Here is a 551,682-nt window from a genome sequence, read left to right as displayed (position 1 = left end):
CAATCCACACGAGAAAATTTAGCAATATTATTTCTGACAAATATTATTAGTTCAAAGAGGTGTTGTGAGTAGTGAGTCATTATGCGTTCCGAAATAAAAAGTTCTTTGCATGGGTGTCTGTGTTTTACTCCAGCAAGTGTACGAATTGCTCTCTTCTGAACTATGAGGACTCTTCTGGCATCAGTGGAGTTACCCCAAATGAGCGTGCCGTACGACATAATAGAATGGAAGTGAGCAAAGTACACCTGCTTTAGAGCTTCCTTCGAGATAAGTGGCTTCATCTTTCGCAACGCAAAGACTGCACTACCCAACCTATCACAGACACTGTCAACATGGTGCTTCCAGTTAAGGTTACAGTCAACTATAAACCCAAGGAACCTACTCTCATTGCACACTGGCATCGGACTGCTGGCCATGCATGGTGGCAGTGGAATCTTCCGACCAGAGAATAGCATTACGTTTGACTTGGAACAGTTTAGTATGAGCCCATTTGCTGAAAACCAGGTCTGTAACTGCGCACAAGCATTACTTATCTTTAGGCTTAGCTGGTCATAAGATTCTGCACTAACCAAAACGGTTGTGTCGTCCGCAAACAATACGGGCAAACCAGCTGCAATATTCGACGGCAGGTCGTTTATAAAGAGCAGAAATAACGTATTTCCAAGAGCAGAACCCTGCGGAATACCGATATTTACAGACCCTGCGTTGGATTGTAGTGGTTTGCCGTCGGCAAGCAGTTTTACGACTTGTTTGCGGTCCGATAAAAAAGACGTAAACAGCTGGTGAGCGTTGTCTTGGACACCATACAAATTTAGTTTTTTGAGCAGTAACTCGTGACTGATGACGTCAAATGCTTTCGATAAGTCACACAATATTCCCGCCATCTTGTTTTTGTCATCTAACCCAGTCACTATAGAATCAAACATCCTGTACGCCGCGGTGGTTGTAGACATTTTCTGTCGGTACGCATATTGGTTACTCGTAATCAGTTTGTTCGATTCCAAGTGATTCATTAGGTGGGACGACAAGATAGACTCAACTATTTTGGATATGGTTGGCACTATTGTAATAGGCCTATAATTGTTGACGTCGCACCCGTCGCCCTTTCCTTTAAAAACTGGACATACCCTGGCATTTTTTAAAACGGCAGGATATGTACCAGTTTCGAACATAAGGTTTATGAGCACGACAAGTACGTCACCAACAACCGGCCATATCCAAAAGAGAACATTGGGTGAAAAAACATCAACGGTGCTACGCTTCTTCATCATAGAGTGTAGTGCTCGATCTAACAGATCACGAGTGACGACCGGCAGAGTGAAAAAGGGCACATCAGTCGTACCTAAATGCGCCTGTAGGTACCTAATAGACTCGGACAAGTCACCTTGTATGGCATACTTAGACGCTATACTAAGAAAATGGGAATTGAATGTATTAGGCAGGTCCCTTTTCTCTATTGTTAAACTCGTTAGAGGGTCACGTAAAGATATGTTTTGAGATTTCGATTTTGTTCCCACTTCTTCGTTAACAATTTTCCAAATTTCTTTCGATTTGTTGCCACTGTCCATTAGCCTATCTTCAATAAACTTTTGACGTGTTTGTAATGTTTTTGTCTTAATAAGACTGGAGTACCTAATGGTCAATTATACATTCTGTTAGAATTGAATTGTTCGGGTACTGACGTCTAATTTCATGGAGGTCGACATGTTTACCGATCAACTCCGCCAATTCGTCACTCAGCCATGGCACCTTTGAATTGTTTTTACAGCTAAACTTCTTAATTGGAAAATGGATGTCAATATAATGTTTTAAAATATTGAATCTATTTAATTCTGACATGTGCGTTGTAAATTATTTAATGAATTAAGTTATATTTGTTTTTTTTATTTAAGTATTTGTTATACAATTTGTAGAATACACTATAAAACTTAAAACCTAAATCTAAAAATAAATAATACTAAACTTAAATAAAATACTAAAAAATATCCCCCTGCGGCATGGTGCCGTAGATACTGGCAGCATTTCCTCGCTGTATTGCAAGACTAATTCTTTGAGCGAGGAAGCTGCCAGCTCTGCGGTCGCCGGTGACTTCTGCTATGCTAACCTTTTTGAAAGGTCCTTAAAGAGTTTAAGGGCACTTGGACCCCACGGGCCAAGGGTCTCGACGCCAAAAGGTATGAAATTGTATTCGGCGCCGAGACCCCTATATTTGGTCATTTTTAAATTTTCGGCCGCTTCTGCCGCCGCGCCGACCTTAGCAGATGTGCCGTGGAGATGAGACGGGGCTAGAGTGTCTACACAAGTGGCGTCCCATACCAGCACCCGTCCCATCTTCCACGGAATTAGTGTCATTCCGTCCGGTCTCTTACCATCGTCTCTTAAAATGCCGGCGGGCTCAAGTAGAGCTGGCACGTTGACGCTGGCGAGAGACCGGCGGAGAATATCGTTGAGCGCGGCGTGTCGGGAGAAGCGGCCGGCGCTCCTTTGGCAAGAGAGCCCGTGGTGTCCAAGGACGTCGACGTTAGTGCCGCAGGGGCACCTATGTGGAGCACAGACCCGGACGCCGAGTCGCAGGCAGGCAGCAACGCGCAGAGTGTGCGGTTCCAGGAAGGTACCGGTATGTACCGACGGGAGGGCGTGTAGCCAGGCGCCGGATTCCCTAGCACCTGCAGCTAATAGTCTGGCGCGTGCTGAACCTGTACTGCGGCTTAAGAGAGAGTCGTAAATGATTTTACATTGTATGTCATCCCAGGTCCTTTGCGAAATATTATATTAAATATTAAATAGTTTATTAAATTTATAATTGATGTCCAACGTATGATCATATATGAAATTAAAATTGTAATTTGCAATGTCAAAGTAAAATAGTCCGATTGAATCTTTGTTAAAAACGCGTCTCTCGACTACTCCGTGTTCTTTGTTATCGACTTTATGCTGTGTTATTAATTCAAATCGTTGCGCGTTGTGGTCGCTAATCACGGTATCGATCGGTGTTACAGAAAGCACGTCGCTTGCACAGTTCGATATCCCGCAGTCAATGGACGACGCACAATCCGTTGTCACGCGAGTAGGAAAGGATATTATGTTTTGACACCCATAAGATGTTAACACATCATTGCTACGCTGCTTCATGATATTATCGGTTAAATAGTCTACATTATGGTCACCAATTATGAGAAACCTTTTGTTTTCGTCAGTAATCATATTTAACAATAACTCTAAATTCTCCAAGTAAATGTCAAAATTTCCATTTCCTGTCCTATATAATACAATAATAATAATTTTCAAACTAGTAACTTCTATTGCCGCATATTCAAAATGATATTGCACAGCGAAGGCGTGTAAGTCATTGCGCTGCCGATAGTCTATACCTTGCCGTATGTATAGCGCGGTACCGCCATGGGCGATGCGCGTACGACAATAATAATTTGCAAGCGAGTACCCACGTAGTTTCACTCGTGCAATCTCATTTTTACGGCACCAAATTTCGCTAAATCCTATTACGTGTGGTTTTTCTGTGCTTGTTAGTAAGTCTATTAGTGATGTTTTACCATTAATAGATCTAACGTTCTGGTGAATAATGACAAATTTTGAATTTACCTGGTTTTTATTACGATTTGTGTTGCTGTTAAGTTTTTTGCCTGCACGACGTTGAACATGTATGTGTAGTGTAACAATATGTATGCTGTAGTAGCATTTCTCAACCAGCTTACTTCTTAGATTTGTTATAAAACCACTGGGTATTTAATTGTCAATGCTATGTCTGGGGACATGTTTACATTTGTTAAGTACGTGAAATGAAATTTGCATTGATAGCACAATCGGAATAGAACAAACCTCGAAATTTCTGGAACAGTCGTGAAATTTGGTATGTATGTAAATTAAAGGCCCCCTTTTCATGTTCACACCATTTGGCATTTGGGGACCTCGAGGAATCGCAGCCATCTTGGAAAATGTGCCCCATGTGACAATTAAAATTCACCACCGAATGATAAGTTTTCGAAATTGCATCCGAGACTGAAATGGTGCTTTTCAGCATCCAGGTTAAACACTACTTTTTATTTCAAATACGAGGAAAGTAAAATACATGTGCATTAAAAAAACATGGCTAAGTATAAATTTCAATAGTATTTCTTTAGGGTAGGTACTCTCAATTAACAATTTAGGTAAAATATCGTTATTTATGGTACGGTGCTTTAATTATCAGAATGGAAATTGGTCACAATTTTTTTTATTGCTCATCGCATAAAAAAGAAAAAACGTATTCTTAGAAAATACAGTGCTCTTGTGCAGAAACATCATTTTCTGCACACTTTTTAGAACAACAACGACCCACTTTCAGAGTACGAGAAATGAAAAAGCCTTATAATACTTTTCGATAAAGCAAAGCAATGGTTCCATATTACTCTCGGTCACTTTTTCATACCTCTATATAAAATGTGTTTTTTTGTTATTGTTTTGTTTTATTTGAATGAACATTTGTCATTGAAAGGGATGCTATTGATTCATGGCAGTGACTTGACTTCATTCATGGCAGTACGGTCAGCTGCAGAGAAAAAGTACCCCCCTGCATACAAAATTTCTATGTAACAACAAACAACACCTATTCTATTTCCCAATTTTCCATGAGACATATTTTTTTGAATATTTTTTCCGTATAGTGTGTTTATCTTTTATAGTAGGGGAGACCGGGTATGGTTCTCTCAGGGTTTGATTGTCACAGCAGCCACAAAAAGAACACTAAATGAACGTATAATATCATGGACTCATCATTACGTAAAAGAGGAGACCTCTTGCGATCTTTCGACACTGGTAGATGAACTTATTCGTTCGTTAAGTTGTTTATTATGGCTGCTGTGCCAACCAACCCCTGAGACAACCACTCATACCGGTCTCGTCTCCCCTACATAACGTAACAATCATTTAAATCGGAAGTATTTGGTACGTTCAGTAACAAGTGACTATCAAATCAGTCTTGCATTATTAAATTGAACACTTGATTCTATTCTGTGTTCTCTTATACCTACCTACTTTCCTGTTTATCGAAGCTTTCGCGACTTTTCTATCATCTATCAAACGCAATGTCACAAAAACAATATAATTATCTTCTAACATTGTATCAAGGCAGACCCCGCCTTCAGCTCGTCCAATCACAAGTGCGGTGGGCGTGGCTCCCCGCGTTTAAACTTGAGCTTCGCTTTACAGCCGTCAGTTCAAACATGACTTGTGCGTTGTTTTCAGTGTTTTAAAAAAGTTTCAAAAAGTAATGGAAGAGAGGAAGGCGCTTCGGACGCCCAAGTGTGCGCGATGTCGGAATCATGGGGTGATCTCGTGCTTGAAGGGGCATAAGCGGCTGTGTCGGTGGAGGGACTGCCGCTGCCCAGGGTGTCTGCTGGTGCTGGAGCGGCAGCGCGTCATGGCCGCGCAAGTAAGTGGACTGCGAGCCGCGGAGTGATTTCGTGCTTGAGGCGTAAGCGGTTGTGTCGGTGGAAACTGCTGCTGTCCTGGGTGTCTGCTGCTGGTGACGTTATGGCCACGCAAGTAAGTGAAATCTCGTGCTTGCGGCATACTTAACTGGCATAAGCGGCTGTTGCCCTGGGTGTCTGCTGGTACTGGAGCGGCAGCGCATCATGATCGCGCAAGTGAGTAGAGAGAAAACTCTAATAGTATACCTACCTATTTGCTTCTGACGACCTAATCAAGAGACTGGTAAGATTTGTTATGATACTTATTGGTACCTACAAATCCTACAATTATTGCCAGCCTATAATTGCCGCAAACACAATTAAATTAAAAATAATGCGTAAATTAGGCGGGCCGGATCCAGCCGAAAGGCCAGCCTGGGGTCTCTAATTTTTTTCACCCGAGACCACGACCAGGCCTCGAATAACGAAGTGGAGAAAATACCATTAAACACCGTGTTTTTATTGAATTCCGTTAACTCCGCGGTATGGGAAACTAAATGGCATTAGTTAATTTAAAAAAAAAAATTTTTTTCTTTTTTTTTGTAAAAAGTATTTTAATGTTGCATATGCATATAGCGTTGTTGTAACACGGGTATTTCATTTAACCCAACCAAACAATTGAAAACTGTGACATATATCAATGTCATTTCGAACATTGATCGTCCGAGATATAGTGCGCACGATTAGTAGCAAATGTATGAACTCGTACTAAACATTAATCATTATGTAAACAGGCCCTAAGGCCCGTGTACACACTCGTAAGGGCCTTATAAGATAAAAATAAATTATTAAGTATCTCCGAAATGGAGTTAATTAGATTACCGGTGTATTTGAGAAAGTTACTTAATTTAAGCTCAGGATTGCACCCTTGAAATTAAGGGAAAAAAACACGGTGTATAGGTGTACGGTGTGTAGGACGGTTATAGTTTACGGTTCATTTTGTAATGGTTAATGGTCATTGTTCAATGAAACTATGGGTTCAAAGACATGAATAAACTTTTATTAAATGCACTTTCCAAAATACAAGGTATTTACATTTCACATGGTAAATCGAGAAAGAGGCCCGAGCTGGGTGGGCAGCTGCGGGGTTGCCATATTAAACTAAAACGTTTCGTTTCACATATTTATGTGCCTTGTATGGTACAGTCATTTGTATTAACATTTCGGCCAACACTGTATAATAGTGTTCACATATCAAAGCTGATGAATAAAATAAAATAGTGTCATTTGGCTGGCACTACCTGGCTCCTTGTAGCAAAGGACCAAATGTCGGAAAGTAGGTATGTATATTTATTTCCTTTATAAGTACCTACCTATTTAATATTTATCATTAAGAAGAGTTAACATGACATCAAACAAATGTCTTCCTGCAAAATGAAGCTGGACCCACCTTTCTCGCCCTATTGGCCTCATCCAAGAGATTGTTGTAAGTTCACCCGCCGATTCATCGGCCGATCGGCCGCCAGAAACGCTGCCAGTGTGGCCGTGGTCAACAAAGTCTATAGGTAGGTTTTTTTTCTTGAAATTTTCCGCTTAATTGCTTCCAAAGTTACTTATGTAAGACAGTCTTCAAATATGTAGTTAAACGCTCAGTTCTCTTTTCTTTATTCTTTATTGCAACCGTGGAGGTCATACAATTGTTATAAAATAAAGTTACAGTTTCTCATGGACCCTTATAAGGGCATAGCAAATCACATGTCACAATACAAAATTTTATAATGTCAACTAAATCTTAAATAAGTATAAAATCTAAAATTTGTTATTTAAGTTATCGTAGCTACCTTTCAAATATCATTATCTCATACTGCGTAATAACATTTCTTCAGTAAGAATAAAATAAATAATAATAAATACTATAGGACATTATTACACAAATTGACTAAGTCCCACAGTAAGCTCAATAAGGCTTGTGTCGAGGGTACTTAGACAACAATATATGTATCGCTCAGCGTGCTGTCATCAAGGTCATGCTGCGCAAACCTCTTTTTTACCCAACGAATTCCCTTTACCGGGACTCGAAACTCCTAAGCGTGAGACGGTTATATGTGACTAAAGCAGTAGCTCAAGCTCATGTAATTATTGGCAAATTGCCTAACATTACACAGCTGCTGACCAAACGGAAATTTCGAGTCCCCACTCCAAAATATAGATCAGCCCTTGCAAAGCGGTCGCCACATTTTATGCACCTACGTGTATATAACAATGTTTGTAAGGTACACGAAATTCAAAATTGGACTTTAAGTAAGACCAAGGCAACGGTAAAAATGTGGCTTGTGTCGTTAACATATCACGAAACGGAGGCTCTTCTTGTACCAAGTTAACGCACGCGCACACACACACGCACGCGCACACACACAAACACACACACACACACACACACACACACACACACACACACACACACACACACACTCACACATATTTGTATAGTAGTATCCACCGTTTTGTAATGTATTTTAGTGTGTTGTTATATTTTAGTTTTTTAATCTTCTCTTTCTGATTTGTAACGTCTGTACCTATTTGTAACGTCTTTATACTTATTGCCAATGTATTGCACTCAAGGGTCCCGAGATACAGGCTCAGCCTAGTTTGGGGTCCGCCAGTATACCAATTATGTTTTTCTGTGTTCTGTATAGAAATAAATAATTTTTTTAATTTTAATTTTTTAATATATAAATACTTAACTACATAGAAAACACCCATGACTCAGGAACAAATATCCATGCTCATCACACGAACAAATGTCCTTACCAGGATTTGAACCCGGGACCATCAGCTTCGTAGGCAGGGTCACTACCCACTAGGCCAAACCGGTCGTCTGATTTTATAAAGTTTATAAAAAGATTGGGTTTTCCTATTGTTTTTATAGAGTTGGGTATTGTAGGGGCCGTTAGCCTTAAGAGTCCTTATTCCTACAGACGAGCGTATTTTGTAAAATGCTTCCTTTTTCATTCAAGATTACGACGTAACTATTAGTATTTATTCAAAAACTGGTAACGTACTTAAATAATCGTTTCCTAAACTAGCGGCTCCAACAGTTCAAATTTTCATTTTCTCTTTTAAACCTCTTTTTTAATGAGTTTTTTGGGAGTCTTTTCCAAATTTTGTAGTGAGATGTGGCGTTTCGGTTCTCAATTTTGCTGTAAACAAGAATTATTTGGTACATGAATGACTACAATTTGATTCAACATATCTCGTACGAGGGGCTGGAATGATGAACAATCGAAGATTCATTTGAAAAAACTGATAAAATACCTTCCGAGTTTTCTTCATTTTTTTGGCGAAAACAGGGTTTTATTATATTTTTTTTCCGTAAATTGTACGCATATTTTGCTTTAAAAATAATATTATAGCAAACTGTATCTTTATGTTAACCTATAAAAAAAAAAACATAACTATGGGACCTACATTGCCGTAAATTTATATTTTTTTTTAAACACGTATAAATCACGCAGCATTGACGCCACGCTCTCATTCTGCGCGGAGCGCGCTTAGAGGACGGACCTGTGCTCGATTGTAAGGCATTCGTTGTGTTCGTAATCAGCTACGGAGTTCCGAGAAGTGCTATATACTGCGATTAGAAAATCTTAATAAAAGTTCATTTTTTACACTATGCTTAACAACAGACTCTCGCTTATCGATGGATTTTCAGTGGTCCTTTTTAGGGTTCCGTAGCCAAATGGTAAAAAACGGAATCCTTATAGATTCGTCATGTCCGTCTGTCTGTCCGATTCTGTCACAGCCACTTTTTTCCGAAACTATAAGAGCTGTACTGTTCAAACTTGGTAAGTAGATGTATTCTATGAACCGCATTAGGATGTTTACACAAAAATAGAAAAAAAACAATAAATTTTGGGGGTTCCCCATACTTAGAACTGAAACTCAAAAAATATTTTTTCATCAAACCCATACATGTGGGGTATCTATGGATAGGTCTTCAAAAATGATATTGAGGTTTCTAATATCATTTTTTCTAAAATGAATAGTTTGCGCGAGAGACACTTCCAAAGTGGTAAAATTTGTGTCCCCCCCCCCCGTAACTTCTAAAACAACAGAATGAAAAATCTAGAAAAAATATATGATATACATTGCCATGTAAACTTCCACCGAAAATTGGTTTGAACGAGATCTAGTAAGTAGTTTTTTTTTAAGACGTCATGAAATTAAAAAAAAAAATTTTTTTCATCATACCCATACGTGTGGGGTATCTATGGATAGGTCTTCAAAAATGATATTAATGTTTCTAATATCATTTTTTTCTAAACTGAATAGTTTGCGCGAGAGAACCTTCCAAAGTGAAAAAATTTGTGTCCCCCCCCCCGTAACTTCTAAAATAACAGAATGAAAATTCTAGAAAAAATATATGATATACATTGCCATGTAAACTTCCACCGAAAATTGGTTTGAACGAGATCTAGTAAGTAGTTTTTTTTTAATGAATGAATGAATGTTTCTTTATTTCGGACAAACAATGTATCCATAGAGTGTTAGTACAACAAGAAAATATCTTAACCTAGTATTAGTGCTTATTTATAAATATAATTTAAATAAGATGAGCCAATTTATATCTATATTATAAATTGCGCAACACTTTTAATTAGCTCGGTCCAGTGCTTTAACATGGGACAATCGAACCTATTAGCAATTTCCTTTAGAATGCTGTTGGGACTACATCTCACACGACTTAGTAATGAGACTATATTTTTCCGTAATATAGTCTGAAAACTATCCGTGCGAGCTGCCACAAACATACCCGATGCAGAGCACCTGCTAGGCAGCCCCATCAGCATTCTAAAGGCATTGTTGTACTGTACGCGCAAGGCGTTGTAGGCTCGTTTCGTGTACCGGACCCACAGGCTGCTCGTGTACAAGGATTGACAGTATGATTTAAATAACGTGATTTTTACATCACTTGAGCAACGAGCAAACCTGCGGGTAATCATGTTACTCCGAACCGCCAACGCCCTGCGCTCCCTTTCGATGTCCAAGTCATCCCTTAGGTCGCTCGTGAGGATGTGCCCCAGGTATTTTACCTTATCTACAACCTTTAATGGGCTAGAGTTCAACAAAATAGGTGGTACATGGTATGGCTTGATTTTACCCGCATTAAACACCAAAACCTCACTTTTTTTAGTGTTGTACTCTAGTCCATGGGTCAAGGCGTAGGCTTCACAGTGGGCAAGCAGCTGCTCCAACGCACTGACAGACGGGCTCAGTAGCACCATATCATCGGCATAACTTAGGCTATTGACACAAGTGCCTCCCACATAGCACCCAGCATGCATGCCACTCAGCCCGACTATCAGCTTGTTGATATATAGGTTGAAGAGCTTCGGTGAAGTGATACCACCCTGTCTTACCCCACATTCAAGCCTATACTCACCGGATAAGCTGCCCGCCCATCTGACCTGGTTTACTTGATTGCTGTACCAGTGCCTAAATAGTCCCACACACTCCGCCGGTATACCTGTCTCACTTATTTTTTGCCAAAGCAGATCATAATTAACTCGATCAAATGCCTTGGACAAATCGAGGAAACAGGCATAGACGGGGGTTTTCCTATCAGTATAATACCTGACCGTGTGCTTAAGACACAGAATTGCACTATCCGTGGACAGCCCCGTTCTAAAGCCGAATTGACCGTCATGAATATTTAAGTAGTTGTCTAGCATATTATCAAGCACACGGTCAAGTATCTTAGCTGAAGTGGTGGCGAGCGAGATAGGCCGATAGTTTGCCTTATCAGAAAGGTCACCCGTTTTATTTTTAACCACCGGTACAACAATCGTCCTCATGAGCTCCGCCGGAAGGTACGAGTGACTCATACATAAATTCAGTATTAACGACAGTACTCGAGGTAGGTGCACTCCTGCATATTTGAAGTGCTCTATACTAAGGCCATCGTGGCCAGGCGACTTACCCCTCTGCATATTGCTTATAACCAGTTTAATTTGTTTAGAGGTAATATGGGTAGTACGCCCGCCCCCGAAGGCCCTCTCATTTGCTTTCGAATGGGAGATAGACTTCACATCAAGCAGCGATTTGACATTGAAGTGTTCTCTAAATATGTTAGCAATCTCCCTGCAGTCTGTCTTACCCTCCACACTTACTGGCAAGCCCGGCCTCACGTTCATTTTCTTAGTCCCATTCCAAAAATCTGCGAACTTTTTATTTCTATGGGAGGTAGCTAGTTTATCCATTAAGATCTGTTCCTGTCTGTTCTGACACCACTTAAGTCTAGATTTAAACACTTTCTTGGAATGATGCATCAGATCAGAAACTCTACCCTGTCTTGGTTTGCCAGCTAACTCCCACAACTTGAATTGAAGCCGGGCCTCTCTGTGTGCTTCTGCAACATATTTGTTCCACCCTGCTAGACAACGACCCCTGGCTCGCTTACCACATTTAGCTGTTACCTTTGCAGCATTAGATAAGGTGTTAATAACCTTGATATATAAGTCATCAATAACTTTATAGTGATGACAGTTATCACAAATCCCGTCACAACAGTCCCTAAGCGAGTCAGGAAAGTCAATGTCCTTTAATTCACTATTACAGATCCTATTATATTCATCAATTTGATCTATCTGCCTTTCACCCCATATTACACCACTATTTACATAACTATCACAAATATTAATTACAGGCTCCAATACATTAATATTACATTCAATAAGCATAGGGAAATGGTCGGACCAAAAAACATCATACATAACCGTAACGTTACGAATAGTATTCCAAGCGCATTTCGTTACGATGCAATGGTCCAACCATCTCCTACACCCATGTATATCACTAACGTATGTATACGTATCAGAACTCACGCCCAATTTATCGATGTCCGCACATATCCATTGTTGCTCAGAGCAGAAATCCATCATCTCGCTATAAAACGGCTCGTTAACGTGAGCATTGAAGTCCCCCAGTATAAACACCGCTTGCACGTCATTATTGTCCGCAATAGTCGAAGAAAGCGCACCTAAACACTCTGTGTACAATGGCTTATTATCATATGAGTCCGTAGGCATGTAGACGCAGCCCACTAAAAATGATACTTCACCAGTTAAGACTTTCACGAATGCTATTCTGTCACTATCACACTCAACTATAGTTACCGCATTGAACGCACTTTTCCGCCAAAGGATACCCACTCCACCGTGAGGGCGCCCTTTCAATAGTCCGACAGACACGTCAACCGCCGATTTACCCGTCCAGCCGAAGTCCTTATCAATCGTACTAAGGAAAGGCAGGTCAAAAGGAAGAAGCCATGTCTCCTGCAACGCCACGATATCCGCACTTTTACACAAGGCTCGTAAACCATCTATAGACCTTTTTGCAGACCTACAATTAAAGGTTATCATTTTGCATGTACTCGTATCTGTCATTTTTCAATATTATTAATTTCACTCGATTTCACTCGATTAATTTCACTCGATTTAAATTCTGTATCTGCCATTTTCCCTCTAAACATAACAAAACGCCTAAAAGTTATACCACTGGGCCACAGGTTGTCATTTAGGTATTCTCCCAATTTAGATTTACTAACATATATTTTATAGGAGTAATAGCCCTTATCGCGCTTCATGGCAATCCTTTGTAACGTTACTCGATCTTGAATTTTTTCCAATATATACTCAGATATATCTTTTTCCGTTACCGATTGGTCTACATTAGAAATAAACATTGGCACCTTAACATCTGCCGCTTTAAACTTCGTATTGAACGATGTTTTGGCACTCCCGGTTTTACCTATAAACTGGTTTCGATGTCGTTTATACTGAACAAGTTTCCATTCCTCATCCATCTCCTTATCCTTCCATTCACCTTTTTCCGGTATACACTCGGCATAAGACTGTTTTAAGTTCGTTTGTTTAGTAACAATTGGTTTATGTTGCAAATTATTCTTATCTATAGTTGACTCATCCAACTCCATAGTTTGCTTATTCGCCTCTCCGCCTGCATCGATAACCGGTTCTGCTCTCGTCATTCGCTCCTGCGGCGCGCACGTCGGCTCGCTGCTATGCGGGAGCGAGACAGGTTGGCACGGCTCAGGTGTCTGAGTAGGCGCACGCATCGGGTCAACGGTCGCGGGCGGGTTAACCACTTCGCTCTCCGCATTCACAGATAACGTTGAACTATTTGTATTTAAAGTTGAATTTTTAACGGTCGAATTATAAAGTGTCATACCGATTGGTCCACTATCTAACAAAAACGCACCTCTTCTTCGATTCACATTTAAATACGATTCATTGTGACTCATACAGGATTCAATATGTTCCTTATTTTTACAGCTCTGCACATCTTTTATAAGTAGGTCAAGCTGATTACGTGTCACGTACATATCCTTTATTTCTCGTATCTGACCCTGCAAGTTGACAATGTCCTTCAACAGCCGTGTGACATCTATATTTTCAAAGTTGACCGGAGGTAATTTGTGTAATTCCTTAGCCACAAATATAGGCAGGTCGTCTGTTTTTGTATTTTTGATGCAACGAATAATATCTTCAATGTCCCGCTCCAGCTTGTCCTTCCTCCTTGCTATATATTTTTCATTTCCTTTCAAGCAGTCATACAATAACTTCTTTGCCATCTCCACATCCTCAGACGAAAATCCCGTTGCACATATTCTCACTAGACTGACATCATCCATAACATTAATTTTATTTTGCACGAATGCTAGCACCTCATTAATAACAATATTGCACGATGCACATTTCACGATATTATACACCGACATATTCGCAGCGCAAGGTCACCCTCACACACGCGCACACCTCTCAGCGCTTGCGCGACGACTGATTAATACGTCATGAAATTAAAAAAAAATTTTTTTTTTCATTTTACCCATACGTGTGGGGTATCTATGGATAGGTCTTCAAAAATGATATTAATGTTTCTAATATCATTTTTTTCTAAACTGAATAGTTTGCGCGAGAGAACCTTCCAAAGTGAAAAAAAGTGTGTCCCCCCCCCTGTAACTTCTAAAATAACAGAATGAAAAATCTAAAAAAAATATATGATATACATTACCATGCAAACTTCCACCGAAAATTGTTTCGAACGAGATATAGTGAGTAGTTTTTTTTTTAATACGTCATAAAATTTAAAAAAAATTTTTTTCATCAAACATATACGTGTAAGGTATCTATGGATAGGTCTTCAAAAATGATATTTAGGTTCCTAATATCATTTTTTTCTAAACTGAATAGTTTGCGCGAGAGACACTTCCAAAGTGGTAAAATGTGTGTCCAAAGTGGTAAAATGTTGAACAAGATCTAGTAAGAAGATTTTTTTTTAATACGTCTTAAATTGTACGGAACCCTTCATGCGCGAGTCCGACTCGCACTTGGCCGCTTTTTTTTATACTACGTCGGTGGCAAACAACCTTACAGCCCGCCTGATGGTAAGCAGTATCCGTAGCCTATGTATGTCTGCAACTCCAGAGGAGTTACATGCGCGTTGCCGACCCTAACCCCCTCCCACCCCTCGTTGAGCTCTGGCAACCTTACTCACCGGCAGGAACACAACACTATGAGTAGGGTCTAGTGTTATTTGGCGGCGATATTCTGAAAAACGCATTTTTACTTGAAATTACGTTAGGGTTTGCATTATTATTTTTGACCCGGATGAAGTCCAAGTTCTCATGATGGAGTCAGGAGTTGGTCACCAGAACTCCTAATCTACTCATTATAATCCCATCGCGTTTGGGCTCAAAAGATTTGCCCTGACGAACACCATCGATCTAGATGAGGTCCAGGGTCTCATGATGGAGTCAGGAGTTGGTCACCAGGACTCTTAATCTACTTATCATAACTCCATCGTGTTTGGGCTCAATAGATTTGCCCTGACGAGCACCATCAAAAGTCCAGGGTCTCATGATGGAGTAAGGAGTTGGTCACTAGAACTCCTAATCTACTCATTATAATTCCATCGTGTTTGGGCTCAAAAGATTTGCCCTGACGAGCACCATAGATCTAGATGAGGTCCAGGGTCTCATGATGGAGTCAGGAGTTGGTCACCAGAACTCCTAAACTACTCATCATAACCTCATCGTGTTTGGGCTCAATAGATTTGCCCTGACGAGCACCATCAATCTAGATAAAGTCCAGGGTCTCATGATGGAGTCAGGAGTTGGTCACTAGAACTCCTAATCTACTCATTATAATTCCATCGTGTTTGGGCTCAAAAGATTTGCCCTGACGAGCACCATCGATCTAGATGAGGTCCGGGGTCTCATGCTGGAGTCAGGAGTTGGTCACCAGAACTCCTAATCTACTCATCATAACTCCATCGTCTTTGGGCTCAAAAGATTTGCCCTGACGAACACCATCAACCTAGATGAGGTCCAGGGTCTCATGATGGAGTCAGGAGTTGGTCATCAGAACTCCTAAACTACTCATCATAACCTCATCGTGTTTGGGCTCAATAGATTTGCCCTGACGAGCACCATCAATCGAGATAAAGTCCAGGGTCTCATGATGGAGTCAGGAGTTGGTCACTAGAACTCCTAATCTACTCATTATAATTCCATCGTGTTTGGGCTCAAAAGATTTGCCCTGACGAGCACCATCGATCTAGATGAGGTCCGGGGTCTCCTGCTGGAGTCAGGAGTTGGTCACCAGAACTCCTAATCTACTCATCATAACTCCATCGTCTTTGGGCTCAAAAGATTTGCCCTGACGAACACCATCAACCTAGATGAGGTCCAGGGTCTCATGATGGAGTCAGGAGTTGGTCATCAGAACTCCTAAACTACTCATCATAACCTCATCGTGTTTGGGCTCAATAGATTTGCCCTGACGAGCACCATCAATCTAGATAAAGTCCAGGGTCTCATGATGGAGTCAGGAGTTGGTCACTAGAACTCCTAATCTACTCATTATAATTCCATCGTGTTTGGGCTCAAAAGATTTGCCCTGACGAGCACCATCGATCTAGATGAGGTCCGGGGTCTCCTGCTGGAGTCAGGAGTTGGTCACCAGAACTCCTAATCTACTCATCATAACTCCATCGTCTATGGGCTCAAAAGATTTGCCCTGACGAACACCATCAACCTAGATGAGGTCCAGGGTCTCATGATGGAGTCAGGAGTTGGTCATCAGAACTCCTAAACTACTCATCATAACCTCATCGTGTTTGGGCTCAATAGATTTGCCCTGACGAGCACCATCAATCTAGATAAAGTCCAGGGTCTCATGATGGAGTCAGGAGTTGGTCACTAGAACTCCTACTCATTATAATTCCATCGTGTTTGGGCTCAAAAGATTTGCCCTGACGAGCACCATCGATCTAGATGAGGTCCGGGGTCTCATGCTGGAGTTAGGAGTTGGTCACCAGAACTCCTAATCTACTCATCATAACTCCATCGTGTTTGGGCTCAAAAGATTTGCCCTGACGAACACCATCGACCTAGATGAGGTCCAGGGTCTCATGATGGAGTCAAGAGTTGGTCACCAGAACTCCTAATCTACTCATTATAATAACATCGTGTTTGGGCTCAAAAGATTTCGATAGATCGAAGATAGGTCGATGGTGCTCGTCAGGGCAAATCTATGGAGCCCAAACACGATGGAATTATAATGAGTAGATTAGGAGTTCTAGTGACCGACTCCTGACTCCATCATGAGAGCGGGGACTTCAACTAGATTGATGGTGCTTGTCGGGGTAAATCTATTGAGCCCAAACACGATGGATCTGTAATGAGTAGATTAGGAGTTCTAGCACCAACTCCTGACTCCATCATGAGACCCTGGACCTCATCTAGATTGATGGTGCTCGTCAGGGCAACTCTATTGAGCCCAAACACGATGAGGTTATGATGAGTAGATTAGGAGTTCTGGTGACCAACTCCTGACTCCATCATGAGACCCTGGACTTCATTTAGATCGATGGTACTCATCAGGGTAAATCTATTGAGCCCAAACACGATGGAATTATAATTAGTAGATTAGGAGTTCTAGTGATCAACTCCTGATTCCATCATGAGACCCTGAACTTCATCTAGATTGATGGTGCTCATCAGGGCAAATCTATTGAGCCCAAACACGATGGAGTTATGATGAGTAGATTAGGAGTTCTGGGGAGTTCTGGTGACCAACTCCTGACTCCGTCATGAGACCCTGGACCTCATCTAGATCGATGGTGTTCGTCAGGGCAAATCTTTTGAGCCCAAACACGATGGAATTATAATGAATAGATTAGGAGTTCAGAGGGCCTACCGCGAACCACGTTCGACAAGTTACCTCCCTATCACACTTACGTACGAATTTACAAGTGCGACAGAGAGGCAACACGTCGAACGTGGTTCGCGGTAGGCCTCCTGGTGACCAATTCCTGACTCCATCATGAGAACCTGGATGGACTTCATTCGGGTCAAAAATAATAATACAAACCCTAACGTGATTTCAAATAAAACTGAAACTCTATAGCACTAATGTGCGCAAACGATTGGCATCTTGACTAGGCAGTATGGGTGCGTAGCCACCATGCCAAACGTTTACGATACGACAAGGAAACACTATCTGTCTCTCTATCGCACTAATATGTGCAATCGATTGGCTTCTTGGCTAGGTATCATGGGTGCGTAGCCAACATGCCAATCGTTTATGATACGACAACGAAACACTACTGTCTCTCTATAGCACTAACATGCGCAAACGATTGTCATGTTGGCTAGGCGCCATGGGTGCATAGCCAACATGACAATCTTTTACGTCACGACAACGAAACACTATCTGTCTCTCTATCGCACTAATATACTTTATTTATACCTGCAGTCATTTACCAACTTTTTCATTTTCCATTGGTGTGAAAGAGACAGAATAAAGAGCAAGGGTTATAGTACACTCTGTAGTCTGTACACTTAGTAGTAGTGTACATAAAAAAATCTACTGTGCATATAAAATAAAATAAAGTGTGCCCATATGATATCATATAACACTAAAATTAATGTTGCTTGACATTATATTGAAAACTATCAAGATTATTCTAGTCTGCATTGAAACGCGCGTCGCGTTGCCGGCGCTCGCGTACCGAGCGCCAACGCCATCTATCGAGCGTTATTTCGTGAAATCGGAGAACGCTCCAAGGAATAAGGGCTCTTAATGCGACTGACGGTAGCGCTGGTGGCGGAGGTAGAATAATACACTGAAGGTTGGATGGATACTGAACGATTTACTGAGGAAAACCTGGGTTTATATAGTGACTGTCTACGTGCATGGCATTTAGGTGACATTTAACAATATTAAATATAATTATAATTTCCTTAGATGATTCATACCCTTGACATTTCTATTGTGCGTTAATTAATCTATTTTCTATTTCCTTAATGTCACATGACGTATGCATCACGTAGGGCTTACGTAATGTAGTAATGAGACTGTACAGGTATTTTATTATGAATTTTGATAACGCTGTAATAGGGACCTTTCTGATAGAACCTACCTCACTACCTGCCCCGCACAGCTAAACTGTGGAATAAATTTTCGTCTGTAGTATTATACCTGACCGTTACAACCCCTGCAACCCTTCAAAAGAGTGTCGCCCATCTTAAAAACCGCGCTTACACTCCCTCTTATGTTGCGGGTGTCCATGGGGACGAGATACGCTTACCATCAGGCGAGTCGTCTGCTCATTTGCTTCCTCTTATATCATAAAAAAGTCACTTACATAACTTTGAAAACCAGTAGCTTAATAGGCAGGGATTACCTGATGCTGTGAAATTATAACACGAATCTCCAACAGTGAAGAGATGCTAGCTAGAGTTAAAGCAAACAAGTGAAACTTGTGAATGTATGACAATTGGGACTCATTTAAATTGATGGTTGTTTTAGGTGGCTTTGCGACGGCAGCAAGGCGCAGGCGGGCCGGCGCCGCGCGGCGAGGCAGCAGCGCTTGCCGCGCGGAAACGTGCGTACCGTGCGCGGCTGCGCTGCGTGCAGCTGTCGCGCGTCAACGTTCCTCAATATGGTCAGTCACACACTGCACTGTCGCAGCAACAAGCCGCGGCGAGGCAGCAGCGCTTGCCACGCGGAAACGTGCGTACCGTGCGCGGCTGCGCTGCGTGCAGCTGTCGCGCGTCAACGTTCCTCAATATGGTCAGTCACACACTGCACTGTCGCAGCAACAAGCCGCGGCGAGGCAGCAGCGCTTGCCGCGCGGAAACGCGCCTACTGTGCGCGGCTGCATGCATCGTGGCTCAATACCTAATATGGTCAGTAACAGACTACACTGTCGCAGTAGCAAGGCAGCAGCGCTTGTCGCGCTAGTGTATGTGTGCTGAGTGCTACTACCGCACGTCAACGCACCTAATAGCCTCAATACGGTCAGTTACACACTACATTGTCAACACCAAGGCGCGGCGTAGGTATGCGTATCGCGCGCGGAAAAACGGTAATAAATACTTCCCAGGCCCTGTCTAGGAGATGTCAATTATGTCATCATCGTGTCTTATCACTTATTCCGTGATCCACCATTTATTCTATTAGACGCTGTGTCTAGCCTGCCCAATGAGCCAGTGACATTACTGGAAAGATGGATAAATGCAGCAAATTACCACATGGCATGCCGTTTGTACTACGACCATAGGTAGGTACTATTTGCTACTGTCACTAGGAATGTAATTACAATAGGAATCAGTGGTAGGTAGGTAAATAAATTTATTAATTACTAGTACAAACCTTATTAGGTTTGTAATAATTGTACGGCAACACCCCGCCCCCGCTATCACCACGCGTTGCACTGGCCGCACCACATGCTGATTCCAAATATCAATATTTCTGTTCCCTAACAAAAGTAAGATTACCAAACTCTTTCAAAATGCTTTCACCACCGAAATGCGATAGCTAAAATAAAATTAAATCAACTGCACGTTATTCCAACACCTACGAAACACAGACGAGTCTATATTCTTAAATGAACTAGTATAGGGACCGTGCGCGTTGGAGGGTCTGCCATCTTGTGGCCTGAATCGGAACCATAAACATGCACATGTACACGTCACATGTTTTCTTGTGCATAGTAGGTTCTGCCATCTTGTGGGCTACATCGGAACAAAAAACATCACATTTACGCCTCGCGTCAAAAATCTGACGGCTCCTGTGCTGCCTCCTACAGTTCATGCACGCTCCCTATAAAATGCGCTCTTAGATTACAGCTCTACAAGTCACAGTGGTTCTTCAAAGTGTTCACCTCGCTGGCGTCTTTAAGCAACATTCAGAACGCTCGTCAGATGGTTTAGGTAAGGTGTCGCGGGCACTCTACGATATGTTATTATAGTAAGCGAGCCGGCTCTGTCCGTGTTCAGCCAGAACGCGAATTAGCTGAAATAATATTTACCTTGGATTCGGAGCGAGTTAAAATAGTATATTTTGAAAGACTTCTCGGTAGATATGGTTAAGGGTGACGGGACGGTAACGGACACGGGGGACACAAAATTCACACCCGGTTGTTATTTTTAACACGCTAAGTTGTCCTATTATGGCTTAATATTTCATAATTCTAATATAGGATAGAATTTAGGCGTCACGAAGTTTTTATATTGTCAACGAACCAACCGTTTAAACCTGCTAAATTATTTGAGATTATGTACCTACTTGAAACTTAGGTGCACGCAGGTGAGCAAGAAAACCTCAAAATTATAAGGGTTGATAGACTTATTGTTTTAACGAATCCTATAATATGGCTTTGATCTCAAAGTTAGAAAAGCGGCCTTAACATCTTATATGTCAATGATACAAGTAAAATATACTTATACAAGGATAAGGATCCTGACCTTAGTTACTAGTAATCATTTTTCATTTCTTTCTGCTTTATTTTTTATACTACCTCGGTGGCAAACAACCATACGGCCCGCTTGATGGTAAGGAGTCTCCGTAGCCTATGTACGCCTGCAACTCCATAGGAGTCCTTCTCCCCTCGTTGAGCTCTGGCAACCTTACTCACCGACAGGAACACAACACTATGAGATAGGGTCTAGCGTTATTTGGCTGCGGTTTTCTGCCCCAGTTGTGCTTCAGTTGTTGTTGTTCATCAGTGCTTCCCCAGTTGGGCTCTGCTCTAGATCTGGAATGACATCCGCTGTGCTGTTCCCTACCACACAAAGCGAGATGACATTCACAATGCCCATACCTCTCTTCTACTTAGAAGAGAGGTATCAGGTACCTTAATAGCACAACCGAGGTTTGAACCCACTATTTTTGACCTGACCACCACATGTATTCATATATGAAAGGTTAAAATGGTGTTTTACGCGTTAATGTAACATAGTACTAAAGTAATAAACGACTTCCAAAGCTGACTCCACACGCATTTTATCGAGCAGTATGAAAAAACGCGAAACATTTGATGTTGTTTTTAGATTAACCGCCCCATTTCCAGCCGCCGGCGGCACCCTTGTCCTTTTATCAACCGGCACCGGCGACAAGAACATGCTCAAACGTTTTATTATCCACTAAAAGTTGCTAGTTCACAGGATGTAAAAAGATACTCTTCAACAATTAAAAATAGTCTCAATAAAAAGAGATGTCTCATTAGAACAAAAGCTGTCATCTAGCAGTCGGTAACATTTCACTGTCTATTAGAAATCTCTTTCAAGTATTTTTATGGTGTATAAAAAAGCGTGAAGATAGTTTTACAAGTGAGCGCTGTTTGCGCGGTGTCGGGTGTCAGCGCTCGTCTGTGTGCAAACATGTTCGTGTTGAGTGACGGGCCCGCGGGTGCCAAAACGTTTTTTGAACGAGCTATTTGTTGCAAAGACGCAGATGTCGCCGCCGGCACGTGGTGCGGGTTTTCTGATGGTATTTTGATTGTAATAATTAAGTTAAGGTCGCGTCGCGCTCAACATCAATCACATTCATATGTGGCTTTCGTCATTTTTTGTATTTTATTTCTCAACTAGGACCTATTAGGTAGTACCGATATTTAGATAACTGTCATAACTGGGATCAGATCTGGTTCGAAGGACTAAAAACACTTGATTAACTACTATATTACTTCGTTTGGTGAAAGACATACAAGTTTCAATCCCATTAGCACCTATATGTACACTACTCTGTACAGTCAGCGTCAAACACTTTGTAGCAGCCAAATAGTTCGGTACACCATACTAAAATATATGGTGTACCGAAATATTGGACTAATACTTTGGTTGCTACAAAGTATTTGACGCTGACTGTACCTACAGCCAAAGAGAATTTGAAATAGAGGCAGATTGTCAAAGCACACTTTGTAGCCACAGTAAATTTACTGCCATCTTTCGACACATGATTAAATCTTTTCGAGCGTTATGACCTTTGGCCTATGTTCTAGAAGATGGCGCCACTTTTTGATATTTAACAAATTTAACACATATTAGTGTAAAAATAGGTAAGCCACTTTTACACGTCAACATGGAATTTACATAGAAGCAAAAAAAAAGCACATCAACAATTATAAAATACAATTAACTGAAAATATTAATGCAAACTAAAGTATTATTGTTTAAAGTAAAAGTAAGTATTATTATTACTTAGAGACGTATAAAGTCTCTTATGTCGAATTACAAATAAAAACTAAAATAATCATATAAAAAAACAGATACAAATAAATAATCTATAATTATTCAGAGGTGTGTGTGTGTGAGGCTCTAAGTGTCAGAACTCAAAGATTGTATAGTTTATCAAATTATCCTTAGAGATGTATAGGGTCTCCAAGAGTCAAAATTCTGTATAAAGATAAAAGAAACATATGAGAACCGAATGGGGTCTCACTGTAATTATACTCAAAAATAAAGCTACAAAATATAATACCCAGCGTCTTAGCTTAAACAGACCAGTCTCCACAAACAGCACCCGTTCACGAGTACCATGCGTATTCAGCCATCGCCTCCCTCAACCTTCATTCGGGAAGTCAAATGGTGTTCTAAAACTATTAATTATGTTTCGATAGATAGCAGTAAATTTACTGTGGCTATAAAGTTTGTTTTGACAATCCACCTCTATTTATTAAGGTACCTTCGACGTTAAGATTTTTTTACCTGCGATCTTTAATTAACTGAATTATGGAAGGTAGAGTTAAAGAATATAATCTCCATATACCAAAAAGTGTCCGACAAAAAACCATAAATAGGTGGCGCTACAATACCTAGAATACTTGAGAAAAAAATCTAATCATAGACAGCGCACTTCACTCCGTCAATAACGCCTAGGTTCTTAGCTACTCTGAAGAGATTTGGAACTATTATTTATAGCTGACAGCTGGACACTTTTGCAACAGTTCTGCCTATGGAGATTCTATTCCTTGCCTCTACCTTCCATAAACTGAATTCCATGGCCGATGACAGATCGGTCGGATAAATGGCCCAGTACCGGCTCGTCTATGTAGCAAAATGTCCAGCGCCGCAAATTGACCTAAAAGCGAAATGTCAGACGTCCTATTAGCAATTTTGTCCGTGTAGCCGGTGTAGCATACCTATGTCCAAACTAAATATTGTCAAAAAAGCGGGGCTCCATGTCCTAAGGGAACGATGAGACAGTCATCATGACATCTCACCGGTAGAGAAGAATAGACGGCTGTTCTCCGCCGCAGTCGCGTTCAGTTTTATGATATGGCGAAAATCGAAATTCTCTAATTGCGGGGATCTTTCTCTTTTACTATCACTAAGACGTAATTATAGTGACACAGAATGCTCGCAATTGAAGAAATTTGATTTTCGCGGTTATAGCCCTGGGCGGTGTCGTACAGCAGCGTTGGTGAGTTCGTAACTCGTGACCCACAAATGTTCTGCCACAAATCATGAAACTTCGCATGGAGCATTTCATCAGCTGACGGTCTTTCTTACCGCGATACAACCGGCTGTTTTTTTAAACATCTAAACTATCATCTGACAAAGTATCAGTCAATGACTGACGAAATATCCTTGTGATGACCGATGACATTGACAAAGATTTTTCACGTTTCTCGATATATATGCGTAAGAATATCGGGATTTACATTATCTTACGACATAACCACTAGTATTAAGAAGTAAATTGCTACAGGTGGGAACCTATAATTGGCTCTTTGTTATCTATATATATAACTATTGTACAATTTATAGCTGTTGGTTCTCCGAACAATAAATAAATAAATAAATTCTGTCGTCAGAGTCCCTGGGCGGCGGCGACGCGGCATGGAGCGAGCGCGTGCGGCGCCGGCGCGCCTTCGCCGACGCGGCGCTGGACGCCCCTCCCCCGGGCCCCGCCCCCCCGCCGGGCCCCGCCCCCGCCGCGCTCTGGTGCCGCCACCTGCTGGCCGCGCTGCTCAACTATGCGCCGGCTCCGCCTCCACCACCGCGGCCTAAGATCTCCTTCTCCATCGAGTCTATCATTGGCGTGCAGTAGTTCACTTGTTCCTGGTTCTTTTGCATCGGGCGCAAACCTTGATGAATTGCATGGTATTGGTATTTTCCTATTTGTTCTACTTGTTCCCATGTGTGCCCGGCGAGGACAAATGGGAATATACCCTGCCAAGGCGTCTTTAGAGCGTCTCTATCTCCACTTGAAAGGGATTTTTCACCACGCCAACTAGTAAAGGGTCCCTTGATTTTTCAAAAACTGATGAGCAAGTTGCATTTTATCCACATGTGGGGCAAAGTAATTTAATGCAATTTTTCAGTTGCTTCCATAAGTTGGCTGGTAGAATTGACTTTTAAATTAAATGGTTCATTTTGATTTGATTTGTTTTTTTTTATTTGAAGTTTTACAATTAGTATTTTCCTTACTTTGGTGTGGTGAAAAAATTTAAAATGTTAAGGGTCTGTTTCGTTCATTGTTAGGCTAAGGAAGGAACAACTTGTTATGCTAATATACCAAAGATAAATGTTAATTAATATCCCAGATAAATTATTAGTGTACAGTATAGGGTACCCTCTAATAGCCCCCGTTCAAGGCGGCCTATTTTGACAGACGGGTAACTACAAAACCCTCTGAGCATAGCCCGACATGCTCTTGGCCGGTTTTACTAAATAAAAATCAGTATACTTTTTCGAACAATGAGTGCTTTATTTAACGAATTTTCTGGTAAAATATGTCTGTCTATAATGAGGTCACTGCATTACAACCAGAACTTAAGATCCTGACGCGGAAACATAACCACGCTAGAGCGACTACAGAATACCATCCCTATATTTGCCTCGTTTAATCAATTTAATTATCATATGAATTTAAAGTACAATTTCATTAATCGTTAATAATTTAGGTGGATTTAAAAAATGTACATTGTAAGGATTTGTATGTTTTTTCATGAAACATTATAAAAACAAAGTTATCCATATGTATTCTCGTCCATATGGATAACATTTTTATACAACTTAATCAGTTTTCGTTTCTAAGCAAAAGGTACGAGCGTCAGTGTCGGTCAATACTAATGGACAAAGTGGCACAGAAGGAGAAGCTTAGCGCCCCAACTTTCCAAAATGATTTGCACCCGCTAGCAACAAAGTTATGTTCAGATGATTTCGGATGTCGGGTACGCTCATTGAACTATTATTACTACGTATAGAACGGCACAGGGAACCAGTATTTTGTGCCTTGAGTTGTAGACAACAAACCATAGAAGCGGAGCGTGAATCTACGGCGTTTACGACGTTTTGGTCGCGCGGTACATCGCCACAATTTTATTGATTGCTTGGCTATAATGGCTTCTCAATAACAATAATAACTCAATGTGCCCGCTTTGCTACTTCCGCCGCTGACTGTACCGTGCCCATTTCATTAAAAACGTCACTTACAACCTTATCCATGTACGTAAATTTTTGAAACCCATCATCGGAATCTGTACTCGCTCCATTTACAAGATGTTACAACAAATGTTAACTTTCTAAATGTAATGCTGAAATTGTACAAATATTTTAAACACATTGTAACACAGAAACAGTTTTGCCGCACGCAGTTGACAGATAGCTAGAGATAGACCAACTAAGGCAAAACTGTCATTTTATAACACGCCGGTTTCGCGCACACATTCGCTACGTGTAGGCGTGAGCCGTGAAAGCTCGTATACGTATAATCGGCTTGGCAAGAAGTCACACTTTCGTCTTAGCGGCGCTACCTGTCTGTCTGTCAACTCTGTGGGCTGATGTAATATAGCTGTATAACTATACCGTACTTGGCTGATTTATATACAGTACATTGCGATGATTTATATAATACATAAGGTGTTTCGAGGGGTACAGTTTGCGCATCACTAAAGTGTGACCAGAGGGATGTTTATCTTTATTATGTTTTGTTGAGCTTGTGTTACTTTTTTTAATAGTATAGTATCAAATTCAATGAAGGAAATGGTCTGACAATTACGAACATTTATTTAGATTTTACACTAAATTATTCAATTAATGATTGTAGTAAAGTAATATACCGCATACAAACATCTCAAGCGTTCTTACAACAAAAATCTGGCAAACCGTTTCCGTCATTAAGTAAAGTTCGAAATATGAAAAAGCATCTTTTAATTTTCCTGCGTTTGTACTGACAGAAATGGTTGGCCAGACTGTATTAGTATATCGCTTCCTTACTCTTACGTGCCATGTTAATAGACAAATCATGTCTTTTTCTTAGTTTTCTTACATATTTTATCCCTCCCTGGTCACTCTTTCATAATTCTATAACGAATCTGCACAAACTGCATCGCTCGAGTAAATAATGCTTAATTTGTTGACGAATGATACATAAATTAAGGGAATATAAAATAAACATAAAAATATTCGAAAATGGCCGAGTACAACAATATACGATACATACGAAATAATCACGTCGCCGAAATACAGCCATCGGTCTCAAAAAAATATTTTAAAAAAAACTAAATATATTTCAGAAAACAAATATTATGTTAAAATTAGTTTTAATCTAATGTTGGCTTTAAATTTTCCAAATAAATTCAACACGAAATTTTTAATGTGTTTCCATATCAAAGATAGCTACTATTAAGAGAATATATTGTTGTAATGATAACAGTGTGTTTCATTTAGCAAGTATCAGCCAGTATAACCTAAACATTTGGTACAACTTAGGTTGACAAATGAGTATTGTACAGTAAGTTGAAGTCAACAAATGAAGCGATGTGGTTTGGCGAGGTGGTCTGTAGCAGTGGGTCGCAACTGCGTCTACTACAAAATGACTGAACACCGTATCAACGTTGCAAGTCATTCAAAATAAAGGTTGGCAGAAAGTGCAGAAACACGTACCCTGAATTCACCTGTAGTATATGATATATAACTTCGTTTTATTTCACAATAACTTGTATCATGGCCGGTCAGTAATTAAACCTGTGCTGTGCCCGCCCACCGCCTCCGTAAGGTTAGTACGTCTTTCGTCGGGAACTGTACACGTTTTTATAACAAAGTTCCCACTGATATAGTGAATTTGCCTCTTAACAAATTTAAGTCACACGTTAAGAGCTCTTTGTTAAGTAAGGCGTATTATGCTGTGAATGATTTCATAGATGATAAGGATGCCTTTAAGCCAGTAGCTTGATCTTGATAGTATGATAAAAATGTAAGTAATAGTGTTTTCGTTTTCTTTCTGTGAAATAACCATACTAGCGTCCAGTAGAACTGACACAAGAGAACATCATGTTCTCGTTTGATTGTATTATTTTAGTTTTGGACACTTAGAGACCTTATACACCTCTAAGATTTTATTTTATTTTAAATTTTATTTTATTTTAAATTCAATTTTATTTTAATACCTATTTTAATGATTTGGACACTTAGAGACCTGTACATCTCTAAGTCAATTTAAATTTATAATTTAGTTTTATAGGTAGGCACTCCTTATGAATAATATTTAGTCGCGTTTATGTGGCGCTATGCCGTCTTTAATGTAACTTACAAGCACAAATGTAGTATCTCACAATTTTTTATTATATTTTTATTAATACAACCCGGCAGCTTGAACATGTCATGCTCGCTAAAAAGTCTTTACTTACGGTGGCGTCGTTGATCGGGTCGCCACTTTCCCGAATGAAGGTTGAGGGAGGCGATGGCTGAGATACACGTCATACTCGTGAACGGGTGCTGTTTGTGGAGACCGGTCTGTTTAAGCTTACACGGGGTACAGGTTATGTTAAAGTATGTAACTTTACTTTTGAGTGACATTAACGTGAGACACTTCATTCGGTTCTTGTCTGTTTTATTTTTTTTGTCTTTTAATTATTTATATAAGAATTCAAGCCTTGGCGACCCTCTACATCTCTAAGGATAATTTAATATATTTTTTATATTTTATCTCTGACACTTAGAGACTTATACATCTCTAAAGAATTTTAGTATTTTATGGTTTTATTTTTTTATCATAGTTTTTTTTTTTTGTGTAATTTGACATTTAGAGACAGTATACATCTCTAATAAAGTATTTATTATTTCATAGATTCGATATTTGTAATTGTTTTTTTTTAAATTTATTGTTTGTAAAAATGGACATGTAAAAGTGCCCCTGTGGCCTATTTGCTGAATAAATGTTTGATATTTGATATTTGATATTTGAAAACATTAAGGAATACTTTTAGTCTATTTTTTATAGTATTAAAATGGTGCGGCGAAGCTAGTGCCGACTGACGAAGTTAGGTTATTTTAGAATTATTATTTTTTTCCTTTTAAACTATTTATAGACAGCTCTATTTATAGTGAATCGAATGGATATCTATTTTGTTGTAAAATTACTACTTTTATATTTTAATTCGGCGAAGTTAGTGTTCCTCGCGCTAGATAGTTTGCCAACCCATATTTTCAGGGAATTGCAACATTTATAACGGACTCTGAAAATTACATATGACAATTCAATATCAATTTAACAACATTAAACGTATAGGACGATATCAATGATGAATGAATTTCGACAAGACGATTATTGCTCTCAATAAATAACTTTTATAAAATACACATATTACATACAATACGCTACATATGATACATGCACAACGTAATATACGCGTCGCAACACACACACACGCACACGCCGCCGGGGACTCTCACGCACACAACCACGTTACCAACTATTATCACGGTTTCTTTTAGAAAATAAAAACAATCTACTAGCCTTAAATATAATAAGAGGTCACCCGTAACCGTCCTACTAATGTATTCCACTTAAAATTAAACTTTAAATTCTGTGGTGCTGTCATTTATTCTCAATTCGCCGGGACATACATGTAATTATAATGTAAATGTTGTTAAGTACATAGTTATTACTGTATGTTTTTATTCTATGGTCCACTTTTTACGATGACATTACGAATAGTTGCTTATTTACTTACAGTAAATAATCCGTTTATCAAAATGAAACGCAGTTCCGGTTGTGTGGTAAAATTCAAATATTTAACGTATTAAATAAGGAAACGAAGGCATTTATTTAGCATTTTAATTTTACGACAGATTTAGTAGAGGAGAGCGGGGCTAAGAGCGCCGGGGCAAGTTGTTCCGATGAGAATAAGAACGCAAGTAAACAACGGAGCGAATCGTATGAGGAATCTGGCGAAACGTTAGGACTCTATCTATGCTACTGCAGGAGCCGTTTTAGTTGCTTCCATTATAGTAATATAGTAGTTATGGAAAAATACGAGAGCACAACTAACCCCATGGATTAATATATTTTCACTTTTTTTATTGATATTACACAAAAAAACACATATTTCGACTAACTGTAAAACACTCTTTTAATGTATATAAACTGAGATTTATTTTTTTACGGATTAGTTAGAATTTGAAACGACGGAACAACCAGCCTCACAGCAGGGTTACTTGTCCAATTCCGACCGATCTCATAAAAAATGTTCCGGTAAGAAAACTCTAACGAAGCACAAGAAATGCAAATAATCATTGCTTTTTAATATTATAGCGTATTTATTTTAATGAAGGAAACGCTTGACTGTGTAAGTTACAAGCATACCGATAGATGGCGTTGTACATAATTCACAGTCTCCGACACGGCCATCCTGACATTGTACGTGTCCCAACTTTTTAACGGAAAAGCAAACGCCACCACTGATATAATTCCGATAAAATAGGTATCGACGAATTGAGAATAAATCAATACTACTGGGGATTTCGTTCCTACGGGGACCGGCGGCCCGGCGGGGACTAGAGGGAGGAACTGGAGGGAGGGACGGGACCAACGACACACGACTCGAACCAAATATATACCGTGCGACGCCAAATTATACGATATTCCTTCGGAATGTACCAAATACCCCGGAAAACCCTTACTAATATTTATTATTTGCGCGAACACCGCTCCGATCGCGCACGGTACGAATACCATTCATCACGATTATCAAAATTCAGATCCCCGATACGTCTGAAAACAAAACTAATGGATAATAACGAGCGTTTTAAAGTCAGACTTTTCAGCTTTTATAAAACAAAAATAACAATTTTATTCGCATATAATAATAATATACATCGTAATATGTATTTACATATACATAATATTTTTCATTTCATATACACATAAATAGTAATTTATATGATGCATCAAGTTGCCCGGGCAGAGTCGGCCGTGGGGGCATCGTGTGGCTCTCCGGCTCCAGCGGCCCTACCACGAGGCTCGGCTCGGCCAACCACAACATGCGAATCCATTAAAACAATATACAACGTAAAAATACTATTTGGTATATTATATAGCAGAAATCTAGCAGTCATATACTCTATCAAAGCCGCACATCGTATCTACATCGACACAGACATATAATCGTACACAAATATTAGTCAAAATAAACCAGTCACAAATCACAGTTGACATAAATTCTCGATTTCACTAAGTCTTGTAATTTATACTTTTATGTATCATAATCGTTAATTTTAACACATTCATTTAACACTACACTTGATACTGAACGTTTCACTGAAAACAGACAAACTATTTGAAAAATAACGCTTACGACAAAAGTGCGACAATGTACTTTTTAGTAAATATTGTTACTTTTAACAGGTTTGAAAATTAAGGTTATTCAATGTTAGTATTAAAGATCGAACTGAACACAAGGGCATCGTTAGTTCTTGAGCAGGAACGGCCTCGATCGACTCGAACTCTAAACATCACTGTGCGGTCCCGGAACTAATAGATTTACGAGACAACTAAAACGGTTCGAGATAGAAAACTCATGCAAATCTGACACCGCGAACCCACCTGATGGCATCGATTCGATGTACAGACACTTAAATTAAAATTTATAATGGTCAAATCTATTTGTACAGGAGGCCCGGAAAAACCCGGTCGAAACGAGCCGAGCCTCGAAAACGATTAAAAAAATACAAGACTCATCTGAACTACAGCTACGCTAGGACTATCATGCATTACTCCGCACCCAACGAGACGCCGGCGATCCACCGCGCCCGCGGCCGGCGGGGACAGCTCCCCCCCCCCCCCCCCCCCCACGCCCCCCCCACGTCGCTCCCGTGCGGGGCCTCGCCCCCCACCTCGCGCCGCCCGCCGCGCCCTGCCCGGTGCTCGGAGAGGATCCCTACGCTCGGAGGCTGTGGCAGCCCCCGCAATGTCGTACCCGACCCGATTTGACATTGGTTCCCCTGCAACAAGTAGTGTCGTGTTACTGCAACACTTTTATTGTTCGTACCTCACTTGTGTTATATTAACAGGGATACCGCGAACATCTAATTGAAATTCGACTATTACGCTTTTGGATTATATACAGTTTTGAGACGTCTTCGTATAAGTGTATCAGTAGTGTGTTGTGTTGGCGTGCACGTGCACTCACCATAGTGCGCCAGCGGAGGCCTATATGCCGCACATGGCGGACAGGCGCGCGCTGAGCTGCACGGGGAACTGGTCGGTGTATCAGTAGTGTGTTGTGTTGGCGTGCACGTGCACTCACCATAGTGCGCCAGCGGAGGCCTATATGCCGCACATGGCGGACAGGCGCGCGCTGAGCTGCACGGGGAACTGGTCGGTGTATCAGTAGTGTGTTGTGTTGGCGTGCACGTGCACTCACCACAGTGCGCCGGCGGAGGCCTATATGCCGCACATGGCGGACAGGCGCGCGCTGAGCTGCACGGGGAACTGGTCGGTGTATCAGTAGTGTGTTGTGTTGGCGTGCACGTGCACTCACCACAGTGCGCCGGCGGAGGCCTATATGCCGCACATGGCGGACAGGCGCGCGCTGAGCTGCACGGGGAACTGGTCGGTGTATCAGTAGTGTGTTGTGTTGGCGTGCACGTGCACTCACCACAGTGCGCCGGCGGAGGCCTATATGCCGCACATGGCGGACAGGCGCGCGCTGAGCTGCACGGGGAACTGGTCGGTGTATCAGTAGTGTGTTGTGTTGGCGTGCACGTGCACTCACCACAGTGCGCCGGCGGAGGCCTATATGCCGCACATGGCGGACAGGCGCGCGCTGAGCTGCACGGGGAACTGGTCGGTGTATCAGTAGTGTGTTGTGTTGGCGTGCACGTGCACTCACCACAGTGCGCCGGCGGAGGCCTATATGCCGCACATGGCGGACAGGCGCGCGCTGAGCTGCACGGGGAACTGGTCGGTGTATCAGTAGTGTGTTGTGTTGGCGTGCACGTGCACTCACCACAGTGCGCCGGCGGAGGCCTATATGCCGCACATGGCGGACAGGCGCGCGCTGAGCTGCACGGGGAACTGGTCGGTGTATCAGTAGTGTGTTGTGTTGGCGTGCACGTGCACTCACCACAGTGCGCCGGCGGAGGCCTATATGCCGCACATGGCGGACAGGCGCGCGCTGAGCTGCACGGGGAACTGGTCGGTGTATCAGTAGTGTGTTGTGTTGGCGTGCACGTGCACTCACCACAGTGCGCCGGCGGAGGCCTATATGCCGCACATGGCGGACAGGCGCGCGCTGAGCTGCACGGGGAACTGGTCGGTGTATCAGTAGTGTGTTGTGTTGGCGTGCACGTGCACTCACCACAGTGCGCCGGCGGAGGCCTATATGCCGCACATGGCGGACAGGCGCGCGCTGAGCTGCACGGGGAACTGGTCGGTGTATCAGTAGTGTGTTGTGTTGGCGTGCACGTGCACTCACCACAGTGCGCCGGCGGAGGCCTATATGCCGCACATGGCGGACAGGCGCGCGCTGAGCTGCACGGGGAACTGGTCGGTGTATCAGTAGTGTGTTGTGTTGGCGTGCACGTGCACTCACCACAGTGCGCCGGCGGAGGCCTATATGCCGCACATGGCGGACAGGCGCGCGCTGAGCTGCACGGGGAACTGGTCGGTGTATCAGTAGTGTGTTGTGTTGGCGTGCACGTGCACTCACCACAGTGCGCCGGCGGAGGCCTATATGCCGCACATGGCGGACAGACGCGCGCTGAGCTGCACGGGGAACTGGTCGGTGTATCAGTAGTGTGTTGTGTTGGCGTGCACGTGCACTCACCACAGTGCGCCGGCGGAGGCCTATATGCCGCACATGGCGGACAGGCGCGCGCTGAGCTGCACGGGGAACTGGTCGGTGTATCAGTAGTGTGTTGTGTTGGCGTGCACGTGCACTCACCACAGTGCGCCGGCGGAGGCCTATATGCCGCACATGGCGGACAGGCGCGCGCTGAGCTGCACGGGGAACTGGTCGGTGTATCAGTAGTGTGTTGTGTTGGCGTGCACGTGCACTCACCACAGTGCGCCGGCGGAGGCCTATATGCCGCACATGGCGGACAGACGCGCGCTGAGCTGCACGGGGAACTGGTCGGTGAAGCGTCGCCAGTTGTCATCGCCGACTTGATTCTTGAACCCGTGCAGGATCTTCGTGAACATTTCCTTCAAGTCGTCCTGTGAACGAACAGAAATTGAGAAAAGAGCGGAATAGAAGACTGGAATATTATTTCTTCATGTTTAGATGGCATAGATTCATGGAAGTTTTGCAGCAAATTGAGATAAGCAAAAAAACGATTGCTTTTATTTTATGTTACATGAGATTATTATATTATAAATGATTTAAATCGGATCATGTGACATGAAACACGAGCACGTACTTTAGGGTGTGTCCACGAAGCGACAGCGTCGCAGAAGAACATGAAGTCCGGCACGACGCCGCCGGGGTTGACCTGGATCATCTGGCAGATGCCGCGGAAGGCCGAGTCCTTCTCGTCGTTGTCTCGGATGTTCCGCAGCGACGAACACCTGCGTTTGTCGCGGGTCAACTAATGTTACAGACTAGTGTGAGCTGACATTTCGATGTCCGTTCTAAATTCTCTCGTAAATTTTGTTCCTAAAGTGCTATACTCCCAAAACGTTATAAATTTAAAAATACCAAAATCAATTAATCCCTCTAGTCTCGCGGGAGAGATATCGCGTCGGTTGTAAAGTTACTTCTATTCCAAGGACGCGATATAATACAAAGTGTATGGAATGTCGAAAATCCCCGAGATTTAAAAGTTTTTACGTTTTCTAAGGGTTAATAGTAGATTTTAGAAATATAACAACTAATATATACTTATTTACCAAATTTCAGTCCTATCCATTATAATAGGAACCTGGCATTTTGGGAATATTTTACACAGATTCTGTGATATTTCAGAAAGTAAGTTCCTATTCCAGCATTTACAACTTTAAACTTGCCTCATCGACATATAATCGCGACGGGTCATTGTTATGCTAAATAATAGTGTGGCGAAATGATTCCGGCTGTGAAGGTCGCGATGATGTGTCGATCTTATTCGGTGAACAGTTTTCTAACATCAAAATTCCACTTTTTAAGACTAAACCAACTATTGGCTCGTAAATGAAGCAATCGTGATAAAAATCTAGAATGGTTAACTGTATACTGGACATAGGATTATCCTGCGTTTTTTTTTCGTTGCTTTATTTACGATAAAATAGATGTTTCATCCAAAAAGAAAACCAGAAGTTAGAAACTTGTTTACTAAACAGACAAGTATGATTCCGCGCATGTCATCGAAATGTCAGCTGCTTCCCTAAGAGGGTGGCGGAACTTAAGAAAGCGATGTCTAAGAGAACGGCGTCTAAGTAATGCGGTTATTAGAGTGAACAATAATGAGTGACTTGCACAAAACATATCTTAATGACACTGGATCATGAGCAGGCCACGCTGAAAGACGGCTACGTTGAGAACAGTCTCCAATATTTACGTTTTTTAAAGTTGATTTTAGTGACCCTTTGGGCCGATTTGACTAACCGAATTAACAAAACTATAAATCTTAAATAATGTATATCATAGCGATATTTTAATTTGAGACATTTGCAATGGTAAAATAATAATACTCAAAACATATATTTTTTTACAAGTGATCCCTACGGGTTTCAACTGTATTGCGTCGTCTTTCAGTTTGGGTTAATAAAATATTTAAATAAATTTTAGCAGTTACATATTTTAGAAAGCGGATGGTGTTCAACACATAGTACAGCACTGAACACAAATAAACAAACAGCACCCATTCTCTGTTAGTGTCAGAAACGATAACAAGCTACAGACACCATCCACGATCGAAACAATATGGGATTAATAACTTATTCGATATTAAAAGTAATCATAATTAATAATATAAAGTAATAATAAAAAAAATACTACAGACCACTGGCGTACAAATTGATGTAATACGGGTGCGACGTCGTGTGGGCACACATAACCTAGCCGACCGATAGTTATCGCTACGGCGACATACCGAGAACAAAACCAAGAAAACAAATCAACAAACCATCCAAAACATACTTAAAGTACATAATCAACGTCAACCAACGGCAACCAATCAGTGTTACGAATACAAAAAACGTGAAACAATTTGGGCTAGTCGTCTAATAAATCAAATGGCTGTTGCTTAAGGTGGCGCGGACTGCCGGCGACACTTGCGTCGAGCTCGCTGTTCGCCCGACTTGACAGTCGTCCTCTGGCGCAGACAAACAGAATATTTCTGATTCGACAAGTCCCAGAAATGCTTTGCAATTGTCAGTGCGAGGTGACAACTCTCTAGCAGATCAAACAGGAGCCTAAGCCTGTCCGGGCCATCTTTTAAGCCGCACGCTTTGGTGCGGGCACTACTTTTGCGTGGAGCACTATTTATGTACAAACAACCCCCAACCAAATGGAGCAAGCGAGACTCAAAGTAAATGTTCTATATTTATGGGGAGTCTTTAAAGTTTTGTTCGTTTAGCCAATAACTCTATAGCGGTTTGTATGTTTTAGTGTAAAATTTACAAATGTTAACAATATATAACTAGATTAATATAATATAATAACAAGTATATGTAACTGAGAAACAAAAGTGGGTAAATTGCTAACATAACAGTTTAGTAAACAGTTAGGGAGCATTCTGCGGCCTCGGCCGGTTGCAAACAAGCGCATTCTCAAGTGTGGCGGACACCGCCCCAACGGAAACAGGAAGATGATCTCATGAACTTATGGGAACTCAATATGAAGCGGTGACAGAAATATATGCACTCCAAATATTCACAGCGTAGCGTACTGCCACCATTTGTCACAAACTGCAAAATATACTATTGTGAGGTAGGTCACATTGTTGCAGAGTTTTAGTAAGTACAAAGTTAACTATGACAAGGAATTAAGTACATTTATTGGGAATAATAAAAGTGGACTGACCTGTATTTTCCAGTAGTGTTTTGGGCGTGTTAGGCCTATTGATTATTTCTACTAAATGGTTTAGCACAAGGGGGATATATTGCGACGTCTCCGGTCCTGAAAAATTCATAAAATCAAATATAACACATGCCAATATGTAAGTACGTTTTCAGATTAGAGTTACCACTTTGAAATTGGGTAATATTAAATAATGAAATGTCAAGCCATTTCCGTAAGTAGAAAAGGCAACATATATGAATAATGTCAATCTTTGTATTTGTATTTATTTATTGTATCTATGTAATCTTCTGTACAACATTCGAATTTCGCACCGTTTTCTACTGACAAAGTGGGTTTGTCAGAGTATATCTCAGAATGTGTTACAATCGCGCAGTTTAAACCCAAACAAATGTAGAAACTAATTTCATCCGCAATGAACACAAGCGGACGTGTATTTAGCAGGATGGCCGTGTCGGAGACGTAATATTTTGCAGCGCTGTGAAGTGGCTTGGTATTCCTCAGTTATCCGGGAAATAGTATTATTCGTTAATATTACAGGCGCGACAGTCCATCCTACCGTTGCCTATGTAATCTTTAAAAACCTGAAGACTGCTTTTTTATGATATAGGAAGCAAAAGACCCCAACACTAGAGGGGTCGGAAGTGCGTTGCCGGCCATTTGCCTTTTTTGAAGTCTGTTCTGTAGTCCCTCGAGAAAATCTTGGTAAAATACATTTCTTTTGAATATAAATCGGATATTCGTTTGAATATAAATTTACACGGCGACCCCGCCCACGCTAACGGTGGAGTATAAACACTGACCGAGCTAGTGCTGGAAGCACGCCTTCGTCACACGTGGAGTATAAACACTGACCGAGCTAGTGCTGGAAGCACGCCTTCGTCACACGTGGAGTATAAACACTGACCGAGCTAGTGCTGGAAGCACGCCTTCGTTACACGTGGAGTATAAACACTGACCGAGCTAGTGCTGGAAGCACGCCTTCGTCATACGTGGAGTATAGGGGTTGCAATCCGGTCCGGCGGATCCGGTAATCCGGCCGGATCCGGCACTTTTCAGGAGCTACCGGATCCGGTAAAAATCACCGGATCCGGACCGGATCCGGTAAAATAAAAAAACGCCTAATTACAGCACGCGCTGTGCGTTTCAGATGAAGAAAAGGCAACGGATACGAGGTATGAAGTTGAACATAACAAAAAACGAATGAAAAAGGTTAAATTTAGTAAGATAAAAATATATTTATTATGACGATGACTGGGAACAGAAGAGGATTTCTTTTTCTTTCATGTTGGTGGCACGATATGACGATTACATAAATACTGTAATAGAAGGAAAAATGAAAGGATGGAGTTCCATGGAAGGCATTCGTAATTTATGCTAAAGAGAAGGTTAATGTCGTGTCATAATGTTGTGATAGGAGATTAAAAGTAAACAAATGAGCAGGATTAAGTCGGCGGTACTCAACCGACTACAGTTGGGCTCATCAATATGTGTGAATGAAGAATATATGATAATATTGATAATCTTTAGTTTTCTCCGATATATGTATATATATGATAAAATATAGATTCTTTTCTATTCAAATTTAAGAGAGAATGTTTTGTATTTACAATTTCATCCCATTTTATGCAATTTCCTTCATCTCCTGGTACATGCTACTCTACGTCTAGCCAATTCTTTATTTGATCTATGTAACTTTTCTTAGGGAGTCCCTTTCCGCGATGGTTTTCAATCCTACATTCTATTAATTTTCGCATGAGATCGTCGTGTCGTGTGTTGTTCCCTATAATTTGACCAATATACTTTTCTATAAATTAAAAAAGTACAACTTTTTTAAGTCATACAGTCTACTACTTTTTCGGACAAAAAAATTAGAGCAAGATAATACTAGAGCGCATTTAATAACATAATTGGTTAAAAGTAAAAAATCTTCGTTAAAAGAAATAAATAATAGTAAGCTTAGGAGTTGAAAATAGAGTTCCGGTTACTCAGGTTATAATATTAGCGAAAAAATCGTTGAGCATTAGACTTTTTGTTTGCCGCGATATCTATTGTCGAGTAGCAGTACTGAGAGTTCCGCTACTCGATGCTAGATGTCGACTACGAAAAATAATAAGCGTTTTGGTACCAAAACTGATGTATGGAGTGAGCACTCTGTGTATTTCTTATTTCTCTATGCTAGAATGGATGTCAACGTTAGAGTTTGTGAGGAAAGAGAAGAGTCGTGGAATGTATGGGGCCCAATACATTTCACGACTCTTCTCTTTCCGAACAGACTCTACAAATAATTCAATCAAAGAACAGTTACGAAAACTTGTCCTTTCAAGGAGCTTCAATTCCCACCCCAACTCCCATCATCAGGCTTTGGAAACTAATCAAATTTATAATTATAAACGAAAATTTGAGCACTTTTGAATGGTTAAATATAATAAATTTATTATAAATTACCGATTTCAAATTTTGTTTTTCAAGTGATATTGACATTGTGACACTTTTTAATACCGAGTTCTATTTTATTGTTAAGAAATTATTTATTAACTTCAAATTATAGATTTAGGAATACGTATTACGCAAAAAACTAGAAAAATATGTCATTTAATTAACTTTTATATCCCTATACCAAACCGGATCCGGTCCGGCCGGATCCGGCCCGACTACGGACAAAATCCGGCCGGATCCGGCCGGATTGAAAACCAATCCGGTTTGCAATCCCTAGTGGAGTATAAACACTGACCGAGCTAGTGCTGGAAGCACGCCTTCGTTACACGTGGAGTATAAACACTGACCGAGCTTGATGCTGATCTCGCCGATGGCCCAGGTGGCGTTGTTGCAGACGGAGATGAGCTCGGGGTTGAGGTTGGAGCCGAGGATGGGCAGGAACTCGGGGATGTAGGGGTGCACGTGCTGGAAGCACGCCTTCGTTACACGTGGAGTATAAACACTGACCGAGCTTGATGCTGATCTCGCCGATGGCCCAGGTGGCGTTGTTGCAGACGGAGATGAGCTCGGGGTTGAGGTTGGAGCCGAGGATGGGCAGGAACTCGGGGATGTAGGGGTGCACGTGCTGGAAGCACGCCTTCGTTACACGTGGAGTATAAACACTGACCGAGCTTGATGCTGATCTCGCCGATGGCCCAGGTGGCGTTGTTGCAGACGGAGATGAGCTCGGGGTTGAGGTTGGAGCCGAGGATGGGCAGGAACTCGGGGATGTAGGGGTGCACGTGCTGGAAGCACGCCTTCGTTACACGTGGAGTATAAACACTGACCGAGCTTGATGCTGATCTCGCCGATGGCCCAGGTGGCGTTGTTGCAGACGGAGATGAGCTCGGGGTTGAGGTTGGAGCCGAGGATGGGCAGGAACTCGGGGATGTAGGGGTGCACGTGCTGGAAGCACGCCTTCGTTACACGTGGAGTATAAACACTGACCGAGCTTGATGCTGATCTCGCCGATGGCCCAGGTGGCGTTGTTGCAGACGGAGATGAGCTCGGGGTTGAGGTTGGAGCCGAGGATGGGCAGGAACTCGGGGATGTAGGGGTGCACGTGCTGGAAGCACGCCTTCGTTACACGTGGAGTATAAACACTGACCGAGCTTGATGCTGATCTCGCCGATGGCCCAGGTGGCGTTGTTGCAGACGGAGATGAGCTCGGGGTTGAGGTTGGAGCCGAGGATGGGCAGGAACTCGGGGATGTAGGGGTGCACGTGCTGGAAGCACGCCTTCGTTACACGTGGAGTATAAACACTGACCGAGCTTGATGCTGATCTCGCCGATGGCCCAGGTGGCGTTGTTGCAGACGGAGATGAGCTCGGGGTTGAGGTTGGAGCCGAGGATGGGCAGGAACTCGGGGATGTAGGGGTGCACGTGCTGGAAGCACGCCTTCGTTACACGTGGAGTATAAACACTGACCGAGCTTGATGCTGATCTCGCCGATGGCCCAGGTGGCGTTGTTGCAGACGGAGATGAGCTCGGGGTTGAGGTTGGAGCCGAGGATGGGCAGGAACTCGGGGATGTAGGGGTGCACGTGCTGGAAGCACGCCTTCGTTACACGTGGAGTATAAACACTGACCGAGCTTGATGCTGATCTCGCCGATGGCCCAGGTGGCGTTGTTGCAGACGGAGATGAGCTCGGGGTTGAGGTTGGAGCCGAGGATGGGCAGGAACTCGGGGATGTAGGGGTGCACGTGCTGGAAGCACGCCTTCGTTACACGTGGAGTATAAACACTGACCGAGCTTGATGCTGATCTCGCCGATGGCCCAGGTGGCGTTGTTGCAGACGGAGATGAGCTCGGGGTTGAGGTTGGAGCCGAGGATGGGCAGGAACTCGGGGATGTAGGGGTGCACGTGCTGGAAGCACGCCTTCGTTACACGTGGAGTATAAACACTGACCGAGCTTGATGCTGATCTCGCCGATGGCCCAGGTGGCGTTGTTGCAGACGGAGATGAGCTCGGGGTTGAGGTTGGAGCCGAGGATGGGCAGGAACTCGGGGATGTAGGGGTGCACGTGCTGGAAGCACGCCTTCGTTACACGTGGAGTATAAACACTGACCGAGCTTGATGCTGATCTCGCCGATGGCCCAGGTGGCGTTGTTGCAGACGGAGATGAGCTCGGGGTTGAGGTTGGAGCCGAGGATGGGCAGGAACTCGGGGATGTAGGGGTGCACGTGCTGGAAGCACGCCTTCGTTACACGTGGAGTATAAACACTGACCGAGCTTGATGCTGATCTCGCCGATGGCCCAGGTGGCGTTGTTGCAGACGGAGATGAGCTCGGGGTTGAGGTTGGAGCCGAGGATGGGCAGGAACTCGGGGATGTAGGGGTGCACGTGCTGGAAGCACGCCTTCGTTACACGTGGAGTATAAACACTGACCGAGCTTGATGCTGATCTCGCCGATGGCCCAGGTGGCGTTGTTGCAGACGGAGATGAGCTCGGGGTTGAGGTTGGAGCCGAGGATGGGCAGGAACTCGGGGATGTAGGGGTGCACGTGCTGGAAGCACGCCTTCGTTACACGTGGAGTATAAACACTGACCGAGCTTGATGCTGATCTCGCCGATGGCCCAGGTGGCGTTGTTGCAGACGGAGATGAGCTCGGGGTTGAGGTTGGAGCCGAGGATGGGCAGGAACTCGGGGATGTAGGGGTGCACGTGCTGGAAGCACGCCTTCGTCAGGTCGCCCAGCAGCGCGAACGACGACTGCCGCACCTGGATACGTGGACACGATTAGGATAAACGGCCGACGCTTGCGGATACGATTACGTTGCAACTTTCAAGTGATCGTTTCTTTTTTTTTAATAAATTAACATCTCGTTTATGATATAAAGAATTCACGGTTAAACAGTGTCAGATCGTAGTCCAATTAGATACGTGGACATTACTCGGGTACAAAATTACCGGAACGATTAAAATGATGTTAGGACCGGCCACGCTCCCCGTTCTGATTGGGCCTGCCGCGTCCCACTGCCGGACCGAATTTCATTTCGATTCGCAACGCGATGACAACACGTTCAAAATGGGAGTGATTTGTGCCATGTATACTATTATCGTCAGGTGCAGGAAACAATAACAATAGTTGGATAAACACCTCCGGCATGGGATCCTGCATGCACTGGTAGAGCAGCTGCATGAGGTTGGAGTGCAGCACCAGCTTGTCGATGTGTCCGTCCAGGCCCTCCGCCAGGCCGCTGAGCAGGTCTAGGGCCACTATCATGAAGTCTTTGTCGGGGGCGTCGAATTGTTCCGGGCTTTGACTGTTCGCCTGCAAATTATGTGGGATATGAAAAGTTACGATCATAAATGCCACTAACTCAAGATACGAGCCTAAATTAGAAGAAATCGGTTGTTTTACGACACTATGTGCTTATAGTATTCCACTCTTTTGATTAAGCTCAGCCACGAATTGTAGTTGAAGACAAAACTTTTTGATTCAAACTTGAGTTTGTAAGAACTTAAATTAGAAAAAAAAAAACATGCATATAGTTCTATAGATCACGATAAAACTTTTGAGTGCTGTTGTTAATTCGGAGTTTTGTAAATGTATAGTAGGGTGAGATAAGATATGAGGTTCTAGGCGACTCACGATGTTCTGGTTGAGCGTCTGCTCGATGAGCGCGACGCAGCGCCGGAACACGGGCTCGCAGTAGGGCAGGAAGCCGGCCTGCAGCGCCGTGGCCACCGACGACAGGCACTGCACAAGGACGCGCACATCAGCCATCTTACTACTATTCCCCCTATATCATTTTTGATTGGGAAGACCGTTATAGGGTAAGAATGTCGTATTTGAATAAGCACTTCGCTCAGACACAGTCAGAAAAAAGGGCTTCGCTCCTTCTGCTAGTGATCTTCTGTAAGTGGACTATATGTACAACCGTAAGAGTTAGAAGCGACAAAAGTACATGTAAATGATCTTTCCCACATTATAGATGAGATAAGATGTGTAGGCTACACAGAGATTCCGCTCTTCATGATCCTAATGGTCCTTGTTGAAGCTAAATAATCACAGTGAAATCGACTCACCTCCAACAACGGGAACAAATCCTTATCCTCGTCCTTCAGCACATTCCACTTATTGATCAGCGGAGGCATCAGCAGCTGAATATACTCGGGCTTGTTCAAATGGTGCCCCACGGAGTCGGCTAGCGTCCCAATGGCATCATACAGTATGAGCAGGTTCTTGTGCTGATATTTCCCGAAGGCGAAGACCAGGGTCTGTAGGATGTAGCCGAGGTAGGGGACGAGCTCCGTGCAGGCTTCCTCCTCCAGGGTGGCGAAGGCGGAGCAGGCGGCCTCTTGCACGCGCTTGTTGTTGTCCAGGACTCGTTTCAGAAGCTGCGAAGGAAAAGTTTTTGTTATCGATTCAGGTTTTCATATTTTATAGTAATTCAAAGATTCCAGTTTTGAAAAATAATTGGGATGACATCGAGCCGCTCAAAACCAACGTAACATTTGCGTACATCATGTGCATCAAAAGCGACCCTGTTTTTTCCGAACCCAATTTCAGAAATGATGAAGTAACCTCGGTCATGACGGGACGGAGGTAGAGGTCGTGGGACTGCGCCACGACCCAGTGGCTGTAGCGGGAGAGCGTCCAGCACGTGATGGCGCGCACCAGGGCCTTGCGCTCGCCGAGGCAGCACACCAGGTAGGGCACGAGGGGAGGATGTTACCTCGGTCATGACGGGACGGAGGTAGAGGTCGTGGGACTGCGCCACGACCCAGTGGCTGTAGCGGGAGAGCGTCCAGCACGTGATGGCGCGCACCAGGGCCTTGCGCTCGCCGAGGCAGCACACCAGGTAGGGCACGAGGGGAGGATGTTACCTCGGTCATGACGGGACGGAGGTAGAGGTCGTGGGACTGCGCCACGACCCAGTGGCTGTAGCGGGAGAGCGTCCAGCACGTGATGGCGCGCACCAGGGCCTTGCGCTCGCCGAGGCAGCACACCAGGTAGGGCACGAGGGGAGGATGTTACCTCGGTCATGACGGGACGGAGGTAGAGGTCGTGGGACTGCGCCACGACCCAGTGGCTGTAGCGGGAGAGCGTCCAGCACGTGATGGCGCGCACCAGGGCCTTGCGCTCGCCGAGGCAGCACACCAGGTAGGGCACGAGGGGAGGATGTTACCTCGGTCATGACGGGACGGAGGTAGAGGTCGTGGGACTGCGCCACGACCCAGTGGCTGTAGCGGGAGAGCGTCCAGCACGTGATGGCGCGCACCAGGGCCTTGCGCTCGCCGAGGCAGCACACCAGGTAGGGCACGAGGGGAGGATGTTACCTCGGTCATGACGGGACGGAGGTAGAGGTCGTGGGACTGCGCCACGACCCAGTGGCTGTAGCGGGAGAGCGTCCAGCACGTGATGGCGCGCACCAGGGCCTTGCGCTCGCCGAGGCAGCACACCAGGTAGGGCACGAGGGGAGGATGTTACCTCGGTCATGACGGGACGGAGGTAGAGGTCGTGGGACTGCGCCACGACCCAGTGGCTGTAGCGGGAGAGCGTCCAGCACGTGATGGCGCGCACCAGGGCCTTGCGCTCGCCGAGGCAGCACACCAGGTAGGGCACGAGGGGAGGATGTTACCTCGGTCATGACGGGACGGAGGTAGAGGTCGTGGGACTGCGCCACGACCCAGTGGCTGTAGCGGGAGAGCGTCCAGCACGTGATGGCGCGCACCAGGGCCTTGCGCTCGCCGAGGCAGCACACCAGGTAGGGCACGAGGGGAGGATGTTACCTCGGTCATGACGGGACGGAGGTAGAGGTCGTGGGACTGCGCCACGACCCAGTGGCTGTAGCGGGAGAGCGTCCAGCACGTGATGGCGCGCACCAGGGCCTTGCGCTCGCCGAGGCAGCACACCAGGTAGGGCACGAGGGGAGGATGTTACCTCGGTCATGACGGGACGGAGGTAGAGGTCGTGGGACTGCGCCACGACCCAGTGGCTGTAGCGGGAGAGCGTCCAGCACGTGATGGCGCGCACCAGGGCCTTGCGCTCGCCGAGGCAGCACACCAGGTAGGGCACGAGGGGAGGATGTTACCTCGGTCATGACGGGACGGAGGTAGAGGTCGTGGGACTGCGCCACGACCCAGTGGCTGTAGCGGGAGAGCGTCCAGCACGTGATGGCGCGCACCAGGGCCTTGCGCTCGCCGAGGCAGCACACCAGGTAGGGCACGAGGGGAGGATGTTACCTCGGTCATGACGGGACGGAGGTAGAGGTCGTGGGACTGCGCCACGACCCAGTGGCTGTAGCGGGAGAGCGTCCAGCACGTGATGGCGCGCACCAGGGCCTTGCGCTCGCCGAGGCAGCACACCAGGTAGGGCACGAGGGGAGGATGTTACCTCGGTCATGACGGGACGGAGGTAGAGGTCGTGGGACTGCGCCACGACCCAGTGGCTGTAGCGGGAGAGCGTCCAGCACGTGATGGCGCGCACCAGGGCCTTGCGCTCGCCGAGGCAGCACACCAGGTAGGGCACGAGGGGAGGATGTTACCTCGGTCATGACGGGACGGAGGTAGAGGTCGTGGGACTGCGCCACGACCCAGTGGCTGTAGCGGGAGAGCGTCCAGCACGTGATGGCGCGCACCAGGGCCTTGCGCTCGCCGAGGCAGCACACCAGGTAGGGCACGAGGGGAGGATGTTACCTCGGTCATGACGGGACGGAGGTAGAGGTCGTGGGACTGCGCCACGACCCAGTGGCTGTAGCGGGAGAGCGTCCAGCACGTGATGGCGCGCACCAGGGCCTTGCGCTCGCCGAGGCAGCACACCAGGTAGGGCACGAGGGGAGGATGTTACCTCGGTCATGACGGGACGGAGGTAGAGGTCGTGGGACTGCGCCACGACCCAGTGGCTGTAGCGGGAGAGCGTCCAGCACGTGATGGCGCGCACCAGGGCCTTGCGCTCGCCGAGGCAGCACACCAGGTAGGGCACGAGGGGAGGATGTTACCTCGGTCATGACGGGACGGAGGTAGAGGTCGTGGGACTGCGCCACGACCCAGTGGCTGTAGCGGGAGAGCGTCCAGCACGTGATGGCGCGCACCAGGGCCTTGCGCTCGCCGAGGCAGCACACCAGGTAGGGCACGAGGGGAGGATGTTACCTCGGTCATGACGGGACGGAGGTAGAGGTCGTGGGACTGCGCCACGACCCAGTGGCTGTAGCGGGAGAGCGTCCAGCACGTGATGGCGCGCACCAGGGCCTTGCGCTCGCCGAGGCAGCACACCAGGTAGGGCACGAGGGGAGGATGTTACCTCGGTCATGACGGGACGGAGGTAGAGGTCGTGGGACTGCGCCACGACCCAGTGGCTGTAGCGGGAGAGCGTCCAGCACGTGATGGCGCGCACCAGGGCCTTGCGCTCGCCGAGGCAGCACACCAGGTAGGGCACGAGGGGAGGATGTTACCTCGGTCATGACGGGACGGAGGTAGAGGTCGTGGGACTGCGCCACGACCCAGTGGCTGTAGCGGGAGAGCGTCCAGCACGTGATGGCGCGCACCAGGGCCTTGCGCTCGCCGAGGCAGCACACCAGGTAGGGCACGAGGGGAGGATGTTACCTCGGTCATGACGGGACGGAGGTTAGAGGTCGTGGGACTGCGCCACGACCCAGTGGCTGTAGCGGGAGAGCGTCCAGCACGTGATGGCGCGCACCAGGGCCTTGCGCTCGCCGAGGCAGCACACCAGGTAGGGCACGAGGGGAGGATGTTACCTCGGTCATGACGGGACGGAGGTAGAGGTCGTGGGACTGCGCCACGACCCAGTGGCTGTAGCGGGAGAGCGTCCAGCACGTGATGGCGCGCACCAGGGCCTTGCGCTCGCCGAGGCAGCACACCAGGTAGGGCACGAGGGGAGGATGTTACCTCGGTCATGACGGGACGGAGGTAGAGGTCGTGGGACTGCGCCACGACCCAGTGGCTGTAGCGGGAGAGCGTCCAGCACGTGATGGCGCGCACCAGGGCCTTGCGCTCGCCGAGGCAGCACACCAGGTAGGGCACGAGGGGAGGATGTTACCTCGGTCATGACGGGACGGAGGTAGAGGTCGTGGGACTGCGCCACGACCCAGTGGCTGTAGCGGGAGAGCGTCCAGCACGTGATGGCGCGCACCAGGGCCTTGCGCTCGCCGAGGCAGCACACCAGGTAGGGCACGAGGTCGGGCAGGTGCGGCACCATGCCGCCCATGCAGCCGTCCGCCACCGCGCCCAGCGCCAGGATGCCGCTCTCCTGAAGCAACACGGGCATGTTAGCCACATTCCTTCATAACCATCATTATAAACTTGAACTGAGAAGCCTTTGTGCGAACGATATCTTCAAAATTGGAGCAATCAGTTGTCTTAGTTCGAAGCCTATCTGGGAAGTATCCATGTGGAGAATTTAAAATCGCCTAAGAAAACTAAAGATATTTGTCAGAGGTAGATATTGTTCAGTGTTTGAAAAAAAATGCGCTAATCCATTAAAATACTATCTTGCTACCCTCAGTGTGATCGCTCAGGGTATCAGCTTGTGAGGAGCGGCTCACCTTGATAACCCAGTCCTCGTGGAACAGCGTCTCCTTGAGGATGGGGAACAGCACCGGCAGCAGGTCCTGCGCGAACACGTTGGCGAGCACGTCCAGCGCCGCCGCGGAGCACTTGCGCAGGTTCCAGTCGGAGAGGGAGCCGTCGTCGTCGCCGCCCTCCTCCTCGTCCTCCGACTCGCCGCCGGCCATGTTGCTGTCGCCCGCCCCCGCTGGAACAACGACCCAAGGTTATCGACTGAGGGTTGTCAGGACTTAAGGTCAAATATATACACTTTGACGGGTCGACGAATTGCTACTCTGATCTGGAATCATAGTAATGTCATCCATTACTATGATTGCAGGTTCAGTTTGGAGGAGATAAGCAGAAAATCTGGGTCAAACACGTCGCGACGACTCCCGAGGTAAACCGACCGGCAAGTATGAATCCAGACCCAAGTATGACGCCGGACCTAAGTATGAATCCGGACCCAAGTATGAATCCGGCCCCAAGTAGGAATCCGGGTCCAAGTATGAATCCAGACCCAAGTATGAATTCGGACCCGAACACCTCCAACTTGCAGTCAATATATTCAAAAGCAAAACTAAATGACAGTACGACAGAACACACTAACTCCACCGACAATGACTATCGCACCGTGTCATACAAAAGAGGCCGTATGCAACCAAAAACAACACGAGTTGCAATCACCGGAACAGGCCCAGCAGATACGGACTTACTTACTATAGAGCGCGGTAAAAAAATTCACGCCTGCTTTTTTAAAAGCGACACAACCCCGGAGGCTATCAGGTCTTATATAGCTAAAAAGACTGGGTATACGAACTGCACGGCCGAAAAATTACGCCTAAAGCATGAGCACTATGCATCGTTTGCAATCACTGTCCCGTGCAGTAAGTATGAAGAAATGATGTCTCCAAATATCTGGCCATCTGGAACGGAGGTGAGCGAGTGGTTTCGGGGCGGCGCCGGGCGCGCCGGGCGCGCTCCCCCCCGACCCCGACACCGCCGCCTCGCGCACGTCGATCGACCAGCCGCCGGCGCAGAGAACAACTGACACCGACACACAGGCACCGCGAACTACGGTTCTCACGGTCTGCCACCAAAATATTAGAGGATTATATGGAAAAACGAAGCAACTAGAAATGTTACTAAGTAACGACCTGACGTGTGACATTTTAATTTTAACCGAACATTTTTTGCGTAGCCATGAAATTCATGCCGTGACATTAACTAATTTCGATTTACTATCACATTACTGTAGACCAAACATAGAACGGGGTGGAAGCTGCATTTATGCTAAATCAGATATAAAGGCTTTGACCCGATCGGACTATTGTGAGTTGTCTCGCGAGCAGGTTTTTGATGTTTGCGCAATACATATAATACATGAGGATCTTTTAATTGTGGGAATTTACCACTCCAACCTAACAAATCATTCCGAATATCTCGGGTTATTCGATGGCCTGCTGGCCAAAATAAATGAAGACAAACTCCAAGCAATCATAATGGGCGATATTAATATCGACTTGCTTAAGAATACTGCCATCAAAAAACAACTGTGATATTTTATCAGCTCATAATTTTGGTCAGTATGTTAACGAAGTCACCCGGAAAGACGGTGATAGCGCGACGTTGCTAGACCACGCATATTCAAACATCCGTGACGACCGTGTGTCCGCAACATGCGTTGTCACTAACCTGAGTGACCATACAGCGCAGCGACTCACCGTGCCGCGCACTCCACACTTGTCGTCCCCACTGATAACGAAACGTGTTTTTAGCGATACAAACTAGGGCTCGCGGTCGGATCCGTGTTTCGTTTACACGTTCCGAATACCCGTTTCCGAATAATAAGTAAACGGTTTTCTGGCCCGTTCCACACGTGTAATTAAGAAACGTGTAATTAAGAGCCGTTTCCACGGATAAACGGGTATTCGAAGAAACGGATCTTATTTACCCGTGGCTCCGGAAACGTCCTTGACGAGTAGCAAAGGAACGGACCGGCGTACGTAAGAGCTACAAATTATTAGACAAAAGATTCATGACGTTTATGCCATATTTAACCTTATTCCGTGGTTCATAGAGTCGAAATTCAATAAAAGGTTTATTTGCAAAACCGTTTTCTGAGCAGAGGGCCTACCGCGAACCACGTTCGACGTGTTGCCGCCCCGTCACACTTACGTAAAATTTTATAAGTGCAACAGAGAGGCAACACGACGAACGTGGTTCGCGGTAGGTCCTCTGTTAGTTTTTGCTTGCAATGTTTTAAGTTGCAATAAGTACGAGTAGAAAATTAGAAATACTGTATAGTGCTACCATAGTAGTATTTTATATAAAAGTTCAAATACTAACACTTTATTGTTTATTTATTATATAACTTGATAGCAATAAATATAAAGTGCTAGTAATAAAAAATAAAATCAATAAAGACTGTACACGATAAAATCTGCCAAGTGCTTGATCTGGTATTCTGATATTCGTAAAAATTAAAAAATGCAATATCTTAAAACAATTTTTAAAAAACAATCAAATGCTAGTATTAAGATTAATTTGAAAACAAATTACAATCAAATATATACCTAAGTAATAACATCTTGTAGCTCTCACTCTCGTCATAGAAAAATGCCTTTTAGTGTGGTGCGGCTACAAAACAATGGGATACATTTACTTTAATTTTTGCCGCTGCATCTGTTACAATTTTAATATATGCAGATATGTTTACCTTATTACAAGGACATAAAGCTCATAATTGGTTGTGACAGTTCTGATAACTGTTTGGGAACCTATTTGTTTTGGCGATATCGTACAATAGGGTCTTCGAAAAACAATACGTTCTAAGAATCTAGTGAATGGAACGCCACCGGGCGGCAAACTGTGAAAGTGTCCCAAGTGAATATGAATGATTGCCAATTTTGAGATCTATCTTAATGTATTAAACAATATAATCGAAAGGTAAGAAAGGTAGCATGAGTCTTTAAGGTTATCGCGTGAAATTCTTCGTTTCGAATGCCGCTTGTGTGTGTATTTTTTTGCATCATTGGCAGATTTGTTGTTTTCGCATAGCAGTAAATTGATAAAAATAACCACAAAGTAATTAATAATTATTTTCTTAACTGTTATTTTTAACTAATATAGGTAGTATTTGTCTGAATACATATTCTTCACGAAACTATTACACCAGTATATATAAAAATGTGTTTCTTTCATTGAAATATAATATGTAATGATATTAGGTTAAAAACAATAATACTAAAAAAATAAGATTCTAAACTAGGGCCGAATAGGTTCAAAATTAAAAATAATAGACAATATTGAATAGGGACACCTACTTCGATTTATATATAGTATAGTTGGCTAAATATGTAATATCCACCCAGTTAGAAACAATTAAAAAAAATTGTACGCCTAACAAGTTCATCTGAAGTCAACATTCAATAGTAGACCTTGTAAGCATTGGCTCAAACTGTTTCGGATCCGTTCGGGCCGGTCTTAAGTACACGTTTAAACGGAGATACGTATCCGAGAAACGTTTCTTGGGAACGGTTCTTGGAGACGGATCCGGATCCCGGCGGTTCCGTTTAAACCGTGTTCTTAGCACCGCCGGGCTTAAGAACACGGGTATCCGTTTCGGCGTGTAACACGGATACCGGGAGCCCTAATACAAACATAACATCTTTTGTAACTGCGCTTGAGTCTATAGATTGGAAAGGTATAGTGGCTAAGCACACGGGCAATTGCAATCAATTCGCAACTACAGTTGTTAACATCTTCACATTCCTACTCGAGATTCATTTCCCATTAAAAAATATGAATACTCGTCCTAAAAATAATCCTTGGATTGATCAAGAACTTAAAGACCTTAAATTGTTAGTTTTCGATTTTATTAAATTATCAAATAAATACCCGGGCAATATGTCTTTACATGACGCTTCAAATGAACTACTGAAATCGTACAATAACAAATTAAAATGCAAACGTACTATATATTTTAATTCATTAATTAGTAACAACCCCAATAAAAGTAGAGCAATGTGGAAGGCTATAAACATCGAGCTGGCCCGGGCGCCGCGCCCGCGCGTCGACTACACCGAGCTACTCACGGACAGCGCCGGCAGCCCGTTCGCAACCAAACAACTTGCGGTAGACGCGCTCAACCACGAGTTCGTAACGGCTGCCGCCGCATGCGGCGCGCCCGCCGCTGACCACAGCAGCTGTATCACCTCCTTATCTGACGGGTATGTCGCCAGTGATAGCTCTATAAGACTCAGGCCTTTTACACCAGCTGAAGTCGCAAACATATTTAAAACTTCTATCGCGACCAAAAACAGTACCGACGTTTACGGCCTCTCCGCTAATCTGTTAAAACGAGCTAGTCCCGCAATTAGCTACGTTCTTTGTGAACTATTCAATAGCTGCATGCGAACAGGAGTATACCCTGAGAATCTGAAAAAAGTAAAAATAAGCCCACTTTACAAAGGTAAGGGTAAAAAATCATTAATAAAATCCTACCGCCCCATATCCCTGGTCCCAGTGCCCAGCAAATGTTTCGAAGTAGGTTTAAACAAGAGGCTACTCGGTTTTTGGGCACAAAAGAATACACTGTCGGACAGCCAATATGCCTACCGCCCTGGCCGGTCCACCACTGACCTAGTGCGAGAAGTAGTGCGCTGCGTATTGAGCGCCCGCGAAGCGGGGAACCACGTAGGTGTCATCTGCTGCGACCTGTCCCGTGCCTTTGACACTGCAGACCACGTACTCGTCTCCAATAAGCTAGCCCACTACGGTATCCGAGGCCTAGCCACCAAGCTAATACTGTCCTTTATGACTGACAGAGCGCAAGTGGTGGTAGGCGACGGAGGGAGGGTCGTTTCTGCCGAGCTAAAAAATCTGATGGGGGTCCCTCAAGGATCGTGCCTCTCCAACACCCTGTTCAGCGTCTTGCTGAACGATCTGCCAATGGCTATAAAAGGTGCTGATATATTCATGTACGCCGACGACGTCACGGCAGTCGTCAGCACTGCGTCGCAGCGGGAGTTGGAAGCGGCCCTAAATCTCGTCATGGAACAACTCCACCAATGGTTTCAGGCAAATGGTTTGGCTCTAAACAAAGAAAAAACCAGCTACATGATATTCAAGCTAAACGGCCATACAAGCCCAACCACTAGGGTGTGCGCTGGCGGTGCCCCTATACAGCACGTGAACGGCGCACGCCTGCTTGGTTTCCATCTCGATAGTGCCCTAACGTGGGAGACGCACATCGATGAACTATGCAAGAGAGTAGGGAGTGCGTGCTTCGCGCTGCGGCGATTGACGATCACCGCCGGAAAGCGTGCGGTGCGAGAGTGCTATTTCGCAACAGTGCACTCGCTCCTCACGTACGGCGTGGAGCTTTGGGGCCGCGCCTCCGACTGGAAGCGCGTCTTCTCACAGCAAAAGCGCGCCATTCGCGCGATGGCTGGTAAGGCGGAGGATGCCCCCGCGCGTGACCTATTCCGCGATTTAAAGATTTTGCCCCTGCCTTGTTTACTCATCTACCAGGTTTCAGTGTTCACACACGGGAACCTGGATTTGTTCAAGCGCAGAGGCACTAACACTAACTATAGTCTACGCAGTAATAGACACCACAATAGGCTGGTCGCCGAACCACACAAACTCGCCAAGTCACAGCGATCTGTGTACTATTTAGGCCCCTCTATTTACAATCGCCTGCCGAACTCGGTAAGAGATGCAGCTTCCACCGCGGCATTTAAGGTTAGACTCAAGAAGTGGTTGACACAAGAGTCATTTTATTCATATGACGAGTTTTTAGTCTACCGCTTGTTATTTAAATGGTAAACAATATTGTGAAATATTATCGTGACATAATAAAATATTTGAATATGATATAATTTACATACAATATAATAATTAATTACATACAATATAAAATAATAATTGTATCTGCATGAATTTTATTTGTAAGATTATTGTAATTGATAAACTATTGCAAACTCACACGACACGACATGTAACAATTGTTATTAATAAATATTTCATTTCATTTCATTTCATTTCAAAGTCGATGGGCCTGTTTTTGAAGGTCCATGTGTGTGAAGGTGATTGTGTTACCGTTGTGTTTGACGGAGACGGAGCGGGGCTTGTGGAAGCGGGGGCGGATGTCGGAGTCCCGGTCGGGCTCGGCGTCGTCCGCGTCGTCGTCGCGGTCGCCGCGCAGCAGGATCACGTCCATCTCGGAGTAGCGCACGAGTGAGACAGTATACAGTACCGTTGTGTTTGACGGAGACGGAGCGGGGCTTGTGGAAGCGGGGGCGGATGTCGGAGTCCCGGTCGGGCTCGGCGTCGTCCGCGTCGTCGTCGCGGTCGCCGCGCAGCAGGATCACGTCCATCTCGGAGTAGCGCACGAGTGAGACAGTATACAGTACCGTTGTGTTTGACGGAGACGGAGCGGGGCTTGTGGAAGCGGGGGCGGATGTCGGAGTCCCGGTCGGGCTCGGCGTCGTCCGCGTCGTCGTCGCGGTCGCCGCGCAGCAGGATCACGTCCATCTCGGAGTAGCGCACGAGTGAGACAGTATACAGTACCGTTGTGTTTGACGGAGACGGAGCGGGGCTTGTGGAAGCGGGGGCGGATGTCGGAGTCCCGGTCGGGCTCGGCGTCGTCCGCGTCGTCGTCGCGGTCGCCGCGCAGCAGGATCACGTCCATCTCGGAGTAGCGCACGAGTGAGACAGTATACAGTACCGTTGTGTTTGACGGAGACGGAGCGGGGCTTGTGGAAGCGGGGGCGGATGTCGGAGTCCCGGTCGGGCTCGGCGTCGTCCGCGTCGTCGTCGCGGTCGCCGCGCAGCAGGATCACGTCCATCTCGGAGTAGCGCACGAGTGAGACAGTATACAGTACCGTTGTGTTTGACGGAGACGGAGCGGGGCTTGTGGAAGCGGGGGCGGATGTCGGAGTCCCGGTCGGGCTCGGCGTCGTCCGCGTCGTCGTCGCGGTCGCCGCGCAGCAGGATCACGTCCATCTCGGAGTAGCGCACGAGTGAGACAGTATACAGTACCGTTGTGTTTGACGGAGACGGAGCGGGGCTTGTGGAAGCGGGGGCGGATGTCGGAGTCCCGGTCGGGCTCGGCGTCGTCCGCGTCGTCGTCGCGGTCGCCGCGCAGCAGGATCACGTCCATCTCGGAGTAGCGCACGAGTGAGACAGTATACAGTACCGTTGTGTTTGACGGAGACGGAGCGGGGCTTGTGGAAGCGGGGGCGGATGTCGGAGTCCCGGTCGGGCTCGGCGTCGTCCGCGTCGTCGTCGCGGTCGCCGCGCAGCAGGATCACGTCCATCTCGGAGTAGCGCACGAGTGAGACAGTATACAGTACCGTTGTGTTTGACGGAGACGGAGCGGGGCTTGTGGAAGCGGGGGCGGATGTCGGAGTCCCGGTCGGGCTCGGCGTCGTCCGCGTCGTCGTCGCGGTCGCCGCGCAGCAGGATCACGTCCATCTCGGAGTAGCGCACGAGTGAGACAGTATACAGTACCGTTGTGTTTGACGGAGACGGAGCGGGGCTTGTGGAAGCGGGGGCGGATGTCGGAGTCCCGGTCGGGCTCGGCGTCGTCCGCGTCGTCGTCGCGGTCGCCGCGCAGCAGGATCACGTCCATCTCGGAGTAGCGCACGAGTGAGACAGTATACAGTACCGTTGTGTTTGACGGAGACGGAGCGGGGCTTGTGGAAGCGGGGGCGGATGTCGGAGTCCCGGTCGGGCTCGGCGTCGTCCGCGTCGTCGTCGCGGTCGCCGCGCAGCAGGATCACGTCCATCTCGGAGTAGCGCACGAGTGAGACAGTATACAGTACCGTTGTGTTTGACGGAGACGGAGCGGGGCTTGTGGAAGCGGGGGCGGATGTCGGAGTCCCGGTCGGGCTCGGCGTCGTCCGCGTCGTCGTCGCGGTCGCCGCGCAGCAGGATCACGTCCATCTCGGAGTAGCGCACGAGTGAGACAGTATACAGTACCGTTGTGTTTGACGGAGACGGAGCGGGGCTTGTGGAAGCGGGGGCGGATGTCGGAGTCCCGGTCGGGCTCGGCGTCGTCCGCGTCGTCGTCGCGGTCGCCGCGCAGCAGGATCACGTCCATCTCGGAGTAGCGCATGCCGCGCACCAGCACGGGCAGCAGGGCGTTCAGGCGCCCGCCGAGCACCTGGACAAAACGGCCAGTTTAACACTCGTAACGACATAGCCGCTGCCACACAAATCAAGTTGCGCTCTCATTTACGACATCATCTGTGAAAATGTCAACTGTCTAACTATCACGGTTCATAAGATACATCCTGATGACAGACGGACGGACAGCGGAGACTTAGTCCCGTTTTATCCTTTCGGTACGGAACCCTAAAAAACCGCAAAATATTAGACCTTCCAAAATTTTCTAATTTAAAGTGTCCATTCAGGATAAATTTTAGCGAGAAACGTAAATATTTATGGCACTAGTAGGACATGCAATCCGGATATAAATTTTATTCGGATATCCGGATATAAAAATAGGCCTATAATTGCTAGCCACTAGATCCCATTATACCTAGGATAAGCATATTCCCGATTGAAGTCATAAAATGCGGAAATCCGCTTGGTAACCTAAATTCTTTGTCATACAGTATGTAACTGAACGAAAAGCATTTACATTTGGTGGTACTAGTGCCTAATGTGCCGAGGAAACCGACTATTCCACTTAATTTCATAAAATCAATCAATATCTTTATTGCTTACTTTTACATAGGAGCATAACTTGTGTACGTAAGGCGGTATGGTACAGCTGCAGAGAAAAGATTCATACAAAATTTCTATACAGAGGGGCACTTTTTCTCTGCAGCTGACCGTACATTGCTATGCATGTAGATACAATCATACTTATATGAATGTGTAAGATATAGCAAAAGCGAGCTGCCCTCCGTACTAGTTTATACTGTATCGCGGAAAGGTACCCCCTTCCCCTACTGCCCGCGGGCCATGACGTCATGGTTGGCCACCCCATGTAATGAATTTAAGTGTGTACAGTAAAAAACAAAGACGCAAAGAAATACATATACAAAGCAGTGGCGGTACTTCCATACAAGCCCAAAAGCCGGGTTTGCCTTACCGAAATTACGTAGTGATAAGATCAATATAGATTATTTTAAACCCGCGCGCCAAAAGAACTCGTATTATTGAATTCAAGCCACCGCGGCGCGAGCGAGTTGCAATTTTTTTCCGTGGCGTGGCACCTCGTCCGCGCGAAAGAAATCAGTCGTAGGATCTATCCTGCTCGCACTCGTCGGCTTGCAACCGGGCTTGCTTTTTCGTCCCGCTCTAGGCGCTCTAACCTACAAACTGCCATATAACGAATGTAACTATTTTTTGGTATGTATAGCAATCTTATACGGCAAATTAAGCCGGGCTTTTAGTGTGAAGTTAGCTGCATAATTGTGCACGAGCGCGCGTTTACTAGACAACTTCAAGTGTAATTATTATTATTTGACTAGTCGAAATACTATTATTCTGTGTCGAAAGTTTAATTTGTTTTAAGTGAATCAGTGAATGTGGACTTGTTTGTTTGTTGTTTAAGTGTCTAATTCGTTAACAATATATGAAGTTGTTCCTTGTGTGATGAGATGCGTCCACGTATGACTCAACGAAGGCAAGGTAGAGTTGTTAAACTTCGTAGAAAAACGGGATATCATTTCCGCGCCAAAACTAACACCTGACTTATGTATTTCTCAGACAAGTCAGTCACATAGGAGAAAATTACGTAAGGCAACGGTGGGTTACAAAACAGTCAAAACACATCGGATTGTTAGTTGATGTACGAGGGCTGTACTGAAAATTTTTAGTTAAACAAAAACTATAAGGAATATAATAAAACTTTATTTACAACTTTTCAAAGTATTCCCCTGCTACATTAATGCACTTATGCATTCGGCTGAACCAGCTTTCAAAACAGGAAAAAAAACTGTTCTTGCGGAAGGTCAAAAAAAAGTCGCCTAAATTCGTCCACTGCTTCATCCGCCGTCGAAAATCGTCGTCCACGTAATATTTTTTTTAAGGTGGGGAACAGAAAAAAATCACACGGAGCCAGGTCAGGACTGTACGGAGGGTGTGGTAGTAGTTGCACACCTGATTTGCTCAAAAAGTCCATGGTTCTGGAAGCCGTGTGAGCCGGAGCATTATCTTGATGAAAAATGATGCCCCGAGTTCCAGTACTTGGACGACTGACGTTCAGCTCTTGGAAGGCCTGTGGCAAGCAAACTTCACTGTACCATTGGCTGGTAACTGTTTTGCGATCTTCAAGTGGAATTACGGCTACAGGTCCACTGCGTCGAAAAAAAACAGCAACCATTTTTTTGTTGACGCTTCGGCCGCGAACTACTTTAGTAGGTAAATCATCTACTTCAAAGACCCATTGTGTTGATTGCTGTTTTGTAAATGGGTCGTAACTATATATCCAAGATTCGTCAGATGTCACAATGTAGGTCACTTGTTGAGAATCGCCATTATCGAATTTCTTCAACATATATTTGCACCAATCGACACGACTATCTTTTTGCTCTTGTGTGAGAAAATGTGGTATCCACCGAGACGAAACCTTCCGAACTTGAAGGTGGTCATGCAAAATGGTAGAAACTGCCCGGGATCCAATCTTCAGTTCGTCCTGAATCTCTCGGTGGGTAATGTTTCGAGATTCCTTTATTAACCACTCCGCCTAGATAACATTTTCTGGAGTAACTGCCGTTGGCGGTCGCCCCGGTCGAGGCTCATCTTTGATGTCGCTCCGCCCACGCTTAAATTTACGGAACCAGTAACTGATAGTGGCAAGAGATGGGGATAATGTCCCAAAAACACTAGTTAAATTTTCATGAGAATCCTTGTATGTTAGCCCTCGTTTATAATCATAATATATCATAGCACGAAATGCTTCCCGCGTTAGCTCCATTTTTGCGAACAAAAAGTGACAGACATGTTTTTTTCTGAAATTCATAAAAAAATTACTGATTGTCACTGGCCAGTGACATTTATACCAAAAAGTTTGTAATGAAATTTGCCTTTAAGCTACAGTAAAATTAAATAAATACAGTTAATAGTACGCCGTTGACTAACTATTAACGGAACAACCCTCGTATCTATTGCTGGTGTTGCCCATTTTTCGAACGACATTAACGTTTGGATGCTTCTGGCTATGACGACTAATATAATTTATCTGGCGCGATAAAGATAAGTTTATAATTGCTGATATGTTTGTAAAATTCTATATAAATATATTCGAATATATTCTAATATATTCTATATTCTATTATCAATTATATTATTATTAGGTAACTCAGTGCGCTATGAAAAGTTCACCTCAACCGGCTAGCAAATGCATTTGAGTGCGAAAATTGAAGATTGGACAGGTTATTACGAAAACATATCTTTCAGCTTGCCCTACTCCAAAACTCTAGGCACGCCACTGATACAAAGTACTATTTTATGTTTATTGTGCGTACGATATGTATGTGAAGTACCTCTGTGTGGGGTCTGGTATATGTGGTGTGGTAGGTTAAAGGTATAAAATCATGTGTGTATGAATAAAAGCGCAAATAAATCCTAAAAGTCGGCAAAACGTAACAGTAAAATATTATATTTAATTGTTTACAGTAAAACTCTGTTACATAACAAATGTCTGCTTCAGTTTCCTTACTGCATTACCTACGAGTCGTGACTAATTGTAAGTAAACCAATAACAATCATGAATACTAGGTACAATGTATGGTACAATGTCATGATATGTTACAATCAAGACTAGACTTATTTAAAAAGAACCGAACAAAATAACCTAATAGTGTTTATAAGTAATTAAGCCTGTATAAGGCAGAGGGAACATATTTCCCATCTGATTATGAACTTTATTTCAAAGTCATAGGGTTCAATTTAACATAATTCCTGACACCCTTATGCCTTATTATAAAGGTAAGCTACATATACTTGTGATATGTTGCTGCTGCTAAATCATTTTTGAAACAGGAATTGAAACTAAATCCCGAAAATTATATCACACAAATATTTTTTATTTATTTATCTCTTTATAATCTTTTTCAGATATTTGCACTATTTCTTATTTTGACTGAGCGAGTGTAAAGTGTCTCCATTTCAGTATGGGCAAAAATTTCGTATCTCTGGCTGTTCTCCCCTACCAGTCGCATTTCTCAACCAATTCTCTTGTAATTGTGAGCATATTAAAAAAATATATGGAGCGTCCGGGGTTCCCGAGGTCTACAACTCACCACAACACTTGTTGGTCCTGAGTATTTTTTTTTACACACAGGTTGACCTAGCCAAAAACTAAGTTAACCTTGTACTATGGGCACTAGGTGACGATATACATACGTATATAGATAAATACATACTTAAATATATATACATAGAAAACACCCATGGGTCAGGAACACATATCTGTGTTTATCACACAAATAAATGCCCTCACCGGGATAAAAACCAGGGACCATCGGCTTCATAGGCAGGGTCACTACGCACTAGGCCTGACCAATCGTCAAACTAACACTAACTAGTACTAACACAAACACGGACGGACGGACAGAGTCGCACCATAAGGGTTCCATTTGTACCTTTTTGATACGGAACCCTAAAAATGGTTTCTACAACTTTTTGGCAGATGAATATTCATAATAATACGCAGGCATTTTTTTTGTTCAACAAACATTTCGTCAGCGTTTACGCTATGTCCCCAAAGAATCACTCCATACCAAAGCCAAGCGTAGGCATAGGCGTAATATGCATAGCGAGAGGATTAGATATTTGTGCTTCTTTTTATTACGCTTAGTGCGTATACGAAACGCGAAAATGTTGTTTTTAAATTTTGAACATGGCCTCTCCAAGTTATGCTTGTGACAAGTTGTAGTCCTAAAAGGTTTACTTTTTTTACTTCTTCTATTCCGATTTCATTAGATAAGTTTGTTAGGTCTAAAGATCGCTTTTGATAACTTTGATAAGGCTTAAATTGTATCAGTTTAATATTGAATAATAATTTATTTAATATTATACGACATTATTACACAAATTTACTAAGTCCCACGGTAAGCTCAATAAGGCTTGTGTTGAGGGTACTTAGACAACGATATATATAATATATAAATATTTATAAATACTTAAATACATAGAAAACACCATGACTCAGGAACAAACATCCATGCTCATCACACGAATAAATGCCCTTACCAGGATTTGAACCCGGGACCATCAGCTTCGTAGGCAGGGTCACTACCCACTAGGGCAAACCATCCATTATCCATTTATTCCTTCCAAAAAAAAGATGCACGTGATTAGAAAAGTAGCACGGCATTGCATTGTTTGACGTTGTCAAGTTGCCCGCAGTAGGTAAAGAACAAGAGTCGCTTGCGGCACAATACACGCTTGGCCATTTTTAGGGTTCCGTACCTTAAAAGCAACGCGTGGAGGTATCGCGTTGAAATTAAAACCATATACTCAGGTCTTCAATTCTTTGAAGCTGTGAAAAAATTCTAACTTCTAACTTAACGTAAAAAAAAAGGTACGGCCGATACCGCAATAAAACGTATATTTCGACACTCTCAAGGGAATCAAAATTTATAGAGTACTTCCCGCTGACCTACAACTATGAAATATTATCCAAGTAATATTATCTTACACTACAAGTACAGGGAAAAAATCTCAAAATTATAAATTTGTAAAAAAAAAGTTATATTTGGGTGAATCAACTTTTTTTGTTTTGTTATCCTGTCCCGTTGTCCAAGGGACAACAGTGGCACAGTTTGTTTGAAGAGACGTTGTATGCCGTTCTATTAACATGCTTAGTAGGGGGCCCATTATGGACATTGGTTATAACGACCACAAAAACGCAAGTTTAATACATTTAAGTACCATAAAATCAGTATTTCAATGAACTTTTGTCCCCTGGACAACTAATCGTAACCATGGCAACGAGTGACGCTAAAAAGTTGATTCTCCCATTTATACAAAACCCTCGCACTTGTCCGGTTTTTTCAGATCTAGTCAGATTTCTACAATGATTCTAGATCCTTGGAAGACCTTATGTCCATGCAATAAGGTTCATATCAGCTCACCATGTAGACAATGGTACAAATGAACATCAGATAGGAACATACCTCTTTGCAGACGCTCTGTTCGGCGAGCGACAGCCAGAACTCGCAGGCCTCCAGGGCCACTCCCTCCTCCGGGTCTTGGGTGCGCACCAACATGTACTGCCAACCAAATATCATGCTCACATTCAATGTTTCAGAAAACGTTGTCTTGTCTAAAGGGAGCAAAGTTCAACTTTTTGTATATATTACCAAAAATATGTATGTATATGTGAAATTGGCATGTTAGTGATGTTAATTACTAGAGGGAAAAAATTATAAACAGATTTGAATGAAATTTTGTAACTTTGAATTTTTATTACATAAAAAGAATACATCTTCAAAAATGTGAATTGGAGGATATAAGTTTATGGAACTAGCATTTAAAAATTCGACCTGAAATATTGAGGTTAATTGTTAGTCAAAGTAGTTGATTAATACATAATCATTTATTTGCACATAGAAAGGGTTTTACATAAAAGGTGTTATAAAAGTATCTTGTCCCAGCTTTTGAGCTGTTTTTTGTCAGCATGGAAATGCTAATATAATAAATAAACTGCCATCTTCTATTTCCTCAAGTTTAGGCTAGTAAAATCATAAAATTGACATTTCTTTGATATGTCTGTTGGATTGCAAGGTCAGGTCGAACCTCAATATTATTGGGAAGGTGTGAGCATTTGGCCCAGAGACATCATATGACCTGATAAAGTCCTATCATGCCCAGGTTCCCAGGGATTACTATTTATAGAATCTCACCTCAATAATATTAGGCAGGTGTGGGACCAGCCTGTCTAGCCGCACTTCCAGCAGCAACACCAGCGCATGGCACACGTTCTTCCGGACATCCGGGTCCTCGTCTGCCGCTAAATGGAATAGGTTCTGGAACAAAAAGAAATTTTAATTATAAAGTAGTCACGGCCTTGGCCTTTCCGTGAGATGCGAGTGATTACGTGGGGAGCATTTTGCAGCCCATAATTAACATGATTATCTATTTTGAATAAAGGATAAATCAAATGGTACTCATTTTTATGATGATGAATTATAAAATAGATCAAAAACTATTACCAAAATTTATCTTAGTTTTAACTTAGTAGTACAAAAAAGGCCCATGACAAATGTATGTGTTCAAATAACCATAGTTTTTGGGCCATGGCAAAATGCTCATAGCGCGAGTATCTATGATTTCATACAATAAAAAAATTGTTATGTATGAATAGTGCTTTCATTATTATGATAATACATAATAATGAAAGCAAAAGGATAAAAATAAAGTAGGGTTATTTTCCTGAACTTGGTAATTATCTGTAATAGGTTTTTATATAATGAAACAATAGAATAATTACATTTTCCTGTGGCAAAATTAAATGGCACTAAAGAAAATATCTACAATACATGTAACCTGACCTAACTGGCTGTTTCATAAAGACCTGTCTCTTGTAGTACAAGTAGCCTAGTCTTTTTCTAGCATTAGCAACCATGTTTGAAGAGGGCCCTTATTTGCATACCCCGGGGTTTTGGGAGTGGGAATGTTTTGCACTTTGCCAAAAATTTTGTAAAAACTATAAAAGCAGAAACTATTTAAACATTTCTAAGCTTAGATGGAGCTTACTACCTATCTTTAATTCATAGTTTCCTTGCTATTTTGCAATAAATAAAGTTATACAGGAAATCATTCCCTTACACATGCTCATAAATTAACTGTTATATGCAGTAAAGTGTTTACTTAACATTTCTTCCAAAGAAACTTCAGGTTCCAAGCCAGGCCACAGCCACAAGGGATGTTCAGAAATCACTGGACTACTTCTTGGTGCTCAGCTGAATTGCTCAGCAAATATTTATTTAAAAACAGCAGTACTAACCTCAATGAATGAGTCTATATGAGTCATGAGAGCCTGCGTCCTGCCCATGATGAAATAGTTGACGCAGGCAATAGCATGACACCGGATCTTGGGCGATGAATGCCTGAAGAACTGTAGGAACTTGGGGATCAACACGTTCAGTGGCCTGTTCAGTGCATCGCTGTCCAGGAGTTCTGCTGTGTCTTCACATATTTTTTGTAGCGCTCCAAATGCTCCCTAAATGAAACAAGAAAACAATTTAAATCTTATCAGATTAAATCTTTACTTTTCAATTAGAACTTATTTCTTCTTAGGAAGTGACATAAAAATATTGCTTTTGGTATTTAAGTAAAAAAATCAATTGACACCTCTGTTGTCAAAATGGGTTCAGTAGTTTTGAAGCTACAGTGAAACATACCACACAAATGTGCATTAATTAACTTCTAAAATCATGTTGGATAAAACAGAAATTGCATGTGTACAGTTCGCTAGAGAAACCTAAACCTCTCCAGCATAGAAGTTAAATTACATAGGGGTCAGATATCTCTTCAGCCAGTGTACATAATTAGCATTTTTACATATTCTAAGTAATTACAAACTTGGGTACACTTCTTACCTCACAGACATTGTAATCCTGTGAATCAAGCATGTTGCAGAGCGCTGGCAAGAGTTCTGGCCATGAGGTGAGTTCACCCTTGCTTGCGATGGTGGTGATGATTATACCCACGGTTGCACGGATCAGGGGAGACGGGTCCCCCACCGCCGACAAGCATTCTCGCTTGATAAACTCCGCTACCTCCGGGAAGAAGTTGTTATAATGGGCCTTCACATTGTTTTTCAAAATCAAACCACTCAGAGACCTCGTGGGCTCCTCTTCGGTGACTAATTTAGTTAATACGAATATCAGGTAGTTGTTGAAGTCGGGATACTTGTTCAATTCTTCCAATTTCTGAGATGATAAGGGTCAAGAAAATTATTGTACAAATCGAATGCTGTCAATGACTGTCATGTCGGAAAAATCGATTTATGATGAAGCGTTGAGACGCCTACGACATAATTGCTCAGTAAGTTACAAAACATTTCAATAATACGTATGTTATTAGCGGAAAATTCCTGGGAAACATGATAAATAAAGTATAAAGCGGTTACAGATACAAAAAATACGCACGCCGTTGAGAGCATCGACATGGTACTAGTGAAAAGGATACTTGTTGAACAGCTCTTTGTGTAGCTGTGTCGGGTGATTGTGACTCCTTGAGAAGTGTTAATATTTGCCTTAATCCTTCTTGTTCGGGTTTCCACTCCATTTTCATAATAATTCCACAATTCGGTTTTATTTCACTCGGTCCCGTAAAGATCAACCATGCCAAAAATTTGACGACTTGCCAGATATAAAAATTGATTATCGATTTTGTTTGTAACGACGCAAAAACTTTTTATAATTTTTACTAAAATATAAAATAATCTTTTATTTCAAAGTTAAAATGAAAGCGTATTACACATAAAAATTGATGACAAATCACTATATTTCTTGTTTATTTACAAAATTATTGGATTATATTTCGAGAAAACACGTTTCTATCTGTTAAAAAAGTAAATACTTGTTCCAGTTTACGCAATTTCAAAATATATATATAGGTCAAGGTCATAGATCTCACCGTAAACCAAATATGTTTTAGAATATTATTTTATAAATCACATTTTAAAAACAAATTATATTTATTCAGTATTCTTGAATAAATATGTTTTCAGAAAATAAAAGGCAAAATAATGTGCAATTGCAAATTAATATAACGTAAAATGGAATTAAAATTTGACAATCCCATGTTGATTTTGACAGTGACAACTCTACCTTCCATAACAGAAAGATTTCTATTTTCGATTGCTATTCACGTGGGAAAGCAATCAAATACAAAAATGCCGAAAATTAAAGCGGAAAAGAAAACAAGGGTTCACAATGAAATTGCTAAACAAGGTAAGCAATCCGTTAAATTCCATGATCCTAAATCGGGTCATCTTTGAGGTTACAATTGGGTTGATCTGTTTATAAATAGTTCCTTGTGCAAACTAATATTTTAATACTTGCAGGCATCCAGTTCAACAAAGACTTCGGTCAGCATATCCTAAAGAATCCGCTCATTATAACATCCATGTTAGACAAGTCCGGCTTGCGACCGACAGATGTAGCACTTGAAATTGGTCCTGGTACAGGTAACATGACAGTAAAACTACTGGACAGAGTCAAGAAAGTTATAGCCTGTGAAATAGATACCAGGTAAATTAATTTGAGAAACATCAAGAAGTAATGAATTGAATTTCTGAGTAAAATAGCCATTACTAGGTATTATCTTGCATTTTTTTTTCAGACTTGTAGCTGAATTGCAAAAGCGTGTCCAAGGCACGCCTTACCAAGCCAAACTACAAATTCTTGTAGGAGATGTTCTTAAGACAGAACTGCCATTCTTTGACATATGTGTAGCCAACATCCCATACCAGATCAGTTCTCCCCTGGTGTTTAAGTTGCTGCTGCATCGGCCATTCTTCCGGTGTGCCGTGCTTATGTTCCAGCAGGAGTTTGCGCAGAGACTGGTGGCCAAGCCGGGGGACAAACTGTACTGCAGGCTGTCTATAAACACACAGCTGTTGGCTAGAGTTGACATGCTCATGAAGGTATGGATATCAAATATATAAATATACCTAGTGTCATGGTAAGCTTAATAAGGTTATTGTTGTATAACATAAATAAGACTCAATCACAACTCTATTTGCTACGTTGTAGGTCCAGATTTCATTGGAAAATTATGGACTTTTTCTTGTCAGACTGGGCTTTAGGACATAGGCTAAAGTGGCAATAAATAACAGAATAACTATTCATTTCATACATTTAAGAATACAATAAAAAGGCTTATACATTTTGCTCACCATAGATAATTTAGAATCTTCAACACCCTGAGCAAATAATCACTGTTTACTTAACTATGAAGAAATGCATCACTTTCAATATAATTTTAAGTCAATGCAACAATTTGCTATATATATTTAATTCAATACACCTTCCCTTATTACAGGTTGGCAAAAATAATTTCAGACCTCCTCCCAAGGTGGAGTCCAGTGTTGTCCGGATAGAGCCGCGCAACCCGCCTCCGCCCATCAACTTCGTGGAGTGGGATGGCCTTACGAGGATAGCATTTGTCAGGAAAAACAAAACACTGTCAGCCGCCTTCAAGCATGCCACCACCATGGCTGTGCTGGATAAGAACTATAGGGTACACTGCTCTTTGCACAATAAGGTATGTTTCTAAAGATATTTATTTATTTAATTATTATTATTAAATTATTACTATAGTTCTCAGCACAAGCAATCCTAGGAAGCACTTTCTATCAACCCATGTATGTATGTGAGTGGAATAAATTACCAGCAGCAGTGATATGTGCTCCTTCAGTAAACAGTTTTAAAAACATACTTAAAATATATACACATCAGATTTTAGCTGCTAGTGTATCATTTTACTGTAAACTTGTTCAATATTACATTGTAACATGCCTGGTTTGAAAATGCAGTGACAACAGGTGTCTATATCTAATTCTAATATTAAGAGGAATTCCTAATTGCGATTTTTCCATACAAACACTCTCGACTGTTTCCACCCTGGATTTTTAACCTAGAGCAATGTGTTTTTCAAATAAGATCTATATCATCAATATCTGTGCCACTGTGTTTTGTTTTATTGGATTATTTTATTTTGAAGAAACCTACAGCGCCTCGAAAATCGCAAAAACGGCTCAATTGAATTGGCTGCAATAAAAGGTGCAGTATACAAATATCACAACAAATATCCAAAAAATCAAAACATAGCAGCATGGATCATTTTACCTCTTGCAGTTTCCAAAATTACATTATGATTAGTTGCATTTTGGAGGAGGAAACAGTTGAGAGTGAAACCTCGATTTTTGAGTTTTTTGCGTGGGAATTTAAGGTGAGCTGCTGCAGTTGTCCTTATCACACGCATGCAGCGTGACAGAAACATAGCTTCAAAAATTCGAGATTTGAAAAGTTGCTCAGCTAGGCATTGCTCTTAAAAAGAAAGGGGACCGTTGTTATAACCATTGTTATAATTTAACATAGTCATCAGTTAGCCAGGAAATCAGATTTTACTTGCCAGACAATTTTAAATTCCTTATCATATATTTATGCCTTTATTTTTCCTTAAATATTTAATGTTTTCTATCAGTATCATTTTTCTATATTAAGGACCCCTGTCGGGTATACCCCTCCTCCATATCTTTACACCTTTCTCAGTCTTATCATATGCAATTCTAATACTATTTTGCTAACAATTTTCATAAATTACAAAGCATTAAATTATTATTATTCTCTTAACAGGAAATCCCAGAGGACTTTGACATAAAACAGAAGGTGCAAGAGATCCTCACAAATGCTGAAGCTGACCAGATGCGAGCACGGACCATGGACATTGATGACTTCATGAAGCTGCTACATGCATTCAACTCAGAGGGAATACATTTTGCTTGAAAACTTAATAATAATAATAATAATCAATGTGCAATCTCAGGAATTATTTCCTTAACAACGAGTGTGGGATGCATCGTGACGTGGTGGCAGTAGACAGGAACCTCACGCCGCTCTCCTTGGCAAACGAGAACTGGCGCAAACCTGTGGTACTAAGTACTGCGGATCGCAAGGCGGCATGGGAGAGTAAGGTGCTACACGGGCGGTTCTACAAGGCCCTCACGGGACCTGACGTGGACCTGCTCGCGTCGGTGAACTGGTTACGATTCGGGGACCTCTTCGGAGAAACCGAGGGTTTTGCCTGTGCAATTGCGGACGAAGTTATGATGACGAACAACTATCGGAAGTATATCCTGAAGGACGGTACGGTCGACATTTGTCGGGCATGCCGCCGTCCCGGAGAGTCACTCAGGCATATCATTTCCGGTTGTTCTCATCTTGCTAACGGTGAGTACTTGCACAGACATAATCTCGTAGCCAGAATTATTCACCAGCAACTTGCTCTTCTATACCGCCTTGTGGACCGCGAAGTACCGTACTACAAGTACTCACCTGCGCCAGTTCTCGAAAATGGTCGTGCCACGCTCTATTGGGATCGATCTATTATCACTGACAGGACTATTGTAGCCAATAAGCCTGACATCGTGATAATAGATCGATCGCAACGCCGGGCCGTGCTCGTCGATATCACCATCCCCCATGATGAGAATCTCGTGAAAGCCGAGAAGGACAAGTCCAGCAAGTACCTAGACTTGGCTCACGAGATAACCGCCATGTGGGATGTTGATTCGACGATCATTGTCCCAATAGTCGTCTCAGCGAACGGTCTCATAGCGAAGAGTCTCGACCAACACCTTGAGAGACTCTCGCTAGGTGGTTGGATCAAGGGTCAGATGCAGAAGGCGGTGATCTTGGACACGGCGCGGATAGTGCGGCGGTTCCTCTCTCTGCAGCCCTGACCACCGGCAGCTTGGGCCCTGCCCCGCTGCTGGCGGCACACTAGGTTAAGTTTTTTACAATGTGTTTATATGTGTTTTGTATAGTATTTTTTAATGTATTTTTATATATTTTACTTTTATATCCATATTGTAAAAAACATAACCCTAAGAAGAAAGAGAAATAAAGGAATAATAATAATAATAAAGACGTTTATTCAAAAAGTTTAAACATAAGTACATAATAAAAGTACACAATAATGCTTAGAAACTAATTGAAAGGGAAAGTGGCTCAGCTAATGTCTGCGCCAAAAGGCCTCGGGGCACAGCGGCCCTAAGGACTTCCAGCAACGGACGCTGTTATTCTGCCACCGCCGTATTTGTACATCTAGCTAAGGACAGCAGAAACATTAACACTATTACATTTAAGACAGGATAGCAAAACCGAACAATACGCAGTGAATACAAAAAAAAAAGATAACTAAATTTAAATATCTATAGAGCAGGTCATTCAACCAAAAGTGTATGTTACTTCCTTTTGGAGGTCCAGTAAATATGCCTTGCAACGCAGTTTGAAAACCGCCAGGGACTTACTGTTAACTACGGGTGGCGGCAAATTGTTCCAGCATTTAGACGCAGCATAGCGAAAACTGCCTCTAAATGACTGAAGCCGAAATAGTGGAAGGGAGATACGCTCTTGTTGCTCACGCAAACCTTTCAACTTTCGGTTAGGCTTCCATTCAAGTTTACGCGCGAGATATGGTGGAATGCCAGATTGTTTAAGCGTAAATACCATAGCCGCAAGCTTTAATATTCGTCTATTTGACATATTCAGCTTACCAGCTTTATTGAGGTAAGGGCTAATATGTGAGCGACGAGGGATATCTTGACAGAAACGCATGCATGAATTTTGCACACGTTGAATCACTCGTTCTGTTCTTTTTCTTATGCAAGGCCCATATACAACGTCTCCATAATCCAGTTGGGATAAAACTAGTGCATCTGACAAGCGTTCGCGAACATTTTGTGTTAGGTAGGGTCTAAGCTTATATAATGATTTTAGTGCACCATAACATTTTGGTATTTTGGAATTTATATGAGCTTCAAATCGAAGCGACTCCTCCATTACGATGCCTAAATTTTTAACCTGACTTTCTTCTGATATAGGCAGCCCTGATATTCGCAAATCCATTTCAAAGCCACGTACTTTAGCAATCTGTTTTTTCGTTCCTAAAATAATGAAGACAGATTTTTTAGGGTTAATGATGAGACCATTGTCATTGGACCAACCTGCTACAGCTTCTAAATCGGTATTAATTTGCGATATTGCAAGTGTCACGTCAGTTTCTGTGGGGCGTATATGCTTCATTAGCTGGGTGTCATCCGCATACATGTGGTACGAACAATTTTTGATGACCTCGAGAAGACTCGAAGTGTACAGACTATATAAAGTCGGACTCAATATTGACCCTTGGATTACTCCTCTGTTAAGCATTCGGGGTGATGAGCGAGCAATTTTACCTTCGTCGTTTGGGCATTCAACTATTTGGTTTCTGTCTGAGAAATAGGAACAGAACTTGTTTTTCATTTAATCCACTTTTAATTGAGTGAATGCCTAACAATCTAATATTGGTTGTCTGAAATCAAATACCTAATTTTAGGGCAATTTACTCAGAGGCGTAATTAATTTAAAAATCAACATTTATAGCTACTTAATTATTAACTAACACAAACGGGACTTAATCGCGTATTAAGTTTTAAATTTACGCAATTAAGTCCCATTTGTGTTAGTTAATAATGTGTAAAAATCATGAAAGTTTAAATCAGCTATTTAATTGTCCGTATCATTCTACCTTTAAATTACCAGGCCTTTAAATTTTACCTGAGCTGTAAAATGATTGACTGAAATGTGAGGAATTGAAACATTGGTATACTTTAACTACAGTTTAATTAAAGATATATTAAATTAACTTGCACCATTCACTGGCAGCTGTAGCATCATTTTCTAATCCCAATTTAAATAGTGGCATTTTTGAAGCCCCTGTCAGCATAGTCTGCAGGAACTTTTTTCTCAGATTTAAACGGGAACCCGGGCTGCCCAGGCAGGACCATGGGCTTGGTCTTCAACACTCTCCAGCCTCCCTTCTTAGTCCAGTCCTAAAATTAAAAGTTAATTATTACTTTTTGTGAATTATTATTCAATTTTGGTAATAATGAATTCCAACCTGAGTAAAACTCACATTTCCATTGTATTTGAAGTAATAGTGAGTGGCAAAGACTCCCAGAGTAATAAGTCCCAGTTTCCCTGTAATGTATCTGTACACCGCAGCTCGGTCAGCGCCCTGGAAGCGATAGCAATGTGGTTTAGGAGTCTGTTGGCATGAACACCCATAGGTTATTGTTGTTATGTAACCTTACCAGAACTCCGGTAAGGCCGCTAAAAAGTTTATCTAAGGGTGCGCGGTAGAACCTGCGAATGGGATTGGTGCGTTCCTTCCAGTATTCCTCAACATGCACGGGCTCGTTCGATGCCAAAATTTGATCTTTGAGCCACTGTTTACGCCAAGCTCTTTCGACATCAGTCATTCCTAGGCATCTTTCTCGCTCTGAAACCACACGGCCAGCTATGGACATAGGTTTTACACCAGCCGTTTGTGACATCTTTATAGATTTTTGAAGCCAATATCTTAATAAGAGAATCTGATAAATAACCAAGAAAAATATCCAGAAAAAGGCTGACAGTTTCTTGACGTTTCAGAATCCATTCAGAAACAAAATAAGTTGATAAGGATAGCGTTCATGTTCAGAATAAAAGTATGTCAATATATGAATTTACTGTACATTTTCTTTCAATATTATTGTTACAATAATGTCAAATAATTTTATCTAAAAGAAATACACCAGATATTTCAATAGAATAGATCAGACAAAGTAATAGTCAATAAATACTTCTAGGTGTATTGTGATATTTGAGCGTTTCTTTGTTATAAAGCAGCCCATGCATTATAACAAAGCATGGGCTGCTTTGCAAGCTTCAATCAATTTATTGTGTTATGGCTCCATCAATGCTCCATCAAGGTGTTGATGATTCTGCCAATGTCGAGGTTGGATAATCATAAACTTTTTAATATCTGACATTTACTATGACAATGTATAGCATGTTTTAATTTAAGTCTATTCTCACGACTGCGTGCTTCGTTGTACGAAAGATTTTTAAGGACAAAGTTTATTTTAAATATTTAAAAAATGTATAGAATTTAGTTTTTAGTTTGATAAACTAAGTAAAAACGTTTTTATAAGTATTATGAACATGTTCTAAATCTAGAACTTTGACATAGGGGTTTGTTATTTGAGTCATAAAATTCCTTTACTGCACATACTGTTCAAGATATCACAAAAGTCACAACATTCCAATCGTAGAAATAGACAATCTATTCTCACTCACTCGCGGCACTGCCAAATGCCAAAGTTTCTCCTACGTGATAAAGTGAACTCAATTACAGAGATTGGTATCGGGACTGCGATTTCGCGAGTGTTTTATCTAGTTGTTTTAAAAGAAACTTTCAGAGAACTAAATATGCCTAAGTATTATAAAGTGGAAATCAACAAGACGGAATGGATTGTGCCAGAGCGATACCAAATGCTTACACCCGTAGGATCCGGCGCTTACGGTCAAGTTTGGTGCGTATTTGTTTAGAAAGAGAGGCAGGCACCCTGCCAGTGAATATTTATAATTAGGGAGTACGGTCACCATAAGTCACAGTATGTGGAAACTAAGATATTAGAATGCAAAGCAGTGCATTGCCCTTGCGTGGGCGGAACGGGTTTCGATGTTTGTATTTCGTATATTTATGTTTTGCTGTCGCTGTGGTGTTCGTTCCTTTCACTAGCTCTATTCTTTAACATTACCAGGACCTTGCTGCCCACTATTATCATGTAGTCCTACTTAAATAGAAAAAATACCTGCGTAAATAAGTCTGATTAGGCAGCACAATATATTTATGACTGCATGTTATTACTGTGGATTATATAGGTAAAAAATAATTATCTTCACAATAAATGATTATAATCAACTGTTGTGTTTTACATCATGTTAAGTTTAACTTTGTTAAATGAAGAACCTAATAAAGAATTGACAATAATTGAGCTTTTTGGAGTTAGTTTTTATAACATTCATAATTTACGAGAATTTTTTCTACATCCTACGAATGAGCCAGGGTTTCTGTAATGAAACATGTTGAGTAATATTTTCAATATAAACAAAATGAAACCTGTTTCATGCTCTTCCAAAAAACATAAACATTGTTATGCAAAAGTATAAACACTTAGAAATACAAGCGATAAAATATGGTCAAGTAGTTTGCTTCTGTGCTTTGACAGATCTGTTAACAAATATGGTGTGGCTTGCACAGGTACTTACTTACCTAATTACTTCACTGGCTCAGTGACCCAAACAGGATCTTGGCCTCTGACACAAGAGTGTGCCACTCTGCATTATCCTGCGTCACTTCATGCCAGTTGGGTATTCAGAGTCTTTTATGGCTTCATCACTCCAGCAGTATCTGGGGAGTCGTAATCTCTGCCCTGGGTAAATAGAGGGGTTCTTTTTTTTTTACAGCTTTGTAGACAACAGGTTAATAGGCATCAACACTTGCCAAAGTTTAGCTCTTTCTAGGTCTAACTTTTCTAGAGCACTATGAGTTCTTTGATCTGCCGCTCCCATTATTGACAATATCCAGAATAAGAGCCTACTTCATAAATAAACAATAAAATAAATGAATACTTGAATGCCATGTCAATTTGGATGATTACAATCAATTGAGAACAAGTAATGTAAATACCCCATTATTAAATATAATGTATGTGGTTTAGAAATCATAAATATATAAATATTGTCCACAGCTCTGCAATAGACACCCTACACAACATGAAGGTAGCCATCAAAAAGTTAGCAAGGCCCTTCCAATCGGCCGTGCATGCCAAGAGGACCTACAGAGAACTGCGCATGTTGAAGCACATGAACCATGAAAATGTCATAGGTAAGCACATTGTTACATGGACCAGAGATCTACAAAGAGACTTATGCTTTCTCTTTGCCGGCCTGACAGCATGAAATTTAGACCAAATTGGCAGAAGCACGGGCTGTAATTTGGTGATCTTTGCTATAAACAAACAGCATCTAGAACCTGGCACAACTGCTCAAATCATCATGCTCCTCGCATCAGCATCGGAATGTGAAGTATTTGCAAAATTATTATATTATATATTCCAATATAAATAATTCTGATTTTATGCTAAGACGTTACACCGGTAAATAGAAGAGATCACTGAAAATAGGTATTTTCCAAATAGCAAGGAAATTTGTAACATCATACATGCTTGATTTTGAAAGTCTGTTCAGTTCTGCATACAAAGGTTAGGATAGCTAAAGTAATCGAAAATTTGCATTATTTAATTCTAAGCCCAGTCGAAAATTATGAGTGGAGTGCCGTTCTCTCAACTATTATTGGGCTCAAATCAAAAGTGCATTATAAGAGAAGAATGAAACAGCCAAAAAACATTAACAATTCCAGCAGGTGATGAGCTGATGCAGGCAAATATGAAAAACTGGTCTGTAAAAAGCTGCCACTGAATGTGCTAGGAAAAAGCTGCCTATCACTCATACAGAAAAAATATAATACAAAAAAACTGTCAATTATCTAAATTAAAAGTCGCTTTTTATTGTAGTTGTTCTAAAAACCTTGGTTTTTTTCTCAAACACGTCAGTTTTTTTCATTTGAAGTTTACAGTTTTATTGCGGTACACCCCTTAGTGATATCATAATCATACCAATAAAAATTAGAATACCAGCTGACCTGCTGGCTTTATTCATAAACCTCAATATATATATTTCTTACTGTTATATTATTGAATAACCAAAAAAATATATAAACCTCTTATGCATTATGCTAAAAAAATCCATTTATGGCAAAATTGCATCATTTTGGAAAAGAGCTGATACTCTTCAAACTGCTGGATCGGTTTATATCAAACATGGCTAAGAACCACCGCAAAGAAACCCACTTTCCCGTGAAAAAAACACATCGAAATTGAACCATCCTTTTGAGTGCTATGGTGGTGGCGTCAAACTTATAACACCCCTATTTTTGCGGCGGGGGTTCAAAAAGACACATTATGAAAGGCACATGGGATAGAAACTTGTCACTGTAAACACTGAACAAGTTGAAGTAGCAATATACATTATTGTTGTGCTTGCCAATTTAACAAGTATACTCAGTGCTATCTAGCACCGCGCATTGGCTTGTTGGCTACGCACCCTGAGATCAAGGTGCGTACCCAACATGCCAATCGTTTACGCTTCGTAGGGAACATAACGCAACTGTCACTGTCGCACGAATATGTAAGAGTGATAGAGAGACTAGAGACAGAAATCATTTCGTTATCGTAGCGCAAGCTATTGTCACCTTAGCTAGGCACCCAGTTTTAAACTCGCGTTTATGTTTATGATGTTAAAATGTTTTCATTAAGGAAACTGTAAGTCTAGTTTTAAGAAAAGTTCCTTATAACTATAAAAGACTGTTTGTTTAACTTAAATAAATAAATTAAAAAAAATATATATATGTGGCTTAGCAGAAACAATAGTTAGCTGCCAAAGTTGAAGACGCCAGTTCAAATTTGACCTTGACCATGTAGGGCTTGGCTAATTTATATTTAGTATAACATCCATTTCAGGTTATAATAAACAACAGTGACTATAAACACTTTCCATCCCACTTAGGGTTGTTGGATGTATTCAGCCCCGAGAAGACCCTGGAAGAGTTTCAGCAGGTGTACCTAGTGACGCACCTCATGGGCGCCGACCTCAACAACATCGTGCGCACGCAGAAGCTGTCGGACGACCACGTGCAGTTCCTGGTCTACCAGATCCTGCGCGGGCTCAAGTACATCCACTCCGCGGGCATCATACACAGGGTATGTCCTTGACAGGTTGATCTGTCCCCAGGTGTACCTAGTGACCTCATATGGTGATCTGAACAACTTCGTGCGGCAGAAGCTGTCCGACGACCACGTGCAGTTCCTGGTCTACCAGATCCTGCGCGGGCTCAAGTACATCCACCCCGCGGGCATCATACACAGGGTATGTCCTTGACAGGTTGATCTGTCCCCAGGTGTACCTAGTGACCTCATATAGTGATCTGAACAACTTCGTGCGGCAGAAGCTGTCCGACGACCACGTGCAGTTCCTGGTCTACCAGATCCTGCGCGGGCTCAAGTACATCCACTCCGCGGGCATCATAGACAGGGTATGTCCTTGACAGGTTGATCTGTCCCCAGGTGTACCTAGTGACCTCATATGGTGATCTGAACAACATCGTGCGGCAGAAGCTGTCCGACGACCACGTGCAGTTCCTGGTCTACCAGATCCTGCGTGGGCTCAAGTACATCCACTCCGCGGGCATCATAGACAGGGTATGGACTGGACAGATGGAACAGTCCCCAGGTGTACCAAGTTACCTCATGGTGACCCGAACAACATCATGTGGCAGAAGCTCTCCGATGACCACGTGCAGTTCCTGATCTACCACATCCTGCGCGGGCTCAACTACATCTACTCCGCGGGCATCATACATAGGTTATATACTGGACAGATGGAACAGTCCCCAGGTGTACCTAGTGACCGCATGTTGACCTGAACAACATCGTGCGGCAGAAGCTCTCCGACGACGACGTGCAGTTCCTGGTCTACCAGATCCAGAAGTTGTCTTAGCCCCAAGAAGAACCTAGTAGGGTTCCAGCAGGTGTACCTTATGACTTATTAAGAATTCCAATTTAATTTTGTCAATGACTGTCATGAGCAGGGGTCGGACAAAAAGTGCGGATGACGTAAAAATGACGTAATCTTGCACACAGGATGATGTTTGAGCTTGTATTTAAACTTCCGTGTGACATGTAGTAACAAAGTAGTATTAATGAAGTAACAAAATAATCGTAAATAAATCCATGGAATTAATAATACAGATATAGGGTGATGTAGTGAATAAAATAAATTTCACGAAACTTGTTACCATAAGGTATAATTATTTGAAATTAGTTCGAACAAGTCTGTGGGATTGCCACAATATTCGAGTAAAGATGACATTTTAGAGCGTTTTCTTATACATTAGTAAATATAAATTTTAGCTAAATATAATCGTGAAGATACAATAGCTAAACAATAACGAAGTCAATTTATTGTTCATCTGATTGACAATGTGTCAGTCAAAAACGTACTTACTCATTTCAAGTGGCGATATCGTTTAATAAAGAGGTTATAAATAAAATAAATAAATAAAATAAATATTATAGGACATTTTTACACAAATTGACTAAGTCCCACAGTAAGCTCAATAAGGCTTGTGTTGAGGGTACTTAGACAACGATATATATAATATATAAATATTTATAAATACTTAAATACATAGAAAACACCCATGACTCAGGAACAAATATCCATGCTCATCACACGAATAAATTGCTTTACCAGGATGAGGTTGATAAATGATAAGTGATAATTGTTTATGAAAATCAAAAATACTATTTGAAATCATCCTATAAGTGGTTTGACGTCATCCGCACTTTTTGTCCGACCCCTGGTCATGAGGAATCACTCACTCTTCGATCATCAATATTGTAAAGCACTTCTAGTACACACGGTTCCAATTTTTAACACAATTAGTGTTTTGGCTATAAAGCAAAAGGAAATTTTAATATATAGCAATAGTTATCAGTCCCGTTTTACACTTACCTAATAAATACATAGATAGCAGTGGCGGATCGTTCAAAGAACTCGATTCCCACCGGCTTGTCTAATTTCAGACCGTTGAGTACTTTCACGATCGGATCATGAAGAAAAGGAAAGTAAAATTAGCTCCGGGTTCCCTACGAATATTTGTGACGCGCCGCCACTGATAGTTAGGTAGTGTAAAATAAAACATCAAATGTTAAAATACTTTTTGATAATTTCTTTTAGATAGATTTATGAGGCAACTAATGAATAATTTTGTTTTAGGACCTGAAACCCTCAAACATTGCCGTCAACGAAGACTGCGAGCTGAAAATCCTGGATTTCGGCCTCGCCAGACCCACTGAAACAGAAATGACGGGTTATGTTGCCACAAGGTAGGTCATTTAACACTACAGCTGACAAACACTAGCTAATCCGCGTTTATCATTTCTTTTGAAATGTTTATATATCTCTGTGGGTGTGCTAGTGGTTTAACCCTTTGAACGCCTCGCCTATCGTGTGCGGCGCGGCATCGTGAACCTTGTCGGAATGCACGAAGGTTCACATTGGACTGCCGCGTGTCAGCTGACGTCTTTGGCGGTCGAAGGGTATGATCCCCGGTCTATTCTGTGGCCTAGGCCTAGCCTAAAGTTCAGATAGACTACCTTCTACTCAAACTAAACTACGAACTTTTACCGAAAATAAATGGCAGATTGACGAATCCCAAAGTTTATCACAGTTGATGTCAAAGATATGTTTACATTTTTGGTCCTAACTTCTTAGTAATAAGCAAGGAGCAGAATTGTTATAGCGAAAATTCTATAGTATTCTTCTGTCAAAGGGAGAGAGAATAGTTATTTCCGATACAATTGCAGAAAATAGGATATTCGCAACGAGTGGTGATAAATTAAAACACGACCGAAGGGAGTGTTTTAAATCGACACGAGCTGCGAATTACCTATTCACACGTGTGTAGTACAATGTTTTACAGTACGTATGGCTCTTTAAAGTTTCGACATATGCACGGAAAGTGCTCATTCCCGCACGCGTGCGGGAAAGTAGCGCCTAATGTACTGTAAATATATATAATTGACTATCGTTACAGCACATCAAATTAGTGGGAAAAAATTAGTACATTGGAAGGCATTATTTTATTTGATCAGCGGATCAGATATAGTATCGTTTTTTCTAGTTATCGATGTTTTATTTTATTAAAAACTATTCACTAAAGGCGAAAAATATAAACATATGTTTGATGTCGATCGTACACGCATGTAACACCTCTGGAGTTGCAGGCGTCCATAATCTACGGAGACTGCTTACCGACCGACGTAGTACACGTAAACAATTAAAATTCCCGCTCCCCCGCTAGATGGTACCGCGCGCCGGAGATCATGCTGAACTGGATGCACTACAACCAGACGGTGGACATCTGGTCCGTGGGCTGCATCATGGCCGAACTGCTCACCGGCAGGACCCTGTTCCCCGGCTCTGACCGTATCCTTTTACACCTCCATTTCTCACCACGGCAAAATAAGTCCTTAGTTAACCCTTTTCGAGGCCGCACCATCTAAAAGGTTTTCCCAAAAAATCCAAATATATTCTAATTAATCCAGCTTTAATGATTCATTTGAAGACAAGTCACATTTCCCAAAGCTTAATTTAGAACCTTAAATCGTATTGCTAAGGTTGAAATTCTATTGACACGAATACGGGTGGATAATGCATACTATGCCTGGAAAAGGGTTAATTATGCAAAAAAAAGTACGGCATCTCTTCTGAATGTAGTTTGTTAATATTTTTTTTAGTTTCTAGTAGATGTTGTCTTCGATGTTTTTAGTTGCAGCTTGCCTTTAGTATTATATCTCAAACTATACACATACAGAGTACATACACAAGTGACAGACAGTCACTCCATTATCCATAATGCAGTAGTTAGTCAAAGTCCGTCCTACAATAGACCAAAGTAGTCAATTGTACCATAGACACACTTAAGCGAATGTCGACCTTATCGTAATGTAATAAGGTCTGTTAACGTTTACTGATCATCTTACAATACAATATCATGGTCATGTAAATGTGTCTTCTGTGATAAGACTTCATTTGCCGTCATACAGTTGTTGAATATAGCACGTAGTGTATGAATGTTCAATGGCCTTTCATTTTACATATTTTAGTTTTAAGTTCTGTATACTTTTCTTAGGTATAATATCACTGCACATTTATTTATAGATCCTGGGCTGTGTAATTTTTTTTTTTTGTAATTTCCTCCCAAGCTATACCTAATAAAGTAGTTAAGGAAGAAGTATCATGATGCCTTGTGAACATGAGCTGCCGCTCCGTTGGTTAAGAACGGTATCCACACTAACACAGGAAAAAGTAATATCCTTTCGATTCATCAACGAGGAGCGGGAGGGGGTTAGGGTCGGCAACGCGCATGTAACTCCTCTGGAGTTGCAGGCGTACCTACGGATACTGCTTACCAGGCGGGCCGTATGCTTGTTTGCCACCGACGTAGTATAAAAAAAATTAAAGATGAGAAACTACTGATTCAATTCCTTGAAAGTGGAAAGAAAATATAAACTGAAATAACTTTAAACTTGTTGTGTCTGAAAATACCTGGTTTTATTTTTACAATGCAATATTATTCATGTTCTCCAATAGCTGAGTAGGTCTAATTGCGGAGGAGTCTTATTCCTGATGGTAAGTAATTTCGCCAGAGCTCCCATGGTACACATATAAAAGGCTGATGATGACGATGATGAACTAGTCCATAAAGCATAAGGCCAGTAACAACGCTGAAGCGTCCATAGGCTAAGTGGTATAAACCTTAATGGTCATCAGATATCCACCAGCTGAACTTGATCATGGAGGTGCTGGGCACGCCCGCCCAGGAGTTCATGCAGAAAATCTCCTCAGAGTCTGTGAGTACCACACAACACGTCAACGAATATGCCTCGCGTGGAAGTTGCCTCGCGAGGCACCTCGCTCTGCGAATACGTGCCTTGCTTAAGGTAAATGAACGTGGCACACAGTGACGCCATACTTGTGGTAGGACATGAAAATTTACTGTTTCACGATAACTTTTTACTGCCCCAACAACATCTATGAAATTTTGTAAGGATTTTCGGAATCTGTTCAGAACTGTCCCTTCCAAATTTTACGATTCTTTGTCAACACCATAAAGAGTTCTCATCGAAAAACAGAAAATTCTCATGTCCAACCACAAGTATAGGTCGTTCCACAGTGTGGCACTGCAATACCTCAGGCGAAGCATGTCTACATAGACCGAGTTGCTTCGCGCGGCGATTTCTTCACGAGGCGGCATGCTCTATGCGGACCTGCCTATTGACATAGAGCGTTTTATGTACAAAATACTTTGTATCAGGCTTTATTCTTTTTGTTTTTTAAATTGTCCACATTTTAGTATCTTTTTTATGCATATCTTTCTGTCTTATATGCTTTTATTACATATTTGAATATATCATATATAAAAAAAGAAAAAAGTTAATAATTCTGATTATGAAAACACCAATAAAAGTTCAGTCAGATAAAAAGTAATTTGTACAAAAAAAGGACATCGGACATAGCAGTTTTTTCACTTAACGTTTCGCATAATTGACATTGATATACTTAATGAGTTTTATTTGATAACTTACGCTTTTTAAAACATAATTTTAGTTAGGACTGCAGTTTAACAGCGAATGCTGCTGAAACAATAATTTAACATGCTTAGCAAATAACCTATAGTAGGCACCTTTGGAATTATGGATACTTTGAACTCCATTCAATGATATCTGTGGTATCAATGAATTTTTAATTTTTTATAACAATTATTGTACTTAATTTGGAAAGTACAAGAGCAATGCACTCAATATCCGAATAAACTTTTTGTATCAAATGTTACTTGACGAAACGTTAGCTAAAATGATACTATGTCAATCATATACTTGGGTTTTAGTATACATTCGAATAATAAATATATAAAGATTGTAAATAGTGTGAGTCTTGCATGGCAGGCATATCAACCCATTCTAAACCTTATTACAACTGCACAAGGTATATTATGAGTTGTCATTGTAACGTTGCTTTTTTAACGCTTGTCTGTCTGCTTTCGTCTGGTGCTTGTAACCTTAACCGTCTGTCAGATATTGACCACCTCACGAGGATAATGTTCTTGTGCGGGAAACCCGACCAAGAGACCTTTGAGAAAATTATTAGTGAAGAGGTAAGGATTTGGAAATTTATGTTTTTTGACAGACTTCTTTTACACCTGTAGGCAGGAAAATGACAGTATGAATATTGGAAGTGCTTGTACTGTGGGTTGTGGGTCATACGAAGATTCCAAAAAAATAGTTTTCACTCCTGTGGACAATGTTCGACACACCGTTAATATTTATTTTGATAGTTAACGAATAATTAGGCTTTATAACTATTTTGGGTATTACCACAGGAGATACGTGAGCCTAATTGTTGTGTTTGACTCAGATAAAAATGTAAAAAGTCACCACGACAAATAGTCCATAAAGAAGCCTATATCTCTTGAAAACTCGTTCCAAAAGTGACCAATTTCCATCTATGTGTTCAATTATTACCCTGTATCCCAAAAACACTTCATTTTCTAGGCAGGAAAGATGTAAAATAGCGTACACGCCGTCATGAGTAAGTAAATACATTTAAAATTGGCTTGGTTGACAAATATTTACAATTTTACTGAATTCGTTTACATATTTTGGAATTTATTTTACCGCTGAGCCACTAATAGCGATTATAACGCTTTGCGTTTCAGTTTGAGGTGTAACATCTAAAAAGTAATATTAAAACGCTGAAATGATCAACGAATTAACATAATAACATTAACACGATTGCCGTGCTTACAAAATCACTATAATTTATCAGCTGAGCAAATCAAAACAAGCGTACTTCTGTTCTGAGTTTCTGACTCATGCCCACTCCGTTTAGCTCCGAAACGACCTAAGTCTGTATAAAAGTAATAGTGAGTTAGGCTCTTATCTCTACCCACTCCGTTCGGCTCCGAAACCACTTAATTCTGTATAAAATTAATTGTGAGTTAGGCTCTTTTAGTCGTGTTGACTTATTTAATATTGTCCATATTTTTAACTGAGGTTTCGTAAACCTTATTGTAAAGAGATAAGGTATGCATTTGGTCAGTCCAAAGTGTTGCTATACTTCTATACTACATGTTTGTAAAATGCATTTGTTGAAAGTGTGTTTGTCTCTACCCATTGTGGCTAATGCAAAATATTGTGTAGGTTGGGTAGGTATATTTGGGAACAGTGAAAATGGGTTACTGAATATGAAAGTTCTGTATAAAGTCATGACTTTTTATTGTTATTGTGTGTACATGGATGGTATGCCGTATGTGATGTCTGATGTACGTTAATGTGCTTCGTTAGCATTCATTCGTTTGTAATTACTAAATAATATTAAACTCCAGTGCTCTGTATAGCTATTATAGTACGAGTATTCACATTTACTTTTTATAGTTTCTATAGTTCGTTTTTTAGCATTATGAAAAAGATAACCTAAGACCAATAACTTTGTAGGCAGGATCACTATCATGTAGCTTAAAGTGGCCGGGTGCCGCTAATGAATGACGAATAATAACATTTTAAAGACTTTAAGATAACTTTTTAAAGATCAGTAACTATTACTTATGAAAGCAAAATAATGTAAATGATCATATATGAGTTATAATTGTAATATGTAACAATATAAATAATATGTAAAAAAAAGACACGTCAAAATCGCTTACCTTCTTTCTAATGCTAATAAAAAACGAACTATAGGAAAGAAACCATTTTGTAGTTTCGTCATTAATTAGCGGTCACATATGCGACCACTTTAGACAACCTAGTTGATAGTGATCCTGTCTACAATTTTTTTGGTCTTAGATTCGAATTCCAGTAAGAGCATTTATTTGTGTTAAAATCAAAAACATTATTTGTGGCCTTCCATCAGAGAAGCATCCTTGTGTACATCAAGCATAAAGACCCTTTTCTGATGAAAAGCCACATTTTTTCTTGGTATTACGCAAAATTTGAACAGAATTTGTTTCACTATTATGATACGAAATATATGTCAAATCGATATAGATAGGAGTTTTGAGGACTTACGAAATTTCGATTATCAATGTCGCGGTAGGCCCGGGTGATTTGCTTAGTATATCCAAGTCATCTTATAAACCTTATGTAGTGCTTATGAAGATAACTTGTTTGTGTATAGTGATACATCGTGGACTAGTTATTATCGAGGCTAACTCAAATATCTGCATTCCTCTCAAGAATGTAGGTTGCCTGCTTGAGAATTGTTACTAATGTTTTATCTATGCTAATTATGACAAACACCTGGTTTGCTCTAAATTCTACATTATTGATTAATTAATGTTCAGTGCTTAATGATTTTTACGTGATTAACAGAGAGATTATTATCTTTTGATTAAGACGCATAAAATGTATGTATGTCATTCGATACATCGTAGGACCGTAGCGACGACCTGCAAGCTGATTTTTATAAATGAGCTAATATTAATCGATTTCATTTTAGACTCATAGTTGAGTGTTTTTTTTTTAATTAATAGGATAAGAAATTTATGTGTAAACGTAAGATCCGAATAGATAGAAGGATAATGTCCTCAGAAAATGCTAGGCTATTACGTTGACACATGTTTTTACCCACGATGGAACGGATATGGTAGATGCATTCAGGTCGAGACATCGTAAAGGGTGTATGAGAGGCTGTGTGTGTGTGCTTTTGTGTTTGGATGTTCTCAATAGCATCCATTTCCAAAATGGAATAATCTATTTACTTTCGGTTTTTGAAGAGGATATAATATAAATACTCGTATGTGATCAAGCTTTTGCTTTTAGGTAGATACGTTTTAACTCACCGGATGACTGTAAATTTAGTTTTTTTAATGTAAAACTCTTACTTTAAAGGTTTATTTATTTATTTAATATGTTATAATGAAAATTCTGTGTCCAGGCCCGCAACTACATCCAATCATTACCTACACTCGTGCGCCGAGATTTCCGCGAGGTGTTCCGAGGGGCCAACCCGCTCGCCATCAACTTACTCGAGCTCATGCTCGAATTGGACGCTGACAAGTGAGTACAATACAATACAATACAAATACTCTTTATTGCACACCTCAATACAGAAACAATACAATTAATACAACACATAAAGAAGAGGTAAACAACAGGCGGTCTTATCGCTAAAAAGCGATCTCTTCCAGACAACCTTTAAGTAGCGGAATAGAGATAGAGTACAATATATATATTCTTAAAATGTACAGTCAGCTGCGGAGATAGTTGACCCCACTGCACAGAAGTATTTGCCCCTGCGGGCATAAATTATCTTTGCACCTGGCTTTAACTAAATATTTATTTTAGTTTTAATTTCTTGCCGGTTTTTATTTATTTATTTTTCGAAGAACCAACAGCTATAAATTGTACACTAGTTATATATATAAATAACAAAGAGCCAATTATAGGTTCCCACCGGTAGCAACAGGTTAACAGATAATTGGTGGTTAGCACTAGATTTTTTTTTTTTACAACGTGTTTTACTAATATTTTTAAATATTAATACTTATTATATTATATACTGAACAAAGAAACCAAAACTTATTAGTAAAGTTAGTACGTGTATTGACGCGGGCGAGACGTACGATAACTAAATAACATTGTTCAGTCAGATGTAATTTTGATGTCTGTATACGTTTGAATTGGCTTGTATATCTATCCATTACAAATACAACACGTAACGTTCAGCGGCGCTTCTCGTGACTCGACTCTACTATTTCCAATGATCGAGTCATAGATGCCTCGCGCGTGCCAACGACTGCAAGTGACGTGCGAGCATAACGACTCATGCTTTTTAAATCTAAGCTAATACGAAGTGTAATCAGAATGCGGTGCCTTACCTTCATGCCATCCTACTTTTTAAATGTTGAACATAAATTATTCCAAGTAAATAAATTGCCATGCTTAGAGACTTAAAGGCCTGGGCTAAATGGGCTTATGATAGATTTATTAAATATCTGGTTTGTGTATCTCATACCCCATTGCAGACGAGTTAGACAATCCTTTTTTATTAGGATTCCGTAGCCAAATGGCAAAAAACGGAATCCTTATAGATTCGTCATGTCCGTCTGTCTGTCCGTTTATGTCACAGCCACTTTTTTCCGAAACTATAAGAGCTATACTGTTCAAACTTGGTAAGTGGATGTATTCTATGAACCGCATTAAGATTTTCACACAAAAATAGAAAAAAAAAAAACAATAAATTTTGGGGGTTCCCCATACTACTAACTCACTCAAACTCAAAAAAACTTTTTTCATCAAACCCATACGTGTGGGGTATCTATGGATAGGTCTTCAAAAATGATATTGATGTTTCTAATATCATTTTTTTCTAAACTGAATAGTTTGTGCGAGAGACACTTCCAAAGTGGTAAAATGTGTGTCCAAAGTGGTAAAATGTTGAACGAGAGCTAGTAAGTAGTTTTTTTTAATACGTCATAAATGGTACGGAACCCTTCATGGGCGAGTCCGACTCGCACTTGGTCGCTTTTTTTTTTAATTAGATATATCGGAGGGGCCAAGGTGTTCAAAAATATCTGAACACACAGTACACGAACTCAAATGCCTTGACAATAGAGGCGTGTTCAGATATATGTGAGTACCATGGCCGCTCAGATATATCTGATGGCGACTGCATTTGCATTATAAGTATGTTCTATGTGTGTGCGTAAAAAAATAGAAGTTAACATCAGTAAGGTGTGCATATGATTTATGAATTTTATGATGTATATGTATACAGTGTGTCCCTAGCCATTGGACAAAGCCGAAATGTACATATGCATTAGGGTATTTAGAACCAGTGTACAAAGTATCATAACAGCCGGTGTAGCGGTTTCGACGAAATTAACAAATTAACAATTTTTACTTTGGAGCAGCCTGTATGAGTTAGTAGCTCCTAAGGTAATATCCTCAAAGAATAGTATCGAACCTTCTTCAACCTTTTTGATTATCTTTTTTATTTATGACGCTAATAAGCTTCTGACTATGAAGTGTGGAATTAAGAGGAGTGGCATCTCTTATGGTAGAACTGTTGCAAAAGTGTCCAGCTGTCAGCTATAAATAATAGTTCCAAATCTCTCCAGAGTAGCGCTAGAGTAGCTAAGAACCTAGGCGTTATTGACGGAGTGAATTGCGCTGTCTATGATTTGATATTTTTGTTCAAGTACTCTAGGTATTGTAGCGCCACCTATTTAAAATTTTTGATGACACTTTTTGGTACATGGAGATTACGTTCCTTATCTCCACCTTCCGTACTTCTGACTTTTGAAAAATGTCATAATTATCAAATATTTCGAACAAATTGTCAAAAACACTGCCAAAGATTAACACAGTGTGTTTCTTTTTGTCGATTATTGCAAATAACTTTTGTTTGTTTTTTTTTTTATCTTTTGTTCTAATTAAAAAAATATTAACGTCAGAGCATTCCTGAGAAATAACCCTACGTGGGATTTCAGGGTTTGTCCAATGGCTAAGGTCACCCTGTATAAATTACCACTTTCTCATACATTTCATTATATATTCGTACTATAAGTTATTTTAGTTAGTTTATTTGACGTAACGCTACAAAACCCGAAGTTATTGCATGTGTTGTATTCAATATGTTTGTTTATACAATGACGTCAAAAATGTTTCACGAACTATTGACGACTATTATGTATTTATGCGAATGAGTCATCATTGTCATCAGTAAGACAGAGCTACGAGAAAACGAGCGGCGAACCTCGCTCAATGTTCGGCTCATTTGATGATCAATCAGTACGACGGTGACACATCTCATGAGAATTTGACGACCTGTCTGGCCTAGTGGGACCTGTCTGCCTATGAAGCAGATGGTCCCGGGTTCAAATCCTGGTATGGGCATTTATTCGTGTGATGAGCATGGATATTTTTTCTTGAGTCAAGGGTGTTTTCTGTGTATTTATAAATATTTATATATTATACAGGGTGTCCCAAGACTATGGTACATAAGGGAAAGTACCTTAAATATCGTAGATAGGATATTTTGCTGAAAGAAGACCTTACGTTATTTTTAAAAGTCAGAAATTCTGCATTTAAACATTTTCTAAGAATTACTTGCTTCATCTGCGAATCGATATTTTTTTTTTTTAATTTGACTTTAACGCTTTACGTTGTTCTTTTCTTTTAAAATACTATGTTACTTAAGAAGAATTATTATTTTTTGTCCATTCTTTCGATTGTCATCATAAAAATAGGGGTGATTTTTTTTTTCACATTTAAGTCGGTTCGATTCCCAGATGAAGCAAGTAATTCTTAGAAAACCTTTAAATGCAGAATTACTGACCTTTAAAAATAACAAAGTGTTCTTTCAGCAAAATATCGTATCTACGATATTTAAGGTACAGTCAGCGTCAAATACTTTGTAGCAGTCAAAGTGGCCAAATAGTTCGGTACACCATACTAAATATATGGTGTACCGAACTATTTGGCTACTTTGGTTGCTACAAAGTATTTGACGCTGACTGTACTTTCCCTTGATATCCCGTAGTCTTGGGACGCCCTGTATATATCGTTGTCTTTGGGACTTAGTCAATTTGTAATGTCCTATGATATTTATTTATGAGAATTGTCCAACTTTGCTTACAAGGAAATTGTAACGAACTACAATTTTATTTTATTATTTCAAATTACAATTTGCACCTTACAACTATTGCCAAAGTGGCACAAATTGGTACATATTCAACAATTTTACAATTTTGAGACACAATTATGATATACTCGTAGTACTTTCACAATAACTCTGATAGATGGTTTGGTGCAACTTCGTGCTTAGTATTGCTTGATTCTGGTGCCTGGCAGCTGCTTATCATTGGAGGCGAGTCAGTAGGCCATGCATGGTGTATTTCGCTCCTTTAATATTTATATATATATTTAGTGTACTCATATTCATAAGGTATAATTAAACATAGTATTTATGTAGAAATTTTACTTCGCTCAAAAGTTTCGGTTTTTTGTTTATTTCTCACTGCACCCACCTTGACGCTCATCTATTTTGTCTTACGGTTGACTGGTAGAAAATGCCTATAGTGGCATTAAGTCCGCCTGATGTATTTTTTTTAAGTGCAATAAAGTTTAAAATAAATAATAGTGTTTGTTTGTCTACAGACGTATCACGGCAGAGCAGGCGCTGGCGCACAAGTACCTCGAGCAGTACGCGGACCCGAGCGACGAGCCCGTGTCGGCGCCCTACGACCAGAGCTTCGAGGACATGGACCTGCCCGTCGACAAGTGGAAAGGTACCTTAATTCTTTCTATCTTTTTGTCGGACTTAATGTCATAAGGCATCTCTCTCTTGGGTAACCAGCGAGACCTCTCTTATCTAGCCTTCACTGATGGACAGCTGCCAGACGCCCCGATGTAGGAGTGATGATAACTGACTCTCTGGTTAGACTATCTTATTTTTTATCGGTGGAGGGGTAAAAAAATAGCCGAAAAAACCTCGCGTGATTTGTGCACAAGCCCTTAGTTGTTTTGAATTGAATTAACAGAACTATTAATTCAGTATCAGTATTAGTATCAGGGATATGAACCCCAATACTTTATAGACAAACAAAACGAATGCCATAACTTTAACGTAGATACGTTATCTGCGCGCTAATAGCCGTCTAGCCTATCGTCCGTAAATCAATACTCGGCACTCAATGAGCACCGGTTTGACCGCTTGCTGTCGGTTCTTCGATCATTGTCGACTTTATTGTCTTAGCAATAGGGTTGACGATTAGTCACTAATCACTTTTTGAACTTTGCTGTTAGTCACGGGCGTGCCTGGAGTTTCGAAGTAGGGTAAGCCGAAAGATAGTTTTCGCAATAACTGTCCAATCTTTACTCTTCGCAAAGAGAATATGAAATAGAGGTGTATTTTCAAAGAATGGTATGAACTGTCGCCTGCGGTATTTCCGGACCGATACGACCTTCAAGAAAAAAGCGTACTCCCACCTTAATAGCCGGCAACGCACTTACAACCCCTCTGGTGTTGCAGGTGTCCATGGGCGACGGTATTCGCTTACCATCAGGTGATCCGTATAAATAAATAAAAAAAATAAAAATAGTTTATTTCGGACCATTAAAAAAAAATCCATAGCGATATTAGTAAAAATCTTAATAGCTATCTTATTATCTATGTTAATCAACTACAAACTAATCCATACCTTAAATTACCACCTCACCAATAGGCTTTAACCGACTTATCCCTCCCAATCACCACACCGACCCAGTATTTAGTGAGCGGGCAGTCGAGTCTCTCGGCCAACGTCCTCAGCATGCTGTTGTTGCTACCGCGCACACGTTTCAGCAGAGAGGCAATTCGTTTGCGCCTAATTGCAAAGAAGTCATCTGCCCTTGCCTCTGCGAACATGCCAGAGGCACTGCAGTGCTTTGGTCGCTTCAGCAGCATTCTGAGGACGTTGTTGTACTGCACACGTATCGTGTTATATGCCTTTTGTGTAAACCTCACCCACAGGCTGCACGTGTAAAACGACTGGCAATAAGCCTTGAACAATGTTATCTTTACTTCCTGTGTACAGCGTGCAAACCTGCGGGCGAGCATATTTCCTCGTACTGCCAACGCTCTCCTCTCTCTTTCCACATCTAGATCATCATGTAGATCTTCCGTGATCATATGTCCTAGGTACTTAACCTTAACAACTGTTTTAACTGTTTTTATGCTCGTTTGCCTCCTCTATCATAAAAAAAAGAAAACTTTGTGGCCACGTAAATTTACTGTCATCTTTCAACACATAATTAAAACTTTTAGAAAGCCATTTGACTCTGACACTTATTCTTTCACTGATATGTGTTCAATTTGTCAAATATCAAAAAGTGGCGCCATCTTACCGGGCATTATCGCTCCATCCATTATGGCGCCTACGCTGCTGCTATAACCTTTGGACTTTCATCCATTAGATGGCGTCACTTTTTGATATTAACAAATTGTACACAATATCAGTGAAATAATTAGAATCAAAGTCAAATGGCGTTCGAAAAGTTTTAATTACGTGTCGAAAGATGGCAGTAAATTTAAGTGGCTACCAATTTTTCTTTGACAATACCCTTACCTACTTACCTCTATATCAAATTATCTTTGCTCTTCGCACTCAAATGCATTTGCTAGCGTGTCGAGGCGAACTAATCATAGCGCAATGGTATCTAATGCAGTTGAAATACTATACACACTACTGAAATTCCGATGACAATGCCATGATATGCTAACATGCCGGAAGGTCATCAAAGGAACTCCTCGATGGAAAAACACAAACTCATCGAGTTTAGGCTCGTTATAAAGCTCTCAAGAAGTTCTTGATAGACATGCCAATGAGATGAAGTACAGTCAGCAATAAAAAAAAATTGACAGTAAGTTGTTGTTTCTTTCAGACCTGGTGTGGAAGGAGGTGGTGGAGTTCAAGCCGCACCCGCAGCACATGAACACCGTGGTGGAGGTTAACCCTGAATAGTGTTCCCCCTTCCTGTTGTAGCCCCCCCCCCCCCCCCCCCTGTAGGAGTGACATCGAGACGGTACGCCACTAATACAGCTTAGTTACAAAATTATCTCATCTTAATGTTGTCCCGGGAATCCCGAATGCACCCTAAAGGAGCCCGGGGTCCGATTTAGCAACCTAATCGTAATTATTGGCGCAGACGCTAGTTTTAGTAACTTTAGGTATTTTAATAAAAGTAAACAAACAATTTGTGCATTTTCGGGTAGTTATAACATTTATTAGTTAACCAACCAAATACAAACCCGCTTGAATCTGTCACTGAACGACCTGACTTTAACCTACATTATTTGATCATGTAATGTTTTCATCTACCCTCAACTGGCTTAAGAAGCCATTTGAGGGTAGATTATGTGTACTTTTATTTAAATACCTAAAGATACAGAGTATAGACCTGAGTTAAAGTTTCCTCAATCTCGTCTCGTAAAATCAGAGAACAGAAAAAAAATGGAATACAATATGGCGTCCGAATAAAAAATGATATCGACGTGAAAAGGACGGTTGGAATAGTATTGCAAGTAGGTTGTCCGAGGGCTGCGGCCTCGATGCCACTGATCCGATTGTTCGTGTTTTAATGTACGGGGACTGTTTCTATACTGACTACAGTTTACATGATACATAACTTATATACTGAAGACTAAAATACTTAATCAAAAATGCGAACATTGGTCCAGTCTCTAACCGACTGAGCTACCGAGGCTTGTTCGACCAAAGGGGATTTTTTCTTCCTTCTCTCTGTACTTTGCTGTATTGATATCATAGAGAAATAAGAAGTAATAGAGTGCTCACTCCATACATCAGTTTTGGTACCAAAATGCTTATTATATACGCAGTCGACATCTAGCATCGAGTAGCGGGACTCTCAGTACTGCTACTCGACAATAGATATCGCGGCAAACAAAGAGTCTAATGTTCAATGATTTTCAACTAATATTATAACCAGAGTAACCGGAACTCTATTTTCAACTCCTACGCTTACTCTGGTTATAATATTAGCGGAAAATCTTTGTTTGCCACCACTGTTTGGTAACAAAACTGATGTATGGAGTGAGCACTCTTTTACTTCTTATTTCTGTATGATTGATATGTAAAGATTCTAAACGCAGTTTGCATTAAGTTAAGAGAGAAAAATAGTTTTTCGATTCTAGCGAAATAACCGTAGTTTTTCTATGAAAATTCATTTCTGGAGAAAACGTTTTCAACTGACTAAATCTTAAATCACTTTGATTTTGGTGTCGATCGCTTCAGCATAATATATTCTAGGTTTATTATAGGTTTAGCTCTAAAAAAAATTGTATTGCAAATTTTGAAAAAAAAAAAAGAAAAACCTATAAACCTAGTTTTTCATTGTGTCAATAACATATAAAAAATCATGGAGAATGGAATATATTTAAAAGTGGAAAAACTCTTAAGGTATATTACAGAGAGGGTCGCAGGTTCGAACCCCGCTCGAGGCGGTCAATGTTTGGATAAAAACACAACATTAACTGACATGTCATTTTAGTCTTTAGATTTAGATAAGAAAACAGACGTTGATATGTATAAATGAATGTTAAACGTTTAGAAACAGTCCCTGCAAATAATAAGACGGGTTGTCTTTATGTATATTGTATATAGATATAGGCATTATTATTAATAATGAATTTTAGAACTAGGTCGAGTATATTTTAATGCACTTTAAGTGTGCGAGGGAGAGATTCCGTTCATATCTCTTTGGAAGACAGGGATGGAAATAGTTCGACGAAATATTGCTACAGGGAAAATATTTTGATTCGTTTTGGTTTTTTGGTGAATTAATATTTATTAAAGTTTGATGGTTGCTATCCTTTCTGAAGTAATATGAACGGACTTATTTTATATAAGATAGATAATTCGGATATACAGCTAACCATTACGTTGCTCAAACGGATATTAAACTCAGATGCAATAGTATGTTGCATATCGAAGCGCGCAAAAATATATAGTACACGCTGTAACTACAAATTATCTTAATGGCTCACCCGGGGAGCCCGGGGTCCGCTTGACTATCTATCCCAAGTATTGGCGCAGACACTAGCTTTACGGATGTATTATACTTCCAGCCTGAAGGGAAAACTAGCTAATATTGGGATTAGTTCGGTTTCCTCATGTGTCTGGTAAAATCTCTGATGATATCGTTCAGAGAAGCTCATTAGAAACTTCGGTGTGAAAGTCGTATATGAATGTAGGTATAAATAAAGCTTTGCGTGCTTCCTTGTGCAAGATATTATTGCATACATTATAGAGTAAATCGTCAATTACTGGCCACTCTTCAATAACTGGTCAACCTTGAATAACTAGCCATGTTATGCTAAAATGAATTCTGTTTATACGTGAATAGAATTCATTTTCAGTATAAGGTGGCCAGGCTCACTGCACTTCATGTTGGCATAACTCGGAAGTCGCCTCACCCGTACATCTTACATATCGTCGTTCGTTTCGTAGCTGGCCCCGAACGGCTAATCCTTTGTCTATTGTAAGTAATACCGCACGTACTTCTTACCTCCATAAAAAAAAGTTTCGTTCGCTTTAACCAGTTTTTGAAATACGACTGACTACCGGATTTGACTGACTTGACTGACTGGTTCTTGAAATACATAGGAATTGCAACAAGATTGAAATGTAACTAATGGAAAAATATTTTGCGTGGCTGTGGGTGGTCCCTCTCCGGTTACTGAGTGCCGGAGAGCTGATAGCTACAGAACTAGTCTAAAATGTGTCATCGAGATGCATAACAAAAGCGCGTTATCGGAGACCGCACTTACACAAATTTATTGAGCGTGCGACTAGCCCGCGCTCAGGTGCCAACAAGAATTATTTTTTGCAGGTAGTAGCACGTGCGGTTTTACTTACAATAGGCAAAGGATTAGCCGTCCAGGGCCAGCTACAAAACGAACGACTTACTAATACCAAACCATTGAACACAATTGCTGCGTAGGAAGGTCCTTTTCAATAAAGGTCCGCTAGGACGTATACTTACATTGCATACCTACTTACAGTTATTGCTCAGTCTTATAGTCTTATTTTTCTAACATTTTATACCTAGTAATACACTTATTCGGGTCCACTGTCAACACAACGTACAGATTAAACAGACGACAATTTCACCGAAAATACATGGGGGTGTTAGAGTCAGACCAAGATAAGTTGGCAGCAATTTTACCAGCCCAGCCTGTGCAAGTCATAATTTCATAGAAGTTTGACCTTCAACATAACACTTGCACTGTCTGGCCTACGAAAACCACTGCCAACTTATCTTGGTCTGACTACCGACTTTTAAGGTCCTCTATCATTAACTTTCGATCGATTCGTAGTGTAACCTTCTGTATAGTAGTATAGTTAAGTGAACTATACTCACAATATTTGCACAACACGTACACTATTTGTAGAGTACATTCAGGATCAGCCAATATATTGCAACACACCTGGTCGCCATGCGAATACTTGTCACTTGATGGTGACTACTTAAAATAGTAAGGATAACAGTAATCTATCATATAACTTAGATTAACGTTTATATGCTTTACTAGCGCGTAAGAGTCTCCTCACACCTATCGACGGCGACGAGTTATCGGCAAACGCCGATAGATTTTTTTTTATGTCTGTGCAAAAAGAGCGAAAAAGTTGTCGTCCGACTCGGCTTGGCTCGGTCGACGCCTTACTCTGCGTTTTCACTTAAGTGTTCTGAGCAAACATTTTGTTTTGATCAATTGTTCTTCCTATTTACCTACTATTGGAGCAAGTGGTTCCATTAACCGAACGAACGAAAGGTTACTCGCTCAGAACATGAAGCCAACCGACCTGATTAGATTGACGACCGGTCTGGACTAGTTGACCCTGCCTATGAAGCCGATGGTCCTGGATTCGAATCCCGGTAAGTGCATTTGTGTAATGAGCACAAATATTTGTTCCCGAGTCCATGGGTCTTTTCTATGTATTTAAGTATTTGTATATATATATATATCGTTGTCTGAGTACCCATAACACAAGCCTTCTTGAGCTTACTGTAGGTCTTAGTCAATCTGTGTATTGTGTAATAATGCCCTATAATATTTATTTATTTATTAAGTAAAAACGCGGCTTTACGACGCGGCGAAGTTATTTTCTTTCTTAACGCGTAGCCAAAGCTTATTTCTATCGGCTATTGACGTTATCGCGTCGATATGTGTGGGGAGACCCTAGTACAGTCAGCATCAAAAGTAGCGGATAAAACAAGGTTTCAAAAGTATCTACCATTCTGAACCAGCTTAACAAAATGTGGTGGTTCTATATGTAGAACATTTAAGTCGGTAAAAGATAACTTTTGAATGTAAATTATAGAGATTTATCTATATTTGGAAAAGTTATCCGCAATATCAGATAGTTTTGGCGCGTTGTTTCATCCGCTACTATTGATGCTGACTGTACGACAGGGTCTCTTGCCTTATAAGTGTTATGAGCAACGCAATACTTAAGTTAGTGTAGGTAGTGCTTCACGCGGTTATCACACATCGATTCGGGCCCGCCAGCCGCTCCGGTGTGCGAGGGAGACCACTATGCGGGTATGTGCCGTCCTGCTCGCACGCCGGACCGACGTGCGGCGTATCTAATGTGATGATCGCCTAGGCTGTGTCAACCGTCCAGAGGTCAATAAGCCATGTCGTCCCACTTTACATTTTAACCTTTTGAACGCCACGCGTAATCGTGAACCTTGTCGGTACGCATGAAGGTTGATATTGGGCTGTAGCCGCGCGCGTCATATGACATCGTTGGCGGTCAAAAGGTTAATTATTTTCAACGTTTTACTATTTTTTATTTTTATTTATTTATTTAAATATGAAACAAACGGTCATACAAAAAATATTTTTTTTTTTTTTCATTTAGAACACAAACAGTCACATATACAAATGGATTTGAAGTACAATGTAGAGTACTTAACATACTTAAGAATCATAGACCTGGAGGTTCATTATTAAGTACATAATGTTAACATACATACCAACAGCATAAAGAAAATGAAATAATTATTACACTTTCTTCTCTTAATCTAGACCTATAGTTTCCATGTTTGTTAAACATATACTATGAGAAGCCAATTATACTAAGTTGGCACTGCATATTATTATAAAATTCAGCTGGTTTTTATTTATTTACACAAAAGGGACGATTGGGGCTGGACACCAGTTGTTTCTTGTGTGCTTATTTATGCTTTATAATTATATTGAAGTTTGAAAGTGACTAAGTTAACTTGAATCGGCGTTCGAGGAAAAATTTGCAGCATTTCTCATTTTGATTCAACGAAATATTTTATTTTGGGATTGTGTAATTAATAGAAAAGGCCTTAATATGTCTAAGCTTTAAATTTTGCTATCAAAATATTTTTAAAGGCACCACGCCAACACGAAATTGAGTCCTAAGTAAATGTGTTTTAGGTTGATATTACACTACGCACGCTTACAGTACACTCTTAAATAATTTCCTCGAGAGCGAGCCACTAAAGAACAGACGCTAACTACGAAGAATTTCGTACATTGCGGGGTAATGCGCGCGCATGCGCATAATTATATTGCTGTCTCGCCGTGATGCCAGCGGTGAATGCCTCTGTGCAATTCCATGACCAATCGCTTCCCGAATAGTGGTTAACGGCAATGTATGATGACCCTCGTGGACGTCAGCTGCCGCTCCGTTGGTGGGCTGAGGAATGGCAGCTACCGAAACACGTAAAAAAACTTGTCGTCGCCCCCCTTTTGATACTTTGTCAGATTATAGTTTAGATGCTATTATGAATTTAAAAAATCGTCAGCCGGTGACCAGCTGACGGTCTTTCCACCGCGATACAAATGGCTGACGGTTTTTTAAATTTTAAATTGCATCTAAACTATCATCTGCCACAATATCAATCGGGAGGCGATGACTGACGATATTGCCCGAGGTCTGTGCGATAGAGACGGGAACCAGGCGGGTGAATGTACGAAATTCTTCGTTCTTATTGTCCTTACTTCAGATGCTGTGTTGTCCTGCCTTGCAAGTATTATAAGAGCCTTAGGTTAGTGACGGGAAGTGATACAATTTTAATGTCGCCATAATTTTGATGATAATCACGTTTCGTTTAACCTTTCGAACGCCACGCCTATCGTACGCGGCGCTTAATCGTGAACCTTGTCGGTACGCATGAAGGTTGATATTGGGCTGTAGCCGCGCGCGTCATATGACGTATTTGGCGTTCAAAAGGTTAACCTTTTGAACGCTACAATAAGCCGTTATCAATGTAAAGAGGATCCTGAATCTATGGCTAAACATAGATTCAGGATTATGAAGACGCGCAAAGTGGAACGAACGTTAACATTTGACAATACAATGACCAGAACGCGTACAGCGCCATCTAGTTAACTGTTAAAAAGGCCTACGATATATTTTTCCATTTTGTGCCTACTTCTCTATTGTCTTCATATCTAGTTTTGCGTATAACGCTGTAAACTATGCCCACTTTAGGCGTTGAAAAGGTTAAGTGATGCAAAAATGCCGTAATATTATTAACGACTTAATTTTAATGATAGTTGTTGATTTGTAAGAGTTTAATGAAGTGAATACAAATATACCTCATACGCGTTGTTTTATTGCATGTGTGTGCGTGTGGTTGACTAGAGATTTTGGAGAAATTGGAAGATTTAAAAAAAAAGTTATTACATGAGCATTACAGCTCTATAGTTGTTTGTTTAGGTTAGGTTAGTTAGGTCTCTATTTGATCACTTTTATACTACAGGAATAAAGCCATTTATACTATTAAAATTTCGTTAAGAAAATTAACCGTTATAGCGCCATGGACTAAATAAAAACGTCGCTCACACGCCAACAACATAGCCGCCAGCGAGCCAATATAAACTTTACATGAACGCATGAAGGTTATTTTAACAGCGTACGCCATAACCTACACTCATAGGCAATGAAAACGGGTACCTTTGTATGGTAATCTTATACCTTTAAACGAGCAATTCTTGTATATATATATACCTATATATATATATATATTTCGGGAATCTCGGAAACGCCCTCAATGAAATTTGCTATACGGTTTTCGGGCGCGAATAATCGATCTACGTCTCATCTCTGGGAAAACGCGTTTTTACATGTTTCCCGGGGAAAGCTCGGTCGTCCAGATATTTTTCATGACTAGTTTGAATTGTTTGTGGCACTGCGCCCAACGGTTCTATGCGTATTTGGAGCAATGAAATTATTTTTCTTTGACTCTAGCTTCTATTACACATATTCTCTGAGCTAACCTCCCCGTTTCATTTCAGGCAGCCTCCCAATGCCTGCTGTGCTGCATTCACTGCGAACATCACTAGATTCATTCTAACAGCCTACTATGAAGTAGATATGTTTTAAATGCCATGTGACTGCTTTTCTATACATTGTTGCACTCTGTAAATATGTACTAGCTTTTTAACTTAGACATATTTATTTATATTATAGCATAGCGTATGTGTGTATTTATTTATTCTCGTGATATGTAGTTTATGCTGATAATAAATTTTAGTGCTTTGCTTTGTACATTTTGATTGACTCGCATGTTATATCCATGGCACACGCCAACATCATTGGCACGACCTAGCAAATATTAACCTTATTAGGAAGAATGTTACTTCAACAATGTAGACCACGGCGTACCTACCTAAACATTCGAGGGGTTAAGCTAGATAATAAATAAAAGGCGTCCAATAATTTTGTCTATTGTACATTTATTTCAATAGTTTTATCTTCCATTTTGATTATAAATAAAACTTACGATAATAATGCAGTTACCGATCTAATTAAATACCCGTATCACAACGTTCCGTAAATACAAACTGAAGTCGGGCGGGACAATCGTCGCAACATTTTGTACATCACAAGTACTTTTTCCAAGAGAAACACAGGACTTAAATATTTGTAATTCAATGGTTAACTTACATGGAATGTTAAAACCATTCATGGAATCTATGCTTTTAGTATTTTTATTTCAATCTCGAATTAAGCCCTATCTTTTTCTTTGAAGTTTTCATATAGGGAAGAATAAAATTTAAAATAGTTGGGCGCCAATATAACGTTGAATTTCAAAATATTTGTTACTGCCGACGATTCGTAAGGGCATATAAACAGAGTACTACGTACGGAATAAAGTCTTATTAGTAGCCTGCCAATTTACCCGACTGCTGAACAACAGAGGTTAATGTTTTATTACTTTTTCTCAAACACGCAATGAAATATTGATGTTATATTCCTTAGAATAGGCTGCGAAGTATGACGTTTCAGGTACAGCTAGGACAAGAGGTCGTTAATGGAATTTCATACAAATCTTGCAGGCCTAGGCCGGCAAAGTCCTTTTTTTTTTAATTTCCATTCCAATTTGTGGCACAGGCATCATGACATTCTGCCACTATGCGTATTTAAAAAAACAATAAACGATTTGGTATGTACTTATGCAGTTTTATTTACATAATAAATCCACGTTAACATAACAAATAACACATTATTATCAATTTTTTTCTAAACTATATACAAGGTGCCCGTGAGCATTGCGAGACATTTTAACTAAGCATTCCTGGTAATATTTAGAAACTGTCATAAAATTTTCTGGATTAGGCTTAGTTTCAGAGATAATTAAATGTTTTTCGAAATCATTCTTTCGCCATAAGTTGGTACAAAACACATTTTTGACTGTGGTATTGCCACTTTGAGGTCTAGTCTGGACATACCTATTGATTGACATCAAACAATTTAAAAAATGTATTAGAGAGGCTACCCCCAAATAAAATAAAAACTTTTAGTTAATTTTAGGTTATGTGTTTATCAATAAAAAATACGTTTTATGTACAGTAGGGCTAAGATGGTCGGCTGTTTATCATTTGTCACGATACCTGTCACGTTCTAACAAGTATGTAAGCGCGAAAGTGACGGACATAGTGACAAGTGATAAAAATGGAACCATGCTGCCACCGCAGGAGTGTTAAGAAATAGGGAAAAAAAATTTTTTTTTTGTCCAATTTCACAAAAAGTCAACATTTTTTGCTTCTGTTGCCATCAGGAATGCACCGTTAAAATCTCTTGCAATGCTCACGGGCACCTTTTATAATTATACACATTGAAATATTAATATTTCGTCTAAAGGTATCTAGGTAGCGGTAAAAATGTCTACTGAAACGTGCCTCTAACCGTATAGAAAAAAAAGGTTTGGCGGGAAACTTGATAATTTTTCGTATCTATGGATAGGTCTTCAAAAATGATATTGAGGTTTCTAATATCATGTTTTTCTAAACTGAATAGTTTGCGCGAGAGACACTTCCAAAGTGGTAAAATGTCCCCCCCCCCCCCCCCCCCCCCCCCCCCCCGTAACTTCTAAAATAACAGAATGATAAAATAAAAAAAATATATGATATGCATTACCATGCAAACTTTCACCAAAAATTGGTTTGAACGAGATCTAGTAAGTAGTTTTTTTAATACGTCATAAATGGCACGGAACCCTTCATGGGCGAGTCCGACTCGCACTTGGCCGCTTTTTTGTCATAAATAATTTAATATGAGTTCGGACGAAACTACCCATGAAGAAATGATTCAAAGAGCATATAATCAATATAATCACTACGTTTTAAGAGACGGGACTTCCATACTAGCGAGTGGAATCCCTTTGTTTCGCAAATCATTACCAAAATGTACGACAAAGAACTGTCAAAGAACCATAGTACCAACATAAGCAATTTAAATAGTGTAGTACGCTACACGCTTGCGTTTCTTATCGATATCGATAAAATGGGGAGGGTTGAAATATAGACTCTTGTCTACAAATTTTGTACTCGAAATCAAGTTAGGATCAAGTCCACATTTAAGTTGTATGTTATATAGTGGATAGTTCTATGAGTGGACTAATACGTGGTCGAGCTTAATGTGGACTCGATTTTTTTTTAGAACACCCTGTTGTTTTTCACCACTAGGAAGGATCAAAGTAGCACTTTTTTTCCCTTCTAGGAGGGATCACTTTTTTTCCTCTTTTTGCATACTTCTTAGGTTTTATTTAATTTAATTACCATTAATTAAATTTATTTATTTGTACCATAATAATTTCCTCTTAGGTGATGTGAAAAGCAGTATGTAAATTTATCACGTGGTAGCAAAAATATTTCCACCCTAAGGTGGTATTCCACCTATCCAATTTCTTGGTCCAATGTCATTGCGTCTCACTCTGTCATTAATCAAAATGTGAGACGCAATACACATTGGACAAAGAAATTACATAGGTGGAATACCACCCATAGGCGTTAACACTTGAATCCCTCACTACGCTAGGATTGTATTTTAGATTACCTCGTTACACTCAGAATGTAATTATAAAATCCTTCACTATTTTTTTTTTCTTAATTTTTTTTTATTAAAAGCACTATTTTCAAAATGATCTGCAGATACATGTTTCAATAAATGTAACTTTTCTATGGGAAGATGTATCAGGTCTTCGTTCCCAACAAATTTAACCCACTGCCTGCATCTGAAAACATACAGCCTTGGTTATGTACAGTTTATATTCCAAGTGTTTGCTAATGAGATGATCAACTGATTATTTAGCGCTAATATGCATCTATAAATCATGTTTTTTTGGCATCCAATTATCAACAACCCTTTATCAATGCTCTAACTTGTTATGTATTTATATGTCTGTTAATCATGAGAACCGGTCTGGCCTACTGGGCTATGAAGCCGATGGTCCCAGGTTCAAATCCTGGTACGGGCATTTATTTATGTGTTGACCATGCATAGTTGTTCCTGAGTCATGTGTGTTTTCTATGTATTTATATGTACCTATATATCGTTGTCTAAGTACCCACAACACATGTCTTATTGAGCTTTCTATGGGATTAAGTCAATTTGTGTAATATAATTGTGTAATTAAATAATTACTAGATTTAAAAAAATATGTTAAATAATGACCATTAATGCATAGATGATAGATAATTTTCCACTGAAAATCTTCGACGAATTAATTTTGTGTCATATTGGATGCAAGTTCTCAGGAAATTTCACATATTTTATTTAATTACTTACACTGATATACAAATAAACATACAATTATCGATAGTTTTAGTACATCCCTAGTTCACAACTAAAAATAAAATATCAAATTTTCGATGTGTTTAAAGCCCGCTGCACCAAAATAAGGTCAAAAGTATCTAAAGCAATACGTACCGGTCTTTATCCAAGGGAAACTTCGCCATAAAATCCCTTTTTTCGTGATTTTCTCGAGTGGCTCGCTTGCCACATATTTCACACTTAATAAACCGTTTTCTCGGTGGCATTGTAACTAATTGATCACGGTTCACTATTTTCGATATTTTCACTAAATAATAAAGAAATTGCACGAAATACCCGAACAAAACATTGAAGCCTTCATAACAAACAAAACAATTAGGCTGACAGTTGACTTGATGTAAACTTGACAGAATAAATAGCACTGACGTTTTATTTTTCTTCGTTGGCAAAGATTTGCGAAACAAGTTCCATACAAAACTTATTTTGTTCCTAGTTGCGTCAGCCTGAAATGATTATTGATTGCAACCCACCTGAATTAAGAGCCGAAGCAGAATTGGCTATACAGAACTTGCTGCCGGCAAAATCAAAGGCTAAATATATGGTTACTTATGACAATTTTATAAATTGGAAAACCACAAAAAAGCCAAAAGTTTCTCAGAACGCGTGTTTTTGGCATATTTAAAGAACTGGCAGAAACTAAGAAGTCTTCAACATTATGGGCATTGTACTCCATGCTTAACCCTTTTCCAGGCCGCACCAATCTACAAGGTTTTCCCAAAAAAGCCAAATATATTCCAATTAATCCAGCTTTGATGATTCATTTGAAGACGAGTAACATTTCCTGAAAGTGTAATCTAATTTGAACCTTAAATCGGAACGCTAAAGTTGAAATTCTAATGGCGCGTATGTGGTCGATAAATCGTACTATGCCTGGAAAAGGGTTAAGGACACAGTGCAGGAGAAGCATAATATAAACAAGTGTCAATTCTAAAGGTTCCTTCAGAACGTGCTTTCGTACTTTTTTACACTTATAATAAAGTATAAGTGTATGAAGTATCTGTTTTCTATTAAAACAGAGTTAAAAAATAGCGAAATAGACACGTTAGTTTTCGTCTTATTTACTTATGCTTTTAAAATAAAACTAATTTTTTTGTTCTTTATTTCATTGCATGGTTAAGAAAATCACTATACATACCTCAGCGGGAAATATGGGGTTGCCCGCCTCAAACCTATCAGTCTATGACTTCGGCCGGCAACCCCTTTCGTCCCGGCTTCTGTAGTGATGTACTATTACTATAACGTATGACGAGTATGTCCTATTTCTTTGGCGCGCCTAACGTTACTTTTTTAGACGGTATAACAGAAGAGAAGTTAGATTAAATTAAGATTGTGGCATAGGTATATTTATTTCAGCAGTCGGGTTATTTAAATATCTTTACATAGTTACTTAGTCGTTAGGGACGGCATCTAGTTATGCTTCTAACAAACAACTTCGTCCCTATCGCTAAGCACTTACGTAAGCAAAACATGCGGAGAGGCGGCCTTAAAGAGTTACATAAGTCTCCTTAGAATCGAAGAAAATCTCGCAAAGCAATCAAAACAGTCTTCGCAACGCACTTAGCCATCGATCAAATAATATCTACATAAATAGTTTACTATACAATGACGTCACCCGAGCGTCCGTCGCCTAAGTATAAATGTATCACAATATCACGCACGAGAGGAACCCTCACCGTTAACACGTTCCACATAAGACAATCCAGTTCTAGTTTAGATTTGATTCGCAGCACTCTGTTCGTAGACAAGCTCCATCCCGCTTCAAGCGAGTCGGTACCAATTTCCTGCCAATTGTTGAAGGAACGTGTACAAATTTATCACTTCAAAGCGGATGCGAGCGCTGCACGGATAGGTTAAGAGGCAGGTCATCCTCCGGGTCGGAGCCCGAAGATTCGGTTTTGAAACACGACTCCGCCTTCAGCATGAGCCGCTCCGTCTCCGGGGCTCGCCGCGACTCGGGCACGGAGCCGCTGTCGCTGTTGTAGGCCAGCACGTTGGAGTGCGGGTTGAGGATGGCGCTGCTCAGCAGGTTCAGCAGGTTGGAGGGCCCGCTGGAGCCGGAGTCGCTGGACTTGGCCGGCACGCTGACCACGCTGCGCAGCCGCGCGGCCCGGCTCGTGCTGGGCCCCGGGGCGGGCTCCTCGGGCCGGCGCGCCGCCGGGGCCCCGGGGCCGCGGGGGGGCTTGTGCTTGGGCCGGTCGGAGGCCCGGCGCGCGCGGTGGCGCGGGGGGCTCTTTTTACTGCGCTTCTTGTCCTTGCGACTTTTCCGGCGCGTGCGCTTCGGGTTGCGCCGACGCCGGTCCTCGGAGTCCTCGGACTCGGACGAGGACGGGGCGGGCTCGGAGCCGGAGGAGCTGGAGGAGCAGGCCGGGGGCGGCGCCGGGGCGGGCGGGGAGGGCGTGAGCCGCTCGGAGTCCGTGGTGGAGCCCGAGCGGCGGCGCCGCTTGCGCCGGGGCCGGCCCTCGGGCTCGGGCTCGGGCACGTAGCTGCTGTCGCTGTCGCTGGGCGGGCGGCGCCGCGTGAGGCTCAGCTTGACGAGGCTGCGCTCGGGCTCCGGGGCCTCCTGCACGACGACGTCGCTGTCGGAGCCGAGCAGGTCCACGACCTCGGGCGTGCGGTCGGCGGGCGGCTTGATGTAGCCGACCACGACGACCTCGCCGTCGTCGTCGGAGCCGGAGCGGGACACGGTCTCGATGGGGACCACGCCGGAGGGCCCGGGCGGGGGCCCGGGGGGCGGGGCCGACGCCGACACCATGACGATGTCGGAGTCCGAGTCGGAGTCCGTGCTGGAGATCTCGTTGACCACGGTGGAGATCCTGGTGTCGGTGGTGTACTGCACCTGGCGGTCGTAGCCGGCCATGTCGTAGGGCGTGGAGGCGAAGCAGTGCAGCTCGTGCAGGAAGTGCTCGGTGCGGTCGCCGAAGTAGCGCTGCACGGCGGCGGCGAACTCGGCGGACGTGACGTGGTGCTGCGGCAGCAGCTCCAGCAGGCGCGCCAGCACGTACGACATGTGGCCCGCGTTCTCGTTCAGCAGGTAGTGCAGCTCGCGGCTCAGCCACGGCACCAGCCGGTGCATCTGCGAGTCGTTGCGTCTGCGGACAATGTCATCGTCTATCACTGTTTGGTCGCGGACCAACGCGCATCTAACTCCTCTGGACTTGCAGGCGTCAGACGTTAAATATTTTTAAACATAAACAAATATATAATAGGGTCGGCAACGCGCATGTAACTTCTCTGGAGTTGCAGGCGTACATAGGCTACGGAGACTGCTTACCATCAGGCGGGCCGTATGTTTGTTTGTCACCGACGTAATATAAATAAAGTGTGAATTACCATTTGTTTGCGCGAGGTCGGCGTGAGCATGAGTTTTACTGTCTGCCGCCCGTTGGTATATTTTCTCATACTCAGTGCATCCATCTTTTCCCTACTTTGCCTTTTCCCTACATTTCTTCCGTTTCCGTTTTCTCGTCACATGAAGTAAGCTTTTAATGATACCGGTTTAAACTTTCACCACATTCCACACCAGGGTGCGTAGCCAACATGTCAATCGATAACGCTCCGTAGCGAACGAAACGCGACTGTCACTGTCGCACTAATATGCAAGAGTGATGGACAGAGATAACTGCGCTACGCTACAGAACTTTAACGATTGGCACATTGGCTAAGCACCCAGAATCTCTGGATCTGTGTGGTATCGTATACATAATTATTAGACTGCAGTTTAACTCCTGATCCTTGTATTGTTGGAGGGATCTAATATATTGTTCCCGCGGGAGTTATAAATAGTGAAAGAAAAAAGGGGGAGTTCCCAACTAGCAAAATTTCGTCATATAATGGTTGCGGCAACGTTTCTGCGGTATCCTTTTAGCTCTTACTATTAGTCATCATTACGAAATCATTACGTTTATATGACGCGATTTGGGCCCATTTTATTCAGCATTTCAGTCATATAAAAGTTGTTTAACTGCAACCACCGCCACTTATAGATCTTATAATAACCACCGACGTGACTATCTTATGACAATTTAGCTGTATATTAGCAAATTACATGACTTAAATATGACTGAACTGATCTGTAACTTCCATTTATATGACATATTTGTGGAGTAATCGCATCCTAGGCTACTAAACAATAGAATATAACTCGAACTAGAATAAAAAAGGAATTCGTCTTAATAAGTCTTGACGGTAAGTATTTTCTTTATTAGTCAGCCATGATGTTACATGTTTTTATTAAGAATGCTCATAACGTCGGCGTATGGTAGAAATGTATTGCGAAGGTAAGTTTATTGATGAAGTAAACTATGTTTAATAGTAAATATTTAATGCCCCACTATAATTCTTAGTTAATTAAATATAAATTTAATTAATATTGATGATTTTCTTGAACGCCGCGGTTATACGGCATTTATCCAGTTATAAGCTATATAATCGCATCTTATATAGCAAGTTTAGCGGTCAAAGCGCCATTATACATATTTTGTCGGACATATTTTAGGGTTCGTTAGAGTTTCTGAAAAAACCTTTTTACAGATTTTAGTATTTTATTTCTAGAGACAAGTAGCACCGTGAAATATGGTCATTGTAGCTGATGTGGACTATTTTTTAAGAAAAGAAGATCAATTGTGTAGTGATACTGATGTACAGTGGCCTTGGAGCGAGACTCATTTCATTTTGTCTTCGATGTGTATTGGATGCGGATACTCAACGTCCCCGTTGACAATTGATCCCACACATTTTATTATATCGGACAATAATATAAAAAATCTACACGACACCATTTTTTTCTGGTGCCCAAACTGTTCAGAGTACGCTATATATGATCACTATCCATTAGAGGAATGTGAGTTTTGTGTGAATACTGACAATACTGACAATCATCCCCAAATCATCCAAATCTTTGGATCCACTGCTCTCATCAGCATTGAATTGGAGTTCCATTTCCTGTACGGAGCTATCTTCTACAACGCCACCAACATCAACGTGCATGTTTTCCGACTCTGCAGTACTAGTTTTTTTTTTCGGTCACATTTGTTATTTCTACGGAACAACTTGAAAAATTAGCACTTGTCACTTCACTTCGGTTTACCGAAATTCCTTGCGTAAGAGTAGTTTTTAAATTGGTGATAATAGATTGCCGCTTCTTTTTCATTTTCCTCTTGTATCCACCGGTCTTTTTCATGTTTTTCCATTTAATCCAATCCATTTTCATATAATAAATGTTTATATCCAAACAACGTGTCGGATGTCTTTAAATGATGTTTAAGAGCTATAACAGTCATAAAAAGGTAGCATTTATACTAAATAGTGGTATAATAGCAAAGTTGTATCATTTACTCGACTACGTTTAATTCTGCTCCAATAAAGGCATATAAAATGTCATTACTCGACCAAATAGTCACATGAGCATCAGGTAGAGGTAAGTTATTCAGCAATATCTAAATCGCTGAATAAGATACTCATATATAACATGTTCTATAATTCGCGTTTATATGACAGCATGTAACATATATAGCTATTGTGCTGTATAAGTTACATGATGTCATATAATAGCAAACTACATTGCTTTTACTCGACTGCACTTGACATGTCGTAAGTCAGATATATAAGTCACTGTTACTCGACTAAATAGTCATATAAGCCACGTAAAAAAGTGACTTATTCAGCATTTCTTATATGACTTATTAGTCATATAATCAAGTCGAGTAAACGTTTACTCGACTTGCTTACATGACTGATATGCTGAGTAACTAAAAAGCTGCATAAGCTGGCTTTATACGACATGTGCTGTATAATTCACGTCTACATGACTTTTATATGATTTATTAGCTGAATAAGCTCAATCTTATATGACTACTTTGCTAGTTGGGTTATAACTTTATTTTTCATTATGTCACTAATTCATACAAACCAAGTAGCGTAAATGAGTTTAACTTCAAAAATATAAATAAGTATAATTGTATATGTTTAAAAATATTTAATTTGATTAATGTAAGTAATGCATAGCCGTTTAAAATATTTTTACATAATTTTCAATTGTGGCAGAATGCCGAATAGGTCTGTGCCTTCGATGCCTAACCTGTCAACAAATAATTATTAGTTTGATATGTCACCCATTTAAGAATAATTCCTCTGCTTATTCTTCTTAAAATATATTTTTTTCTTGTGTGATGAAAAACATTGTGTGTAACTCTGGGGGTAAGAATATTGCAAGCCTCGGGTCTTTAATTCCCTCCAGCCTGAGGCTATCGATTACCATTAATTACTACCCTCGCTTCCGAAATTTCACTTACCCCTCACGTTGCACAATGTACTATAGTATAATATTTTCTTTTTTAATTGACAAATTGTTAAAAATGTATAAGTAGAAGTCTTATACATTTTTACTTCAAAAAAATAAAAATAATACAAAAGAGTTTTTTCTACTCGTCTACTGCTGACTTAAGATTTTGTATACCAAACTGTTATTTATTTATTTAGTTTACTTTTCATGTATGGGCTCTCAACTCAACTATAATATTAATTTCGAAACGGTTTAGTCAACTACAATGAATAAAAGGACGAAACAAAACGATAGCTCAAATTAATTATTTATTTTAGATTGTATAGTAGAAACAATTGCTTTATAAGTCATAAACGCACATGTGACATCCTTAATATAGCAACATCTGTAGACTACGAAACCCGCTTACCACTTACCGTCTCCATAGTCTACGTTGGCCAAAATCAAGAAAAAAAACTGTCTAAAAATAGAATTTAGCGCGGAGCAAGTACCAGGGCCTCATGAGTTACGAGGAGGTGTCGCCGACCGGCCGGCCGGGCCCCGGCGGCCGGGGCGCGTACGAGTATGAAGGTATCGTGGCTGCTCGCGTATCTTAAATAGCTGTATACTTTTGATTCTATTAGTTTAAAGTATTATTTTTGTTGACTTCTAGAAAAAGTATTGTATACAATAGTGTTATAATCAAGCTTTTCAATCTCGTACCTTGCTTAGGCAATAATTTAATTAATTATATCATGATTGTACAAAATACTAGTATACAAATACAACATGGGTAACAAAAAAACAAAGTTGAACACACAAATAACTCCTTAACAAAACTTCGACAAGGAGGTCGCTCCACGGCCGAAGCGTTCGCAGAAGGAAATGATTGCTTATCATCGGAGATTGTAATGAAGAGCAGTCGAGTAGGATTTCCAATGGGCACGTACCGGTAGAACTCCGGCGAGCAGTCCCTGTAGCGGCCCGTGAAGTCCGGCAGCGGGCGCGCCCACAGGTTGTGGCGGTACACGGTGCGGCGGAACGAGTTGGGCGAGCGGCGGCGCCGGCGCGGCGGCGGCGGCCCGGGCAGGGGGCCGGCGTGCCCCGCGTGCCCGGCGTGGCCCGCGTGCCCGGCGTGCCCGGCGTGCCCCGCGTGCCCCGTCAGCCCCGGCGGCGGCAGCACGCCGGCCATCATCGGGTAGTGCATCAGCAGGTGCTGGATGGCCAGCGTGTCGCGCCGCGGCAGCGTCAGCGTTGTCCTGGAAACGTATTCATCGCACAATCCTCTAAATCATGTGACCGGCGTCGGCCCGGGCATCAGGGTAGAGCGAGATTGAGTTTTGACGCAGTTTATTATTTTTTTTTACCAAAATTGCTGTATATTAAAAACAGGCCAAGAGCATGGCGGGCCATGCTCAGTCTTAGGTTCCGTAGTTACCCGTCCGTCGCGTCACAATATTATGTTGCTCTGAACGGGGCCAGTTAGTGGATACATAACAAACAAAAGAGAGTACCATCACAGCATTTGTACGTCTTTTTTCGAAAACTCAAATACGATCCAAATACAGACCAGACGACGAAGATTGCAGCACGCTTCCATGCGAGGCCGATGACAGAGCTTGGAATTGAATCAATATGATTTCAGCTCTCGCGCCTTCAAGGGGCGCCAAATTCGTCCGTCAGACCTTTTATTTTGTCATCAATTTATATTTATAACACTAAGATTTAGACGGCTCTGCAATAACTCAGCCTTCAGCCTCGGGATGCACATTTCGGTATTTTGGCACAGCGTGGGACGTCCCCTTCGGTTTCCTAGGGCTTCAAAGCTCGCTCATCATCACGCTTGCGCTCCTTTGGTTCATATGAAATCGCGCCTCGGTGAGGCGCTCTGCGAACTCGGCTTTTATTTTTTGCGTAGCCTAAGAAATGCCTTCAGGTCTTTGCCTCGATAGATAGACACTTAGCCTTTGCGTCGTCTCCCTCCAGCTCGGACTTCGGCCTCGCAACGAGAACAATGTAGTTTGTCGAGAGCTAGAATCTCCCCTTCATGGCGCCCCAGCAACAGCACACAACATATGCATGAAGTACAATTGTACACGGTGGCGTTGTGGTGCTACTTTCCAGTTCATGTCTAACACAACTAACCATTGTCATATCCGACCGAAGTCGGTTCTGCTTGCACCGTGGTCTATATGGATTTTCGCTAGCTGAAATCACTCCCGCCCTGCCATTTCGCGCGTATTTACGTAAATGTAAAAAAAAAGTAGAAAAAAAAGTGTGGAGCAACTTTTTTTTTTGACATTTTACATTTGCCATTTTTGAGCCCCCCTACGATTTGGCGCCTAGAGCGGCCGCTTCATTCGCTCTACCCTAGATCCGGCCCTGCATGGGACACATAACACGTTTGGGTGATGTAGAACGAGTCGGATACGTAACAAAACGTGTTATAACCGAATGAGCTGTTGCATAAATTTGAGCCATATAAACAGGATGGTAAAGCTGCTTTGTAAACGGGCTCATTCCGTTCACTTTTAACAGAGTCGGAGGCAGTAGTAGCCGCATCATAAAAGAAACGACCTTTTATTTCACAGATTAGGGGATTAATCCAAAAAATCACCTACGAAAATTCCGACACTACCCCTCAATCTCTAAATGTCACAAAAATCTTTAACAGTCCAGAGAGACAAAAGCAAAAACCAGTGACTTGGAACCCATTTAAAAACACCCTTTACAGCAAGCAGTTAGCGACACTATTGAATATTCTATGTTACCTGTAGCGGAATCTTCTGGTGGCATTGCTGAGATCCACTGCAGGGTCTGGGATGGTTTCCACTCGCTGTTCGACCATATACTCCTCGTACTGGTGGTTGGAGCGCACATTGTGGATTATTGATTTGAAGTTCTGTTTGCAGAGAGGGCATTCCGCTTTTACCTAAAACAAAACAGATATTTTTAAGTTCACATCTTAAGAAAAAAACATTTTTAAATGTCAATAAACAGTCTGTTTAAAAACAAATCAACATTACAAATCCCTACTAATATTATAAATGCAAAAGTGACTGTTTGTTGCCCCGTCATACTTAAACCACTAAACCGATTTAGATGAAGATTGGTATGGATATAGTATGCCCAATCGTTGTAATAATCATCGTCACCATTCCACGAAGACGAATGCGCGGGCGCTGTTGTCGTAATATTCATAATCCAATGATGATGATTGTGTCTTTCGACTGTTGCAGTGTAATTGTAATTTATATATGACTCAACCAAGTCAACAAGTGAGTGGCAAAACCCAGATTTTTAGGGTTTTGTATTTCTGTTACTCAAAAGGAATGATCACTATTTCGTTTGCTGATATTTTCCTACCATTTTTTTTTACTTGCATTTTATTTAATTGTAACTTTTTTCGTGTGGTGAAGTGTTGTTAACCCATATGTCTGTTGACATTTTACTTGGATGTCAGTCACGCAGATGGCAGAAATATCAGATAAGTAATAAATAATAAAGATAAAATAATGAAATTATATCTCGTTAGATTTGTTAAAATTACAAAAAAATGTGTACAAAATGCGAGAGTAAAAGGTTTTATTGCAATGATTATGTTTAGAACTCTGGACATGACATGGCCTTCCTATTGTATTCCTCATACAACTCGTCTCTACTCTCTGGACATTGACCGAGATCCCGAGTAGAGTTCCTTCTCAACAATGTTCTAATATGGTAAATTATTTGATTAAATAATCATTGAAAAATATATTCTATCTATTAAGCCCTTTAATTCTGAGTTAGAGTATGTATCTTAACTCAGTGTGCCGCTTGGCAAAGGCCTCCTCCAGCTCTTTCCATTGGGGTCTGTCGTGGGCCACTCGTCTGCAGTTCGGGCCCGCTGTGAGTTTGAGTTCATCCTCCCATCTTGTTCGAGGTCTCCTTTGGCTCCGTGTGCAACGTCTTGGAAACAAATTTGCTACAATTTTGCTCTATTTTTCCTGCCTATCTCTCAACATGTGGCCAGTCCATCTCCACTTCTGGTGATCTATTTTAGTGAGTGTGTAAAAAATATATTATAAATGTTAAATTAATTCAAATAATACATCAATAAATAGGAGCATACTGTTAGTCGTTCACAATGATGATAAGATTTGACGCTCTGCTCCCGTGTATCTACATACATTATTAAATTGTATATCATTAATTTGTCCGTTAATACTGTAGCGTTTGGAATGAGACTTTGTACCTAGGTTAGAACTACCCTAATCAACACGTCCTATTCATCTATGTCCAGAAGGTAGAGACACGTTGTATTTAACAATCAATGCTAGTTACCTATTAAAGGCATGCGTCTAATACAAGTAAAATAATGTTTGGTAATGACGTCAGCAACCTATTTTTAACAGACTTCAGAGTAGGAGGAGGTCCTCAATTGGTGTAACCCTTTTTTCCATTGTCATCAAGTTATGATCTAGTGGTGGGTTTCAGGAGAGATCGAGGGAACTTCTTAAATTTATCATGGCATACCTAGAGCTATTTAAGTACCTTGATTGAAATAAAAATTACCAAGGAGTGAGAATGGTGATATAATACTTATTTACAATACAAGTGCGAAAATAGGAAATTCGTAACGAGTGGCGATAAATTCGACTCGAGTTGCGAATTACCTATTCGCACATGTATCGTACAACGTTTTACAGTACATATGACCCTTTAAATTTTCGACATAGTTACAACATAATGTGCTAATTTACGCACTAGTGCGGAAAAGTAGCACCATATGTACTGTAAAATAAAATAAGCCATTCAAAATTGACCTTACAGATAAGGCAGGAAGATCCAAAGTGTAATTATTATCTTTGATCTTAAATAATTTCAACTGCGCAATGTTGCGAAATCATAAATCAGCATTTGCAGAAATAAATGAAAAAAAAAACAAGATTTTGAACATTCCGCTGATGTATATGTCTAAAAAAATGCACCAATGATGTAGTGTAAGAACCAATACTTCATCAGCTTGTGACTCATGCATGTTTTCTTTCCACCATGATAGTGAGGTTGATAACCTTAAGGCCAGCCATCTGTTACTAGCATTTAATGTTGGATAATACTTTGCAGAGTTGAAAGACTCTTTAGATTTAATATGTGAAAGTGAATCAATACAATCCTTACTACATATTAACATTTAAGAAGTGCCTCCTTGTTGATTCAATCATGTGTGTGTATTGACAGACTTTTTGTTAATGTATTTAGAAAATTGGGGAACATATTTACTATTTTTTCTAGAAATTATAAGGTCATAAATAAAGTAGGTGATAAGGCTTCTAATAGGTTAGACAATCCAGTTGCCACAATATATATACACTACCATTTACTTCAGCCATTAAACGAGATTATTTTTCTAAAATCAATAACTCTGTCATTATTCATAATAAAATACATTGTTTTAAAGCAAAACGTATTGTTTTTAGTGAAGATGATATTGCTGCCATAAACATACATTAAGATATTGTCTGAATGTCCAGGAACATCATGGCAAATGTACATACACAGTTTATATTTAGATGTGGCATCATTCACAGAGTGGCCAAGCTTTCATCTATAATGGACTCCAATAGAAATTACAAATAATGTAAACAAACCAATTTACCTTCAATAATTCGTAATCACACACTGTTTGATGACAATCATTTTTATTTTTATTTTATTTTATTTATTCATTTTAATTAACACAGTATAACAGTTAAAACTAAAGCACTGTGAAATTACATATTGAACCTAGACAATCTAGACATGTATAATTGGAAAGAGTTGACATGAAACATCAAAATACTAATTAGAATACAGGTGACACTTATAACACAGAGGAGGGAAGAATATCCATCATCTCGCTGAACCTCAGACATTCATCACGCACTGACATCCATCTACTTGCAAACACATCACATTCAGGCGCTGATGCGAGGAGTGAATTCAAGCTGCGTAAAGCTCGAACAAAAGGAGCGTTCCTGCGCGACACAGTTCGGGAACCCGGCACAGATAAAAGACAGCGATTACGAGGCCGAAACTCAAATCTAGAAGGTGTTGGGACAAACAGACGCACTACTTGTGTTGTTAACTCGACACAGTCAGAGTCACCGCGTAAGATATTACAGATTGTAGTGAGAAGTGCTGAGCTGCGTCTTACCTCTAGGGAGTTAAATCCCATCATTCCCAACAAAAACTTGGTAGGATAAAGGAATGGGTAATACCCGTACATTTTTTTGTATAGGAAGCGCAAGAACACTTTCTGTACTTTTTCCAGTTGTAAGACATATGTTGTCTCGTAGGGACACCAAACGACAGAGGCCGTCTCAAGCTTACTCCTCACTAAGGCATTGTAGAGCAGTTTTATTGTTCTTGAGTCAGTAAAATCCCTGGCATTTCGAATGACAAATCCCAACCTCTTGTAACAATTATGGGTCAATGCATTCAGGTGCTCATGGAAATTGAGACGAGAGTCTAGAATGACCTTATCAATCATTTATATACTTAACCTTTTGAACTCCACGCCTAACGTACGCGGCGCGTAATCGTGAACCTTGTCGGTACGCATGAAGGTTGATATTGGACTGTAGCCGCGCGCGTCATATGACGTCTTTGGCGGTCAAAAGGTTAAATACTTTATTTGTATCAATGTTTTGTTATATATGTTAGTTAATAGTATTTCAGTGAAGCCAACCTGCATAAATTTTTTAAGTTAGATGTCAAATGCCAGAGTATCCAACAGTTCAAATCTAGGTTTAGAAAGTTGTATATGAATCATCAAAAGGAATTCCAGGATATACACGTTATCAGCCTGGTAAGGGATGATGTTCACAAAGTTAACTTTTAGGTAAATACTAACTCTGTAAACAGTAATGAAATAAATGTATTTGTTTTTGTATTTTGTATTTGTATATGCATGCTGTCATACTTGTTTCCATTGTTTGCTTTTTCTATTGGACTTCAATATAATTTAACCTTTTGACCACCAAAGACGTCGTATGACGTGTGCGGCTACAGCCCAATATTAACCTTCATGCGTACTGACAAGGTTCACGATTACGCGCCGCGTACGATAGGCGTGGCGTTCAAACGGTTAAACAGGCGGGTCTATACAGGGCGAGCATACGCGCGAGGCAATTTCCAATGTAGACGTGTCTAGTGTGCGCAAGGAAGTTGCCTCGAGCATATGATCACTCTGTGTGGACCTGGCTAACGGGGAAAAACCCAAGGGTATTTATGTTACTATCTATGAAACATACAGAGGTAAAAAAATAGGAAGTTAAGTCTAAAAGCATCATCAATATAAAAAAATTACTTATCTCTGGTTTCATGTATTCCACAGTACCTTACAGATCAGGGGGCCTAGCCAAGATGACAATTAAACAATTGTCCTCCTGGCTAGGCCCCTAGGTCTATTTTTATATCCAAGAAACTAAAAAGACAGATCTATTGGAAAATTTAATATTCATCCAATTTTTGTACTAAAAAGACAGATTGGGATAATCATATTCCCTGGGAGACAAACATGGTTTAAAAGGTTTCCTGTTTTTAGTCAGCACTCTTCATTAAGCAGAATATTGACTCATTTAGAAATAAGGCTTCATGTACCAAATACCCACCTCGGAACGGCCCTGATTTATGCTACCCCTTTCCTTCAAAATCAGCTTTCTTTCAAAATAATGTTTTGTGTATGTCAGTAAAAATATTTAATAATTTACCCCTAGATATAAGGAACTCTGGCATGCCTCCATATAAAAACAAATCATCATGTGAGCAATATTATAAGATTGACAAATATATTAAAATTTTGATATGAATACATATTTATTATCATAATTTATTATCATCTTAGATATGCACTGTGTAAATAATGTGTAAAAATTATTATTTTATAGCAGTAAGTAATTATAGTTTATGTCGTATTCGAAAACTTATTAGCATAAGTTATTAGAATAGTTTTAGTTAAGTAGCTCATGAGTAAATATTTGCATGCTTATTCAAGTAGAATGTATGCACCATTTTCTATATAACAACTTATTGTATTAAAGGTTGAACACGCCAAAACGTGGGCATACATATGTACTTATATTTTTTTTATTTACGACTATACAAACTATTTAGTAATATATTTATAAACTAAATAGTATGATCAACAAAAAATATTATGACAGCATGTCACTTCGTACATTCGTTTTCACGATGGAGAGCCCTGAACTTCAGCAGCGTAAAATGATTTTGCTCAAACACACAGAAAATCCCCTTCTAAGCTACAGAGCACTAGCAAAGTTACTGAAATATCCACAATCCACTGTTTGTTCTGTTTTAAAAAAGTTCCGGGAACGGTTTACTGTAGAACGGAAGTCAGGTACTGGCGGAAAGCAAGACGTAAGACACAAAAAAAAAGAAGCCAGAGTTTTACAGCTTTTTAACACAAATCCGAAGATTTCGTCACGGGATGTCGCTAAAAAGGTACAAATGTCACAATCTTATGTACAAAAAGTAAAGACAAGAGCTGGGTTAAGGTCGTACAAGGCTCAAGCTGCACCTGACCGCAACGCTATACAGAATTTGACGGCCAAACGAAGGGCAAGAAAGTTATACGATAATTTCTTAACAAAATTTAAATGCATCGTGTTAGACGACGAAACGTACATAAAAGCTGACTTTAAACAGATACCAGGCCAGGAGTTTTATACTAGTACGAGTCGAAAAAATGCTCCTGAGGACTGTAAGTTAAAAAAGAGGTCCAAGTTTCCGAAAAAGTACTTGCTTTGGCAAGCTATTTGCAGCTGCGGTAAAAAAAGTCGATCATTTATCACTACAGGCACTGTAAACAGCGAAATTTACAAAAAAGAATGTTTAGAGAAGCGACTTTTACCGTTTCTAAGAAAACATATTTCGCAACCATTGTTTTGGCCTGATCTTGCAAGCTGCCACTATGCCAAAGCTGTGTTAGACTGGTACAAACAGAATGGTGTTGCTGTGGTACCAAAACACTGCAATCCTCCTAATTACCCTGAACTCAGGCCTATCGAGGAATATTGGTCCATAATGAAAGGGATATTAAAAAAGAAGGGCGGGCAAATCAATTCCGTGGCTGATTTGCAAAAAACATGGACTTGGGCTGGTAAAAAGTACCCTGACAATGCCGTGCAAACCTTGATGAGCCGCATTCGACGCAAAGTGAGAGCAATGGCGTATTCAAAGCATAATTAAAACACATTTGTATGTTTATAAATGTACGATAGTAGTGTAAGCCAATGTAATAATTTTTTTTTTTAAATGTACTTGATTATGTTTTTATTGACTATTTAATATGCCCACGTTTTGGCGTGTTCAACCTTTACTACCTTTTGCAAATAAATTGAAAAGAATTGAATTGAAAAAAAGAAATATTGTGTGGAAATCCAAGTAAACCCCATGAGGGCTATTTACCCCCTCCTGTAGAAGGTTCACATGGAAGTTTGATTCAATATTTACATTCTAATTATGAATTCTTTGTGTAGGTACTTGGAAATCCCAAAGCCTAATAACCTATTAAAGTGCCATAGTAGTATATCTTTGGTTCAGAGTGTATTAGTGATGAGGCATCATGAAACAGTAGAAGGAAGCTCTCTTGCTTGGCCTATAAATATGGTGAAGTGTAACTCAGTACACAAACTCACTGTTGAAGTAGCTCATAACACTCACCTTGCTCCATGTTAGTAGACATTTAAAGCAGAACTGGTGCAGGCAGGAGTCGGTGAAGCACTTGTTACGGCAGGTGCCCAGGCAGATGGCGCAGTTGGGCGGCGGCGAGCCCCGCCCGCCCTCGTGCGGGGGCGTGCTGTCGTCGCTCTTTACGCTACCCGCCGTCGTGCCGCCCTCCGCGTCCGGGGACAGCAGATCCATGTCACGTCTGCAACGTCGCACTTAATTAACCCAATACTGGGAGTTCACACAATTCAAATTTAGAACGCAACGGCAGAAGATTTTTAATTGTTATCGTACGTGTGACACTTGAAATGATTATCACGGGAAATTTCCTGGGTACGGTTAGTAATAATAATACTTACCACTGAAATGAGCCGTATAGAGGAAATGATATAGGACTATTTCGTGGATCTGTGAAATAGTGCAACTAGATTTGTAGCCCTGCTACATGATTCTGTAGAAGTTTTCGCATGATGATCGACTACATTGTCAATGTGCGTCTGCGTAATCTGACAGGTTTCTGAAAAGGCGAAGACGAGGATGGGACAAGCTCGGTGGCGTTGAACAGTATACTTTATAGCGTAACGTAATCTTCCGTCCTTAAACTATAAAACGTAATACACAAATGTACACTTAAAATATGGTTTATAAGGAAAACACTAAACGGGCGGAGACTGAAGTAGGCAATGCAACTTGCGATGAATGAAATAAAAATTACAATAAAAACATAAGCATAGACAAACTAGTCACCACAGAGAAAACAACAATTGGCCAAAATGGAAAAAAGGCTTTGTGAAAACATTTATTAACTTTTTATAAAATATAAAAGAAACGAGTGATATATAGTATATATTACTCGTTTCTTTTATATTGCCTTATTATTATTTCACTGCGTTGCTAAACAAATATAAAAATATTATACTAATCACTCTGCCCATGCATCGTCATAGTTTTGATCGTTTGTCTATAACAAAACGTTCAAATTCCTTGAATTTTATTATATGGAATTAAATTGTTAACGAACCAGGGCAGGTGCCCTTCTCAAACAAAGCTACGAAAAAATAGAATGATAAAACTGTTTTATTATAAGCAATAAATCACAAGTTTAAGTGAAATTTTGTCACTTTTAATTATAATTGTGTATTCCAAAAATTTCAATTTTATATTAGAATCAGAACGCTACCACAGTCTATAAACTGTCAATGTCAAAATCAGAATTAAAAACTTCTTGTGTATCTATCTGGTGGTGTTATCTAATAAATTAACCGAGAAATGGGTCCCTTAAAGAAGGTAATATTATTGTTTTTATTCTACACAGATGCAGTTTTATTTACATTTTTAAGCACATGTATTTAAATACTTTTATGGTGCGTTTCAGACCACTGGCCTTATGGGGCTAGCTGTGGCGCAGAACCCTCACCACACGCTGGGTGCTCTGTACGGCAAGATCCTGCGAACGCTGAAGAGGATGCCTGAGACGTCTGTGTACCGCAAGTACACCGAGCAGATTGTGCGCGAGCGGGCGGCCGTGCTCACACAGGTTTCTTTTTCCATTTGATACATAAACACTTAAAATTTCAATTCACTTATACGTATACACTACTGTGTAAATTCGCAATCGCTCCAGCACTGTAAAACTGACTTGAAACACACAAAAGGGATAGTGTGCGACCAAGATCACTATGCAGCGATGTCGATATCCCAGGCTGTGCCATCAAAATCGCTGTAGGGTTATCTTGGTAGACCAAAAGTTAGACTTTAGGTAAGATACTTTTAATTTTACTCAGTTTATTTTATGATATTGAGTGTTAATCTTAACCGTTTAATCCTTCAGCATACAATAAATAAAATATTTTATATTTAGAGGATTTGCCATATACTGAACTAAGACACACACTCTAATTTTGAATAGATATAATAAGAGTAATTAAATAAATATTATAGGACATTCTTACACAAATTGACTGAGTCCCACAGTAAGCCAAGAAGGCTTGGGATGTGGGTACATGTAAATACTTAAATACATGGAGAACACCCATGACTCAGGAACAAATATCCGTGCTCATTACATGAATAAATACCCTTACCAGGATTTGAACTCGGGACCATCAGCTTCATTGGCATGGTCACTACCCACTAGGCCAGACGGGTCATCAAAAATTAAATGATATGATTTTATTTATAATTTCAGACTAAAGATGTGTTTGAAATTGAGAAGGCAATCAACTGTGGTCAAGCTGAAGAACTCATCATCCAAGCTGAAAACGAACTGAACTTGGCCAGAAAAATGCTGAACTGGAAGCCCTGGGAGGAGCTTGTGGCCCGGGCCCCCAAGGGTCAGTGGGACTGGCCACCTACCAAGCAATAGATTACAACAAATAGCTTATATTTAGTTCCGGTGTTTAGTACCAAATTACTTATTAAATTATCTATATTATATTAAATGTTTTATTTAAACTTTTTTCCCACAAGGTTGAATCTTATGCCTGATTTACATGTGTGCCGAGGCTTGGTAAGCGTCAGGGATGCGGTTATGCGGGGAGCAAGCCATTCTCATACCGCAGAATTGCTGCATCCCTGACATGTGAGTGTGCAAAAAGTTCTCAATGTATAGAGCTACTACTAAACTATGAAACAACGTAATATAAAACTTCTGTTGTGGGTACTACTTAATAGCCGGGTCCACACAGAATGAGCATACGCGCGAGGCAACTTCCTCACGCAAAATACGGCCAGTGTAGACGTGCCTCGGCCGAAGCGGCGCGCGCGTTTTCCTCGCCCGAGTGCGCCACTCTGTGTGGACTCGGCTAATTACATAGAAAACATCCATAACTCGGGGACAAAATACCTGTGATGAACACACAAATAAATGCGCTTACCAGGTTTCGAACTTTGGACCTGCTTCGTAGGCAGGGTCATTAACAGCCGGGTCCACACAGAGCGAGTATACGCGCGAGGCAATTTCCCGAGGCGGCGTGCTCGGGCGAGGAAAACGCGCGCGCCGACTAAACGACTAGGCTAGGAGCCCGTTCAATATAGACTGATTCAAATAACAGATGAGGGTAGTAGTTCATTGATAACCGATCTCCCACTAAGAGTTTTTATACCTACCTGCTTTCCCCGCTGATTCTGTTTGCATATTTTAAAACAAATTTAATGAACTCCTTACTCTTCTGTTCCTGAAAAAAACAGATCAAATTATTTCCAGCTTGCCCAGTAGATACCACCTACACACTCCTTTGACACTATCACTGAATTTATGATATTTGTTAACATTACCAGACCTCCTAGCATGAGTTACTTACGTTCTAGCGCGCGAATTCAAGTATGGACTTGCGCGCGAGAACGCAATTCATGCTAGATGTCAGGTGGCCTACCGCGAAACACGAAATTCACAAATTGCGGGGATCTTTCTCTTTTACTCCCACTAAGACGTAATTAGAGTGACAGAGAAAAATGCCCGCAATTGACGAACTTCGATTTTCGCGGTAGGCCTCCAGGTATACACATACATTCAAAGATAGTTGATGCTTGACATATTGTTAGAATGCATTTGATTTTCTATCTTAACACCGACGAAATAAGGTGAATATTTAAAACATGCCAACTGCCAACCAATCTTATGAATCTTTTGTCTAGTATCTTTTAAAAGGTTCTAAGACATGATTCTCGAATAAGCGGGTCCACCCACACAGAGCGAGCATACGGCGCGCGCGTTTACCTCGCCTCGGTCGAGGCACGTCTACACTGACCGTTCTGTGCGCTAGGAAATTGCCTCGCGCGTATGCACGCTCTGTGTGGACTCGTCTAATGACTTGACAAACACACTTGTTGACCTCAACTTACCAACGAAGCGGCAGCTGACGTCCACGAGGGTTAATCATACCTAGCCGTTAACCACTTTTAACCGCCGTTAACCGTAAAGCACTAGACGAGTTTTCAGCCGGGAGGCGATTGGTCATAGAAATTGTTCCTGGTCCGCGGTCTATGGTGAGTTTTTGCGGTAAGATAAATTGCTGGCAATTTATTTCACGCTCAAATAAAACTATTTATTTCTTAGTAACACTTTTTATTTTCTCAATAAATTCATGTAAGGGCTTAAACAAAATACAATTAACATGTAAATCCTAAAGCTAATATCATTTCGCTGTAAATGCATTCACCGAGTCACACGCAAGTGTTCATTAAGTACTTGTCATAAACTGCTCCTGGTTGGTCAAAGACCAGTCAACACTAGACTGTATATACACTAGCTGCCCTTGTCTGTTCGTATTCTACTAGTCTTTGGTGTGCCACTGTGTACAAAATGTCTGTAAGAGTAAAAATTGCTTTAATTGTTTACATTATGCTTCAGTCATTGGTTTATATTATATCTATGTGCAACGTTAGGAATGCTAATGTGATGGAAAAGTAGAATTAGGACAAGCGCTGGTATTTATAGTGTTACAATAGTATTTGCTAATTGGCACAGGGGTATTGTATATTATCACAAGATGCGTGAGTAAGGTTTTCACATTGGATGCGGATTCGCGCGCCGCTCCGGTGTGCGAGCGGGACATCAATATAAACTCTGTTAATTTAGGTATTTAAATAAAAGTAAACAATTTGTACATTTTCGGGTAGTTTTTTTTTTTTTTTAAAGTTTGAAGTGTCAATTGAAGACACAGGGCCCTCGCTAGGGATACGGGCGACCCTGTGCCCGAGGTGACATTTATAACATTGGTTGGTTAACCAACCAAATACAAAACCGCCTGGATCTGTCACTGAACGAAGTGGCTTAAGCAGCCATTTGAGGGTAGATTTTGTTTACTTTTATTTACATACCTAAAGATACAGAGTATATAAACGCGCTGTCAGTGTAGCGACGTACGAATTAGCATCAGTGTCATAACCGTGTAAATATATTACAAAGGAGTTGTCCTGATTGTTTTTAAAAGAGAAAGACAAAATAGAACTTATCTGAAAGTACATAGACTGCTCTGAAATCTCTTATTAGTTGTAATTGGTGTTAAAAAGATACATATATAGCTGAGTTACAGTATCAGTAGGTATTATTGTTTCATGGCTTCAGGTTTTTTATGAGTAAAACTTTATAAAGCCTTAGATTAAAACTAGCTGCTAGTCCAGCTGAGGACGAACTTCAAAGTCAATGTAGACCAGATGTAACCATATGTACATAAAAGTGAAAAATTATTATTAAATGAGTATTATCAAAAACGCAGCAGCAGTAAAACATCTAAAAAAATTGTCAGGAATTGAAAAGTCTTTATCAAACACCTAATTATACAAATAAATCAACTGATTTATAACAAGATAGACAATTTGTAACTAAGTAATACATTTTAAAATACATGTTTTCTCTCTTTCAACAGTAATAGACAATTGTACAATAATTCATAATACATAGAGTAAAAAAGTTAAAAGAAGATATAAATGGCAGCATTTGAGATGTCCCTGGTAACTCACTTGTTGACAAGAAATTAACTAATGCAACTGCATATTAATGCTCCTGCAAACATGAAGGAATGAACTAGTGCTGAATTAATCACCAAGTAAAAAAATATCTTCATAAATATTTAAACCTAAATCTTATGTACTTATTAAACAATAAATAACAATACATAATCACTTATTTTATAATACTTGTCACCGGCTACATAAAATATCAAGTACCGAACGGATGTGAGTGTTGTAAGATTATGTGGACGTGACTCCCTTCCGAGCCACCAGCAAGTTGAGCACCGGGTGTTTTTTTATGTAGCTTACAGCCTTCTTGTGTGTCACCATTGTAAAGTCATAACCATTGCACTGTAGGATCTTATCGTGCATTCTTAGGCCAGATTTAGCAGCAGGGCTCCCTTCGTGAACTTCAGTTACATAAATTCCCTGAAAAATTGAATAAGTAGTTATAAATAGACAAATGACATTGTTTCCAAGTAAATGGTTTGTTAATTTAGTATTTACGTTTTGTTAACTGAATATTAAACTCCAAAGTGTAATTTTAAGTATGTTCATAGAAGATAGAATGTTTCTACCTTATCTTTATTGACAAAAATGTCTAGTAGATATGGTATTTTTAGAGTTAAGTAAACAAAACTTGAACGTTTAGAACAGTTCTATGAACCATAGTTTCACAATCTATAATTAATGAGTTCGCTATAAAGTCCTAGCGGTACTCACATTGTCTGTGTACCCCTGAGGGCTCTTGCGGTAGTCTTGGTCAATACCACCGCCTATTTTAAACCCACATTTCATGACCTCCCTTCCTTCTGCATCCACTCCAGCTTCTTTTTGTAGAGTTATTGGTATCTATAAATAAAGAAACATCATGAATTCACTTAGTTCGAGAAATCAGAACGATACAAGGTGGGAGTGGTCCCAAAACTTACACTTAGGCACTCCATTGCCGTGCCGGCTTGGTGCTGAAATGCCATTTTCGCCATGATTGTAGTTTATTGTTATTTCGTTCTTGGATTCAATCTAGAATTGTGTAAACAACAGTTTTATGATAAATTTATAGCACAATAACAACGAAGTCGTTCGTAGCCACACAAACTAACCATAAACTATAGACGAGCGAGACATGAACAAACGACAGAGTTAGCATCAGCATGAACCGGTATATTTGTCAAAATGATACAAAATTCAGTTTAGCCACTACGTTAAAACAATTTCGGAGCAGTATTTTTCTGGCTGAAACATTTTTTGTTTTTCACGTTTCACGTCGCAGTTAGGACTGTCAATGTCACTTTGACAGATTTATTTCAGATTCTCAAAATATTTTTCTTTAAGGGTTAGGATTTAATAAATTTAATTAAATAGTAAGTTAGCAGTACGTTACTAATTCAACACAAAATATTGATGAAAAGTCCTATCAGTTTACTAGTTTTAAGCTCCTGAATAACTAGTAGATGTTTTAAAAAAAATAGACGCAATACACAAATTTCGTAATGTTTATATGAATTTATAATTAATATTCATATTTCTATTTCAGATGTCTGGCGGGGAGTACCGCTATGTGTGGCGTATAGCCTTTACTAATTTTCTCAAGTCATTTAGGCCACGCCAAATAAGAGGAAACGCTATTGGTAAGTCACTGTATTAACTTTAGGCCTAGGACTGTAGTGTGCAGTGGAATGTATACATAAAATTACTTCTAAGGAGATACAAATTACAAATATTCGGATAAAAAGTTTTTAAAATTCCATGCTGAACTTTTATAAATGACCAATCCACAGGGCAGTTGACTTAGATCTGAAAGTTGCTTATATAAAATTCTAATAAGATATTTATTAAGTATAAATTAGCTAAATAACTATTGTATTAAATATATGTTTTTGATTTTTCATTAATAAATAGGTATACAAAGTATACTATACAGCAAAGTGTAAGGAATAAAATCAAATTTTATTTGTCCCTCTACTTCCATTGTTGCAATACCATGTTAACAGAAAAACTGCAACACGCAATTTCGTGCAAAATACAAGAACAGTCAACAATTTTGAGAATTTTATAAATGATCAAGTTTATGACAAATATGCAATGGGTATGTATGCTAATTTGTTGCTATAATATTAATTTTACTGAAATAACATGTTTTGTTGGTATTCCAGGGAAGGACTACAAAGGCAACAGGTACTATGAAATACCAGCCGACCCCAGCCTGGGCAAGCGGAAGGCCACCCGCTGGTACGACCCGCCCAATGGCCTGGACTTCCGTGACCCCATCCCTGCAGAGTGGGAGGCTTGGCTTAGGATGAGGAGGTAATAACCATTGCTTTTAGTTTAACACCTGTATTCATACATTTAAGCAAACCTTTGTTAAGCTTTGCCCTATTCTAACAAACACATAACTGAGATAAAAAAATTGAAGAAATTTGAACTTAAAATTGAATTATATAAGGTTCAAATTTCTTCATTTTTTTTCTCATGTTATCAACTTATTTCATATACGGAATTGGCATATAACCTTATCTCTATGTCAGTATGTGGTATTTTACTGGCAGCCTTTCAAAATTTAGCTTATTAGGCAGGTTTAGACAGAGCGAGCATACGCGCGAGGCAATTTTCCCGCGCACAAAATGGCCAGTGTAGACGCGCCTCGGCCGTGGCGGTGCGTTCGAGCGAAAAAAAACTCGCGCGCCGTATGCTCGCTCAGTGTGGACCCGCCTATTCAATGTGTCATGTCACATGACCACTATAACCAAGGAGATAGCAACTAGCAACCCAGAATTTTATACAATGGTCGAACAGTTGCTTTAAAGCTTTTAGCTTCAAAGAAACTCTGCCTCAAATCACATTTTAATACAAATGCATAATATAGAAACCCAAGATATTTAATACATGGGTGAATCAAAAAGTTTTTAGAAATAAAGTTAAAAATAAAACATTTTTTTTCTACATACATAATTTTACTACATACATTTTTTTCTTTACATCTTATTTCTTTTTTTTTTAGTTTTAAAATGCATAAAATTATCGAACTGACAAATCACACTGGTTGAAACCATTTCACGAGAATCGGTTGTGAAATTTGATTTGTAGAGGTTAGTTAAAATAACACTAATTATTATATAGAGTGGAAGCACCAACGGAAGAAGAAATAGCCGCCAACCTGGCCGTAGCCAAGCTGAAGCAGGAGAACGCGGCCAGGATCGAGGCGCGGCGCCTGGCGGAGGGCGGCGCGCCGCCCCGCGCGCCGCCGCGCGGCCCCGAGACCTTCCCCAAGTATGCTGACTTCCACACGGGCCACCCCGACGACCATCCCGACGGGAAGAAACATTACTAAACTTAAACTCCTTTCAACGCCATACAAAATGCATAAAATCTACATCATTGGCGCATGCGAGCCAATTATGAAGCTTACTGGGAAGTGTGAAGGTTACTTTTACAGTGTGTAACACTTGTAAGTATTCTTGGCGCTGTGGCTCGCGAATACTTTAGGCGTTCTTGGCGTCCGGGAGGTTAAATACAATTATAGATAATGTGGTAGTATAGATACAGTGCGAGTACCGTTTAAAAACCTGATGTTTTGCTACGCGTGGGGACAGATGCCTAATATAGATTACTGATACTATTCTCAGTAGGGTTTTAGAAGTCATCGGGTATTAGATGTATTCATTATCTCATCTCAGTGAATAGATACTACACCCTGTGGCTATGAGTTCACCGGCTTAGAGTATTTATTGCAATTTAGCTGAGTCTTACATCCAGAATGAAATAGAAGTAAACGGATATTTTCGAGTTTGTATTTAATGAAGTTATCGTTATATGGTATAAATATCACACTTTATTTTATATAAAATAAAGTTCTATTTATTTTTATGGCAACACAACTATTTATTTATATACTTGTATTTAAATATGCCTTGAAGAATAAAAAGTGCCAGTTTAATATTCCAGTCCACCTCTATTTCAAATCTTTGCTGTAAATTCAGTGGCAGTATTCTCTCAATAAGATGGTTAAAAAGATAATTTTGAATACCTCGCCCGTTTAGTTAATTTTGCAGTAGCTTGTATGTGTAAAGTTAATAGCTTCATGTTGTAGTGTAAATAGAAGATAAAAATAAATTGTGTGTTAATAAATTATTTATTTTAAACGTTGTGTTACTGGCTAAAAGTCCTTAGTCGTTATCCTATTTTTACTTTGTTGACAATAGATGGCGCTGCTAGGGTTTCCATTTTCATAGACAAGTACTACTAAGACCGCTTTCACGTTGCTCGATCGGATGTCGGATACTTGGAGGATCGGGTTATTCCCACTAGTTACCACCTAGTTGTTACCAGTGGTAACTACTGGAAAAAAAAACAATGGCGGAGGTTTTCAAAGCTCAAAGCTCTTAAAGGCGACTCCAGTTGTTAAATCATCCAAGTTCTGATACTATTTCAAAGCAGCAAAAAATAAAAAAGTTCAGCCTGTGATGATAATTGTATATGTGGAAAAAAAAGTAAATTTAATTTGTGTTTGTTGTTTTAAAGATGCAGAAATAAATGCCATGGCCAGCTGTTTTTCACCGAAGGTCATTCGACATCCGACATCGGATCGGGCGATGTGAGAACGATTTAGGCGCCATTCATTTATTACGAAAGACAATTTTTGTCTGATTTTGACGGCCTCCCACTCCTGTATAAATAAATATAAGAACAGGCCGACCCCTCCCCCCTGTTTAATATTTATTCCTACGAATTTTAAGAAAAACTGAACCCAATTTAGTTTCTCATAGCCAGTCCCGTTATACTTCTGGGACTGCTCGTTTCCGCTGGTCCCTCGTTACGTCCCCATTTCTGGTCTTTCGAACCGGATGTTAGTGTTTTAATTTTTATTACTCAAAGAAACAATTAGTAGTTACAAACAGTTAGTATCTTTTATTTGAACTTACAAACGTATTTACAGATACAAATTTTCACAAAAATTTTCATATCTTTAGAATAAGATCGGCATCAGGAAACTTTGATTTTAGTTTCAAAAATACTTACAACCTTTAAAATCTATCGCCCTGTAGGGTTTAATAGGCCCACGGTATATAATTCAATACTTATCATGGAGCGTCTGTCTGACACACAGACGAGGCTACGGTTAAGTCACAATAACCGCCGCTGAAAAGACGCTGCCATTCAGTCAAAGTCATGCCTTCATTTTGAAACAACATGCTGAAATTACACGAAACTTTTCATGAACGTTTACGAAATATATATTATGGCTGGTTAATAGTTTTCTCGAATATTTCTACCATATATGAGCCTTAGGGAGCCCTAGCGACATCTACTGTAAGAGTGTTAATACTTCTTAAACGGCTACCATCCAATCCAGTGCTATCTACTGGTCGTAGTGGTCGCGGGTTCAAGTCCCAATTGGGAAAAAAAAACAAAAAACATAAAACAGAAACAGTCTCATAAACACAGCGTATTGGTAACATTACTCACGTATAGACGTTTCCTTAAACATATCTCACTATGAACTATAAAGCCAAGATGATAATCGTTTGCGCTACGACAACGACACTATCTGTCTCTCTATCGTACCAATCCGGAAGAGTGATAGAGAGCGAGCAACCGTTTCATTATCGTAGCGCCAACGATAGTCAGAGGCGGCATTAATAGGCGTGGGCGACGTGGGCCACCGCCTACGGCCTCGAGGTCCGAGGGGCCTCGCGCCTCAAATAAGTACCCATATCTCGGATACAACGTAATGTTCGTTATTTCTTGCGCCACCAGAGGGCCTCGCTAACTGTAGGTACCTTGCCCACATACAATGTTGGTCTCGCCACTGACGATAGTCAGCTTGGGCAGAAGCTAGTTAGCTATAATAATGTACTTGTAGATGGTACTTATTATGTAATATTATAGATTTAGGAAGACGCGAACCTTGACTCGTGACGTCGTGCTCCTAAAAGTTAGATTCGATAAATCAGTCATCGTGGATGAAACGAACTATAGGGAGCGTGCTTGAACTGTAGGAGGCAGCACAGGAGCGGTCAGATTTTTGGCGCGAGGCGTAAATGTGATGTTTTTTGTTCCGATGTAGCCCACAAGATGGCAGACCCTACTATGCGCAAGAAAACACGTGATGTGTACATGTGCATGTTTATGGTTCCGATTCAGGCCACAAGATGGCAGACCCTCCAACGCGCACGATCCCTATTGGGTCATTAGTGTCATTACCTATGAAATTGGCGTTTTTGTTCATAAGTATTAGTCATGTCATAGTTTATTTCTTTTAATAGTAACTTCGAAGTATGTTTTAAATTCATTAGTGCGCTACATAACAACGATTTTACATACTATTATTTGCTACTTTTATTGTTTTATGTACTTATTCAGAATACCGCCCTGAAAATAGCTCTTTTCATGTGCTGCCGGCTCGAGTACTTAAATGACTTATATTTTTCTGACGGGACAGATTTAACAAAAAAATTAGATAGTAAATGTGCCTTAAAAATGTCTCAGATTACTGGGAAAAATTTGTTTGGGTTGAACATGCCATCACAAAATAATCCGCAAAATTCATTGTATGAAAAATCAAATTTCGTTAAAATTGACAAATTCTCTATACAAAACGCCAATTTCATAGGTACTCGTTAGGTCATTCCTAATATATTTGTTTCATCTGTACCGTGCTCGCAGATCGTGAAGTATGACGTAATGCCATTAGTTATCGGGACGCCGATTGCGTATTTTTCCTACGCCTTTGGCCAACAGAGACACCATGTCGTCAATTGCCTCAGTTTGCAGTTAATTTCGGACCCGACCACACCTCTTGCCGCTCTCCTACGCAGCTGGCTTTGAACCTTACTGATAACAGAACAAAGGTCGGAATCATTTCTATTTATATAACCCCATAAGCTACCCCGAACACCGAAGTTTGCAAATTATGGGCATTTATCTCTGTCACTCTAATTACGCCTTAATTGGAGTAAAAGAGAAAGATACCCGCGATTTCCGAACTTCGGTGTTCGCGGTAGGTCTTCTGCAGTAGGTACACAGATGGACAATCATATTCTGCAATAACAAGTTTATATTATCTTGTTTTCATTCATAATTTCATCATCTTTAGTAAATACTAATGAACTGTGTAATTATTTTGTGCGATGTCTGCATGTGTTACTAACCTTAGGCGATAGGACAGACCTACAGACGGTACAGTCGACGTCAACGGTACGTTTACCTATTTATTGCCAAGGTAAGAGTGAGGTGCAAGTGTGCCTACATATATCTTTGATGCCGACAATAATAGATACCTAATACTGCTGGATATAGGTAGGTATTTTCGTATTTTAAATAAATAAATATTATAGGACATTATTACACAAATTGACTAAGTCCCACAGTAAGCTCAATAAGGCTTGTGTTGAGGGTACTTAGACAACGATATATATAATATATAAATACTTAAATACATAGAAAACACCCATGACTCAGGAACAAATATCCATGCTCATCACACGAATAAATGCCCTTACCAGGATTTGAACCCGGGACCATCAGCTTCGTAGGCAGGGTCACTACTCACTAGGCCAAACCGGTCGTCAAAATCGTATTTTATATTTCTACCTATAGCAACTTAAAGTTCAATTAAATAAATAAAAAAATATAGAGAGGCACTGAATGGACACTGAACAAAAAAAAATTGTAGTTAAAAAAATCTAGAGTATAGTAAAGTCAAAATATTTAATTTGTAACCCATTTCATACTTTGTCAGAGTGACAAAGAACATGAAAGTCGCTAGAGACCTTTGTCACGGTGACAAAGTAAGAAATGAGTCACAAATTAAATCTGTTGACTACATATTAATTAAACTAAACAGATGAATGAGTACTGGGCGCCAAGCCATGATGCCAATCGTTAGCGCCGCGACAACGAAACGCTGTCTCTCTATCGCACATATGTAAGAGTAATAGAGAGACAAAAATTGTTTCGTTGTCGTAGCGCAAACGATTGGCATCTTGGCTAGGCCCCCAGAAGTGGCCCAAGTTAAGTGGAACGTACTCGTCAATACAAAAACAGAAAATGTTTTTCCACTTCTAAATATTTTCCATTCTATATGATTTTAGTATCATGTTATTGACACTAGGATTTTCCTTTTTAGGGTTCCGTAGCCAAATGGCAAAAAACGGAACCCTTATAGATTCGTCATGTCCGTCTGTCTGTCCGTTTATGTCACAGCCACTTTTTTCCGAAACTATAAGAGCTATACTGTTCAAACTTGGTCAGTAGATCTATTCTATGAACCGCATTAAGATTTTTACACAAAAATAGAAAAAAAAACAATAAATTTTGGGGGTTCCCCATACTTTGAACTGAAATTCAAAAAATCTTTTTTCATCAAACCCTTACGTGTGGGGTATCTATGGATGGGTCTTTAAAAATGATATTGAGGTTTCTAATATAATTTTTTTCTAAACTAAATAGTTTGCGCGAGAGACACTTCCAAAGTGGTAAAATGTGTGCCCCCCCCCCCCCCCCCGTAACTTCTAAAATAACAGAATGAATAATCTAAAAAAAAAAAGATATACATTGCCATACAAACTTCCATTGAAGGAGATCTAGTAAGTAGTTTTTTTTAATACGTCTTAAAATTAAAAAAAAAATCATCAAACCCATACGTGTGGGGTATATGGAAATACGGGTGATAACAATATTGCCGCCGATTTAAGTGAAACCCGACTCAACCGGCTGCTGCTGATCGGCTTATACTATCCGTATTATTTAGGTATTTCTATCTACTGCTCGTGCAAGGCCACTTGGTCGCGGTCAAGGTGCCATCTGCCCAAAATTCCTCATTATGTAACACACAGGGTATTGACATACAATTCATAACTTATAAAATTAAATTTAAAGTTAGATAGATATATTTGGTTTGGTATTAATCAAAATGGTTAAATCTAGAAACAATGGTAGATTGTTAACCATGGGATGTAAGCCACCGATTTCTGTCGAGGTAGTTTGGCGCTAGAATGCAGTGAGAGCTCCAATAGCTCGAGACTGAAATAGTGCCTTTCACCCGATTATATTACCTTCTCTTTCACTCTACTTTTAATTTCGAATACCAGGAAAGTAAAATACATGTGCATTAAAAAAACACGCCTAAGTATAAACAACAATTTAGCCATAGATATCGTTATTTATGGAATGGGGAGTTAATTATCAGAATGGACATTTTACAACAAATCTTGTTCTTATAGTTTCGGAAAAAAGTGGCTGTGACATACGGACGGACAGACAGACATGACGAATCTATAAGGGTTCCGTTTTTTGCCATTTGGCTACGGAACACTAAAAACCTGATGAAAAAGTTGTATTTCATCTATAAGGGTGGCAAAGTATTATTAAAAATGTTGAGTTTTCCTCATTTGGTCTAATAGTGGAATTGATAATTTTGAAATTTGAATGTAAATATTAATATTTGAATTTTATTAAACAGCGTTCTCTTCTTCTTCTTAAAATCTAAATCTAAACTTAAAATAAATAATTAAAAACTATCCCCCTGCGGCATGGTGCCGTAGATGCTGGCAGCATTTCCTCGTTGTATCGCAATACTTATTCTCTGTGCGAGGAAGCTGCCAGCTCTACGATCACCGGTAGCGTTAATTTGGATTTGATTTGTAATGTTTTACAGTTAATATTTTCCTCGCGTTAATTTTGTGTGAAATGTTAAAAATTAACATTTTCAAACCACGAGCGTAGCGACGTGGTTTAATTTTGCAATCATTCGTGGCCAATTATTGTAGCGGCTGATACATTTCGGTTGATCGGATAATCTTGTATGAAATGGTTAGGTTGGTAGCAGCAGCGGATTGTCCAAACAACTGGATTCATCTCGGTATTCCTAATATGAGGACCTTATGATACAAGGATATAGTAGTGCCTATTTATTAAAGAAAAACCGGCCAAGAGCATGTCGGGCTATGCTCAGAGTAGGGTTCCGAAGTTATTCTTCCGTCACAATAAGCTAAACTGGAGCTTAAAGTATAGTAGATTGTTAACCAAGGGATAAACTGTGGATGTACGTCTTTTTACTATGAAGGGAAAACTTTTTGCAATAACTCAAAAATAGCTAAACTCATCATATCCGCTATAGTTTTCATTTAATGTTTTTCTTAAGCTCTACTTCCACAATTTTTTTCATATTTTTTGACCTATGGTTCAAAAGTTAGAGGGGGGACACATTTTTTTGTCTTTCGGAGCGATTATCTCCGAATATATTCACTTTATCAAAAAATATTTGTTGACCCGTATTAGTTTTTAAAGACCTTTCCAACGATATCCCACACTGTAGGGTTGAAGTAAAAAAAATTCACTACCAGTTTACGTGTAAGGGAGGTACCCTAAAAAAATTTTTTTAGATTTTATTGTACGACTTTGTCGGCTTTATTGATTTATATATCCATGCCAAATTTCAGCTTTCTAGCACTAACGGCCACGGAGCAAAGCCTCGGACAGACAGACGGACATGGCGAAACTATAAGGGTACTAAACCCTAAAAAGCAGTCAAATTAAATAGGCCCCTTTTTCCAACTGACTTTTTGTAATTTTCCTAATTGAATGGAAGGTATCGCCGCGGCGGCGCCGTCAATGGAATGATTTAATGTCCTGTATCAGTAACTTGATTATTAGTTCAATGCCTCTGTTTGTCTCGTTTAATTGAATGTTTGCCTACTTCATTAAATGCTTATTCTAATCTGTAAGGATTGCGACTATAAAAGAGATGCGTGCGCAAACATTCTTCATTTTCACGTACCTACCGCGTAGCCACATCCTCTCCTGTAGGTAAGTACTATACCGTCTATGCTTGCTTATTCGTTAAAATTGGATTTTCATGTTCTGTTCGAAAAGTTCAGTTTTCATACGTTGAAAGACTTGAAGGCTTGGTTGAAAAACGTTTATCCGACCGAATACACCGTGTTTTGATTGAATTCCGTTAACTTTGGGATATGGGTAAACTAAATGGCATTGAAAAAAAAAATTTTTTTTAAATATTTTTATTAAAAAGTAATTAAGTAAATATATCTATAGCGTTGTAACACGAGCATAAACATTGAACTCAATCAAACAAATCAATGTCAAGAAAAAAAAACACGTTTAACACATTCATAGTGCCAGCGAGTGCTACGCGCTACGAGCGTATCCGATAACATTATGAAAACCCGTATGTAGCGAAAAGCGCCTACGGACTGAGCCTGGAAACCCGGCTTTAACTTGCGTTAATTGCGAATAATGCGTATACACGATCCAATTTTGAAGGTAAAAGGGTCATTCAACATTTGATAAGGCGCAATGAAATCCCGTAAAAGCATTACCACAGCTAGTTTCTTCCAGATACATTTAATAGCGGTTATCGGCGACTTATCTTTGTTTACGTTTCTTAAATAAAACGGCTATTAATAGCGTGTGTTGATCAGTATGTTTGACCGCATATCAGTTTTGCTAACTACTCCTTGTCAACGTCGATCGGCCTTAGTTCGTTCTGAGAGTTTGTCTTGGTAGTTTGTGATCCCCGCTTAAGAATCCAGAGTAAGAACAAACGTCAATCACAAGCATTAATCTACAAGTAAAGAGTATTATTCAATAAATATATTGGAAAAGGTCATTTACTTTTTTAAAGTTTATACATATTTGTTTACCCTAGAGGCGTTCTGGTTACAATGAGGCAGATCCTTCGTTTATATGTCTTAGTCTGACAGGATTTTTGATTAAAATTTAATATTATTTAGAATTTAGTTGTGTTCAGGCTTCGGTCCTAGTCCTATATTTTTAAAATAAACGTAATAAAGAGGTGACAAAAAGAGCGGGATCCTAATCAGCATCGGGCAAATTATTAATAAGTATATTTTATTAATCCATTCTTAATTCTAAATTTCAGTATCGTCTTTCCCTTGTCACGATTCGCAAGCCTAGTTTTTACGACTAACTAACCTTTATTTGCCGCCCGCTTCCTAATAATCGCTGTCCTAATGTTAAGGCACGCGCCACCCATACCTAATTGTAACAAGTCTAACTGAAGATACGGCTCTTTATTTGAGTTAGGGAATTTTTTGTTGTTTGTATCGTGTCACAATATATTTTTTGCAGATCAACATGGCCAAGCTGTCTTCGAAAGAGATCTTCGCGCTGGAGGACAAGTATGGCTGCAGAAACTATGCTCCCGTGCCGGTGGCACTCACCCGTGGTGAAGGTAAGGGCATGTGGCCAGTAAACGTATTATTCAGGAATCAAATCTTGTGACAATCTCATTAATCTACAGGTGCGTCCAGATTTAAAACAAATCAAAATATACATGCAAGTAAGTATTTCAGATAACCAACGGCGGGCACTTATTTTTGCTGCAAGTAGATTACCTGGTTTATGTTGTTGCGCTTATTTATTATCGTAATCACTTTCCCGTTTCTCGCTTAGCAACCCAACATTATCTTCATTTACAACACTACATATACAGACTATTGTTCAGTTACAAGTTAGTTTTCAGCTCTTCGTCATATTTTGAAATACCTATAGATCATTCTGAACAATTCAATTATCAGTTTATTAAATACAACAATGAAGGAGTGAATGAATGTCATCAATTCATCATTAATGAGAAGGACCCGATATTTAAGCTACCCTGAGGAAACTTTTCGGTCAATCTTATATTTTAAGTGATTGAACTTTCTATCCATGGGTATGAAGAAAAAAGAAAACTATTATTGAAGTCTCGGTGTCGTTACATGACATGTGGTATCGGACCGAAGTTTCAGTTTCGGTCGTTTTGATATCATGTTTTGGTCGAAGGTTCGATTTCGACCAAAAATCTGCCGAACCTTTCGGCCGTGCTGAAACTGTATTTTTGGTAGTAACCGACCGAAGTTTCGGTTTCGGCAGGTTACGGGTCACTTACGGCATAGTCATGTTTCGGTCGAAGACTATGACAAGTTGTAGTGTGCGTGCCCTTAACTCTGGTGCCAGTACCTGTTGGTACTACTTGCCTCAATCTCTGCATTATTTGAGCAGATGCCTCGCACGTGTAGCTAATCTCTAGCAAGTATTAACGCTGATTCCCTTATCTCAAGTGTTTACTGCAGTCTAATAACTGACTATTGACAGTCGTCAAGATTAAAGCAATTAAAATAATTATAACATTTGCTTGCTTTAGCTAAACCTGGGATTACTTATATGTACACGAGAGCAATTTTTCGTGGTTTTTATGATCTCTGATATTAAAGTTAAATACACTCCGAACACGTTAAACCTTCATGCCAAGTGTTACGTTAAGTACTTATTTATGTTTATGGCGTTCCTATGGAACATGCATGCGTTGTTAGATGGTTGACATCAAGTCGAGCAGTCTAAACAGTCTAAAGTCAAAGCCTACGTTGCTCCGATTGTGTTTTGTGCAAGTGATTCCCATCTGTGCCCGGCGGGGACATACAAGGAATACACCACCAAACATAATTATTGAATTTTCAATGTTTAGAACAGCGGTCAATGAATCAGAAGTGTTAGATATTGAAATGTTTAATTAGTACGTTAAGACGTACATCAATGGTTAAGGTTCATCTTATTAGGTTCATTCATCTGTCGTCAATATAGGTAGACTATTTGTTTAAAATGTTAATATATAATTAATGTCCTGCTTGACACGTGTGCCCTCTTGCGGAGTTAAATTGTTCTTAAATATAACTTTGATCACACTGCCGATGTTAACGGCACCAATCATGGGACATTTAAGAGAAAATTTGGAATTTTTTTATATTTCACACACATCTGTAAAATGTCTACTGCTTTACGCGTTAAAAGTTCAATGTCCTATTCGTCCTTTATGTTTTCTATGTATTTTATGAAAGCTACTGCAATTGGTTTCAAAATTATTGACCAATTGAAACTGTAGTTTTTGCTCCAGTCATGGGATGTATGGTGCCATTCATTTTCAAACTAACAAATATCAATGAAAAATTAAACTTAAGCAGCTCTTTGGCTCTTGTTTATGGTAAAATGTTGCCGGCGATTAAAAACTGATGGTAAATACTTGTTCTACAGAATTTGTCTATACTCTATACCATCCTATTACTGGTGCATGTTCCATTATAGGGGTGTTTACTATATGTGATGATATCACATAAGCCATATAAGACTAGGGCTGGTCCTTCGAGCCGGATAAAGTTAGGTTATTTTTAGTACTTTGAACAACTTCCAACAATTTTGTATTAAGCAACTCTGCCGATTTATTTCCGAACGATCCCTCTGTCTTCCAGGTGTATTCGTGTGGGACGTGGAAGGCAAGAAGTACTATGACTTCCTGAGCGCGTACTCGGCGGTGAACCAGGGGCACTGCCACCCGCGCATCATCGAGGCCCTCAAGAAGCAGGCCAGCCAGCTGACACTTGTCTCCAGGTATGTATTTAGGTGGACTTCATCACGCACGCCACTTCAGTGGAGCGAGTGGGCCATCTTTAGACAATGTATGCGTGCGATATTAGCATCGTAGGTTCATATATACCTACCCGCGTTAGGCTTTGGCTAGAGGTTAGACAGATTATATTGTTTAGGAGATAAGATAGCTCGGTTTGGTCACGCTGGTGCTACGTAAATAAAAACAGGTCTTGAAACTTTTATTTTACTGTTCAGAAAAGGTGCAGGCTATAAATATCTAAGTTATTGACAAGTTTTTTAATGGCAACAGATTGGTTGGTTGAATCTAAGTAAAAATAGGGATGACAGATGCGAAGGAAGTATTCTGATCTGTTTTAATATTGTTTTAGGTAGTAAGTTAGTGCTTGCGTGTTATTTTAACATTAGTTATAAATTACATTAATTCATATTAATCATTGCTTTCTTAAATGTATTGTAATCTAATGGTGCGAATAATAAAAAAAAAACAAACATTTCCAGAGCATTCTACTCAGACAAGCTAGGAGAATATGAAAAGTTCATGACTGGTTTGCTGGGCTACGACCGCCTGCTGCCCATGAACACCGGCGTGGAGGGCGGCGAGAGCGCCTGCAAGATCGCTCGGAAGTGGGGGTACGATGTTAAGAAGATTCCGCCCAAACAGGCTAAGGTACATACCTATCTACTGTCACTCATGCTACTGTAGTAGAATATTTTTGGTTGTTTCCTTCCACACAACTTGATAGAAAATATGAGAATCATACCATAGCAATCGTCGGTTTAAGAACTCTAAAAGTATCCACTGTCTATTGCTAAATATAAGGCATTTACAAAAGTTGCAACAAATTCAATCAATCGATCAATTGCCGCAATTGCCAATCGAATGTGATTATCGCCGACGTTAGGAGAGGCCAACCTATAATCGCACTCAAGCAGGCTTCTATTTATCTCTTGTGTTACTAAATTATATTTTTAACTCTTTAAATGCTGCGGTTTCCATGCAGAAATGGAAAGCACGGTAACATGTAAATGTCGCAAGGTATTTTGTTGGAGTCATAGTAAAATAACAATAAGTTAGCATGACATAAAATAAGTAATTTGAAAAGGTTGCGGCTTACGTTGCGGTTAAAATGGCGTCAACCACACAAATACATTAGCATAGAAAGCTTGACATTTCGAGCTTTGGGTCGGCACCCATTACCCTTCAAGCTTATTGTTTTGGTCCACGCGCCCACGACCTAAATACTTTCATTGCGATGCCGTTACAGAATTCCTAATAGCTAATACAAAGACACCGGACATATAACCCTGCCTATGAAGGCGATGGCCCTGGATTTGAATCCCGGTAAGGGCGTTTATTTGTGTGATGAGCACAGATATTTGTTCCTGAATTCCTGGTTCATTGATGTTTTCTATGTATTTAAGGGCCGGTACAGACGGACTGCAACTTGTATGGGAACTGCATGCCGACTGCACTCCAACTGCAACGTCGACGTGCAGTTCCCATACAAGTTGCAGTCGAGTTGCAGTCCGTCTGTACCGGGCGTACCGGCCCTAAGTATTTGTATAATATACATATCGTTGTCCTGAGTACCCACAACACAAGCCTTCTTGAACTTACCGTGGAGTTTGAGTCAACTTGTGTAAGAATGTGCCAATATGTACTTATTTGTTTATATTTGTAGAGATATCAGGCTTTTACTTCGTAATTAAAAGAGTCGACATTTGCTTTGTGTCACCCAGGCATTGAAACCTGCCGGCCTAGCCAAGGTGACAATCGCTATCGTTACGACAATGAAACGCTTTATGTCTCTCTATCACTCTTCCATATTAGTGCGACAGTGACAGTTGCATTTCGATCGCCACGCAGCGTAAACGATTTGCACGTTGGCTACGCGGCCTGAAACTTTAAATGGATCTTAAGCATATATCGATGGACACTAAAGAAAATATTATTTTCCCAGATAATCTTCGCAGAGGGCAATTTCTGGGGTCGCACAATGTCGGCTGTCTCCGCATCTTCAGACCCTGACTGCTACACGGGCTTCGGACCCTACATGCCGGGCTTTGAGCTTATCCCCTACAACGACATTCCAGCTCTTGAGGTAAGTAAGAAGAGAAAAGAGCATATCGGGCCATGCTCAGAGTAGGGTTCCGTAGTTACTCTTCCGTCACAATAAGCTAAACTGGAGCTTAAACTATAGTAGATTATTAACCAAGGGATGAACTGTGGATGAACTGTACGTCTTTTTACTATGAAGGGGAAACTTTTTGCGATAACTCAAAAACAGCTAAACTGATTATGTCCGCTATAGTTTTCGTTTAATGTCTTTCTCAAGCTACTTCTACTTCCACGATTTTTTTCATATTTTTTTGACGTATGGTTCAAAAGTTAGAGGGGGGGGGGGGACACATTATTTTTTCTTTCGGAGCGATTATCTCCGAATATATTCACTTTATCAAAAAATGTTTGTTGAAGACCCTGTAGGGTTGAAGCGAAAAAAAAATTTCACCCCCACTTTACGTGTAAAAAAAAATTTAGATTTTATTCTACGACTTGGTCGGTTTTATTGATTTATATATCCATGGCAAATTTCAGCTTTCTAGCACTAACGACCACGGAGCAAAGCCTCGGACAGACAGACGGACATGGCGAAACTATAAGGGTTCCTAGTTGACTACGGAACCCTAAAAAGCGTACTTAATATGGAGCGAAGAAAAGTCAAACTTTAGCTGATTAATTATCACATAAACACAACAAGAATTTGGCAGGGATTTATAACTTATACTTGGGTATTTTCTTGTTTAATGACCTGTAATACCTTATGACCAATAAATTATGTCTATTAATGGGAGTGGTTTTGATGGCATTTAATATGATTTATTTAAGTAATTTTTCTAAATCCTGCTAACTCTTACCAGAAAGCGCTACAAGACCCTAATGTGGCTGCGTTCATGGTAGAACCGATCCAGGGAGAAGCGGGTGTAGTCATCCCAGACGACGGATACCTCAAAAAGGTGCGCGACCTCTGCACCAAGCACAACGTGCTGTGGATTGCTGATGAGGTCCAGACAGGATTAGGTGAGTTCAAAGTCGTAAAAACTTATAAAAACACCGACAGTGACAGCTAGGGCATACATATCTCATATAAGCGCCGTGCTTAACGTTGCATTTGGCATGTAAACTTGGCGTGTTCAGACTATACCGTATCTCTAGCCGAAAAAACTAAGCTTATCTTCAGTTCCTAAATAAATTCTTGATATAGTTATATCAAAAATAAGCAAGCATCACGTTAATCTCTCCCTAGAGTGCGTAGAATGAAGAATTAGTTAAAACCTGAGCTCCCCCATATTCCCATTCCATTGTGGGTTTGGTTTTCGTACTTAACCCGTAAATATATCAGGCAGTAATGCGTAACACGTAAGCCAACTACTTCCAGCGGCGCAGGATCCTGATGCGACTTTGTAATCAGTGATCTCGGCGTGTCGAGAATTTCTATTGAATGCAATATTTATAATGGGATTGAACGTATGTCGCAGGACGCACAGGCAAGCTCCTGGCGGTGCAGCACGAGGACGTGCGGCCGGACATCGTGATCCTCGGCAAGGCGCTGAGCGGCGGCGCGCTGCCCGTGTCCGCCGTGCTCACGGACAGCAGAGTCATGGACGTAAGTAGCAACTCGCTGGGTGTAGCGATGGTGGCGGATTTGGTTTTACATTTACATTTTCTGTTCCCAAAAGTTAAGTATTGGACCTACACTTTAGATACTCCGGAAAACTATGGACTGGTTTTGGCTGTTAAGTAAGTCACCAGAAATTTGGCTTCATCTTAAAATTACGTGTTGGGTTTTTGTGTATGATACAGCACTCGTCATTGTTAACCATCAAGATGCCTAAATGACCTGTGTAGGTAGTTCAAATCTTTTTGCGATTTGTAGAGCGAGCTACAGTTCATGTATTGATCCCTAGTATTTTAAATACAGAGTGTTTCCTGTGTATAGGGGTAAACTGAATATTCTTTGAAGTATCCAATGATATTACCGAGTAGTCCCGATAAATAACTTCAATTTTAAGTGCATAGTTTTGGACCTAATTACCTTGATTTCAGGTAATAACTCCCGGCACACACGGCTCCACATATGGAGGAAACCCGCTGGCGTGCGCTGTAGCTACGGAAGCTATCAAGGTATATAAAACATACCACCTATACGGTTTTTTTCCAATAATTATTGTATAGATTTATCAGTTACAACATGTAGCAATGCCACTTTAATAAAAGAAAGGCGGCAAATTTAAGAAATGTAGGCGCGAATAACAAAAAATAAAACCAACTTCAAATATTACCAAAAGCGCCATAACATTTGAAGAGTTCCCTCGATTTCTCCAAGATCCCATCATCAGACCCCGACTTGGTGGCAACGGGACAATCTCGAGGTTATACCCGTTCGATTAAAAAAAAAATTGAAAATCGGTTCACGATTCTCGGAGATGTCGAGTAACAAAAATGATATTGCTGTATTTATTTACAATAACAATATACATAATGGATATATACAGATGATTACTATAACTAGCTTATATCTAAAATAGGCCCTTGAGGCATTGTACCAAGGATGCTGGCGGCAACATACATACAAAAAAAACAGTCGAATTGAGAACCTCCTCCTTTTTGAAGTCGGTTAAAAAAAATGGAAGGACAACCCCTTCCATAGAAAATTTGAATTTCGTGTTTTTTTCTATTGACAAAGTGGGTTTCCCAGAGTAATATATACTTTTATAAGAATTTGACCTTTATGATGGCTCTGTTACACTTGTAGCTTGTCGAGTCAGTGCAGAGTTAGCTTGATGTGACTCTAATAAGAACAACGTGTCTCAGGTGCTGCTGGAAGAGAAGCTGTGCGAGAACGCGGCGCGGCTGGAGAGCGTGCTGCGCGCGGAGCTGGAGCAGATCCCCGCGAGCGCCGTCAGCGCCGTGCGCGGCCGCGGGCTCATGTTCGCGCTCGACGTTAATGACAGTAAGTTGATCGAATTTCTACGCAAGAATAAATTCATCCAGAGCAGATTAGATTTTTTAAAAGTTTTTCTTTGCCAATATTCGATAGAAAAATCTCTTCTTCCTCCTGCCCTTATGCCACGTTATGTGGGGTCGGCACAACATGTTCTTCTCTTCCATTCTCCTCTATCTTTCGTCACTTCAGCATTCACTCCTTTCTTTCTCATATCCTCTTTCACACAATCCATCCATCGTTTTTTTGGGTCTACCATCCGCATCCGCTACGTCCAGGAACATACAGATTAAATGAATAATAATATATGATATGAGAAGAAAGAATGTTAGGAATATTCAATAGAAAAATACATCTTTAAAATGTCATACCTTGATCTTAATCCCGCCCACACAGGACACTCAAATTGCCCATTAAATCAGATCAAGTGCGATCGGCGAACCCATGTCCTTGAATTTAATTTTTCATAAAACTAGACAGACAATTTAACCAGATTGTGTGTACAGACAGGTACAATTATTGCCTCGTGTGGGTATTTAATTAAATATAAGTAATACCCCCCGATCATTGTCTATGGTTCCGGCAGGCGTAAAAAGGCGGGGTTTCTTAATTTAGACATTTATTTACTTTTTCAATGAAGTCATGCGTTACTTTTTCAGATATTTCCGCCTACGACGTCGTGCTACGGTTGCGCGATGCCGGTTTGCTGACCAAAACTACCCACGGACAAGTTATCCGCCTGGCACCGCCGCTGACCATCACGGAGCAGCAACTGCGTGACGCTTGCAAGATCATGCGCGATGTTTTCCTATCTTTTAGTAATTAAAGTTTTAACTACGCCATGTTGATTTTTATTCTACATCGTATGATCGTACGCTCACAGCGGGGAACTAAGAGGCGGGGTCCATTTCACGATAGTTTGTATCTTGTAAATCAAGCGGAACTCCTTTACTAATAATCATTAAATCTTGAATCTGATACAAGATTATAATTATAAGTTAGTAGTAGTTAAGTCTTAATTTAACGGGACAGAATTTTTGAAAATGTTGAAAAATATTCGAAATTCGTGTGCACCCGAGCATTGGCGTTTTACATTTAAAAACGAATTAAGTAGGGTTAGCGTGGAGAGTGTGCCTAATTCATTAGGTACACGCTTATAGATCATGTCATCCACAATGACGCGCAAATTTGTCAAATCTATCCTTTAATATCATGACAATACAAGTCAAACACGCGTCATCGTGATGACAGCTCGGATTAAATGACTGTGGTTACAAGACACAAAGTCAGTAGGTAGATATTCTACACCCTCATAGTTCTGATGATACAAATGAAGCCATTGGTCTACAAAGTATATGAACACGCACTAACGCCTTGACAATAGAGGCATGTTCAGGTATTTTGGAGCACCTTGGCCGCTCCGAAATATCTGGCGGCTGTTCCTATTATGCCGGTGTAGGTTTCCGTTTTTGTTGGAGATATTGACGCAAGGGTCACCAATTAGTTCTTTCAGGGGTCCGGTTCTTAAAATAAAATTACTTAAAATGAATGATTAAGTAAGCAAACATATAGTTTGGTGACCTCTGTACTAAAGGAATATGAAGAAGATATAAAACCAGTTATAATTGTATATATATTTTTATGAGGTGTGTACAGAAGAATACAATAATTATTTATTTAAAGGGTGAGTAGAAGACATATTAAATCTTTGTGCGAACTCTCTAACCTAACCTAAATAAGTACATGAATTTCAGTAAATTGCTTGTGACAAGTCTTAACGCTGTAACAGACAGGCGTTCCGGCCTGCGACCTAGAACCGGTCCGAGGACTGTCCGATCGTATAGAAGGTGGTCCGCCGTACGACCGTTAAGGACGCAGCTATAAGTGAGAGCGAGAAAGAGATATTCTCATCGAATTAAGGTTGCGGTGCGGTACGCCCGTCTGTTACAGCTTTTAGAAAATGCATCAAGGTAGAAAGTACAGACGCCGTTTAAATATTACTTTTTTTTTTCGTCCATTTGGACAGGCTAAAGCTCTAAGCCATACTGCCTTGTCATAAGATTTACTTTTCAGTAACTTAAATCCGGTGAACGTCTTCAGTAAATTTTACATATCTATTCAAAAATAATACTTAAGTTATCCATAGGGTCACCTTAACATCAAAACATTCCTAGTAAGGTCTGCTGAACTCTTGTTAAGCCGACAAAATACTTCATTTGAATAACAGCATTATAGGTATTGGCACTAGTGTTGAAGTCACGCACACAACAACACATTCATGTAATGATAGCAAGTTAAACCGCCAACTTTTTTATTATTTTTACAGGATTGGCAATAGCCTTAACTACTTACTTAAAAAAAAGTGAACCGCCAACTGCTAGATGGACCAAAAAGTTTCTTCGAAGTTTTTTTTGCTAAATATCGTGCATTTAAGTCACAATCATTCATTCATTCAATACTGTTGTTGCGATTAGCTCTGTGTGTAATCATTCGCCACAACTATCCCGCCGATACCTATATCACTCGGTTAAATATGCTAAGAAAATAAGAAATAAACTACGGTATAAGCCGATTCTTTTATTTTTGTTAAAGTTATTGCTTACTTAGGCTTGAACCGATTAGTATAATATTTCTATATAATTCTAGGCTAGTTGAACTATAAATTGGTGAACAGATCGGATTGGTCTCTTAATAAATAAAATATATGTTTAGTGTACATTTCTCTCCGGGCAATCACAGTTAGTCGAGGTAAATTTAAAACATATATATTTAATGTAACAGGGCAACCTCTTGCGATGTTTTAATTTTTTTTTTACTGATTTTACATTTATTAGTGTGACAATAACAATCAAATGTTATTACTTTGTTCTCTTTGATTAAGTTTATATGATACAATATGCCATACCTAATTAAAATATTAAATAGGTATGATACTATTACTTTGTATATTGTGCGGGGGTAAAATTTAATAGACCGAGAAATATGAAGCAGCTTAATTTTTATGTATAAGTATTGTATGTATAAATAGCAGTAAACTCTTTATTGTACAAAAATACATATTAAAAGTAACATACAGTTAGTAAATAAATAATACGTATTATAATAGATCTAAAGCTAGCTTCACATTAAAATCATTATATTTATAATAGTTCGATATCGACCAATTGTATTATCACATTCATTTGTTCCGCTGATATTTCACATTGTTATTTATAACCTAGAATTTGCTTTAAAATTTTCTAACTTTCTTCCTAACCATTCTATAAAAATAAGTTAAAATCTCATGCCAGCCGTTTTATACCTACACACAATTCTATAAATAACTATCATTAAATATCTATCTAATTTGTTTATACTTGTAAGACGATATTAACGCTTAAATACTCACTTTATTTTAATGCTAATGTATAAATAAAGTACTGAATAGAGTAATCACCCCATTATGTATAACTACTAGCACTGGGTGGGTTAAACGTTTTTGGTATATTCTTTATTTTTTAAATATCTGTAGATGTAACACTAAAATTCCACTGGCTATTATTATTCTCGTTTTGTTCTATCATTTGTTCTATGACGTCACTATCCCATTGTACAGTAATTTGCTAATTTTGCAATATTTAGCATCTTGCAGAACGAAACCTACCATAATATACAGGGTGGCCTCATACAACCCGGAAATTGAAACCAGTATTATAATTTTTAATGATAAACTAAATAATATAGTCGCAGCCTGCCAGTGTCGCTCGGTGCCGGCGCGCGCCGAGTGTCTTGTCCACTGATATACACAAAATATTGATAATAATATACAAACGCCCCTAGATATTAATCGTTAACCTGATTATATTAAAAAAGCTGAAAACTTTATAAATCCATAATATACATTACTTTAACAACTCGGGCGCTGAGCCTTCACATGTATATTTTCTTGAAAATAAAACGAACCACCTCTGTTTGCACGACCGTTTATAAGTACTCTCGGCGCTCCTACTGGAGGAGCGGCGAGTCGGCGGCCCCGCGCAGGGCTCGATAGGGCTCCGCCCGGATATTGGTCACTTAGAGCAATAAATTATTATCTATTACCATAATATGATAAATTGATAAAGTATTGCGGATATATATTATAATTAACATGTGATTCAGGCAAAGCTGAGTAAGTCTGGACTTATAAAAAAGTAAAACTGACACCCCGGTACAATTGAAACTGAATAAATTTATGTGCGTGTCCTACAGCAAACAGTAAAAGACTACACGTCTTAGAAAATTATTCCAAAAAATATTTTGTAGCCGTGTTGTGGGCCACCTGTATAACATGAGCTTTACTCAACTATTCATTTTGTGTGTGACATATTTTTGCGCGTTTCGCTGTCCAACATAATATTGTTGCAGACTGTACAATTGGAGCTGTTTGTTGTCCTAGCCTTTTTTTGTCACAGGTAAATGAGCCAATAAAGGCCGGCGGGCCAGGGTAAATGCGTTATAATTCGTTGTCTAGAACCCCTAGTTGCGATCGCATCGTGTCGGCCAGTTTAGACAGGAGTATGCTTTCGTCTAGTGGCAGCTTTGGGCTTTCTAGTAATCCTGAAAAAAAAAAAGAAATTTATAGATAAGGTCTCGTAAGGACATTATCATTTATGGTAATTTGATTTGAACCCACGCCTCATTAGTACGTTTGCTATGTTTGTATACGGTTATCAGCTTAAGTAATAATCTTCGATGTTTGTACAATCGCTGGAAAGTTTTCTGCAAAATATTTATAATTCGTCCTTCAAAACTTACCTTTTGAAATACAATCATGACACTCCTGTATCTGATATGAAAGGCCGGCGCTGTTGTGGAAATGGAAGTTGAACCGGCCTCGAGGGAGCGTCCACTCCGTGCTGTTGGCGGCCGACAGGCGAAGCGCCGTCGGGCACCAGAAGTAGTCCAGCTGATAAAGAATATCCAGCATTAAGCTAGTGTTCTTTCTTCTTAAATTAATAAAATAGAGCTCTACGCCAACTCAGGGGGCCTACTGCGAAAACATAAATTCGCAAATTGCGGGGATCTTTCTCTTTTACTCTAATAAAGGCGTAATTAGAGTAACAGAGAAAGATGCCCGCAATTTGCGAACTTCGATTTTCGCGCGGTTATAGCCCTGGACAGACTTTGAAGTGACAAAGTAGTTTCGCAGGAATTTGAAGTTTTTCGTAACAATTATGTCACTGCAAAGCATGCGCAGAGGCTAGCCCGATTTTAGAAAAAAGATAAATAAAAATCAGGCCTTGCCTCAGGGCACCCAAAACGCATTATGGTAGTAGTAAAGTCTTTAATGTACAAAAATACATATTAAAAGTAACATACAATTAGTAAGAAGTACAAAGGCGAACTTATCCCTTTGAGGGATCTCTTCCAGTTAACCTTTGAGTAGATGAGAGGAGAGTGAAAAGAGGGTGACAAATGCAGCAAAATGTAGAACAAGGTACCAGAAAGACTAAGGATATAATAAGGATATATACATAATTTATAGGATAAACATGTATTACTTACAACAAAAAGGAATGGGGAAAATACACTAAAAGTTGGAAAGAAGTAGAAAAATATAAAGCAACTAAACAATAGAAATATATATATTAATCGGTCAGATATCTATAGCATCTTTAACCTCCCCTTGAGAGATGCAACCGATTGCGCCCGATTGCCTTCTTATGGTAATATGATTAAAAATATATGGGAACAGGTAAGTTAGTATAGGCAATGTTCTCGCTCGAGAATATTTCTCAAAGTAAATTGAGAAAGTTCTCGAGAACGGCAGAACTATGCCCACATGCCTCTACCTGTATGATTTCAACTTTGAGTTTTTTTTCTTGTGTTTGGCGCATATATCAAATTTCCTTAAAATAACAATCTAAAAGTAAAATCAACTGGGTGAAAAGAAATTGGCGTAGCAGCATGCAAAACAAAACACTGTCCTATTTTTTTATCTCTCCATCTCCTTATGATAATAACTGTTCTAACACGTACAATACTTTGTACATTTTGTATTAGGCCATGACTCAATCATCAAATTATCTTATCTAACAATATGTTATCTAATTTTACGTCTAAGGTTTGGCTTTGAGGAAAACAAACAGAATAGAGGAAGCAGGAAAAGTCTAACGGAGACAAAGATGATTTTTTGTTGCCCTACTTTTCTAACGTCTTGCCTTCAGGGATGACCTTTGTTTTTAATTACTCGATTGTAAACTTTGCGTTTTTGCTACAAGGTTTATTTTACTTTGGGTTGGTGTTGTTATTGTTTTATATTAAAGAATATTTTGATTCTTTGTTGTACTAATGTACTTTCAGTCTCAGTATTGTTGTATAACTTAACATTTTTTTTTTAATTCCGCTACCTAAAGGTTGTCTGGAAGGGATCGCTTTTTAGCGATAAGACCGCCTGTTGTTTACCTCTTCTTTATGTGTTGTATTATTTGTACTGTTTCTGTATTGAGGTGTGCAATAAAGTATATTTGTATTGTATTGTATTGTATAAATACCCACTTAACTTTTAAGACAATGTTGTGGGTGTAATTGGAACATTCAAGTTTTAAACTGGTTTAAATACACTTGCAGATATTTCCAAAATTTAATCGAAAATAGTTCCAATAAAGTCTAGGTCCACTTTTATTGAAAATATTGTGCTACAAAAATATGTAAAGTTCTGGTTATCATAAATTTGGATGGCACGTTATCGGTTAAGTTTCTATAACGCGACAACTACATCATTAGCGGCCTGATAAGAAATGATCGATTCGCTTCAGGAGCTGATTTATATTTCTCGCAAATTAGATTATTATAAAAAGTACTAAAACAATTTGTCGTGCAACCCGTGTATGGGCATACATAATGTATTTTTATCAGGATACTTAAATGTTAAGTGCACAGGCGTTCCTACATCTGTTGAAGTAAACTTGGGAAATAAGTAGTAAATACTACAACTTTGTTTTTAGTGCCAAAAATCTCAGCCTTATTGCCCATAGCGACCCTCGTATGGACCACAATAGTCGCTGTCTTCCCATCAGGGTACTTTGGCGCATATGACATGACATAGACTTGTCAACTCCTGTATTGCCCTTATGCATGCATCTGCTATCGAATACCTAAGAAATAACTACCTAGTCTATGCTTACAGTGACAGAGCCTTTAGTGCCGACAATCTCAGCGTTATTGACCGTAGCGACCCTCGTATGGGCCGCAATAGTCGCAGTCTTCCCATCAGGGTACTTGAGGGCACATGACATGACATACTTGTCAACTCCTGTATTGCTCTTATGCCTGCACCTGTTTTTGAATACCTAAGAAGTAACTACCTATAGTCTATACTTACAGTGACAGAGCCCTTAGTGCCGACAATCTCAGCCTTATTGCCCATAGCGACCGTCGTATGGACCGCAGTAGTCGCTGTCTTCCCATCAGGGTACTTAAGCGCACACGACATGACATAGACTTGTCAAGTTGTCAACTCCTGTATTGCCCTTATGCCTGCATCTGCTGTAGAATACTTAAGAAATAACTACCTAGTCTATACTTACAGTGACAGAGCCCTTAGTGCCGACAATCTCAGCCTTATTGCCCATAGCGACCCTAGTATGGGCCGCAATAGTCGCAGTCTTCCCATCAGGGTACTTGAGCGCACATGACAGCGACTCATCCACGCCTGTATTGCTCTTATGTCCCGTACACACGACATCTGCAGGCGGGGTCTTGAAGATCCATTGGACTAGTTGCAGCATGTAGAGGCCCAGGTCGAGCACCGCGCCGCCTCCGAGGTCTTTCATTCTGAAATGTGTAGCATGTTCATTTTTTTGACGAATGCAAAAGGAACTTAGAATAGTTTTTAAATAAATTAATTGTCTGCCTTAGAAATATGAACTCAAATTTATGAAGCATAGGATAATTCATATGTATTAATAAAAAAAAATGGACTAGGATTTTTGAAGACTTATGCCGTAAATATATATCCTAGCGACTTCAGACTGAGCAGAACAATCGAAGGTTTAATATAAATTGAAACTGCCACCGATTAACGATTATCTACAACGATTTTTCATAGACAATATCGATAAATCTGCGCAATTCGGTTTGCACAGATTAATCGCTACGATATAAAGTTACGTGTGTAGCCAGCATAAGTACATACCAATTAACAGAATCTAAACACACCTAATTTGTATTTATACCCGGTAAATAGGTAATAATAAATGACAATAAGTATACTGCCATTTAATGAATCAATAGGAAGGAAAATGTAATAAGTTACAACACTCGCAATTAACCGGTAAATAATCTAATTAGCACATAAATACATCACGCAATATTTCCGTTGTGTTACTAAACAAGAAGCTAGGAAGATAATGGTTACAAAATTATAAAATAGATCTAAGAGATTTATAATTAGGTATTCAATATCAATAACAATAACAAAATAATTGCTTCCAAAGAGTCCAAAACAAGTAAAAAGGCGGGGGCCAATAAATGTCAGGTTCCTTTACAAAGAGACTAACGCAGATATAAAACCCTTGTAGAAAAATTGCATGTATTTATAAGCTGCGGTAACCGCTTTCCGTCATGGTCTTATACGGGTGTGGCAAACAAACACCGTCGTGATATAAAAAAGTACGTAAAAACCACTTACAAATTCCTCTCAATATCATTGATCTCGACTCCGAACTGCACGTTGACATGATACACGTCTCCCAAGCCTCCCCCAGCTATGTGCTTGTCCAAAGCATCGTACGCGGGAAAGAATCTCGACCACATGCCTTCTAACAGAAACAGTTTTCGTGCCCTCGCTATGTGGACGAGTTCTTGTGTTTGCTTGTGTGTCATGCTCATTGGTTTCTCGCAGAGGACGTGCTTGCCGTGCTCCAGCATGAGCTTGGTTATTTCGTAGTGCTGGAGGTTTAGCACGCTGACGAATACAATGTCTAAAACAATCAGAATAGATGTGTAGTACATTGAAATTATTTTGTTGAAGTAGTAATAAGAATTATTTAGTTTAAGGTACTATTGTATTAGGATCTACCTGTACAAATAGTTGCTGTAGGTATTTATTAGTACATACAAAATGTGTTAATAAAGTAATATCAGTTTTGCGCTGGGTATGTTAAATTAATTTAAAACTTAGTAGACGTTGATACCATAAGAAAATTCTTTTGTGCAGGTATGTATCTAAGATGTATAAGTAAAATTAATACAATAAATTTCATGTATAAATAATTGTCGTAGAAACGTTAACGAGTTTATTACAAACTTAATTTCGCCAGCATAATGAAAAAAAGATTATCTCACCGATAGTAGTGTATTGCAGAAAAATTATACATAGTTACCGATCTGTAATTAGTCAAAAGATAATTGATTCCTTTGTGTTACGACAGTTAAGCCATTTCTATTTAAGTTATATGCAAGGACGTGTGTTAGCGTATGCTATAGACTTATATATGTATGAATTAAGTACAATAAATACAATTTACATAGTTGATTAATATTGGTACACCAATGAATCAATTAACTTAAGACTAACCACAGCTCCTTAAAACTACATTTAATTATTTGTTTTGGATTGACAAGTGTTGCATAATAGTACATTAAGATACAAGTGCGAAAAATAGGAAATTCGAAACGAGTGGCGATAAATTAAAACATGACCGAAGGGAGTGTTTTAAATCGACACGAGTTGCGAATTACAACAAACATTACAAATTACATTTTGACATTTAATACGGGCAATTTATTTAATAGTCCTACATTAAAAAATAAAGACTGACTTAAATTGTCATTATCAGCCGAACGATTACATCTTGATCATGATTTAATTGCATAATACGCAGATTAATGTTACCGAAATACCCAGCCACTGGGCCAATTTCAGCTTTTTATAATTGTTAACCTTTCGCTCATGTTAAGTGACCAAGTTGACATTTCGAACAAAACTCTTTGGGTCTGATTTCACTCAGTCATTGCAATTGATCTTCACTTTGCGGCAACAAATGTAGAACACGAATCCGATCCGAGCTGCAAATCGATATGACATCGACCCAGCGCGGTCTTATACAGGATGTTTTTTCAATGTTTCATTGTCTGTCATACCTACTTTGCGACGTGAATGGTTAGTTAGTACAGTCAGCATCAATAGTAGCGGATGAAACAACGCGCCAAAAGTATCTGACATCTCAATAACTTTTCCAAATATGGATAAACGTCTTAAATTCAGGTTCCAAAGTATATCTTTTAATAGTTTCAGTTATTCTACTCGTACTTTAAAGACCTCAGTTTTTGTTAACCCTTTTCCAGGCATAGTACGATTTATCGACCACATACGCGCCATTAGAATTTCAACTTTAGCATTCCGATTTAAGGTTCAAATTAGATTACACTTTCAGGAAATGTTACTCGTCTTCAAATGAATCATCAAAGCTCGATTAATTGGAATATATTTAGATTTTTTGGGAAAACCTTGTAGATTGCGGCGTGGAAAAGGGTTAAGCTGTTATAGAATGGTAGATAGGTAGGTACTTATGAAGCGTTATTTGATCCACTACTTTTTATGCTGACTGTACCTACATATAGAGTAGTCAAACAGATAAAACAACTTTTATAATGTACAAACCCGAAATTGCGAAAAAACAATTAGCTGTATCATATATTCGGATTGTTCAAATGTCAATCTTTTTTATGTGAGATTGAGATAGTTGTGATACCCGTTCGTTATTGGGGGTCGATCCCAATAGAAGGTAGCGGATCAGTATGTACATATGTATAGTACCTACATCTCACGGGCTATGGCTAATAATAGTAAAAACCGCCTGTTTGAACTGCTTTTTCAGCGGTCGACATTCAAGGAGCTATATCAGCTTATTTTTACTATTGTAACCGAAGCCTATTGATGCTCCATCGATTTGAAATGCTTTGTGATTTGATTACAAATATTGCATTCAAGAAGGTATCCTTTTTATTCTGCAAATAAATTAGACATCGAGAAATGGTTCAATGCTTGCTAGATTTGACTGAATAAAATGCTACAATTTTGGAAACAAATCAAATCATTATATATTAAATACTAACGACCCGGCTTCGTACGGGTAAACCTTAACAAAATATACACATATGTATAGGCGTACATAGGCTACGGAAACTGCTTACCATCAGGCGGGCCGTATGCTTGTTTGCCACCGACGTAGTATAAAAAAATAATATACACAACATTTTTCAAGAATCACTCTATTGATAGGTGAAAACTGCATGAAAATCTGTTCAGTAGTTTTTGAGTTTAACGCGAACATACAGTACAGACAAACAGAGGCAGAAGGGGGACTATGTTTTATAAGATTTTAGTGATTTTGATTTGTGTTTTTAAGTACTGTAGTAGGTACCATATATAAATTATAAACTGAACTGAATGTCTTAAATTAAAGAAAAACTGAATAAATTAACCGACTTCGTATTGCATGGATCTCACAACTTTTTACGGTAGAAGAAGAGTTGCGAGACTTGCGTTTTTTACAAGTTGTTTTTGATGGCATGTGTATTTTCGTAGATTTATCTAAATATTACATATTGCGCAATTGCGTTCTATATTGATATGTTCATGAAAGTGACCCTGATGAATTATACTTTATCTCATAGCGATAACGTTTGAATACTCGGCTACCTGTGTTCGATGGCATCGTGGAGTGTTTACGTAATCGCTTGCAAGATTATGCTAATTTTTAACGCAAAATACGTTACAGCATGGCGTGACATTTCCTTCAGTTTCATTGATATACGAGTACACTGTAAGTAACAACAAGCATGGAATAGAGCATTCGTTTAGTAAAGTCACCAACAATAGTAATGGATGAAACAGCGCTCCAAAAGTACAATACAATACAAATACACTTTATTGCACAACTCAAGAAAAACAAGTAGAGGAAACAATAGGTGGTATCGCTAAAAAGCGATGTCTTCCAGACAACCTCTAGGTAGCGGAAATCGATAAACCTACCTGCATTCCTGGAATTATTTCCCAAATAGAGATATTATCTACCGCGTTCTAAAATATTTGTCACAATCAGATTGCTCTACATACAGGGATTTTTATCTTATTGTTAAGCTATAATGATGACTTTTGATGCTGACTGCACTAAACCCATTGACATAAGGCTTCTTGTTTAATAACAGATTATAAATAATAAAGACATTTATTCCAGATAGAGCCCATACAATTTTGTTGTGTATGTTGTGTGTGCTACTTTAGAGTATTTGAGAGTAAAAGTCAAAGAGCGATTATTCAATTTCAATATACTGTCATGATTGCAGTTCTGCAAGAGAAGTGGCATTCAGACTTTTAAAATTTGTTTTAGGTACCACCTTACTGCAGGCTGACTGATTTTTAGGAATATTGTTCTTACTTACACGTTTGTTACAAAATGTAATTAAGAATGGAAACTACCATCTTCTTTATTAATTTCAAACTTTAAAATACTCTCCATTGGCTAAAAAAGTCTTTAAAATATTCTCCTTTGGCTTTAGTACGTACACAAATGTTTGTTAAAATTGTCAATAGGTAATACCTAACCTTGTACCACTTACTTATGCACAGTAAAAAATCTACTGCAACGTATTTTTGCATTTTATCATATTAGTTAAAAGTGAGATGCACGGGCGGATTATGTAAAAATAACATGAAATAAGTAACTATCTAATTGTAAGTTCGAATCAGCCTCCAGGTTGCTGCAACGACCGACATATGAATACTCAAAGAGATAAGAGGACATTTACTGATATCCAGATTTAGGCGGAGTAATCGGACAGCCGTTTGATTCAGGCGTGTTTGTGGGAAAATATGATCAAAGAGGCACGGAGCCACGAACGTAAACAAAGTGCCTGACAGATTTATATAATGACGCCGCGGTAACCTCGTGAAAACTCTTCTGAATAAGCAATGATTTTATTTACTTTCGATTTTTTTCGTCAGGTTTTCGTACAATTTGGTAAGTTTAAAGAGTTTCGCATTCCAAGCGGAATAAATATAAAATCCCAATTTCCGTTAACTTAAAGAAGTACCATAAAACTTAATAGGAAGATTTTATGTTATTTAAACTTTATTGCACAAAACATAAAAATAAACAAATGGCGGACTTAATGCCTAATGACATACTCAACTAGTCAACCATCGAGCCAAACAGAGATATGTAAAAATGGTGTAGGGAGCAAAGTAACAAGGTATTTAGAAGACCTATCGTTACAACTGAAAGACTTGATGAACTACATATAGAATGCACAAATAAAAATACTAGAATGTAGAGTCTGTTCGGAAAGTGAAAGAGAAGAGAAAGAGAGAGAGAGATAAATTTCTTTTTTTATCCATATGTTATAAATTAATTTTCGACTTTATCATGTCATCAATTCAATCGCGATCTGAATTGGATTGGATGCAAAGCAGTTTCTCTCCACGTTATTTTATTGTCGGGAATTTTAGTTTTTATAGTAATATAAAAACATTAGCTATATTAATTTAGACCTGAAATGTATCCACATAAGCGGAAAATAATAATTCGTTTTGCAATTTATACTTTTTTCATATCAAGATACTGCAAAAAAAAAAACTTTACGGTACGTGCCTTACATAATATATAATGATGGATGCTACTTGAACTCGACTCGATGGACTAGAAGATTTTATAGAACATACGGTAAAATTGTGCTTAAATTTTACATAATAGGGAACTCTATCCATCCACCAAAATGTATCAAATTGGACGAAAAATGAAAATCGACAATAAATTGATTTTAAGATCTTTGCTTGGTTAGGTCGAGGCTTTGGTTTCTTTGCACCCTAATTTCATTTTACCCATTTACCAAAATTTCTAGTTCTCAAAACGGAATAGTATTGAAATGCCTGAATTTCAGATGCCTAACTTTTTTCTCAAAAAGCCATATTCTCAAAATGCCTAAAGTTCAAATCGACGTGGTGTCATAATACCTAAATCAAATTATATCCAATATTATCATCTTTAGTTCCAGCAGATTGTTAAAATAATACTCTACATACGATAAAGGTTTTAAAAATGCATTTTAGATATTAGCTAAACTAAATATATTTAAAAAAGAAGTCCGCCGGAAATTCGGCATTAGACGGAAGATATTTAGGTATTTCCAGACGAGATATGAATAAAAGTCGTTATGACATGTGACCACTTTAAAAAGGGCACAATTTGATATTAAGGCATTCTGGGACTAAGTTGTTTTGAAATTTAGGACATATAAATACTATGGCATTATGATATTTAGGTGCACTGAAACCACAGCGGTAAGTTAACTATCTTACCCATTCTGCTGTCGTTATAACAGCGTAGCGTGGTTAATGTCTAGAGAACAAAAGCCACTTGGTATTTATTACCTATTGATAGTGCACCGAGAGCGATTTTACACTGAGGAAAATTCTAAGGTTACTTATGATTATGACATAATTCTTAGCATTTCCCCTCTTTTGCACCTATATAATGAATCATGATTGATTCAGTTATTAACTTAGATGATATGATATTATCAGGTTGCAAGAAATAGGTGTTACGAATATTATAATATTTGCACGATTTATTGCGAATATATGCCAAATTCCAATATTGCAAAACAAACAAGAAAAAGGGGATGTTCGATGGATGGATGGATGGGTGTACATCTTCCAACTACCTTGTAGCAACAAGGTACGAGTAGTTGAAAGATATACACTCCATGTTATTGACTCGAGCATTCTCGCTTGATCAAAACTCATTCTGTGTCCGTTCGTTCCTTACCGGCGCGGCGATGGCACAAGCTTCATTTAGTTATAACATATTACCTTATACATATTATACATACATTATGTGTTCATCGGTAGCTACGGCCTCATGCAATTCGTGCATTCTCGCTTGGTTATAATTCGCAATGTCCGTTCCCGTTCCTGGCCCGCGACGGCACATTGTATTATGGTTATAATAGCTACATAATACATACCTATGTTGTTATCGGAAGCGAGCGCCTCATACGACTCGTGAATTCTCGCTTGGTGTAAACTCGCGAGTCTCTGTGTCCGTTCACGTTCCTTGCCGGCGACGGCGCAAGCCCGATGTTGGTCCGCCGGCAACGTCCCGAGCGCAGTGAGGAAATCGTGCGCGATCATGCCGGTGCCGCACACGCCCCAGCGGAGCTGCTTACCCATCTGGAAACACTTTTATGTCAGTGCCAATAACAATACCTACGAACTACTACTATAAATCGTCAGGTGACAAAACCGTAGCAGAAATTATATTAAAACGTCGTCGTTCGACAACCAAATATGACCTACTGCCTACCCCTAGTATTAGTTAGTGATTTTTGATATGTTCAGCATGGTCAGCATGTCGGTGGCGGGGCATCCTGTCGATAAAACTCGATGCCCATCAGCTTCGCTATTTTGAGACAAGTGACCGTGTGTCGTCTTTTATATACCTAGGCGCCATCTATTCGGTGGTTATCTATGGTTCACGGTAACAAAATGGCTATTGAGCATTAAAATGTCAATCAATGTCAAAGTAATAGACATTTTAGGGTCAAACACGCATCAAATTGGTCACACTCAATCTAAAACACATTAACTATGACGAAACATTTAAAAAGTTATCTAAAGCTACACAAATATTTATCTTATCCCTATATACATAGAGACTGGAGTTGGCATTGAAATTGTATCTACAGTTTTAACTGACATAATCCTTACGGCGAAGCCTTAAAGTGTGTTGCCAGTTAATTGTTGTAAAAGAATGTAAGACAGAAATTGTAAGCATTTCTAAAGTAAACCATGTAATTTCAATGACAGTTAATAACCCGTGCGACTAGTTGTAACCTTCTCATAGTACATCGAGTCGAGTGTATGACCTGAATTATTTTAACAACATTTGCAACTATGCTATTTGGAATACGATAGCAATTGCTATTGACCATTAAATAATACCGACTGCTAATCTAAGGCATGTACCGAAACAAAACTGTAAATTACATACGGCTGTAATTTTGTTTCTAAGCAAGATGACTACGATTTTTTTAACGCGATGATAAGTTATGGAGTTTATAGCCAGACTTAATATGCAGGGGTCCGGAGGATCGCCTTGCTGGCAACCGACGGCAGAGAGAATTTCGTTATCTTGGTAAACTAGATTAGACGAACTACATTGTAGTAGGAAATTATAGATCTCTGGCTCTCTATGCTCGTGGTTCAATATTGGAATCTTTCGCTTGCACTGGTGTCAATATTAGCACGAGCGGTTAAACAACTTTGCCCCCTGTAAAACAAATAACTATTACCATTTTTCTAATGCTAAAAAAATAATTGTAGAGCTTATTATTTCAGCCCCAACTAGGGGCCTAAGTTGAATAATTTATTTGATTTTATTGAACCCGTTGTTCAATTTAAAACTGGTAATCATGAAAAAATAAACTAGTGATATTTCCATTTGGTAATGTAGGACATGAGTTTTGTTTCAGGAGTTTACCAACCCGCCTATAGCGAGACTTAAGTCCCGTCGCATGGCACACGCAGCCGCTGCAACACTCACACAAAGTTCCTTCGATGTACAGCAGCTCAGGGACCAAGAATGGATGAGGCAAGCTGACGGCACCCCGGCCGGGAACATCGACCCGACTAACCTTCCTAGGAAACTATGGTGTCGCTTAAACCGCCTAAGAACAGTAAGAACCGGGCACGGACGATGCAACTTCTTCCGGCATAAGTGGGGTTGGAGAGACTCCGCGCTGTGCGACTAAGGCATCGAGGACCAGACCATGGCAGGGATCGGGACCGGTTTTTTGGAAAAACTTTGAAATAAACATATATTTCGGTTTATTTTATACTCAAAATATAGGACTCCGTTGTTTTTAGAAAACGACTTCGTATTATTAGATTGCCCAATAAAAAATGAAATAATTAACAAAGAACGAAAAAATACCATTTTCGTTCCCATACAAAAAATACCGGTTTCCGATCCCTGGACCATGGAGCACATCATTCAGCGGTGCCCACTCGGCGCATATTCGGGTGATTATCTAGACTTGACGCCTGATGCTGTGCAGTGGTTGCAAAACTTGGAAGTTGTCTTATAAATAACATTGTATATAATGTTGCCTATTTGACTCTATCGCTATGCAGTTTTGTTTAAAGTAGCAGGTAACAATCAATTCAAGGAACGTGTTAAATTACAAATAACTCCAAACACATAACAAACATTCATGTAGATGGCAAAATAATTTATCAAACTTGGATATATTTTTTTCTTTGTGATTTTTATGCCAGTTGAGAGCCTCTCGCCGAGTCTCGACACCGCTCCGACCCAATTGGAGAAAGGCGATACGAGAAGGGAGCAATATGAACGCACTCGTTCTCGGCCCGTCTCGGGGTCCCTCGTCGAGGTTTTTTTTTGCCCTTCAGTGAACCATTTAGTGGTTATAAAAAAATTAAGCAGAGGCCAAAGCACTTTACAAAATGTGTTGGAATAAGTATGTTAAATACACGTAACATGACAAGGAACATTTGTATCTTTATGAAGACTATCAGTCTGCACTATTTTACAGCTCTCTGTTAAATATGAACCACTCCTTAAAAAGTATTTACATACATACTTAGGTAGGTATGTATTTATGTAGCTGTTGAGTACATACTCAACAGCTTTAAAGATAATTGTGGATTATTTCTTATCATTAGATAATCATATGGAAATAAATTGTTATCTTTGTTATGTGAACAATACAGTGATTGGACTAAGGGAACGAAATGAATATAATATGGTAAATTAGCTGTTTTTTTTTTTATATACTACGTCGGTGGCAAACAAGCATACGGCCCGCCTGATGGTAAGCAGTCTCGGTATCCTATGTACGCCTGCAACTCCAGAGGCGTTACATGCGCGTTGCCGACCCTAACCCCCCCTCGTTGAGCTCTGGCAACCTTACTCACCGGCAGGAACAGCCGCAGCGCATGGTAGCAGTGTCTCACGGGTGTCGTCGATCCGAGATTTAGGGATTACTCTGGATGCTAAATTCTCCTTTGTTGAACATATAGATAATATTGTGGCGAGAGCATATAAAACTTTAGGAATGATTATGCGTTTAAGTAAACCATTCAAAAGTACATTCACGTTAAACGTTTTGTATTACGCTTTCGTCCGTAGTATTTTGGAGTTTGGCAGTGTTGTTTGGAGCCCACATTTTGGCATTCATAAGTCTCGACTTGAAAGAATTCAGATTTTTTTTTTGTAAGTCTCTTGATTATAGAACCGGCCGCTATAACTGTGATTATTTTTCGTCAGCAACTAGACATAGTCTCCCTCCGTTGGAGAAAAGCAGAGCATATCTAGATGTTTTATATTTATTAAAAATTATTAGAAATCATATATATTCGAACCTTTTATTAGATAGCGTTTCCTTCAAAATTTATCGGTTCCACTCACGTTCTAAACCTGCATTTTCTATTTCCTCCTGTGGCACACAGTATGTTAAAAATTCTTTCTTTAGGCGCACTTGTAATTTGTATAATGAATCTCTTAACGATATAGATACTTTTGTTCATAGTTTGTCCGTGTTCAAGAACAAAGTTTGGCAAATTTTGTTTTCTAGAAATTGATCAATTGGTTCCAGTCATATTTTTCATAGTTTTGTATGTTTTTTTACTTGCGAGTAGTACATACAACTAAACCGGAAATTTATAATTGCGTAATTTACATTTCTATGTAATAGTTTTCTTAGCAATGTGTCACAAATATTTGTGATAAACACACAAATAAGTGCCCATACCAGGATTCAAACCCGGGATCTCCTGTTTCATAGACAGGATTACTACCGACAAGGCTAGGTCGTTAATAATCATGACAGAGATGTCTCAAAAAATTCATGTCATAAGTTTAGTCTACTATGTAACCGTTTGCTGCATATAGCCAAAGACAGTGGCGGATTTGCGACTAAAGCCCAGTAGGCCGAGGCCTTGGGTGGCCAGATATTAGGGACAGCAGTCCATATTATGGGTGCTAAGAAAGGGGGCAACTACACAAAGCAAGGGCCACCGAAAATAAAAGATCAGATAAGATAAGGAGCGGCTGGTACTTAATACAGGGCCTGGGTCTAGGGCACCCAACACTGCAAATCTGCCACTGGAAAGGTTTAATTGATTCTGGACGAAATTGCTTAGTAATATTTTGGTGATAATTATGAATCAGCATAATATTCTGTTCCAAATTGGATTCCCACAATGGTAAAATAAAAAATTATGATGTCTGGTCACCCTACCATAAGGCCTTTTAAGTCTGTAACTATGTCTAATTGAGATGCTTATGTGGTAGAACATCTGCCGTGTATAGCATGTATGTATGTATATAATGTATGTGTGTGTCCATTTGAGCAGGTTGATTGGTAGCCTGTTTATTTATATTACCTTTATGAGCTACAATATGGCGTTAATGGTGCTTGATGAATGAAGGCAATAAAACAGAGTGGCAAGGTCTAATGATTGTTTAGCGTGTGCTTTACACATTTTTCACATTATGCTAATTACACACAATTAAATAATCATTTATTTCACACATTTACAACACATATAAGTATGTGTTAGTAACATACAAAGTAAAAAATAAAAATTAATGTTAAGACTTACAGCTATATAAAACCTAACATGCAAAAACGATGACACACAATGTTTTGCTTATTTTTTAGACATGTTATTCACATATTAAAAATTTTGAATGGGCTATGATTTGAAGTGGGCTACTTAAGTAATTATCAAATAATTGCTTGATGTGATTTGTTCCGATTCAAGGATCTATTATTCAACTGAAATAATGTCAATAACCCATTTAAAATAGAGTCTCGCAGAAATATTATCCTTAGCTGAAGTGCTTTTCCCAGTCTAATAATAGAAAAAGCTTTAAAAAAGTTATAATAGAAATAATTTTTGGCACGGCCCTCTATTCTTTTTTCAGACATAATAGCGCTGAAATATGGGGCTTTAATGAATACTATGGTTATGGCATTCAACTTCACATCAGTGACTCCAAATTTGCATAAAAACACGCGGCACTATTTGAAATGATATTTGTTATTCCTAAACATAATGCACGATATTTACGAAGTTATTCGATGAGTTTCATGTAAAAGTATTGCGTGCAAAATGCATAAGCATGGAATTCCATTCTAGACAAACAGAATCCTTGAAATAGATATAATGGATTTATTCATTTTACTTGTTCTATTTAAATAAAAACAAATACCGACCTCCACAATCTTTTTCCAGCAGCTAACCGACGTCCAAGAGCATAAATGTTTTTACAGATGCAAATCGTTCGTGGTGTCTTTGGATATCACCCAAATCTCATAAAAATATTGACAATGCACCTTAAAATTAAATCGCTAGTGCACTATTATAACGTTCGTAGACCCAGTCCATTGGCCACACGCACACGATACAACCATCAATCGTCGCTGTCAGCTGACAACTGCCACAGACACCGATTTCAGAATCACACAAGTCTCGTATACTCGTATCAAACAAGAAGCACTTCTTGTTTGTAGGAAAATCCATGTCAGCCACAACACAGATACTAACCACTTTATGGCAAAAGGAAGTTCGCTAGAAAAATATGGTTGCCTAATGTCACCATTGACACTGACAGTGACAGCGAGAGTCATGTTGTGAAACTTGTGAATGGCGAAACGAAAATAGTCTATTATGTGAAGGTCAGAGATTTTTGTTATTTTCTAATTCTATTCTTACTTCACATTGTGTTGTATTATGCTATGAACTATGGCGATACCAATTGTTCTGCGAAGATCGTACTTGAAGCTCAGAAACAACGGATTATGTTCAGGAAACGTTAATACGTCGTACGGCAGCGGTCGGTTCTCGCGGTATTACAGTGATAATAATGACATTATAAATAATGCGGAGTTTACTAATAGTACGATTCTAATAGAGAATGGTTTCAATGTACACGAGCTTCCGGTAGTGGTGCGGAAGATAAAGGATTTGGCGGAAGTGTCCGAGGGTGCGCCGACACAAGTAGCGCCGCCGAGCGCGCCCGACACGCTCGACTACCACCTCATCAAGGCAGAGTTCAAGCTCTGCACGGACCTGCGAGATGTATTCTCCTTACTCTCCAAGTGTACTAAAATTACCCCGAACATCGCGCTAGGCGCTATGGAGCGCATTTACGACTTGGAAAAAATACCCACTCAGACACCTGGAATCGGAATGGATTCTAGCCTAGATGCTCCCAGGACCGTCCACATCAATTTGGCTAAAGGTGCTATTTTAGATAAGCTGTTGAAGGTTGTTACAAAGACAGAAGATACTCAGACAATACTGAATGTACTGAATTCCAATTCAACATTCATGGAGCCATATAAACATAAGTTTTGTGATGAACTGTTGCTCAGAGCTATTGATAATCAGCTGTCCATTGAGCAACTATGCGAGTTTATAATGTTCCTGATGGAAAATAAAACTGATGCTAAATATTCTGATACTATAGACAAACTGTGGGTTGGCTTCATAGACAAAGAACACAATATTAATGAACACAATATTGCCATAATATTTAAAGTGTTGCCAGGATTTAAAGTAAGTAAGAAGACAATTCTATCTCTACTGGAACAAAAATTAGCTGAGCTGTGGTATAATGTCAAGGTTCCCGGCATGCAACATATTTTAAATACCCTTATTCAAGAAAAATACTCATCCATACAAACATTTGATGTCATTGGAAGATGGTTTTATGCAAACCTCCATGCTGTAGATGAGGATACACTATTGGACATAGTGACTAAGTTTACCAGGTTAAATTATACAGATGACATTGTTGAAAAGGCTGTAGAAAAATATATGAAACTCAAAGGCCCTAAAATTCAGTCGCAGATACTTACGGTTGGCATTCTTAATTACTGCATGCAGTTTCAAATACGCAATGAATCTATCTTGGAGGCCTGCTGTGAATACTTTATCAATAATGGAAGCCAAGTGCCTACTAGCTTCCTAAAATCTTTCATCTACCCTTTTGGATATTTAAGTTATCAACCAACAAATCACGAGAAGTTTTGGAAATTGGCAGAGGAAATGTTGAATGAAAAATTTGACTCAATGACCCCTGATGACATTTCTTCCATAGTTTTATCTAGCATATATTCCAGTGTTTATCCTCTGCAGTTGGCCAGAAGATTATTCAGTGCAGAGTATTTAGTGAAAATAAAGAATCCGGAAACACTGAGGAAACTTCACTTGATTGACACAGCTTTAGCAATAGAATGCACAGGCTATGCCGGTCCATTCTTACCCAAAGACAAATGGTCCAAATCTATGTCGCTAGATCGCAGAGTACGGAACATTATAGAGAAGATAAAAGATAGCCTGCTGAAGGTTTCCAGTGCCAATAAAATGTCAACTGCAGTTTTAATACCGTTCCTTTACGCAGACGAGACTTATATGATAGATGTCTTATTGCACCCAGCTGGCGTAGAAACAGAGAACTTTAATTGGAAATTGAAGTCCGAAAAGAATGAAAATACAGCTATTTTAATCCACCTGCCTGATCATTTTTGTTCAGGCAATGAAACATTAATAGGGCCTCAGATGTTGAGGAAAAAACATCTTAAGCTCTTAGGGATTAAGGTTGCAAGTGTCAAGTACTCTGTGCTGAGCAAATGTTACATATCACGTAACAAATCCGAAATGGAGACCTATCTCATTGAATGTATCAGAAATGCAGAGCATTGTAATTAAAAAAATATGGTTTATTACTCCAACATTGTCAAGAATAAGTTAAAAAGTAATTATAAGGAAATAAGTGCCTATATTTTTCTAGTCTATATAAACCAAGTGGTAAACATAAAATAAAACAATATGTATAACTTTGTATGTCCAAGTTAATTTTATATTAGTAGGTAGGGAATTCAATTAATAATAAAAAAACAATATTTTATCATTAATTTATTTCATTATACTCGTAACATTTATTATAACTTTCCTCCTTACTTTACTCACTTTCTAATTCACTAAAATTATTATTTTAAATATTTTAATAATTTCTTAAACAACTTTTACAATTCGAATTATTCTTTTTCTCTAATAAAAAGTCGTTCCAGATAAAAATGCTTACAATAAGGTAATTACAATGAGGCGAGAAATTATCAATTTAAAACCCAATAGTCAGAATGGCGTACGGGTCTCAGGATGGGGCTACAACACAAGCGCCAGTGGGCGCGGGCGCGGGCGCGGGTAGGGGACTACGTCGCAGAAATCACAGATAACCTGGCGTCATTAACTCGCTCGACCCTCCTTCACCCATAGCCAGAAGTGACTACTCTATAATTGTATAGCCATAATGGTGTATCACAGCAACTCTAGCCTGAATATCAAATTGTAAAGAATGTGTCGCTGATCACAGCCTAATCTAAACAAGGTAATATTACAAAGAGTAATCACTCGACAGAGTTACACGGATCGAATAAGGCTAAACGTACGATTGAAACAACGAACACGACTTGAATCTATTTGAAATAGGTACCTAACTATGTGCAATCTTTTGAATTACGATACGACTAGGTAGTTACCGTGACAATTCTAACACTCATGTATCCTGAAAGCTATTATTACGAATAGATAGGTAAACATTACCCATAACCTATGACGCAGGTAATTGAAGGGCCAAGTCCATAGATACATAATATACTAAGTACTGGGGAAAACAGTACCGCGTAAATATACATGTCTAGAGGTAGTTTTGTATGCCATATTTTTTTTAAAGCAGCTTCCATACAATACCAATTACGCTATCATTTTGAAGTGACATGTCTGATATTACGTGATACTGGTATTGACATAAACATTAACGTAACTAGTTTTCGTTGCTAAAAATTGTTATACAAAGAAAATATAGCGAGTACTTAGAAGTTTTTTTACGTAAAGTGAGAGGGGTGAAGTGCGCCTACCTTTAAGTGTAAGGCCTGAGTCGAAGTTCTAAGCGGAGCGTTCGGCGGGGCGTGCAGCGTGGCGTCGGGCTCACAAGTGATTAGAGCAGCGTGCACTGCGGCCGCTCCTATACGTTTGCATTTGTTTAACATGCACGCCGCACGCCCCGCCCCGCTGCACGCCCAACTCGAGCGTCCACTCGGGCCTAACACTAATATATCTAAAACTGCTTAACTAGTAGCTTGCAGTTTTATTAGTAGTAGTAGTTACTAGTGATATTACTAGTATTCTATAAGCAGTTTTCGATATATTAAAGGTAGGCGCAATTAAATCGCATGGCGCACTTCGCCCCCCCTCACTTAAAACTTACTCGCTAGATAGGTAGTGCCAGATATTGATATACGTTACTTGAATATTTATGTTATTTTAGATAATATCGTTTTAAAATAAGAGCGTAACTTTAATTGTATGGCGGCGGCTTGGTTCGTGTCACTCTTAAGTTGAATGATCGTCTAAAGTCGACACGCTGAACGCGCAGGCGCCTCCCTTCAATTACCATAGTACAGTTTGAGTAGCCTACTTAGTAGGTAGATTATCCTACGTTTAGTATTGCCACTGAATCCTTCCTTCCAATAATGTGAGCTTTGGCACATAGGTATTATTTAACTTCGCGGATTTTATCTTCTACCTATACTAAAGTTATCGCGACGTCTAGGGTCTAATAAAACGGTAGTGACTTCGACATTAACTAGGAATGCTTATTGCGGAATATCAGCTGGCAAATCAAGTGCACAGCGGGGGCCGAGGCTCCAGCTACTCGCCAGTCTCGCGCGCCTCGGTTGAACTGGAGGAAGCATCGAGAGCCGATATAAAGAGAAATAACGCGGCCTAATACGTAAACGTATAATTCAGTTTAATATAATAAATTCGATTTATAATAATTAAAAATAATGTACAGGTATAATTTTTATACGTAGTCTGTTACGAAAGTATATTTTAATAAGGTTTAGATTTAAATTTTATTATTCATTACCTATTGATAGGCATAAATATTTCATAATAATAATAAACGTATTATACTGATTTGAGTATATATTTTAAATACTTTCTTCTATTTTCAGAGGAAGATATGTGTTGCCAAACAAGTTCCGTTTATTTTTTTATCACTATGTGATAGAACACAATCACAAACTTAAGTAGCTTAACGTAATATACTTCTCTTACTATTTAGCAAGTTTATTTTTAATAAGAAGAGTTTATTTACTTATATTAGTAATATTTTTGTTATCTACGATGGTTTCAGAGCTACGCTTTAATACAAGTAGTTTAGAAAAATAATCGTAAACCGCTTTTACAGTACACTTCGACTCGTCGGTTCGCGTCGCTACTTCCTAAGTAGGTCTGGCTGCATTTACGTGCGTATCTATCCCTAACTTTGAGTTCGACTCTAATATTTTTGGTATTTAGCAAATAAAATAATTTTTACCCGATCTAGGGGCACAGCCCACTCAAATCTGCATCTTCGCGTCACTTATTTAGCATTTTAGATGCATTTTAGACCATGAAGTTATTGCTTTTTCTAAAACAGACGGTTTATACCTGTGGCTGCTTCGCTTTTGGCAGTATTTTTTATTAGCAAAGTTTCCAATTCTTAAGAAGATCTGCTAAGATTTCGTCTAGTCCTCTACCTATTATCGATAGAAGTGATATAATGTAATACATTTCTCTTAAAACTATTACACGCTTTTGGGATATAATCCTATGAAATTTTTGAACCATGACACATTAGATTCTTGGTAGTGAATACGTACCTAATCACTTAGGGACTAAGATATTTTATTAAGAGACACCCGAGTCCTATTTGGCAGTCACCTAACTTCGTCATTACCAATTACGAATATCGTGTGGTGTTACGGAAATCAAAATTGACAAATCACTCGACGCTAGCGGCTCGGTTCGCTCCGCGTCCTTAATTCCGATCGATCGCCTAAGGCGAACGATGACAAATGAAAATTATAATTATAAGCTCAGATGACAAAAACGTCATACAAACGATCACAGTAAGAAATCATCTACCTACGCGAATGTGCGTAACAAGTTTCCAAAGTTTAGACACTAAGGTTAATTGTGGCGCGGGCGGCCCGGTGCGCTTCACGCCTCACGCGCGGGACGCCCCGCGCGCCGCCCCCCTCGCCCGCCGGCCCGTCGCGCGGCGGCCGCGGGCCTTCCCTTCAGCGCAACTCGGTAACAAACAGTGTATATGAATAGAGGCAATTGAATTGGTGTGTGTGTTGACGTTCGTCTCAGGTAACTAATGTCAAAAGTGACTAGATAGCTTTATACTTTAAATCCTACTCGATCGGAAATTGCGAAATACGAATTTATTAGGTACGTCGCTTTCACGCTTCAGTCCCACTGTAAGTTTTAAGTTGAGCAGATATAAAACCTTAGAACAGAATTATTATTTACAAAATACGTTTTTAAATAGATAAAAATATTCATAGTTTATTCTTTAATAAATGTATACGTCTATAAACTATCTATGTTATACAACTTTGATAGAAAAACAATTCATTAAAAAAATAGAAAACAACCGTTCGTAATAGAAAGTTGAAGTTAGTCCTACGGCAACAACTAATACGTACAGAAAGTAACGCCCTCGGGCCTACCTACCGCGTCTACAACGTAACCAACTTAGAACTAATCAAAGCACTCCGTGACCGATAGTAAGGCTTCTCGTTACACTCACACTCCACTCACACTCTATACAACAGTGAATAAACTCCAAATCACCCTAAGCAAACTCAACATAACCTCAACTAACCTAACATGTACAAGTCAAACGAATAACGTCAATCATCGTAAGAAAATACATACAATGTACAAATGAACGCAATCGCAACGACTCGACGCCGAGCGGCAGTCTTTAGCAGTCAGTTATGCGATTGTAACCTTACGAAACTTGAAATAACACTAACAGTTACGATAGAATCACAAAGACTTTCATTAGGGCGTGAACGCCTTGCGCTAATAGTCCGAGAGCCGGCGGTAAAGTTATGGTGTTGACACTTCACGAGTAGATGGTGATGACCTCGCGGCCGCCGCCGCGCACCATCAGCACGCGCTCCAGCCCCTCCGTCAGCACCTCCAGGAACTCCATGTCTGTAATATAGACATCATATTAGCTACCGACTTAGGGCCAACTACAGATAATTGAAGTGTAATCACAGTTGGCCTCGTGCTCTAGCTTGTAGTCGCGCGGCGAGGGCAGGTTGAGGATGACGAGCTAAGAATCGTGCGACCGCGACACACTTCATTAAGGGCCGTGTTACTCACAGTTGGACTCTCGCTCCAGTTTGGTGTCGCGAGCCGGGCCAGGCAGGTTGAGGATGACTAGCTGTGATCGCGACACACCTCGTTGAGGGCCGTGTTACTCACATTTGGACTCTCGCTCCAGCTTGGTGTCGCGCGGCAGGCCGGGCAGGTTGAGGATGACGAGCTGTGACCGCGACACACCTCGTTGAGGGCCGTGTTACTCACATTTGGACTCTCGCTCCAGCTTGGTGTCGCGCGGCAGGCCGGGCAGGTTGAGGATGACGAGCTGTGACCGCGACACACCTCGTTGAAAGCCGTGTTACTCACAGTTGGACTCTTGCTCCAGTTTGGTGTCGCGCGGCGGGCCGGGCAGCTTGAGGACGACGAGCTGTGACCGCGACACACCTCGTTGAGGGCCGTGTTACTCACAGTAAAGTTGGACTCTCGCTCCAGCTTGGTGTAGCGCGGCGGGCCGGGCAGGTTGAGGATTACGAGCTGTGACCGCGACACACCTCGTTGAGGGCCGTGTTACTCACAGTTAGACTCTCGCTCCAGCTTGGTGTCGCGCGGCGGGCCGGGCAGGTTGAGGATGACGAGTTGCGAGTCGTGCGACCGCGACACGATGACTTCATTGAGCTTGACGGCTGTGTGCATCCGCCGGACCGTGCCCTCGTCCCTGCCCATGTATGTAGATTAATAGACATCCATTCAATAAACTGAATGAGCTTTAAACATAAGTCCGGTTCTGGCAACTGCTTACGCGCTAAAAGGACGGTGCAATAACTGAACATACGTTGGACCCACGGGAACCAAGACTAAGACCGAAACTCGAGAGGTCACTACACATCAGTATAGTGCTTTTCCACTTGCAATAGTTAATGTTTACCACTAAGTAAAAAATGATGTCCTCTAAAATTTTATAAAATGCGGAATCATAAGTATGTAGATATATGCACTCTACAGTCACAACCGAAAATTTCATTGAACCTTTTATATACGCACTTATTCATAGCACAAACAGAAATACTAACTAGGAAAGGCCGAGAGGTAGGACTAACGCAGACCAGGAACGGAAAGGTAATGAAAACGGCCAGTACTCCTGCCGCTTGGAATGATGGAAGGATACCTGTAGAGAAGGAACGAATAGGACTGGAGATTAGGTCGGACAAGCGTGTCAATATAACATCGTTTTTGGTCCCCCAATTTTTTTTGGATACAATAAGACGTGTTTCAATATTTTGATGATGTTTGCTTGTTTGTTTGGCTGGCGAAGGGCCCTGACCACTCCCAAGCCACAAGCAACATCATTGAAATGAAAATAAACTTTAAAGAAATTAGGTGTTCAAAACGCTCGTGAGATTGACACAGGAACGGAAATGGTTGAGGTGGGTTGAGGAGATACAACATGTAAACGCAGCATCATATTTTTCTTAAGAGTTAACAATTAAGTTCAAACTGAAAACCTTTGACATCATAATGACCTTTGTTTTAATTGGTAACAAAATGCTTAAGTTCAAATATCGCTTGGGGATAAAAAAAATTGAGGCGTCCTATAATTTGTCTTTTGGTGGTTAGCCATTTTAGTGCGCATGTCACAGATGAAGTTGACACTTGAAGTTCTTCAGCGTTCGTATTTTGCTACAAAGCGAAAACATCGATCTTCCTGCGCATCGAAAGAGTTTAACATAAACTTGTTTCAACAAATTGAAACAAGCAAAATAATACCATTATAAAGAAAAACTAAAGGACGTATATAATGTCAATCAATGGCAATTTAAAACTGTACAAAATATACCGATTATTATTGCCTGCTCATTATACCCCGTTTTTTTAAGATTAGAATTTTCTTACCTCAAAAGTAGTGGCAATTAACTTTTTCTTCGAAATTGTAGGGTTTCTATGATATCTAACATTGCGGTACAATAATATGTAAACGACACTATAATTCTGTGCATAGTTACTCAGATTTAATTTTGAAGGAAAAAAGTTACTGCTATTTTTGAGGTTATAAAATTATTAATCTGAAAAAAAAGGACTGGGAATATAGTAAGAAATTTAGGAATTCGGGTACTCACGGCGTAATATTTGGCATGGGCTTGGGCTTGATGGCGTCTCCGTTGGGGTTGGCAGCGGGCGGTGGCGCCTCCTCACTCTGCGAGCGTTCGTCGGGCGAGTCCCACATTGAATCGATTATGTGCAACAAACTACTGCGAAAGTCGTCCTACGGTACCCCAATCCATATCGATCCAATCGAATTTTGACGCGAACCGGACGTTGCACATGACGGATTCAAAGCGAATAAAACACGGGATGTCATATATTATCTCGACTGTTAATACACTACGGACATTTAAACATCCAATCTCTTATCTAGTGTGAAAAACGAAATGTGAACAACTCAACGTGAATGGCAAACATATGACCACCGTGTGTAGATTCGCGGGACTCTTCTGGGTTATACCGGTCATGATCGGATGCGATGAGAAAATAAACATGTGAGGTGCAGATAGCAATGGTGAAGAAGCTGATGGTGTGGTTTTGATGACGGGTATATGGTTTCACTGGAAACTGAAAATATTAATTTTAAGCAACAGACTTCACATTAAGCCACATTTAGAGATCAAAAAATCCATTCGTTTACAAGTGTGTTAAAAATTACGATATAATAGCCAATAATAAATTGAATATTAATTTAATAACTATGTAAAGTAGACTGGCGGATTTAAATAATTTAAAATGGTGTGTTGTGTGTCAGAAACGAATGGAGAGCGAAATAGTTTCAGTTTCAAGCGAACAGTCCAAGCAGAGACGGGATGTTTAATCTCATCAATATTAGCGGAACAGGATTATACCTAACGTTTATACTAATCTCAAATTTCATAACAGCATTATACAGAAAAAATGTTGTGTATTTTGTTCCCAACAGTTGAGGATACAGCAGGAGTGTCGATGTGATGTGATTTATAGACTAACCCCCTTATTCCTGTTTCCTAAACGTTTACTAAAGTTGACAAGCCGCTAATAATCGTTTGTCCCTTTCCGACGTATTAGTATGATGGAAAGGGATAAACGATTATTAGCGTCTTGTTAACTTTAGTAGACGTTTATGAATAAGGGGATAAAACCGTTCTCTACAAATTTTTGGTCTGTATTAAAATTGTGGGGACGTAATTCACCAATGTTCTTAACTTTTGGGAACAGAAATGACACATCGGGACCTAAATCTGTATGATTCAACAGCATTCATTAAAGAGATAGGGGTAATTGAAGTACTCGTCATTATTTAAGTTATCTCATTAAGCAATTTTTTGGGGTCAAGAAGTGTATAATTGTTTCAGTGGTTTCTTTTGTCTAAAGCATTTTTATTGTTGCGGATAAGACAACAAACGAGAAAGAAAAAAGTTTTTAAGGTTTCCAAGGCTCAACCACAATTGTAATCGTTTTCCACAATTACCCAATACTGTGCTTTTCGGTCCTCGCTTCAAATAATTGATGACCATATGCCTTCCTGGGATCACAAGTCTGAATTTGAACCCTCGGTTTATATAAAAGTCGCCTCGTTCGTCTCTCTTATCCGAAACCCTCGTTTTTTCTGTGCAACAGGACTGTAAAGTCTCCTCCACCTAAGTGATGGCGGGCCTCCGATTATTCACAGCTTGAAGACAGTTTGCATAAAAACTGCCAACGGAGTCGGTCACCTCGGTGGTTCGTCAACAATCAAGTCATAAGATTAAAAGTGCGACAGGTATATCGCGATGGTCACCTTGTCGTCCTTCTCCGTCTCGTCGAGCGGCGGGCTGGGCGCATCGTCGGCGGGCTCGGGCGCGGCGGGGGCGGCGGGGGCGGTGGGGGCGGCTGGGGCGCCGGGGGCGGCGGGCACCGCGGGCGCCGCGTCCGCGAAGCGCACCTTGCTGGCAGACTTCACGTCCGCGTGGTGGTGGTCCACTATTGCTTGTACCTATAGTTCATTTTGTCTTAGGTAGTGTGGTGGGTATTGGTGGCGCATGCGTTGATATTTGATGGGTTGCGTAGAAATACCGATTTTCGGGAGTCTCTTGACGCGTCGTTACAGTATCAAGATTGTACGAGTATTAACACATAAAACGTGATTAATATCATTTTTGTTATGTGCCGGACACGATTTATAAAATAATTTGGAAGTTCTCCGTAATTCGGTTATTTTACGCAATCGGTGTACACATGGAAATACCATAGCATGCTTTAACCCCAATTCATTTGATATTAGATCGAGTGAACTCAAAAATCACGAATGATTAGAGCTGGTATTATCAAAATTATTTCCCTGTTGATGTTTTAATGTACATGCTCAATCTGAAAACAGCCCCCAATACGTTCTCCCTGAAATATGTTTCAGTTTTGAAATTGCGAAATTCTTTGAACGCTTAAGATGGTTTCCCGCATCCGCTGTTCCTGAATAATGTTAGTAAAAATTATGTTTATGTTATTTTTAAAGTTCAAAGTTCAAAGTTATTTATTGTATATAAGAATCAGGTTACATTGCAGGTCGAATATACAATTACACATTCCGTTACACTGAGACTTTACCTTTTCAGGTGTACATACATTTGCATATATAGGTATTTACATATTTATCTAAAGAATAACAATACTTATGAGTCACTTAAATAATCATTAACACAATAAAAACATTTTTCTATAAGCCACATTTTTGTGTTTGATTTGAACAGTTTGAGATCCATATCCTTAAAACGATCAGGTAACTTGTTATAAATTGTGATACACATAATATAGGCATTTTTTGCAGTGAGTGACAAGTTTACATATGGCTTAGGTAATCTGTGTCTGTATTTAGGTCTAGTTACGCGGCAATCCAATGGGTTATTATCCGTGAATAGGTATTTATATTTGTGAACGAAAACAGAAATTAATATTAGTAAATTAATATTAGTACGGATCTATGGGGCGAAAAAGCGTGCTGTGTATTATTTACCCACATAGCTATACTAAAATCCTAAATAATCAGATAAACATCAAGAGAGCGAAACATCAATAAGAACCTACAAATGCAAGAATTTTATGAAATAAGTATACAGAAGTACATGTAAATGGGTGCATTGAGGAGAGAATTGAAAAGTGAATGGTTGTTAACATTGAGATGAGAAAATTATGAGTAGAAAGAGAAGAAAACACTTAAAGCAAATATAAACCTGGGTGTGCTGTAGTTTTATTAGACTTTGATAGCACATCTAGGCGTGGAATGAGTGACGCATGGTTCTAAGCGAAACTACACATTGAAAATACAATTATTTATTGAAAGGAAACAGTTAAACACTCTGGCCTCCTACAAAAATGCCTACGAAATCAAAACGCTAGAATCTTAAAAGCAGAAGAAAGCAACTGAGGACATACATCTCACGCACAGCGTTGGATCACTGACTTAAAAATCGCATTTCCTCAGTGACATTCTCTGCCAAGTTGAGCTAGGGGCTAATAAGAACGTTACAAATTGATCTCATGCTTAATTGCTTATTACTCGCAGCCATCACCATTATGGCATGATTCTCTTATTCATCAGTTCCATCACTTGTAGTTTTAATACGTATCAGTTGTATGCATCCGCTACTATTAATGGTCCGAGGGCGTTGCGAGTGACTGGAGTGAAGTAAAAAATAGAAATCAATTTGCAAAGTACGCTTCCTGGCTGATTAAATTAAAACGAGCTCTAATCCAAGGGTTATTAGGGGTTAGTAAATGGATCACAGCTAGAATGCATATAAAAGTGGACTCGATCGGGTTAAAGTATTCCGTTTACCAGTGGCAACTTCTCCTCAGCGTTTTGCTCACTATAGTCCACCAAATTTTGCATCTGTATCGGCGGCAGACAAATACAAGTTAGTTCTGTATAACACACATCATTATAAAGCCACGAGATATTTGTACAGCGTACAGTGAAGTACTGTTAAACATTTGTGAGAAGTGGAACAAGTGTAGTTATAGTGTGAGAGAGATGGGACGTACCATTCCGAGGGTCTCTTTCTTGTTGAGTCGGAGTTCGCGCAGCATTTGGTTGCGCTGCTCCATCATCAGTGTGCGTTCGTATGTGTAGGCAGATATATCGCTGTCCGTCTGAAATTAAGAGGGAACAATTACAAAAACCTGACCTCTTCCGAGCTCCGGTCCTCAAGTAGCACTAGGAACATCCAGTTTTTTATTCGTTAGACATGATTTAAATCCTTTTAATATGATTAGGATAATATGTGCTGAGTACTATTGGCCATCTCAATAACTTCAACCTACAGGTCGGATTCGTCGCAAGGAAAGGCATATGCGAAATTTACATGTTGGTCTGAAGTTCCCGAACCGCATTAGCGTGGGGATTATAACCGAAACCATTTAAACAAGAACAGGTCTGTGCCTAGTAGAGGAATGTATACAGGTTGACATATTTATTTTGGGTGACAGAGTAGAGGTGAAGAGTCATAAATAGGAAGGGTTGTACAGTCACCTGCAATAATCTATATTGCATAACGAAGCGTCCACAATATATTATTCGCTCTTATATCTCTGCAAATTCTCAATATTAATAATCTATACGAGGAGAGTCTGAATATCAGTGAAATTAAGGAAAACTAGAATTTACGCACCATATTTATTTCAATGGATAAAAAGTCTAACGTGGCAAGGTTCAATGATTTAATCCTGTATTTGGACAAAAAATTGGGAACCGAAAAAAAATGAATTTAAAGATACTGACCATCTCAACGACTTCGACTTCAGCCTCCAAGCGCAGCTGGTACAGGAACATCTTGAGGTCCTTCTTCATCTGGATGGAATTGTCCTCCATCTGCGCAACGGTGAAGATGCGCATCTTGCAGTTCTTCCAGGTGCGGTGTTGCTTCAGCAAGAATGGCAACAGCATCAGCATGCCGCCGTCGTGCACGATCCACCAGATGTCGATGTTGCCCGCCACCTGGAATGTTGAGATATTGAGTTGTTGTTGGGTAGGGAATGTTGGTAAAAAAAACTTATTTCCAATGATTACCATCACCCATCACAAATCTTAGCAACGACTGGCCGGCAGCTCCCTTGAAGTGATGTATAATATATTTATTAGAGAGAATAAGGCAACAACACTACAACTGGCTCCAGTAGGTCAGGGCCGCTAAAGGTTCAGGTATCCTGCAAAATTTTGTCCGAATAACCACCTTACACAAGTGAGTAAGATGTAAAATTCGAATCACAAAAGTTCTGGCAGCTATCAATAAAGCGACTTTTGAATCTTATGACCGGTGCCTAGAAGGCGACCGGAGCGTTTACGTCGGCGTCTTGCAGACCCATGACGCTGCTGCATTAGGATAGTCTTAGTCACCTTCTCGGTGGAGTCCGGGAAGAAGTTGATCCCCTTGGGCACGAGCATGGCCATGCGTGCCGCAGCTACAGCGCGCACGGTGTGTAGGAACACGTGCCATGTCCGCTCGTCCTCCGACTGACGCCAGCCGTACGGCCAGCCCACGATCACCGTGTTGGGCTTTAAGCCGCCGAGGCCGATGGTTTGGACGCTGAAACATCACATAAAAGATTTTTTTTACAAGCATACGAGTAAGTACAGTCAAGGGATTTGAAGGTTTGTCAATTTTCGAATCTATGTAATGGCATTAAAGTTCAAAAGTGACTAAACTTCAAATTCCGTGATTATAGGTACCTATATTCAAATTTATTTACCGTCTTCAGAATTAAAATTTTTGCAACACAAATACGTTCAGTTAGTAGAAATAAATGTCTGAGACAACTGTGTGTGAAAAGACGTCCACTGCTGGTCTTCCCTGATGATCGCTATTTAAACGGTTCTTCTCCGTTCTCATTTCGTGCAAGTTCACCATATATTCACACCAGTACATTGACGTCCACCATATTGGAGGCAACTAATCAATATAACCTCTCTTAAATTTTAAAGCAGATGTCCATCTATGTTTATCTAATCTAATCGATAAGAGCGGAGCTAGCCGGTGAGCGAAGGAACTCATGGTTCACATTACATTCAAGGATAAATAGGGTTTATGAAAACAACATAAACAAATATGCGGAGGTGACTGCAAAGTACAATTTCTACTCACACATGGCTCAGGCCTTCGGCGATGTTGTGGCTAACCAGCGTATCGGCGAAGCCCTTGACCTTCTCCTCCAGCATGCACTGGCGCAGGTTCTGCCGGGCCGTGGTGGACTCGCCCGCGCGCCGCGTGAAGTCGCCGCCCAGGACCGACACGCATACTGTCAATCCCTTGCCTGGAAACCGAGAATAATTTTCATGATGAATGAAGGAATTTTATTCTGAGTATGGATCTGTGGATTGGATACAGTTCATATCTTGGTTCAAGCATACTTTGTTTAGTGTAGAAGGAAGAAGAATGCTGACCAATGGCCTGAGTTTTTTAAAGGCAAAAATTGGATTCCGTTATCTCCCTCCGTTCTTCCGTGTCCGTGGTTAATCTTGATTTCTCCATTATATAATATTTGTAAGTCACAGAGTTACAACAGAAGTTGCTGTAAATATTGCCAGCCACTGCCCTTGGCTGCTAGATGTCAGTTAGAAGATATTTCTCCCATCATTATTTTTATTTATGTTCCCGACCTCCTGATTGCAACCACAAGTAACCGTAATGTTGAAACTGAATAATGGTAACCCGCCAGCCAGTTATAATAAGAATAAAATTCGATTATCAAACCAGTGGGATTGATTAAAGACAGAGTTCAATAGTGGTCATAACATAATCTGATTATAAAGTACATACCGGCTTTAAGCTGACTGGCGAAGGACAGCATTTTGCGGTACTTGAGCGAGAGATCGTCGTTGAGCTTGGCCAGCACCAGCACCTGCGGCCGCCAGTTCTTCGTGTGAGGCGGCCCTTCCTCCAGCCGCATCAGCGAGTAGCGAGCGGCGGAGAGAGCGAGACCACGGAGACCGTCCCCCCACTCTTTCTCCGCTCTGGAAAAGTTAAGTAAACATTAGGAGGTTTTGCCATGAGAACCGGTAAGAAAAATACGAGACGATCACTAATACTTTTTGTTATGTCTTATTATGTCAGCAATTTTGACTAACTAGTAATAACTAGTAGTAGTAGTATGGGTGTTTTCTATGTATTTAAGTATTTATAAATATTTATATATTATATAAATATATCGTTGTCTAAGTACCCTCAACACAAGCCTTATTGAGCTTACTGTGGGACTTAGTCAATTTGTGTAATAATGTCCTATAATATTTTTTTTTTTTTAGTAAAACGGAAAAATACAAATATAAAGGTGTACCTATTGCACCCTACGGCTGTTGTGTTAGGTATCTCTAGATAATTCTACAGAATCAAGAAGATGTGTGTAGAGTCTTGTAATGAAGAAGATGGAAGACACAATTTAACTACGACCGCATTTAGCACACCTAGTTAATGATCGGAAATACGCCATAAATACATGTAAAATAATTCTGCGGAAAGCGCCATACAAACGAAATTTCCCATTTTTGCCTATTATGATCCGTAACCAGCGTTAGCCCAGCCAGTCAGAGCAACCTGAACTCAAGAGAAGTACTGCAAGTTCCTCGATGTGACTCACCCTCGATACTCGATGTACTTGTAGATGAGGCCAGCCATGCCCATGGCGATGAGCGCGAAGATCCACGACGTCATGAACATGATCGAGATGCAGAGCGTCAGACCAGCCAGTGAGAGCGACCTGCAATGAAGAAGAGGGTTTAGTTGGTCTTTACTTTATGTTACAAGCTGTAATTGTTTTAATCTAGGAGGAGAGATTGTATAAGGTTTATTAAAGGAATCAGTCAGGGTTATTTATCGCAACCTCGAAACATATTTTGGCCGATGATTCACTTGCCACATTTTTATTTGACCGAACACGTGTTTTTTTTTTCTAAAACTCGGTTTTTCAGAAGGGTCATAAACCTAACCTTATTAATTTTACAGGATGCCGGTTTGAGAAGTTTAGAAAAATGAATGATTTTTTGCGATAGGATACCGTGAGTGAGATATGCTGCGGGTAGTGACAAAATAAGATCAATTTGGAAAAGTTCAATAGGCCTTCAGTCAGACGCAATCCCTGTCATATTTCACGCCAAATATGTTAAGGGGGGACATCATACACGAAAACCTGATGCAGGAGAAGGCCAAAAGAAAACTGAGCCAAAGCCGTTGCGGTAATAATAGTTAGACGGTAGAAGAGAATGAAGTTTTTCATTTGTCCTAATCTTACCAAATTTATTTCAATGTCGGCCGTAAATTATAAGCAGGACCTATGCTTCATTCTCTTCAATGCCTTTTATTTATCAATTTCGTCACCAGTATAAGGTATGTATCATTATTACCGGTGTCGTGTCCATTGTAAGAGGTTTCAGCTGCGATCTTGGTTATGGTTATGGACTTCCATGCGATTCTGTTTTCAGCTGTAAGATTAGTATTAGAGTACTTACCAGTGATAGTATTTGAACCTCGGCCGCCAGTTCGGCGTCTTGAGCAGCGTCTGCAGTGCGCATGCCAGGTTGACGAATCCGTAGCACATGAGGAAGAACATGGACAGCAGCGGCGCCAGGATGTCCACGTTGCCGAGCAGGATGCCGCACTGGCAGATCGCCATCGTTAGCAGCAGGGCCCTAGGGACCATAAGGTATATTAATTATCAACGTATCACTGAATAACTTGGTACCAAATATTCTCAGAAATGTATAAATGAAATTCTTTCGATCGCACCTAAACATATGTTCAATAAAGTTAATTAGCAATAAAGTGACATATATACATATATAAACATTGTCACAACCAATGGTTTATCCCTGTCATCTTTCAGTGGATTCCTACGACGTAAACCAGACGTCCAGATCCCGTGGTCAATACATTAACCGTCAGATAACAATGACAATACAATTGATATTGACAGATACTTATGTTAGACAAGCTATTAGGCCGACAAAAGTCCGTCTAAGGCACCTGAAAAGTTCTTTATTCTTTATTCTTTATTGTATTGCAGTCATGATCATTATACATTAGGTGTTACAATTTGAAGATGGTAGGTACATGACACCCTGTAAGGGCACTCAATATTTCTTATGTCTAGGTATTTAATACTTATGGCAACGAGATCTATATTTATAACGTTATATTTTATCGACGTTTATGCAATATAAGATATAAAATGTCAAGTTCGTTTATGAAATTAATAAAATAATGATGGTAAATACTAAATGTAATGGTTATTTTATTAATATATTAAAATAATAAGCAACATGGTTAATATTAATTAACTATAGCGTGATTTTAGATATTGCATGAATGTCGATGAATACTTACAAAACAATAATATTATAATAAAATTTATTTAATGGCAAGTACATAGCATTATTCCAGTGTTTGGTCATTTAGAAATTCGTCTATTGTATAGTATGCTTTCTCTAAAAGGAGCTTTTTAAGAATATTTTTAAATTTTAAGTCATTCGGTTCTCGTTTTATACTGTCGGGGAGTTTATTTGTAATTTGAATACATTGGTAATAGGGCCCCTTTCTGCACATAGCCAACTTGGTATTTGGTACGGCTAGCTGATTTTTAGACCTACTATTAGTTTTGCATACTTCTCCTTTGGTTTTAAACAATTCCGAATGGTTTCTTACAAAAGTTTTGTCAGTGTCCAGTGACAAAGATATTTCAGCTGATTAGCAACACCATCTTACACTCACCACTTACCTTGTAGGTTCGCCACGACTAGATGACACGGCAAACGGCGCCAAGAACGGAATAATTTCGTCCTTTGCTATAGCCTGAAGCAGCCGCGGGGCACCGGTCAGCGACTGAAGCCCTGCACCCAGGGTGGACAGGAACGAACCCACCAGGATCACCCACTGGTTAGGCCACGCCATGTTAGCGACTACTAGTTTACCGCCGATGGATTGACCGAACCTGAAATAAATTAAAAGTGTTTAAGTATTTCTAAATATATTGTAACATTAAAATTCGACCCAACTCATTAAACGCAATTACTTTAGGATCATCCATAGGTAGATGAATACCACTTTTTAAAATATCGGCGGTTCCTGTACATACAGTGCAATGATAAATCATGCAATGCAGAACGCATTAGAACAGGTTATTGTCAGTATGGTAGAACAAACTTTTTATAAACAGAACCAGTGGGTTTTTCACACTAGGCGTACACAACCTGTATTGTGTACCAAATAGTGATGGTAGTCACAATGGTAAGATGATAACTTACTTATCACGTAACAGCAGATTGTCGACGGTGCCGGCAAACAGTAGCACGCAGGAGAGGTATACGGTGGAGGTGGTCAAGATGGCGCAGATGGTACCAATGGGGATACTTTTTTGGGCGTCAGCCAGGTCTCCGGAGCGGTTTGATCCCGCCATGATACCTGTAAAATATCAATCATCATCACTAGTATATATAAGTCCCGGTGCTGGGCACAGGCTTCCTTACTATGTACGATAAGATATGGAATCATGGATGGACCATGGCCAAAACAAGCTAGTCCAAACATCAGTCATAGTGACTGTTGTTTGGACTAGCTTGTTTTTGCATATATATGCATGTATAGATACTGTCAGGACCGGAGTCAGTGGAAGAAAATGGTTCAAACCCTACACCCTAGCGGGGGGTAACAGGATGGTAAGAAGAAGATAGACCTCATACCTCATGCCATTAAGTCCGCCTTTTGTACTATAAGGTTTTTTTTGTGCAATAAAGATTAAATAAATAAATAGATATTGTCAGAAAATGAACAGCCTAAACTTTTGAAGATATCCATTGAGGATTTTTTGATATTCAACCTCCCCGCCGCCCACAAATCAAAACTTGTCAAGACAAATCTAATTTTGATTTCAAAATACAATGGAATGGAAGACCTATTTATGGTCTCGGGGTGGCTAGAAAGATCAAGATCCTCTATATATATTTGGTTATTTTAAGGCTCTTTTTCTTAATAAATATTACTTAATTCTTTCACTTAACTTAATCCAACATTATAGAAAATTTTAATAGATCTAATTTTCCTATTAATGTGTTTTTATATGGTCCAAATATTTTGTTGAAGCCATTCTGGATGCAAATCATCTCTCGTATAATGCCCCGCGGATCGGAGAAGTCAAAGTTTCTTGTTTATCTCCAAAGTCGATGAGGATAAAAAGTTTTATGTTCGCGTTTGGCCGTAATTTCTGTAGTAACTTGTACAACTTGTTAGATTAAGTGGGTAAAGTTAATAGTTTGTAAGAAGTATATACTTTTGTTTATTTCATTACTATTTAATAAAACAATAATTCTTCTCTCTAGTAAGCAATATAACTTCTAAGAGAAAAGTACCTATATTAAAAAACGACCAATATCTCTAAAACCATAGTGCCTCTTTTATTTGATCTATAGTAACTGGATAATTTAGACACTCAGCCGATCAGAGGCCAATTACAGTCAGCAGCTAAGCTTGTCAGGTTTTCAAAATGATCTGTATACGCTCTTAGTTTTTTAACCAAATTTGTGTTCAAAGCATCTTGAACTCCTAGCCTGCGTAGCTGCCTCTGTAAAACTATAGGTATATTTTTAGAGTATCTTTTAATTACCAATTGTTTAGCATCTATCCAAAATGCAGGTGTGACCTACAAATAAAACTAAAAGAACTATTAATAACAGTCCTTACCAGTCACAGACGGAAAGAATATGCCGATGAGTATAGTGAAGGTGGTGGTGATGTCCGCGTAGACCTGGTTGTAGGTGGGCCGGTCCATCTGTTCGATGTCCTCGGGCTCCTTGCCGTACGCGATGTACTGGCCCAGCGACAGGAACGAGTCTTGGAGGTTGTCAAAGAACACACCGCTCGCTAGGCCCTGAGAATATGGAGTAAATTATCGCATTTGCGGACTGTTTTGTGTTTTAGAGGCCTTGTACCATTTAAAGTCGGTTCTGGTTGCTAGGTCAAGACTACTAGGATTGATCTTACATCTAATTATTATATTACTGATATATGTATAAATAAAGCACCTATATCTCAAGATATATAAGGGCTACGCAGACCAAATTTTACTATTTTTGTTGCAAATTTAGACTGCTCAAAAGTCTTCTTAATGACTTTTGCCGGAACTCATAAGTCTTTAGTAGGAGTTTTTCCACTATTTGACAATGACCCGATGGGATTTCGAAATCAAAAATTAGATTTATCAAGATAACTGTATTTTGCCACTATAAATATATATGTATATATATAAACCAGTCGACCCTTATTTAATTACAGAATAAGTGAATTAATTAATAACTGATTCTTTATTTAAGGAAATAAACCCATTACATTACATAATGTACAATAAATATAAAGGATATAAAAACGCAAGGCACCACCCCTTACCCTTTCAATGGGTTATACTATACGGCGCTAGGAATATTCAACGATGTCAGATGACAATTTGTTAAGCCTGTGGAATAGAGGAATCAGCAACACTATACTGACCAATGGTCATATCAAGTCAGGTCAATGGTCAGTGATCATTGGTAGATCTTAGGTATATATTTGTAAATTATTTATTTATTTATTGAAAAACCAACACCACATGGAACATATTAACAATAATTTATATACCGGGTGTTTCCTGTAACGCGAGCAAATAATTAAACCATATATTGTACTCCTAAAATGATATAACTTTTGATTAGAACTTTTAAAAATTATGAAATCTTTAAATTTTAGTTTTTTCATACAAATTTAATATTATTTTCAATGTACGCTGATATCAGTGTATTTGACGTTGCTTATCACGCTTTAAACATAAAAAAAATTGCAATAAATTGTCTCTTAGAATTAACTTCAACGTGTAATAAAAATTAAAACATAAGTTATTTTTCAAAGTTGCTGAACAAATGTTGATGTGTTTGAGGAGAACGGCCTACAGTTTAATTTATTGCTCCTGTTACAGGAAACACCCGGTATAACAATCGGAGGCCAATTATAGGTTCTCACAGATAGAAATTTCATAGATATTAACTTCACTAAGTAAGTATAATATATAGTTTACAATTCTGCGTAGACTAGGCACGAACATACATAATGTTTACAATTATCAGTTAACAGTGTGGACAATCGTACTCGTAATCGTACGTTATAGCGAATATGATGATTATGATGAACTACTAAGTACGTAAGTCAACCATTAGGAAATACTCACTTTGATACCCTTGACGATTTGCACGTCATGAGTCTTGTAATACTCGTCGCAGGTTCGGTTGGCGCAAAACATTTTCTCCAGCTCGCCGCCCACCGTCTTCGTGCAGTTGCTGATGTGGATGTCTTTCAGCAGCCGTTTGCCGAGAACGCACATTCTACAGACAAACAAAATAATCGTAAACAATGCAAAAATTAAATAGACCTGGCCTACACTAAGCTAAGTAAGGATGCTCTTAAAAAAATGCGCGCAAAGACGTACTGGCTGTCATTCCCGTTCCAGTTGACGAAGAACCAACATACACATAGAAGATGGAGAAACTAATGCCCGCGGCGAGCTTGTTGTCACCAAAAACTTGAGTCCAAAGATTACCAATCCCATGGCGTCGAAGATAACTTACTGGAGGCTATCATTCCCGTTCCAGTTAACGAAGATGCCAGCATACACGGCGGTAATAGACAGGATGACACAGGCCAGTGCCACCGTCGCGAACTTGTTGACGAACTTGACTCCCAGGAACACCACCAGCCCCATGACGAGAAGCAGCCCCGTGCCGTACACGCGGAAGTTGTTAAACATCGCGTCCGGGTCCTTCGTGAAGTCGCCGAAGATCGACATCGACGGGGCCATGTATGTCTGGAAAATTAGGATAATGTGAGATTAGACAGAAGAATACATTTCTTCAGATGTGAGAGACTGTGTGCTGCCTACTTGCCTAGTCTGTTAACCACCACTCCCGCCTTTGGAGCTCGTGTGAAGGGTCTAATAGCACACACAACGATAATGTTTATATCTCCTCACTATTCTAAACTTTGCGTGGTAACCTACATGTTTGAGGAGAACGGCCTACAGTTTAATTTATTGCTCCTGTTACAGGAAACACCCGGTATAACAATCGGAGGCCAATTATAGGTTATCTTGGTAACTATTCTGTAGCTGGTGTAGCTGCGCGCAACTAGTCTCCCTACAGGCGTTCACGGAAGACCAGCGTCAGGTCCAGTACTTAGGACCTGGCATTATGCCGAGTGTTCACCTTTTTCAGTGTAGTTACAGTGTACAAGTTAGTTTTCTACTAACTAACACTCGGTTGATTCAGTGAAGTTTAAGTTTGTAAGAAATGTTAGAAAGTGAAAACGAAAAAGTAATTAAAAGAATACAGTAAACAATACTCAGTGCTTCCAGTAACTATTTTACGGTGACACTTAATACAGCTATGTCATCTTCCTAAGCGCTGCCGTAAAATTGTCCAACAGAAGTCAGCAGTAACTAAACCAAACATAGTTAAGACTTAAAGCATAAAGTAGTTCATCCCTCCAGCAACCTTCGCTCCAGTTACGGCATTCCGCGCCAACTTTTTATTGGGTTAAGCTAACAGATGTCAAAGTACTCATGTTAGTATTGTGTGCACGACCAGGGTTAACAATTACTGTCATACGTGATCAAAGGAAGTAACCGACGTGGTTTGAAATAACGAGGATGCCTTTTGGTCTGAACAACGCAGCATAAGTCCGAGGATGTTGTTATTCCACACACGTCAACCGTACGCGAGGAAAATGGTTATTGAATTAAACCTTGAAAAGAGCTTCCGCGCGAAAATAAAGGTTTCATATTACTCTTTATATTTATTTGAAGCGCGGTTGTGGATATTGATTTCCACTTAGGCTTCCTGATAATGAAGGATGACAGTGTTGGAATCTCAGCTATATCGTAGGTAATACGAAAGAGCTATAAAGGTTGAGGTATAAGATTAACTGAAATGAGACAGGATGACTCGGCGAGGTCGGAATTAGAAATGCTTTAGACGCCGGGCTAGGTCGAGTGGAAAATAGATGAGGCTAAATTTAGTTCTCCTTTTTATGTTTAGTCACTCTTGGTTGGGACGTGTAATAAAATTATGAAGTTTGCCCTGAATCAAGCTATAGAAGTGCTTCGATTAAATGCGTAGAAGAGGAAAAAATCAAAGATTTTTTGGGTTCGGTTATATAAATCTTTAATGTACTGAATTTTATATTCAATTTCTTTTTTAAAAGGCCTATAGTTCGTTCGCAATAAGAATTCAATATACTCATCATTGTCTGCCGGCCTAGCGATACTCGCAACGAATCAAATCGTCCCTAAAAGTCAAGATCACAGTGACTAGTTGAAGGCATACTTTCTAATTAGGAATGATTTGATTGGTTGTGTGCCAGGCTAGGTCAGTGGACAATAATGATTTTACTGCATTTTTAACGCGAATGAACTATATAGTCGTAGGTTTTTTCCAAAGGATTGTCATGAGGAAGATGCTCGTCCAAATGAACGTACTTACAGATACTACAACTCTCTAATTCCTAGCACCATTGTAAAACCTTAAAAGTATTTTGAAAATGATATTCCACATCTTGATTGTGAAATACGTGAAGGTAACTCACGAGCACGATCTCCACGGCGCCTACGATGTACATGGCGGCGGCAAGCGTGGTTCCCGTGTAGAACAGCATGCCGACGGCGCCGCCGCACTCGGGGCCGAGCGACCGGCCGATCATGAAGTACGACCCGCCCGCCGGCACCACGCCGTTCGTCGCGATCGCCGACATCGATATCGCCGTTAGCATAGTCTGTAATAGTACATTACGATACAAGTGCGAAAAATAGAAAATTCGAAACGAGTGGCGATAAATTAAAACACGACCGAAGGGAGTGTTTTAAATCGACACGAGTTGCGAATTACCTATTCGCACATGTATCGTACAACGTTTTACAGTACATATGGCCCTTTAAATGTTCGACACAGTAACATAATATCCTACTTCTCGCACTAGTGCTATAAAGTAGCCCCATATGTACTGTAAATATGATTTTCTCATTAGGAGTTAGTCTTGCCCAGGAGGTAGATAAGAGCCGTCAACTTTATTACGTTCTGGGTTTCATTCAGAACGAATTGATTATTTAATCCTAAAATTTGTTTCCATGACGTATTTTTGGGGTAAGTATTCTACGAAAAGAGTGTCATGAGTTACCATTTCATTGCCTTTTTTTCTTATACTTTTTGGCCCTTTATATATTATATAAAATCAAAAAAGTGAAATTGTGACTTGCGTTACCTACTTTTTCGCGAACTGTCTTTTTGCTATTCTTTTGCTAGCATCGTAAGCCTAGAGGTGTTTGCAAATGTTTTCAACTCCCGGCTTTTTAATTTTGTAACAATATTTGGAAATCCTATTAGTAAAGTGGTGATTTTGCTCATTTGTCATAATTCTTAAGTGTGAAGTCTGTAACTAATTAACTATTGTAAATCTGGAACCATTGTTAATAGTTCAAGTTCCGCGAATGAATGTGAAACTCCAACAACTGAGACAAAAGAACAATGTAATTAGTTCTCGATTCATGCCTCTTCATAAACCACATCGAGGGTATATTTGATTACATCTTTCAAGTGTTATGACTTGGCTCAAAGGAAAATGCCCTAGTAGAGGTTAATGAGTATCTAATTGCTTACTACTTAACCCATTTTTTCACTCAGGCTACTGACGATTTAAGTTTGATATGCTTAAAATTAAATATAATGCGTGGACGTATTATATCGCCCCATCGTGGAATGATGCCGTACCGTACTTGTGGTTGGACATGAGAATTTGTAATCTGTTTTATTGCGACAATTTTTTATTTTCCCAACCAAAATCTATGAAGTTAAGTAAGGATCTTGGGAATCTGATCAGGATTATTATCCCTTATTTTACAATTCTTTGTCTACACCATATAAGTTATCATCGAAACAGAAAATTCTCATGTCCTGTTATACTTGTTAGTATGGCGTTCCATATTGCCCGATTGCATTTACGAGAATTCTGTCTTTTCAAATTGAAATATACATTCAACTGAATTAAAATCGAAAGAATACATAGTTTGATACACAGAGATAGTTTAACCATATCCACTTTATTATGCGCTGGCATGTCTAAATGTCTGTATAATCCTTGCGACTGCTAAATTTTGTAGAAAAGGGGATACAGGACACATATATACTCTGTATAGCGCCAGCATTACCTACGACCTACACAGACGGATGAACACAATCACGCCGGAGATATTCTGAATGCACGGCAGGAACACGCTGGTGAGCGTGTACATGGTGGTAGCATATTTACTGTAGAAATAGGGATAGTGGACACTCACCGTACAACAGCATACAAGCACAATCAGGAAGCCCTGTATAGCGCCTGCAGTACCCACGACCCACGTCAGACGGATGAACAGAATCACGCCGAAGATATTCTGGATGCAGGGCAGGAACACGCCGATGAGCGTGCCCATGCGCGCCGGCGGCGCGGGCTTGGCGGCGTCAGGGTCGGCCGCCGACGCCGTCGGGATGGTGTTGGAGTAGTCCGCGAGCGAGCTGAGGAACGTCGCCGCCCGAGGACGGTCCTCGATCTCCTCCTGTTGGACAAAGACAATATGGCTATAGTATGGGGTTATGTATTCATAAACGTCCGTGAATAGGTACTAACTAGCCGTTGATAATTGTTTGTCGATTTATTTTCTATTGAGGGAATTTCAATTTTTCATACGAATAAAGCTAAACTATAAATTTAATATGTGAATGGCATCACCTATATACATTTACATTTATTAACCTTTTGACCGCCACCGTCGGTTATGGCCGACATCTGAAATACTTGCCAAGGACGCCAACGACGGCTACAGCCAACAGTTTCGCCAATGCAATAGGGACTAACGCGCGACTCCGTAAAGTTCAATTTCGTTTTAATAATCGTGATCGCCTGCGTCCGGGGCACGGCAAATTCCTTCGCTGTCTGGCGTTCAAGAGGTTAAGTATTCTCTTAGTTTTCTTTACAAGCACATGTACATTTTTTCAATACATTTGTAGCTTTTTTTTCGAATTTGGTCACTTCCGGGCGGCATCTGCATTATACTCGTAGGTAAAGGTAACAAAAGTACCGAAGTGACATTAGAAAACTCATTCAACATTTTATTTTCATTAAGTTTGATTAAAAGATAAAAAACAACAACAAGAACAACAAGCGAACCCGAAAGAGACTCGCAGCGAAAGTTACTCCGTAAACATTGCCATGTGCGACAATGCCGAAATATGGTAAACTCATAATAAAATTATACATGGTAAATGCTCCATTTTTATTAGTATTTATAATGATGCCATTGTTTCCCTTATTTGTGATACTCGTAATCTGCTGTTGGAGCATTTGTCTAAGTACCGTACCGTAAAACATTTACTTCATTTTGTGTGACAATTGTTAAAAAATATGCCCAGATAGGGTGACTGCTTTAGTTATTTGCCCCACCATAGTCATTGGCCACTCTTAACAATAAGATTGCTATTGACTTGTTTCTTTTTGCCTTGTATGGAGTTCCTAATTACTATGTATATATAATTGGAGCCAATAACTAATATAGCAGCAGTCATTCTAAATAATTGTCGGCTTTAGACGCCAACATTTTTTCTAATACATTAAATAAAATAGGGTTGTCAGAGACAGCCCCAGGAATGCTTCTTCGACGAAACGGACACAGGATTATTTTTCAAAATACTTAAACATAAAAAATGGCAATCTTCGCAAAAGTAAAGCTATTAACACCGAACAATTCCTACCCACCTCTCCCAAGGCGGGTCGGAAGTCATTTATCTCCGGCAGGTTTGATGGGCACACAAACTACGTTTTAGAAATATCCTTCTAAATTCTTGCCAAGATTATTAAGTATCTTTTTAATATAGACGGCGAAAAGATGCCCTTGTAGATGGCTATAGGGGAAATTGTGTTCTGAGGTGTTTTTACCTACCGAACTGTTTTTATATTCCAGATACCAAAATTCCAGTTGAATTGGCCTATCTCATACGCATACGCAACCTGCCCACATGTCTAGAATGTACAAGATTGCCTACCTTGTTTTAAATTTAGTTCATCGGAACCAGAAACGAAATCGGAACCGAAAACGGAACCGGAACCACAATTGGAGTCTGAGTGAGTGGTGGAACAGATATTAAGGGTAGGTCTGTAGGTCAGTCCATAAAGGAAAAGGAAGTCGTGCGCGAGAATCACCAAGACCGAGGTCGTATCAAAACCATAACAAAATGGCAAATTAGAATCGACTTCCACGTAGTTTTACAAGTTGAAGCCCTTCTTCCAAAACACATGTTGTCCTTTTGTTTTATTTATACCTTGAGAATAATATGGTGCTGATGTAAAACTGACTAAGGATTACATAAGTACAGGAATGTGTTTGTAAACAAAACCAGTAATTTAAGTTCCTGACTCGTTCATTTTCTTATCACATATTATCTTATTTTCTACATAAGTTTTAATGAATAAAATATTGCTATTATTTATTACTAGCCTATGGTGTCCCCACTGCCGGGCAAAGACCTCCCCCCTCCATCTAATCCTCTATCCGTCTCGGCCAGCCGTTGAGATATGCGTCCAGGTCATCCCGCCTTCCCCAACTGGCAGGATCCTCGCCTATCTTGCAGCACCCACACCGTGCCTGCTTTCGCCCGCCTCTGTAGGGGCATGCGGCAGCCATGGCCGGCCCAGTCCCATTTTAGCTTGGCGGTCTTAGCTTCAACATCAGTAATGCGCGTTTTTGGATGTAGAGGTGCGGCGGACTCGGTCAATCCGTTTTACTCCTTGCATGCCGCGCTCCATAGCTCTTTGGAAATTTGGTCTTTTGCACTTCGATGAGTGACCACATTTGAGCATCATAGTTAAGGACAGGCGAAAGCACATGTCGACGAGTTTCCGCTTTAAGGTAAACGGAAGGTCGCCATTTAAATAAATAAAAGTACACATGTTCATCATTCTATACACAGAACATCGATTTTGCGTCAACCGTACCAAATGTATGGGGTCTAATTATATTCCTATTCACTAGCGACACGACCCGCTCATTAGATCGATCAACCGAACTCTGATTTATTAGAAGCGCAGGTTAATTTGGGGGGTGTAACGTAAAACGGGACGCGCTTTGGGACCTGAACGCATTATCAATGCTTACCGAGCTGTGGCAATAGAGTTTTCTTAGGAGAATTGAAAAGGAATGAAAATAAAAGATCTTTATTCTTTACTTTTGTTAAAGTAAATTCAATACAGATTATACATAATATATTATTACAATATACTTTATACTTGCTGATGTTACATTGGATGTTTTAAACTATCAGCCATTATAATGAGCGCAGGTAAGTTTTAATTTGGAGCATGTAACGTAAAACGTAATCCGCCTGGGGACCGCCCCTCATTACCATTGCCTACTGAATGATAGCTATAATTTGCTTTCAAAAGTACTATAGGTTTGATCCCCGAATACAGGAGAAAAGTTGTCAAATATACACCTAGTTAAAATCGTGGTTTCATTATCTTCCATGAATGAATCCACGCACTAATCGAGATATTTAACCCCTACAAAAACAAAAAAGTTTTTTTTCTACCCCTGTGTCCTCACATGTTAGTTATTGGACCTCGAGGGCTCTTTTATACATGATTTAGGGCAGTTGCTTACTTGCGCTTCGGTAGCGATGTTAATACAGGGCCGGAGCCTGCCTCGTATATTATTCAGGCACGCTTCGCTCGCCTCGCCCGTTGCCTGCGCAGAATCCAGCCCTGGGGCCCTATTCTAAATGCTTTAATGCCGGCTCGTGATTTCCTATCTTTCTGATGCTCTTCTGCTTTGTGCTCTTATCTAAATGTATATTTTCAATAATGTCGTAAAGTGTTGGAAAAAATGAGTTTATCCCCAATTACAAAATCATTTTACGCAAAATAATATAAGCTAATATCATTGTCAGGTCAATGCTATAGAATAACAGTTACACCCAGCTTCGGAACCGATGTGCCAGATGTGCTCGAGCGAAGTATACAAGGGCGTAAATAGAATGAAGTAAAAAGTTTTAATTTTAAAATTATTATATTAAATCGTTATTGCAGTTGTTATAAATTAAGTACACTAGTATATAATTAATTTCTTCCCTTTTCAAAATGTTTTCGGGCGAGATACGTCGCTGTGTTATGTCAAATGAGATAAATTCGTAAAATTTGCATAGGCCTCTTTATACACGTGTCATGTCTTACTTGCGTTCGCACCGGCTTAGTATTTGACGTGTGCTCCTTAGCCGAGATGATACATTATTAAACGAATGAGCGTGGTTTATGACGGCGCCTTATCGCGCTTGCGTTACATAAGATTTCGAGAGGAAATACGACGCACTCTCCCAGCGATATGGTTAGGTGGTAGCGGTGTAGGAAACTGTAACTGTTTTTGATAAACCTAAATAACAAATGAGATCTCTTTTACTCCACCACGCAAACCGAGTCTTTATTCTTCAATTTGGGCATATTACAATGAACTCATGAGTGTCCAAAACTACCACTGGTTCTTACCACACTAATAAATAATTTCTTGTTATCAATTTGTTATGGAAATGAATGATGATCCGTAGAAAAAAAATATCATGAAATTACTATCTCAAGCTCAATGCAGCCACATTCACCGAGAATAGGAGGGCTTTCTTGGTGAATGTGGCTGCGTTGAGCTGATTGCCTTGATTGTAGGGGCGGGCTGGTCGTTAGTCCACGCTCGCATCAAAAGGATAATTGGTACAGTCAGGTCTATTTACACGCTCGGATTTTGGGTATTTCTATTTGAAGTTTTACCTAAAAAGTTTGTATTAGAATTAAATATTTAGCATATCATGATTTTATTGGTAAAAGTATCATAAAATGATTTTTTTAAAGTAATTATTACAATTAACAATGTAAACTAAAACTAAAATATGACTAAATTAAATCTAAAATAAAACTATAATAAATCTAGAAATGGCCCCTGCGGCATAGTACCGAAGACGCTGGCAGCATTTCCTCGCTGTATTAGAATTGGGAATTTTATATTACTCCTATTTAGAATCACGACTTTTTTCTATTTTAACTGGGACAAAAAAATCCTTAATTTTTTTGGCTTGTTTGGTTACGTTTTCAATATAACTCTATCAGTGTCAAATTAGGGTATGGCTATGGTAGGTTGATTTCACTGCGAATAAGTCGGTTGATGGTAATCTGCATCGTGTGAACTACATGATTTATGACCTCATTTGAACTGTACAGATGGGGGAACGAGGAAGCACAGAAGATAAGTAGTTTTCTGTCTTGTTTAAGATACCTAACTGTACTGAAAAGAGCAAGTTCCGTTTGTTCGTGTGAGGATAAAGATTGCCATCATCTACGAAGACTGTTAGCCGAACACGATGACAAAAATCTGATATCCTCCCATCGATATAGAAACCTTACTATTCGGACGCACATCCCACAGTTTATCCCGACGGGCTACCCAGAGTAATTACCGAAGATTTGTCAAACGCGAAAATAGGCGTAGAGAAACCTTCAAAAACGCCTAGAGCTTTAATATCCATCAATCTCTGTTTTATTACTATAACAGCATTTTCTGAGATTGATAGTGCTGGATATTTTTACTTTATTTAGTGCCAGGATAAGATTTTCTTGCGTTAGTGTAAAAATGTGGTTCACAAGAAAAATGGCCATGAAACTGAGGTACACCCAGACTCCAAAACAACCGCTCATGGTATAGAACCAAGTTAAGAATACATTATTATCCTGATCTGATTAAAAACATTGAGAACGACTTAGGCAAGCTTTAATGACAATTCCTAATACACAATGTATATCAATATTCTTATTATGAATATAGTTTTAGCAAGGAGATTTGAATTTATAAGGAAAAACACATAGGCTACAAAAGCAATTTCAATTTATTGATGAAAAACGCACAAATCAATGCTTTTAAAATTAAATTAGACCTATGTAAAAAATCGTGAACGAAAAATAATCGCGAATTTCGGGACAACCGCACCGCACCAGTGTCGAGCCAAAAGTGTCTCAAGCCAGCGGAAAGCAATGTGGCGCCATTTTATTGCGTGAAGTTGTTGCGGGCTGAAGTTGCAGGAAATCGGTAAGTAGTTGAGCGCCATCTATTGGTATAGCGCGAAACAGCTTTGTTCAAAGCTGGTCTTGGAAAAATTAGGCTTCTCTCCAACACGGCCTTTCCTGACGCGAGAACGTCTCGATCTCTTTTCCTTAATCTCCCATGGTAGAAGAATCTTGACCTGTCGTAGCGGAACCGGAAGTATCCATTTCTGTCGGCAAGGGTGTAGCGAGCCCATCATCCAATGTCGTGGATCCGGAAGGCATTGTACCAGCGGCGACAGACTCCGGTTCAACATTGTCTGCATCTGCGTAACAAAAACAACACACTTGTCTAAATAAACAAAATGGGAGGCTCATGATATCGGAATATGTATCGTGTAAGGTCTGCTTACTAATTGGTGGGGGTCTGCCCACGAAATAAATAAAATGATAACGGAACATGTATCGTGTAAGGTCTGCTTGCACAACACAAGATTTGAGAATGAAATAAAAGGACAAAGATGCAAGGTTTGTCCGCAAAGCGAGGTCTGCTCACTACATAAAGTTACAAGCCTGCAAGGTCTGCTTGCAAAGTGAGGCCTGCTCACTACATAAAATTACAAGCATGCAAGGTCTGCTTGCAAAGTGAGGTCTGCTCACTACATAAAATTACAAGCATGCAAGGTCTGCTTGCAAAGTGAGGTCTGCTCACTTATCAACAATATAGGGGAGTAGCTCACCCTCGAAGAAGGCAGCACATGTGTCCGGAGTCCACTCGCCCTTCCAAGGAACCATATACTCGGCCGCAGCTTGGGTGGTCTTCCCGTAGGAGCCGGCAAGCAGCCGCAGCTCGTACCGCCCATGAGGCAGTGCCTTGACTACACGGTATGGGCCCCGCATTCCAGAGTCCAGCTTTCCTGTGGACTGTGCCTTTTTAATAACAAAAACCATAGAGTTTACTTCGAATATACGAGGGTCGCGCCTATTTTTATTAACCGAAGCATCTTGTAAGTCTCGGTTTCGCTGTAGACGTTCAGACACTCGCTGTCTCGCCATCTCTCGTAGACTTTCCCTATTTTGGTGACTTCCTTCAACGGCAACATCCCGCACGACGTTGCGAATAACGGGTGTCATGGCTTCGATTCCAACTAACAGATTAAGGGGTGAGATCTGAGTAGTCTTGTGCTTCGTCATATTAATAACCAGTTGCAACTTCCACATGACAGATGACCATTCTTCCTGACGATAGTTACTCTCAACCCTGATCATATTTAGCAGAGTTCGACAATATCGTTCGACCTGACCATTCGACTGGTGCATTTCAGGTGTTATCAAATGGATTTCACTCCCCAACTCAGAAACCCAGTTAGTGAACTCTGCACTTTGGAACATGCGGCCACGATCCGCAACAATAAGCTTAGGAGTGCCAAAAAGTGACACAGCGTTTGTGAAATGTCGCTTTAGCTCGCCAGCATCCTGGCGCATCATGGGGTATAAGAGGCAAAATTTCGAAAAACTGTCCACAATAATGAGGACATAACGATGACCATTTGATTCAGGTAAAGGACCCAGTGCATCGGCATGAACGGTTTCAAAGGGAACATCGGGTTTTTCATACGAATGTATGGGCTGATGGGGAGCACGCGGCACCTTTTTTTGAGAAAGGCATACCAAACAATGTGACACGTACTTTTGAACAAAGGAACGAAAACCCGGAAACCAAAAGTGTTTTAAAAGTAGGTCACATGTTTTGTCGACACCAATATGGTCATGTTCGTCATGAAAGACGCGGAGAAGACTGAGTCTGTGACCTTTCGGAATATAATATAAGAGTCGGGCTTGCTCTCCAGTAGGACAGTACCGATAGTACAGAAGATCATTTTTCCTGACATATTGATTGGAATCTAGCTGACCATCATTTAATTTTTGTAAGAGGGATTGAGACTCTTCATCTGCGGCCTGGGCCAATTGGGCCCAATTTTGAGGTTTTTGAACCCGAACAACATTAACCGGATTGCGACTTAAATAGTCTGCATGAGGCAAAGCGGTGCCTTTGCGGTACTCAAGCGAGAAATCAAAATCCTGCAAGTACATCCACCACCTGGCAACTCGCGGCAGTAAATCTTTTTTTTTCTGCGTCAGTTTCAAAGCGTTACAATCGGTAACGACCTTGAACTGCGTACCCACCAGATAGTGTCTGAAATGTTGCAGGGCTTTGACCACGGCAAGAGTCTCAAGCTCATAAGAATGATAGTTTTGTTCTGAGCCATGGGTCAATTTCGAAAAGTACTCAACCACACGCTTGTGACCGGAATCGTGCGTTTGAATTAAAAGTGCTCCATAGCCTATTGAACTGGCATCCGTGTGAACCTCGGTGGGTAGTTTCGGATCAAAAATAGCAAGAACAGGCTCACTCGTCAAATGCGCTATAATGTCCCTTCGTGCAGTTTCTTGCTCGGAACCCCACACGAAAGGAACATCTTTTTTTGTTAGTCTGGCAATACATGCTACCTTTGACGAGAAACCCTCAATGTATCTACGAAAATACCCAGCCAGTCCGAGAAATTGACGGACCTGCTTGACATTTTTAGGCACCGGAGACTCGGCAAGGGCTTTCACTTTAAGAGCGCTCGGCTGTACCTGACCCTGACTGATGGTTCGGCCTAAATATTCGACTTTAGTCGACAAAAATGAGCATTTTTTTAGGTTAATAGAGAACCCAGCTTTTGTCAGAGTTGAAAGAACCGCTCGTAAAGTGGCAATCCCTTCGTCAACGGTCTCACTGATAATTAACACGTCGTCAATGTACACCAGGACTTTACCAGATTCAATGAGGTGCTGCAGGGTTTTGGTAATGATGCGCTGGTATACAACCGGCGCATTAGCGAGACCATAATGCATTTTTAGGTACTCAAAATGCCCCTCTGGCGTCACGAAACCGGTAAGCGGTATAGAGTCCTTGTCCATTGGAATCTGGTGAAATCCGGTGGCCATATCAAGACTACTAAAATATTTAGCACGGCCTAGTCGATCGATGTGGTCATCGATAAGTGGTAATGGGGATCGATCCTTAACCGTGACCTCATTCAATTTTCTGAAGTCGACACACATACGATCTGTGCCGTCCTTTTTAACTAAAAGAATGGGGCTTGAATATTCGGACTCGGATTCTTGAATAACCCCCTTCTCTAACAAATCTTTTATGATTTCCCGGACGCGTAAAGTTTCAGCCTGTGAGAGGCGATATGGTCTATAATGCACCGGTGTGTTGTTGGTAAGCCTGATGGCCATGCTTCCAGTCTTAACAGTTGAAACCGCCGTACCAGTTATAAAACATGGCGAAAATTCTTTGATCAACTCAAGAAATTTGTTCAAATCGTCTCCAGTTAGTTCGGTATTTATCGGAAGCTGACCATCAGACTCTACCACCATCACTGTTTCTTGATTGTTAGTGACACGAGTAAGAATTTGATTCACACCTCTGCGCACGTACAAAATATCATCGCGGTTAAGCACATCAGTTCCCACTATTACAGGTGTACTCATATCCCTGGGATTCATAACAGACAAATCCATTTCTAAGGTGACATCATTAAATTCAATCGGCAAAGTGACGTATTGAGTAACCACTACTTCACCACCAATGCCCCTTAATACGCGAAACACGGGTTTACGCGGAACGTTAAGATGCTTTAAAATGTCTGACGAAATAAGTGTAACTTTCGACCCACTATCTATTAAAACATCAACTGGCACGCCTTGTATAATGGCAGCAACTACATCTTTATCACATTCACTGTCAACTTCCCGGCAAAAATTGACGTTTGACTGGTTGCGAGACTCTGATTTCATTTTTGCATAACAGGTTTCCACCTTATGCCCAAGCTTCTTGCAAAATGAGCACACTATGGTTTTTGCTGCTGCTGAGGTGCCAGGCATGACAGCAGCCTGATTAGAATTTGAAGTATTAGCGTTCTCAATTTTAGCCTTCTTGTTGCATGAAGCTTGTACATGACCGGGTAAACCACATGAAAAACATTTGCCACTCTCAAATCGACGCTTGCGTATTACGTCATTATGTCGCCGCCCTTTAGAACCGTCGCGATTACCTCGTATTGAGGAAACAGAAGAACTACCAGATCTGATTGAACTTGGTTTGACGTAAATTGATAAAAACTCAACCAAATCACTTGGCAAGAGTTTGGCATTGGTAGCGGCCGCTCGAATTTGGGGGTCTGTTATACCACGAATCACAATAGCAGACGTTAGTTCGTCGCTTAATCCAACTACAGCTCGCAGGCGGAGCAACGAACGACGCGCATAGTCAGCATATGTAACATACTGGTCGGAATCGGCTTTCATTACATCAAATAAAATATTAGCAGCGTTAGGCTTTTTCGGACATAAAGGCTTAAATTCCCTTTTAAAATTGCTCCAACTACGGTCGTTCGTAACCCATTCGTTGAGCCAAACTCGAGCGTCCCCTTTTAGACAATTGCCAATACGAGATAAACATTCATTGTCGGTCCAGTTGTTTGTTACCTTAGCTCGATCTACCTCCTCGCACCAGCTTTCGATATCGTGTATGCTAGGGTCAAAGTTAGAGATATAATAAGAATGGTTAGATCTCACCGCGTTATTGATGGATCGTATCGCGTTCACCAATGCATCAGTTGTAGATTGCTCCGAAGCCACTGCATTGCTCGCAGACTGCGCCCGTGGACTGGCGCTGGCCGCCACGTGGTCAGGCGCGTGCGCCATAGACCGGCTGCGTCTACGCGGTGGCATGCCCGGCGGCATGCCCGGCGGCGTGCCCTCGGGAGTCTCGATGACCTATGGCTGGCAGCGACACTGATTGCGATAAGGGTGGTTGCCTTTCTAACGCACTTAAACGTTCAAAAATTCTCCGCATTTCTTTTTGAAGATCAACGTTTTAGATCTACGGTCATCACGGTACCGACTTTCACTACGATGACGACTCCTACTTCGTGTACGTGACCGCCGATCACTCATTGCCAAAACTTTATCGATATGAAGTTCAAAATCCCAGAACTAAATAACTTTTTTTTTTTTTACAGGTACCCACCTGGTACTAAATGATTACTTCGATTTACGAACACAAAGGTGACAATTGTATGCACAAAACGTTATTTGTACCTAAGAACTAAGTAACACTCGCACAAAATAAGCAAAAACAATCACTTCCAAAAACTATGGTTATAAAAACTACTGCCCGATTTCAACAAATCCGCACACGAAGAAAAATAATCGGCATCTAAACAAATATAACGATGTGACGTGACACGGTAGCTGTTATTCGATAATTTAAAATTTCAATCAAGACGGCTTAAGCAATAAAATTGTAGGGCTATGCGTTAGTTCTTAATATCCCGCTTTCTGATTTTAGCAAGGAGATTTGAATTTATAAGGAAAAACACATAGGCTACAAAAGCAATTTCAATTTATTGATGAAAAACGCACAAATCAATGCTTTTAAAATTAAATTAGACCTATGTAAAAAATCGTGAACGAAAAATAATCGCGAATTTCGGGACAACCGCACCGCACCAGTGTCGAGCCAAAAGTGTCTCAAGCCAGCGGAAAGCAATGTGGCGCCATTTTATTGCGTGAAGTTGTTGCGGGCTGAAGTTGCAGGAAATCGGTAAGTAGTTGAGCGCCATCTATTGGTATAGCGCGAAACAGCTTTGTTCAAAGCTGGTCTTGGAAAAATTAGGCTTCTCTCCAACAATAGTTAGTAATACGCCTTACAAGTGACTGGGCACGGCAATTATATGTATAGATCGTGATTAAAAGTCGTAATTAGAAATTTCCTCTTTTGTTAGCTACCGTACCCGCAAAAATTCATTAACAACGGCCTCAGTTCTAATGAACCTTGTATCCTCGACATATGAGCGTATGTAATCTCGATTAATTAATCAGATTGACGCCGCAGCGAATTTGTAACACACGAGCGAGATCAAAGATGATGTGACGCCGTATTTCGGCAATATTTCAGGTGGAATTAAGGTGTGTTTTAATATGAAAACACAATTTCAAGGATTTACACTGGCAGAACAAATATTTAGACATTTTTCAATATTATCGTAATAAGGTAAGGTGGAAAAGGGATTCGGTCATTGTAAGCGCCATTTGGTACTCTTAGCTTGGCGTCTCATCTCGTAAAAACATCATCTGGTTTGCTGTGGAGTTTTAGCCATTCTTGAATTTTGGTCTGTGAAGAAAATATGTTTAATTTATTTTGATTAAATCAAGGTTTCTTTGAAAAGAGGATTTTAGTGTTATTTTTTTTCTTAAAAACACCTAGAGGAGGTGTTGTTAGATCAGTTCTAATTATGGAAATAAAAGCAGTTTCTATCAGTATATACTATAAAACAACTCCTGACATTATACAAATGACCTGACAAATATAAAATTATACTCCTAATAATCATTACTTCCAAGAAACTCATTAGAAACAAGTCTGGTTTCAAATCCTCGACCTTCAGAAAGTTGTTCATGTAAGCCATTATCACGTTCCCATTTCGGGGCACTCAGGCGTTTTCAAAACTTCTTGACATCATTCAAAACTGATTAGCGACGACAACACTTCAAAATTAAAACGACAATGCTAAGTGTGGTTTTCGATGCAACATACGTCATTTATTCCTCATCATAGCTATGACCGCACTAGAAGCCAAAACGACAAGTTCGCGTAGTCTTCGACGCTTCATACGACGTTCATGTACTAGGAGAACACTCGACCTCCGCAGTCTTGTAACGAGCTCGAGGCATTGATGAGCCTCTCGGCAGACCTTGCCTCGAGAGTGCTTGGTTCTCAGACGCGATCAAGGCCTCCCAATATCCGGATATATCGGGCGAGGCGGGCAAACAAAACATGTTAATTAAAGAACAAAAACTTGTCTCATATTATTAGATAGTTTGTTACATTCGATTTTAGTGAAACCTATTATAATTACGGTTATATAGTCATTTACCAGTAGTTTAAATACAAAATATCTAGAATTTCTCGATGTAAATCATAATGTCATGTTATTTTTCTTCAGATCATCGATATTACCCGGTTGGCATCATGTCAGGAACGCGTGGAGGTATCGAGTTGAAATTAAAAAAAAAAATCAAGTCATCGTAAAAAAGACACGGCCGTTTATGCCGCAATAAACGTTTATTTCAACACTCTCGAGCTTCGAGCAACACCGGCTTCCGACACGTTGGAAGGGAGCAGTTAAAGCGATATCCTACCTTACAAATCGTTTTGCCATTTTTTGCGGAGGGAAACATGCACACAGTCGCATTTCACACTCATCACTACATACAAAATCGAATCTATAATGACGACACAAATACATAGAAAATGACACATGCCAAAGACAAAACTAGCACAATTTGATCTCATTTTGTGTACGGATGAGTTACAACTCGCACCCCGATATGCCCAGTTGGGCATGTGCTTCGGCAGAGGGGAAATAGTGCAAATGAGTTCCCTTCCCGTTGTTGCTTAAAGCTTTCGAGGGATCCAAAATGTATAGGGTACTTCTCGTTGATCTAGAACGAAGAAATTTGACTAGTAATATCGACATTAAAAGAACAGGGACAAATCTCAAAACTATAAATTTGTACTAAAAATAAGTTAAATTTGTACGGAACCCTCAGTGGACAAGTCCGACTCACATTTGTCTTCTCCAGAGACAGAAGACGGGATAATATTGTGATACACTTCCATTATTAAAAGGAATCATATTGTACGGCGTTATACTGTGTTACATTTAAATTATGTACCATTTTACAACAGGCAAGAAATCAAACCCTTTCGTTATGGTTATGCAATTATATGTATGCCTCTAATCAAGCAGTTCATACAATTTTTGTTAGATCAAACCAACAGCCTAAAGCAAAACCTGAAAGGTCCTCGTATTTCCCGCGTCTTAAATCTCACAAGATCTCAGCCAAAACGTGGGAAATTACTTATTGATCGCGATGTCGCAGAGCATACCTCCGGGCGAGGTTGTCACCGTATTCTAAACAGCCGTATGTCACACATTTGGTACATATTTATATGGCTTTTGGCTGGATGTGGGTTCTACATCGCTCACCGCTATCAGAATACGTAACTACGTTAAAAGTGAGGAAGCAAATGGCGCGTGAATTATAGAGGAGATGCGAGTGTCGTTACGCAGGTGGGTTATATCACGCGAAATTAAAATATAAACAAGACGACGGGCCATCTCAGTGTAGGGTTCCGTAGCAGCTTTTCTTTTTCTTTGTAATATCCTTATGACTGAGGGACGCGACGACTGTGGACATTTTTCACCAGTGCTCTCTAAGCCGCTCTATCTTGGGCCCAGTGTATGATAGCCTGTAATGTGGCTTTTGTCTCTGATCTTATTCTGTCCGCCCAACGCGTGGCCATACATACATGCTTTCTTGCCATGTGGCCAGTGATCATGAGTTTCTCCAGACTATGTAACAGAATAAACTACATAAAACAAACGTATTATTACTGGTTTTGATAGGACTTTGACGATCGTCTTGTTGATTTGCGCATCGCACGAGCGACTTTTACTCACTTAATTTCGCATACGCCAATCAGTGTGAGCGATTTTCAAGGTTGTTCCAAACAAGATCAAAACTGTAACAAGATGTTAAATCTAAATCGGTCTCAAGGCTTCTCTGTTAGCATAAGATAGGATACTGAAACGTAACTTGTATTAGACGGTTCTTTACATTTTCGTACCAGGAGGTAAACTAGATCACGAGCTGTTTTACAGTTGTTTTATGCACGGGACATCTCTACGGGTTTCGGTCTAGGGGCCCGGTTAAGACTCAATTATTTGTCACAGTTTTTAACTGGTTCTTCACGATCGACTTGGTGGATTTTCACTTCATTTAGCATGCATTAATCAGCGTGAGCGATCTTCAATGCCGTATCTAAATAAGATGAAAATCGTACAAGTTGGTAATCTGAATCGGGCTCTAGATCACCAACTCAGTTTTACAGTTGTTTTATATACGGGACATCTCTGCGAGTTACGCTCCAGTTGAATTTTAATCTTGCAAAGTTTTGCAAAAATACTACACTTTTATGTCGTGAATCACAACGAAATTCTTTTAGAGTTTCTTCCGGATAACACTGGATGCATACCAAGTTTTTATTTATGCTTTTATGTTGCGCGGTTGCAATTTATAAATGTATTGTAAAATTAAAGTATAGGGATACTATAATTTTACATAGGGTAAAACTGGGTATCCGAAGATCTGATAGGGTGAGGAACACAGGGCTTCGCTCCAAAATCCGTGTCGTCGATGTTGGGATGAAGACCGCCAGGCTAAAGTGGGACTGGGCTGGACATGTCTGCCGGATGAATGATGACAGATGGGCTAAAATAGCCACTAGCTGGCATCCCCGGTGTAGTCGTGGCAGAGGCAGACCGAGAAAGAGATGGCGGGACGACTTGGATGCGTTTCAGCGGGACTGGCGGGATCTTGCTCAGCACAGGGAGGATTGGAAAGCTAGAGGGGAGGCATTTGCCCAGCAGTGGGACACACAAATAGGCTAATAAAAAAAAACCGTCTATTACTGGCCACCTTATACTAAAATGGCTAAAATAACATTTTTATTAATTTATTTACACAATTCAAGTAAACTAAATAACTATCGTTCTGATGATTAACTTAGATTGTTTGATTATTAAACAAAATCCCTTTTAGTATAAGCTGTAAACAGCAGCCAAATAACACTAGACCTTACTCATAGTGTTGTGTTCCTGCCGGTGAGTAAGGTTGCCAGAGCTCAACGAGGGGGGGCGGGGTTAGGTTCGGCAACGCGCATGTAACTCCTCTGGAGTTGCAGGCGTACATAGGCTGCGGAGACTGCTTACTATCAGGCGGGCAGTACGCTTGTTTGCCACCGACGTAGTATAAAAAAAAAAGGTGACCAGTAATAGACGGTTTACCCTACTATACTACTAATATATATGCTACTAATGATACATATTGAATTTTATAATAAAAGCTGGTAAACTAGATAGCAAATGAGCAATTTATCATTATATTGTATTAAAATAATAACAAAATACAAGACCTAAAAGTTTCAAAATTTGAGTTTTTTGACTTCCAAAAAGGAATAAAGTAAGGGTGCCATTTGATTCCTTCCATTTTATCTAAAAAAAGATTATACAGCAACTATATACATAAACGCAATATTTTACTTCTCATACTTTAATTCTCAATGTATGTATTGTCTCTCCCGCATAAGAGTTATCGCATCCTTATCTGTAAGTTCATCAAGCATGTGACTGAAATAAAAAACAAAAAATATGAACCGGGATCCTGAAGATTTTAAAATCAAAATACTGCACAAGTCCAAATTGTTTTTCCAATGATGTCATACGCTTGTTATGGCTAGTGGGGAAAGAATGCATTTGTCCAATTCAAGCGCAAAAATCGAGCTAGTAGATATTCGACAAGATTTAGCTACGAGCCAGTAATGAGCTACGAGGTTACGGCTACGGCGCTACGCTTCGTAGCGCTCACCTACGAGAGCGCCGACACAGGAAACATAACTGCTACAGTAAATATACACCATAAATAATTTGTAAGCACTGCCAATTTTATTCTACCTTTTTTTGTTGTTTAGAGGCATATATAGGTGTAATATCAACAAAAATGGGACCACTCTTCTCTCGACATCAATATTGCAATTTATATTTAAATATTCGAATTTAACCAATCTGAAGATCTGTTATTAATTTGACATAATTTATTTACAATAACAATATACAAAATGGATATATGCAGATGATTACTATAACTAACTTATATCTAAAATAGGCCCTTGAGGCATTGATGTACCAAGGATTAATTTAAGGATTTGACATTAATTGTATTAAAATTATTAGAAACGGGTTACTAACGTATTTGAATCGAATAAACGCTCGCATTTTCTTAAATTTACTAATACTAATATGGATTCTGGCATTCATTAAGGTACACTTGCCTTTGCAGATGTTCTCATACACCGACTTGGTTACAAACTGCAAATATAACTTTGTTATCAAAGCATCTCACAAATGTGAAGTTTAGGTTATTTTTCCTTTACTGGTTCTAATGGCTTGTATGTATTACACATAGAGGGGTGTATAGTGCGAGTTCATACATTTCAAATCGATATAAGTAACAGCTTGATTTCATTAAGGCGTTCAACTAATTCTCTTTAAAGTTTAGGAACAAGTTGAGTTACTGCTTCAGTACCTATGTGCTGCTACGGCGAGTGCTACGGCGCTACGGCTCGTAGAGCTCACCTACGTCGTAGCTAACCCGATTTCAATAAGGCGCTCGATTTATTCCGTCCGAGGCTTAACCCGGCTTCAGGGCGCCACATGTTGGTATTCCTAGGTTTATCGATAACCTAGGTCACCGGATAGAATCAAGTTTGCATAAATTCCTAGTACAGGTACATGTAAAACATCACTTTTTTTAAGTCTTTGCGAGTTTTTTTATACTACGTCGGTGGCAAACAAGTATACTGCCCGCCCGATAGTAAGTGGTTACCGTATCCTATGGACGCCTGCAATTCCAGAGGAGTTACATGCGCGTTGCCGAACTTAACACCCCGCGCCCTGGTTGAGCTTTGGCAACCTTTACTCACCGGCAGGAACACAACACTATGAGTAGGGTCTAGTGTTATTTGGCTGTTGTTTTCTGTAAGGTGGAGGTACTTCCCCAGTTGGGCTCTGCTCTAGATCTGGAATGACATCCACTGGCTGTGCCCTACCACACAAAGCGAGATGATATTCACAATGCCCATATCTTTCTTTTGGACGTAGTTTAAGGACATACCCGGGTCCATTTGTGTAATATGAATGTAACCATGGAATGCGTGTTTTTGAATAAATTATGTTTTGTTTTGCATAAAATAAATTTTACTGATATGATGATTACAGTGGTCTACAAGATACGACCCGATTCGAACTTTAGGATACGTCAAATATTTCCTAAAGATACGATATCGATTGGATATTTCAGTGTCAAAAGTGACGTTTTTTTAATAAACGTCACTTTGGACACTGACATATCTTACAAATGTTTGACGTATCTTACAAGCTCGAATCGGGTCGGTAGTGTTACAATGACAGTGTCCGTTTTTTTCATCCGCGGTGTAAAAAAAGTGAAGGTTCATTTTATCACGTGAAGAATAACGGATAACATAACTCATACTCATATTCATGGAGTCAAAATAAAAGGACAGTATTGCTTAATACAAGTGTCTGGAAATGTTATGTATTAAACAAAATTTTAAACACTTCACGAAACGTAATAAATATAAGAGCTTCGGTATATTGTGCCATTTGGCGTTGAAACTCTAGGTCCATGGGGTCCTAGCGTGCGGGTCCAAGTTTTTTACAGAAATCGCAAAGCGTCTGGTTGACGTAACTGGTGACCGAAGAGCTGGCCGCTTCCTCGCACAACGTATCATCATTGCGATAAAACGAGGAAATGCCGCCAGCATCCTTGGTATGCCTATTTTAGATTTGAGCTAGTTATATAGTAATCCTCTGTATATATCCATTATGTATACTGTTATTGTAAATAAAATGTAAACACTTCCCTAGAGAGGTGTTTATCCGAAAATTTAACTACTACACACAAGACATACGAGGAATACCTACAAGAGGCATTCCGTTTTTTATTCGCTGCAAAAAGGAAAGGTACAGACAGCCAACTAATGGCGCAATGTGGTATAATCAGCCTCAATAAAAGTGGATGAAACAACACGCCACAAGTATTTCCCACCCTGTAATAATTTTTTCACATCACCTACTCGGAAAAGAACTTTTTCATCACACTTGCTTCATGTTCTGCGAAAAAGTTCTTATTTCATGCAGGTGTACTGTCCTTTGTGGTCTATTTTGTTCCCGCGGGAGTTATGGATTGTGAACAAAAAACTATAAGTCCCTAGGGAGTTATAGGTTCTTAAATTATGTCACTTATTTATACAAACCAAGTAGCATAAATGAGTTTTACTTTTAAAACATTGACGTTTATAATTTAATATTTATGTTTATATGAAATAATTTAATTGATTTAACAGCCGTTTAAAATATTTTTACATAATTTCCAATCGTGGCTGAATGCCGAATAGATCTGTGCCCTTGATGCTAACCTGTCAAGAAATTACAAAATGGCGGATGAATCTTTGATATGTCACCGTATTTAAGAATTATTTCTTTTAAAATTTAGTTTTTTCTTCGCAAATGTGATGACAAATATTGTGTGTAATTCCGGAGTAAGAATATTGCAAACACGGGTCTTTAATAATCACCCTCGTATCCAAACTTTCACTTACCCCCCTCGTTGCACAATGTACTATTTCTTCCCTGCTAGGAGGGATCAACACTAAAGCTTTTCTATCCTTGGACACTATTCTTAAATTTTTTAGCTTAAATAATAGTTTGAAACATAATAATTTGCTGGTGTGAAAAACAGTATACGTCACTAGGTAGCAAAATGATATCCAGCTTGGGTGTAACACACTTGATTCCTTCACTACGCCCATTTTAGAATCCCTCGTTATTCTCGGGAATCTATTTTAGAATCTTTCGCTTCGTTTAGGATTCAATGTACGCCCTGTACCATTTAACTAGAGCTATAGGTATCTCTACCGTTGTTGAAAAGAGTCTGTCTCAGTCTAAAGGTCTGTTTCACAATATCCAATTAAAGTATTGGATAGCTAATTAACAAATTAATTAACTGCTAGATAAAACTTCCTGCAAAACTTAGCACTTTATATACCAGTTAAAGCTTATTTGAAGATTGTGAAATGCCAACGATGACTTTCTTCGTCAGATAGCTCGAAGCAAGTAGCTTATTCAGGACTTGATTTGGACATAGTGGAACAGGCCTTTATTGTTTGGTAAATACGTATATTTTCTTGTTGATCAGGTAAGAGAATGGCGGATACTTTTGAAGTTGGCTGTACCTTATCTATGGCATGTTAGTAGTTCCGAGTGAGAAGGGCTACGCGCCGGTAAACATTCCGCGGGACTCGTAATTCTTGCGGGACTTTTACGGCACTTCAGCTTGTTGGTTCAGCAAACGTTATTAAACCTAATGCTATAAATTTTCCCTGGAAGGACGCGTGTGAATTTACCCAGAACTGAAGCGGAATTTGAACCTTATAAAATTTTGCATTAGTTTAATTTTCAGTTCAAAAGTTGGGCCTGGTCGTTGAAAATGCAGTATATTATATTAGTATCGATAAATAAATAACTTACATGGTAGAGGTAAAGGTTGGTGTCGCATCCCTTGTCCTTATCTTTTGGCAGGCCATGCTCGTCGGTGTCGCCTGCGGACAAACAGAAAAAAATAATGAAAATGTATTACATCACATTATAATAATATCTAACCGCAGGGCAGCTAGTGGCGAACTGTTGGGGAGTAACGGATATTTTTCTTCCCTCGTGATTGAGAAGGAAGAGTTCCGCAGTTAAATACAGCCTAAATAAGATAAATGTGTAGAGACCTGATACCAACATAACACGTCCCGTCTAATGCCAGTTATGTACCTACGGGCGTGGCAGACAGACGTCATTGCCGAGTGGCCCGATTACTGGAGAAAAGTACACATTCCACCAGTTTCTCAAACATAGGCGAGTCGACCTATATTTCTACTTACAAAGACTTGGCATGAACATTTACGTAACATATCTACCAGGCGTATTCGAATTTTAGTTATTCGATCTATTTTCGATATTATATTGATCTGTCAGTATAAAAAGTGACGTTTTTGGTTAAATAAATATCATTTTGGACACTGACAGATTAGTATCATATTTTTGTTGCTACAGACCGCCGAGGACTTCCGGTTCGAGCGCCATCTTGATAGTAACGCCTCGTGATTAATTCATTTGTTTTTTGCTCATTAATATTGTTTAAAGTGTAATATCGAAATTTTATTAGACAGTAAACTAATGACTAATGAGGTAATGTGCAATGAATGCAGAATTAAACTTGAAACGCGTTTAACCACCATTTTGGAGTCAACGGCCGGTAGTCCAGATGCTCCTTGTAAAGTCCAGCTATCGCATTACAAGAGCTAATAAAATCACCGGACACTGTCTTGTACTAACCGTACAATTTTAGTCGTATTAAAGCTTCTAATACGATACGATATTGTACGATTTCTGTTAAGTGTACCCAATAAAGTAGGTAAAATAAATAAATAAATACCTTGCTACTGGCGAAATAGTCCAACTGGACTGAAGCCATAAAATTTAAAAGAATGAATGAATGAACAGATCGCCGACTCTTGTTAAACTGAGTCGAGATTTGCTACTTTAAATTGATAAGAGGTTTTACACATTGTCCGATCCGATATTCATGTCGGATTAGTATAAGTAAAATGTAAGACATAAGTATTTGTTTTTCTGTATTTATTAATTAGTTCAATAAATCATTATTACTAGTAAACGACAGATATTTAACGCAAAAAGACGGACTTGATGCCATATGGCACTCTCCTGCAGCTGTTTTTCTCATAGGCGCCTTTGACATCCGATATCGGAAAGGCCCTTCGATAATTTCAGCCATGTCGGAGCCCCCCGTCAGCTGTCAGACCGACAATATTTGTTTGTGTGCGTGTGTAGGCATAATGTTTGTTGAAATGTGCATGACCGCCACAGACGACGCCCCCGTGGCCTACTAGGAACCTACATCCGATAAAAACGCTCTTAGAGTCAAGTTCTTATCAATCTTCTTATACTGGTTAGTCAGAGTCTTCGGCTCGTCGCCGCTTGCAAGAAATGTCACACCCAGAGCACAATAGTGGCAAATGGCGAAGTGAATCAAGGCGGTTTATTCTATACAGCGTTTCAATTGGCTGCGCGCGTGCTCGGGGCACTGAACAGGACCAATACTTTATTTACTCGTGTTAGTTAAGCTTGTCCTACATTTCGATGTTTTCCTTGTTTCATATATAGCAATTAGGTTCGGGTTTCTTCTGTAAATATACCAAAAGTTACGTGCCCCATGATATAAAAAAGTAGTGTTCCAATTTCCAGCATCATAAAATTATTACTTTAAAACGCGCGGTGTTAAAAAGTGCGATTTTGCTCTGTGACGTCCATAACCCCAGCCATCATAAGTTCACTGGATACAAACAGATAGGCTATATTTATCTATTTAGTCTAAATATTCTACATAGATGACATATATTTCAAAAGAATGAAATTAAAAACCACGACTTGGTTATTCGACGAGTGTCTTCATTGGCTGAATAACACACATATAGGAATCTATGTATGGTCGAGCAACTGACTTGTGGGTTTTTGATAATATTCTTTTGAAATCCATATGAAAATAAAGATTAACATCTTGTAAAATCATAACGATACTATCGGCCCTGTTCGAACTTTAAGGTACGTCAAGCATTTGCTAAATATCTATAATCCATATCGTATCTTCAGCAAACGTTGACGTATTTTACGGAGAATTCGAAGAATGATTACGACACGTTTAAGATCGTGGAAAGACCTTTAAAGATCGATAACTAAATTACATGTCAAAATTGACGTTTATTTCGATTCAGCTGTGATCCCAATAAGATCTTTCTACAATATTTCTAACGTCAGAGTGACATTGGTTGCCCGAATCGAGCTGCTTCTGTCAATTATACGACATACAAACGATATCTAAACGAGAACTTATCTAAACCAGAACTTATCGTTATCATATCTCATTCTTCGATCGTAAGGGTCGTGAAACTAAGCACAAAAACGATTCAATCACTTTAAAGTTCCGCTCCAAATTTATATAGATTAAGATTATTCACTCTAAACGAGCGTAGTTAATCAAATGCGTGTATTCCGAATGCTTACTAGACATTCGCCTCTGGCCTTGTATTTCTGATTATGCGCAGTATTTAGGATGTTGAAATCACTAATTAACAAGGAAAATCTAAACTTAATTCTTATCTATGATATCGATCGATATTATCCATTTTAGTAATAGTAATAGTAAACACTTTATTGCACAAAACAAGTACATAACACAGCGATAATACAGTACCCTTATTCATAAACGTGTACTAAAGTTACGATGCCGCTAATAATCGTTTGTCCCTTTCCGACGTATGGGTATGATGGAACGGGACAAACGATTACTAGCGGCATCATAACTTTAGTACACGTTTATGAATAAGGGGGTTACCCCCTGTGTACGGTCAACCAATTTGATTCCTAGGCCACTATAGAACCATGTCATAATGACTTCTACGACAGTGCTTATTGAGTGATACGTGTCAAGTATCTAGTAGTTAAAGCGACACGGTTCTATAGTGGCCTAGGATTCAAATTGGTTGACTGTACAATGTGTACAAAGGCGAACTTATCCATTTTTTCTTTAGTCCTTGTCATAGTCTCACTCTCTCAAGATGTCCATTAATTAAGAATAATTGTTTAACCGTGTTATGTTTGTCACATTCGTGGTAACTTGAGCAAAAACAAATACCGAGACAATTACTTACATTGCTTATGGCAGGTACAGTCAAGTCAAGGTAGCGGATGAAACAACGTTCCAAAAGAATCCATATAAATTTGCCCTATATACATATATATTTTTGTTAAGTTACTTTTGACGCTGATTATACCTATGTTGTTTCATTTTAAAAGTTTACTAAACTATTTGCTTTGTGTGTGATTTGGCTCGTTTGATGAACGAATTAAACCTTTTGGAACATTACATATAAGATAATATAAATTTATTGTATACTAGTTGTTGAGGCGATAGCTAGCCGCCGGTCGGCATCGGCGACATGAGCCCGACAGCCCCAGCAAACTCAACTTGAGGCCAGAATTAATGAAGGGACGTCGCCGCGTCTCTTGCCATTTATCACCGCACACACATATCCAAAGTATCAATACGAGGCTGTTTCCTGTCCCATTCCTACTCGCGTCTGACAATATATTTGTCACTGTCTGTGACTGTTAATATTCTGGTCTTACTGTACGACACGTTGGCAGAAAGGCACAAATTAAAGGTCACCGGCAACCTCAAACGATGGAAGGTAAAACAAATGACGATCGCACAGGTTTCTGTTGACTTGCGTGTAAAGAGAACTAATTTAATGCAAATTCAAACAGATTTTCAGAGTTGCTCTTTCAACAGGCAAAAAGCACGTTACGAGTATACTATGCGATGTGAATTTGACAATCGGTGTTTTTGCATGGATCATGACATAAACCTTTTGTAAGTCAAGGTTTTAATTTGTGCTATGTTTTAAATAAATAAAGCTTTTGATGCGTATAATTCATCTTTTATTTCGTTGTTATGCCAGATTAAAGTGTAAAAGTAAATAAAATACAAGGAATTTATAAAGTTAGGTAATTTAACTTCGTAAAACGAGCTGGTAACCAATTTGCCCAAGAAATATATATTTTAAGCTCTCCAATTGGTCGTTCACAGTGGTATTTTTGTGTTGAAGAATAAACATTCTCATGTACTTTATTAATGCCAGCCAACAACTTATACAATCAGCAGCAGACATAAGTAAGCGCACGATGTGTTCAAAATGAACTGGACACCAATTAGATAAGAAAATAAAAGCACATATACAATGGCCTAATTTTGAACTCGCCCGCGAAGCCAATGCTGCTGCAATTTGTGTAAAGTTAAACTAGCAGTACCCTGTAACCAGGTTAGCGTCAAAGAGGCTGTAGAGAACATTACCAACACCGTTAATTCGCTTAGCGGCGCTGATCTAATCGTCGTGCCAACCGCTGCCGAACGCTGTGTTTTATCATCTATCGCTCGATTTCCCTCTTTAGTGCCGCTATATATACTCGTATTATCTACCTATAAATTATTTGCTTACGTGACAAATTTCGACAACGGTATATTTATATTATTTATATTTTAATTATTGACAGGTGGGCTAGTGTAGCTACGAAGTGTATGTCAGAAGAAGGGCACGGACGAGGTAGGCCCAGACGGAGATGGCGGAACGACCGTAACACATTCCTCAACTGGCCAGAAGAGGTAGTATGGGAGTCGTGGAGATCAAGGGGTGAGACCTGTGCCCAGCAATGGGACATCAGAATAGGCTAGGAATAAAATATTTTAATAATTTTACAAACTGAATTTCTTGCAGTAATTAGGTAGGGTGAGGTGAATAATTTGTATACATTTTAATTGAGTTTCTATCCAGCTGACTGTATTAACAATTGTACCTACTTTTACAGTACCACCCAAATATATTTGTGTGAAAATCCGGCCCTGTTTTTTACCTGCTCCTCGAGAAACATAACATTGCTTCCTTGGCGCTAGCTTGCCGTGCGCTCGCATTACCAGTGCAAGCGAGGTCTTCGAATACGTATCTTTGTTTCGGATCGCAGTGTCACAAGTTAAGCTGGTTTGCGAGCGTTTAGTCGCCTTCCTTAGACGCACCAATAGAGATCAGACAGCTATTCTGTTAGAATTCTGTATTAGTTCATAATGAATATTATTCCGTGCTCAATAGAGTAGTAATTCAATAAACGCTACCTATGCGGCTTGACCATTTTTTCAGTGGCACGCGCCTTTGCGGTTTTTAAACAATAGATAAGACGATAATCCGTAGAAGCTCACGGAGAAAAATAGAAACTATACTGTAAAACGTTGTACGATATATGTGCGAATAGGTAGTTCGCAACTCGTGTCGATTTAAAACACTCCCTTCGGTCGTGTTTTAATTTATCGCCACTCGTTTCGAATTTCCCATTTTTCGCACTTGTATCGTAATGTATTATTATAATCTTGTAACCATTTGGTAATGCCATTATTGTACTAGTCTGTGAGATGTTACATGAACTTCACTTTATAAAAATACGAAATATTTTTTTCAAATCAGACTCGTACCAACTGTAACCCTAGTGTAAATTTGATCGACATCATAACGTGACGAACGCGTTTGCGTTAAGTCTCATTTTGTATAGGATTTTGAGTTTCCAAAACGTCCCGCTTGGCGCGCTCTTTCTAAATCCAATACAAAATGAGACTAAACGCAAACGCGTACGTCACGTTTCGAAATCGAATTTATTTACACTAGGGGTACTGACCTTGGTTCTGAAACGGCAAAGCTTTCTACATCAAAATAACACTGAAGCCCCGAACTAGATGAGGTTGGCTATTCTATTACAGAATCCTTTAGCAAATTTCGTCTCTGTCTGTTATTCTGATTACCTTGGTGAAGGTGAAACCATAATATTATATTTTAGCTGAAAATGTATGGAAAAATTCAGCCTAATAGGATACCAATAGGTGATTCAACACAATTCAATTTATTTCAATAATTTGATTTATAATAGGGTTGTTTCTATCTACAAATCTTAGGGCAGAATTGTATCTCAATAAATTCTTATGGATTATAAGAACATGTTAAACTACCTTTAGGGGACCTCTAATGAGCATGTTTTTGTAAATATTGAATTTAAAATATCTTTTTACACACGTCACGTGACCCAAGTCGAAACGACATTGAAGATTCTGATGACGTCACAATTCTCGGTCTGACAGTTCGATCAACCAAGGCCCCCCCGTTGTCTTTTCTCAGTACAAAATTTAAGACTCAAGCCGTAGCCATTTTGGTGGAGGACAAGCTGTGTATGTGTGCGTATAGGTAAATGTGTGAACATATACTTTGGTGTTACGTGTGTATGGACATACTTAGTTATGTGTCAAACCGTAAACTGTGACGTCACACAATTTTCAAAGAGCATGTTTGGCGCGAAAGCGTCTATCAATCTTTTCCCCTAAAACGGCTTTAAATATATTAAATTAACAAAAGATATTTAGTTAATTTGATACATTTAAAGCCGTTATTAGGGTAAAAGTTGAATTTTAGGACAACGTTTGGTTAATATAGAACGTATTACAAGCGTCTCAAAAAATTGGAAACAACCCTATTGTTTCATACTTGCCTCGATTTATTTATATAAAACACACATCAACGCTTACCTTCTTTAAAAAAAGGCTTATAAAAAGTATAAACTCCTGCGCGGTCTAACTAACGCGCTCCTAAACGGTTACCACCAGTTTGACACAGACATATTTACTAGCGTGTGCGTAACTTACTTACGAGCGAGATGTATAGAAAGTCAGTCAGCCCCTGCTAAGGCAGTCATTGTAAGGATACTGTACACGTGGCATTAATGCCAGAGTTCACCCTAACTAGATTGTGGCATCACAAAGCTCATAGATCCTTGACCTTTTCCCGGTGCGGGGCGGTCGGTCGCCCAATATAGCAAGATTCAATTTTGACGTAAACGCTTTACGTTACACGGCTGCTTATTGAATTTGGAAATTACGAGCCGATTGCTATTTTAATGCTGTTACGAGTATCGTCGGTAGTCGGCTCGGCTGGGATGAATTTTACATCGATGTCAAGTTAAGTAGTCCTTTGATTTTTTTATATATTAAAGTAATATAGGTATCAAAATCTGAGGTTTGACTTGTAATGATTTTTTTTTGTTTATTTAGGATTTCCAAAAGATAAATAAATCTTACAGACTTTTAAATCTATGTAACTATCATGAGGCGTATTCTGATTGTAGGTAATAATAGGTTATAAATGGATATTATATGATGTATCAGTTTGACTGAAAATTGAATTTATCCAACAAATCCACATTCTCGTCCTAAATCGAAACACGGGTTGAATACTAAAACCAAAACCTCTACCAACGCCTCCGAGGTCGATCAAGAGGCCGTCAAGAGCACACTTTTATATAATGATTACATATGATTCACAAGGTGTAAAAAAAATTGGGGGGATCCGTTTAAGGCCCCCCTTATGCCCTTAACCCCCCCCCCCCACTATTTTTGTTATACCTTGTACCTACCTGGAAAATAATATTTCTTTAAAGCAAGACTGCATAATCAGGCTACTGAAGCAGTGTACTAATCTGGGTCAGTAAAAAAATAAGCTACCCATGCAATGTGCCTGTATTTTAATTTACTCGGTAATGGGTCGGAATCCTTTTTTTTTATTCATTCAGAGTTGCGATGATAAATGTGGTCATTAACGGCGATTCCTCTTCCGATAAAACGATATTAATGATGTAGCGGCGTATCCTTTATCCCTCCTCGTGTGAGTATAGTGACGAGCTGCTTTGTTTTTCAGTTTCAGAAATTCCCCCAAAGGTACACAATGCATTGTATGAAAATTACGAATGTTACACATTTCGGTCAAGCGGAAACGTCTTTGAGCGATAATACAGATTTTTATATTAAACGGAAAATTCATGGCTTCAGGAAACAATCAAATTTGCGACCTTCCGGATCAGTTTCGGACCGATCCGGTTTTGGATCGGACTAGTTTCGGGCCGATCCGGTTCAAGATTGGACCCGTGTTCCAAAAAGTTGGAGTCTTGTCCAAAGCGGTGATTTTTCCATGTTTCCATTTATAATATATAAATTACGAACTCATGGTTTTATGAAAAATCATTATTCATTTAGTTTTCTATTTCGACAGCGCTTGGTTATTTTGTGTAAAATGTCCAATTCGTAATATATATACGGAAGTTTATTGTATGTATGTATTTATTTGTAAAGAATAAGTAGGTTTATTTATTTATTCGTATGGCAAAAATAATACAATCGTTCATTCATATGTATGAAATATAGGTAGTTATATTTATTACAGCAGTACGCCCAATTGCTGGATCCATTGGGTGACATTGTTGTCCAGGGTGAACAAGTCCACTGCCGGGTTGCCCTGGTATTTGGTGAGTGGGCATTCGCGGATAATATGGTCCATGCTCTGCACCGCAGCTCCACAATCGCATGCTGGCGACTCTCTCCAGCCACATCTGTGTAGGAACTCTCGACATCGACCCCAACCGGTTCGTAATCGATTTAACTGGCACCAACTTCGTCTGGGTAGTGAGAAACCTGTAGGTTTTTCTGTAGGGTTGATGTTTGTCCCTAGGTTGGTAGGCAAGTTCTCATTCCATTCTTGGGTCCATCTCTCATTAATGTTGAAGGAGGTGTTTAAAAGTATTGAGGCAGTTTTATGTGGCGGTTGACGTGATTTCAGCCGGTTGGGTGGAGGTCTCTTGAACTCATTGTAGGCGGGTAGATTTGGTTTGGCCAGAATCTTCTGAGCTTCCCGGGTCAGAGCATGTTGCCTTCTTAAGTGCGGAGGAGCTATATGGCTCAGCACAGGTAGCCACTCTACGGGGGTGCTCTTGATGGTTCCTGTTATGCATCTCATAGCTTGTCTCAATTGCACATCCACCCGATGCACATGCGCACTGTTAAGCCACACCGGCGCGCAGTACTCTGCTGTGGAATAGACCAAGCTGAGGCAGGTGGTTCGAAGGACATCAGCATTTGCTCCCCAGGTAGTACCCGATAGCTTGTGCAAGATATTATTTCGGGTTTGTAGTTTCTTACCCAGCTTTTCGATATGTGGCGCATACGTAAGGCTGCGGTCGAGGGTCACGCCTAGATACTTTGGCGTCGGGTTGTACTGTATAGTTTTACCCGAGAAAGTTATATTAGGTTGGTACTTGGCTATTTTATTGCAGAGATGGAATGTTGTTACTTCTGTTTTACTAGCGTTTGGGACCAGGCGCCATTTCTTGAAGTATCGTTCCAGCATGCCCAAGTCTTTGTTTAATATCTCTTCCGATGGTTCAAAGTGGGTACTTTGGCTGGTAATTACAATATCATCTGCATACATAAATTTTCGACTGGTGGTTACGGGGATGTCATGTGTATACAAGTTAAAGAGAAGCGGGGCTAGAACAGAGCCTTGCGGAAGTCCGTTGTTGAGTGTTCGTACACGACTCTGCTTATCACCAAGACGAACGGTGAATTCACGGTTAATTAGCATATTGTTGATCAACCCCACCATTCTTTTACATGGCACCGTTCTCATAAGTTTGTACATCAAGCCTTTTCTCCACACAGTATCATACGCAGCTGACAAGTCAATAAGAACTGCGACGGTCTTTTGTTTATTTTGGAAACCCGCTTCTATGTGGGTTGTTAGCGAAAGTACTTGGTCCGTACAGTTTCGTCCGCTGCGGAATCCTGCTTGTTCTACCGGAGTGACATTGTCTATAAGTGGTCTTATACGGGTATAAATCAGCCTTTCAAGGACTTTATATACGCAGCTCAAAAGTGCTATAGGGCGATAGCTTTTTGGGTCTTGAGGGTTCTTTTCTGGCTTAAGTACAGCAATCACTTTTGAGCGGTTGAAACCTGGTGGCAGTTTGTTTCGCTGTAAAATGTTAGAATAGAATGTCCGAAGCCACCTCCGACATTTTGGTCCAAGATGTTTCAGAAACTCGTTGCAGATACCATCGATACCTGACGCCTTTCCAAGAGGCAGATTTTTAAGAACTTGGTCCACTTCATCCTGAGTGAAATCACATGATAGCTCATCATTGTTCTGTAACGTGCGTTTAAATTGGGAAGCCTGGAGATTGATGCTTTTGGTTTCTAGTTTTGGGCCTTTTACTCGGGACACATACACAATTCTGGTTGCTATGGAGTTAGTAAGTAGTTGTGATGCTGAGTTGGACTTGAACCCTGGTTTTCCAGTTAGCTTGTTTAGAACTTTCCAGGCTTTTCTGCTAGACGCTTTAAAATCTATGGACTCAACTGTTTTAATCCATTTTTCTCGTCTGTTCTCATTTAGCGACTGGATAAGTTCGACACCTACTTCGTGATCCCCGGTTTTCCTGTAATCTTTGTATAGCTGTTCGCTCTCTTGCGACCAACAGGGGATATATGATTTGCGGTAGCCTCTTGGAATGTTCCTTTTTGCTGTAGCATACAGAAGATTGGTGAAGCGTTTGTAGTTTTCTGCCACAGGAGGTACCCATCGTATTGCGGCTTCCATGCCTGCTGTGAACCCGGGCCATCTAGCTTTTTGGAAATTCCAACGCGGTAGAGGCATCGATTTTGATATTGGTATTCTGATACCAATCTCCATAAGTACAGGGCGATGTTGGCTGTTTGGGAAATCCGTAAGGACCCTACGAGACGCATTGAGAGGCATTCCGTTACAGTCAGTGGTAACGAAAGTAAGATCAGGATTATAGTCCTTTCTCCAGCGCGCAGATCTGAAGGACCCTTTATCTTTCGCATCAAACACAAGGTGAAGATTGTTATTTTCTGCCCATTCCATCAGTTGAATGCCATTTTGGTCGTTCTTGATGTAGCGCCACATGGTATGATGGCTATTAAAGTCACCCGCATAAACACAGGGATGTGAGAAGATGGGGATATTCTTTGACCATGAACACGTTGGTGGTTTATATACATTGACAACAGTGAGGTCTTTAATCTTAACTGTGGAGACATAAACATCAGGGCCGCTGATACAATATTTTAGGACCACTTCGACATTCGTAATGTTAGCGTTCACGTAGGTTGCTATACCGTACTGAGCATGATTTATTGCATGAACCATATTGTATCCTGGGATGGTTCCCCTTTTAAGAAGGTCTTGTTCATCCTTAGTGTGAGTCTCCTGCAATAGGAGCACATCCACCTTATGCTCTAAAAGTAATCTATGCAAAACTTCGCGTTTCGCAGAACTTAAGCTTTCTATATTTAATTGGCAGATTTGGGTCATAGGCCCTATATCTCTGGTCTGTTGGCTCATAGAAGAGCCTTTTTTCGCGCATTGGGGCATATTTCGTAAGTAAGTATATTTCGAACGATTGGTAGGGCTGTGAGGTCGTTATCGAAAAGACAAGTACAGCAGCCAAAAGTCGTTGCTCGATTAGCGCCACCCAGGGGACACGTGCAGGGTGTTGGTGGTAAGTAGGTACAAAAGTGTCTTAGGTGGTAAGTGACAATTGGTTGCTTATTCTGGTATTTATACTAAACAGGTTGTACTAGATAGCATGCAAAAATCTTAATACTACTACAAATCTGGCTGTTTATCTTCAGAGAGGAAATCTTTTACACTGTAATAGCTTTTATCAGACAATAGCTTCATTATTTCCTCAACATTTCTTTTATTTTCCTAGGAAATAGAAATATTTTTACTTACCAGAGACTGTACATCCCTAGTGCACCGCACGATATTTGCCCAGCTCAGATTTGCTCGGCACACAGCGGGGTCTACGGCTTGCAAATGTGCATACATGTATGAACAACATTTGCGTTCCAGGCTTACACAATTCATAGCGGACTTATGTAGTAGTTTTCAATAAGTTTTGTTAGCATTGGAAATGGCTGTATGTTTTGAAATTGCAAGACTGAGTAATAAAATATAAATATCGGTGAATATGTACATCATTAGGGACTTGTTATACATCATCGGGTTTATATGAAAATAGGTAAACCATTTAACTCAGACGGTTGGAATTAAGTGGTTGATTAGGGATAACTTTAAACATTCTATATTTTGTAAGATTTGGCTGTGTACGAATTGTACTATTGTAATCGATATATATTTAGGCCAGTTAGCGAATCCCTTATGAAGAAGCAGAACATTTATTTATAGTTACCCGATATAATAATATTATTCGCCAATTACTTCCCCCTCCCTTCCTCTCCCTTCTTTCCTCACCCTTCTTTATACTTAAATAAATATTTCTTTGTAGAAATGATTTTAAACAATTCAAACTTCAATAAAAAACAAATCACAACTGTGATTTCATTCCGTTTCCCCTGTGCCACGGAATAAACATTTTCGCGTTGTTAATTTCATCAAATCGTGAAAAATACTGATGAATGGAAAACTCACTTATGCACTTAACGTGCAGTGTGCAAATGCGTGCAAACTGAAGCAATGCAAAAAGCAATTCGGGCCGAAAACGGGTCGGAGCGATGCACGCAATCAGCATTCTATTTGCTCTATCGCACAGGCTTTATTCAGGCGCCATTGTGTGATGCAACAAAGCGAAGCGATGTTATCGGTGCGATCGGAACGGGCAGGCGTCGTGTGAGTGAACCGGGCCTGATCAATCGCGAGTGCACTTTACGACTTTTTTTTTAATAGGACATGTTTACACGAAGCCCCACAGTAACCTCAAGAAAGCTTGTGTTGTGGGTACTCAGACAACAATATATGTAATATATAAATGCTTAAATAAATAGAAAACGCCTATGACTTAAACAAATATCAGTGTTTATCACACAAACAAATAAATGCCCTTCCCGGGGTTCCCAGTACCATCGGTTTCATAGGCAGGGTCACTACCGACTAGGCCAGATCGAACGTCTAGGTTACATGTATACTAGTCCCCCATAGCCAAATAATGATAGTTTATAGAAAATGCCTATCGAATTTGGTATACTTCTTTAAAGACTGCTAACCCACTTGGGGTTGCAAGGTGTTCATGGGCGACGGTAATTGTATTTAACATCGGGTGATTTGTCTGTTCATTTGCGTCCTTTATCATATACAATATGTGCTTATGGAATTGATCACGTGGCTTTTCGTTTGATTCTATCATCACGATATATTTTTAATTTTAGATTAACGTTTGTCAATATAAAATTGTCAACTAAAACTAATTAAAGTAAGTACCTTCAATGTTCCAAATTCTAAAGGCTCCCCCTTATTTATATAACTTAGCAAGCCTTTATTAAATTTCGTCTCTTTCTAACAAGCACACTAGTCTAAATGATAGATAGCGACAATCGTTTATGAGAGCGGCATAAGCTATATAAATGCCATTTTAAAATTGGGGTGATCATTGGTGTCCATATCAGGTCAATGTTTTTCGAATTTTACAGTAACGATCATTTAAGTAACATTGATTGCAATAACTAAATGAAATTGAGGTTTAATAATAAAAACAAGAATTTAAAACAATAAAAAAATCTTATTAGCGTTCCAATTCCAATCCCACCATTTGTTCGCAATTATCAGAACTATTATGTACGCAGTGCAATCCGGGCCGGCGCCGCGCGCGCACGATCCAATCGCAGCGCGGTCCGGCCGCCATCATTGTGACAATTGCTACATCCTTTAATACTAGCTTTAATTGCGCGCACTTAATTGAATTTCGATGTTTACCCGCTGACTTGCAAAGCGGGAAATAAAGCCGTGACTGAAGTGAAAATTTAAATGAAAAAGCTTTATGTTAAACAATAAATGTTAATGCAGGACTTATTGACATGAGCCTTTTATAAGTGATGTTGAAATCACCCCAATATTCCATATTGTCGAGTAATACATTTTTACTCTAAGTAATCAATGGTAATTTATTGCCATATTGGATTGTGAGTACTTTGGCAATAATTGTATGATAATGATGTTTTGTCTCTTCTTATAATTCATTCTTCTTCTTGGATGTAAAACTCGAAAACCGGTTTCTCATAGATGTTGACTTTTTGATTTCTTCCTACTATTGTTTTGAACCAGATGAAAAAAATCCAAATTTTGTATGAAAGTAGTCGTTTTGTGTTACAAATAAAAAAATCTAAAACTTGAACGTGTGACGTATAAACGGGCAAATTTGCGACAATTTTATATGTATACCTAGTACAGTCAGCGTCAAATATTTTGTAGCAGTCAAAGTGGCCAAATAGTTCGGTACACCATATATTTAGTATGGTGTACCGTACTATTTGGCCACTTTGACTGCTATAAAGTATTTGACGCTGACTGTACCTATCTAAAATATAACAATTGTCAGTAAAAAAAATCTTTCTTTTTTTCTCATGTAATGTAATGTTATACGTTGTAATGTTATGTATAAGTTTCTTTTTGTTCCTATTTTATCTGTATATTTTAGCCACGAATAAACAATTTCTATTTCTATTCTATTTGTATTTCTAAAAACCTTAAAATCAGCAGATAGACATTTCTAAGTTTTTCTTTAAACTCACATATTAAAAAAAAATTGGTACATAAATAGCATTTTATGATTCGAACACAATTACAAAGTCATCCCCAGCTCCATCCAGATCGAACGTTTTCTCAGCCTCATTCGTTTAATTAAAAACTTCCAGTCCCCACTTCCCATACAAATCCCGGCGGGTGTGCAGATATTGGTTTTCCAACTCACGGGAGTTGAACAGGTTTATTTTATACATACTTGTGTATTCATTGAAATGGTTATGATCTGCTTGAGTTAGACAAATGTATTTATGGGGGAGTTTTGGGAAAACATAAACCACGTACCAAAGGGGTTTCATGGATTTCAGGGGTTAAGATCCTACCGACTGCGCCAACTAGAACAGAATAATATTTTTACTGAACAATATTTTAATAAATTTGTCTGTTAACACTCGAATATTGTTTTCCTGGATTTTGAGAAAGTTCTTTCTAGGAAAAAAACATTTTCTTATGTAATGCACACAGAGAAAACAAATTAAGCGTTGGTTAGATTTAATCACATTTTAAATTCACAAGTTATATCACAGTGATTAATATATAAACTTTACTTATATACTGATAAATAATGCTTAGCCGAAATTGTTGAAAAATATTGAAACGCGCGGTTGTTTGAAGCGATGAACGCAGCGTTGAACGCATGCTTCAACGGAATGCAGAAAAAATGACAATGCGCTGACCGCTGCGTTTACTACGTAAAACAATGTACCTAGATTATCTGATGTAAAATGGGTGTGCAGCAAACGTATTGCGTTGAACGCTACGTTTTTCATATAAAACAACCGCGTGCTGGAGCAAATCTCGTAAAGCTCCACTAATAAAATATGAAATTCAATATCTATGGGGCAGAAAATCGATTTAAAGGTTTTGACTGATTTTTACGTAGACGATGTCGCGGGTAAAGGCAAAATAAAATGTGTAAAGTTATTAAGTTCCTAGAAGCTGGAAGTGGTTGACTTAGTAGCGCAATTTAATTAGTGTCCCAGGATTAAGCGAGAACAAAGTAGACGGAGGATTGATCGATGTTTAGACCTCGTCTCGACTCGTTCATGAACTCCCTGTTTCAACTCAAGCCTCAACGAAGTTACAATCTCTTACGCCGAAATTTAGTTCTCTTTCCCCGCGTAAGGATAATTTAGTTGTATTACGTTGCATTATTATGGAATAATGATAAAAATGATATTTGTTTTACTCAAAAATAAAGCTGCACGGTATTATTTAGAATACATAATTTTCGACAAATTGCACAGTTTAAGTTTTTTGGCGAACGATAGCACTCGGTCATCTCTCTTTTCTACGCCTAAAGAATATTAGACCCCCTTAAATCATATTAAAAAACGTCAGTAACAAGGCTTTCTCTTTTAACGAAATTACCAGACATTCTTTGTGGCTTTAATTAAGAATACGACTCCAACGTCATAATTAAGACTACCGTCTCAATCTTTAAAAAAAGCTTCAAACAAGTTTTAACAACTTGTCTCCGCATTGCAGTATTTGCAAGTGTCAGAAAGAACAATCGGATCTGCGAGCCACGAGGGTCGGAACTTCTTGTACATATTTTTTGTGCCGAAGATCTGAAGTTTTATTGATGTCGGACCCCGGCAGTTTCCAACTTATCCGTGATTTTTTACCACTGAGCTGTTTTGCAGATTGGGATTCGGAGCGAATCGACGAACTATATTCATTTCAGCGATATGAAAAGTTTCGGTAAGCGGTCGGGAAGTTTTTACGAATATCATAATGATACGATGAAGCTAAAGTTGATACTGTTTTATAGCGTTCAGCTTATGAAAACGCAGCTGATTTTACCTGCTAATAATAAACGTGAAAATGGTATACTTACGGAATTTATGCTAGAAATCACCTTATGCTAGAAATCACCATTTAAGAGGGTGAATTCGGAGTGTAAGTATTTATCAAAGTGGCGATTTCTGTGCCGATAAAGTCACCGGTGCACTCATGCTATATACTCAGAAATCTACCTAATTAAAAGTGTGGCGGGCACGGGTTGCACGCGCACTCGCGCATGCCGTCCTTTCTGTCATCATCTCGGCACGTCAATGTAAATGTCGATTGCTTTTATCTAGCCGTTTAATTTAATATTTTAAATAATGTTGGGCATCTCACGATAGCTATATTACAGATATTGTCGTACTTTGTTCGTTCGATCGATTTAATGTATAAATGTTGTGCCCCGAAATACAAAGTTTGGTGATTTCATAAGAGATTTCATTTCACCGTTACGACAGCTCATAATAGTCGGGCACTACACCTCTACAAAAGTGAAAATTGAATGCAAGTCTGTAATTAAATAAAAACTAAACCTTGACTGAAAACGGACTCGTTTTGGCACGACACATAGAGACGCTAAAAGCTACAATCGATTAGAATTGTTACTGCTGTGACAAAAAATAAAACGGAGAAAGCATTTACAGAACGCTGACACACAATTATACAAGTATTGTCGTATCAGAGTCCGGGGAAGACACAAGTCTGCATCTGACAGCGTCTTAGCTACTGCGGCTATTTTTTTACAACCCACTTCAAAGAAAAGTATAAAATAAGAACATTCAATCTGTACGCAATGTACTTACACTGTGGCGGTGACGGGGCGGGTGGCCTAGGGGTTCATGGCGTTAGCCCGCTTAGCTAAAGACGCCGACTCGTATCCAGCCTGCGCCTGAGGGCTTCGTCACTTTTTATTTAATATATGTGTTTGCTTTTAGACCTTTAGAAATGTCACTTTTCTTAGCCATATTTTCAAGTAACGATTTTAGGGGTAGAGGTAGAACATGTCCTGCCTAACTAGGAATATTACTGCTTCGTCTCTGCCCTAGCCCCGATCGATGCTGGGTATTGACAATTGCGCCCTTTCAGATAACTCGCTGGCAACGCGCCAGCGCAATATCTTTGCCTTATTAATGACACACTTGTCAAGTTTTATCGCTTAGATATCAGGGATTTATGTAATGGGAGCCGTGAAATATTTACTGTACTAACTATTAATGGGTGTGAATGTTTGGAAAATAGGAAAAGTAGAAAAACTATTGACTCAAAGACTCCAGAAGCCACGACTCTGAAAGGCCAGCTCGCTGCATCACAACCTGAGCTTCAGAGACTTATCCATCTCCAGACTATATTGTCATTTAACCGTCATCTACAACTACTACACAAGTCTTCGATCATATAGGGAGCGTGCATGAACTGTAGGAGGCAGCACAGGAGCCGTCAAATTTTTGACGCGAGGCGTAAATGTGATGTTTTATGTTCCGATGTAGCCCACAAGATGGCAGAACCTACTATGCTCAAGAAAACACGTGACGTGTACATGTGCATGTTTATGGTTCCGATTCAGGCCACAAGATGGCAGACCCTCCAACGCGCACGGTCCCTATAAGCATTCATTGGTAACAAACAATGCGCTACCCCATACTAAATGTTTCTTAGATAATATTTCTGCTTAAAACAAACTATATTTAATGGGTAATCAGTCACTTAAAACTCGGTCATTCTGAACTAAGAAAGTTACAGTCAAGTCAGTATAAGAAATAAAAAATCGGCCAAGACCATGTCGGCCCATGTTCAGTGTAGAGTTTCGTAGTTATCATTCTGTCAAAATAGACCAAACGGGCCAAATTAGTAAGTATCATGTAAGTACGTACATTACAAGCATAAGGGGGTACATTTGCAGCGCTTTGCACGTGTTGTTACTAAGAACTCAAAAACGACTGGACCGCTCATGCTCACTATAGTTTTTTATTGAAAGTATTTCACAATTTATTCCGTATTTTTTGATTCCATGATTCAAAAGTTAAAGGGAGTTCTGTGCACGTTGGCCGAGCGGTGGAACTCACCGTGGCTGAAGCACTGGGTGCAGCTAGATGTCCCTTTGTACGAATTTGTATTAATGTCATGTCATACTAACCCTAGATTTAAGTTTTAGTTTGTTACTAACACGATATGGACCTTGTTGGAAATAAATGGTTTTTGATTTTGATTTGATTTAAACCCTAAAAACAAGCTTCATTTTTATATCGCTCACTTTTTAAAATCACCACAACTAGAATATTCCGACTATTAATGGCAGCAAAACTAAAATATCCCTACATATTTGAAGCCAATTAAATCGACCTGTTGAATACGTCTCGCTTTGTGTGGTAGGGCACAGCCAGTGGATGTCATTCCAGATCTAGAGCAGAGCCCAACTGGGGAAGTACCACCACCTTACAGAAAACAACAGCCAAATAACACTAGACCCTACTCATAGTGTTGTGTTCCTCTCGTACATAGGCTACGGAGACTGCTTACCATCAGGCGGGCCGTATGCTTGTTTGCCACCGACGTAGTATAAAAAAAATACGCGCCGTTAAGTTAAACTAATCAATCGAAAAGCAATTTAGCATATACTATTACAGTAATTGCATCGCTGTTCAACTTCAATAAAATAATCCGATTACAGTACTTCAGTTTGACCACAATTCGGGCCACTGCAAGTTGAAAACTGCAGTTTAATGAAAACTGTCAGAGCTAAAAGTGCTTAAAGCAGACTTCACACGGTTTGGTCGGATCGGATTACGCCCACGGTCCAGACGAAATCCCTCTAACTGTGAACTGCGAGGTTCCTGTCAGAAGTTTAGTGCGAGAATTTATGGAAATGCATGAAACTATCAAGCTGCTTGTGTAGCCGCGTTCTAAAAATATCATATAGCTTACTTATTCAAAACTCTAACGAAAGTCTATGAACTAAAACTAAATTTATATACACGGTTGTTTTTTAGGGTTCCGTACCCAAAGGGTCAAACGGGACCCTATTACTGTGACTTCGCTGTCCGTAGTCCGTCCGTCCGTCCATCCGTCTGTCCGTCCGTCTGTCACCAGGCTGATACCGAACCGTGATAGTTAGACAGTTGAAATTTTCACAGATGATGTATTTCTGTTGCCGCTATAACAATAAATACTAAAAACAGAATAAAATAAATAGGCCCCCCTATTTATCCCTCATCATCTCCCATACAACAAACATAATTTTTTTGTCGTTTTAATAAATAATGGTACGGAACCCTTCGTGCGTGAGTCCGACTCGCACTTGCCCGGTTTTTTAAACTCCGTTAACTTCGGGGTATGGCTAAGTACATGTAAGGAAATTGAATGGCGTAGTTAAATAATTTGTATTGTATGTATTTATTATTTGTTTATGTTTCGTAAAAAGTAATTAATACAGTTGCTGTCACACGGACATTATATTTAAATCCACCAAACAATTGAAATAAAATCACCAATCAGTGTGGGCGATTTTCAATGTTTCAAATTAAGATTAAAACTGTAACAAGTTGTTATATCTGAATCGGGCTCAAGGAACTAGTATATAAAGTCTTCTTTACACCGCAATCTATGTATGATGGACGTTCACGCTTCACGTTATTTCGTAATTATTATGTATAGGTGATACAATAAAATTCAAATGACAGTGAATATTTGGTGTCAGAAATTTAGTACGAATTAATAAAAATACATGAAGATTGAGAAAAAAAAAACAATGCCTTTGTCTTTCTTTCTTCGCACAGAGTGGCCCAGTCTCGGTCGGCCGACTGCGATTATGCCCGACGAAATTCTTCTATAGAACTTCTTCAAACTGTAAGATTTGGTTTACCTAGTGTCAGGAGTTTAGCACGAATGTACGTAAATACATGAATTTGTCAAAGCTTAAAGCATCTTCTTTACTCAGATTGGGGAGATTAACTTCTCGAAGTTATCCGACGAAATACCTTTACGAACGACTTCGTACTGTGAGCTTGATGGCGCGGATTTAGCACGAAATGTAAAATGTTGAAGTAATATCACCGATTAAGGATCTCGTAGAGTAGCTAAGCTTAGTATTATAAATGTTCGTATGTGCTAAATTACCTATAAAGTGAGCTTTAGTCGTGTTACTACCTAAATAAAGTTAAATCGAATTGTTGCATTGTAAGTTGTAGTAGTCGAATGATATCCGCTGAGTTGCAATATTTGAATTTATAATAAGTTTTTGGCATAAATTTAATTTTTGGTACAAGCTTTTATCGCTGTGACTGTGACATCGAGACAATTATAAAAACCCCAAACAAATTAAGGTTGCGTTGTTTTGTCACAGAGTTCCTATGACCACCTCCTGTCTCCATCATCAGATCAGCTCGATCAAATTTAACTTGCAAGATTTGACCCGTACCAACATAGTTACATAGATAAGTACATTGCAAGATAAATAAAAGCTTGTAAAATTGTATTTTATACAATCTTGATATTATAGAGAGCTTTGAAAAGCTTGATTATATAACTATTATATACAATACTTTTTCTACGAGTCATCTAAAATAATACTTTTTTTTCTATAAAACCTAGCCCAATGATGTTTGGGGACTTCATATACACCTTTGAATAGCCCACGCCCTCCCTGACAGGAGGCCTATGCTCAACAGTGGGACTGAATAATAATTATTATTTATACTATAAAACCTAAATAATTAATGAAAATTGGTACATATCTCAGTAGACAATAATGTAGACACAAACGCGCGACTCCCGTCCCGCGCCCGTTTAGCCTTTTCCATGGCGCGCGGCAGCATGTGATAGGTATTTTGTTTTAGGTGACTACAGGGTATCGAAATGAATCTTAAAGTTGAGTTCGATACATGAAAAGTACGCAATTATAGTACGAAATCTTAATTCAACCATTACAGTTGACGAGTAGAAAAAGAACCCAGCGTCACTCGAATGAGTTAGAAACTGGTGCATGAAAAGCGTAGAACAGTTACCACGCCAATTCCCACGCAAGGAAATTCCATTGTGCTGGGAATTCGAAAAAGTTTAATCGCACGCTGCGACAGTGGAAATGCTGATTACTTCCCTAACTTCCCATAACGCAAAAAGTATAAAAGGGAATATGTAAAAAATGGGTTTCGAATATTGTTCGGTTTGATGCATGTACGATGCTTTAGATGTGTTTGATTAGCTTTGCCGATTCTGTAACTGATATTTTAGTAGGTATATTTCATTGAGCGTGGGGACCTTTTACATCCCCAAACTTAACTCGTTATGTATTCTGTGGCATTAGTTTATAAGACTGTTCGCTTAACAGTCCCGATTTATTTCATATAATTTAATTTTGACCCTTGGAGAGCCTGACACCTCCAAATATGAATAATATTAGTACTCTACTCTGACATTCGGGACATTTATCTCCAAATTTAACGTATTGTTAACCATAGAGACTATACATCTCTGTTATATTGTAATAATTATTTATATCAAAAATTTTATACTGTCAGGATTAGGTATTGGCTGTTGTATTTATAATGTTGCTATGTATTTTTCATATCACTAGAAATAATGTAATAAAATTGTAAATGTTTGATTGACTTGTAAAAGAGCTCTTGAGGCCTGCTTACATAATATTATTTGAATTTTCAACGCTCCAAATATATTAGAATTGAAACTGTACTGTCGTTTTATAGTTTAATTCACGAATTTTACCACTCCCTTAAGGGGCTCCCGGGAGATAATGAGCTTTAATCTGAATCCCTTAGTTTTCTAATGTTTTTTGTAGCTTATCATATTTGCGCCAACGGCTTAGAGTAATATATTATCCCATATTTACTTCAAAGTTCATTGTGTTCGAGATATTGGCATCACAGTTGAACAATTTTAGGCCAAAATCTGCTTTCCTGGCTCATAAGTTTTGTGTTAATTAGTTCATAATTAAAATCTCTGACCAATTTTTGGAGACGTCCTTCACAGCAATCGATTATCGAAAAAGTGTTTCTTTTATCAATGTTTAAAAAATAATCATTTCTTTCTGAATCCGGGAGACCATAATGCAGATAAACCGTTTGTCTTATAATTCTATCTGGTGTACAAATGTCGGAATAACGACTCAAAACTTGACAATAATCGATCAAAACCGCGGGGAGCCCCTTAACTGTTAACTATTGTACTACTGTGTCTTGTGTCTTGTTTTCTATTATTAGTGTTCTAGGCAAACTGATAATTTTTAGAAGTATTAGAACAAATTAAATTATTTTCAGAAAATATTTTGATTTGGTTTTATTTCAAGTAGAAACACTACTATATGAATTATAAACTGAAATAAATGTCATATAAGACGAAAAAGTGACCAAGGCCTCCAGTGCCCCAGGCTGGCATCGAACCAGCGTCCTCTGCTATCGCGGCAGGTGTCAGATGTCGTCCACTTTTTCTTCGTAAATGACATTTATTTCAGTTTATTAACTGATAATTGTTATCAGCAAATCAGAAATCATCTCATAAACATTTTGAATGTGGACGGAGCAAGGAGCGCGAGATATGTAGACCAACTCTTTATAAAAAGAGAGGTTGAAGAAGCTATCCAGTGTCTGTTAGCAGTAACATCGTAGAACACTGTGGAATTGTAATGCTCAGTTCTCAGTGTATAAATAGTGGTTTACACGGTTCATGTATATTCCTATAGCTACTATAATTGTGTAGTGACAAGAACTCAGTTAGCAAGCTTAACGGCAAAATACGCTGTATCGCTGTCACTCGGGAATCGGCCGGCTTTCCGTAACTTTTATTGTAAATTTCATTGCGTCTGCGGCGAACTGGGAAAAAACTTTTAATTACCAACACAATACCTATCCTGCTTCGCAAAATGGATAAAGGGGTTAGTCATTTACAAGTTTCATTTAAGGATTTAATTCCAACTTTACCTCCAGGGGTTTCCGCTGACAACCGTTTTCCTTATTCTTGTGACTTGACAAAGAACGGGCTTAAATAAGTATATAATAGGCTTCGTGATAAGCCTCTTTGAGAGCGTTTAGGCTATTTTTATTTACACATCTTTAATTTCCAATTCATACACCTTAAAAATGTTTTTCTCATATTTTTATTTGAACTTCTAGTCTGATAAGCATTGTAAATGTTCCCGAAGACTTTAGGATAAAACTTAAGAATTCAGCGTTTTACAAGATCTACAGACGCAATAAATAAACACGACCCATTTAAGATCTACATAAAAGCGCTGTCAAGACAAACTTACAAAGTACCTAAGTACGAGAATGTTCGTTGAGACAGCAACCGAGAATAATATCTAGAATAAAGTGAAAAGTATTTTGTGCCGCGTCTCGCATGAAAGCTAGACTTCGCAAAGTAGGTATACACAATATTCACAGAATGGCTTTGAGTAATAAGTAACGAGACTTCGTTTCAGCATCTCCTCGAATCAAGCAGTTTTTAGAATCCTCGTTATAGACTTGAAGAGAAAGTACTTCCTTTCGGCATCAGACAATAATTGAGCTCGGAGCGATCGACTCATCAAACTTACGACTTCAGCGGAGTTTGGTAATGCAATTCATATTTCAATTTCGGAAGCGACAATGTTTCGGTTAAGTTATTGAGCGATGGAACTGAGGGAAGAAACATTACAAAACCTAAAAGGGTTACAAGTACAGTGTACGCATCAATTAGGGGCACATCTTTCCTGTGTTCACACCGCAACATTATACTCATAAAGGAATATTCCTTTTCTATTACCCAGTGTGATGAAATCATTACTTATGTGCCAGAGTGTTAACTATTGTCCACAGGACTGACATCATTTGTTATAAAATATGTGTGTGCCTAAAAACCATACACAAATCATGTTCTACAAAAAACATTATTTTTTGTTGCCCTGGATATTTCTGCGAATTTATATGTTTTCCTGTGCACAGTTTACGAATATATGTATTCATAAAAGTTATGAACATGCTCTAGTTTTTATGATTTTAGCGTATTTTATATCATATATTTCGATTTGTTTAATGTAAAATGAAAATAAAGACTTTAAAAAAGTAGAGCAAATCTTCCAAAATCATTGATAGTTTCATAAATTGTGCAGCATAAATACATCGGATATCAATCTTATATCAGACGCAACAAAAGCATTGTTGACCAGTGTTATTAACTTAGATTGGTCGTAAACGTTTGCGAATGCTTTTCGATGGAATATTTCGATCAGAATATTTTTTATGCCCTAATCCAACAATACATAAGTAATACCCCGTTCCGGTGAGAAAATAGGGATAGCAATAAAGTTTTATGCAAAGTAAGTCGTAAATTTACAATGGCGATCCGCGCGGACGAGTCCAGCGCCCGCGGATATTTCATGCGAAAATATTATGTTTTATGGCTGACCTGCTTCTATTGATGGCGAGTACTAGCTCAACTCGGTCCATGGAATGAAATGCGATTACGTATTTCATTTATTAAAATATTGTTTATTATTATTGTATATTTGCTAGAACTTAAATATAATTGGCGAGATCAAAGCCACACGAAACCGCTGGCTCGGTCATCTGGAGAGGAGAGGATCGTGCTGTGAGAAGAGCGTATGTGGGGCACCCGGGTCTAAAACGGGCGTCCCAGATACCGCTGGAGTGACGAAGCCCTGTCCGGCCTCGAAATACCCTACTGGCGTGAAGTGACGGAGGAAGGCAAAGTGGCGTTCTATTGCGTCAGAGGCCATCAAGATCCTGTTTGGGACACTGAGCCAGTGAAGTAAGTAAACAGTGAGGACATGGAAGGTTTTCTAAAAAAATATATTGTTAAGATAGATAATAAAAAGCGGCCAAGTGCGAGTCGGACTCGCCCATGAAGGGTTCCGTACCATTTATAACGTATTAAAAAAAACTACTTACTAGATCTCGTTCAAACCAATTTTCGGTGGAAGTTTGCATGGTAATGTATATCATATATTTTTTTAGATTTTTCATTCTGTTATTTTAGAAGTTACAGGGGTGGGGGGGGGGACACATTTTTTCACTTTGGAAGTGTCTCTCGCGCAAACTATTCAGTTTAGAAAAAAATGATATTAGGAACCTAATTATCATTTTTGAAGACCTATCCATAGATACCCCACAAGTATGGGTTTGATGAATTTTTTTTTTTTTAATTTTATGACGTTTTGAAAAAAAAAAACTACTGACTAGATCTCGTTCAAACCAATTTTTGGTGGAAGTTTGCATGGCAATGTATATCATATATTTTTTTTAGATTTTTCATTCTGTTATTTTAGAAGTTACGGGAGGGTGGGGGGGGCAGACACACATTTTACCACTTTGGAAGTGTCTCGCGCGCAAACTATTCAGCTTAGAAAAAAATGATATTAAAAACCTCAATATCATTTTTAAAAACCTATCCATAGATACCCCACACGTATGGGTTTGATGAAAAAAGATTTTTTGAGTTTCAGTTATAAGTATGGGGAACCCCCAAAATTTTTGTGTAAACATCCTAATGCGGTTCATATAATACATCTACTTACCAAGTTTGAACAGTATAGCTCTTATAGTTTCGGAAAAAAGTAGCGGTGACATAATCGGACAGACAGACGGACATGACGAATCTATAAGGGTTCCGTTTTTTTGCCATTTGGCTACGGAACCCTAAAAAAGTAAGGTCCTTCAATCCAAGTAACTCGGAAGGTTATCATGTGCCACCAAATATACTATTTTATAAAACGTGAGCATTTTGATACCTAGTGACCCATACCCGTCTCCATGTCTGAAGTGTTTCACAAATAAATAAAGTGTCTATATTTGCATAGGTTAAAATGTATGATTCCACAATTCCAAAAAAATCTAAAGCTGGATTTAAAAAATACATATATAGTTAAGTGTATATCTATATCGAATCTGCTCTGACAATTGACTACTTGACAGTTTTTTGTAAGTAATGTCAATTGATCTTGATTTTCCTGAGGATCAAATATCTATACAGGACTAATGTCATTTAAGCAACACAAGGTCAGAAATGAGAGTTAAATTCTGATGCTCGCACTCGACGATTGAAACCCCTCTAACAAAATGATATTTTGTAATGTGACATCACATTACATAAGTCTGTCCTAAATGTATGAAAGATTAAGAAAATTGCTATCTTGACCCTGAAATATTGCGTTTATGTATATAGTTGTCGTATAATTTATTTTTTAATAAAATTTAAGGAATCAAATTGTACCATTACCTTTTTCTTTTCGGAAATTAATAGAAAAAATTTTTTTCTTAACTTTAAATCTTAATTTCTTTTATAATCTCAATATATCTTTTTAAGATATATAAAGATAAAAGTTTCTTTATTGCAAATATAAAAGAAAAGTTACACAGAGATAACAGTAAGTACCTATTCATAGTAATGCGCATAGCAGTGCGTTTACAGACATTGCAGAGGTCCCCGCACTAGGCCAGGCCTATATCAGGAGAGACCAGTTTAACATATATTGCGATGCCTTTATCTACATAATATATAAAGGAAAAATAAAGAATGATATGGGTATTTTTGCAAGCTTAGAAAAGTGACTAAAATACTTCTTGAACTAAATTTCTTATACTAATTTTACAAGCAGAGCCTCCATTTCATTTTAAATTCCACTTTTTTATAATAGATGGCTCATCTTGTATCCATTTAGCTAAATATTGTTATAATATTAAACATGTGTCAAGTACCCAATTTCACGATAATCGGCCGAAAAATGCGACCTGTAGACGAGAATATCCGGACATGCGAAAAAATGTTTGTCCAAGCTGAAACAAAGATGCAACGCTCACGCTTTCCGCATGACCGGCCAAAAATGAAATGGATTAACAGTAAGTCGGATTTAAACTTACGAGTACGTATATAATTATTGTACCACATATGCGTAAATTTGGGGTAAAGTTGCCCGCCAATCCGTCACTCATGGTTTGCCGCTAATTGGTTAATGCACGTTGGATACTGTGCGCTGTCTGCTTAACCCGGCGATTTATACATTTAAATACAAACCACAATGGGTTCCGGTTGAATGTTTTGGTTAAAATTTATTTCATCAATTTATGGTATTGATCAGCAGATACATTTCACTAAATATTTAAATAAAAATGCACGAGTTACTACTATATATACTTATGTAATAGTTGAAGAGTTCCCCAGATTTACCAGGAGTAGGTATACCCTTTCAAACAGAAAACTAGAATTTCCAAATTCCAAGTTAAAAACTAAATCGTAGCCACTTTTTACGCTAAACAACCTACTGCACCTTTACTTTGTATAGGCAAAAGCTATAACACGCTGCTTGAAACTTATAATTACCTCTCAAACGAGCCTATTTATACCGTTTACTGTAAATAGAGTTGTTGACAGTTTATCCTACAATCGCGTAATGCTATTGTTGCTGAAATAGGCAAAGTTGCGGCGATCCAGTTGAGAGTTAGGAACGGATCATATCGCATCGCTTTTAATTTTACTGTATTTAATAGTGGAAACTAAAAACCAATATGCATATAGGAATATAATGAAATCCGTGTAGATTTAAAATACTCCCTTCGGTCGTGTTTTAATTTATTGCAACTCGTTGCGAATGTCCTATTTTTCGCATTTGTATCATAATGTACTAAAAATAAACTTGTGAAATGTAATGTAAACGTGTGAAAATATGTACTCAGAAATTATTAAACAAATTCTATAAAAAACTTGCACTGTATAGCAAGCTTATATACTTTCTTTCAAAACCGGTACAAGTACCTAAATGCCTGATATCGCGACCCACATCGACAGAGTGAAGGCTTGACTTATATATTCTTCCGGAGAAATATCAGTGAAATGCTAAAGCCAGATGGAATCTCCGAGATTGTTGGAGCCGGAGCGCGGAGTTCCGGGCAAGTTATCCTATCACCCGTCGATGGAACGCAGTGTACCGATCTACAGTCGGCAATGGGAATAAATATTTTTATCGTAATTCCGCGGTAAATGTATCTTGATCAGACCAGTTAATTATGACCACTTCTCTGCTGTCTGTGAACCAAACTGATCTAAAGTAGTACTGCAGAAAGCCAAGCTTTTCTAAGGGACGTTGCCTTAATTCTATATTTAGAAAAAAAAACAAAAAGGTACTTACTTAAGTACAATTTTGTCAGATTGACGACAACATGATGAAATCTAGCCGTCAGGCCCCAATTATATTTAACAATTTCCTATTCAGACCAGAAAATCCCAATAAATCCAAATGAAATGCTTAAAATTTAATAATTGCTACTGACGCGCGTCACGTTTTAATTTTAAATCGACAGATAATATCGACAGTAACGACCGACACACGTGGCGGCTATAATAGCATCATTAAAGGGTCTTAGATTACCTGCCACGTTCAACGTACAGTTACCTCTTTAATAGCTCTTTAAAGGACTTCATTATAGTCTGGATTTCATGATTTAATTAATGTTACAGTAAATATTTTATGTGAAATTTAAGTAATCCTTCAAAGTTGTAGCTTTTATGAGCAAGTTTTTTGTTGTGATTGTCAATTTAGTTAATATATAATATGTTTATTAACCAAATGTTACAATTCTACACAACTTTACAACATTTAAACTACAACCTATAATTAGTTAATATATAAACTTACTCCTACGCCTTTTTGCTTGACTGTAAATGATTTTTATATTATTTGATGCGGTAGGAGGAACTGATTACCAGTTCCTCAGACAATATTGGCCTGTAAGTTATTCTCAATAGCTGGCTATCGCGAGTAACTGACAGGCCGATATTGTCCGGTGAACTGGTAAACCTTTAGGCTAAAAAACATTTATATATAGGTAACAGCTGGCTATCCTATGCCTAGAAGCGTTTCGATTCCTTATTCAATGGTGAAAGCTTTCAAACTAAATAATGGAGTAACTTTTCAATCTTTGTATTTATTCTTAGTTCCCGGTAAGCAGCGTGAAGCAAAGTGCATAAATTTAAGCAGGTACACAACATTAGCATTCAGCGCAGCGCGCTGCAGTCATGCAAATTGCTGCAGCCGTCGGACAGATGAGCTACAGGCTCATTTGCAAACTTTTGCTGAATCTTTGAGTTGATTTCCTTAGTGCTTGGTTCCTGTGAACGGCGCCGTAGATAGATCTGCGCAGAGTTCATAACAATGTGAGTCTCACGACCTAGATGCTAATTCAAACTTATATTTTGACGCCAAAATGTTATGTAAATGATGTCACTTCGCGCGTTTATGTCTTTTGTACTACATTTTTATCTACTGAGATACTTATCAATTTTAATTGATTATTTAGGTTTTACAGTAAATAAAGTATTATTTTAGATGACTCGTAGAAAAAAGTATTGTATAGAATAGTGATATAATCAAGCTTTTTAATCTTGTACCTGACTTAGGCAACTCAGCAAGCTCCATTTCCTAAACGCGGTACTCGACTGAAAAGCTCTCTATTATATCACGATTGTATAAATACTATTTGACACGTGATTCAAAAGGGACTGGATTCCTTTAAATGAGGTATCCGTCATCAATTTCGAAGAAATTTATAGCTATTGAACTCCGAGGTAAACGGTAGAAGCTTTAAGTCTCCAGAGCACCTTGTTCCAACAAATTCAAGATTAAACGAACGCTCTTTCTCAGCCTCGGTGCATTCAAGTGTACTTGCCAACGCGCTCGCCCGGACGAGCAACTCGCGCGAGTCCGGATGGAGCACAGACTACTTATTAGACTTCGCGCGTCAAATGATGAAAATTAATTGAAGAAATAAATTTTGATTGTGTTTTTATTTCTTACATTTTTAAATAAATTACTTACTAAATATACTTCCAACAAATGTCTACAAACATTTTACGTGACAACTGCTCCATAATTATAATAACTATTAAATTAAAAATTTATGAACCCTCTTCGCTTTGTGCAGAAAAAGACCATGTTACTTACATCACTTTGGAAAAGAGCTGATACTCTACAAACTGCTGGACCAATTTCTATTCAACGCTACGAAAAAACCACCGCAAGGGAACTCGCTTTCACTAAAACAACTGCATCGAAATCGGTACATCTGTTGGAGAGCTAAGATGCCACAGACAGACAGACAGACATTGGCGTCAAACAATTAACTATATGTGTCAGGGGTTAAACATGAACTGTCATAGGGCTAATCATTAAACGCGCAAGGTATAGACAAGCACGCGTATCATGGATTGGTACTTTATCTATGTGATAAAGTAAAAGTTACGGATACTGTATCACGTTGTCCGGTAGACATCAACGACTACTATGATTAGGTAGGTTTTTTACGCCGGTACGAGTATTCTAGAGTCGAAGACGTAGGGTTAGAACCTGAAGTAGTGTACCTTTTGTACATAGGCAATATTGATGTATATATGTATTAAAGTACAACAAATGAAAATATTGACAATGTAAAAATAGATACCTATCTAAATTGGAGAATAGTCGATTTTAATCTTTTAACAAGTTGTAACACTGAAATAACTAAATTATAATTATAATCACCATTGCACTGTCATAGCTATGAGTATCTTAACCTCATTATCACAATAATGTGGGTAGGCTAAGCTGAACATGAATAAAGTAGTCTTTGCTCGGTAATGGTGCTGACTTGGCGCAGTCGGTAGGTTACAAACCTACGCCCCTACGGGCCACTTACACCATTTTACTAACCCGCCAAGGTTAACCGGTTATATCTGGAGTTCCCATGGTTAATCGTACAATTTGATACTGGGTTTCACCGTTTAACCCCGGGTTAGTGGGATGGTGCAAGTGGCGCTAAAGGGATTATGTGTTGCGTCTACACGGCAAGTGGTCTATGCTGAAGCAAACTTTATTGTACTCGAAGTGCGCTGGTCGAGAGTTAGCACAACGTGAGGAAAAATGTAGCTGTCTTTCCTGACATCTCTTACTTGTTAAAACTTTCCACACTCGGACGGCGCGGCGTAACCGTGTGTGTTATTTACGTTTTATTTTAAACACTAGCATTTTCCTGGGATTTATTTATACTCTGTAACTTTAGGTATTTAAATAAAAGTAAACAAATAATTTGTACATTTTCGGGTAGTTATAACATTTATTAGTTAACCAACGAAAAACGAAACCACCAGGATCTGTCACTGAACGACCTGACTTTAACCTACATTATTTGATCATGTACTGTTTTTATCTACCCTCAAGTGACACCTGCACTAGGCTATGCTTTTGAGGGTAGATTTTGTTAACTTTTTTACTTTTATTTAAATTCTTAAAGATACATAATATAAATCTTTTCCAGTTAAACATCAGAATTCCCAGGATAAAATTATTCATGTTTATCTAGGTTAGGTATGTACAGCTCACAGAGCTACTAGTTAGAATCGTCTCACCAACTCTGTATTAGTTGCCTGTTAAAAGAAAACTACAGTCAGCGATAAAAGCTTGTATCAAAACTGAAATGCTTGTCAAAAAACTTATTTCCAGTGCATCCGGAGCTCGAGCAATAAGCTGGACCGGTGCAAGTCTAGCAGAATCTTCCGCTAGCTCTCCGAAAGCTCCCGTAATCTGATTACGAATGCGATACCGAGAATGACTGCAGTAAATAAAGAATTGTCAAGTAATCTAAAGTACTGCGAGCGATCAGATTTTCCAGCTTGGCAGTACGGACACTATTTATTATTAATAATGTCGTTAATAAAATAGGTAACATCACCAGAGTTAGAGCATTTGTCTTTCTACATACATTTTGACGTTTGGCGACCGATCTGGCCTAGTGGGTAGTGACCCTGCCTATGAAGCCGATAGTCCCGGGTTCAAATCCTGGTAAGGGCATGTATTTGTGTGATGAGCATGGATATTTGTTCCTGAGTCATGGGTGTTTTCTATGTATTTAAGTATTTATAGATATTTATATATTATATATATCGTTGTCTAAGTACCCTCAACACAAGCCTTATTGAGCTTACTGTGGGACTTAGTGAATTTGTGTAATAATGTCCCATAATATTTATTTATTTATTAGGTACTATATTTGTAGGTACTAATAGTAAGTTCAACAGTCAAAAAATGATGATAAAAAATATTAAGTACAAGTACCTACTGAAATTATATTCATATTCGTTCAACCTGTATGAAAATGAATACAGTATGAAACTATGAGTACAGAGATTGAGGTGAATGACTTGCTCATCTACAGATTATTTCATTTCCACCACTGCACTGTCAAAAGCTATGTAAGGTAGAAGTACTAGTGCTCGACGCTGCACTAGTACCCGACATGGGCACTTTATGTCAAAGTGACAAGGGTTAAGTTCGAATACAGAAAAATCTTTTGTTCAAATTTAACTTATATTTCCATGAAATAAAGTGCCCATGTCGGTGACTAGTACAGCGTCGAGCACTAGTACTTCTACTTTAATAATTTAAAACATGTGAGATTCATAATGAAAGTGGTCCAAATAATTTAAACCTTATATAAAAAAAGAATAAGACGAAACTCGGAGCGAGAATTCGAACAAATTGTGTTCAGATCTTATTAAATACTTCGTCTGCTAAGTAACTGCTACTAGATGTGTAAGCCTGGTGTATTTTATTTGTAATAACAGGCTCTGGATTTGTTATGGATATCTTTTCTGCTTTACCTAAAGGTTGACTGGTAGGAAATGCCTCATATATTTTTTCATTTGTCCAATAAAATTTAAAGAAATAAATTAACTGACAGTGTCAATAGTGACACTTCTTTAAACTTCTTCTCCAGAAACACCACTTTTAACACTGACAGATCATATCCAAAACATATCCAGATCAAATTCATAACCGGTGATTACAATCAAAATACGCTTCCTACGAAAAAACGTCATCCTCACTAGTTCACTAGGAAGTGGGGCACCGCTCGGACTTGGCTCGCCGCCATATCCCGCCCCCTGCGTTTGGGACATCCGGACCACACCGACCCGGGGCAAAAACGGCGCCAAATAGTCTCGTTAATCGCGCCCATATCTATCGACGGACACTAAAGACAGATGGCGCGCATTTGCGATGCGCTGAGTAAACGATTTTGGATATTTACTGGAAAATTAGAAGTAATACGAGTGTCTATAAGATTGATAATGTCATAAGTAAATTTAATTCACAGCAATATGATGTTCCGGCGATGTTTACTGCCAATCCAAGTAATAAAATCCTAAAGCACTAGACAGACGAAAATGGCAAATAACGTGTACCTACCGAAGGCGGCAACATGACAATAGTACATCGACGAAACGGAAAGAAAAATAGTACCTATCAGAATGACAGATGTTTCGAAAAGTTATCTATTTCCATACATTATATATGTATAAGTAGGTTTCAATTGTCGTTTTCTATCAACGATTGTCATCTTGGCTAGGCCCCCAGAATACTTATATTAGGTAATGATTATTTAGAGTTAAATGACTAAATGTTTAATAATGAATACATTTATAGCTTCATAACTAATAGCTTCATTATTTTGTATTTTAATGATGTTGTATAAGTTAAGACTTAAAGTAATTGTTCACGCCATATCCCTGTGTTTGGGACATCCGGACCAAACAGACTGGACCCGGGTACGTCTTTAAACTACGTCCAAAAGAGAGGTATGGGCATTGTGAATGTCATCTCGCTTTGTGTGGTAGGGCACAGCACAGCGGATGTCATTCCAGATCTAGAGCAGAGCCCATTTGTGAGAATCCCAGCCACCCCGATATATCTGGTGTCGATTATAAAAAGAAACACGATGGTGTTATATTTTAAAAATCGGAATATGCCTTTTCCCTTCAAATTTTTTAATCCCAAGATAATCTCCTACCTTAAGCTTAGGTACTTAGTCGTGTTCGTTTTATCTTTGCCTTCTCCGAGCTTCCTTTTTTTGCAGACGTTCATTTACAAAGAGCGGAAGGTGACGATTTATCTTGTTGTCGTTTGGCGTTTTGTGCTCGTTTGTTACATTGCATGCAATAAAAGGACTTTTATGGCTTGTACGCCGACGAAGTCACATGCAGACGCTAGGTATCTAATAATTATAACTACAACTTATCTGCTTTGCCTAAAGCTTGACTGATAGAGAATGTCTTATGACATTAAGTTCGCCTTTTGTACAATGTGTTTTAATGTGCAATAAAGATTAAATAAATAAAATACATATCCAGCGATAGTTTGTATTAAGGGGTGCAAGAAAAAAAAATGGTATTACCTACTTTATGTATAGGTATCCCGAAAAGTCCTAACCCCTACTCTACCTGAATAAGGCCAATTTTAATTTAGTTGCCGAGTTGTTTAGAGTTTGAGCTCCTTATTCTGGACGGACTCAATACGAAATCAAAAGTACTCCCAAAAAATGAATAGCATAGTTTCCATTGAATAACGAAAATACTATACGTTTTCGTAACTTAGAGGAAGATTTTTATGTAGCATACGGTGAAATTGCGCTTAAATTGTACATAATAAGGAACTATGTATCGACCAAATTTTACCGAAGTCTGACAAAAACTCGGCAACTCAAAAAAATCCACATAACCACATCCTATTAGGATTAGTAGGACCAAAGAGCTAAGCCGTGGATAGAGAGCTATCTAGACGAACGGACATGGTGAAACCATTAGAACTCCCAGTAGACGGAACTTTAAAAACAGAGATGTGACGTGAAAATGCTCACTAATGTACCGATCAGCAAGTACAGTTATCAATGTTGGAGATAATTGAAAATAAGGGTTGGCAATAATAAGTACCCTAAATTCGCCTTTAATACATAATTAGTTTTATATTACTTATTATAATTTCCCTCCCCGCGTTCGAGTGCTAAACTACCTCGGTAGGAATGAGTGCCTTTCGTCCCTTGGTTAACAATCTACTATTACCCTCTAGCTGCCCACAAATCAAAACATACCAAGACAATATAATTTAGATTTGTCCGAAAAAGGTTCAAAACACAAACGGAAAGTTTTTTATAAGTCTCTAGGCTGCAAGAGTTTATAACTAAATATTAACAGTATTTTCATGGATGCGGAATTAATCAGCATTGTCAGATTGTCGGGCTCCCTTCTGCTTGATTGATAGACACGTCTATAAATAGCCAGGCTCAAACATCCCTCTATATTTAGCGAGCAAACTTCGTCCACTACTAGAACCTTCCACTTTCAAGTCTTTGAAAGCATTTATTCCACATTTCTAATAACATTCCACATGCTTCCTATGTAAAATTTAACTTCCCTATTGTATGCTATGCTTGTGACAAATCAGTTCCGCTAAATCGTAAGTGGTTACTGTGAGAGCGAAGAAATTAAACTTAAGAAATTTCATACATAGTTTTTCCTACTCCTCTACTGTTATCTGTCATTTATGCATTCATTAACACGAATATAAGAACATACATAAAAGATTTCAAGAAAAGTCTATATTGTCTATTCCTCATAAAAGCTCTTGTGCTTTTATAAGCTATAACGTTACTGCGATTAATGGCTACCAACCTAACAAAACCAAAACGAATACAGTTTTAAACTAAGTGCATTGCTGCTAACTTACAAAATATTCATTTGGTTGCATAGTAAAAATAATTACTTCATAAGTCAGAAACATGCATGTGACACCCGTAATATAGCAACACCCATAGACTACGAAGACCGCTTAGCGTTGCTTGTTAGTCTCCGTAGGCTACGGTGGCCAAAATTGAGAAAAAACTGTCCAAAAAATTAATTTAGCAAGTAGCAAGTACCAGGGCCTCATGAGTTACGAGAAGGTGTCGCCGACCGGCCGGCCGCGGCCCGGGGCGGGCCGGGCGGGGAACAAGGTATGCTCGCGCGTCTTGGCTATATACTTTTGCTGTAATTTGTTTACCTAAATTAAGATTTATTTTTGTTGACTCGTAGGAAAAATATTGTATGCAACGTTGTATAAGTAGGTCAAAAATTCTCGTGGCGTATTCCTTTACAATGTTCGCCTACGCCTTCGGCTCCGGCTCACATTGTAACTCACGCCACTCGCCTTTTTTGACCCTTCTTATACAACTGTTGCATAAAATACTATTAAAAGCTTCGCACTGCTTGCGAGTCGCACTGGCCCACCGAGGATTCCGTACAATCACTTATTTTTACTTTTTACAAATTTAAAGTTTTGAGAAATTTCCCTGTGTGTTTAGAAGACAATATTACTTGCAAAATTTCATAATTCTAGGTCAACGGGAAGTACCATATGAATTTCGATTCCCTTGAGAGTGTCGGAATATACTTTTTTGCGGCATAAACGGCCATATCTTTTTTTAAGTTAACTTAGAAGTTAGAGTTTTTGAATCTGAGTATTTTTCTTTAAACTTTATATCTTCAAGCGTTCCCGGGATAAAGGCTCTTTACAGACAAACGGACGGACGGACAAGAAAGTGATCATATGAGTGTTCCGGAACCCTAAAAATAGACAAAAATTTTACGAAGGGGTAGAGTTGTGGTTAATATATATCAGATTGCGTAAAATATTTTCTAAAATGTTAATATCCGGAGAAAAAAATAGGGACGTTTTTTTAAAAGGAGGGTTCACGTGACATCGCCCCTTTCCTCTTAATACCTACCTACAATAAAGGAGGATATCCATAAGAAGTAATAATTGACGTCCATTGTCCTTAACTTTCAGAAACCAAAGCGACATTCTTGTGTTTCATTATGGCCTTCTTTTGAACTTTTTCAATGAACAAATCGTAGGACGCATTGTTTGGACTTACACTTTGTTGTGTCGTTTTTTTGTTTACCTGAAAACAAAAGCATATCGTTAATATACAATCCAATAAAATAAAATATATTTTGATATGAGAAAACATTACAGTCAAGTCAATGTAAAAGTACCTCGGTACTGAGCAACCCATTGGAATCCCGAAGCGGCTTCAAAATTTACAAATAAATTTGTACATTTTATATATGACGCTCCTCATGGACAAATAACAAAGTTTGAATTAAAAACCCGAAACACCCGAACCTATAATTATATCTTAGGTTCATATGTGTAAACAATGTATGGAAGTCTTTTTTTCTGAATCACGCTATAACGGCTTAACGGTAAGAATTAAAAGTTTATAATTTCGATTAACATTATAGTTAGGATACTTTTAGTGTCCGTTCGTCGAAACTTGACTCATGGCAGACATACTGATCACTTCGGTGTATTCAGAACGTAGGTGTATTTTGTGAACCGCTAATTAGTTTGAAAAGTATATTTTTAGGGGGGCATTCCATACATGCAAAAAATTACAAGTAAAATTAAAATGTGACACACCAATTGGTGTGTTTAGAATAACAGCAAGGTTGCTTAATACGTTTTTGATTCAATGAATACTTTTGGAAATAATCGCTCTAACTTTCGAACCGGGGTGGCAAAAAATTTGCAAAAATCAGAAAATAAAGCTTAATAAATACTTCCCACGAAAATTATTATAGAAAAACCGATCTTATTAAAACGCCGTATGTGTCGGGATAAAACCCTCTTTTGCTTGTATGGTTTGTACTATATGAAGGTACAGAACCCTCCATTGGTGGTCCGACATGCACTTGGCCGGTTTTTTTAGTACAATAGTAACATCTATGGTTGATTGGTAAAGACATTTGACATTAAGTCCGCCATTTGTACGTTGTTGTATATATTTTGTGCAATAAAGTTAAAATAAATAAATAATCTAAATAAATCTCGGTCCATAAATCGTATGCTACCTGCAATACGACCACATCTTAATTAAAAATAATTAAGTTAAGTTTTTTTTTTTTATAAAAATTGCTGTCCAAGTGGCCGTATTGCAGGCACCATACGAAATGTTTTATTTGTGGAAAGCCGTCCTTGATCGCTAAACCACGGATCAAAGCGTACACCCCACTTGTCATGTCGTTCCGCGCGATTGCCCAAAAGGAATCGGTGCCTTTTCTTGCCGCGCGCAGCCGAAAAACTCGATATTTTTTTTTGTTATATTATCTGAACAAGGTGTATGCGACACACTTACAAAATATAATTAATTACTCATCCAAAATAAATATACGCATTTTTTTATAAAACGGATACTAAAGGCCACGAATTGCGCGTTTTTTTCGGTAAATTTCCAATCATTTAAAATCGTTCATTTCCGCTCTGAGGACAGAAATGAACACACGAACCTACATACATATAACACTCTCGGAATTACAATTAGTATTTTTCTATTGCTTCCCGAGCTGACCTCGTCAATTCTCTCTTATTTAAAACTGTAAAAAAGTGAAATTTCACAAGATTCGCTTGCATTGCTAAATCCAAAGATAAATTAAAGGAACGAACCGCACATTACGAAAACGAATACATTTTATCCCGACTTCGAGTTTATACAAAATGGCGGCTATTTCCTTGGCCCAGGTTTTATATTTTTAATTAAGGTGCGACGTGGACGCGGACGTTCGTTAGCCGCATCCGTTGCGATTGTCGAGTTTATGCGCGGTTCTATCTTCCAAATAGATTATTTATAGTCCGCAAAAACCGAGCCGCTAGGCGAGGCCGATATAATTCGAGGAGAATACAAATCTTTTATTACTGTCAAAACCAGGCGTGTACTGTTTTTATGGTTCATGTTTATATGCATGTATATAGATCTGTTTTTTACCTAAAAGCCCTATCGGTTTATTTATCGGTTCTATCTGTGTAGTGAACAATTTTAAACACAAATATTTTAATTAGTTTTTATTTCAAGTAGAAACACTATTATATAAATTGTAAAAATAAATAAATGCCATATACTAAGAAATATATAAAAAATAAAGTAATGCATATACTTAGAAAAATTCGACTTAAGCTTCCATGACGCCGGGGACCGAGTGGCTCAGGCACCTGCCGTGAAAGCAGACGACACAGGTTCGATTCCAGCCTTTTTCCTTTATCTTATAGTATAAATGTTTTGACGTGTAATGTATCATGCCTATACGAAATAAATTAATATATAAAATTTATTTCAGTTTATTAAATGACCCATCTAATTCGGGACATGAGTGCCTATCGCGTAGCGTACACCGTTTTAAGAACTCTTTTTATAGAAACTTGAATTCACCTTTTATTTCGCTATTTCTTTTAAACAGCTATTTCTCTTTGTTTCCGTTCTTTATACATAACATTACCAACTTCCGTGTTATCACCCACTGATACAATTATGCTGCATGTCTGTTATAGTTGGTTAAATACTTAGAACATAAAAGGAGATATAGGTAATTCGAAAGAAGATAAACCAGCAACTTTACCACTAGTGACTGTAATCGAATTCACGCCAGATAAATTGGCCAGAAAAGAAAGTTGTTTCGTGGAAGGAACATTGGCTTTCGATCAACTTAGAAAATAAAGTGTAAGGGATATTCGAACTTTCAAAATCTTCTTAGATTGATTTTACAGTACCCAAAGTGCATCTCCCTCGTATTTATTGCAGCAAGCGGAATGCGCAGCGAGTAATGTCAATGCTACCTCCACTGGGTGTTTCGGAGTTGGCATTTCTTTAACTGCGTGAGCTCGATCGTATTTCCTCTCTACCACACCAATACAATATGAGAGAGATGAACTGCGATCGAGTATACGCAGTCGCTAACTTAAACGTCCGTGAGACGGCTAGCCATATTTTGCGAGGTGAATAATTATATTGGTCATCTTGAGCAACTTTTACTATGGGAACAACCCCCGAAATCGCGAATAAAGTTGGCTATTTTATAGGTACATTTTGACTGATCAGATGAAGGTTTTTGAAGTTTGAATTCGGGTCCAGCTTAGAAAATAAAGTGGAACTATGAAATAGATCCGTGTTTGGAGCGAGCATGGATCGGATGTCAGTCATAGACTATATGTCTGACGTTCGATTACCAATGTGAGGATGTGATCTGTGGGAAGTTGGGTTTCGTAGAATGTGGAATGATGTGGCTTTCAAATTATGTCTTATTGAGTTTTTTTGATCATGGTCTGTTTCGTATTCTATTTAATGAAGGCATACATATTAGCAATAGGGTTTCCTCATTTTTTATCAATTAACTCTTGATTTTATCTATAAGGATTGTCATTAAATTCAACCGTGTTCCAGGTCAATTAGTAAAGGTATCAGTTTTTTCACATATAAGTCATCATTCGCTTGCCCTTATCCCATTCATTTGGGGTCGGCGCAGCATGTCTTTTTCTTCCATATCTTTCTGTCACCCGTCATCTCATCATTCACTCGCGTTCGTTTCATGTCATCTCTCACACAATCCATCCACCTTTTTCTAGGTTTTCCTCTCCCGTTCCATCCCTCACATATAAGTATTATATCAGTATTTGCCTTAAGAACACAAGTCGTGAGTAGACGTACACGGTATGTCGGCTTGGCAATAAGGCCGGAGACATCTGTCACAGACAAGGAACGTGGGGGGTTTCATTAACACGATAACATAAAATATAAGTTAACAAAAGGACGAACTGTGGCACGTCATTGTACATTAAAATTTAGTTCATGTATTTTGAAACTTGGAGCTTGTTGATAAATCATAAGTAAAGTTTGTTTATTTCGATGATAAAGATATTTTATTATTCAAGTAGGCATATTATAATGCGCTTATGAACGTCAAATAAAGCTACACCGATGGTTTTAATTATGAGTGCAACAGTCTCGGCATTATTATTGGCACTCAAAATAGATGTATTACTGGACCTATTCAATCTTTATATAAAGCAAGTAATGTGTATCATGTAACACAATGTGATGAACTCGTTATTATGAACAATGTTATACTTGAAACATTGTAACGTATAGTAAAAGCAACGATATGATATTTGAATAAGGATTCATCATCATCATTTTTAGCCTCCAGTCGCCCACTGCTGAGTATAGGCCTCTCATCGTGTACGCCACTTATCCCGGTCCTGGGCTAGTCGCATCCAGAAGTGTCCCGCAATTTTTCGAAGGTCATCCATCCAACGAGCCAACGGACGCCAGGCGCTTCTTTCATCCGAAAGCGGAATAAGGATTACTATTTATGAAGTTTTTTTTTTTAAGCAAACGAATGCAAGCAGACTGATGGCCTGCCGGTGAGACCACACCAGAGGTGCTTTGCATTACCAGCCTTTAAGATTATGCTCTTTGGAATACCGCGAGCAATAGCTCAATCCACAGTTTAGTTGCGCGTGAATGTGTGTGTTGTAAGTATAGTGTCATAACTTTATTAGTAAAGAAAGCAGAATTATTTACAAAAAAAAAAACGTAAAACTTCGGCCAATTTTCAAAGTCAATCACTCTGAATACTCAAGCATGTCCAATAACATTCCGGACAATACCGCTTCAGCAGCTGCTACACTCAAAAGTTCGCATTATTCTGGAATTCTTCGTGAATTATGTCACAAGGACTGAATGGGAACGTAATTTGTGCAGTCAAAGCATGTTTGAAAGGTAAAGGCGACGAGCAAGATTAAATGTTCGAGTTTGCACAGTTTACTGAGCTGCGACATGAATTAATCGTCTAGGCTTTCGATCGGATACTCGTACATACTTTATCCATTAAAGGATCATACGAGTAAGACCTTAACTTTTCACGAAAGTCAACGTTGTAAAAAATATTAAGTGTTAAGGAAATATGTCAGTAATTAACTTTCTTTGAAAGGGAGAACGTTCTCAATACATCGGGCTATTTAGCATCGGGAAGTATAGCAAATCAGTTGCGTAAGTAGAAAAAGGCGGCTTTGGAAAATGGAGCACGTACTTAGATTTTATCTCCTATACATAATTTGAATTTCGCCAATTTTTCTACTGACTAATTGATTTGCCAGACTATTAGCCGACACATATGCCGGAGCATTCAGCTCCCTACACTTGCTTTCCTATCGCCACACACACCACACTATTCAAAGCCCCATATTTGTAACTCAAAAACTGTATTAAACAGTATTTATTATATTTGATTTGTGGTGTGCTTTCTAAAATATCTAAATCCTTGTTCCGATCTGGAACAAAATATGTACATGTACATTTTCGTCAAAGACGTCAAGGACGTTTTCTAGGTTGTAGTGAATCCATGAAGATTTTGTGAAAAAGTACAGGTCAGCCATCTTTGAATTTTTGAAATCCTCACCTCCTGCAACGTAGAATATCTACCGGTCAGCCACCTTGGATTCTATAATGGTCATAATTTTCGAAATCCGCACCCCCTACAAACTAGAAAACGATTTCGACGATATCAGATACTGATAGTAGAAAATATTGCAATAGCAATCTGTCACACATTAGTAAATGCAGTACTCAAACAAATGTGCCAGAATACCAACAGAAAAAAAAACAAATTGTTGAACGTGGTAGGTACCCTTTAAAGAGTAGGTACATGTACCTACTTAACCGACTAGAAAAATCAGCACCGTTGAACACCCACAGCAAAGTTGAAACACATCCTTCACTCTTTTAGATCAACTTTAAGTGCTACGGATAGCTGGTTCAACATGTTCGTTATTTATTGGTTATTCTAAGCCTACAAACATGAATATTTCTCTCTGAAAGGACGAAAGGCCAGCAAACTCGTAAACCACGACCTTATCTTTTTGTTACAGCAAATGTATTCGTATTGCAAGAATGTATCAAAGTGGCCTCTTGTGCTGAACAAAACATACTTCGGTTCACCCGGAAAGGTTGCCGTCAAATCAAGAAAGATAAAGTAAAAGCAAAGGCAAAAGGTTTTTATTGGGCGCATTTATTTTTCAACGTGTTTGTTCGTTTCATTCTTGGAGCTTTTACTTGGATACTTATACCTATGGATGGCGGTATAAACTCGCAACGCGCTGGAGACTGAGTTAAAAGTGCCGATATCCTACGGAGACCGGTCACCATCAGGCAATCCATACATAATTTATTTGCCATCCTCATGATATAAAAACAATAAAAGTGTCTGCTTGGAATTCTAAGGGTAATTTCTTGTTGAGCCTTAAAACTCGTTTTCTTTGTACAGCCATAATCAGATATATCGGAGCGGCTAACGCGCTCACAAATATCTGAACACGCCTCTATTGACAAGGTATTGGAGTGCATTTATGTGTTATTGAGTACCTCGGCCGCTTTGATATATCTGATGGCCACTGTACGACGTTGCTATTTGGTAAAGATTTCGAAATTTAATTGAGCAAATGGGAATCTCGTTCTGTTTCCCGAAAGTGCTGACTAACTTTGCTCTCAACAAGCACTGATGAGAGTTCTATAAACAGCTGGGAACAGCCGGGAGCTGATTTGCGGGTAAGTTAATTATGATCGTTAATTACGCTAGAGTGAAGCAGGTTAATTTTAAATCCCTGCTGTTTTATCCGTGTAGTTAGTCTTCATTTAAGCTCTCTTTTCACTGTGGCGGAAATGAAAGTACTCCAGGAGTGGTGAATAAATGTGGATTAGAATCAATGCTACTTGGGTACTTGGGTCCCATGTACAATTTTATTATGTCATCTAAGATCACAGAGCTAATTAAGCTTAGAATAAATTTAAAAGTGGAAAAATTACTGTCTTGGGTGACTCACGATCTCTGGATCGATACTCCAGCGCTCTGCCATTTGAGCCACCAAGACCTCAGTCATAGGCAGAAAATTTTCCACCATACGAGTATATTTATTCCAAGCTTAATAGCATCGTTCGCACACTTCTTAAAAAATAATCACAGAGCCAATATTAATTTGAGGTCACTGTGAAAGAAATATCAGGGCTAAGGTCATCCTGTAAATGTATAACGTTCAAGCGACCAACTCCCAAGAGTATCTCGCAATTAAATAGTAAAGTCCGTCAAGCTACATTACTCAGTCAAAGACCCGCCTTATTTAATATGGACGAGTAACTAAGGACCAAGTTCCGGGGGCATTCGGTTTCAATTTAAAAAGTTTAGTCCGAGCCAATTTGTGCTTAACTACCCCTGATGGATATCACGGGAACATTCCAAGGACAGTCAGGCCAATTCGACAGTGCACCTGACATCAAATCGATATATTAATAATATTGGAATCATATCAGCTGTCCTTTGTGCAGTGTTGCCAGGTGAGCAGAAGAAAATTATCGTACTGATGAAAAATTTTTCGCACGCCTATCAAAAAGGCACTATTCCCAAAATTTCTTGCAATATAACCTTACATGTTCAATGTATAAATCAAAGACAACGCGATTTTCGTCTAAATTACCCAAAATTCGTTTTATTTTTGTGATAGATCCAAACGTTTTACAGGAAATTTTGACATTTTTGATGTAAACTAAGGAGCCGAACGCCCAAAAGCCGCAAATTGTAGCCTATTTCTGAGGGAAAGTGTCATATTTTGCATCAAAAACTGTATTTTTTGGGTGGCATCGTCCAAGGGCAGGAGCCCAAATACGTACATGTATGATAATTATCCTACGCCTAATAGAATAGAATCAGGCGTTACTTTGTGGAAATCCATATTAATTTAAATTGTATTTATAAATGTTGTTATGTATTTTTCATGTCACTATATGATGTTAGTATAAATGTTGTATTGACTTGTAAAAGAGCCCTTGAGGCCTACTTGCAGAATAAATTTTTGAATTTTGAAAAACAAAAATATTACTTTGCTTACCCCGAAAAGATAACGTGCTAGTCTCACCCTCCTACCGCAAATATAATTACGCAAATAAATATAACAATCCACCACTGACAATACAAAACTCTTTCTTTTTTCTTCTTTTTTTTATTTTTTTTCGTATTTTTCTTTTCTTGAGTTTTGTATTTTCGGTGGTGGGTTGTTATATTTATTTGCGTATTTATTATTGCGATGGAAGGGTGGGAACATTAATTGCATGTAAAAATACGCAAGTAAGTATAATGGGTTACCACTGATTGACTAGCACGTTGTCTTTTCGCGGATAATCAAAGTCATATTTTTTGTTTAAATTTATCGGACGCCTTGCAACACTGCCTTCGCGTGGGCATTTCGCTTGCACTAGTACATGAGTGGACAAGTCTGAGGGAAATGAACGCGCGATTGACAGGTAACTGGTATGATTCCAATATGATTCAAATATCGGTTTGATGTCAGGTGCACGTTAGAATTGGCCTGAGTATTACAATCTAACGTACGTACTAAGAAAAGTATGCTCAGCGCCAATATTTTTTCTATACATATTGTCACCATTTTCAATTTTACTGTTCTTTGCCCCAAATAAAAAAAAAACATTATATGAGATATTTACATACCGTAAGTTAAATCTAATTATATACAAAGTGAGCGAATTTCAACGCAGTAAAGTACCTTTAGATATCTAAATAGGCACTTTAAGACCCCTTTGTACACTGGAGTCATGTAAATGAAGCGGCAGTAAGTGAAAAGGCTAAGCTCTGAAAGGCTCTATTCATCGTTATTCTATGAAAGAAATATTAATGGTCGCAGGTCGAGATAATCTCTTTCCGATGTCCCTATTTACGGGCACATTCTGGGATCCAATACTCGGTCGTTGGGACTGGAAATGAGGAAATAACAATACGCGATCCTGTATTTATTTTGATTAAATTAGCTTTTATATCCTGTATTAGCTATCATGTTTTAATTAGTTCTTTGAATTTAGATATAAAATATATTTTTATGTGTAAATATTTATTTTATTTTGTACACCCAGATCATATACTGCGTGTATTATTGATATTCGTATTACCACAAATTTAAAGGAGTCGTAGGTTTTAATGATTCTGAAAGAAAATTTTAATTTGCTGTTAACCACAACATAATAATTAATTTTAGTTTTTTTTCGAGCCGCAATGTGTTTCGTACATCATACGGCCCGATTCTAAGAATGAAATACAATAACGATTAGTTCTGGTTTAGATAAGTTCTCATTTAGAAATCGTTTGTATGTCGTATAATTGACAGAAGCAGCTCGATTCGGGCAACCAATGTCACTTTGACGTTAGAAGTATCGTAGATAGATCTTATTGGGATCACAGCGGAATCGAAATAAACGTCAATTTTGACATATCGTTTAGTTATCGATCTTTTAAAGATCTTTCCAAGATCTTAAACGTGTCTTAATCATTTTTCGAATCGGGCCGATAGTCACTTGCGACAGTTGTGACGTCGTGTCATTAAGGCGATGTTTTGAGTTAAAACAAAGCACTTGAAACATTGCTTGCTGAATTATTTTATATGGAAAAAACAAAAGTCGCCCATTATTTATAAAACCAATGAAAGTGTGTTCATCAAAGCCTAAACTACCCTTTAACTAAATATAAAGATCGTTTATTCTCCAATTAGGCATATTACAATACGCTTATGAATGTCAAATAAAGCTACTCGACTCTTACCCTACACCTCTGACCCGAGAAGATTTAAATCTCTCCTAAATTGTATAAGGGTATCCCAATATGGGACCAGCAAGAAATTCAGCGGGACACATCTTTTCAAAACATTACATCTTATGACAAACATGCATTAAATAAATAAAAAAACAATATAAATTAATATGGAATTTGGTCGTATCAAAGATACACGCTGTATATCGCCTGATATTAAGAACCCATTTATTGTTTACATCTCGTTGCTGAGCATAATTTATCATATAGAAGGGATTGGTTTGAAGGTTTCGTCAAGTGGGTTAAATGGGGACTGGAAGGGTTAAAAGGAAATATACCCATTTAAATACCCAATTAAATATATGAACGTAGTTATAAACTGTGTGGGTAATTCAATCTTTGAATCAGGATTCACCAGTTAAACTTTTCAAATAGTTCTCAGAAAAAAAAAAAGTTTAAGTTACTCCTCTGGCCCTAATCATCCCACTCGTCAGTTTAGGGTTTGGGCTATGATTCTCACGCTAGTCCAATGCAGCTTGAGCACTAGACACACATTTCGATATTTTATTTATTTCTTTTTAATCTTCCTTTGTCGATGATGAGCAATATATGTAGAATTATTCGTTTCTTACTTATCTACAGCTGCTTGTGTGTGGAATGTATTTATATTAATATTTTTTATCATACTCGCCCAAACTGCCATCAAATACATTATATTAATAAAGAGATACGACTTAAGCCTCAGAATGGCAAAGTTGGTCTCTTATATCAGGATTTTATTACGATGTTATGCGTACGACGCATGGATAAAAATTACCATAAAGCTTGAATCTCATGGTCATAACGCGTACATATTACGTTCACTGATTTCCATGCGGACTGGTATTATAGGATACAACTTCAGCGATGTATAAAATTGATCGTAAATTGTAACGTCCAAAAGGAGTCCATAGCAGTACCAATGCGTCTTCACTGGATCTCAACACCGACGATGCGTCGCCTCCACCTAAACACCCCAAACAAAGAGGACTGAATGGACCAAAGCACAAAGCAGAAAACAGGATTGGATTTGATGAGGGAACAGCATCGGTCATTAAAGGAATCCTTGAGGCTGATTATAATTTACCAATTGAAAATGAAAAATGAAAAAATAATTTATTATTGCACACACAAAAATGGGTTGAACAGTGGTGAACATACACAAAGTCGAGGTTGCATGCAAATTTGTTATAGTTTTGATTTGTACTACCGTATGATACGACTTTGATAAGGCTGGTAGTGTACCTCGCGCGCACCAATAAGCACGAGCGAAATGCGGAAGTTGGTTGGTGGTTGGTTGGTGGTTGGTGGTTGGTAGTTGGTTGGTGGTACGAAATAAAAACCTTAACTTTTTTTTTTCAGAATTAGTCTCCGTATAAGAGATCGATTTGATTAGAACTTATTTAAGTTTTTAGGTTATAAATACCGAAAAAGTTTCATCGGAATATGATCAGAGACGCTGATAAAAAACCTTACCGACAAATGAAAAAAATATGTGCACATATTTAATACTGGCGTGTAAAACCACTCACAAATTCGTGTCCTTTTGGTCATAAAGTTATGACCTTGACTGTACTAAAACTTATCAATTATTTACCGGTGACTGTATAAAGGATTTCCCATGTGGCTTCCTGAAAGGCGGGCGAAGGTCGGGCTATTTAAAATGTCTAGCGACTCCCTCAGCTAACCAGTACAAGTAGAAACTCTGCTTACAGTTGGTTGTCTTCCTAGACAACCGACCTTGAGGTCACGTTATATTGGGTACGAGGTTGTAACGGAGTGAATTTTGTGTTAGCTACTTAGATAGCAGGTGCGCGGTGGGCTCCAACTTTATCGCACCTATGGAAGATAAGAATAACTGTAAGTACAATTTTGTAGAATGATTTTACTGTTAAGCAAACGAGTGAAAAAGATATTTGTATAAAGATAAAAATATTCACAAATAGAATAGCTACTTAAGATTAAAATATTTAAATATACTTACCTAAATCTTTGGATAATTTTAGAGTCACTTTATTATGTGCCAATTTTATAGTCAGACCAAGGTAACACTGCAGGGCATTTCCAATAACAAAGTGTGGCAATTTCATCAAGAATGTTAAATTTCTATGAAAATATGACATCTACAATGACACTCCTGGCTTTGTTCTGTTCAAGCCGGTTCAAAGCTACATTAGATGGACTTAAGGCTTCAATCAAATCCTTAAAGAATAGCAAAGTAAGAACAAACTGAAAAAAATATGAAACTTCAGTAATATCCGGCGAGCTCGCGCCCCAACTGTACAAAGAAGATTTCGAAGAACTGCATGAAGCGAGATGAAGCCAGTCTTATAAAAAGTTCATTCCGGAGCTGCTCCTGCTCTTCCTAACTTAATTCATATTCCGAACAGTTAACACTTTTGAAGATTGTTTCACAGACTTAGAGTCATACGTCAGCTGCTATGTAAGGAGGCTAAACCAACCCCGTGTTTGGTAAATTCTTTTTTTGTCTCTTTTCTAACCACGAGTCTGAAAAAGTTGAGTACTATTGCGAGTCTTTCTATTTGTATATTATACTTTACGTGGGAACATTAAAAACCAAAGTTACAAAAGATCTACTTATTCACATTTTTTTGGAGACAAATAACAAGACAAAGACAAGTATTTTGATCGTTTTTCTGTCTCTGCCATTGAAGTGCACCTGTGATAGCGAATATCGTCAGCTTTTCGTTGTTCATTTTGATTTACTACACCTGTCACCGATTCACTGCACATGAACGCGGCACAATTTATCAAGGGGTTTATTTGTTGCTTCTAGTTTGGAATATCTGAGTTTTCAACGTATGTACTTAAATAATTTGAAACTACAGTTAGGCACACTTCATTTATTTATTTCATTTCATTTATTTATTTGGTTGTAAAATAATGTACATAAAATCTAAAAGGTAAGGTTTGTCCTGACGTATTCTGAATTGTCATGACTAAATGTATGCAACTGCACGCGATTTGAGTGTTTTTTTAGATACAATGCATCTAAATAAGTATGGAAACCAATCATTTAGGGCGGTTAGGAATAGCGTGTTTTTTTTTTGCGCATTTACGGTTGTTGCGGCACTGCGCGCTTGACACGCGCGCTACATTTGGTCTATACGCACCTACACGCGCTTCCAAAAACGAGCTTATAGTCGCGAATAAAACGTTAGTCTGAACCCGCCTTTAAAAAGGTTTGGGTCCTATTCTAACTTATCGGGCCATTGGCAGATATTATTTTGAAACAGAATCGGAAAATTAAGACGGATCAGTAACTGATGAATAAGACTGTAATAAGCATCTATTATCATGCAGAAGACTAGTTTTTGCGCATGTCGCAAATAACAATCATCGACTAAAAGATCCACGACAAAAACCTCCTACCTTCGTCATCAAGCTAAAAAAATATTAACCGAAGAGATTACCAGTAAACACAATCCCGAGCCTTGTAAACTGTGACCACAGACTCCACAGCAAGACGAAGTAAAAAGCCGAAACTCCATCCCCACAAAGACCTTTGAGACACAAAGGATATTAGTTTAATCTCGGTTCCCATCTCTACGGCAAAACGGGTTTGTCCGAATAATGTTACAAGGTGGTTAGTTAGTTAGTGCTAGTTAGTGCTTCTGGGCATTTTCCGCAAATCGACAACCATTGTGCCTATTTTGCGTGAAACGAGGTAGCGCTACTCTAACCACCCCAGCTCCTCCACGAAGCCTAGCAGTTTTCAGGTTGCTAATTGCCTCTCCTAGTGTGCACGGATTCCCTAGGTATTTGTTCCTGTATACTTCTACCTGTTTGCAGTCTAGGAGAATATGTTTTGTTGTTTCTTCTTCTTCCATGCACAACTTGTTACAAGGTGGTATGACTCGAGGTGTATTTACTAGGGATCATGATCATGTACCTACTGTTAAGTCGATTCAAATCTATTAGTTACAAGATGTGGGCGTAATTGATTAAGACGTTCAATTCTGAATCGGTGGTTCGTATGTATTCCTTGAATTTTTGGTTATTTATTTACTTGCTGAATATTATTAACGTTGAAATAGTGGAAACTTACGGGTGGAGGGAAATGTGTAATAGGGAAAGCTTCGCTTGATTACTGACTGTTCAGCATTTTGTCTTAGTTTGGCAAATCAATAAGCAATCTCTGTTTGAAAGAGTCATCGGTAAAAAATTAAAAACCTATTTCAACTGTTTGTCAAGCTGCAAGTACCTATGCTCAAAAGTAAAATGTTAATAATATAAATTCATTGAAATGTCTTTAGTTTTAAATTTAAATGGCATGAGCTCCCACAAACGTTCTCCAACTTAAGCCTAAATCCACGTCAATCTGACAGGCATATTTAGTACTAATTGACTGTAAGTACACCATTGCATGATTCGACCGCCTTGCCCTTTCATATTTAGGCCGACATTGTGACCTTGAACCTCCTTCATCACTATCGTCTAATCAGCACACTTGTGTTACCACTAATATACCTTATCCCCTTAAAATAAAGGTGTAGAAAAGTCAGTTATCGTGTGTAGTACCATCACGTTGCGGCTAAGCCGATCGCCGGCTTCCTTCGCGGGAAGCCGCACAAATGACAACTTGCTCGGTGTATTTCCGTGTTTCCTTCAACGTTTCATTGACAGGTTAAGGACGTTTTCGGGCTGTTACGTGTTATTGGGAAACAGTGACGAGAGGGGTCGATGTAGGTCAAAAGTTTGTAGGTCCTGTCAAGTTGACTACACGTAACATACGTGTTGCTTGAGGCACATTACTGGGAAAATTGTAATATTGTATGTAAATTTACTTATTGGGAATATTTCCGGGAAGGTTCACTCCACGATGAGAGTAACGCGAGGAACCATTTTTTTTTGCATTTTCCTTCTAATTATTCATGATGCAATTTTTAGAGTAATGTTTTTCAATAGATAGATATACATGTTAAGTAGGTATCTTTTATTTTTAGATATTATAAACCTCCGGAACACTAATCCTTTACCTACTTTATACGTCGTAAATATGTTATATCGGTTTCTATTACAACTTTTTTTAAATTCTAAAATTAATTATGTATTTGAATCATGCCAGTGATAATCTACATATTTAATTGTTTTATTACGCGGGTATTTAAAAACGTATAACTTGACTTATTTGAAGTACTTACCTAGCAAGTTTAATTAAAATCAAGAACCAACATCTTCAAATAAACGGCTGGCCGATGTCCTGAATAAATAATTAATTACTTTAATGCCTCTCTAAAGTAATTATCTCTCCTTTCTATTCAAGATGGTGTCCAATAAAAAAAGATTAACTTTTTAAACGACACCTAATACAATTAATATTGTGTTAGGTAGAAACGTCTTCAAATGTCTCGGCGACCGGTTTGGCCTAGTGGGTAGTGACCCTGCCTACGAAGCTGATGGTCCCGGGTTCAAATCCTGGTAAGGGCATTTGTTCGTGTGAATGAATGAATGATCGTTTATTTGCGTTAAACAAGCGTATATATACAAGGTGTTAATGTTTAATTACAGCACGATTCTTGTTTGCCATGACTGGCGTACAAATATTACTACTTACTAACTAGCTAAACTAACTATGTACAAAATGTAAAAGCTAAACTTACACACTACAATTATTCATGCAATTCTAAAAATAACAAAATTTCAAATACATTTTTTATAAATTATAACATTAGTGAAATATTAAAATTGAATTATAATTTACAATTGATAATATATTCATCTACAGAATAGTAACAATTCTCAATTAAATGATCAAACAATGTTCTTTTAAATGTATGTAGGTGCAATTCTTTAAATTCATCAGAAAGGATATTAAATAATTTGATAGCCATACAGTAGACGTTTTTTCTGGATAACGCTAGTTTAGTTATAGGTAAAAGTAACTTATTTCTATGCGTCCCTCTCTTGGAGTTCGTTGTGATAATTTCAAAAAGTGACATATGTTTCTTAATAAAAATACACATTTCAAAAATATAGAGTGACGGAAGAGGCAGTATATGTTTGGATTGGAACAAAGGTTTACAGTGTGCTAAAAAGTCAGCTCCACATAGAGTTCGGATACATTTCTTTTGTAATTTAAATATAATATCTGCATCTACTGAGTTACCCCAAAGTATGAGCCCATATCGTAATATGGATGCCACATAACCATGGTACGCGGTAAGAGCTGCTTCTTCCGAGACTACACTTCGCAGTCGATACAATACGTATACAAAACGATCAAGCCGTATACGCAAGTCATCAATATGACTTTTCCAATTACAGAGATAGTCTAATGTTATGCCTAAGAATTTAGCTGATTCAACTTCTTCAATTATAGTATCGTTATATGTTAACTTTAGATTCATGGTCTTTTTCTTACATGTTAAAAATTGAATAAATTTGGTTTTTTTTAAGTTAATGTTCAGGTGATTGTTTTCTAGCCAGCATATAATGTCTCTTAATGCATCGTTTATATCGTGGTTGAAGGTCACAATGTCTTTACATTTTACGAGTAAGGTAGTATCGTCGGCGAATAGGATACATTCATGTTTTGTAGCACTGGGTAGGTCGTTAATGTATAATAAGAATAACAGTGGACCGAGTATACTTCCTTGCGGTACTCCTGTAGAGGTGTGTTTATAACATGACCTATAGGTTATTTTGTGGTTACCGGTTACTCTTGCAATTTCCACGCACTGATGTCTGTTACTAAGATAACTACTTAGCCATTCATAAGCAACGCCTCTTATGCCATATTTAAATAATTTATTAAGGAGTATTTTATGATTTACGAAATCAAATGCTTTAGTCATATCCAGTAGTATTGCGACTACAGGAGTATTATTGTCCAGGCTTTCTATGACAGATTTCACCAGGTGAAAGCATGCCTTAGTAGTGGAACTGTTTTTGCGAAACCCAAACTGTTCATCTTTTAATATGTGATATTGTAATAAGAAGCTATATATTTTGTTATGCATTACTTTTTCGAATATCTTCGAAAATACCGGTATAAGAGTGATAGGTCTGTAATTGGTAACTTCATATTTGTTTCCCTTTTTATGTAACGGTTTAACCACTGAGTATTTAAGGCGTTCCGGAAAAATACCTTGTGTGAATGAGAGATTTATGATGTGACTTAAGGGCGTCGAAATGCTTGTAGCACATAATTTAAGGACTTTAGTGCATATGTCATCGTAGCCTGTAGAGTTTGTATTACGTAAGCTTAGTATTACCTTTGTCACATCTAAAGTATTTACGGGTGTGAGAAAAATACTATGTTCATGCTGAGGTATATGTTTGGCTTGATTTACTTGTTGTTGTGATTGACATGTTACATTAATGAAGTAGTCATTTATTTTGTCAGCTATATCTTGAGGACTATTAAAAGCTTCAGTACCAATCACTATTTTGGAGATGTCCTCAGGCACCGGCACTGCATTACAATTCTCTTTTATAATTAACCATGACGCTTTACATTTGTTATTTGACTTATTTATAAACCGACTATTTGAGATTTGTCGCGCTTTATGAAGACACTTTTTTAAAATTTTTGTATAATTTTTATACTGTGTTAAGGAGCATTTGCTGTGCGTTGTTCGAGATGCTTTTCTGTACAGTGTTCTTTTATGCATACAACTGACTTTTACTCCCTTTGTAAGCCATTTATTCTTTATAGGCTTGGTAACTCTTTTCACTTTAATGTTAGGAAAGCAAAGATTGTAGAATAACAAAAATAAGTCATTAAATTTATCGAATGCCGAATTAGTATCAGTTTCGTTTAATACGTCACTAAATGATAATGCAGCAATACATTCATGGAATTTATGTAAGTTATTTTGGCTAAAGTCCCTTTTAAATTCATGCCAAAATACGGGTTTTTTCTTTACAGAGGCATCATAATTTAATTTACATGTTAGGCTTTGACCAGTTTCGTGATCTGAAAGGGTTAAGGTGTGGATGTTCGTTTTGACATCTGTGATATTACTAGCCATCAAATCAATGCAAGTCATTTTTCGGGTCGGTTGAAGAATATGATTTCTTATATTGTAGTTTGATAGGATTGATGTTAATTCCTTTTTTATTTTATTGTCTTTTAATATATTAATATCCCAGTCTCCGCAGAGTACCACACGTTTTTTGCTATTTTTAGTTATTAATGTTAATAACTGATTTAATAAAGAAAAAAATATGTTTACGTTTGACGTGGGTGTTCTATATATACATACTATAATTAAATTATACTGAAGTAACTCAACACCACAGCATTCAAATTCAAATTTAAAACTTTCTCAAGAACTTTATATTCTAAACCTTGCCTAATAAGTATACATGTGCCCCCTCTCTTCTGATTTTGTCTGCAATATGAGGTAGCTACCTTATAATTACTGATATTAAGGTTTGCTATAGACCCTGACTTGATAAAAGTTTCACACAGACATATGATTTCGACATGACCTAAGACTTTATGTAGATCATCAATTGCCACTTCAAAAATGTCTCTCTTACCCATTATTCCTGCAATATTCTGGTGAAATATATTAATAGGTATAGATTCATAATCAGGCACGAAAGGACTGGGTATCGGTTCCTGTAAAGTTTGTTTTCTTTACTTGGTTACTGAAATAATAAGGGATCGTTCCTTTTTTCACTCTCTTGTCTGTATGTGGTGTAGAGCTTGGGATTGAGTACGGAATTGGTGTACCCACCGGATTTACAAAATTGTAGTAGGCTTCTTTATAGTCCATTTGGTCTATAATTGCGTTGATTTTTTTACATATATAAGTTAAGCACTGTGTTTTATTTTTATACCTATGGTTAGCAATATTTACGTATGTACAATTACTCTCCTTTAAACAGACATGGTGTAACATGTAATTCAACAGATCAGCATGCACATATGGATTGTATCTTATACTAATAATATAAATATAACAATTATGTAGGTGTTTTAATGCTATGTTTAAGTTAGTAACAAGGTCTACTGGATTTTCGTCGTGTTCTCCAAATGAAAGTATAACTTTATCACCGTCGGAAAACTCGCATTGCTTAATTTTAGTGACAATACTTTCTGTGGTCGCTCCAGGTTGAATAGTTGAAGAGATTTTGTAGGATCTAGTACACAATTCATTGTCTTGTCGCGTATGTAAAAGTTTCGAGGCGATACCGACACATTGTTTTCCGCCAAATACGAAAATAGTCTCATTCGTGTTTTCTTTTGGTGGTAAAGATAGACAACACGTATCATTTCTATCTTGTTCTGGCTCCGGACTAGCGGATCTTGATTGCACAGGTGTTTCAACTATGTTTGAGTTTGTAGGTATAATTTCTTTACTTGTATTTAAGGAGTTATCAACTGTGTTTGACTTTGTAGGTGTGATTTCTTTACTTGTATTTAAGGAGTTATCCATTTGGACTGCTCGAGTGAGAATACGGCTCGTTCTATTTTTTTCCCATTGTTTTGGGGTTACCTTGCGTGTTAGAGTGGGAGTGCTTTCTCCAAGTAATTGCTTAAAAACTTGTACTTGCCTTGTCAGATCCGCATTTACCCTCGTTAGTTGTGTAACTTCAGAATGTAATTGATTAATCTCTTCATGAGCACTGCTGAGTTGTGTACTGAGAGTTTTAATTTTATCTTTTAATTCGGCGAGTTGGCCGTCCCCTGTAAGGGTTGGAAGACTTTGCACACTAACATTGCCATCACTTATGGTCGAATTTATGGTAGAATTTATGGAATTGTCACCTAAAGATGAAGTCGATTTCCCTAAGGTACAAGGGGTAAGTTGCTTTATGTTATTTTTAGCAGCTTCTAGAGCCGCACTTTCAATATTCGCTCTGACTTTTTCTTCAAGTTTTTCGGCTCTCGATTTTTGTTTGGAGGTTGATGTTGCGGCGGGGTGTGTCGGCGGTGCACGGCAACAAGTACTACATTTCCATGATTCTTTATTTTTTTTTGTCATTAAATTAAATCTTTTTTGTGAGACAGCAGTACACCCTAAATGGTACAAACATTTGCATTTACTACATTTTATCGTAAGATCCTCCTTAGTAATCAAAATAGAGCATTTTGAACAGGTTTCTTTTGTAATACTATTCGGCGACATGTTTCCAATCGGCATAAATTGAATTCACAACACAAGCACTTTTAGTCTTAATGTTTTTTTGTCAATTAAGAATAATAATAAAAAGTTGTCCTTATCGTTCATAAATAAAATAGTCAATATAAAAAAGAATAAAAAAAAACTAAAAAAAAAAAAAAAAGCGTCTCTCGCAGGATTTGAACTCACGGCCGATGCAGTGTAGAGATTTTAAACGACAAGTTTCTCTCTGCGCCAAGTTACTGTGTGACGTAGGGGACGAATTTGGCGTACTGTTGATGCGTGTATTTGTGGGAGTGGTTTCGTGAATGTGACGGCGTTGATTGGTTATTACACTTAACACGAATTGCGAATTGTTTATATGTGTGCGTGAAATTTGAATGGCACAACGTCGTTTGTCTTTTTGTTTGCACTGTTTTTTGTTAATTTTCGCACTTTTTGGACTAGTTTTTGCACAGAATATAATTAATATTACACATTTCACTGAAATCCATATTAGTCTTGGTGGTATACGCACTTTTTACATGTTTTTTCCATTTATTTCTATGGAGCAAACAATAACACGACTGCTCAGAGGTAGCGCTCTCCCCTGATGAGCATGGATATTTGTTCCTGAGTCATGGGTGTTTTCTATGTATTTAAGTATTTATTAATATTTATATATTATATATATCGTTGTCTAAGTACCCTCAACACAAGCCTTATTGTGTTTACTGTGGGATTTAGTCAATTTGTGTAATAATGTCCTATAATATTTATTTATTTATTTATTTATATTTAAATGAGACCACAAAGCTAACATATATGCGCCTAGCGAAATCTACCGTAAGAGCATGACACAGCTTTAACGGATTAAACGGCTACCAGAGTTCCAGTCATATTGGAAATTCACCAGTAACGATGCGCCACCATATGTACTAAATTAATTTGCACTTTTCATTTATTTCTAAGACACCTACAATTATACATTTCAGTAATTTTAAACCTTTTAGAGAATCTTGAGAAAAGTCCCGATATCCCAAAAGGCCAATTAGGAAGTTTTAAATAAATGAAAAGATAACCGAAAATGTTTCAAGCATATTATACCCGTGTTAACCTCGATGTCCGGAACCTGACATATTGAGACAGGCTCGTGAGAACGGATCCGAACTTCTTTGTTGTGGGTGAAGCAAATTGGGAATATTTAAAACCAGAAATGGGCGCAGGGAATAAGTAATTATGGGCAAGATTCATTCATAGAAAGACCAAGCTAATTTTGCAAATATTTCCCATTGACAATGTAAAACATAAAGCGGCACTTCACTCTTTTATCACTTCAAAGTACCTATGTATACAGTTAGTTTAGTTAGACAGACTCTAGATAGGTATATGAAACTATTTCAACGAGAGTAATTGTCTCTCTTTTTCTCAATATATTGATTTAAACCAACACGATCTTCGTTCATAACTTAAAACTTAAAACGAATACGGGACTTAATCGCGTAAACTTACGTTTATTATATGGCCTGCTACGCTCGTGGTCACAGGCAGACAGTCTCTTTTTCTCCCTTTTACCCCATCCACTTCCATTACGCTCTGTCCACGCCACGACTTGGATAACTTGAACACTAGGCCTGTTTGATCGAATACTTGTTGCTGTCTTTTGTTCAGTTTTGCGCCTGTGTCATCATACGTGATTGGTCAAATATCACTAAAGTGTATAGATTGTTTTATAATTAATTCATTGTAGATGATTTGGTAGCATCCTGGAGGATAAGGGAACTTTTCTAGGGCAAAGATAAAAACACATACGAGTACAACAAGTTAAGCCCGCTTTTCTGAAGACACCTCATAAAACAATATGTATATTTTACCTTTCTTTCCCGGCGAACAGTTGCTCCTGTTGGACGGCGACTTGGCCTCCGCGGCCGCCATCTTCTCCTTCTCCGACGCCATTTTGCGGCACGAACCGAACTCGCCCGAAGGTGCCCGAAGCCTCCCGAACTACGCGCGCTCGGCCATCACTGCCCGACAACGCGACCGAACCGAAGGCCCGCGAAAACTGAATCGATAATGAACGATGAGTGACTGACTAATTATTATATTGGCAAATAGCCAATGTGTGCTAAAACTCACCTAAATACACGCGGATTCGTTATCGTGAGGCCGATTCTGACTTAACAGTTTTTTTATTTTTTTGTCACGAAAGAAATAATGTATCTCACGCGCAAAAATAAGTGCATGCTAGCGAAATGCGTAGATAATGACCAGACATTGGATTTTAGGGGTAAAATTGAATGACAGTTAAGGAGGTCCCATATCGATAAATTAAATAAGAAAGAAATTTGTTTGTAACTGTATATTATTTGGAAATATTATTTCGGGGCCGATGGTAAAGTTTGCACAAAATGATGATGAATGAAATTTTAAAATCCTTTTGTAATAAAAAAGAAGAGAAGTTATTATTTTGTTTCATGATAATACATAAAAAAACGATTACTGGTATAGAAGAGAAAAAATTGAGTTATCGATATAGGAACTATTATAAAATGCCCGCTAACTTTCGATGTCACGTAACTTCCATAATATTTCGGATGTACGAATCATCTTGAGCAATCGTCAAGGTCGTATCGAAACAAGGTTGAAACTGTAAGAAATTGCTAAATCAGAATTGTCTTCCGCGTTTTGTTTTTATTGTCACAAGGTGTCTTTGTGGTAGTGATTATGATTATGACTCTAGATTCGAGAATGTTTGAGGTTTTAAGTGTTTGTGGTGCGTGGAATATTAATTAAACGTGTTTGCTTATTAAGGAGTAAAATGAACGGCCAAGTTTCGATTTCCTAAGTACGAGTAGTAAATAATTCGATAATATGAATTGACATTGTATTCATATTTTTAGCAATTAAGATCGTTGACATATAATATATTTTCATTCTTTTTTTCATTATATTACTTATCGGATAAAGTTATTTATAACTCAGCATTTGTTTTTTATTATTTTTGACATTTCGACAATACCTAGGTTGGTCCTAGCTATGTATACATTGACATTTCTTTTTTGTCGCGACGTTGTTTTATTTATTAATGTTATATTATTATATTTTTTATTTCTGTTTTAATGTTAAGTTGACGATCTTTTAGTAAAAGCCTTTGTTTTATCCTTTTGTGTAAAATACTGTCTTTTTCTTTAAGAAATAAATAAATCTAATCTAATCTAAAGGCCTGATTCGAACTTTAAAATACGTCAAATACGTTTCTCCAAACAAAAACATCATTTTTGATACTGACATATCCGATCCCTATTGTATCTAACCTAACCTAATATAGACGTACAGTCAGCATCAAAAGTAGCGGATGAAACAACGCGCCAAAAGTATCTGATATTCCGGATAACTTTTCCAAATACAGATACATTTCTAAAATTCGCGCTCAAAAGTATATCTTTTACAGTCTTAGTTATTCTATGTTAAAGACTTCACTTTTTGTTAAGCTGTTACAGAATGGTAGATACTTATGAAACGTTATTTGATTCGCTACTTTTGATGCTGACTGTAACCTACAAACATCAGTTTCATCTGTATCTGGGGGAAATTAGTGTTGATAATAACTACATAGTTAGCAATAAAAATGTTTACCTAATTAACGTGCCTATTTATTGTTGAATACCTCAATATAACAAAACAATATTCAATGAAAACAGTATTCATTGCGGGGCCAGGTATTCTATCTACCCGACCACATTAAAAATATTGATAATGATCAGACATTCTTTGCTTAACTAAAAAAATGACTGACTACAAATGCATTTTACGACATGTCGGAATATAATAATAATAATTTAATTTAATTTTAATGTAATGTTTTATTTTTGACTATATAAATTATATTGATTATTTATTACATGTTATTTATTGTTTTTATTTACTCTTTTTTTGATGATAATTATTTTAATGAATTGTGATTTAACCGACATACTTATTAATACACCTATGACATGTAATTTTATGAATAAATGAATAGGAAATATGAAATATAAAGATAAGTACTTAAACCGTCTTGGCTTGTTTTCTACCGGTGCACTAATTATTTTGCAGCGTGAACACCAATGGCTATGAACAAATAAATATGTCGTCTTCTCCGCGCTTACAGGTCTTAGTAGCTAATTAGTGTTAAACGCTAAGTTAACAGTTATGAGCCTACAAATAACCAAGTCTTAGAGATATTAGAAAAAAAACTGTTTTAACAGGCATTTCAGAGACATTTGCAAGACTACGTAAAATTTGATTCTGGAGCCTTCTTTTTAATTAGCTACTTATATCAGAATGTATTAACGCTTTCTAAATTCTAGCAAGAAAGAATCACCGCAAAATACTTCCAGTTTCTATTGTAACTGCAAGCCTCAAAGATATGAAAATAAATTCACATCGAAAATCTGTACAATGGTTTTAGGATCCCATCCACATGGAATCCAGTCATTAGTAAATGTAAACGAAAACGAATATCGTAAGTGTTGTGTGTCAACCGAGTGACATTTCTAGTGTTAACGTTCAATTTGATTGATAAACAAGACCAAGTGAAGATGTTGGTCTCGAAAACCACGGGGAACACGCAGTCCTCGAAATGTCGGCGGTAATTTTAATTATATACGAATAAGCCCCGCTTTCGTAAATAATAAAGCATTCACATTCACAGAACAAAACCCCGAGTGTAAATTTATTCGATAGTTAAACGTGACGTACGCGTTTGCGTTAAGTCTCATTTTGTATGGGATTTTGAGTTTCCAAAACGTCCCGCTTGGCGTACGTCACGTTTCGCTATCGAATAAATTTACACTAGAAGTACAGTTCACAAGACTAATACTCGTACTCATTGAGGGATGTATTTTCCCCTGGTCCATTTTTCACTTGGACATAGTTTCATGGTGGCCCAGCGTTTCATTATGCCGACGGTATCTATATGAGATCGTTGCCAGAACGTGAATTGAAAAAGTTTCCACTTTATTGCAATGCTCGTTATACCATTTATCCTCCGTGACCCTATTCGAGTGTTATTCATCCCGTGCCAAATGCGGGCCTGAGGGAAGTCTTGGTCGACTGCGACCAGTACCGCTGATAAATGTTGTTGACAAAACTAGTTCCAATCGTTGACTTTACGTAATAAAGGGCTGGAAAAGTTTAGTTATAAATGTTTATGTTTGGTAAAACTAGTATGATGAATTGATGAGTGATGAAATGAGTCATATCTTTGCTGCGATTTTCTTTATTTGTTAATGTATTCTCACGATACATTTAACACTTTCTTTTGTGTATACTATTTATATTAAATACCGATTTGTTTTGCACTCTTTATAACTTAATTGAGATATTTTTACTTTTGACGGAATGAAGGATTAGTTTTTTCTTTTTTGTAGCATCAGACACAACTAAATTAATTTTATACGCATGTCTCTTTCTAACATGAATATGACTGCCAACGTAGGTCCAATGTCTAAGACGGATTAATCCGTCACAGACCACAGAGCAACATAGACCTGCGTGCATATTGCATAAAGTTCAATTTCAGTTTTGACATTTCGGTGACGTGGCGTCCGAGTGACAGCTTTTGTGTTTGACACTGCGTCGAAATGGTCAAATAAGAATATATGGGCTTAGAGAAACGTTAGGGCAAGGGAAACACTTGTGGGCAATCCTTGTACGATCTCTCTTGCACCAAGTAAAATAAACTCCACAAAAAAAGGCGGGAAAAAATAAGACATATCCTTTTTCGCCAATATCTCAAAAATTTCAAGAAAGTTTTGTTAATAAAAAAATTCCTAAATTGTTGAAAATGTTTTTTTTTCTAATGGTAATAGATTTTCTAAATTGTTCAGAATACGCCATATTTTGTTCAGTTTAAATCCTCCACAGGAGATTTTACCTGGACATTATTTTGAAATCGTCCTGTAATTATTTAATTTGTGGATTGATATTTTATTGATCATTTTTTTGTATATCTGTTTTGACGATTATAATATGAATTATTGTAGATTGACATGCCTGTAGTTTATAATGTAATCTGTATTATGAAATAAATAAATCTAATGAAAATATAGTTATGCAAGTATGGACTGTTCTATTGGAAATATCTTGCTTTTGTTATATTTGGGAAATAAGAAATATCTACTTCCCCCCCTTTTTTGTTTATAACTTTTATATAAATATTGTTTGTGTGCTAATAATCACTTCGAACACATTTTTTGAGACATCATTACGAATTTAATGACGTATCACACGTATTTTTAGGGGTAGTAGCTCTATTCCCACCATTTTCAGTTTGTCGAATAGACTATTACCCCACATGTCCTTAATTCCGTCTTTAACATTTCTAGTTTTCGCTTCATATATACAGGCTCCTCCAAAATACAAGTACAAGGGCTTCTTGAATACAAGTCCTAAACTCCAAAAAGTTCTACAAGTCACGCCAAGTTTCCATTGTCACGACACGGTCACGACGACGTGACATGTCACAACTTCCTTCGGTTACCAAAAACACAACTTTCTTCATCGCGTTACCGACTTATCAATCACAACTTTAATTTGATCATGACTTGGCATTTGGCAACACTCAGAACCCCTAGTGTAAATTTATTCGATAGCGTTACGTGACGTACGCGTTTGCGTTAAGTCTCATTTTGTATGGGATTTAGAAACAGCGCGCCATGCGGGACGTTTTGGAAACTCAAAATCCCATACAAAATGAGACTTAACGCAAACGCGTACGTCACGTTTCGCTATCGAATTACACTAGGGGTACAGAATACTTGTACACTCGCGGACTTTAATTGTTTGTGTTGACTACGAAGTGTCCAATAAAAAGTGAGCTCTATATTGGTCATTAATTAAAGTCCGCGTACGAGCAAAATGATTTAAGGCGGGGGTCGTCTAGAATATGTGATTTTGTAGATAGTTTTTATTTCGTGATAGTACAGTAAGTTGCAGAAATAACTGACCCCCTCTGCAGACAAGTTTTTATGCAGGGAGGGTCAGTTATCTCTGCAGCATAATATACATATTTAAATTGTACTAGTTAAATCATTAGATATTTTTTTAAATACAAATAACTAAACGTACCTTAGTTTTTTACATTCACAAACTTCTATTGTTTAATCGTACTCGTACGAGTATACTAAATGAAAACTAAGTAATATTAAAATTAACTGTTATGGAGTCTGTCGCGACAGATGAAGATGCCAGTTCGAATTCAGCCTCGGCCCCTAGAGGGCTTGGTCTATGGCATCTAGTTAGAATCCGACCACGCTGTTTGCACTGGCTTGGCAGTGGCAATGCTTACAGTTCCAAACTGGACGTTACACTTGCCTTGAACGCAGCGTGGTCCGACGCTAAAAAAATATATTTATTTCAGTTTGTAATTAGTAAAGTAAGACGTGTATTTTTTACTCAATATCAACTAAGTTTTATTTTGGTTTCGATTTCACCATGTCACGCTGGAGGATATTCAATATAGTAGCCTTACCACGAGCTTGTCACGGACATGACACTGAAATTTTTGCTAGCGTGTGCGTAGCTTACTTTCTATGCATCTTACTCATACTGGCATATTAGTGCGAGATGTATAGAAAGTAAGTTATGCAGACAGCGAATATGGCAGTGTCAGGTCAGTGACAAGCTCGTGGGAGCCGTATAGAAGACACCCGCCTTAAGCAAGTTTTATATACCTATGTCATTTTCTTTCATGTCTTATTAATCTCTCTTTTATCAGCCTTTACTCGTTTCTTGAAGAGTGATGGTATTTCAAGGACACGAATGACTGTATGAAGATTGTATGTAATTTGTGTGATTTGATTACGGGCGTTGAATTGCGTTTCGTCTGTGTCTGAGATAAAATGATAAATATGTTGACACCTATAGGATGGAATACTAAAAGACAGTTTTCATGCCGTATATTATATCTAACTAACTGCTTTGGCTCAGCGATCCAAAAAGAATCTTGGCCTCCGAAACGAGAGAACGCCACCTGTCCCGATCCAGCGCGGTTTCCTGCCATGAATTGGCATTCAGCCGACGCAGGTCCGCCTCCACGACATCACACCAGCGGTACCTGGGGCGCCCGATCAGTCGACGGCCGGTTGGTCGCCTCAAGTACGCTTCCTTGACTACGCGATCCTCCCCCATTCTGAGTAGGTGACCGAGCCAGCGAAGTCTGTGGGATTTAGTTACGCCGATGATATTGGGCTCAGCCACCAACTCTTCGATCTCGGCATTTTTCCGGATCCTCCAGGAGCCGTCGTCACTTCGGACAGGTCCCAGGGTCTTCCTGAGCACTTTTCTTTCCGCTATCAGGAGCTGACTTTCCTCTTTTTGAGTTAGTGTATTATATCAAGAAAAAAAGAGTAAGGTAAGAAAGCATCAGCATCATGTAATTTAGGGACAAGTGATTAGCGAATAGTACTAAAGATTAATGAATGGCGCAGGTAAAATTAGTATGAAGATAATAATTGTAGACTTAAAAAACTGATTACATTTCCATAAGTACTGGACTTCATGACATACTATTTGTTTAGCAACTTTGCATACAAAATTTTATGCAGAAGGGGGGCGGGGGTCACTTTTCTCTACAGCTGATTGTACACTTGTGATGAAATCATCGGATACGTATCGGATACCGATATTTATTCCCCGTATGTTATAACACTATGATGAGGTGACCTATTTAAAATGGAATTAGGTATAGCTGACAGCAGAAGTAGTAAAGCGGGCAAGATGTTCACAACGATGATGACCAACTCTCATTCTTATATAATATAGCTGCGGCTCATTCATTGTCAGGTCAATTTGAATGTGAACTTACATCAAACCAATATTGAATGATATTGAAATCATATCAGTTAGCTGACATTCACGCGGGCGTCTCGCTCGCACTCATACTTGTGCGGACAAATCTCAGCTAAATGAACTCGCGAATGAGAGCTAACTATGATTCTAATATCAGTTTCATGTCAGTGCATGTTCAAATAGGCCTGTGGGTGTGTGTGTGGTGATGTTAAACAAATGAAAACGTATGCACGCGGCCTCAGAGCACGCTGTACAAGACACTTGGAAGCTCGACACGCCGCACGCCTCGCCGAACGTCCGCTCGACGCTCAACACCGATACCATACCCTAAACCGGCCCGGTTAGCGAGCAAGCGACGGCGGGTGAAAACGCCCGGTGTCGCGCCGGCGGCCTTTTGTCTTTGCCACTTGGACCGAACCGGGGCGCATACCTATTGAAATGATAGCTGACAGTGACAGGCTTACGTCGATTATGTCGTGCCCGGATAAAACAAGCTTTTACCGACAGCTTGACAGAAAATGATGGATATCCCATAAGATTAACCCACATGAAAAATTTCTCACGATTTTTAAGATAATCCGAGAGTTTAGTTTTTAGTGGCAATAGAGTAACTATGTAACCTTTGCAACGTTTTTATATTTCTCGGAAAAGTACTTAAATATGATTGCGCCTACGTACTCTGACAGCTCTAGCTATAAGTGATGTTCATGTTCATTGTTTTGTAAATTAATTCGTTTCCACTGCATGTGAAATCTCATCGTAATCTCTTATTAAAAGTGTCGTATCATACGTCCTCCCGATATTTGTCATATCTTTTCTAGAAGTCCTGCTAGTATGCTATGTGAGTTCATAAGTTTAAACGCTAATTTATTTAAAACAATCTAACTCATAGCAGTGTATTGTTTTGATAGGATTTTTACTCAGTATCTTCAAATGTTCGCGCCAAAAGCACGTCTTATATTTAATAAATAGCTTCGATATTTGTAGTACAACTAATTATATCAGAAATTAAGGCTTTAATCATAGTAATAAAGCTCTCAAATACAATGATTTGGTCCAAAATATCGTCATGTTCAGAATTACTGTCTATTAACCAGTGTCGCTGGCGCTACACCTGATTATATCTGGATGAAAGAGATGTAACTTAACTACAGGTATGTGTAACGTGTAAAGTGTCTTCTGTCATATGGAACTACTATGATGAAGCTACAAGGTTGAACTACAATGGCAATATTGTGAATGACTGATGAGCACGTCTCACGTGATCCGTCAACTGCGGAGATCATACCGTCACAGTTGTACACAACACTAACCAGTAACACACGTTATGTAAGCACGAGGCCTGCCGGGCTGCGACGGCGGCGCGAGTTCGCCAGGGCGCGATGCCCGAGATCGATTCGGGCGGCTCGCGGCACGGGAGTGCAGCTCCGAGCCCGGAGGCTGCGCCCCGCACAGCCTCCCCGACCCCCGCACGCCACGCATGCGCGAACTTAAACCTCCCAACCACCAGTGTAACCCTAACTAAGCTACTTACAATTGTAACCAGTTCTAAGACCAAGATATACCAGTTAACCAGCGATAAATGTCTCGTGAATGTGACGCCGCGCCGCCGCGCGGGAGACGTTTCAATTCCGCACATCACTATCTCAATTTCGTTTTCTCGGTGCCTAGAATGGTATACGCGCTAATTTTAACTGGAAGTTATAAATTTAGGTTTCCGTTACGGGAGCGGGTATTTAAAAGGTAACTTGACGGTGTTTAATCATTTTTACTACAAGACTATATCTATATATGATATTGGCGATATAATCAGCTGTTCCATATATTTATTAACCATCCAAGTCCTCAATATAGTTAACCAAGGGTTAGCGAAGCTCACCATTTCCGCTTGGGCAAAAATGCTTTCGTATGCTCGGATTTCTCCTCTACAGGTCACAATTCTCAAACCGATGTTCGTGAAATTTTGTGAGCAGGTTCAAAAATCGAACATACTTTTTTGTCCATTCATTTTTGGATATTTTTCACAATGGTGGAGCCACACATTTCGTTCAGTTTTAAGCTATGCTCGCGAGGTCTACAGGGAACAGAGCCTCTAGTCTTACTAAGACAACATATCTATTACTACTTTATTTGGAAGCAGGTACTTACCCTTATATTTTGTACCTTATCTAAAAGACAAGAATGTCTCCATTTTTGAAGTGAAAACTTCTTTAGCGGCGCTGTGCACTTTTTATGATGGGGAAAAAAATGTTAAACTCGCGACAGGTAACGTGACCGACAGATTCGACAGATTGAAAATTCGTAAGACGGACACGTGACCTGATCGAAAAACTGTTACAATGTCATTGAAGCCAGTAGAGTAGAAGTTGATTCTTCTGAGAGATAAATTTTTTAATGTTAAATAATAATTGTTGTAATAGTTATGAAGTGTTAAATTTTTAATGTAATATAAATTGTCATGTTTGTGTACGATAGCGCAATAAATGAATATTGTATTTTACCACATAAATGATAGTACTTTTATACTGATAATTAAAGCAATTCGTGCAAAATTATTCCCTAACCATTCCAAAATATCAAAAATGCACAACGTTAATATTCAAGTTTTCACTTCTGCCGGCACTCCCGGATCTCTCGGACTCTTTTTAGGGTTCCGTAGCCAAATGGCAAAAAACGGAACCCTTATAGATTCGTCATGTCCGTCTGTCTGTCCGATTATGTCACAGCCACTTTTTTCCGAAACTATAAGAGCTATACTGTTCAAACTTAGTAAGTAGATGTATTTTATGAACCGCATTAAGATGTTCACACAAAAATAGAAAAAAAACAATAAATTTTGGGGGTTACCCATACTTAGAACTGAAACTCAAAAAATCTTTTTTCATCAAACCCATACACGGGTGGGGTATCTATGGATAGGTCTTCAAAAATGATATTGAGGTTTCTAATATCATTTTTTTCTAAACTGAATAGTTTGCGCGAGAGACACTTCCAAAGTGAAAAAATGAGTGTCCCCCCCCCCCCCCCCCGCCCCCGTAACTTCTAAAATAACAGAATGAAATATCTAAAAAAAATATAAGATATACATTACCATGCAAACTTCCACCGAAAATTGGTTTGAACGAGATCTAGTGAGTAGTTTTTTTTAATACGTCATAAAATTAAAAAAAATAATTTTTTCATCAGACCCATACGTGTGGGTTATCTACGGATAGGTCTTCAAAAATGATATTGAGGTTTCTAATATCATTTTTTTCTAAAATGAATAGTTTGCGCGACAGACACTTCCAAAGTGGTAAAATGTGTGTCCAAAGTGGTAAAATGTTGAACAAGATCTAGTAAGTAGATTTTTTTTTAATACGTCATAAATGGTACGGAACCCTTCATGCGCGAGTCCGACTCGCACTTGGCCGCTTTTTTATTTATTTAATTATCATTTATTCATACAACTATAAATTTTGTATGCCATAGTAGCGGTTTGCGGTTTTTGACACATCCTAAACGGTTTATGATATGTTTGTTAGTTTTTTGAGAATCTGATATTTTTTTTGTTAAAATGAACGTTTTATCTCCATCATGTTGCTTTTGTGTAGTTTTTTTGCCAAATGACAGATCGAACAAATATGGGGCAATGGAACTGACATTTTGTGTCTGATATAATGTCGATATAATAAAAATGTTGAAACAATTCAAGTGTGGTTATTTTCAACACAAATTTTGGTATTTACCTACACTAGGTAGGTTTAAGAGAGGTATGGGCAATGTGAATGTCATCTCGCCTTGTGTGGTAGGGCACAGCACAGCAGATGTCATTCCAGATCTAGAGCAGAGCCCAACTGGGGAAGTACCTCCACCTTACAGAAAACCGCAGCCAAATAACACTTGACCCTACTCATAGTGTTGTGTTCCTGCCGGTGAGTAAGGTTGCCAGAGCTCAACGAGGGGGGTGGGGTTAGGGTCGGCAACGCGCATGTAACTCCTCTGGAGTTGCAGGTGTACATAGGCTACGGAGACTGCTTACCATCAGGCAGGCCGTATGCTTGTTTGCCACCGACGTAGTATATAAAAAAAAAAGGTATAAGTGATTCTACAAATTAAAATGTTGATAATTTAGGTATTGCTTTAAATATCAGTTTATGTAAAGTCTTTGGGATTAATTCGGAGCAGGTTTAGTTAATGCAATGAAATTATGGCTTTGTCGTGAGGTTAGCTGGCTATTCACATTTTTATGATTTTAATTAGTTTTTTCTATATGTGCTAAATATATGAGCCTAAGTTACCCCATGTTGAGGTCAATGTAACCCGACTTTACGTTATATATAAAGTTTTGAAGAGAGGGATTACAATATTGTATTTCGCGCGCTCGAGCGACGGACTATCAAAGTCTATGAGGTAGGGACGCTTTGAGGGCAAAAAGGGCAACAGTCGCCATCAACACTAAGAATAACCGTAGGTTTTTCATAAAAAAAGATATATGTACAATGATGGTTTGCAAGCTTTTATTTAACTTGCCCTGGTAGTATGTTAGTGCATGTGGGCCACATCTTGGATGCTAAATATGACCCACTTCCCGATTTTTGATTGAGCTGAGACTTTGCATAGGTATAATAAATCGGACGACAAGCAATAAATATTATGATGACATGGAGCTGATCTGATAGTGAAGACAGGAGGCCATGGTAACTCTGTGATAAAAAAAATGACTAACTAAGTGTGTTTGTGGTTGTTAGAATTGTCTGATGATTGATACACGTCGGTACTACTTTTCACGAAATACTGCCATCTGACCATTTAACCCAGAGGGGAAACTAGGCTTTGTTAGGATTAGTTCGGTTTCCTCACGATGTTTTCCTTCATCGAAAAGCAATTATTTAATATCAAATGATATATCGTTCATAATTTCTGAAGAACTCATTGGTGCGAGCCGCGGTTTGAACCCACGACCTCCGGGTTGAAAGTTGAACGCTCTTGCAATCGCAAAATGCAAGCGCTTACCATCTTGGCTAATTTCTTGCAGATGGTAATGTTTCTTTACAAATCTTCCATATAACTCACATATAAGAGTCATTAGCGATATGTTAGCTACGGCGCAAACGATTGGCATCTTGACTAGGCCCCCAGGTAAGGGGCATTTATGGTTAGTTATAAATAGCAAAGGTCGTACCGTACCGAAGCGGTGATCCGGGGAGCGTTGAATATTCCTAGCACTAAAAACCGCAAGTAAATTCTCGCCTCGACGATGCCATGGCGACTAAATAAGTAGCTTAACTGTGACCCGTAGTTACGGATCTGGAGAAGAATTGAATAAATAAATACATAAATCGACCTAGCCCCACAGTATGCTCAATAGGGCTTGTGAAAGGTATTAGACGACGATATATATAATAGATAGATATAAATAAAAATTTTAATACAGAAAAATATCCTTAAGGCCCATTTAGATGGTACGAGTTTCTCGCCCGTTTTGGGGCGAGAAATCGTATGACATTATCGTACGCAATAATCGCCGGGCGAGAATCGTATAAAAATGGTTACATTAATGCGAGAAATAAAAACTCGTTTACGATTATGTCATTCGATACTCGTACGGAGATTATCGCCAGGCGACATAGTTTACACGAGACGCTGGATTCTACGGAGATATTAGCTGACGATGTCTCGACTCATCTAAACTCGTTCTTAAGGGCTCATTTAGACGGCGCGCGAACGCGCATGCGATTTTAGTTACATTGCGGACTGTTGACGTTACATCCGTATCAGCCGACCGATCAAATACCGCAATGTAACGAATCTCGCATGCGAGTTCTTGCACCGTCCAAATGAGCCCTTCTTCAGGACCAATATTTGTGATGAACACACAAAAGTAAATGTTAACAGGATATGAACACGGGATTTGCATTGTGAACGAAGACAAAAAGCCTGGAGCACAGTAAGAGGGTATGGTGACCGCTTACCATCAGGCCCGTATGCTTGTTTGCCACCGACGTGGTATAAAAAAAATAAAGCTAGGAAGATGATGACTAGCTCTAAATAATAGACTTTAAGGGCGGTTATAGACTAGCGTTTTATACGTGCCTATAAGTTTGTTTTTGGTACGGCGTAGAAAAAAATGCTAGTCTTAACCGCCCTTAGGCAAATGTTTATTAGCGTTTGGCAAGCAATGGGAACTAGACTGGCCCTTGTCGACTCGAATCAAGGGCAACGGTGTAATCTTTTGATTTAAAGCATCCACGTAAACGAAAACATACTGGAAATAGGGTCAAATTTATGAGGCAGGAAGAGAGACCGGACTTTAATAAATATACATTATTTTAGGTAATATTCTACAAACTTTTTACACATTTCGATACCTTCAAGTATCATATTTTATGTTTGATCTTTTTGTTGTAAATTTCTCTATTTATCTTTATTTAATCCATATAAACAGCCACGTAAACAGAAAACGGCATACTGGAAATGGGGTCAAATTTATGAGCTAGGAAGAGAGACCGGACTTTAATAAATATACATTATTTTAGGTAATATTCCACAAACTTTTTACACATTTTGACACCTTCAAGTATCATATTTTATGTTTGATCTTTTTGGTGTAAATTTCTACCTTTATCTTTATTTAATCCATATAAATATTTAAATGCGTGTGTCGTGACTGACTGATTCGCCAACACAGAGCTGAAACTACAAAAACCAGAAACTTGAAATTTGCGCACTAAATTGCATTTTTAAAGTGTATAAAAGATAAGAAGCAATTTTGAAAAATTCAACCCCTAAAAGGGGGTTGAACGTTTGTATAGCGTTCAAGTTTTATTTTAATCTATAGGAACTTGAAACATCGTGCATCGTGATAACTTGATAAGCTATTATATTAAAATAGATGAAAAATCGTTTCAGCGTTTTTGGAAATTCATTACCTAAAAGGGTAAGAAAGGGGATGAAAGTTTGTACGAGGATTATTTATTTTTGTGAAAAAGGAAATTAATAATGCTTAGAACAATAAATAGACCCGTATGTAAGCTATTGTTAAAAGGTGCTATAAACTTGAATAAGCGTCCATTTAGATTCATAATTGATAGCGAGAGTTAAGTAATGAGTATCTATTTACCGCTTTGTTGGCTCGCTGTGGTTACATACAAGTCCTTAGGCATCGGTTATAGGGACAGTTTACGCGTTGTCAGCATTTCGCGCGTCTACGACGGACGGTTCAACGCATAGCTCGCTCGTCAGTTGTCTCCCGGTCGCGACTGTGTGAATACACATTCTTAATTTTTAAGATCTTATTTCATGTAGGTGTACTGAAGGACAAAGGTCTATATTGTTCCCGCGGGAGCTATGGATTGTGAAAAAAAGCTATTACTCCCTAGGGAGTTATAGCTTTTTTTAATTTATTATGTCACTTATTCATACAAACCATAGAGCATGAATGAGTTTTACTTTTAAAATACTGACGTTTATAATTTAATATTTTTGTTATAATATTAAATATTTTTACATAATTTTCAAACGAGGCTGAATGCCGCATAGGTCTGTGCCTTCAATGCCTAACCTGTCAAGATCAATTACAAAATGGCGGACGAATGACATACCGTAAAACCACCCAACTATAATCCAAAGCTCCCAACTACTTATGGTCCACAAATAAACTCAATTTTTCTCGTTCAGGTGTGTATTTTACTATATTTTTGTAGTTCTAAGGCAAAGTATGTTTATAAATGGAAGGTAAAACTAGGAGTAAATCAAAAGAAACATTGGTATAGATACTTAATTTTCTTTTGAACTTGTGGACTATAATTGCAGTATTGGACTAGAGTTGGGTAGTTTTACGGTATCAAAATATATCACCGTATTTAAGAATTATTTCGCTTAAAAATTAGTTTTTACTTCGCATGTGTGATGAAAAACATTGTGTGTAACTTGGGGGGTAAGAATATTGCATTGTGTGTAACTTGGGGGGTAAGAAATTGGGGGTCTTTAATTCCAATTACCACCCTCGTATCCAAAATTTCACTTACCCCCCTCGTTGCACAATGTACTAAAGTATTACTGCATTTCTTATTATATCCCAGATACCCCTATAGTGGTGACGACGTAATTTGAACACGCAACCTTCTAATCTGGATACCCCTATATCGGTGTATCGGGGTGTGCCCGGATCCCTTCGTTTGGCATAATTATTGAAAGTCATAATGTGATGACAGTCTTATTATCATTAGTCATAACTCTGAAACCGTTAACTTTTTAGGAATTTCCTTAGGTTATCTTATAGATAGGGTTAGGAGGTTAGGTTTGTTTTATGGCAATCCTGAAAAGTTATGCGTCTCTGAGTAAAAGGAAAATTATTGCAAACGAGAATGCGGACAAACAATGTATTATGTATGACATTTATGACTTAAAACTTTATGGGAAGCAATAGAGACCCGCGTGTGCCATATAAGTAGTAGGTACACTCGAGGAAATTGATTTCTGTGCCACTTCGTACAGTCAACTGTAAAAATATGTCCCATAGCTCTTAATTCGCCAACATAAGAGCTGTGGGACATATTTTTGAGCAACTTGGTTGTACCCATATTTTTACACTTGACTGTACCCTGTCACAGTCATTATCAATATGAAAGCCGCTTGGGATCCTATACTATATCTGTGTGGTGTAGACCTCGCGAGCATTACTTAAAATTAAATAAATGTATAGATCTGCCATTTGGAAAAAATACAACAACCGAATCAACAAAAATGTGTGGGTGGTGGTGGTAGTTCATAAAAATCGGACAAGTGCGAGTCGGACTCGCCCACCGAGGGTTCCGTACTTTTTAATATATGTTGTTATAGGGACTGTGCGCGTTGGAGGGTCTGCCATCTTGTGGCCTGAGTCGGAACCATAAACATCTACATTTACACGTCACGTCCCAACTAGCAAAAACACGCTTACAACAGTCTCAAGACTACAATTTTTTCGCTCTTATATTGATTTTATATCATCGTATAAGCCCGGATTTGGGCACAAATTATAAGCGTATTTATTTTAATATCGTTCTAATATCAGTCTAATTGAATGCTGTTTGCGTTTACAGTAATTTTCCCAAAACTAATTTAAGCTACCTCAGGCTAATATCGCTTTTACATAAGTATCTTGTAAGCCTAAATAAACTTATTTTGATATTTTGGAAGATCACACAGAGTTGAAACATTCTATTTGTAAAGTATAAGTGTACGAATAAAATTAACTGCAGCGTGACAAAAAAAAAGTGTAAATATTTATCAAACTGTTTATGAATTATGTTTAAATATAATAACGTGCTCGTTATCATCGTGTGTGTTCATGTTTTACGGTAAGTATTCACGTGGGAAAATATTATTTACTGTAAAGTAAACCCTGTTTTACGCTTCAAACTTCATGCGCCTGATCAAATATGGGTATTTGTATCCTCTTATAATTATTTTATTTATTTATTTGTATTGATAGTGAGCCATTGCTGTAGGTGTATTTTTCAAGCGCACTATTAGAGTATTTTAAGATTATTTACACTAACTTTGGCATTCTGAATACAAATGATATGGCCATGTTGAATTAAGTAGGGTTTCTTGCTTTACTTAGTAAAACCCTTAACATATTTGTTTATCCTTACTTGATTACTAGACACATACTAATAAACTAAATGTCTTTTTATTTAAGTGACAAGGTTGTTGATGCGAAATGGTTAAATTTATGGATTCCCAAAATCGATTTAAGATCAAACCATCTTATATTGAACTTGTCTTGTGTGATTTAGTATCCTGATCCTATATCACTCCAATATCTTACTAAAGTGCCGCTGTTGTTCTTATTATAGCTTTAAATAAGATCAAAAACGTACGTACTTACAGTGTCCTTATGCTATGCTGATATTAGCCTTACATTCTTACAATAGCATTTAGAAAGTCTAATATAAAATCAAATGAACTTAGAGAATGGGGATATAAGACCAGGTACTCTCAAGATCAATGAGACTTCGTTAATGTTATTGTAGGAGCAAGAGGCTTATAATAGTATTATGCTATGCTGATATTAGTCTTGCATTCTTACAATGGCATTTAGAAAGTCTAATATAAAATCAAATGAACTTAGAGAATGGGGATATAAGACCAGGTACTCTCAAGATCAATGAGACTTTTGTAAATGTTGTTGTAGGAGCAAGAGGCTTATAATAGTATTATAAAATGCTCTTATGAACATATATAAGACTAGGTAATAAGACTGACCTTACTAAAGTCTGTCCTAGCTTGTCTAAGACTCATATAAGAGCGATTGTTATTCCAAAACAATAATAAGAGCGCTATAAGCTCACCACTCTTATAAAGTGCGCAATCTGAGACTTTTTTGCTTGTTGGGGTGTTTTCTTGTGCATTGTAGGTTCTGCCATCTTGCGGGCTACATCGGAACAATAAACATCACATTTACGCCTCGCGCCAAAAATCTGACGGCTCCTGTGCTGCCTCCTACAGTTCATGCACGCTCCCTATAGCGGCAACAGAAATACATCATCTGTGAAAATTTCAGCTGATAGCTAGCTATCATGATTCATGAGATACAGCATGGTGACAGACGGACGGACGGACGGAAGGATAGCGGAGTCTTAGTAATAGGGTCCCGTTTTACCCTTTGGGTACGGAATCCTAAAAATCGGTTGAGTATTCCGATCGGTAGAGGAAAACATCCAGACATACGAAAGCATTTTTGGCTAAGCTGTAACGAAGACCTTCACTAACGCTCGGACCACTATAGCAATGTATAATTCCTTGAACGGAGAAGAAACGTGCTATAAACTCCAGCATCCGTTTAGATTCATAATTGATAGCGAGAGCTTTAAGTAATGAGTATCTATTATCCGCTCAGTTGCCTCGCTGCGGTTTCTGCGGGGAGGGGGGGGGGGAGGCATCCGTGAATATCAGCAGGGATTCACTGATTGTATAAGACGTGTAAAGTCTAACAGGCCAACTCGAATGTACACGGACATTCAAATTATTAGTTATCGTCCCGCGTCACTACATGTACGGAAAAGTACGAAAGAACAATATATATATGCCATTCTGATTTGTCAGTGTACGTTTGAATTGGCCTGTAAGAACTGATCTTGCCCCCGAGTTTGTACATAATGAGTATTTGTAAGGATTTTGAAAATAAAAAAAACGGATTTATAAAAATGTATCAAGTTACATTACATTTCGGATCTCAAGGGTTCGAAGTAGGATAGAATAGAGCTGGGGTATATGTATAGCTTTATTCAACGTTCATAAGCGTATTGTAATCGGATCCCTTTGTTTGGCATAAATTGAAAGTCATAATGTAATGATAGTCCTATTATCATTAGTCATAACTCTGAGACCGTTAACTTTCAGGAAATTCCTTAAGTTATCCTATAGGTAGGGTAGGTTAGGTTTGTTTTATGGCAAAAGTTACGCGTTTCTGAGAAAAACAAAATTATGGCTAACGAAAATGCGGACAAACAATACCTACATTATGACTTAAAACTTTATTTGAAACAAGACCCTGTTGTAATATGCCGACTTGAAATATAAACTATTTTTAACTGTATCTAACATACCATGTATGGCCGCATGTATTCTCACCCGAAATAGTTTAATATAATTTTTTATACAAAAGAAATGAAAATATTATTTCCCCGTAGAACAATTGCTATATTTGTAATTTAAATCTTGTTATTGTAGAATATGTTAGTGCAAAATGATAAGCTAAGTACTGGCAACAAAAAAGTGTTTTTCTCATAAAAACAATATATAAAACAAGGCCACGGCCAACATAGAGACGACCTTAAGCACTGGGCCGAACTAGCCTGGGGGACCGGCACAACAAAACCCGTAATGCGTGATGCCCCTGCGACTCAACCAGCCCTCATAGGAGATTTATTACTAAACAGTGTGTGGGAACCTTCAAGAAAAGCGTTCTTCGACGTTCGCATAGTAAATGCTGACGCTTCCTCTTACAGCAACCTCACCTGGCAAAAATCTCATCATGCGACGACATCTCTCAATCTCATGCGACGGAGCTGTAGGGACTGAATACAATAGTTTCTAAAAAAAAACAGCATTAAAGTTAAATGATAAACGGGGAATAGCGTATTCACAAATTATTTTCTGGCTGAAAGTTAAAATTTCCGTAATTAGAGCTGTCTCCATAAGAGTTAGAGGCACAAGACGACACATTAAAGCTTTTGAGTGCGAAGATGGTGCAGGAATCATATACTGAAAGTCCCCCAAGAAGTCTTCTACTACCTCCTCATATCAAAAGTCAGAAAAGTAAATGAAAATATTATCGTGCCTCGTTTATGTAAGGAAATAATGTTATAATACAATCAAATGATCATGCGTGAATGTATGTGTAATATTATTTTAATGATGTGCGAAATAATTGTAATTTAATCACCTACTGTAGCCCTCTTATATTGCTGTGCCCTTACAGGGTGTCACATGTATACCTATATGTTCCATTCCATCCATGCTTGTAATGTGATATGCAATAAACTATTCTATTCTATTCTATCACTGCTGAAGGTACCAGTACTTTTTTATATACTCTTTACCGTCTCCATGTTTATGTATATTGTATCTTACGTCAATAAATATATATTTATAGAACAGACGACTGATTTCCGTTATATTCAAGGACTTGATCTCTTTTCAGCAAAACTTTGCGGCCGATTCGCTATTCTCTCATCGAACAGTAATAAAATCGTAAAAGCCATAAAACATTAAAATGAATTCTTGGAACACGCCATCGCCGACGGCTTTTATGACAGCTTTAACAGCTCTCGTAATGTAACAGGCTGTCGCTGATGTACCTAAGATAATGGGTAGATGAGAACATTTTAGAGCAAATAAACGAAATTTGAAGACTCGAAGACTCGAACTCGCGACACAGGATCACTAATAGAGACTACAGAGACTTCAGGACAGCAAATATTTCCACTCTATGCGCCTTAGAGAGGCGCCCCTAGCGACATCTACATAATTTTAGAGCAGATGGGAGCGAGAGTTTACTTTGGTGTGGCTTACAACCAAACTCCGTTATTAATGTTGCAATTCTCTGAAAATGAGGGTTGGAAAAAGTATCTATCGCAGGGAACCCTAACTTCGCCCGTGGAGCCCAACTTCGCCTGAAAACAATTTAAAAATTATATTTTCACCAAAAATGGATATCTAATCCACAGAAGTAAAAATAAAACAAGCTGCATAAATATAGTTTTAAAGTAAAAAAGAAAAGTAAAATCTTCGCCACCCGTCCCATGACACGATTTATAACAGAATTTTGATTTACCCAATGAAATTATATCTTAATAAGGCGAATTTAGGGTACGTATTAAAAAAAAGTCATTTACTGCTGCAAAAAACACGTATGTATGGTAACGAATAAAAACAAAGCGCAATAAACACAGAGTTTAATTTGAATATGGTTGTTTACGGTATGTTAAAAAATGTACATAATGCATGAAATAGCACTAGCAAATACTCGTAGCATTGCCAAGAGGACCCCAGGCTCCCATGAGCCGTGGGAAAAACCGTTAACTGTAGGTTTTTCTCGGGTAGTTATTTTTGGGTAGGTAAGAGGGTTTCTGTATAGGCGTATAGGTGTCCTGCCCACTATGACCTCCAGTGCCGAGACATGGACGCTCACTAAGGAGACTGTGCATAAAATTCGAGTGGCACAGAGAGCCATGGAGCGCGCCATGCTCGGCATCAAAGTTCAAGACCGAGTGAGGAATGTCGAGATCCGACGTCGCACCAAGGTGCAAGACGCCACATAACTTTATTAATAGAATACAAGGTATGTAGGTACTTTATTCAAGACACGTTTGAAATAAACTTAAGTTAAACATTAAGTGCCAACTTATTATTAAGCGTCACTGAAAAGGTCTCAACTCAGCTTAATGTCAAGGTACCTCCCTAAGGATTTCGACGCTGGTATTCTTTGGAAGCCCTTCCGAGACAAGGCAACGCGCTAAAATACAACAACATTTCATTACAATTATTCTTCTTCCTCGCGTTGTCCCGGCATTTTGCCACGGCTCATGGGAGCCTGGGGTCCGCTTGACAACTAATCCCAAGATTTGGCGTAGGCACTAATTTTTACGAAAGCGACTGCCATCTGCCCTTCCAACCCAGAGGGTAAACTAGGCCTTGTTGGGATTAGTCCGGTTTCCTCACGATGTTTTCCTTCACCGAAAAGCGGCTGGTAAATATGATATAAGTTCCGAAAAACTCATTGGTACGAGCCGGGGTTTGAACCCGCGACCTCCGGATTGCAAGTCGCACGCTCTTACCGCTATGCCACCAGCGCTTCATTTCATTACAATTATTATACTCCTTAAATGCAATAGTTTCAACTAAATTTTATAAAACTTTATATCATTATATTTCATTGTGTATCTTATGGACAGGGTATAATATCGGAGGGTCATATACCGTGGTGATTATTATAGGTAAACGTATTCTTACTGCCAGAATCTCTTTCGAAAGCTTCCAACGATCTTACCTTGTAGGAGTTATAGGGAGCCGTAGAGTCCTGGATCCAAATATGCACGTAGGCACGCATTACTTCTAACCTAAAGCAGTTTCATCCATTCCATTCTTACCTGAGGACAAAAAGTAAATAAATTTGTAACGGGTTGGTTTGATATAAGATACGGGAAAACGGACAACAGTAACACATTTTTTTAACTGCACATAGCCAGGTTAATATGCAGGTTAAATACTAAACTAATTGTTATATGTGGTCAACATAAAACGTACAAAAAGTACGGATTCTATAGTAGTGGATATAGTAAGTATAGAAAACATTATGTACACATATATCGTAAACCCTCTACGGAGCGTTCTTTATCCATAAACCCTCTATGATGCGCTCAAAAACTGCGAATTACGACCAGCTTAAAAATAAACTGTCCGAACTGTAGATAGGCTCCCGACGGGAGCTGTGCCAGCCACGGCCAGCCGGCACGGCGTAAATAATAAAAACTCACGATACGCCGGCCTGGGGAATTGCCAGTAAATTATGAAGGGACTCCGAACCTTTGCGAGGATGACGCTATTTAATATACTGTCTACTTGAAATCACGAATATCGAAAAATGGAAATTTTGTTATACGCCTCTCGAATATTAGCGATAAACAGAAACAGATAAAATTTAGATTTTCAATCTGAGCAGTAGGTGATCTCTGAGGTTGCCACCAGATTGAATGTGCGTAACTTACTTTTTAAGCATCTCGCTCGTACTCGCATATTAGTGCGAGCGAGATGTATAGAAAGTAAGTGACGCAGACGTTAGCGAATATGTCAGTTTGACACTGCTAAGGCAATCGTGGTAAGGCTACTGGTTCTGATGCGACCTATGGATGCGTGTAATTCTAGTAGTGATAGAAACACATCGGTTAACCTCTTTTTTTATTTTAACATAAATCAAGTGTAGTGGTTAAAGCATAAATTCAGGCCCCTCCCAGTCAACACAGTGCTTCATAAGTGACCTAAGTGGCACCACAATCCAGACAAAGTACCAAAAATCCTTACATGTCCGGGGAAATCCTGAGGAATGGCAACCCTATGCTCCTAGTAATAACCAGACTCACTATCAAAAGCACTGCTCAATATACCCAAAGAGCTCAACCAAAATAAATGTCATATACGAAGAAAAAGTGACCAAGGCCTCTAATGCCCAGGGCTGGAATCCAATCAGCGTACTCTGTTATAAGTGCCTAAACCCCTCGGCCACCCGGGTCACGGCCACATGGGTCAAATTTTCCAGTTATATGCAATTTTCTGAGGGCTTATGTCGCCCCCGAAATAGTATACCTACAGAGAATAAAAATAACAGCACAAATACACGAAAATAATATTTATGTAAGTAGAATTTGTCCCTCAGTTAAACCCACGACCTCCAACATCATTACAGCCACTAACCTGCTCAATCAGTCACATTAATTGCTCCATTACTGCCCCATAACCACTCATCTTGCCTGTTCTTTATGTCTCATGTTCTCCCGTGTGACGGACGGGCCGCCTGCGTGGCATTCACAAAGTCGTTATTAGTGTTGGTTAAGACTTGAGTCTTTTGATTTAAGAGCCAGCTCAGTTTTTTTGTTTTTCAGTTCCAGTTCATATCTTCCGGCTCCATCATCATATCAGTTCGACAGTACCATATTATTGTATTGTCATCAGAACTACATACAGCTGCCAATTTTCATGACGCTACGATCCTTGGAAGAATTAAAAGATTGTGCAAGGTATAAGATATGAAAAATCTCACCTGAAAAGGATGGTCAAATAATAACAATAATAAACAAAGAAGTCATATAACTATGCGATTATAAATTATACAGATATACACAGATTATAAATTATTTAAGTTTTCATGGACGTTTTTATCAACGATTGATCTTGGCTAGGCCCTCTGTGATTGTAGTGGCCGGCAGACGGTCGAAGGTTTCGTGAATGTAGGCTGAATCGATATACCCCTCGCCCGACGTGGTTAAGCGGGAAGATCTCGGGGTTTCTTATCGCACTGAAGGCGGCTGTCCTTACAAACGTATTTAGATTTTTGTAACATTATACGTGACCTATTAACCTTAATAAAAAAGCCAGCTAAGTGTAAGTCGAATTTGCGCCCCAAGGGTTCCGTACTTCGCAAGTCCAGTCGTCTTATATAGGTGAATACACATAAAAAACAAGATCTTTACAAATTGCGAGCCTCTTCTACGTTCTTCTCTCGCTTTCACTGAGCGCAAGTGTAAGTCAGATGGATATGCGTGCTCGGAACCGCGGATATCATGTTTATGAATTTTTATTTGTTGTAGGTCTTAAAAGAGAAAAAGTAATAGCTGAATTTCCTCAAAAATAAAATTTGCGCGTTTAAAAAAGCAATTTTCATATATTTAGCTTTTGTGCATAAATTGTTACAATTTTTTTAAGTGTTTATATGTCCATGTTTTTTTTCTATCGAGCGAAAGCCAAGAAATCAAGATTCGTATCGCAGAAGTCCCTCGAAAAAGTCCACAAGATTACTAATGAAATTTTTGGCAACCGTATTATTATCTAAGAAAAGCAGTATGTGTTGTCAAGCAACATAATTATAAGTATAATAGTTATTATTGATTTTGCAATTCCGCACGTCATGTCATGTACTTTACTCAGTTTCTACCTGTGAAAACTTGTAATTGGCTTACTGTTTTTATTTCGAATCATATTTTGTTACTTTAGCTGTAAGTTTTCCTAAGAAATAAAATAAAATAAAACTCCGCTCTGAACCTGAACCTACGGCACCTAAAGGGACACCAAATAACGTTTGTAGTGGTAAGCTGGAGCGTTGAAATCGCAGGTTTATCCGTTGGAATAAAGGCAATCGCTCCATTTTTCTCGCCTGGGGAAATTATGCGGAGCGCCTGTCTGATGCCGGCGCTCACGTGGAAACGTTCCAGTACAAGGTCAAATGTATGTGCTTCATAATATATCAAATACTATATTGTCGACTACGGTAGCAATGGTGGCTTAACGTTAAATTACCGTCAGTAATGCGTGCGACTTCAAATCGAATATCGCGTGTTTGAACACAGGCTCATACCAAGAAGTATGTTGGAATTTATGTACGGGATGTAATTTAATAAAATTACCAATAGCTTTTCAAATCAAATTAAAAATATTTTATTATAAGGCAACTAAGGCCTATATATATGTACATATAAATACGTTACGAACGAACATATGTAGGTACAAGGCTTAGCTACAAGCAATTTAAATCGTTATAACATATTTACAAATATCATCAAATATAATTTTCAGTTATTTTTGAGCACTATAGGTCCAGAATATCTGATGACGACTATATTAGGGGTCCATGAGTTAAAGAACAGTCAGTCGGACGGACATGGTGAAACTATAAGGGTTCCCTATTAACGGAACCCTAAAGCGAAGGATAACTACGTATAATAAGAGGCGCCAGACGTCCGTGGGCCCGCCATTGTCCCGCTCCTCTTTTGTTTTTCGTTTTGCTTCGTTTTACCTACTGGCGACTTCATCTTTGACTTGTATACTATCGCCCACACTGTTAAGGATAGCGGAGGACCGCTTGTCCAAATGTCCATACAAACGGGGTCCTCATTTTCCCCTCTGGTTATTGTTTATTATGGAAAATATTTTTTCACCACACCACAGCTGGTTTACCAGCGTAAAGGCTCTTGATTTTTCAAAATGATGAGAAAGTTGCATTTTATTCACATGTGAGGTAAAGTCTGATGCATATTTTGAGTTGTTTCCTTATGTTGGTTAGTAGAATTGACTTTTAAATTATGATTTTGAATGATAAATATTTTAATAACGTACATTTGTGCTTCACTCGGTGGATAATACATTTGTTTAACCTTCGTGCCTTGAAACCATCGCAACGCCCAAGATTCCGTATTTGAACCACTATGATAAATATTAGCACGAGCGCTTAAACAACAACTTTGCCCTCTTGTAAATCAAATAGCTATTACACAATCTGACGTACAATTAACAAAAGCTATGCCTCTTCGTTTGATTGTTTTAGATTTTTTAATTATTGTAAACTTGTTTTGAAAATTTTGTACGAAATTAATTTTTCGCTCCTCACTCTTCTAATAATCAAAAAAATCGAAAAACACGAAAGAGCTTAGCTATAGTTAATAGAATTCGAAATAGGGAACTATATTTACAGTACATATGGTACTACTATACCGCACTAGTGGGATAATTAGCACATTATGTCGAAAATTTAAAGGGCCGTATGTACTGTAATAGTACATTACGATACAACGAGGGGGGGCGGGTTCAGGGTCGGCAACGCGCATGTAACTCTTCTGGAGTTGCAGGCGTATATAGGCTACGGAGACTGCTTACCATCAGGCGGGCCGTATGCTTGTTTGCCACCGACGTAGTATATAAAAAAAATACAAGTGCCAAAAATAGGAAATTCGAAACGAATGGCGATAAATTAAAACACGACCGAACTAGTGCGGTAAAGTAGCACCACATGTACTGTAAAACGTTGAATGATACATGTGCAAATAGGTAACTCGCAACTGTCGGCGACTTAAAACACTCCCTTCGGCTGTGTTTTAATTTATCGCCACTCGTTGCGAATTTCCTGTTCCGTACTTGTAAAGCAACAATAAATATCGACTTAATAAAAATTACCTAGGTACTCATGTTGTTCATAGTACCTACGAGCTCGGCTTCATAGGCGGGGTCACTACCCACTAGGCCAGACCGGTCTTCGGTTATTTACTATAAAAAATACAGTTTTTCGTCCGTGTTTTGCTCTATTCGGTGGCATATGAATATATTTATAATATTACCAGAAAGACTACGTGACAAACAAACGACTAGCGATTATCTAGTCAATTTATTTATTCTCCACGGCGGCGCGGTGTCACGTATTTCGTAGGAAATTCAGAGGAAAATGCTTTTTTTCCGGAATGGCTTCATGTATCGATGTTAGTCCGGCCCAATTTCTCTAAGGATCTGTTTCATGATGTCTAAGTAAATTCCTGAATAAGCTACTTGCCACTTATTTGACGAATAAAGTCATCGTTGGCGTTCCAATCTTCAAATAAGCTTAACTGAAAGATAAAGCCTATGCTCGCTATGAAGTTTTATCTCGCAGTTAATTTATTTGGTAAGTTCTTATTCAAATCTTTACTTGGACATTGTGAAACAAGCCCTCAGATTTTGTGAAACAGACGCTAAAACACGCTTGTTAACATTGGAATTTGAGGATATTTTATCAGCGTAAAAGTCATTAAACGCTAGCCTTCTCCCCCATACTAAATATCAAACCCCTATTTCGCCCCCGTAAAGGATAAATTTCAGGATAAAATTCATCCTATACGACCTTTTCCCATAAAACAATCCCTCAACACACAATGATTAAATTTAGTTCAAACACCGTAGCGGGGATCCTGCGAGCAACTGTTGACTTATCTAAAGTATTCACGGTCCACATCGACCGGGAGCAGTATTGTGTTTTAAGATTGATTGTTGTTTTGATATTGTGGTAGTTCGAAAAGCTCGCGCGGCTAGAAAAGTTGAATCTTCTCTGAAACCACACGGACAACACTGTTCTCGAAACATAGGAGGTAAAAATAACTTAAGTACTTATACGTGATTGAGTCCCGTGTTAATAATGTGAAAAAATCATGGAAAGTTAAGTCCTCAGGTTGCTCGCCTAGGTCACTAGCTACTTTATTCTAAAATTATATTGCTAGCTATGATTTGCAGAGTAGCTTCAACTATTTCAACTCCAACATTTATTCAGCAAATAGGCCACAAGGGCACTTTTACACGTCAACATTGAATTTACATACAAACAAACACAAGCACATCAACAATTATAAAATACAATTCATTGGAAATATTAATGTAAACTAAAGTATTGTTTAAAGAAAAAGTAAGTAAAATATTATTATTACTTAGAGATGCATAAAGTCTCTAAATGTCGATTTACAAAAAAAAAAACTAAAATAATAATAGTAAAAAAACAAACAAATACCAAAAAAATCTAAAATTATTTAGAGGTGTAAATATCTCTAAATGTCAGAACTAGATGATTTTTATCAAATTATCCTTAGAGATGTATAGTCTCTAAGAGTCAAAATTCCGTATAATTAAAACATTTATTAGGATAAAAGAAACATACGAGAACTAAATGAGGCGAATCACTGTAATTATACTCAAAAATAAAGTTAGCTTAAACAGACCAGTCTCCACAAATAGCACCCGTTCACGAGCATGACGCGTATCTCAGCCATCGCCTCCCTCAACCTTCATTCGGGAAAGTGGCGACCCGATCAACAACGCCACCATAAGCAAAGACTTTTAAGCGAGCAAACGGGATATATTAATATTTAAATAGTAATAACATGTAGCTGTGACACACAACATTTTGTGATTGTATGTTATATAAAAGACGGTATAGTAACGATGTACAATTAAATATAAATGAAAAAGAGACATTCTTTTGCGATTCTTTGTATCGAATCTACTTTTATTTACATTTAAATGTTTTGGTTGGAGTCTGCCCTTACAATTATACTTCGTATCCAAATCCAAGACAACAAATATAATTTACTAGCAGCAGTACACGTTATCGTGCAGTCCAAGTCACACATTTTAGAGATTATAGTATTTAAAAAACAAGTTCGCGCTGTCCCTCTCACTCGCTACGCTGCGTTCCTGCTTCGACATCGCTCCTCCAGTACTCATTACATGTTTTTGTGTTAGTCCGAGTCACGTATTTTCGCCAAAATAGTGTTCCTCTAAATATGTGTACCTAATTGTGTTTCGATTAATGTTTATTGTGCGCTGAATAAGAAGTATAGAATCAAAACATTATTTGAACTGCCGACCGCCGTACCCTCGAACGAAAAATTGATGTTTATTCAGCTCGGCAAGTCTCGTCTCGTTTGCCATACTTACATGGCAGTTAAACTTTCAATTTGAAATTGTAGGTATATTCGTTTAGCGTAATAAACTTATTACCTAAGAAATCAAGTAAGTAATTTTTACGTTCATACGAAATCACTTACTACAACTACCTTCTTTTTTGAATAAATAAATTACGGAAAAAATAAGTATGGGGCTACAAATAGATTACAATTTGAACTTTAAATAATTGTAATACGTACTATTATAGTATTATTTACTAATATAATATTATTTAGATTTCATTTTATGATTGCATAAAATGCAATGTTCACTCATAATTTTTAAATTACAGATTTAAATATACAAACCATATCTGAATAAAGTTAATATATACTAGGTAATCGTTTCACGAAAGCGGCTTTTACCATGTCCGATCTACCCTAACATACAATAAAACAGATAACAATGGTAATCCTTGCCGATTGGTAATAAGTGCCTATGAATGATAACAAAACGCGTCTTTATGCAAATGTACATACACAGTACCAACAAGTTTAATGAGCGTCTTATGAGGATACCTATAGGTATAAATATACAGGAGTAATGTCAATCAATACACAATCTATAAGACATTGGAAGACTATTTAGTCTGACTGACAGTTTAAAGTGTTTAATGCCATTAATCGACGTATACAAACGGGACGTGCTATGCGTGCTCCGATACCGTGCGCCCCATGCCCCATATGAGGGCCATAGTGAATCTATCGTATGGATCATGACGGATTAGGTAGTAGGCTTTAATCGGACATCGCGGTATCGTCGAGTCTTGGGTCCAATCGATGTGGTCGCCTCCTAAATTTGATCATCAGTTAGTTACCCGCTTTGTTATTATTAGACAGCTTTGATTAACATAATATAATATAATTTTAAAATGAAATATATTATGGAAAGATATACTTGATTTGTGTAATATTGTGGACTCCGTCTAATAATAATTCTCCTTTCCGTGAGTACTTAGAAGCTTAGGTTTACTGTGCAACAAGATATTCATCAAACAGAAAATCGGTATTAACTGTGTTGATTAAAGTTTTAATGTAATTTTATAATGCACATTAATTAATAGTCCAAAATTAAAACGCATATTAAATAAATATTTTCTTATAAATGAGATGTCGACATGGTACTATATTTGCCCCACTTTAATAGTGAAGAGGCTATCATTACTCCACAATCATTGTGTCGAGGGCTCCGCTTTCACAGCGTCGAGGTTATATTTGCCCCACTTTAATAGTGAAGAGGCTATCATTACTCCACAACCATTGTGTCGAGGGCTCCGCTTTCACAGCGTCGAAGCTATATTTGCCCCACTTTAATAGTGATGAGGCTATCATTACTCCACAATCATTATGTCGAGGGCTCCGCTTTAACAGCGTTGAAGCTATATTTGCCCCACTTTAATAGTGATGAGGCTATCATTACTCCACAATCATTGTGTCGAGGGCTCCGCTTTAACAGCGTCGAAGCTATATTTGCCCCACTTTAATAGTGATGAGGCTATCATTACTCCACAACCATTGTGTCGAGGGCTCCGCTTTAACAGCGTCGAAGCTATATTTGCCCCACTTTAATAGTGAAGAGGCTATCATTTCTCCACAATCATTGTGTCGAGGGCTCCGCTTTAACAGCGTTGAAGCTATATTTGCCCCACTTTAATAGTGATGGGGCTATCATTACTCCACAACCATTGTGTCGAGGGCTCCGCTTTAACAGCGTCGAAGCTATATTTGCCCCACTTTAATAGTGATGAGGCTATCATTACTCCACAATCACTGTGTCGAGGGCTCCGCTTTAACAGCGTTGAAGCTATATTTGCCCCACTTTAATAGTGATGAGGCTATCATTACTCCACAACCATTGTGTCGAGTGCTCCGCTTTCACAGCGTCGAAGCTATATTTGCCCCACTTTAATAGTGAAGAGGCTATCATTACTCCACAGTCATTGTGTCGAGGGCTCCGCTTTCACAGCGTTGAAGCCATATTTGCCCCACTTTAATAGTGAAGAGGCTATCATTACTCCACAATATTGTGTCGAGGGCTCCGCTTTCACAGCGTCGAGGCTATATGTACCCCACTTTAATAGTGAGGAGGCTATCATTACTCCACAATCATTTTGTCGAGGGCTCTGCTGTCGTAGTGTTGAGGCTAAGTTTGCCCCACGTCATAGTGAGGATGCTATCATTACTCCACAATAATTGTGTCAAGGGGTCCGCTGTCGCAGCTGTCGCAGTGACGAAGATATATGCCGCACTTTAAGTTATATGTACTATACAATTCCACAATAATCGTATCGAGGCCTCCATTTCCGCAGCGTCGAGGCTATATGTGCTTCATTTTAAGTGTCGAGGTTATAATGCTTCGGTCATTTGGTTCTTCGGTTGCTTTGCTCCTTTTGGTCGCTTCGCTCTTCGGTCGCTTCGCACTTCGGTCGCTACGCTCTTCGGTCACTTCGCTCTTCGGTCTACAGTCGGTCATTATACATATCTCAAAATGATATCGTCAAAGATATATAACGTTGCTCTACTATAACAGTGTTGATGCCAATGTAATGATTGAAGACTTTAATAGTATTGGAAGTAGCTTTACGCATGTAAATATAAGGGACTAAAGAGCAAAAATATTTAAGGTTGAGCTAAAGTTTACAGGACTTGTAAAAATAATGAAATATAAAGGAGGTTCTTGTTACGCTGAGGTAATTTAATAGGTGTTAATGCGGCCTAAAATACCTTAAACAAAATGTACGCAATGTCATTGCCCTTACAGACAAAGAAATGCTGTATGTAAACAACAGATAGGAAAAAATATATCTGTAAACCCTTTAACCCAAATTTATGATTCGTACTCATATCACGCTGTTATATACTCCTAATAACTTCAAACGTCAGCTTTGATATGCTGTCAAGAATATACCATATCAACGAGCATAATGTAATAAATCCGGTACAATTTACTTACGGATTCTCAGCTCCAAACTTCAGGGGAACATCGCCGCATCAAACAAGAGGTGAACCGCCGTTGATGCACTATCCCGCGACGCGAAATAAGTGCTGTAAATTGTGCAACCATGCAACTAGAGTTATGCTGCCACGTGTTGCAGTCGCTTGCGCTAAGTAGCTAGATTAATAATCGCAATAAAGGGTTGAAATCCTTTAACAATAACATTATTATTGTCTGAAATGTAAATGCTCGGGTTGTCATATTGTCTTGCTGTAAAAGAAAGCTTAAATAGTTTTCATTTTTCGTCGTAATGCACACTGTACAGTTTTATTGTAGGTAACGTTAAAAAATGTTACTCCTTAAAATGAAGTACAAGTTACAAGTCATGCCAGATATTTTGTTCACAAATATATCATAACTCAACACATAATCTACCTAAGTTCCTTGCCACTTGATAGCGTAGTAGCCATCATCGTTCAGATACGCATAAGCAGATGAGATTAGCTATTTAGTTATAAATAATATCATATTACTATTTCTTGATCTGTGGTAATAACTAAAATTAGTCCATCTATATTTTCAAAGTGATAAGTTTCAAATACTTAATACCTACAGGATACTCTACTAGTAATTGTCCAGACTTAGTTTTAAAGTACTTACATATAGCCTTGATATTTATGGTAGCTTTACAATGAAGAAAATTCTCCTTTATCTACCTCACTCAAAGGCTATTTACCGAGGAAAGTATTGATTGCTGTATTCAAAATTAACTTTAAAGTGTCGTAACATAAAATTAGATTATATTTTAGGGTCAGTAACGCGCATGTAATATACCTCTGCAGTAGCGGGCATTCATAGGCTACGGTGATTGTTTACCACCAGGCAGGCCGTATGCTTGTTTGTCTCCGTTGTAATTACATCCAGAAAATGGTTGGTAAATTCTAAATTATACAAAATGGTTTGTTTATATGGTTACAGACAGAAAATGCCCATCTAAAACTTATTTAGAGCCAACTAAAGCTTGAAAACACATTTACACTTAAATGCGTCCTGGCTTGTAAATGACATAAAAATAGTTGTACCTTGTGAATATTAAGATATATACAACTTTATCAATATACTACAGTGAAATCAAAGAAAGTTTTATACTTTTTTAATATTAACGAAATGAAATACCAAGAGCAATTTCACTCCTTAATTTTATTATGCTATACATACATTTTACATTTATACTATGTGGATACATAAATAATTATTTAAATTGGATATAAATTAATAACTTCTAGGTGGTACGTTGTTCTCTTTAGTCAAAATCAATAATATCAGTATGTTCGTAACATACTGATTTGATATCGATATTTTATTTTATTTTCGCATTCAGGATTTGAATTTAAATACAAAGCTCTGAACATCTGCTAGTAAATTATATTTGTTGTCTTGGATTTGGATACGAAGTATAATTAATAATCAAACGAACTTACCTGTGAAGTTTGATTACAATTATGCGAGTATCCAAATCCAAGACAACAAAGACCCGCCCCCCATCCCCAAAAATGAAAATAAAATAGTCTCTGTTAATAACACAAAAATAACTCTGAAATAATGAGTACTGGAGGAGCGATGTCGAAGCAGGAACGCAGCGTAGCGAGTGAGAGGGACAGCGCGAACTTGTTTTTTAAATACTATAATCTCTAAAATGTGTGACTTGGACTGCACGATAACGTGTACTGCTGCTAGTAAATTATATTTGTTGTCTTGGATTTGGATACTCGCATAATTGTAATCAAACTTCACAGGTAAGTTCGTTTGATTATTAAATATAGTTTATATTTCGTGTGTGTTGCCCTAAGGTTGCCATGAACTAAAACGTGTATAGTTCGTGTCATTCACGATGACGCGCAGATTTGTCAAATCTAACCTTTAATAACATGGCATTACGGTCTTCGTTAATGACACGATCTATAATAAATAAATATTATAGGGATATTCTACAAAAATTGACTAAGTCCCGAGGTAAGCTCAAGAAGGCTTGTATTGTGGGTACTCAGACAACGATATACACCGTGTTCTTATTGAATTCCGTTAACTTCAGGGTATCGGTAAGTACGTTTAAGGAAACTAAATGGCATAGTTAATTTTCAATAAAAGAGTTTTTTTTAAATATTTTTTATTATATTAAATTTTATAAAAAGTAATTTAATGTTGCATATATAGCGTTTTTGTAATACGGGCATTGCATTTAACTCAACCAAACAATTGAAAACTGTGACATCTCAATGTCATTTCGAACATCGACCGTCCGAGATAGTATTGTACGTTTAGTAGCAAATGTATGAACTCTTACTAAACACTAATCAATATGTAAACAGGCCCTAAGGGAAGTGTACACGCTCGTAAGGGCCTTATAAGATAAAAATTAAGTATTGATTATCTCCGAAATGGAGTTACTTAGAATACCGTTGTCTTTGAGAAAGTTATTTAATTTAAGCTTAGGGATGCACCCTTGAAAATAACGAAAAAAAACACGGTGTATATAATATACAAATATTTAAATACATAGAAAACATCCATGACTCAGAAACAAATATCTGTGCTCATCACACAAATAAATGCCCTTACCGGGATTCGAATCGGAACGGTTCCGTACCATTATCTATAAAAACGGTCACCCATCCAAGTACTGACCCCGCCCGACGTTGCTTAACTTCGGTGATTGTATGAGAACCTCGAGATTGGAAAGAAATATTTGTTTTATTCTGTTTTTAGTATTTGTTGTTATAGCGGCAACAGAAATACATAATCTGTAGAAATTTCAACTGGCTAACAATCACGGTTCAGGAGATACAGCCTGGTGACAGACGGACGGACGGACGGACATCGGAGTCTCAGTAATAGGGTCCCGTTTGACCCTTTGAGTACGGAACCCTAAAAACTACAGTTTTTCGTTAGCCCCTCTTAAAAATCAGAATACCGCTCCAGTTCCCGGTCCATGTGAACCACGTCACTAAACTCGGGGCAAGTAGGCGGAGAAGAGCAAGCATGTTACGGCAAACATTGTTTGTTATGCAGTCGCGTTTGTTCAACATTGGCAACAGTGGGGAACTTAATCTCACAATTTGAATCATTTTTTACGACAACCGTTAGTTTGGTTATCTAAAAACAATTGTTTAGAAAATACGTTATCATACAAAAATTGGGCCGAATTGAAAAATATTGTCGTTCCTATTTACCCAAAAACGTATGGAGTAATTTGGAAACACTCCGCGGGGGAAATGGAAACACTGAAGGTACCAGAGTACCACTGTTCATGTTTTTTTTTGTTATTATTAGATATATGTCTCACTGTTCCCACTTACCCGCCGTCCCCATAATCGCGAGAAAAAAAAATAGAGTTTTTGATACATTTTGGCTGTCTGACCTTGACATTTTCTATGGATGAATATAGGTTAACTTTTCTTCCTGATTTCGGGATTGGTCTCACAGTAACAGTACACACAGTAGTAGTGTTGTGTTCCTGCCGGTAAGTAAGGTTGCCAGAGCTCAACGAGGGGGAGGGGGGCTAGGGTCGGCAACGTGCATGTAACTCCTCTGGAGTTGCAGGCGTACATAGGCTACGGAGACTGCTTACCATCAGGCGGGCCGTATGCTTGCTTGCCACCGACGTAGTATACAAAAAAAGTTGCTCAATAGTCAGCCCGTAAATTATTAGTATATAGATTTCGCTTTTTTGTTTTTTTTTTTAACCTATAAATATTCATACTGGCAATAGCTTAAAAAACATTTTCTGATTATGTGAAAGAGTACGTGCTATATTTTCCTTTTAAATAATTTATAGAACATTGGCTTTTTTTTAACTTGAAATAATGACATAACAAAGTCGTCAAAATGAGCAACAACAAGGTCATTGTTTACCAAGAGGCACAAGAAAGGCCTAGGGCGGAAAGTAGGCCAAGTCGGCAGATGCGGCCGCGGTCAAACGACTGTTGGGAACTTGGGAGGAGGAAAGTTGCACATTACTCAACACATTAACTATGGAGCTGGGCTTAACGTTAATAATACTCTACTATATCGTATTCTGATTTAAAAAAGGAGAAACGGTTTTGATGCGGAAAAAAAAATCTTTTTTCAATGGGGCAAGTTCGTCCAAGTCAGCCAACCGTCCATACAGAGGTCAAACATTTTCCTCACTATTTTTTTATCGGGATGATGAAAGGGGGACGACTCTTGAAGTTTTCGTCTATTCGTTTTATCATTTACCCTCTTTTTAATAACAACACTCCCGTGAGAATAATGCCGTAAATGAGGGTAGTGTCTCGCTTCCCCTGCCGCCAACGGCGCCCGCGCCGAGTCGTCGGGCGCGGAGGGCTGCGACCCACAGTCTGCGCCGGTCCGTCGACGCAAGCTCCTGACGACACTCCTCGGAACGAAGTGAAACATGTCGAGCGTTTTCGACTCAAAATACGTGAGTGACCCGTTTTAAAGTATTTAATATTTACCCCCTTATTCAAAAACGTAGCAAAACTCTGTTAAATGTTGTTCCTAACAAACATAAATGTCAAAATGACAGATAAGGTCAAACTTTCATCAAGGGCTGGTTAGACTATGTACAAAGAGTAATTATATTATAACCAATTTTACTCCCAAGGCAGTAGTATCGTATGATTTGGTAAAATGTAAAATATTGTTTTGTAGATCAAGCTAGAAGGAAGTTGTACCAAAAATATTAATAAAAAAAAAACAAATAACTGCCTTTGATTATGGTTTCTATCTGGTCCGAAATCTGCTCTATTATTTAAAAGACATCACTGTAGCAAAAAAATATAGCTAGTTTTTTGACCGGTCATAAATCATTGTTTTCACTCTATGGTGAACACTAATGAACATTGACTTACTTAAGCCCTATCACTGTCCATTAGCCCATCGTTTCCGTCCAGCAATGACAGCTTTCTAAACACCCATGTACAATATTGACTCATTTATCACAGAGGAAGCCAGTAAAAATGGGTTTTCCGCCCGAGGTCGCGGTTACAACGAGCCGGGCACAATGGAGCCGCACCGCGTTTGTTTGGTAAATATTGCTTTATGTATTACAATGAAGGGAGTTTTGTGAACTTTGCGTAGATATTTAAAAACATGTACAGACAAGACAACAGATACCGAATCGCTGTTAACCGATTAATTTAATGTATTATGTAAACATGATTTTTTTTTGATGTTTGGGGGTCCGATTTGGCGCGAGATTCAGGCGCGTGGTCACATGCTTTGCCGTCGCCGCATTTGTGTACACTGCTTGATAATGACTCCTTGAGAATAGCAGTGGCCTTGAGGTTAAGGGGTAAGGTGTGTGCGCACGGTTGTGTATGCGGTGTGATGGTAGAGGAGGATGGGCATCACGGCCTGAGTTGCTGAGGTGTACTGGACGTTTCCCGAGGTATCATTCCATTAACGACATAATACGTCGGGCCAGGGTATCGGCTGTCCCTTGCGTTCTAGGGCCATCAGGATTACCACGCGCAGATGACAAGAGACCGGACGGATTAACGTTGGTTCCTTGGTGGAAGGGGCATTGTCTCTTGTGGGATGCAACATGTTTTCTCATCTTGGCTAGGCCCTCTGATCTGGCTAAAATCACAGGCTTTGAATATGAATAGCGCATAATCGGTCGTTAAGGAAACCCGTCCGTAAGGCATTCTTCCTATCGTGGACTTCTTTCGGCTGATATGACTTGCGTTACAGCTTTAAAGTACAAGTTGGAACCCGGCGGCGTGTCGCGACTGCAGGCGACACGACTGGTTTCTATGTATTTATATGAAATACTATTCGAAGACAGCTTCGCCGAGCGATATTTCGCCCGATCGCAGATCAGTATTATCTCTCTTACTCTCACGCGGAACCAACTGGAAAGATGGGGATAAGTTCGCCTTTGTACTACACATTTATGTTCTATCTGATGCAATCAATATTTATTTTTTCTCGTACACTAGTGTTTACTTACTTACTGACTGCAAATGACGCTACAGTTCTGCAGTCGGGGTCGAAATTATAACACAGCGATATAACGCCGCGACGTGTACATCTGCAGTTGTCGTCTGCAGTCGCGACACGTCGCCAGGTTCCAACTTGTACCTTTAGGCTTTGCATTGATATTGTGGTCGTATATCCACAGATGCCGAATGGAAAAGACGAGGATAATAAAAGCGCCATTAAAGGGTTTCCCGACCCATAGATTACTTTAACGGCGACCGGGAAAGACAGGTAATTGATTCCATTTGTTACTGTGCACTTTATTGGACAGCTTTAAAAATTACAAATGGAGAATCAAAGCATATTATGGCAAGTTTCATTCGGTTCCTGACCAGGGCCGGATTAGGAATCATTTTTAGGTGGAGAAGGGGGGCCCCATAAATTATAAGTGCCATACCAAGTGCTTAGAGGCCTATTCCTGACGGTCAGATCCGACGTTCCACACACATCGAAAATGCTAGCACACCAAATTAAGCTAATTTACTTTATTCGATGGGTCATTATCAATGAGCGGAATTCTTCATAGCAAAAATCAAACTGTCAGAGGGATTGACCTAACTGTTTTATCGACTTATCGATAAATATTTGTCACTTAACGAAACAAAGTTAAAGTAATGAAATCAGGCTTTTGGATATACATACAAACAAATTAACGGTGTCCCTAATTAGCTGACCACCACTGTATTTTGGTATAATAGTAAAGAATAAAACAGAAAATACTTTTATGATGTAAATGAACGTAACATTTAGAGCAATATATTGTGGAAGAATCTTCTTTGAAACTGAAATAAGAATGTTTCTGTATCCATTTTTTTATTGTTTTCTTTTAGGATTAACCATTTTATAAATAACCATAAATGACATATGTGACGCTGACATGATTTACTTTAATACGGAGATGCAAGTTGCTTATCAAAGAGGTCAAATGTGTCAGAATAATCTTTTAAGTTGATTATGGATACCTAATGCGATATTATTCCGTAACATCGATAAGTCGATAAAACAGTTAGGTCAATCCCTCTGACAGTTTGATTTTTGCTATGAAGAATTCCGCTCATTGGTCATTATACTTTTAAGGGTTCCGTATCCAAAGGGTAAAACGGGACTGTCTAAAACAGTTGAATTTTTTCCAGATGATGTATTTCTGTTGCTGCTATAACAACAAATACTGTGGCGAGTCAGACTCGCACTTGTCTGGGTTTTTTAAAACTTATAATATATATAATCTATCGCCAAAATAAAATTGTGATAGATATTGAATTCGTGTATAAAAAAAATTAATTCCTAAAACCAAATAATAGGAAATTGTTGACCAAAATTCATATATTAGTATTGCCTAATGTAAAACGATGTTAACGCAGTGGTACATAAATGGCTTATTTTCATACAAATCGGGAGACATCCAAAGACCACTGAGTTACTGTGATTAAGAATATTTACAATAGTTATTTATTGAATAAAGCTATCGGGATTAATAGCCTAAATACGCCTCTTCAAGAATATTAAAGTAATGACCAAGTATTCTAAAATAATGCATTTGACGAAAAAGTGTCAAAAACGTATGTACCTACAATGAAAAGTACTTAGAATGGCTAACAGGGGGGATCGCGTTTGTGAAACGTCAATCGGTATATTAGTAATGTGTGAAAATGGCCATGTCAGTTTTCGTCCGATACATTTAACTTTTTTTTGCATTTGTCGATGTTAATTTCAATTTTGGCCCCCCGGTTTAGGCCCCTGATACATTGCGTTGCTATTACTCACCTAATAACAATAACACCAAATAATTAATGGTATTTCCTGAACAGCAGTTATCACGCGGTGACCGGAACTCACAACTTCCGCTACAAACTTTAACTGCCAAGTATCGGCCCCGGCGACGCCCCGCGGAACCATTATAGGGGTTCGGGCACGCACCGGCTTGGCTAGTAATCCACTAACATCGGAAGTAATGTAATACGATATCCTTGACAAGTTTGAAACTTTGAACCTGGAGAGTCAAGCTCGGTTCTCTATACAAACGTAGTTATAGTTATATAGTTACGCTCTCATTTCAAACGATTAGCTAGATTGCTCTGAAACTTTGTACTTACAATAATATAAGGCATATCTATGCCTGAAATTAGTTAATGTAGCTCCAGATACCTTAGTTAAAAAAATACAGCAAATTTAAGTTTTTAATACAATAAGTGTTTCCGCTCTATTTCGTTTGTTTTATAAGCTATACACGAGTATTTATAAACTAATTACATAGGTATCTAATTCACGTGGCTCATGTCATTATATGTGCAAAGTTTCATTACAATCCAACACATAGTTTTAAAATGTGAACGAAACTCCGTTTTTATAGAAAGGTGAAATTCGGCTAAGCTTGCTACGGACTCGTAAGATTACTGTACAACAGAACACTCAAAATATTAAAGTTTGATTTTTTTTTGTTGAAAATACCGCCTCGTGCGAGATTCCAACGATCGGCTCTTGAATATCAGTGTAATAACTAACCAGATTGTAAATATTTCCAATAATATCCATCGTTTTATACATGCCCCAAATAATTGCATTTTTACTAAATCGGTAGGATATCACACACGAAATCGTCATCTTATTTTATCAAAATGGCATGCTATATACAACATAAAATGTAGTAGTTTATTCGTAATAAAATAAATAAATAATATAGGACATTCTTACACAGATTGACCAAATCCAACCAAATCCCACAGTAAGCTCAAGGAAGCTCCTGATGTATTCAGACATCGATATATATAATTATAATATGTAAATAGGTACTTAAATACATAGAAAAACCATGATCCAGAAACAATTTGTGGTCATCATACAAATAAATGTCCTTACCACTATTCAGATCAAATTCAGATCTTTAATTTGTCAAATCGCATTTGTTTTGGTGAGATTTGATGTCCAGTCACCTAGAAGTAAATAAGACATACTTACGTGTTTCCTCATGGTAACGCGTGTACCGGTTTAAGGGCTGTCAAGTTTACGGCTCTCGTTGCCCACTCTGACGGTAAGTGCCCATCGCGTTATGGAGGCAATCGGACCATTATGGGGGCGATAAAAATTCTACATCTGCTCCATGGGAACAACCATAAACGGATTGCATGAAAGCAAATGCTATGTGCCCCTGTCTCTTGATATTGCTTGATATTAACAAAAGGGATATATATTTACAGTATAAAAAAAATACATTATGCCCCGGAACATTATTTATTGGACCCGGGTACGTCCTTAAACTACGTCCAAAAGAGAGGTATGGGCATTGTGAATGTCATCTCAGTAAAAGGTGTACAAAGAGGCGAACTAAATGCTAGACAGCATTATTTATCAGTCAACTCTCGGCAAGTCATATATTTTTACAAAAACTATATATTTATTGACGTCACAAAAGCTTCGTTACAGAGATGGCCCTTGCGGCGAGCTGCCGTTCCCATTGTCGCCCGGAATACAAATGCGACCCCGTTCAATATTCAAAACCAGGGTTGCAAAAAATTCTACTACTATTCGATTCTTTGTAGAACGAAGCAAAGAAGAATTCGCATTGCACAGGTTCACAGCTACATTAGGGAAAATGACGGATTATTTAATACTAGCTTCTATTCGTGACTTCGCCCGCGTGGGATGTCCTTTCCCGGGCCTCAAACTATTTCTATACCTATTTTCATTTAAATAGGTTCAGCGGGTTAAGCGTGACGAGGTAAGAGACAGACAGAAAAAAACTTTCACATTTATTATACACGGTGTCTTTATTGAATTCAGTTAACTCCGAAGTTGAAGGAAACTAACGTGTTTATGTTTTTTCACCAGTGAGTTCCTTTGGCTGCCTTCTGACTCATCAGATCAGTTCTGTTTGCATATCAAAAATTCCGGGTTCATGAGCCGTCATTTAATATGTCTGATTAGAGCAAATTCTCTAGTTGCTTTTAATAAGTGATAGTTGAACTTGACAAATATATAGCCACGATTAGCGGATGTTTATCAAAGAATGGTTTAACGCGTTTCAAAATTCATTCTTCATTAGATGCATATTTAGACATTAGTTCAACAAAACTTATAACAACGTAGCAGAAATCATTACAATATTCTCGAGACGACTTTCGTCATTTTGAAGCTCAACCGGAAATCTATTTTACGCTCAAAAAAGTTGGTTGGTAAATACATTACTCTGATAGCTAGCTAAGATCCCACCATAAAAATAGTAACAAACATGAATGATAAATGGCTTCCATTTCATGAAAACACTAAGGCCCGGGATTCGGGTATAAATCAAAAGCCGCTTCTTATGGCTGCATCCACACGGTAACAGCCGACATCAACGGGAAATATTACGGCATTACGAACGCGTGTAGGCCTTTATAACGCTCTAGTGCAGAATAAGCAGCAGGTCATCATCACGACAGTCTGAAGAAAAGAGAAGAGTATGTCCTTATCTTGATTTTTTTCTTAAAAAGAAGCGGAAGGAGTGATGTTCCATTCCAGGCCTTCATCATCATCATCATTCGCTTGCCCTTATCCCATTCATTTGGGGTCGGCGCAGCATGTTTTTTCCTTCCATATCTTTCTATTATTTCTGTCACCCGTCATCTCATCGTTCACTCGCGTTCGTTTCATGTCATCTCTCACACAATTAACATACACATAATTATTACAAGCTTTTATTCAACTTGCCCTGTTAGTATGTATATGTATGTTAGTTGGTTAGTTAATGTGTTAGTGTGGGTCAAATTTTGAAAGCTATATTTGATATATTTCCCGATTTCCGATTGAGCTGAAAATTTGCACAATATGTAAGTCTGGTGATAATCCAATATTATGGCACCAGTACAATAGAGTTGATCTGATGATGGATACCATAGGAATTCTGCGATGAAACAACGCAACCTAATTATGTTGGAGTGGTGTAAGTTTTTAGAATTGTGTCGATGATTATTAATAGCTGCTTGCGGTAAGCAAAGTGCAGCCAGAGATAAAAGCTTTGTCAAAACCTTATTCTAAATTGTGTTTGACCCTAAAAGCAATGACACTGGCGCGCAGCAGGCTACAATTTAAAAACTCTTTAAGAACTTATTAAAACTTCCATCCTTGTTCTTGTTAAAGTTGACGGAGTATAAAGTGGGAACGATGCCAAAAGAGGTTGTTATCGATCGATACGTGTCTATGAAGGTCAACGAATCATCTATAGATCACATTACTGTAAAACCACCCTGCCTCACGAGTCTAGTACCGATCCATACGCTCAACACATAATGAAGTATCAATACCAATCTTATTTTTACGTATGTCTTTTTTCTCCCTTTTATGAAAGCCTGCCTATGAAACCTTTGCTACCTTTTATTTTTCTACAGAACTGCCATATTCAAATAATACTCATTTTCGAACGAAGACTTTTGAGTTAGTTTCAGACCATAGTTCGAAGCTTTTGGACTAAATTTGTGTGGGGTTACAGGACCCCAATGTCAATTCTGGAAAAGTAATGTTTAGTCTACTTATGATCTACTTCTACACCAATCGGCACAAACGCATAGCATAGCACACTGAGAGCTTTTCCATCGGTTACAGTACTGTGTCTGTCTCCTCTGTATCGAGAACAATATCGCCGCCGAGTCGCCGTCTCCTGCAGCCATTCCTCACTCGCCAGGCATGGGCGAGTCCAAGCTTCTAGTCAACCAGTAACCAGTGAGTGTGGTTCAGTTAAATGACAATTTGTAAACCTTATTGTAAAGACATAAGGATGTTGCTGTTAGTACATCAGGCAAATGCAAGTCGGGGCTGTAAGTCAACCAGTACGTGAACCGCCTTCGCCAACGAGTTCCACGGCCAGGTCCCTGACACTGCGGGGTTGCGTACCTAATGCATAGGAACCATAATGTGTTTTGTAGTTTTAAGTTCTGAAATATTTTTTTTATAATATGTTTCCTAGTTTTAAAGTAGGTATTTATTTATTGATGGACAACTAGTTGCATGAAATGAAGATTTCATTTAATTTCATAAATAGTGTATTACTCGTTAATCGCACACTCCAAAAACTATGAGAGATGCTAAATCATTTCAAAGTATCCTTCCAAAAACTGCTTCTACTTAAGATATTGACGGGATCTGCTGTGACTCGATCGGCCTAGAAGGTTGTGTGAGATCTATCTTCACCAACCCAACTAATTCCATTGATAAATGATTCATGTATGTTCATTTCAAGGTCAGGCTAGACTGGCTTCCTCAAACGCCTCACCATTAGGAATACACCCTGACTTTACCATCACTGAACAAATACTGGCATGTGACAACGCCCTTGTTTATTCATGAGCGTGTTAAACGAGTTTGATACGACGTCACGTAATACGTTGCTATGTATTTGCATATTGGATGTGCTTGCTGATAGTTAGTTAGGAAAATCTAGATGTTTTATTAAGTTTTTTAAGTTGAGATAATCCAAATTTGCTCATTAAATGCAAGAATAAATTGTTTCGAACTCAAATACAATAGATATGGCGTTCCGGATTTACGTTCATTGTACCAAGTAAGATATGAATAAGTATACTAAGTATACGAGTCACTCAATAGTGCACTAAACTGATGCTGAGATTTATCACATTATACAGTTTGTCGTCCCAGTTACTCCACTCAAGCTAAATTGGTAATACAACAGTTTTCCTGAAAAGTGTATGTTCACGCCGCTTCGCTGCGTTTGCCACTTAATTCTACAGGTATCTATTTTAATTTGAACCTTATTTCCACTGTACAGAGCACATATTTGCATTGTATCGCCGCACCCAATCATAACACATCGCGTGATATGTATAATTGGCCAATCACAGCTCCAAATCCTCACGACCCTTATCTTGAAGCTTCAGCTCCTACCCTTGCTTTCCTATCGCTACACAAACCTCAATACTCAAAATTCTTATACCATTGCATTTAAACTGTATTAAATACCATTTATTTTTATGTAACTTGTGGTTTGCTTTCCAAATTCTCAAACTCCTTGTTTCCATTTGTATTGTGAGCTTGAGTATTACTGGACAGGTATCGATATCGATGTTTATATTTAGTTACTAACATTGATATTATTGTAAGTGTAAATTCAAAATCGAAATAAGAATAGATTTAGAGTTTCGTTTGTAATATTTTCAAAAAAAAACCAGTTTTTTTTTTTGTTTTATAACTAATCATGTGGTGGGTTCTGTAGGGTAGTTGAGAACCGGGCTGGGTTCGAGCATCTCCTAAAGTGGCTGATAGACGGGCGAGTAAGTTCGCGAACTTATGGCTCGACGACTTTTTTCGCTTGTAAAGTACGCGTACTTAGGCTCACACACGAGCGAAAAAGGTCGTTGAGCTGTAAGTTCGCGAACTTACTCGCACGTCTATCCGGGACTTTAGACTTCTCGTCCAGATTTTGTTCAGATAAAGTATCAAAAAATGCTTTATGTATGGAGATATTATACTTTTATTAAACTAATTTTACGGTTTATTTTATGTAAGGATATCTCATGACAGTTTAAATTCAATCATACTTTTATTTTTGTTAGGTATCTAATATACTTATTATATTATATTATATTATAACACTCTACAAACCTTTTTTCATAAGTCAGCCAAACAGTCCCTCAGCAGTCCGTCAGCCCTTTCAGTAATTATTTTTGCCCAGTAATGAAGTAAATTATACTCTACGAATAAAACTCATTTTAACTGTTCTCGCAAAAGTACTGAATCAACAAAATTTTAATCCTCGGTCCAAAATGCCCGCGGTTATTGAATTTATGTATGAATTTAATGGCCGAATTTAATAATGCTTTTTGGATCAAAATCGGCTTAAGCCGATTACTTCACGTCACGTATGTTATATGTATATGTACCATCAAGTGCCTACAATTTGCTATATCAAAAAATGACAATGGAACCAATCATAAACATTTAAGTATACACTTTCAAATAAATAATCCATATTGGTTGAGAAATGATGGAGTCTTGAGGTGACAATTATTGAAAAAAAAAACAAACATTAAACCAAATTGAGAGCCTCCCACTCTTGCAATTTCGAAGTCTGTTAAAAACTTCCATATAGGTATGTAAACTCTAAAATTGCTGTAAAACCTTTAACCAGGAGAGATACTCAAAGAACTATCACTCACCGAAGAAGTAAGTTTCGAGGAAGTAAAGTGTGTATAAAATTTGTATTGCTATGGAGTTAACACCAAAATTTGCTTATGAACAACTTACGCGCACAGACAACGTTTAAAGTTTAAATTTTGTGAACCATAATAAGCATGTACATATACACTTATGAGACATATGCGAAAAAAAATAATTACTTATTATTAATTTGCTAAGGTTTTCGCATCTCTTAACTTCACTGTCATACATTTGTAATAGAGTAGGTATAAGTAATTTATGCATGCGATACACATGACATTCTTAAATATTTGCATGTCTTTGTGACGAAACATGTAGTTCCTTTTTATATGTATGACCTTTTGTACCATGTTTTAGCAAATAAAAATCTGATTCTGATTCTGATTCTGATACTGTCGTAAACCACCTATTGTCAAATATAAAATGCATTTCAAATTATGGTGAGTGTCTCAGTTTAAATTAGCTTCCAGAGCATAGCGAGCAATCCGTCTATTGTTGCTCATTGCTGGCATATGAATAAAACAATGGCGGTAAACCTTTACCGTATAATTTAGGGCGTAAAGTCAGTGTGGACGAACCCTAACAAACAAAGTGTTCTTTGGCATTCAAATTGGTAAGTTTGGGTAATTTTGGATTGAAATAAGAGCTCCGTGAATAAAGTTTTGTACGGAGCTCTATAAATTACTTACAGTAATGAAAAAGAGAACTCTCGAGGGCCTACAGTATGCGGTTCTTCAAAAACGGAGTGTACAGGAACAACGCGCGTTTAACATCCCTGGAGTTGCTAGCTTTCAGAAATCTGGCCGGTTATTGCATTCCGTAATAAAAAAATTATATGCATATTTCATATTTAATAAAAATAGCGACATAGAAATCCATTGTATAGTATAAGACGCATATCAACTATGACCAACCAAGAAGAACATACCATTTTTATCGCGAAAAAATGTACAGGTAAAAGGAAACGGGATGACCCGCTTAGATCCCGCATAGAGTTAGGAGCGAACGCAAGTGTCGTTACCAGGATGCTGCTTAAAACATCTCACACAGATGAAAAAGGCCTGTTATAACTCCAAATCAAATCAAACGAAGGCATAGCTACGTCAATACCCAGGAAAGAAAACGGGGACTAGACATGTGTAACAAATGAGATATCTCTAGAACGTGTGATATTGCATTACACGTCAACCGAGAAATCAGGTATCACTCTAAATATCACTCGAAATAACCTGAACGCAAACGGCCGGCAGAAGCACAATACGCAGTGTCACACTCGATATAGATCGACGTGCCGATATGAGACGCCCTAGAGTCTAGAGACGTGCACTACGTAATGTAGGGTATGGAGAACGAGCTTACTGTGGACTCTTAAGCATTAAAAATAGATTTAATTGTAGTATATATATATTCCTCCTCATCGTTTTCGATGACGGCGACCCTAAATAAACATTATGGACGTTGTCTAGCATGAGCCCTAATGTGGCTGGCCAGGCCGAAGTTGCTCTTAAATACTCTATTGCACGCGTGACAATAAAGTTGGCCAGCTGCGTTGAACGTGTACACGTAGGAGGGCTTAGGTCTCTCTTTCCGTAATTAGCGTCTATAGGGCGCTAATCATCCCTGTCCTTTTATATGAAGCAGAGACATGGTGACTTTACAAAACAGACATAAAGAAACTGGACACTTACCACCTGAGGTGTCTGCGGTCTATACTCAGGATCAAGTGACAGGACCATGTTCCCAACTCTGAGGTCCTGCGTCGTTCCGGAATGTATGGCATGGAGGCCTTACTAATGCAGCGGCAGCTCAGATGGTGCGGGCACATCCTTCGAATGGATGACCACCGCTTGCCTAAAGCTGTGCTCTACTCTGAGTTGGCGGTGGGTATTAAGCGGAAGCACGGTGGTCAGCACCTGCCCTACAAGGACGTGCTCAAACGGCATCTGAGCGCTTGCGCCATCGACCCTGAGCGTTGGGAGGAGCTTGCTGGAAGGAGGTCTTCTTGGCGGTCTACCATCCATAAAACATAAAGCCTAGACATAAAACGCCAATTGTAGTACGCTGTGCGCATCGCAGCAAAAATAAAAGGACTCAGACTCAGCTATACGCTTACTCTTTCGTGCAAAGTACTGATATTCTGCCGGAACCCAGATCACGTTACTGTTAGGTAAATATAATGGTAAAAAGTACAGTAGTGTAAAAATTGTGTATGAAGTGGTGTAAATATGTTTAAAAAAAGTGATACCAGTACTTTCCGAAATAAAATACATAAAAAAATAAGGTCAGATTAAACAGCTCTGTTGACTGGTCTAAACGGTTATGCAAAGCCGCGGTGGTCGCAGCTCGCGCGTGAAATGACCCCATTCAACACAATTACTTTCTGGATTAGGTTATAACCGAGGCGACGCTATCTCGAATTTATGGAGAACTGAAAGAAGTCCGAGATTCGTTAACGAATTGTCCGAGTAATGGCGCTGGGCCAATTTTATAGAAAGCTTTTGCGTTTCGGTTGCACCATCAATTATTGCAATGGATTAAAAATCAGTTCTTATGTAAATATTTGGTTCTCAAAGATATTAAGCTTTATTTATAGAAAGCTTGATTTGAATAAGACCTGTCCACCGCAAATACAGCATTCTGGATATTCAACTTAAGATTGACTATTGACTGACAGATAATGCGAAGCCTAAATTACTGAAGGTAGGACCTTGAAATTTGTAATATATGTGTTTTTCATAAGAGCTCCACAGAACGAAAACCCCAAAAAAGAATGATAAGGCCAATACGGTTGCGACCGTGGCTCACAAATGGTCTCGCGCACCGATTTTAGGATTAGCATTATGCTAGGCTGGATTATTTCGCAGTAAACTATATAGTTGAACTATAAACTATACATTTATAGTTAGTACTTCATGTTTTTTTTTTTTTTTAATTAATACGTTTGTATGAAATATAATTTGCCATGAATAAATGAAATAATATTTTATTCAAAAACGCATTCATTATCAAAATGTTGACACAAAGAATACATAATTATACTATGCTAAAATTTAATAAAGTATGAGTTTTTACCGTAATAAACAGTGACATAATGAATGAAATTTAATTTAATTTTATATGTAAACTGGATTTTTATAATTTATACAACTTATATGGTCATCCTTTTCTCCTTGTTCCATTTCTTGGACACCATTCAATTATACCAACAATGTTATCTTATTGACTATCTCAAAAGAGACATGGTACAAAATACAATTTCAAATAGATTCGAAATTAAATCGTAATAATATGTAGGTACGTCCCGTACACAATAAACGTGTAATAATAAATCCGAGAACGTAAAGCAACAAGAATCAAGAATTCACGTATGAAATATTGGAGAAAATTTCAGTCGCAATAAAAATCGGGCGATTTCATATGAAATTGTACTTTTTTCGGAGCAAAGGAATTTTGTATTAGCTATAAGTGGAAACTGTTTTGGCTTATGTGCTAACTTTATCTTGTACCTTATTGTATAATTATGTGCTGTATGTTTCCCAAAAAAAAAGGAATGGTATGTCCGAAAAATATGAAGGTTGAAATAACTGAAGTTGTACAATAGGGATGATGACACATGTTGAATTTTATAACAAAATCTAGTTAAATAGATAGAATGAGCATTAAACACTATAATTTGACACTTAAATAAGTTTGGAAATGATAAAGATATTTTTATGAATGAATTTAATTGTAAATAATGTATGTACTTAAATATAAATTATTTTGTCAATACTAACATAGTAATATTGTACCTAACGTATTTTTTATTTTTATTTATTATAACATTAAAATATACTTATTTTATATTTTAATGTTATAATAATAAGTAAGTAAGTAAATATTCTTTATTGCACCAACAATTATACATTTTACATACATGTCGGTTTAAAGAATTTTTATTTCTCATAAGAATTTTTTACAATTCACTTACATGAGAATTAGGAGTAAATAAGTTAACAATGTACGGGTGAGCGTATGCATGCGTATTTACATTCACGCAATACTAACAAGTGCCTTAAATTACCTTAAAATATATACATATCTACAGTTTTCATTTAGTGTAACTACGCAAAAGGCAAAACATTATTTCTGCACTGTAAAACTACAAATGAATTTTAAAGGAAAATAGAACCAGGTAACAACAGGCGGTCTTATCGCTAAAAGCGATCTCTTCCAGACAACCTTTAGGTAGCAGGAAATTTAGAACTCATACAAAAGTCAACAGGTAGTGCAAGGAGCTAAATATGGAGACTAAATAAATATGTGTACCACAAAACAAAATATTCGCCAAACTGCGAGACAGTTTGTTGGCGATGAGCTCGCTCGTTATACTTATAAAAAGGTACATAATTTTGCACTGTCCTACCGTCCTATGGATCTGTGATATCCGAAATAAAGTATTAATAATAATATTATGTTTTTATATTTTACTTTTATATTCATATTATAAATAACCTAACCTAGGATTTTAAACGCATAAAGGAAATATTATTAATAATAATAAAAAAAAAGTTTCAATTTTTTTTACTTCCATGCAGGAAAAAAAAATGATACCATTCGATTCTTTACATTTAATAAAAAAAATGTATTGCAACTATACAAAGTGTTACACGAGCCACTGAAAGTGGGGTGGGTACACGTTGTATATGTCATACTAAGCAACTTTTACTATGGGCCCAACTCCGAGTTCAGTATGGCCTACAACGTGTACCCCACCCCACTTTCAGTGGCTGGTGTAAAACATTGTAAACATAAACGCAATATTTCACCGACAAAATCGCAATTTGCTTATTTTCCATAGTTCAAGACGGCTTCTCAGCAATAGCGAGGTCACGCTTGCTGGCCGTTTTATAAGGGGCGTTTTTTCAACTTCAACTTCAACATTTATTCAGCAAATAGGCCACAAGGGCACTTTTACACCTAAACATGGAATTTACATACAAACAAAAACAAACATATCAACAATTATAAAATACTACTCATTGAAAATATTAATGCAAACTACTTAAAGGTATTATTGTTTAAAGAAAAAGTAAGTGAATTATTATTATTACTTAGAGATGTAGAAAGTCTCTAAATGTCGAATCACAAAAGAAAAACTAAGATAATAATAATAATAATAACAAAGTTCTACATGACATTAAAGCTCTCCAAGGGGCCTCTACGTATTGGATCTATATCCCCACGCAAGCCTATCAAAAGACCGGGATTTATAGGCCCGTAAAATCCAAGGAGATACAATAATAAAAAAAACAAACACACACAAAAAAAATGTAAAATTATTTAGAGGTGTAAATATCTCTAAATGTCAGAACTAAATGACTTTTATCAAATTATCCTTAGAGATGTATAGTCTCTAAGAGTCAAAATTCCGTATAATTAAAACATTCATTAGGATAAAAGAAACATACGAGAACCGAATGAGGTGTCTCACTGTAATTATACTCAAAAATAAAGTTAGCTTAAACAGACCATTCTCCACAAACGGCACCCGTTTACCCTGACTATCATATTTCATATTCATATATATCATTTCTGGCTTTAATATTGTTTTAATGCAATGGGTCCTTTACTGTGTGTTCGACATTTAATGGACAACCATCTAACTACGAAGATTATCGACTTATATATTTTTTGGTTTTCTTAATTTTAAGTTTTTGGTTCCTTATTTCACTGTAATGTTCGTATATTTTTACGTTCGTTCTGTTTTCGAAAAATATTCTCAAACAGCGCTGATCTCAGCGAGACTGCTGGTGGTCATTGAAACTGGTGTAATGACACAACGCAATCTCATTGAGTTTGTGCTTGTTAGAATCATCTCGAAAAGTGTAAGATGACGGTTGAAATAAATATACATATAGTAAACAATAAAGGCTTATATCAGAAATGACTTTTCCCAAAAACCTTAATATACGATCTTCTCTCAAAGTGAAAAACAATATCCGCTCAATTCCAAAAGTAATTACGCGTTAAAGATCTCAATTTAACAGTATATTAAACACCAAACGGATCTCAATTACTGTGAAGTCAATATTACAGCGCCTCTAATAATACAGCTGCTGTGTTATGCTGCATAATCGCTAGGGTGATTTACCGGTAATCTTCACATTTAAGAGGCTGTCAACACCCAATGTCCTTGAAATTAATGTTACTTAAACAGTTTTTTAAGAAAGACTATTTGTTTTAGTCAAGTAAGAAAAATATATGTTTATATTAATTATGTTTCAAAGACCGTGGTTGTACTCGATACATGATTGAACGAAATCGGCTCGATAGAAAATAATTGCAAAGATTGGTCTTAAAATCACAATTAAACGGTTCTATGTCTTTATTGTTTTGACTTATGGGTCTGCAATTAAAATCACAATTTCAAAACATTTATATCTAAACCGCTGTTGAGTAAAATATTACACTAATAATCCACTTTTTTTATTTAAATATTTTTCTTATTATTCTCTTGCCTAGGCCCAGTAACATGCGACAGTGCTATCTCATTTACTCCAATACAAATAGACAGTGTGCGCGCTTTAGGTATTGACAGTCTCTTAAATAATAAATATAATATTCTTTCTTTTCTTTTTTTTTGTTTTTCTTCTTTTTTCTTTTTTTTTCTTTTTTATTTATTCTTATGTATATAATATTCTTGTGTATCCCGTGTGGATGTATGTACGAGTATCAACGAACCTGCCCGTGCATACATATACATGGATGAATGAATACAGATTCACTCAAGTTACTGATAACTTTATTGTTACTTACTGATAACTTTGTTTTCCGCTTACTGCTCCTACACTAGCTACTTTAGATTAAAACATATTATTATTAAGGTAGGGCACTCAAGGTCTATTAACACATAGCTTATTATTACATTATTTTTTGTATAAGACTGTTAATAAAAAAAAAATATGCTGGTCTCTCTAACAACCACATATTTGCGGCGTTTGCAGTGCAGACCTTGGGGCCGTGGAGCAACGACGCCCATATTCTTTACAAGAATTAAAAAAAAGCTGCTTGAGACCACAGGTGACCCTAGGGCTGGCTCATTCCTAGGCCAAAGAATAGGACAGGGGACAGACCTGGGGGACTTTTCATAGGAGGGGAGTTTTTATATTCTTATGTTCATGTTTTCTTATTTTATTAGGTTTAATTTAGTTATTTTACATAAGTAGCTGTGGGCTTAATAAATCTATTTATTGACAATAACAATATACATAATGGATATATACAGATGAATACTATAACTAGCTTATATCTAAAATAGGCCCTTGAGGCATTGTACCAAGGATGCTGGCGGCATTTCCTCGTTGTATCGCAATACTGATACGTTGTGCGAGGAAGCCGCCAGCTCTTCGGTCACCAGTTACGTCAACCAGACGTTTCGCGATTTCTCCAAAAAACTTGTGCGCGCTGGGACCCCATGGACCTAGAGTTTTGGTTTAATTTAGTTAGTTTTTATTACTTATTATTATTATAATTAAGAATAACTCCATTACTAGAATAATTATTCCGTCATTTAAATTAATTGGTATTTAATTTTAATATCGTACTCATTAGAGTTTGCATAAAGGGAACTAGAATAATTATTTTAAACATACACATGTGTGGCAAAAAATCTATCATAATGCTATTTTTTGCAGGAATTCATTCGAAAATTTGTGAATTTTACATTACAACGAGTGTATCATCATCGCGATCATATCCCGGGTGGGGTCTGTAACAGGAGAAATAAATTAAAATGCAGGCTATACTCCTGAAACTAACCACACACATTACACTTTAAATTTTATTTTAAGATGTATTCCGAATTCTGTTATGTTTAATCAATAATCTGAATTGAACGGTTTTTATTTATGTATTTATTTAAACTTTATTGCACAGAAGATAAACTTAATGTACAAAGCGAACTTAATGCCATGAGGCGTTCTCTACCAGTCAACCTATTTCTATTATTAATTATTATAAGCACTGGCTAGTAGACAATAATTTAGTGTAACAACCTAACTTCTCACTCATAGCGTAATACTACGAGATGTATATCAGGTACGGTCAAATCCACACCCATACAATGGCTCCCAGCCTTAAGCCACATCCCTCGACCTCATCTTAGACGACAGCTGGCACTGGTAAAACAAGCGAATAAAATTCACAGCGACTCGAATCTGCCGATCCGCCAGGAATTCCTTAATCCACCACAGCGTCGTCTGAACTCTCGAGACCCGCCCCATCAAACCGCTCAAAACCTGACGCAAGGCGGATTCAATATACAAGACGCTTGAAAAGATGAGTGGAAATCCAACCTGCCAAAGCCCAGCCTAAATACCTACGACCCTACCAAAAAGCCGTATGGCTTTTCAGCATCTAGGAAGGAATGTTGCCAATTAAACAGACTCCGCACCGAACATGGACGCTGTGCGGACTACTTGTTTAAGTGTGGTTGGCGAGATTCACCAGCATGCGACTACGGGGTCTCAGTGCAGACTATATACCACATTACACATAATTGCCCGATACGGAAGTTCGTTGGAGAGGCCCTAGATCTTCACTTACCTAATGCAAACGCTGCCCAATGGGTGAAGAACTTAGATATTGTATTATAATTTATAATGAAGCGACTCTGTAAATGCCATACGAATAAATAAATTACTCATAGCCGTTCCTCCTTAAAATAACTACATATTCTAGATACAGTGAAAATATCTTTTTTTAAGAGGAAACATTCGTGGTAATTTTTCCATACAAACGTTCTCGACATTTTCCTCTCTGGATTTTGGTCCTATTATCTCTGGACCTATATTAATATTTTTTTTATATGGGCTCAATATTACCAGTACCTGTGTCTCTACGTTTTGCTTTTTCTGATATTCTTGTTTTTATAAGAACTACCGGCCCGATTCTAAGAATGAGATACGATAACGATAAGTTTTGGTTTAGACAAGTTCTCACTTAGATATTGTTTGTATGTCGTATAATTGACAGAAGCAGCTAGATTCGGGCAACCAATGTCACTTTGACGTTAGAAATATCGTAGATAGATCTTATTGGGATCACAGCGGAATCGAAATAAACGTCAATTTTGACAATTCGTTTAGTTATCGACCTTTTCAAGATCATAAACGTGTCTTAATCATTCTTCGAATCGGGCCGTACCTTACGTTAAAAAGCGCTGAAACGGCCATTTAAATGCGACATAAATAGACGCCTAGCATACAAAACCAGCAACAAAAATGCAAAAATCAAAACGGTCAGACACAGATAATTTCTTACTCATTCCGTTCCCAAAATTTCATTACGATTGCTCATGTCTTCAAGGAGGAAAATGTCGAGAACGAAACCTCGATTTCTGAAATTATTACGCAGGATTTTTCGTCTAAGCTGCAATTGTCCTTGTCGCACTAATTTTAGCAGCCGCCTCCGTCAGTGCGACGGAGATATTCACCTAAAATTTCCAAAACTGAGAAAGGGCTTAGCTGGTATTTCCTCTTCAATGAAAACTACGCCCCCGTTGACGTAGTGTCCGATATCGATCGGCAATCAGCTGGGCTTCTGAGTGGCTCGCCTTAATTAACGCGGCTTTTCTGGCACTCTTCAAACAGTCGCCGATATTGAGGCCCTTCAGAACAAAGGGTGGGAGGGGGTGCTTGTGTTGGGTCGGCTTTGGTATTACACAACTTTATTTAGGCGTTGGGCTTGTTACAGATGTGGCAGGGAACGACATTTTTTATCAAGTCTTGCAATGTTAATAGACATCTGAAGCCTTAATTTGCTTACAGACTATCATGTTTACTATCAATTAACATACAAGATAATTTAATTCAGTTTTAGAAGTCGTTAATGAATTTGAATCAAATAAAAAAGCAGTTTAAACAAATTGGGGGCATACAATTTAAAGGTTGTTTGGAAGAGATCGCTTTTTAGCGATAAGACCGCCTGCTGTTTACCTGTACTTCGGATGTTGTTTGCTCTTTGTATTTTTTTTTATTGATATGTGCTATTGCACACAAGAGTATTTGTATTGTGTGTAAATTTTAACATAAAAAAACCGGACAAGTGGGAGTCGGACTCGCCCACAGAGGGTTCCGTACTTTTTAGTATTTGTTGTTATAGCGGTAACAGAAATACATCGTCTGTGAAAATTTCAACTGTCTAGATATCACGGTGCATGAGATACAGCCTGGTGACGACGGACGGACGGACGGACAGCGGAGTCTTAGTAATAGGGTCCCGTTTTACCCTTTGGGTACGGAACCCTAAAAAAACATCTATTTTACTTTCCTCGTATTCGAAATGAAAAGTAGAGTGCTTAACTCGGGTGAAAGGCATCATTTCAGCCTTGGACTATTCAACTACCTCGGCAGAAATGAGTGCCTTTCATCCCGTATCCCTTTCAGCTCTGCAATAATAGTAGACATTATTGCAGAGCTCAATAAAAGAAAATACTACATTAGAAGGCAGAAACACAAGCAGCGGTAAACAAAAGGCGGTATTATCGCTAAAAAGCGATCTCTGTACATGTACATATGTTAGGAGTAATTACTTTAATTTCGTAGTCCGTTATATCCTGCAACAACCTAAATAACATTTACAGTACATATGGTGCTATTTTCACTGAATGGAGCACTTTCCGTGCATATTTCGAAAATCTAAAGGGCCATATGTACTGTAAAACGTTGTACGACACACGTGCGAATAGGTAATTCGCAACTCGTGTCTCTTCCTTCGGTCGTGTTTTAATTTATCACCACACGTTGCGAATTTCCTATTTTCTGCACTTGTATCGTAAATAACTACTGTGGTTTAATTACTTTAATTGTTCTACATCAAACAATTAGAGCCAAAGTAAGCTCGCGTCGTTCCTCTGAAAACGATATTAATGAAACACCATTAGCCTCATTCACCGCATCACTAAATTCACAAAACAATACTCTATTGTAGCAGAGCGGCCTATTCTGTTTCAACAATGTGATATTTTATTTTTTTGTTTTGACACGACTTATAGCCTTACTACGAGCTTGTCACTGATATATTAGCTAGCGTACTCTCTCGTACTGGCACATTTAGTGCGTGCGAGATGTATATAAAGTAAGTTACACAGATGTTAGCGAATATGTCAGTGTCAGGACAGTCACAAGCTCGTGGTACCCGTACTTGGCTCCCACTGATCTGGAGTGATGAGGAGTGGTCCTCGTACTTATTAGTACCAAACGTTGTCAAATCATCGATGTTAACATTAATTGAAGATCAGGGTTGGTATAAGTATTTACTGAAAGGAATACTAACTTCGCCGTTGGTGCCTAGCTTTATTCAAATAAATAATAAAAATAATAAGCGTACCAAGAAATAGATATCCATTGAATTCACAATAAAAAGAGCTGCGTAAAAAAGGTTAAAAGTAAACATATAAAAATTCTATAATAACCTATCATCGCCACCCGTCCCCAACTTCAATTTAATATTTTATTGACATGAAAATTATATTTAAACTTATTTCAACGGTCCGATTCGAACTTTAAGATACGTACGCCAAAAATTTGCTAAAGATACGATATGCATCGGATATGTCAGTGTCAAATGTGACGTTTTTGTTTGAAGAAACGTCACATTTGACCCTGCCATATCCGATGCATATAGTATCTTTAGCAAATTTTTGACGTATGTTAAAGTTCGAATCGGGGCGTTAATCGTAAATGTTGAATGAGCCCACGACTCCCATGATATCAGACCTATGCAATGTATGATTATGATTTAATGCTAGTCAAGGTGAAGTTAAGGTACTAAAGACGAATTTAGGGTACATATTTTTGCCAACACTTATTTTCTATGAACTGCAACAATGATAACGGGTTTTGCTAATGACACGGCCCAAGGTCGTATAAACGATAGTCCGTGCTTTTAGGCTTCAGGCCTACTGAATGCGCTCCTGATAACCCGTGCTGGGGCCCTAGGGCCCTACTGGATGCGCTCCTGATACCCCGTGCTTGGGCCCTAGTGCCCTATTGAATGCGCTCCTTATACCTTGTGCTTGGGCCCTAGGGCCCTACTGAATGCGCTCCTTATACTTCGTGCTTGGGCTCTAGGGCCCTACTGAATGCGCTCCTGATACCCCGTGTTTGGGCCCTAGGGCCCTACTGAATGCACTCCAGATACCCCGTGTTTGGGCCCTAGGGCCCTACTGAATGCGCTCCTGATATCCCATGTTTGGGCCCTAGGGCCCAACTGAATGCGCTTCTGGCTTCGGCACCAGAGTGTGATATGCTGGCGTAGCGATGCGCGGACGTGTGCCACAAGTGCTTGAGATTTTGCGAGTTGATGCATAATAGACAGTCAAGTGTATAAGAATATTAATTTTAGTAAGTAGTTTTACCTTGTATTAGTCATAAGATTGTAATGCTGTGTAAACATTAAATAAATAAACAAATGAACATGAAATAAAACTATAGAAACGAATTAAAAAAAAAAATATATATAGGACATTATTACACAAATTGACTAAATCCAAAGTAAGCTCAATAAGGCTTGTGTTGAGGGTACTTAGACAACGATATATTATATAAATATTTATAAATATTATATTAATATAATATTTATAAATATTATATTATATAAATATTTATAAATACTTAAATACATAGAAAACACCCATGACTCAGGAACAAATATCCATGCTCATCACACGAATAAATGCCCTTACCAGGATTTGAACCCGGGACCATCGGCGTCATAGGCAGAGTCACTACCCACTAGGCCAGACCGGTCGTCAAAAATTAAATAGCATAATATTATATTATAATGAATTGTCACCCGTTGACCACGAAATTTCGAAATGTCGGGATGTATTATAAATTAATTATACGCGATATAATGTGTCTTTATAATTTTATTTCACGAGTAACTGTCGCGGTAACCGAAGACAATATTAAAAACAAATGAGCAAACAAATAAAATTAAAATGAGATTAAAACTATCTCTAGTTATTATAACAGAATCAGCCCCAAACCCTTTAAAAGCCGACAACCTAATAAAGACTCTTAATAGTGTTTTAAACATGGCCTTTCGCCGGAGCGGTAATAATTTTTTTGTTATTAACTGCTCACAATTCGCATCTAAAGTTCGCGGCGGAATATTACATGTAAACGGATAAAGTAGTTCTGGAACTGACTATGGTGAAACTTGTCTTTGGAACATGGTTTACGAATTGTCAGTTATCGATGTAGATGATACATATTTAAGGCCCCGTAGGTTCTTGTTCTTCTCTCATTCTAACTGACCGTAAGCGTGACCGAGATGGATGTGCGTGCTCGAGACTGCGGGTTTCACGTTTTTGAATTTTAATTTGTTGTAAGTTTTAACAAAAAAAGGAATCGATGAGTTTCGTCAAAAATATAATTGCGCATTTTTATCTTTTGTGCATAAGTTGTTACAAATTTTTATAGTGCGTTTTAGACCTATGTCTGTTTTTTTTGTATCGAGCATAAGTCAAAAAATCAGGATTCGAATCGATGAAGTCACTAGAAAAAATCCTAAATATTGGTAATGAAATTTTTGCAAACGTATTGTGATTTTAAAAGTGATAGGATTCTTCAAAAAACCCCGCTCTCTGAACCTACCGCTCCTTAATGAAAAGTATAAAGCTCGGGATCGCCCTACGAGACCGGAAATGTAACGATTGGATCCATAGTAACACCAAAGTTAGAGACATCATTGCTGTCATAGAGCAAAGTAAGTGGACATGAGCGGGGCACATTGTGAGAATGGACAAGAGGTGCTGGATAAGACGAGTCCTTGAATGGAAGCCCAGAGCGGACACCCGAGGGTGCGGTAGAACACTACAGCGTTGCCAGGACCACATCTGGTGAGACGGAGGTCGGGACTTGATTGGATCACCAAAAAGTCACTGATGATGACATATTAAGCTGAGCCGATGGTAATAGAGATATGTTAGAAAAAACATTTTTAATATGAGTATAATAATTTCTAATATTTTGCCAAAAGAATTACGAACACTAGGAAATGGTTACTGGAGAAATGTTTTTACTAATAGATTATTTAAATTTGAAGGATCCGATGACATTGTGTTTTTATTTGTTTAATTTTTCAAACAAAAACGACACTTTTGTCACTGACATATTCGATTCATATCGTATCTGCATACATCTGCGAAGAAATTCAAAGGTGTATGTGAAGTCCCCAATCCGCATTGGGCTAGCGTGGGGACTATAGCCCGAGCCCTCTCGCACATGAGAGGAGGCCTGTGCCCAGCAGTGGGACGTATATAGGCGGAATTATTATATATATTATATCGTATCTAGACCTAACATTTGACGTATCTCAAAATTCGAATCGGGCCGTTTGATTTATATAATAATGTAATTTTTCTGGTTTACGTTGTTGTGGCTTAAATTATTAAACTAAATGGCCGTAAGTCGAACAAGCGTCCGATTGACGTAACAATATATACTTCACAATGTTAAATGAAAAGGACGAATAATTATAATTATCATTTTAAGTATTACCTTTCATACTAACACGATTTTTCATATTTAGAAAAATTGCAAACATCAATTAATTTCGTAATATGTTGTGAATTTAAAACTAAATTCACTCGTTTCTCCACACCCATGGAACTGACATGCGTCCTTTTGAATTAGCACGGCAGAGTAGCGCTTAAAATCCCTTCGCACCCGTGCCAGTAGGTACAGTCGAGTTCATAAATATGTATACATTTCTTCACCTTAATTCGTTGCAATAAGGTGAAAAAATCTATACATATGTATGAACTCGTCTGTACAACAAGAACCGGAATACGAACAGCTTTCAGTAGAGTTACTAACGCGTTATTCAAGCTGTGATTAATAGCTATATGTTGGTTTAGGCGTTCTTCTGAGTTAGTGTTAGTGGCATGTTAACGACATGGAGGCTTATTCTAATCGTAATAACAGGTTATGAATGTGATCAGGATATGTTATGGACATGATGTGTCAGTGTTGACTTGAACGCACAGTCTATAAACATAGCATCGACTCCAGCTAGTACAAAAATATAGCTATGTGCGAGAGCGACTGCTTATCGGGCGCAAGCATTTAATATGTTTTTAATAATATGTAGAAAATATCGCTGTGTGTCAACATAGCAGGCACACATATGTAATTGATGTTACGTAAAATAAGCTAATGTAACTACATTAGCTTATTTTACGTATCATCAATATCATATTTAACTAAATATGTGATTTATTCCAGTTAGCGATTATACCTATAGGAAGGGCATCACACCTACATTTGATAAATCCTTAAACATTGAAATAAGCTTCACGCTGTTTTTGGGGCATATGTGTCTAGATTTTTTTATGATACATGAGGCAAACGAGCAGACGAATCACCTGATGGTAAGCAATAAGGAAAACTACATAATGGTAATAATTAAAATATAAAATCGTTAAAAACACATACTGATGTTTGAAGGCTCAACGACAAAGTGACCTTCCTTCTACCAGAAACTTCACTTTTGACACTGATAGATCATATCTAATACAAATCCAGATCAAATTCATAACCTGTTATTACAAACAGAATAAGCTTCATGGACTAACCTGGACTAATAAGTTTGCGTCGACAGAATACATATTATCCCCCTTATTCATAAACGTGTACTAAAGTTACGATGCCGCTGATCATCGTTTGTCCCTTTCCGACGTATTGGTATGATGGAAAGGGGCAAACCATGATCAGCGGCATCGTAACTTTAGTGCACGTTTATTAATAAGGGGTATATTTGTATATAATTAAAAGTGAAGTATATCATTAACCTTTTAACCGCTTAGAATTTTTCATCGAGCGTGTTCGTGTCGCCGCAGGCACGAAGTTACACGAAGCTTTGTCTTATTTATCAGACATCGGCGAAATGAGTTGGATATTGTATGTCTTATATATGTATATGGCAGATAACGGCGGTTGAAGGGTCAGCAACGCGCATGTAACATCTCAGTTGTTGTAATAAGTAACAAATAATATAAAATATATGATCATTTGACGTTTGTAGAATAAAACACTTAGGTTATAAGATATTTGACACGTAAACTATACCTTTATTTGATTGTGTAAGGTAATTATATATTATGACAATTAATATCAATATTATTTAACAATTTACAGATTAAACTCAGTAATTAATGATATTTTATTCATTAAGAGATAGTCAATTGACCCTTTGGACAAGTCACGTGGTCTGTCACGTGACTTGTCCAACGGATCGACTGAGGCGGTAGATTTGCGGGAACAGCCGGCTTATAAAACACAAGCGAGACCTGAGTAGCCATTCTGTTGGCAACCTCGGAATGAGACGGATCTCTGGGAAAAATACTATTCCAAGAACTGTTTAAGTTGAATTACGATTGTTGGATACATATCATATTATTGTAAAAATGTGGTTAAAAGGAATGACGGAAAATACATGTTGATATAAAGTTGTTTTTATCCTGACCAAGCGACCTCAACAATTGATTGTGATGATTCTAGCCTGATATAATTTTAAGATCATTGTAACTCACAATATGACAATAAAGATATCAATTTCAATTAATTAAAATCGGAAATCGGAAGCAAAAAAAGGGTTACATAGGGTGTCTTTATTAGCAACATTAATACCTAAAACAACTGTAACATTTGTTTAACTACAAATTTGAAAATACCACAAGCCAAAAATGGACTAAAATTTTTTTAATAAAAAAAAAAAAATGAACAGGTGATATCTTTTTGAAGTTTTTTTACATCAGTACATGTTCCGATACTTAGCTTAAAATCTATATTTGTTTTAGAGTAGAATATCAGATATTACTAGATTCTAGTCTGGTATTTTTCGTAATATCTAATTTATTGCAACGACAAAATACGGCATATGTATTTAATGTACCATATTATATTGTGCAAAGGCGCTGAATGCCGGGAACACTTTAAAAACCGATAAAATGTCCCGGACGCCGCTCGCATTGAAATACAAAATGTGTTCTATATTTTATGACAGTAGGTACGTGAGGCTCTCTGAGACTGTTGTAGTCGGGTTTGAATGTTTGTTAATGTTATCGACTTTTGTAGTAGACGTTATACAATTATCTTTAGCCGTACCACGAGTTGATACTTTAGTTTATGTTAGCGACTGCGTAAATTCGATCGCAGTCCATCTCGCACTGATGTGTTGGTGCGATAGAGAGGGAATGCGATCCAGTTCACGCAGTTGCTAACGTAAATATCAAATGCCAACTCGTGGTAACCGTGCTAATCAAATATATGTTCTTAATCGTTCCCGATTCGGATTTAGCAACTTGTAATGTTTTTTAAGCTGGTGTTGAAGTGGAAGTCTTGCGTGAGATGTGTGACAATCATCAAGACGATCGTCAATGTCATAGTTTAAAATTATGACAAGTTGTTGAATCCGAATTGGGCTCCTTGACTTTCATAACATTTTCTTTAAGTATAGTAAATTATTATCAGTCTATAGTCAAGTCAATATATTCTTTATTCAAAAAGGCTTAGCAACAAGCAATTTTAAGTTGTCAAGTTTTACAAATATCATCTTAATCTTCATATCAGAGAAATATATTGATGCAGCAGTTATTATTGTTCTTAAAAAAACATTACAATTATTATAGATATGTCAAACTTAATAATAAGAATTTCACGAAAGGATCGCCAAACACCAAACAGCCGTATATAAACACCCCTATAATGGGCGTGGCCCGACTTATTGGTATGATGGAAAGGGACAAACGATTATTAGTGGCTTGTCAATTTTAGTAGACGTTTATGAATAAGGGGGTTAGTCTTTATCATCTGTTTTTAAAACGCTGGCTTTATTTCACCATAAACAAGAGCTGCTTAAGTTTGATTTTTCATTGATTTTTGTTAGTTGGAAAATGAATAGCGCCATACTGCCCATGACTGGAGCAAACACACATAGACTTAATTTGTTTTCCTACTCCTCTACTGTTATCTGTCATTTATGCATTCATTAACAAGAATATAAGAACATACATAAAAGGTTTCAAGAAAAGTCTATATTGTCTATTCCTCATAAAAGATCTTGTGCTTTTAATCGCTATAACGTTACTGCGATTAATGGCTACCAACCTAACAAAACCAAAACGAATACAGTTTTAAAACTAAGTGCATTGCTGCCAACTTACAAAATATTCATTTGGTTGCATAGTAAAAATAATTACTTCATAAGTCAGAAACACGCATGTGACACCTGTAATATAGCAACACCCATAGACTACGAAGACCGCTTAGCGTTGCTTGTTAGTCTCCGTAGGCTACGGTGGCCAAAATTGAGAAAAAACTATCCAAAAATTTAATTTAGCAAGTAGCAAGTACCAGGGCCTCATGAGTTACGAGGTGTCGCTGACCGGCCGGCCGCGGCCCGGGGCGGGCTGGGCGCGTAACAAGGTATGCTCGCGCGTCTTGGCTATATACTTTTGCTTTGTTTACCTAAATTAAGATTTATTTTTGTTGACTCGTAGGAAAAATATTGTATGCAACGTTGTATAAGTAGGTCAAAAAAAGCTCGTGGCATATTCCTTTACAATGTTCGCCTACGCCTTCGGCTCCGGCTCACATTGTAACTCACGCCACTCGCCTTTTTTGACCCTTCTTATACAACTGTTGCATAAAATACAATAATAATATTGAAACCAATAATAGTAGCTTTCATTAAATACATAGAAAACATAAAGGACGAACAGGACATTAAACTTTTAAAGCGGTAGACATTATACAGCTGTCGGTGAAATACTTAACAAAAATATTCCACATTTACTCTTAACGCATTCACTGCCACCGACGCATATATGCGTTCACCGTCATACAAGTTTGTTCCTAGGCCACGCCCCCTGGCGGTGAATGCGTTAAATGACCTATGATTGGTACAGTCAGCATCAAAAGTAGCGGATCAGATAACGTTTCATAAGTATCGGCCATTCTGTAACAGCTTAACAAAAAGTGATGTCTTTAATATAGAACAACTAAGACTGCAAAAAATATACTTTTGCGAATTTTAGAAATTTACCTATATTTGGAAAACTTATCTGGAATATAAGATACGTCTTGTTTTATCCGCTACTTTTGAGGCTGACTGTACCGTTAAGATACATAGGATTTAGGTAACTTAAATAATTAAGACTTCACAAGCATCCGCGCTTTACCAAAATATTGACTTGTCGCCTGTAACGCGATCTGAATATTTATGACGAGAATCAGTACCTCTAACCCCTAATGTAAATTAATTCGATAGCGTGACGTGACGTACGCGTTTGCGTTAAGTCTCATTTTGTAGTGGATTTTGATTTTCCAAAACGTAAGGGTACTTAGACAATGATGTATATAATATATAAATATTTATAAATACTTAAATACATAGAAAACAGCCATGACTCAGGAAAAAATATCCATGCTCATCACACGAATAAATGCCCTTACCAGGATTTGAACCTGGGACCATCGGCTTCGTAGGCAGGATCACTACCCACTAGGCCAAACTGGTCGTCTTACTACATAAAATATCACAATTCAATATCAAGATATTTTTAATTCGTTCCCTAGTTATAAGTATAAAAAATAAATAAATAGGTTACTTACGGCCTGTTTCACAATGTCCAACTAAAGTATTGGATAGCTAATCAATCAAATAAATTAACTGCCAGATAAAACTTAGAGCGTTATCTACCAGTTAGATGATTGTGAAACGCCTACGATGGCTTTATCCGTCACATAAGCGGCAAAAAGCTTATTCTGGACTTTACTTGGGTATTGTGAAGCGGACCCTAAACTCAGAACTACATACAGCTGCCAATTTTCATGACGCTACGATCCTTGGGAGGTGGTTAGAATCATTTAGAATCATTCACTCGTATTTAAAATAGTATTATATTAATAAATACAAACACAACATTGTCCTTTACCATCCAGTTTTTCGCGCATGAGAAAAATAAACTATAGCGAATGCCTGGCCTTGTTTTGAAGAAAGTGTAATTTTTCCGCGCGAGGGAGTAATAATTGTGACAAATGATGTTTCATTTCACGGGTCGGCGGGTCGGCCATTTTTAATTTTAATTAGGACCCAGAAGCGAGGCGAATTATAGAAAAGTATTTTGGGTAACGTCTAGCTTGGGAAATTAATTGTTTCTATACTTTCACAATTGCGATAATGATGATATTTTAATATTGAAACATGTTTATATTATGTATTTTTAGAACAATAAAATATATTTACTAATTTTTACAAAAACTTGTCTTAAGCAAAAATATGGGCCGATTTTGATTTAACAATTTAATATTGATGATTGTTGACACCATAGCCGCCATGCATTTCGCGCACACCAATCAGCGCGAGCGATCGTCAAGGTTGTATCAGAACAATATAAAACCCTTAACCAATTCTTAAATCAGAATCAGCTTACTCTTAATTAGCTTACAATTAATCAACATTAACAGCAAGTATCTATTAAAGAAGTAGAATTGGTCCGTGAATAAGTAATGTCTCTGGATACACCTTGACTACCTGTACCCCTATAGTGTAAATTTATTCGATAGCGAAACGTGACGTCCGCGTTTGCGTTAAGTCTCATTTTGTATGTGATTTAGAAAGAGCGCGCCAAGCGGGACGTTTTGGAAACTCAAAATCCTATACAAAATGACACTTAACGCAAACGCGTTCGTCAGGTTATGATGTCGATTAAATTTACACTAGGGGTACTGTTTTGTGATTGACTCATACATTTGACCTTTTCATTATAATTGTTATGTATGTGTGCGTGAGCGCACCACCCCGCTTCCATTACTACATGTAATAAACCAGTGTGTCTATAGCCATCGGTTGTTTCACTCGCGCCCGCTCCCGTCCCGGCAGCATGCCCATCATAAATCTGTCGCGAAGAACTTCCTCCACGTTTGTGAAGTCGCAATCCGCTGACAAACCACGTAGCCTTGCCACCCATTGGGTATGCGTCTCTCCGTTTTGTTGAACAGCCGAATAAAATTTGTACCGTTCACTAAAACCAAACACCCTTGGTAGTACACTCAAAGAAGCAAAAATAGGGGAAATAACTCGTGTAAAAGCGATTTTTGGCATACTTGTAGGGGATGGTTTTTGAAGCAACATACTCGAAGTACTGATGGATGGGGGTGTAGCTAAGGGGTGGGGGGGGGGGGGGTCGTTAAGGTCCCCTTTTAAAGTTTTTCTTATATATCTTGTAAATGGTGGCTCATAGCAAAAAAAAAATCTTCTGCTCAAGCAATCTACATAAAATTCTCTACAAAAAGGTCCTGTACACTTTTTCGCTGGGATCAATATTTAATGAGATGTGAAGGAAAGAAGATGGACAATAATAAAATAAAGATACATTTCTTCAAGTAGGTATGGCATGTATTTAAAAAAACTAATTATCTTCTAAATGTAACATAATATCATCATCAACATCATCGTCGACGATGTTTTCGATTGGGGCTCCGTTAGAGCATGAGCCGGAGCATACACCGCAAACACTGGAGCAGGCAATTCCTGCTTTCCGGCAGCCGCATCGCACCCCACACCCAGTCTTGCATCGGCAAAATATGCTGTTGAGGATGGAGTCAGGTGCCACAGGATCGTTTGTTGTCACCGGCTTTAGGATGTCATCGTCTCCTCTGGTCCAGCCCCATTGAGTAGGTGGTAGGGGCTTGCTGAGCCATTGTTGTATCTGTAAAAGATGTAATAAGATCAACGTAAGTATTTAGCTCAAATACATATTTATATTACAGTATTTGACAACTTCTGTGGTTAATAATACCTGTAGATACACTCTCAACGAGTGCTGCTTCGAAGCTCCTCTGGTAGGAGGAAGAGTGGCCAGATCTGATTTCGGCTTCGTTGATGCTCTCAAAAAAGCTGAGTATCGTAATTTATTTAGATTTTGTTCCTGATTAGGCGCTTTGTAAATTGCCAGAAACAGTTTCTCGCCGGCCTGTTCAATACTCTCAGGTGATGTTAAAGGCTCATTAAAAATGTCTGAGATTTTTTGGGTCAGGTCTGGTTTATCCGTGAACAGCTTAGCAATTCCCACTTTGCTCTTTCCATGGATTGCGGAGGTGGTGTCGCATCCGGAGAAGCTGTGGAGAAGGAGAATTGTCGTGGCAAATGGAAGCTGTTGAAGTTGTTGCACTGAAAACAATTTGGTTTCCACCTTTCCACGCCCTGGTTTCATAAAGAACACGTTAATATTTGGTGGAGCCAATCCCATGAGGAGGACTATCAAATCGACATCTTCCCCAACTATTACAACAGTTGGATGAACTGCAGCCTTATCCAACCCGCATCTGACAATAGTACCATCAGCATCTCCTGTTGCAACAGTTGTTTCAATTCCTGCTGCTGTCATTTTCTCGGTGAGGAATTGAATCAGCCTCGTTTTATTTTTTTCGTTGGCGAGGAAATGCTCCTGTTGAACAGTGATGTTCGTATTTTCGTTAAAGTTAATATCAACCGACGTTTTAGTCAGACCTCGTCGCTTCTGCTCTGCTCGTTTAGTGCTGTTGACATCACTGTAACCATCAAAAACCACCATACAATTTGGACCATAATGTTTCTGGACGTAGGTAATGTATTGATGGCAAATCGTAGAAACGTTGGAGGACGGGCTCCATTTCATACGGTGTAGTAGGAAACCACCATCTATGACATTGGTGGTTTGGTTGAGATCGAGAGCTGCGTTGTTCTCTACTGGCAAAACATCGTAGAGGGATGACTTCTTCCCTTTTCGCATTAAACCCTCTTGGAACAGAGCCATCAGGAAAGGGGTTAGTTCATAAGTCAAAAGGTCTTCAACATCTTCTTCGTTCTTTTTTGCTATGACAGTTCTTTGGAAAATCGTCAAAGGGTTAACAGTAACTGTCTCACCATTGATTTTAATGCTACTGCTCATACTGGCTAGTGACAAAACCACATTCTTCTTAGACTGCTTCATGTCACTGAATTTGCGCCCAGTGAAACTTTGCATCGTTTTGGTGCCAATATCTAGAGCTTGGTGGCAATTTATTCTGGAATTTCCCAGGATGCCCGTTGACAGGGACATTAGCGAATTCAACATTGGAAATGGGGGATGTTCACTGAACCATTCTCTAATCTTGGCTCGATCTTGTGAATCTCTCTGTTGCCGTGATAGTCGGAAATCAACGTGCTGTTCTCCACTAGCAAAAACCACATTGGCGTACTCCTCCAATGAAGTGCAGATGGCAGTGCATCCCGGTGATCCGCTAATCCATTTGGCCAATACAGAATCAGTAATTCCTCTTCCCCGCGTCAGGCCACCTGAACTTTTCATGGAGCGCATGAGCGTTTGCTCTATGACCATATCTGACCATACTCCTGCCCAAGGTGTGCCTGTACGATTAATGGTAAAGAAGCCTTTTTCTGCAAATTCCTTGTACGTTTGGGGATGGCTGTTTTTTAGTTGCGTCATGTCTTGCACGTAGAGATGGGCACATTTCGCGTATTGGAAGTGCCCACTGGCATGGAAGAATGGGATCATCTGTTGTACACACGCCAAGTGGCCGTCCCAATCACCGCAACGCTCAGAATCAATGTATTTCTTCATGAGGGTAACCATATTAAAATACTGCACCCACAAAGCAGCGGTAGGCCCATTCTCTTTAAGGGTTTCCAGATGGTTCTGAAATTTTTTCAAAGTAGACATCAATGAAGCATTCTCTTTAACTTTGTCTGGAGTCAATTCTTCTATGTTGGTCAACATAGTCGAGATGTCCCTCTTTTCTTCTTCTGAGACATTGGCTCCATCCAGAATAATATGAGCTAAGACAAGCTGAACGAGCAAATGTCCTCGAACGGCTCGGCTGTAGGCATGTCCTGTTAAGATTTTGTCAACTGAATTAGCAGCAAAAATTTGGCATAGTATATCTTTCAGTCCAGATCCAGCCATTGTGTGACCAATGCAACCCAAAAAGGACATTAGAAGGTGAAACCCACCAAGTCTCACGATAATAGTCCCAGACGTGATTTCCCTGGCCTTTAAATATAAAGGCTGGTCAAATGTTACAATACAAATGGTGGCTCCTACCTCCTGACTTTTTTCTAAAGCATACTGTAATGCTGTGCGTATAGTGCTGTACTCATTTGGTGGCGAATTGATAAATGGAAGAAAAGTTACCGAAGTTGTTTCTTTGTTAATCAATGTACTCGTCAATTGCATAAAACCTTTCCATTCTGGAATGTTAGGCACCTCCAAAGTGTGTTCCATTTCCTGGAGCCACTTGCCACTCATCCACAAGAGATCTTGAATGGTGGGTGTGAATATGTCAGAGGGGATGGGCTTCAGCATGGTCAAGTCTTCTATAGTAATTTGTTGCAATGCGTTGGTTCCCCTACCCTCAAATGTTTGCACCTCCAGAACTCCCAGCTTGCCCACTTCTTCTTGGGCAGGAGCAGAATTCAACCTTTTGACATTTTTGGATGCATAGAGAGTGTTAGCGGGTGTAACACATTTGATACCTCCCATGCTGTGAAAAGTATTCCGGCCATCGAGAGTGCATACATTGAAATCAGCATTGTCAAAGACGAACTGAATAAACGTTTCAATTGGAATAGGCTCTTCCGCATGGTGGATGGTGGAGAGCTCCAGTTGCTGAGCCTCGTAATAAGAAGCACTCAATCCCAACTTCGATAGAAGGTCCACCAAGTTTTTGGATCCATATTTTCGGTATATGAGTAGAGCGATGCTGGACAAAATAGGGGATATGAAACATCGAGGGCGTACAGCAGCAATAAGTGCATGAGCTATAGTTGTCATTTTTTTCTTCACAACCTCTCGTGACCTTTTCTTCTTTGCTAGACAATCTATGAAAACTGTGAGAGATTTAGGTATCAATTCATCAACCTCCTTGCAGAAGCTAGTTAAAGGAGGATAGGCACCGTTGTCATAAGCCATGGATTCAATATCTTTCAAGATAATGTCAGCGGCTTTTCGTACAATTCTCTCATTTTCTTCCTGTTCATCAGTACATCTTGACGTGTACCACGCGTCGTTCAAAATTTTTTCACCAGTTGCACTAAAGCAGACGACTGTTTGTTTGGTGCGAGTTGTACTGAAAATAATTTGCTCTCCATATTTTTCCTTCATTCTGGCTTTGATGGTTTTCACAGTTGGTGGTTCTCCCGTAATCTGTTCTAACAAATCGTCCAAAGAAAATTGGCAGTTATCATTTTTTTCAATGTAATCGTAGATTTCGTTCATTGCTTCTGTAATCCCTTCATCAATCGGTCGTCCACCTTTTCTTTTTGAAGGTAGACTGGCAAGGGTGAATTTTTTGTAACAATCCATATGATATATTGCATCTACTGCGTGTAGATCCCCAACAGTGCAGATACGTCTTACTACGTCGTTACCCCACTCATCATTTCTTTCCTGTCCACGAAGAAGCACGGAATTGTGAAACGTAGTCGTACGAACTTTGATAATGGTTCGACGCTTACAATAAGGTTTTTTTCTTTCCGCCTCCTCGTCATACTCTTCTGTGCAAAAAAAACACTTTGTTTTGAAATCAAATACACTATGTCCTGAACGCAAAGAGACACCACGTGACGTGGATTGTTGCTCTGTAAGGGCTTGTTCTCTCAAAAACCTTTTTATTGAGTCACTTCTAATGTACTCTCTTCTGCAAGCATTGTGAACAACACCACTCGTCTTGTTCCTTAAACATGCATCTTTTCCATCTTTTCTTAACGCACTTGCCTTTACTATCCCAATAATCCCTTTACTTCCGACTCTACACAAGTCCGTTTCGACCAAATCATCACAAATTAAACAGTTCTCCGACATGTCGTAGTGACAGTGTCACGTAGAATCAAAAATCATAACACGCGACGCGATGCACTTGTTTTATAACCTCTAAACGATTTTGCCGCGAAACTCGGCGCGCACACAACCACTTCACTCACTTGCGACACACGCTCTACTGAGCCACCCCGGCACCCCGCCGCGCGCCCCACCCGCCCGACGGCTGTCCCACGTTACCACGCTCTCATTCATTCATTTGATTGGTCGGACCATCCTCGGCGCTCACGCCACTCCACCTGTGCGTCGTGATTGGTTGGCGGTGACCTTGCCGCCAGTCCCTTGCGCCCGACGACGCTAAAGGAGCGCGCCGTGTGCGCCAGCAGTTTGAACCAATACGTAAAAACGCGAGAATTGATCATAATTAACTTTCTTCTTTGATATCTCGTTAAATATTGATCCCAGCGAAAAAGTGTACAGGACCTTTTTGTAGAGAATTTTATGTAGATTGCTTGAGCAGAAGATTTTTTTTTGCTATGAGCCACCGTTTACAAGATATATAAGAAAAACTGTAAAAGGGGACCTTAACGACCCCCCCCACCCCTTAGCTACACCCCCATGCATCAGTACTTTGAGTATGTTGCTTCAAAAACCGTCCCCTACAACTATGCCAAAAATCGCTTTTACACGAGTTATTTCCCCTATTTGGCATTGTTTGGTCTTCGTTGGGTGAGCTATGGGACAAAGTGGTCTTCCAGCAACTTTAATACATCTTCGTATGGTACTTCTTCTATCTTCTTGGGCAACGCTAAATCCGCTGCGAGTTTGTAAGTACCGTCAATGAGTGTGCTAATTAATATCGCTCGCCTTTGTTCGCCTCCCGCGTCCGACGTCGCATTTATTTTATTTGCCACAAACCATTGTAATAAACGTGATTTAAACGTTTTCCAGGTCTGCGAATGGTGATCAAACGTAGGCAAAATTCCGAAATGCGCACTGGACATTTTTATTTTCGCGTGTGCGTAGGTAGATCGCCGCCAATGTTATATTCGGGAAGGGCGCGAGTGAAACAACCGATGGCTATAGACACACTGGTTTATTACATGTAGTAATGGAAGCGGGGTGGTGCGCTCACGCACACATACATAACAATAATCATAAAGTTCTATTAGAATAATATTAGTGGGCAGCGTATATTAAATATTGACGTTATTTTGTGTTAAGGTGGTTCGACTAGGTTACCCAAAGCTTAAACCTCACTAGATGGCGCCACAATTGCAAATTTTGAGTTTTAATTTTTTTGTGGAGTAGTCTTGGTATTTCTATACTGTAAATTATGTTTAGCGCACTCTTTAAATAAATATTGAACTATTACAACAAACATTGAGCACTTCATTGTACAAAAACTACCCCTTAATGTCGACAGAATGTTTCTTGACTCTATTTCTAAGTATCACTCACACATTCAAACAGTCTTACTGGGATCCTTGTAGTAGACAATTTGGCACAGCGTGAGTAGGCTTCAATAGCGTTTCGGTATGTACGTGGAAATACATGCAAGAGGATGTGGGTTCGAGACTCATTAATTTTTTTTTTGTTATTAGTATTATCAAGTACCTATTATTAATAAATTATTTTATGAGAAATATGAGCGTTTTCCATAAAAATATTAAAAATCTGATTCTCACACATCATGATATTTTTGGGTTCTTCCAACTCAGAATCACTAGCATAATCAGTCCTCATGCTAAAAAAACCCGAAAATTTGTATTGAAATTTTAGTTTTACATTGAAATTTCTTTCACACTAAAATGTGACGTAATGGTATGGATATTTTAGGATATCTTTTTTTAATGCTAGGGTGGAGAAGATTCTAAGTAGAATGAACCTAAGAAAGTCCAAATTTGTAAGTCAGAATTTCCGGAATTTTTTTCAAAAAAAAAACGCTGTTTTGTTCTAAAATTAAAGCAATCCCTTACTGCCCAGCCTTTAAAAAAGTAGGTACTATTTTACAGTAGAATTAAAAAAAAAAATTTACGATACATTTAATTAAATTACAGTGAGTTACAAAATTGCATGGCCTTCTATTTATAACCATTATAAAAAGAAATGAGATATTTACCATGTTTGTTTATATTATTGATTTCCCGATATTTTGACACAACTAGAAGTTTCACACAATGCCTAGAGATAGAAAATTATTTATTTATTTTATTTATTGTCAGTTTCATTCAACGGATCACATCATATCCAATTTATGTGTTTATGTATTGCATTGTTTTCTACCTAGTTGGTTATTAAATTCTGTTACTGTAATAATCTTTATCTACATAAAATATACCAACGAAAGTTTAATAAAGTATATATTAAAATGAAGTACACAAAATAGCGGCACGCACGATTGTCATGTCTAATTCCGTCACTGTCTTAACTATGGCCCGCTTGAGGGAGTTAAGATTTGTGTGGGGTTTAGCACAGGCTTTCTCCTCAATAACCTGCTATATGGCATAATCCAGGGGGTTAAGATCCGGGCTGGAGGACGGCCAGTCTTCATGGGCAATAAAGTCAATTTTGTTCCTTCGAAACCAGGGTTGAGTTGTTTTTGCCTTATGTGCAGGAGCTGAGTCCTGTTCAAAGATCCATGGCTGGTTTTGAAATAGGGTGTGGCTTGAGGGCTTCACTATTGGTTCGAGAACGGTTTCCAGTTTCCGGTTTTCACACCTTTTTCACAGAAATGAATCTGTGTTAGCCCTGAGTATGACACACTCAAAATCATGTTTGGCGGGTGCCCACATTTGTGCAACGCAATAGGGTTGTTTCCATCTACAAATCTTAGGGCATAATTGTATCCCAAAAAAATCTTTTGGATTATAAGAACATGTTAAACTACTTTTAGGGGACCTGTAATGACCATATTTTTGTAAATATTGAATTTAAAATATCTTTTGGCACACGTCACGTGACCAAACTCGAAACGTCATTGAAGATTCTGGTGACGTCACAACTCTCGGATTGACACTGTTGACAGTTAGGCGATTAACAACAAATGATAAATATCAGTTGACAGTTCGTATCTTCTACGTGTGTATGTAGTTATGTGTCAAACCATAAACTGTGACGTCACACAATTTTCAAAGAGCGTTTTGGGCGCGAAAGCATCTGTCAAAATATATTTTGTTAATTTAACATATTTAAAGCCGTTTTTAGTATAAAAGCTGAATTTTAAGCAACTTTTAGTTAATACAGAAAGTAATACAAGCGTTTCAAAAAATTGGAATACGATTCTCTTTTAGGCCCCAATTCATTATAGATACGACGAGATAAGCGTTATGTGTGGTATATAATTATAGCTCACAAATCCACCACATTATATCATTTTTAATTTTTTCGGTAGCATTTGTTTTAACGGAAATAAAGAGGTTGCAAATCGAGTACCAGAACTTCAGAACAGATATCATTTGATATTTACCAGTCGCTTTTCGGTGAAGGAAAACATCGTGAGGAAACTGGACTAATCCCAACAAGGCTTAGTTTTACCCTCTGGGTTGGAAGGTCAGATGGCAGTGGCTTTCGTAAAAACTAGTGCCTACGCCAAATCTTGGGATTAGTTGTCAAAGCGGACCTCAAGCTCCATTGAGCCGTGGCAATATGCTGGGACAACGCTAGGAAGAAAGAAAGAAATCGAGTAACAGAACTTAGTAACCAACTAGGTATAATAGTTATGATGTAAATGTCCATATCATGTTGGAGTCATATATGTATTAGCCAACTAATTATTCAAGATCAATACACTTAGCTCCCTTAGGTATTCGCCTAAGTACAATCTCGGGCAAAATTGAGTTTTATAAAAGTGAACTAGTTTCTAACTTTCTAGGTCATATTTTCTATGAATTGGTCATTTTTGTAGACTCCAATTACAGTTACACTTTTCCTGGTTTTTCGCGGACCAGAATATCGATGATTTTTGTAACTTGATTTAGACGTTGCTTTCATTTTCAATCCAAAAACACATAAAATCACAATTCAGAACATGCGGCAGCGTTGTTTTCTATCAAGTACCTGAAGCACCAGGGCGGCTACCGGGAAAATCGAAATTCGTCAATTTCGGGCATTTTTCTCTGTCACTCTAATTACGTCTTAGTGAGAGTAAAAGAGAAAGATCCCCGCAATTTGCGAATTTAGGTTTTCGCGGTAGGCCCCCAGGTCCTGTCAAGTTTCAGCAGTGTTGCCAGGTGAGCGGAAGAGAATTATCGTACTTGAGTGTCAATATTATTGTACCGTTGAAAAAAATATCGTACGCCAATCAAAAAGGCAGCCCCTAAAAATGTCTAGCAAAATAAGCTTAAATTTCCAATTAATAATAAAAAAAAGACAATTTTCGTCTAAATTGCGCAAAAAATCTGTTTATGTTTGTGTATTATAGACTCAAACGGTATACAGGAAATTGTGACATTTTAAACTTTAAACTTACACCAAGGAGCCGAACACCCAAAAGATACTAATTTTAGCCTATTTCTGAGAGAAAGTGTCATATTTTGCTTCAAATTACTAGACTTTTAAGGTGGCATCATTCAAGGGCTGAAATTATAGTACTTTAGTGTACGATAATGCTCTTTGGAACATTACGTCATACCGGGGCCCAAATTATCGTACATGTACGACAATTATCGTACGCCTGGTCACACTGAGTGTCAGTGTCGACAGAGTCAGCTAAAAACGCGTCAAACATCGCAACGTCGCGCCGATGGCCGTCCGAGGCGGGGTGGCAACGCCGCAATGTATTTGTACACGACATTTGTCACACACACATGAGTAAAATTTATAAAAATATAACGTTGATTATTGCATGATTTCTGTATGAAACAAAGTTTTTCTATTAATTTAGCGCAAATGAATATTCGAAAGTAGATAGATGCGCAACTATTTATGTAATAATATTGTGTAATTAATTAATAAATAGCGATTGTTTTTTGTATGAAAATCGAACCACCTTAAGGTAGAAAAACAAATGTTTACATTAAACGATCCGTCAATCACGCACTAAAAATAATTTACTTGTAAACAATTTTGTTCCATAAATATTTGAACTTCGAAGTAAAAACACAGTTTTGTACATATACCACTTAACGTTAATGACTTGATGAACAGCCCGATTCAAACTGTAAGATACGTCAAATATAATATACGATATGATTATTTGTTTGAGGAAACGTGACTTCTGGCACTGACATATCCTACCTAATATTTGACGTATCTAAAAATTCGGATCGGGCCGGAAGTATTAGCACTAAGCAGTGTTGTTTTCTAAATAGTGGAACGTAGTTCAGCTTGGGACCAATCTTATTTGTAGGCTTACTCGCAGACGAATTGCCTGATGGTATGCAATCACCTTTGCCTATGGACTCCTGCAACACCCGAGGGGTTGCAGGTGCGTTGCCGGTATTCAAAATGGAAGTACGCAATTTTATTGTAGGTAAAATATTGGAGTCCGTTAAGGTTAAAATTACATCGAATTGGTCAATGAGAAAATCAAGCTTAATAAATACTTTACACGAAATTTATTTTGAATAAAAATATGATGAAAAAGAATCACTAATGTAGTGTTTTTTTTTCTGAAAACGTATCTTACAAACCGACATAAGTGCCGCAATTTGTATTGCCTGATGCGTCGTCGTACACGCACTTGGCCGGTTTTATACATATTTACACCCCATTTAGACACCTCTGCAATAAGAAAATCTAATCGAATATCTGAAATCCACCTGAGAATACAACCCGTAACATAGTTAAGAGCGAGACCCAGTTATTAGCTGTAAATAACAGCCAACTAGCAAGGGGAGGCGATGGGCCCAATAGATAATTTTCTACTCTGCGCTCATGTGGAGATAAAACAGGGGGCGACTATGATGTAATATGTATACTTATTTGTTTATATCTTCTTAGGACTCCTGTTTATTTATGAAAATAGCTTTTAGTACAAAATACATGAATAGTGAGCAAGGCCAATGATGTTAAAATGAATTTGGTATCATTTTAGGAGTGTTAATACGCTTCGACGCATGTTTACATATTAGGGACATAATATTTGTAATTTTATTTTTGTTTCATGAATGGTCACTTTCGATAGGTCATATAATATCCATTACAAACTATATATATTTATTCAAAATTACAAAAAAGAGGCACAAATAAAACTAATACTCTACATGGTACAAGACGTTGGTGTGAAAAGTGCCTTAGCAATTTTTTTGACGGCGTCCGAGCCTAGTCAGTAATGACTACAAAGGGGGTTCGAATCTTGGTAAGGGCATTTATTTGTATGTTTTATATCACAAACATTTGTTCCAGAGTTATGGAGGTTTGCCTTACACACTTGCCTTACTGAGCTGAATGTGTAGAAAGATCCTATAATATTTATTATTATAATTAAAACCCACGTATAAACAAAGTATAACATACTTTGGAGAAAAATACAAACTTAATATTTTTTTTATTTTTCACTCACCACTACTAATAGTTCCGTGTATTGGATTGGATGATTATAAAAACACCCAAGTAAGAAACAATGTTCTTTACCAAAATATAAAAGTTTATTCGATTTCCATTACCGCGTTACCTCTTTACCTCCATTAAAATAATTAAAAACTTAACGAGGTTGGGTCGCCTTGTCCAGAGTTATCGGTAAAGGGCACTTTAATGAGTCGTTATTGTGGGTATTTAACAATATTTGGGTTTGTAAATTTATGAAAAAAAATAAGGACTTTATAATAGATGTTATTATCGGCGTGAAAAAAGTTTCACGTTTTGACACCGCACAATTGGAAGAGACAGTGTCATTATCACTCTGTAACTTAGATAACTGATCATGGTTATGTACCGCCCTGGTGGCCAGGGTAGAGAAGCGCTAGTAGCCTAGCGGTAAGAGCGTGTGACTTGCAATCTGGAGGTCGTGGGTTCAAACCCCGGCTCGTAACAATGATTTTTACGGAACTTATGTACGAAATTTTATTTTATATTTACCAGTCGCTTTTCGGTGGAGGAAAACGTCGTGAGGAAACCAGTTTAATCCCAATAAGGCCTAGCCTACCCTCTTGATTGGAAGATCAGATGGCAGTCGCCTACGCCAATTCTTGTGATTAGTTGCCAAGTGAACCTCAGGCTCCCATGACCCGTACCAAAATACAAAGCTAGGAAGATGATGATCATCGGTAGGTACAGAAAACAGGAATTGTCATGTTGGTGAAATAGGCAGTAAGTATGGCTTACTCTTTTAGTGAGAATGTGTGAATAATATATGTTTGGTTCCAAATAAACTGTTTATTAATGTTACTTACTCACAAAAAACAACCAAATATTCCAAGTTATTTTATATTAACACGGCCCCGAGCTTACAACATTCACTTTTTGTTCGGTCATATTTGTTTTGGAGGAGTTCTGAGCGTGCCAAGTTGTGCCGCCGTTTATTTTGCGCCAAATTGCTGTGTTAGCTACGTTTATTTAAATTTGAAAGTTAGCTGTAGCAATTTCACTTTACTTACTCTTGGTACAAGCTGGTATAATGTTCCTCGTAAAACATACCTGAAAAAAAAAAGAAATATAAATATTTTATAATTGTTATAAACAAAAACAAATATAATCATGAATGAGTTTCGATAAATCTGACGGAGTCATTCTAGAAAGCAGCAGCAATAAATAAATGATCCCTTTTCACGAAACATCCAGGTAAAACAACCTGAGAGTTTCATAATAGGAATATAAATATTATCAAATCTAAACACGAAAATATTATAAAACTAAAGTTAAACCCAAATAGAAATAATTCTAGCAAATTAAAAAATAAAACCCTGAAAGTAATATTACGATATATTTTTGAAGATTATGTGGAGTGGAGACAAAGAGTTTAGGGTCCGCTCAGCGACCTCATAATACGTATAAACATTACTCCAAGAAAAACGACTGCCATCGGACATTCCAATCCAAATAGAAAGTAGGCCTTAATGAAAATAGCCCCATTTTCTCGCAATTATTTTTCGCTACAAAGAATGTTCTATCTACATACTTCATGGTCTCATTTTATTTGTACGATATGATCCTAAAGCTCTCGTTAATCGCTATAATGATCGTGTTTTAGATTACACCTAAAATAAACAACATGAAAACCGTAGAAAAAAGTTTCTCGCTAAAGCGTGTCCTGTCCCCATTCCAGACAAGTCCGTCGAGAAAAACATTTTTCCAAACTTTCCCTTACACTCCCCACATAAGGCCGCTGAACAATCCTCTTGCTCGCATTTGCAAATTTGTCCACAACCATGAATTATTGACAAACTTTAATATTTATGACCGCTAAAACCCCCGATAGTTTCAGAGCCTTTGTTTATTTATATAGAACAAACTTTGAGCAACTATTGCGTAAATATTTGCGAAATCGAATCTTGATCTTTTGAGGTGGCTATTTGTTTGCAAATTTCCTCGTTTTATGTGATAAAACTTCAATGGTTAAACTTTCCTATCGATTCAAAAGGTCACAGCTTAGCTGTCAACCGTAGGCTCAGTAGAGCAAATCAATTCTAAGTCCGTAAACGCGGTACGTGAGTCCTTTACGCTCTGACGTCCCCAATTTATCGTCGGACGGTCATTTATTGCAAGACCAGCACGCGTTCATTGTGAAAGAAGCATAACTGCTTAGCTCGCTTCATTGTGTTTTAAATCTAAATTAGTCGCCGATACGGTTTCGTTTTGATTGCATTAAATTTTGGATCACGTCGGTTGGTTAGTGAAGGGGTGGGGCGCGAGCAAGTCAAATGGCGAGCTCTGTCACCGGGCTTGACTGCTTTCAGCGAATCTCAGCGATGACTTACTGCCTTAAGCTCTGCCTGTAAAGGAAAACGAGGTAAATTCAAATACAGCCGTACAGCAGAGTTTTCTGTTTCAAATATACGGGGTGGTTTTTTTGCGTAATAAATAAGACCTTTCCTGTTTCCAAAATTGTCAGAAGCGTAGTATCAGTTTGTTTATTCTACTACGATTTAGTTTTTTGGCCTGTTTCACAATGTCCAAGTAAAGTATTGGATAGCTAATTAATAAATAAATTAACTGCCATATAAAACTTCCTCCGAGGCAAAACTTAGCACTTTATCTACTAGTTAAGCTTAATTGAAGATTGTGAAACGCCAACGATGACGTTAATCGTCAGATAAGTGGCAAGTAGCTTATTTAGCAGTGGCAGCATGGTTTCATTTTTATCACTTGTCACTATGACTGTCACTTTCGCACTTACATACTTGTTAGAACGTGACAGGCATGGTGACAAATGATAAAGAGCCGACTTTCTTAGCCCTACAGGACTTTACTTGGAGATTATGAAACAGGCCCTTAAGTCGAAATTTAAGGCCGTGTTTTAAAGTCGTCTTTAAACTTTACTGTATTCTACTGCATTTTATGTTTGATGTTATTTTTGGATTAAGAATCGAATTGTATACGTAATTCAAATTATTTCTCTAGTTACAATTTTGATAAATAACGGCCTCTTAGCTTAGTCAGTAGTGACCCTGCCTACGAAAATGTTTAACAACACCGCAGGTATTTGTTACGGACTTATAGATGTTTTCTACGTTTTTATATAAAATTATATATAATCGTTGTCTAACCCGTTACAAAAACTTTACTGAGTTCAATTATAATTATTTGTTTAGGTACTGATAGTAGATACAGTCAAGAAATTTAATTCCCAGCCCGCCTAATGTTTTAATATCGTACAGCACACTGTCATCATAAGAGCCAGCTCGAGTACGACGTGGCTTTGACATTTCGCAGTTTTCGATATTAATGCATTACGAAATGGGTAGGGAATTAAATTCCTTGACTGTATTAACCGCTATCTTTTTTGCTTTGGTCTCGGGCCGTCTAGAACGCAAAATTACTAGTGTAATATTTTGCCTATATCCCTTTTAGTCTACATCGCAAACGGTCTAGAACACAAAATGACCACTTATAGGTAGGTTAGGTTAGTTAATTATCTTTTAATGGCCGAAGGCCAAACCGCACAGAAATAGGAGCCCCGCGGTAGCGGGGCTTCGTCGACATCGCCAACGTAAAGGTAAATCGACGATACGTAGGTAAATAAAGGTCTAAATAATTGTAGTCATTTTGTGTTCTAGACCGTTTGCGATGTAGACTAAAAGGGATATAGGCAAAATATTACACTAGTTATTTTGTGTTCTAGACAGTCCGAGACCAACCCGCTTTTTTGATTATCAGTGAAATTATATCTTTGCAATAAATTCTACGAATCGTTTGTACCTATAGTATAGACGATGGATTTGAATTTATTTAAATCAACACACGACGATGTTTCAAGCATGATTTCTAGCCCGTGTAATGAAACGTAACGTCTCACTATTCAAACGTCATATTTAACTTGGGAGCTACATTTTAATATAACTTCAACCGCTTTCACCGCACCCCGACTTGCCTTAACCGCACGCTTGCTCCAACTTCCTTCGCTCTGTAAAAGCAAACAGCCGCTGTCTTTGCAGTAAATAAGGAAGACTTTGAGAAAAAACACTTTGAGGTTATAATTTATTCAGTTGCTTTCAGCGGCCCTCTGTGACGCGGATTACAAGGATGCTGCAAGATTCCCTTTTGGTCTCGCTTGTATCTTGTATTCTTGTTTTTATTAATTCGTGGTTTTTCGTTTATATCTGGAGCCTGTTTATAGCATAGCTACGTAGCGTCGTTTCTCAGCAATGCCCTGGAGCCCGATAGAGATTTAAAAAATTTTTACGGTTTAGAACTTGTTTCGATATGACCATGTTGATTGTCTTTTTTTTATGATAGAGAAGGCAAACTAGCAGATGGATCACCTGATGGTAAGCGATTTCCGCCGCCCATGGACACCTGCAACACCAGAGGGGTATTTAAGTGCGTTGCCGGCCATTAAGATGGGAGTACGCTCTTTTCTTGCATGCGATATGAAGTGAAAATTGTCCGTGAGAAGCGCGCTAATCACCAAGACTATCGTCGAAATCGTATCAAAACCTCTGCAACATTACAAATTGTTAAAAATTAGAATCGATCGATCCATGGATTCTCAGTAACTTCATAATTTAGTGTTGAAATTAATCTTGAAGAAGGAAGGATCTTCGATGAATATTGTAACGTTGGTTTCTAAGACAACGAATATAGGTTCTTGTTGATTTAATCAATATTATAATCAATAGAAGCTCAACCAATACTAAACTTGCTTTGAAAGTTGAACATTCAAATCAGTTAAAAAGAAAACCAGGATGTAGCATCTCGCTGTCCTGAGTAAGTATATAAACTTAAAACTAATAAATTTACTCAAGTAAATCACTCCAACGATGAAGCTGTTATATGAATTTTTTTCATGATATCGTCATGTACCCGTAACATGCTATAAAATAAAGACATATTAAGTGGGAAGAGAAAGCGTGCCTGAAGCGCTTAACGTTCCATAATACATTCTAGATATCATTTAATTTTATACCTTTCTCACTTAAAATAAGTAATAAAATTGAACGGGGTTTTAAAAGATACGGTGTATGCTCCGCGCGGCAGATTAGCTTTCAGTACGAACTCAGTCACTCATAAACCGCCAACGCACGGCTAATTTCCACCAACTTGACGCGAAAACGCTCGTAACTCTGCTGACGAGATAATTCCGTTTAGGATTTCTACGGATGCCTTTTGGATTGTCGAAAGCACCATCAATCTTTTAGCGAGTTGTCAGTGAAGCCACGGCATAGATAACAGTCGTAATTTAGAGGATGATCACTGTCTTAAAAAACTGACTTTCTGTATACGAATATACATTTGCTCTCTTATCATGAAAGATTTTTCGAGAAACTTCTTTGAAATTATGACGTTTACTTAACACTTTCACAGGCTGGGCTATCAATATGACTGCTAACTTAGCTTGGTCTGACTTGAAAAATGTCTCATGATATGAATACGAGTCGTTTAACTCGGTTCAAACTCAAACCACAGTTGTGTTGTGCAGAGCAGAAAAATCGTCCTAAAAATTCTAAAATATGACTAAGAATTCCGTCGGTATCCTTATCATACGCAGACAAGCCATATTGACGTTCGCATGCCTTTATCAGCACCACGGCTTTACTTAACCGAAGTAACGTAAATTATTCAAATATTCCCTTACGGTGCCTCATCACTTATCGTCTTCAATTTGCGTGGGTAATATTTAATGTGAACCTTGGATAATGTGAAGGATGGCAACCCAGCTACGTTTAGTGGGACTGAAAGGCAACGTGACTCGGAGGCCATTTCGAATATATATTTTCTCGACCCGCCAATACATATATTTTAATTATTTAAACTTTATTGCCTAAACCGACTTCTATATAATATACGGCGGAAAAAATTACCATGGCCTCCAGTGCCCAAGAATGGAATCGGGCACGATGGCATGGGTCGCAATTTCCAAGTGTATGACAATTTCCTGGTGGCTTGTGGCGCCCCCTGAATAAGATCGAACCATACTGTTCTATCTTAGGGATAGTCAGGGGGCGACGCAAGCCAATTTACAAAAAAGAGGGCAAATGGCGGACTTAACGTCTTAAGGCATTCAGTGAACCATCGGGCTAAGCGGAAACGGTTAGTTAGGTTAGTTTGGTGCAGGATTGTAGACAGTGAATATGAGAATAGACAAAAGTTGAGATTACTATGATAATATATCTACGTAGACAAATACAATACGGACAAGTACGAGCGAAAGGCATGATATTTTAATGACGTCAGTTAGATGTCAGTCTGATATCAGTGTACGTTCGTATGAGCCTGTTTGTCTGGCTTATTTTCATCATTATCATATCATGTATTGCCCACTTCTGAGCATAGGCCTCTCTTCGGCGACGCCACTTAACCTGGTCCTAAGCCAATCTCATGCAGAAGTGACCCGCAATATTTTGAACGTCGTCCACCCAACGAGCCAACGGACGCCAGGCAATCCTTTCGTCTGAAAGCGGCCACCACTCCGCTAACATTTTGACTCACCTGCCTGGCAACATGTCCCGCCCAGCTATTTTTAAACCATTAAATTTATTTTATGTCAGTGTGAAAAAAATTGACTAAAAATACCTAAAAAAACCTGACTTACCTTAAAAACAAATGATATATCTAAAAATAGAAAACAAAAGCTGCGCTTTGAAAATAACAAATGGATACTGTATCAAAAGCGAAATATTCAACATCTGAACAAAGTTCTCTTTGTTATAATAACCGTATTTCCGATGTTAAACAGGCAAATGAAGCTATTTAAGTCCGTATATTTAATAATAGATTCAAATAACTTCCTTGTCACGTATAAAAAACGTAACATTCATTGCAAAAAAGTTTTACTGTTATTCCCGAAAACGTAAAGTAGAAACGTTTTTCTTTGTTTACCTAATTCACGAGATTTTATTCATAGTTTCAATTAATTCGGTTTGTTTTGAGGACCAAATGTGTATATGAAACCCATTGCAATGAAGTAATTCTAAGTCAGAAATGACAGTCAAAGTCTGACAATCGTACTCTACGCACGATATGCCACGATATGCCTTATATGCGTGTAGGGTTCGCAACTTGGTCGTGACGTTAAAGATCCGAGTAGAAAGGCTTTTTTAAAATCAACTTAAAACAATTCATTCTCGAGTAAAGACTCCATATGTCAACAAATTCGAAGGATTTGTCTACGTAAAGAAAATAAACGTTAGAGTATAATAAGTGTATCATAAATTTCAGATAAAACATGCTGTTTCTTTATGACAAAAAATTTGAGTTTTTTGAAAAGGTCTCTACAAAATACCTACTCGCTAATAAGTTAGAGTGAACTCGAGTTTCGACTTAAGAGGACTCAAGTATTACCCAACACTAGAGTAAAATCCAATTTCAAAAATATTACCCATTGCTACGTAGTTAAGCACACACAGCAATAACACGCTCAATTCGCAGCAAGTACAATTTAGTCGTATTGTTATGTACGGTATAATATACAGTATAACGTCAACCCCACACGCACACGAAATGCGTCCGTCAGCGTAATTTGAAGGTTCGCTGAACGGCCTTATAATAAGTTCGTTGCCGTAGGTGCTTCGTATCCCGGGAAGGTAGGTCGGTGCTTGGCCTATATTCCCTCCTCTTCCCTCTCATGACTGCCCCCTATCAGTAATTCATTCTTTCCTTGTCACCCGTGACGTCACAACCCAATGCTTGTGTGCGTTGATCACGCCCGCCTTTGCGTTTCGGTGATTATTGTGATTAAATACGCTTGATTATTTTTTCGAGAATGGGAGGATTGTTTGGTATCAATATGGTTGCCGAATTGTCTGAGCTATTATCGTCAAGATTACTTTTGGGTCAATACACGAGTTCCGGCTTGAGATAAAATTCTTGAGCAATAGCAAGTTATAAATAGGAAATAACTGAAGATAATCTCTATCCTGTTTTTGTAGGTAATCCTTATATCTTGGAGCTCTATTCAAACGTTGTAAATGCATTTAGAAATTATGGTAATGTAAGGTAGAAGTAGTAATGCTCGACGCTGCACTAGTCACCGACATGGGCACTTTATTTCATCGAAATATAGGTTAAATTTGAACAACGAAGATTTTTCTGTATTCGAACTTAATCCTTGTCACTTTGACATAAAGTGCCCATGTCGGTGACTAGTGCAGCGTCGAGCACTAGTACTTCTACCTTATAATGTTTCCAGCCATCGTCATAGGTATCTGCCAAAGTTTGGTAGCACTCAATCAATAAATAATAAATGGATCAGTTTATAAGAAATCTATAGTATAAAAAAAAATAGTATCGTAATATGAATGATTGAGAACAAAATATACCTACATAATACTTACTGACTTAATAATATAAATATGTACCTATTTAATTATTTAACTACATATGTTGTTTGTAACAAATTTGACGTGTAAAATGTATATTAGGTACATGAATAACAAATTTAAAATTAAATTGTTATGCGAGGTTAATATACGTAGATATATTATGTTTCTAACTAATTCAATTCAATATTTTTATTTTGTTTAATACAATCCATGTTAGTGTTAGTATATAGCATGGGAAAAGTTATAAATCTATGTTAAAATGCGTGGCGTGGAGCGGCGCGCGGCGAGCGGCGGCGCATGCAGCCGTACCCAGCGCGCGAACTAGGGGAGTCCCAGCGCTGCGCCAGCACGTTTAGAATACTGAGGGCCTACCGCGAACCACGTTCGACGTGTTACCTCCCTATCTGTACGAATTTACAAGTGCGACAGAGAGGCAACACGTCGAACGTGGTTCGCGGTAGGCCTTCTGTTTGGGCTATGGCGAAGACGGTTTAGTAAGGACGCACCCCGTTTTCTAACTATTGCGTCGAAACAATCAGTATGCGCCTCGGCAAACATAGTTGACGCGGTGCAGTAACGCAGCAGCCCAAACGGCACTCTAAACGTTATTGTATAGCACGCGCAGTGCATTATAAATAAATATATTATAGGACATTATTAATAAATATTATAGGGACATTATTACACAAATTGACTAAGTCCCACAGTAAGCTCATAAGGTTTGTGTTGAGGGTACTTAGACAACGATATATATAATATATAAATATTTATAAATACTTAAATACATAGAAAACACCCATGACTCAGGAACAAATAACCATGCTCATCACACGAATACATGCCCTTACCAGGATTTGAACCCGGGACCATCAGCTTCGTAGGCAGGGTCACTACCCACTAGGCCAGACCAGTCGTCAAAATTATTAATTAATTATTAATATATTGTATGCCTACTGAGTTAAAATTACTCACAGATTGCACGTGTGACGATATTTTGTTATTTAATTTATTTTATCCAAGTTTCACCCAAATTGGACATGTCATTAAGCAGTCTTAACGAATTAAAACCCTATAAATTAAAACTTTTGTTTTTATTAACGTGTGTAAACCAATCTAGTTTTATGGCACTCCGAAAATAGTCCGAATACTGTGTACCCACTCTAATAAATTCCCACTTTGATAATAAGTATATTCTAACGCCCTCCCAGCATTCGGAATGTAATAAGCTAATGCAGTACAACTCTGTTCAGGGGAAAACAAACTAGATCCCTGTTTGACACGCACCCAAATCATGTAGAGGTTAAATTTATAAGTAGAATCAGTATACAATTCAATTCGTTAAAATTTTTATACCTATTACAATACACGATGTTTTTTTTACATTTCGTTAATTTCAAGGGTGCATTTCTGAGTTAATAATAATTAATATAGAAACTTTCTCAATTAACTCCTAATTAACTCCATTTCGGAAATAATCAATAATTTTATTTTTATCTTATAAGACCCTTACGAGCGTATACACTTGCTTTAGGGCCTGTTTACATATTGATTAGTATTTAGTACGAGTGTGTACATTTGCTACTAAACGTACGTACTATCTCGGACTATCGATGTTCGAAATGATATTGAAATGTCACAGTTTTCAATTGTGTGGTTGAATTAAAATATTATAGGACATTATTACACAAATTGACTAAGTCCCACAGTAAGCTCAATAAGGCTTGTGTCTACTTAGACAACGATATATATATAATATATAATTACTTATAAATACTTAAATACATAGAAAACACCTATGGATCACAGCGGAATCGAAATAAACGTTAATTTTGACATGTCGTTTAGTTATCGATCTTTTAAAGATCTTTCCAACTTCTTAAGCGTGTCTTAAACATTCTTCGAATCAGGCCGTTAGTCATATCCCGAAGTTAACGGAGTTAAAAAAACGCCATGCTTAATAAGCATAATATGTCTATCATAATGAAAAAAAAACCTATTAAACTTTATGGTGAAAGTGGGATTTTTTCATTGTGCAAGACATTTATATACCATTTTCTTACTCCTCTACTGTTATCTGTCATTTATACATTCATTAACACGAATATAAGAAAATACATAAAAGGTTTAATATACCCTTGGTGTTCATACTATGGAAAGTATTTTGCTTCATCTATAAGTAGTTTAATCTATAATGTTTGGGCCGGCCATTGGCGGGCATTAATCAAGTAATTAATTTCGTCGCGCTGTGCGAGTGACGTGTATTGCTCAAATTTCAGCTAAATTTCAACGCATTTTGATAGAACTAAAATACGCTGCTCTTATTAATTAATATTTTGTTGGAAAAGCGATATTACCCTGTTTCAATATGGTGGGAAATTAGGTATTTTTTATCATAATAATAATATTGTGATGATATATAATATGAAAGGTACAATATTGTGTCATAGATATATTGTTTTTACTTATTTTATTAAGATATACTAAGCGCTGGTGGCCTAGCGGTAAGAGCGTGCGACTTGCAATCCGGAGGTCGCGGGTTCAAACCGCGGCTCGTACCAATGAGTTTTTTGGAACTTATGTACGAAATATCATTTGATATTTACCAGTCGCTTTTCGGTGAAGAAAAAACATCGTGAGGAAACCGGACTAATCCCAACAAGGCCTAGTTTATCCTCTGGGTTGGAAGGTCAGATGGCAGTCGCTTTCGTAAAAACTAATGCCTACGCTACGAATTTAAATTTTGCAATCTTCTGTGACATGTAAGCTTATGTCCAAAGTTCACAACTTCCTTCTTAGTTAGCGAAGCCACGTAATTTTGAGTTCAAAGGTAATTTCATGATGTTACAATAATATCGCTAACTCGTTCATTAATTAAGTTTATAATTACTCAGTTCCCCTGAACGCTGGTTCGTCCGATTTAATGAGGCTGTCGCCAATACTGTTACAATTAAATTGTTCGGATTTGCAATGATTAAAGCCATTTATCGTTTATTTTACATTAGAATTATGAGTTATTAATATAAGTGTGATACCAGTCAATTAGCTTGATCATGAATATATATATATATTTAAAGATAAGTAGTGTTGCGAATGCAACTTATTATTGTATAAAAATCAATGCAGTAGCTAAACGCAGCCGTCGGGCTCGGCTAGTATTCGGAGGCTTTTTAAAAGCACCATTAGGAGCGCTCCACATACTCTGTATCGCGGCCAATTAGAAGCATCTAAATTTAAACTACCTTTTTGTACTGATCATATATTACAAATCACTCTTTCATCATCCTCCATACTATCGACACCCACTTTCTACATTGAACCGTTTTGGCAAGAACCCTTCTAAACCAGTACCTCTTGGAAGACTATACTTCACTTTATTATCAATCGAAGTTTTATTTGAGTCGTCGACATCCTGACCTGCACGGCGGCTACAAGTAGGTACAATTAACTTGAGTAATCTACTTATATATACAGACTTATTCACTAATCATTGACATTAATTTTTAATTCCGCTACCTAAAAGTTGTCTGGAAGAGATCGCTTTTTAGCGATAAGACCGCCTGTTGTTTACCTCTTCTTAATGTACTGTAATATTTGTATTGTTTCTGTATTGAGGTGTGCAATAAAGAGTATTTGTATTGTATTGTATTGTATTGTATGGTATGGTATGGTATTGTATTATATTGTATTGTATTGTATTGACTTAACAATTAAAGTCCGTTACCGTACCACAAGTAATGTAAAAAATGTAGGTAGCTTTAGTATTCCTTGTTAAATATTCATTTTTACGCCTATTTGAATATAAGCTAACCGCGACTTAAAATAATTTAGCTATCCAACTAAACCCAAAACCAGATTACCATAATCCCCGCACAATTTGATGTATGATTTTTAATTTTAAACAAATTAAATATGAATCCGGGACCGTCCCTCGCAATTGGCCAACTCGGGTTAATCCGGCTTGCCGGCGGACATTCCAATTTTCATATCTTATTCAAATTTCGAATTTCTGATTAGAACGGTTTCTGGGCATAAATAAGTCACGGTTTAGTAACGTAAAATTAAATGTAGGTAAATTTTTGATATCATGTATATAAAAAAATAAGCTTCAAAGGCATGTGAAACCTACGCCGAAAAACCGCACACGACTTTATTGCCCATATATTAAGGTAGTGTATAGATATTTTTGCCACATTTTTTGTACCGATATTTTCAGACGTACTACAAGGACATAATGTTACAAAAAAATAGTAGGCACTTGGCGATCCGGAACCTTCAATTATGGCGGATATTATTGGCCTGATTCCAATTTCAAGATACGTCAAATATGGGGTCTAGATACGATATGGATCGGGTATGTCAGTGTCAAAAGTGGAGTTTTTGATTAAAGAATCGTCATATCCGCTGTCATACACTGACATATCCGATCCGTATCTAGACCTATCTAGAATGTGACGTATCTTAAAGTTCGAATCGGGCCGTTCGTAGAGCTTAATGGCAATGAAAATTGGTGTAAGTGAAGCCTTAGGATTTGTAGGCTAACGCCAATAATACAGAATTACAACGCGTAGAAACAAAAAAAAATGTTTTCCTCGAAGGCTTCGGCGAGTAATCTGGAGATTACACGATGGAGCGCGATGACGGCGTTTCCGGAGGGCCTACCGCCAACATCGAGTAATTGAAATGCTTCTCTATCGCTCTTGTATATTCGAGCGACAGAGAGGCAGATAAGGTTTTAAGATTTTTCGATACTGGTGGTAGATCCTCAGAGAGCCTATCACCTATCACTTTGTTCGTTCGTTGGTTTGTTTCTTTCGTTCCTTTATATTCGAGCGATAGAGAGGCAGATGACGAATTTTCGATTTGCGATGATCACAATAGGCCCTCGGTTTTGGCGAAGTCTAGCTAGAGATTCAGATACACAAATAAACAATGATTTCCTCTGTCCACCTGTTAGACATTGAGGAGTTGATCACTCAGAAATACATTTAAAAAAACCGGCCAAGTAAGAGCCGGACTCGCACAGGAAGGGTTTCGTACCATTATCTATTCAAACGGTCACCCATCCAAGTACTGACCCCGCCCGATGTTGCTTAACTTCGGTGATTGGATGAGAACCTCGAGATTGGAAAGAAATATTTATTTTATTCCGTTTTTAGTATTTGTTGTTATAGCGGCAACAGAAATACATAATCTGTAAAAATTTCAACTGGCTAACTATCACGGTTCATGAGATATGGCCTGGTGACAGACGGACGGACGGATAGCGTAGTCTCAGTAATAGGGTCCCGTTTGACCCTTTGGGTACGGAACCCTAAAAAGCTGTTAAGTAAACAGGAATAGATAAATGATAAATATTCAAGTACCAAATCGTTTTCCTTTGTATCCTTATTTTTAATTTAATTTTGACCCTCTCGCCAGAAGATCAGCGTTGACTTTTGGGTTAGCATTATGCTGTGTCGGAACCGCTTCGCGATAAACAATTTATTTTCATTTCATTTATTGCATAGTCATGAAGATAATTACTAAATGAGATGTTAAAGTTAAAGTTAGATATGTAACTTACTATCTAATAGCTATTAAAACGTTTCGTCATAATATATCTACCGTAATTAGTGTGTATGAAAAAAAAAACGAATTATAATAAAATTGTAAAAGTAAATATATATTTATTTCTATTTTTTATTTATTTATTTACTTTTACCTTTGTTAAAAACATAATGTATAGAATGTTATTGAATTTTTATCCATATAATTGTTAGTATGGCTTATGGCTACGTAACTTAACTAATACATTATTTATTTATAATTAATTGAACCCAAAGTTTAGAAAGGTACAATCTACCCTGTCAGCTATGACCTTGAGTATGCAGTTGTGACTGCACCGCACCCGGCACAACAGAGACGCTATTCGCTTAAAGTCTGACCAGTAATACATGTAATACATGTATATGATCATGCGCCATGTTGCGGAATTTCACTGGAACTATTTTTTTCATACTAAAGTAAACTGTCATCCTATACATGAGAATAACAGCGCCCTCTTGACAATGATCATATATTCCTGGTCGGGCTTTATGCCTGATGGCATAGAAGGCATCACTTCATCCGCGGCGAACATCAGTAGCGCTGCAGTAACGAGGCAGTCCCAACAGCTTCCTGAAGGCGTCATTATATTGGATTAATAAATAAATAAACATTATTAATCCGCAAGTAATTAATACATTTAATTAGGACAAATTTGCACACATCGACTTAGTCCTATAGTAAGCTCAACAAGGCTTGTGTTGTGGGTACGAGACGATAGTTTAGTTTAGTTTATTTATTAACCATAATGTAACATGATCATTACATGGTAAGTCAGTATTTCACAATATTCTACACTATGAATTTACTATACGAAGTAAATACGATTAATAATATTAAAAATCTATTTACAATTTGCTTCAATTAAAATATTTTGTAATGATAAATATTCAGTAATCGAATAGAAGGCATGGTTTTGAAAAAAGTCTTGACCGTGTTTTTGAATACATTATAAGGTAAATCTGTGACATTTGTGGGCAGTTTATTAAATATGTATCATATGTATCATTTATATTTATAAGTACACGGTGCCCGTGAGCATTGCGAGAGATTTAACAGTATATTCCTGATCATAGGTACTTAAGGACTAAAATGTCCTATAAACTTTTTTGGAATTCGCCTAATTTCAGGGTTAAAGCCACTTACAAAAAAACATATTTTTATTGTTACTCAGTGCAAAACGCCTTTTTGATGGTGATGAGATGCCACCTAGTCCAAATATTCTTATTGATGCATGTTAAAAAGTGACGAGTAAAGACTTTGCAAAAAATAGGTTTTACAAAAAAAAGTTCAAATTATTTTTGAGTCATATTTTACATTTTATACAAAAAATCGAAAAAAAAAACTTTTTTTTTTGTGAAATTGACCTAAAGTTATACAACATTTTTTTCATCTTTTGGGCTCAGAAATGCGTGGTTAAAATCTCTTGGGTTCCTCGTGGGCACCTTGTATATAATACTTAAACACAAATAAATGCCCTTACCAAAATTTGAACACGGGTCCTCCTGATTCGCAGGCAGGGTCACTGTCGATTAGGCTAGGAAGCCGTTAATTCTGATTGATTACATTACTGGCTGCAAAGACATCAGGCCGTGACGTGTGACATGTTGTGGCGCACTAATTAATTCAAACACAATCCAACCAGATAGGTCTTAGTGTATCTGTACGGAATTAGCATTTAGCAGTCGCACGCAATCAAGCTTGTGGTTGCAACTTGCAACTATGAGAGCTTCTAGCAACAGATGTCACACAGAGTTCAACATATGTAACAACAATAGTGAAACTACTAAACAGGCAATTATGCCTATTGTACATTATTTTCAATGCAATATGGAATGATTTTGTTATGTTTGACCATTTAATTATTATGACTATTTATAGAACCATGAAATATTGTTGTTTTGATAAGGGAAAAGTGTGGACTGAACGAAGATGAAGTGACAAAAATTGAGAAAAGTATGTTGAGATGGTTTCGACACGTGGAAAGAATGAGTGAAAGACGGTTAACAAAGAGAGTGTATAAGGGAGAAGTAGAAGAGGGAGCTGGAAGGGGTAGACCTCGGTGGACTTTCTCTGATCGAATTGGGGAAATCCTGAAGAACGGCCAGGTCAAGAGCACCCTAACCGACGAGCGTGTATGAGGAATGTCATGAAAGTGAAGGAAGCCAAAGAGGTATGTCAGGATCGTATCAAGTGGAAATCCGTGGTCTCTGCCTACCCCTTCGGGAAATAGGCGTGATTATATGTAGGTATGTATGTTGATAACAAACCACAGAAGCGGAGCGTGAATCTCGGGACCAAAACGCGCAAGCGCCATGAATTTTACGGCGCTTGCGACGTTTTGGTCACGTGGTACATGTCGCGATTGCGACAATGTCATTGTTTTGTATGGCTTCCTATAGTAATAATAACTCAATGTGTTTGACCCATATATCTATAATGACGATTACGTAAAGGTAATTGAGTCGCTTAACTTCAAACTCTAATAAATCCATTCATCTGATTTTTGCAATTTTAATATTAACTTAATAGGGTACATATTTCCTAAGAGGGTCGAATGGATTCATCTGAGTTGAAGTTAAGCGACACAATTGAAGAATGCAAAACATTTTATGAGTGGGAAAGAGGCAAAGAACAAAAACTTGATGACTTTTCAGCTTCATGGCGGCCACTTGAATGCCCAGAAATGTAATATTAGCGGACTGCAAAATACGAAAAGCTGTATTAGATACGGTGTAGTAGATATGGTGGGCGATTATATATTGGAAAATACCTACTGTTACAAACGTAAATAATTTACGCATTGTTATTTCTGACGCCTTTTTCGTAATGCCTGACATGCCATGTTAATATAACGTACAAATTGGGACTAAAAACTTTGTTCAGACCAAAACTTTATCTATAACATGTCGCCTGCTAAATCCTTAAAACAAACCAGCCCCCAGCACGAATATTGTCTGCATTATGTCCTGTCCTAATAAAGCAGTTTCACGAGCTCGAGCTCCCACGTCCACGCCTCCGTCAATTAATTAAACTGTTAGCGTTTTTTGTCGACGGTTTAAAACTTAATTAAACTGGTAGCTACTTCTGTGTTGTCAATACTAGCAGAACAACTCGACTCGCCTTAATTAGCGCACCATGAACTCGAGAGACCAATTCGAATTCGTACTTGACATCAAAACGATGTCTATAGTTCGATTTTTTAGGGTTAGAAAGAAGTTAAGCGATCTTGACGTGTATTTTTGTTGAAAAACGCTCTTGAAAGATAAGTCACGGCAAATATGTAACTATTATAAATCATATACGATCATTTACATTATTTTGCTTTCAAAGGGAAAGAGTCACTACCTTTTTTAAAAGCATTCTACAATAAAAAAAAGAAGAATAAGAAGCGCTGGTGGCCTAGCGGTAAGAGCGTGCGACTTGCAATCCGGAGGTCGCGGGTTCAAGTTCAAACCCCGGCTCGTTTTTCGGAACTTATGTACGAAACATCATTGATATTTACCAGTCGCTTTTCGGTGAAGGAAAACATCGTGAGGAAACCGGACTAATCCTAACAAGGCCTAGTTTACCCTCTGGGTTGGAAGGTCAGATGCAGTCGCTTTCGTAAAAACTAGTGCCTACGCCAAATCTTGGGATTAAGTGTCAAGCGGACCCCACAAACGTACTGGGCCTTAACTAGTGCGCTGTGAGCTGAAAATTCGTACTAATATGTGTGAACCGAGAAGAAAACCTGACTGGTTTTTCCTGGTTTTTGAATCGTCGACGCTTGAAAAAGCAAACATAATACGTTGCCTGTTTATGCTTACTCGATAAAATTTTGAAAAGTAAATTATTAATAAATATCTCCATAAAAAAACAAGTACAAACTAATTTTGAGGAAGGTGGGAAATCCATTTGCCTACATCTGATTTCTATTTTAATTATTATCAAACAAAAAGGAAAGATATAGAAATCACAATGAGGTTAAAAACCGGCAAATTATAATGGTGCTAATTGGAACCAAAAGTCTGTAGTGATTTTTCCTAACAAGGTACGGTGTCACTTTAGTCATTAAGAGCAAAACGCACATAGCCAGCCACATAAAAATTACACTAAAAGCGTAGCCCATCTAGAACCCTGTTAGAAAATAGTGCCCTAGTGAAACGTTTATCTTTTCCAGCACGGCTAACGTAGATAATATAACTAAAAAAACGTCGAGACAAGCGGCAGCGGGAGGGTTAACGAGCGACTTAGCCCTCTCGTAAATAAGCGAAGAAATGAGGCTTCATAAGCGAAAGCTCGTGGGACTAATGGTGCCATAATTACCTTCTGCATTTATCAGAGCCTGACTCAGACCTAACAACCTGATCTTTTTTATACAACCGTGAAGATCGCTCACGCTCATTGTTGCATGCAAAATTAAGTGAAGGTCGCATGTGCGCGCCAACAAGACGATTCGAATTAAAACTGTCGTGAGACACACTAACATTAAACTAATTCTACGGATTCCACTCACGTGTTTTTAGTCACTCGCGCGACATGTTTTAGAGAGCCTAGGTCTCCTTTCTTAAGCACTAACAGTGCGAGCAGCGTTCACGACGGCCGTGATTCGCGTACTGCTCCGCGCCGCATTGCAAGCTGCGCGCGCGCTGAGAGAACCGGTTGGGGGAGGTCTTGCGCTGTCGTAGTAGGCGGGCATAGTGGTGTGGTGTGACCCGAACCCAAACACCACACCACTATGCCCGCCTACACACACAGTCATGACTAAAAACACGTGTGTGGAATCCATAGAATTAGTTTAACAAGACGATTTTTAAGGTCGTCTCGAATCCAGTTCAAAACTGTAACAAGTCGTTAAATCAGAATTTGGCTCGCTGTCTACGTTCTAATATTTCATATTTTTTCCTGATTTATGACGGTTGAACAAATGAACTTACGGATGACGGATGAACTTACAGAGGCAAAGCAGTATTTAGAAACATAAATATAAGAATATTTGCATTCATATAATTTACTTTCTTTAGGTGGGATAAAGAAAGTGCGCTGCGAAAAATACATACAATCAGCCATTTAAGATATATTATACATCAAGATTTGGCTAGGATCTACTGGTTGGATCTATTGAGAATGAAGGTAGGTAAGTATTTACCCTGCAAATTACTTTGTGAACCCTAAATGCCTCCAACAGTTAAAGTTCATGGCCGTTCGTATAGTTCGTGTCATGCACGATGACGCGCAGATTTGTCAAATCTAACCTTTAATATCATAATAATACGAGTCAAGCCACGCGCTGTCACGATTGACGCGATTTATATATATTATATTATTATGCGATATATGTATATTAGCAAAAAATAATGAGCACGTGTTTTGTTATATCTGCTTCAACTCAAGTTTTCCTAAAAAAATACCTGTCTTTATGTGTAACTTTAGCGATATGATATTATAAAACTTCGAATGTCGATTTTTTTAGGAAAAAATGAGTTTTAGCCAATATAACAAAACACGTGCTCATTATTTTTTGATGCTTTCAAACATATACTCAAACCAGCCATTAACTAGCAAGTTGCTTGAGCATCACTTTCTATAGGAGTTAGAACTTCTAATTAGAAGATTTAGTAACTTTTTAGTACTTTGAAGGCCATTTTCTCCTAACAGGTTGAATTTGGGCAGCTAAAAAAAATACGTGTCCGTTATTTTAGACTACTCTATAACATATATCAAAATGAATCAAATCGGAGTCGGACAGTTGGGTACCCTTCCTTGTCAGTAGTATAACTGCTATAGTTATTGGCTACTACATGCAATCGTCGATACATTACTGACTTCAGAAACCCGACCCGTCCAAATGGCGCTTTTCCTAAAAATTTTGACCGTTATACACAGATTCAAATATCGGGCTAACAACATTCGCCAACAGTCGACGTGCTTAAGGACGAATCTTCAACTCCGAACAATTTAAAGAGGACGAACACTTGGGAGTATAATGCCTGTCAGGTAGACTTGTAGATGTATTCCTATCGCTTGTGGAGACAGGATAGCCCTTGTTTTAGGTAGATCTGTGTCACACAAAAGTATTACAGACATAAATTCTCAATACACTGACTTTCACGATTTTTATACATTATTGATTATAAAACGGGACTTAATCGCATATAATTAAGGTTTGAAATTTACCTGCGACGCCCCCCGATTGAGTCCGGTTTTATAATTATATAATGTATAAATTCTCAATGTGAAACAAAACCGATTGTTTGACAACGAATGGTCACAAATCTGACACAAAACACGTTATCTTCATTTCAGATTCATATGGCGTGCCTGTGGTTATTTTGTTATTGAAAGCTCAATTTGAAAACAAGATATCTTAAAGTCGAATATGAATAAAAATAATTGCTTTGTCACTCTCTACATCTCTAAGGATAATTTAATATATATTTTTATATTTTATCTCTGACACGTAGAGACTTATACATCTCTAAAGAATTTTAGTATTTTATGGTTTTATTTTTTTATCATAGTATTTTTTTGTGTAATTTGACATTTAGAGACAGTATACATCTCTAATAAAGTATTTATTATTTCATAGATTCGATATTTGTAATTGTTTTTTTTTTTTTAATTTATTGTTTGTAAAAATGGACATGTAAAGTGCCCCTGTGGCCTATTTGCTGAATAAATGTTTGATATTTGATATTTGATATTTGACTAATGAGATTATCAAAATAAGACCATAATTTAGATCAAATCATATCAATTTGTTTGAAGCAAACGCTCGTTCTCGATATAAATTGGAATCTTCAGGCGTGCGTATCGAATCTCAAAAGCTAATCCTTATAAAAAACGTGAAGTCTTTTCGATATGCACTGACCTCTCATCAAAGCAGACTCCGCAGCACCACCATCCTTATCCTGTCCCGATGTTAACCTCATCTTGCATTCACACAAACAGCACTACTACACGTCCAGGAAACTCGCAAAGGAATCACAATCAACAGAACTCAGCAAAGTCAAACACCGATTGCTTCGCAAGATACAAATCTCTCCGGACGGAGCTGACGAAATCTTTTTATACACAACTAAGTAGGTTATCCTTTATCGGACACGACATGTGACTGATAGGAGAGGTAAACAAGGATCATCAGCGGAGATCTGTTGATGGATATCAGTTAATCGTTGGTAGATTTGGACAGTTTCTTAAGAGGTGTCAATGACTTGGTAAGGCTTGAAGTCTCACGAGAGATATTGAGATCCTTATACCTAATAATGTTTCTATCTTATAATTTAAAGACCGCAGAGCAGAACGTTTACGAAATCAGTACCCCTAGTGTAAATTTTATCGACATCATAACGTGACGAACGCGTTTGCGTTAAGTCTCATTTTGTATAGGATTTTGAGTTTCCAAAAAGTACCGCTTGGCGCGCTCTTTCTAATTCCAATACAAAATGAGACTAAACGCAAACGCGTACGTCACGTTTCAAAATCGAATTTATTTACGCTAGGGGTACTGAAGTTAAGCAGCTTGTAACTACGTAAATCATGGTTAATTAGAATTCATATTATACATATGTAAATGTTTAATCTCTTCTCTTCTTCCTCTTCTTTTTCGCGATTACCCGGCATTATGCCACAGCTCATGGGAGCCTGCGGTCCGTTTGATAACTAATCCCCAGAATTGGCGTAGGCACTAGTTTTTACGAAAGCGACTGCCATCTGACCTTCTAACCCAAAGGGTAAACTAGGCCTTATTGGGATTAGTCCGGTTTCCTCACGATGTTTTCCTTCACCGAAAAGCGGCTAGTAAATACCATACATAAGTTCAGAAAAACTCATTGGTACGAGCCGGGGTTTGAACCCGTGACCAGCGGATTGAAAGTTGCACGCACTTACCGCTAGGCCACCAGCGCATAATAAACGTAATCTATCTATGCAAAAGCGGGAAGAAATTACTATATATTACTGAGAAGCTTTATTTCCAGTATAAATTAAATGCACAGCGGAATACGGACATTAACGTCCATTAATATTGTCAGTTAAAATGTTCTCACGGCAGCTACTTTACTGGTGCGGCGTCATGTTTACCGCCTCTGTTTCAGTATATTTTCTAGATTATTACTTTAATTCCGTCACTCATCTTATCAAGGGATTTATGCAACTGCAGTTGACATGCGAACCGTTACTGTTACGATGGAGTGGACGGTTTCGAAAAATAATGTAAATGCGCCCTCCCTTTCACTGTACCGTAATCACATGAATTGACTCGGATAGTAAGTACGAGCACATATTATAACTACTGGTATACCACCGTTGATGACAGGTCTCACGGTCTGGCCTAGTGGGTAGTGACACTGCCTATGAAGCCGATGGTCCCGGGTTCGAACCCCGGTAAGGGAATTTATTTGTGTGATACACAGAGATATCTGTTCCTGAGTCATGGGTGTTTTCTATGTATATGAGTATGTATTTATCTATATAAGGATGTATATCGTCGCCTAGTACCCATAGTACAAGCTTTGCTTAGTTTGGGGCTAAGACGATCAGTGTAAGATTGTCCCCAAATATTTATTCATTTTATTTATAAGGGTTGGCCAAAGGGGGCCGTAAGTATCACCGCAGACAATCTTTTACCGAACAAAAATTTACAGGTCATTTTAATGGTAAACTAACATTCGGAATACCAACCTTTCACATGCACGAGTACAGGCAATGGTCTACTGCCAGAGGTGCTCGCATATTTTTAAAATCCATTGCTTTATAAAATATTGATATTTTATTATATTACAACTTACCTTCTGTAGCTACTGGGACATACCCGTCATTTTCAGTCACTGCTTTCACCTCCATTGCTTACATAGACACTACAACAACACAAATTTCACACTGTTTCTCCCGACACAAATATCTAAACTGATCCTAAGTCTGGATTACCTAGGTATTATATCCGAGAATTACTAGAACTGCACTTAAGATAGCAGCTAAACCCAGGCGGCACTTTTATATACTCATTTTTATCGTACTTTATCTAATGCTCGGTGTTTGCTGTCGGTTTTATTACTTCTTTTATAATGGTTTACTTAGTAGCAACTTGCACATTTCATCTATCTGAACGTGGCAGATTCATAATACTTTTAGTGTTTAAAACCTAAACTGATTAGATTGGATTATTTGACCAGTTCTAAAATTCTGTCAGTTCAGTGGCCAGGGCCTTTCGCCTAAAATCCGTATGTATATTCTTAATCAGAATTCATATATTTCACAAGAAGACATCGTATACAAAAAACAAGACAGAATTAAGATGTAGGTGTTGAGTACACATATCGTAAAACTTATGTTACTAAAATGTACATATACAAATTTTATTTTTAGGTGAACAAATTTGCCTGTAGTTTTGGCTACCTACCTACAGACTTTGAACATCGAGGTGACTAAAAATTAACAGCGGTTTTCTTTGTAAACAACAGCAATAATTACCTAATTCCTTGAAGCATGTTTTTAGACAAGAGATTTGCAATATCAATTCCCTCTATCTATATGATCCAGTGACAACGGCCCTTGGGCAATGGCCAATTTCTATGAAATATTTTTATAAGCTGGCATTTCAATGGCCCTATCTTAACCATCCTAAGCAACAAAACCAAAACATCAATGCGAACCTAGTATTTATCCGGCTTCATTTGATAACTCCAACAAAAGCTCGCAAATATGATACGTATCAAATACATTTAAGCCACAACGCCGCGCAGCTTAAAGCCACATCAGCGAAGTGTCTAAGCTAACACTGCGGTTGTGGGGCTTCTTGCTCGCTCTGGGGGCTCGGTGTCTACCTTTTGCAATACCATTCAAAGTTCAAAAAGTTGTATGATGTGAATACAAAATTCTTTATTTCTTTAAAATACCTATGGCCACGATTTAGGGGATGGAATGGACGCCCGGTAAGCAAAGGTTTGCCTGTGTTACGAGGCATCGCTCTTCCCTAGGTTAATAACAAACAACAAGAAAATTATCTTTAGAATATATAAATACATAAAGATAAGATTTTTAAAACTAAAATAAAAACAATAACCATATCGCTTACACTTTAGATATGTTTGAAACCCATGGAACTACTAAAAGTACGAATAGAACTCAACAGTTTGATACATTGGCATGACCAAGGTCATTTAGAAATTTGCAACTAATGCACCTTACTTTATTTGGATAACAGAAGTATTTTTTGAAACGGTTTGGATCTTGACTCTTAATATCATTCCCGAAACTGGCATTACATTACACTATACGTGGTTAAGAGGAAACATGACAACCACACTTCGGTACCATCAGCAGTAAAAGTGCATAGCGAATTTATTAATGAATTCATTAGTAGTTTCTTCATATAATTTGGTGTGTGTATTCAGTTTATTCCGATTTTTTTTTTCTGAATGTCGCGTTGTTTTGAAAATTGACTCTGAAATTGGAGTTTGAGCGATTTTTGACAACTGAGTTACAAACACAATATGTGCATGGAAAAAACAAAGAATTTCTAGTTATCGCAGAAGCCTAAATCCATAATTCAAGTTTTCAATACTTAAGCGAAGGAAACGTAACGCAAAGCAGACGGGGTCGTATAATATCGTTCAATTGCGCGAATAAGTACGAACTAAAGTTCTCCTTTGAAACGATGGAGCCGAAACTCTCGCACCTGCGTTTGTTCGAGACTCAATTTCCACGCCTGGATAGAAGAATCGGGTATTCCAATCGCGAACCGAACATGGACGAGAAGGACATTCGGGTGAGCTAGTAGCACCAACGACTAGGACTAGGATCTAGAACAGTTCTGAAATTAAGTGTGTATGCTAATTAAAAGTTGCTTTTTCATGTCCACCATCTGTGGATATGGACATCTTTGAAAATATGTTGGAGAAATTCGCCTCTTAGATATTCCGAATCGGCAGCGGATCGGTAGATCGGCTAACGTCATAATAGGGTTGTTTCCATCTACAAATCTTAGGGCAGAATTGTATCTTAATAAATTCTTTTGGATTATAAGAACATGTTAAACTACTTTTAGGGGACCTGTAATAACCATATTTTTGTAAATATTGAATTTATAATATCTTTTGGCATACGTCACGTGACCAAACTCGAAACGACATTGAACATTCTGATGACGTCACAACTCTCGGATTGACACTGTTGACAGTTAGGCGATAGACAACAAATGACAAATGTCAGTTGACAGTTCGTATCTTCTACGTGCGTATGTAGTTATATGTCAAACCGTAAACTGTGACGTCACACAATTTTCAAAGAGCGTTTTGGGCGCGAAAGCTCTGTCAAAATATATTTCGTTAATTTAACATATTTAAAGCCGTTTTTAGTATAAAAGTTGAATTTTATGGCAACTTTTAGTTAATATGGAACGTAATACGAGCGTTCCAAAAAAATTGGAAACAACTCTATTATTATAGCAGATGCACGAATAACGTAACGTGTTGCGGGTGGCAATAGCCGCAATAAATGTTCATGCTCATCACACGAATAAATGCCCTTACCAGGATTTGAACCCGGGACCAACGGCTTCATAGGCTGGGTCACTACCCACTAGGCTAGACAGGTCGTCAAAATATAAATTAATTATATTAGTTTGTCTTGTGTAAAATAGGTCTTACTGAGAGTTTTACGTGGCCCGAATGCTTGTTCGCCTCGTTAGCTCGTGGATGAGAATAGAAGCCTTGTACGAGTTATAGGGGCTGCCTTTGATATTGATATGTCGCTGAAACCAAACACAGGTTTTGTCGTGCTAAGCTTACTGGAGCGCAAGCTAGTAAAGCCATCGGCAAAAGATCTGTTCCGATAGTCTGTGCTCCCGATTTTGTCTGATTTCAAAGTTGCATGCCTGAACGGTTCAGGCAGGTACTGATGAGCTAAAGTTTCCCAAATTGCAAAATTTACACATACAAAAAAATTGATGGTTGGATGGATGGTTTAAGCATAAATAGGAGTTTAGAATCAACACGCCAGAAGTATTTGCCACCCTTGATTGCTCCCACGTATGAGAATAATATCTTCTTTCTTTTTCCTCGCGTTGTCCCGGCATTTTGCCACGGCTCATGGGAGCCTGGGGTCCGCTTGACAACTAATCCCAAGATTTAGCGTAGGCACTAATTTTTACGAAAGCGACTGCCATCTGACCTTCCAACCCAGAGGGTAAACTAAGCCTTGTTAGGATTAGTCCGGTTTCCTCACGATGTTTTCCTTCACCGAAAAGCTACTGGTAAATATCAAATGATATTTCGTACTTAAGTTCCGAAGAACTCATTGGTACGAGCCGGGGTTTGAACCCGCGACCTCCGGATTGCAAGTCGCACGCTCTTACCGCTAGGCCACCAGCGCTTTTGACGTATGAGAATAATATATAAAAAGAAACTTTTGATGCTGGTCTCCGGATATTACGCATAGTCAAGAGAGTCTTAGGCCAAACAAAATCTTTGTTTTCGTTCTCATTCGCCGTTTCATATCACGTATCGCAAAAAGTAATCTTTGCCAAAAAATTACAGCTCTCATTTGGGACGAATCCACTCGAAAAGATTATTATCGGAAGCAGACAATCGTTTTTATTGAGAACAGTAAAATGCCGACTTTGTTACTCTTATCATACAAACATGTTTGAAATATGAACTTTATTTTAAATGAAGCAAGGTTGGTTTTTATTTGAGCACTGTCTTTACGGAACTTACCAATAACAATGGTTGACTAGTATAAGACTGGCCTTTGCTTGCGTGTAGTTGTTACGAACCTCAGGGTCTAGTTATATTGGGGATTGTGAGGTAAAGTTTTGTGTAATAGTAAGACTGCACCTACGGAATGGCCGATAACAGTCATGTGACTGCAGTCATTGGCCTGTTTGCTGCAACGATAACCTACTTATGGTTACGGCTGTTTTTTTTTAATCTCATTTATTTTATAAGCCATACATTTTATTATTAAGTCGGCTTAAAAATAATAACATTGTTACTTAAACTTTAGGTGTTACTTATAACATTGGGATTACTACTTAAGGAGTATTTTTATAATATTCAAAACTAAACAAAGTTACTTAAACAATTGGGATTACTATTTAAGGAGAGTTTTTATAATAAGTATTCGAATCTAAGGTCCCAACCACTGTATGATGAAACTTAAAAATCTACCACTATATTCGGCAGTGAACCCTGAGCTTAAAATTTGGTGGGAAAAGAAGAGAAGATCGCCCGCAGAGCACCGAGTTTCTTTTAAGAGATCCAACCTAGATTGTTCGTTGATTTTACAATCCCATTGCTTTTTTATATCACATCCGTGGCGTATAAGTTTGGCTCATCAGTACCCCTAGTGTAAATATTTTCGACAGCGAAACGTGACGTACGCGTTTGCGTTAAGTGTCATTTTGTATGAGATTTTTGACTTTCCAAAACGTCCCGCTTGGCGCGCTGTAAAAAACCCATACAAAATGAGACTTAACGCAAACGCGTACGTCACGTTTCGCTATCGACTAAATTTACACTAGGGGTACTGATGGTAAGCGATTACTAACCTAAAACGGATCTTGATGTCAGAATTACTGTGATTCAACAAGAAACATGATTTAAAGAAATAAATATTTGCGGACAGTCTTCCACAGATCGATCTAGTCCCAACTAAGGAAATGGGTAAACATGTACTATGGGTACTAGGCGACGACATAGATACATATGTACATAGATAAAAACATACTTACATATACAGAAAACACCCATGACTCAGGAACAAATATCTGTGTTTATCACACAAATAAATGCACTTACCGGGATTTGAATCTGGGACTATTGGCTTCACATGCAGGGTCAATGTACCCACTAGATCAGACCGGTGGTCATTTTTTGAACGCAAAATATGTATCTAACAACAACTCCTTTAGATCACATTTGCTTGGGTATTATTGCTAGCGTTCCAAAAATGGTTATTCAATCATACAAGCAACATTACAAATAACGCGGCTTTATAAAATAAAATCCACTTAATTAAAAAATACATACTTAAACATATAAAAAATAATAATATAATTCCTCTTGGGTAATCAGAACGTGATTCTACTCAAAATGAATATACATAAGACATCTAACTATATTGTTCACAAAATCGTGTTCTAATCAACTTGCGCATCGAATTCGGTCCTTCCGTTGGAGAGCTACGATGCTACAGGCAGACAGACAGACATTGGCGTCAAATACCCATGTTTTTGGGTGGGGGGTTAAAAATGAAAATTAGTACGACGCTCACGGTCATATTTCACGCCTCAGACGTTACTTTTGCACGCAACCTTTTCTTTGGTATATGCTCCATGGTCGTCAGTAAGTTCTATATAATTAGAAATTCAGAGATTTCTTTAGGCTGCCTTTCCATTGAGATGGAGATAAGCAGAGATAGGAGGAGACCTGTGGAAATCAAACAATACCTAGTATTGGATCTCTTCTTCGCTTCACTGGACTACAACTAATGCTATTAGTTGAATCCCGCACGTCTTCTCTTATCTGCCTCAGTGGATAAGCAGCCGTGGCAGCATGGTTCCATTTTTATCATTTGTCACTATGCCCATCACTTTCGCGCTTACATACGTGTTAGAACGTGACAGGAATGGTGACAAATGATAAAGAGTCGACCATCATAGCCCTACAGCTGTATATTAGTTCTATCATTTATCTCAGGCTTGGTAATTTTGTTTCAAGTTATAGAAAATTTGTTTCAAGTTATAGAAATTGCCCGTGACACCTGCACTAGGCTATGCCTGTCTCGCATGCCTGGTAAAGAAGTTGAATTGAATTTTCTTGTACATGGTAGCTGAGTTTTGGGACTCTAATTAGTTTAAATAAAACTTTTTAAATACTTAATGGAAATCAGCTTCATGCAGCCAATCCGTCAACTAGTATATATTCGTAGTAGACCATAATAACTTCTTACCAACCGTGTCAGTAAACTGTAGACATATAGTCTACGTGAATACTCAATATAAGAAGAGCAATTCGAAACCACACTGACATCAGAATGATATTTGAACCATGGTATTTAGGTACATCATGCGTCTCGCCCGCGCCAAAACATGCACGGACAAATCAAGCGAAATAATAACTCAACATCAATTAGATGTCATTCTTATATCAGTGTACGTTCGAATTGACCGGTAGATCTCGCTGAGCCAATGAGAATCCCCCGCTTGGAGAAAATTCTGATATTGGCCGTTGCGTGCGTTGCCTGAATACAAATGCTTCCTTTGCCAAATTGATTTATTACGCTCATTGGATCATTTATTACAGAGCAGTTGTTTTAGATTTTACGTGATTCCTGGGACCGTGAGACAAGGTTGGGGATCTCTTGAGCTGATTGATTTTTTATTGCTATTGGGTATTTTTACTATTTTTTTTTATTAAAGCACTGTAGGCTGAATCAATAATCATTACGCTTACTGCACGTAAAATAAACATTAGATCATTAGATCTTCATTACTTGAAAAACGGCATTATGCTTTTCCATAAATAAAGATTTATTTTAATTAAAATTTTGAACTAGGAGATTGTGATATAAATAAATAAATATAAATAAATAAATATTATAGGACATTATTACACAAATTGACTAAGTCCCACAGTAAGCTCAATAAGGCTTGTGTTGAGGGTACTTAGACAACGATATATATAATATATAAATGTTTATAAATACTTAAATACGCATACTTTAATACTCATCATACGAATAAATGCCCTTACCAGGATTTGAACCCGGGACCATCAGCTTCGTAGGCAGGGTCACTACTGACTAGGCCAAACGGTCGTCAAAAGTATGAATGAATTTGTTATACGACAATACAATAAACGAGAAAACTACTTAATATTTTATTGCATCTAAGCCACATACTTCTAACTTTCATATAGTAATTCAGCGTGTATAAGTCCCACTGCTGGGCATAGGCCTCCTCTCATGCACAAGAGAGCTGAAGCTTTAGTCTTTAGTCCGGAAGATCTCATCAACCTTTGAATTTCTTCCTAGATGTATGAATACAGGTTTTCTCAAGATATTTTTCTTCACCGCAAAGCTAGTGGTAAAAATATCAAATGATATTCCGTTACACGTTCGATTCGAACCCGCGACCTCGGGATTGAAAGTCGAACGTTAGATCCACATGTCCACTACTGCTTTTAAACTTTAGAACAGAAAATTCCAGACCTGAAATGCGGGGAAGATTCCTGGACCCAGTAGGAGATATCTAAGAGCTTATCTTAAATATATTGACTAATGAGTTCAAGAACTCGAGATTTATCTTTAATGATAAATAACTACAATAGAGAACTTTGATAATATTTCATAATAATATAGTGGATTCTTCACTATGAGTATAAACATATTTAAACATTATTGTTATATCTAAATTACTGTACTGTAATACTAAGAGGCCAAACAAAACTGGGTTTGTATTCAGAATTCGTAACTTTAACCACCGACTCAACTGCTGAGTGCAGTTAGGTCTGTTTTTAGGGTTCCGTAGCCAAATGGCATAAAACGGAACCCTTATAGTTTCGCCATGTCCGTCTGTCTGTCTGTCTGTCTGTCTGTCTGTCTGTCTGTCTGTCTGTCTGTCCGAGGCTTTGCTCCGTGGTCGTTAGTGCTAGAAAGCTGAATTTTGGCATGGATATATAAATCAATAAAGCCGACAAAGTCGTACAATAAAATCTAAAAATTAAATTTTTTTTAGGGTACCTCCCCTACACGTAAAGTGGGGGTGAATTTTTTTTTTTCGCTTCAACCCTAGAGTGTGGGGTATCGTTGGAAAGGTCTTTCAAAACTAATAAGGGTTTTCAAAAAACATTTCTTGATAAAGTGAATATATTCGGAGATAATCGCTCCGAAAGAAAAAAAAAAATGTGTCCCCCCCCCTCTAACTTTTGAACCATAGGTCCAAAAAATATGAAAAAAATCGTGGAAGTAGAGCTTAAGAAAGACATTAAATGAAAACTATAGCGGACATGATCAGTTTAGCTGTTTTTGAGTTATCGCAAAAAGTTTTCCCTTCATAGTAAAAAGACTTACTTTAATTAGGTACTGATTATGCAAATTTGCCTATTTGTTTAACTCGGGTGAAAGGTACCGTTTCATCCCTTGGTTAACAATTTACTATACTTTAAGCTCCAGTTTAGCTTATAGTGACGGAAGAATAACTACGGAACCCTACACTGAGCGTGGCCCGACATGCTCTTGGCCGGTTTTGTATATAAACCTAGTCCCGCAGTATTTACGCTCAATAAGACTTGTATTGTAGGTACTAGATGACGATTTAGATAATAATATAAAATACTTATTGTACATAGAACACATCCATAATTCAAGTAGACGTAGATGGCGCTACTAGCTGTCGCAAGTGGATGTGTTCAGTTTTACGAGGCCGCGCCGTACAGTTGCGATCGTGGCCCACAAATGGTCTCGCCGGAAGATCAGTGCTGACCTTCTGAGTCGAGGCCATTTTGTGGTAAACAATGTCAATATGTTTTAGTCTTTTTTTGCAATATATATATATACTTCTGTATGTAATTTAAGTTTTACCGCGAAAGTAAATGATTTATTATTTATATAATTTATGAATTATAAAATATTTTTAATAAAGACATATATGACTTTAACAGGATACATGTATACAGCACTTGACTCCGTCCTCAGCTAATCCCATCCAAAAGTGATTCGCAATCTTCAGAATTATATTCGATATATGCAATTAAATTGCGGATGTAACAAAATCAAATTCAAATTATTCAAATTACTCCAACGTTTGTCACAATGCTTATGCGTATAAATGGCTTTTAGGAACTTAATTTCCGTTCTGATATTTTCCAAGTCATGCAACCGATTTCCCTCTCACGACATCGCCGGTTACTGTATCGGATTATGGAAATTTCAGTGTCTCAAGAGCTTAATATAACAGATTCAATATGAAGGCGCAATAATTTGATAAGCAATTTAGAAAATTCTAGGCGAGTTGTAGCTTACATTCTATAGTAATGTAAAACCATGCAGATACAGGGTGAAGTTTTAACCACCGTTCATACTCTATAAATGATTTTATAGGTCATACTGAACAGCTTTTACTATGGGACCAATGCCGAAATCGCGAAAAAAATATTGGCTGTTTCATACATTCCGGCTGATGGGATGCCGCTAAGTTCTATGGGACAGCCATTTTTTTTTCGCGAAAAGTACCTATCTCTCGGATGTTTGTCTTGTTTAAGAAATGTATATAGGTATTTGTGTGTATTGACGACCAGTCTGGCCTAGTGGGTAGTGACCCTTCCTATGAAGCCGATGGTTCCGGGTTCAAATCCTGGCAAGGGCATTTAGTTGTATGATGAACACAGATATTTGTGTTTTCTATGTATTTAAGTATTTATAAATATTTATATATTGTATATATCGTTGTCTTAGTACCCACAACACAAGCCTTCATGAGCTTACTGTGGGACTTAGTCAATTTGTGTAATAATGTCCTATATATTTATTTATTTGTATACAAACTTCAACTGCCCGCGTAGCCAACATGCCAATCGTTAACGCTCCGTAACGAACGAAATGCAACAGTCACTGTCGCACTAATATGGAAGAGTGATAGAGAGAGATGATTATGCTACGCTAAGTTAATGGAAATAAGTAAAAACGCCTCCGGTACACACTGCGATAAGGAGAAAAGTAGCTTACACTCACTAACAGAATGTATTTTTTATTTATTTATTGAACAATATATGCAAGTTTACAGTACTAGACCAAAGCACTTACATATTACACTATAAATTACACTATAGATTAAGCCTTATTTCATATTATATTATAAATAAATAAATAAAAAATGATTTATTCAGTAGCACACGTTATTTTACAAAAATCATGTGGGTGCCTCTTTTTAAGTATAAAAATACCTGTGTCGAGAGGCACCGCTCCTCCATTGAGATTTACTGTGGTGTATTTAACATAACTTTAATTACATGAGTACTAGAGTAGAGAACATCATTCACTAGGAGTAGACGCTATAACGACAATATTAATAATTATGTAATAATTAATACGCTCACGCCATTACACTAAAATTAAAAGATAATTACATATACTTTCTAAAAGAGAACATGGTTCAAATATGATTCGGTTTAGGACATTTTATGTACGCGGCACTGCGATATAATACATTAGGTAGAGACTTCCTAAAAGAAAACGAACTAAAGGACGTTGAACTTAAAGAAGTCCTTCTGTTCTGAAGGAAAACAAGAAGATTTGAGGAGAATAGTATGAAAATGCCGCCGGGACAGTAACCCGCAGCTGCAACTCCAGGGGATTAGGCTGAATGAACGCAGCACGCGATCAACAGCCCGCCCTTTTCTGGCCGGGCATCCCTACACTACATCTACATCTACGCTATGCTCGGAGCGTTAACAGTTGGTATTTTGGCTACACGGCCTGACCTGTCAAAACTTACAAATATCTATGCTTTCCAATAAAGTTAATACTCACATTTCTGCATTCGAATTTATTGTACAGAATTTTATGTCATTGTTGTCGTCAAGCTCACCATACTTATTAACCTATCGAATGAGCTAATGCATTTACGGATACTGGAAAGCGATATGTAAATGTACTACATACCTATGAGGCCTGGATGTTAGTGAGATGACGATATGAGTTGTGCTGGTGTCCGACTTTATTACCTACATATAACATGAGTATCACATGATTATCCACCTGGTTTCATGAGCTTAATAGTCGCCTCCAAACCTCCCCTTATAGCGACCCCATTCCTCACACAAAGTTTACCTTAAGTTCATATTAGCCTCACTGGATCACTGTTCACTCTGAGTACTGATAACGTTGGTCACAATATACCAGAGACACATCATTATTCTAATAACACCATAAGAACGTTCTTGACTTGATCTAAAAGCAAATATCACTGCCGCGTCGATTTGTTCGCACACAACCTCCTTTTTCCTACTGTCGTTCTCATCTACCCTCTCAACTTCCCTCAAAAAATCCCAATAACCTAGAAGCGGTTACTTAAACGTGACTACTAACGCCATCTACTCCATGACGTTGGCAAATATTAGCTGGTTCGCAATACGTTCGCGACACTCCCGCCCAGAAAGGAAATGCTACTCTTAATTGAAATTAGATGTCTATAGGCAAACATATAAATAAATCAACAATCAGATAATAAGAGCCGTCCATTCTCGAACCGCATGGTTCACCCTTTGCGTCGTGAATCGGCACGGCCTGAGACTTTGTGCAATTTCTGATGACGTTACAGAAATGTGCTGAGACACTGCGTTTCTGAGATCGATCCAATCGTGCATCTGGTCTGAGTTGAGTTGTGAGTGATCTGTCTTGAGCTGATAAAGAACAGGATTCTGAGTCTGGTCTGAGCATTCATCAATGTTTGTGCTGAGCCAACTAATAACAGGATCCTAAGACTGATCTGAATACTGATCAATTTCCGTGCTAAACTGATTGAAAGCAGGATCCTGAAACTGGTGTGAGCGTCCATCGATGTCTGAGCTGAGCTGAGTTGGATCACGGCTGCGACCTGTCATATTTGGTCCATTACTGGTCTCTCCGTCAACCCATGACCAATGTTATTTCCTACACTCCCGCGCGTACGGTTCTAGATTGTTCCGAGCAGTCCCTAGTTGCAATTTAGGTCACGAGAAGAGACCGCGTCATGCGGCCCATGTGTCAGAGAGTGGCAATGCGATCTGATATCAAATATCGGTATTATTAAACAGTGGGAACTCCGTTCGCGATAGGTCTATCCCATCTATAACTACCATCTGTGATTCGCTCTGTCACTTTGTCACTTTGCTCTTTTGACATCGTTATTAACATAATAACCTATTTCACCACTTCAAGTGTCACAACTATTACTACAGCAGACGTAAACAACTGTAACTGTTTTGAACACTGCGACGACCGCGTGATCGAAAAGAACATACGTTTTTGTATGCAATGATAGTTACCACACAGACAAATGCGGCCGTCTTATCCGAACGGGTGTATGTAACCTAAATTCCCACTATTTCTCTTTACTGTATATTACTCGCAGTAATCTACTATGTTAAGTATTCGCTTTAAATCTATTCGCTTATCCATTAAGGCCACTGTTGACATGTCCATCTCTGGGTGCACCCACTTCATGTCCGGCAGCCCTCCCCAGCCAAGGGAGAATCACGCTATTTTTATATGTATAATCACAAATCAGAATGTAAAATAGAATCCATCTACAACTCGACCACACTCCTTTTTTTATGCTAATTGGACATTCAATAGATGTATCAAATCAGGCTCCCACTTCGAACCGTCAAATCCAAAACAAGTGATGTGATATTCAAGGCACCTTTTCTTACCGTTCATTTCGATTTATGAAGCAGATATTGAGTCAAAATGAACTTTGTTTGTTTGCTTGCAAAGTGGTTTTTATTCTTCTTATCATTCTCTGGTGCGATTATATCGCGCCTGGTGTGAAATAATCTAGTTTAAATATGTTGGGACAGTCAAGTTGTCAGCAACTGTTTTAAACTGTTTTATAGACTTAAAGTACGTCCGTGATTTTATTCACGTCGATTTACGCATAAACATTTTTGCCACACTTTATTCTGTCTAAATTGAGCTACACTGATACCGCCTTTGGGGGGTGGATGCTGGCGAGTACCTCGGTATTAATTCAACGCATTCAAAATGCTTTTCTTTTCTGTTTCTTGCCGTTCTCACATCACACCATTTTTAAACCGTTATAACCTATTAAATATGTCTGCCAGACCTACCTTGCACTTTGCATCATTGCTTTTTGGAGTCATTCGCGATTAACAGCCGTCTTATCTATTTGAAAAACTTAAGATTTCGAAGGGTCATATACGTGGTGTCCTCAGGCTTAATGGCACGCAACACAGTAAGTCCGCTTTTCGTGGCAGCTTTCGATATGTTTACTCTTTGATTACATCCCCGTGCACATGCATCAGTCCTGCTAAGGATGGTAGAAACAGCAATACATATACTGTACATCCGAGGTACCGATCCATCTTCCTCATTCCGATCAGATCTTAAATTAAGCAGAATATCGCCAGTCTTCCGCACCACAGTGTTTTAACTGCTGTGTCCATCAAATTGACCCACTCTGTTTCTTTTATTCATGAATAATCACTTCACAACTTTAACAACCATGCGAGACATATAGATGGGTACTCAGTAGCAAATTCTCAACGTGTGCCAATTAATAAAGAATACAGTGGGTGCGGCGTCTGTATACTCTTTAAGGCTTTGCGCTTTATTGACTTCGCATTCGCAAAGGCTTTTGATTTCTTCAACTGGAGTAAAATGTTCAGAGTTATGAGAAATGGGGATACCGCAACACGTAATCCTTTTATAGTTGAACGAGGAGTGCAACTGTTCACTGAGATCTGTGAATAGACAATGAGTATTGGAAGGTTGTGAGGGTGATGTCCAAGTTGGTGGCCAACTAATCAATAAACTCAGTTTTGCAGATGACATGGCTATATTAGGTTAAGTGTCTGTGGAAAATGAATTTCGGTTCTGCTACAAAAGATTGAGTATGCCAGTAATGAGTCCATTTTCAGGATCCAGATCCATACCTTATGATCAATAGAAATGAGACGAAGATGATGCATGTCGATCTTCCTGGTAAAATTAAGAGAATCAATGAATTGCAAGATCTTGAGGCAAGTTGTTGGTTTACTTGGTATCTTAAATAAGTGACGATGGTATCTGCGACTAAAAGGTGATCAGAAGAGCTCATATGGCCAAAGCTGCGGTGAAACGACTCGCCAGGATATGCATATGGAATAACATAAAACAAGGATCAGACTAATGCGGGCGCCTTGGTTTCTCGATCATATTCTTTACATGTCCGAAACCTAGACCATTGAAACTGAAACCCATCATAGGACAGATGCATTTGAGATATGGTGCTGGCGAAGAATGCTTGAACGTTAGTACGGTACAACTGCTTCAACTCTTGACAAACTCGACATCACCGAGGTTATCCACTGTTTGTACCCATAGCGTTCTTAGTTTCTTCGGCTATCGAGGCCGAACCAAGAAAGGAAGAGCCAAGGAAGCGTAGGGATGGACGTATGGTCACACGGCGTTGGGCGAACAGAATAACATTAAAGATAAATCCACATTACAGGCTAGCATACACCGCCCAAGAAAGAGCGGCTTCGAGTGCACTGGTGAAGAACCACACAGGACAGGTGTCCACAGTGACTTATGACGATACGGCAACGAATAAGACTTTGATAAATCTGTCTTGTGACTATTGCTACTATAGGAGTCTTACATAAACCAATTACGGCTCCTCTTCCCGCAAAATACCGTAAAACTAAGTTATTCAGAACCATATTTTATATTAAAGATTGATACTTTCTGAGCAGCAAAAAATATATAACAATCTACAAGATATGACCGACGATATATTTTTCTGGAAATCTATTTTAATTTACACAACTTTATTTCTTTCAGTTAGATCGATATTACTTCTGCAAAAATATGGAACTTTACAATCATTCTCACAAGACACTATAAAATGATTTGGTTTTCTTGCTTTTTGCAATTTCATAAAACTATGCCTCAATTCCTAAAAACAATAAGCCTAAATTCCGCCTAGATTCCTACCATTACCCCCCTCTGCGGAGGCAGTGCGAGGCAAGTCGTATTGCTAGACGGACCTGTGCTGCATTGCACGCGCGAGCAAGCGATATTCTATTTCGAACGCATAGCTCTGCGCGCTCGATCTTTTGCAGCGGGTGGTGCGGTGAGGGGTATAAAGCTCCGCCCACACGCGCGAGGTCATTGGCGTCGAGTGCAGCCTTAACACTACGATATTTCACGGCAATATTAAAATGACATCTGATTCTAATTGTGATTATGATTCTTGGGATCATAGTGTAGCTCCAGTCTGCATTTCAATCCGATTAAATCTGATAAACAAGCTAACAAGCTGAGGTGTCCCGATCAATAATTATCAATAATTATTTGGCTTATGATTAATCTCTTCCTTTTAAAGGTTTAATGGTCTGAGCTTTTGCATACTAAAATAATTAATAATAAAGTCCTTTTTATTGTTTCTAAAGATGATATTATACAACATAGATGATATTATATCTGAATTCCTTCTGTCATTACATTTATTAAAATAACACAATACTTGAGAAATTCTGATCTTATTCAGAAATGTATCCACCATGGTCTTCTACCGCCTTTGTAATTATTACTATGAGTATGAAGGTTGAAGGTACTTAATATGTACATCTACGACGAGTAGACTCGATTGAGTTGACATCTACTGCTCGATTCCACTTTCATTTAACAAAATTAAAATAGTTATGCATGGCTAGTGACTATTCTTTAAATTATCTACCACTCCCTTACCTGTTTTTGTTCGAATAAAATAGATAATAAAGAAACCACTAGCCCATTCAATTAGTATGCCTTTCATTTGAAGTCTTCTCAATAATAATATATTTTAATATTTTTAACCCTAGGTTTGGGTCATCGCATGTACATGACATAGATACATACATAATTCTGAAGTTAAGTTAATATTTATCTAATTAGTTTATATCAAATCGCTAATCTGTGACTGTCCACACTATGAATCAATGGTTGAATAATAATAGGAAGTCCTTATACCTATAGGGTATGGCTTAGGTGCAAACATATTATAATAGCCTGGTGGCTTATACTAAACAGTTTTGTCTTTGCAATTTACTGTTATACAAGTTGATATTTACTGATTCTTTGATGACAATCTCTAGATTGGAATGTTAATTGGGGTTGAATCAAGATACTGTGCTGAGTTACATGAACAGAAAAAGTAAGTGAATATTATTTAAACATAATATATTCGGCAGTTCTTTATTCGTTTACAATCCTTTTAGCCGTTTATTTTTCAGGACAGCAATATCATGCATGCCAACTGTTAAATCTAGCGAGAGCCCCATTATTGGCAGTTTGCTGGTGCCATTGGAGTGGCTGCGCGATTCTGATTGGGTCTCAATGATGGTCCTGGTCCTTTGAGTTTGGGTAGCCGTGTACATATTATGACATCAAATTGTAATCTGATTTCAAGTGCCTCCTGCATTTTCACTAAGACACGTTATAGGTTACTACATCTAAATGATACCTATAACTTCTAAGAAACCAACCCGTACCAATACCTTACAACTGTAACAACAAACAACAATGAGGCAAGACATTCCTTAACATCTCTTATGTTATGAGTGGTTCTAGTCCTTCAAACGAAGTGAAAGGGTTAATTTCGAATTTTGAATTACACGCAATGCGAATGCTTCTGATTTTAGCTTAGTGAAGATATGGATGCGCAAAACATACGATTATAATAGCCTAGTTTGGTTGTTTAGAAGATATTGCTCTTCAGCGATAAGACCGCTTGTTGTGCGCCATAGTTTGAGTTATGTGCTTAATCTGTATGTTATTTTCGTTTTTATATTGGTGAGCAACAAAGAATATTTGTACTGTATTATTTTATTAATCTTGATAAAATAAATTTTGTTTCATTCTAAGAGAATATTTATGGATCATATAAGTATAACGAACGAATGTTAAATCTGGTTCCTACCTAGTACGTTAAACATGATACATTCGTTTTCTAAAAAGACACACAGTATAAATTGTTTCCATACACCACGCACACTTGCGCGCACAACGAGTCAAATCAGGGCTGAGCTGATAATTTGTGATAAAGCGGATATTCTGCAAGCAATGCGTGTTATACAAAAGCATCATGATTCATAAGAGATTATGGTCCTTTTCACAAAATATTATAAACACCAATATAACTAGATCCCGAAGTTACAGAAAATATACCAAATCGGAGGTCAGACCTAAACTGGTTTGTAAGCAACAACAGTCGGCAAGGCATTATATCAACTATCCGCATGATAAATAAACTTCAAATTTGATACTATTAACTATAACAACTATTCCGCCAAACAGAACAATGAATGTGATATTTTGATTCTTATTATTTTAATATTAAAATGTTAATTATTTTGTTAATGAATTGTTGATCAACAGCATGATTTGAATCTGTGATAAAGTCGCTGTTTGAAAGGATGCATCCTGGGTCACAACACAAATTGACCAGCAAATTTTAATTCAAAATGTCGTAAATGTTTATTAGTGCATGATTTAATTTAATTTATATCAAAGATTGGTCAGGCAACTAAATCTAAACACGTAGGTAAAGTGCCTTGTCCCCTACATAATCAAATATAAATATCAAAATTAACATAACGTATAGGTACCTAAATATATATTATAGTTAAACCTCTTGTTCAACTTAAACTTAGGTTTGAGCAGTTTGACCTGTTAGGTATGAGCAGGTATGGTAATGGCACCATTCATAGGACATTTAAGAGAACAATTGGATAATTGCTGACACTTCACCGACAATTGAAAAAATTTCTACCGCTTTGGGCGTTAAAATTTGAGTTGAATGTCCTTTCACCCTCCATTATTTTCGACATGTTTAATGAAATATGTAGTTAGGTACTTGGTTTCAATATAATGAAATGTGAGACTTAAGAGTTCTAAGGCTCTTGTTGAAGGTAAAATGTCACTAAGTCAGTGTTTAAGAACTGATGATAAATACTTGTTTTATAGGATTTATAGTAAACACGAATTACGAATGTTTACTGAGACCTACCTGATTCATAAATGATTACTGATTACCTTTTATTATTCAGTAGAGATAACTATATTTTCTGATGTGACAATCTTTGCCACTCTCTCATTCTTTTAACATAGAAATGTTGAATCTGTTAAGTAACGTCACATATAATCATGAGCGTAAAAGTAAAATCTTGAGCGTTGCGAGTGTTTCAAGGCACGTGAGTTGAAAACTAACTTTGCTGCTCTGGTAAAACACAAACATTTTTATCACATCAATTAGTGACAAATACTGGTTCTAAAACATAAAAATTTAAATATTTATATCATTCAAAACCATAACTTGAAATTCCATTCCACTGCTTATAGCTGCTATAGGGCTAATAAACACACTGTTTTCAAAGATTAAAGAGAGCTTTTTAATTCAGACTACCCTTTGTCGCAAAATATTAATAATCGTGAAAGTATGTATTTATATATCTGCTTTTTATAAACTATATTATGATACCTACTGACACTTGCAATCTCTTGTATATCAAAGAGCAAGAATGTTCAGTTAAAATGTATGTAGGTACTCACTCAATTGCCTATGTGCTCAGGTGAACCACTAACATTCGCCTGCTGAATACCTTTTTGGTAGAAATAATATAAATATGGGCTTCATGGTTGAAATAAAACATTAAATTGAATTAAATAAACCAAATATTGTAGCTCGTTAGTTGTAGTTAGAGATAAACATATGTTACTTTTGATGATGATAACAGTGCATGTGAATAAAAATTCCCAGCATGCTCCACCATGTCGTCAAGCTCACCATACTTATTAACCTATCGAATGAGCTAATGCTTTTACGGATACTGGAAAGCGATATGTAAATGTACTACATACCTATGAGGCCTGGATGTTAGTGAGATGACGATATGAGTTGTGCTGGTGTCCGACTTTATTACCTACATATAACATGAGTATCACATGATTATCCACCTGGTTTCATGAGCTTAATAGTCGCCTCCAAACCTCCCCTTATAGCGACCCCATTCCTCACACAAAGTTTACCTTAAGTTCATATTAGCCTCACTGGATCACTGTTCACTCTGAGTACTGATAACGTTGGTCACAATATACCAGAGACACATCATTATTCTAATAACACCATAAGAACGTTCTTGACTTGATCTAAAAGCAAATATCACTGCCGCGTCGATTTGTTCGCACACAACCTCCTTTTTCCTACTGTCGTTCTCATCTACCCTCTCAACTTCCCTCAAAAAATCCCAATAACCTAGAAGCGGTTACTTAAACGTGACTACTAACGCCATCTACTCCATGACGTTGGCAAATATTAGCTGGTTCGCAATACGTTCGCGACAATTGTAACAGATATACAAATTTTATAAGCAGTACTATATCAAACTGGATTCCTTGATAACTCTTCCTTCTGCAGTGACGATGTTGATAAGTGCTATGGCTCTGATGGCTTTAGATGTAGTTACGCTTTATAGATTAAATTACAATTACATCAATGTCTTTGATAATGATAATGTTATCAAGTATTTATCGGTCCGTAATTAGAAGACAAGTATTCATACCAAGGGCTCTGTCATTCGACAACGATATTGTTCAAGATGCGTGTCGCTCTTGTTTTGGTGGCCTTTGGCCTCGCCATGGTTGCAGGTATGTAGGTCAAATGTAGTTCATTGTGAAGTCATTGTTAGAAGTCAGTTAACACTTACATAATTATATGGTTGGCTAAACTATTTGTTAATGAAATGGTGAAGATGAGTGTTGATCTTGCATTGGTGGCCTTTGGCCTCGCCGTGGTTGGGGGTATGTAGGTCAAATATTGTTCAATATGTTAAATTATTGACGTTATCGTGAAGTTCTAATACATCATTCTGACAGAAGTACGAATCCTTAACCGCTCTTGCATTTGCAATAAGTTATGCTAGATTTCTTTGACTAGAAATTTTATAATTTACTTTGAATTTTTATGATAACGTTTTCCTTGTAAAAATATCCAAGAAAACACTAAAAATGAACGCAAATTGCAAGCAATAAAAAAATTGCAAAACATTACAACAAAATGAAATTTTTAAAACAAGCGTTTTAGAAATATAGCCATAAAACTATTCTAAAGACATTATAATGTTTTCAGCGGCACCAAAGAACATCCAGAGGATCGTCGGCGGGGAGGTGACGAGCATCGAAAAGTACCCCTTCATGGCCGCCATGATGTATTCCTGGAACCTGCTGACGTATCACCAGTCTTGCGGAGGCTCCGTGCTCAACTCCAGAGCTATATTGTCGGCTGCACATTGCTTTGTGTAAGTTATAGTTAAAAATTATCCAACGGAAGGTGGGAAGGTAACCTTTTCATGTCGGAGGTTCTGCTGCACTGGAGGTTGTCGACTGTACTTTGCTTTGTATAACTAAAAGTAAAAAATATCTTAGGGATAGCTGAGGACATGATAGTCTTCAAAATTTACTTCTTAGCTTCTTAGAACAGATACCATTTTGTATTTTGGTATTTTTGATAGTAATAAATACATATAAATACTTACACAGAATCATTAAAATTCGTGTTGTCACTGTCATATAAACCATATTATCACCACTATAATGACTGTTGATTGTTGATAATCAGTGGAATTACTGATAAGTTGGGTTAATCCGAATTCGTAAAAAGACAAGAAAGACACAACTACTTATACGACGCTCGAATGCCTCATTTTGGCAATGCTATTGAAATACTGAACCTCTTTCTTTTATGCGCAGATTGAGCAGTGTAGTTTAATACTTAACCCATTATAATATATCCAGCAAGGTAAATATAATGAAATAAATTTGAATTCAATCAGCGCTTGAAAAATTGACCAGCCAGTCCTTTCCCACAAATTTTAAATATTATTGTTCCAGACGATTGTCTATTTATTTGATTTTATTTAGATAAATATTTCCGCATTTCAGAGGTGACACCCCTGCAAGATGGCGCGTCCGCGTCGGCTCCACAATGGCCAACAGCGGAGGTGTCGTCCACCACCTTCGTGAGATCTTCAACCATCCCGACTACGTCCGAGCGACCGCTGGTGCTGACATAGCTATACTTCACACAGCGACTACTATAGTATTTAGTGATGTGGTGCAGCCTATGGTTGTGCCTGGACACAGCTATGATCTGCCTCATAATGATTTAGTCGTCGCTATTGGATGGGGAACCCTTTCTGTAAGTTGAGTAACGTTTTTTCGTTCATTTGCTTAAAAATAAGAAATTGAAATCATGTACAACTCCGTACTTAGGTGATCTAAATTCTCTGTATAGGTTTGTATAGTATTAAGAGATTGGTCGAAAATGAACCTTTTGTCATAATGAAGCACGATATCCTCAAACTAAGATTTCAGATAGAGTCCGTCACATTGTCACTACGCGGATCTGATCAGCATGATAAGCTCGTGAGTGCGCAAATATCCGGATAGACCCTCAAGCTTTTAAGATGAAAAAAAGTCCTGTATTCCATATCTTTTATTCTTTATTTCATACACAGTGTGTATGTGTGCTTAATGGAGTAAAGGCCTCAGGACTAACAGAAGAAGTAAAACTAATAGACAACAATACAAAATCGGGCGTAGACAAAACTCTGGCGACTTTAAAATTAATTGACTAATGATCGATGTCGCTCTTAGAGAGGTGCCTTCAGCGCTCTTCCTCTGTTAAGTAATTAAGGAATAAAAAAAACGACGCTCAGGCCAATTCAAACGTATAAGGACATCTACTCGCAAATATGTGATTCAGTTTTCATGCATTTTTCTCGTACTTGTTGGTATATGTATTGGTGCGAGCAAGATGGACCGATGTCATTTTGATGTCAGTGTACGTTTGAATTGGCCTGACTGCTTAAAAAATATTTTTCAGCCCGGCGGCGTGCAAGCAGAACAGCTCCGCGAAGTCGACGTCTGGTACGTGAGCAACGCCATCTGTCGCTACCGCTACGCTTATATCGGCGTATACATCACCAACGACATGCTCTGCTCTGGCTGGCTCGACGTTGGCGGCAGAGACCAGTGCCAAGGCGATTCTGGAGGCCCTCTGATCCATGGAGGCAATGTGGTGGTTGGAGTGTGTTCGTGGGGAAACAGTTGTGCTCTAGCTTTTTACCCTGGGGTCAACGCTCGGGTTTCTTCGTTTACTGAATGGATTCAGAGAACTGCTTAAATTTATGATCACAAATAAATAGTATTTTTGTATGTTTGGTCTTTTCTTGCTATTAATCTAGATATTGGCAGGGGCCAGTGCCCGGGTGATTCTGATGGCCAAGGACAATTTATATTTAATTTAATAGATTCATAAGACCGCTTAAATTGTTTTGAAAGAAATAGTTTTTCGTTTTATTATATCTTTAAAATATTAGCCAAAAACTGTAACGCTAAACCAGACTTGAAATACAACACCGTATGTATGTCTTTTTTATCAATCAATTGTGCTTGCATATCCAGTAGGTATCCAGTAAATTTCCATTTTTCCAAATAGAAAACACGTAGGTCCTATGGTTGAGTAGTACAATAAATCATTAAAAAATGTACATAGGTATAGTAGTGCTTGCAGAAAGCACAAAAAAGGTCACATATGGCGTTGTATGAACAAAAGATTTCCTTTGGCTTTGGCATAACTAATCTTTGTGTTCCTAAGATGTACTGAAGAACAGCTTGTGTTGTATTTCAATCGAGTTAAGGGCATAACTATTCAGTATATTTCATTGCTTACCGTACGTTACGTAGCCAATTACACAGCATACCGCACTGCCCTCTCTAGATCACTAGCCTCCACTAGGACAGAGAAATAAGTAGGTAAGCTTAGAATGCTCACGCCATACATACACTATAAAATTTAAAGCGAGCTTTGCGAAAACGTATTTGTAACACAACAACAACACAAGCCTTATTGAGCTTACTGTGGGTAGTCAATGTATGTAATAATGTCCTATAATATTTATTTTCAACACACTTGCTCAAAACGGCGTTTTTATTCCACCGATTTTTGGCTCATAATCCCAGATATTAAACACGCGTGCTTTTTCAGTATATTAGCACGAGTGCTTTTTCATTATATTATCCGACTGAGTTAAGAAGGTAACTGATTGCTAATAATATGTATGGAAACGGAGCCTTCTTAAATTGGTCGAGTAGATTTTACAACGTGGACTGGCGGGAGCCGGCGCCCCGCCGACCTGCCGGGGTCCGCCGGCGCCAGCGGCGAGGCGAGAGGCGGCAGGCAGTATGACAGATGCAATTAAGACTTTTACTAACCGATTTAACAAATAAAATTTGATTAATATGAAAGTTTATTTTTTCCTCGCATGTGTGTTGAAAAACGTCGTATGAAACGCGTGCGCTATGGTCATTACACACATCGGCTTTCTTATTGCGTGCTCGCTTGCAGCTTGCGCGCACAATATCGCCTTGTGTGTACTGACCAACTTAGCACGTACTTGTATCACAATTTACTATTATTTATTTAATAAGACGATCGGTCTAGCCTAGTGAATAGTGATTTTGCCTATGAAGCCGACGGTCCGTAAGGGCATTCATTTGTGTGATGAGTGATGACTGTTGAGCACAGATATTTGTTCCTGAGTCATGGTTGTTTTCTATGTATTTAAGTATTTAATATAAGTTGTAAATAAAATATGTTAATAACAGCATTTTTATACTATATATATTGTTGTCTGAGTACCCACAAAACAAGCCTTCTTGAGCTTACCGTGGGGCTTAGTCAATTTGTAAAAAAATGTCCTATACTTAATATTTATTGATTTATTAACAACACTTAAGCTTAATAAGCGAGTAACTTATTAATATACCATATTTTTACCATTTTATCACACCTCCCATAAAACTTATTATTTATTAAATTAGGAATCTGATATATGGAGTAAGCACTCTACGCTTAACTTATAGTTCTATCACTATAAAGAGCATTCGTTTAAAAATCTGTTATTGATACGGTATTAGAAAGAAAGATAAATACTTTATTGCCACAAAAAACGAGTACAAAAAACAACCTAACTTAATTTAAATTAACTATTCTAATAATACTTGGTATACCTTGTAATATAATATATTTATTTCTAATAATGTGGCAAACGGTTTTGGCGTCAGCTTGATGCTGAAAGTGCCCGCCCACATGGGTGACAATTCAGCGCTGTTTTTCAGCCAGAACCAGACTCCCGTCGCACCTCCAGAATTAATTATATATAAACCGCGTTTAAACATTGCTCGCACAAAGGTCTACTACTCGTACTAGATTACAATAGTGAGGTGGAAATCACTTACAAATATACTCATCTAAAAAAAGTTCTACCATAAAAACATGGACGTGATATATTATTGACCGGAACTGCATGCAATGGTAACAAAATGTCATAATTTAAAGTCAAAGTACGTTCAATTTCGGTGTTCATTTCGGATGGTAATCCATTACATTTTAATTATTTTGCAGATTGCTACAACGCAAATTGCAGAATTATTGGGATAATGCGATGCTAATTTTACTCTAGCATTAGTTTAACGAATACAATATTGTTCGCGGTCATCTGTAATTACTTTTATATAATCTTGTCTTTTTCTTCTAGCGTTGTCCCGGCATATTGCCACGGCTCAAGGAAGCCTGGGGTCCGCTTTGACAACTAATCCCAAGATTTGGCGTAGGCACTAGTTTTTACGAAAGCGACTGCCATCTGACCTTCCAACCCAGAGGGTACTAGGCCTTGTTGGGATTAGTCCGGTTTCCTCACGATGTTTTCCTTCACCGAAAAGCTACTGGTAAATATCAAATAACATTTCGCACATAAGTTCCGAAAAACTCATTGTGTACGAGCCGGGGTTTGAACCCGCGACCTCCGGATTGCAAGTCGCACGCTCTTACCGCTAGGCTCCCAGCGATTGCGCAACTTTTATATAGGTACTTTTGTAAAACTATTTAATAAACTGCCTAGTAATATTAAAGAATTACCTTAAGGATGTTTTTAAAGAAACTACAACAATGGCTAGTGCAGAATTCATTCTATTCGATCCTAGAAAATTTTGACATTTAATATGTAGATTATCAATTTGTATTTTTATTAATGTAAATATTTGTTTTATAATTGAATTCTTAGTGTTTAAATTGCATGATGTAAATTTTAATCTATTGTGTATAATTATTATTTGCGTGCCAGTATTGTTGGCGAGATATGCGCGCACCTCTATTTATTGTAACTTATTTAACATCTGTATAACCATGTTTCTTGCAAATAAATAAAAAATATAACTGTTTTCTATAATATGTCACGCTAGGATCTTTCGAAAAATCGGTTAATTTATAGACACGAAAATGATATTTAGTCTTCCCTGTAGTATCTCCGCTCATAAAAAGATAACATTTGATATGTGGTCGCTATGAGCTCACCAGGTTAAGGTTTAATTTTACAGTTATTCCTTAACTCATACAGAAACACAACACTAGTACCTTATTAAAATTAAAATTATATAATCATTTGAAAATAAAATACTAAAATACTTATATTTTATCAATAAATATTTGATTGATTGATTGATTGATTGTTTCAGGCATTTACAGCCCATATGTGTGTTAGTAATAAGTAAAATAAAGTAAAAAGTAAAAATTAATGTTAATACTTACAGCTTTATAAAACCTAACATGCAAAAACGAGGTAGGTACAAGAGGGTTATTGAATTTTTTAGAAATTTAACTTACGTTCACAACTTCCTTTTAAATAGTATAAACGTATGTACTCACTGAGTAGCTAAAATTTATTTTTTGTACCATTTAAGTTAACCCGAAAAACCTTAAAAGAGTCAGTTGACATCTAAGCATTAATTTTGTGAAGCAGAAAATCAAATTAAAGGATCAAAACTTTTCATTTAATATTTTTCATTCATATACATGATTTTTCAATACATCAAATGTTTTAAGTGTAATTACCAAAACAAAAAAAGAAAATAGGCAATATTCATTAAATAAGCAAATAAGTCCAAGTAAAATAAAAATGTCACAAAAATAACGGAATAGACAAATTTTTATGAATCACTTTTTTTAATTTCCCTCAATCAAACAAAACATTTCTGGAACAAGGCAACGTAACATCATGAAAATGAAAACGTTCATTCCGTGTTTCAACTGTTTCAAGTTTATTTTTCTGCAAATATATGGCGCTCATGTGTGCTAAAGTGAATATGAATTGTTATTTCATTCGGAACGATTTATCAAACTTTTAGCCAAATTGAAATATGTGTACGGGTGACAGGAAAGGTTTTGTAATTTTGACCAAATTAAAGCCACATATAGAGAATAGATTAATGCCCAGGGGTGGCAGAATACCGGGCACAATACCTCGGTTCCCCGGGGTCTCTCCCAGAAGTCGTCGGCAACATCAAGGGTCTGCTAGGCTTCCTGGTAGAGTTGGGTTGGCAGGAGTAGTGCCGTCAACCCACCATCACGCAAAATAGGCGCGAATTGCGACGTCGAGTTGCGGAAACCCAGCCCGCGAATACGAATAACGAATAGAGAATAGATTATTTGCTACACATTTTATTATAAAGATTCCAATAAGCGTATAGTGGACACTGATATCCACTTGATAGAGAATAAGTACATCACCTTTTCATATTTTCTTTTCATCACTCTGTAGCCGGCTAACTAAAGCGGTAATAACTAAATGAAACCAGTACTCCTAGTGTAAATAAATTCGATTTCGAAACGTGACGTACGCGTTTGCGTTTAGTCTCATTTTGTATTGGATTTAGAGAGAGCGCGCCAAGCGGGACGTTTTGGAAGCTCAAAATCCTATATAAAATGAGACTTAACGCAAACGCGTTCGTCACGTTATGATGTCGATCAAATTTACACTAGGGGTACAGGTTCTTATTGTAAAAATATACAATAAAATGAACTAATATCTGTCAGTACGCGAGTCTACTCTAAAATAATAAAATATCGTCACTGGCCTTAACGTTCTTGAATCTTCATCGAGCCAAACGATGAATCCTGGCAGCAGGTGCTACTGAGGGCTACGCGGGCCCACCAGGCACAATCAGATGAAAACTTCAGCAGCGATTGTCAAGAAATAAGTAGTCTTCAATTTTAAACGAGAAGAAAGGGCTGCAACAATCGTGCGTTCTTAAATTTCGGGTCGGAACCTAACCCAAGCCTCATTCTGTTACAAGAACCAGTGACGTACAAATAAGATTTGGATTAGGTTAAAACACAAACAGAACTTAAACATAATTATATACAATCTTTACCTGCGTTAGGGGCAGCCCATTAAGTAAGAAATCTTTTTTAAATAACAATACAGCGTTTAAGCTTTAATAACATTAGATAAATGTAATTGGAGTCGTGCGATTCGCCTTCAAATTGTCGAGAAAATTTCACCCGAAGAAAACAAAAGACGAGCGAAAAGGGCATATTTTTTATTACCGGCCAGTGCGCGCGGTGACTGCACCATGCAGGTTTGCCATGTTACAACTCCACAATTTAAAGATAAAAACATTTTTCTTTCTGAATGTTAAAGTGAATAGTATCTTTACTTTAACATACCTAGAAATCATAAATTCCCTTTAAAAGTTATGACTTGATAACTGAGAGTAAGCTAAAAAGCCTTAACTACTAATAACAGGTGAGATTTTTTATATGAGTGACGTATGACCCACTTATGTTCGAAAACACATGGAATCATCCAATACTATGTAATCATATGACTCATTTCTTATCAATACTTCTGATCCGAACATGAACTCCTTTAAGATTAATTGGTACTGGTCAATATCTATAATTACTTTATCGATTATCTAATCACAGGTATAAAAGACAATAGCTCTGATTGATGGCACTCCGTGTGTGGTTAGACAAGATGCATTTTACTTTGGTTTTAGTGGCGGTTTGCCTTAATGGCGTCACGGGTGAGTAAAAATAAGTTTTTTATTTGATCTATTACTGCGTGCATTTTTTTTGTAACAGTCATGTCACTATAAACGAGAATCATTAATTTTTCAAATAAAAGACAACCAGATCACAAACCAAATTAAATCACAGTCAGGGTCTTTCTAATTAAAACATGATTTAGGTTTGTCACTCTCACAAGCCAGTGAAAATAAACAAAAAGCAGTATTTTTGGACCATATTTATTATAACTAATCCATTTATAAGTAACATACGCAGATGTCAATCACAATAATAAAATAAACTATGATTAACTCTGACTAACGTGGGATTCGAAGCTACATCTTTGAACAATGTTTTTATTAAAAACTACTAGACAGTGGCATATATTATTAACATTACACGAATCCATTATTATGAAATCGTGGTTATTTTATACGGCGTCGTAGCAATTACAGTCAAAAAAATAATCAAAATACTAATAACAGCACAGTCCCTCTCAAATATGAGGAGGAGTCTTGTTCCCCAAAGACTTAACATAAACTATTTAAATTTTCGGAAAAAGTTCTATAAAGTGTTAATTTTAATATTTAAGTATATATTGTTAAGGTGATAAGACTTTTACTGTGTACTACTTCTAATTTATAATTAAGTTAATAATTAAAAATAATAAATATTGTCTTTTTCTGCCTGAAACACAGGAAATTCTTGTTTAGGCATTTGTAAATCACTTTTCTCTAATAACAATCCCTTTAGAGCAACCACTGTACAATACTTTTTCAATAAATTATATTGTATTGTCGTTTGTTTGTTGTATTTGTAATATACATTTCTAGCGGTTCCCAGAAACCCTCAGAGGATCGTCGGTGGCTCCGTGACGACCATCGACCAGTACCCATTCGCAGCTCCATTGTTGTACTCTTGGAACCTGATCACCTACAGTCAGTCGTGCAGTGGGACTATCCTCAATACTAGATCCATTCTGTCGGCCGCCCATTGCTTTGTGTAAGTAAGACTTTGCGCGTTTTTCTTTTATACTACATTTTGTCTACTGAGATACGAATTTTCATTAATTTAGGTTTTATAGTAAATAAGTACTATTTTAGATGAGTCGTAGAAGAAGTATTGTATACAATAGTGATGTAATCAATCTTTTCTATCTCGTACCTTACTTAGGCACGTCAGCAAGCTTCGTTGCCTAAACACGGTACTCGATTAAAAAGCCCCCTATTATATATAATCACGATTGTACAAAATACTATATCTTTCTCTGCCGCTTCAGGTTGACTTAATGTACCGAAAGCATCTCCCTACAAATTAAAGAATTCTAACCAACATTAGATTAACTTGTTACAACAATTCAGCTACACATTGACCCAAACCCACTACCATGCTCGCTACAACAACAGTGCAAGACCTCCCCCAACCCCCAACCGATTCTCTCAGCGCGCGCTCATCGCGCGACGCGGCGTGCTGCAGTACGCAAAGCGCGCCCATCGTGAACGCTATTTGCTCTGTTAGTGCTTGAAAAAGGAGACCTAGACTCTTCGAAACATGTTGCGCGAGTGTTTAATAATACGTGAGTATAATTAGCTTAACGTTAGTAAGTATGACTCACGACAGTTTACATTCTATTAGGAAGCTGTAATCGGCATTTAGCCAGACTTGATACGTCTTAAGTGTAAGTCAAAAGTAAAAGACGACATGATGAAGAAACTACGTAAAACTATGTAAAATCAATTGTAACTCAACTTAAGTAAAAATAAACTCTTTCAGGGGTGACGCAGCAAACAGATGGCGAATCCGCGTAGGTTCCACCTGGGCCAACAGCGGTGGCGTGGTCCACAACGTCAGATCTATCCTCATCCACCCCAGCCATAATACCAGAACTCTTGACAACGACGTCGCTCTGCTGCGCTCCGCGACTACTATCTCTCAGAGTTATCAGGTAGCTACAGAAATTGTCAAGTCGACACGATTACTCCTGCTGTTTTGAGACTAGATAAACTCCCTTTCGACGGTTACTAAGAAGTTTTTAATTTGTAGTTTGATTTTGACGTCATTCAAATCATTTTGATAACACTGGAAGTGCCTTTGTACTTATTCTATAAAAAAAGTTTTTGTGAAATTTCCAAAAGGTGAATCGACTAAAAAATAAAACTCGACTAATAAATTATTGAACCTGCTCAAAAATTTTACGAGAATCAGTTGATATGCGACCTGTAGAGGAGAACAATTTGACATAAGAAAGCATTTTTGTCCAAGTAGAACCCCTCAAACCCTCAGTGGATAGTTTTAAATGTTCTTATTTAACTGTATAACTTGCATGTATATTTGTCCATGCAGGCGCGGCCAGGCAGCATCGCCGGCGCCAACTACTACTTAGCTGACAACCAAGCTGTTTGGGCCATAGGATGGGGAGCGACATGTTCCAGCTGCTCTGGTTCTGACCAGCTGAGACATGTTCAGATCTGGGTTGTGAACCAGACTACTTGCAAGAGCCACTACCTTGAGGTAAGTCCAGCAACGATGACCACGAGTCATACTACTTCGTGGTCTATTGGATGTAGCGTTAAATTGTACAGGATTCGATCTAGATTCTTAAACAGAGAATTTGCAGTGACCACATCCTTGAAGTAGATTTAAGTTCTTATTTGATTGCATGTTTAAGGCACGACTTGTTTTCATAATTTTAGCATCTGATGACATCATCGACTTATGAGGAATCTAGATTGTTTTTTTTACTGAATAATGAAGCTCCTTTTTAGGGTTCCGTAGCCAAATGGCAAAAAACGGAACCCTTATAGATTCATCATGTCCGTCTGTCTGTCCGATTATGTCACAGCCACTTTTTTCCGAAACTATAAGAGCTATACTGTTCAAACTTGGTAAGTAGATGTATTCTATGAACCGCATTAAGATTTTTACACAAAAATAGAAAAAGCAATAAATTATACTTAGAACTGAAACTCAAAAAATCTTTTTTCATCAAACCCATACGTGTGGGGTATCTATGGATAGGTCTTCAAAAATGATATTGAGGCTTCTAATATAATTTTTTTCTAAACTGAATAGTTTGCGCGAGAGACACTTCCAAAGTGTTAAAATGTGCCCCCCCCCCCGTAATTTCTAAAATGACAGAATGTAAAATCTAAAAAAAATATATGACATACATTGCCATGCAGACTTCCACCGAAAATTAGTTTGAACGAGATCTAGTAAGTAGTACGGAACCCTTCATGGGCGAGTCCGACTCGCACTTGGCCGCTTTTTTTAGGATATGAATAGGATGGGCATAATTTTGCACTTGTACCTAAATAATGTTAACTACTAAGAACAAACTCCCGTATTGATAAAACTAAATAAACCTATGTTACTCGTAAAGTTTGTTCTGTTCTATGAAGTTCAATCACATATCAAAGTGACGGATAAGAACAAACGATTATCAAGGGCTTGTTAGATTTAACAGGCATTTATGAGTAATGCCATAAGTGAATTGCTTCTTGTAATTTTCTAAATTGCTCTACTTTGCCCAAGCATAACGGAAAGTACCTTTGTTTATAATCTGCAGATCCAATATTTACATTTCGAATTTCCAGGTGGGCGGTAACGTTACTGACAACATGATCTGTTCTGGCTGGCTGGACGTGGGCGGGCGCGACCAGTGCCAGGGCGACTCGGGCGGCCCTCTGGTCCACAACAACGTGGTGGTCGGAATATGCTCATGGGGCCAGGGGTGCGCCCAACCCCGGTATCCGGGCGTGAATACTAGAGTGTCACGTTTTACCGCATGGATACAAGCTAACGCTTAAATGAAGTATTGATTAAATAAATTAACGAGTTTTCCAAACCATTTTCTTTTTTTCTATGTCTATACTCACCTAAATTTACAGTGAATTATTGTAAATATCCATTCAAAGCCAGATATAAGTCTCCTTCACCAGATCGCATATCCATCTTGTATAACTTGGAGGTCCATCCCTCATCTACGGTGGTAAGAATATGTTAGTAATGCACGCAATTTCAGATCCATTCATCATATCATATAAACTATTTATTGCTAGCCTCTCCCATTGATCAACAGTACTCCGTACCTAACCACAATTGTTTACTATATAGAGCAATAGAAGTTCAAAATTATTTGAACACAACCTTACTAGGTATTTTGATCATATCACCTTTTATTGCTGACTGTACATCCCGTTTTTGCTGTATTTTGTTAGTACCTAAGCGTTTTTAAAGTTACCAAGATAGAGGTCTGATTATCTGACAAATGTTCAGAGATAAATCGTATGTGTTTTTGTTTTTATTATATTTGTTTGACATTTAGAATTTATTCTAGAAACAATCTAGACTAGTATTTTTTATACATTTTTTTTTGTATGACTGTATTTTGTGAAAGTTTTAGTATTAAATTTGATCTATGAATTATATTCATTAGTATTATATATGGAATAATATTTACAACATCAATAAATTGCTCTGATAATTAGATTAAGATAATTATATGTAATACTGTCTTACTATTCATAAGTGCTTGTTGCTAGGCCTACATGAATAAAGTATATTTGAATTGAATTGAATTATGGTATTTCGTCACATTTCCCTTCATATATTTTTTTCACTATGGATTTTTGGAATTTACAATGTGAGTTCTTTCAAATGATACCCCACTTGACCTAGTTACTAGACTTTGAAATTTTCGCCCCCTCTTTATATTGGGCATTTTAAAAATACTTTCCATGTGTCGGTGTTCAAATCGATAGTTAAGTGGTACTCGAGGTATTTAGCGATGTGACAGACAGGTGGACGGACGGACAGAGTCGCACCATAAGGGTTTTTTTTTGTACGTTTTTGGTACGGAATCCTAAAAATGAAAGGAAGTTCCCATGCTGAATTCAAATTACGTACTAAATTTACTTCAAGATTATCTTATAATCTATTTATGATGGCATGATAACTTATCTCTGTTTACTTTACATTACCCACATAGTATAAAAGTTTATTACAAAGTTTGTTGGGAACATCAATGGTTGCTGCATGAATACGCAAGATCGTTAAGAAACATATTGGCAGACTGCCAACTCTATTGTTAGGTTACAGCGCAGATCACTTATTCGATAGATAGATTATGTATGACGACTTAAGCTACTTGCATCTCATTCGTCAACATATCAGAAGAAAGTGACGCAGTAACGCAACTTAATAACAAACGACGAAATGAGTTTTCGGTTTATTGTACAGACACGTACTTTAATTGTTGAGCCATTTAGGGTTTACTTTACATTGGACATTTCATACCGTTAGTATTACAAGCAAATTACTTGGCTTTGTACTAATAAAGTTCTCACTGGAGCACCTTATCGTTTTGTATATTACACTTGAGCAATTTTTTAAGAACGTGTAGTATAACACCGTACAAAGTTTGCTAGATAAGTTTTGCAATAGCCTATTCTATTACATATACTTTTTGAACATTTTCTTTTTTATTATTAATTTATATTAAGTAGCTGTATTTCACGGTGTAGAGATGCGGCGATGCCACATACATTAAATTTAAAAATATTCTTATTTCATACATTTCATTCACCTTAACTTGTTTTAATATTATTTTATCTATCTAAATCATATACCTCTCTCCAAGTCCTTGTTTATGGTTACGATAAAATGGGATGACGGCACGTGACCGCTTCTCCATACAAACGTAGTCCCCACATTCTTTTAAAAACATTAACATTACAGGGTGACCTTAGCCATTGGACAAACCCTGAAAGATATTACCTTAGGTGCTACAAAATTTCTACTTAATTTCTTCGAAACCGCTACACCGGTTGTTATGATACTTTGTACACTGGTTCTAAATACCCTAATGCATATGTACATTTCGGCTTTGTCCAATGGCTAGGGACACACTGTATAGAAAGTATTTTAAGCAATTTAATGTATATTAACCACAACTATGCCTCTTTGATTTTTTTCGATTTTTCAATTATTATAGTAATCAGAAGCATTGAAAAAATTGTATGGAATTTGTTATTCTCACCAAACTTTATAATAATCAAAAAATCGAGAAAACGAGGGACTTATAGTTAATATACAATAAATGTATACAAATATTTTCTATAGTATCAATATCAAGGTAGAAAATGGAGAAGCAGTCGACCACTGTCATCTTATCAATACGGAGTCTATTTTAGAAAATCTTTGAGTTACAGTTATCTACCAACGCCTTTCCCTTGGAACTAGATTGGCACTCTCCTAATGGATTTCTTGTTTATTTTCTTAGTTGATAATACCTGGTACGTAAACATGATCTGCCTTACGTATGACAGCCGTGTGAGCTCTCACGCTAAAAGGTTTCTAGCGAACATGTACCTGGAAATGAAAGGAAAATTTACACTGAAAACAATGTTTAAAGAGAAAAATAATAAGCAGGTCGATTGTAATTATACTATTTGGTATGGTTTTAAATCTTAACGGCCAATATATAAAAAAAGACGATTCTAGCCTCATCAAACGATGATGTATAAGGCCCGTATAGTCCAATCTAGCTAACTCAATCATTGGGGATGACAAAGAGGCGTTGCTGTACAAAAGATGGAGGTAAATTATACCTTTAAACGAGCAATTCTTGTATATATATTTCTGTGATCTCGGAAACGGCTCTAACGATTTCGCTGAAATTTGGTATTTGGTATGGTAGTAGTCTTATGTTTGGGAAAACGCGTGTTTTCGAGTCTTCATGCGTTTTTCTTTCGACGCAGAATATGGTCGCTAATTTCGTGTCGCCGGCCACTGTCCGTCTGGTCCAGTGGGTTAAGACGCGGACGGCTAGAAACGAGTGTTACGGGTTCGAATCTCGCCCGGTGATTAACTTTTGTTTTTTTATATATTCAAGTTTATATATAATTTTACAGTACATATGGGGCTACTTTATAGCACTAGTGCGAGAAGTAGCATATTACGTTACTGTGTCGAACATTTAAAGGGCCATATGTACTGTAAAACGTTGTACGATACATGTGCGAATAGGTAATTCGCAACTCGTGTCGATTTAAAACACTCCCTTCGGTCGTGTTTTAATTTATCGCCACTCGTTTCGAATTTCCTATTTTTCGCACTTGTATCGTAATGTACTATTTTAATTTTTATTGTTTTAGACAAGTTTAATTTAGTAAAAAAATGTAAGTAGTTAAGATTATCACGTATACACCACCATATTACAATAAATAGTTATAACCGAGCATTGCTCGGTCGCCCAGGTACTAGTAGTATATGCTACATAAATAACCGGCCAAGAGCATGTCGGGCCACGCTCAGTGTAGGGTTCCGTAGTTACTCTTCTGTCACAATAAGCTAAACTGGTAAGCTTAAAGTATAGTAAATTGTTAGCCAAGGGATGAAACGGTACCTTTCACCTGAGTTAAACAAATAGGCAAATTTGCATAATCAGTACCTAATTAAAATAAGTCTTTTTACTATGAAGGGAAAACTTTTTGCGATAACTCAAAAACAGCTAAACTGATCATGTCCGCTATAGTTTTCATTTAATGTCTTTCTTAAGCTCTACTTCCACGATTTTTTTCATATTTTTTGGACCTATGGTTCAAAAGTTAGAGGGGGGGGGACACATTTTATTTTTCTTTCGGAGCGATTATCTCCGAATATATTCACTTTATCAAAAAATGTTTTTTGAAAACCCCTATTAGTTTTGAAAGACCTTTCCAACGATACCCCACACTTAATGGTTGAAGCGAAAAAAAAATTTCACCCCCACTTTACGTGTAGGGGAGGTACCCTAAAAACCATCAATTTTTTAGATTTTATTGTACGACTTTGTCGGCTTTATTGATTTATATATCCATGCCAAATTTCAGCTTTCTAGCACTAACGACCACGGAGCAAAGCCTCGGACAGACAGACAGACAGACAGACAGACAGACAGACAGACAGACAGACAGACAGACGGACATGGCGAAACTATAAGGGTTCCGTTTTATGCCATTTGGCTACGGAACCCTAAAAAGGCATTAAAATAAAAGAGTGTCAGTTTATGTAACGAGCTAAAATAGTGAGTTTCATAAAAACATCACACAAGTATTTGAATACCTTATTTGTACGTAGGTACAGTTACATACACTGTTTTATCTTCACTTATATTATAATTATACTCTTTATGATGCGTTCAGAAACTAAATGTTTCACCAACAACGTTTTTATAACGCAAACGAATATTGTCACATATAAGGAATTTGTTCATCATAGAGGTACGTATGTACATATATTATGTAGATAAAAGAGTCTTTTAATGCGCCGCTTACTACAACTTTATCCCACTGTGAAATAAACTTTATAAATAATGTTTGAACAGGCCCTCTCCATTTCCACGACGCTTGATTCATTGGAACAAAACATTTCCTCCTCAACACAAGAGTTCGCACGAAAAATATTGCCGGTCCTTTGTTTCGCCCACAAATGATTTCGGAGAGTGAGCTCACGTTATAAATAGGCCTTTTATTCTTATTAAAACAATTTTAGGCACATTTTCCGGGTATCACGATATTGCCATCGTAAGTCCATGCTGTTAACTGTCGGTTATAAATATATTGGAAGATGTCAATAGATTTTACTTCCCATGAGATATTTTTGTCGTGACCTGGAAACCTCCAATTTTCATTAATTATTTAAAAGTAAAAAAAGGAATGTCTTAGATAACTCATAGAAAAAATATTGTATACAATAGTGATATAATCAAGCTTTATTAAAAAGCTCTCTATTGTATAACGGTTGTATAAAATAGTATGTTCGTTATTTACGCGGTAAACAAATGCGTTTCATTATATAGGTATTTGCTGTACACTTTTTGTCGTTATAAGATAAAATAAAAAGTGTTTATACATTATTGTATTTAGGTTCAAATCCTGCTAAGGGCATTTATTTGTGTGTATAAATATTTATTCCTGTGTTATGGATGTTTTCTATGTATTTAAGTATTTATATAAAAAACAGTGAACGGGAAATTACAGGAAATAACAAAAGGAAATATTTACCAGACATTACATTTCCCAGGACATGCTTCATTATTCTATTCCACGAAAAATGAGGATAAAAAAAGAAGCAATCAAATCACCTACTCAATTTCCAATAAACTGATCTTTTGTAAAGCCTTAAGTTAATTTGTTTTGTGCTTTTCTCGGAGTCCAAACACTAACAACATAATTCATTGAGCAAACTCCACAAAACGTTTGCTGGGTCTCCCAATAGGGTTGTTTCCATCTACAAATCTTAGGACAGAATTGTAATAATAATAATAATAATTCAGCCTATATACGTCCCACTGCTGGGCACAGGCCTCCTCTCATGTGCGAGAGGGCTCGGGCTATAGTCCCCACGCTAGCCCGATGCGGATTGGGGACTTCACATACACCTTTGAATTTCGTCGCAGATGTATTGCAGGTTTCCTCACGATGTTTTCCTTCACCGAAAAGCTAGTGGTAAATATCAAATGATATTTCGTACATAAGTTCCGAAAAACTCATTGGTACGAGCCAGGATTTGAACCCGCGACCTCCGGATTGAAAGTCGGACGTCATATCCACTCGGCCACCACTGCTTTTAGGACAGAATTGTATCCTAATAAATTCTTTTGGATTATAAGAACATGTTAAACTACTTTTAGGGGACCTGTAATGACCATATTTTTGTAAATATTGAATTTAAAATATCTTTTGGCACACGTCACGTGACCAAACTCGAAACGTCATTGAAGATTCTGATGACGTCACAACTCTCGGATTGACACTGTTGACAGTTAGGCGATAAAGAACAAATGACATATGTCAGTTGACAGTTCGTATCTTCTACGTGCGTATGTAGTTATGTGTCAAACCGTAAACTGTGGCGTCACAGAATTTTCAAAGAGCGTTTTGGGCGCGAAAGTATTTGTCAAAATATATTTTGTTAATTTAACAAATTTAAAGCCGTTTTTAGTATAAAAGTTGGATTTTAGGGCAACTTTTAGTTAATATAGAACGTAATACGAGCGTTTCAAAAAATTGGAAACAACCCTATTGTCCGAGTCTAAAATTGTACATAATTATAACTGTTACTTACTGGTACTTAGTAATTCACCTTAAGTAAGTAAACTTAATACAACTAAATTCAGTTTCATAAGTACTAAAGTTCGTGCACCTTGTAAGTATACTTTAATAAAATAAACAAAGTAGAAATCTAATAAATAATAAAACTAAGTGTCTAATAGAACATTATGATACAAGTGTACTACGTTGGTCATTACACACGAGGCGATATTGTGCGCATATTGGGCGCAATAAGAAAACCGATGTGTGTAATGATCAATTCACACGCGTTTCATACGACGTTTTTCATCGCACTTGCGAGGAAAGAAGCAAAACTGATATATTAATCCAATTTTAACTAGCAACATGTCTCACCCAACTCTTTTTAGGGTTCCGCAGTCAACTAGGAACCCTTATATGTCTGTCTGTCTGTCTGAGGCTTTGCTCCGTGGTCGTTAGTGCTAGAAAGCTGAAATTTGGCATGGATATATAAATCAATAAAGCCGACAAAGTCGTACAATAAAATCTAAATTTTTTTTTTTTTAGGGTACCTCCCCTACACGTAAAGTGGGGGTGAACATTTTTTTTGCTTCAACCCTACAGTGTGGGATATCGTTGGAAAGGTCTTTCATAACTAATAGGGGTCTTCAACAAACATTTCTTGATAAAGTGAATATATTCGGAGATAATTGCTCCGAAAGAAAAAAAAATGTGTCCCCCCCCTCTAACTTTTAAACCATAGGTCCAAAAAATATGAAAAAAATCTTGGAAGTAGAGCTTAAGAAAGACTATAGCGGAAATTATATTAAATGAAAACTATAGCGGATATGATCAGTATAGCTGTTTTTGAGTTATCGCAAAAAGTTTCCCCTTCATAGTAAAAAGACGTACACCCACAGTTCATCCCTTGGTTAACAATCTACCATACTTTAAGCTCCAGTTTAGCTTATTGTGACGGAAGAGTAACTACGGAACCCTACTCTGAGCGTGGCCCGACATGCTCTTGGCCGGTTTTTTTAATATGGTAATGACCTACGTCTTGCACCTTAGGGTGGCGTCAGATCTCGGTATCCTGTAGGTACGTAGTATTATCTATTGTGTGCTATGAGCAGAGGCCTGGTTTAACCCTCGAATTCCGCCGAGAGTGCTGCGGTTTCGGGCTGGAGGTGAATCAATTTGTGCAGCGAGCGACGCTATGAAGGCAAATGGCGGAGCAGTTTCTCGCACACCACGTTATATATGCATGTGGATATTTACGATTCGGAGCAGAGCAAAATTCAAATATTTAGGGGAATAGGCTTTAAACTTTAACTCTACTTCTAGCGTTTAGGATTGAATAGTCCGCAGAGAAATGTAGCGTGAAACTTTTTTTTTTATGATCGAGGAGGCGAACGAAGACGAATTGCCTGATGGTATTTAGTTGATAATATTTTGAGTTAATATATGTTCTTCTCATGAAACATTGTATGCATACAGGTGAGTAAGTAATGTTGACAGAAAATGCTGGTACGTACTGTACCTATGCCAATTAGTTTTGTACAAAGCATAAAAGTTTATTTTGAACAATTACCCTTACCCCTGTAGTTTATGTTCATTAATAAAAAAAAGTAATAATAAACATTTTAAGTAAACTACAGGGGTACTAAATAACTTCAGCAAACTATATCTAGGTATATAACAGTCTAGCTCAACGCGTCCCGTGGAACAATGGCGCAGTGTCACAACAATTAGGAGCATCCACGTTCACCGCCATCTCATCCACCTACGCCAACCGAAAGTTTGTTACTCATCCAGTATAAGAGAGACCTGTCATGGAACACAGTTGTAACGAGATTAAAGGCCATGTGATCTTTGGTTTTCCAGATAGTGGTTTTTGAATAGGCGCTAAGCCACCATTATGCCGCGGAGCGCTGAGACAATAACCATTGTGGTCGGGCTTATTCAAACTTATACGAGATCGCTGAGATGCCTTCGTTCTTAGTACCTCCAAGCGACCTTGACTCAAGCACTTTTAATGGATTTAGAGCTATGTAATACATGGAACGGGAAGTTTTAACAACAAATCAATACGCTCGACATAAATAATGTGATTTTTAACCGACTAAGATTTCAAAAGGAGGTGGTTATCAATTTTTTTTTTAAATGTGTTTTAGGGTTAGTTTATCCAAAAAACATGTTTGAGACTGGCCCAAATAAGTAGACACTTTACACAGTGTCGGCAGGTGATGGTTTTCAAAGTGTCGGCATATTACATCCCTGTCGTACGCAGTTAACAGGTTAAGGTAATCAATGTCCATTAGTCGGGCCGTATGTTTGTTTGCCATCGTTGCAGCAAAAGAATACATTAGGCTAAAAAAATATTAGGAAATTCATATTCGAATCCTTCCGAGCGACTTAAATGTCCAAAGCTTTCAATTTGTAAACTATATTGAATTTACGCACAGTATATTTTTTTGTACTACAGTAGCAAACAAGCATACGGCCGGCCTGATGGTAAGCAGTCACCATAGCCTATGGACGCCTCCAGAGGTGTTACATGCCTGTTGCCGACCCTATTTCGGCAATATTTCATTCATTCATTCATTTATTCCTTTATAAAACATAGTTTTACATTATTCGTTCTATATATTGTTTTGGTAAGCAGCGAAATAGGTATATTTGTATTGCACTGTACTTTTATATTGTACCTTAAACGTCAGCGAACTTCACTCGTCCGAATACAACACAAAAATACCAAGTGCATACACGTTATGTGGCCTCTCACAATGGAGTTCCATTAAAAGTATGGGCCGGATATTCGACCGAGTTATTTAGTTCTAAAACGGCGTATGAAGTACAACATTTAAAAGCATATACGACTTGTTGAAGTTGAAATTAGGACGGACCGGGAGCTTCATGTCAATTATGATGAGCACTTCACAGGCGTTTCATGATGACATGCGGGTAAAATTCTAAAATTTAGTTAATTTTAGCTTAGATTATTCTGTGAGATTTATTCCAATGGACAGCCACGTAATTTTGTCAATATATGAATTGTATCCATGACGTGAAGTTCGTAATCCTTAGGGGCTTGCGTGACTCTAATCCCATACTTAAGAGGCTGTCAATACCTAAAGCGCGCACACTGTCTATTTGTATCGGAGTAAATGAGATAGCACTGTCGCATGTTACTGGGCCTGGGCAAGGGAATAATAAGAAAAATATTTAAATAAAAAAAAGTGGATTATTAGTGTAATATTTTACTCAACAGCGGTTTAGATATAAATGTTTTGAAATTGTGATTTTAATTGCAGACCCATAAGTCAAAAAAATAAAGACATAGAACCGTTTAATTGTGATTTTAAGACCAATCTTTGCAATTATTTTCTATCGAGCCGATTTCGTTCAATCATGTATCGAGTACAACCACGGTCTTTGAAATATAATAATTATGAACATATATTTTTCTTACTTGACTTAGACAAATAGTCTTTCTTAAAAAACTGTTTAAGTAACATCAATTTCAAGGACATTGGGTGTTGACAGCCTCTTAACTATACAGGCTACAGACGTATCAGCCCATGAGATAAGGTATAATAAGCCCCAGGAGAAAGTTACCTGTTATGTATCGTGCTGTGTGAGATTGTCGATTTTCTCAAGCGTTTGGGTCCCCTCGTCAGGTTGAACGTATACGTGCAATATATTATATTATTATTATAAATTATTTGTACATTCTATGTCACTAACATCAATTAATTTTAAGATTCGTCGTACTGTACTAACACCTAACCCTATATTCGATATAAATAAATAATTGAATTGAATATATATAGGAAAATATTCGTTATAATTGCTAGATTATGATGTAGAAAACAGAATCACGAAATAAAACGGAAATTTTGAGAAACTCTGCAATAAAAACTAGAACATGCTAAGAAAAACTATTCCGAAAAATGTAATAATTAGAAAATATTAAATAACTAAATACTTAAAATTAAATTAACCTTTCCTTCATCAGATCTGCTTTTTTTTTATAACGATAGGCAAGCGTTTGACCACGATCTCACCTGAGCATACCAAAGGTTAAGTAATAAAAGTTATGGCCTAAAAAAAACTAATTCTGACAAGTAAATGAAACTGAGATCGTATCCTCAATAAATAGTTACATTACGACGATGGTTTAAAAGTAAAACTTATAATTTTAATTTATTTTCTTACTCCTCTACTGTTATCTGTCATTTATACATTCGTTAACACGAATATAAGAACATACATAAAAGGTTTTAAGAAAAGTCTATATTGTCTATTCCTCATAACAGCACTTGTGCTTTAAAATCGCTATAACGTTACTGCGATTAATGGCTACCAACTTAACAAAATCAAAACTAATGCAGTTTCAAACTAAGTGCACTGCTGCCAACTTACAAAATATTCATTTAGTTGCATAGTAGAAACAATTGCTTCATAAGTCAGAAACATGCATGTGACACCCGTAATATAGCAACACCCATAGACTACGAAGACCGCTTAGCGTTGCTTGTTAGTCTTCATAGGCTACTGTGGCCAAAATCGAGAAAAAAACTGTCCAAAAATTTAATTTAGCAAAGAGCAAGTCCCAGGGCCTCATGAGTTACGAGAAGGTGTTGCCGACCGACCGGCCCGGTATGCTCGCGTACCTTAGCTATACTCGTATACTTTTGCTTTGTTTACCTAAATTCAGATTTATTTTTGTTGACTCGTAGGAAAATTTATTTATGGCTATGCCGCTATTTTTTATGATACTGATCCTTTAAAAACTCTCTGTACATATAGGCTGACTGATAAACACAAAAGTTGCAATTTCCTCTATTGCATATATTTTGTCCTACCTTTAAGACAAATCAACTGTTTTAAGACACCCCAGAGGTGTAAATGGCCTTCATGAGCTCGCGCCTTCCTATCTCCAGCACCATCTTTGGCCTTGCTCCAGGTCAGTCCAGCTGCTCGCCGCTCGTAGTTCACTTTCATTGGCTTCCGCGAACATCTAAATTTTAAAATTATGTATCTATGCAATGATGAAAATTATAAAAATAAAATAATGAAAATTATGTATGTAGCGTAGAATGTAATTCAAATTAGTATTGTTTCCAATCTGACTCCACAACACAGGCTTAGCCTAGTGTGGCAGTCATAGGTTAAGGAAATCTTGTAAAATTTTTGGTAAATAAACTATTTTTATTTATTTTATTATTTTATGCGTCCCTGTGTCAGCAGTGGCAGCATGGTTCCATTTTTATCACTTGTCACTATGCCTTCGCGCTTACAGACTTGTCACAACGTGACAAGAATGGTGACAAATGATAAAGAGCCGAACATCTTACTTCTACAGTAGGGCTAAACCTAATTTACAATATATATGGTACATTAATAAGAATAAACTAGCTTATTTATTAAATTATTACGTTGAATGATATTAAAATTTATGCCTTTAAATTATATGCTGATATCGACTCTTTATATATGACATTTTAGTATGTATTGTGAAATTTAATAATTTATGTATTTTGAAGTACCTAGGTAATTTTGATTTTATATAATTTTGAAAATTAATGTAAATGTCTGTGTAGGTACTAAACTAACTATAAAATAGGTTTTCTGTGTAAATCATCATCATCATCATCATTGGCCTTTAACATCAATTAAATGATGGTTTGAACAGCGCCCATAACATTGCGGCACTTACGTAAATAACTAGTAAGTCCAATTCGAGAGCGGCAGCCGCGACCGCATGGCGGGCAGGAGAATGTCATGCCCGGTGACGAAGGTGGGAAAACAGCGCGCTGGTGTCTCAGTTCTCGCCTAGTGTGAAGGAGTTTAAGCCATGATTCATCGTGTGCAACTACTCCATCTTCCAGTGCTGGGATCGATCCGGAAGGACAACATATAGGTATGATGTAAATAATATACTTATGAATTGTTGTGTAAATAATTAGCGTAAGAAATTCCTTTGCATGCCCTTAATGTTGGCGAGATGTGTGTACTTTATTACCTTGTGTAAAACCTTACAACACCTTATGTAACCATGTCTCTGGCAAAATAATTTCAATTTCAATTTTAAGATGGTCCGTTTTTTATCACCTGTCATCATGTCTGTCACATTCTAACAAGTGTGTAAGTGCGAAAGTGACGCATGACATGACAAGTGATAAAAATGCGACCATGATACCGCCACAGGAATATTTAAAAAGTGAAGGGGATGTCAATGTAATAAGCAGGGGTCGGACAAAAAGTGCGGATGACGTAAAAATGACGTAATCTTGCACACAGGATGATGTTTGAGTTTGTATTTAAACTTCCGTGTGACATGTAGTAACAAAGTAGTATTAATGAAGTAACAAAATAATCGTAAATAAATCCATGGAATTAATAATACAGGTGGTAGGGTGATGTAGTGAATAAAATAAATTTCACGAAACTTGTTACCATAAGGTATAATTATTTGAAATTAGTTAGAACAAGTCTGTGGGATTGCCACAATATTCAAGTAAAGATGACATTTTAGAGCGTTTTCTTATACATTAGTAAATATAAATTTTAGCTAAATATAATCGTGAAGATACAATAGCTAAACAATAACGAAGTCAATTTATTGTTCATCTGATTGACAATGTGTCAGTCAAAAACGTACTTACTCATTTCAAGTGGCGATATCGTTTAATAAAGAGGTTGATAAATGATAAGTGATAATTGTTTATGAAAATCAAAAATACTATTTGAAATCATCCTATAAGTGGTTTGACGTCATCCGCACTTTTTGTCCGATCCCTGGAATAAGTGACATAGACTTGTTAAAAACACTTGGGTCCTTGGCTGCCGTCTTGTAGTTTCAGTACTTAGAAATCAAATTGAGCTATTAAAAATTACTCGCGCTTGAGACGAAAGCGGACAACGTAATGTGACCCCTTAATAGTCTCCATTTTCCTCTATGGACATTAACATTATATGTATATAGTATTATATAAAATTGTGATATAATAGAGAGCGTTTCAGTCGAGTACCGTGTTTAGAATGAATGAATGAATGAATGAATGAATGAATGAATGAATGAATGAATGAATGAATGAATGAATTATGATTAGTTCACGATGCTTTTTGAGTGGCCTGAGTAGGCACGAGATTGAAAAGCTTGATTATATCACTTTTTTATACAATACTTTTTCTACAAGTCAACTAAAATAATATTTTTTCCACTATAAAATCTAAATAATTAAACAAAATTAGGTAAGTATCTCAGTAGATAAAAATATACTACAAAAGACATCAACGCACTTATTCGTTAAATTTTCTCTCGACCGCGGCGACAAGTCATTGGTTGAATTAATTACAGTTGACTAACGAAGTAAGTCATTATATTTGAGCCGGGAGCCCATAGTAAAAAGTATGCGATTACAGTTTGGTATCCGACGTTTTAATTCAAACACTATATAAATATTTTATTCTACTCTCTATGCCTCTGATTTTTTTCGATTTATTTATTATTAGCGAAATCAAATTCCATACAGATTTAAAAAAATAACTCCTAACTTCCATAATGTCCGTCAATATCTAGGGAGGAAAATAGGGACTACATTTTTATGGGAAAGCGGCCGTCCACCAGTGTTGGCCGAACGTTAATTGCAATATAACCATTAAAAATTGAACCGTAAACCGTAACGGACGGTCACAGTTTACGGTTCAATTTATAATGGATTTGCATTAACGTTTTGGCCAACACTGCCGTTCACTATGTATCTTCATAATATAATTCGGAACAAAGCCATTAACACATTTAATTACTCATACGTGCCATTAGTAAACAAGTATAGCTATATCGAATTTTCACTTGTTTCGAAATGTCGTAAACGCCATACCAACAACAACAGTTATTTAAGCATTTGTAAACCTAATCCCTTTGCAATAAAGTTCAAAATGGGAAATGCAAATTCCGTGCAAATAGTTCAGGTTTTACAACATTTCTGCCCCGAACTCAATTGGGGTGCTTCGTGTTTTTATTAGTTTCATTGACATAAAACCGATGGGCGGCCGCAAGAGCCTTTTTACGACCTGGAGAGGTATTCGAACACTAAAATTCTGTTATTAATTTTCATCTGATATTTTCAAAAGGAGAAAAAACTATAAAATACAGTTAAAAGATTTTTTTTATGATAGAGGAAGCAAACGAGCAGACGAATCACCTGATGGTAAGCGATTACCGCCGCCCATGGACACCTGCAACACCAGAGGTTAGTGCGGTGCTGGCCTTAAGATGAGAGTACGCTCTTTCCTTGAAGGTTTGAAAGTCGTATCGGTCCGGAAATACCGCAAGCGACAGTTCATTCCACAGTTCAGCTGTGCGAGGCAGAAAGTTCCTGGAGAAACGCACAGTTCCTCAACTGCCAACCATCTAAGTGGTGATGATGAAATGTTGTCGCGTAGGGCGAAAAGAAGCAGCAGAGATTAATCCGAACAATTCCTCGGAGCACTCCCCGTTCTACATGCGATAGAAAATGCAGAGCGAGGCCACATCTCTACGCAGTGAAAAGGACTCAGGCCGATCCGAAATACACTGGCAGTCGACACTTCGAGTCACTCTTCGTTGGATGCGGTCCAGAGGGAGAAGCTGGTACTGGGGTGCCCCTGCCCATAGATGAGAACAGTATTCCATGTGTGGGCGCACCTGCGCCTTATAAAGCTATTAAAATAAAAATATATAAAATTATTATTTTCTGTAGATTGGCCATACGCGAACAAGACTAGACTAGAACTTATCTAAACCAAAACTTCGTTATCGTATCTTATTCTTCGAATCGGGCCGATAGTTGGTTTATAATATCCTGATAAATTAAACCGATCCAGATGGCGGCGCATTGTCGACGCCCTCTGCCCCATCTAGGGACATAGGACAATACGTCAAGTAAGAGAGGAATGTTACAAGTAATATTAAAATAACATGTAAGTACTGACATCTAAAACAAATTAATACTTAAGTATACAATTAAGGCTAAACTTAGTTAAGATAAGCTCCAAATATAGAGATTGTAACTGAGTTTTGACTGTACCTCTAACATTAAAAATAAAATAAATAAATAAATAAATATTATAGAACATTATTACACAAATTGACTAAGTCCCACAGTAAGCTCAATAAGGCTTGTGTTGAGGGTACTTAGACAACGATATATATAATATATAAATATTTATAAATACTTAAATACATAGAAAACACCCATGACTCAGGAACAAATATCCATGCTCGTCACACGAATAAATGCCCTTACCAGGATTTGAACCCGGGACCATCAGCTTCGTAGGCAGGGTCACTACCCACTAGGCCAAACCGGTCGTCAAAATGAAATAAACATTTTTTTATCAATAATAATTTTACGTGGTTTTTCTGATACAGGAGGCAAAGGATTGTATTGTATTGTAGTTCGGGCGATTTTCCGCAACTCGACGACTGGCGCCTATTTTGCGTGACAAGGGGGGGTGGAGGGTTGGCTACTCTTGCCAGCCCAACTCCTCGAGGAATCCTATCAAACCTTTGATGTTGAGTAGGACCTCAGGGAGGTCTCTCGGGGATCCGAGATGTTTTGCCCTGTATGGGGCCACTCCGCTGCATTCCAGCACCACGTGAGAGGCTGTTTCTTCTGTCTCCATGCATCCTCGGCATAAGGGACTGTCTGTGACACCTGTTATGAAAAGATGTTTGTTAAATAGTCCATGACCTGTTATGACACTGGTTACCATACTCAGTCGGACCTTCCCTAGTTGAAGGAGCGCCCTTGTGAGCTTTCCGTTGATGCCAGGCATGGCTTCTTTTGCCTGTCTGCATCCAGTCTGATTCAGCCAGTGTTCTGTGTGTAGTTTCCCTGTACGTGCCAGCAGCATTGAGCGTACCTTGCTAAACGGTATCGGAAGAATCGGTTCCGGACCAATCGCCCCCGCACCCGATCCTTGCCTGGCAAGCTCGTCCGCAGCATCGTTACCCCGGGATCCACTGTGTCCCTTGATCCATTGTAAAGTGATCTTATTATTATTATGACATACCTCCATTAGTCGTTCGTGGCATTCGTGTATAAGTTTGGATGTAATTATATGGCTATTTAGAGCCATTAAGACTGCTCTACTGTCGGAGAGTATGCGGATGGAGGATCCTACTACCTTCCTTGCAATGATGGCAGCCGCCGCGTTTAAGATGCCCATGCACTCAGCTTGGAATACCGAGTTATGGGCTCCTAGCGGTGTGGTGATTGACATGTTCAGGTCTTCTGAGAAGGTTCCGGAGCCCGACCCGCTGTCTGTTTTGGACCCATCAGTGAAGATTCTCAGCTCCCGGAGATTGAGTCCTTCGTGGTTGTCGTCCTCATATAACTGTATTTTGTACCTTTTGTCAAAGATAGCTTGTTTGTGAATCCGATCCGTTCCCGACCTAAGCACTGGAAATTCGTCATATACCTTTTCCAGGCATGTTGTGTGGAGAGCTCCTATGCTGTTAGACCATATATTAAGGGTTCGCAACCTTACCGCTGAGAGACTGGCCTCTTGCTGTATGTGTAGGTGCAGCGGTGGAAGGTTTAACATGACCTCCATGGCTGCAGTTGGAGTGGACCTCGTGCAGCCAGTGGTGGCCGCGCATGCGAGCCTTTGGAGTCTTTGTAGCTTGTCTCGTACGTTGCCTATGTTTGTTCTTGGCCACCAAACCAGGGCACCGTAACAGAGTAGGGGGCGGATTATCGTCTTATAGAGCCAAAGGGTGATTTTCGGGTTCAGTCCCCACCTCTTACCAATCATCCTTCTGCACTGCCAAAAGACAACTCCCGCCTTGTCTATACGTTTGTTGATGTGATTGTTCCAATTGAGTTTACTGTCGAGAGTTAGTCCTAAGTACTTAACTTCATCGGTCAGCTGCAGCTCGGTTTGGAAAAGTGTTGGTCTGGTAAAGTTGCCAAGCGCCCTTTTATTGGTGAACATTACCATTTCTGTTTTGGTGGGGTTAACTGATAGGTCAAATTCTCTGCACCAGCGTTCTACGATCCGGAGAGCTGACTGGGTGAGGTCGCATACTGTACTGGCAAATTTACCTGATATCAATATTGCCAGATCGTCAGCGTAGCCTATTGTGTAGAAGTGTTCCTCGTTCAGTTTGGTTATAAGGTTGTTAGCTACTAGGTTCCACAGCAGAGGCGACAGGACTCCCCCTTGAGGACATCCTCTCACCGCTGCTACGGCCTGCGGTTGACCTGCATACCTTATAATCCTCTTGTTTAACATGTTCATGATCCACTTTGTTAGTCCGGGTTCCGCGCCATGGCTTTCCAAGGCATTCCCTATACTGGTAAAGTGGGTCTTGTCAAAAGCGCCCTCGATGTCAATGAAAGTGCCGAGGCACAGTTCTTTGTCGTGGATGGCTCTCTCAATGCGGCTTACAACCATGTGTAGGGCTGACTCTGTGGATTTACCTGAGCTGTACGCGTGCTGGTTGTTGTGCATCGGTATGTTCTTTAGCGTTCGATCCCTCAGATCCCTGTCGCACAGTTTTTCCAGAGTTTTCAGCAGGAATGATGTGAGACTGATGGGCCTGAAGGATTTAGCAGCCGTGTAGTCATTCTTACCTGGTTTTGGTATGAAAATCACGTTGACATCCCTCCATCTCCTGGGCACGTACCCCCAGGCTAGGCAGGCTACCATGATATCGGTTAGAGTTTCCTGGATGAGTCCTAGACTCCACTGTAGGAGAGCAGGGAAGATCCCATCCGGACCAGCCGCCTTGAAGGGATGGAAGCTGTCTATGGCCCACCTGAGTTTCTCAGCGGTGACGATTCTATGCGCCATTTGCCAGTTGTTGTCTGTTGTGCTGTATTCCTTGTCCTGCTGATTTACATCAGCGAGGCTTACGCATCCCGGAAAGTGGGTTACCAGGAGAAGGCGTTGAGTCTCTGCAGGGGAAGATGTGTATGTGCCATCGGGCTTCCGCAGTGAGCCCAGTTGTGATGTGGGCTTGTGCGCTAGAGTTTTCCTTACCCGGTTGGCCTGGTCTAATGTTTCGATGCTGCTGCAGAAGTTCCTCCACGATAAGGATCTCCAGTACCGCAGTCTTTTTTTGTACCTGGCCTTGGCTTCATAGTAGTTGTCCCAGTCCACTTCGGCCATTGTGTTCATGGCCCTGTTGAAGAGTCTCCTGGTTTTCCGCCGGAGTCTCTCCAGTTCTGGGCCCCACCACTGGTGACCCGTTATGGCAGTCCTTGCCGGTGGGTTTAAGGGGCACGCCTTGTGATAGCTGTCTACGAGGGCATCAGTTAAGATGTTTACCTGCTGTTCTATTTGAGTTGGTTCCCGAAGGTCATCCCTCGGAGGAAGCAGATCGAGGCTTTCGCCTAGGATCTTCCTAAAAGCGGCTCGATCAGTTTTCCTGGGATTTCTACGGGCGATTGGTGTGTCACTAGATGCTAGTAGATTGAAGCGAATCCATCTATGGTCTGAACAGGAGGCCTCCTGAGAGACGTGCCATCCCATAACTAGTTCGCTGACCTCCTCCGAAGCCAGAGTCAGGTCAATAATCGTTTTGCATCGTTTGTTTACAAATGTTGGTTCAGCGCCCACATTTAGAATGTTTAGATTTGTAGTCACAAGATATTCAACAAGAGTCTTACCTCTGTTATTACTGGTCTCCATTCCCCACAGCTGGTGGTGTGCGTTGGAGTCGGCCCCGATGATAATCGCGAGACCTGCTCTCTCGCAGTGGCTGACCAGTCGTTGTACTTCAGCAGGCGGCGGCTCGTCCTCTCCGGGCATGTACGCCGAGGCGAGGACTAGGTCGCGACATCCTGTTGGCAGTGGAACTTGTAGTTTAATCGCACACAGATCTCTGGAACAGAATTCAGTGAGCGGTTGTGCAATAATATTGTTAGTGGTTAGGATGCATGCCCTAGGGACGGCATGTACCGTGGAGTAATAGAGCTTACCTTTCGTGTCAGAGAGCCCGCGTATATGTCCGCTGCCCGTCCAAGGTTCTTGTAGGAGGGCAACGGCTGTTGGCAGACCTACCAGACAGCGTCTCAGTTGGGCCGTAGCGGCCACGCTGTGCTGGAGGTTTGCTTGTAGGACACTAATCTGTGTCCATGTTGTCGGTGGTAGGGGGGCCATCCTGCATCTCCCCTCCCTCCTTCAACATGTCGGCCAACCCCGACTCTATCCAGGCCGACAAGTCCTCGCACTCGGATGATGTCCCGGCTGGTCCCTCACCAGTGCCAAGGAGTTCATCCTCCGAGAGTTCAGGTATCGTCGGCTTGGATAACGACGGGGGGGCAGCTTTCTCCCCAGAGGCAGACTTGCTCTGCTTGGGGGTGCCCTCGGCCTGTTGGCTAGGGACCTGTGCACCCGTTACCCTTAGGGTGGAGCCCTGCAGGGTGGGAGGCTGGTCCACGTATTTGCCTCCTGGGCCCCTGAACTTCAGGTAGACGTTGCCCACCCCACAGTTCAGGGATCTTCCCCTTTCCATAAAGGCAGGGACGAGGTCTTCTGAGATTGTGAAGGCGACAAACCACCCCTGGTCTTGCCGCAGTATCTCAATGATGGACCAGGTACCGACCTTGGCCCATTCATTCTGGTACTTTAGTCCGTCAGCTGCCTGCCGGACGTCTTCCCAGGACGAGTTGTCGACGTTTGGTATAAGGAGCCCGCACCTAACTCTCCTTGCCATTTCCGACTGGCGGACAGCCGTTAGGGAGATGTTTGGCAAGGTTAGGGCCTGCGCGCACCGCTGAGACCAGGCGGCCGAGTATTCGTCTTCTGCGAAGACCCTCAGCTGCCCCTCAGCGAAGATAGGCTTGCCCTTGAATTTAGGTGGCGTGGCTCCCACGATGTGCTTCCTTGCCTCCTCCACGATTGCTTGGTGAAACCCGCGGAGGATGGCATTTGATTGGTCAGCGGTGATCTTACCCGACTTCGCGTCAGTGATAACGATCGTCAGGTCTGACGCCGCTGCTTGTGCATACGACACGCCCGGTTGACCAGGGCTCACCAGCCTCTGCTTTTTGTGTTCTCCTTGCGGGGAGAAGGACTCGTCCCGCGTCCTTTTAGCAGCGGCTCGTGCGGCCTTGCCGGGCCGTTTAGGTGGACCTGCAGCCGAACTCACAGGGGTACTGGCCGACGTTCCAGCCTTAGGGGGTAGGATGGAACCTTTCCCCTTAGGCGGAGGTTTGCCAGCAGCCACCTGCTTGTTCGGCGCCGGTTTGGGTGCTGGCTTCTGGGAAGCCTGTGCCCCCTCCCCGATTGCAGGGTTTTGTGTGGTGACCAGCTGCTGCTCTCGTGCAAGACGGCCTGCTCGCCGCTGGTTCTTATTCTTTTTCTTCTTCTTCTTAGCCTCTCCTCCTTGACGTTTAACAGGGGGGGGAGGATTAGAAGTCGAAGACTTCACGGGTCCGGCGGGGCGAGGCATCCCACTGTTAGTGGGGCGCTTCTTGGACCTTCGGTCCACTTCCTGCCAGTCCCGGAAGGTGTCTAGGCCAGTTTGCTCGCCAGATGAACTGGGTTGCGGACAAGCCAAGTTGTTGGTTTGACGCACTGTCACTGGAACAGCTTGTCTCACCTGTGTAGCTTCACCATTAGCGATGGACGCCGCTGGATCAGCTTGGGGGTTTTCGTTCGACCTGTTATCCATAGTTCGTTCGTTTTTTCTTCATCCTCATCGGCTCCCACCCTACAAGGGCCCACACATCTGGGAACGCCTACTCACACATATAAAAGGTGCTTTCAGTCGTTAGGACACCGACTCAGGTATAGAAGTGGGAAGTTGGCTAGTTGCGCGACATCAGGAGCTTGTAAAGGTGTGACGTAGGGTCGTCCAGGTCAGACGCCCTCCACCAGAATCACCTAAACGCACTCCCTCAGCATGGCCTTTCCCCACCACATCAGCAGCCGAAACTGCCTCAGCGGCCCTCCCACTTCTCGCCGTGAGCCCACCTACGGTTCCTCACATGACCATTTCCCGGACTGTGGCTAGTAGTCCGGGCTACCGTTTTGCCCGAAATTAGGGCCGAAGCAGACGTGTTACCACGCGGGTTGGCTATGGCTCAATCCCCAGGATCCCGTCATCCTTGCTTACGGCGCTCAACTGTGCAGGTCCTAGCACAGGTGGGTTGTGTATAGGTCATCAGTAGTTACCCACACCTACTGACGACGCCCGTGTGGATGTTTGCCGTCACTAGAAAGAGGCACGAATGCCAGTCGCTAGTGACGTTGCCCAGGGTGGACCAGGGGAGACAGACGGATCTTTGGGCAGGCCGAAGCCCACCCAAACTTCCCCCTGTCGCCCGCTCGGGGAGGTCATCGCACCACTCCACCCCGGAGGCAAAGGAGCAGACGGATCGCCTGATAGTAAGCGATTACCGTAGCCCATAGACACCCGTAAAACCGGAGGGGTTGTAAGTGCGATGCCAGTATTTAAGGTTCTTTTCTTGAAGGTTTGAAATTTCCTGGGGCAACATCTTCAGACCATTTGGCACCGTCCAACTGTCAAATAAGCAATATGCCCCACACTCACTAGGGCGGCGCCACTGTCATGCACGGAGCTAATAAAAGAGCGAAAAACACGGGCAAGTTATAAAATGTCAAGATGAGATCAATTACAAAGCTGTAAAGAGTTTTAATTGGTTTATTAAGTTGGTATAAAAGTCATGCTTATTAGGTTTTGGTTTTTCCTTTTTATCTATTTTTTTTTATACTACATCGGCGGCAAACAAGCATACGGCCCGCCTGATGGTAAGCAGTCTCCGTAGCCTATGTACGCCTGCAACTCCAGATGAGTTACATGCGCGTTGCCGACCCTAAACCCGCCCCCCCCCCTCGTTGAGCTCTGGCAACCTTACTTACCGGCAGGTACACAACACTATGAGTAGGGTCTAGTGTTATTTGGCTGCGATTTTCTGTAAGGTGGAGGTACTTCCCCAGTTGGGCTCTGCTCTAGATCTGGAATGACATCCACTGGCTGTGCCCTACCACACAAAGCGAGATGAAATTCACAATGCTCATACCTCTCTTTTGGACGTAGTTTAAGGACGTACCCGGGTCCGAGTTTGATTAAAAATATCTGCAAGAAAAAAGAATTACGCTGTCCAAAAAATCGTCTTGGAGAATCTATGAAATAAACCGTCACATTCAGAGACCAGTTTCATCTGTCCTGTTGTCTGTCTGTCGGTCTGTAATCAAATTTTGCAAGTTAAATTTGTTCCACTTCCCGGTTTCCGATTGAGCTAAAATTTTGCATGCATATGTAAGTCGGGTGGCAATGCAATATTATTTTACCATCTAGCTGATCTGATGATGGAGACGCCATAAGAACTCTGTGATAAAACAACGCAACCTAATTGTGTTTGGGGTTTTTAGAATTAGCTCGATGAGTATTAATCGCCTGTCTAAAAAAAGTACAGTCAGCGATAAACGCTTGTAACAAAAATTAAATTTTTGCCAAAAACTTATTTAAGATTAAACCATAAGTAGGTTTATTAAGAATCAGGGATATTTAAAGTAAATAATGACAGTAGTGATTTAGTAATCGTGTTTTATTAATAACTTCTTTATAATAAAGCATAAAACACCCGATAAAAAATCTCATGCTTACTTCTGCAGAGTACTTTCTAAAGACATTGCGAGTGTCGAAAATTTGCCGAAATTTGCCGCATAAACAGCTGTATCTTTTGATTGCGTTAGCTTAGAAGTTTGATTTTTTCACAGCTCCAAGAGACAGTAAACCTGAGTATTTGATTTAAATTCCAGCTTGATATCTCCACGCGTTCCTGAGAAAAAGGGTCTTGACAGACAGACGGACAGACAACAAAGTGATCCTATAAGGGTTCCGTTTTTCCTTTCGAGGTACGGAACCCTAAAAAGAACGTATATGCTCCAGATATGGAGAATAAACTCTATACTTGCTTATTGAATTACTATTTAGTGTAACACGAGGAGAGTAACTTGAAACTCTAAGTTGCCTGATTGATTTGATACAAGTTGGGAACTAGGCGCTGCAATACGGGCTATTTAGAGACTTTGTCGAATTTCTGAATATTCTGTACCTACGGTAAAGTTATAGGTTAGGTTAGTTAATAGTTAAAATTACACATAATATGAACGGGAATTGAAAAAAGAGCTTTTTTAAACCGGTGGCAAGCAAACGTCGCAGTCTATGGAATTGCCACTGACTATAATATTTTTGTTTATGTTATTTTATTAAGGATAACTGACATTACTAATATTTCGTACGAAATAAGAATTCTGTAATGTTGAATTTATATGTTTGTTGTACAAAATTGTATTTTGACTTGTACCAGTACGGTACCAATAAAGATTATCTTATCTATCTTATCTTATCTTATGGACGTGGTAGTTTTATCGACGTTTCGGAGGCCTTTATAAAAGCCTTATTTGAACATTTTATTTTAGCTTTATTAAATAAGACAAAATTCCAATACAAGTACGGACATGAAAGGCACTACAACTAAATTACATCATTCAGATATCATTTTGATGTCAGTAAAAGTTTGAATTGGTCTGTATTTTTTTTTTTCCATGATATAACTATCAAACGGGTAGCCAACATGCCAATCGCGTATGCTCCATAGCGAAGAAACGCAACTGTAACTGTCGCCCTAATATGGAAGAATGTTAGAGAGACACAAAACGTTTCGTTGTCGTAGCCATTGTCACCCAGTATTGCTTCTTTCATATTATTCGTAGTATTTCTAGCTTGTTTATATTGTAATAATTATACGATTCAACGTCCTACCAGGATTTACGCGCCCCAAAAAGCTTGCAGTTTCCCAACTGCCAAACTCAAACTCCCCCAGTAAAGAAGTTTCAAAATTAACTCCACTAATCCTGACGAGCCCCGACTTGCATTGTTCACAAAGAGCGCTGTATGAATATTTAAATTGTTTCCGTTCCAGCTGTTCGTAATGCCAATGTCAGCGGACGCGGCCGAAGGTTTACGAGTACGCCCGAACACCTGGACTTATAAGTGTTCTTAAAACCATTATAAGCGTGGCCATGGTTCCTTTAGAACTATATGGACAGTACGATTGCAATATAGTGGTTATATTCGCTTGTATTAATAACGCTGAATCCACAGAGTTAAAAGGGGCAGAGATAAACTGTGGAAAGTAAAAGTTTCCGGACCGTTACGACCATAAAATCTGTAAGAAAAGATTGAATTCCCATCTCAAGACCGGCTATGTACATACAACACCTGGCCGCGTAGCCAACGTTACAATCGTTAACGCTCCGTAGCGTAGCGTAGTCATCTCTCTCTATCACTCTTCCATATTAGTGCGGCTGTGACAGTTGCATTTCGTTCGTCACGGAGCGTGAACGATATGCACGTTGGCTACGCAGGCTGGTGTACATGGTCGACGGTGCCTGCTTACTTGCTTAACTGAACACATAAAATCATAACACACAAAAATATTTAGCTAATAAGCTATAAGGCTTCAAAAATGTAAGTATGTAATATAAGCTCTACCTATTACTTCGACTGTGTCTGTATCGATTGTTGAACTTGCGATGTATAGACGACACTGGCACCAGTGTGTGTGTGAGGTATAGTACAGATTAAGGCCCGGCTACGACCATAATGGCGAAGTCACAGTTTAGTATAAAGACCCCTCTGTTTATATTCATACTCTGTGTCTGTATCGATTGTTGAATTTTCCACGCGTGGACGACATTGGTACTGATTAAGGTCCGGTCATGGCCGCAATGGACAAGTCACAGTTCTGTCTAAAGACAATACGTCTGTCTATTTTCCAACTCTGTGTCTGAATCGATTGTTGAACTTGCGATGTATGTACGACATTGGTGCCGTTAGAATACTGATTAAGGCCCGGTTATGGCCACAATGATCAAGTCACAGTTCTGTCTAAAGACAATACCTCTGTCTATCTTTCAACTACTATCTTTAGGTGTTGACTATTGCTTAAACGCTTTTCAAGATTCATCAACCTCACACGTTCACGTTAGTTCACTACATGATAAGCTATTAATATAACACTTTGAATAACCTGAATGAGCAAAAAACAAAATATGTTTTTTAGACGACTTCTCCATTTTGAAGTAACCCCTTTAGCGTTTAATGTGACGCGGATCACTTATGTACTTGTTACAAAGTAACGGCCACGATGATGGCAGATTATATTATAAAAGCGTGACCATCCTAGGCCTGAACGGATATGATAGTCGTATTTGTCAGCGTGATAGAAACAGTGTCCATCTCTTTCAATCAACTCTGTGGCTGTATCAATTGAGGAGTGTCTTTTCAAAAGGGCTTATTTCCACTTTCAACTTTTTTTTAACTATGAATGTAGTTTTGCTAAAAGTAGAGAAATACATATATACTTCAAGTTCTAATAAGTCTTCTTGTCCTCAAAAAAAACTAATTCAAAAATCAAAGTCCGGATCAAAAGGCCTTATTTCTCTCTTATAATATGAGAAACAAATAGGCCTTTTTATAAGTGTGTATTATACATTATTTTTTATCTACATTGAATCAGAACTTTTTGTAGGACTCTAAAATTTGAAGCTGGCTATAAAAAAAAACAGATAAAGAAAAAACAAATGCATTGGATACCTTTTGTCAATGTCGTTGGAATAATTTCCCGATAGTAAATAATTAATTTTATTATGGCACCTAAATCGCTTTTAGATTTAACAATGATCGCTATTTCAAAACGATTAGCAATCAAAGCTTATATATTCTTTTCATTGGATGAAGCGTAATAGAAAGAAAAAGTAAGTTGAAACATTTATTTCATTTAAAATTGGCTCTATTCTGCTTAAACTTAAGTTAATTTCACAATAAAAAGGTATCCGTTTCAAAAGAGTTTATTTCGGTGATGTACAAATCAAAAAGGTTTATTTCTCACAAGGCCGCAACGAAACTGCTAAATTCCAAAAGTTCGCATCAAAAGGACTTACAAATACAACAAATACAAATACAAACTTAACTCTGAAAAAGATATGTTAATTAACATAATTAAGTAGGTAGATTAAGCAATGTATGTAGTGCCATAACATTTATAGCAACTTAATTTAATATAATATCGAGAAAAAAGCAATTATTTCGAAATGGAAACCGTGGATTTATGTTTTTCCCAATTTCCCAAAAAAAGTTCAAAGTGGAAATAAGCCCTTTTGAAAAGACACTCCTCAATTGTTGAACTTGTGACGTATGGACGATATTGGTGCCAATAAAGTACTGATTAAGGCCCGGCATGGCCAAAATGGTCAAAATGGCAAAGCCACGGTTTAGTATTAAGACACTTCTGTTTATATAAATCAACTCTGTGCCTGTATCGATTGTTGAACCTGCGATGTATGAACGACATTGGTGCCGATATAGTACTGATTAAGGCCCGGTCATGGCCGTCACAATGCCACGGCGAGGCCGACACAAATTGTACGTTACTATTTCAGGCAAGTTAAAAATGGATTTATGAAGTTTTAGTTAGACTGATAGTTGTTGTTTATGAAGGGTGAAGAATAAGTGATTTGTAATAACCGTGGAGGTATATATTTATATTAATAATATTTGTTCTATTAAAAAAAAAGTTATTATTGTACAGTCGCAATATCGGAGCGGCCAAGGTGGTTACAAATATCTGAACACCATACTGAACACGCACTCTAACGCCTTGACAATAGAGGCGTGTTCAGATATTTGTGAGCGCCTTGACCGCCCCGATATATCTGATGGCAATTGTACAATAAGTAGGTACGAAAGACGTTTGTCACTCCGTCGGAAATTTTCCAAAATTTCTAAATTTACAATTGGCAAAATTTGGAAACTTTTCGTAATTTTATGAAGGAACTGAAATTTTCTATTTCAAAAATGAAAGTTTTTTTGTTACCTGTGTAATTTTTCTAAAAATTTTGATAACTTTCCGCAACTTGCACATCTGTACCCCTAGTATAAATATTTTCGACAGCGAAACGTGACGTACGCGTTTGCGTTAAGTGTCATTTTGTATGAGATTTTTGACTTTCCAAAACGTCCCGCTTGGCGCGCTGTTCAAAAACCCATACAAAATGAGACTTAACGCAAACGCGTACGTCACGTTTCGCTATCGACTAAATTTACACTAGGGGTACTGTACTTTAAATTACTTTTAGTTTACTATTTACAGTCAATATAGTCATACATAAAATCCACCTTCATAAATACAGAATACTTAATAACGCTTTATTCATATTATATATATTTACCATGACGATAGTGCTCCATTATTGGTAGACTAATCAGTAATTACGGGGTAATAATTAATTACGCGTAGCTCGGTCGACAAAGGTTAATTGAATCAGGAATTATTGCCAGCACATATTCCTGCTAATATACAGGATAAACAATATTTTAATTACATTTAGTACCCGTGGTTAATAATTTATTGAGAAAATTAAATTTACAAATGCTTTTACGGATGCAGTGGTTGTACTTCCATCGTCTAAGGGCGTAAAGGGAAGTGAAGGAAACAAAAAATATGGCACGCCGCGTGAAACTTGCGCCTGGAGATATGGCCGTCGCGCTAGATTTTAGCTTCACAATTACTGTGAAAATATACGTCGGTTTAAAATTATTATGCTCGTCAGTTCCCTCGGATATATCACCAGCTAGTTTATACTTAAATTATAGTGCATATATGCATGGTAACGATATATAACGGAAAATAAATGAAAATGAAAATTAGACATATTTTTCTATCAAGACAACTATAAGAGGGAAGAATACCTTTTCGAATCTAACGAAATAACGGTAATTTTTCTATGAAATTCATTTCGGAATTAACGGTTTCCACTAACTAAATCTTAACAAATCATTTCGATTTTGATGTCGATCGCTTCAGCATAATAATTGTATTCTAGGTTTATAACTTCGTTTTTTTGAAAAAAAAAAATTGTTTTCAAATAAAAAAAGGAAAAGGTATAAACCTAGTTTTTCATTGTATCAGTAACATACTAAAAAATAATGGCGAATGGAAAATATTTAGAAGTGGAAAAACGTTTTCTCCTTTGGTATGGACGATCTCGTGGTATTCCCTCTTAAGCTGTCAATACCTAAAGCGCGCACACTGTCTATTTGTATCGGAGTAAATGAGATAGCACTGTCGCATGTTACTGGGCCTGGGCAAGGGAATAATAAGAAAAATATTTAAATAAAAAAAGTGGATTATTAGTGTAATATTTTACTCAACCACGGTTTAGATATAAATGTTTTGAAATTGTGATTTTAATTGCAGACCCATAAGCCAAAACAATAAAGACATAAAACCGTTTAATTGTGATTTTAAGACCAATCTTTGCAATTATTTTCTATCGAGCCGATTTCGTTCAATCATGTATCGAGTATAACCACGGTCTTTGAAATATAATTAATATGAACATATATTTTTCTTACTTGACTAAAACAAATAACCTTTCTTAAAAAACTGTTTAAGTAACATCAATTTCAAGGACATTGGGTGTTGACAGCCTCTTAATCGTTTAAGGTTTTGGTTAGAGTTCGCCCTTTGAATTATAGTCTAAATAGTTTCCGTTTGAATTTCTTCATGGCATTTTTTCGTGATAAAAATGTGTAAAATCGATATTGGTCTGGTCTGTCATTGCCTGTTAGTACGTGTAGCTACCGTTGGCGCTTGTTGCGTATGCAGCTGTAATGTTCAGCCAAGGTATGGTCGGACCCGATCAATACAGTATTATGTTTTTTTTTATACTACGTCGGGGGCAAACAAGCATACGGCCCGCCTGATGGTAAGCAGTCTCCGTAGCCTATGTACGCCTGCACCTCCAGAGGAGTTACATGCGCGTTGCCGACCCTAAACCCGCCCCCCCCCCTCGTTGAGCTCTGGCAACCTTACTCACCGGCAGGAACACAACACTATGAGTAGGGTCTAGTGTTATTTGGCTGCTGTTTTCTGTAAGGTGGAGGTACTTCCCCAGTTGGGCTCTGCTCTAGATCTGGAATGACATCCACTGGCTGTGCCCTACCACACAAAGCGAGATGACATTTACAATGCCCATACCTCTCTTTTGGACGTAGTTTAAGGACGTACCCGGGTACCGGGTCCCGGGTGTGTACGATGCTTAATATACAAATAATCCTTACTTAATTTAGTCGTTATCTCTTATCTATTTTTCAATTTGTTCACTCTAAGTATATTATTTTATGTCTTTCTTCTTCTTGTCTGTTACCTTTCGTGATTTTTCTCACTTGATGGTCTCATCGGAAGACCAGCGCTGGACCAGCAACATGCTGAGATGAGGCCATTTCGTGGTACTTTATACTTTCTTTGTTTTTATTATATTACGTAAAGTAATGTGTCTTGTTTGTGTTTACGAATAAATATTATTCTATTCTAAAAATTCAATATAACATTTGAAATTTTGCGTTAGTCCCCTCTTAAATACAACAGCCGTAAAAACGTACAAAACTGGTCAGTGCCCCTAGTGTAAATTTAGTCGATAGCGAAACGTGACGTACGCGTTTGCGTTAAGTCTCATTTTGTATGGGTTTTTGAACAGCGCGCCAAGCGGGACGTTTTGGAAAGTCAAAAATCTCATACAAAATGACACTTAACGCAAACGCGTACGTAACGTTTCGCTGTCGAAAATATTTACACTAGGGGTACAGGTTACACAAACCACTTGAGAGCGCCGTGTCCTGTTCAGAATGATTTATAACCCCTCACCATTCAAACCCAATGTTTGCTGCCCGACCCTCCAAGGTGAACCAACGCTTTCTCCAAATCGTTTCTGCAATTTTTCATTCGGTTAGAGTTGAGTACTACAAGTTACGCTCGATGCCGGGCGGTGTTTTAAGTGGCTTCCGAAAAAAGAGTTCTCAAGTTGACTGCGTGTATATATTATGAATTTTATGATGTTACTTCAAACCTTAAAGCTATTCATTATAAACCAAAAACCCGATTGCTTAAAAATAATGAGCTAAAAAGTGTTTGATATGATATAATCATACATACCTACATATATTTTTGAAATGGTTGTATAACTACCGTGATGGTTGTGACGACCGGTTTGGCCTAGTGGGTAGTAACCCTGCCTACGAAGCTGATGGTCCCGGATTCAAATCCTGGTAAGGGCATTTATTCGTGTGATGAGCATGGATATTTGTTCCTGAGTCATGGGTGTTTTCTATGTATTTAAGTATTTATAAATATTTATATATTATATATATCGTTGTCTAAGTACCCTCAACACAAGCCTTATTGAGCTTACTGTGGGACTTAGTCAATTTGTGTAATAATGTCCTGTAATATTTATTTATTTAACTAGTTTTTATTTGATACCCATATTGTTATGGTCCGAATAAAATCAACCACTTTTCCATTTTTGGGCGCCATTTTCATAATTTATACGTATGGCCTATGTCACTATCACAATTCTGCCTGTAGGGTGTACCAAAGAAATGGACATATACACACGCTCGAAAAACATTACCCCCCTACTGACGCAATCGGGTAAAACTGATATACAATTTTGACACAGACCTGTTACATGCGCGTTGCCGACCCTTTAAAACCCTGTAAAAAGTTGACGTTTGACAATTCAGTGACCACAAAACATACGGCGCAGTACAGCGCCATCTGTTTTGGATGTCAAACTAAGTGGCACGTTTTTTTCTTAGACTTTACCTCTCTATTGCAATCAATTCTCTTTGATACCTGTAATTGGCGCGAGGTACACACGATAGCTAAATTACATCATTTAGATATCATTATGATGTCAGTATACGTTCGAATTGGCCTCACGGTCATTTAAATTATAAATACTTTTGAAAACGGGGTATTTACCATTTACTCGTATATTTGAGTATGTGTTGTTATTCCGTAAAGAAGTACATTATTGCCGAAACATTGGGAAGCTGCTATAACAAACATACGTTGTGTATACTCCATCTCCAATTGTGTTTATTATAATACATAAATGATTATGTCGCTCAGCCAAAAGGTAAGGTACAGACATGTAAATTTCAATGTGTTGTCCTCGTTTGACCTACGTATAATATTCAATGCGTGTTACCTTCACCCAAACCCATCGTATATTTCAGCTTCAAAACGCCCACCTGTCACCGCCTGTCAAACCTCGAGGACACTTCAAACTCACCAAACACACGCTTAAATCACGATTCAAATGTCTTATTTCAACTCATTTTATTTATTTATTATTCTTTTAAATTTAACGAAATAAAGAAGACATAGTGGACTCGTCTGGAGGGTCCACGGCAAGCTCAGTTCTCTATACAAGCGTAGTTATGCACTCATTTAAACGGACATGCTAGATTGACATAAACAGAAAATTTTTATTCAACATCACATGAAATTGCAGAGTTAACAGACAGTGACATTTAATACAAATAAGACTTAAATTTAGGCTTAAAAACATAGAAATTGAGTTTTAAATCTAAGGGAGAAATATTCATAAGTGTTAAATTAGGAGCTTGCCTCAGCATAATGTTGCAGTGTATTTACTTTACTACAACGCTGGTTTTCAGACAGACCCTTGATATATTATCCCTTACTCGCTGTTAGTCGGAAACTAAACGGCTTAGAGATATTAGCTCAATAGTGGGACCGGATTTTTGACCAATAAGTTTCGATAATTCTAAATAGTAAAAAGTGATGTTTATCTGGCATGGGACATATTTTTAAGCAAATTTGTAATATACGAAGAAAAGTTAGAACGAGCGTTAGATATAAATAAGGTATTTATGTATTTTTATTGATGAATTTTGAATATTGAATAAAAGTACAAAATTTAAGCATCGTCGTTTATAATATGTATGACGCTTTATGCTATCAATTTTTTAGAAAAAAATTTAACGTGCTACTTTGTCAAACTCAAATTAGCTTATTATTTTGTCAATATTGAATTAAAGTTTGAAAAATATCTAAATTCCACAATAACATATCTAAATTCTTAAGTTAATAGGCAAAGCTAAAAAAATAGAAGAATAGGATATGTGCTTTAGAATTAATATGCGTTTTTTGTACTGTAAGATCTAATATTGAATTAAAGTCCGTAGAAATAAGTCTATTACTATAAAATAATATATGCAGCCATTTTGTGGAAAGTAAGAAATTTCTGTGTGTAGCTTGCATTGTAATAGTAAAATCAATTTTAAAAGGCGCGAAATTCATAATCACGCCGCGCTGGTCCGTCAACATGTCGGCTCGGCGCGCGGGAGCCTATCGTAGCTGATCTAGTAATTATGTTTGGACAAAACAAATGGACAATAGGATAAGGTACATCTAGTCCTGAAATTAGTTTATATAGTTTCAGATAGATTAAAAAAATACAGCGAATGCCGCCGTGACCCCGGTGGCCGAGTGGCTCAGGCACCTGCCGCGATAGCAGAGGACGCTGGTTAGTTTCCAGCCTGGGGCACTGGGGGCCTTGGTCACTTTTTCTTAGTATATGACATTTATTTCAGTTTATAATTTATATAGTAGTGTTTCTACTTGACATAAAAACAAATTAAGATATTTTATGAAAAAAATTGAATTTGTTCTAATACTTCTGATAATATCCGTACCTACACAAATATACATTTGTATTAGGAATAAAAGCTCGTACCTATGAATGACCAATTATTCCGACTTCCTAATTCGTTTCGTATTCATGAAGGACGTCTCCTGGCCTCATATGAAGGCCGTCTATAACGTACGTACATGTAACACCAACACTTTTAATTAATCATTTGTATACCTTAAGTCGTAGCAATAAGGATTGTAATTAGTGAGTTAATTATGCATCATCGTGCACACTTTTGACTGATCGTTTGTAACCCTTATTGTAATGATATTAAGGCCCGTTGATGGTAAGTTAAAAATGTTGCTTTTATTACAGTAATTTACTAATAACACCAGACATTGAAATGACAAAGTGGTGACATTGAAGAGCGATGTGTTTGTTACCAAATGAAAGGCTTTGACGTTGACATTTGGTATGTTTATAACTAAATCAGTCCAAATAACCCTGTCTATGTTTTGAAGGATTTCGTTTGCAGGTCAGGGGCGTGTGTTTAAGTGTGGTTTCTTATTGAGCAAGGGACCACAAAGGTACATTATAATTATACGCTCAATACTGATATAAACTTTCACGATTTTTACACATTATTCAATTATAAAACGGGTCACTTTTTCTCAAAAAAAAAGCGCTGGTGGCCTAGCGGTAAGAGCGTGCGACTTGCAATCCGGAGGTCGTGGGTTCAAACCCCGGCTCGTACGAAACTTATGTACGAAATGTTATTTGATATTTACCAGTTGCTTTTCGGTGAAGGAAAACATCGTGAGGAAACCGGACTAATCCCAACAAGGCCTAGTTTTACCCTCTGGGTTGGAAGGTCAGATGGCAGTCGCTTTCGTAAAAACTAGTGCCTACGCCAAATCTTGGTATTAGTTGTCAAAGTGGACCCCAGGCTGCCTTGAGCCGTGGCAATATGCCGGGACAACGGTAGGAAGAAAAAAAAAACAATTATAAAACGGGACTTGATCGCGCTTAATTTTATTAAGTTTTAAAATTTTCCTGCGATGTTTCGCGGCATTTCAATCATACCTATGCAATTAAGTCTCATTTTATAATTGATTAATGTGATGATACACTTTTTTTGAGCACTTTGTTCTCGAAATAAAATTTAGCAAAATCTTTTAAATGTTGTATCTTTCTATGGAACACAAATGTCAAAAAGACGGATAGGGAATAGTTATTTGTTTTACAAGGGGGCAAAGTTGTGCGAGTGGTTCGAGAAGTTGAATCTTGAGCGTTGCGAGGGTTTCAATCCACGAGGGTTAAACAAACTTTGCCTCCGAGTGAAACACAAAATTTTTCACCACACCAACACGAGGAAACTATTATCTATGAAATACCAAATATGCTAGGTCCCCTGTACCTAAAGGAGTTGGTACTTCGCCAAATTTCAACCGGGCGCCTGATCTCGATTCCGATAAAATTACCTTCATTAAATAAGGAATTTTCGAATTTTGTGTAATATTATATATAAGCAAATTTCAAAGGTAGCTAAACCGGTCCAATTTGTAGAGCTCTCGTAATTGGTCCCAGTGGACGAATTAATTATAATTAATTATTAAATATACTATTTTGTTTGTTTCTGGAGTGAAACTGCTTCGCTGGTTTTCAAGAAAGGAAGATAATGCATTAAATGACGAAAACTTTAGACAGATATATTTGAAGGATGACCTGTTACTAGGCACGCCTTCTATAATTATTTATATCATTGTACGCAACATTATCAATAGACCATCGACACATTTTGTCTTTGCTTTATGGATAATTCAATACTCAAATTTTTAGGTTTATAAAACTTTTCTCAAAGAAATTACACATTTCAATTCAGATAAACTTAACTAAAACACGAATAAATAATCATTAACTATAGCGAGTGCGTACTCACTTACAAAGCACTTAAGGGTACATTTCACCAAACGAGCATTTTTGTCTAATTCCCATGGAATTTTGAAATACCAACATTAGACGAAAAACCTAATGCTGATAATTTGATAAAAAACATTAATTTTCTTATGTGGTAACAATATTCATAAAACTATAGTTATTGCAATTTAAAATTTTGGTCCGGGCACGGGAATTTTTGTGTCCATGGGAATTAGACAGAAACACTACTGTCACTGTCGCACTGATACTGAAGAGTGATAGAGAGAGATGACTACGATACGATACGGAGCGTTAACGATTGGCATGTTGGCTACGCGGGCTGGTTTTCCATGCGATGGAAAACTTAGTATACGATACGGTTAGACTTATTGTTTCCGCCGAAAGCTGCCGAGTTCTTCTTTTTGCCATCAGATATTGGTACTTGGGTAACGTTGAAATGACACTCCAACACATTAGATTTTTTCCATATGTATTAAAAATGGTTACATCGTAAAAATTACAAATATCGAATAATCGATAGCAAAACATGCGCATGAGCGCGATGAAGATCGTAGGGTCTCTGCCGGGCAGCGCCGCGGCGGTGAGAGGGGAGGGCGGCTGCGCCTGCCGGGGCCCGTTCCCCGCGCGTCTCCTCCCGTGCGTCAACGCTTTATGTATTGGCGTTAACATCCTCCGGGGCCTTGAAACCTCCTGGTTTCAAGATCGTTGCTTGGTCATCGTCTTCTTGGTTAGAAGGTAGGGAACAGAGCTTAGAGACAACTCGTCGAACTAGCCCTTTTCCTGTTCGGACGTCTACAACTCTCGTGACGCCGTCGGATCCTGGGTGCAGAGTTTCGACGCGGCCAAGACTCCACTTCAATGGCGGTAAGTTGTCGTCTTTGAGAATAACTAGGTCCCCAAGTTTGACCCCTTGTCCTGTGGCTCTCCATTTCACACGCTGTTGAAGATCAGAAAGGAACTCCCGAGTCCATCGCTTCCAGAAGTGTTGTCTAAGGGCTTCAAGATGATGGTAGCGGTTGAGGTTCATCTTCTGTGTAGGCGGAGATGGCAACGAAGCCAATGGCCGCCCGATCAGGAAGTGACCAGGTGTAAGCGGTGAGAGATCGGATGGGTCGGAAGACAAAGGTGTCAACGGCCGCGAATTCAATATAGCTTCTACTTGAGTGAACAGTGTGGTTAACTCCTCAAAGGTTAGGTTAGAAGATCCTACTACACGTTTAAGGTGAAATTTCGTGGCTTTAACTCCCGCCTCCCATAAACCCCCGAAATTGGGAGAATATGCCGGACTGAATTTAAAATCTATGCCGTTGCTGGATGCGAACCCATTGACGGGCTCCTGGCTTGCCTTAAGCATACGTTGTAGCTCGCTGTTTGCGCCAACGAAATTGGTACCGTTGTCGCAATAAATAGTTTTCGGTTTTCCGCGTCGCGATATAAATCTGCGTAGGCTTAAAATAAAAGAATTTGTGCTCAGGTCGCTAACGACTTCTAAATGAACCGCCTTTGTGAAAAAACAAACAAACAAGCACAAATAGCATTTTGATACTTTCGCGCCTCGACCCTTTTTGTTCAAAATGGAAAAGGGCCCAGCGAAATCGACGCCGCAGGTCTCAAATGGTGGAGCAGGAACTACACGCGATTTAGGAAGGTTACCCATAATAGGTTGCATGGTTTTAGCCTTTAATCTTTTACACGTGAGGCAGTTGTGCACAGTGCTTCTAGCCAAAACTCTACCCTTAGTTGGCCAAAAATGTTCCCGAACTCCACTGAGGAGTAGCTGCGGACCACAATGAAGTAAACGCAGATGTTCACTTTTAAAAATTAATCTAGCGAGCGGATGTTTGCCATCTAATAGCATTGGATGCCTTTGATCGTATGAACACTGAGCATCATGCAAACGTCCACCAACTCTTAGTACACCGTTATCGTCTAAGAACGGGTTAAGAGATAAAATGCTAGATTTAGCTTTCAATTTCTTATTTTGTCTCAAAGAATTTATTTCATGAGTGAAAGAAACCGCTTGTGACAATTTCGTCAACAGTTGTAAGGAAGTGTTTAACTCTTGTACGGTAAGTGAACCCTTTACATTTTTATTTTTGCATGCATTTATGAAGCGTAATACGTACGCGAACATATTTATTAAAGTGCTTAATTTAGAATATTTGTTAAAATCTACCACCGTAGGGGAATGATTAACTTTTATATTTAAGTTTGTTTTTGTTTCAGGTATGTCATCTTCAATGGACGTCATTTCCGGCCATGCATTATCTCCTTGAAGAAGAAAGGCAGGCCCAGTCCACCAGAGAGTATTCCCATTTGATTCCTGACACTTGATACCCCTTGATGCTAGATCCGCCGGATTGTGGTCGGTAGGTACGTGTCTCCATGCATGTTTATCTGTTAAATCGCGAATTTCCTGTATGCGGTTGCAAACGAAAGTCTTTAGAGTCTTAGGCTGAGTTCTGATCACTGCGTAATGAGGAAGAACGTAGCCAAAGTCCGGTCGTGGGACCTTGGTTAAATGCCCCAGCTGTTCATACTCATGAATGAAGTCCATATACATTTGTTTAATATAAGGCTTACTTTGTAATTTTCTTTCTAAATTAAAGAAACGTCTTTTTGCGATACAGTGAGAATCACCAAGACTTTGCTCTGGTGACGCCTTGAGTGGCATTTTCACGGAAAATCTGCCATCGGGAAGCCGAGTAACATCATTATTAAATTGATCTTCGCAGAATTGTTCATCGCTAGACAAGAGTTTGTTTTTTGTGGGTATCTCTTCGAGTTCCCAGAACATGGAAAGCCTATCTTTTATTTCTCGAGTGAAATTACATTTTATATTTTTACTGGTTTTATGGGTGCGTTCACCAATCGGTCCGGCGACCAACCAACCCAAGTGCGATTTTACTAATGTAGGTTTATTTTTTCCTAACTTGACGAGGGTTTCTTCCACCAAGTCGTAGAACACGTCACCTCCGAGAAGCAAATCAACATTAGAGGGACGGAAAAAGTCTGGGTCTGCAAGATCTATATTTACAGGCAAATTGAGCTTAGTGTAGTCTACAGGCGCGTTCGGAAGAGTGCCCGTAAGTTTAGGTATAACCAGACATGACACCGATGTATTAAATGAATTAATTCTTGACTTGACACTTATCTCACAATGACGTTGAGGAATATCAAAGTCGTTGTCATTGATTCCACAAATGGTAATGTAATCTTCATCAGATGCCGGTAGGTTTAACATGTTTTTTAACTTTTCAGTGATAAACGATGACTGACTGCAATTGTCCAAAACAGCACGCGCGCGGACTGTATTATATGGACCAACTATGTCTACGATTGCCGTGCACAACAATACTTCCCCGCACAAAGCAGCATTAACACGCACACAAGGATTAGGTAATTTCGGCTGCTCGCTGGTTTGCCCATCATTGCGAGGCGTATCTACCTTATCTACAGAATTGTCCTGACGATTATCACAATTATTGTTACTATTTGCTTCATTGTTGTTGCTACTGTTATGCTGTATATGTACTAATGCATTGTGTTTTCTGTTACAGATGGTGCACGGACCCCTGCGGCAACGAGACTGGTGATGACCCGGCCGGAAGCAGTTAACACACAATTTCAACTGCCTCACAGTACTTAACCTTGACTCTGGGTTCATTACTTTAAAATTAGGACAGTACTCAAGCCTGTGGTCTTGCTGACATAAAGCACATTCAACTTTATTACCATTCGTTGACGCAACATGAAGCAATTTTGTTTGTTTACCTGACGAATTTTTATTAATTGTGGGACGCTCGATACGACCTGCATCAACTTTACTATATTGTATTGTTTCTAGTACATCTGCTCGATCGCGCAAAAACTGATAGAACTCCTTTAAAGTTACTAAGACTGACAAGGTACTTCTATGTTCCTCCCATTTGCGACCTGTGGCGGCGTCCAATTTTGAGGACATGTTGAATATGATCAGTGTGTCCCAGTGCTCAGTAGGCTCACCTAAGCTACTTAATGCACGCAAGTTTTTTGAAACGTGGTCAATCATGAGCCTTAATGAAGTATGCGATTCCTTTGTAAATGCTTCTAAATTATACAAAGATTTTAAGTGATTATTGATCAAAATTCTTTTATTATTAAACCTCTCACATAACAGTTCCCATGCTAAATTGTAGTTATTTGCCGTAAAATCAATTGACTTTATTGCGACAGCAGCGCCACCTTCGAGGGAAGAGCGTAAGTAATGAAACTTATTCATGGGAGGAATATGATCATTGTCGTGGATTAGCGATTCGAACATATCCCGAAATTCCAGCCATTTTAGATGATCTCCGTCGAAGGTAGGTAGCTTGATTGTTGGTAATTTTATTTGTTGGTAATGACCAAACGCAGCACCATCATTAGACTTGACAGATAAATGAGAGGAAGCCGCGTCATTATTTTCTACGGGGTTCAATATGATCCCGGAGGTAGCAATTAAATTACAAATCTTACTTTCGATTCGTTCGCGTTCCTCAATTTCGCCTTCAAGCTCTGAAGGCATTACAAATACTTCGATTTGTGACTGAATGTCATCAAACTTTGTTGACAGTTCTTCAAATTTAGTTAATCTAATCTGAAATTCACGGGTTTGTAACGTTGTTGCATTTTCTGATTTAAAACTAGACACGTAATTTTCATACTTTGTTATTTGCCCTTTGATGCTGCTGCGCTTTTGTCTCAAAACAGCTAATTTTTGTTCCGACTCAGTCATTGTCACTTTATTATAAACGCAAACAACGAGTTTAAAACCAACGTAAACTTAAATAAAATAAAAGTGCAAGATCTGACCAGCTAGTCCTTCAATGGGCACAGCATCTAGAGGAGGTGATCTGTGACGCGTCGTCCCCAGCCGCCAAGATACTCGTAGGTACTTGGCGCACGTAATTGCGAGACTCGCGACGATCCCGTGGAACACGAAACGTAGGAAACCTGGAATTTGCGTTTTAGCGAAGTAGTTTATGTTTACAGCAAAAGCAATAGGTACCTGCAGAGATAGTTATTGTTTTTTCCTTAAAAAATAGGTTAAGATTATTGCATTTAACCAATTTTTACCAATAAGTGCTTTTAAGAACTTAAAATACGTGCATTTATGCAAAAAGCCTTCACACAGGTGCGGGAATGTTATAAATAAGATATAAATGCACACGAATAGCTTTATTTTAAATCGAAGTAACTTATTTACGTTAATTAGCATTAAAGAAAGTTATTTATTGTAAACTTTTGTAGATTTACTTGAGAGACCTTTTGTTTATATTAGTAGGCAAGCTGATTCTTTTGGAAAATGAAAAAAGTGATTTTAAATTTGTATAGAAACCGAAATAGACGAAATCAAAAATAGCCCCACAAAATAGGTAAGTAGTAATGCAGCTTTTGTTGCCTATCGACAACCAAAAACACGTAATACGCAACTCACTGTTCACTCAAATAGAAAAAAGCGGTACAAGCTGTACTTACGTTTTTATTACTGCATATACTTTACACCAACTTAAACCTGGTACACTTTCGTCACAAACAACCACCAACAACGAATACCTATCTTCAAATATTTCGTTGCTCAGGTTTGAACTTTCAATTCAACCGCTCGGTGTCTGTGACCACAAGTTTCGATGAGTGGCGTCGTCGAAGTTTCTAGATTAATCACGTCGGGGTCACCAAAATGTTTCCGCCGAAAGCTGCCGAGTTCTTCTTTTTGCCATCAGATATTGGTACTTGGGTAACGTTGAAATGACATACCAATATCTGATGGCAAAATGTTTCCGCCGAAAGCTGCCGAGTTCTTCTTTTTGCCATCAGATATTGGTACTTGGGTAACGTTGAAATGACACTCCAACACATTAGATTTTTTCCATATGTATTAAAAATGGTTACATCGTAAAAATTACAAATATCGAATAATCGATAGCAAAACATGCGCATGAGCGCGATGAAGATCGTAGGGTCTCTGCCGGGCAGCGCCGCGGCGGTGAGAGGGGAGGGCGGCTGCGCCTGCCGGGGCCCGTTCCCCGCGCGTCTCCTCCCGTGCGTCAACGCTTTATGTATTGGCGTTAACACTTATACCGATATCAATACCCGTTTCTGCATCGTAGCAAATCTTGCGATCGATCATGAAAGTAAAAACAATAAAACGAATTAATAATTATTTTAATTCATTTTGTAATAGCTATGTTGTATATTTGATTTAATTCTAATTAAATATATATATATCTTAATTAATGTAATTTAGTTGTATACGAGCAGGTATAGGTATGTTATATGGATTCCTTAATGTCCGAAATAAATGTTTTTTTAAACATTACTATTATCTTAAGACAAACTAAGTAATAAACTTAATTTTATTAATTTCGACAACCGGTCTGGTCTAGTGTATATTAACCCTGCTTATGAAGCCGATGTTCCCGGGTTCGAATCTCGGTAAGGGCATTTATTTGTGTGATGAACACGGATATTTCTTCCTGAGTCATGGGTGTTTTCTATGTATATAAGTATGTATTTACTATATACGTATGTATATTGTCGCCTAGTACCCATAGTACAAGCTTTGCTTACTTTGGGGCTAAGTCGATCTGTGTAAGATTGTACTCAAATTATTTATTATTTTAATTACTACGGCAACCTAAAATAGTGTAATACGTCGAAATAAATAAAGTAATTAAATGCGGTCCAACGATTATTCGTTCCGCAACTACTGCTGTTAAAAATTCGGTTGTTAACTTTGCGGTCGCGCTCGCAACTGCAATTTAGTGCCTGCTTGTTAAGGCGATAGCTTTTTGTGTGGTGTCGGGCATGAGTGTAAGCGGGTAGTGATGGCAGGATAGATAGAGGTATTTATTTATTTATTTAATCTTTATTGCACAAAAGAAAAACAATCTTATAGTACAAAAGGCGGACTTAATGCCACGAGGCATTCTCTACCAGGTATGAGTGGCCGCTTCCGCGTTTCGGCTGTGGAGGCTGTGGCGGGTCGCTTTCAATTGACTGTCATGAGGACGGTGTGTGTTGCTGGTGTAGGCCAGCTCTTCACTACCGATCGAGCGCTTCGTTTGAGCGGGCCAGATTTCGGGCGAACGGTAGCTTAGCCAGCGTGGCGGCGTGCTAGTGGTGGCAGGGTAAAATCAACTTCAATATAAGGCCGGCCCGCGTAGCCAACGTTCCAATCGTCAACGTTCCGTAGCAAATGAAACGCAACCGTCACTTTCGCACTAACATGGAAGCTACGCTACTGAGCGTAAACGATTGGCACGTTGGCTACGCGGCCTGAGCTGGACTATTAAGTTTGATATTTTAATTATTTATACCTATTATAATTTCGTCAAATATACCTATTATATTTCGTAGGATTTAACTAATTATTAAAGGCAGGAAGACAGAAAGTTTCACGTGTCATAAATTAAGCTTATTGAGATACAATAAAAATCGAAAGTAAAAACAAACCGTCAAGTTTTTTCCCTCCCCCAACTTTTATTATTTTTTTGTATCCCAAATTTCCTTATTTATGCAAAAACTAAAATCCCACCTTATATAAAAATCTTCTCCTACATAAATATAACTCATAATTTAGGTATTTGCCAATAAACATATTTTGTATTATAGTGATCTTTGAAAAGATAGAAATTCTTAATATCGCGTTTGATATAAGAAAGCAAAGCGAAAAAATCAATTTCCGTATATCTTCGATTTAGTCATTTAAAATGATATTTAAATTTAATTACGCTATTACCTAGAAGTCAGTCGCTTATGACTTAAAAGCAGCAGTTTCATGTACGCCAGTTGGTAGCTAGTTTCGTTCTTGCGCTTTGTGTTAGCAACTTTACGCGTTAGTGCCCGGGTCGCGTATCATTTGTAACGCGTCCTTATGCGACATGCGACAGCCATTCCAATTAGAGCGTAAATCATGTTGTATTCTGTGACGTACAGCTATATGCAAAAGTTAATGGCCTCTTTATGAATGAATTCCATTCCGTGGCGGTATCATGGTGCCATTTTTATCACTTATCACTATGCCCGTCACTTTCGCGCTTACATACTTGTTAGAACGTAACAGGCATGGTGACAAAGGATAAACAGCCGACCATCTAGCCCTACTGCAATACTTAATGCTGAAATACTTAAGCATTATTGTTGGTACAGTATGAATCCGAACGATGCCTTTACACTCACATTTTAGGAAAATTCATCATATTAATACTAGAAATAAATATAAGCTCGCAGTGCCCTTCACTCGCCTCCATAAAATTATACAAATCATTCATGGGTATTTGTGTTAGATTTTATAATAAACTTCCAAACCATATTACTGAATTATCAATTAATAAATTTAAGAATTATGGAACGCGTAAACTTAAACTTATTTCTAAATTATCATTATCATTTTCATTATGACACGACTACATGAATGATAAAACAAAGTGGGATTAATTGAGATTCTAAATTATTAATTATTAATTATATTTGATTAATGATGATGAAATGGATATTCCAATGTATGTACTATGACACTGGAAACTATCGACATCTTTACATGACCTTGATCTCGCTGTAAATGTTGTATTGACTTGTAAATTACATTTTGAATTTTAATATCAATTACATTGATCACAGATTGTAACCTAAAATACTGAAGCTCCGCTCGTATAACTGCGACGACCAACTTCAGACAACTTGTTACTTAGCATTCCGATGCAGAAAGTTCTCAAATAACGTCGACAGTCGAACATTAAGTACTGGAATATTCCAGAGTTTACATGAAGTATTGACGAGTTGAAGTCTTTTTTAGAGTTCCATACCAAAAAGGTACAAAAATCGGACTAGTAGTTTTTGAGAAAAATGGCAACATTGGTTTGCACAAACATCCTCTCACCCCAAACGCATATACCTACCGTCTCCGTTCCGTCGTGGGTAAAAATTAACCCTTAAGTATGTTAAATCTTATACCTTTAAACGAGCAATTCTTGTATATATATATATATATTTCCGGGATCTCGGAAACGGCTCTAACGATTTTGCTGAAATTTGGTATATGGGGGTTTTTGGGGGTAAACAATCGATCTATCTAGTCTTATGTTTGGGAAAACGCGTGTTTTCGAGTTTTCATGCGTTTTTCTTTCGACGCAGAATATGGTCGCTAATTTCGTGTTGCCGGCCACTGTCCGTCTGGTCCAGCGGGTTAAGACGCGGACTGCTAAACGAGTGTTACGGGTTCGAATCTCGCCCGGTGACTAACTTTTGTTTTTTTTTTTATATGTTCAAGTTTATATACATATGTTTTTTTTTAATTTTATTGTTTTAGACAAGTTTAATTTAGTAAAAAAATGTAGTTAAGATTATCACCTATACACCACCATATTACAATAAATAGTTATAACCGAGCAAAGCTCGGTCGCCCAGGTACTATATAATATTTTATAACAGCCAATGTGGATGCACCATAAGGGCGTACCATGGAGTTCCTCACGTACATCCTGGATTATTTAGCAATTATGACGGTCACCACACATGGGCGCTCTTTAATTGTAAAATAAACTACTTCGCTTATAGCGACATTGCAGTCCACTGCTTGTAATACCAGTCTGCCTTTTCGCCGAAGTATTATTGACCGAATTTCACTTGCCAACCACCTTTCCGCAGATGATTTACTTTGGCAACCAACATTCGGCAAACTTTCATTATGATAACGTATTACTTGGTAGAATTATTGTTATGTAGATTATTATTATTATGACATACAACATTTGGAATACATTTCTTTCGCCAAATCATTCATTTGGATAAAAAATTATAATACGATAACGTCTAGTCATTTGATAGGGACAAGATAGGTGCGACGACGAGCGAAGCGAGTAGGAGCGTGTTAGGTAAACAGCGATCTAACGGCGCCAAAACCGTCTTTTTTTCGCATCGAATGATGTAAGATTACAAAAATAAACTTTTTATGTTTCGTCTTGCAAGGTCATTCTGCTACCTAAAACATTGCGTTTTAAAAGTGTGTTTTTAAGTTTTTGTCGAAACATAAAGTTGCTAAATAATACTAATTATTATGTTGAGTTGATACTTAATCATTCGGTGAAATGAAATTATGCGAAAAATTGGTTAAGAAATGACATTCGGCAACGATTTAGAGAATCGTACTATTACTTACAATAGCTCACCATTATTAAAATTTAGTCATTTTTAATTTACGTGAGTAAAATCCATAATTTTTGAAAATGTACCCTGAATTGAGCTATTGCGCGCACATACGAAATTAGTATAGCAATGTCAATATTTGGAGACGGCATGGCGTCTAATAGATCATTCTAGTACTTAAATATACAGGTGATCAATCCAAAACGGTCAATATGGAGAAGTCAGAAACTATGAGAGATAGCCACATCTTTATTCTGTTCTTAGGAAACATGGCTTCGATTTTAAATTTAATAAAAATGACATTCAATCTTTTTTTCTTAAGATTCGTATTATCAACGATCACTTACTTCTCTGAAGATCTGACTTACTTACACTGAAGTAATTGTTTTTACTATGCAACCAAATGAATATTTTGTAAGTTGGCAGCAATGCACTTCGTTTAAAACTGTATTCGTTTTGATTTTGTTAGGTTTGTAGCCATTAATCGCAGTAACGTTATAGCGATTAAAAGCACAAGTGCTGTTATGAGGAATAGACAGTATAGACTTTTCTTGAAACCTTTTATGTATGTTCTTATATTCGTGTTAATGAATGCATAAATAACAGATAACAGTAGAGGAGTAGGAAAAGATGATTGTGAACTTGACCATACATAAATATGTACTAGATCGAAAAAACAAAATTATGCATAATTTTGCACTAAGCCATGTAATTTACCTTAAACAAGCGCGTAGTTTCAAATTTGCGAAATAAAAACATTTTTCGAGGGAAAGTGACAGTACCTTTGGGGGTTGGCGTTGCTGAAAGTATAATTCAAGTTTGAGGGCTCGCGTAAATCTTGCCGCCCTTAAATGTTGGGGGTCGTTTCGGACCCCTAATTACTTACGGCTCCTGTTGCTTGTTTTATACCTGAAAAAACAAGATTATGTTAAGAGTGTTTTATGGGACATGTTTATTACTGTCTAAAAATATATATTTTTAATAGAAATTTCCATGGCGATTTTGGGAATAATGGAACATTACAATTTCAGTTTTGTTGTTATTTTTGTGTAATAACTATTCTGTTGTTTATCTACATCTGAGGTTTTTTATTCCGTTTTCCTATTTTTTTATTTTTTTTTTACATATTTACCTACTATGTTGCGATAAAAACTGTACATATACACCATAAGGGAAACTTAAAAACTATTTTTTTTAATGAGTAAGTCCCTCAAATTTTTTTTTTTTTTTAAGAATAAGAATAAGAATCATTTATTGCCACATACAAGTACATAGGAGAATAAGGTTACATAATAGTTAAAAAAAGATACATTAATAATTTAAACAGATCAACCGGTATTGTATTTATTGTATTGGGCAAAGGGTTCCAGTCTCAGCGTGTGCCGGGCCGACATGCCCGGCGCTGGTTTTCAGACCGGTCCCAGACTAAGGACGGTCGGACATAATACATCGAAATATATAATACTAATACTTTTGTGCTCATGAAAGAAAAAGATTGAAAGAAAAAAACATGGTAAATTTTACAACAATAGACTTAACACTGATTAAACTTTCACGGTTTTACACATTATTAAGTCCCGTTTCTATGAGCTATCAATAAACTTAGTCACTCTTAGTAACAACACTTGTACTTCTTAGTGTATTGCATTACAAAGATGGGTAACTATTAACTATAATTAATATAAAAAAGTAACAGATTAGGATTGCTCGCGATTATGCTTGTGTGTCTCTGTAAGTGTGTGTGAGTATGTGTATGTGAGTGGGTTGTGAACGCTTATGAGAGTCATCTTTAAGAGGGAGGGAATGCCTCATCGCTCTGCTTGGCCAAGAGGTGAGCCTGTACTAACCTTTTGTATTTAAACAACGATATCGGCTCTCGGAGCGGTGGAGGCAGGTCATTCCATACTTTGGAAGCAGCAAATTTAAAACTCCCTCTAAAGAAAGCTGTTTTATGTTTGGGCGTGGCAAGTTTGGTGCAGCTTCTCAGCCACCTGGGGCGCGAGTCCTTGATCCATTTTAACTTTTCATACAGATAGTAGTTTGTAGATAGTAATTTGAAGTTAATCATTTATTTATTTATTTAAACTTTATTTTACAATAAAAATAAGTACAAATGGCGGACTTAATGCCTTAAGGCATTCTCTACCAGTCAACCATATGGCAAAACAGAAATTCTCGAATTCAGAAAACATGACAACAATTTTGAATAACTATTAACGATTTCGGACATAAACAACATTATTTACAACGTCAGCCATTGTAATACGACCTAATGGGTGTTATACAATGGCATTCATAAAAGCGGCAGTTCAAATTTAAAAATGTGATCACAAATTGATAAGTGTATCTCGCTTGCACCAATATACAATTATATAAGTCCAAGCGAGTTAGCACTACAAGTACTTCATAGTCGCCTCTGAGCGGTAAAAGACCCCCATGAGCTAAGGTGTCATAAAATGAATAACACGCATTTTAACTATATCCCAACTGGCTATTAAACTTAATAGTCTCTTTACTCGCACGTTGACATTAACTTTAACGGTAACTTTAATGTATGGAGGGCGCGCGTGAATATATCGCGCCAAGTTTAGTATTCATGGGGCGACGGAAGTTAGCCGGTTTAGCAAAAAGTTGTTCTTTGTGCATGAAATTCTACGTTTAATTCAATTCAATTCAATTCAATAATTTTAATTCAGAAAATAAATTCCATACATTAAAATACAATATAAATTAAGATAAAAATTAAAATTAAAATTAAATATGGTGATTATATTGGTGATTGGTGATATAATACAGGTGAAATTTTAACCACCGTTCCTACTCTGCGTAGTGAGTTTATAGGTCATACTGAACAACTTTTATTAAGGAGCTAATGCCGAAAACGCGAAAAAAAATCTGGCTGTGCCTTATAAATCGGCGGCATCACATCAGCCGTAATGTATAAAACAGCCAAATTGTTTTCGGGATTTCAGCATTGGACCCGTAAATAAAGTTTTTCAGTATGACCTATAAAGTTAGTATCGAATTTTTTGTACTTACAATTGATGACGACCAGTTTGGCCTAGTGGGTAGTGACCCCGCCTACGAAGCCGATGGTCCCGGGTTCAAATCCTGGTAAGGGCATTTATTCGTGTGATGAGCATGGATATTTGTTCCTGAGTCATGGGTGTTTTCTATGTATTTAAGTATTTATAAATATTTATATATTATATATATCGTTGTCTAAGTACCCTCAACACAAGCCTTATTGAGCTTACTGTGGGACTTGGTCAATTTGTGTAATAATGTCCTATAATATTTATTTATTATTTATTTATAATTGATATCCGATTCAAGAAATTGGTTACGATAAAATTGGTAATAACAACTAAACGATATTCATTTGGTGTATATTTACCAAAAATCTTCTATGAATTAATATCAAATGGGTAATTCCAAGAGACTGTAACGTAAATTACCAATTCTTTCGTGTGTTCTTACATTAATTAAGCAAATTTAAGTATCCAGATATCTACCTGTAGAGCTACGCCAGACATACAGACGTAAATTTGCTTAATTAATGTAAGAACACAAAAGAATAGGTAACTGACGTTACAGTCTCGTGGAATTACCCAAATTCAAATAAGGGAGAGGGAGGGATAGGGAGGGAAAGAGAGGGAGAAAGAGGTAGAGGGCGATATAGGGAGGGAGAGATGAGAGAAACATTAGAAACTTTGAAAGATAGGTAAGTGAAAGTGGCTCTGCGAACTGTAGACCTCGGGAACCCTAATTATCAAAAACTCATAACCTAACCTCATGGCTAAGTATCAAAAACTGAATCTACAAAAAAAAAAAAAAAAAACAATTAGACTGCTCGCAAATTTCAAGAGAATCGATTGAGAAATGCGACTTGTAGAGGACAGACACATTTTTGCCAGGCTTGGGAAGAACGGAGAAGCATCGCTATCGATTCACATTACCCGCTCAATCAATAACTATCATTTTCGGACCGAAATCGTCAAGTTGTCGAAATAGTCGATACTAGCAACGACCCATCGCTATGTATACTGTTTGTGTTGCCCGCACAGTATTCGGCCGACAACCGACAACTGTAAGTCCCAAGATCGCTAAGTAGGTAAACTTGTTGAGCGCGATTAAAACAACTTCCAGCGAAACTGTTTGCCTCGACTCGGGGGTACAATTTCGTAGTATATTGAGTGAAATAACTTTGAATAATATCGCAAGGCTGATACCCCCATGCGCATAACAGCCATCACAGTCTTCGAGCAACACCGGCTTCTGACACGTCGCAACAAATCACTCACTACATACAAAATCCAATCTGTAATGACGACACAAATACATAGAAAATAACAAACGTCAAACACAAATCTTGCACACCTCGATCTCTTTTTGTGTACGGACGAATCACAACATGCACCGTCATAGGTACCGTTGTACCTATGCTTCGGCAGAGGGGAAATAGTATGAATGCCGCCATTTTCTGCGGGGGAAACGTGCACACAGTCACACTTCTCACTCACTACATACAAAATCCAATCTGTAATGACGACACAAATACATAGAAAATGACAAACGTCAAAGACAAATCTTGCACACCTCGATCTCTTTTTGTGTACGGACGAGACAACATGCACCGCCATAGGTACAGTTGTACCTATGCTTCGGCAGAGGGGAAATAGTATGAATGCCGTTGCCCTTCCCGGTGTTGCTCGAACGTCACAGTCATTGAATATTTCAATTGTTAATCGTAATTTGTATACAGTAAATTCCTAACTTTAATTGGTTTTTAATTCTACGAATGCTCCCACTGTGGAATGAAGTCCCTGGCCCAAGTTTTCTCGAAAGATTACAGTGTGGGGTTCTTGAAAAGAAGAGTGTCTATTACTTATTGTAACATCAACGTGATTGAAAACAATGACCGTTAACGGCCTCCTAGTCTAGTTGGCAGTAACCTCTTACGAAGCAGGATCTCCTGGGTTCGAATCCTGGTAAGGCCATTTATTTGTGTTTATCCCAAATATTTGTTCCTGATTTATAGACGCATTTGTATATAGGTAGCGTGGGCAGAGCGAACACAGTGTTCAGAAACATCTGAACATAATGCTGGAGTCAAACTCACAAGCTGTACTACGTATACATCGCGTATCCAATGAACTTCCAGGCCAATTCGAGTTTTACTTATTTGAATGTTCGAATGTATCATATTGGAATGAAATCGAATAACTAAAACTCGAACTGACCTGTTTTAATTGGAACTGAAAACAAGGTATCATGTAAAATATGTAGGGTATGTAATAATCGGTATAAAAATAAATAATATATTTTCTTTCGATATAAAAACAACATTTGATATAATTTCAAAGGGTATAATCAATCACTCATTGTATACAATATACATTTGATATCATATTAAAATGTCCATTATTATTTTATTAATTATCTTTATATGGTATAATGCTCCTTTGGTATATCAGTTTTATTATATAAGTATTAATCGGTATAATATAAGTAGGTATTTTTATCATCACATATATTATGGAATTTTAACGTCTGACACTTTTTACACAGCAAACACGTTAGTACTAACAAGTGAGACAATATGCATCTCTTACTGAAGGCTTACGGCGCCCCCTAAGACAGAATGAGACAGAAGTAAGTGACACAATGTTTTTAAATCCTATATACCCTACTACTCTGGATTATATGTACCTTGAATACTGATGGCTTTTTTCGAATATGGTTATACCAATTCTATTTTAGATGAAATAAGGTCGGTATAGGAAATATGCATTAAACTCCAAGAATGTTATGTTAAATGTTATTAGATCAATTAACATTTATATAAAACGATAATAATATCATTTAGAAATATATTAAGTACCGGGAACCCGCTCGGAGGGTTCTCTGTTCGTAGTCGCTTTCCTCTACAAAGCGGGAAAACGCTGGGATCGGCTACGAGCGTAGCGCTACGAAAACGTTGGTAACGAATGAGTTAAGTGTTGTTATGTCATTTAATAATTATATCAAATGAACGTTATTTCAACTGATATTATAACAACAATATTTATAGCCATCGATACGCACCCGAGGACTCTAGAGCTTAAACACGCTATGTACATCAGCGGATTTCACAGGAAAACAGGCAAAAATACACTAAGTAATTAACCCGCATGTCATATCAATGTGGTTCAGTGAAGGGGACGGACTGAAAATCAGCGCTGCGCAATCAATTTGTAATAAAATGGCTGACGCAGCGTACGCTGAGTCCGTTCCTTTTGCCGCGCATGACTATTATTATTATTTTTAAGTGGAACATTGTATTTTGTGTGGCAATAAATGGTTTCTTATTCTTATTCTTATTCTTATTATTCTAAGTAATTTATTCAATCAACTTCCCCTCCCTACCTAATAAAACGCGACCCATTGCCCCGGTTAGTTTTAGCCACCAGACATTATCGTGTTTTGCCGAAGCTGGCTGTTTGACTCGCCTTACGGATTTACGTATCAAACAAGTCGGTATTGAGCGGCCCGTTATAGAGGACTATGCCCTTAAATGGTCGCTGTAATTGAATAAGATAGATCAATTTGTTTAAATTTGGGACAATATTTTGCCAAGTCCTTTGCAAATAACTACAATGTACTATATCTCCAGGTAAGCGAATGGTTTCACGTTAATACTATAACCAGTACAGTGTTTCTCATCAATTCATAATAATAGCGTGTATATTTAGAGACTAAGATATAAATTAAAACGAAAGTGGAGGGTTCACGCAAAATCGGCTTTTCATACAAAAGTTGTCCTCATTTTCCTCTGTGGTTATTCATTATTGAAAATATTTTGACACAATTTGTTGTATATCAACCACAGCTAAATTACTCTTATAATAAATAAAATCAAACATAGAGGGTACGTTTGATTTTATTAATTATAAGAGTAACGAGCATTTAAAATTTGTATAAAATCTGTTTTTCACTCCAAATTTTTACAAAAATCAAAAAAGTCAAGGGCCTATGCCCTTACGATTAATATACATCAAAATATGTAAAATATTTTCCAGAGAGGAAAATTGGGACTACGTTTGTATGGACAAGCAGCCGTTCCTTTTCCTCTTAACTTCTACCCGTAAAAATGAAAACTAGCCGAGACAATTTACATTTGTTCAAATGAAGATTCAAAATACCTACAATGGAATGGGAGGTGTATTTGGAGGCCTCTGCGCGTCTAAGGATAAAGTTTTTATGATTTTCTTGTTAAAATCCTTCAGGCTCCTTTAGAGCCCGTCGTATTGTGTTTGAGACACTTGAAATAAACGTGTACGTAATATCGGGCGCTTTTAGTACAATACTTCGAAGAGCACTTATCTATAAAGGGAACAAACATGTCGAGTGTTTTGCGCATCGCGTCACGTTACTCGTGTATTTAGAACAATGGCTGTCAGTACTATCCCACCTTTGGAGAGTTGGGCCACCTAGAGAGAATAGATGAAGATCGAAACGTAAAAAGAGCGTACCTGGGTCGCCTAGCAGGAAATACCTACACCTATCGGACGTCCTAGGTATCGCTGGAGCGACATGGTGGACACAATATACGACCTTTGGAGAGTTGGGCCAATATGAGAGAATGAATGAAGATCGAAACGTGAAAAGAGCGTACCTGGGTCGCCTAGCCGGAAATAGCTACACCTATCGGACGCCCCTGGTATCACTGGAGCGACATGGTGGACACAATATACGACCTTTGGAGAGTTGGGCCACCTTGAGAGAATGGATGAAGATCGAAACATAAAAAGAGCGTACCTGGGTCGCCTAGCAGGAAATACCTACACGTATCGGACGCCCCAGGTATCGCTGGAGCGACACGGTGGACACAATATCCGACCTTTGGAGAGTTGGGCCACCTTGAGAGAAAGGATGAAGATCAAAACATAAAAAGAGCGTACCTGGGTCGCCTAGCCGGAAATAGCTACACCTATCGGATGCCCCAGGTATCGCTGGAGCGACATGGTGGACACAATATACGACCTTTGGAGAGTTGGGCCACCTTGAGAGAATGGATGAAGATCGAAACATAAAAAGAGCGTACCTGGGTCGCCTAGCAAGAAATACTTACACATCTATCGGACACCTTACGTATCGCTAGAGTGACATGGTGGAGGCGGATCTGCGCGAACTCCGAGTCAACAATTGGCGAGTACTCGCACAAAACCGAGAAAAGTGGCGCTGTCTTGTGTCGGAGGCCAAGTCTCATTTAGGGCCGCTGAGCCAACGGAGTAAGTAAGAATTAAGAGTCGGCTCCTCTTTTTTTTGTAGAAAATAGTTGTAGTTAGAAGGTTTTCTAGAGTAAATATCTTTTTGCTGACCCGAAAACTCTTTCATGAAATAAGGTGCTAGCGAAGCTATTAAATTTAAAACGCGGCCATGATTCCAAGCTGCGAGCTATGAGCCGCGCCCATACGTCAGTGTCAGAGGTTTGCGGTAAGACTCTCGGGGCTCGGAGTTACGGATATGTTCAGCTTATGGCAGTATTCGCTTTTCTAGAAAATGGCTCACAAGTCAGAAATGAAGGATTTCAAATTAATTATATTTCTAAATATAGCTATTTAGAAATGTCACGACATGGACTCACCTAGGAGAGGAGAAAGAGTAGATGGCATGACCCCTAGCTATTAGTGACATCTCTGTAACTTCCGTGACGCCGTTTCTCGTATTATTGACTGAGCGTTAGCGAAGGTCTCCATTTCAGCTTCTTCAAAAATGCCTCTACAGGTCGTATTTATTAAACGATTCCTGTGAAATTTTGTAAGCAGGTTCGGTAGTTAATTTTTTTTTTCTGGCATTTCCTTTTTTGGAGAATGTTGAAAATAGTGGAAATTGGCATAAAGGTCTTAAGTTACTTGACTTTTGACTTAAGGACTAAGAAACTTTTATATTTTTTGTAGTATTTTTAGTAATGCAAGAAAAAACCCCTCTTGTCTTGTTCCCTTAGACAACTCATTTTCATTGGTTGTGTGAGATGATTTTTAAAGAAGGGATATTTCAACGGACCTGCAAACTCTTCTACAAAATAAAAGGTGCTAGCGTCGCTATTACATTTAAAACGTGGCCATGATTCCAAGCTGCGAGCTATGAGCGGCGCTCGTATGTCAATGTCAGAGCTTCGCTGCAAAACGCTCGGAATTACGGATTCGTTCAGCTTACAGCAGTATTTGCTTTTCTAGAAAATTACAAAATTTAGGGTTTTAGTTTTACGATTTTAGGATTACGAGTGGTTGAAAGATAGTTTATAGCTGACAGTTTGTTGACTTGTGAAAGCGTCTTTAAGATCTATCAGTAAAAGACATTTTAGAATTACAAATTTAGTTAATTTTTATTTTATTATTATTTCTTTAAAATGTATGTTTCATTAAACAGCTTAACATGATAAGCCTAATTCCAAACTAGTAACCCCGCTTACATAATGATTAAAATATTATGTTTAAAATGCTCGACAGAAAATCAAATCTGGTGTATAGGTAAAAAACTTAAGTAAGTCACCTGTTGTATGTAGTTGTGACGTGTTCGAATAGACATTTGTTTTGTTTGTGTGTGTCTTTTAAACATGTATTGTCTATTCGAACACGTCACAACTACATACAACAGGTGACTTACTTAAGTTTTTTACCTATAACACACGTAAATCTGGGCTTGTTAAATATAACAGATTAACTCACATTCACGTTTTATGTTCGAATTATTGACCAAAAAAAGTGGATGAAAATACAATGATATGTTGACATCGAGCTGACCTTATGATGGAGACAGAGGTGGCCATGGGAACTATGTGATAAAACAACGCAAACTAATTGTAAGCGATGAAATTTTGAAACATAATAAATATAAGAGCCTCGGTAGAGAGTACCATTTTGTACCATTTGGCGTTGAAACTCTAGGTCCATGGGGTCCCAGCGTGCAGAAGTTTTTTGGAGAAATCGCGAAACGTCTGGTTGACGTAAGTGGTGACCGAAGAGCGGCTTCCTCGCACAACGTATCAGTATTGCGATACAACGAGGAAATGCCGCCAGCATCCTTGGTACAATGCCTCAAGGGCCTATTTTAGATATAAGCTAGTTATAGTAATCATCTGTATATATCCATTATGTATATTTTTATTGTAAATAAATAAAAAAAAATCTCATTGTGTTTGGAGTTTTTAGAATTGCCTCGAATGAGTATTAGTTGCCTGTTGAAAAAAAAGTACCGTCAGCGATAAAAACTTGTACCAAAACTTAAATTGTTTACAATAAAATTTAGTATAAAACTTAACGAAATGGCATTCACAAATTGTAAGCAACTTAATTGGCTTCTTATCCGTGAGCATAGAATTTTGAGACTGTTAAGTACACTGTTACTCTTTTCTTTTTGATCCAAATACACCCGAATATCTAAGATCCAAATTTAAATTTGCTACTGCTCGCCTTGGTGGTGTTCTTCGTACTTCCCGTAGCATTAAGCTTTACATTCCCCCTCATCGCACCGGTTTCCTGACCACTGACCAAATCCTATACTGTTCAGACGATACGCCTGTGGAAGGACCTTCCACTCTTCTTCCTCGCGTTGTCCCGGCATTTGCCACGGCTCATGGGAGCCTGGGGTCCGCTTGACAACTAATCCTAAGATTTGGCGTAGGCACTAGTTTTTACGAAAGCGACTGCCATCAGACCTTCCAACCCAGAGGATAAACTAGGCCTTGTTGAGATTAGTCCGGTTTCCTCACGATGTTTTCCTTCACCGAAAAGCGACTGGTAAATATCAAATGATATTTCGTACATAAGTTCCGAAAAACTCATTGGTACGAGCCGGGGTTTGAACCCGCGACCTCCGGATTGCAAGTCGCACGCTCTTACCGCTAGGCCACCAGCGCTTTTTTTGGTGGAAGGACCTTCCACTCAATATCAGAAAAGCTCAAAGTAAATTCACTTTCAAGCGCATGTTGCACAAGCATCTCTCTGACAGATGTAAGTAATGTTTCACAATAGGTACATGTATAATGTATATATTTATGTAAATAGCTAGGGAGAGGGGGTGTGATGCCCGCGTGGGTTCTTTCCTGGCGCAAAGGCTATCCATCGCAATTCAACGCGGCAACGCAGCGAGTGTGATGGGCACCTTTGCGCCGGGAACAACTCGCGGGGGCCTCTTTGAGTAGTTTGTTAGTTTTAGTTTAGCTTAAGCTTAATTTGTACTGTATGACATCATTATCTATTGACGTAATATTTAGAGTGTATTTGAATTAAATTGTAAATTCTATGAAGATATTATTGCAACATAAATTATATAAATAAAATTATACAAAGTATATGTATAAGTTTATGATTTCATTATACTATATTAATTAGTGTTTAATTTGTAAATAGTAGAGAGTGATATCGGTTAATTATTCTTAAGTACAAAGCCTGCACCTAACAAACATCTCTTTTTGACCCAGTGGTTGACTGGTAGACAATGCCTTAAGCCATTAAGTACACCATTTGTACTTAATATTTACGTGCAATAAAGAATAAATAAATAAATAAATGACTTCGATTTAATAAATAGATAGTGGTAATAGTCACGTAAATTAAATTACCTTGAGATATCGTGCTGTATCCATCCGGAGTCATCAACGGGGTCTCCCCTCCACTATACATCGTGACTACCTTTACCACTTCCACTCAAAACAAATTATCATCACTTCACTAATATCACTTATTCACCAATTTTCATGAAAGCACTCAAATATTGATGAAATTTAACCTAAAACAATACGCGTTATAACAACTGACATTTTCTAGCTACAGAAGCCAAATGGGGTTATGCTTCTTTCCGATGATTAAAATTTTGAACTATTTCACTCTTTTCATTTTGAAAAATAAATATTTAATAACGTTCATTTGGGTTTGATTTTGTTTGATGATTTACGGAGTATTCTCCTCGCGTTTGTGTGGTCAAAATTTTTGTTTCACTCGGTTGCAAAAATTGTTTAACTCTCGTGCCTTGAAACCTTGCAACGCTCAAGATTCCACTTTACTCGCTACTCGCTACGCTCGTTCTTCAATTTTGGAATCTTTCGCTTGCTTGTGTATCAATATTAGCACGAGCGGTTGAACAACAACTTTGCTCCATTGTAAAACAAATAACTATTATTTTACACTTTGCTTTGCAACTGCACCGATGATAACGGTATAATATTAAGTAAAACAGTTTAATTAAATAATAATGGGCTAAAAAGAAAACGACTTTATCGAAGAATTCACAGTGAAGACTAACTGACCAATAAAGTGTAGGTACTGTGACTATTCCTTAATTAAGATAGCAAAGGTTACTAAAACAAAGGTGATTGTTGAGACACTAAGATACAATGATTAAAAGGAACTCATTATTTTCATTATATAACTACACGTGCGTCATATAATAGCATAATAAAACCATTCATACAGTTTTATATAGACGAAGGCATTACAAATACTTTCATATTTAAAAAAAAATCTCCATAAATTCAATTTTATAAATTTGTAAATAATTCCGACGTGTTTTACAGTCATCAAAGGTTAAGTGGGATAACCAAAATATGCCTTGGTCAAATGGGTAAATTACTTGGAAAAATATATCTATATTTTTCCAAGTAATTTGCTTAGTTTCTGTTATCATATAGCGTACAGACATAAAGACTTTCTGTAAAATTATGTTTTATTTAGTTATAGCGATAAGACCGGCTGTTGTCTGCCTCTACCAATTGTTTTTCTTTAAGTTGTTTATTTTACTGAGATGTGCCAAAGAGTATTCTATCTATCTATACACTAGAAACGGTCACAATATTTCTGCAGATAACTGTACCCACTCCGACATACTAAACACCAACATGGTCAATTTACATTGGCATGCAAATGCTAAACTTGTGCACTGGACAGTAGTTGATCAAACAATCGTGCATGCACAGGGCAGGCGTGCCGTTGTCTAGCAAATACGATTACTACGTGAGCTAGGCACATGGACGCTAGGGGAATGACCTAGAATACAACATTGTAATGTTAATCGGTAAAATGGAAAAAAAGCAAACAAATATGGCACCAATAATTAAACAGATATTTTAACTAAAAGTTTATGTAAATAGAAGATATTAGAATATACTTTACTTATTGGATCATATTGTTTGTTCTTTAAAAGTGAAAGATTATTGAGTAATAAATAAATTATTGTAATGAACTTTTTGTGATTTATTTTATATTTTAAATGTGTCGAAAGATTTTAAATAACTAGCTAATTAAACCTATTTAAGGCGCCGTGGGTTCAGGTTCTTGTCTCACGCCCAGTGAACGTAAGCGTGAGCGAAAAAAGTCATCGATGATTCGATCAAAACCCCATTTTAGAAACAAATTTTTATATTTTTAGCTTTTGTGAAAAATATATAAATTGTAAGGTGCCTTTTGACCTTTACTCCCGGCCAAAAGTATAGAAACAAGCTTATATTTTAATAGACAAGTGTGATTTTTTAAGCGATGTAATATATACTACTCATTAGAAACAAAATGGTAAATATAATAGTAGAACATTTAAAAAGTTACTCAAATTACTCAAGTTGTGGCTATGATATTTGCCAGTTTAACATTTTTCAAATCAATTGAAAGGGTATAATTATGTAACTTTTTCCTAAGTTTTTTTATGTTTTTGACAATATTTTAGAATTTTTTGATATTTAGCGAGTATTTTTAACCTTTTGTGGTTGCTTAATGTAAATTTTAGGTTACAATTATAAAACAAAGACAGAAACATGAGATATTAAAGAAAACCTTGTTTCCATACTTTTGGCCTTGGGTGTATGTTCGTGTTTTTTTTCTATGGAGCGAAGGTCAAGAAATCAGGTTTTGAATCAATAAAATCCCAGAGAAAGGCCTCAAGATTCCTATTTTTTTTTTGGCAAACATATTGTGATATAAATAAGCGCTACGATTTTTAAAAAATTCTTCTTGCTGAACCTACTACGCCTTAAATACAGGGTGCCCGTGAGCATTGCGAGATTTTAACGGTGCATTCCTGATGGCAACAGAAGCAAAAAATGTTATATGACTTTTTGTGAAATTGGACAAATTTTTTTTTTTTGTTTTAGATTTTTCCTTTTTTTGAAAACTCCTGTACTTAAAATGTAATTTTTATTGATAGACACATAACCTAAAATTAACTAAAAAGTCTTTTTTTTATTTGGGGGTAGCCTCTCGAATACATTTTTTTAATTTTTCGATATCAATCAATAGATATGTCCAGACTAGACCTCAAAGTGGCAATACCGCAGTCAAAAATGTGTTTTGTACCGACTTATGGAGAAAGAATGATTTCGAAAAACATTTAATTATCTCTGAAACTAGGCCTAATCCAGAAAATTTTATAAGACATTTTAGTTTCTAAATATTACCAGGAATGCTTAGTTAAAATGTCTCGCAATGCTCACGGGCACCTTGTATAAAAGTTATCAAGAAAAAAATATGTATTTGTATTTGTCAAATTACCTATTATGTATAAATCAAGCTCACAAAGTCCACTCAGGTTGTACTAGGTCAGGTTAGGTCGACTGAACTACGAATACCTATCTTTGAACTTGTAAGTCTAGACTGACATCACCATCGATCGTTCATTTGAAGGCTCCAGTCTGTTTTATTACGAGTATAATATTTGTTTACCGACGGAGCGAAATTTCTGAGGTTTTATTACATCTAAATATCTTAACGCTTATAGTCCATTTGTTCTAAATTACTAAACAACTTAGTCCTAAAATGCTTAAACGTTAAATTGTTTCCTGCTTAAGATGGCCGAATGTGAGGATGACTTTAAATGATCTGTTGGAATTAAATAGGTACGATAATGTAGGGTCACAGCAAATTTGAGTTTTAGTTATTATGACATCATATTGGCATGTAAAATTTCATGTTTAGGTGATTGAGAACGTAGTGTTGTAACAAAAAAAATGGCATTATAAGATTCGGGCATTTTGTTATCTAGGAATTTTAGTAAATGCGTATAACGAAATTAAGGTACTCGTACAAATGGTACAATGAAATCAAAGCGCGAAATTTACTCCTTTATTACACTTTTTTGAAACTTGTATGAAATCCTCAGTTGTTTTTTATCAGGCAAACATTTTATTAGCCTATGGACGACTCCAGAGTTATCACATACTCATTACTCCCTCTAAAATCGTGTAATCGGCTAGGTAGAAAGTTTTGATTGATCAAATGTCTATAAATGACCTATATCAATACAAAAGTCTCAAATGACAGTCAAAGTCTGATAATCGTACTCCACGCGCGAAACGCCCCTTACTGAACGGTACTTTATTGTGACGTCACGATCAAGTTCAAGCTTCTTTGAAGTAGGTATGGAAAACAAGAAAATTGGGTCTTTTACAGTGAAATATTGCATTTATGTAGTTTTTTGTTATGATACATTGGTACATTTTTTTTCTTTTTCGAAGTTAAAAAAGATACTAAAATTTAAATCTTTTGACCTTCAACACAAGCCTTATTGAGCTTACTGTGGGACTTAGTCGATTTGTGTAATAATGTCCTATAATTTTTATTTATTTATTTATTTATGAGGGCTTGTATTTTTTATTTTATCCATACTTTATTTTTGTTTCCAATTTATTGAGATAAATCAGTTTCTATTTATCCTTCTGACAACTGGGTACCAAATTTTGCTAGTTTAAATTGAACTCTGTCAAATTGACAAAAAGTCAAAACTTGTAGGAAACTGGTTGTCAGAAAGCTATTTAACTAGATTTTATTATAACTTATAAAATACAACATGCGTCTTCAACTCTACTGTAAGCCTGCTACTCTTTTGATAAACATAGTAGGTTCAGCATCAATAGTAGTGGATGTAACAACGCGCCAAAAGTATCTGATATCCCGGATAACTTTTCCAAATATTGAAAAATCTCTAAAATTTACGTTCAGAAGTATATCTTTTAACGTCTTAATTGTTCTACATATAGACCCACCACATTTTGTTAAGCTGTTACAGAATGGTAGAAACCTTTGAAACCTTGTTTGATCAGCTACTTTTGATGTTGACTGTACGTCACAAGTCTACAAAAATTTAATCTTATTTTTTTTTGGCGTGGTAGAGTATCCCACTGCCTCTCCCCTTGATTTCTACGATGCCCGATTTGGTGTTTCCTCCGGCCAGTTGGTCAGGAAGCTGGTCAGGTCATCCCTCCATCTCCGCCTGGGCCTGCTCCGTCTACGTCCCTCTGCCGACATCCACTTGTTGGCTATGCTAGCCCACCTTTCCGGATGCATGCGGTAGAATACAGAGGGGCCTACCTCGAAAACCGAGATTCGCAAATTGCGGGGATCTTTCTCTTTTACTGTCAGAGAAAATGCCCGCAATAGATGAACTTCGATTTTCGCGATAGCCCAGATGTCAACGAGTATGCGCTTCAGTGACAATGTAAGGTTACCCTTTATTAACTCTTTCATGGACAGTATCTTTATTTCTTTGTCTTGCCTCTTACTGAATATAGGGGTTACTGGGAGATATAATACAACAACGCATAGCGGTCCCTATGGCCTATACTGAAAGAGACTAGCTGGCCCATGTAGATGTACTCGTCAACATAGTGTGTAATCTAATTTTTTAATTTTATTTTATGATGATTTAATTAATGAATTTTAAAGAAACAAGTATGTAGGTACATATAACGTTATTTTAAGCCCATCAGCACACATAAACAAATGTAAATCAACATTAGCAGGTATTATAAACCAAGGAAATATTAATTTAACATTATAATGAATCATTTCAGTATTCATCGGAATGAATTATGCTATATTCAAATACAAATAAATCGGGAGGAAGCGTTACCTCGGATGAGAAAATTATGAATGAAACGAAATATTCGTTTTCATTTTATACCGATGTGGGTTACATGATTAAATGTAGAATTTAACAAATGAATAATTATGATCGTTCTGTTAGATTTGCAATTTATTTAAAAACTCAGATTCCTAAATTAGAAATATATTGTCTAAGTTCTAACTTTATAGACTATACAACGTGTGATGTGAAAAATGATAACATACTACGGAAAACAAAGTAAGGGTCTCTAGTGACAGAGGTTACATTTGAAACAATAATGTTTCCAGACGCCAAAGCAGTTGCGTAAGCTGAAAACGTAACATAAGCTATAGTTAGAGTTTTTTTTTTGTAATACCACGACGGTGGCAAACAAGCATACGGCCCGCCTGATGGAAAGCAGTCACCGTAGCCTATGGACGCCTGCAATACCAGAGGTATTACATGCGCGTTGCCGACCCTTTAAAAACCAATTTATGGCAGAGTTAATAATTCGTAGACACGAGCCAAATGAAATCTTAAGGTAATGTCAAATGATATTTAGTTGCTGGTTCCCACTTTATCATCTATACAGGGTGGCCCGATTTACGTTGGAAATGATTTTTCAGAAATATTTTTACAAGTTTTTTACGAAACGTCATTCAGAATTAAATTAAAACCATTTTATTAAAACGAAACGTATTGTCATCAAAATATTATTTTTTAAATTTCATACAAAACACAAATGTTAAAAAAAAATATCAATAATATGCGGCATTGGAAAAATTGTCAACGTATTTATGTCCCACTATGAAAATAAGATTATTTTTAAGTTTAACTTAACTTATTTAAGCTTAATTAAATTTGGTATTTTTCTATTAAATTGAGAACCTTAACAATCTGTCACTTATTAAACTTAACTTATTTAAGCGTAATTGAATTTGGTATTTTTCTATTAATTTGAGAACCTTAACAATCTGTCACTTAAATTGGAATTTTGAACTCGAAAAATTTGAACTTTAAACTAACAAAATTGCACAATTCACTGAAACATGTCGGAATATGAGCACGGGTCGCGTGGTAGCCGCGGTGGTGGTGTACCGACTGCCACCCCCGTGGTGGTACTACCGCGCGTGGCCCCGGCATTCAGCGAAGCCATGGCAAGGTCGGGGGTTACTTCGATTAGCGATTACTCGATTTTGTTTTTTATTTTGACTGATACAAGACTTCATAGGCTTTAATATTCTTCCTTTGACTAGTTCAAAATAGATACGAAGTGTTTATTCAACCATTAGCCATATTTAGAGCTTTTTTGGAACTTCCAGGTTTGTATTGGTCTCATAGTAACAGTTGCTCAGTATATCTTATATATTCACCTCGCAAAATATGGTTGAAAAACACCCTGTGTAAAGTTTCGATCTTCTTCAAAATAAAAATCAAGTCATGAACCAATTATAAAGTGCACACGTTCTCTAGGGTACGTACCTATTTATACTTCTAAAAGAAGCTTAAAGCCACAATCAAAGAGCAATCATGAACGATTTGGGTGTTTTCGTGCATCTTTGATAATTCTTAAAAATTCACGTGACCGTGATGTAGAGGAGTGCGCAATTAAAAACTATTTCATCAGAAAAAAAATCAACTTGAGTTATTAAGCAGTTGCTTACGACGACTCGCAAAACATGAAGTTCGCGAAACCCTCGTCCCGAGAAGCCCGTTGAGAGTCGTTCGGGCGTGACAAGATGTGATTCCTGCTCATTGTTGCAGACGTTTGTTGAGAAATAAATCAGTTTTATTGTACATTCGAACAGCGAGATGTTTCTTTACTTGTAGTTTATAAAGTCCTTTGAAAGAAAACGTGAAAACGCATATCTTGTTGACATAGTAAAACAATAAACCAATTTAAAGCGCACAGCCCTCTTTACAGTACCAAGACTTCTAAAATAATCTTACTTATAGACACAATAAATGCAAAAGTACTTTTTTTTCTCCTCGTCGTAATTGCGTACTTTTCATGTATGGGGTCCTACTCAACTATGAAGTCCATTTGGATACGCTGCAGTCAACTAAAAAAAATACCAATCACGTGCCGCCGCGCCCCCACAGGAAAGACTAAACGGGCGGGGGGAAAGAGTCGCGCGTTTGTATCTACAAAATTATCTACTGAGATACTTATAGTCAAGCTTTTCAATCTCGTACCTTACTTAGGCAACTCGGCAAGAGTCGTTGCCTAAACACGGTACTCGACTGAAAAGCTCTCTATTATATGGCGATTATATAATAGTACATTACGATACAAGTGCGAAAAATAGGAAATTCGAAACGAGTGGCGATAAATTAAAACACTCCCTTCGGTCGTACGAGTTGCGAATTACCTATTCGCACATGTATCAATTCAATTCAATTCAATTCAATACTTTATTTCCAAGAATATGGTACATACACTGTTGGTTAGTAGAATGTATTAGATCAGCATATTCTGCCGGCATGCATCGGCGTAGAAATATTAACATGAGGAGTTAAATTAAACATTAAAATTCAAAGTCAGTATAAGATTAGCAAAATTAATTAACAATTCATTATAAATATCAATTTAAAAATTCATCAACAGAGTAATAACATTTACCAAGCAACCACTGAAACATTTTTTTTTCAAATTGACATACCGGTAGAGTTTTGAGGTCATCTGGGACTCTATTAAATATTTTAACAGCCATATTGCAAGCATTTGACTTGGAGACTTTTAGCTTTTGCGCAGGTTGATAAAGCTGAAGTGGCTTCCTGCTGGGCCTTTGCTTATTTATAACTTCATCATGAAGTGGGAAAAGCTGAGGGTGTTTTTTAACAAATTTGGTGATTTCTAAAATGTATTGACAAGGCAATGGTAAAATTTTGAGTTCTTGAAATATTGGTTTACAGTGGGCGAGATATTCACTTCCGTTTACCGCCCTGATACAAGCTTTTTGGGTCACAAATGCTCTTTGGATATCAGTACTATTACCCCAAATGATAAGTCCGTAACGCAAAATTGAGGCGACATAACCATGATAGGCTGACATTGCAGCTTCTCTTGATGCTATAGATCTAAGCCGTCGCAAGGCAAAAACAAATCTATCCAATCTGGAACATACATTTTCAACGTGATATCGTACAACGTTTTACAGTACATATGGCCCTTTAAATGTTCGACACAGTAACGTAATATGCTACTTCTCGCACTAGTGCTATAAAGTAGCCCCATATGTACTGTAAATACTATTTTGGGTGTGTTCGTGCGTATTTCATGTCAGCGTGATTTGACGGAGCACGCCATTCAAAAAATTGTTTATCTCTAAGCAGTAGGTTGGGACCCGGGTACGTCCTTAAACTACGTCCAAAAGAGAGGTATGGGCATTGTGAATGTCATCTCGCTTTGTGTGGTAGGGCACAGCCAGTGGATGTCATTGCAGATCTAGAGCAGAGCCCAACTGGGGAAGTACCTCCACCTTACAGAAAACAGCAGCCAAATAACACTAGACCCTACTCATAGTGTTGTGTTCCTGCCGGTAAGTAAGGTTGCCAGAGCTCAACGAGGGGGGGCGGGTTTAGGGTCGGCAACGCGCATGTAACTCCTCTGTAGTTGCAGGCGTACATAGGCTACGGAGACTGCTTACCATCAGGCGGGCCGTATGCTTGTTTGCCACCGACGTAGTATAAAAAAAAGTAGGTTTGCAGCACATAACTATAACTTTTATCTATTCTCCAAATTTCGTATTCATGCAGTTCCTTGCTTGTGACAACAGCTCGCAATTGTGCCTATTATTTCAATGTTGTTGTTCTGAGGTAAAATGTTTTTATAAATTAAAGAAAAAAACATTGGTACCAATTGCTACTTAATTTAATATTGAAAACGTGGACCATAGTCACAGTACCCTGCAAAAAGACGTGAACAGAGGCAGTTAACATGTTAGTCAATACATAAAGCCAGCTTCATTTAGCCATTTATATATGTATCAATATATTTTGCCATATTGCACAGAAATAGCGGCAGAAGGCATGTAGAAAAACGATAAATTATCATTATTTAATTTATTATTAACATTTATCAAATAACTTACATAGGTAGTTAATTAATTAGTATATATTACTGCTCAACAATTTTCTATTAATTATAACTCAGGCCTAGAGCTCATCCTTAATGCAATGCAAACATTTTCTCACATTCCTTTGAGAAAAAAGCCTTTAAAGGCCAAATCACCTTGAAGGCTCTAACTGACAAGACAAATTACAGAATAGAGTAGCGCTTCGTTTTTTGCGGCGGTTATTTTATTCGTGATTTATCGTAGTTTAAAAGTCCGAGAAGGAAGAGGGGAGGTTTTGTGGCGAAGACTCAAGGCCAGGCAAGTGCATGGGTATTTCTTTTTTGTGAGCAGAGGCCTCCCCTCGTTTTCTCCACCCAACCCTGTTTTTTGTAGTTTCCCGCCAATTCGGATAAAATACGTCCAAGTCGTCCCGCCATCCCCTTTTTTGGATAATAATTCGATATGATTTTTTCTTTTCGTCAAGTTTGGTTTTAGAGTCGGATTAAGCTAAGTTGGCTTTTATTTTGACAGAAAAGACGGTGCATGTATTTTTTGATCGTCATTATTTCATAGAAGTTTCATAGAAATCGCTGCCAACTTAGCTTGGTCTAACTCTGGGTTAAGTGCAAAAATTTATTTCTTTTTTAGGGTTCCGTACCTCGAAAGGAAAGAACGGAACCCTTATAGGATCACTTTGTTGTACAGCCATCCGTCTGTCTGTCTGTCAAGACCCTTTTTCTCAGGAACGCGTGAAGGTACACCTATCAAGCTGGAATTTATAACAAATACTCAGGTTTACTGCCCTTGGAGCTGTAACAAAATCACATTTCTAAGCCAACGCAATCAAAAGATTTTCAATCGAAGAATTTTCGACACTCGCAAGGGAATCAAAACCTACAGGGTACTTCCCATGAACTCAGAATCTTGAAATTTGGTACGAAGCAACGTCTTATAGCACAGATAAAGCAAAAATTGCGAAAACAGTAAATTTTTAGTTACATCATAATATATACCTACAGGTTTGTACGGAACCCTCAGTGCGCGAGTCCGACTCGCACTTGGCCGGTTTTTAGGGATCCATAGTTTCATTCATATAAAAACTACATTGCCCCCTTCCCGCATATTTTTTTAATGTTAATATTGCCTTCATAAAATAACGTCAGAATGTATTTAAAATTCATTATACCCGATGTAATTCGTTTAAAATTTTATTAGTGTGAACTAAAATATAGTCGACGCATTTCTGTTTTTTCCTATAGTTCACTGGTAGAGAATCTCTAGAGGCATTAAGTCCGGCTGTTGTAATTTATTATGTGCAATAAAGTGTAAAACAAATACATAATTATAAATATAAATTTATTAAGCTTATTAAGCTACTTATTTGTGAGCATGCCATGAACGAACTTCCATAAATGGCTACTGTCAATGCACGATCTTAAAGTTTTATAAGTCCACGTACAATTGAGTCCATGACCGTGTACCGCGTCCTTCAATGAATGTGCTTATCGATCCTATGCAAGGCCACGACCACACGGCCAGCCGCGTCCAGTGAGCATCACATAGATAGCGACAGCCAAAGTGACCAAAAATATCGTAACACACCTTTGTTACCATAAAAATAAGGATGTGTTTCTATATATTTACACTCAGGAGCAATCTACCGTTACTTCATCGACATTTGTACTCATTTTTTATTTTCCAAGCTTGATACACTTTTGGCTTGTCTTTTTATCGTGTATTATTAGTATAATTTTAAATCAGCTTGTGTTCTTTAAAAAATATACCCAACCTTTTTAGGGTTCCGTAGTCAAATGGAAAAAAACGGAACCCTTATAGATTCGTCATGTCCGTCTGTCTGTTCGTTTATGTCACAGCCACTTTTTTCCGAAACTATAAGAACTATACTGTTCAAACTTGCTAAGTAGGTGTATTCTACGAACCGCATTATGATTTTCACACAAACAGAAAAAAAAACAATAAATTTTGGGGGTTCCCCATACTTAGAACTGAAACTCAAAAATTTCTTTTTCATCAAACCCATACGTGTGGGGTATCTATGGATAGGTCTTCAAAAATGATATTGAGGTTTCTACTATAATTTTTTTCTAAACTGAATAGTTTGCACGAGAGACACTTCCAAAGTGGTAAAATGTGTGTGTGTCCCCTGTAACTTCTAAAATAACAGCATGATAAAACTAAAAAAAATATATGATATACATTACCATGAAAACTTCCACCGAAAAGTGGTTTGAACGAGATCTAAGTTTTTTTATACGTCATAAAATTAAAAAAAAAAAAATCTTCAAACCCATACGTGTGGCTATGGATAGGTCTTCAAAAATGATATTGAGGTTTCTAATATCATTTTTTTCTAAACTGAATAGTTTGCGCGAGAGACACTTCCAAAGTGGTAAAATGCGTGTGTGTCCCCCCCTGTAACTTCTAAAATAACAGAATGATAAAACTAAAAAACATAAGTATATGATATACATTACCATGCAAATATCCACCGAAAATTGGTTTGAACGAGATCTAGTAAGTAGTTTTTTTTTATATGTCATAAATGGCACGTAACCCTTCATGGGCGAGTCCGACTCGCACTTGGCCGCTTTTTTTGTCTATAATGCGTAAGTTGGCAAGGTAATTCAGCATTAAATCAAACGTTACGTAAGCGATTCGTCACTCAAGGTATTAAATTTAATATGGATACGGACAAAGTGCCAAAAATATGTAAACACGGTTATATCACGAAAATAAGCGATTATATGAAGCCGACGGTTCCGGGTTCAAATCCTGGTAAGGGCATTTATTCGTGTGATCAGCATGGATATTTGTTCCTGTCATGGCTGTTTTCTATGTATTTAAATAATTATAAATATTTATATATTAAATATATCGTTGTTTAAGTACCCTCAACACAAGCCTTATTGAGCTTACTGTGGGACTTAGTCAATTTGTGTAATAATGTCCTATAATATTTATTTATTTATATCATACAGCCGGCGTAGCTTTATTTGACGTTCATATGCGCATTGTAATATGCCTACTTGGAAAATATATCTTTATAATTACTAAGAAAATATTGATCACTGCTTCTCACTCACAAGATTTTTAATTTAGTACGGCGCACTAAAGAATTTAATTTAATTAAAACAATTCTACGGATTTATAAATATACTAAAAACTAAACTACAAAACTTAAAATCTAGATCTAAAAATAAATAAAAATAGGCTTAAAATAAAATAAAACTATCCCCCTGCGGCATGGTGCCGTAAATGCTAGCAGCATTTCCTCGCTGTATCGCAAGACTACGGATTGTACTGTTCCCTTTTCTCCTCTCCTATACGACAGCGTAAGTGCCGTTATCAATTATTAAAATCATTATGTACATGTTAGAGCACTGGACCTGCATTCTTATCCTTATCTAAATATATTTAAACTTAATCTAATTATTAAAGTTATTAGAGTTGGTGGCTGAGCCCAATATCATCGGCGTAACTAAATCCCATAGACTTCGCTGGCTCGGTCACCTACTCAGAATGGGGGAGGATCGCGTAGTCAAGGAAGCGTACTTGGGGCGACCAACCGGCCGTCGACCGATCGGGCGCCCCAGGTACCGCTGGTGTGATGTCGTGGAGGCGGACCTGCTGGATCGGGACAGGTGGCGTTCTCTCGTTTCGGAGGCCAAGATTCTTTTTGGATCGCTGAGCCAAAGCAGTTAGTTCTTAATCTAATTATGTCTGACACGTGCGGACATAAGAGATTAAGTCATGTGAATTTTTCGACATCTACTTTTTGAATTTTTTTATAAATAAATTTGTCTTGAATGACTACCGAAAGTATGCATACCCGTGCTGTGTGAAAGAAAAACATCCTAGAGTCCATTAAAAAGGCGAATGTAATATCTAATCTTTATTAGATCAATATCATTCATTTCAGAGGAAGACTTTTGGGTGGTGTAGGATAGTCCGGTGCCCGCCAAAATGTAGCTTTTCTACGCAGTGTTTTATAAATGTTATTTCCAAATAAGCTGGCATATGTACTAAATTGAGCCATTTAACCTTTTGACCGCCAAAGACGTCATATAACGCGCGCGGCTACAGCCCAATATCAACCTTCATGCGTACCGACAAGGTTCATGATTACGCGCCGCGTACGCGTGGCGTTCAAAAGGTTAAAACGATAAAATTGTTTCTTGTTACTGAAGTCATCCTTTCGGTAGCCAACCGCAGCTTTTAAGGAACATGCCTATATTTAGAAGATAAGCGTTTGAGTCCAAAAATCACTTGAGTTTATAAATCGTGTCATTCACGACGACGCGTGCTTAGACTCGTAATATCATGTTAATAAAGGTTAGATTTGACAACTCTGCGCGTCATCATGGATGACACGAACTATAGCTCTACTTATTAGAGTCATATGGTAACGGGCTTTTGTTAGACCAATACCACAAAATAAAAAATAAACACAAGGTCCGTTCCCGCCGTTCTTGAAAATACATACCTAAACTTGCCCGACTCGCTAGGGTTGTTTCTGTATTAATTTCGAATTTTAAAAAGGAGTAGGTAATATAAGTTTACAGACATACATACATCGATTCGTTTATACATACATCTTATCATGTTTACATTCCTTAGAGACTGCAGTTGACGTACATGACAGTAGGTACCTACGTAGCGGCTGGGACGTCAAGGAGCAACGCGCGCACAGCCCGACTAAGCTCTGCCCGAGATTGCCCGAGAACGCCTGTAAATGTAACGTCTGTGTGCGTAAATGTCACGTCTATGTGCGTGCGGCGAAAATGGCACTTTGTTTGTACTGAGCGGACTCTCTGCTCCGGCGCGCGCCGCCACTATTTACTTTGTGCCAATAGGCAGAGTTGCATGCTGTTTAAAGCTCTCTTGGGTACCATAGTCCACACTATTAAATTAATACCTGACAATATTTATACCTTATAACAAAGACATACGATCTATCCATGGTCAGTCCAGCTTAGTTGTTACAGTCGAAACACATAGCTCAGCTGGGTTTCGCTAATTTATGCCATGAAAGCCGGTCAGCGGTAGCCAGCGAAATACGCTAACGGCCTCAGTGAAATTACACCCGATTTACATAGGATCGATAGAACAGCCTGGTTTAGCACTAAGTACATGATACCTACCTAGCAGTGGCGGATCGTTCAAAGAACTCGATTCCCATCGGCTTGTCTAATTACAGCCCATTAAGTACTTTTACGATCGGTTCATGGAGAAAAGGAAAGCAAAATTAGCTTCGGGTTCTCTACGAATATTAGTGACGCGCCGCCACTGCTACCTACTTTAGTTATTTAAAATAGAAGGGCCAGTCTGTAAATCCTTTACGATTACCATAACATTTTTTCACATGAGAGGATGAAAATGTATGTTTGGATTGCTTTTTGTTTGCGAAAAGGACTTACGAAAAGTAGATGATCCTAGAAGATAATTTGAACCTGAGTGATAGTAAGGAATGAATTAAAATAACGTATTTCACAAAATAATCTGTTTGTCGAAGTGATGCAATGTCCAGTGTAGTTTTTTATCCACCAGTGGATTAAAAACTTAGTAATGTGTTAACATTTCTGAACAGGATATTTTATAATAGTAGGTATGTTTTGTTGGCACACTAAATAAAATACAAATAACTGTGGCTTTGTGAGCTGTAAACTAAAAATAATAGTAATAATACTTACGTACTTTTTTAAGTAAAATACATTCAAATTCGTAATGAATTTGCCATCAAAGTCGTAGTAAAAAAGTTACAAATTGTTTCGATATATTTGTTTGTTTATCTTTTCCATCACTACTGAATCATCGACACTTTTACCTGTGCTAGTCCTGGCTGTCACGTCTACCGCATGCACCCAGAGAGGTGGGCTAGCATAGCCACCAAGTGGATGCCGATAGAGGGACGTAGACGGGGCAGGCCCAGGCGGAGATGGCGGGATGACCTGGACAGCTTCCTGAACAACTGGCCGGAGGAAACACCAAATCGGGAATCGTGGAAATCAAGGGGAGAGGCCTTTGCCCAGCAGTGGGATACTCAAACAGGCTATAAAAAAAAAAAAAAGTCCTGGCTGTGCCTAACAAGTCAATTTTGACCTGTTAATTTATTCGGTTATAAAATTTCAGTGAACTGTCATCAACTTCCGCGAAAGCAATATAAGGTAGATTAGTTATTAGACTAAACATTGTCATAATTAAATTGCATATATATTTAGAAAAGATATTTTAGGTAAAATATAAAATCCTTCCTACAAGGTCTAATTGACTTGTACCGCACAGCGAGAAAGTTCAATATAGGGACCGTGCGCGTTGGAGGGTCTGCCATCTTGAAGTCTGAATCGGAACTACGTGTTTTCTTGTGCATAGTAGGTTCTGCCATCTTGTGGGCTACATCGAAACAATAAACATCACATTTACGCCTAGCGCCAAAAATCTGACGGCTCCTGTGCTGCCTCCTACAGTTCATGCACGCTCCCAATACAGGACTCTCATGGGTTGTAACGCACTGGGAGAGAGTTTACAAAATGCAGTTTCGCATTTAACGTGTTAAGCGCCATAGACTCTAATGGCGCTCAGTTCTTTGAGCCAACTTCCGCTTTTTAATAATTAAAAAACGATACTACATAAAAATTGTGCATCTATTGACCCTGCTCACAAAATTTCACGAGAATTGGTTAAAAGATGCGACCTGTAGAGGAGAACATACAAAAGCATTTTTGTGATAGCGGAAACGTCGACCTTCGCTAACGCTCGGTCAATTATTTCACAGTGAAAAGCGACACTAACGATCCCTGTACAAGTACATCTAACGCACGAAGACGACATTTCTATTTCCGTTTCCTTAATTAAGGTCTTCGTTAACGAACGTTTCTGCTTGGCTGCCATTTTAGAAATATGTTGTTTATTTTACTTAATCCTATAATATATAAAGGCCAATTAAATTACATCCATAAAAAGCGCTTTAAGGAATAAATTCCCAGTAAGCTGGAAATCGTTTTAATACCTTCATTTGATACTAAATTTGTGTAATTCGAGTCTGCGCAATCCCAGGAGCTGTTTATACAGTTTTGGGAGCCCTTAGATCAATTTTTCCTTGGATTGCCAAACCACTCGATGTAGAAGGAGCCTTCCATCAATTCCAATAGTACTACCAGCAAGGTTTAGTGAAAAGGCGTTTTTCTTAATAAAAATAAAAATTTGCAATTAAACAAAAAATGTTTCTGGTTTCTAACTTGTGATTTCGGCTGTACATACCACTGAACTGAATTTAAAGTTTTAGATGCTCATTCGTCGCAGAAAAAAACTAAAAAACTAGTGCCTACGCCAAATCTGTCTCTGAGCTGTGGCAAAAATGCCGGGCCAAAGCGAGTAAGAAGAAGATTCGACGCAAAATTTAACCCTATCTAATATTGAACTGAATAACATTTACTGTCGGACGTACCGTTTTCGAGCATTAAATTTTTGAAATTTAATGAAGGTATTACATCAATTTCCAGCTTACTGGGAATTAATTCTTCGACAAAAGTCTAATTTGAATGGCTTTTATACGGCATTGGGTCATTTGGACCCTTAAAATCCAACAAAAGAAGGAAAGTCGTCGTGGTATTAAGCAGATTTAATTTTATCGCTTATTGTAACAAGCCACATACATCATTAATAAAACTAATTTATTAGATAGATAGATAGATAAAAACTTTATTCGTTTCCACAACATACATGGTAGGTAGGTATAGACAATAAGAAGAACATGCAGCTTAGAATTATTCTTAAAACTAGTTTACAATTCTTGAATGCAAAACCATGTGTCGTGGCAGAGAATAGGCGCTGGCTCAGCATGATGACGCGGCAAGCCACATCGCTGATATTCTGCCAGGAATATTAGGTACATACAGTCCGCTCGATAGAGAAAACACATTGGTGATACATACTCGTAGGAATTAAATAATTACCCTAACTATTTTAGCCGTATTACTGGTTGTGATTTCGGCCAAAAAAAAGGAGTACCAAAAATGTAGCAATTTGCATCACTGACGTTCTTAACTTTCGAATACAGAAAAGTAAAAAAGCGGCCAAGTGCGAGTCGGACTCGCCCATGAAGGGTTCCGTACCATTTATGACGTATTAAAAAAACTACTTACTAGATCTCGTTCAAACCAATTTTCGGTGGAAGTTTGCATGGTTATGTATATCATATATTTTTTTTAGATTTTTCATTCTGTTATTTTAGAAGTTACAGTGGGGGAGGGACATATTTTACCACTTTGGAAGTGTCTCTCGCGCAAACTATTCAGTTTAGAAAAAAATGATATTAGAAACCTCAATATCATTTTTAAAGACCTATCCTCGTTAAAGACCGGTTTGATGAAAAAAGATTTTTTGAGTTTCAGTTCTAAGTATGGGGAACCCCCAAAATGTATTGTTTTTTTTTTCTATTTTTGTGTAAAAATCTTAATGCGGTTCATAGAATACATCTACTTACCAAGTTTGAACAGTATAGCTCTTATAGTGTTGGAAAAAAGTGGCTGTGACATAAACGGACAGACAAACGGACATGACGAATCTATAACGGGTTCCGTTTTTTGCCATTTGGCTACGGAACCCTAAAAATCAAACTATTGTATTCTGATAGTTCAGGTAAATATCTGGGTACGTTCGGATAAGTATTATTCAAATTTTTCTGCCGTTTCGTTTTTTGGAAAATGTTCAAAATGGCGGAAAAAGTGGCACTTTAGACCATTTTATATTGAGTTCGTTGTGGTAGTAACACAACGTAACTATTTTTTATTTTTAAATTTTTTACTTATGAAGCTTACCGCGAGGACACAGAGCCACTAGTTATCACAAAGAACTATGAATGATTTCCTTCATTGATTATGAAATTGATTTTAAATGATTTCGTAACCTATAGAAGAATCGTGTCTAACAATATTTCTGGGCATTATTTTGGATGACAAGTGGTCTTCGGTAAGTCACCTCGATAAAATGTGTGGCAAGATAAACTCTTTTGTATATGCTTTGTGGAGACTAGTAAAAAATTGTCGTAAGAAAGCAGCCATACAAGCGTACCATGGGTATGTTTGCTCCCTACTTAGATATGCCATCATTCTATGGGGACACTCGCGCCATGCAAATCGAGCGCTGATAGCTCAAAAGGTATGCATAAGAGCAATTTGCGATGTTAATATTATGACATCTTGCAGACTATTGTACAAAGATCTTGAGTTAATGACACTACCTTTATGTGTTTTTATTAAAATGAATTCAGAACTTTTCAAGACATATCAAGATGAATGTAATTTTAATACGAGGTACCCTGATAGGCTAGTCCTTGCAAAAGAACAGCTTTGTACAGCAGAAACACTCTACGTATGAGCATAAAAATCTATAATAGACTGGATGATAACAACAAACAGTTGCCTTTCAAAACGTTTAAAGTGAAATTAAAAGCATGGCTCATACAAAAGGGCTTCCATCGAGGAATATATGTCATCTTTTGACTGAGGTAGGTGATATAATATTATAATATACAACTTGACTATGATTGTTAAACTTAGTTTTAGTTCTGTTTAGTTTTTAAGTTTTTTGCATGCTAGATGCTGGTGAAATATGTTATATATAATACCGTCTGACCATCTTTTGTACCATATTTCATGCAATATAAAGTTATTTGTATTTGTATTCGGGATTACCCAACTTCCGAAATCACCCGAATACACCTTATATGTGTATGGCCCAGTGAACTTATGTGTTCTTTCAAGATATTGCACGAGTATGTTTTCCTATTTCTGTAAGACTAAAGACATAAATATTTAAATAAGTTATAAACTTGGCCAAGTATGCATCCGACGGAGTTGCTTTACAGTTGAGACAACTTGTAATTCAATAAATTTGTCTCTAAAGTTTTCAAAAGAAAAGGAAAACTAAAATCTCTTTTCCTGCATATTGTTTTGTGAAAAAAGAACACTTATCCAATTTTTTTCTTCAATACTAGCCCGATTCTGTTTTAAAAATTTGTTACAATATTCATCTTATTTTGATACGACCTTTAAATCGTGCACGCTGATTGGTGAATGCGCACTTATTATAATAAAAAAAAAATTGCATAGAAAAATAATTAGGTATTTCTTCTCTTCTTTCTAGCGTTTGTTCCGGCCTATTGCCACAGCTCATGGGAGTCTTGGTGCCGCTTGGCAAATAATTCATATTCCGCTATTATTTTGTTAATACTTATCCAATAAGTTTTTGGCAAAAAAAAAAACATTTTTGGTACATAACAAACTTTTCTCGCTGACTCTACTTTTTTCCACAGGCAACAAATACCCATCGCGACAATTATAAAAACCTCAAATACATTAGGTTATTGCGTTGTTTTATCCCCACCTCCTGTCCCCATCATTAGATCAGCTCGATGGTACCATAATATTGCATTGTCACCCGACTTACAAATGTATGCTTATTTTTTGCTCAATCGGAAATCGAGAAATGGCCAAATTAAGCTTCCAAAATTTGACCCAAACCACATAATAAATAATATTAGTACCGTACAGAAAGGAAACTTCCTACAAAACCAAAGTTTGACAGCGATTCAGAGCCGAATCATGTTATCCCTTTGTAATCTATGGAACTATTCCTTTCGGCTATTTAGGGTTATTAAAATTCATGTACGAGTAATTATCGTATCGTGTCCCTTAATATATGGTCTAACAGCATAGGAGCTCTCCACACAACATGCCTGGAAAAGGTATATGACGAATTTCCAGTGCTTAGGTCGGGCACGGATCGGATTCACAAACAAGCTATCTTTGACAAAAGGTATAAAATACAGTTATATGAGGACGACAACCACGAAGGACTCAATCTCCGGGAGCTGAGAATCTTCACTGATGGGTCCAAAACAGACAGCGGGTCGGGCTCCGGAACCTTCTCAGAAGACCTGAACATGTCAATCACCACACCGCTAGGAGCCCATAACTCGGTATTCCAAGCTGAGTGCATGGGCATCTTAAACGCGGCGGCTGCCATCATTGCAAGGAAGGTAGTAGGATCCTCCATCCGCATACTCTCCGACAGTAGAGCAGTCTTAATGGCTCTAAATAGCCATATAATTACATCCAAACTTATACACGAATGCCACGAACGACTAATGGAGGTATGTCATAATAATAATAAGATCACTTTACAATGGATCAAGGGACACAGTGGATCCCGGGGTAACGATGCTGCGGACGAGCTTGCCAGGCAAGGATCGGGTGCGGGGGCGATTGGTCCGGAACCGATTCTTCCGATACCGTTTAGCAAGGTACGCTCAATGCTGCTGGCACGTACAGGGAAACTACACACAGAACACTGGTTGAATCAGACTGGATGCAGACAGGCAAAAGAAGCCATGCCTGGCATCAACGGAAAGCTCACAAGGGCGCTCCTTCAACTAGGGAAGGTCCGACTGAGTATGATAACCAGTGTCATAACAGGTCATGGACTATTTAACAAACATCTTTTCATAACAGGTGTCACAGACAGACCCTTATGCCGAGGATGCATGGAGACAGAAGAAACAGCCTCTCACGTGGTGCTGGAATGCAGCGGAGTGGCCCCATACAGGGCAAAACATCTCGGATCCCCGAGAGACCTCCCTGAGGTCCTACTCAACATCAAAGGTTTGATAGGATTCCTCGAGGAGTTGGGCTGGCAAGAGTAGCCAACCCTCCACCCCCCCTTGTCACGCAAAATAGGCGCCAGTCGTCGAGTTGCGGAAAATCGCCCGAACTACAATACAATACAATACAATCGCATCTGTGGTTGTGCATGCAAAGGAACGTCAAGTTGTGCCAACCCTAATGTTTGCTCGGAACAATGCCGAGCCGAACGGAGGAGCCGAGAAAGCCCGAACGCTCTAGTTTTCTCCCCCTGCCCAAAATAACATACTTATATACTAAAAGAAGCTTGTAAAAAGGTACATATTTATATCAAATTAGTGATGTTTATTAGGTTGATACATTAAAATTTAAAAAATACGAATAGCCTTCACCCTGTTCAAACGTTGACATAACTCAGGAAATGGAATGCATTATGAAGGTGCAGTTGATGCCCTATTAGCCTCACGCCTCCTCTCTAAACAAAATATTGTATCCGTGACGAATACTCCTCCTGACACTTACCCCATTGTAATAAGGCGGGAAGTTGTATACATATTTTGGACGTAGTAAAGAGATTTAAGTTCTTTTGTGCCGGGGCTGTTGCGAACCGTAAATAGCCAAGCCCTGATGGGTGCGGACGCAAATGGCTTATAAGGAAGCGAAGAACACGCTATGGGAAGGAAGCTACAATTATAGGTTATAAGAGGAATGCAATTTACTAAATAACTAATACATTTACTAATAATTAACTAGTAATTAGATAAGGTAAATCTAATGTAATGACATGTTTGGAATTATCAATCAAAAATCCATTTATCAATTATTTATATATGTATTGTCGTGACTAATATCTAAAGGTTAAGTTTTTCCTTGTAAAGTCAAAAAATTAATTTGTGATCCATTTCGTACCTTGTCACAATGACAAACAACATGAAAGTCGCTTGAGACCTCATACTATTGTCACTGTGACAAGGGACGAAATGGGTCACAAATTATAGTACATTACTATAGAGGCCGGGAAATGTAGGGTTGCAGGCCAAGTAGATATATACCAGCAACCCCGTTTCTCGCCGAGATATTTATAGTGCTTTTCTCAAACTTGCAATTAAAACAAAAAATTGTAGTCAATTTGTTTTGTGACGAACTACTCGGGTCGCCACTCTACCAAGCGGGTGTCCTACCTAATCGTGTAAGTCCGCGCGCCTGCGCGATGCGCCACCGCCGATGCCTAGCAACGAATATGCACAACAAATCACCGTATCGTACCTATATTTGTTGATGGTTGAATGCCAAGACGTTGTGTCACAATTTGACGTTAAAAAACAAAAGAAGGTTGCTTTACAGTCCTAGGTGTGTAAGGCAGTATGAAATTCCTTTACATATCATCTTCACTCATGCTACCTGATATGTAATATTTCCGGACCTAATTTGACGTAAGTCATGTCATCATTTCATAGCAAGTTTGAGAAAAAGATTGACTGTACTACCTACCCGAACTATGTATGTATACACATACGTATTCGTTAATTATTGTTAGTTTGGTAATATTATATTGTGTGCGTTTTGGTGTCACATGCACGTAAAAAACAAAAATGTGTTTAAAAACTCAATTATTGATGTACAAAATATAATAGATTTGATGTTTTTGTCTACATTTATAATTTCAGAGTGATTGTCTAGTCTTATGTACCGCGTAGATAGCCTAGGTAGGTCATTTTAAAAGACAGATATTAATAGGAGTTCTCAACAAGTAGGGCGTGTTCCACTGGACTAAAGGAAAAATAATATTTTGTGCAGTAGTTTTATTAGAAAAAAAAACGAAATGGCGTGCTTTTCGAGGTTAATGGCCGTGGGTTTCGTGCTGCATGCTTAAATAAACGTTTATATGTAAGAGCATTAACCCAATTGCACTGTTATTAAAAAAAAACTTTTGTTAATAATCGATTCAGATATGGATAATAACTTTTATTATCCATATCTGAATCGATTATTAACAAAAGTTTTTTTTTTCTATATATATATTTATTTTGAAATGGCTACAATATGTGACTCTTGAAAAGAGAATATTTTGAAAAGTTTGGCAATCCATGGAGTCGCAAGCGTCCACAGGTGGTAAACCTTGCCATCCAACTAGTTATACCTGTATACTTCTTTGCCACCGACGCACGAAGGAGCTTAACATCCTGCCAAAAACGGTTATATAACGTGATAGTAGATACCTATTTTTTCATTCGCACGATGATGAAAAGATATGTTTACTTTATCACGCGGATAAAGTATTACAAACCACCCCAATTGAGGAGGGACTTAATTCTTCTCGGGCAGAGGTGTAGGGTTAGAGCCGGTGTAGCTTTATTTGACGTTCATAAGCGCATTGTAATATGCCTACTTGAAACATCAACTATCTTTATCAACTTCTTTCTTAAGAGGAATTCCTAGTTGTGATTTTTCCATACAAACGCTCTCGACTGTTTCCTCCCTGGATTTTTAACCTAGAGCAATGATTTTTTTCAAATAAGATCAATATCATCAATATCTGTGCCGCTATGTTTTGCTTTTTTGGATTATTTTATTTTGAAGAAAATTACAGCGCCTCGAAAATCGCAAAAACGGCTCAATTGAATTGGCTGTAAAAAAAGGCACAGTATACAAATATGACAACAAATATCCAAAAAATCAAAACATAGCGGCATAGATTATTTCTTCCTCTTGCAATTTCCAAAATTTCATAATGATTGGTTGCGTTTTGGAGGAAGAAACAGTCGAGAGCGAAACCTCGATTTTTGAGTTTTTTGCGTGTGAATTTCGGTCCGAGCTGCAGTTGTCCTTATCGCACGAATTGGAGGCGGAGACAGTTTCTAAATATACGTACACAGAAGGAATAGTGATGGGCATAACATCCTTATTAGGGATTGCAGAACCGGTACTGTTTTAAAGAACCGGGATTTCCCGGTACTTTCGGAACTGGTCTAATTATTTCATTATTTTAAATAAAACGACAGCATTTTGCGATTTGACCATCTTTCGTATTATAATTTAATAATCACATTTTCTTTTACTACGTATAATCACAATAAACAAGGCATTTTTTTTAGAAATATAGTATTTCACATTGCTCACACTTGTGCGTCACAAGTAAAAGATAACTACATTGATGTTTGCCACTAGATAGCAAATTAAATGAAATTACATTGACGAGGGGATTTATATACATATAAGTATCGCAGTCGTATTGTATAATCCGCCGTATTACATTACGGCTAGCCGATATCAAAATAAGGGCCATTTTGAAATGCGGCGGTTCAACGATTAAGGTATGTTGGGTAAATACCGGATGCGGGTGAAGAACGTAGGACATTCATTTCTCCCTAATTTGGCTTTATTTTTTAATGTTGGCAACATTGTGTAAGACGCCATTTCATTGCACCTCGACTGCCAGGGAGTCGGGCTTGTGCTATGCGCAATCACAGAGAGCGAGGTAAATTTCACGAATTCTTTCTTCTATCCGATCTTCGACCTGTAATTTATTTTGCGTATTGTGATGTAACTGTGTTTGTTTTTGTAATTGTGTTAACAGACCTAGCACTGCTGTAGACCGCTATCCGATCTTGACCCTTCCAGGTAAAGATCGGAAAGAAACAATCCGATCTTTACCTATTTCAAAAACAGCAGTGATTGTCAAACTTTTAATTTTCTTCAATATACCTACCGACCTACTTAATTATCACATTTATTGTTTTCTTGATCACACTTTCGTACCATTATTTTTATCCAGTACCACTACCAGCGCGACGGTAAATCAAAAGGAAGAGATTTTGGCAGTCTATTTTGTATGTTTGTATATTGTATGTGTATGTACACCTACTTACTGACAATGTAATTTTTTTAATTTCCGCAACCCAAAGGTTGCCTGAAAGAGATCGCTTTTTAGCGATAAGACCGCATGTTGTTTACCTGTGCTTATGTTTCTGTTTTCTTTTGTATTGTTTTCTTTTATTGAGGTGTGCAATAAAGAGTATTTATATTGTATAGGGATGATGATACATGTTGAATTGTATAACAAAATCGAGTAAAATAGATAGCAAATGAGCAATTTTTCGCAATAAAGTACCTACACATACGGACGCATATGTAGATGTGCACGCATACATACATAGCTAGTTTAGGATACAAAATAGAGATAGGGCTTCGAAATTAGTTTCCTTAAAATGCTTCAAGAGGGCTCTCTTTTCCTATATATTTACTTTACTCTTTACATACGATCCTTACATTTTATAAAAAAAAAAATTGTATATCAACTATATATATACATAATTGCAAAATTATACCAACAAAATCGCAATTTTACTTATTATCCATACTTCAAGATGGGCTCTCAGTGAGCTCAACGAGGGGTGGGAGGGCATTAGGGTCGGCAACGCGCATGTAACTCCTCTGGAGTTGCAGGCGTACATAGGCTACGGATACTGCTTACCATCAGGCGGGCCGTATGCTTGTTTGCTACCGACGTAGTACAAAAAAAACCTTGACCTTTTTAAAGAACTACTTAGTCTTTTTGATTTCTTAGTTTGATTCTTATTTTTTTGGCGACCTTCATTAAAAATGACTGGGCACGATTATTTTTTATTTCGATTTTTGTCCCTCCTACTTAAGTATTTAATATCTTCCAATACATTCCTTTCAATAAACAATACATTTACACTTTCACTAAACCTGTACAGTTCACGAGATCTTAAATTGTCAAAACTTCGAGACCTATCTATTATTTTAGTGGTTTTTCTTACTTTATTACTTCGGGTAAACCTTACAATAAGAGGTTTCTTAGCACATTGTTTACTTATCAAATTGCCTTATGACATAGGTATCAAAGTTTGAGAGCCATAAATTTACCAATTTTTGTATCAGGGTTAAGATCGGATACAAAATTACGAAAAAAAAAACTTTCGTTGACAACTTTTAAGTTTGTAATTATTGGTGGCTGTAATGTAATTTATATACATTGGAGAAGGGTAGACACCGGACCTATTTCTTTGTGATACCTTATTCTCTTTCCATTCAAGCAACTTTTTTTCACCATCCGATGTTCTCCCTTGATGGCAAAACACTCGTTACTCTAAAAAAAAGTATGTCTTATCTTTACACAGGTACAAAACTGAAACCGTTCTATATTGAAGATAACCAAAATTCAGGCCGAATCTACGGTTATTATTTAACAATTCGCTCCGTACTTCAAGAATCTGTCACGTGCTGAGATCTCGAAAAAACATTTTCTCACGAGTTCTCTCAATTGGTCCCAAAATTGTCCGGCATTACCCCAACATACTTTACCCAGATTGTCATTGCGATACGTTCTTCAATAAGGCGGCCCAAGTTTAGCCCCATCGTACTACAAATTAAATAGATTGTAGTATTTGTAGTTTAACCATATATTTATACCTACTTACAAAAACGGATAGGTACAGTCAAGTGTAAAAATATGGGTGTACACATCTTACTCAAAAATATGTCCCATAGCATCTTATTCCAGTGTAATAAGAGCGTAGTACCATATATTTATAAGACGATTCTTTCGATACATATTTTTGCACTTGACTGTATGACGACGACCGAAGCAGGGACATCATTCTTTTTTGCAGTTTTTACCTATATGGTAATTAATAGATACAGTATAATATAAAAATGAAAAACAATATTATGTGATAACAACCAAAACAACTTGCGTCGGGCAGCGCAGGATAAATTCCGTCCGCCTCGCGGGCGATGTCGACGGAACGGCGCGCAATGAGCGAGCACTCGAGTCTCGCGTCTGTGTGCGCGCACTCACACTTAGATAGCTCCGGCTCCCGCCCACCGCAGCGCGACAGAAACATAGCTTCAAAAATTCGAGATTTGAAAAGTTGCTCAGCTAGGAATTGCTCTTAATTGCAATAATTGACAACATTGTACAGTCAATGTATTAAATATCTATTCGGACAAAGTGCCAAAAATATATATCCTTATTGCCTATATATTAAGGTAGTGTGTACATATTTTTGTCACTCTGTCCGTATCGATATTTAATACCCTCATCAGCGGCGGTAATATGGTCGCATTATCACTTGTCATGTCATGCGTCACTTTCGCACTTACTTGTTAGAACGTGACAGGCATAGTGAAATGCATGATGACAGATGAGAAAAATTAGCCCTGCTGGCTGGATAAAAACAGCGTTAACGAACTGTAATAAATCTTTGTTATGCATTTTGACATGCTTTTAAAACTCGCGTTGACAAGAAACTTGGCAGAGGGGCGTAGTATCGCAGCCAATGCTTTACGGATGTACGTTTAGAATACTCACACACACATTTATTTAACGTTTACGTTAATGATCATAATAAATTAAATTTCTATTAATATTTAAATATAATGTCATTTATTATATTCATAAAATAAAAAGTACAATCATAAAAAATATTTAAAGACAAAAAATAAACTATCAATAAACTTAACTATAAATAATACTAAACCTAAAACCTATAAAAACTAGTCAAACAACCCACCCCTCATCGCTCCCAATGCAAAGGTGCCCATCACGCTCCCTGCGTTTCCGCGTTGACAACCCATCCATCCATCGCGGACAACTCTTGCGCTAGGAACGACCAGGAGCGGGGTTCGAGACCCCATATTTAAATTATATACTTACTGTGTTCTTTTCTGTTTGCCTGTTTTATTTATGTTATTTTACTACTTTTATTTTTTGTATATCTATTGTTGTGAGTGAATTGAACTGTATTTGCATGCGCATGCAACTGTGTTTACTTATAATAGCAAATACATATTTGAATATTTTAGAGTCTACTTTAAACATAAGTAATAAGATGGTGAAACCAAAATATTCACGATGCTTGCATAAATAAATAGTCAAAATACGTTGTCCCATTACAAAATATGGAAAATATCACTGTACACATAAATAATTTCATTTCTATTTGCCAAATGGGCGGACGGCATTATAATGAATGCAAGCCCATTTTGTTTTGTTTTGTTTCGTTTCGTTTCGTTTCGTTTCGTTTCGTTTCGTTTCGTTTCGTTTCGTTTCGTTTCGTTTTGTTTTGTTTTGTTTTTATTTTGTTGACGACCGGTTTGGCCTAGTGGGTAGTGACCCTGCCTACGAAGCTGATGGTCCCGGGTTCAAATCCTGGTAGGGGCATTTATTCGTGTGATGAGCATGGATATTTTTTGTTCCTGAGTCATGGGTGTTTTCTATGTATTTAAGTATTTATAAATATTTATATTATATATATATATCGTTGTCTAAGTACCCTCAATACAAGCCTTATTGAGCTTACTGTGGGACTTAGTCAATTTGTGTAATAATGTCCTATAATATTTTTACAGTACATATGGGGCTACTTTATAGCACTAGTGCGAGAAGTAGCATATTACGTTACTGTGTCGAACATTTTAAGGGCCATATGTACTGTAAAACGTTGTACGATACATGTGCGAATAGGTAATTCGCAACTCGTGTCGATTTAAAACACTCCCTTCGGTCGTGTTTTAATTTATCGCCACTCGTTTCGAATTTCCTATTTTTCGCACTTGTATCGTAATGTACTATTTTATTTATTTATTTTGGGGTCACTTGGTACTTATCACAATTACAATTTATATAAAAGCATATATAATTGTGCTGTTGAGAAGGTAGGTACCTAAAAAGTAGCCATGGCCAAGAAAACACCCAATTTGAATTGATGTTGACGGTATTTAAAATAAATAGTATCACACCGTGCATAAAATGAAGCACTGGTAATCTTTTGGAAAAACGTACAGCAGCGCAGCTATTGCCTGATACAATTTATATTCAATAAGGATGAAGAACTATAAAGAGTAGCGAACTTGACTGTGACGTCAGTCTGGGTTTCATACTCGTATAACTTTATGTTTGATAAAAGTAGCTGATTTGACTCAAATACCGTATTGGTTGTGTACAGAATATAGAAAGCAATAAACTTCATCCTTTTACCTTTAATATTTGAATGCGGTCTTTGCAGACCGACGTTCATCGGTATTCAAATTACTGTTTTTGTTAATGCGGTCCCATCTGGAACGCGATGGTTTTGTGGTCTCGACCAATAATGAAATGGTTCGTTCTAAATTAGAAGTTATTAGGGGCCCGCCCTAGCTTCGCACGGGTTACACAAAACCTTAACAAATTATACACTTAAACCATCCATAAATGTAAGGAGCTGTACAGCGCCATCTCGTTTACCTGTCAAATTCGAAGGACGAAATTGTCTTGGGTTTTACGCATTTTACTCAATTAATGTATCTTTGGTGTTATTCAATCACTGCTAACCCGTTTTACTTCTTGCGTATCTTGATTAGCGCCACGCTCGATATCCAGAGGTTGTACAAAAGTCAAATTGGTTATATAAGTTTGACAATTGTAATAAAGAATCTACATTTTTACTCGCACGCGGGAAAAAAAATAAAGTAATGTTGATCGCGTATATTTATGTAATGTTCGTACGTTTATTTCTTTGGCAGACTATATAGCTCAATAAATAAGTAGCACAGCGTGAAGTTTTTTATAGTTCACGCTTCGAATATTCGCAAAATGTTACCTACACAAGAGCGAAGATAACTCCAAGCCAAGAAGTTTAACTTTATCTGAAGCCCGAATATACTTTTTTGTTTTGTGAAATGAAACTTTTTTATGACAGTATATTATATTTTATGGTAATTAGCTAGCCTCTCTATCAGCCCGATTCGAACGTTAAGATAAAGTGAGCCGATTCGAGCTTTAAGAGAAATTATGAATAAAACCATTGATAAAGTCGCCATGCACTTTTACGGCTTATGGTACCTCAAATATTTAGTCTAGATACGATATGGATCGGATATTTCCGTGTCAAAAGTGACATTATTCCCCACCCATACGTACCTACCTACCAAAACGAAAGCCTATTAAAAGACCGGGATTTATAGGCCCGTGAAATCCAAAGAAATAGTTGATACACCCCACTCTTGGTTACCAGTAGGAATTGTGATGTTAAGTAAGTACTTTCTGCAGTAAACATTTATATTCCGAGTAACAAATAAAAGACGTCACCAATCACTATTGCGTTTTACGTCAAAGTACTTAAAAGTGAAGACCATTGTCTAAATTCTTAGTATTAATTATCTTATTGATTATAATTGTAGGTATGCTTGTGAACTGGTTATGCAACTTTATCAATTTCACGTATCAGAAGCGTGTTATGAGAAAGGTATTAATGTCCCCTATCCTTTATACAAAATACACGTTTTACTGCAGTTCAGTAATTTTCATCTAATTTTACTTTACAATCATCATACAATTACCGCAATAATCGTCAATTATAAATTATAATAACTTTTTTGCAGAAGCCATAATCTCTCTATGATGCGTGTGTTCAAAAACAAATTACAGATATGATGAACTGTTTATTAGAACAAATTTGTTATCTGTGAAAATGTGTTTTTGCTGAATGACATCATCAAATACATTTAAAATTCGAACATCTAAAAACAAAAGAATCAGATGTGACCCCAATAAACTTCAAATATCAATCGAGATGACTTTTTATTCGAAATGAAATGGTGATTGCAAACAGTTTGATCAAAACTCCAATGGCGTTGTAACATACGGTTCTTGAACAAAACATAGAAAGCTTATTTAATAATATGTGTGTATAAAAACCAGTGTATATAAATGTTAAGCATTAAAACACTCGTGTGATGTTATTATGAAACTCGCCTTTGGGCCCGTTTTACAAACCCACTCCACTCGTATTTAAATGACTCTAATTATATAGCAATCCCGTAAACTGCTATTTCATAAGCAGCGAAATGTTGTACTTAATCTCTCATATCATAGCATTTTATCATCAAACTATTTTAGGAATACCTAAGCGTTCCTGTGTATAACACATTAAATTAAATTTAAATTAAGTAGATAAGAAAATACGACTTATAATAACATCATCGCTACAACATACTTTAAAAAATATCTACAATATGTAATATTGTCTCATTTTGTTTTAATTAAGTAACTGCATACTAGTTGAGTACGTTAAAGCACTAAAAGTGAAATGAAGACTCGCGACTTGCGCTTAAAAGTTAAACCTAGTTTAAGACAGTACTTAAATCGAGTGAGGTTCTCATGAAAATTCATAACGAACCGTACTGTGGAACCCGAGCTTTGATATTTCAAATTATTGTTTGCTTCATTCTTGCTATGAAATAATTCTGTAACCATATGTTAACGACACCAATCATGGAACATTTAAGAGAAAATTTAGAGTCTTTTTGATATTTCACCAACGGTTGTAAAATTTCTACCGCGTTATGCGTTAAAAGTTGTCGTCCTTTATGTTTTCTATGTATTGAATGAAAGCTACTGCAATGGGTTTCAATATTATTAACAAATTGAAACTATGTTTTTTTGCTCCAGTCATGGCGCTATTAATTTTCAAACTAACAAATTCCAATAAAAAAATATACTTAAGCAGCTCTTTGGCTCTTGTTTATGGTAAAATGTAGCCAGCATTTAAAAATTGATGGTAAATACTTTTTTTACAGGATTTGTCTATACGGGCGGTATTATAAGGGCGTTTACTATATGTGGCTGAACATGGAAAAAATACTTTAGTGTCAGTTTTATGCATTAATTTCTTATGATATCATTCGATATCACACCGTGGCTTTTTAAATAAATCCGTCTTATTACTTTGATTTTTTTATAAGTAATTATTAAGTTTATATTAATTGATTATTATTCACCACAACGGGGCTTAATCGCGTAAATTTAAATCTTAATTTTACGCGATTAAATCCCTTAGTATTAAAAAACAATGAGTAAAAATCGTGAAAGCTTAAATCATATTCATTTACTGACCTAATTTTTCACTCTTTTTTATACATTATTGCATTAAAGAACGGATGCACACTATAAATATGTACACATTGTTAAATTATAGAACGAGACCACGGGGACAAAGCCCGCCTCGAAACTATTAATTTTTCATAAAATAAAAATTACAAATAAAGTAATATAAATATCTTTCTCGCGAGAATCTCCATTTGAGTTAAATGTTAAGTAAGTTTTTTATGATATACGAGCAGAGGAATCGCCTGATGGCAAACGGTCATCCGGCCCGATTCGAAGAATGAGATACGGTAACGATAAGTTCTGATTTAGATAAGTTCTCATTTAGATATCGTTTGTATGATGTATAATTGACAGAAGCAGCTCGAATCGGGCAATGTCACTTTGACGTTAGAAATAACGTAGATAGATCTTATTGGGATCACAGCGGAATCGAAATAAACGTAAATTTTGACATGTCGTTTAGTTATCTATCTTTTAAAGATCTCGCTTTGTGTGGTAGGGCACAGCACAGCGGATGCCATTCCAAATCTAGAGCAGAGCCCAACTGGGGAAGTACCTCCACCTTACAGAAAACCGTAGCCAAATAACACTAGACTCTACTCATAGTGTTGTGTTCCTGCCGGTGAGTAAGATTGCCAGAGCTCGACGAGGGGAGGGAGAGGGGGGGTTCGGGTCGGCAACGCGCATGTAACTCCTCTGGAGTTGTAGGCGTACATAGGCTACGGAGACTGCTTACCATCAGGCGGGCCGTATGCTTGTTTGCCACCGACGTAGTATAAAAAAAAGATCTTTCCAAGATTTTAAACGCGTCTTAATCATTCTTCGAATCGGGCCAATCTTCGCCCATGGACACTTTCAACACTAGAGGGGCTGTAAGTGCCGTTATAATAATCACAATAAGCCTCAAAGACTCTCAATCTACTTGAAACAAGTATGTGTAAGAAAAGAAATGCATGAAAAACGAGTACTAAAAATAATACTAGAAGAAAACAATGTACATACGATCATTTAATCATCACTAATAGATAATATTAAAATGAAAATAAAATAAAAATTATATATTTTCAGATTCCTCCGATCCATAGATTGTTAGTTACAAGACACTTATAAAACTTTTTTTTTTTTTTTACCAAAAAAAATACAATATTTTAAGTACCTTAATCTAATTTTTCGCCAAACTGTGAAACAGTTTGTTGGCGGTGCGCTCTAAAATAATCTTAAACTAAAAAGGTACACTAAACATTGAGTAATACGTTAAGTAGAAGTATGAGCATAGTAACATACCTATAATCTAGTGAGATTTGACGTGCCATTTCACAACACAAGATAGATATGATAGCTGTTCATTAAGGACGAATTATTATAATATTTTAGCTACTAATAAACTACATTAGTAAACTATCTTATATTACAGGTTTCATAAAAATACATATTTCTTAGGTCGTATGATATGGAGGTCGGTATATCGGCAGAGAATATCCGAATCCCACCTCTCTGCTATCATTCTCAGGATGCTGTTTGCGCTCCCCCTCATCCGCCTCACCACAGATGCCGTCTTCTTCCTCAATATAGCATAAAAGTCCTCTACACCGGCATCGGCAAACATCCCAGAGGCGCTACAGAATCGAGGAAGCCCAAACAGCATTCTGAAAATGTTATTATATTGGATACGCAGGGTATTATAATTTATAAGTCTTCAGCCTGAAACTGGCCCACAGGCCACACGTGTAAAAACTTTGTCAGTAAGCTTTGAATAAAGTCAGCTTCACTTGGGCACTACAGCGTGCGAACCTGTGCGCCAGCATCCCGCCGCGTACCGACAACGCTCTGCGCTCCCGCTCAATATCAAGATCGTCTTTCAGGTCCTCGGTCACAATATGCCCTAGGTATAATTTTATATTATATGAAATGATATAAAATTTTAATTTTTTGTTCCTATCTATAAACAAGAAGAAGGTCCAAAATCTCTATAAAGAAGGGAAAACATTCAATCAAAACTAATTAATATACGAAAACTCGAAACAAAATCGAAACTCAGCAGAGAGAAATGTCAGAAAATTTTAATTATTTACATTTGATAAATCGCTTTCGTTTCCACGGACTCCTTGAGACCCTATATAAATTATCCGCTCCCAAGTTTTGAACTTGAAGGTTTACGCCTAAATCTCATGTAAAGTTTGTTACAATAGTAATTAGTTTCGTGGTAAGTGAACCCAAATTTGGAAACTACTTATACTACTTACTTACTTGAAGAAAATGGAATGCATTTTGAAATGAAAGTATTTAGTGCTTCCATATCGTGATAGTCTGAGGCTAGAGGAAGGACCTAGGAGTTTGATCAATCATCATCATTATCAACATCATCTGCTGATAAAGGGTTGTTATACTTGAAATCATGTACTTGATGGAATAAACTGACATATTAGTATTTTATACAGTCTTGTTATAATTAGAGAACTTTTCAGTCGAGTACCGTTTTAAGGCAACGAAGCTTGCTGAGTTGCCTAAGTAAGGTATAAGATTGAAAAGCTTGATTATATTAATATTGTATACAATACTTTTTATACGAGTCATCTAAGATAATACTTTTATTACTATAAAAAATAATTGATTAATGAAAATTGGGATGAATCTCAGCAGACAAAAATGTAGTACAAAAGGCATAAACACGCGTAGCATATTCATGGCCATGAATTAGTTGCCAGTTTGTTTTTCTATGGGAGTGCGGTGGCACGTGATTGGTGATTTTTTTATAGTTGACTACCGCGTATCGAAATGAATATTATAGTTGAGTTGGGAGCTCATACATGAAAAGTACGCACTAATAGTTGTGTACACGAAATATCAATTCAACCATTACAGTCGGGGAGTAGATAAATTATGTTTTTTTTTTCTGATACTTTAATAGCATCAGGGTTGTTAAATATATCTTTATTTCTGACCCAGAAGTCTATACACCGTGTTTTTATTGAATTTCGTTAAGTTCGGGGTATCGGTAAGTACGTTTAAGCAAACTAAATGGCATAGTTAATTAAAAAAAAAAAATTTTTTTTTTTACTATTTTTATAAAAAGTAACTAAATGTTGCATATAGCGTTGTTGTAACACGGGCATTACATTTAACTCAACCAAACAATTGAAAACTGTGATATATTAATGTCATTTCGAACGTCGATCGTCCGAGGTAGTAGGTACTTACGTTTAGTAGCAAATGTATGAACTCGCACTAAACACTAATCAATAAGTAAACAGGCCCTAAGGCAAGTGTACACGCTCGTAAGGGCCTTATGAGATAAAAATTAATGATTGATTATCTCCGAAATGAAGTTAATTAGAATATCGGTGTCTTTGAGAAAGTTACTTAATTTAAGCTCAGGAATGCACCCTCGAAATTAACGCAAATCAAAAAAAACATGGTGTATATGGTTAGTTAATTAATTAAAAACAACTACAAAGGAATTTTCCCGTGACGAGCTCGAGACACGTAAAAAAAAATTACCCGAGCATTTAGAGCTTAATTCTCCATTGTTGTTCATAATGGGCGAAGGTGATAAACAAAGGGAGGCTGTAGGGTCTAAGATGTAGCCTGTTATTCGTACCAAGGTCACTCGAGATAGCAAGGGCGAGATAGGCCAGGGATTCGCAGTCACACGGTGAATTCTGAGCGCGTTTAGTAAGTGCGTTATTATTGAGAATATTGAGTATTTTAGAATACAATACGATACAAATATTTTTTATTGCTCACCAATATGAAAAGGAACATGACATAACTTAAACTATGGTAGACAATACGACACGGCGAGACGTGTTTTAAGGCATTTTTTAATCACAATTTGTTGTTTCGACAAGTACGCGATTAACCTTTTGAACGCTTTTCCACACGTGTCAAGAAATGCCATGGACGCCAAAAAGTTAACTGGTGAAGAGCGAATATGAAGCTTAACTGACAGTAGGAAAGTCGCTTTGACAACGTCCGCCATAGCCTTTTTAATGGTCATTGGCGTCGCGGGCACGACTGACGATGACCGTTTTAGTGGTCTTTGGCGTTGAAAAGGTTAAGTATAGCCGCCATAACTAGAATTTAGATATTTTTTTAAAAGTTCAATCTTTTACATATAAATATTGTATGTTTTCTTGTAAGTACTTAGTAACTATATATTATGTGCACGCATAACAACTATAGCGATACATATATTTTTAAATTGTATACCATTTTAAATTCTCTACTATGTCATACATTTATTAATTACCTACCGATATTTTGCAGTCCCTGTACGCGTGACAGACAAGAAGATGCCTAACACCTTCCCTGTTTCGATCTGTAATTAACTAGGTATTCCTTTATGTTCAATGGATCTAAAGGTATCTTTGTTATCACTTAAGCTTATATTCATTAATATGTGACTGTTTGTTTTCTAAATAAAAAATAATAACTACATAGTCGATAGTGACTGATAGCTAACGAGTAGATTTTTTAATGAGAAATTATGAAAACACGTATTAAATATCAATTTTATCGATGCTGTTTTTTAATAGGTACCAAATTTAATATGCTTATTTCCATTCAGCTATTTTATATTTAATGTAGGTGAAAAGCAATTCCTCCTACAAATTCAATAAAACGTAATCCTTCGATGTAAAATTTTCAATAGCGTACTTGTATTTATTTTGTCGGCACCGACAGCGGGAATTATAACCAGCCGCCTCGTTTAACGTCGGGAAAATTGTTTTCGTAACGTACCCTTCGTAAACGGTAAGCACAAAAGCTATATTTATGAGGCGTTAATCTGAAAATACATTGAGTTGGCTATTTTTCTCGTTTAAAGACTGGAAAATGAGTACTAAGACAAAACTTCGTATAACTTCGTACCGACGGCGACACGAGCACGCTAAGCTAGACTCTAAGCGCTTAAAAGGTTAATACAGTATGTCTACCATCATGGGACTTTAAATGCAGGGTTCGATTCTACTGATTAAATCGACCTACTTTTACCATGAGATCTACCCGGAAATCGCGAATAAATTGTTGGCTTTTCCATAGAAAACGTCGACACCTGATCAGTCAAATTGTATGAAAAAGGCGAAATACTTTTCGCAATTTCAGGGTTGGTCCCATAAAAAAGTAGCTCAGTGTGAGGGAACCCCTGCATTTAAAGCCCTAAAGGTGTTCTTTAATGTACCGAAGTCGTATAAACATATAGCCCGCTTGATAATAAGCGCTTACCGTAGCCTAGATGATGGATTACATCTTCAGGATTTAGGAGTGTCCCATGGCCTTCATACGATGGATTGACGGGTGATTTTAATAAGCTCCCGTTTCGCCATACACAATATTTACACAAAACTTGATCCTGAGAAAAATAGAAAAAAACAAAAAAGACGTCTACTTCTCATGATGGCGCCTGATCCTCATGGTCCCCGAAGCTAGAATTTTAAGGACTGTCAACATGGATCCCAGAGATTGTATGTGTCAAATTTGATTACTGTCATTATTTTTTGAACCCTATTTCAGACCTAAAATCTGTTTTTGCAATCACAATATATAGCCCTAAATATTTTTCCTCCGTTCCTTTTATTGAAGTCTGTTTATTGAAATCCGCTTGATGATTTAGGCTCTAGAAGAAAAATATGATTTAATATTCTACGTCCTCCCAAGGCGGCTTTACTGATTTTTCTTTAATAAAAAAAGTACAAAACTAAGAATCTATAAAACCGTCATTCGGCCTATTCTCATGTACGGCTGTGAGGCCTGGACACTAACTCAAAAAGAGGAAAGTCAGCTCCTGATAGCGGAAAGAAAAGTGCTCAGGAAGATCCTGGGACCTGTCCGATGTGACGACGGCTCCTGGAGGATCCGGAAAAATGCCGAGATCGAAGAGTTGGTGGCTGAGCCCAATATCATAGGCGTAACTAAATCCCACAGACTTCGCTGGCTCGGTCACCTACTCAGAATGGGGAAGGATCGCGTACTCAAGGAAGCGTACTTGGGGCGACCAACCGGCCGTCGTCCGATTGGGCGCCCCAGGTACCGCTGGTGTGATGTCGTGGAGGCGGACCTGCGTCGGCTGAATACCAATTCATGGCAGGAAACCGCGCTGGATCGGGACAGGTGACGTTCTCTCGTTTCGGAGGCCAAGATTCTTTTTGGATCGCTGAGCCAAAGCAGTTAGTTAGTTAAAAAGAAGTGTAAACAGGTTGTGAAGGGCAAGAGGAATCTACCGATATGTCATTTTTAACAATCCGGCCAGTATCCTAAGCTACAGGGTGTAATCATCAGTAATCAAACCCATAACCCTACTTTCTGGAGTAATCGCAGTCAAGTAAAATATTGATATTGGGTTAGATCATGCACAAATGTATACACAAAAGTGGAATTAATATTCCTCAGAGTTTCCTATTAAAAGAATGTCCCCTGGAAGTGTATAAGCGCTAAACCTAGATTCAGCAAGTATTTTCTAAAACAAGATGTATTTTTTTCGCAAATATATCTAACACTTTTTTGTGTAGAATTTAATAAGCTTTAATGTTGTTTTACACCATATTTTCCTAGATAAGGTATATTTAGAGTAAAGCGCGAATACACATTTTCCAAGATGGCTGCGATTCCTCAAGGTCCCCAAATGTCAAATGGTATGGACATGAATAAGAGGCCTTCTATTTACATACATACCAAATTTCAGGACTGTCCAAGAAATTTCGAGGTTTGTTGTATTCTGATTGTACAATGACAAATTGATAGCTTATTGCTCATAAGGTTTAATTTTTTATTGCTCTTACTTTCGAAAGAGGCTTTTAAACTCTTGAGACTAAACCATTGGTAGGGTGACAATCAATTCTATTAAATTTAACTTCAACTTATAAATTATGTGTGATAAATAATAACTTAGAAATATGTTAGTGTTACATAAATGGAGAATACAAAATGCGCTTTTTAAGTTTAAATGAACTTTTATTCACTTTAAATTAAATATAAAATTACAAAGGTGATCGCGGGACGTGTCGTCGTTTCGGATCGAGAAAGAAGAGAGAGAGTTGCCACATGCAAATTATAGGGCAACTACAAAATATGTTGCTATATAGAAAAATAACTTAAGCTAAGCTTACACGCTATATGTTTTTCATTAAACAATAAATGTGATCGCCATCAATGACTGAATTAGAAAAAAATCATCGTGTGTAATATGATAAGTTTATCATCATCATATGGTTACGGTTACAAAATAACTCATATACTTCTGCTTTCACTGGAAACTGCCGCAATGCCGCTACGTTTGTATGCACATACGAGTTGACAAATTACGAAGCCTTAGAATGACGACACACTGTCGTCACGACAGTCCGACTAAATTCAGACAGACTAAAAAGTAACAACTAAATTTGTAATTTTAAACAGCCGATAGATAAATTGAGCATGTTATGTTTCTTGTTATAATTACCTGAATGAATAATTAAATAAATCCCCATAAAACTAAGGCACATTAAATATAATATTATAAATATATTATTGATTATTATATATCAATATATAATTACCTCTCTAATACGATTTTATCATTCATGTTCCCTCTGTAACTCGAAACCTGTTTAAAACGAATGAAAACTCTCTATGTCGATACTCTCTATAAGACGAAAATTGGGTTTTTCTCTTCAGATTCGAGCTATCGAGGTTCCACTGTATTGACACTAAAAACTATAAAAACTGAAGTAAAAGAAAATCGAAGTTTGTCAATTGCGGGCATTTTTGTCTGTCACTCTAATTACGTTTTAATGAGAGTAAATGAGAAGGATCCCCGCAATTGGCGAATTCCAGTTTTCGCGGTAGGCCCCCAGGTTATTATATTAATATGAAAATTTCGGCGTTTCTGTTACCAGAAATGTCACTTTCAACACTGACAGATGATGTCCATATCAAACCTTAATATTATGGAATGTAGAATTAAAAGGAAGAAAATATCTTATCGCAGATCTATTGCAAAAGCGACCATCTTTCAGCTTTAAATAATTAGTTCCTAATCTCTCCGGTGGCGATAGGTAGGCTCATGGATTGCATGAACCATAGAGGTATAATAATATAGAGATGAAATGGGGGAGGGGCAATAAATAAACCGACCAAATTACGTAGGTTGTGTGTGGTAGGAATGATAAAACGTGTTTTTAATTTTATCGCATTGCGTATGCTCTAACCCCCGCGGGTGCACGCGTATAGCACATCTATATAAATACTAGGTCTATGATATTTTATTTCGGTGTGTTGTGGCGCCGCCTATTTAATGTTTTTTGATGAAATGTTTTCATACATAGAGATTTTCCACCTTTTATTCCACACTCCGTACTTAATATACCTCTTGATTATTTTCAATCTCGGAATAACAATTCAACGGTATATTCCGCACATTAGCGAATAAATTACAACCCGACGTACGTCTGCGTACGAGGTAAACGTTAATAATCATAATTATTGTTTGAGCTCGGTGACCTACTTCTGGGATCATGATTATTTTGAATTCCCGTTCTCGATGTACTGTATCGGGGTCGTGTTTTAAAAGGTATTCAGTTATTTTCCTAGTATTGTTGTTTTTATTGGTACACACACTTATTTATACGTTGGTATTTACATATAATAATTAAGTGAAATTCATGCATTCATAAACTTCGCGCTCTGTTTTTATGACCGCTCTCTTAATTTAGACTAAAATTTTAAAACTAGTTATAATTCTCAATATTTAAGATTTCATCATTAAGAACGTAATTTATCTCAATACAAATAATTCATAGCAACATTAAATGACTAAATAAAATTGCACTGAAAGCTCCAAAAAAGACAAATCGCCGGGACCCTTTATAAACTAGCCCGTATAATCTCAGGGATTCGTAATTCTATCTCCTGCTGCAATATTTATGACCATCGGACAAAGATTACGTAACTCTCCCTTGACTTACTGAATGGGACGATAAGCAGTATCTTATAAGATCGTAACTTAGAGGTTTTTGATACTTATAGGCGTTTTTAACGACCTGTCTAGCCTAGTGGGTAGTGACCGTGTCTATGAAGCCGATGGTCCCGGGTTCAAATCCTGGTAAGGGCATTTTTTTGTGTGATGAGCACGAATATTTGTTCCTGAGTCTTGGGTGTTTTCTATGTATTTAAGTATTTATACATATTTATATATTATATATATCGTTGTCTGAGTACCCACAACACAAGCCTTGAGCTTATTGTGGGGCTTAGTTAATTTGTGTAATAATACTAATAATGCCCTATAATGTCCTATAGGCCCGCAACGCTCTTGCAACTCCTCAGAAGTTGCAGGTGAAGGTGTTGGAGGTTTAGGCACAGGTGGAGGTAGTGCATGCTCATGGGCGACAGCAATTGCTTACCATAAGGCGATTTGTCTGTTATTTTGCCTCTTATAACATTTAAAAAAGGTAGCTGGACAGCAGAGGATTTGGAAAGAAGGCCCTCGATAAGTTGCGTGAATAACTTTACAAGGACATATTTATGTACAGGCTTGCATTTCGTGGCGTTCAATGATTTAAAAGCATGTGCTGTGTATGTCCATAGTGGATTTGTGGACGATAGGGAGGTACCTGATACTTTTGAGGAATTAAATGTTTGTTACTCTTTGATACTACTACTTACTTATACTTCAAAAGTTTATACTGTCATATTTCTTACCTGAATACATTCGCGAAGAAATTCAAAGTGAAGTCCCGAACCGGCATTGGGTCAGCGTGGTGACTATAGACCAAATCCTCTCGCGCATGAGAGGCCTGTGCCCAGCAGTGGGTTATATATCTTCTTCTTCAGTCGGTCCTTCAATGCTGAGGACCGTGACACCATGTCGTTCTGTTGATGACCAGATTCACATTTCTCGTGCAGTTTTAGTTAGTGAGATGTACATATTTGGCTGATTTTTTTAATTTTTTTTTTATTCCGCATGTATTTTACTTTCCTCGTATTCGGAATGGAAAGTTAGTATTTAACTCGGGTGAAAGGCACCATTTGAGTCTTGGACTACTAGCTACCTCGACTGGTACGCCTTTTATCCCTTTGTTAACAATCTACTATTTAGTTCAGAGTAAGTACTTATTGGTATACACCAACTTAATAAATTAAATAAACTAGTGGCTCTGTGAGCTGTAAACCACGCGAGCATAACTTAAATGTACGGCTCCGCCATTTTGGAAAATAAATCCAATACAGAATTGACAATAAAATTATATTTAATTATCGAACCTGCTCACAAAATTTCACGAGCATCGGTTGAGAATTGCGACCTGTGGAGGAGAACATTCGGACATACGAAAGCATTTTTACCCAAGCTTAAACGGTGACCTTTGTTAACAGTCGGTCAATAAAAATAAAATTTCAAACAGTTCTTCAATTTGGGATAAAAAGCCAGTTTATATAGTAATAAGTAGAATAAAGATACCTAAGCCGTTATCCGGATTCACGACTAAATTAAGTAGGACCCTTATCTCTTTAAAGTTGCCATGAATTGTTTCAAGGACTTGTACTGAACCCTCTGCATTATGAATGTAGTCCGGGGAGCAGATTGTGATTTAAGATTTTGACATGGTTTCATCTCATTTTGATTCACCTTAAGTCGTCATAACTCATCAGGCATGTCATCGGCAGTAATAAGCCCAAAAACTCAATCTCAAACATTTGTTCAGCAAATAGGCCACAAGGGCACTTTCAAGTCCAAATAAAGTATTATGATTAGGTACTTAGAGATGTTTAAAGTTTCTTAATAATGTCGAATTAAAAAAGAAACTATAAGAGTATAAAAACACAAATATAATATTATATTCAAAATAAAAGTTACTAAGTATATAGCCCGTGTTAGCTCAAACAGACCAGTCTCCACAAACAGAACCCATTCACAAGTATGACGCGTAACTCAGCTATCACCTCCCTCAACCTTCATTCAGGAAAGTGCGAGCAAAGTGCGTTAATGGTATACAGATTAAGTGACTATATAATAGGCCGATGACCTGGATGCATATTATCTCAACAGCGGGTCGGGGACCGCTCAAAACCGAGACGTGGAGACCGAGAGGGGAACCCTTAGCCCAGCAGTGGGACACCATATAGGGTATTAATAATCGATATCATCATCCCCCATAATGAGAATCTCGTGAATGCTGAGAAGGACTAATCCAGTAAGTACCTAGGTAGCCAAGTTTAGACTGGCTCACGAGATAACCGCCATGTGGGATATTGATTCGACGATCATTGTCTCGATAGTCGTTTCAGCGAACGGTCTCATAGCGAAGAGTCTTGACCAAAACCATGAGAGACTTTCGCTAGGTACTTGGAACAAGGGTCAGATGCAGAAGGCGGTGATCTTAGACACCGCGCGGATAGTTCGGCGATTTCTCTCTCTCTGCGGCCTTGACCACGCTTGGGCCTTGCCCCACTGCTCTGGTGGCACCCTAGGTTTAGTTTTTTATAATATGTTTATAAGTATTTTGTGTACCCCGGGCTCGTACCTCCCTGTTAGTGTGAAATTACACAGAAATATTTTCTAAATCCTTTTCAGTAATCGCTTGCCAGCTTCCCCTTTTTCAGAAGTACGATCCGCTGTAACGAACATATCAACCTACCAAACGAACGTAACGGACATACAAAAAAAATACCGAAATGATCTCAACTCACTTTAGAAACCAATAGAGGAGCCGTTCGTTATGTTTGCTCGAGTGAGAAACGATCTCGTCTCAATTTATCCCAGATCCCCGGAGCGTGCTCGAGTCGGGCAATTTTACGTGCGATCGATCTAACACGCGGTCCACACTTCACAACCCTTAATGGACGTACCGTACGTAATACGAAGACGTCAGATGTTAGACTCTTTATAAAACTGTACAGGCTAATACGAATGTGTACCAAGGACCAAATTGTCTAAATATTTTTGCAATAATAGGCAATCTGCTTCCGAAGACACAGCTTTATAAATCTTTGTGTCATCAGCATATATAAGGTGTTCAGAGCTACGGAAGCAAGCTGCCATATCATTTATATACAAGATAAAAAAAAGGACCAAGGGTGTGACCCCTGGGGTACTCAAGAGGGGATGGGGAGTAAACGAGATGTGTACCCTTTCAAGGCCACAGCTTGACTACGATTAGACAGGTAAGATTTAATATTATATATGATTTTGTTATATTCTGATTTAATCTAAACAGTTATTGATCTTCTTCTTCCTCGCGTTGTCCCGGCATTTTGCCACGGCTCATGGGAGCCTGGGGTCCGCTTGACAACTAATCCCAAGATTTGGCGTAGGCACTAGTTTTTACGAAAGCGACTGCCATCTGACCTTCCAATCCAGAGGGTAAACTAGGCCTTGTTGGGATTAGTCCGGTTTCCTCACGATATTGATATAACACAACAGTTATTGATATAATGCATAATTATTTAAATAGTTACTTTTATCGCTCACTAATTTAATTTGTAATGGATTGTTGTTTTTTCTCATATAAGTGAATAATTGTTATTCTTTTGAGAAATAAATCTTTAAACGGAAATATAATTTTAAACTAGTATAAAAATATATTTTATAATGGCTATTGTTATATTATATTTTAATATAACGATATACTTTATACAAAAACACTTATTTCTAGATATTCTTTTGTGTGGGGTCACAGTTTTAATCTAACCTAACCCACTTTTCTCGGAGCCATTTATTTTTATAGAGTCCCTACATATAATTATGTAATGTGTTTAGTGTACGTAATAATTTTATTATTGCAGTGTATATTAGACGAATTGTAAATATATGTTGATTAGGTAATACAGTATGCGTTGTATAACGTTATTCAAAATAACGATATTTCAAACTATATTATATGAAAAGTAATTATATAAAATGTAGTGCCCCCCTATTGACTGCGTACCTACCCCATAAGACTTGCGGCCTGATTTGAAGGTGAAATACGATAACGATAAGTTCTGGTTTAGATAAGTTCTCATTTAGATATCGTTTGTATGTCGTATAAAATTAACAGAAGCAGCTCGATTCGGGCAACCAATGTCAGTTTTACGTTAGAAATATCGTAGATAGATCTTATTGGGATCACAGCGGAATCGAAATAAACGTCAATTTTGACATGTCGTTTAGTTATCGATCTTTTAAAGATTCCTTTCCGAGATCTTAAACGTGTCTTAAACATTCTTCGAATCGGATCGTTATTTATAAGCATAGCACTAAGAGCATGACAGATCACGACATTTCATAAAGTTGGTTGTATGTATTCAAAGGGTCATAAAGTTAGATCGTATATTTCTAATCTAAGTGTAGATTTCAAGGTAATAGGGTCGTTTATATTATAATAATATTCAAATATTATTATTATAAACAACACTGTGCGTAATGTTGTTCAAACCTACCACCACCTTACAGAAAACCGCAGCCAAATAACACTAGACCCTACTCATAGTGTTGTGTTCCTGCCGGTGAGTAAGGTTGCCAGAGCTCACCGAGGGTGCGAAGTGTTAGGGTCGGCAAAGCGCATGTAACCTCTGGAGCTGCAGGCGTACATAGGCTATGGAGACTGCTAACCAACAGGCGGGTCGTAAGCTTGTTTGCCACCGACGTAGTATTAATAAAACGATCTCATGGTAAAAGTAGGTCGATTTTACGAGTAAAATCGAGCCCTGCATTTGAAGACCCATGGTGGGTGACATCCTGTATTAAGAACTCATTTTCCAAAAGTTTTAAAGAGGAAAAATAAAGATAAATCGCAATTGTCTTATGTTCCATACTTCAAGACTGTTCCTCATACTGTTTCTCATGCCCCGAGCAAAATCAACTATGCTTTTCTAGCCCCATATCGCACATAAGAGACTGGTTGGATGTGGGCAGTACAGAGAAACTAATTCACATGACTTCAGATAGAATGGCATATAGACATAAGGTCGCCAACCTCCGGGATGGAGAAGGCACTTAAAGAAGAAGAAGATATCCCACATGAGTCATCTTGGTAAGGCCATGTGTCTTGACCGTACTAAGAATTGCCACAGGCACTAGTTTTAGGAGAGCCAGATGACAGGTCTGACCTGCCAACCCAAAACGGAGACTAGTCCAATTTATTCTTCTCTTTAATATTTATATTTCCGACCTGTAACAATTGTTACCAATAAAGTTTTTCATTTTCATTTTCATTTCGTTTTCCACACTTTACAATTCTGGCCCATTTCGATTGTTTACTCTCTACACAATCAATAATGACAACGGTAATATTATTCCATTTCCAGTTCCTGTGTCAGAGTCCCGTTCCATTTTAAAAATAGAATAAATATTATGACGTCCGTTTTCCATTTATATGAATTACCATTCTGTTGGTACGACATCGATGGACAGGAGAGGCAGCGTATTCAGATTTTTTTTTTTTCTGTAAATATTTACGTTTTTGATACATACTTGTACCAGAGTTTTTTTTTCAACAGTAGGTCTACCACGAACCACGTTCGACATGTTGCCTCCCTATCACACTTACGTACGAATTTACTAGTGCGACAGAGACGCAATACGCGGTAGGCCTTAAGTTACTTATCGAGAATATTTTACTAAACTACTATTATACATTATTAACGAATAAAGTTTGGTAGTGAGGGTGAGGTTGGTAGTTTGCTAATAAATCTCAACATAAACATTAAACATTTATTTAGCAAATAGGCCACAGGGGCAATTTTACATGTATATATATTTACAAACAGTAAAAATAGCAAAATAAAATTACAAATATGGAATCAATGAAATATTAGATACTTTATTAGAGATGTATACAGTCTCTAAATGTCGAATTAAAAATTAAAAAAAAATACAACCAACAAATACTAAAATTCTTTAGAGATGTCTCTAAGTGTCAGAGATAAAATATAATAAAAAAAATCATTAAATTATTCTTAAAGATGTAAAGTTCAGTTCTTAAGGTATCCAAGACTTGAATTAATATAAAATAATAAATAAGTAAACTATAGAATAAATAATTAAAAGACAAGACATTAAATCAGACAGACAAGAGCCGAATGAAGTATCTCACGTTAATGCCACTCGAAAGTAAACTTACATAACATGTACAGTACGATAAAGTTAATTAGTCAATAACTCAATCAATCATAAATGCGGGTAGCTCGTTTATGCCATATCCATGATTGTTTTTTTAAATATCTACACTTGTTTACTTTAAGCAACTCGCCCGACCGGTACAGTCAGTATCGATAAAATTGTAGTCAGTCTATACGTCAAAAGTATCTACAATTCCGTAATGGTTTTACAAAAAGAGTATGTCTCTAGATTTCAATTATTAAGAATATTTCGGACATCACTCATCCATAAGTGATTACATAGTTAGATGATTACGTAGAGTGATTACGTAGTTACAATAATATTAATCACCAAAAAAGCAATTAAAATGTAAAATGTACAAAAAGCTATTTAAAGGGAACTGTAGATGTATCTCAACTTCTAAAACTCATATATTATATAGTCAGATGGATATGATCTTTCAGCTGTCAACAATATCTGGTTCATAACAAAATGACGTCACAGATATCAAAAATTATGTTCAAATTGGCCTCAAACTCGATAAAGGTTATAGGTCTGAAAAATGATATCAGAATAACATTTAGTTTTCCGGCCCGAGTCAAACTTTAAGATACGTGAAACATTTTCTAAAGATACGATATGGATTAGATATGTGTGTCAATTGTGACGTTTCTTGAAACACAAAGGTCACTTTTGACACTGACATATTATCTAATCCATGTAGTCGGGTTCATCGTGTATTTCGCTGGTACTTGTCCAAGATAGACAAACAATAAAAACACGACTCAATAAAATTATTGTATACGTTCGAATTGGCCTGTTAATCGCAGATTTGCACCAGAGAGGGTTAAATTTATTGATTTAAACAGTTCAATATATCGATTATAGATAATAAATAATTGATTCTAGTTCGTCACGCGCTGCTCCTAGCAAGCAGCAGTCGATCCTTCGTAGTAGGCTCGAGACGTCAACGACGCTAGGATGTAGTTGAATCTGATGAGTTATATCTTACTTTGATAGTCAAGATTTGGATGCATATTATACATTACAGCTGCTACTACTGGCAACTGCTATTATTGGCCATTAAGTGTATCGTAAAGAAGTTTTTTAGTAGAGGTTTTTAAATAACCATTCAAATGATATAAAAGTTGCCAGATTATTGTGATTGTGTGCGTTCGGTGTTAGTGTTTGCTTTGCGACGGTAAAAGAGCGGGTAATGTTTAATCTCTGTTGTTCTTGGTCGGGGATACAATACAGATTAACTAAAGTGACTTTTCTAGCTTAGAGCCCAATCTGTTAAATAAGTATCTCTTTTGTCCTTACCCAAAACTTCGGTTGAAAAGACGTAAGTTCCGTTCAAAGCAAATTTTACTGCCTTGCGTGTCAAAAGTTTCAAATTCATAGAACAGCTACAAAACGACCATAATTTTAAATTTTTTACTGTAAAATATTGAGGTTTTTAATTTGAAATACCAGTAAAGAAACGGTGAGATGGCGGTCCACGAAGCAAGAAAGAAAAGATATAAGAAAGTGCCTCCGGATGGTGGATATGGTTATTGGATTTTGGTGGCGTCTTCTCTGAACTTGGTAAGTTCTGGCGTTTCTTTTTTCGATATTTTTTAAACCACAAAAGACTTATCTCCAGTTTTTACTTATTTTCTTTTACTTCCTTCATTGCAATGAAGAGTATTTGTACTGTATTGTATTGTATCCCGATTTATCAAATAAAAAAGAAACTTTTTTGCAAGAATACATAGGTATGGTCAAGGAGTTTAATTTCCGTACCATTTCGAAGATCACAGTGGCAATAGTATGAGGTCCCTAGCGACTCTCATGTTGATCGTTACTGTGGAAAGGTACGAAATGGTACTGAAATTAAATTATTTGACAGGACAAGGTGTAACATGATATAAAACATAGTCATAATATTCAGCCGATGCAAATGCTCAAAAAGTAAAATCTACTTATCTAATCCTTATTTATAAAAATCTTATTTCCATGTATTCCTTTACTGAATAAAAACAGTGTTCTTGAAGCCACTTCGTTAATTTTCTCTTAAATTCTAGATAATGCACCAGCTAAATAATGATACTATCAGGAAGTTTATTAACAATTTCCGTAAAAGCCGAATCTATGTGGAATATTAATTTTTTGTCCTAATATGATGATGGGATTCTAAAGAAGACGGAAATACTTCAATGTTTTAAGAAGATCTAACGCAATTTTTTAGTTTTTGAAAAAGAAATCATGTATTTGACGTTAGCAGTCCAAAAGAACAGAGGATGTGCTTTGTCTCCTCTGATTCCTGGCAGAACCTGCACGCCGCGTCTTGTTTCTTTCTCATTTGTTGAAGCTAAGATTATGAGTTTCATCTTATTATTGTTTGTCAAATCTGTCACTGGATTTAATTCGTGTAGCTACCGCTGACCTGGCGCTAGTTACGCACCCTTAATGCCGCGCCACGATACGATCCGACCGGACCGGTACAGACTGATACGTTCGTTTCGTCCGTGCAATTTTATTTAAACTTAGTGTTAAGTATGTTCGTCATGTTTATTTTATGTTTCTTTCCTTTTTTCTGTTACCTTCCGTGATTATTTCGCACTCGATGGTCTCATCGGAAGATCAGCGCTGGAAGTCGCCAGCAACATGCTGAGATGGGGCCATTTCGTGACATTTTACTCTCACTATGTTCTCTTTTATGTCTGTCTATTGCTGTTTGTGTGTTTATGAATAAAACAAATTCTATTCTATTCTATTCTATTCTAAGTGTTTGTTGAACTTGAGGGTCCTGTCAGTGTTCTATTGCTATAATTGAATTTGACTCTACTAGGGATTCTAGTGTCAGTAACAGCCTGGTTATCTGAGTTAATGTGTATAATAATAATAATGGTGAAGACTTCGGCCTGGAAGAAAGCTGGCCTGGCCTGAAAGAGTTTACCCATGTTGACGCTAGCTCTGAACTTCCCATCCATAGTTCCCACATCCTACATCATTGCCTTTCTTAGATCCATCCGTGTGCCATTTTGTGAGGTTGGTTCTTTTTCTGTTAAAAGTTACCCCTTTTCCGTAACTTGGTCGGAAGGAGAATTAACCGCAGGTTTTCTTTAACTTACATCTCGGCGTGGTATTGTTGGTTACCTGAAAAGAAAAGATACATTAATGTATGAATTCGTGAACTTATATCTTTAAAGATATGATTTAACACCCGCACCGTCGAAGCTTATAAGTTTATAACATTTGCTAAACTACCTTTGCATGTCTACACTTCCTTATGTGTTGTGTAATATTCAAGCCAAATTTAATTTAAACAACCGTAAATAATACAGAAATACTACAGATATAAAAACACATAATGTTTCAGGTCTCATCTACAATGTTTTACGTATGTTTCGGAATGATTTACAATGACTTCTTCATCAAACTGGGCATCGGCACCACGGGCATCAGTGTGCTGACGGGGATCAGGGCGGTGGGCATGGCATTCTCCGGTTAGTACAACCAAGGAAAATTATAAATAGAGGTGGATTGTCAAAGAAAACTTTGTAGCCACAGTAAATTTACTGCCATCTTTCGACACACGATTACAACTTTTAGAACGCCATTTGACTTTGATCCTTATTCTTTCACTGATATATGTTAAATTACATCTATTAGATAAAAGTCCAAAGGTATGGCGGCCTCGTTTCGAGAGATGGCACCCGGTAAGATGGCGCCAGTTTTTGATATTTAACAAATTTAAAACATACCATTGAAAGAATGAGGATCAAAGTCAAATAGCGTTCTAAAAGCTTAAATTACCTATGTGTCGAAAGATGGCAATAAATTTACGTATTTACAAAGTTTTCTTTGACAATCCACCTCTATTTCAAATTCCCTTTGGTCCAAGTCATTTTGAAAAAACCAAGGGTTCGTATTAGCGAACTCTGTATCGATAAAGTGTGGAAGTAATATGAAATAAAAATAAACAAATTAACAGATGCTCAGCATGTCACATAGCATGTGTTGGGCCACTTTTTTAACCTTAATCTGTAGGCCCTCACCGTCTTGGAGACAATGCTCCTACCCGTCTACCCAATGACACTAGAGTTTGTCGACAGTTAATTATAGTGTTTGTTGTAAAATGTGTACCTATTATTGTAGACCTACTGTTTAAGTGAGACATGTCCCTACTTCCCTAGGTATGTGAACGGAAACGTGAAGCGAAACAGTTGAGCGAGCGTGGCTTACACCGAAATGAGCGCTGACACTACACCCCGACCCCTTTTTACCCCTGCACCACTCAACATTTAAGTGGTGAACCTATAGTTCATTATGGATTTCAGGTTTCATGACAGGGCCGCTACTGAAAATCATGAGCAGACGCAAGCTGGCCCTCGTAGGTGCTACTTTCTACAACTCGGGAATGTTCGGAACTGTGTTCGTCAACACGCAAGCGCTGTTTATTTTCTGTCAAGGACTTTTACAGGTTTTTAATATTTAATGTATACATTCAAAAATCATATATGTAAGGTCTATGTGGAGAAGACCATCTATCAAGTAAAACTGTCTAAAAGCTCTTACGTTGATTCTGATTCTTGCGTTTTTACTAACTTACAGAAGGTGGATGAAGCAGAAAGTGCGAAGTTGTTCCCTCTGACTTTGTCGATATTCCCCACATCGACCTTAAGTAAATAAAAATCCAATTTACTTCTATCCAAAACACACCAAACACTTTAGTTAGATACTTTAAAAACTTTGTCAAAATATTTACAAACTGTAGATATTCAAAAATTTCTGTTGTAGCATAAATATTGGATGGCGTGGTTATAATAATCTAGACGCGATTTATGTATTTAGTATAAATTTCATTTTGACACATGGAGAGACTTTACACCTCCATCGATCCATCTTATTATTGATTTTATGAAAATTTTAATTGATCCTTTATTTTGGATCCAGTCGTAAGAGAGCAGTACAAAAATATTAAGATCATTTAATTTCTTTTTCAGGTTATAGGTATAGGATTACTTTATACTGTGTCGTGTACATGTATAAACGACTATTTTATCGACAAGCGGTTGCTATCCACCGGCATTGTTCAAAGTGTGGCAGGTAAGGATCAAAACTAGTTTGTTTTCCTCGCGATGTTTTCATTCACCGATAAGCTAGTGGTAAATATCAAATGATATTCCGTACGTTACGAGTCAGAAATTGAACCCGCGACCTCCGGATAGAGAGTCAAACGTCAGATCCACTCGGCCACCACAGAAATCGACAGCAGAATAAAAATAGGGCCTTATTTTGACAACTTCATTCGCCATCAGGCGATTTGTCTCCTCGTTTGCCTCCTATATCATAAAAAAAACTTGGGTTGCAGCCGCCGCAGGAATGGTGGCGCCGATGATTGTATCGTGGACTATGGCCGAGCACGGGTACCAGTGCACGCTGATCGTCATATCGGCCGTCGGCATGCAGAGTTACGTGGCTGGGATGCTGATGCAGCCCGTAGCCTGGCATATGAAGAAGGTGGAGATCACTGATTCGGGTACGTTATTCTTCCTTTTATCGCCCATTGATCATTATCAAGACCATTTTAGCCTCCCGTTGCCCACTGCTGAGCATAAGCCTCTCTTCGAATACGTCACCCGTCCGGGTCTTAAGCTAATCTCATCCAGAAGTGACCCGCAATCTTCTGAATGTCCACCCAACGAATCATCGGGTACTCCATGCAGGGTACATGATTACCAAGATTATACGTATGGTATTGGGCGGGTTAGGACGTGTTGCTAGGCAAAGAGATGCTAGGTTCACCAAAATCCTAACGAATTGGTCGCTTCCGGAAAAAAGAAGCGGCTAGCGTCCAGATCCGGATTTATAGTTCTAGGGCCCCTAGGCACTTGGAAACATGAGGGGAGGGGCTTTTACATCTCAAAACCATTTCCAGGTTGCTGATGCCCCTTGGTCTTGGTCCAGGCCTTGCAGGCCTAGGCGGAAATAGGCGTCCATTAATTTGTTTCGTGGTCATTTGGAAAATCGCGGGGCATGTCTCATCTCCGCTTATCTCTGCCTTAGAGGAAAGGCACTTTAACAGTTTCAATGATTGTATAAGCTTTAGAAGCGCCTGTGTTTTTCTTTCAGAATATAAAACATTATTGGAGAAAGATGAAGACACATCTCAACCGGATGAAAACGACGAGAATGCACGCAGCAGGTACCTACATTGAAGAAAAGAGTGCCAGGCATTACTACTCTTATACAGCATTGATTTCAGATGTACTAACTAAAATAGCAGAGAACGTTGGTATCGATACTATCAATATAAGGATAAAAGGCGTTAAGGCGTAATAGATTCCATGACCCCAGAAATATCAATTATCAAAGAAATGATAAGAAATATTCCATACAAAATAGAACGTTGTGACTCACTAGAGTGGTTCAAAAATATACTCGGTTTTGAACAGTTTATATTATTAAGTTGAATAAACGCTCGACATGTTTTGATCAAATTTTCCAGGGTCGTCTTCACGGAGCACCGACTGCACGCCTTTACTGCAAGATCTTCGAAAATTGTGTCAAAACATGTTTATTCGACTAAATATTAGTTTTATAGTTACGATTTGTTCAACAACTTTTCATTTTACAGGACCAAAACGCCAGTAAAATTTACAAGATCCAGCAGCGGTATCATGGTCGCATTTTTATCACCTGTCATGCCATGCGTCACTTTCGCACTTATAAACTTGTTAGAACGTGACAGACATAGTGACAAGTGATAAAGAGCCGACCATATTAGCCCTATAGGTCGTTTTGAGGGATAAGATATTGCAGAAAAGTAACGGAGTCAATAAAGCTCGTCTCATGTACGCTAAATTTAGCTTTATTCGTGGCAATAAAAATAATCAACGTCTTTCAAAAAAGTTCTAATACACAAAATAAAATGCATTTGTATGAGACGACCTGTCGAATGCTTTTGTGACTGATCCTACTAACATCCACACAGATTCTCGCTAAGTATCCTAATTTGTTCCTTGACAGTACGTTTGCGACGATGAAAACCATACTGGACTGGGAGATGGTGAAGAAGTACGGGCCGACGAGCTGCTGCCTCGGCGCACCAGCGGCCATGTTCGCGGACATCATGTTCATGTTTAACCTCGCACAGGCTTTGTATGCTTTCGATTGGAACGATGTTAGTACTTTGACTTTGGTTTTGTGGTAGACTAGTAGGAGTAGTATCCGCCCCAGATGGCAGACCTCCAAGATATCCTTTTCATGTTTTTTTTCAATTACGTTCTTGCTAAAATTCATAATCTTAGGTCGAATATCACTTTTTAGGGTTCCGTTGTCCAAATGGCAAAATTAAACCATTATAGTTTCGTTATGTCCGTCTGTCTGTTTTTACTCGTCAATTTTACTCGGAAACTACGTTTCCGGAAGGCCTGAAGCGTACCAGGGCCAGGTGTATTTTGCAAGCCGCTACTTAGGAAGTTAAAATTAAAACCAAATGTACGGATCCCTTCATTATACCTGGTTTGACACGCAAGTGCGCCGGTTTTTTATCATATTTTTAAGGCAATGTTGAGAAAGATTACTCTTCAATCAAGATTTTTTATTAATGTGCCGCTTCGTACCTTGTTAGAGTGATAATCAGTATGATCGCCGCTTGAAATCTCATATTGTTGTCAATGTGACAAAGAGTGGCTCAAAGTTCAAATTCCTTTAACGTTCTTTGTCTGATGTTCCAGAACCAAGTGAAATGGTGTTTTGCTCTTATCGCCTTCGGGGATCTGGCAACCAGATTATTTCTGATAATCTTCAGTAAATGGCTCAAGCTGCTGAGCAACCGCTTCATATATTTGGTTGGATTGATCATTGCCACGGCTACTAGAATTGGTGAGCCCATAAGTATTAATAGAAACACTCTTAACGCTGAACACACTGAAAAGGTGATGAGCAGAGATGAGTGGAGACGTTCTGCTATCAACCGCATTATTATTAACCTTTGGTATGCTTAGAAGCAGATCTGCTCTAAATACATATTCAACCAAAATCAACTTAAAACATGAAGATGTCGTTGCTAAATAAATGGCAAACTTTTGACAGGCGCATAGGAAAGGTTAACTAATAGAAACGGGACTTAGAAAGTCGGAGAAGACCCACCCACTACGCCGACCTCGAAACTTCGGAGGTTAATTTAAAACTTAATACGAGATTAAGTCCCGTTTCTATGATTTAATAATGTGTAAAAATTGTGAAAGTGAACCAATCTCTTCTCCGCTGCGCTGGATTTGTATTTAATTTACAACTTACATACACAACCAGCTAGAGCCACATAACAGATAACTGCAAAATAAGTACTGAAATCAAATGGACACACGCAGGCAGACCAAGGATATTTTACCAAACTGAACTACAAGCTCAACAAAATACTACTGAAAATACCTAGACGCCAACTACGTAAAATAGTAAGATTAATTATAGGACACAACACAATAAACAAACACATACACAATGTGGGTAAAACAGACAGCCCCACGTGCAGAGCGTGCATGGAAGAAGAGAAAACAACAAAACTCATTCTCCTAGACTGCAAACAGGAGCAAATACCTAGGGACTCCGTGCACACTAAAGGAGTCAGTTAGCAATCTGAAGACTTTGCGAGGTTTGTGCAGGAGCTGGGGTGGTTACAATAGCGCTACCTCGTTTCACGCAAAATAGGCACAATGGTTGTAGACTAACTATCTAACTAACTAGTTTACAACCAATGCTATTGGTTGATTCCCACACGTCTCCTCTCATCTCTGCCGCAGTGGAGGCAGCGTTAATAACCTTCGATAGACCTTACCTATACTACAATAAGGTTTATTAATTGTCATTTAACAGTGTTGAGTTGGAATTATGGTTAAGGTCCTGCCGTAGGGTTAGGTTCAAAGTTTAATTTTCAAAATGGTGGCTTACCTACAGACCCTACAGTTTTAATCTCGAATAATTGCACCAAAGCGTGCTGAGCTTGTAGGCACTTATTCGCTAGTTTTCCAAGAAAGACTGAACGTTTTTGCTGATTTTCCATTTAATAAAAGTTTCATATGCCGCCAATTATTTTTCACCCGATTTTGATGGTTAAAGGCTATCGTTCTCGGCTCTTGCCTCTATTAATATTACTGGCAGCGTAAATTTTATATGTTCTTCATTTTCAATGCTTTAAAATGACATTTTCGTCAATATATAAACTAAAACATGCAAAACAATTCCAATTTTATGACAATTACGGAAAATGGCTGGCGCGTTATTTTTTTTATGCACGATTCCAATGCGCGCGCAAGGCAAAGGCGCGAATGAAATCGACAAACGTATTTTCGTATTTCTATTCGACGGATGGAGATCAAATCAATAAAATGTTATGTTTATTCATAATGTTGGGTGTGATAAAACCTCTTTGAACTAACATTTGAAACCTTATAGTTGGTTTAAAAAATGTATTACTCGACCAAATTAGGAAGGCTCCGTTTCCATGCATATTATTAGCAATCAGTTACCTTCTTAATACAGTCGGATAATATAATGAAAAAGCACGAGTGTTATAAAATACCGAAAAAGCACGCGTGTTTAATATCTAAGATTATGAGCCAAAAATCGGTGGAATAAAAACGTCGTTTTGAGCAAGTGTGTTGAAAAAATGATTAAAAACGTCGGTAAATAAAGGTAATAAAATAAATTCGCTACAGACGGGATCTAATAATAGCAAATGTCCCAGCAAAACATCAAAACATTTGTGTAACTACCCGACGAAACGTCTATGAAAAAAATTGGGGTAGCATCACATTTTCAAACCACCCATATGTTAATTATAGTCAATATTTAAGTCAATATGAGCTCAAAACGCAAAAGTTTCAAATTTTAATATGTAATTCTTCTCAAAATAGTTTATTTTTCAGCCATGCTCTGGATTTCCGACTACACCGAGATCCTTATATGCCTCGCTGTGATGGGCATCTCTCGCTGCATCATCGTAGTAATGTTCGCATTGGTGGTGTCTGACCAGGTCAAGCCAGAGCAGTTTCCCTCGGCCTTCGGCCTCAGTATGGCCATCTATGGAGTTGTCAGTATCTGCTGTGGGCCCATTATAGGTAATTAAATAGATTATGTTGTGGGTATTTACGACAGCGGGAGCCGTTTTAATTAAATCACTGCCACTGGGTAGCCTAAAGGTTCAGTGCATTAGCCGCGTAAGTTAAAGGCCTCAAATCCGCTTTTTCCATAGGTAGTATATGACATCTAATGCAATATATCATTTAAATATACACAAATCAAACTATTATATTATATATTATTGAAATAGTTTTTTATATTTTATAAATATATCTAATTGCTCTAAGTATAAAATGGAGGCGCCTCTTTAACTATGCTCAACCCGTTACTATCAATATGTCGTCTCTTTGACTTACCGAATCCAAGTGAACGAGTCTGTATTACACTCTCTTTAGCTTCCGCTTACCCCTGCCACTTGCTAACTCCAGTATTGCCAGGTAAGTCATTCATTACCCATTATCCTGACATTGAACTTAGGTCATTGACATATATCTAAGGACGGGCCTTACGGGCACTAAGAATAGTACTAGTTCATGGGTGTCACTCACGAAATGGCGCGCGTGATGCGAACTCATCAACCAATCACGTTCTGGCGTTAGACTGCACGATTGGCTCGAATTCGTGTACGTGATACCGCCGCCGCTGTACTGGCCCCATTCTTATTGCCCGTAAGGCCCGTCCAAACATATATGTCAATGACTTAGGTATTTTAGGAATGTGGCCAAGTAAAATTCATATTTGCTTACATTATTTGTATTGTATTGTATTCTGTATTTTTTTTTTACATTGTACATAATGATTAGAAATGGGTGTTTACCTGTAAATAAAGAACTATTATTATTATTATTATTATTATTTGTTACAATTACTAAAAAAATATGAAAAGTTTGACCTGTTTCCAAAGTTATATGTACATAGCAGTACCACCTCTCTCTCTCTCTACATAGTAATCCCGTAAGGAATACATATAGAATAGAGACAAGAACATACTGCTCGCCCTGAGCGTCACGGCCTGATTCGAATTTTAAAATACGTCAATAATTAGCTTTAGACACTATATGACTCGGATATGTCATTGTGAAAAGTGACACTTTTGTTTGAAGAAACGTCACTTTTGACACTGACATATCCCATCCATATCGTATCTAGAGTAAATTTTTACGTATATTAAAATTCGAATCAGGCCGTTTAGGCAAATACTCCAGTCACAAGTCCACTCGAAAAATTGGGACGTCCCAATTTCTTATTAAAGATATCTTAATAGAGGTTCAGAGCGTTAGCTGCAAATGCCACAATCAAACATTGTATGTAACGGAAACCTTGCCCTTCATCTTTTAATATACTAAATCTATTCGTGTCCTACAGGCGCCATTCGCGACGCAACAAAAAACTATACCATCATGTTTTCGATCTTGATCGCAATCTTCACTACCTCTACTGTGGCCTGGGCAATGGAGATGTTTCGAGACTGGAGACGTCAGAAGCAAGAGAAACAACGAAATAATTAATAAATATTAAAATATTATAGGATTTTTTTACACAAATTGTCTAACATTCAGAGTAAGTTCTATAAACCTTGTGCTGTGTTTTAGACACCGATAAATATAATATTTATTTGTACTGATAGGTCTAGTATAATGGCATCAAAGATATATTATATAAAACTCCGGATAAAATAAGTCTAAGAAAAAAACGTGCTTTGAAAAATCAAGAAAAAATTATGCCCGAATAGATGTCGATATACATTTGGCCTATACTCGGTAGATGGCGACACCGTTTGTTATTTAACACATATCAGTGAAAGAACATAGATCAAATAGCCATATGTTATTTTTAAAGTTTTAGTCCTGTGCCGAAAGACGGTAGTAAATATAGTACTACAAAATTTACAATACTTTGACATACTAAATAATCTTTGGCATAGAGAAATAAGTAAGCCTAGAGTTCTCACTCCATACATCACATCAGTTTTCTTACCAAAACGTTTTTTACTTTGTAGTCGACATTTAGCGTCAAGTAGTGGATTTATCAGTACTACTCTGCTATTTGACATGTAGATGTCGCGACGAACGAAAAGTCTAATGCTCGACAATTTTCAGCTAATACTACGTATGACCGGATTAACTGGCAATCTATTTCAGCTCCACTTGTCCCTTCCTTGTTGCTTTCTTGTTGTTCCTTGTTTTGTCATTGTTGTGTGTTGTTGTTGTGTTGTAAATTGTTGAGCAATACACTTTTCGTCAGTCGTGACACTAGTGACATCTAGTGTCAAGTAGCGGTACTGATAAATAAAAGCGATACTTGACGCTAGATGTCGACTACGAAAATAAAAGCGTTTTCGTAAAATGTATGTACGAGTATGGAGTGTGCACTTTATGCTTACTTATTTCTCTATGTTTTTGGTGATATACAGTATCAATCAATACGCGAATAATGTCTAATTGACAACATTTCATATTTTTAAGTGCTACTTATTATTGTCTACATCGAAAGAACGCACTAATTTAAGGTACGCGTATTTTTTTTATTTTGCGTAAGTCCTATATTTTGGTCATAAAATCTATTTCTATTGTTACTTGAAACAAAAAGGCGTATGTAACAAACGTCATTTGTGAAAATCGTGACGTCACGGATCTGTTTCATACACTGGAAAAAACGTTGAATTAATTTACGTTTGAGCATAGACAACAGTGTGAGTGACATAACCTCAAACGTTAAAAATAAAATCACAAATTAAAAAGTGTCACAAACGTCAAAACTCAAGTCAAACGATGGTTTTCATTACGGAAGGTGGAGATAAGGAACGAAATCTCCATGTACCAAAAAGTGTCATCAAAAAACTTTAAATAGGTGGCGCTACAATACCTAGAGTACTTGAACAAAAAAATCAAATCATAGACAGCGCAATTCACTTCGTCAATAACGCCTAGGTTCTTAGCTACTCTAACGCTACTCTGGAGAGATTTGGAACTATTATTTATAGCTGACAGCTGGACACTTTTGCAACAGTTCTACCATAAGAGATGCCACTCCTCTTAATTCCACACTCCATAGTTTTCATCCCGTTTTCAATGACAATGACAATGTCAACCCAATCGGAAGTCATTTTTTTGCTTGTAGTGGCAGAACTGAAGGAGCTGGGTGACGTCAATTTCCGTTTTAACTATTTTTAGAGATTTTGAATACAAAAATTCGTAAAAAATATATGAAATTTATTTTTTCTAATCTACAGGAGCCCCTCTCGAAATGGTTTTCGATTTAGGGATATTGAAAATTTTGAAATGTTGTCAATTACTCTTTATGATTCGGAATAATATTAATAGTGTATGTGCGCATTTGCGGCAGTTTTAAAACCTTTACGTTGTTTCTTGAGTCAACCTAGACATGGAGTACATTACACAATCGGATATTATGTTTGTTTCGTTAAGATTAGCGCGGTTACCACGAGTTGGCATTGTACACTTTACTGCGTGAACTTGAACGCATTCCTTCTATCTAATAAATCCATTAGTGCGAGCGAGATTGATTACGATCGAGTTTACGCATTCGCTAACATACCTAAACGTCAAGTGTCAACTCATGGTACGGTTATAGCTCTTTGTTTGTTTGTTTAAACTTTATTGCACAAATGTACAAAAAGAGTACAAATGGCGGACTTAACGCCTTGAGGCATTCTCTACCAGTCAATCATTGGGCTAAACAGAAATAGTTAGTTTGGTGCAGGATTGTAAAAAGTTGATATGGAAATAGACACAAGTCGAGACTACTATGATACTATACTTACACAAATATATATTCAATATATATAAATAAAGATACATATATATATAATAATTATGTACCTATTAGTGTGAGATATCACGCAAACATTTAGTCACGAATGTTTTCAAATAAGTGCTTACGCAACTTGCTTTTGAATGTAAGCTTGCTCTGAGCTTGTCTGATAGAGCTCTTTGGTGATAAAGACCACCACATTTTTTGTATATATGTTTTGTTTTTCTATGAATTGGCAATAAATATTTTTTGTAACACTTACTCCAGTGCTCGCTGCTAGAAAACACTTCATTCGTGACTGAATTAAGTGTGCGGGCAATTTTGAATACTTCAAAATGTCGGGAACATCCGAAAATCAAAAATAATTCCATCGCATTAGAGTCCATTATCGAAACTACTCGAAATTCTATAGTAATCGAAATTACCCGACAACACTTAAATTGAATTCTGATGTTTCAGATGCTAAATCGTAATTCTTAAATAATTTTAAGAATATATAATAAATAATCAAATGTAATTTTTATCAATTTGTAAATTCATTATAAACTTAAAATGTTAATTTCATTAATATAGATTTTTAATAAATCTAGAAGCGCGAGGTTTCCTGACACAGGTACTTCATACCTAATAGGAGTACTCGACCACTATGTATTTACTAATAATAACCTAATATGGGGTGCACTTGGCTTTGGCCCGTGTTTTCCATTAAGCCAGTATTCCCAGAATACTGAGAATTATAAAGAAATGTAAATAATAATAATAATTCAGCCTATATACGTCCCACTGCTGGGCACAGGCCTCCTCTCATGTGCAAGAGGGCTCGGGCTATAGTCCCCACGCTAGCCCAATGCGGATTGGGAACTTCACATACACCTTTGAATTTCTTCGCAGATGTGTGCAGGTTTCCTCACGATGTTTTCCTTCACCGAAAAGCTAGTGGTAAATATCAAATGACATTTCGTACATAAGTTCCGAAAAACTCATTGGTACGAGCCAGGATTTGAACCCACGACCTCCGGATTGAAAGTCGGACGTCATATCCACTCGGCCACCACCGCTTACCAACCGTATTTACCAACTAAGATTGAAATGAAATAAATGGTTATCTTATATATTTTATATTATCTTACTTATCTGATTGTAACATGTTTTATTTACTTACCAGCGCAATTTTTATATAACACTTGATAATAAAAAAAAAACACGTTACAAATCTGTATTTAATGCCTTGTCATTGTTACTTGTAATTAGGATTAATCGAAATATCTTTCCTAATACAATAAACTGTTTTCGGTCGAGATACCATGTATGTGGTTTACATACAGATATATACATATTTTGCATCTTATTCAATGGTAATATGGTGAAAAATATATAAGTACCTACATAAATACCCCTGTAATGACCGTGATACTCAGTCAGTGACTGATACAATCCCGTGATATTTTTTGGAGTTCCATGAGTAAATTTAATTTATTTAAATACCCTTAAAAAGTTTAGCGCGGAAACATGTTTCTTAAAGACATGTGTAATGTTAAATTACCTACATAATTATGTAATTGATCGTATAATATAAAGCAGTAAACAATTTGAAAGTAAATAAACATTGTTTATTGCGCCACAAATGAAAACTGATTTAAGTACAATGTAAGTAAAGATAGCAATAAGCGGTCTTATAACTGTAAGCGATCTCATGTTATGTAATCAGTGAGTCTGATTTGTAATTTTTATGTAAAACCGAAATTTATTAACTCATTTTACAATAAAAATCATGTATTCTGCTGATAAAACGATACAAAATTTCATCATAAAGTGAAATGTAAACCAACGCAAAACAATGACTATTATGAAAGTAAAAAACAACCTTATTCCTCCGTCCCCATTTCACCATCGGACTACCAGACAATCGGCACTCCGGCATCGCTTCATGGTAGGTATTCCACAAATACGCACGAAGCGTTTTGCTTCAACATTTCTTATGCGAACTGCCAAGGAGTGGAATGCCCTGCCCGAGTCTGTGTTTCCGCATGAGTACAATCTGGGTCTCTTCAAGGCTAGGGTAAATAGGTATCTCATAGGTAAGCGTGCTCTACCGTAGACCGCATCATCACTTACCATCAGGTGAGATCGTGGTCAAACGCTTGCCTATCGTTATAAAAAAAAAAAGTAATCTTCAGAAACTGTTTATCACCGAATTACCCAAATATCCTACACACAATCGTAAACTAAATACGTTTTAAACAAAACAAATATTCTTTTATTACGATTCTTAACAAAATACTCCTTATCTAGAGTCAAAGAAAACGGCTGAAAAATTAGTGAAATAATTTAGTTTAGCAGACTGCACAGCTATAAATGTGTTGTCGGAGAGATTCCAAAATTGCGAAATTTTTCAAACAGTAAGAAGTGGGAAAAATCTCTCTATTCCATACGGGGGATAAATCAAACATTCTAGAAATTGATTAAAAACTTCTAAAATTTTGGAATCTTTCCGAAACGTTAAAAGAAAGAAAGAAGCACTGATTTTACCATGACCTCCGAAGAATTTGTGACGAAAAAGGGCTACAAGCTGGTGCCGCCTGACGGTGGATATGGATATGTGATATTGGTGGCTGCTTCTGTGAATTTCGTAAGTGCAATTTTGGTGTTAAAAACCTATCTATACAACTTGCTACAGACTATAAATAAGTTACAAAGTTAATGGCTGATTTGCAAAATTTGGGTAATAAAAACACGACTTTCAAAACATAAATACAATTTAAAATTTAATAAGTTGCTGCACAGATTTCTGGCGGTTTGTTAGTTATTACCTCGAAATCATTAATCCCATGTAGATATTCACATATTCGTGTTTTCGATCTCAAAAATTCTTAACAGATTTTTTATTTATTGAAGTATGATTTTATAGCAAAGCATGAATAGGTGAATAGCGACAAGGAATTAATGATTATGAGGTACATGACTTAGAGCATCGCAATAAGGTACAGTCTGTATCACCGATGATATTCACTTTATTTGAAATTGATCATGATCAGTTATGTATACATCAGGTAAATGTCCCAGTATTTGACAGTCTAATACCCATAGAAGCCTGTTTGTCACCTCTCTCTTATTATATTAAAGGTGCAACTATTGGGACAGCGTCGAGCACTGGGGGACATTTACGTTTAAACGAGGAGTAAATTTCAATATTTTTACCCATATAAGTACATTGGACTGACAGTGACATGAAATCAATAGGGACAAGGCGAAAACAGTGGCTCAGCTCAAACAGTAGCTCAGTCGCCCAAATATCTCCCCTCTCTTATATTGAAATTAGGTTAAGTGAGTCACTGTTCCCGGCTTTTTCTACCGAGCCACTGTTCCCTCCTTGACGCTACCCTAACCACTTAACTGTGGTCCAAAAACTTCCAACTAGGTACATATTATTTGAAAATCATAGTTCAATGCCAAAATATTTGTATAAATCGAAGAAATAACCCAGAAAAAACTAAAGTAAATAGATAATTTGTAATTACACTTGTTTCTTTCACAATTTATCACAACATTTCAGTTGACACCATCAATGTTTGGCGTATGCTTCGGAATGATATTCAACGATTTCTTCACCAAAATGCAGATGGGCGCAACTGAAATCAGTTTGCTGACAGGAGTCAATTCACTTGCCATCTCAGTTTCAGGTAAGAAAACAAGTATATTTCACATTTTCTACATCTTGTTTTTACGTATTCCTAAATCACTGATAATGAGAAACTAAATGGTCTATATTTCGACAAGTTGTAACAAAAAATTGTGGGGATTTAAGTAAGGGGCATATTAATATCGTGGTCTGATTAGGAAAAAGTAGAAGTTAAATATTTTAGACGCTAAAATTTTTTGGAATTTATATGGAGACGACTGTTGGCTGACTTGGACGACTTGCTCCTGAATAAAATCGCTCTTTTAAGCTACTGAATACAAATATTTTATTTTTTATTAAAAAATATATTTTTCGCGTAAAAAAAAATTCTTCCACTTTATCCTTATCAAAACACGATACCAAATATGCCTTTAAATGGATCCCTACTATTTATTTTTGTTACCACCCGTGCGTAGTACATATATTCTTTCGGCAAGAGGCGATTATTAAGAGTATATTTTAATAAAAAGTGTGATTTTTAAAGCGATGTAATATATAAAGTAAATTACTCTAATTACTGAAGTTGTGGCTATGATATTTGCCAGTTCAACATTTTTCAAAGCAATTAAAAAGTATAATTATGTTACGTTTGCCTAATTAAAAAAAAAATGTTTTTGACAATATTTTAGGATGTTTTGATATTTAGCGAGTATTTTTAACCTTTTGTGGTTGCTTAATGTAAATTTTAGGTTACAATTATAAAAAAAATAGACAGAAACATGAGATATTAAAGAAAACAACCTTGTTTCCATACTTTTGGCCTTGGGTGTAGGTATGAGAAAAGTTGAAAAATGAGGAACACTTGAAATACTATAAATGTCATTAGGAACCGTTTTAACCCCCGAGGCAAAACGAGGACTGTTATATGTTTGACTCCAATGTCTGTCTGTGTGTTTGTGGCATCGTAGCTCTCCAACGGGTTGACCGATTTTGATGCGGTTTTATTTTACGTGAAAGCGAGTTTTTTTAGCTATGTTTGATAGATATCGATCCAGCGGTTTGAAGAGATTTCTCTCTTTTTCAAAATGATGTAAGGCATTTTTGGCATAAAATAGATATTTTTGGGATATAGCGAAAGGGGGTAATGCTTGTCAGCATATTCAAGAAAGTATAATCACTTGACTTGGGAAATTGACTTTGGTGTTTGTAAAAAAGATGCAGAAGTTGATTCTAAGTATTTGCTTTAATAATGAAGATTTAATTATATGTGTACACTGCGGTATCTCCTTTCAGCGTTTCTGGCAGGACCGTTGTTGAAAGTGATGAGCAGACGAAAGCTGGCGCTGGTGGGTGCAGCATTTTTAAACGTGGGCGTGTTTGGGACTATATTCGTCAACTCGATGGCGCAGCTCATCGTGTGTCAAGGATTGTTGCAGGTTCCTTTTATTTTGTTACCTCGCATATACTACTTATTTTATACTTAACACATATACAATGTGTTTGTGCACGTATAGTGGAGCCGTTAACCACGTATAATACGATGAATTTTATCGACAAATCACCCCCCATACCTCAACCATTTCAAAAATGCACCATTGGAAGGGTTCCAAAGTTTTATGGTGCCAAACACTACTGCACTTGGTTAATGTACCATTATCTGTCCATTTACTTGTCACATATTTAAAAAATAATAATCATTCGATAGCTTATGAATTAGGGCATCAATTTCAACCATAAATATCGTATTTTACACAATCAGTCGAGAAATAATAACATAGAAAAAAATTGTCTTCAAAAATTTACATTTTATCTCTTTTTTCGACGAAGGTCCTTGACCTGTACTTTTTTTATTGTTAAATTAGTACAGGATATCAGCTAAAAGTTGACATCAAAATGATAGCCCTAGTTAAAACATTTCACAAGTTAGATACACTACACGAGTCCAAACAAGACCTTCTTATAATTTAGCTTTTTATAATTTAGCTTAGTTCTCATACGACTGTTGGCACTTAAAATTTAAACTTATTAAGCTTTGTAATTATTTAACGGAAGATCAAGGAGAAGTATGTAGTTTAATAGCAAAGTCAAAAGTTGGATAAGTTTATCAGTTGGATAAGTCAACGACATTTACACTATAAGTCCGGTTACAACTTAAACATAACGACGATTCTTTTCCATACATTACAGTTTTTCGGATATGGATTCCTCTTCAATGTGTCATGTACGATCTTAAACGAATATTTTCTGGACAAACGTTTATTCGCCATGAGCATCGCGCAAACACTGTCAGGTAAATATATTAAATAACATCTAAGGTTCTGGAGTCAACACAGCCCATACAGTTTCGTTATGTGGGTCTGCAGCTTATGCACCGCAAGCCAAGCGCAAATTTCGTCGGTCATTGCACACCGGGCTATAATTCTTAAAAGTGGTTTTTGGCGTTATGTAATGAACCATCGTGGACATCAGCTGCCGCTCCGTCGGTGAGTTGAGGAAAGCAACCCCGCATAAAAATTGTCATCGTATCCCGATTGAAACTTTATCAGATGGTATTTTATATTCTACTGTGAATAAATAATATCGTTAGCCAGCCTAGTCACAGTGGAAAGACTATAATATAAAGCATCCTGATAAAGCTTCAATTGAGATGCAATGAATAAAAAACAAAATTTCATATGACCAGCTGACGGTTTTTTCAGCGCGATATAACCGGATGACGATTTTTTATATTCAATGCATCTAAACTCTTCTGACTAAGTTCCAATCGATCTGCAATTACTTAATTTTTGACGTATTTGGGTACAGTTCCCTAACCCTGCAACGGAGTGGCAGGAGGGTTCATTACACATCGCTCTTAGCTACTTTAAAAGTTTTCGCCCGGGATGCTAGGCCCGCGGTCTATTAGCTTAAAGGCTCTTTGCGCTGGAAAGTTAAAATTTTCTTAGAATCGCGGAACGAGACAGAGATTTTCACGTTTCACGATAGATATTTTACAATCTGCCTGATCTTACGATCAGCAGCCGACATATAAACAACCATATTTCAGCGGCAGCAGCAATGGTAGCCCCCATAATAGTGTCCTGGTCCATGGCCGAGTACGGGTTCCGCGGGACTCTGATTGTCATCTCTGCAATTAATCTGCATACCATCGTGGCTTCAGCGTTGCTGCAGTCAGTGGCCAGGCACATGAAGAAAGAGGTCTTGGAAGATGTTCAGGGTGAGTTAATTTTCTATTTAGTATTTGGATGTTTTTATTAAACTTTTTTTCTGAGAACTATGTTTTTAATTTTCTCAAATTAAACACAATCATACTCACAAAAAACAGTAGACTTACCTATATTGCACCTACGCATGAAGCCACATAAGACGACCTTTTTTGAACTCTTCAAAATATGAGATAATACTTAGTGAGGTAACAGATGAATAAGCGAACTTATCCTTATATATAAGGGATCTCTTCCAACTAACCTTTAAGTAATTGTATAGAAAGCTGTAAGATTCAGATACTCAACACATTTTGATAATTATGTACAACATAACTTACCTATTTAAAAATATGAGTTCATAGTTTTGTCTGATTTCAGAAGAAAAGCTACTGCTACAGATGGAAATGTCCGCAAATGATCTAAAAAACAAGATTCTGCAAACTCCTGTTGTTAAATTAAATGATATCGAAAACGCAGATGACTTGTTTAATGAAAAGAAAGAGAAAGCCAAGCCATCGTCGATTGAAAATATTGTGATGTATGTATCTATCTACTGTATTATATTCAATAGCGTTGAAAAAGGATTACTTTGCATGTAAAGTACAGGAAACTTAAGTGATCCAATTGAATGTTTCTTGAGCGTATTCGTTTAATTCAAATACCTACTACTCGTATGCTTGCTGTACACAGTTAAGATTAGTTTTAAGTTATCCAAGTTTGGCTGCTTCATGATCAATTACCAATTTAGCAAGGACTTTAAAACAGCAAAAAGCGACAATATTGTCGAATACAATGTTGTTGATAATATTAATTTTTTTATGATAGGTCAGGTTCTACCATTAGAACTTAAAAATCTCTGAGATAACAAATATTAAGACAGGGCAATTGGGATGAAAAAAAGCAAAAAGGCTGTATCCCTCAGCTGCATACACAAAGGGTTTTAGCAATTTCACTGGCAGAATATAAAAAAAAACTATTTGTTAAACAAACTGACTGAAAGTATTTAACAGAAATAAACCCTATTTACATTTTCAATTTTAGTACGTGGATAAAAGACTTCCTAGATTGGCCACTATTCAAGAAATTCGCCCTAACGTGCGGCTGCCTTGGGGGACCCGTCTCCATCTTCGTTGACTCCACTTTCGTATACTTCCTCGCGCAGTATTTGTACGACCTGAAGTGGAGTAATGTGAGTATTGTTACTGTTTAGACATGATATCTTTTAACAAACAGTAGGCCTAAGATGGTCGGCTCTTTATCATTTGTCACCATGCCTGTCACGTTCTAACAAGTATGTAAGTGCGAAAGTAACAGGCATAGAACCATGCTGCCACCGCAGGAATGGAAACAGGAACCCCTCTCCAGAGATGCATAGATAGATAATCTATTTATTTGTTTGCCACAATTTAACTAGAGGGCCTATGGCCATATCTAAAATCATTTCTTTCGTTGCTTGCATTCGTCAAAGCTTAAAACTGTTTTAAGTTTTTTTACCGCCTATATTATTTTGTCGTGTCATTGTTTTGACTTACAATTCGATGTGTCGTTTGATGTTGTATGTACCTGAAACCAAAAATATGTTTTTAAAAAGGTTAGCCAAATATTTATTTAAATTCACGTAATGAATACATCAAAATGGACTCTGAACTAAATCAAATGTAAATATACGAAATTTAAACAGTCACAAATACAAAACCTAGTCAAACAACCCGTCCCTAGTCCTCCCAGATGCAAAGCTGCCCATCATGTTTACCGCGTTGCCACGCTGAATCGCGATAGACAGCCTCTGCATCAGGAATGACCCACAACGAGGGTCATGACCTGTCACCGTCAACCGCCACCCCAATTAGCTCAAGAAAATTTTGACCTAGGCACACCGGCACACTCGTTTTTTTTTAATTATTCCTTAAAAGTCTTTTTTGGGTATTAAAATGCACTAATTAACCTGTAGATTTCTTTTTATTGTAGTTTTTTTTTTCTCGACTGCCCAAGGGGCAACGGGAAACTGCAACCATGCGTTATATTATATTATACATTAGAATCATTACTTGACTTGACTCTTAGTTACTTACTGGTATTTTCATTTGTACTTTTTGTTTCAGAACGAGGTCAAATGGGCATTAGCCCTAATAGGTTTCGGAGATATTGCGGGGAGAATCTTCCTTATATTTTCGAGTTCTTGGCTCAAACGACTGGGAAGTCATCTCATATATGTAGCTGGTTTATTAATTGCTATTTTGACGAAATTAGGTGAGATGTTTTTAAGTCAGCCATATCAAATTAAGTATATAAACAAAATAGAAAATAAAAAACGGTCATGTGCTTATCGGTCCACGCATAATGAAGGGTTCCGTACCTTCGTACGATACAAAAAGTCTGACAAGCAAAAAGCGTATCTTCGCGGCATTTTAGTATTTTTAACAATAAGATACTTAATCTTAATTTACGCCCTATTCAAATTAGAGGGAGGGGTAAACATTATTTTGGACTTTCGCGGTGATTATTTCCAAATGTTAATACTAAATCAAAACAACGCTTTTAGAAACCTTAATGTGATTTTCAAAAACCTATCGAATAGTATATTTACTAGCCAACCAACCCCATCAAGTTGACACCGCGACCACATTGTGGACTCTAGTCAAAAACAGATGTCGGTTCTAATTAGTTTATCCTGTTCCTAAATAATATTCCTCCACAATGTTTAATGCAAGACAAAATTGCCAAAATTATACGCGGTTCCGGCCCGATGGAAGTAACAACTAAAATTACGCTCCAAAATCCTCAGTTAACTAACAGGGAGATATTCTTAATTATTTTTTGCCAATAATTTCATTTTTGATACAAACTTTTATCGCTGACGGTACTGCTCTGTCAACAGGCACCTAATATTTATCGACTCAATTAAAAAAAACCCAAATGCAATTAAGTTGCGTTGTTTTGTCACAGAGTTCCTACGGCCACGTCTTGTGTCCATCATCAGATCATCTGGATGATACCATAATATTGCATTGTCACCCAACTTACATATTACACTTCATATTACAAGTTTCAAATCAATCGAATACTGAGAAGTGGGTCTAATTTAGCTTGCAAAATATGTCCCAACAAACATATACACATACAAACATAGCAAGTTAAAGCTTGCACAGACGAACTAGACAATGTATAAAACCTTTCCAGGAATGCTATGGATCACAGACTACACCTGGACGCTAGCCATCATCACGATCATGGGCGTGTCTCGCTGCACCATCGCCGTGCTTTACCCGATGGTCGTCGCCGACTCCGTGGAGCCTGAGCAGTTTCCATCGGCCATGGGCATTAGCATGATAATGTTTGGAACTTTTGCCATGGTCATGGGGCCTGCTGTTGGTAAGGATGACTTTCTTCCACTTCTGGACTGACTTTAGTAGATAGTACTAATACAATCTAAGTATAGAAATGTCATTGTCAGGAACAGCTTATCAGCGAAAGTTTCTTGCCGGTTCCATATTGGGATACCTTTCTACAAATTAGGAGGGATTTAAATCTTCTCGAGTCAGAGGTGTAGGGTCGGCGTAGCTTTATTTGTCGTTCATAAGCGCATTGTAAAATGCCTACATAAAAAATAAACTATGGTGTTCTGCCTTTTCGCCGAAGTTTTATTGACCCAAACTTGACAACCAACTTTTCACAGATGATTTGCTTTGGCAACCAACATTCGGCAAATTTTCATTATGAAAACGTTTTATTTGGTAGAATTATTGTTAAGTAGATATTATTACGACATACTCGTACAACATTTGGAATACATTTTTTTCGCCAAATCATTCATTTGCCTCAAAAATAATAATACGATAACGTCTAGTCATTTGACAGAGACAAGATAGGTGCGACGACGAGGAAAGCGAGGAGGAGCGTCTTAGGTGAACTGCGACCCAACAGCGCCAGAACTGACTTTTTTGCATCGAACGATATTAGATTACAAAAATAAACTTTTTTATATGTCGTTTTAAACTTACAAAGTCATTCTGCTATCTAAAACATTGCGTTTTAAAAAGTGTATTTTTAAGTTGTTTTCCAAACGTACAGTTGTTAACTGTTACGTTGGGAAATACTACGAATTATTATGTTGAGTTGTTACTTGATCATTCGGCGAAAAATTGGTTGGAAAATGATAGTCGGCAATGATTTAGAGAACCTAAACTATCTTTATCTTTGAAGAGCACGAATCATGTTATACCTCCTTAATATAAGGCGCTAATGATAAAACTTACTCTCTGTTTCACGTTCATTATATACAGTCATATTTTGTACACAAGTTTCGAGAAAATCATTAAGTTAGAAACCACGCGCCATAACGATCAGCTGTCAGTGCTTGCTTCCGCCTGAAACAGGTTAAAAGTAATGTTTTTTATTGGGTATAAACAATTTTGCTACTAGGATCATGAAGAAAAATAATAACACCTCATGTGTACCATAGCAGGCAACATAGAAAGTTGACTAACAAAGACATTGCTAATTATTTTTCAGGCGCTATCCGCGATGCGACGAGCGACTACACAATCATGTTCCTGATTATGATTGCCTTCCTGGTAGTTACAGTCGTGGCTTGGATCATCGAGTTGCTGCGTGGTCGACGGAAGATGCCAAGTGCAACGGAGAGATAAATGCAATGAAATGAATTGATCTGAAAGACTTGTTTTATTTTGTTTAAGTGTGGCTGTCTGAATGACGGCGCGGCGGTCAATAGAACATAGTTTTGCTTTGAGAGCGAGCTTAGAAATATTTAGTCGTTATTAGTAGTTCGAACTTAGCAGCATACAATTATTTGACATCGGTATCTATAATAGTTATAATATTTTTTTTGCCAAAAATTTCATTTGTTAAAAGCTTTTATCGGGGACGGTACCTTTCTTTCTACAGGCAACGAATAGTAATCCAGACAAATCTAACAAATCCAACCACAATTAGTTTGCGTTGTTATATTACAGCGTTTTCATGCCCAGCCGCTGTACCCAACATCAGATCAGCTCCATGTCATTATAATATTGCATTGTCCTCCGATTTACAGATGTATGAAAATTTTTAGCTCATCCGGAAATCGGGAAGTGGGTCAAATTTAGCTTCCAAGATTTGATCCACACTAACAAATATGCACACAGGGCAAGTGGCTAAGAGCGCGTTGGGCCACACCCAATGGAGAGTTCCGTAATTACCTGTCAGTCACAATAAGCATAATATTAAGTCTACGCATAGTGCCTTGGTTTTCACTAGTCAAAACTAGTTTTCTTGAAGGATTTAACAACTGGAGTCGCCTTTAAGAGCTTACCCCTCGGCCGATGTATTGTATGGACTGACTTTTATCTGACATGGCTACATACATACATTTGACGTGCCTCTTACATACATTAGCGTCTGCTTTGTACAGAAAATTACAGACAAGGCGTCTCCAGTTGCAAATTCCTCCTAGCTAGTTTTCACAAAATGCTTTGGTGTTTAAAGGGATTTTAAACTAGTTTTAAAACAAGGGAAAACACATTTCAATAAAAACGCGTGTTTTCGGTAACATATACATCGTGGCATTTTCTTTTAGCGTGTCTGACAGGACCCCTGTTGAAAGTGATCAGCAGACGAAAGCTGGAGCTGGTCGGCTTTCTTAAATGTGGGTGTGTTTGGGACTATATTTGTCAACTCACTGGCGCTACTCATTGTGTGTCAAGGATTGTTGCAGGTTTCTTTTATTTTGTTAACACATTCAATGTTAAGAACACTCGATCTGAAACATTGCAAGTCTGTACATAGGTAATACTAAATAGTCTTAGAAAGTTCTTGAAATTTATGAACATTATACTCTTAATTTCTTATATATCTTTAAGTTATATGTCATCCGGATGTCATTTGTTTTACAAGATTGCTGGAAAATTTAAAAATTGTATGCAGAGCAAATATTTACTAAGAACTTAAGTAATTATGTTTTTCTCGATTGACTACTTCTTTAATTTCCTTTACTTTTCTATTTCGAATTCATATCTGTTTATTTGTATTATATGTTGGGTATTTATTTATTTTTATTTAAGTTATATTTATATATGTACCTATCTATATGTTTGTGTTATATTTCTATTTATATTGGGAGCAATGTGATGTGTGGGTAACGCAAGAGGCACTCAGTCTCAAAGCTGTCGGTCAAAAAGTTGATTCGCCCATATACAGCAAATCTGATTACAAGTTGAACTTAACGAGGATTATTTTATTTGCAGTATTTCGGCTAGCGAGAATTATTTTATTTGTAGTGTTTCAATTAACGAGAATTATATTAGTTGCAGTGTTTCGCTTAGCGAAAATTATTTTATTTGCAGTGTTTCGGTGAACGAGAATTATTTTATTTACAGAATTTCGGTTAACGAGAATTATTTTTTTTGCAGTTTTAGGTTCCTCTTCAATGTATCGTGTACGATTGTAAATGACTATTTTCTGGAAAAACGTTTATTCGCCATGAGCTTCGCGCAAACATTGTCAGTTGAATATATTGAACATAATTCCTTGAGTGCGACATAAAATAGTAGAAAATAAATGAGAGCGCCACTTTTCGTAACTGCCAAATTTTTGACGTAAAAAACAACAGACAGGCAATAAATTTGTATGGAAATTGTTTAGTCCCATTTAATTTAAGTTCTACTCTTTCATGTCGCACTATAATTTCACTTTTTAGGGTTCTGGAGTCAACAGAGCCCTTACAGTTTCACTATATTTACTAATCCGCAGCTGAGCTCGAACTCTTTGCCCTAGAAAATTTAATTTTGCTTATATAATATATCTATATGCATGTATAATCATATTATCACCAAATAGTAATTTATTGATTGCCATATTTGGTATCGAATGATAAATCCTTAAAAAAACTATTGAGATGTTTGAAAATAATTTTAAATTATATGAATTAAAAGCAAAATATTTATTTAATTATGCAAAAGTTACAGTAATCGAGTGTTCTTGTCTGTTAAATGATTGTCGTTGAACACCTAATTAACTAGTAACTCTGTGAGCTGTAGACTTTGCGATAAGCATAGAATATATAAAAGTGATAAATACTGAGTTCGTTATTATCACAGTGAACTCACAATAGTTTTAAGCGCCATATACACCATTGGTGCTTAGGTCCTTTATGCCAATTTCCGCATTTTGAAAGATTTTCAAAACCTGAGTCGACAAAAAGTTTTATTTTATCATAGAATCCGGTCACAAAATTTCACGAGGATCGGTAGAGAATTCGAGTAGGTGTTAGTATGTATAAACAAATACGAAGCTAAGAAAGACAGCATTATTTCGAAGGTACAGAACCCTACACGGAGCATCGCCGAATATGCTCCTGTCTGTTATCTCATTCTGAGTTTATTGATTCAACATAAAGCTGATAAGATTATGTAGTATTTACGTAATACCAAAATGCATATTAAATTATCCACGTCAGAGATGTTGTGACAAGTGACTTGACACTTCTAAAGGAAGCCAATTCGAATGTACATTTGACTTAACCCTGACATCTAAATGATGACATTTAGTTATAATTGGCGCGCTTGGAGGATTTAACAAGCGTAGTCACCTTACCCCTCTAACTAACGTAGCTAACCCCTCTGTGGAAAATCTTTCTTGTATGAACTGACGTTTATCTGACATGCATACCATACATTTGACCCTCCCCCGCAGAAACCGCAGTCTATTTTGTACAGAAAATTACAGACAAGGTCTACAGTTGTTAAATCCTCCGCGTTCGCGTTTCGCTCGCTATTGTTCGTACCTACATATACTTGTATCGTACCTATATGTAGTTTCCACATCTGGAGTGTATTGACTCTAATGGATCTTAATAGTACAATATACATACCGAAATTTCACTGCCTATCTTAACAGTTTATCAGCGAAAAAGCACGAATTATGTGAATATCTCTCCTTAGTAAAAATGATTTAATTTAATTTTAATGTTAGTCGCTGATGATAAAACTCACTCTCTCTTTCACATTCATTACTTACTTATACCAAAGAGAATTTTAAATAGAGAAGGATTGTCAAAGAAAATTTTGTAACCACAATAAATTTACTGCCATCTTTCGACAAAAGTGGCGCCATCTAATGGATCAAAGGCCAAAGGTATGGGGGCATCGCTTCGAACGTTTCCGCCTGGAACAGGTTAAAAGTAATATTTGTTTAATTACCAACAAACAGTTTTCTCCTAGGATCATTAAGTGAAATAATAACACCTTATGTATACCTACAGGCAACATAGAGTTCTAACAAAGACATTGTTAATTATTTTTCACAGGCGCTACCCGCGACGCGACGGGCGACTATACGATCATGTTCGATTCGATGATTATGATTGCCTTCCTGGTAGTTGTCGTTGTGGTTTGGAATATCGAGTTGCTGCGTGGAAAACGGAAGATATCAAGTATAGAAGAGGAAATACATTGAATTGATCTGAAAGCTTTGTTTTATTTAAATATGGCTGTCCGAATGATGCCGATCAGTAGTAATCGGAATAGGCAGAGTATAAATACCTAAACATGGGAGACTGCCTTGCGATAACATTTTTTTCGGGACTAAAGTCCTACGAAGATGCACTTAGTGTGTTGGGTGGGTGTTGCATATGACCGCGGTGGTTTTTGGTTTGCAAAAAAATTGGTTGTTTTATTTTACGCGAATTGATTGTATTGGACAAAAATGTGAAACGAGGAATGCTAGTAGTACGGATCCAGGACTTTATTCTCAGAAATAATGTTATCGCAAAGTAGTCTCCACTTTAAGACTTTGTTCTACAAGGTTTAGGTATTTATACTCTGCCTATTCCGATCATTGGGCGATCAGTAAGAAACTACCTAGTTTTTATTCGCGGGCGAGCTTTTACCTTTTTTTTACGCGGGTTCTATATTTATTAGTGTACATAGACTGTATGAAATCGCCGCCGGCAGGACATTTGCCCAATATTGAAACAACGAAGTATGGAATAATGTAATCAGTAAGTATGAAGTTTGTATATAACGCAGAATAAAATACTCAGAAATGGAACGTACCTATCTATTTTTATGTTTTTTTTTCTTTTATTGTAAATTGTATCGTACCTAATGTAATTGTATTTATGCATCTTATAAGAATAAATTGCAAAAAAAACTAACATACAATTTATTCCCACATCACACCGTATCTTGAATTTAAATACATTTGCTGATAACAGAGCTTGACTAAGCCTATATTCTGGTAGTTTAAATCTAATTCAAAACGGAGTCATTGTTTTATTTGTAAATATAGGTCAAATAACAGCCTTGACTTATTGTCCTATGATCCCTAGATGGGGCAAAGGGCGTCCACAGTGCGCCGCCATCTGCATCGGTCTTGAGCTTCGTGCTTGAGTTCGCTCCAAGTCTTCCCAATAGCCTTCGCCTCTGCAATAATAGTCCGGCATCAGGTCTGCTTTAGACGGCAACGTTTCCTCTTTCCTTGGGTCCAGTCTGGGGCTTGCCTCGGTATGTGATCAGGATCCCTTCGAAGTGTATGCCCAATATTACAGTAGTGGGCAATTTATATATCAGAATATATTTCCTATAGTTTCACAGTATTTTGCTAATTGTACTATCACACCTACTTAAGCAATACGTAAAAACAATTCAATTACATTATCAGTATATGCTTTCACTTAAAAAATATAAATAGATTTTTTTATTATAGCTTAGAGAAAGATAATGTGCACTGCACGCATCAATGTAGGTAATACGAATACGTAAATTGGCAGGGTATTAGAGAACTGTTCTGCGACTACCACCAGTTTGACACTGACATCTTCGCTAGCGAGTAAGTTACGCATTACTTTTTACACATCTCGCACGTACTCGCATATTAGTGCGAGCGAGATGTTTAAAAAGTAAGTTACGTAGACGTTAGCGACTATGTCAGTTGGGGAATTGTGTAAGTTTTTCCTTACAAACATTATTATTTCAAATATATATAACAATAGCAGAGTAAGAATATGTATCTCCTTAAATAATTATCTCAGTGACTCACGCGACCCCAGGTTTTAAATTGATCTAATTGCCCTTTTTTGCAAAATGAATACTGAATCAATATCAGCAGCTGATCCCCAAAAAATAAGACCACAAGTAATAATGCTGTTAAAGAAGGCGAAGTAGACTAACCGTACCGTCTGTACATTGGTAAGCTGTCTTATTCTCCTTACTGCAAACGCAGCGGAGCTCAACCTGTTAGTTAATGAAGTTGCATAGGAGCCCCATTGTAATTTGGAGTCTAAAGTTATTCCTAGAAAAACAGTCTTAAAAAATTCTAAAGTTTGACCATTCAATTTAATATCTGTCGCCGCACCAAGACGTGGGTTGCATCATTACCAGACTAAAATGGCCTTGGGTGAAATATATGACGCTAGGCAGATTGATAGCAGGTGGCAGGTGTTAACGGAGTGGTGGCCGCTTTCGGATGAAAGAGGTACCTGGCGTCCTTTGGCTCGTTGGGTGGACGACATTTGGAAGATTGCAGGTCACTTCTGGATGAGATTAGCTCAGGACCGGGACAAGTGGCGTCCTAGAAGAGAAGCTTGTGCTCAGCAGTGGGTGATAAAGAACTGATATGATGAAGAATCCTGAACTACTGAAGACTAATTTAATTGTAGCTCACATCGCCCATAAGCGGTCCTGGCGTAGTTTTTTATCTAAATTATGAACATTTATATATTAGTAAACTAATATTTTTAACTTTTCGGAACAAGAAATGAAACCATCCTGCTTGTTTTTATTTCGTTACTTGCATTCAATGAAGAGTACATAGCGCGACTAGTGACATTTATATTTTCTAAGCAATTATAGTTCGTGTCAAATACGATGACGCACAATTTTTTCAATTCTAACCTTTAATAACATGACATTACGCGTCAAGCCCCGCGTCTTCGTGAAAGGCACGATCTACGATCTGTAGCAGAAATGAGATATTGCTTTAAATTTCATTCAGGCATTAGTTTATCTATCACTCCCGTAGAAACTATTAACTATTCCCGTAGAAATAACAACTTTAAAGACTATTTTAAATATAATAAAAGCCCGGTAAGGGCATTTTTATAGTGGAAAGATCTTAAAGATTTTAAACACCTGATGGGTTAGCGGGAAACGACTTCCAGGACAGAGAAGCAGAAGGAGAAAAGTAGGAAAGCGGACCTCGTCACAGTACGGGACAAACGCTAGGAGGAGGATGATGATAGTGAAAAGATCTTTCTTGTGCCGATTTTTATTTCTCCTTATATTTCGATAGTTTGGTAGACTTCCCTGTTCTTTGATTTAAGCGCAATTTCAAAATATGACCTAAAGATCTCCCAGCCAGTTCCGTATTTGACATTTTGGCTACGAAACCCTAAAATCGTGTAAATTGTAAGAATATATCATCTCATACAGCATCACACTTTGACTTAGTTTTATGTACTGACACTGTACATGATTTACAGTTTATTTTGACGTAAATTTTTTCTTTGTAATTTTTGATTTAACTTGGGTTTATATTTGTACTTATTTTTTTAATTGTGATGTTGTTTACGTCATTATCTACATCTGTACATTGAGAGTTTTCGTCTGTCCCTGAAGTTTTTTCGCTAAAATATAGTCGGACTTGACATTTTTCTAATTTATCTATTTCAAAGTTTGTAAACAGTGTGTAGTGAGTCAAACTTTGTAAACATTCAGGTATCGCACAAAGGCCAGTCGTTTCGCCAATACTGTTATTCCAACGTACTTCTACCTCCAACCTTCCTCGGCGGAAACCTTCCGCTCGGCTTCTTCCATTATAAACAAACATGCAAAAACTCGTCTGTTCACAAACATGTGACAACAAACAACTTAAAATGCAGCGTAGATAAAATAGAAAGTTATCAGTCTTGTGTTGACTTATTTATTGGGGGTCTGATTAAACGCATTTCAACTAAGTGGAATCTATTTTACATAATGGCTGGCAAATGAATTTATTATGTATCTTATAAATAATAAAAAGTTCTAATTCTTTACACAAAATGACAATGTGGAATGCGGTATTTCCGGACCGATACGACATTCAAGAATAGAGCGTACTCCCATCTTAAATCCGGCAACGCACTTACAACCTCTCGGGTGTCTAAGGGTGACGGTAATCGCTTACCATCAGGTGATTTGTTTGCTTGTTCCCCTCCTTTTTTATGATATATATAAAAAATTTATGAAAAGCAAGGCAGACCGCCATACATGGTTTATTGATTTTGTTTTACATTACCAAAACATCTCATCGTATACTACATCATCATATCATCATATCTATCATCTACTCAAAGGTTAACTGGAAGAAATCCCTTAAAGGGTATAAGTTCGCCTTTGTATTGCTTATCCTGTGCCATATTTATATTTTGTCTTTTGTACAATAAAGAGTTTATACATACATACCAAAATAATAATTTCTGTTTCGTAGAATCTGTATGGAAAGAGATACCAACGACAGGTACTTATATTGCGACAAATAATAAAGTGAACTTAAAAATAAATAAATTCAAGTTTTTTAGGATTCCGTACCTAGAAAGGAAAAAACGGAACCCTTATAGGATGACTTTGTTGTCCGTCCGTCCGTCCGTCTGTCTGTCAAGGCCCTTTTTCTCAGGAACGCGTGGAGGTATCAAGCTGGAATTTATATCAAATACTTAGGTCTACTGTCCCTTGGAGTTGTGAAAAAATCAAACTTCTAAGCCAACGTAATCAAAAGATACAGCCGCTTATGCCGCAAATTTCCGCAAGTTTTCGGCACTCGCAAGGGAATCAAAACCTACAGGGTACTTCCCGTGAACTCAGAATCTTGAAATTTAGTACGAAGCAACGTCTCAAGTGGCTGATAGACGGGCGAGTAAGTTCGCGAACTTATGGCTCGACGACTTTTTTCGCTTGTAAAGTACGCGTACTTAGGCTCACACACGAGCGAAAAAGGTCGTCGAGCTGTAAGTTCGCGAACTTACTCGCACGTCTATCCGGGACTTTATAGCACAGATAAAGGAATAATTGCGAAAACCGTAAATTTTTGTACGGAACCCTCGGTGCGCGAGTCCGACTCGCACTTGGCCGGTTTTTTTTAGGACAATGTTGCATTGATCGATCTAACCCCAAACTAAGTAAAGCTTGAACAGTCGGCATCAGATATATTGGAGCGGCCAAGTTGCTCAAAAATATCTGACCACGCACTCTAACGCCTTGACAATAGAGGCGTGTTCAGATATTTGTGAGCACCTTGGCCGCTCCGATATATCTGATGGCGAATGTACTACCAACACAAACTAGGCTAGGAGCACATATTTTTAAAATTTGGGAATTTTTATGTAATTCATATATTTTTCGTTCCCTCCATTTCCATTCCGTTACCATTTTTCATAGGTAAAGGAATGAAAATTGAAGGAACGAAAAATGTATGAAATAAAAACCTTGGGACACATTTTTTCTCCTGTTAGCATTGGAAGAGCTCGTGTATTCGACTAGAAATAACATGAAAATTCCCAAATAAGTAAAAAACTCTGTTCAACTTTAAATAACATAGTCCAAATAAATAAATAAATAGGACATTATTATTATTACATAAATTGACTAAGTCCCACAGTAAGCTCAATAAGGCTTGTGTTGAGGGTACTTAGACAACGATATATATAATATATACAAATACTTAAATACATAGAAAACACCCATGGCTCAGGAACAAATATCCATGCTCATCACACGGATAAATGCCCTTACCAGGATTTGAACCCGGAACTATCGGCTTCGTAGACAGGGTCACTACCCACTAGGCCAGACCGGTCGTCAATATGGTATTAGATCTACTTCGGGCTTAGACCAACACCTGTATTACATCCACTGCAACTGCAGAGGTGTTACATGCGCGTTGCCGACCCTTTATAAATCTGTACACTCCTTTTTTGAAGAACGTGTTCGTTATGACTATGAGTGCAACCGTAATTACACTGGACCCGGGTACGTCCTTAAACTACGTCCAAAAGAGAGGTATGGGCATTGTGAATGTCATCTAGCTTTGTGTGGTAGGGCACAGCCAGTGGATGTCATTCCAGATCTAGAGCAGAGCCCAACTGGAGAAGTACCTCCACCTTACAGAAAACAGCAGCCAAATAACACTAGACCCTACTCATAGTGTTGTGTTCCTGCCGGTGAGTAAGGTTGCCAGAGCTCAATGAGGGGGGGCGGGTTTAGGGTTGGCAACGCGCATGTAACTCCTCTGGAGTTGCAGGCGTACATAGGCTACGGAGACTGCTTACCATCAGGCGGGCCGTATGCTTGTTTGCCACCGACGTAGTATAAAAAAATAAAAAAACACTGATTATGAGATAGCTAGCCGAAACTACAAAAGCTAGAAAACTACAAAACTACAAATATGAGACATAAGAAGCGATTTTGAAAAATTCGAGCCCTAATGGCTCGGGGATCTTTCTTTGTAGTTGGAGGAGGTTTGTGCAAGAATGAAAAGTATTATATTCTGGTAATAGGTAGGCAATTAATCAAATCCTTAGGCAGACGTGTCCCCCCAGCAAGGGAAAACTACTTAAGTCGTCAAGTTGTGACCTCTCAAACGGAGCAGATATCATATCGTACAGCAACTTATCCACTAACCATTCATAGCCCTTATGTCATCGCAGTAAGTTTTAAAACTGTCTAGTCAATTTTGCCAACGATAGTACTCAAGCGACATACTTATTTGACTATCGACGGACCTTATACACTTAACAATAAGGTTTAAGAATTGTCAGTTAACTTTGTTGACGGTACGCAGCGTGTAGAATTATAGAACGTGCCATTCACGAAGACGCATGCATTGACTCGTATGTCTTGTTATTAAAGGTTAGATTTGACAAATCTGCGCGTCATAGTGGATGACACGAAGTATAATTACGTTAATTAATGAATGATGGCGTTCAAGTGTCACAAACAAACAATGATAGCATTGTTGTGGTGACCTGAGGGAGATAAGCGCTTTCCTACTATCACAAACTCTATTATGTACTAGAAATTGACGCTAGCGTAAACATCAAACATTTATTTAGCAAATATGCCACAAGGGCACTTTTACATGTCAAATTTTACAAGCAATCATTTTTAGGGTTCCGTAGCCAAATGGCAAAAAACGGAACCCTTATAGATTCGTCATGTCCGTCTGTCTGTCCGATTATGTCACAGACACTTTTTTCCGAAACTATAAGAGCTATACTGTTGAAACTTAGTAAGTGGATGTATTCTATGAACCGCATTAAGATTTTCAGACAAAAATAGAAAAAAAAAACAATAAATTTTGGGGGTTGCCCATACTTAGAACTGAAACTCAAAAAATCTTTTTTCATACAAACGCATACGTGTGGGGTATCTATGGATAGGTCTTCAAAAATGATATTGAAGTTTCTAATATCATTTTTTTCTAAACTGAATAGTTTGCGCGAGAGACACTTCCAAAGTGGTCAAATGTGTGTCCAAAGTGGTAAAATGTTGAACGAGATCTAGTAAGTAGTTTTTTTTAATACGTCATAAATGGTACGGAAACCTTCATGGGCGAGTCCGACTCGAACTTGGCCGCTTTTTACTGTTTTGAGTAGCTAAAATGTAGTGACTGTTCGTTTATTTTTATCGTTTTTTCAATACTTAGAAATGTTCAAACAGCTGAAGTTACTGTTTTGTATTTTACTGTTTTTCAATCATTTGTTGATATTGTATAAAGCAGTTAATCTTAATAAAAATCACTTTAATGTGTGCTCGATAGATCATTTTTTGCAGTGTATGACCATTTGACTAATCCATTATGATACCTAACAAGATTTTGTATGGCGCCTATATTTTATCTCCACTATTTCTAAATTCATTAAAAAATAATTAAAAATCAGTTTCACAATATCATGAATCATAAAGCAGGTATTTATTACATTTCAACCACAAATAAAAACTTAAGGAATAACACCTACCTAGTACCTAATCACTTTAATTAAAGCTCTTATTATATCTATTTCTTAATTAGTGGGTGCTAATGACGTTATAGTAATAATGTCCAGTTTATTTTATTTTATTATTCAGTCTGGTACAGTCAGTTCCAAAAATATTTCTTCTCTATAAAGGTGCGACCAGACCGCAGCTTAAAAAACGGTCACGATATGGAATCGCAGTGACGCGTCGTATGCGTACCGTTTTTGACGCATGCTCCTCACACCGCTGCTTAAAATACGCTGACGCACCGTAAATTGATCTGCGTAAAAATCGCAAAAAATATTACACTGAGATCTTATGGCAGACACCACACCGGTGACGTAAAAGACGCAAAGATTTGCGAACAAAAAAGATTCGCGTGAAGCACGTCACTGCGATTCCGTACCGTCACCGTTTTTTAAGCAGCGGTGTGAGGAGCATGCGTCACAAACGGTACGCATACGACGCGTCACTGCGATTCCGTATCGTGACCGTTTTTTAAGCTGCGGTCTGGTCGCACCTTAAGATCGCGACATTAACATAATTGTTGCGAGTGCAATTATCAATCAATTGCTAAAATTACTTTGCTGCTGCGTTGCAAAATGCTAACAAAACAAACTCGATTTTACCACAACTAAGTGATCTCATAAAGACAACCTTTGAAAAAAATACATGCATTAGGTGGTTCATGGTTCACACAACAATAAAATTCTGTAAACCTCACGAACAGAAGTTCGAGAGCTTTTCGGGCCTCTATGTACAAAACTCGACATCGTCTCGTTTTGTACAGCCCTTGAATTTTAAGATCTTTTATTATGTACCTGTTTCACAAAATATTATATTTTGTATTACTTAAGAATTTCGAAAACTTGCCACATTTTTGTGTAGAAAACCAAACTATCCGCTTTCAAAATGGAAACTTATTCTATTTTTTGAAAATGTTACTATTTTTTACCAGTTTATTATACAAATCTGTAGGTATATAAAACACTAACTTGTGAAAATATGAAATATTTATCCTTATTTTCAATGCGACTGTACATAATGACTACTGATGAACATAATTAAATGAGCATAGCGTTTAACGCATTAGACGGTAAAACGATGTACTTAAAGAACGAATAAAAAAACTTCAGTTAAATACTCATTTTACGTCAATGTTTAAAATCAAATAACTAATAAATTTAATTTGAAGCATTGACGTAAATTTGGTCTCGTTAATTAAGATAATTAATACAAACAAAACTTTAATATCTAAACAAGTTTTTAAAGATAAAACGATAACATCGACATGTTCAAGTTACGAAAAATTAAGGAAAGTTTCATTTTGAAAACCATACAAAGAATTTCGAAGACCATAAAAAGACACGTTTCCGAAACTTTTCCAATATGGAAATTTATCAATTTTCGACAAGCCTAGACGGCATATAAGTAGATGAAACCGTAGGTATAATTTTAAGTGTTAATGATGCCTAAACGCCTAAGATCAATGTTTTACTATTCGGGCAGGTCAGTAAACGAACGAGATAATGTTAAACGGAATGGTAAATTATACGGCTATTAAGCAAATAGCTTGTTCATTAGTTGTGTTATTTCGAGAAATATCCTCACTACGTTAACATTGCCTTCATTACGCCCAAATTGTGAAATAGATGTCATATAAGAAAACCGTTACCAAAGCCTAGAAATTTAGGTGTCTATGGTCGGACTTGAACCGGCATCTTTCTTGCATTCGAGTAGCTTTATCAACCCTATATTTTTTATATTCAAATAAATAAACAAAAAACCTAAGTTAAAATGCTAAACCGATGCTTTTATAACACATATTTTCGCAAACGGATATGCAAACAACCAAATATTAAAACCCCTGGCGTAGTTTCTAATGCTCTTTAATCGTATTGTGATAAAAGTTGTTTACATGTAAGTTAAGAAAAAATAAAACACGTATCGAGGTTACTGTACTCGTACGGTACGACCATCATTTTGTTTTGTTACAGTATATAAGTATGTCTATCCCATCACGGAAAAATGGTGTTCCGAAACATTTCGAGGCATGCGCGGAGCCAAAACCAACACGTACAAGGTAAATGAAATGTATGGGGTACAGTTAGCGAATTAGAGTTGTGCCCGCTCGGTCTTTAAAAAGAGCGCTCCAATCTCGGTCAATCGGTTAAAGGAACTAGTTCGCTCTTTTAGTTCCTTTAGTTCAGGAGCAAATATCAATCAAATAAACAGAGCGAGAGCGTGAGCTAACGACTTTCTTGACCTTGACTCATTCCGATCATTCTCTCCCGACCGATTTGTTACTAGGTACTGACGTACCGACTACTGAACTAAAGGACCGAGACCAATTAAGAGCGCTTAAGATGAACTAGTTCCTTTCGGTCCGTGGTGGGATTTCATTCCTTTTAGTTCTTCGGTCCTGACCGACTCAAGCCTATAGCGAATGCTACCCTTGCCCGTGTCATGAGACGCACGCAGATGCAGCTCCCGCTAGGGTGTAAAGACTATTTGAGAGTTGCTGGAATCTGAAATGGACTGGCCTACATAAAAACCGGATACCTGCGTAATAAAAAGGTAGGTATCCAAATTTTATTTCCGGTAGACGGTGACTCACACAAGGGTCCCCTCAAAAAGCAACATTTAGGATGACTCAAATGGCTCGTGTTGAGAGGTATGCGCCGCTTTCTACCCAGTGGCTGTGTGCCAACTCGCGTATTGTTATAATTTTTGGAATAGATAAAAATGATATAAATAAATATTATACGACATTATTACACAAATTGACTAAGTCCCACAGTAAGCTCAATAAGGCTTGTGTTGAGGGTACTTAGACAACGATATATATAATATATGAATATTTATAAATACTTAAATACATAGAAAACACCCATGACTCAGGAACAAATATCCATGCTCATCACACGAATAAATGCCCTTACCAGGATTTGAACCCGGGACCATCAGCTTCGTAGGCAGGGTCACTATCCACAAGGCCGAACCGGTCGTCAAAAAATTCAGACGTGATATTAAGTCTATAATCTATGCTAAAAGTAGAAAAAATATCAGAATTTACGTCATAGGCGATATAGTTATTAATGCACACATATCCTCATAGTTACTAATGATTTATGAATTTATAAGGACCAATAAACTGTGTAATCAGGTCGTTGCCTACTTTAGAAAAAAATATCATAAAAAATGTAGTATATTGTCGCTGATAATAATTGTGAATGACATGTACACCTCAATTCACGTGTTGCTATCTTGAACCCGATTCTGATAAAATATTTTGTTAAAAGTTTTGATATTATTACGATACGACCTTGACACGATTCTCTGTGCATCATCTTAGGCGCAGCAGTAGGTGCGAGCGAGACCTTTAATAGAAAAAGCGGCCAAGTGCGAGTCGAACTCTCACATGAAGGGTTCTGTACCATTTATGACGTACATATTAAAAAAAGTAATTACTTACTAGATCTCGTTCCAATCAATTTTCGGTGGAAGTTTGTATGGTAATGTATATCATATTTTTTTTAGTTTTATCATTCTCTTATTTTAGAAGTTACGGGGGGGGGGGGGGGGGGCGACATTTTACCACTTTGGAAGTGTCTCTCGCGCAAACTATTCAGTTTAGAAAAAAATTATATTAGAAACCTCAATATCATTTTTGAAGACCTATCCATAGATATCCCACACGTATGGGTTAGGTCTTCAAACCACGGTTTTTGTGTGATAATGCGGTCCACAGAATACATCTACTTACCAAGTTTCAACAATATAGTTCTTATAGTTTCGGAAAAAAATGGCTATGACATACGGACGGACAGACAGACAGACAGACAGACAGACATGACGAATCCACAAGGGTTCCGTTTTTTGCCATTTGGCTACGCTGTCATAACCCTGTTCCGTACAACAGAGACTTTACTTTTTTTATTACACTTGTCAGGTTATTCTTATAAAGATACAAGCAAATCTTGTCCAAACAACAAACAAGCAAGAAAGCAAGCAAGTCGTCGGCAAGCGACAAAGTGGGATGTTTTGCCGGCCGCGGTCTGTTATTAAATAACCTTAAAATTTCTAACTTTTTACCAAAGTATTATTTTAACATACTCAATGACATATCAAAAAAGAAAAAACTTTAATATTATCGAAACCCATTTTTGTTCAACCGCTGGTCTATATACCAATGTTGTCAACACGATGTTGCACCGCCTACAAGTTATTTGCTTTGCCCAAAGACTGATTGGTAGAGAATGCCTTTTGTACATTTCTATTTTCTTTTGTGCAACAAAGATTAAGTAAATAAATGTCAACAAATAAAATAAATATACCCCAGTGACGTCTGTAGACTGTGAACGAACACTTTCAACTCTAGGTTCCTACCTAGAGTTGAAAATGTTCGTTCACAGTCTTAATTATGTCACAGTCTTAATATTGTCCCCATAATTATGGTTATGTTTTCAAAATTACGGGTGTTTTTCTGAGCCTTGCTAATGACACGACTTCCAATGCATTTCGCGGGTATCAATTACCGTGAGCTATCGTCAAGGTCGTATTATTACATGGGTCGAGTAGGGTAGGGTAGGGGTAGGGTACTGGTCTTCTATACAAAACAGTACCGGAACCGGATATTTCCGGTCCACGCCATACAAAATCAGAACCGAGAACAAAATGAAAACCTTAAAAAATCGACGACCTGTCTGGCCTAGTCGGTGGTGATTCTGCCTATGAAGCCGATGGTCCCGCGTTCCCGCGCTCCCGCGTTCAAGTCCTGAGTCATGGATGTTTTCTATCTACATATCTCCTCTGGAGTTGCAGGCGTACATAGGCTACGGAGACTGCTTACCATCAGGCGGGCCGTATGCTTGTTTGCCACCGACGTAGTATAAAAAAAAAAACATATTTAAGATTTCATAAATATTTATATATTACATATGTCGTTGTCTAAGTACCTACCCACACCACTAACGTTTTGAACTTACTATGGGGCTTAAACAAATGAATTTATATTAAAAAAAAAAAAAACAGAATTGGCCTCCTCGTGAATTGCACGAGATTAAGATTCGCAAAAATATCGCGGTAACCTTTTTAAAGTTTTCCATTCAGGCGTGAAAACAGAATTACTGCGAGAGATAAGATGAAACTCGGCTGGTAACTAAGTTTATCTATTTACAATAGAACGCTTGTAAAAGTGTAATGATTATGATACGGATGGGTGATAAATGATAACATATTTTATAAAACACCGCTTATTGAAATTTTAAAGATTTGATTTTTAATTTATTAGAAAACCGATAAAATAAATGAAAACGAGGACATTTATTTTGCATAAGTATAAACACATTTTATCAAAGTTAATTTATAAAATAAAATAAGATATACTTTCCATTAGGCATCTCTTCTGGTGATTTCCCAGCTATCACACAAGGGAAATAATTAAATAATCACCCGTTTTTTAATTTAAAATGCACATATTTATTTTTGTTCATCAAAATAGGAATATTTGCCGATCAATTAAATGACACCCATTACATAATAGTTATTTACGATACAGTTGCGGAAAATAGGAATTCGCAACGAGTGGTTAAAACACGACCGAAGGTTTTGTTTTAAATCGACACGAGTTGCAAATTACCCATTCGCACGTGTATCGTACAACGTTTTACAGTAGGTACATTATTAAACTTTCGACATAGGTATGGAAATTTAAGTGGTCATTCCCGCACTAGTACGGGAACGTTGCACCATATAAACAGTAAAATAGCTTGTTTACCTTTTGTAACTAAGATTAATAAACACTCTATTACAGGAAATCGTTTGAACTATAATTAATTAGGTAATCAGTATTTGTAAAACGCTACAAAAAATCTTCCTGCTGATTAGGGTATAAATTGACCATTTTTATTGACAATTAATGAGTGTCATTATACAGTTGCATTACAATGCTGAGGTTTTAATTGTGTTCTTTGGTAATTTGTTACTTTGTTGACATGGTATTCGTGAGAAAACATACCGGTAGCGAACGATTATTGCACAAATCAAGATCATTTCTAAGGCGCTTGTCACCCTGCTCTGCACTTCGGAGCGGTGTCTGGTGCTGCGGTACTTTGTACTGTAGAATCTTAATTTGTATGCAAAATCCGCACGGTGTAACAATGGCTCCGCCTTTCCGTGCGAAGAAGCGAATCACACGACGGTTCGGTATGCCACACCGAGCTTAGTAGTACCGTACGGATTTTGTACATCAACGCGGTTCGTCGTGCACCGCAGCTCCGGACGGAGATACAACGCATATCGGTGCGATGGTGCGTTGTCAACGCACGTGAATTCGTTGCTACGCACGCCGCAACAAAATGCGGTAACAGTCAGCTATAATTTAGTTTCTCTACGAAATCAGTCCCGGAACCGGTAATTCCCGGTTCTCGCCGTCAAATTATATTTTTCTATAATAGCGGCGAGTGATCTGTGCATAACTATTAGACCGTAGTTTGACTTAGTCAGCATCAAAAGTAGATCAAACAACGCTTCAAAAGTATCTACCATTCTGTAACAGCTTCACAAAAGTAAATAGTTCTATATGTAGAACAAATAAGACTTGAAAAACTATACTTTTGAACGTGAATTTTTGAGATGTTAGATACATATAGATATTTGGGAAAGTTATTCGGAATACATCAGATGCCTTTGGCGCGATGTTTCATTCGCTACTGTTGATGCTGACAGGGATCTCAGGCTTCAAGAAAACTGATATTGCCACGTTGAAAAGTGGTGTTGTTACCCCTTTCAGCTTCTTGAATTTGCCTCTTAAAATGTTCATATCGCATTCGAAAAAAATCACAACTTTTTCACAAATCAGACTTAAGTGATACTAGATTTTAGCGTTGTAATATCTGTGGTAAATATATGAAACAAATGTATCAATATAGAATGTTTCCGAACGTATTAAAAAATGATTTGTAATGTAATGTCTAATGAACCATCTCGCTCTCTTGCATCTAAGCCAGCTAACGATAAGAACACGCTTTCAGACATTTTGAATATATAATAAAATACTCAGTGCTTCCTCCAAACCTTTGTTTGATTAAGACACCAAATACTACATGGCGCAGTCGAAGAAGAGCTAAGCTCCAAATAAATTAAAATAAGAAGATATAATTTCAAGAAACAGAAGACATGAAGAAATCAAGATGTCGGGCGTCGAATACCGCATGCCGGCACCGCTGGCTTCGTTTTAAACAAGCCTTTAGAACTTTCGTGTCAGCGGCTGGTCTAGAGAAGATCACGGAGGCCAGAAAGGCATCAGTTCTACTAAACTGTATCGGTCAACCGGCGCAAGAATTATATTTTAATACGCTAAAAAAAGAAAATACAGAAGATTCTGCTAAATTACAAGAGGTAATAACACTGTTTGATGAATATTTTAAGCCCAAATCAAATGAGGCTACAAGCGTAATTGCACTATCTGATTGATAGTGGTATTGGTATTCATTTAAAGTGTATTTAATTACTTTTACATCGATAAAACTTATTTTTACGCTTGCTTAACGCGTAGTCGTCCTTGAGGAACATGCAATATACGAATCAGGAACATTATTTTCGCAACTTGTAATAAGGGCGGTTACAAACTAGCATTTTATTCGAGCGTACGCGTAAATGTAGGGAAAAGCGCGCGCGTAAACTCGTAAAAACCAAATGTAGAGAAATATAACGCACGTGTAAGCTGATAACGACGAAACGACCGATACGCGCAGAAAAATACGCTAGTCTGAAACCGCCCTGAATGTTTGCATTACCTTGGACCACTGAAACTAAATAAATAAGGTTACGGCCGGTTTTCTAAGTCACATATTTATCAGCATAATATTAACCATTTAACCTTTAGACCGCCAAATTCGTCCACGTCACACTCACAAGGTTACAGAGTAAAATTAATCTGTGAGTATTCTATACGTATAATGCGCACTCGTGACTCAATCCTGGGCAGACACGTATTACTCGTACGTCCGGAGGAGTTAGGGTCTCTCGAGATCAAGAAGATCCTGCAGCTGTTTGAAGTTGCAGTTTTGGATCGACAGTTGTAGTAGGTGGCGATCACAATAGATCAGGAATGGTCGCAGTAATATTTAGGCTGTAGAGCCTTACATAGCCCCTGACAAAGAAGAAGAAGATTCTATACGTATTATTAGGCGGGGTGCGCTGTATAGGTAAAAAAGGCGTGGCGTTAAACGGCTTTTATTTTTATTTTTTTATTTATTTAAACTTTATTGCACACATAAAAAAATATGTACAAATGGCGAACTTAATGCCAAAAGGCATTCTCTACCAGTCAACCATTGGGTCAAACATTTGTGTATGTCGGTGCAGGAAAAAATAATAACAAATAATAAGGAAAAAATTAAACGTGAAGTCAAATGTATAAAAGGCTTTAAGCAATTTTAATCAAAATATGACTTTGATAGCTTTCAATGATATATTTCTTTACTCGTACCAATTAACTGTATCATTTCCTGGTAGCAACAGTTATAAAGCTCTCGTGCTAATTATTATACAGGGTGATTCATGAGACGTGAGCTGGACTAAGCCTACACAATCAGTAAATGTTAATGAATCGTTCACCATCATATTTAAGTAAAACAATCACGCTTTTTATCTGTTATTTAACTTTTTCTTAAGGACAAATTTGATTATCTACAATCATGGACACCCTACAACACTTAATTAACAAAGATAAAACCTCTTTAACCGTTATGACAGCACTTTGATTATGAAGAAAATAAAATGTCAAACTTGAGTGAGATACGATTTTATAAAAGTAACCAGACTCCGATGACATTCAATTTGTCACTTATTATGGATAAAACAAAGAGGGTGACCATAAATATCGTAAATAAAATAAAACTCTTTTTTTTGAACAGTAAAAATTAAATTAACGTTAATCTCACAAATACTGGTACGAAACAGTTGCTGATAATTTACCGAATATGCAGGCTTGATCCTGCTCACGTCTCCTGAATCATCCTGTATAATACGTTTCTTCTTGTAATAATCAAAGTAAAGTAGTATAATTACTTCTATAACTTCTATATGTCAAAGATCAAAACTAACTAGCGGAAGGTCAAAAGATACATTGATGCGACCACGCGTGTAGAACCGTAAGAGATTTTACAGTACAGTCGCCATCAGATATTTCTATGCATCCAAGGTGCCCAAATATATCTGAGCAATACTAAATTTCAATAAATTCTGCACACTGCAAATGCCATATTCATCTGAACTGTTGGAATGGCAATAAAATTTGAGCATGTATTTTTTCAATAAATTCTTAGCATACTTCCAGTCAAAAATATCTGATCATGTAAAATGTCAATTGTATCTAAGCAATAACTCAATAAGAACGTTCACAAAGATCTGCGCATTAAAGCAAAACATGCCTTTAGCCTTTGTGTTAAGGTTAAATATTAGAACAATAAATGAAATTTTTGACACCTATAAATACAAAATTTGTTCAGAGTTCGGAAATCGAAATTATGCGTTTTCACTTCGTTATCGAGTGGACATAAGGGTGTTATGAGCGTGGCAAAGTAGTTTTGATTGATACTTGATAAATATGCGTGATTCCGCCAATCGTTGTCAAACTTGTCATAATCGAAATGTATTGAACGGTTTAGATAAACTACGAGTATTATTTAATAAATAATAAATAACTAATAAATGATTTACGAAAAAATGGGTTCAATATTAAATACTACGAAGTTATCATCATCATCATGAGCCAAATAACGTGAACTGATGTATACAGGCCTCCTCCATGCAGTTTTATGGAGGGAAATGGCATAATCGCCGCGTTTGGCAGGCGGGTTGGCAATCGCAGTCAGATGGCTTTTGTTCCACGAAGTGTGCTGCTGCCTGCCCTCCGGTCTACAGTCCCTTAAGCCACTATTTCGCATTTCCGATTTAGGAAGCCAATTTAGAAAATTAGGATGTGAAATAGCTGATTGGGGTGAAGGAGAGGTCGAGGGAGGCAAGTTAAACCAAACCAAGGTAAAATAATAAAGAAAAAGTGGCGTGATTTTACTGAGGGCCGGGACATTAAATTACTTTACATAAAGTTAGAAAAATGTGTTTTTAATCACTGATCACAGATCATAATATTTTTCTGTGTATACTTAGACTACGGTGACTGCCTAGCTGGGCCGTGTGCTTGTTTTCCACCGTCATAGTATAGAAATCGCCAAGTTATTTTGAACGTATTTAAATCTATTTTTAGGTTCCATTTTGCAATTTATGCTACGGTACCCAAAA

The 551,682-nt window shown here is 38.3% G+C and overlaps 15 protein-coding genes and 1 long non-coding RNA gene across 28 annotated transcripts; 9 read left to right on the top strand and 7 right to left on the bottom strand.

The window, feature by feature from the left end:
• Nucleotides 1–4,975: 4,975 nt before the first annotated feature.
• On the top strand, nucleotides 4,976–25,437 carry LOC133519374 (doublesex- and mab-3-related transcription factor 2-like). 3 transcript variants are annotated; one of them, XM_061853431.1, is made up of 4 exons: nucleotides 4,976–5,428; nucleotides 19,298–19,437; nucleotides 21,985–21,988; nucleotides 24,590–25,437. In XM_061853431.1, exons 1-4 carry the CDS (start codon nucleotides 5,267–5,269, stop codon nucleotides 24,821–24,823), a joined length of 540 nt encoding a protein of 179 aa, XP_061709415.1. In that variant the 5' UTR covers nucleotides 4,976–5,266; the 3' UTR covers nucleotides 24,824–25,437. The 3 variants fall into 3 exon arrangements, with proteins under 3 accessions (XP_061709415.1, XP_061709413.1, XP_061709414.1); XM_061853429.1 differs by lacking the exons at nucleotides 21,985–21,988; nucleotides 24,590–25,437 and having other exon boundaries at nucleotides 19,298–21,604; XM_061853430.1 differs by lacking the exons at nucleotides 4,976–5,428; nucleotides 21,985–21,988 and having other exon boundaries at nucleotides 19,028–19,561; nucleotides 24,588–25,437.
• Nucleotides 25,438–25,459: 22 nt separating this feature from the next.
• Nucleotides 25,460–31,842, bottom strand: LOC133519382 (uncharacterized). Its single transcript, XR_009799625.1, has 2 exons — nucleotides 28,968–31,842; nucleotides 25,460–27,744 (listed from the first exon to the last, which is right to left on the bottom strand). It is a non-coding gene; the product is annotated as an uncharacterized LOC133519382 (long non-coding RNA).
• A 35-nt stretch (nucleotides 31,843–31,877) lies between these two features.
• LOC133519380 (transportin-1) lies at nucleotides 31,878–65,345 on the bottom strand. Its single transcript, XM_061853436.1, has 17 exons — nucleotides 65,150–65,345; nucleotides 64,558–64,890; nucleotides 63,963–64,178; nucleotides 62,860–62,982; nucleotides 62,131–62,226; nucleotides 55,976–56,159; nucleotides 47,986–48,194; nucleotides 47,481–47,690; nucleotides 43,508–43,819; nucleotides 43,071–43,178; nucleotides 42,576–42,749; nucleotides 42,025–42,196; nucleotides 37,002–37,097; nucleotides 35,980–36,055; nucleotides 34,420–34,567; nucleotides 34,062–34,216; nucleotides 31,878–32,001 (listed from the first exon to the last, which is right to left on the bottom strand). The coding sequence occupies exons 1-16, from the start codon at nucleotides 65,252–65,254 to the stop codon at nucleotides 34,082–34,084; spliced, it is 2,697 nt and encodes an 898-aa protein (XP_061709420.1). The 5' UTR covers nucleotides 65,255–65,345; the 3' UTR covers nucleotides 31,878–32,001; nucleotides 34,062–34,081.
• A 420-nt stretch (nucleotides 65,346–65,765) lies between these two features.
• Nucleotides 65,766–68,478, top strand: LOC133519372 (probable dimethyladenosine transferase). Its single transcript, XM_061853426.1, has 5 exons — nucleotides 65,766–65,916; nucleotides 66,030–66,216; nucleotides 66,308–66,611; nucleotides 67,010–67,231; nucleotides 68,326–68,478. Exons 1-5 carry the CDS (start codon nucleotides 65,766–65,768, stop codon nucleotides 68,473–68,475), a joined length of 1,014 nt encoding a protein of 337 aa, XP_061709410.1. The 3' UTR covers nucleotides 68,476–68,478.
• A 2,860-nt stretch (nucleotides 68,479–71,338) lies between these two features.
• Nucleotides 71,339–72,169, bottom strand: LOC133519375 (uncharacterized). The gene is made up of 3 exons (XM_061853432.1): nucleotides 71,826–72,169; nucleotides 71,648–71,749; nucleotides 71,339–71,564 (listed from the first exon to the last, which is right to left on the bottom strand). Exons 1-3 carry the CDS (start codon nucleotides 72,066–72,068, stop codon nucleotides 71,424–71,426), a joined length of 486 nt encoding a protein of 161 aa, XP_061709416.1. The 5' UTR covers nucleotides 72,069–72,169; the 3' UTR covers nucleotides 71,339–71,423.
• Nucleotides 72,170–72,676: 507 nt separating this feature from the next.
• LOC133519369 (mitogen-activated protein kinase p38b-like) lies at nucleotides 72,677–99,661 on the top strand. 4 transcript variants are annotated; one of them, XM_061853417.1, is made up of 10 exons: nucleotides 72,677–73,088; nucleotides 74,310–74,446; nucleotides 76,186–76,379; nucleotides 78,457–78,566; nucleotides 79,544–79,668; nucleotides 82,320–82,399; nucleotides 85,177–85,298; nucleotides 89,403–89,533; nucleotides 91,668–91,732; nucleotides 99,089–99,661. In XM_061853417.1, exons 1-10 carry the CDS (start codon nucleotides 72,868–72,870, stop codon nucleotides 99,170–99,172), a joined length of 1,269 nt encoding a protein of 422 aa, XP_061709401.1. In that variant the 5' UTR covers nucleotides 72,677–72,867; the 3' UTR covers nucleotides 99,173–99,661. The 4 variants fall into 4 exon arrangements, with proteins under 4 accessions (XP_061709401.1, XP_061709400.1, XP_061709403.1 ...); XM_061853416.1 differs by lacking the exon at nucleotides 82,320–82,399 and adding an exon at nucleotides 81,016–81,095 and having other exon boundaries at nucleotides 72,680–73,088; XM_061853418.1 differs by lacking the exon at nucleotides 82,320–82,399 and adding an exon at nucleotides 81,016–81,095 and having other exon boundaries at nucleotides 72,681–73,088; nucleotides 99,085–99,661.
• Nucleotides 99,662–104,231: 4,570 nt separating this feature from the next.
• LOC133519367 (E3 ubiquitin-protein ligase Topors-like) lies at nucleotides 104,232–119,698 on the bottom strand. Of its 2 annotated transcripts, XM_061853411.1 has the most exons (5): nucleotides 119,234–119,698; nucleotides 118,869–119,076; nucleotides 111,935–112,095; nucleotides 110,114–110,422; nucleotides 104,232–105,993 (listed from the first exon to the last, which is right to left on the bottom strand). In XM_061853411.1, the coding sequence occupies exons 2-5, from the start codon at nucleotides 119,067–119,069 to the stop codon at nucleotides 104,724–104,726; spliced, it is 1,941 nt and encodes a 646-aa protein (XP_061709395.1). In that variant the 5' UTR covers nucleotides 119,070–119,076; nucleotides 119,234–119,698; the 3' UTR covers nucleotides 104,232–104,723. The 2 variants fall into 2 exon arrangements, with proteins under 2 accessions (XP_061709395.1, XP_061709396.1); XM_061853412.1 differs by lacking the exon at nucleotides 110,114–110,422.
• Nucleotides 119,699–120,020: 322 nt separating this feature from the next.
• LOC133519378 (NADH dehydrogenase [ubiquinone] 1 alpha subcomplex subunit 5) lies at nucleotides 120,021–121,315 on the top strand. Its single transcript, XM_061853435.1, has 3 exons — nucleotides 120,021–120,161; nucleotides 120,250–120,411; nucleotides 121,063–121,315. The coding sequence occupies exons 1-3, from the start codon at nucleotides 120,144–120,146 to the stop codon at nucleotides 121,237–121,239; spliced, it is 357 nt and encodes a 118-aa protein (XP_061709419.1). The 5' UTR covers nucleotides 120,021–120,143; the 3' UTR covers nucleotides 121,240–121,315.
• A 2,797-nt stretch (nucleotides 121,316–124,112) lies between these two features.
• On the bottom strand, nucleotides 124,113–125,446 carry LOC133519377 (tax1-binding protein 3 homolog). The gene is made up of 3 exons (XM_061853434.1): nucleotides 125,261–125,446; nucleotides 125,052–125,180; nucleotides 124,113–124,757 (listed from the first exon to the last, which is right to left on the bottom strand). Exons 1-3 carry the CDS (start codon nucleotides 125,312–125,314, stop codon nucleotides 124,569–124,571), a joined length of 372 nt encoding a protein of 123 aa, XP_061709418.1. The 5' UTR covers nucleotides 125,315–125,446; the 3' UTR covers nucleotides 124,113–124,568.
• Nucleotides 125,447–125,585: 139 nt separating this feature from the next.
• LOC133519376 (uncharacterized) lies at nucleotides 125,586–128,470 on the top strand. The gene is made up of 4 exons (XM_061853433.1): nucleotides 125,586–125,692; nucleotides 125,866–125,959; nucleotides 126,485–126,635; nucleotides 127,449–128,470. Exons 2-4 carry the CDS (start codon nucleotides 125,866–125,868, stop codon nucleotides 127,657–127,659), a joined length of 456 nt encoding a protein of 151 aa, XP_061709417.1. The 5' UTR covers nucleotides 125,586–125,692; the 3' UTR covers nucleotides 127,660–128,470.
• Nucleotides 128,471–131,056: 2,586 nt separating this feature from the next.
• LOC133519370 (ornithine aminotransferase, mitochondrial) lies at nucleotides 131,057–144,577 on the top strand. Of its 5 annotated transcripts, none has more exons than XM_061853422.1 (10): nucleotides 131,057–131,179; nucleotides 136,440–136,542; nucleotides 138,596–138,734; nucleotides 139,233–139,401; nucleotides 140,696–140,836; nucleotides 141,654–141,813; nucleotides 142,272–142,399; nucleotides 142,840–142,917; nucleotides 143,608–143,746; nucleotides 144,397–144,577. In XM_061853422.1, exons 2-10 carry the CDS (start codon nucleotides 136,446–136,448, stop codon nucleotides 144,561–144,563), a joined length of 1,218 nt encoding a protein of 405 aa, XP_061709406.1. In that variant the 5' UTR covers nucleotides 131,057–131,179; nucleotides 136,440–136,445; the 3' UTR covers nucleotides 144,564–144,577. The 5 variants fall into 5 exon arrangements, with proteins under 5 accessions (XP_061709406.1, XP_061709404.1, XP_061709405.1 ...); XM_061853420.1 differs by lacking the exon at nucleotides 131,057–131,179 and adding an exon at nucleotides 135,052–135,137; XM_061853421.1 differs by lacking the exon at nucleotides 131,057–131,179 and adding an exon at nucleotides 135,808–135,953.
• A 775-nt stretch (nucleotides 144,578–145,352) lies between these two features.
• Nucleotides 145,353–164,230, bottom strand: LOC133519373 (trans-1,2-dihydrobenzene-1,2-diol dehydrogenase-like). The gene is made up of 6 exons (XM_061853427.1): nucleotides 164,009–164,230; nucleotides 158,732–158,936; nucleotides 152,391–152,682; nucleotides 151,288–151,534; nucleotides 148,514–148,664; nucleotides 145,353–148,315 (listed from the first exon to the last, which is right to left on the bottom strand). Exons 2-6 carry the CDS (start codon nucleotides 158,934–158,936, stop codon nucleotides 148,212–148,214), a joined length of 999 nt encoding a protein of 332 aa, XP_061709411.1. The 5' UTR covers nucleotides 164,009–164,230; the 3' UTR covers nucleotides 145,353–148,211.
• A 193-nt stretch (nucleotides 164,231–164,423) lies between these two features.
• LOC133519365 (FAST kinase domain-containing protein 3, mitochondrial-like) lies at nucleotides 164,424–166,710 on the top strand. Its single transcript, XM_061853410.1, has one exon. It carries the CDS (start codon nucleotides 164,538–164,540, stop codon nucleotides 166,506–166,508), a length of 1,971 nt encoding a protein of 656 aa, XP_061709394.1. The 5' UTR covers nucleotides 164,424–164,537; the 3' UTR covers nucleotides 166,509–166,710.
• Nucleotides 166,711–167,627: 917 nt separating this feature from the next.
• On the bottom strand, nucleotides 167,628–464,178 carry LOC133519363 (solute carrier family 12 member 4). 3 transcript variants are annotated; one of them, XM_061853408.1, is made up of 22 exons: nucleotides 464,081–464,178; nucleotides 457,812–457,978; nucleotides 210,421–210,491; nucleotides 190,359–190,619; nucleotides 188,615–188,800; nucleotides 186,604–186,839; nucleotides 186,207–186,360; nucleotides 184,691–184,877; nucleotides 183,259–183,415; nucleotides 182,733–182,945; nucleotides 181,468–181,647; nucleotides 180,600–180,719; nucleotides 179,783–179,976; nucleotides 179,108–179,276; nucleotides 178,363–178,552; nucleotides 177,748–177,963; nucleotides 177,012–177,119; nucleotides 176,806–176,859; nucleotides 174,775–174,969; nucleotides 173,087–173,232; nucleotides 171,548–171,687; nucleotides 167,628–170,858 (listed from the first exon to the last, which is right to left on the bottom strand). In XM_061853408.1, the coding sequence occupies exons 2-22, from the start codon at nucleotides 457,870–457,872 to the stop codon at nucleotides 170,767–170,769; spliced, it is 3,330 nt and encodes a 1,109-aa protein (XP_061709392.1). In that variant the 5' UTR covers nucleotides 457,873–457,978; nucleotides 464,081–464,178; the 3' UTR covers nucleotides 167,628–170,766. The 3 variants fall into 3 exon arrangements, with proteins under 3 accessions (XP_061709392.1, XP_061709390.1, XP_061709391.1); XM_061853406.1 differs by lacking the exons at nucleotides 457,812–457,978; nucleotides 464,081–464,178 and adding exons at nucleotides 269,032–269,219; nucleotides 277,303–277,499; XM_061853407.1 differs by lacking the exons at nucleotides 457,812–457,978; nucleotides 464,081–464,178 and adding exons at nucleotides 269,032–269,219; nucleotides 277,278–277,302.
• LOC133518574 (transmembrane protease serine 9-like) lies at nucleotides 389,118–401,349 on the top strand. The gene is made up of 9 exons (XM_061852235.1): nucleotides 389,118–389,236; nucleotides 389,718–389,886; nucleotides 390,530–390,785; nucleotides 391,473–391,769; nucleotides 397,438–397,516; nucleotides 398,333–398,501; nucleotides 399,273–399,444; nucleotides 399,843–400,010; nucleotides 401,096–401,349. Exons 1-9 carry the CDS (start codon nucleotides 389,188–389,190, stop codon nucleotides 401,306–401,308), a joined length of 1,572 nt encoding a protein of 523 aa, XP_061708219.1. The 5' UTR covers nucleotides 389,118–389,187; the 3' UTR covers nucleotides 401,309–401,349.
• Nucleotides 464,179–505,792: 41,614 nt separating the features above from the next.
• Nucleotides 505,793–530,071, top strand: LOC133518644 (uncharacterized). Its single transcript, XM_061852325.1, has 19 exons — nucleotides 505,793–506,305; nucleotides 508,083–508,209; nucleotides 509,044–509,186; nucleotides 509,710–509,812; nucleotides 510,078–510,245; nucleotides 510,839–510,911; nucleotides 511,736–511,889; nucleotides 512,446–512,593; nucleotides 514,636–514,827; nucleotides 516,155–516,294; nucleotides 522,117–522,243; nucleotides 523,476–523,618; nucleotides 524,370–524,472; nucleotides 525,229–525,399; nucleotides 525,767–525,926; nucleotides 526,430–526,577; nucleotides 527,449–527,638; nucleotides 528,569–528,760; nucleotides 529,901–530,071. The coding sequence occupies exons 1-19, from the start codon at nucleotides 506,210–506,212 to the stop codon at nucleotides 530,035–530,037; spliced, it is 2,715 nt and encodes a 904-aa protein (XP_061708309.1). The 5' UTR covers nucleotides 505,793–506,209; the 3' UTR covers nucleotides 530,038–530,071.
• Nucleotides 530,072–551,682: the final 21,611 nt, after the last annotated feature.

Source organism: Cydia pomonella, chromosome 6 (genome assembly GCF_033807575.1).
Source record: "Cydia pomonella isolate Wapato2018A chromosome 6, ilCydPomo1, whole genome shotgun sequence".
NCBI classification, from domain to species: domain Eukaryota; kingdom Metazoa; phylum Arthropoda; class Insecta; order Lepidoptera; family Tortricidae; genus Cydia; species Cydia pomonella.
Note: the sequence above shows the minus strand (reverse complement) of the source record. Positions and strands in the feature narration are given on the sequence as shown.

Bases quoted from the DNA above. Each gene is read 5' to 3' on its own strand.
- LOC133519374 (XM_061853429.1), top strand. From the start codon at position 5,267: ATGGAAGAGAGGAAGGCGCTTCGGACGCCCAAGTGTGCGCGATGTCGG. The intron at 5,429-19,297 runs GTAAGTGGACTG...TGGTTGTTTTAG, and splicing joins AGCGCGTCATGGCCGCGCAA to GTGGCTTTGCGACGGCAGCA.
- LOC133519380 (XM_061853436.1), bottom strand. From the start codon at position 65,254: ATGAAAATGGAGTGGAAACCCGAACAAGAAGGATTAAGGCAAATATTA. The intron at 43,820-47,480 runs GTAACATCCTCC...TTTCCTTCGCAG, and splicing joins TCCGTCCCGTCATGACCGAG to CTTCTGAAACGAGTCCTGGA. The intron at 42,197-42,575 runs GTGTTTATCCAA...CCACGTATCCAG, and splicing joins TGCAGGATCCCATGCCGGAG to GTGCGGCAGTCGTCGTTCGC.
- LOC133519372 (XM_061853426.1), top strand. From the start codon at position 65,766: ATGTTGATTTTGACAGTGACAACTCTACCTTCCATAACAGAAAGATTT. The intron at 65,917-66,029 runs GTAAGCAATCCG...TAATACTTGCAG, and splicing joins CAATGAAATTGCTAAACAAG to GCATCCAGTTCAACAAAGAC. The intron at 66,612-67,009 runs GTATGGATATCA...CCCTTATTACAG, and splicing joins GAGTTGACATGCTCATGAAG to GTTGGCAAAAATAATTTCAG.
- LOC133519375 (XM_061853432.1), bottom strand. From the start codon at position 72,068: ATGTCACAAACGGCTGGTGTAAAACCTATGTCCATAGCTGGCCGTGTG. The intron at 71,750-71,825 runs GTAAGGTTACAT...TATCGCTTCCAG, and splicing joins GCGGCCTTACCGGAGTTCTG to GGCGCTGACCGAGCTGCGGT. The intron at 71,565-71,647 runs GTGAGTTTTACT...TTTTAATTTTAG, and splicing joins ACTTCAAATACAATGGAAAT to GACTGGACTAAGAAGGGAGG.
- LOC133519369 (XM_061853417.1), top strand. From the start codon at position 72,868: ATGCCAAAGTTTCTCCTACGTGATAAAGTGAACTCAATTACAGAGATT. The intron at 74,447-76,185 runs GTAAGCACATTG...CATCCCACTTAG, and splicing joins GAACCATGAAAATGTCATAG to GGTTGTTGGATGTATTCAGC. The intron at 82,400-85,176 runs GTAAGGATTTGG...TTCTGTGTCCAG, and splicing joins AGAAAATTATTAGTGAAGAG to GCCCGCAACTACATCCAATC.
- LOC133519367 (XM_061853411.1), bottom strand. From the start codon at position 119,069: ATGGATCTGCTGTCCCCGGACGCGGAGGGCGGCACGACGGCGGGTAGC. The intron at 112,096-118,868 runs GTGAGTGTTATG...GTTTTGTTTTAG, and splicing joins GTCTACTAACATGGAGCAAG to GTAAAAGCGGAATGCCCTCT. The intron at 110,423-111,934 runs GTAACATAGAAT...ATACGTTTCCAG, and splicing joins ACCAGAAGATTCCGCTACAG to GACAACGCTGACGCTGCCGC.
- LOC133519378 (XM_061853435.1), top strand. The intron at 120,412-121,062 runs GTTTCTTTTTCC...TTATAATTTCAG, and splicing joins GGGCGGCCGTGCTCACACAG to ACTAAAGATGTGTTTGAAAT.
- LOC133519377 (XM_061853434.1), bottom strand. From the start codon at position 125,314: ATGGCGAAAATGGCATTTCAGCACCAAGCCGGCACGGCAATGGAGTGC. The intron at 125,181-125,260 runs GTAAGTTTTGGG...CTTTATTTATAG, and splicing joins CGGCAATGGAGTGCCTAAGT to ATACCAATAACTCTACAAAA. The intron at 124,758-125,051 runs GTGAGTACCGCT...TCAATTTTTCAG, and splicing joins CTCAGGGGTACACAGACAAT to GGAATTTATGTAACTGAAGT.
- LOC133519376 (XM_061853433.1), top strand. From the start codon at position 125,866: ATGTCTGGCGGGGAGTACCGCTATGTGTGGCGTATAGCCTTTACTAAT. The intron at 125,960-126,484 runs GTAAGTCACTGT...TTGGTATTCCAG, and splicing joins AATAAGAGGAAACGCTATTG to GGAAGGACTACAAAGGCAAC. The intron at 126,636-127,448 runs GTAATAACCATT...ATTATTATATAG, and splicing joins GCTTGGCTTAGGATGAGGAG to AGTGGAAGCACCAACGGAAG.
- LOC133519370 (XM_061853422.1), top strand. From the start codon at position 136,446: ATGGCCAAGCTGTCTTCGAAAGAGATCTTCGCGCTGGAGGACAAGTAT. The intron at 139,402-140,695 runs GTACATACCTAT...TTATTTTCCCAG, and splicing joins TTCCGCCCAAACAGGCTAAG to ATAATCTTCGCAGAGGGCAA. The intron at 143,747-144,396 runs GTAAGTTGATCG...TTACTTTTTCAG, and splicing joins CGCGCTCGACGTTAATGACA to ATATTTCCGCCTACGACGTC.
- LOC133519373 (XM_061853427.1), bottom strand. From the start codon at position 158,936: ATGGGTAAGCAGCTCCGCTGGGGCGTGTGCGGCACCGGCATGATCGCG. The intron at 152,683-158,731 runs GTATGTATTATG...TGATTGTTTTAG, and splicing joins CGCTTCCGATAACAACATAG to ACATTGTATTCGTCAGCGTG. The intron at 148,665-151,287 runs GTAAGTATAGAC...ATTCTTTATCAG, and splicing joins GCACTAAGGGCTCTGTCACT to CTGGACTACTTCTGGTGCCC.
- LOC133519365 (XM_061853410.1), top strand. From the start codon at position 164,538: ATGGCGATACCAATTGTTCTGCGAAGATCGTACTTGAAGCTCAGAAAC.
- LOC133519363 (XM_061853406.1), bottom strand. From the start codon at position 269,113: ATGGCGTCGGAGAAGGAGAAGATGGCGGCCGCGGAGGCCAAGTCGCCG. The intron at 183,416-184,690 runs GTAAGGACTGTT...GATATTTTACAG, and splicing joins ATTCTTTCCGTCTGTGACTG to GTATCATGGCGGGATCAAAC. The intron at 179,277-179,782 runs GTATGTACTTTA...CTCGGTTTCCAG, and splicing joins CGCCAGTCAGCTTAAAGCCG to GCAAGGGATTGACAGTATGC.
- LOC133518574 (XM_061852235.1), top strand. From the start codon at position 389,188: ATGCGTGTCGCTCTTGTTTTGGTGGCCTTTGGCCTCGCCATGGTTGCA. The intron at 390,786-391,472 runs GTAAGTTGAGTA...AATATTTTTCAG, and splicing joins TTGGATGGGGAACCCTTTCT to CCCGGCGGCGTGCAAGCAGA. The intron at 391,770-397,437 runs TAAATTTATGAT...CAATAGCTCTGA, and splicing joins AATGGATTCAGAGAACTGCT to TTGATGGCACTCCGTGTGTG.
- LOC133518644 (XM_061852325.1), top strand. From the start codon at position 506,210: ATGGCGGTCCACGAAGCAAGAAAGAAAAGATATAAGAAAGTGCCTCCG. The intron at 508,210-509,043 runs GTTAGTACAACC...TATGGATTTCAG, and splicing joins GGTGGGCATGGCATTCTCCG to GTTTCATGACAGGGCCGCTA. The intron at 512,594-514,635 runs GTGAGCCCATAA...TTTATTTTTCAG, and splicing joins TGCCACGGCTACTAGAATTG to CCATGCTCTGGATTTCCGAC.